This window comes from Dermacentor albipictus, chromosome 5, assembly GCF_038994185.2.
Source record: "Dermacentor albipictus isolate Rhodes 1998 colony chromosome 5, USDA_Dalb.pri_finalv2, whole genome shotgun sequence".
NCBI classification, from domain to species: Eukaryota; Metazoa; Arthropoda; class Arachnida; order Ixodida; family Ixodidae; genus Dermacentor; species Dermacentor albipictus.
Genome location: NC_091825.1, coordinates 10045563 through 10622278, shown reverse-complemented (window position 1 = coordinate 10622278; position 576716 = coordinate 10045563). Strand labels below are relative to the sequence as shown.

At 48.2% G+C, this 576716-nt stretch overlaps 4 protein-coding genes and 1 long non-coding RNA gene across 9 annotated transcripts in view; 2 read left to right on the top strand and 3 right to left on the bottom strand.

Annotated features, from left to right (window-relative positions):
• The window catches only part of LOC135917934 (uncharacterized), a 99462-nt gene extending 6565 nt beyond the window's left edge, over window positions 1-92897 (top strand). Inside the window, exons 2-3 of the mRNA XM_065451574.2 lie at window positions 82126-82240; window positions 92760-92897. Of these exons, the coding sequence (XP_065307646.2) occupies window positions 82126-82240; window positions 92760-92897 (253 nt within the window). The remainder of the gene's footprint in view (window positions 1-82125; window positions 82241-92759) is intronic.
• Window positions 92898-141953: 49056 nt separating this feature from the next.
• On the top strand, window positions 141954-509130 carry LOC135917928 (leucine-rich repeat and fibronectin type-III domain-containing protein 4-like). 5 transcript variants are annotated; one of them, XR_010569459.2, is made up of 8 exons: window positions 141954-142846; window positions 211174-211447; window positions 263815-263996; window positions 264717-264965; window positions 421941-422092; window positions 454433-454513; window positions 476787-476931; window positions 508424-508562. XR_010569459.2 is itself a non-coding variant. In XM_065451570.2 (7 exons), exons 1-6 carry the CDS (start codon window positions 142824-142826, stop codon window positions 454483-454485), a joined length of 933 nt encoding a protein of 310 aa, XP_065307642.1. In that variant the 5' UTR covers window positions 141956-142823; the 3' UTR covers window positions 454486-454513; window positions 508424-508563. The 5 variants fall into 5 exon arrangements, 4 of the variants coding, with proteins under 4 accessions (XP_065307642.1, XP_065307641.1, XP_065307639.1 ...); XM_065451570.2 differs by lacking the exon at window positions 476787-476931 and having other exon boundaries at window positions 141956-142846; window positions 508424-508563; XM_065451569.2 differs by lacking the exons at window positions 454433-454513; window positions 476787-476931 and having other exon boundaries at window positions 141960-142846; window positions 211174-211342; window positions 508424-509130.
• Window positions 298050-298874, bottom strand: LOC135917939 (RNA-binding protein with serine-rich domain 1-like). Its single transcript, XM_065451578.1, has one exon. It carries the CDS (start codon window positions 298872-298874, stop codon window positions 298050-298052), a length of 825 nt encoding a protein of 274 aa, XP_065307650.1.
• Window positions 333904-339265, bottom strand: LOC135917935 (uncharacterized). The gene is made up of 3 exons (XR_010569461.2): window positions 338783-339265; window positions 337908-338021; window positions 333904-335567 (listed from the first exon to the last, which is right to left on the bottom strand). It is a non-coding gene; the product is annotated as an uncharacterized lncRNA (long non-coding RNA).
• A 32301-nt stretch (window positions 509131-541431) lies between the features above and the next one.
• Window positions 541432-542410, bottom strand: LOC139060390 (uncharacterized). Its single transcript, XM_070539493.1, has one exon. The coding sequence runs from the start codon at window positions 542393-542395 to the stop codon at window positions 541538-541540; it is 858 nt and encodes a 285-aa protein (XP_070395594.1). The 5' UTR covers window positions 542396-542410; the 3' UTR covers window positions 541432-541537.
• Window positions 542411-576716: the final 34306 nt, after the last annotated feature.

Below are 576716 nucleotides of genomic sequence, written 5' to 3'. Positions count from 1 at the left end.
GCACGATGCGCGCGACAGTGTTCCTGAAAGACAGTGTTGTTATAGTAGGCCGACAACGACACGACCGACCGACGACCGTGGGTTGTGGCAGCGCGACGTGGATCCGAAGCAACTTCGAACGACGCCAACTAATCCAACCTGCCCACTGGGTTCCACCGGGCTTGGTACGATTGTCTGCTAAAACAGCCAACCGAATCACGATTGCCGCAACGTCTGTGCTTGTGTGTGTATATTGTTGTGCTCAAAATGAACGGAGACATGTTTACGAGCTCTGAAGTCTGGACAATCAGCACTCGCCTATCGCCGATGTTGTTTACGTTACGCGTAGGCCTAGTGCGCCCATCGAGTTCGTAACTGGCGAGTGAAGGAACCCAGCTGAGAAACTCTATCGAAGGAAATTAGGTTCAGGTCTGTTTGGTGCTGGAGTGATTTCAAATATGGCACTCCTGACATGTGATGTGGTAAATGAACCATGTGGAACTTGGGGGTGGTCAACCGCGGCATGTTTCGTAAGGTGTTGGGCGACTCAAGTTTAACGGGCAAGTTCTGTGCTGTTTCTAGTGGCAACGATAACTTCCGAAAGTGAAAGACGCTAATAGCCGAACTATGGGAAGTACTTACATTATCAGCCATGCCGCCCATTTCAGCTGACACTGTGCTCTTCTATTCGGCATGTGAATCCAGTTCAGTACAAGTTCACTGTACTCATTCACTCACTTCTTTCTAGTGCGTCCGTCTTTTGGGCTAGTTGGGCATAAATCGCTCATGTAGCAATCAAGAACACTGACGCACTGAAGCATACATGACAACGCAGTCATGTTTGAGTCAATGTGTCGTTATAGTTGAGCACTGCAAAAAGAAATGATCTGTTTGCAACGTGTGCCCTGTGTGCAGTGCATAGCAGGACCTGCATCATGCAAGACCTATGCATGTTGCAGCATATACCACGATTGCTTCGATGCCCGCTTCAGAAGCAGCAAGTACTGAGTCAGTGAAAGTGTAATTGATTTTTTATCTCACGTTTTGTTTATGGAAAGTGTACCTGGTGTGAGTGCATTGTGTGAGTGCAGTCGGTATGCTTAAACTGCTGGAATCCCTTCAGCCTCTACTAAAATGTTTTTTGCTGCGATACTATAAATTGTAGTCAGGACAAAGATCTACTCAAAACTATGTTACTAATGCATCTGCGCAGAATGTGTTTGATTAACGAGTGAACACTTCCAAAACAACATTATGCCGATGCACAGCATATGTGCTTGCAATAAATACATTCCGTAAAGGTGAATGAGTGGGCCTACAATAACAAACTTTTTAGTAGCACTGCGAAAAGTGCTGCCATACGTATCAGCCACAACAAAACTGCTGCACGTCCAACCTACTTCCATGGAGGCACCTCTATAAAGACAGTTCGGGCCGTTCCCATTCTGGGTGTAACATTTAGCTCTTCTATCAACTTTTCCGCATATGTCACCAGCACTGTATATAAGCATTGGCCCATTCTTGGGTTTGTGTTCCGTGTCTCCCTTCCCTTATGACGTAAGGTTTTCCGAGCATTCTACGCTTCTATCATTCTGCCACGACTTGAGTACTACTCATCAGTATTGTTCCCGTACCAAACTCACGACGCTAACAAACTTAAGCTTGTTCAGTGCAGGACAACACGCACCCTCTACTCTCGTCTTTTCGGTTGTCGCAAGCTCATGCCACCCTACGAGGATTGCCACAAACCCCTCAAGTAGCACACCCTGCAATACCAGCGCAACATTGCACTAGTCTATACTGCAGGGTACTTGACGGTTCTTTGAACAGCACTAATCTTTCTTGAGTTCGTCTGAACAAGTGGTCAGCACACCCCGAGCCCTCATCATGCCTCTGTGGCCCGACACCACAACTCCATGATTATATTTGGCATACAGAGCTTTCTCTTCACCCCCCTTGGCCATTTGGATTCTCCTTCCTTGGAACCAGACTGAATTAGCACTCCTGTGTGTTGTGCACCCGTCGAATGTGTGCGTGTGTGCCATGCTGTATTATTGAGCAAGTGTGTGTGTGTGTGTGTGTGTACGCGCATGTGCATGTGGAGGGGAAGGAGGTGTCGTCTGCATCCTGCAAATTCCTGCTCTAGATGGCTGGTTATCAGACGCTCCAACATACAGGCATCAGCTTTTTTTTTTAGTCTAGAGTGCCAAGTTACCACTAAGATTATTATTATTATTACTATTATTATTATTATTTGAATCATCACTACGACCACATTGATTGTGTTGAAGCCAGCGTGACACATAATTCAAAATAATTCTGGAGCTTTGTACGCTCTCACTCTTCTAAAAAGAGTGCCAAAGATGTACGTCTTCTTCATGAAAATGGTGGTGTTGTCTCGAACACTGCTGATGCCTTTGGAGAACATTTATGTTTGCTATATGGTGTGAAATATGCTTCAAGTAACCTTCCTTCTCAGTCTGGCGTAGTGTGTACGCTATCAGTCAATGAAAACCTTGTTTTCAAGTGTATGAAGTGCCTTAAACCTTCTCTTTCTTGTGGTGTTGATGGTATTTTTTCCACAGAGCTTAACCCTTTGAGGCGCTCTCTACACAATTGTGCACAGCAGGAGAGTGCATCAATAGCAAAAGCACTGATGAAAGTAATGGTATTTGAAACGTGTTTCATACATCTTGAAAAATTTATTATTGGAACTGTGCTGTAATTTTGAATAATGTGCAGAATGTTTTAGCAGAATGAGTGAGAAGGTAGATGGCTGGGTGTTTTTACTCTGTGTCAGTATGTTGTATGTAGCTGGTTCTCTTCTTTCATTGTTTTTTACAATATCATGCACCAGGCATAATTTTCAAGTGGCTGGATAAGTGCTTTTCAAGCTTTTCAAAACACGAAATAGTACATGTTCTCATATTTTGTGTTCCTGTAGTGAGTTTTTGCATGGAGTTAAAGTTTTGTAAACTTGACAAAATGCGCTAAACATTTGAAAATTCTTAATATTTTCTGCAGCTGTACACTTTCTACAATTCTGAAAATGCAAGAGATTGGGTGAAAGCAACTTTTCAATCAACGGGATAAAGTGGCATCTGAAAGGGTTAAGACATATGGAAGCATACTTGTTCCCTGTTCTAACATACATCTTCAATAGTTCCTTAAAGTTTAGTACCTTTTCTAGCACTCGGACGGTAGCATGGACATTGTCCATGCACAAATCAGGTGCTAGATGTGCAGTTACTAACTGCCGACCTATATCTATCCTCTGCAGTGCATCAAAAGTGTTTGAATCGATATTGGATTCCTTGATTTCTGTTAGTGCTAAGAGCATTTTAATAAATGAACAGCATGACTTTGTGTGTCGACAACTTAAAACTATTTGAGACTGTGAACAGTGTTCACCACTGCATCGGCTTCCAAAAAGACATTTTTTCACTCTCAAACTGGTGCAGAAACAATAAGCACTCCTAAATGCTTCCAATACTATGACATTAAGGTATATGCAGAAAAAGCACCATGTGAAATTTTGATACACCCTACATGACGCTCCACTCCTTAAGGTCGATGAAATGAAAGATCTTGGTGTGTACTTCAACAAAATGCTGAGCTTCTCTTCACATAGGTAATTACACAACATGCCCTTCACGCTCTTGGAATTGCATGCCGTATATTGCACGATTTTCACTTGCCTATTGTGTTCCTGAAATTCTGCTGTGTGCCGCCAACTACTAGAGTATGCCCTCCGTAGGAGGGGGTGCAACAAGCAAATCTAATTCTGACCTCATTGAACACATCCAGAATAAATTGATATCTTAAAGCACCACTTTTGCCATTCTGGCGACCGCAGTTGAGCCTTCTCAAATATACTTCAACTTGCACCTCTAGATTCAAGATTTAATCACACCTTTTGTTCCTGTATAAGGTGGTCCATGACATTATGCATTCCCTAAAGCTTTGATCATATGCATTTGTTCGTGCCGCAACAGTATACCAGGTAGCATTCCACATTCGTTGCCTGGCCTTGTTGCAAGATTGTGCTGTATAAGACTCGACTCCAAAACATACTTCAAAGTTAGTTTCCTGTGTTTTGTGTATCTGTAGATAATCACGTAGGATTAACTGCCGTTTACTCTTCCTTTTTCCTTACTTGTTTCTCTATCTTCCATTTTTTTGCCTACCACATTCATGGTTTCTGTACATTTTGTCTCACATATTGCTCGTTAAGTGCACCAGTACAGAGGCTCTCTAGTTGCTCCCGGCCACTACAATAAACATTTGAATGAGTGATTATTGTCGTAGTATAAAATCGTGCTTTTTAAGTATGTAATAGTATACTATTTCAGTGCAGTAGCTTTTGTGCAATTAAAAAAAAGGGCATGAATTAAAAAGGGCAATAATTATATGCTATGTGCCTGATCATATGCATTGTGCTACTAATTTCGTCTGAGTAACAATAATGGTTAGCTACTGTATCCAGTGTTGCGCAATAAAATATGCCACAGCAATTATTGCGTGCCTCGCAGAACAAGTTGAATATATCTTTCTCAGTCAAAACATCATAGCAGGTTGAAAACAATAAAACAATTTTTTTCGTGGTGACGAAGTGTATAAATTGTGAAAATAACCTGTTTATTTATTTCTTATACTATGCAAATGAGCTGCTCTCACACATTCGAATAAGCGCTTCAAAAGTACGACTTGGCAAAGGGCAACGAAAGACCCCTATAAAAACCCTCCAATTCTCAAGCTTGTATTATCTAACGGTATGTCACTTCATTAATGTAAAGAAAGACAAACTTGACATGTGGAAACCAGTTACAAGAGAACATGGCCCTTACACTGTGAAAATGTTTTGTAGCAATACACTCAATGTGAAGGCCTCCGGATGCGGTGTTGATGCATCAAAACAACCCAGAATAATAGAGGTAATCCATGGGCTAGATTTAACAGAATCAAGAATCGTGGGGAGACAAGCTACGAATTACATACATTTTAGCTATTCTAGTTTTTCTTCTTTTTTTTCTGCAGCAGTGGTGTAGAGGAAGAACACCCGCCTCGTGTGTGAGAGGTCCGTGGTTCGAATCCCGGTGCCGGCAATTTTCTACCGGATTTAAAAAAAAAAAATCCGCGTGTTGATAAAATTGCATAAAACAGGCCTGGAGTGTCCCGGTGACCAGTACCGGTAACGCACTCCCTCACCAGAGCAGGATTGGCCACCCTGGTGCAGTACCTGGCCACAACCTCCTATATGAACACAACAATCAAAACCCAGCCCTCAGTCCCCAGCAGCTGCGAAGCAACTGACCACGGCGGTGGTCAGACCTGCGACGCAGCAGAGGGTGCTAAGAATTCCTGGCTCCGGACAGGCCGCCATTGGAATATGAACCTGGCAACGTGTAACGCTAGAACGTTATCTAGCGAGGCTAGTCTAGCAGTGCTATTGGAGGAATTAGAGGGCAGTAAATGGGATATAACAAGGCTCAGTGAAGTTAGGAGGCCAAAAGAAGCATATACAGAGCTAAAAAGCGGGCACGTCCTGTGCTACCGGGGCTTAGCGGAGAGACGAGAACTAGGAGTCGGATTCCTGATTAATAAGGAAATAGCTGGTAACATTCAGGAATTCTATAGCACTAACGAGAGGGTGGCAGGTCTTGTTGTGAAATTTAATAAGAAGTACAAAATGAAGGTTGTGCAGGTCTACGCCTCTACATCCAGTCATGATGACCGGGAAGTCGAAAGCTTCTACGAAGACGTGGAATCGGCGATGGGCAGAGTGAAAACAAAATACACTATACTAATGGGCGACTTTAATGCCAAGGTAGGCAAGAAGCAGGCTGCAGACAAGGCAGTGGGGGAATATGGCATAGGCCTTAGGAATAGCAGGGGAGAGTTATTAGTAGGGTTTGCGGAGCAGAATAATATGCGGATAATGAATACGTTCTTCCGCAAGCGGGATAGCCGAAAGTGGACGTGGAGGAGCCTGAACGGCGAGACTAGAAATGAAATAGACTTCGTACTCTGCGCTAGCCCTGGCATCATACAAGATGCGGACGTGCTCGGCAAGGTGCGCTGCAGTGACCACAGGATGGTAAGAACTCGAATTAGTCTAGACCTGAGGAGGGAACGGAAGAAACTAGTACATAAGAAGCCGATTAATGAGTTAGCGGTAAGAGGGAAAATAGAGGAATTCCAGATCAAGCTACAGAACAGGTATTTGGCTTTAACTCAGGAAGAGGACCTTAGTGTTTAGGAAATGAATGATAGTCTTGTGGGCACCATTAAGGAGCGTGCAATGGGAGTCGGTGGTAACTCCGTTAGGCAGAATACCAGTAAACTATCGCAGGAGACGAAAGATCTGATCAAGAAACGCCAATGTATGAAAGCCTCTAACCCTAAAGTTATAATAGAACTGGCAGAACTTTCGAATGTTATCAACAAGTGTAAGGCAGCTGACATAAGGAAGTATAATATGGATAGAATTGAACATGCTCTCAGAAATGGAGGAAGCCTAAAAGCAGTGAAGAAGAAACTAGGAATTGGCAGGAATCAGATGTATGCGTTAAGAGACAAAGCCGGCAATATCATTACTAATATGGATGAGATAGTTCAAGTGGCTGAGGAGTTCTATAGAGATTTATACAGTACCAGTGGTACCCACGACGATAGTGGAAGAGAAAATAGTCTAGAGGAATTCGAAATCCCACAGGTAACGCCGGAAGAAGTAAAGAAAGCCTTGGGCGATATGTAAAGGGGGAAGGCAGGTGGGGAGGATCAGGTAACAGCAGATTTGTTGAAGGATGGTGGACAGATTGTTCTAGAGAAACTGGCCACCCTGTATACGGAGTACATCATGACCTCGAGCGTACCGGAATTTTGGAAGTATGCTGTTGTATCGGGCATATCACTCAGTACGACAGGAATGGAGACATTACTCATCCTCTGCGTTTATTCCATCCTCTTTTTCCTCCCCCTTGGGCGGCTCCAAGCGTGTGCCTTCTCATGGCGCTGCGGTAGGCAGCGACGCCTTATATAATATATCCCCTCGTGAAAAAAAAAAAAAAATTGTCTGTTATTTTTTGATGTAGTCATGCAGCTTCCTTGGTGTCTTCTTGTTGCGGGTGCTTCTCCTCACGCGCTCTTCGCATCTTGGCAAATTACCTGAAGCTTGTTGCGTGCGGCCTGCAGCAGGTGGTTCAGGATTCAGGGTGCATTATCTGCGCTTGATGTGCCAGGTTGTGACGAATGGCTTACAGCCGCACTAGTTGAGTGATCGGATGCCGGTGACCAGTTCATGACAGCAGTGGTACCTAATTTCATTCTGCTGATAGCTTCAGGGTGAACGGCCGTTAATTTGGAAGCATTCTACACCCACCCATCTTCCAAGAGGTAAGAGGCGGGTCCGCGCTTTCCAATAATTTTCTTGGGCGCAGAAAACTGCGAAGATAACTTCCGATGAACTGCAGGTAATTTAACCCGCACGTAGTCACCCACGGCGATGTTGGGTTCCTTGGCATTGCGTTTTTGATCGGTTTAGCGCTTCGATGTCATTTGCTTGTTCTTGATGCGCTCTCTCAACTGCTGTAGTGCCTTTGAAGGGTCATTGGTGAAACATTTGTCAGGAAATCCCACAATGTCAAGTCTGGTGTGAGGTTGGCGTCCATGAAGAAGAATAGCGGGTGCAACACCAGCAGTCGCATGAGGCGTACAGCGATATGTTTGTAGGTAATCAAACATCGCTGTTCTTATCTCACGACGTTCTAACAAGGCTAATTGCATATAGGACTTTAATACCCTGCTAAATCTTTCCTCTAAGCCGTTAGCTTGCGGGTAATACACAGAAGAGTAGTAATGGGTGATTCCGCGCTCTCGGAGAACATCTTCAAAATTCGCTGAAGAAAATTGCGGTCCATGATCGGATTCGATACCACGTGGATACCTTCTCTTGCGAAAAGTTCAAGTAGGAATTTGGTCACTGTAGATGTGGTCACATCGCGTACGAAAGTCACCTCTGGCCACTTGCTGCAGTAATCAATAAGCATAATGGCAAATCGACAGTCAGCTGGAGCTTGTGTGAAAGGTCCCACAATGTCGATAGCAACTTTGTCCCAGGCTTTCTCTGGAAGAGTGACGGGTTGCATTGGTGCTGCAGATGTACGCGCTGATTTGTCACATGATTGGCAGGCCACACATGTGCGTACAAGTTCTTCAATGTGATTATTCATGCACGGCCACCAATATGACTCCCTAAGACGAGGTTTGGTACGACTAATTCCTGGGTGTGACTCGTGAGCCAAATCCATAAGACGGTGAGTCAAAGTGGAATGCACGACAATCCTGTCACCCCGGCAAAGAATGTCGCTAACAACAAAGAGTTCAGATCGCCCGTGAAAGTAAGGTAGCAGCTCTTTTGACAAGAATTTCTTGTCAGGCCAAGAAGCAATGTTAAACTGCTTAACTTGAGAGATAGCCTGATCGGCGGCACTTGCTTTTTGAAGCTCTTGCATGGTAACTACTGGGGACAAGAGACATATAAATTCTTCGGGTGCATCATGGGTGAAACTCTGTACGGGCAGCCGGGAAAGTGCGTCAGCCACGACGTTTTCGCTACCCTTCCTGTATTCCATGATGTAGTTGTAGCACAACAACCGTGATGACCAGCACGCAATCCTTAACAGACGGTGACTTGTGCCTTTCGTTGAGAGGAGCGTAACCAAAGCAGCGTGGTCTGTCCGCAAGATGAAAGGTCAGCCCCACAGGTAAACATGCCAGTGCTCGCAGGCCCAGACGCAGGCAGGGGCCTCACGTTTACCGACGGAGTACTTCCGTTCATGCAGTTGAAGAGTGCGTGAGGCGAACGCGACTGTTTACAGTGATGTTCCGTTATCCTGCTGCAGTACAGCACCTAATCCATATCCCGAGGCATCAGTTGTAACGTACACGGGTAACTGCAAAAAGGTGAACTTCGCAAGATGTTATCAACGTTTTCAGCTGCTCCAAGCCTGTTTGGGCTGCCGCAGTCCAAGCGAATGGCGCGTTTCCTCGAAGCAAAACACGCATTGGCTCCACAAAATCAGAAAAATGCGGGATGAACGTGTAGTAGAAGCCTGCGAGTCCCAGCAGCGAGCGAAGTTCATTAATATTTGTGGGTGATGGTGCCTTGGTTATCACCTCGATAGATGACATCAGTGGGAATAACCCTTTGGCGCTGACATGGCCTAGGAAAGTCAATTTCGTGACGTCAAAAACACATTTATAGTTGAGCCTGAGGCCAGCGTCAGAGAGCCGTTTCAAAACGGTGCGCAGATTGACCAAGTGATCCTCTCTGAAGTGTCCGTACACGATTATGTCGTCAATGTAAAACAAGATGCATTTGCATCCTTGGAGGATCATATGCATCATCTTCTGAAACGCTGACGGTGCCGATGCCAGTTCGAAGCACACCCTCTAAGCTCTCTGGGCTTAGTGGTAACTGATGGTATGCAGAAGCTAAATCTAGCTTGGAGAATCGCTGTGCACCAGCGAAGCTGTTTAAAAGTTCCTCAGTTTGTGGCAAGGGAAAACTGTCCACTACTATAGCTTTGTTTGGCTCTCGTAGGTCTACGCACATGCGAATCGAGCCATCCTTTTTTCTGGCTACGACAATTGGCGAGACCCACTCTGAAGAATTGACGCGCTCAATGATGTCCTGAGCTTCTAATTTTTGTACTTCTGCCTAGACTTGCTCACGAATGACGAGTGGTAGTCGTCTGTTTGCTGGCCACTGGTTGAACAGATGCGCGAACTCTGACCTTGTGAGTGAAACCTTTGACAGGTACTAGCTGCTTTTCAAACAAGTTCTCGAACTCGGAATGTAATTCAGGAGGGAGCACAGGAGTTTCTTGCGTTATTAGTAGGCAGCTGAGAGGTGACCCTTGAATCTTCATATCCAGAGCCGCGATACCATCTAAACCAAGAATTGTTGTTCCTCCCAACACAACGTACAGAAGGACAGAAGTGCATCAACCATAAAATGAAACTGGAGCAATGAAACATCCTTTTATAGGAATTGCTGACTTAGAATAATTGAGGAGTTGGACGGATGTTGATGTCAGAGGAAATACAGTATCGAAATGGCGTCGGTAACGTTCTTCGGCTAGGATTGAAACCGATGATCCAGTGTCAATCAGGAACGACACGGAAATTCCTTCAATTTCCAACACTGCATAAATTCCCTTCTTACGACTCCAGATGTGACAAACACTTATGTGATCGTCCGTGTCAGCTGCATCTGCGTCGCCTTCCGTGACATGCTGAATTTTGTTTTCAGACTTTCGGGAAGACTTGCACACCTTTTCCAGATGGCCAGTCGTTCCACATCTGCGACACTTATGTGTCTTACCTTTGCAGTGAGGGCTATTCGCCAGATGGTCCAAAGAGCCACAACGATAACATTCTTGCTCTTTCAGAGCTCGACGACTTTCAGTTGGCGTCTTATAGCATGTGCACGTGCCACAGTGCTTTTCTCTCATATTTGACGTGTTTGTGTTTTTAACATGATGCACTTGTGCTTCATGTCATGCAAGTTCTCTCGCTTCTCTAGTCGCCTGATCATGCTGTCTCGCAATGGTAAGGGCCCGAAAAAGCGTAAGAGACTCTTCCAGTAAAAGACATTCACGTAAGTATTCGCTAGTAGTTTTTTCTATAAGCTGGTCGCACATCATGTCGTCTGCCAAGTCACCGAAGTTGCACGCTCCTACGAGACCTCGTAGCACGGTGACGTAATTGAGCGCAGTCTCACCTGGGGCTTGTGCACTTCGATGGAAATGGTGACGTGCTGCGGTGACATTGACAGAGCTCTTGTAGTGACTTTCAAGTGTCGCAACAGCGCAGTCGAACTCATCTGGGGCAGGAGTAGTCAACGTCCCTCCGGTAGTGCTCGAAGCCAAAAAGCGCGGGTCGTCCTCCGACGTGAGAGTCTGGAAGATGCGTTGTCCTTCCAAGCCCAAGCAGTTGAGCAGAATCGCCTTCCGACGCATGGCAGGTAGGTTGGAGGCGCCCGACGCCACCATGTAGTTCTTGAACGCTTGAATCCATTGCTCCCATGGGATGACTGGGTCTCCAGGTGATGACAGGAACGGGGGTGGCGGTTGTAGCCCCCAAATACTCATCGTAGAGGATGATATGCAGCAATTGACGGCACAGATGAAGGGCAAGCCGGTAGCACATGGGTCGGTAAATCCTCGTCACCAATTATGTTATATCGTGCATATCACTCAGTACGACAGGAATGGAGACATTACTCATCCTCTGCGTTTATTCCATCCTCTTGTTCCTCCCCCTTGGGCGGCTCCAAGCGAGCGCCTTCCCATGGCGCTGCGGTAGGCAGCGACGCCTTATATAACAAACGCTAACATAATCCTAATCCATAAGAAACGGGACTCCAAGGACTTGAAAAATTGTAGACCGATAAGCTTACTGTCAGTTGCCTACAAAGTATTTACTGAAGTAATCGCAAATAAAATCAGGAACACCTTAGACTTCTGTCAACCAAAGGACCAGGCAGGATTCCTTAAAGGCTACTCAACAATAGACCATATTCACACTATCAATCAGGTGGTAGAGAAATGTGTGTAATATAACCAACCCTTATATATAGCTTTCATTGGTTACGAGAAAGCGTTTGATTCTGTCGAAACCATAGCAGTCATGGAGACATTACGGAACCAGGGTGTAGAGGAGCCATATTTAAAAATACTGAAAGATATCTATAGCGGCTCCACAGCCACCGTAGTCCTCCATAAAGAAAACAACAAAATCCCAATAAAGAAAGGCGTCAGGCAGGGAGATACAATCTCTCCAATGCTATTCACAGCGTGCGCACAGGAGGCATTCAGAGACCTGGATTGGGAAGAATTGGGGATAAAAGTTGATGGAGAATACCTTAGTAACTTGCGATTCGCTGATGATATTGCCTTGCTTAGTAACTCAGGGGACCAATTGCAATGCATGCTCACTGACCTGGAGAGGCAAAGCAGAAGAGTGGGTCTGAAAATTAATCCACAGAAAACTAAAGTAATGTTTGACAGTCTCGGAAGAGAACAGCAATTTACAATAGGTAGCGAGGCACTGGAAGTGGTAAGGGAATACATCTACTTAGGGCAGGTAGTGACGGTGGATCCGGATCATGAGACGGAAATAATCGGAAGAATAAGAATGGGCTGGGGTGCGTTTGGCAGGCATTCTCAGATAATGAACAGCAGGTTGCCATTATCCCTCAAGATAAAAGTGTTTAATAGCTGTGTCTTACCAGTACTCAACCACGGGGCAGAAACCTGGAGGCTTACGAAAAGGGTTCTACTCAAATTGAAGACGATGCAACGAGCTATGGAAAGAAGAATGATAGGTGTAACGTTAAGGGATAAGAAAAGAGCAGATTGGGTGAGTGAACAAACGCGAGTTAATGACATCTTAGTTGAAATAAAGAAAAAGAAATGGGCATGGGCAGGACATGTAATAAGGAAGGAAGATAACCGATGGTCATTACGGACTGGATTCCAAGAGAAGGGAAGCGTAGCAGGGGGCGGCAGAAAGTTAGGTGGGCGGATGAGATTAAGAAGTTTGCAGGGACGACATGGCCACAATTAGTACATGACCGGGGTTGGAGAAGTATGGGAGAGGCCTTTGCCCTGCAGTGGGTGTAACCAGGCTGATGATGGTGATGATGATGAGAGGTGTTTCAATTGTTTTTTGCTGATTCTCCCAGAACCCATTTTTTCACGTTTCTTTCATGCACCAACAAGCATAATTATGTTGACGCGGATGCTTTATCTGTATCTGGTTACCGTATGTCACCGGCTAAAAAATGTTAATCGCTATCGCTCGATGCAGGATGCGCCTGAACGTATCGGAAGTTTCGCGAATGTTATTGATAGTTCTGTCTGTTGTCGACAAACCCTGTTAATCTGATTGAATACGTGACACGAATTGTACAGTGTTTCTGGAAGGCTCGCGGGCACCAGCGAATAGGCTGTAACTTTCGACGACTGATGTATGCAAATCGACGCGCTTGACCCGCAGACGAGATTTTCGACGATTGCCGACGTTGCTCGCCGCTATCGTTGCGATTGAATCTGCACTATTTATTTACCGTCACTACTAGGTGACAATATTTCGAACACAGATTTTTTCAGTGATACTTTGCACGCCTGATTCTTACATAGTTGCTGTGCAATGAGCTACCAAAAATGACATGTTACAACAGTTTTTGATATGATATGGCATCGTCGTGCAGGTGTTTGCAAAGCGATTTTGCAGGCAGGCGACTCGCGAGCGCTGACGTCGATATTTTGTGCACTATTTTTACTTCAAAAATGAAAACAAACTGTTACGGCAGGCCAGTGGCGTAGCCAGAAATTTCGTTCGAGGGGGGGCTCACATTGCAGCTCGGCCTCCTCCTTAAGAAGCTTTAGCTCGGGTGCTCATCTAAATACATGTAAATACGTTTTTCTCGGCAACCACTACACCGAATTTCACCAGGTTTGTTGCATTTCCAATAAAAACCTAAATTCTACTCACTTTTCGTTTCGATTTTTAATTTAGGTTGTCAGTTTTTTTATTAAACATTGGAAAAATCACTAATTTTGTGAAAACGAAACTACGAAGTTTAACACTGTGTAACTCAACAATGAAAAATACCATCGCAATTCTAGCAATTGCGTCTAATAGTAAATCTACAGCGGTCAAAATTGATATGTCACACATGAATCTAAAAAAATTTTGTATTATGGAAATACGGCTTTTGCATAACCCTTGTACACAACGTAACTAGCTTACGTAAGATACAAATTGACATATAAAATTTGTCCGCTTTGACTGTTATAATACATATCGTTTACATAACCGCGATATCTGTGCTTGATTCAGAGCTATTAGCTTTAAACGACGTGCTTCTATTTTCTTTTTGGAACTTTCGAATTTGTTAAGATATTTAAACAAAATTCAGACCCTAAATCGTACTTACACTTCCAACAGACACTATAGTTTAACTTTCTCTCTTAAGTGCAACAAATTTCAAGAAAAGTGATCGAGGAGTTATCTCAGAAAAGTGTTTCTGCGTTTTACATGTAGCTGAATAGGCCGCGTCGGAGTTAGGCCCGAGCTAAAGCTTCCTCTTAAACAATTTGTCGAGGTTTCAACTACATGAATAATAACTGCATTGCCATTGCCAAAGAAGCTGCAAACGAATTCTTGAACGCTACACACTGTCAAAACAAGTAAAATATGTATGTTTTCATAAAATAATGAACTAGTATGTGCGAAAAATTGTGCCCAGAATACCTGATGTCAACGCTTCCTTGTTTTTTGCCTATCTAATAAATAAAGAAAATATCACACGAACTTTAGAACTATATCAGTTCGAAACCATCAAAGCAGTGCATGCCGCTGATATGAAAAATGTAAAGGCCATGAAATGAACAAGTTGAGGACAAATGTGTTAATGAATCTTTGTCATTGAAGAACCTTGTTTACATTCTTGTACACATGCAACGGCCAGTGAAAAGTCTCAATCACGCTGTCAATTGTTCCAATGTATTACGCAGGAGTAGCTGTCACCAGTTGTGTATCGTGAGTAATTGGATCAAAATTATAGTCGCAACAGAGAGCACGTATAAAAAGCAGGAGTTCTGCTAAATATACGAGGGCGAGTGAAATGAAAATGAGCCAGTGGGAATACATGACAAACAGGGCACTTTATTTAAAAGTAGTCTTCATGAGCATTTAGACATTTCTCCGCTTGACTAGCGAGTCGCGTGATTCCCGTCTCATAAAGCTCCTTGGGTTGCTGCTTCAAAAAGCCTGCAACTGACTCTTTCACATCATAGTCCGACACGAATCTGGTTCCCTTGAGCTGTTTTTTCAGCTGCCCCAACATGTGGAAGTCGCAAGGCGACAGGTCTGAGCTGTGTGGCGGATGTTGCAGCGTTTCCCACTTGAACTTTGCCAGTTTTACATTAACCACATAAGCGATGTGGGGACGGGCATTGTCGTGGCACAAGATGACCCCATTCGCCAATGTTCCACGTCGTTTGTTCTTGATTGAAACTCGCAGCCGATCCGTCGTTTCACAATAACGGAAATAATTGATAGCCTCTCAAGATTTAGCAAATTATATCAGAAACGGCACCTGACGATCGAAAAAAGAAAACTCAACAACAACTTTCCGGCGGTAATGACGGCCTTTGCGTTCTCTGGCGGTGGTGAATTCAAATGTTTCCACTGTAAGCTTTGCCGTCGTGTTTCAGGCTCGTAGTAGTGGCATCATGGTTTGTCCCCGATCACAGTTGCAGACAAGAAGTCGTCACCCTCATTATGATACCGGATCAGATGAGTCAAGGCAGCGCCGAACTTCTCCGTCTTCTGGCGGTGGTTCAAAATCTTGGGCATACATTGCGCACAGAAGAGCCGATAACCGAGACGTTCATGAATTATGGCATGAACCGAACCGTGACTGATGTCCACACGCTCTGCCAGTTCATCGATGCTTATCCTCCGTTCTTGTCTCATAAGATCATCAAGCTTTGGAATTTTGTTGGCGGTGATTGCATGATGGTTTTGGCCCGGCCTTGGATCGTCTTTGCAACTTTCACGTTCTTCTTTGAACCGTTTACACCAACGCTTCACAGTGGTCAATGAAATGAAATGTTCAACGAGCACGGCAGCCATACGGCGACTAATTTCTTTTTGGGAAACACCTTCAGCTGTCAAGAACCTCACGGCACCACGCTGCTGAACTTCTGGAGCATCCATTACGTCACGCAACCATGTCCAACCCAGTGTATGAGAGCATTAAAGAACATTTATCCTCACACCTGCGTGTTACTTTTGTAAATGAGAGATGCCTGTGTGCTAGGCGCATGCCTCGCAGATAATGAACCGAACAATTATTGCGCGGGGTGGTAGGTTAACTTTCATTTCACTCGCCCTCGTACATTAGAAATGCGAAGATATAATTGAATATATATACAAATGCGAAGATACAGCTTGATGAAAGGCAAAAAAGTGTCACTAGAAACAAAGTTCACTGCACGTATATACAAAACCTGGCAACAAGAAATTTAAGTATACGCATAAGTATCCAATAAATCTACCTAAGGGAAAGTCACTGTATATGATGCGTCAGACAAGGCAAATGAACATGTTGCGCAATCACAGATTCACAGATTTCTAGATCCCGCCCCATTCCATCCACTCTCCCCAATGTATCGCGCGCGACGGAAAGCGGCGCGCTTGCTCCCAGCCTTTCTCCTTTGTGCACACAAAACTTAGCCACCATCGTCGGCTCACCCATTCGACCGCCCTTCCCCCCCCAAGTCAAAGTAGAAAAAATAAATAGGAGCCTAGTTACCTTGGCTGGCTTTAGTCTCTTGACATGGATGCTTTGGCGTAGGTGAAAAAAAAATGTTGGCATTTTTTTATGTGATATGACGCCACGAATGAACCACCACAACACTTCGTCTCATCGGACCTCGCTGCGTGCTTTGTCAACTTCGAATCGATAAGAATCGATTGATTCTTTATCGGTTTATCTTGCCTGATAGTGCGTTGATTAGGCTTGTCTCTTTGTATCTTCCGATGTAAGACTTTAGAAAAGTCAATGCACCTTTGGCGTTAAATGTTTATAACTACATTAAACCCACAAAGTTCCGCAGTTGAAAATCTAAAGCCCGACTTTGGAAATGTCGTCAATGCACCTTTCGCATCAAAAGTTTATGAGAATTTATACCCATAAAGTTTCGGAATTGACATCCATGTGCTCCGTAGATTTCGCGACCTCCGCGACATGCCGTGGTGAGCCCGTTCGCCATCAAAACCCCCTTAAAATTTGGTGCTGGATGGGGCTCCTTGCGTTATGTGACTCCCGGTGCATAGGCGTTGCCGCGAAATCCAGCCCGTATTCGCAATGTTCGCGGTGAAATGTATTTTCAAGCGTGAAAAGGACATTCTAGACAAAATACAGAATGATTTCCGGTGCCGGAGGTTGCTTTGGTCGGCCGTGCATCGACAGCACGAAAAAATTTCGGGGGGGGGGGGGGCTGAAGCCCCATAAGCCCTCCCCCTGGCTACGCCCCTGCGGCAGGCGTATATTCATTATTCAGACGTGTTTTTTATATCTAAAAGCGCATACTGATCACTAACTTATTGTTATTGTTTCAAGCTTAGTTTACAGCTGGCTGTTTTAGGCCGGGCTTTGACGGATGAAGACAAAATAGTCCAGCAACAGTGCGCCGCAGCCGAGGAGCGAGCTTCGGCGCATCACTACTAGATACTTTTCAGTTGTAAAACTCTGCCTGGAAGCGGTGCGAGAACGTGACCCTCTGCCGTCTCCTCTCGTGAGGTGGCGCTTTCGCCACGAGATGGCATCCACTTTAATGGAAGGCTAGGAGCCACGATCGGCTGGCGCCTGGCAGGTCGGGCAGTAGCTTTTTTAGGGGGTCCACTGCGCCTCAGGGCGTAGGGGTAGGTAGAAACAGTGTAGAAAGTGCAACAATAGAGGCTGACGCCAATAAAATGGCCACTAGGAGGTCCAGGAAGAAAACTACAAAGAAATTTAACACCAGGATCAGGTACATAAACATGCAAGGTGGTAGAAAGAGAGCGAGGTGGTTAGAAATAGAACAGCAGTTAAAGGACGAAGAAGTAGGTGTATGCGCGCTATGCGAAACACATCTCAGGGATCTGGAAGACCCACCGTTTATTGAAGGCTACATCTGGGAAAGGAGCAATAGAACAACAACGGAGAGGAAGGGAGGAGGAGTAGGTATGCTCATACACCAAGGAACAAATTGGCAAAGAATAAAGTTAACTTGCAAAGAACATGTCTGGGTGTCAGGTACAATTGTCGGTAAAAGGGCATGGCTAGGAGTACTTTATTTAGGGACAGGGGACAAATGCAGGCAAGAGAACAAAGATCTAGTGAAGTGTCTCGATGACGATATAAAGCAGTTTGGAGAAGGCACCGATATTTGTCCTCTGGGTGACATGAATGGCCACATCGAGGATCTGGATGGATACACAGATTGTAATGGGAAGTTGATGCTAGACTTCTGTGAGCGACACAACCTAGTTATAGTAAATAGAGAAACTAAGTGTGAGGGACAAATCACGTGGGAGTCCCGTAAGAGACAAATGACCATTGACTACTGCTTAATGTCACAGGGGTTGTATAGCAAGCTCGCAATAATAGAAATAGACGAAGAAAGGAAGTACAGCCTCGGAAGTGATCATAAACGTATTAGTCTACAGTTGGGACCCGCCCTACTCAAAAGAGAAATGCAGGGAAGTCAAAAAGAGTACGCAAAATTAAATGACGAACGAATAGCGCAAATAGTGGCTGGCATAGAGGAAGCAATGGAGAAACATCCCATGGAAAGGTGGGATTATGATCAGTTAGAACTACTCATTAGTAAACGGAGTAAACCGCTGGAGAGGAAAGAGGAAGCCACGAAGTTGGTGGAAAAAGGAAATTAGACAGGCCATCGAACAACGACGGTGGGCATCTCGGGAACACAGAGAAGCAAAGAGGGCGCAGTTATCTGAAGAGGAAATAGGCCAAAAATGGGAGTATTATCGACAAAAGAAACAACAAGTGCAGGTCCTCGTCCAGGCTAAAATAAAGCAGTCCTCTGACCGCTGGCTGGCTGAAGTTCGTGATGCAACTAAAGGGGGGTCAAGAAAATTCTGGAACCATAAGCTAATCACAGAAAACAGGAACAGATTCACGATGCCGAAGGAAATTGTTTAGAGGGAGATGACGCTGTGAACTACATTGGTTCAGTTATATAGCAGAGTCATTTAGGAAAGACGATAGGGTAATCGCCCCAAATGATGGAGCAACACATAATGCATAATAGAAAACAGCTTAGAACTGACCAATCTTAACTGGAAAAAGGCGAAAGCAAATGTTCCAAAATGCACGTCCGCGGGTATAGACGAAATTCCAATCAAGTTAATTAATGAACTTGGCCCAAGAAGCAAGGAAACGCTGATAAAAGCATTGGAGGCAGTCATAACAAATAAGCAAATTCTGCACAGCTGGCAACAGAGTAAAATGAATTTGATTCATAAATTAAAGGGAAAGGTGATAAGAAGAACATAAAATCCTTCCGACCAATTACGATAACATCAGTTATATATAGGCTGGCGATGCAGGCGGTGAAATTAAAAATGCATTCATGGGTAGAAAGTAATAGAATACTCTGAGAACTTCAGAACGGGTTCAGAAGTGGTAAGCGCTTAGATAATAGCCCGTTCGTGCTTACCCAGTGCATAGAAATAGCTAAGGTGGAAAATAGACCTTTGTATTTAGCCTTCCTGGACATAAGTGGTGCATACGACAATGTGAATAGGGAACTCCTGTGGAACATATTAAAAGCTGATGGTATCAGTCATGAGGTAATTGATTTTCTACAGGAAATATATCGTGAAAGTAATGTTGAAATAACATGGGAAGGAATTAAGAGTACGACAACTGTCGAGGTTCACAAAGGATTAAGGCAAAGTTGTCCTTTATCACCGCTGCTGTTCATGCTTTATATGATAAGCACATAAAGAAAGTTCCAACGAAGCAATCTAGGGTATAATCTGTCGTACAGATTAGGTGAAAAGGTTGTTGAGCAACGACTACCGGGTTTAGTGTGTGCGGACGATATTGTACTGTTAGCAGATAGCCAGGAAGATTTGCAAACTCTGGTTAATTACTGCGGAGAGGATGGAGAGAGTTTAGGTTTCAGTTTTAATGCAGCTAAGTCCGGCGGGATGTTTTTCAACGATACCACTGATCGGGAGCTTACAATTCAAGGCCATGAAATACCCCGAGTGGCCGAATACAAATATCTCGGGGTATGGATAAACAAAGGGCAGATGTACACAGAAAAGCATGAACAGTCTCTCATAGCAAAAGGGCGAAGAGATGCCGGGATAATGAAACATAGGGCGTAGTGGGGGTACAACAGGTATGAGGTACTGAGAGGTATTTGGAAGGGAGTAATGGTGCCGGGGCTTACTTTCGGGAATGCGGTCCTGTGTTTAAGGGCAGAGGTTCAGTCGAGACTAGAAGTAAATCAGAGAGCTGTGGGAAGGTTAGCACTAGGTGCCCACGGGAAAACCACAAACGAAGCAGTACAGGGAGATATGGGCTGGGCATCGTTCGAAGCATGGGAAGCTCAGAGTAAAATCTTATACGAAAAACATCTGAGGAAATTGGAGGATAACAGGTGGGCAGCTAAGGTGTTTAAATACCTATACAGAAAGAGCATTGACTCACAATGGCGGAAAAGAACTAGGAAGCTTACCAGTAAGTATGCCAAACATGAGGACGAAGAAAGACAGAGCATTAAACGACAGGTTAAAAACGCGGAAGGTGTAAATTGGATAAATTCAATGGAAAAGAACCATAGTGTGGGACTATATCGATACTGGAAACAGCAGACCAGGAAGGAAGCGTTTTATGATATCTCAAGAGACAGTGCCCTACTCTTTGAAGCTAGATCAGGATGTCTTAGAACGCGGAGCTATAAAAAGAAATTAAACGAAGAAGAAGGCACATGTACTGTGTGTGGTAAATATGTAGAAACAATAGAACACCTCATACTAGAATGTGGTGCTATCAAGCCCGATGCCGATGCGGCCACAGACAGCCTTCCTGAGGCCCTAGGGTTCAGAGATAATAATAGTCATGTAAATAAATATGCGGTGGAAATTAGTAAAAGGCGATTGGAGGATTGGTGGCTCAAAAGCAGAGAAGTGACATAAGGTTAAAAGGGTAGGAAGACGTATGTAAAGAAAATCGAGAAATTCAATAACACACAACACAGATAAAAATAAAAGGCAAAATAAAAATCTGAGCACGGTGACAACTGCCATCGCCCCGTTTCAAAGGGGACGCTCCTACCTTCCATCCATCCAGCATAATGTCCCTCAATAATTTAAAATACAGTGTTCTAGAAGGGGGCAGTGGGCTCACTGTCGTATCCCTGCGCCGCTCCGCCGCGGCGCACTCAGCGTCGACTTCCCGCATGCCCGCCAGGGGCGCTGACGCATGTTTCACTTGGAAAAACTTTTCTTGCCTCGTGTTGCGGTTGCGGTGGTGCGCTCGGTACAGCTCGGTTGGTTCGGCGTTGTCGGCGCTCGACTGCAAATACCGCCGGCGTTGTATGCGTGGCAATATCTCTCTGTGCCTGTGCTGTGCTTCGTGCTTGGCTCAATGTGCAATATGTGTGCGTGAGAATGCCTGGCCGCCGTCGAAATTACTTTTTCGCGCCCGGGTGCCGGACTGGATACAGTCGTGCGAAGGATGCACCAAAGGCGTCTTTGTTCAGCGTCCCACATGATGAGAGAGAGAGAGAGATAGCAAAGAGAGGAAAGGCAGGGAGGTCAACCAGACGAGCGTCCGGTTTGCTACCCTACCTGTTTCCCACATGATGAAGAACGCCGAAAGGAGTGGGAGAGGAATCTCCACCGTGCAGATGAGAAGCTAGATGAGTCTTGTGCAGTCTGCGAGCTCCATGTTCAACCGCGTTTTGTAACCAGGGACTTCGTGCACATAATAGACGGCAAAGAGCTGCGCATTCCTCGTGATAAGCCGCTGCTGTCGAAGAATGCTGTCCCCACGATTGTTCCGAATTTGCCGCAGTACCTTACGAAGAAGACACCGAAGTTCAGGAATAAAAGGAAGATGTGCGAAAATGACAATGCAGCCACGAAGAAAAAGTGCCGAAGCGCACACGACAGTGACCGTTCCGAATTTCCACCAACTGCTCTCGGCGCTGGTCGATCACGACCAGCGCGTAATGAAAACCAACTGCCAGGGTTTCATGAATGCGCTAACCGTGTCGTCCGAAGATGAGAATCCTGGGCTTGCTGCGTTGGCACTGCACAGGAATAGAGGCGGGCTTCTCTACCCACGTGGATTAACACTTTTTTTCGTTTGTAAAAATGCTTGAAGACATGTTTACTGAATGCTTCAGCAAAAAACAACTACTTGCTGATAGCATCTTGGATGTGCTTAGTCTGGTGAAAGCAAAGTGCTCGCACAAAATTGGTTGCAGTGAGCATTCGGCCGAACTCACCAAGAATGTAATAAGCTTTTATATTACAACGCGGCTCCATTTTTTTACAAAGGGCATTAACTCGGAAAAACACGAGAGAAGGAAAACAGTCATGCACAGGAAGATCGCGAAAACTTCCTGAGGCGAGTCTGCAGGGGCATGTTTATAATAATTTGTAAACATCTCCACTTATAAACGTTCAGCCTTCTTGAGCCTAATTTTCCTGGTCCACATTCCTTCCTCGTTTTTTTTGTAAATAAACATTGCATAAATGTACCTGGATTTTATATTTCCTTTCTATATGTTGTGTCGTGTTAACAGTGCGAACGATGTCGTGCATATAAATCATGAGCTTAACACTCGAAAAAGCGATTATCTAATGTTAAGTGTCGTGGAAAAAATTTTGCTTTGTAGCGCACATTCCCGCTGCAGGCCAGTGATTACGAAAAAAAAGACAATACTAAAATGAGTCCAATAAATAAGTCCAATATGACTGCTGCATTAGCGAAACCACATTGCACATTTTAATAGCAGGAAATAAAAGAGGATCGTCCGTTGCTTCGCGTTAATAGCCAGGCGCGTTCATCCGCGCTTCCGGTACAAGACATCGCCTACGCTCCGTAGATCAGCCACAGCGGCGGTAATTCTTGTCTCTGTACACTGATAAGACGCACCAGAACAAGTATCGCGCATTGCACATCGTCAGTGTTGCATTTCTTTCGGGAACTGCAGCAATGCGCGGTACCCGTTCTACTCCGACATATGGCAGCGAGTTTCAGGTGACGCTGCGAACCGCGCCACCTGTCGGCGGCGACACGAAGTGCATCAAGCGCCGCCACCATGTGAGCGCACTACCTCCTTCTAGAACACTGTAATTTAAAAGTACCGGCAGGCTTTGATCCAGCCGACAACGCCTGCGATAGGCTGATCAGTGAAATGTGACCTTGCTCCGCCCCTTAGCCACCATGAAAGTTCCTGCGTGCCGGGCGAAGTGCGCGCATTTCGCCAGTTGTGCTATGCACATCGCTGCGATAATTTCTTTCCGGGAGGGCCGAAATGCCTTGTTGCTGTGCGGTTGTGTGCCGAAACCGGAGGAAGGATGGCAAGAAGTTACTTTGCATCGCGCGCGGCAACCAGAACCTAACCAGACGAAAAGTATGGTTACACAGAATTGGACGGACGGACTTTGAACCGTCGGTAACAGCACGACTATGCGAGGCAAGTAACATACAACGATACAAAGGTACGATAGAAAGTATACACATGCGTGTGTCGAGCGGTGATAGTATTTCACTCGCATGCATGAATGTTGAGGGCCGAAGTTTGTGGAGATTATTTTAGTTAGTTGTGAGCGTGCTGAATAGATCAGTATGACCTAGGATGCGAAGTACCGAAATGCCTTGTTGCTGTGGGGTTGGGTGCCGAGGTCAGACGGAGGACCACAAGAAGTTACTTTGCATCCCGCGCGGCAAACATAACTTAACCAGAAGGTAAGTGTGGTTGCATAGAGATGGACGGAAAGACTGAACCGTCAGTAACTGCATGACTATGCGAGCAAAGTAATGTAGAGCGATACGAAGGTGCAAGAGAAAGTATACACCTGTGTGTGCAGAGCTGCAGTAGTATTTCATTCGCGCGCATGAATGTTGACGGCCGAAGTATGTGGAGATTACTGATTTCAGTGCATTACGAGCCCGTTGACTTAGCAAGTGCAGTATGACCTAGCATGCAAGTAAATAGTGGGGCAGAAACGCATTAACTCGCTGACAAATATCCGCATTGCGTTACATGCGATAAAAAATTCAGCAGCGAATTTTACTTTTACACTTTCCTGCGTTTGTGCGCGCGTTGTTAACTGCGCTTTACAACATGTCCATAAAGTCATTTCCAACTCTAAATATGTTCAAAATGTCATTTCCAATATCCTAATCGTATTTTGTGCATTGCATATGTGAATAAATATATTCCTAAGTGCCTGCATTACTCTGTTTTGAAAAACGAATACTGCATAGCCACTGCTACTGGCCATCAAATAATAAAGCGTAATACAGTATATCAGAGTACACTACATACAGCTGCGTGCTCGTTCCTTCCAAGTTTCTCTTACACTCTAAGATGTTTCAGTAATCGGCAATGCCATTTTACTCATGAAAAACACACAACCTCAAATTAACATAAGAAAAACGTCACAAGCGATAAACGGATTGGCAGCAAAACACAGCAGTGCAGTAATAGCTGGGCCAATCCGCGTGCGTTTCGTATAAGGGCCCTCTAATTCTTACGGGGCTTTAGCGGTGCACGGAGGCGCAAAGGGATAAACACAACAATGCGCGTCATGATTCGAGTTTACGCGGCGACGTCGCACGGTTCACGAGAGCAGTCAACCGCATTCACACACGCGCACACACTACGCTTGATATTGCTGTGTGCCGTGAGATCAGATCGCGCTAGCAGCCCGAACACGATCGAGGAGACACGCTGACACGATCCATACCACCGCTTCATCATGTCGCGATAGTTGCACTGGCTCGTAGCATTGAACCACAAGACACAGCAGTCGTCGTGTAATCGCTACACGACACACTCAGCGGCAAGAAGCAGGCACGTACCCAGGGGTGGGGCCCGGGGGGGCCCGGGCCCCCCCCGAAATCAAGTGGCATACCCCCCCCCCCCCCCCCCCCCACCCATGCCACCACTCCTCACACATTCCTAAAGCGCCGCCAGATCAATGTTGAGATTTCGCAGCTGTTCATCGGTCAGCATTATGCTGCCTGTTTCACTCCTTTTAGATGGCGGTAGTTATCGGCATCTCTTGTAATGTGAAGGACAGTTTTCTCGTAGATTCCGCACCCGCGCGATTAACTCGAGGTGCGTTCAGTTGTCACCATCTATTCAACCGCCACGCGCATAGCTGTTGCTTTTGTTAGTTCAACCTTCTTTGTTTAGGCTGCTCCTGGGACCAGGAGAGGGATGCGGCTGTTACTCAGCTGGTCTGTACTCTCATGGAACGAGTTGCGGCCGGAGAAAACGCCAATCGCGTTTAACTGATCCCTTTGCTTCATTGTTTCCTTGAGTTACGGCTCGCCGCGACGCTGGCAGATGCCCGTAACCATATACACGTGATATGGGTTAGATAAGATGGGAAATAAAATAATGTGAAAAAGCGTCCATCATGAAACCCTGCAATAACCCTTAAACCCATAAGCAAAATGACTGTCGCCCGTTACCTCGTCTGTTTTTTCCCTAACTGTATAGCGCTTTTCGTGCAAAATTTGCAACTGGAAACAAAAATCGCAGAGTTGAGAAATTAAGCGATCTACTAAGGGAGAGAGCCAAGGCACCAACCAAACTGCAAGCAAAAGCGAATAATAAAAAGTTAACCATTGTTTATGAGAATATTTATGGATCAACATCTTTTTATTTAAAAAGGAAGTAGAGAAAACGCCGCCGGAAGTGGAGAACAATTACTTGTTTTGAATGACGCTTCTACAGTTATCGGTCGAGCCGCCTCACGTAGGCACTTCTCTGCTGTGCTTATGTGAGTGTTTTTCTAACATTTCGCAGTGAGCGCAGTACGTCTTGAATCGCAGAGTCCTGCGCTCTACGCGGTTGCATGGGACTGGCGGCCGCACAGCGTCACGCTATTCGCGGAACTGTCAAAACTGATCAACGAGGCGAAAATAACTGATATTCGAAACGATAACAGGAGAAAGAGTGAAGAAGCCGTATAAAATGAACGCAGCCTGAAATCAGTAAAAAACGAAACCTGGCATAGGACAAACCATGATGCATGCACTAAAAGATAAGAAGGATAATATCATCAGCAATCTCAAAGATATAGTAAAAGCAGCGGGAAAATTCTAATCTGACCTGTATACAGTACCTAGAGGAGTCACGATAGTTCACTTAGAAACAGTAATGCACAGGATAAAGAAACTCTTCTATAACTAGCGATGAGGTCAGAGGGACCCTGCAAGACATGAAACGATGAAGAGCGGGAGGATAAGGTGGAATAACAGTCGATTTAATCAAAGATGGAGGAGACATAATGCTTGGAAAACTGGCGGCTCTTTATACGAAGTGTCTATCGACTGCAAAGGTCCCAGAAAACTGGAAGAATGCAGACATTATACTAATCCACAAAAAAAGGAGACGTTAAAGAATTGAACAATTATGGGACCATTAGCTTGCTCCCAGTATTATATAAAATATTTACCAAAATAATCTCTAATAGAATAAGGTTAACACTGGATTTTGTCAACCAAGGGAACAGGCTGGCTTCAGGAAGAGATACTTTACCTTGGATCGCATCCATGTCGTCAATCAGGTTATCGCGAAATCTGCAGAGTACAATAAGCCTCTCTATGTGGCTTATATAGATTACGAAAAGGCATTTGATTCAGTAGAGATACCAGCAATTGTAGAGGCACTACGTAATCAAGGAGTACAGAACGCTTACGTAAAAAGCTTGGAAAATGTCGCTACATGCGTGAGGTATTTGTTTGTCTGAACGAGGCGCTTAGGCGCCATAACAACAGAAAAGAGGAGGAAGAATGAACTGGGCTCGCGCTGTGAATCTGACCGGTCTTCGCTGCAACCGTTGTTGCAAATATAATATGTAAATAGTTTCTCGTCTTACTGACTCGTTTTTCGCGCTAGAATATCTACAGAGGTTCTACAGCTACCTTAATTCTACACATGAAAAGCAGGGAGACACCTATAGAGAAAGGGGCCATACAGGGAGACACAATTTCTCCAAAGCTATTTTCTGCGTGCTTAGAAGAATTCAAGCTATTAAACTGGGAAGGCTTAGGAGTAAAGATCGACGGCAAATATCTCAGCAACCTTCGGTTTGCCGATGACATTGTTCTATTCAACAACAATGCAGACGAGTTACAACAAATGATTGGAGACCTTAACAGAGAGAGTGTAAGAGCGGGGTTGAATATTATTATGCAGAAGATGAAGATAATGATAAATAGCCGGACAAAGGAACAAGAGATCAGGATGGCCAGTCGGCCACTAGAGACTGTGAAGGAGTAAGTTTACCTAGGTTAATTAATCAGAGGGAACCCTGATCATGAGAAGGAAATTCACAGAAGAATAAAAATAGATTGGATTGCATACGGCAGACATTGCCAGCTCCTGACTGGAAGCTTACCAATATTATTGAAAAGTACGGTGTGCAATCAGTGCATTTTGCCAGTGCAATATGTCCAGTGCGAATGCATGTGCCAGTGCATTTCCCAGTGCATTTCCCAGTGCATTTTGCCAGTGCATATGGGGCAGAGACTTGAGAGCAAGTTAAGGACCACGCAAAGAGCGATCGAACGAAGATTGCTAGGCATAACGTTAAGAGAGAAAGAGTGGTTTGGATCAGAGAGCGAACGGGTATAGACGATATTCTAATTGACATCAAAAGAAAAACTGTAGCTGGGCAGGTCATGTAATGCGCCGGTTAGATAACCGTTGGACCATTAGGGCTACAGAATGGGTACCAAGAGAAGGGAAACGCAATCGAGGACGACAAAACACTAGGTGGAGCGATGAAATTAGGAAATTCGCGGCCGCTAGTTGGAATCGGTTGGCGCAGGACAAGGGTAATTGGAGATCGCAGGGAGAGGCTTTCGTCCTGCAGTGGACATAACACAGGATGATGATGATGATGATGATGATGATGATGATGGAGGTGGTGGGCCCCCCCCGAAAAAAAATCCTGGGTACGTGCCTGGCAAGAAGACTGCTGGCGCACTCGTTTCCACACACACATAGGATGTTGTTTAGTTGCCGTGAGGGTCGCGCGCTTTGAGAGTCGTATGTTTGAGCGACGTTATGTCGAAAGTTTTTCGGTCCAAGCGACTGTCGGCCTTCATTTTTACACGACTTTCTCGTTCAAAGCTAAAGATATGTGTACGCACCACACTTACAAGCAAAAGAATTCACAGAGCAAACGGGATTAAGCGCAAGCAATCACCAAGGCTCGCGCGGTGATTGAGCGCAAACGAACTAAATGTAAACATGCGGAATCGAGGCGATCAAGCCCTCATTACGCTTTCTTACGCTCTCATTTGAAATTCAAGAACTAAATTTAGCAGTTCGGGTCCTTCTTTCGTTTTTCGCCACAGTCAGGAACCAGTAGGTTTTATTTCCGCGCGTACGCAGATATTTTTTCACCTCACGAATGCCGCGGCGCCGTAGTTTAACGTGGGCGCCGTCTGCTACAGGAACTTCCTAGGTGGCGCGCGCGCAGATGTCGCTTAAAACCGCTGAAACTTCGTAAAGTAGTGCCACTCCTCCTCCGCCTTCATTCCTCCTCGTTTCTCCTCTCTTTCACGCTCCCTCCTCGACCATGGCGCCGCCTACGTTGCTCGAGTGCAGCAGACGACCTTTCGCAGAGTGAATGCGCACATAGCAAGACAGTGCTCTTCAGGCGTTCACGTTGGCTTTCCAGCTCCGTGTAACTTCGTGTACAGCATAGAATTTCTAGTCGGATGCTTATACAAATTCGGTAATGGCGGCTTTTGCTTCATTTTTTTGATAACTATTTCTTAAAAAAACTATCTGAAAGAGTGTTCACGCTGTGCGTTGACGACTGCGAATGTATCGCGTGCCCAACAATTAGGTACGCAACATTTGTCAAGGGCGTGTAGCGAGATCTTGTTGCGAATGGTTTTGTTGCGAATGGTTGTAAATAACGCGTTTACCGTCGAATGACAACCTCTTGGCTTCCAGCAAGCCCTCAGCCTAAAGAATCCGCGCCGCCCTTACCACGTGAATTCGCGGCGCGTATCAGCTATGGCGTACAAAGGCTGACCGAGATCACTGCTCTGGAGGTTCGAAAGTGTATTACAAGCTACAGTGCCGCCAACGTGCGTACTTGCCAATCTAAGCGCGCGCAAAGCCTCAGAGGTGGGCGCTGGTGCTATTATGTTTCTCGTGTCTCAACGCCGACAGAAATACCGCGGCCGCTCATCGAGTCGGAACTGTGCGTACACAAGGAAATAAAATGAGTTTTTAGCATTCGTGCGCGAAGCGGGAGCGCGATAACAGTGCTTTACTCAATCTCAAACAAGACCACTGTGGCCTTCAGTAATTTCTTCAGGTTAATGACTTATCACGAATAACACTTCATCGTGCGTTGGTTCGTCCGTTTACTAAGTGACGTACTTATCGCGAACCGAGTTGCACTGAGGTGCATGCATTGAGAACGGTTGTACTCCCTTCGTAGTAACATTTGCGAGACATGACTTTATTAGTGAAGTCATGATCGCGCAAAGAATCCCCCCGCCATGACGCGGCCGAAATTGCGGCAAGTGAAATGATGTTTTATCCATAGGTTAAAATGATATGAAACGGCATTCGAGTTGAAAGTTAGCAGTTTATTTTCACATAGATGCATTACAGATTTGCATTTGCAGTCACAAGCCCGTGTGCACCATTTATTGTCTCATTGCGTAAATAAACGCACCAGCCTAAGAGCCCTACAGCAAGCGCGTCTCAATTAGGCATAGTGACTGCAGAAACTAATAGTGGCATAGACGAGCAAGCGAACGACTATATGAGCGCGCGAACTAAACGAGCGAGCAAACGACTAAACGAGCGTGCGAACGAACGAGCAAACGACTAAGCACGAACGACAACTAAACCAGCCAGGGAACGGGCGGGCGACCGCACGTTTTCTTTGCGAGTGCTCCACCGCCGCATCTTAAGCTTCGCACACTTTAAAACACACGCGAATTAGCACATACGTCTCAATGACCCATGATGCGGTCGCTCGACGACGAACGCACCGCACAACACGGTTTCGGGAGAGCACGCACGCTTTTCATCGGTGCCTCTGTATCGCAAATCCACCGGACGACCGCCAACGAGGAACACGAACAAATGTGGCAAATAAAGCTAGTCTATCTAAAGAAGGCACGGTACCCTCAAGAGGCTACAAGCGAAATAAGATTAAAATTAAGCACACTAGATGGGACGCTTTCCGGTATGTTCGCAATAGACGTGAACCCCCAACCATCACAAACCTTGAAGAATGGATATCCACTCCTCTCAAAGACGCAGCTAACTCGACCACGGAGGTAGACCAGGAGGAGGACGGCCCGGCTCCAGATGCTAAACTGGTCCACGTGTGGTCTGCGCAGCAGAGTTTGCAGAAGCGCTGGCTCGCGCAGAAACACAACCGTGGCCTACGCAGACGCATCGCGCAACTGGAACGGGATATCGAGAAATACTCACGAAAGCTCAGTCAGGAACACTGGCACCAGCTATGCAACCGCCTTAATGGCCAGCTAGGGTGCAAAAACACCTGGTTCCTGCTTAAACACCTACTTGACCCCAGTCAGACTAAAACAGCATCACAAAAGAACCTTCAGAGGATCATTCACTCTTTCCCGGGAGATAATGATGCCCTTTTTGAAGCTCTAAAAAACCGCTACTTTAATACAAGCACCGATATTCCTCTACCCGTAGCTTCCCGTAGAGCGAAATTATGGAATCTGAAGTACGTGCTGTCCTAAACAACATCAAAACAACAGCGGCGGCTGGCGAGGACCGCATCACCAATAAAATGCTACGGAACCTAGACGATCAGTCGGTTACTGAAATCACCAATCTTTTCAACATCCACTGGAAAGAGGGAACTATACCCACCAGCTGGAAACATGCAAACGTAATTTTCATACCCAAACCAGGCAAGAAGCTGGAGCTAGAGAATCTCCGCCCTATCTCCTTAACCTCTTGCCTGGGGAAGGTTATGGAACACGTCATCCTTAACAGGCTAAACGAGTACACTGAAAGCAATGGGTTGCTGCCCCATACGTTGATAGGCTTCAGATCAAATCTGTCCACTCAAGACATTATGTGGCAAATTCAGCAAGATATCCTACATCCGGGCCCTATAAGAGCCACCCGTACAATTCTAGGGCTGGACGTGAGTAAAGCGTTCGACAATGTGTCACATGCTTCAATACTCACAAATCTAGCCCAAATGAATGTCGGGAAGCGCACTTATAGCTATATTACAAGCTTTCTCAAGGATCGCACTGCAGAAATACATTTTGGAGACATTAAAAGCGGACAATTTGAATTAGGTACAAGGGGCACCCCTAAGGGTGCGGTCCTCTCCCCCTTCCTTTTCAATGTGACCATGCGAAACCTGCCTCTATTACTGGAAAGGATCCCGCATATCAAACACTCCATCTATGCCGATGATATCACCATCTGGACAAATAGCGGTTCCGATGGAGAAATCACGGAAGCATTACAAGCGGCCGCGGATACCGTACGAAATTTTGTGCGACAAAATGGTCTAGCGTGCTCGCCGACAAAATCGGAGCTTCTCGTCATCCGTGATAAATCAACCAAGCACCCCACCGAAAGGGACGCCACCTCCCCTATACGAGTCAGTATGGAAGACGGCCCAGTTCCGCCCGTACTGACTATAAGAGTCCTGGGCATGTTAATTCAACATAACACCCATAATTATGAGGCGATTGCCCGATTACGGACGACAGCCCGCCAAATATGTGGCCTAATCGGACGAGTAGCCACACGACACCGCGGTGTGAAGGAGGCTGATATCTGCCATTTGACGCAGGCTTTCCTGATCAGTCGCGTCGTGTATTCCTTCCCTTACTACCACCTGCGCCTTTCTGACAAGGAAAAAGTTAACAGCGTCATTCGCACAGCTCATAAAGCTGCCCTTGGTCTCCCGAGGTCTGCGAACACTAAACCATTACTTGAGCTAGGTATATACAATACCCTAGACGAACTCGTGGAGGCCCATAAAACAGCCCAACGTGAACGACTCTCCCGCACCGCAACTGGCAGGGTTATTCTAAGTAAACTCGGGCTGAATCCCGTTATGAATTCAGCAGGAAGAACAACATTACTCGGTGCGGTCAAAAGGCGTTTGGTTATAAAGCCGATACCCAAGAACATGCTCTCTGGGAGACACGACAAGAGGCGGTCTGCCAGAGCCAAGGCCCTTCAAGAAAGGTACCAAAGCAACCAGCAAACCGCTTATGTCGATGCGGCAAAGCAAAATCACCAAACTTACGTAGTGAGCGTCGTGACCGGAGAGGGAAGTATCCTCAACGCCGCGACCATAAAAACAGCGTCCACCGTGGAAGCGGAAGAGACTGCCATTGCTTTGGCCAGCATGAATCCCTCCGTGCAAACTATTGTAAGCGACTCCAAAAGGGCAATAGTCAACTTTTCGAGAGGCAGCATAGGCGTCTGTGCAGCGCGAGTCCTACGGGACTTTAATAATGAAAACACTGTTGAACTCGTACGGGTCCCTGCCCATTCGGGGAATCAAGGGAATGAGGAGGCGCACTGGGTAGCCCGAGGTCTAATCAACCGGGAGATGTGCCCCTCAGACTCGGATCCCATGGATGAGGCACCGACGACATACCACGAAATAACAAACTATTACAAGCAAAAAAGGCGAATCTACCCGTCTCCAAACGCAAGCCTCACGCGAGCGCAAGCCTCGATCCTGCGTCGAATCCAAACTAAATCGTTCCCCAGCCCACATTGGCTAGCCATAATTACCGACGGGCAATGGAACCCAATATGTCAAAATTGCACAAATCAAACATTGGCTACCCAAAATCACATTCTATGGGGGTGCGAGGGCTTACCCCCTCCAAGGTCGCTCCTGCCAGCTCCCTCACAACAGACGTGGGAAGAGCTGCTCAGAACGCCGGACGTAAAAGTACAAAAAGCCCTCGTTGCCTGGGCCGAAAGGGTCGCTCCTCGTGAGGGGCCATCCTAGGACTCGGGCCTGCCAGAACATAACAGCAGAATCTCAATAAAGTTGTTACCACCACCTAGTAAGTAACCACAAAAGGCAGAGAGTTGCTCTCCTAGCTGAGGCGCTTTCATGATCGAGACTGAAATTTTATCAAAAGGACTGCGCTGAATCTTAAAAATTTCGTAATCACGTCATCGCACGCAATCTCGCGTGCCCGCGAACTCAAGCCGGTTGGCGTTCAAAACGATTAAGCGCACCGAATATGACTAACACGACCACGTAGTGCGCATATAAGCAAAGCAGACGTTGCGTAAAAATCATGTTAAAGCGTGCGTACAAATGACAACATGCACAGTGAACTGTGCAATATCTACTACGTTATTGCCAGGAGCACAATACGCAGGCCTGGCACATACAATACTGAGAGAGCCACAACTTACATCACATATTCGCGCGGAGGAATTAAGTTGGTCGGAAGTTCTCCCTCCCGATTCGGTAAGCCATGTCTTTCTTCTTAACCCGTTGCGCTTACCGGACGGTATCGCGAACATATTCTAGCCTTTGCTAAAACTATATTGGCATCCAAACGCGCAGCAGGTCATGGTAACAGAAAATGACGTGAAGCGACGTCGCACTTGCCACAAAACATCCTTCAAGGCGTTCACAAGATCAAAAAAACACAGAATAGGAACGGAAGGAATGCCGCCAACAAGCGCCGCTTCTCGAGCAAAGATGGCACTGAAGCGCGACTGTAAACAAACGAAGCCGGCGCAAGGGGCCACGTGATGCCATTAGGCCAATAGCGACACGGCGTCGGCCAGAGCGCTGGAGGAGGAGGCGGCATTCTTCAAAGCGTGGCACTACTTTACGAAGTTTAAGGGGTTTTAATGTCGCTACCTTAAGGGACCTTAAGTTGGCCCGGTTATGGTGGTTAGAAGGGAGAGGTGACGCCAACGGCGGATGGAAGCCGCTCCTCCATTTCAAGCCGGGCGTAGGTGGCGCTGTTGGCCGTAATGCGATGCATGGTGCGCGCCGCTGGCATTGAGCATACGCAAGGACGCAGGCCTGCCGTGCACGCAACGCGTCGGCCTTTGAGTGATGTTGTTGCAAGCAATGGTTTAGCTCATTAAAGGCTAGTCGAACGTGACTACGGCTGACAGAATGCAATTTTAAGCCGTGGTGGTGCAGTGGTTAGGGCGCCCGATTGTTGTGCCCAAGGATGAGGGATGGCATCCCGGCCGCGGCGGCCGCTTTTCGATGGAGGCGAAAAACAAGGCGCCCGTTTGCTGTGCGATGTTAGTACACGTCAAGGAACCCCAGGTGGTCGAAATTTCCAGAGTCCTTCATGCCTCCACTACGGCATCTCTCATAGCCTGAGTCACTTTGGCACGTGAAACCCCACACACACATTAAAATCGAATACATCTGCTGCGTAACACATCGGCGTATTTAAAGCGTTATTCGCGAATCCTTTCAGTTTCAGGAATGGAAGGGTCCGAATGAGTCCCGTGCGGTCAAGATAGTGCGTGATGACAGTTGGAGACACAGACCAAAAGAATTAGGATGGAAATATGTTTCGGCCTGTGCGATTGCATTTATTTAATAACGTTGTTCATTGCTTATCAGGGCATGACGGAATACGTAAAAAGGAAATTAAAAGGGGTATTAAATGAGAAAAAAAAGGTTGGCTGTTCTTTGGCTGGTGTCTTCCACTCCTTAATTAAGTTCCAGTAATATGAAGCGTCAGCTTACTCCTAAAAAATGTGAATGGGGTTCAGAACAGGTAATACAAAGCATAGCAAAAATGTATTGCACATCGTAGTAATAGCAAAGCACGGCACATCATACATTCAGGGTAATTCAAAATACAGGATATCACATTTACACATGCTTCTGTGTATATTTGAAAGAAAAACATTAAACATTGAACACCCACTAAGAAATGGGGAGGCAGGGATACCACTTTCCACTAAATAAAAAAATTAAGACGTTCGACCTTGAAGCAATATGCAACTTAGCGCACCCTCCTAAGTTTAGAGCACCCTCCCTGCTGCCTCGACGACACGCATCCGGACGTGCAGCCAGGGGCGAAGCAGTGACGCTGCCTCGCGTTTTTCGCGTTGCAATACATCTGTTCGGCGCAGTCCGGCACTCACATTAACATGTCAGCAGCGAAACACATTGCCATAAACGAGAGAACACTTTGGCAGCCGCGAAGAAACAGGAACGCTGTCGCGCCGGCCAGACACCGCGGGAAGCTGCACACGCGCGCAACCGCGTGACTGCATCGCCAAGCTGACCACAGCGCCACCGCGGCCTTTGCGGCAGCGCATGAACGAGAGGATCACGCTTTCTCGGCGGATATGCCGGCGCTGGCGTCACCTCCCCCTGTTTCCGTAGCCCGGTGGGCTACGGAAACTTCCCAAGGCAGCAGCGCGCCGCCGACTCTGCCAGTTCTTTGCAAACAGAGACAAGGGGTGCTATTCTCGACACGCATGGCGGCTGCACGGCCGCCATTCTCTGATTGGCTGTCGAGAGGTCACATGTTTTGAAATTTGTGCCGGGAAGCGGAAGTGTTACAAAATGCAATTTTGCGTTTTCATCAAGATGACGAAACGTGACGTGGAACTGCAAATTTTGTGGACTAATACATTTCTTTGGTCCTTGGCAGCTATATTGCGATGTTAGCGCTTGAAAAAGAATGTGAGCGGTAGCATGCACTACCAGTGCAATGCATGTGCAATTGCGCGAATATGTGGTGGCGATCCAAGATATGCGCCGTGCCAGCTTGCTGATTGGCTGAAGGAATATCTCGTCAGGAGCGTCACAGGAAGGGCTGTTTCGTAAACGTCATTTGACGATGCGTGACGTTGCGCTGGGCCGCCATTGCTGAGATTTTCCGCCATAATTTTTGCTGCGACAAGCCGCGCGAATTATGCTAATGAGCAGCCATATGCAATGGCAGCCGAGAGGAATGCGTATCCCCACATTTCCCCCGTCGTTTGGCGCCGAAAATCTTTTGTTCGTTACGCGTGCTCATAGTATTTGCATCGCTCTCGGGTGGTGTTGGCATTTGTGTTTGGGGCCACCGTTCTTTAAAAGAACGCGTTTATACAAAATAATATTGGTTGAATATAGCAAATTTTCGGCAACGTTGTCCACTTTTCACAGCTGCATTTGTATTGTAATCAAGATTAATGCCTTTTCGCACAATCAAAAGTTATGACAATGGCCTCTTTCTAATTTATAAAAAGAAATGTACGCAAGGAGGCGCCTTGAAGTTTCCTTCAAGAGCTTGGTGGCGCAACCCACCGTCCCGTTCCAAAGGGGACGCTCATAACATCCATCCGCGGTGCGAGTAACCAGCGAAATGAACAAGAGATGGCAGCGCCGGCGCTTGCGTCGCTCTAGTCGATATCTCTGGCGCGCGCAACGCTATCGGTGATATTCGGCCGTTTCTCAGCCAGCCGAGTCGGGCTGAGTCACTTGCGTTTCACGAAATAGCGATAACGTGACCTAGAACGTGCGCGCATCACCACTGGTAGGTCGCGTATGTTGTCTCAAGCAAGAAAACAAGCGCGTTGGCGCCAGCATGCAATGACTCATTCCGTTTTCCAGGGACACGCATCCTAGCCATTGAAGCAGACGATGGCTTGTACGCAGCAGACGACGGAAGCAAGAAGCGTTTTTGACGGAATAATCATACGCTTTGAGATAGCTGCTTTATTTTTACTGTGGAGGAAAACTGTTTTGCTTTACCGATAACGCTATATTCAGTGCCTTCATTTCAGTTTCTTTGGCAAAACGTCAAGTTGGCGTCACGTTACGTCAGCAAAACTGGGCCACCAGTGCCATTTTGTTTGCGTCGCGCCTACGTCACGCACCGAAGAAAATGGCGGAATGTCCAGGGGCCGAATCTTATAACGGTTCGGAATACGAACCGTTCGCTTCGCCACTTACGTCACTTGATGTGCCACTCCCAAGCCGGCGGTGCAAGAAGGGGAGGACGCGACCAATAGATGAGAGGGTGCCACCTCTGAAGTGTACGTCACTATATGACGAGCTAATCGAGGAATTGCAGAATGTTTCTGCTTGCTAAACAAATGTAAAATATAAATTAAATATTACACGCCAAGTTTTGAAGTATAAACTTGTGGTGCCGGGCGTTTACGCAATGCAGAAGTAATTTATTAATGTCATTCTTTTTCTTTGTCAGCCCACAGGCGGTATCGTAAGCGTAAATGAGTTGGCCACGGAGTGGGCAGAGCGCAGCGCTATGTCGTCTGCTACCAGGAGCTCGCACGATGCATGCAACAGGAACGTACTACCAGCACTTCTCAAATAGATAGCGCGACAAAACCATGAACTGGTTCTTAGGGACACCTTTACTAGCCGACTATATCAATTTTCCTTCTTTTTTCGCCCTTCGTCATCGGCTCGGACATGACTCGCTCGCCGCCGCGCTGCCGCTATCCCTGCGGTCTGCCCCACGGCGCGTCGCGTGATAGAAGCAATGAAACTTAAATCGAACATTACGGTATACGGGCCCTGCATTTCCTGCGCGAAGTCAAATCGAAGAGTGTTGTGCTGGCGGTGCGCGCTGTGCCGTGAAATTGAGAAACAAAGTATGGCACTCCCGAAATAGAGAAAAAAGGGCAGCCAAATAAGAGAGCTCTACAATAACTTCCCGTCCTGACTGTATAGTTTTATCAGCCGAACGAAGGAAGCGCTGAACCAGCCTAGGTTGAACCCTTCTGACTGCTGAACGGCGATCTGCGAGCTATTCACACTGGCGATAGCACTGGGAATTCGATCTCACCATGCAAATATCTCCTTGGCATTGACTTTGAAGCTGAGGTCACGGGAAAGCTGACCCAGCCCTTCAACGGGCCAACACAGTAATTGCGAGAGCAACTAGGACAATGTTGGCAGCAGAGATCTAGGCAATTCCGACGAATGCTTCGCGTCTGACTGAGCTCTGGGAGCTGCAGGCCGGTGGCAATGAACCCCAGCGCGCAATATTCCTTCCTCTGCGTGGAATGGCCACTCGTACGCTTGCACCCGAGTCCCCTCCATTTGATAGCGTAGCCTGCAAAAGGTCTACTTAGAAAGCCAACAAGGGCGGTGCAACTCATTATCCGTCACTTCTTCGAAAGCGTATCGCATTTCCAGCCGTGGTCGACACCGAAAGAGCAACGCCAAGCAGACGACGAAGGCAAGTAATAGCCTCCGAAGCAACCAACGCACGCGCCCGCGACTCCCGCGTGTCTCCGGGGACGCGCGACCGGCGCGCGCGGCCAGGGTCACAAGCCAACAGCCAAGCCACAGCAACGGAACCCAAAGCGGACTACCCCTTCGCCGGTTCCTACGACCGGTTCGCTTTGAAGATGGTTGACAGATGCGTGACGTATTCGAAAATTGCGATACCGCCCCGCTGCCTCTGATGACCTGTGACGTAATCGAAATTTTGGCCAATCAGGTGAGGCCAAAGGAACGGTTCCCCAAGTGAACCGTTATAAGATTCGGCCCCAGAATAGCGCCCAAGAGTGACACCGGGCGATAACTTTTGATGTCGCTCGTGCTGCCACTTTTATGAACTGGCACAACTGTTCTTCCAACAATATGGAAAGACACTTGTACGCAACGCAAGACTAAAGATGCGCGTAAGGAGAGGAACAAAAATAGAAGAACAGCCTTTACCCGCCGTGGTTGCTCAGTGGCTATGGTGTTGGGCTGCTGAGCACGAGGTCGCGGGATCGAATCCCGGCCACGGCGGCCGCATTTCGATGGGGGCGAAATGCGAAAACACCCGTATTTTAGATTTAGGTGCACGGTAAAGAACCCCAGGTGGTCAAAATTTCCGGAGTCCTCCACTACGGCGTGCCTCATAATCAGAAAGTGGTTTTGGCACGTAAAACCACAAATATTATTATTGTTAAGAACAGCCTTTGGTAACAAAACTTGGTGTGCGGTCGTAAGCAAGAGATGCTTTGGTTTCAGCTTACTTACGGCCACCGCAATATCGTGTTCTGCAAACTTGAAATATTGAAGTGGTCACTGAAGCTATCCAGGCTGTCACCAGAGCTAGGAGCATGCGCTGTATTTAGGAAAACTGAGGGGAAATGTTCACCGAATGCACTGGCGATATTATCGCAGTTTCTAAGAATGCCACGAGATCGATGATTTATGACATTATTCTCAGTCCGCTCAGAAGTGCAATTTTTTACATAGGACCAGAAACGTTTTGGATCGCATATACGTGCTCTTTGACAAACTTAACGTACCTATCACTGTCTCTGCGCATTACGCATTTCACCTGGCTTCGCAAGACACCAAATTTTTCGTACTACTCCGATGATGTTGTTTCTTGAACTACCTATGGCACCTAAGCTTTTTGCTGAATAGACCGCGTAATTCCTTAGAAAACCACGTAGGATAGCGAGCAGGAGGAAATCCTTTGCAGGGAATGAAGGCTTCCAAAGCACATTTTACATTATCAGTAAGGATGCGAACTGCTTTGTTGATATGTTTTTTTTTTCCAATACAGTGAGCCCTGCCGGGCTCACAGTTACACTGCCGTTACACGGTTGGAATATAGAGCACAAAGTTCACGCAATGAACACGGTTTAGTTTTCTTCAAAAGAGGCAACCATGTTATTACTTGGAAACACACAAGAATTCAAGTTATTCCACTCAACAATTGTCTTGAAAATGAAAGAGTGCTTAAAGACATTAACTCTTGGCACATAAGGCATTATAGCGTAATTGTGATCAGTTCGTGGTGAAACTCTTGCAGGAGGCTTGAAATACAAACTGGAATTCAGGTTCAGCTCACTGTTACAGAGTTGATATAAAAACTTAAGGCGCGCGATTTTCCTGCGCATAGCCAAGGTAGTGAGACCAGCCCTGACAAGCATGGAGGTTACTGAGTGCGTTTTGTCGTAATAAAAAAAAAAATAAACCTAACCGCCATTCGCTGAATGCGCTCTAATTTATCTGTTATCTATTGTTGATGAGGGTCCCAAATCATACAAGCATACTCTAAATTTGGTCTAACAATGGTAGCGTATGCCTTAAGTTTAATATCTGGTGCAGCATCTCTCAAATTTACGCCGTAACAAACCAAGCTTGCGCTGGGCTGATCCACATATGATTTCGACGTGTTCATTCCAGTTGAGGTTACTAGTGATTGTTACGCCGATATTTCAGCTTTGTGGAACGCTTCATTACATTATTATTTACAGCGTACGAAAACATCACTGGACTTTCCTTATTCGTAACTGTCATGCAAACAGATTTATCAAAATTGATTTGCATATGCCAGTTTTCACACCAGCTATAAATTCGACATAAAGCATCATTTAGTCGTTCTTGATCAGAAACACTCTTAACGTGGCAAAACAAGAGGCAGTCATTGGCAAACAACCGCACTTCAATCATAGGATGTATTTACATCGGTTGCAATATTGCTACGTGTAGCTGGAGCCCGATGATATTGTCACGTGGTGGTGACGTTGAATAACACAGTAGCAATACTGTGAACGAGAAAACTAACTTTTATTGGGCGAACCTGTGCCCACAAAACAGGCTACACTTATAGCACAACGATAGCGGCGAACACGCTCGGCGATCGTCGAAAGTCTGATCAGCGGGTCAAGCGCGTCGGCTTTTATAGAGCAGTCGTCGAATGTTCCAGACTAATCGTTTGGACCCGCGTGCTTTCCACAAAGTTCTACACCATTCGCGTTACGCGATGAAATCAGATAACACAAGGCTCGGCGACAACAGCCAGCCGGGTAGAAGCATCGATAACTTTCCAGAAACGTCGGATGCGTCCCTCGCTGTGCGATTACAGTTGTTAAGCGGTGAAACGTGGTCGCCGGATAAAGATAAGTACACGTGTCAATACCCCCCTCTTAAAGAGCATCGACCCGATGCTGCAAACCAACGAAGGTAATAAAAAAAGGCACTCGTAGCAAAGAAAAGAACAAAAATGACGAAGTTCGTCAGCGTCTGTAAAAGGGTTTAAGGCGCACCACGTGGACCGCTTCAGATCGTGCGCGGCGCCGCTGTGAATGCGAAATGCCGTCTGGCACGACCTCATAGTCCAGAGCGCCGATACGTCGGATGACCTTGTAGGGTCCGAAATAGCGTCGGAGTAGTTTCTCACTGAGTCCTCGTCGGCGTATCGGGGTCCAGACCCAAACACGGTCGCCAGGCTGGTACTCGACGAAGCGTCGTACTACTTACTTAGCCTAGGTACTACTTAGCCCGCCTCCCGTTTCTCGGAACTTCGCCAGATTCTAGAGATTTAGTATAGATGTCCGAAAGAAAACATGAGGACCACTCGGCGTATCTCCTTAAAAAGCGTTGGGAATTTGATCAGGGCCAGGACAATTTTTCTCATCTAGTTTAAGGAGCTAGTTCAAAATGCCGTCTTGTCTAATAGTTGGTTCAGATATATAGTGCCTAATGGAATGCAGTGTTTGGGGTGTAGAACCATCAGCCCATCTTAAGACTGATTCAAAATATTCCTTGAAGAGGCAAGCCATTTCAGAGATGTTCGTGATAGACTTAATTTCACTTCTAAGAAATTGAATGCCGGATTTGGGCCTTGAAATGTACCTCCAAAATTTTCCCGGAGAGGATTTAATGAAATTGGTAAGTGTTTCATTCATGTAACAGTGTTCCGCTTTAATAATTTTCATTTTAACTTCCTGTGAAACGGAATGAATACAATGACGTGTTCTTGTAGAGAAGGATTTTCTAGGCCTCATTCGTTTCCGGAGACGCTTTTTATGAATTATTTTCCGTGTAATCCATGGGTTTTTCTGTTAACTTTCTTGAGGCACTTGGGAACGAATAGTTCTATTGATTCCAATACCACACTCTTAAACTTCTCCCAAGCATCATTTACTGACGTAGTATTTAGCGAAATAAAATGGCTGAAATCATCATAACCTTCAGCACAATGCGTTGGTGGGTTAGTTGGTGCGGATCCATGAATGCTTTGTTTAGCACAAAACAACAGACACAAGAAAGACGACAGGACAAGGCGCTACTGCAGATGGTAGGCAGTTGTCCTCCTGTGGCTTGTCTGGCTGTACTGCAGAATGGCTTGGGTGAGCTCTGCTGTAAAAGCCGTTCCTCTGTCGGTGATGAGGACTTCTGGGGCACCATGTCGCAGCAGGATGTTCTCGACGAAAAATTTCGCCACTTCGGCTGCGCTGCCTTTTGGTAGAGCTTTAGTTTCAGCAAAACGGGTGAGATAGTCCGTCGCCACGACGATCCACTTATTCCCGGATGTTGATATCGGAAACGGCCCCAACAAATCCATCCCAATCTGCTGCAGAATGGTCGGCGAGGAGGTTCGATCGGCTGTAGTAATCCTGCTGGCCTTGTCGGTGGTGTCTTGCGTCGTTGACAGTCTCGGCATGTCTTGACGTAACGGGTGACGTCGGCGGTCAGACGCGGCCAGTAATACCTTTCCTGTATTCTCGACAGCCTCCGGGAGAATCCGAGGTGCCCAGCGGTTGGATCGTCGTGTAGGGCGTGCAGTATTTCTGGACGCAGCGCTGATGGTACAACAACAAGGTAGCTGGCGCGGACTGGTGAGAAGTTCTTCTTCACGAGCAGGTTGTTTTGTAGCGTGAACGAAGATAACCCGCGCCTAAATGCCCTAGGGACAACGTCGGTGTTCCCTTCCAAATACTCGACGAGGCCTTTTAGCTCCGGGTCGGCTCGTTGCTGTTTAGTGAAGTCTTCCGCGCTTATTATCCTAAGGAAGGCGTCGTCGTCCTCGTCGTCTTGCGGCGGGGGATCTATGGGGGCGCGCGATAAGCAGTCGGCGTCGGAATGTTTTCTTCCGGACTTGTATATTACCGTGACGTCATATTCTTGTAGTCTGAGGCTCCACCGCGCCAGCCGTCCTGAAGGGTCCTTTAAGTTAGCTAGCCAACACAATGCGTGATGGTCACTGACGACTTTGAATGGCCTGCCATAGAGGTAAGGGCGGAATTTAGCTATAGCCCAAATGATGGCGAGGCATTCCTTTTCAGTCGTAGAATAGTTGCTTTCCGCTTTTGACAGCGACCGGCTAGCATACGATATCACCCTTTCAAGTCCTTCTTTCCTCTGGACTATGACGGCACCGAGGCCTAGGCTACTGGCGTCAGTGTGGATTTCGGTATCGGCGTCCTCGTCGAAGTGTGCAAGTACCGGCGGCGTCTGCATGCGTCGTTTGAGTTCTTGAAATGCCTTAGCCTGCGGCGTTTCTCACTTGAACGCGACATCACATTTGGTTATATGTGTTAGCGGCTTCGCGATGCGTGAAAAGTCCTTGACAAAGCGCCTATAGTAGGCACACATGCCAAGGAATCTGCGCACTGCCTTCTTGTCGGTTGGCTGCGGGAGCTTTGCGATGGCAGCTGTCTTCTGTGGGTCGGGGCGTACTCCTGATTTGCTGATCACGTGGCCTAGGAACAAAAGCTCATCGTAAGCGAAACGGCACTTTTTTGGCTGCAGAGTGAGCCCTGATGACTTGATGACTTCTAACACTGTCGCAAGCCGCCTAAGGTGATCGTCGAAATTTCTGGCGAAGACAACGACGTCATCCAGGTAAACAAGGCACATCTGCCACTTCAGTCCGACTAACACCGTGTCCATGACGCGCTGAAACGTTGCAGGCGCCGAGCACAGGCCGAATGGCATCACCTTGAACTCGTAGAGGCCGTCTGGCGTGATGAAGGCAGCCTTTTCGCGATCTCTCTCGTCGACTTCTATTTGCCAGTAGCCAGACTTGAGGTCCATCGACGAGAAGTATTTAGCGTTGCAGAGCCGATCCAATGCGTCGTCTATCTGTGGAAGGTGGTACACATCCTTCTTCGTGATCTTGTTCAGTCGACGATAATCGACGCAGAAGCGTAGGGTTCCATCCTTTTTCTTTACCAGGACTACGTCACCACCACGTCACCACCACGTGACAATATACACAATTTATTTACAGGGAAGCTAACGGAAGGCCAAAATGGCGACGCTTGTGACGTCATCCTGATACGCGTCTGACAACGCTATATCAAGCGGGCCCACGTCGTCTTCTTTCTCCTCAGTGCAGCCACACTGTGGTGGCTGTTCCGTAACATCACCCCGGGCTGTAGAAGCACCGTCCCGGTGCTTGATCTACACATTCGCTGTCAAAGGTGCGTGGTATGGCTTTAGTCTCGCCACGTGAACGATGTCACTTGCAGCTGGCGATGACGCTGAGAGGTTGGAGGGGATGACTTCATACGTGGCATCGGTCACTTGTCGCACCACACGGTATGGGCCAGTGTAGCGCGACAGCAGCTTTTCGGCAAGGCCCACACGTCGAATGGGTGACCAGAGAAGCACCAGAGAACCCGGAGTAAAGTGCACGTTGCGATGGTGGCAATTATAGAGGCGTCTCTGGTGCTCCTGCGAGGCCTCGAGACGGATGCGGGCGAGCTGGCGCGCGTGGTCGGCGTGTGCGATCGCGTCGCGGGCATATTCAGTGGCTGAACGTGTGGCCGAGGGCAACAAAGTGTCTAAGGGCAACGCGGGTTCTTGGCCATATAGGAGATAGAATGATGAATAGCCGGCGGTGTCGTGACGCGATGAATTATACGCCAACGACACATATGGTAAGTGAAGATCCCAGTCGTGGTGATTGGTCGCAACGTACTTCGAAAGCATGTCGGTGATGGTCCGGTTGAGGCGCTCCGTGAGGCCGTTGGTCTGTGGGTAGTAGGACGTGCTGAACTTGTGCTTCGTCGAGCAGGAGTGGATGATGTCCTCGACTACTGCCGACAGAAAGCTGCGGCCACGGTCAGTGAGTAATTGGCGCGGAGCACCGTGCACTAAGATGATGTCATAGAGCAGAAAGTCAGCAACGTCAGTAGCACAACTTGTCGGGAGGGCTCTGGTGATTGCGTACCGCGTAGCACAATCAGTAGCGACGGTGACCCATTTATTTCCGGAGCCCGAGAGAGAAAACGGTCCAAGAAAGTCTAGACCAACACGGAAAAAGGGTTCCACTGGGATGTCGATCGGCTGGAGACATCCAGCTGGAGGTGTGGAAGGCTTCTTCCGGCGCTGACAGGGCTCACAAGCGGCAACGTAGCGCCGCACGGAGCGGGCGAGACCCGGCCGAAAGAATCGACGGCGTACATGGTCGCATGTGCGCGAGACACCCAAGTGTCCACCCAAGGGAGCGTCGTGAAGTTGTTGGAGAACAGTCGAACGCAGGTGTGATGGAATTGCCAGAAGAAGGTCAAAGCCGTGTGGATGGAGATTGCGGCGGTATAATGTCCCCCCCTTGAAGAGAAACATCCGGAGAGAGGCGTCGCCAGGCGTTGATTCCAGATGGTCGATGAGGGCTCGTAATGAAGGATCGCGGCGTTGCTCGTTGCCGATTTCAAGCAACTGGCGTGCGCACCAGCCGGGTGGTCGACGGGGTAGCGGGACAAACAATCGGCATCCTGGGGCAAGCATCCCGTCTTATTACCACGGAGAAAGTATATTCTTGCAGGCGTAACGCCCAGCGAGCGAGTCGTCCCGTGGGGTCCTTGAGCGAGGATGACCAGCAGAGCGCGTGGTGATCAGTGATGACACAGAAGGGGGGTCCTTACAAGTATGGATGAAACTTCGCAACAGCCCACACAAGGGCGAGGCACTCGCGCTCTGTGATTGAATAATTGCGCTCAGCGGGTGATAGAAGTCGGCTGGCATAGGTTATAACGCGATCATGTCCACGCTGGCGTTGTGCTAACACTGCTCCTATGCCGTGACCACTGGCATCAGTTCGATCTTCCGTTGAGGCAGACTGGTCAAAGTGGGCCAGAATTGGAGGCGTGGTAAGGAGAGTAGTGAGCTGCGAAAAAGATGCGGCATGGTCAGGTCCCCAAGAAAATAGGGCGTCGCGTTCTTCAAGATGTGGGTAAGGGAACGTGCGATGGTCGAAAAATACTTCACAAAGCGTCGGAAATAAGAGCACAGCCCTACGAAACAACGAACGTCCTTGGTAGACTTCGGAACAGGAAAGTCGTAACGGCGCGAATTTTGTCCGAATCAGGTCGCACGCCTTTGGCGTCCACGAGGTGTCCAAGAATGGTGATTTGGCGGTGAGCGAAGTGACATTTTGACGAGTTTAATTGTAGACCGGCGCCGCGGAACACGTCAATAATCCCTGAAAGACGGTCTAGGTGCGCGTCAAATGTGGGCGAATGAACGATGATGTCGTCAGATAGCACAAACTCGTGGACCACTTGAACCCTTGAAGCAAAGAGTCCATCATTCGTTCGAAGGTGGCGGGCGCGTTACAGAGACCGAAAGGCATCACCTTGAACTGATAAAGACCGTTAGGGCTAACAAATGCAGTCTTCTCTCGGTCCATGTCATCGACGGATATCTGCCAGTAGCCGGACTGTAAGTCGATAGAAGAAAAATAGGTGGCACCGTACAGGCAGTCTAGAGCGTCATCAATACGTGGCAAAGGGTACACATCCTTTTTTGTGATTTTGTTCAGGTGGCGATAATCTACACAAAAACGCCACGTGCCATCCTTCTTTTTGACAAGTACGACGGGAGAAGCCCAGGGACTACAGGAAGGCTCGATAATGTCCTTTGTAAGCATCTTTTTGACTTCCTGTTGGATAAGAGTTCATTCGGATGCAGAAATACTATATGGTCGTCGGTGAATAGGGTTCGCATCGCCAGTGTTTATGCGATGGGTCACGACGGACGTTTGACCTAAGGGTCGATTGTCAAAGTCAAAAATGTCACGATAGCGTTCAAGAACGTGGCAAAAAGCTTCAGCTTGAACAGGTGTAAGGTCAGAGGAAACCATCTTCTCAATGTCGACGTCAGTACCGTGCGATGACGTCACGGTATGGGCTGAGCTGTGACGATCTTCCACTGTGGATGGCTCGATCTCATCATCCTGCAAAGCGGTAATTATAGCCAAAGAAATCCCCTGAGGCAGAACTTGCGCGGTTAGCGCGAAATTGACAAGGGGAAGGCAGTAAGGGGAAGGCAGGAAGGGACCAGTAATTGTCAGCACAGTGTGTGGCACGGTAACACCATGTGTAAATACAACTGCCGGAATTGGTGCGACCACGTAATTACCGTCATGCACAGCTGGTGAGGACAACAAGTCGATGTGTGTCACAGATTAAGGTGGTAGGCGAATAAAATCCATGCGGCTCAAACGGCTTGGAGGCGGGTCCACATGATCGGCAAAAAGAGGCAAGTCAAGGCGAAGTGAGCTGGCCGAACAGTCAATGAGGACAGAATAACTGGCAAGAAAATCCAGACCGAGAATGAGTTCGTGAGGGCAATGCTCGATGACGGTGAAGAGAACGACGGTGTGTCTCTCAGCAATGATGAGTCGGGCAGAGCACATCCCAACAATAGCGACATTCCCTCCGTCGGCGACTTGTACAACTCGGTTCAGGGTGGGCGTCAGAACTTTCTTGAGCCGACGGCGAAGAGCAGCACTCATAATGGACACATGCACCCCGGTGTCAATCAACGCGCACACAGGAACATTGTCGATGATAACGTGCAAGAGATTCTTGTTCGTGGGTTAGGTGAAGCGAGGATTTCGTGCCAATTTCGTCATTGCAGCTTCACCTCCAGAAGCTGCATTGTCTAGCTTTCCGGTCGGAGTTGCGGCGAGTAGGTCGGAGAAGGAGCACAGCGTGACGGGGGCGAACGAGATTGACGACGGGAGGGAAAAGGTGAGCGGGAGTAGTGGGGTCGTGTCAAAGGTGTTGCAGGGTCAGCTGATGGAGCGGGCATAGAAGGGGCGAAGGAAAAGGACGCGCTAGAGGGGCGAGGGTGGTAATCACGAGAATAGCGCATCGGAGAAATTCAGCGGCTTCGGCAGTGGCGAGCGACATGTCCTATGCGTCGGCAGTTAAAACAGATCGGCTTGTCGTCCACGGTTCGCCATTCGGAGGGGTTGCGCTGCCCATAAAAGGAGTAAGAAGAGCGCGGTGGGGACGTGCGTGGAGAAAGAGGTTCCGAGCGTATGGAACGAATGGATTGCAGACCAACGTTGGACAACTCTTGATGTACGACGGCCTGAATCAAGGAGATTGTCACCGGTGAATGATCAGGTGACGGGAATGAAGGGGCCGCCGGTTGTGCCCCTTCGACCTCGCGACGAATGATGCGGGTCAAGTTGTCATATCGTGAGGGCTGGTGGAAGACGTCGTCACAGGATGATAAAGCAGCTGTGTTGGGAAGTCGTGTGATGTGCTGGGATACCCGGCGGCTTTTAGCATGCTCAAGACGGCGGCACTGCTTGAGGATAGTATCGATGCTGGTGACGTTCGTAAACACCAGTAAATTGACGGCGTCACCAGCAATGTCTTTGTGTCGTGATTAACCTTATCGTCCGCAGACATGGTCGAGTAAGCCTTGGCACAAAGGGCCAAGACGTCGAGAATATACGACACGTAGGACTCGATCGACGTCTGTACACGTGTGGCAAGGGCTTTCTTGGCATTGACTTGGCGACCGAAGGGATTGCCAAAAAGCTCGCGGAGCTTCTGTTTGAAGAGATCCCAGCTCGAGATCACCTCTTCGTAAGTCTGGAACCATGCAAGTGGAGCTCCGTCGAGGTAGAAAAGAACGTTCGCAAGCATAATAGTCGGATCCCACCTGTGACTGGTGCTGACACGTTCGTATAAGCGGAGCCAGTCGTCAACATCAGGACGGCCGACTCCGTTGAAAACACCAGGATCCCGAGGGGGGAAACGGCGACGTAGGTCGGGGCTGCAGGCGTATACGGTTGTGTAGATGAAGTGCAGCCAGCATGAGCCGAAGTTGCACTGTCGCCGTTGCGACCGCTGCGAAGCTCCATGACGGGTACGGGGAAAATCCACCTCCACCAAATTAATGTTACGTGTAGCTGGAGCCCAATTTATATACAATTTATTTACAGGGAAGCTAACGGAAGGCCAAAATGGCGACGCTGTTGTTGTTGTTGTTGTCCTGAGTGGCCGTGGCACATACCCACAGTGGGTGATTGGCCAAGAATCGGGCGGTTTAATTAGGTGCCTAAAATAATAATGATAACAAGGGAGTTAACAATTTGGGCGTGTGAGTTTAAAAGTAAACGTTTTGTGTTTGGAGAAAAAAAGGAAATAATCAGATGAAAACCGGGTATAAGATAATAATAATAATAACAATAATAATTAATAAAAGATGAGAAATAAAAGAAAGCTATGGTTGGGAGTGAGAACGATCAATCTAACATGGAAATCGATTAGTTTCAATGAGGTAATTTTGGATCGCCAAGCAAACATTTCTGTTGCTGAACCCAACAATGGAGGCTCCAAAAGATAGGATCACAGGTACTGATAAAGTCAGACCAATAGAGCGAAGCGGGATTTCGAGTAGTCGTTTTCTTATAATAGGAAAACGTCTGCAAGACAACAAGAAATGGTCGATTGTCTCCGCTTCGCCACAGAATGAGCATAATGGTGATGGGACCAGACCAGACCTGTGGAGGTAGAAGTTCAATGCAGGTATACGGCAGCGCAGCTTCGTGATGGACACTTCAATTTTCCGTGTTCGGCAAAAATCTCTGTTCCAAGGGTGCAGGAGATGTCCGTAATCCACAGAGTTAGTAATTGCGGAGCCTGATACTGACTGTATAATGATACTCCTGCGAAATCTAGCTGCAGTAACATAAGCAGTCAAAGCGCAGCAAGGAAGAATCGGGCCACTTATCGATGCCTTGGCTAGAGAGTCTGCAATTTCATTAATGATTAGTCCTTTATGGCCAGGCACCCAAATCAAACGCACGCTTCTCAAGTAACCAGGTACCAATGATTGAAATGTCCTCATCACGCGAGAATCACTAGAAGCAGTAAGGGATGAGCACAATGATAAAGAATCAGTGACTATCACGGCTGACGTAATTGATGGTCCTAATTTGCGTAATGCCAGCACCACGGCCATGAATTCGGCTAAAATAATCGGTATGAAATCTGGCAGCCGAAGAGAAAATGTCCAATCGAGAATCGGGGAAAATATTCCTACACCTGACTTTTCTTCACATTGTGAAGCATCTGTAGCAATTACAACGCTTGTTTGAAGGTTTTTCAGGTAATCTTGTAATATACTGTCTAGAATACGGTGTGTAAGTAATTTTGCATTATTAGGAAAGATGTCATCAAATTGAATATCCGTGGCAACAGCTCTGTCGGTAATAGGAAGAACATCGCATATGCGCACGCCCAAAGAGTCAAGTAATTTTTGCACGAATATAATTTGCGGGTTATGTAGTCGCGGCTAGATGACACCGAAAAACAACGCAGGTTGTGAAATAAAGATTATTTGGGGATGACGCAGTGGTGATTCGTAAATCCTTAAGAACGTCTGCACCGTCAAAAGCCGGAACCTGCACAAGAGTGGCGGAACACGGGATTCTAGATAAAGAATAGAATTTGCAACAAATTTAGGAAGACCTAAACACAGACGTAATGCTTCTCTTTCTAAGAGGATTAGAGGACGGGACATGTAGGCTGGAGCTCCAGAGAAGAGCACGCAACCAAATTCTAATACAGGGCGAACATACGATATATCATTAGGAGTGTATCTCTTCTCAATCCTATTCGACGACTGCTCAGCCTACGCAATATGCCAATTGCACGGGTACCTTTCCCAGTCAAATGATCTATGTGTGAGCGCCAGTTGAGAGAGGCGTTATAAATAATTCCAAGGTATTTAACAGATTCCACCTGTGGTATGTCTTGAAGGTGGTAAGACAATGAAATGTGCACTATGTCACGTATCGGAAATACGAGAACAGCACATTTGCTGGCATTGAGGGTGAAGTGACTAGCATCTAACCACTTCTCCAGATCATAAAGGTAAGTTTGCAGTCGTTGGTATAGCGTGTGGATGTCGTCTGCAGATGCAAAAAACGCAATATCATCTGCATAAACATAAGTAGTTATTTCTTGATGACAAGGTAGTGTGCTCATGAGAATATTAAAAAGTACCGGGGAAAGAACTGAGCCTTGCGACGCTATAGCCAGTGGGCCCACGTCGTCTTCTTTCTCCTCAGTACAGCCACACTGTGGCGGCTGTTCCGTAGCAATATCATTAATATACAGTAGGAACAAAATTGGACCCAAAACCGACCCCTGAGGTCAGTGGCGTAGCTAGGTTGTCTGGCACCCGGGGCCCTTAGCTCTTCTGTCAACCCCCCCCCCCCCGGGTGTAGTCGAGGGAGGCGGGGATATCGCCAATTTTCGGGTGTCTTCAGACGTATATGACACCCCCCCCCCCCTGCTGGCCCCGTGCACCCGGGGCCCACGGCCCCCCGGCCCCCCCTGTTGCTACGCCAGTGCCTGAGGTACACCTGATGATACAGGAAGGAGAGAAGAGCACTTGCTATCTATTTCAACAAACTGTAGTCTGTTGTGTAAGCAAGCCTGAATCCACTAATAATTTTTGAGTTTGCATTATACCCATAAAGCTTTTCAATTAGCTTGCTATAGTTAACCCTATCAAATGCCTTTGATAAATCCAGAGCGATGACATCCAACTTGTTCGCGATGATTAAGGGCTTCTGCAAAACTGTGTATTGTTTCAAATAATTGCGTGACAGTTGACAGATGCCTTCGAAAACCATGTTGTTTGTTGTAAAAAAATGTTATTGTTTTTAATATATTCTACTAACTGTTTACTAATTATGCTCTAATATTTGCAAGCCGTACAAGTTATGGATATCGCACGGTAATTCCCAATGCCTAGTCTGTTTCCAGCCTTATTAGCGAGGCACAATCCTCGCTAATAACCATTGACTTGCACCATTTATTAATGACAGAGAAAATATTTTAACCAAAAACCATGCAATCCATTCACAGTATCGCTTTAAATACTCATTCGGTATTTTGTCAGGACCAGGAGACTTTCTTACGTCCAATTTTAGCAACATGTCGACTATACCTTCTTTAGAGATAAAAATGCTATCATTAGTATGGTCCTCGCATTCTAAATCTATTGCAGTACTCTCATCTCCTTGGCTGACTACAGAGCAAAAAGAAATGTTGAATTCTTGGGAAATAAATTGGGGATTGTTACGCACTGTATCATTTACAACTATTCCATTGATTGAAGGCTTTGATCGGGCAACATATCGGCAAAATTTTTGAGGTGATGTTTTAAGGTAATTAGTCAGTGTTGTAGCGAAAAAACACGTTTTAAGCGCTCTTAATTTCTGGCGAACTTGAGTGCTAAGGGCCGATATTCTCTCGGGATTTTTCGGTTTCCGTTGCCGCGCGCGCCGTAGCTGACGTTTTAAATGTATTAACTCACGAAAAACCCATGGATTTCTTTTATGTAAATGCTTAGTTCTTTTTGGCACAAACAGAGATAATGAGCTGGTAACCACTTCTGTAAAATACCTCCGTAATTCATCTACAACATTTTTTCCGGCATACGGTCTAAAGCCTATTCTAAATAATCTAAGACGGCCGTATGATCGGCTCGGTTAAAATTATAGACATGAGCTATCCGGTATTTATTTAATCATTCTATATTTTTATATTTATATTATTAATATTATTATATATTATATCATTATTATATCTTATATTATTATTATATATTTTATATATCTGTGGCACGGTATAATTCACACCAGTCGGCATCATTTAAGTAGTGCTAAAGACCTATGTAGTCGCTGTTTGCAAAAGCAAATGGGCAAACAGGCTCGCTCAACACATGAATCGACCCGCCGTGGTTGCTTAGTGGCTATGGTGTTGGGCTACTGGGCACAAGGCCGCGGGATCGAATCCCGGTTACGGCGGCCGCATTTCGATGGGGGCGAAATGCGAAAGCACCCGTGTACTTAGATTTAGATGCCACTTAAAGAACCCCAGGTGGTCAAAATTTCCAGTGTCCTCCACCACGGCAGGCCTCATAATCGTAAAGTGGTTTTGGCACATAAAACCCCATAATCCAATCTAAAACAGGAATCGCCTTTAGAATAAATGCGAATTTCAGCGGAACATGCCAATGGTCAACAGGAACCAAACCGCTAACAGCAACAGAAAAATCAGCTATATATGCAGAAATTAGCCAGAGAGAGAGAGAAAGAGAAGCAACTTTATTGAGCCGGGCTCAAGATCTTCTTAGATGCCGTCGATGGAAGTGATTATCTCTTCACGGAACCCATGTGCTTCCCTAGCTGCCTGGCCCCAGGAGATCAGGACGAGCGGCTGTTCCAGGGCGGGGCTGGTTAGCGAGGTCTCCCACCGCTCGGTAAGGGTGGATGAGGGATGGGGTAGGGTAGTGGGGCAGGCCAGAGGAGGGGGGATCGCCTTGAAGAAATCGCATACTCCAACGACGTGTTGGAACGTGCCTAACAGAGTCTTGCAGAAATTACATTCCTTCTCGTACCTTTCCGGGTACATCTTGTTTTGAAGGTAAGGGTGCGGGAAGGATCCTGCCTGTATCTGCCTGTAGATCGCTTGCTGTTCTCTGCTAAGCGATTTGTGAGGATCGGGGTAACGGTGCCTCTCCGTCTTATAATGTCTCTTGGTAATGCCTCTATAACTAATTACGGACTGTGGCTTACCTTCCTCTACCCGGTGTTCCATCTCTCGGGCAAACTGGTGGGCAAGTTCGTAGCCCTCCAGCCCAGAGTGAGCCGGTGTCCACATCAACTCAACTTTCTTTTTAGGTACATCGCGTTTACTCTTGAGAATACCTTGTGCCGCAAAAGACACCCACCCTTTTTTGTAATTGTTCTACGCCTTTTGCGAGTAAGTGACAATTCTTCCCACCTTGGGCTGTGCGAGTGCTAGCGCTATCGCGTCCTCTTCTGCCACCTCCGGAAAAGACGTCTTGATGGAGGCGCAGGTTACGAGCACATCCCGCGTCGTAACTGCCAGCGTGGCTTTCGATGAAAACTTGGGTAACGAAGCGTCTGTGAAGAGAGTGACCCCTCTTCCTCTTCTACTATTTGACCCAAAGTCTGCGTCAAGGCAGCTATACGAGCCACTCTGCGGCCGTCGTTACGACCCGACCTCATGTTTCTAGGCAGTGGCTTACTATGGATTTTATGCACCCACAACTTGGGTAACGGCCCCGTTTCCTTCCGCTCTGCCTCTTGCCAGCCCAACTTGGCCAGAATCAGACCTAAAACATTGCATGCGGAATTTGGAATTGTGTCAAACTGCGTTATTCCAAGAAATTCGATAAAGAAGAACAGCGCATCACAGTGAGGGGATGACAAAGGCACGGATGTCGCGCGAGAAGAATCCCAAACGATAGACGGAACATTGAAATCGCCAACTACCAGGACATTGCAATACCAATAACTACAGCCAAGGTATTCATATGCTCAGAAAACTGCACGTTACTTAGGAGGGAAGTAGGCTGCGCACAGCAACAAATTCTTGTCGCTTTTAAGAGGAATTTTAACTCACACAGTCTCTGGTACAATCTCAAGGTCCGCACGCCTTATAAGGCTAACATTGTTCCGGGTGGCAATTAGCACGGCGCCGTATTTAACGTGCGCATCAAACACGCGGTCACGCCTATGAACTGTGTATTCCGGTGGAAAGTAATTCTTCGACAGTAAGTCGTTGCCAAGCCAAGATTCAGTTAAGCATATAACATGGTATGAACAGACTAGCACGTTGTCGTAGAAATAGGAGGATTTCGTGCGCAGACCACGAACGTTTCGGTAAATAACGGATCACTTCATTAATGAAGTTTGAAAAGAAATTACGTTACTTTGTTGCTGGCATCTCTGGATGCATTATGCCTGCCGTAGAAAGGCCTGAAAAGACTACCGTTCGGCCAAATGTCTACCGAGTTGATTTTTTCGAAGACGTTCTCGTTCAATGTGACACGGAAAGAAGCGTAACTCTCGTGCTTAGCTTTTAGCTTTTGGCAGTCAACATTATTGCTACCAACAACTTTTTTTCAGCATAATACAGATTTCCTCGCAAGTTGTTGAAGGGGCTAAGCGGCACTGAAACCAGCGTGCTGGAAGTACTTGCTCACAGCGACGGCTTCGTCCTCGTCTTGGGACGGAACTGAATAGTTTTTTAGGCCACGCAGACAAAATTTACATGGAGACATAATAAATGCAGACAAAATGGATGTGCTATATCAGCAGCAGTACTCAGACTTGCTGAGATTTCTAGCTTTAACGGCAGGGACTGTTAACAGCCACCACTTCCGTGTTCCCTACAATTTCTGGAAGGGCGCGCATGTGTGAGCACAATTCATGTTCAGAAATGATCACTCAATGGTTAGTGCCTATGAACTCTCATGTCTGCTGTAGTATCATTGCCGACGCCGTATAAGAAGGAAAAATGCCACAGTCAAGATCGAGCAATCTATTCTGTGAGAGCCTTCTTTTCTTCTCAGACTTAAACACCGGAAAACTCTCTTACAATGCTCGAAAACTGAACTGCGTATTCTTCTCACATCTGTCTTTTCTGTGAGCTGCCATGAATGTGAATTTTCTTTCATTTTCACATTGCGTAAGCCACAGAGTGCGCGGAGCAAATGTGTATTTTGCTAGGATCTTCCCAAAATTTTCAGTAGATTGCCAGCAGAGATGCAAAATAGCAGGAAGCGTAGCTCCCAAGTGTGTAAATTAGTTACACAGAGGTGAATCTGATAAGCAGTCTACTACCTGCAATTTTTTATTTATTTATTTATTTATTACAAATACTTTCAGAGCCCGAGGGCATTACAGAAAGGAGTGGGTAATACATATACAAGTGTGCAAGAATTCAATTTATGAAAATACAAGTTAACAAAATAAGTAACTTTAATTTTAAGTAATTTTATTTATATATTTATTCATAATGTCAACACAAGCCAAGACAGGAGTAGCGGTCACATTGATGTCATCAAACTAGACATAGTAGATGTTTAAACAATTCAGTAGGAAGCAATCACAAGGTACATAGTACATGTTTAAACAATTCAATAGAAAGCGATCAGGATAGGAAGGAACATCATATGAGCGAATATGAAGCAATAAACAACGTGAGTTACAATTAACAAGTTATAGCACTATATGGGTCTAACGAAAAAGTAATGTGCCAAAACAACTGTTGTCGACAAACAGCTAACAATAAAACCTATTCTCAATCGTTTACAAATATATGGTAAGAGCCTTTACAAAAGATTGTAAATCAGTACATTCTACTATATCTTGTGGCAAGTTGCTCCAATCGTCTATGCTTCGAACCAGAAACGAATTTTTGAATGATTCTGTTGTATAATTAAGTGGTTTAATATGTTTTGAATGCTTTGTTCTGGGGTTAGCATATCTCTCTAATGTGATTTGTTTTTCTAAGTCGACAATATAGTCTCCGCTTAATACGTGAAAAGAGAATGTCAGCCTGTTAAGCTACATTTTCTGCTTGACAGTCATGAGGCCAGCTCTATATCTAAGTTCGGTGATGGACTGGGTTCTAGCGTATGTGTTGAAAATAAACCTCACGGCCCTGTTTTGTACGCGGTAACATTTTAGTGTGTTTTGTTGAGTGTACGGCTCCCAAACATGACTTGCATAAGTCAGTACAGGAAGTACAGTCATTTTGTAGACTATTGTTTTCACCTCTGTGGTGGCGTGATGAAGTTTTCGTCGTAAAGACCAAAGTTTACACATGGCCTTATTACAGATGTTGTCGACATGTACCGACCAGTTCAAGTCATGTGTGAGGTGAATCGCTAGGTATTTAAATTTCTTAACCTCAGCTAATTCGGCTCCGTTGATGCTGTAGGAAAAGAATAAATGATAGTTTTTTACGCGTCATACGCATACAAAGTTTTTGATGCATTGAGTTCCATTTGCCACTCGTCACACCAGAGAGTGACTTTTTGTAAATGGTTACTAAGTACCTGTTGATCATTAGGAGGACATACTTTAGCATATATAATGGTGTCATCTGCGTAATGCTTGATGGCTATTTGTGGCGAAAACCTGCTCCCATGTCACTAATATAAATGGAAAAGGGTAAAAAGCCTATAACATATCCCTGCGACACACCCGATCGAACTGATTTATTGGTACTGCAAACAGAACTTCATTAAACAAATTGTTCCCTTTCTGACAAATATGCCTCAATCCATTTTAATAGCCGAGTATTACCTAAGAAATGAGACAGTTTCATAAACAGCTTTCTATGGGATATTCTGTCGACTGCTTTGCGGAAATCGATAAAGATAATATCTGTTTGACCCCTTCCATCAATACATTGACCGATTTCATGTGTAACTTCAGTGAGGATAGTGACTGTGCAGTACCCTCGGCGAAAACCATGCTGTTTTTTACCCAAAATGTCGTTTTCTTCCACAAATTTAGTCAGGTGGGAAGTTAAGATGTGCTCTAGCGTTTTGCAACATGTACTTACCAAAGAGATTGGTCGGTAATTAGTGACATCATGTTTGGAACCCTGTCGGTGAATCGGTACTACTTAGCCCGCCTCCCGTTTCTCGGAACTTCGCCAGATTCTAGAGATTTAGTATAGATATCCGAAAGAAAACATGAGGACCACTCGGCGTATCTCCTCAAAAAGCGTTGGGAATTTGATCAGGGCCAGGACAATTTTTCTCATCTAGTTTAAGGAGCAAGTTCAAAATGCCGTCTTGTCTAATAGTTGGTTCAGATATATAGTGCCTAATGGAATGCAGTGTTTGGGGTGTAGAACCATCAGCCCATCTTAAGACTGATTCAAAATATTGCTGGAAGAGGCAAGCCATTTCAGAGATGTTCGTGATAGACCTAATTTCACTTCTCAGAAATTGAATGCCGGATTTGGGCCTTGAAATCTACCTCCAAAATTTTCCCGGAGAGGATTTAATGAAATTGGTAAGTGTTTCATTCATGTAACAGTGTTCCGCTTTAATAATTTTCATTTTAACTTCCTGTGAAACGGAATGAATACAATGACGTGTTCTTGTAGAGAAGGATTTTCTAGGCCTCATTCGTTTCCGGAGACGCTTTTTATGAATTATTTTCCGTGTAATCCATGGGTTTTTCTGTTAACTTTCTTGAGGCACTTGGGAACGAATAGTTCTATTGATTCCAATAACACTCTCTTAAACTTCTCCAAAGCATCATTTACTGACGTAGCATTTAGCGAAATAAAATGGCTGAAATCATCATAACCTTCAGCACAATGCGTTGGTGGGCTAGTTGGTGCGGATCCATGAATGCTTTGTTTAGCACAAAACAACAGACACAAGAAAGACGACAGGACAAGGCGCTACTCTCAAGTGACATCATTTTATTGCGTCACTCCTTTATAGACAGCTGAAACTAGAGGAACATGCGCAGTGAGCACCATGCGGTGGAGCCACCGACATCCGATCCCAATAACGCACTCATGCGACAGAATCCAAAAAACCAAATTCAGTGCTGTACAAGGTTAACGAAGGCACACTAATGCACTGTGACCCCAATGAGTGAAAGAAAAATGCTTCCGATAACTCTCGGGTGATGGTGTCACGGCTCTTTTTCAAAATCGTGGTATCATGAAACATGGGTTTGCACTTGCATATTTTACAATGCTGAGCCAAATGAGAACCTGTGCCTGTTGGTATGGATCGCTCATGTTCTCTAAGGCGCTCGTTAACACAGTGGCCTGACTGCCCTACATACACTTTGCCACATGAGAAGGGAATCTTATAAACTTCACCGACGCTGAAATCTACAAACTTCGCGTGGTTATTTTCACAATCTGGTTTTTTACTTGTTTTAGAAATACGGCTGCATAACATTGACAGTTTCTGAGGAGCGGAAAACACTACCGGAATTCGGTATCTATTGGCGACATTAGACAGCTTTAGTTACACGTACGTAAAGGCTTCACGTACGCAAACGTGAAAAGCCTACGTACCTTACGTGCACGCCGTCTGAAACGCTTTTAGCTACACGTACGCGACGCACGCCAAGAGGGATTCCGTAGCTCCATCTATCGGGAAATGTGAACACGACGGTACCAATTCAATCCTGTCGCCGTGTTTCGATGCGAGCCGTCTGCACGCGCGTGGCCCGCTATCGCTTGTTCGTGATCTTGCGGAACTCCCGCGCGAAGCTGTCTATATATACGTGCGCAAGAAACGCACGCAAAGAATTGAATCTCACGTACGTCCGTGAGACGCACGCGCGCCCGCTACGTTCTACGCATGCGCACTGCTCACACGTAGACGCTCTACGTACGTGTAACTAAAACTGTCGATTCATAGGATTGTTAGCCACTCTGTGGCAATACGGCACAACTGTGAATATGTGGAACAGTGGAAGCCATGCACGACTACCTTGCAGATAATACGAATTCCCGGTCGAACATTATAATAACGGGAGACTTTAATCTGCCGGGAATAGACTGGTCTAATTTTTCTCACGACGGCAAAGATTCTAATAGTGCTCATGCATTGCTCACGACTACATTCAACTTTTGTTTACACCAACTAGTCTCCGACGATACCAGGTCAATAATGCATCATCTTCACTCCTCGATTTGGCACTTGTTTGCAGCTCACTTCAATGCTGTACGGCTAGTGTTGAAGACGGCATATCTGACCATAAGTTGCTTGCTCTGTCATGTCCGGTTGTGGGAAGGCGTTCTTTTACTAAGCCTTCAGATACTTTCGTCAGAGATTACACACACGCCGACGATATCGCTGTTTTAAACTATTTGGAATCACGCTTTGCTAACTTCAAGGAAATCAGTGATGTTAATAAAATGTGGTCATACTTTAGAGAAACTCTTCTTTTTTGCGAGCAAGAATATGTCCCGCTAAAAAAGAAACGCACCAATAGGGAATACCCGTGGTTCACGCGAGAAATGATTCATTTAAAACGTAAAATTAAGCGACGACGTAAACGCGGTAATACAAATGACTTTTCAAGCCTTATTTTTAACCTGCGGGAGCAAACAAGGTTGGCGAAAGAACGTTTTTTTTCAGTCACTTTGCAGTCATTTATGAACAAAGAAACCCAGAAGTTCTGGCGCTATCTATCAAAGGATAAACGGTGTATATCAGAGATAAAAGTTTCGGGTGAAAGTATTGTTGACTCGGCTGTCATTTCTAACAAATTTAATGCATTTTTCCAATCCGTGTTCACGCGTACAGTTTCGCATGCACTGTTACCATCATATGGCTATGATTGTCCTATGCCCGAGGTAGAGATGAGAGGATGGTGTTCTGGGCCTCTTGCATAGGCTAGATGTGAAGAAATCACCTGGTCTTGACCAACTCTCCAATACCTTTTTCAGTAGATATGCTATATGGGTGGCCAAATTATTTACATCATATTTTCGTTATATCATTAAGCACTGCAGTAATTCCTGGTGATTGGCACTCGGCAAAAATCATTCCGGTGCATAAATATGGCTCTCCTCTTGAAATTAACAACTACAGGCCCGTCTCTTTAACCAGCACCTGTTGTAAAATGTTCGAACACATTATCTTTAAGGCCATTGTTACTTACTTAGAAAATAATAATTTGCTTTATCCGCAACAGCATGGCTTTAGATCTGGTTTATCTACTGTTACCCAACTTGCTGAAATAACTGATGAATGAATTGGTACACTCAATGTAAAAGGCCAAACAGACGCTATTTTCTTGGATTTTTCAAAGGCGTTTGATGTTCCTCACAAAGATTTATTAACAAAACTAAAGGCAATTGGCATTGAACACAAAGTAGTGGCGTGGATTGAATCTTACTTAAGAGATAGAAAGCAGTGTGTTGCCATAAATGGGAGTGTCTCCGAAAATTTGGATGTGTACTCAGGTGTTCCGCAGGGCTCGGTCCTCGGGCCTCTCTTTTTCTTGGTATACATTAACGATATTCATCTTTGCGTCGAACCACCAGTCCAGATTAAACTATTTGCAGACGACTGTGTTGTATACACAGCCATAAATAACCAAGATGACCAAATTAAACTGAACTATTCTTTACACTCCATTGATGCATGGTGCGCAAGGTGGGGCTTAAGAATAAACACTTCCAAAATAGCTTCCATTACGTTTATAACAAAAAAAGCCCCTTGACTTTACTTACTCTTTAGGTAACGTTACCATCACAAGAACTGACAAAGTTAAATATTTAGGCATCACACTTACCAGTAATTTCAATTGGGAGCCGCATGTTGAAAATGTCTGTCGGGGTGCTCTACAGAAATTGTCGTTTTTGAAAAGGAAACTGCGAAATACCCCTCCTGCAGTATAACTAAATGCATACAAAGCGCTAATACGACCAAAATTGGAGTATGCATCGGTTATTTGGAGCCCTTGCCAACAATACTTGATTAACAAAATCGAAAGAGTACAGAATTTAGGTTTGCGTTTTATTTGTTCTGTTTACTCCCGTCACTCTAGTGTCAGCAACTTACGTAATAGGGCCAACCCAGAAAAACTTGAGCAGCGCAGGATAATATCTAGATTAACATTTATTTACCAACTTTATCACGAGAACTTTAAGCTATCACGGGAACGATATCTTCAGGATCCTTTCAAACGATCAGAGCGAACGCACCACAGTAAAACTATTACACAGCCAGTCAGCCACATCAATGTTCACAAGTTCTCTTTATTTCCTCGCGCAATTTATTATTGGAATATGTTATCTGAGGAGGCAGTGAACTCCGCTTCGCTGGAATCATTTGTTGAATCTATTAGTAATTGTCAACTTTTGTTGAAATTCGAGTCCAAGTGGTGTACACTCTGAGTTGATAATATTGCCTTGTTCGTGTATTCATTTGTCATCTATGTCCAGTGTATTGCCATGTTTTTTGTTTTTCTCACTTTTGTATGTATTATTATCTTTGCAATTATGTCAAGTAATTAGTTTAAATTTACTTCTCTTGTTTGTATTATTGGTACAAACAATTGTGGCACAATTGTGGTACAAACAATTGTACAAACAATATTGTGATTCTTTGATTTTCTTGTTGTGATAAAACAGACTAACAACGAATGCTCCGTGATGGTAGCTAACATTTTAACTCTGTTCAATGACAACGGCAAAGGTTTAACTTTCACACATGAGCTATCTAGGGACGGTAAACTCCAGTTTTCAGATTTGCAGCTATCCTTACAAACTGGCCACGCCTGTTCGATGTACTCGCCACGTGCACGTAAGGAACTTTTACCTTACGCGTCTGCGCACTCAAAGACTGTGAAACGCGCCATTGCTTTGCCGTGTTTAAAAGCTTCGTTAATGAAACCTTGTCATCACTCTGCGAACCTGAGTTTCATTGCACAGTTAAATAGGCTGCAGGTTACCCAAGTGTGGTGGTGACGTCAGTCTCGGAGGTATTGCTTCAGAAACTGAAAGGGAAGCGGCACGAAAGTAACTGCATCACACAATTGAAGAGGCCTGAACTTGTGCCGTATTGACACAAAGTGGCTCACAATCTAAAGAATGTCACCAATAGATATTGAATTCCGGTAGTGTTTTCCGCTGCTCAGAAACTGTCAATGTTGTGCAGCCGTATTTCTAAAACAAGTAAAAAACGAAATTGTGAAAAGAACCACGCGAAGCTTGTAGATTGCAGCGTCGGTGTGGTTTATAAGATTCCCTTGTCATGTGGCAAAGTGTATGTAGGGCAGTCAGGCCACTGTGGTAACGAGCGCCTTAGAGAACATGAGTGATCCATACCAACAGGCACAGGTTCTCATTTGGCTCAGCATTGTAAAATATGCAAGTGCAAACCCATGTTTCATGATACCACGATTTTGAAAAAGAGCCGTGACACCATCACCCGAGAGTTATCGGAAGCATTTTTCTTTCACTCATTGGGGTCACAGTGCATTAGTGTGCCTTCGTTAACCTTGTACAGCACTGAATTTGGTTTTTTGGATTCTGTCGCATGAGTGCGTTATTGGGATCGGATGTCGGTGGCTCCACAGCATGGTTCTCACTGCGCATGCTCCTCTAGTTTCAGCTGTCTGTAAAGGAGTGACGCAATAAAATGGTGTCAATTGAGAGTAGAACCTTGTCCTGTCGTCTTTCTTGTGTCTGTTGTTTTGCGCTAAACAAAGTATTCATGCATCATAACCTTCTTCTAAATGGTCCAATACTGCAAGATCATCTGCTTTAGAAAAATCGGATACTAGCAAAGTTTTATTCTGTTCTCCTCGGTTATATGTGGTAGAGACATACTTGATCACCTTTTTGTGGTCAGAAATTCCTTTTACGACTTTGCACTAGTATTTGGATTGTGTGACGGATCTGCTCAGAAACACCAATTCAAGTAGTGATTCTCCTGATTCGTGGGTTCGTGTGGGCATAGTTACTATTTGTGTTAAGTCAAGGGAAAAAGTCAGATGCAGAAGAACACGAGACACGGCCTGATAATTTTGACTTTCCGGATAATATGCCCAGTGGATATTCAGTAAATTAAAATATCCGGACATTATGATGTTACAGTTGCTGTTACCAAACTTTTCAAGTAAGAAATCATTCAGGAATAGCATGTATTCTTCGGTGGTGTCAGGGGGGTGATATACTGCAACAATTACAGAATACAGACCACCGATCTCTGTGGTGCCCACAGTTTCATTCTAGCCTTGCAAAATACAGCATTAGAAAAGCTTTCACACTTTGTTTTCATATACATATTTTATGTTGGAAGAGCGACAAGTGATGTATCCAATTTTAAATTAATGAGGCTGTACAATGTCTCACTTAGTAGCTCTGGCTGGCCTTGCACTGGCACACACTTTGCTGGCTGAATAAAACTAGTGAGTTTACATGGCGGCGTATGATGAAGCACTGTTTCGGACAGCTGAATGCTTCACTGGGTGTGATCTCGCGTTGCTTCACAGCTCGTAAGTACACTAATGTTCCTTTATGTCATTCACTCGTGTATAAGACAGTGAAGCACACAGTGAAACAGTGATCTCTTGTTCTGGACTTTTCAGCGGTAAGTCTAAATTTCATGGCGAAGTTCAAAATTGAAGGTTACTCGTATTTCTCCCATACAACTGTACTGTGAATCGTAAGAGTTCAGTAGGAGGCCCAGGGCAGAAAGCATAGGGCATCTTTTTTACCCCAACAAAAATATTCTCATTGTATGACACAATGTCATTCCCATATCAGCAGACTTGTCCATAAGAAATTCATCATCATCATCATCAGCCTAGTTACGGCCACTGCAGGGCAAAGGCCTCTCCCATACTTCTCCAACTACCCCGGTCATGTACTAATTGTGGCCATGTTGTCCCTGCAAACGTCTTAATGTCATCCGCCCACCTAACTTTCTGCCGCCCCCCGCTACGCTTCCCTCCCTTGGAATCCAGTCCGTAACCCTTAATGACCATCGGTTATCTTCCCTCCTCATTACATGTCTGGCCCATGCCCATTTCTTTTTCTTGATTTCAACTAAGATGTCATTTACCCACGTTTGTTGCCTCACCCAATCTGCTCTTTTCTTATCCCTTAACGTTAAACCGATCATTCTTCTTTCCATAGCTCGTTGCGTCGTCCTAAATTTCAGCAGAACCCTTTTCGTAAGCCTCCAGGTTTCTGCCCCATATGTGAGTACTGGCAACACATAGCAGTTATACACTTTCCTTTTGAGGGATAGTGGCAACCTGCTGTTCATGATTTGAGAATGCCTGCCAAATGCACCACAGCCCATTCTTATTCTTCTGGTTATTTCAGTCTCATGATCCGGATCCGCAGTCACTACCTGCCCTAAGTAGATGTATTCCCTTACGACTTCCAGTGCCTCGCTGCCTATTGTAAATTGCTGTTCTCTTCCGAGGCTGTTAAACATTACTTTAGTTTTCTGCAGATTAATTTTTAGACCCACTCTTCTGGTTTGCCTCTCCAGGTCAGTGAGCATGCATTGCAAATGGTCCCCTGAGTTACTAAGCAAGGCAATATCATCAGCGAATCGCAAGTTGCTAATGTATTCTCCATCAACTTTTATCCCCCATTCTTCCCACTCCAGGTCTCTGAATACCTCCTGTAAACATGCTGTGAATAGCATTGGAGAGATCGTATCTCCCTGCCTGACGCCTTTCTTTATTGGGATTTTGTTGCTTTCTTTGTGGAGGACTACGGTGGCTGTGGAGCTGCTATAGATATCTTCCAGTATTTTTACATATGGCTCATCTACACCCTGATTCCGTAATGCCTCCATGACTGCTGAGGGTTCGACTGAATCAAACGCTTATTCGTAATCAATGAAAGCTATATTTAAGGGTTGGTTATATTCTGCACATTTCTCTATCACTTGATTGATAGTGTGAATATGGTCTATTGTTGAGTAGCCTTTACGGAATCCTGCCTGGTCCTTTGGTTGACAGAAGTCTAAGGTGTTCCTGATTCTATTTGCGATTACCTTAGTAAATACTTTCTAGGCAACGGACAGTAAGCTGATCGGTCTATAATTTTTCAAGTCTTTGGCGTCCCCTTTCTTATGGATTAGGATTATGTTAGCGTTCTTCCAAGATTCCGGTACGCTCGAGGTTATGAGGCATTGCGTATACAGGGTGGCCAGTTTTTCTAGAACAATCTGACCACCATCCTTCAACAAATCTGCTGTTACCTGATCCTCCCCAGCTGCCTTCCCCCTTTGCATAGCTCCTAAGGCTTTCTTTACTTCTTCTGGCGTTACCTGTGGGATTTCGAATTCCTCTAGGCTATTCTCTCTTCCACGATCGTCGTGGGTGCCACTGGTACTATATAAATCTCTGTAGAACTCCTCAGCCACTTGAACTATCTCATCCATATTAGTAACGATATTGCCGGCTTTGTCTCTCAACGGACACATCTGATTCTTGCCTATTCCTTGTTTTCTTCATCACTGTTTTTAGGCTTCCTCCGTTCCTGAGAGCCTGTTCAATTCTATCCATATTCTAGTTCCTGATGTCCGCCGTCTTACGCTTGTTGATTAACTTAGAAAGTTCTGCCAGTTCTATTCTAGCTGTAGGGTTAGAGGCTTTCATACATTGGCGTTTCTTGATCAGATCATTCGTCTCCTGCGATAGCTTACTGGTTTCCTGCCTAACGGCGTTACCACCGACTTCTATTGCGCACTCCTTAATGATGCCCATGAGATTGTCGTTCATAGCTTCAACACTAAGGTCCTCTTCCTGAGTTAAAGCCGAATACCTGTTCTGTAGCTTGATCCGGAATTCCTCTAGTTTCCCTCTTACCGCTAACTCATTGATTGGCTTCTTGTGTACCAGTTTCTTCCGTTCCCTCCTCAAGTCTAGGATAATTCGAGTTCTTACCATCCTATGGTCACTGCAGCGTACCTTGCCGAGCACGTCTACATCTTGTATGATGCCAGGGTTCGCGCAGAGTGTGAAGTCGATTTCAGTTCTAGTCTCACCATTCGGGCTCCTCCACGTCCACTTTCGACTTACCCGCTTGCGGAAAAAGGTATTCATTATCCGCATATTATTCTGTTCTGCAAACTCTACTAATAACTCTCCTCTGCTATTCCTAGAGCCTATGCCATATTCCCCCACTGACTTGTCTCCAGCCTGCTTCTTGCCTACCCTGGCATTGAAGTCGCCCATCAGTATAGTGTATTTTGTTTTGACTTTACCCATCGCCGGTTCCACGTGTTCATAAGAGCTTTCGACTTCCTGGTCATCATGACTGCATGTAGGGGCATAGACTTGTACCACCTTCAATTTGTACCTCTTATTAAGTTTCACAACAGGACCTGCCACCCTCTCGTTAATGCTATAGAATTCCTGCATGTTGCCAGCTATTTCCTTATTAATTAGGAATCCGACTCTTAGTTCTCGTCTCTCCGCTAAGCCCCGGTAGCACAGTACGTGCCCGCTTTTTAGCACTGTATATGCTTCTTTTCTCCTCCTAGCCTCACTGAGCCCTATTATATCCCATTTACTACCCTCTAATCCCTCCAGTAACACTGCTAGACTCGCCTGACTAGATAACGTTCTAACTTTAAACGTTGCCAGGTTCAGATTCCAATGGCGGCCTGTCCGGAGCCAGGTATTCTTAGCACCCTCTGCAGCGTCACAGATCTGACCGCCGCCGTGGTCAGTTGCTTCGCGGCTGCTGGGGACTGAAGGCCGGGGTTTGATTGTTGTATTCATATAGGAGATTGTGGCCAAGTACTGCACCAGGGTGGCCAATCCTGCTCTGGTGAGAGAGTGCGTTACCGGTTCTGGTCACCGGGATCAGGCCGCACTCCAGGCCTGTTTGTGCAATTTTCTCAACACACGTTCTTTTTTGTATTTTCCGGTCCATAAGAAATTACGTGTAATTAGTTATTCTAATCTATAAAACATATTGGTAATTTTGTAATTTCACGATTGAATGTTTGCTCTGTAACGCTCACTGTTATTGGATTACTTTTTCAGTAACCTTTTCCATGTAATTTGTTACTTTATTGGCGAGACAAGCTGTAGCAGTTGAAGTTTTGGAGATCTGACTTTGGCGGGTACTGCAGTAGAACATCCGAGATCGTGTCACGCAGCAGCCAGTTCGGACCGGCATACCCTGGAGCGCAGTATTTGTTTCTTCATGTTAATGCTCCACCAGATGTTCGCCGGCAAATGAAACTGGTACGGGTATGTCTCGACAGCGACAGCCACTTGACCCACCTTGGTTGCTCAGTGGCTATGGTGTCGGACTGCTGAGCACGAGGTCGCGGGATCGAATCTCGGCCACGGCGGCCGCATTTGAATGAGGGCGAATGCGAAAACACCCGTGTTCTTAGATTTACGCGCATGGTAAAAAACCCTAAGTGCTCCAAATTTCCGGAGTCTCCCACTACGGTGTGCCTCGTAATCAGATCGCTGTTTCGGCATGTAAAACCCCATCATTTTAATTTAGCGACGGCTACTTGGGACGTTAATACCAGGATTTCACCTACGGCCAATTTTTCTAGGTTTTAATTGGCTCAACCAAGAGCGTCGTCAGGCCCTTGCAACAGTAAAGCACTGCACTTCAAAGAGGACCCAGATGCTCAGTACTGACAATCTTTTGTGCAATATGTCCGTACGTTACTACATTCCCTTACTCGCCAGAGCACACAGAGCAAGTTTTCAGTGCCACTGCTGATGTCTTAACGAGAAATACTAGGGAATACGATTGGTGAAAGTTTTCAGAAGCAATTGTTAGTAAAGATAAACAATGTATGAAGAGCCGCAGAGGATCCATTAAATGCGCCAGGCCAGCTTATTTTGAATAGGGTATCTGAGCAATGTAATTGAATTTCAAAGGATAGTAGCCTCCAAATAATTGATTACTTTTTAGTAATTGCTCAGTTACTCTCATGGGCCGGTAACTCGTGACTGTAATTAATTACATTGTTCAGTGCGGTAATTGCAATTGCTTACATTGTTCATCTTACGTGTACAAGTTTGTATATAAGCCTATGACTTAAATTGTTACTGAAACTCTTCTTAAAGGGTCCATGAAACGCTTTGTGAACATAAGAAAACATTGTTTGTCAGTCTCTTGAGAAGATCTGAGCCAAATATTATTGCACTGCACGCAGAAGCGAAGTTACAATTTTGTGTCAAAAATAGTTACAAAAATCGCTTGCTTTCGCTTCGTAAATGTCATCATGCATAGTCATTGCAAGCAGCTGCACAAACAACAGCTATTGGGTGATTCCGTATTGATGAAAACATCTTCAATAATAGAATTATTGCTTAGTTGAGTTAAATGAACAATATATTTGTCTGCAATTTCAAAAACACAAAAAGCCAGTTCATCTTTGCGCAGTCAATATAAACATGGCAGTTGCAGGCTTTTGTGCCTGCAGCATGTGGCATTTGATAGGACAAGCGTAGCGTAGATACCGCAGCCGCCATGAGCCGTCTCGCCACCGCGACGTTCAACCTTTGGGCGCAGCATTACTCTCTTGCATCACCTTGCTATCTGCCCCGCGTGGCTTCGAGCGTACCAGCGTAAATAAAAAATAGGGTAAGCCGCTCATCGATCTAATACCCATGCCTAACTTCAGTTGTGCTTGAAGGATACGAAAAGCTTTTCCGGCAAGAGATTCATGAGGCGAAGTAGTTTAATAATGGTGTCATTCTATGATTAGTCAGAAATGTGGTTCAGGGCCTCTTTGAACACAGGAAGATACCTGGTTTGTGGACAGTTCTGGGGTCAACATACAAGCCAGTTATTATTGCATTGCTTGCAGCAGGAAACCTGCAATCTCGCATAAGCGCTTTCTCTGTCCTGCAGCTTTGGAAGCCCGCTGCTTTGTTTCTATTCCATTGAGGTAGTTGACAATTTTCCTTCACATGAATCTTCTGTCGCCTTGCGGCCTTCTGCATAATTGATTTGCCATATTGTACGTGCCTGTACTTCAAGTTGTCGATTAATTCGGCCTTGCGCTGTAATCTGCTACCTTCCTGGTTAGCTCAGATGGAAGAGCGACCGTCCCAGAAAAGCGTTGGTTCCACGTTCAAACCCAGGGCCACAATGTATTCTTCAACTATGAAGCATTCTTTTTAGAGAAAACTGTACGAGTTTCCTTTTCCGCTAGATGTTAGTTGAGTCTATGGCAGTTCCTCCCTTACATTAATTACTTGCGAGCACGAGCTCATACACGTTTGCACACCCTTCCAGATTATCTATAAAAGAACTCTTTCAATGTCTGTCCTTTTGAAAAGCGATGGGTAGGGCCTGCTTCAAATGTTACAGACATGAACAAATGAACAGATGCAATAGTAAAAATGATGCTGACTAAACAGCTGATCTCTGGGTTGTTGTGCCTGGCGGTCCCTTGGGACAAAGGCTGCTTCACCGGCAGACGTGCAGTGGTGGAGCGCTATTCACGCTTTGTTGTTTTCTCAAGGCCCGGATGCTGGTAACTAAATCAGTGTCACCTGAGATTATTGGCCAAACAATTATGTTCGCACGTTCGGCTGTTCGACCACCCGCAGCTGACAAGCTGACTGTTGTGTAGAGCCCACTAATTGATTAAAGGGACCAACGTCGAGGACTTCCATGGGAACTGCGTCGACGTGAGGTTCCCAAATTGCCACGTGGTTGCCTCGTATGTGGGGGCGATCGCGCAACCTTGGAGGCGGTGTACAGTGGAATGGTGCGACATCATGGGCGGGATTTTGCAAACGGTTTGACGACTGTGATTGGCCGAGAAGAACAGTTAATACCCTCGACGAGTGAAAAGGGGAAATGAACTGGCTAAAAAGCGGTGCTAGAGTATTCTGGGAGACGCTCGGACATGAAAGGACTTTTACAGATGTAGTGGACTCTAGAGCCGTTCTTGTGATTCGTGTAAATTTGTATATAAACCCTTTCTTCTCATCTCTTGGGCGCCGCTCTGGACCTCACGTTTTTCTGGCACCTGGCACGACACCAACCATGGCACCTTTGTGGCAGCTCAGAACTCCCGACTTCACAACAGCGCACAATACATCTTGAAGCAGCTTCCCAATACTTCAAAATGAGGCTTATTCCAACCTAAAATCTATGCATTTTGTAGATTTTTTCATATAATAAGAACTGCATTCTTCTTTCGTAGGAGACCTATGCATTGAGCAGCGGCTGCAAGAAAACGAAACACAGTATAATCTCTCGCTATTTCTACTGGTGCTCGTGTTTCCTGCTGGCATATACTGCAGACCATATCTCCGTGTCTCCCCTCTGACGCAGCAGATGGCCTCATCCTGCCAGCGTCCTAGCAGAGTATACTGCGCACGCTCAGCAGGCTGGCTCTGCGGCTTTCCTGGACTCGGACCTACGGCGCCTGCGCTTGCTCGGCTGGATATACAGGGGACCATCCCAGCACCGGCTGCACTTCTGAGCAGCGGCTGCAACAAAACAGGACGCAGTATAACCATCCGATATTTCTACTGCAGGTTAGTTTTTATGGTTTTCACTGCGTTTTATGCTACTGTTGAGGCTGCTGCTCACAAGTGTGTCTCTCGTTTTTGGTCTGTTTTCTGCGATGCCCACCAACGCTGAACTCGCTAAAAAAATTGAGCATCTTGAATCACTGCTTAACGATAAGCTTCATGCACTTGTCGACAGTCTGGCTGCGAAGATTGGGAAGAGGTTTGATGATCAGGAAATCGGCAACCTTGCTTCTCTAACTGAAAGCGTGCGTTTCATGAGCGAACAGTATGACACATTCAAGGCGACATTCAATGAACTGGTAAATACTAACAAAACGTTGACTTCTCAGAATCAAGCATGAACAAAGAGAATTGAAGACATGGAACAGTACAGCAGAATGAATAACATCGAAATGAAATGCATTACATCATCACAAGGAGAGGAATGCTCTGTGATCTTGAAGAAGGTTGCCGATGCAATTGAGTGCCCAATTTCTTCTTGGGACATTGACATAGTTCATCGTGTGGCCAGCAAGATGTCGGACGGGAAATTCATTGTTCGTTTTGTTCACGTAACAAAAATAAATTTATTCGCAAGGGTCGCAAAGCTCGTCTGCGTAGCTCCCAGATTCGCTTTTTTGGTAGTACAGATAGTCCCATTTACATTAACGAACAACTCAAACTCGACAACAAACGTTTCTTCAGCAAGGCCCTTGCACTGAAACAAGATAACGGTAAGCAGTTTTATGGACTGAAAATTGACAGATTAAAGCCCGTAAATGAACCAATAGCAGGGTCTTCCGAATAAACTCGGAAGCTGATTTTCGCATCTTTGCGCAGGCGTAGCTTATTGCTACATTTGCTGTCCGGCGGAGTGATTGCACACTCGTCCCCGAATACTTTTCATCATGTCTTTGCTATCACCAGCCGAAGTCAAACCATTGCTTACATCTTCTAATATCTCAATTCTTCATATCAATGCGTGAAGTTTGAGCAAGAACCATGATACAATTTGTGCATTTACTCAATTAATCATTCGTTTTTATTTCTTTGCGTTTCGGAAACATGATTTGATAACGCAATATATACGGTTTTTATCCATACCAAGCAGAATACTGCCATCGTATTTCGGATCGATAAGGTGGTTCCGCTATATTTGTTTCACCTGAATATTAAATATAAGCGTAGGCTTGATCTTTTTCTTAATGTAAATCCCTGTGAATCAGTATGGATTGAAACTGACACACAGCCGAATTCTCATAATCGTAACAGTTTTATTCTTGCTTGTGTATACCACTCCCTTTCTTCATCTATCCCTGATTTTCTGGATGAACTGTCCAAAGTTTTGAGAAAAATTTCTCTTAAAAATGAGCAAGTCCTAATTGTCGATGATATTAACATAGGCTTACTAGACGTCGACAATGGAAGTGCAACAGCTTATACAGACTGTCTTGCTAGTTTCAGACTAGAGTCATTAAATATCTCTCCTACTAGGTGTTCTACTTATGGTACCAACACGCTTCTTGATAAGCTCTAACTACATCGCGCCAACTTCAAACTCTGGTGTCATAGATACTCAGATCACAAACCATTTCCCAATATTCATTTCCTTTCAGGCTAAAATACCTCAGTCCGAGCCTTGTTACTTTTTCTCCAATTTTGACCGAGATAACTTTGTGAACACTATAATACTGACTGGTCTGCAATTAACTCCCTGCACGATCCCGATCAAGCTCCTGAAAATTTTTGTTCGATTGTTATAGAAGCCATTCGCGCTAACACCACTACCGTCAGACGCAAGAAACATTTTAAGTTTCCCGGTAACCCTTGGGTAACGAAAGGTTGACTGACTAGTATGACAAAAAAAGAAAACCTATACAAAAAGACTAAAATGAAACCTTTTAATGTACGGTTAGCGGCACTATATACAAATTATTGTAACATTCTGGATAAGTTGCTAAAGATGTCTAAACGACAGTATTATGAAACTGAATTTGCGAAACACAAGAACAATCCCAAAAAGCAATGGCTACTTAATGCGTTCATGAACTTGCCTAAGTCCGGCTTATACTGCTGATAAAATAAACTACAACAATAAAACTCATACTGACTCTTCTAGCATAGCAAATAATTTCAGTGACTACTTCTATAATACATACAGCAGTCGCCATATGACTACTACTTATCCTATTTATCGCTGCAATAATTTCTTTTCTGTTTCCCCTAACTGCAGATGAGGTATGCTATATGGTATTAGCTCTAAAGAATACTAGCCCTGGCTTAGATAATATTTCTGTATTTCATCTAAAACTTGTTGCGCCACTTACTTCTGATACACTTTGTATTATAATTAATAATATGTTAAATGTATTTTTTCCACTTCACTTAAAAGGGCTGAGAGTATTCCTGTTCATAAGAAAGGCGATAAAACGGAGGTGTTCAATTATCGTCCTATTTCTATTCTATCGTCGGTTAGCAAAGTTGTTGAGGAGTTATTTTGTTAGTTCCTAAATAATTACTTAGAAAAATTTAATTCGTTACAATCATCTCAATTTGGTTTTCGCGCTGTCAGTTCGACTAACTTAGCTTTAATATCCCTAACCGACTACATTCGTCACTCGATTGATACGGGTAACTTCGTTCGTTAGGTATTCTTGGACTTCACTAAAGCTTTTGATACAATTAATCAGAACATACTTTTTACTATGCTGGAAGCCCTAGGAATTACTGGTCCAGTACTAAACCTCCTAAAAAGTAACCTACATGGGTGAAAACAAACAGATTTTTTGGTTGTGCTTATTCTGATACTAAAGTTATTAACCAAGGTGTACCACAAGCCTATGTGCTGGGTCCCTTACCATTCTCTGTTTATATTAATGATTTACCCACGTGTGTTAAGTCGGCACATTGTGTACTATACACAAACGATACTACTATCTCGTTGCATGACAATTCTTTAACAACCTTAATCCTTAAACTAAACAGTGCGCTTGACCATACTGTTCCTTGGTGTTCGTCCAAACATCTAATTATCAAGCCTTCGAAAACTCAATTCATGATTTTCTGTTCTAGCCAAAGAATACTACCTGGCTTGCCTGAGATAACTCTAGATGGTCATCACATCCCCGTCTCCGACTGTGTATCATTTTGGGGCATCAAATTAGATTCCAACCTTCAGTTTTCTCAACACATTGCCTTCATTAGGCAAAAGGGTACCTTCGGTATTAGAGCATTAATCAAATCAAGAACACATTTCTCTAAAGACGCATTATTAGCATTGTGTTTTGCCTTCATTCACAGACACATCAATTAGGGCACTGTTTCCTGGGGAAACACATAAAACTATCATGTCTCGTCTATTCAACACATATAAAACCAAGCAATACGCATTATCACTAATAGTGGGTTTTCCACGAGTGCTACTCTACTACTTCGTGAAAATAACATCCTTGTTGTAACGAACTTGTTCAACTATCATCTAATCATTATGTTTTATAAATTACTAAACAGCTCTCATACCAATTAATTGATTCCAGGCACCTCATCAAAAGCAATAATACCAGGTTTGAACGTAACTCCAATTTTCTACTACGTATGGTTCATTATAACTGTGGAAAAATGACATCATAATTCGCTCCTATAAAACTGTGGAATGGTGTACCCGTCAGCATTAAATCTTCATATTTTCATACATTTAGTCAGGCCTTTAAGCTGTTTTATATGTGTAACTGAGTTTACGTCATTTATTACACTGCATTTGCAATTTGTATGTATTGACAGTTTTTTACGCGCTATAGACTTGTATACATACAATTCACTTTCGTAGATTTTTTTCCTAGGTTGTATTTTCGCGATTGTGTTTGTTTCTTTTAGCTAGTTTGCTCTTTATTATATCTCTACATTGTTATTATTAACCGAGGGTCCCGTTGCAGTATTTGACTTTGGGACCCTCGTCTGTATATTGTCTCCGACCAATTCATTGTATTTAAAGAATAATAAACTGAAACTGAAAGGCCAGCTCTCTATATGACCGCGCTTGTAACAGTTGAGCAGGCCCTACATATCCCGATTCAAACAGACGAAGCTTGCCAGACTTAAAGGGTCCCTGAAATGGTTTTTGTTGTACCTAAGGGTGTTGCCTATACATAGAGAGTATATCGCCTGGAGTGCTTTCTCACAAACATTTTGTGGCAGTGTATATAACAAAACGGCTACAAAACGATTTGCCCTCCTCTCAAGCCAGTTTCCCCCGCCAGTTTTGTACCTTGAGACCATGACCATGTCCTGCCGACTTAGCTACGTCATGTGGTTGATTTGAACTTCGTATCCCCGCATCTCTCTCTCTGGCACATGTCATCTCGCCACTGTGGTAATGGTGGCCTCAACAAGTTTACATGGATGCATTCACGTTTCCTCATAGCGTGCAGTCACTGCAGCTTACTCCCTGCACACGTCTGTAATGCATGAAGATGAGCACAGCACAGTTCTGGTACCATTCATGTTTGTGCTACCAAAAAAAAAGATATTACTACATGTATTTTTCATTTGAGAACCCCTCCACAATCCATAAGCTACTATCACCACTGTACTGTTGTTAACCTTTGTGGCATTCTTTGTCCTCCTCACCTGCTGTTTAACACTTCTACAACAGAGCCAACCTTTTTACAGAAACTCGCTATTTTCCTTCTTCCCTCGCATGCAGGCCCAAACGCTCATGTACAGACAGCCGCAGCTTTAGCAGATGATTTGCATTCCCAGGCGGAAGTGTGCCATTGGTGTCAAGAAACTTCTACACATCTAACTTATTTATTTTTAGTCATCTGTACTATATTTATCTTTTGTATTTGTTTTTACAAGTGAGCAAATTAGTATGTGCAAGTATACTATATATACAAGCTTAATGGGGCGGCTTGTTTAAAGCATTCCTGATAGTGTCGTGCGGGGAGGCAATCTGATTACTCACTTGAGTGACATCACTTACCCGTTCTACTTAAAATGAGCAAAAGCAGCTGAAAACACAGAAAGAGGTGATGCTGTCATCTCTAGCAATGCAAACGTTCAAAACCCAATAATAAATTATCCACTTTACGCAGAGGACTTGATGATCAGAAGGACCTACCCTACAAACTCGATGCATTTGTACACAACCTTCAAAATGGTTTCAGCATCCCTTTATTCCCGTGGGGGTGACACACACAGAAGCAATTATGGATGCATAGAACTGAAGGAATAAAAAAAAAGATATAATATTTTATCAGTGTGCCCTTCTTCCAATACAATCATTAGGTTATAATAATGGCCGAAAATCCAGGACATGCTCCTTCCTCAAAGCCCACCCATAGAGAAACATATCAACAAGAGCGGACGCTCCAATAGAGCCCAGCGGCCGAATTCACTGTAGCGCACCAAGCGGAAGGTATTAGAGACATTTAGCTCAGCGGGCTTACGTTTCGCTCCGCTCGCGGTCTCCACCGTTGCGCCAGCGGAGCGGCTCGCGAAAAAAGAATTTTAGCCCGGCGGATCACTCACCCCCTCGAGCGGGGCGCTCTGCTTCCCCACCTAGTGGTCCGAATAGGAGTTACTGAGAAATGAATTTGAATTACGCTTGCTTTTACAATGCAAGAAATGTTGAATAAAGATATATTACATGTTCTCAGTACATTATTCTTTAATATTATACTGAGTACTAATGTACGGGTCAGTGCCGCAGTCACCATCGTGGATGCAGAACTGCCGGCGTTCATGTTCGCGGCTGCCATCTTGCATTTCCCATACACGCTTCGCGCGCGCTTACGCACAGTCGCGCGCTGCTTATACCCTCCGCTGGGGAGTGCTTTCCAGCGGGCGTAAATAGAGAGTTTTAGCCCAGCGGGTTTACGGCCAGCGGAGCGGAGCGGTCTCCACCGTTGCGCCAGCGGAGCGGCTCGCGAAAAAAGAATTTTAGCCCAGCGGATCACCCGCTCGAGCGGGGTAAAGAGCGGGGCGCTCTGCTGCCCCACCTAGTGGTTCGAATAGGAGTTACTGAGAAATGAAATTGAATTACGCTTGCTTTTATTATGCAAGAAATGTTGAATAAAGATATATTACATGTTCTCAGTGCATTATTTGTTAATAATGTACTGAGTACTAATGTACGGGTCAGCGCTGAAGTCGCCGTCTTCGATGCAGAACTGCCGGCGTTCATGTTCGCGGCTGCCGTCTTGCATTTCCCATACACGCCCGCGCGCCCTTACGCACGCTCGCGCGCTGCGTATACCCTCCGCTGGGGATTGCTTTCCAGCGGGCGTAAACGCTGCTACAGTGGCTAGAAAGGGGAAGTGTGATTATCCCCGAGCGGCCACTATGGGAGTCGCTGACGCTGCCTAGCGATGCCACCGCCAGATGGCGCTCGATCCCGTTTACACGTCGTTGTCGAGTTGACCGCTTTTACAGCGGGTGACTGCGAGTTTCCTACACGTGTTGTCGGAGTTTTTTCAGTCTGCTTGCTAAGATTTTCGTCGAAGTTTGTGCGAATGACGCACAATGAGCCGCCGTCAAAGCCATTGTTTTGTGCCCGGATGCACGATTGGTTACAAGTCATGCAAGAACAAGTTTTCATTGTTCGGAGTCCCGAAGGAAGACGCCGTGTTTCAGAAGTGGCAAAGGAACATACCGAGAGCAGACAAGCCGCTTGAATGCAACGCAGCCGTATGGGAGCTGCCTTTCGATCAGCAGTTCATCTCACGACACTTTGAACACTCAATTGACGGCCAAACAGTGCTCTTGGACCGAAGCAGGCCACTTCTTCTGCCGGGCGCCGTACCGACGATATTTCCAAATGTACCAAAGTACCTCTCCAAGGCATTTCCGAAGAAAAGAAAACCTTAAGAGAGGTCAAGCTTGCATTCCCCAGTGCCATCAAAAAGGCGTCGAAAGGATGGGCCGCTGCAACCACCTTCGCAAAACGATGTTGATCACCTTGATCTACCTGTGCCTTCCGACAATGAAGACGCACATCACTATAAGAATGTCCGTCTTCCGTCCAGCCGGTGGGGAAAGCACATTCTCAGCGAAGAACCGTTAAAGATAGCTTACCGTTATATTTGCTGACTTCCCGCCTGAGCCAGGATCCTATGGAGAAGTTGTTTGGCATAATTCGCCAATTTTCGGGATGTAATGATCATCCAACCTCAGCACAGTTCCTTACTGCTGTTAACTGTCTGAGCTTCAATAATTTAGTAAGAGCTCTAGACACAGGCAACTGCTCTGGTGGCGCAATCGTGTCATTTGTCGGACCAGCTGAGGCAGCCGACCGAGTGGACAACTTGATTGGTGCAGGAAGAATTGACGAAGCCTCCAGCGTGCTTGAAACATCATCCTTGTGCACTGATCATCCTTATCCGGGGAAGCATAGTGATGCAAGCCTGGTATTTTATTTGGCTGGCTATGTGGCCCGACGAAAAATACTAACAACGAAATGTCGGGACTGCTTTGAGCAGCTGCTGACATCGGTTGAGAATTCAGATGAAGCTCTCTCATCCTTCACCCAGTTTTGTGATAAAGGAGGGCTTCTATATCTCTCAAGACAACTTTTTTCATTCGTGGAAGCTTTGGAGGATAGCTTCACAATGTGGTTCAGTTGGAGGAAAGTCCAAAGAGATAGCGTCACCGATATTTTGCATTGTATGCAACACATGCCTTCCATTGGTTGTGATGCCCACAAAGAAGCACTGTCAAGCAATATAGTGAATTTTGTTTATCTTGACACGACTTCACTTTTACATGAAGTCTTTGAACAAAGAAAGAATATCAACGCGAGAAAAAAAGAAACATCGGAAGATGCGCCGCATTACATAACCAAAATAACAATGCGGATGCTCACTTTGCCTAATCTTAAATTGCTGAATAAAACTGATAAAAATTAAGAAGCTTGTGTGGATCTCAGTTATTTTTTATTTTTATACACAGTGCTATATGGTGCCTGTTTGTTAGGAATTAGTAGTCAACACCAGCATGCCAGCAATTTTGAATCTCCAGTAATGCAGGTCATCTCACAAGGTGAACCGATTAACTAACTCAGACCTCACGGGTTAATGAGGAGCAAGATCGGCAGGAGGGCACGGAGGCAGTTACATATAAGGTCATTCTCGCAGTATTATTTAGAAGCTAATGCCGCGGTCGTGATAAATTAGTTTCGGATATAGGTCAAACATGGCGCCGTTCAACAGATCAGCGTCGCTTGTCGAATGGATAAACGCAGATCTCGGCACTAATACGCTCTGTGTTTAGTCTAGTAAACATGTGAAACTGCGATCGCGTGGCCTCCGCTGTAGAATCAACGCCACCAGACGCATGTACGGAATAGGCAGCTGTAAATGCATTTTGGACCGGCTTTTGCAACAGCGCAAAGCGAAGTGCGGAGGCCATGAGATCGTAGCTCCCTCAGATATGGCTTCGCTAATCTAAAAAAAGGAATGTAGAACACCAAGCTCTCAGTGCCGCGGCTGGAATGCCACAGTGCCTACAGCAGACCGCCGCCTCCGAGCGACGTGTAAGCGAATGCGAGCGCCACCTGAGCGGAACATCCGAGAAGCCCACGCGAGAGGCGGCGCCTTGCGCACACTTCCCCTATTCTAGCCACTGTAACGCTGCTCCGTAAAACCGCTGGCCGCCTCAGCGTGGTGCGCATGCGCAGTCGCGTCTCCGCTCGCCCGCTCCGCTCCGCTGGCCGTAAACCCGCTGGGCTAAAACTCTCTAATGCTGCTCCGTAACCGCTGGCCGCCTCAGCGTTGTACGCATGCGCAGTCGTGTCTCCGCTCGCCCGCTCCGCTCCGCTGGGCTAAACCCGCTGGGCTACAACTCTCCGTTAGAGTGTTTTAGTTGAGCGTGTTTACGCTCCGCTAAGCAGTTAAGCGGAGCGGAAGCGCGAATGCGCATGCGCCGTCCGCTTAGCCGTAAGCGGGATAGCGGAGCGAGGAACACGGTCCGCTTAGAAGCTGCCTGAGCGGAGCGTGCCGCCCAGCACTTTGGCTACCGTTGGCGTCAGAACAGATTGGATTGGATGCAGAAAGCAAGCGCGCTGGCTAACACGTGGCGTTCCCCAAGACGGCGCTTTATTGTCCATTGGATAAAATGGACCGGTAACGCATTACAAGCGCACGTCTAGATACTTCATGGAGAAATAAGTTATATATATACATATATACGTTTTACTGTATAAGAGTGATCATAAAGTGTTTTTATTTTCTTTCATTGCCCTGAATTTAGCCAGGGGGTGCTGCAACTACGAAAGGTCCGCTCCCCTACGCTAAACGTATAACTAAAACATGAAAATCGCCCGCCGCTCCGCTGTGGCATAGCGGGGCAGCTCGGAGCGGAGCGTACCGTAAAGACGCTCAACTAAAACACTCTATTAACACCTTCCGGTTCCGGTTTTCGGCGAGCGCGTTTTGAACGCGTTGGTACCCGCCACGCCGGCTCGGCTGATCGCCGCTGCATTTTTTTTTCGCTTCTACTGCTGAACCATGCTCGGTCTTGGCGTGGAATCGTTTCATTACTTACTAAAAATGATTGCGAACAATTTTTGCAAGCCTCCACCGAATCTGTGTCACGTGCAATTTGATAAAGAAAGCGCAAGACGTCTTCTGAAATGATGAAATGTTTATTTTGCTCTATATAAATGCTCGTTCCAGGCTTCTTGTGCATTCATGTAAAGTTGTGGCACCAGGTAAGCAGCAGTCGTTGCCGTACGAAGCTCCACCGGATTCCATCAGCTGAAAAAATAAATCACAAGCATGTATCATTTTGGTATAATGACCAAACAGGAATATTGCGTGTAGATGTGGAACGTGCGTAAGTGGTGAATGAGCGGCATTACAGATAAATTCACCTTTACATACATTTCGTAGCAAATAGACTTCTCCCAAACAATGCCATAAAATCTGAAGAAAACATCCGATTTTCAAGCATCCCTCCCTTCCCGAGCATTATTTCCTGCACTTTAAGAGCACAAATACACGGGTGACTGCGCGTTTCCAAAACTACTTGGCCTCAGTCGACGCGATGGTACGCCAAGTACACAGAGGTGGCTACAACACAGGATCCCAGCCAGACCATGTGACACGCTCGCAGAATGTCTTCTGGTCGCACTCAAGACAGATTCGTGGGTGCAAAGGAGGGGAGGTGGTTTCGGTGTCGCTGCGAGCAGACGCGCCGTGTATGGGCTCGTCCTCCGAAGTCCACAGCGACCGGACATTTCGACTTTAGGCTCTCAACATCACCACCATTGCATCCACGAAGGTGAGCCGCCAATTTTGAGCCCGCCTGGGTGTCACTGTCCCGCCCGGGTCAGATTTTTCGGCCTTTTCTCCGTCTCCCTGTTGCACGCCGAGGCTACGGCTGTTTTAGGCCTAGCGCCCATGGCCCCCCACAGCCCACTCAGCCATGGAATACCAAGTAAACGGCACTGACATCGACCCCGCCGAAGCCCTAAACGGGGAATGGGAGACTGTCCCGCGTCTCCGCAAACAGTACCGCCCGGCGCCTGCCACTCACTCTCCCCGAACGGAAATCAAGGGTGGCGACGGCCGTTGAACCGCCGAGATATCCCGAGCTGCGGCGCCCCCAGCTGCACAGCGCCCGCTGCGTACGCGACACGCGCCTCTCCCGCAACTCCCGCGGGGAGACTTCAAAATCGTAGTCCGGCCACGCGGCGGTTTGGACGTAACCAAGGAGACCCCTCGAACTCTCTTCGCAGCAATCTGTGATGCGACGAAAATCCACCTGCAGGAAGCGCTCGCTCAGAACCAGGTGCGGCTGCATCCAACAAACACTACCTTGACGATCAGCACTCCGGAGGAGGCTCCAGCTTGCGCTTATGCCCAAATAACGTCAATCCGTATCGGCACTAGCGCAATTGATGTCACCGCATACCTCGCTCCGCCCGATGATGCCGTGGGGTGCGTCATGCACATGGCCCACAGTGGTGAGTCGCACGGTGAAGTCCTGAAAGGACTTGTTCTTTTCAGTCCTCAACTACCAATTATGGACGCTCGGCCCATCGAGAAAAAGTGATCCATTATTACCACTTTCGCCACCGGCCTCCTGCCCAAAGCTGTCCGCTTTTGGGCGGGTATTCACACTTGCTTTCCTCATCGACCAAAAATGGAGGCTTGCTACAACTGCCGCCGTATCGGACACCGCCAGGATGTCTGTCCCGCCCCTGCTAGCGGATGTTGCCACAATTGCGGTGACAAGCACACGCCAACGGAACCCCCAACCTGTACACGCAAGTGCATCGTCTGTGGGGATGGGCATCATACTGGGAATATTCAATGTAAGTACCGGTACGCCCGCCCGCCACCACGCACCCAGCCAACCACCGGACGCCAGTCAAGCACCCGGGAGCAGAAGCCAGCCCCGCAATAGTCATCGCGCTGTGCAAGCACGGCACGCTCCATTTCACGTGACCGTAGCCACAAGCCCCAGCAGGACCTCACCTGGGCCAACTGTGCAAGAAGATCGCCGCCTGCACCCGCCCAGAAAACTCCGGACCACAACGCAGGGGATCTCCGGGCCCTGCTGGAGGAGGTGAGACGCCTCACAGTCCTCACTCAGAGCTCACTTCCCTCTCCTACTCTTTCTCACTCCCCCCAACTTCACCTCCTACTGTATCACGAACCAACACCACTCCCTCTCAATCACCCCCCTCAAAAAACAACGTATCACTCCCCCACCCCTCACCTTCGAGCCGATCGATGTCGACTCCAAACTAAAGACCTCTCCGACCAATTCGACAAAAAAACTCAAAGAGATTGAGGTTCGCCTCGAAAAAAATGCAATGCTCTCAACACTGACCTCACTGCGAAAGTGGAGATGCACTTGGAACGCTGCATGGAATCTGTCCTTCACAAAATGGTCAACCTCCTCAAAGAACGCCTCATCCCCCGCTCTCTACCCCTCTTCTCCCCACAGCCCAACTAACTGCCATGGAACCCCACATCCCAAGAAACGGGAGACTAACCTCTCTTATCCATCCCTCTACGCTCCAACATGGCGGGACGGGGCAACAATAACTCCCTTCACATCATAACCTGGAACTGCCGCGGCTTCCGGGGCAAGCGCGCGCCCCTGCAGCTTCTACTTCCTACACTTTCCCCAACACCCCAAGTCCTTGTTCTCCAAGATACCGTCAATCAGGACACACTCCCCAGTTACAACTCCACACACTCTGACACCACAAACAGACCCAGGGCGTCCACACATGTGCACCGCACTCTAACACACAAGGCACATTACATCACGAGATGCTCTGCGTGATCACCGAAATTATCCATCATAGAAATATACTCCCATTCATCTTTGTTGCCGGTATCTACCACCCCCCATCCCAACCGTTGACCTCGTTGGACTCCCTCCTCCGAGAGTTGTACCGCCTAGCAGGGAAGCACCCCGTACTAATCGGTGGGGATTTCAACAGTCAGCACACTGCCTGGGGATACGAAACAACCACACACAGAGGTCGCAGGCTCTGGCTGCTCATGCAGAACCTCGAACTTTCCGTCCACAACAACTTTCAGATGCCACGCAACAACTTTCAGACTTTCAGAACAGTGTCAGCATGGACACTTGTCCGGATCTGGTGATCAGCCGCTCCCTCCGTGATGTGACCTGGATGAGAACACAACACACACTGGGTAGTGATAATTACATGATACAAGTCACTGCCCCATTCAAGCCACCCCGCCATACCTACATGACACACAAACTCATTAACTGGGACGCTCTCCGCACCACGCGGACTGCCCTCCCTGACAACCCCATCACCGACATCACCGACTGGGTAGACTCGCTTCAGACTGACATCCAACACCACACGCAGCAGATTGAAACCACCACATACACCTCAACACTACACATACATACACCTAGACACCCGACTCGCCCACATCTGGGAGGCCTACCACAGCCTCCTAGAAAGGTGGAAAGACACGCTTAGCCGCTTTACAATCCCAAATTCAACTACATACGGAGGAGCTCTGCTGTTTAAATTGGGGGCAAGTATCAGATGGCATCGCCGGCAAACTGACCACCAAACGGGCGTGGCACGTCCTCTGACACCTCATCGATCCAGCGAAAACAAAAAACACCACCCAGCACCACGTCACCCGGTTCATACACACACACATGGACGACCCCGATGCTCTCTTGGGTACGCTCCGCGACACATACACTTCACCTGGCATACCATCTCCTCTCCCCTCATACACAGGACAGTCGAACCCTGAACTCGACACCAACATAACAGAGGCGGGGGTCAGAGCAGCCCTCATGACTCTCCGCACTAATTCCGCGCCCGGCCCCGGCCAGGTCACCAACACAGCGCTTCGTAATCTGCACTATTGATCGATTACTCGCATCACGAAGTATTTCAACCAGTGCTGGAAAAAGGGCACCCTCCTCCAGTCTTGGCGACACGCAAAGGTAATCTTCATTTCGAAGCCCAACAAACCACTTACCCTCCAAAACCTTCGCCCAATCTTGCTAACCTCGTGTCTCGGAAAGCTTTTCCAGCTTGTGGTATCAGCGAGGCTCCCACAGCACATGACAGACCATGACTTATACCCGCACAGCATGGTGGGATTCCGCCCCCATTTGTCCACACAAGACGCCATGTTGCAAATCACCCATGACATCTTCGATCCGCTCATTCCAAGCTACACCAAGGCAGTCATGGCTTTGGATTTATCCAAAGCGTTTGATCGCGTCGAACATCACGCGATCATGACGGCACTCTCCCCACTGAATGTGGGCACACGTACGTACGCCTACATTAAGGCATTCCTCACAGCAGGCACAGCCGAGCTTCACTTCAGCCCGCTCAGCTGCCCCACATACTCACTAAAAAGCGTAGGCACCCCGCAAGGCTCTGTCCTCTCACCTTTCTTATTTAATATCACTCTGAACCCCCTACCATGACAATTAGCAACCGTTCCGCACCTCAAACATACTCTCTACGCTGACGACATTACGCTATGGCATTTATTACGCTGCCATTACCCATGGCAGTGATGGGGCCATACAGGACACCATCCAAGCAGCCACCAATCTGACCCTAAACTATGCAGTTAGCGTAAGGCTTTGTTGTTCCCCAGAGAAGTCTGAGCTGCTGTGCATTCGTCCCAAGAACCGCAACTCGCCCTGCTCCCGCATCGTCATCGAGCTGGATAGTAGACTGATACCAGAGGTCGAAACCCTCAGGATACTTGGTATGCATGTCCAGAGTGATGGGAAGCATACGACTACACTCCGGAGACTCAAGCAGGTAGTAGGGGCGATCTCGCACCTCATTCGCCGGGTCTCAGGCCACCACAGAAGCATGAAGGAGCGTGATCTACGCCGACTTGTTCACGCCTTTGTACTCAGCCGTGTACTCTACTCCAGCCCCTATCTCAAGCTCTCTCGCCGTGAAACTGACGCCATGGATGCTCTTATTCGCCAGGCATACAAAGCCGCCCTCCACCTTCCCATAAGTACACCTACCGACCGACTCTTATGCCCCAACCACTGGCACGCGCTGGAAAGCTTCGGCGCGCACCGAAGGGTCAAATGCGTCAACGCGTCGGTCGCAAACGCGGTGAAGCGGAACGTCGCGCAGCGATTATGTCTACTGCCAATGCTAGAAGTTTGCCGACGCGCGGCGACGCTGCGCCGGCGTGCACCAATGAGAGGCTGCGACGCCTCGAAGGCGTCAACCAATCGGAGGCTGCGGAGTCTCCGGCTGCCTAGGCCTGATATGGCCGACCGTGGCAAGACGCCGGCACCAACGATCGTCTGAGTTTTTTGGACGCACGACGCGCGCGACAGTGTTCCTGAAAGACAGTGTTGTAATAGTAGGCCGACAACGACACGACCGACCGACCGACGACCGTGGGTTGTGGCAGTGCGACGTGGATCCGAAGCGACTTCGAACGACGCCGACTAATCCAACCTGCCCACTGGGTTCCTCCGGGCTCGGCACGATCGTCTGCTAAAACAGCCAAGCGAATCACGATTGCCGCAACGTCTGTGCTTGTTGCATATACATTTTGTTGTGCTCAAAACGAATGGAAACACGTTTACGAGCTCCGAAGTCTGGATAATCAACACTATCGCCGATGTTGTTTACGTTACGCGTAGGCCCAGCGCGTCCATCGAGTTCGTAACTGGCGAGTGAACGAACTCACCTGAGAAACTCTGTCGAAGGAAATGAATTTTCAGGTCCGTTTGGTGCTGCAGTGATTTAAGATATGGCACTCTTGACTTCGTGTGACCTGTGATGTGAATGAACCGTGTGGAAGTTGGGTTGGTCAACCGCGGCGTGTTTCGTGTGGTGTCGGTGGACTCAAGTTTAACGGGCAAGCTCTGCGCTGTTTCCAGTGGTAAAGATAACTTCCGAAAGCGAAATACACTAGTAGCCGAACTATTGGAACTACACACATAATCAGCCGTGCCGCCTGTTTCAGCTGACACTGCGCTCTTCTATTTGGCATGTGAATCCAGTTCAGTACAAGTTCACTGTACTCATTCACTCACTTCTTTCTAGTGCGTCCGTCTTTTGGGCTAGTTGGGCATAAATCGCTCGTGTAGCAATCAAGAACACTGACGCACTGAAGCATACGTGACAACGCAGTCATGTTTGAGTCAGTGTGTCGTTATAGTTGAGCACTGCAAAAAGAAATGACCTGTTTGCAACGTGTGCCCTGTGTGCAGTGCATAGCAGGACCTGCATCATGCAAGACCTATGCATGTAGCAGCGTATACCACGATTGCTTCGATGCCCGCTTCAGAAGCAGCAAGTACTGAGTCAATGAAACTGTAATTGATTTTTATCTCACTTTTTGCTTATGGAAAAAGTAGATGGTGTGAGTGCATTGTGGGGAAGGTGAAAAGGTGTCATCAGTGTTTTGTGCAGTCAGTATGCTTAAACTGCTGGAATCCCTTCAGCCTCTACTAAAATGTTTCTTGCTGCGATACTAAAAATGGTAGTCAGGACAAAGATCTACTCAAAACCAAGTTACTAATGCATCTGCGCAGAATGCGCAGAAGCATCGGCGCAGAAGTTAACGCTCCACAACAACAATATGCCGATGCACAGCATATGTGCTTACAATAAATACATTCCGTAAAGGTGAACGACTGGGCCTACAATATCAAACTTTGTAGTAGCACCGTAAAAAGTGCTGCCATGCGTATCAGCCACAACGAAACTGCTGCACGTCCAACCTTCTTCCTTGGAGGCACTTCTATAAAGACTGTTCGGGCCTTTCCCATTCTGGGTGTAGCATTTAGCTGTTCTCTCAACTTTTCCGCATATGTCACCAGCACTGTATGTAAGCACCGGTAATTTCTTGGGTTTGTGTCCCTTGTCTCCCTTCCCTGTTGACCTAAGGTTTTCCGAGCACTCTACACTTCTATCATTCTGTCACGACTTGAGTACTGCTCATCAGTATAGTTCCCGTGCCAAACTCGCGACGCTAACAAACTTGAGCTTGTTCAGCGCCGGACAATACGTACCCTTTACTCCCGTCTTTTCGGTTGTAACAAGCTCATGCCAGCCTTCGAGGATTGCCTCAAACCCCTCAAGTAGCACACCCTGCAATACCCGCGCAACATTGCACTAGTCTATACTGCAGGGTGCTTGACGACTCTCTGGACAGCACTAATCTTTCTTCAGTTCGTCTGAGCAAGTGGTCAGCACAGCCTGAGCCCTCATCGTGCCTCTATGGCCCTACACCACAACTCCATGATTATATCTGGCATGCAGAGCTTTCTCTCCACCTCCCTGGCGATTTGGATTCTCCTTCCTTGGAACCAGACTTCATTGGCACTCCTGTGTGTTGTGCACCTGTCGAATGTGTGCGTGTGTGCCGTGCTGTGTTATTGAGCAAGTGTGTGTGCACGTGGAGGGGAAGGAAGTATCTTCTGCATCCTGCAAATTCCTGCTTTAGATGGCTGGTTATCAGATGCTCTAACATACAGACATCAGCCTTCTTTTTAGTCTAGTGTGCCAAGTTACCTCTAGGATTATTATTATTACTATTATTATTATTATTATTATTATTATTAGAATCATCACTTTGACCACATTGATTGTGTTGAAGCCAGCGTGACACATAATTCAAAATATTTCTGGAGCTTTGTGGGCTCTCTCTTTTAAAAGGAGTGCCAAAGATGTACGTCTTCTTCATGAAAATAGTGGTGTTGTCTCGAACACTGCTGATGCCTTTGCAGAACATTTCTGTTTGCTATATGGTGTGAAGTATGCTTCAAGTAACCTTCCTTCTCAGTCTGGCGCGGTGTATACTAACAGTCAATGAAAACCTCGTTTCCAGGTATATGAAGTGCCTTAAGCTTTGCCTTACACTTTCCCTTTCTTGTGGTGCTGATGGTATTTGTTCCACAGAGCTTAACCCTTTGAGAAGCTGTGTACACAATTGGGCACAGCAGGAGCGTGCATCAATAGCAAAAGCACTGATGAAAGTAATGGTATTTAAAATGTGTTTCATACATCTTGAATCACTTATTATTGGAACTGTGCTGCAATTTTGAATAACGTCCAGAATGTGTTAACAGAATGAGTGGGAAGGTAGACAGCTGGGTGTTGCATATTGCATGATTTCCACTCACCTGTTTCTGAAATTCTGCTGTGTGCCTCCAACTACTAGAGTATGCCTCTGTAGGAGGGGGGTGCAATGAGCAAATGTAATTCTGACCTCATTGAACGCATCCAGAATAAATTGATGTCTATCTTCAAGCACCACTTTTGCCATTCTGGCGACCACAGTTGAGCTTTCTCAAAAGTACTTCAACTCGCACCTCTAGATTCAAGTCTTAATTAATCGCACCTTTTGTTCCTGTATAAGGTGGTCCATGACATTATACATTCCTTAAAGCTTCTTGATCATATGCATTTGCTTGTGCCGCAACAGTATACCAAGTAGCATTCCACATTCATTGCCTGGGCTTGTTACAAGATTGTGCTAATAAGACTCGACTCCAAAACATACTTCAGAGTTCATTTCCTGTGTTTTGTGTATCTGTAGATAATCACGTACGATTAACTCCCTTTTACTTTTCCGCGTTTCCTTTTTTCCCTATTTGTTTATCTTCCATTTTTTTGTCTACTACATTCATGTTTTCTCTACATTTTGTCTCACATAGTGCTCGTTAAGTGCACCAGTACAAAGGCTCTCTAGCTGTTCCTGGGCACTACAATAAAAATTTGAATGATTGATTATTATCGTAGTATAAAATTGTGCTTTTTAAGTATGTACTAGTATACTATTTCAGTGCAGTAGCTTTTGTGCAATAAAAAAAGGGCATGAATTTAGAAGAGAGAGAGAAATCGATAAATGAAAGGTAGGGAGGTTAACCAGGACTGAGCCCGGTTGGCTACCCTACACTGGGGAAAGGGAAAGGGGGACGGAAAGATTAAAAGAAGAGAAAGTCCGCTGGGGATATCGGTCGGTCACTCAGTCCGGATCACAGACGCTGACTCAATCCGGTATCTTTCAAATATCGCAGCAGCGCTTTTGTGGCCTTTTGTAGCTGCGATATGCAAGGCCGTGGTCCCAAGATCTTGTTCAAGGTGAACGGCTTTCCATCTAGCTGATTGAGAGTTTTGCAGAGGTCTTGCCTTTCATCTTCAAAAGATGGGCAGTAGCACATTAGATGTTCTATGGTTTCCTCGACACCGCAGGCATTGCACTCGGCGCAATCAGCCATTCCAATCAAAAATGCATATGCACTGGCGAATGCGACGCCCAAAGGTAAGCGGCACAGCACTGTTTCCTCATTTCGCGGAAGACCTGGTAACAGCCGCAGTTGCATAGAGGGATCGAGGGAATGCAATCGATGTTGAGCGAATTCAGGTGTGTACCACTTTTCCAATGTCAAAAGAGTGTGCTAGCTTGCTTAAGTGTTGGGCTGCGTCGGTCCGCGATAAAGGTATAGAAACAAGGGTTGCTCCTTCGTGGGCTTTCCTAGCAGCTTCGTCAGCGAGGTCTTTGCCGGAGCTACCGCTATGACCAGGCAGCCACTGAAACACAACGTCGTGTCCTTTCATGATCATGTGATGGTGCATTTCTCGTATCTCCGACACGAGTTGTTCACATGACCCGCGACGAAGAGATGACAGAAGACATTGTAAGGCCGCCTTTGAATCGCAGAATATTGCCCACCGATTAGCCGGTTGGTTATTAATATAATCAACGGCACCTCGGAGGGCAACAAGCTCCGAACCGGTCGATGTTGTCAAGTGAGAAATCTTGTATTGGATGCTTAGTGATCGTGATGGTATAACCACTGTGCTGGTGGAGCTGGTCTGAGTGGAAGAACCATCCGTATATATGTGGACTTGATCAAAGTAGAAAGTGTGCAAACAATCCAGAGCTGCTTGCTTCAAGGCCAAGGTAGGCAGGACGGTCTTCTTTCTTATCCCTGGAACCGTAAGACGCACTTGAGGTTGTTTTAAACACCACAAAGCTGAGGTTGAACGTGCTGAGGGTGTGAAGCCCGATGGATGCTGACCTTGTTGGAGAAGGACGCCTGTGTTCGTCGTTCAGGCTTGAATTAAGAAAGTGCAATAATATGCTATGTGCCTGATCATATGCATTGTGCTATTAATTTCTTCTGAATTTCGATAATGGCTGTCTACTGTATGCAGTGTTGTGCAATAAAATAATATGCCACAGCAATTATTGCGTGCCTCGCAGAACAAACTGAATATATCTTCCTCAGTCAAAACATCATAGCAGGCTGAAAACAATAAACTGCAATTTTTCTTTTTGTGGTGACGAAGTGTATAAATTGTGAAAATAACCTGTTTATATATTTCTTATACTATGCAAATGAGCTGCTCCCATACATTCGAATAAGTGCTTCAATAGTACGACTTAGCAAAGGGCAACAAAAGACTCCTATTAAAACCCTCTAATTCTCAAGCTTGTATTATCTGACGGTATGTCATTTCAATAATGTAAAGAAAGGCAAACTTGATATATGGAAACCAGTTACAATAGAACATGGCCCTTACACTGTGAAAATCTTTTGTAGCAATACACTCAATGTGAAGGCCTCCGGATGCGGTGTTGATGCATCAAAACAACCTAGAATAATAGAGGTGCTCCTTGGGCGAGATTTGGCAGAATCAAGAATTGAGGGGAGACAAGATACGAATTGCATACATTTTAGCTATTCTAGTTTTTTTGTGAGTACTACAGGTGTTTCAATTCTGTTTTGCTGCTTTTCTCAGAACCCACTTTTCACGTTTCTCTGATGCACCAACAAGCATAATTATATTGACACGGATGCTTCATCTGTATCCGGTTACGAATTTCACCGGCTAAAAAATGTTAAACGTTATCGCTCGGTGCAGGATGCGCCTGAACGTATCGGAAGTTTCGCGAATGTTATCGATGGTTCTGTCTGTTGTCGACGAAACTTGCTAATCTGATTGCATACGCGACACGAATTGTGTTGTAGTTTCTGGGAGGCGCGCGGGCACCGGCGAATAGGCTGTAACTTTCGACGACTGCCGTATGCAAACCGACGCGCTTGACCCGCAGATGAGATTTTCTACGATTGCCGACATTGCTCGCCGCTATCGTTGCGATTGAGCCGGTACTATTTATTTACAGTCACTACTACGTGGCAATATTTCCAACACAGATTTTTTTCAGTTATACATTGCACGCCTAATTCTTACATAGTTGGCTGTGCAATAAGCTACCAAAAAATGAAATGGTGCAACAGTTTTTGATATATGCCATCGTCGTGCAGGTGTTTGCAAAGCGATCTTGCAGACAGACGACGTGCGAGCGCTGATGTCGATATTTTGTACACTATTGTTACTTCAAAAATAAAGAACTGGTGCGGCAGGTGTATATTCATTATTCAAACGTGTTTTTTATGTCTAAAAGCACATATAGATCACTAACTTATTGTTTCAAGCTTAGTTTACAGCAGGCTGTTTTAGGCCGGACTTTGACGGATGAAGACGGAATAGTCCAGCAACAGTGCGCCGCAGCCGAGGAGCGAGCTTCGGCGCGCGTCGGAGCTTGTCTCCAGTGGTTGCGCGCCCTTTCCCTCCAGCCGAAGCGAAGCGACGCGTTCGCTTGCCAGCGCGCGCCGAAGCTTTCGGCGCGTGTCAGTGGTTGGGGCATTACAATTAGGCCTCCACAACGCAATCGGGGAACTTGTAGACGCACACCGCCAAGCACAATACATTCATCTCACACAAACCAACACTGGCCGGTACATAGTGCACTTCCTTGGAATTGGGATACCAGCCATTGATCCGACATTATGCCCCATATCAAAACCCTTACACATCGAACTGCTCATTAAGCCACTCTCCCGTAACATGCACCCCGACCACCACGATAAGCGCTGCAGAGCTCGAGCTACAGCACTGTACCGTTACTACGGCTCGGAACCGGACGCCGCATGGGTAGACGCAGCCTGCAAGGGTGATGAAGCGGTCGCTGCCGTGGTGGATCACACTCTCTCCGATCGGAACGCACACACTCCCCCCAGACACCTCTCCCGAAGCTGCAGAGGAAGCCGCCATTGCCCTAGCCATCATCAACACAGAAGCACGGTATGTTTTATCAGACTCCAAAAGTGCAATCCTAAATTTCGCACGAGGCCGAGTCCACGTCCCTGCTTTTTGCATACAGGACTCGCCCGTTGCACCCTCGCCCCGACATATGGAGCTGATTTGGGTGCCCGCGCACTGCGGGAATCCTGGAAACGAGGTCGCTAACCTCTTACCCGAGGTTCTTTAAATCGGGCTCTTGCTGCCTCCGATCCGGGATTCACGAAGGAGCGCGCGCACACTTTCAACGAGCTGACGAACGCCTCCAAGGAGGCGCGTCAGCTGTACCCTGCACCGCACAAATCCCTTAGCAATCGACGAACAACCCTTTGGCACCGATTACAAACACACACTCTCCCATCTCCTCTGACTCTTTCTGACTATCACCCACTTTTCCTCACATCAGCCTGTAATATCTGTCCCGAACCTCGCGCTTCTGCTCTCCACGTCCTTTCTCATTGCCCTGCGGAGCCTCCCCCGCGGGGCCTCGAGCACCTGAAGACCTGGGAGGACTGGGAGACCCTGCTGCGCTCTGGAGACCCGGTCGTGCAGACCATGGCTACTGATCGGGCCGCCAGCGTTATGGAGAGAAGCAACATAAACGCTTGAGTGCAGTGGGGTAGTGCGGGGGCCCGGGAGCCTGCGTGCCCCAAACTCCTCAGTCTTACAATAAAGTTTTTATGGTGAGGATGGTTGCAAAGCCTGTTTTCACTCGCTCAGAAGACAGAAATGTCAAGTTATTGACCGCCTCGGCGTTATGTTTTATGCGTCCTGCTGGCGCAAGCAACACACTCCTGTGTTATTACTCTCGGCAATCGCTCGTCGCGTTTTCGACAAGCGTTAGGACCGAAACAAGGTGTATGCTGTTGCAGGGCCATAAAAAGCGTTACAAAGTTGTTCCACTAAAATTCAGTACACGCAAAACTAACTCACCAAGGCCGGCTTGCTTTTTTTTTTGCTGACAGCTTCACAGCCCCAGGCACGGCGAGCATGCCTCAAAAGTAACCCAAAACGTTACGAAATGAATTAAAATAATTTTTGGGGTCAGAGAATGCGTCACGCACTTCTCCCAGTAAGATTTTAGTACTCGCGAAACTAACTGCGGCACACAGCCGAGCTGCTTTTCACTGACTGCGCTACTTCATTGAGCGCTGCCACTGGGCTTGAAAAGTACCCCAAAAAGTAGCGAAACTAGTTACAATAATGTCGCGGGTCAGAGAAAGCGCCAAAACTTGTGCCAGTAAGATTCAGTACACGCGAAACTGCGTCACATGGCCAAGGTGCTTTTCGTCACAAAGCCAGATGCGGCGAGCGGGCCCCAAAAACTACCGAAATAAGTTATAATAATGCTTGGGCTCATAGAAAGCGTCGCAAACATCTCCCAGTACTATAGTAATTAACTCAAATCAACTAGGCCTGGACGGCGGAGCTGTTTTTCGATAAGTGCGTCGCTATGTAGGTTCAGTTTTGTGCAGTAAGCCTAAATGTGTTGAAGGGCGTCGCAGACTGCCAAACCAAATTCCTCACCTTGCTGTAGTCCAGTAGTGCAGCGGTGCTGTTCGAAATGCAGACGGAACGCAAGAAAACGCCGCGAACCCGACAAACGTGCTACATCCAAAAGAGAAGGGTTGCCGAGCAGGCGAACTTCACGTGCGCAGCCGGCATCGCTTGATTCGGGGGCATGGCTGGCGAATGACGCATGCATATGGCGCGTCTGGTGTGCCGCTAGCTTGTTGCTAGGTGACGCGAGAAAAATAAGTCGCGAAGTATAACTTCATTTATACGCAAAATTTTTAGTTTTAGCGGGAAAGAAGAAAAAAATTAAACGTTGCCTGTAAGTTCATTTCACATTCTTTTTCTTTCCGATGCTCGCGTCAACTAACGGATGGAGTTGACACTAGGCGTGACGTGTGCCTGTAGTCACTTTTCGCCTAGTGTCCCCTCTTGTTGAATTCGTTTCTCTATGGCGCCGCTCACCTCTATTCTTCTCTGCTTAAAAAAAGGAGGGGGGGAGCTTTATTAGGGAGTAGGCAACATAATGCCTGCAATGCAGACAACTAAATAAACTGTTCAGGGCTACTGTAATCCGTGACATAAGGCATGCATGAATGTGCTGTTGGGAGGAAAAGAGAACTTGGCGTTATTAGCGTTATATTAATGGACGCCGTTATTGCTATGGACGAATTGAGGGCCACTATTGGGAATTTGTCTGTTGCCACTCTACACACATCCGCGTAGAATACGTCTGCATTTCTTCCATATTTGTTCTGTAAAGCCTTTGACCGTGCTTTCTTTCTGCTTTGGCGATGTTTTGGGCTCATATTCTTTGCCATTGGTGAAACGAGAATTTTCTCTCTTGTTTGTCTGGGTAGTAAGAATGTTTCTTTCCCACCGTACTGCGCTCTAAGGGGATAATCCCACTTTTTCCAGCAGGGCCCTTCCTCGTTCTGTCGAATTCAGACGTTATCTCTGTGCTACAACCACCGCCATGGCATGTCCTTCATATGTGTTGTAAATACCGCGAGGCTCCAACCTCTCGGTGCTCAGATTTTTAGTAGCCCCATGGCCCTGATGATGGAGTTCACTTTGGTTGCTTCGGCCTTATTTAGTTTCTGAAAGGGGAGGCTATACGTCACCCTGCCTTTAACAAATGCTATAATGAATGCCTGACCGTCTCTGCTTCTTTGAAGCCTCTTTGTTGTTTTGTGACTCTATGCATCATTCCTGACACATTCGTTGCAATTTGTTTTAATACTTCCAGTGTATGATACCTTGCCGTTGTCTTGTAGTCACATGCCTAGTATTCTGAGTTCTCTTTACATCGCTGTCCGTACAATATTGAGCTTATGTCCGGATACTCAGTCCTTCTGACGCATTTGGCTCTCACTCGTATATATTGATTTTTCCGGTGCGCATTGTATGCCTGGCTCTCGAGCAAAGTGTTCCACTTTCTTAATCCCCTTCTGCAGTGTCTCCTGCTGGTTGCAGTGCTCCTGCTGCGTGAGCCTCTGGTTGCCCCTAGTGTGATGTCTGCGTATATGGCGAGCTCCACGTCTTGGTCCTCCCCGAGAGCTACTGCCAATTTCTGCATTCCTATATTGAAGAGGGATAGGATTGCACCTTGTGGAGTTTCTTTGTTGGTTAGTGTTGTGTGTGCGGATCTCGTTGACCCTATATCTATCGTTGCCGCTCTGTTCGATAAGCAAGATCTTATGTAATTGTACGTTCGTTCTTCTCATCCAGTTTTCCCAAATCCTCGAGAATAGTGAGATGGGAGACGGTATCGAAAGCTTTTTTGATGCCTTTTGGTAGCGTTACACTATCCCCGCCTCCGTTTGTGGGGTTCAGTGCTTTCTCTTTTAAGAGTAGGAAGACATATTTCACTGAAATGTGTGGTCTAAAGCCGAACATGGAGCTTGGAAAGACTCCTCAATGTTCAATATGCTTGCTAAGGCGCGTTTGGACTACCTTCTCGAAAAGATTTCCTGTGCACAAATTATGTGATACAGGTTGTAGATTTTGGATGTTTTGGGGTTTTTCTGGATACAGTATGTGAATTGTATTAGCTTCCTTCCATTCCCGTGGGTTCCATGCGTTCTCGTTAAAAAAGTTCGTCCGTTGAGCTAAAGTGTTGTGAATTAAGTTGCGCATCATAGACTCCGCCTCCGGTATGGAGCTATCGAGTTTGTCGTTTTTGATGCCTCAGTATGTCCAGGACGTGACTTCCGTATGTGATGTCTGTTTTGTGTTGTCGTCTTGTGGTGTTCTACGAGTTCAGCGTCTGTTCCTCGAACTTATTGCTTATTTGTTCAAGGGTTGTGTTCAATACCATTTTGGTGTTTGTGAAATCCACCATGCTTCTCAAGATAGCCCATGTTTTTTTGGTGTGGAGGGGGCTTTGTAAAAGTCACAGAACTGAATAAAAAACTAGTAAACAGAAAAATATCTAGAGAGGAATCTAAGCTCAAGGAAAAAGTGCTCTTGTATAAACCACCATTCTTTTCCACTGAATGTAGCTGGTGGCTTGCTAGTGTAGTTGTCCTGTTCCCTTTTAATATAAGGCCTCCAATACTTGCATTGTGTTCTGGTTATGGTGACTAAACAAAATCAGTACCTCTCTTTAGATGGCATACACATTTCCTCCTATGCGCTGGCAGGAACCATTCAAGGATGTTAAGTGTTTCTTTACCAATGCATGAACACAATGACTAATTTGATCTGCATACACAAGTCTAAAAGACATTGGCAACCGTAAACAATGCGTCCTGAAAATCGCCAAGCATTGCCTAGCCTCTCGGAACACAGAATGCAACCTGTATTAGGACATAGCCTTCTTTGCAACGCAAGACAAATTCTGACCAGAAAGTTTCTTCGGAGAAATCATAACCACATGCACACCCAGTGCCATCACTGGGCTTCACGACACCCGGGACGGCCGCTCAACCTGACCCCCCCCCCCCCCTCTTTTTTCTGTTGGCACTCCCTCAGATTTTTTTAATGAACATGGCCTGTATGACTGAATGACTGTAGAGAGAATACAGAATAACTTAAAAAGGCAACATTCCAATCTTTCATGCCCTACTAAGAATTCAACTTCCAGTTTTCCTTGGGACATTATTACGGATTTAACATTTTCTCCACTTTCAGGCATTGAAATGTAATATTGTTTAGTGCTGATGCATGAACATCTTGCTTTGTATATTGCGGTGGGACTTAAATTATTGGGAGGTCGTGATTTAACGCCTGTCCCATCATTTTCAAGATTTATTGCATCTGTTGTATGAAACACCTGATAAATTATATTTAGTTGTCAATCACACAGACTCCGCTAATTACAGTGAAATTTTTCCTTTATGCACTAGCATACATTGAATGGTGCACAATTTATACCTTTGCGAATGGAGCAGCAATTTCCCAGAACTTTAGTAATGAACAAAACCTTCGAGCTTTCTGGTCTTCAAGGAATCTCTGATCATCATTATCATCATCATCAGCCTGGTTACGCCCACTGCAGGGCAAAGGCCTCCCATACTTCTCCAACAACCCCGGTCATGTACTAATTGTGGTCATGTCGTCCCTGCAAACTTAATCTCATCCGCCCACCTAACTTTCTGCCGCCCCCTGCTACGCTTCCCTCCCCTTGGAATACTGGTAAGACACAGCTATTTTACACTTTTCTCTTGAGGGATAATGGCAACCTACTGTTCATGATTTGAGAATGCCTGCCAAACGCACCCCAGCCCATTCTTATTCTGATTATTTCCGTCTCATGATCCGGATCCGCCGTCACTACCTGCCCTAAGTAGATGTATTCCCTTACGACTTCCAGTGCCTCACTGCCTATTGTAAATTGCTGTTCTCTTCCGAGACTGTTAAACATTACTTTAGTTTACTGCAGATTAATTTTTAGACCCACTCTTCTGCTTTGCCTCTCCAGGTCAGTGAGCATGCATTGCAATTGGTCCCCTGAGTTACTAAGCAAGGCAATATCATCAGCGAATCGCAAGTTACTAAGGTATTCTCCATTAACTTTTATCCCCAATTCTTCCCAATCCAGGTCTCTGAATACCTCCTGAAACACGCTGTGAATAGCATTGGAGAGATCGTATCTCCCTGCCTGACGCCTTTCCCCTTGGGGATTTTGTTGCATTGTTTATGGAGGACGACGGTGGCTGTGGAGTCGCTATAGATATCTTTCAGTATTTTTACATACGGCTCGTCTACACCCTGATTCCATAATGCCTCCATGACTGCTGAGGTTTCGACAGAATCAAACGCTTTCTCGTAACCAATGAAAGCTATAAATAAAGATTGGTTATATTCCGTACATTTCTCTATCACCTGATTGATAGTGTGAATATGGTCTATTGTTGAGTAGCCTTTACGGAATCCTGCCTGGTCCTTTGCTTGACAGAAGTCTAAGGTGTTCCTGATTCTATTTGCAATTACCTTAGTAAAGAGTTTGTAGGCAACTGACAGTAAGCTGCTCGGTCTATAATTTTTCAAGTCTTTGGCGTCGCCTTTCTTATGGATTAGAATTAGGTTAGCGTTCTTCCAAGATTCCGGTACGCTCGAGGTCATGGGGCATTGCGTATACAGGGTGGCTAGCTTCTCTAGAACAATCTGCCCACCATCCTTCAAGAAATCTGCTGTTACCTGATCCTCCCCAGCTGCCTTCCCGCTTTACATAGCTCCCGAGGCTTTCTTTACTTCTGCCGGCGTTACTTGTGGGATTTCGAGTTCCTCTAGACTATTCTCTCTTCCATTATCGTCGTGGGTGCCACTGGTACTGTATAAATCTCTATAGAACTCCTCAGCCACATGAACTATCTCTTCCATATTAGTAATGATATTGCCGGCTTTGTCTCTTACCGCATACATTTAATTCTTGCCAATTCCTAGTTTCTTCTTCTCTGCTCATGGAAGCACAATGTTGGGAATGTGTGTGCAATAGCTAATGGCAGAGTGAGCAAATAGAGGCGATACACTTTACGGTGAGCCCCACTTTATGCTGAAAGTAGTAGACGAGAGAGTGTTGGATTCTTAATTTCTTTTCCCCAGATGCTTTTGTTTATCATGAGCAGCCTAGGGGGATGTCATATTTTAGTGGCAGTGCTGATGTAACTCTTATTGATTTTCAGTGTTTTAAACTATAATGGCCAGCCCAACGCAATAGAGAAAAGGTGAAATAATAAATGGACAATATATGCATATTGGGAAGTGTGGTTGCGTACAACGGAGGGAGGGGGACGCCTCTTAATCAAGTTGTACTCTTGGTCTATTAAAAATTATCTCCTTATAAATTCGAACAAAACATAAGCCACATTTTTCAGAGGTACAAATCAAGTGCTTTCTGTAAGCAGCACTCTTACCTTAGGAGGACATGCCATAGAAATTACAAACACAATCGAAATGCTGGGAGTAAATTTCATTGAATTTATGGTATAGGATGCTCACACTGAGTATCTGCAAGGTAAGCTTGCCTGTGTAGTTGGAATCACGAGAAAATTTCAGTAGTTATTATATATAAAACGAATGCTTGAGTTATACCACGCATTATTTGAATTGCAATTCAAGTACTATATTTTGGTTTGAGGTGGTGCAACACAGACAAGCATCATAAAACTCTCGGTTAGGCAGAAGAATGTGTTCAGAGCAATTGCTGCCTTGTTTTACAGAACACATTCTGAACCACTGCTTACTACCTGTCGCATTTTGCGCGTATCCAACATGTACCATTAACATCTTTTACAGATGCAGAAAACACATATTGAACGCGGCATATTATTTTCATCCGAAGTTGCAAACGACCACACCAGCATTCACACTACCCTACACGAAACCATGTTTATGGTCTGTGTCTCACCCACATATGAACTACAATTTTCAAACTCTAAAATGCATTTTGGCTTCTTTGCTAAACAGGTTTGACCTATCGTAAACCTCGGTCCATGAAATTTCTTAATCTTCCCTCCGAGACATCTTTCGTAATTTTTTTCTTTTGCGCATTGCCCTGCCGTTATTTCTATTTTATTTGGGTGAAATGTCAACGACAAGATGTTAGTATATATGTTCTATCGTTCATTTTATGTTGTACCACATCTTTTGTTTTTCAGTCTTCTTTATAAATAGATTTGTCCTGTTCTGTCTGTGTTTGCGCCTACCGCTGCACCGATGTACACATGGGGGTAACGAGCACTGTCAAGTGGCGAATTAGTGGCTTCCTTTTCCTTCTTCTCAGGCGGTTACCTAGGTATGCCTGTCTGCAATAAAAACTCAGACCTTGAGAAAATAATGCCTGAAACAATACAATAATTATTTTCCTTTTCAAGCTTTTTGAGTGGTCCCAATAGCATTTTAGCTACATTATCGTTAAGATCAGCAGGTCATCAGCGGTACATCATAAACAAATCCTGACGTTATACCAATTAATAACTTCCTTGCTCAAGGTGAACAACTGAACTATTTTTTAGTGGGAGTGATTGGAAGCCTGCCTCAATACTGGCTGAACCAAATGCTATTTTGTTTTGGTCACCTAGAAACAACCAGCATTAGTTGGTTTTGTCTTTGGGCGAAAATTCGTGCGTGCTGGAAAATGACTGGAGATGCATTTGTCCATTTAGAATGACAACAGGGGAAATAACCGGGACACCCAAAAGATACTTCAATATTAGGGGGTGTTTGCACTTACGAAGGGCACGACAGCTACCCTAGCATTCCCAAGGCTAGCTTGCTGCCTTGGTTTAGACATTTCACTCCTGCCCCATAATCGACGTGACATTATGTTCCTGTTGCCCCTGCCTTGAACCCCATCCTTCTTGTGCTTATATTTTGCCACACACAAAATAAATATTAAGTCACAAGTCAGTGCTGCGTCCGTTTCGTTTCATTTTGCAATACGTTTGAATTGTTTTCGTTCTAGAATACCTTGTAGCAGCTAGGCCATCAATAAATTATTTTGCAAATACCTTATATATTATCGGTGCTGCACAGCCTAGTTTGCTAGTCCACCTAAATTTATATCTTTTGAACATTCTGCTGAAATGCTCCAATAATTTAGGTATTGTGTGTTCTTCTACAGGTCAGCACCACAACATATGTCAAGTGAACAAATTTACTATGCAGAAAGTGTTCACTTGTGCTACTTGAAGACCAAGCAGTTTAGGTCATACATATCCTGACAAGGTAAAGTTCATAAAAAGTTACTGAACGTATTCTTCAAAGAAAAGTTACATGCACACACAAGTAATAGCTACATCAATCTGCATGCCACTTCTATTGGTCCCATGACCAATGCTACTTGCTTGTTCTAACCAGCGCTAGTCCTGTGTCCTCCATTGTCCGTGTTATTTTGGCGCTGTTTTTAATATGAGTGTTCTAACAAGTACAGGGTGAGCTGTAAAATCAGCCAGCCTTTAATCTGTCTAGCTTGCTTTCATGTTGATTTCATGCATGCAAACCACAAAAAAGCTTTTTACAGTTTTATGCTGAAGATTCTGTTTGCAACGTGTGCCCTGTGCAGACACACCAAGATCTTTCATTTCATCGACCCTAAGGAGTGCAGAATCACGTAGGGTGTATCAAAATTTCACATGGTGCGTTTTCTGCATATAACCTAATGCCATAGCATTGGAAGCAGTTAAGAGTACTTATTGTTTCTGCACCAGCTTGAGAGTGAAAAAACATGTCTTTTTGGAAGTCGATGCAGTGGTGAACACTGTTGATATTCTCAAATAGTTTTAAGTCGTCGGCACACAAGGTCATGCTGTTCAATTATTAAAATGCTCTTAGCACTAACAGAAAGCAAGGAATCCAATGAGGATATATAGGTCGGCAGTTAGTAACTGCACATCTAGCATCTGATTTGTGCATGTGCAATGTCCATGCTGCCTTCAGAGTCCTAGAAAACGTACTAGAGTTTAGGGAACTATTGAAGATACTTATGAGAACAGGGAACAAGTATGCTTCCATATGTCTTAAGCTCTGCTGAAGAAATACCATCAACACCACAAGAAAGGTAAGGTTTAAGGCGCTTCATACACTTGAAAACAAGGTTTGGATTGACTGATAGCGTACACACTGTGCCAGACTGAGAAGGAAGGTTACTTGAAGCATATTTCACACAATATAGCAAACAGAAATGTTCTGCAAAGGCATCAGCAGTGTTCGAGACAACACCACTATTTTCATGAAGAAGACGTACATCTTTGGCACTCTTTTTAAACGAGTGAGAGCGCACAAAGCTCCAGAAATATGTTGAATCATGTGTCACTCTGGCTTCAACACAATCAATGTGGTCGTAGTGATGATTCTAATAATAATAATAATAACAACCTTAGTGGTAACTTGGCACTCTAGACAAAAAAAAAAAGGCTGATGCCTGCATGTTAGAGTGTCTGATAACCAGCCATTTAGAGCAGGAATTTGCAGGATACAGAAGACACCTCCTTCCCCTCAACGTGCACGCACACGCACAAACACACTTGCTCAATAACACAGCACGGCACACATTCGACAGGTGCACAACACTTAGGAGCGCCAATTCAGTGTCGTTCCAAGGAAGTACAATCCAAATGGCCAGGGGGCTGGAGAGAAAGCTCTGTATGCCGGATATAATCATGGTATAGTGGCGTCGGGCCATAGAGACGCGATGAGGGCTCAGGCTGTGCTGACCACTTGTTCAGACGAACTGAAGAAAGATTGGTGCTGTCCAGAGAGCCGTCAAGCAACCTGCAGTATAGACTAGTGCAATGTTGCGCGGGTATTGCAGGGTGTGCTACTTGAGGGGTTTGAGGCAATCCTCGAAGGCTGGCATGAGCTTGCGACAACCGAAAAGACGGGAGTAGAGGGGGCGTGTTGTCCGGCGCTGAACAATCTTTCTCAGCGTCGCGAGTTTGGTACGGGAACTATACTGATGAGCAGTACTCAAGTCGTGACAGAATCATAGAAGTGTGGAGTGCTCGAAAAACCTTAGGTCATCAGGGAAGGGAGACACAGGACACAAACCCAAGAATGGGCCGATGCTTAGATACATGCAGTGCTGGTGACATATGCGAAAAAGTTGAGAGAAGAGCTAAATGTTACACCCAGAATGGGAGGGGCCCGAACAGTCTTTATACAGGTGCCTCCAAGGAAGTAGGCTGGACGTGCAGCAGTTTTGTTGTGGCTGATAAGCATGGCAGCACTGTTTACAGTGCTACTACAAAGCTTGCTATTGTATGCTCAGTCGTTCACCTTTACGGAATATATTTATAGCAAGCACATATGCTGTGCACCGGCATATTGTTGTTGTGGAAGTGTTAACTTGTTAATCAAACACATTCTGCGCAAATGCATTAGTAACTTGGTTTTAAGTAGATCTTTGTCCTGTCTACAATTTATGGTATCGCAGTAAGAAACATTTTAGTAGAAGCTAAAGGGATTCCAGCAGTTTAAACATACCGACTGCACAAAACAGTGATGACGCCTTTTCATCTTCCCCACAATGCACTCACACCATCTACACTTTCCAAAAACAAAAAGTGAGATAAAAATGAATTACAGTTTCATTGACTCAGTACTTGCTGCTTCTGAAGCAGGCATCGAAGCAATCGTGGTATGCGCTGCTACATGCATAGATCTTGCATGATGCAGTTCCTGCTATACACTGCACACAGGGCACACGTTGCAAACAGATATCTTTTTGACGTGGTAGTTCTGCGGAAAACGCGCCCTTGCGGGTTTTCCGCAGAACTACTACGTCAAACACTTGCGTTTGCTTCGTGTTGTCGACAAACTCGACTTCGCCCTGCCATCTGCTAGCCGCCTGGTTAGCTCAGATGGTAGAGCGGCTGCCCCGGACAGGCGGTGGTCCCGGGTTCGAGTCCCGGACCAGGACGAATTTTTCTTAATCTCGAGGCTTTTTTTTCGAGGAACCCGTATGGGTGTCCTTTGTAGCAATTGCTATGAGTGGGTGGATGTCTGATTTTCCATTTACTCAATTTCTTTTTTCAGTGCTGAAGTGTAAGGACACACTGACTCAAACACGACTCCGTTGTCACGTATGCTTCAGTGCGTCAGTGTTCTTGATTGCTGCACGAGCGATTTATCCCCAACTAGTCCAAAAGACGGATGCACTTGAAAGAAGTGAGTGAAGGAGTACGGTGAACTTGTACTGAACTGGATTCATATGCCGAATAGAAGAGCGCAGTGTCAGCTGAAACGGGCTGCATGGCTGATTATGTAAGTACTTCCCATAGTTCGGCTACTAGTGTCTTTCGCTTTCGAAAGTTGTCTTTGCCACTGGAAACAGCGCAGAGCTTTGCCCGCTAAACTTGTCACCCGACACCACACGATGCACGCCGCGGTTGACTACCCTAAGTTCCATACGGTTCATTCACCACATCACACGATGTCAGGAGTGCTGTATTTTAAATCACTGCAGCACCAAATGGAACTGAAAGTTCATTTCCTTTGACAGAGGCTCTCAGCTGGGTTCGTTCACTCGCCAGTTACGAACTCGATGGACGCCCTAGGCCTACACGTAACGTAAACAACATCGGCGATAGGCGAGTGCTGAATATTCAGACTTCGGATCTCGTAGACATGTTTCCATTCGTCTTGAGCACAACAATATACACATACAGCAATCACAGACGTGGCGGCAATCGTGATTCGCTTGGCTCGTTTAGCAGACGATCGCACTGAGCCCGGCGGAACCCAGTGGGCAGGTTGGATTTGTCGGCGACACGACCGTCGACCCCAACCCACGGTCGACGGTCGTGTCGTTGTCGGCCTACTATTACAACGCTGTCTTTCAGGAACACTGCCGCGTGCGTCGTGCGTACAAAGAATTCGGACAATCTTTGGCGCCGGTGCCTTCGCATGGGCTGCCAATTAGGCATAGCAGCCGGAGGCTTCACTGCCCCCGATTGGTTGACGCTTGCGACGCGTCGCAGCCTCTCATTGGTGCACGCCGGCGAAGCTTTGCCTCGCGTCGGCAAACTTCTAGCATCGGCAGTAGACATAATCGCTGCGCGTCGTTACGCATCGCCGTGTTCCCGACCGACGCTTTTGAGGCTTCGGCGCGTGCCGAAGCTTTCCGACGCGTGCCAGTGGTTGGGGCATTAGAAAAACACTCAAATGCCGTCGATGAGGATATGAAATTTTAGATTGTTCTGCCTAGTCTTAGCACGACACCGTTGTGGAGCATTATGATTTTGTACTCTTCGACGCTAATCGTATTCACGCTGCACCTCGGGAGTCTTAACTTTGCGTGCTCTACCCGTAGCGCTCTTGCAATGAAATAAATCAGTTGTTAGGCAGGTCTTCCTTTTAAAGCGAAGATTTATTTGCCTCTTTCTTCGACTTTCCCACTGCTGCTGTTGCTGTCCCGCGCACCACGTCGGGGGGTGGTTGAGAGCGTGTATATAGATGATAGGCGCGAGTAGGAGAGGGAATGCGATGGGAGCAACTCGTTTTCAACCCACCACGTCGAATGTGCACAGTGCCCTCTGAAGCTCTCTGGCCGTCGCCACATTAGCTGCTTGACAGCTCTAATTATCCGTGACTCCCCTCAGAAGCATTGTGGAAACTGCAGCACTTCCCTTTCTAGTAACCTGCGAGGCCGGAGAGTACGCAGATAGAACTGTAGAGAGGAGAAGAAGGAGAGGGAGGAGAAGACGCAGTTCCCATACAAGGGAGGGGAGGAGGTGACGTGAGAAGGAAACGCCACTACTATACGACAGCGGTGGCGGGGAAACAGGATAAGCTCAAGTTCAAGGTACGCTACAGTACGTTGCTTCCATTTCTGAAAAATAAACGCAATGCAAATACGTCAAGTGGGCAACGTACGCAGGGCGTGCAGAAGCAGAGCCGAATTAATTAAAGCGCACCCCAGGGTGCAGGAGACACTGCGGAAGCGGTCGACCGTCAAATCAACACTCCTGTGCCAGTCATATTAGGTTTGCGGCGATGGCATTGTTAGAGGCTGTGGATTTGATGCCAATCGCGGCAGCCACATTTAGACGAGGGCTTAATAGAAAACGCATGAGCACTTAGATGTTCGGACACGTTAAAGAACATCACGGCGTTAAAATGAATCCGAAGTCCGTCACTACGGCGTGCCTCATGATCCGATTGTGCAGTTGGCACATGCAGCCCCATAATCCAATAAGGTTTATTTATTTTTATTTATATTTTATATATTTGATAGCTGCTTCGCTTTTGCAGGCATTACAGCAGGGGGATACATAAAATAAGCATCACATTTCAGACCAATAACGAAAAAGAAGAAACTAATTACATAAGGCGCGGTAAAAATCATCATTAGAGACAATGGATACCATCATAGGCTGAATATCTTTCTACTGTCGTATAGATCTAACAAAAAATGAATAGCGCAAGACGTCACTTTTAAAGTAAAAATTCCTTTGAGACTTTGGGATATGCAGGACGGCGCTTGGATGTACTTCTCCTTATCGATTTCTGTTTTGGAATGGTGTGTATTATGAAAAAAATTCAACCTGAGCTTTCGTCTACGATCTTCAACTTGTATAAACATTTCCTTGTAAAGGTGACGGGAACACTTTTTTTAACATTCAACGACATTTCTGAATGGGCACACCCGGATGCTGTTACATTCAAATCGTGCTGCAGGTGTTCGGAATCACGTTCATTCTCTATAGTCATGTAAACTACACAGTCATCCGCGAACATTCTGAACGAAAATTTGAGGCCAGTAGTAATATCATTTACATACAACTGAAACAAAAGAGGGCCCAGGACTGAGGCCTGAGGAACTCCTGAGGTCACGGGAACATATCCGGAAGAACAACCGTTCAGAACGACCGACTGCTGTCTTAGAGAGATGATCATGATGATGAAGCAACATTCGCTGGGCCCGAAATAAATCGGTGCTGCAGGCAGGCACCAGACGGGGTGGTTCACTAGTTACGGGACCCATATGTTCCCAGCAGCTCCTGGCCCCTGTCCGTCAGTGCGAGCTGAATCGGTAGGGCGGGGCTGGATAACAAGGTCTCCCATCGCTCAAGGGGTTGGGGATTGGGGGTGTTGGTGGGAAGCAAGGAGGAGGGGTCTTGAGTTCTGTGCACTCTGCCAAGACGTGCAGCAGGGTGCCCTTTTCTCTTCTGCAAAAAGGACAGAGTATATCGTATTCCGCTGGGTACTTGCGGTTCATGAGTACGGGATGCGCAAGCGATCCCGCCTGCGCTCGACGCAGGATCCTCTGTTGTTGCCTGATGAGTTTGGGGTGCGGTTCTGGCAGTCTGCACCTTTCCTCTCGGTACATCCGGGTAATGTCCCGAAAGCTGGTAACCGGGTGCGGTAGCTCTTCCGGCTCGTGCTCGGCCCGGATTGACATTTCTCGGGCATGGTAGTCGGCGATGGTGTTGCCTGCTATCTGCGAGTGAGCCGGGACCCACACGAGCTCTATGGCTCTTCCCGGAGGCTTGTGCTTGGCTAGAATGGCTCGGGCCGCGGAGGATCTGTAGGCTGTCTTTCAGTCGGTGACTACGGTGTCCACACTCGGCTGCGCGAGTGCGAGGGCCACGGCCGCTCCTTCGGCAACTGCGGTGTCTGTTGTCCTCAGGGACGCGCTGACGATCAGCCTGTCTTTTGATGTAACCACCACCGCTGCACGGTCACTGTGTTTTCGGAGTGAGGCGTCCGCGTAGAGGACCCTGGGGTTCTCTTCCAGCTTCCGGGCTAGGGCTTTGGCTCGCGCGGTGCGCCACTCGTCGTCCTTGCCCGGCGTCATGTTCCGGGGAAGGGGCTTTGTCTGAATGATCGTTTTCCAGTCTTCCGTAAGGGCCGTCTTTATGGGTGCTGGCTCGATCTGCCATCCTATTTTGCGTAGGATGGCTCGTCCGTGTTCGTGTTACTGAGCCGGATTCTCTGATTAGAGAAGTGGCGGACGACGTAGGGCGTCTTGAAGCGGGCTTTGCACGCCTTATCCGCGGTCAGGTGTTTGCCTCCGCACAGGCCACACTTCGGGACACATCTGTTGTTTCGGCGGGGGTTGGAGATTCTGCACCCTCGGCAGATCGTGTTCGAAGGATCCGGGCAGACGTCCATTCTGTGGCCCACTCTTCCGCACGCATAGCATACGTCGATTTGTTTTCTGTGCAGTGTGCACTCCGTGAGATTACCGTATCTCACGTAATTGGGTACTTTGTGCACTTCGAAAGCAATGACGACTGATCGGGTCTTACCGATTTGGTTTGCCTGTGGGGCCGTTGGGTTTGCTTGTGCACAACATTGTCCTGAATCTCCTGGGCTGTATCCTCAAGCGGGATGCCCCTTATGGCGCCCTTCACCGTGCCATGGAAGGCCGTTTCGTAGGTACTTATTTCGTGCGCCGTGCCGCGTAGGTCGATCCTTCCTACTGCAGCGTATCGGTCGGCGTGCTCTCTCTTGGAGGTGCTCACCCTTACGATATTTTGCTGTAGGTTGGGACACACGACGTCTTCACTTGCTTCATATGCGGGGATCTGTGCCGCCGCCGCAATTGCATGACTTATTTCAACGCGAGTCACGTCACTCACGTGGAGCCCACCTCGCGGTCGTAACACGTTTTTTATGTCGCCGCGCGGCAAGTTTGGCATGCGCGCGCCTTTCAACAATTTGCCCTTGTTTATGCGTTTTTTTCTTGAGTGACGTGTATCGCTGCCAGTGGTGCCACCGCCGAGGTTGTTGCTCCGGCTGTTGACATCAGCCGTGGCCTTGTCGCCATCTTGGCTCGTTTCAAGTACGGGATTTAGGCCTATCTTGCCCATGCCTTTGTGCCTGACTCCCTCACCGGCAGATTTCCAGCCTTGCGATCTTGTGTACTGGTCCGGCGAGATTTCCATGCCATCCACCTCTACACGCATAGCGGTAATCATCTTAGGTCGATGCTCACTTGCGTAATCACCGATGGTTCGATGTTCCGTTGGCGGCTTCACCGAGGCTCGGGTTGGGCCTACCGCTCCCCCGGCCAAGGCCGAAGTCTACGTTAGGCCCAGCGGCGGACGCTCCTCTCGGCACACAAAAGTCCTCTAAATTCGGAAAAAGCGGTCTCCTACCTCGGAATTTGGGTTCCCGGTGGTCCACACAACTTCATGCATCCGGTCGATGCACTTTGATTAAGGTGCGACTCAAAAATCCGGTAGTTCAAAGAAAAAACACGGAACTTATTTGGTGATTTGGTTTGGTTTAGTTTGCTGCCTGTGGTTATAGCACAACCCACTACGGGGGATTGGCCATGAATCGGGCGGCAGTGGGTTGAAAAAGAATAAATACCTAAAAAGGATTTTTTTTACTGAAAATGAGATAATAAATGAATTCTAATCGTTAATAATAATTTTCATGCTATTGTTTCTTAAAATTAGAAGTTAATATTTTTTGGTTTCTTGTTGTGGAAAATCAAATATTAAAGTTAGCATGGAAGTCTCCTTGTTTCCATTATACAATTATATATGGCATCACATACGTTCGTATTACAGTGTTCTAGTGCCTACGCCCCCTGTTACGTTTCGCCTACGACGCGCGGTGTAGCCGGCGCAGATGCTACGGACCGGCGAGGCTTCCTTCAAAGCGGCGGACATTTTGGCCCGTTCGGAGCGGCCGCGACGCATCCCCGCCGAGCGCGTCCCGGCATGTTCAGTGCCACGTGTCTTTGTGTGTGCGTGTGTGTGTGCCCACGCTTGTCAAAGCGCGGCAGCCGGGGAGAGGAGCTCCTCAAGTGTGAAGCGAGGAGGTCTGACCGGCGCCGGCCCGGCTGATGCGTCACTACACTCGTCTCTACATGTCTCTCAGTCCGTCCGTGCCTCGCTGTCACGTGGTGTCATCCCGTGACCTTCCTTCTTGCCCGCGACGCCAAGAGTGTAAAAGCAGCTGCTCCCGGACGCCAAGAGAGAGGCTCCGATTTCTTCTGTTGAGTAACGTGCTCTCCCGTCTCGCCACTTCGGTCGACCTGACCGGCCGCTCTTTTGCGATGCTAGAATAAACAAGTTGTTCTGTTAGCAGTCGACTCATGCTTTGCCAGGACCTTCGGATGCTTCCAGTTGTGCCCCAGGCCGCCAGGCCAACGCTACTCTTGGGGCTTGCGACCCAGTTGCAATAACGGGCGTCAGCGGTGAGGTTCCAACAGCCGGTGCCATCGGTGGGATTCCAACAGCCGGTGCCATCAGTGGGGTTCCAACAGCTGGTTGCCAGCGGTGAGATCGCGACAACGGAGGCCAGCAGCGAAGATATGCGGTTGACTGTATGCTGAGCAGCACAACGACCATCCGGGAGCAGTGCAACGAGCCCTGTGTGATGACTGGTTGCCTGCAGCGGAACGACTGCGCTGAATTCTTGGCTGCGAGGTTTGGTGAGTGCGGGACTTTCTTCTTCTGAGTTTTGCCAGGCTTTTGTTAGTGTCAGAAACAGCTGGTAATTGTGGTTGTCGTTGCTGCCGGGTTAGTTTGCGGCAAGACAATAGTAGGCAGTGGAGAAAGCAGCATTCAGAGCAGCCATGGATTTGAAGTCGTTGCGCAAACCGAAATTGTTGGAGCTTGCAAGAGAGTTGGGTCTGGATGTCTCAGACAAACTCAGAAAACCAGAACTGCTGAGGGCTATTCTTGAGTTAGAAGCTGAGGATGACGAGCTGTCGGAATGCCTTGAGACCATTGAGGAAAGGGCAAAAAGACAGGAGTGCGAACTTAAAGAACAGAAAGAGCGAGAGCAACAAGAGAAAGAAAAAGAGCGAGAGCAGCAAGAGAAAGAAAAAGAGCGAGAGCAACAAGAGAAAGAAAAAGAGCGCCATCACGCTTTGGAAATGAAGCGTCTCGAAGTAGAGATGGAACGCGCTCGTAATGGAAGTCAGGCACACGGTGCAGGAGAACGAGTATTGTTCAAAATGACTGACCTGATGCGGCCGTTTAAGCTTGGAGAGGACATTGGTTTGTTCCTGGTTAACTTTGACCGAACGTGCGAGAAGCAGGGGTTCTCTCGGGAAACGTGGTCACAGCGCTTGCTCACTTTGTTACCCGGCGAGGCGGCCGACGTAGTCGCTCGCTTGGAGAGAGAGGAGGCAGATGATTTCGACAAAGTGAAATCGAGTCTGCTAAAAAAGTACAGGCTGTCAGCGGAGGCGTTCCGTCGGAAGTTTCGGGAAAATGAGAAAGGTAAAAGTGAGTCATATACAGAGTTTGCCTACAGGCTTATGTCAAACATGCAGGAGCGGCTCAAAGAAGAGAAAGCGTTTGGTGACCACGAGAAAGTTCTGCAGTGTTTCGGGCTGGAACAGTTTTATAGTCGGTTACCTGAGAACGTGCGGTACTGGGTCTTGGATAGGCCAGATGTTAGTACGGTGGCTAGAGCCGCTGAACTAGCCGAAGAGTTTGTGACGCGTCGGGCTCGCGGAGCTAAGGACGGCCAAAGGGTGAATTTGGCTCTAAGTTTGAGAGGCCAAAGTTCACGCCCATGAGAGCAAAGGGTGACACACGTAGTGCGGACGCGAGTGAAAGCAGTCCGACCGAACGTAAGGAGACGGCGGCAGCCGAAGCCGAACGCAGAAAGCGGTTCGAGGCGAGGCAAGCGCGCGTGTGTTATACGTGTCAGAAGCCGGGTCACTTTTCGGCGCAGTGTCCAGAAACAAAAACAAAAGTCGTGTTTTTGTCATTATGCAGCACTGACGAGAACATGAAGCTTCTCGAGCCTTACATGCGAGACCTCCTCGTGAACGGGAAAGAGTGCCGAGTGCTTCGCGATTCCGCAGCTACGATGGATGTAGTTCACCCCTCTTACGTAGAACCCGATATGTTCACGGGCGAGTGTGCATGGATCAAGCAAGCCGTGGAAGCTCACAGCTTGTGTCTGCCCGTAGCAAAAGTGCTTATTGAAGGACCTTTCGGAGCACTTGAGACGGAGGCGGCAGTGTCATCTATGCTGCCCCCCCCCCCCAGTACCCGTACTTATTTTCGAACAGATCCGATCACCTCCTGCGCGAGAAGGGGCTTTTGTTTGGTGAGGCTAGCGTTCAGGCCTTAACCAGATCGAAGGTTCGGGAGCTCGTTGCAAAGGCGGTAGTTGCGGGGCCGACGTTGTCAAACGATGAGAAAGGGTCAGAGGCGCAGCAAGCTGATATTCAGAGCACGCCCGAACTGAATAAAATTGAGCCTGTAGCGTTAAAGGCACCAGATACTGGAGAGGAAATTCCCGATGCGGGAAAGTTAGAAGAGCTATCTGCAGACTTGCTCATCGCGCCTACGTCTGACGCAGTTAATAGGTTGCGAAAAGTCAGCCGTGCGGCTTTGATAGCCGAGCAAAAGAAGGATGGCAGCCTAGAAAACATACGCTGCATTGTCAAGGAAGGTATCGCCAAGAAAAATGCTCGCTTTGTGGAAAGAGGTGGGGTTCTGTACCGGAAGTATCTAGACCGCAGGGGAGTGGAGTTCGATCAGCTGATCGTGCCTCAATGCTATCGTCAGGATCTGTTGCGCTTGTCGCATGGGGGTTCGTGGTCCGGACACCTAGGAGTTAAGAAAACTAAGGACCGTCTCTTGCAAGAGTACTATTGGCCAGGGTGTTTTCGGGACGCAGACCACTTTGTGAAGACATGTGACACCTGTCAGCGGGTTGGCAAACCAGGGGACAAATCGAGGGCGCCGTTGAAGTTGGTACCTATCATTACGGAGCCTTTTAGACGGCTCGTTATTGATACAGTGGGATCTCTGCCGGTAACAGCCACGGGGTACAGACACATTTTGACTGTGATCTGCCCAGCGACAAAGTTCCCTGAAGCATTGCCGCTTAAAGAACTCAGCTCAGTTGAGATAGTCAATGCACTACTGTCCATATTTGCGCGAGTTGGTTTTCCTGCGGAAATCCAATCAGATCAGGGCACAATGTTTACTAGCGCTTTGACGACAGCCTTTCTCGAAAGGTGCAGGGTAAAGCTGTTACACAGCTCAGTGCACCACCCCCAGTCGAATTCCGTTGAGAAGCTCCACTCCGTCATGAAGCGCGTGTTGAGAGCATTGTGTTTTGAACATCAAACTGACTGGAAGCTGTGTCTGCCTGGGGTGATGACTGCATTGAGGACCGCGCCGCATGCGGCTACGGGGTTTTTGCCAGCTGAGCTAGTGTACGGTCGCTCGCTGCAATCTCCGCTTCGCATGCTTCGAAACGGATCACTGCCCTCTCGAATGGCTGCAGACCATCTCTTTCACAAATGGCCGCCTCCTGCGCTGGAGCCTCGCTTTGCAACAATATTCCTTTGAGGTGCGTTACAAAAAGGGGAGTCTCAACGGTAACGCCGATGGCTTAAGTCGAAGCCCCTAACGTGGGAATCAGCCTCAAAATTGTTTGTTATTGATGTTTTTCTTCCTGAGGCAGGATTTTTAACATATTGCTTTTGTGTAATGTTTCAAAGTGATGATGTGCTTTCTAGTGCAATTTTCCGATTTGTGGACGCGTTCTGAGTGCTGCTAGACTACTGTAAGGAACTAGGCAGTAGTATAAAAGGGGAAAGAGCCTGGCATGGCTTAGTGAGGGTTGTGCCGTGCTTGCTGACTGAGCGGCTGAGTTTCGGCGTAGTTCTAACGCTTGCTGGGAACGAGAGAAAAATGACAACTCTCCCGAAGTCAATTTGGAATGTCCTGTGTGAACCTGAACGTGAGAACGAGGCCTTCTCGGTGCGCTGCGCTCAAGAAACGCCGAGGGACGACCGACTTCGGTTATGAGCATCATCGAGTGACATCCCTCCGGACAGCGGATGCAGTCCCCTGACCATCGGGATCTCCTTCCCCCGGCGGGGCGGTCTGTTACGTTTCGCCTAAGACGCGCGGTGTAGCCGGCGCAGATGCTACGGACCGGCGGGGCTTCCTTCAAAGCGGCGGACATTTTGGCCCGTTCGGAGCGGCCGCGACGCATCCCCGCCGAGCGCGTCCCGGCATGTTCAGCGCCATGTGTCTTTGTGTGTGCGTGTGTGTGTGTGTGCCCACGCTTGTCAAAGCGCGGCAGCCGGGGAGAGGAGCTCCTCAAGTGTGAAGCGAGGAGGTCTGACCGGCGCCGGCCCGGCTGATGCGTCACTACACTCGTCTCTACATGTCTCTCAGTCCGTCCGTGCCTCGCTGTCACGTGGTGTCTCCCGTGACCTTCCTTCTTGCCCGCGACGCCAAGAGTATAAAAGCAGCTGCTCCCGGACGCCAAGAGAGAGGCTCCGATTTCTTCTGTTGAGTAACGTGCTCTCCCGTCTCGCCACTTCGGTCGACCTGACCGGCCGCTCTTTTGCGATGCTAGAATAAACAAGTTGTTCTGTTAGCAGTCGACTCATGCTTTGCCAGGACCTTCGGATGCTTCCAGTTTTGCCCCAGGCCGCCAGGCCAACGCTACCCTTGGGGCTTGCGCCCAGTTGCAACAACTCTTGCCAGTGGTCCGATTGCAACAACGGGCGTCAGCGCTGAGGTTCCAACACCCCAGAGACAGAATGATAGGTAGCGTAATGGCTAACCCAAGTTGGCGGAAGGGACCTTCTACAATTCGTTTTCTATGCACATTGAACCTACAACACTCTATAAAGAAATGATCCATAGTTTCGGGTTCATTGCAGTAAACATTTAGGAGAAGGTGCCAAACCAGACCTATGGGAATAGAAATTAAGCCGTGGTATTCGGCAACGCATGCGCGTAAATGAAACTTCAAATTTTCTTGTTGCACACCATCCGCTGTGCCAAGAAAATCTAAGGTGCTGAAAATCGGCGTTATCTAATACATACGATTGAGCATGTTCTTCTTGAATGGAAAACTTTTTAAATCTTGCAGAAGGGACGTACGCCGAAGCTTTTAGGATCCTCAGCACTGGGCCTTTAAGAGATGCCGCTGCTAGTGCGTCTGCTGACTCGTTTAAAGTGAGCCCCACGTGCCCTGGCACCCATACCAGGTGGATGAGGCGTAAATGTTGGGGAACCAATGAATGAAATTCTCGGAGAATGATATTTGAATTGGGCACAGATAAAGCGGAGCAAACAGACAAGGAGTCGGTTAGGATTACGGCTGAAGAAATAGGTGTGGGAAGTTTCCGTAGAGCTAGGATGATCGCCAATAACTCTGCTTGAAATATTGGCGTAAAGTCGGGTAGTCGAAGAGAGAAAGACCAATTTAATAATTTAATGATGTCGAAAAAATGCCCTCTCCGGCCTTCTCCTCACTGACAGAAGCATCTGTGGCTATTACTGCAATTATTTGGAGGTTTTCAAGGTGGTCATCTAATAAACTTTTTAGGTATCGAATAGGTAGGATCTTAGCGTTATTGGGAAATATATCGCCAAATTCAACACTTATTGTCGAAGTAGGTAAACCTTGAAAAGCCACATCACGGATTGATACTTGTAATGGCTCTAATAGCTTCTGCACAAAAACTACCTGGAGACAATGCAGTCTGGACCATTGAATCTCAAAGAATGCAGTTGGTTCTCGAGTAAAAATATAGTAGGAGCGTCTCTGGGGAGAAGCATAGATGTTTAGAAATGTTTGGACTGTCAGTATACGAAATCGAGTTTGAAGAGAAGGCAGGTGAGTTTCATGATATAAAATATTATTGGCTACAAATTTTGGAAGGCCGAGACACAGACGCAGTGATTCGCGTTCTAAAAGAACCAGAGGACGTAACTTATACGTAGGACCTCCTGAAAATAACATGCATCCAAACTCTAGAATGGGGCGGACGTACATACAATAAATCATCAGCAAGATCTCTCTGCGCATTCCAAAACGACTACTGCAGACTCTTCGTAATAAACCAACAGCGCGTGGTCCCTTAGATGCGATGTATTCTATGTGTGTCTGCCAATTAAGCTTTTCGGTGTAAATCATTCCCAGATATTTTAAAGAATGTACCTGCGGAATAATCTCCTGGCCATATAACAGTGTTATTCGGATAGAAAAAGTTAAGGGAAAGACAATGATCGCACTTTTGTTGACATTTAGCGACATTTGTATTCCTTTTAGCCAAATTTCAATCTGATTCAAATACGACTGCAAAGTTTTATATAGGCTATGTATATCTATCTATATCTATGGCTCTGTATAGACGGGTGGATGTCTGATGTTCCCTTTATTCACTACTTCTCTCCACCTTGCGGGTTTCTGCAGAACTACTATGTCAGGCTATGTATATCATTCGATACCGTGAAAATGCGATATCATCAGCGTATACGTATACCTCTACGTCATGATGTGTCGGGATGTGATTTAGTAAAATGTTCAATAATACTGGGGAAAGTACTGCACCTTGAGGAACGCCCCTTGTCTGTTTGTAACCTTCAGAAGAAACACCGTTTTGATAGCAATAAGGTGTTCGTCCGCTTAGAAAATTTTGAATCCGCGCATGTAGGTACTGTGGAAGATTCACACTATTGAGTCTGTTGATTAAAATACTGTGGTCGACACTGTCATACGCCTTAGCAATGTGTAATGTCACTAGGGCCGCGTACTGGTTGTTGCGGCGAGCGAGTTGAATCCTACTCTCCAAGTCAATATGAGCACACCAAATTGAGCAGCCGGCCCTGAATCCTATTTGAGAATCACTTAATATTTGGTTCTCGCCTATCCACCTATCGATGTGACCATAAAGAACCCTCTCGATTAACTTTACAAGATTTCAGGTAAGAGAAATAGGTCTAATGTTGCCTATTGAATATCCATCGCCTGGCTTTTTGAGTAGTGGAATTATTTTGGCAACCTTCCAATCTGGATGGAATCCATGCATTCTTAATCGAGTAATTTATAAAGTTAAGCAAATCCTGGGGAGACAATTCGAATAATAATTTTATCATTGCTGTAGTTAAGCCATCAGGACCTGGAGCTAAAGCTGGCAGCATCTTTACCTCTCTCATTAATTCTTCTAATGTGACCGTTATGTACTCATTAGCTGGTTCAGGGGCCAGTATATGATAGGGGCGAAGTGATGTGAATCGACGCTCTAAGCCTTTTGCAATGTCCTCCAGTGACTGCACTAATTAGCTAACTGACTCTGCATTCATTGGGGCTGAAACAATCTTTTTAGACCGTAGAAACCGAAATAGGGCTTTTTTATTACTAGAGTGCGATAGGTAACTGTAACGTTTGGTGTTATAATTTTTATTCGCTTTGTCAACTGTCTGCCTGAATGTAGCTGCAGCAAACTTATAGTCATTCCAATTACGTGGACATTGATTATACAGTAACTTTCTCCAGGCTGCCTTTCTTCTTCTATATTCGCGTGCACAGTCTGGATTCCACCATGGCGAATAAGTACCACCTTTAGTTGACTGCATACTGAAATTGCATTTCTATAACTGTCACTTAGCACTTGACACAAATTAACTGCCTTAACTTCATCATTTAGGGCAACCTGTTTTTTTAAAGCTGATCGCAATGAAACTTGAAATTAACTATAGTTAACATAGGTGCGGACATGCTATTCAACCAAATTAACTGGGTGCGTTATTTCAAAAGTTATTGGAAGATGGTCCCTATTTGTGGCCGAGGTAATAGCAGACCAGGAGGAAATTACACAGCCTGAACTGGAAAAAGTTAGGTCTAACACCGAACGCGATTTGCCGGATACATAAGTTGGGGTTCTCGAATTTACACAATTAAGGTTATTTGACGAAACCCAGTCTAACAATCGTTTACCACAAGAGTCGGACCGATAACCCCATGATCCGTGGTGAGAATTAAAATCACCAGCTATGATTATGTCCTTTCTGCATGCTGCAACCACGGCATCAAGAGAGCCTGTATTGCGGACTGCTGTAGGGAAATAAGCATTGATTACAGATAATGGGGCGCATCAAGGAAGCACAACATCCAATGCTAGAATCTCATTTTCAGTGGAGAATGAGTGGTGACTAATTTTAGCTCTATGACAAATTTTTGTTGAGATGAAAAATGCTAATCCCCCTCTACGAGAAGGACGATCTAGACGAAAACTGCGATAACTCTTTAAATGATAACTCTCTTCTGTGGATAACCAAGTTTCTTGCAGAATGATCAAATCAGGAGAAATATCTTCAGAGTTATAAGAGATCAGCGGCTGCAGCAAAAATGGAACGACAGTTCCACTGCAGCACTTTCAAGCTTCCTAAGTTAACGATATTCCGGCCGTATTAACTGCCGTCTGTAGAATGTTATCCTTCAGGAAATCATCCTTTGATAAGCTCTTATTTTCACTCTTTTTAGCTTTTAGTTTGTGGAGGGTAGTAGCTCTCGGGGAGTATGGAGAAGCACGACGTTTACAAGTTCTAGCATCCAAATCTATGTTCTCCATGGTATCTGAACCGGATTCGTGACTGTGAAAGCCTTCATGTTCTACGCGAGTTGCGGGAGCTTCAGAGGCACCAGTACTGCGAGGCGAGGCCTCTACCGATACGTGTTCCTCTATGTTCTCATCGGAGACTGTGATTTCAGAGGCAACACTTGGACGCGCAGTAACATGCAAAAGTTGCGACAACTGAGAGGTGAGAGCTTGTCCAACGGTCTCTGAAAGGTTCGTAAATAAACTGTCAAGGGCTTATGCCATAGCTTTCTCAACGGCAGCAGCCACAACATCACCAAGAGATGCATCCATTGCTTTGGAGTGACGAGCAGCAGCTTCTGCATAGCCATATGATTTCTCTAATCAGAGTGCGTGAGCTTCACGATGCGAACACCGTTTCCGTTCTATAATTTGTAGAATATCGAGCTCTTGGTCTCTCGCAGGGCATTGCGCACAGTCCGCAGGGTGGGAACCTTCACACAAACAGCATCGTTCGCTCTGAGAGGAACACGTTTTTCCATCGTGGCTTTCTCCGCAAATGCGGCACCGAAGCTTTGATCGACATCCCTTAATGCTGTGGCCATATCGCCAACACTGAACGCATTGCAGTGGGCGGGGAGAAATTGCTTCCACCCTGTATATTAATGGCCACGCCTTGATCTCTGGCGGCCTATTTGTGCCTGCAAAGGTGACAATAACCGACTATGTGGAGGTTCTTTGATTCTCACAAACGCGTGAACATCGGTAGACTGAGACGGCACCTGCCGGGGAGAACATCTGCAGGACTTCGGAAGCACACAGACTCGTGTCGACTCCCCGAACTAGCCCCTTAACGCAAGCTAGATGAGCAGGAATAAAAGGCCTCACCGGGGTGATTCGCGAACATTTCGCACTTCAGAAGGTCGGAGACGCAGGTCTGGTCAGGCGAACAGCATAGAATGCCCCTTCTGCCAAATTGTCGGACATCGGTTATGCTTTGGAAATGCGGGGTTGCTTTCTGCAGCTCTTGAATCACCTTGGGATCCTTCACGCGTATGAATCCCCCATTGGTCGGCAATAGGGCCACTGGAACGCTGGTAATGCCACTGCGCAAGAAAGCCTCTATAGGCACGTCATTAGTGGGAAGTGAAGCCGTCCAGAGGAAAGATCTCTGGCCGGGAGAAGAAAGAGACATTAGGAACTCACAATAAGAGGAAAGTACAAAACAAAACTAAAGAAAATGAAACCGCCCTATACTTGGCCAATTTCCCGCAGAGAACAGGACAGGGCCCCCGCTCCAGGAACGATCGACGCAGGAAGCCAGACAAGGCGCTTCGTCTTCTTCCTGCTGCAAGGACTGGAACAGCTGCCCACGCGTCCGCTCGCTCCCTTCGTCGTCTTTCTTCTGTCTTAGAGAGAGATAGTCGGCTGTCCATGCAATAGCAGATTCAATCAGTTTATAGCCTCGTAATTTACTAACAAGATGGTCATGAGGAACAACATCGAATGCTTTTTTGAAGTCCAAGAAAATGCAGTCAGCTAATTGACGCTTATCTATTGCTAGTGCCAAATCATGCGTGAGCTCAACAAGCTGCGTTGAGCAAGAAAAACATTGCCGAAATCCATGTTGACTAGGATGATGAAGATTATATTTAACCAAATGTGTCATTATACAGCTATAAAGGTCACGTTCAAATATTTAACATGGTATACTGATTAAAGAGACCGGCCGGTAGTTCTCAACGTCATGTCTTGGTCCATTCTTATGAACAGGTGTCACACGTGCTAGTTTCCAATCACGAGGTAGTGCTTTCTCAACTAAGCCCTGCGGAAATAAACAGTGAAAGTACAAAAATAACGTTGCCGAGCAGTTCATTATTATCGCTGCTAGAATATCATCTGGGCCACATGCTTTAGCTGGTTTGACACTTTCTAATAATTTTCTAATACCAGGCACACTAAATGTGACCGCAGGCGTCAATTCTGCTTCAGTGAAAAAAACCGTGTTAACAACGCGCAACTTTGTCTAAATACGGGCGAAAAATAATTCTTAAAGATGGCTACCTTAGACGCACCATCCTCAACGATTGTGTCAGAATGTTTTAGAGGAGGAATAGTGGTATTTTCTTTACCATTGAGGCGAATGTATCTCCAAAACTGTTGCGAGTCCTCTATGGACTACTTACCAAGGCTTGAGAACTAAGTATTGTTAGCTACTTTAGTTAGACATTGAAAATTAAGTTTCAATCTTTTTTGCTCACACTTGTTCTCCAAAGAAATTTTTTTTAGATATCCGGCAAATTCGCCTTATACGTCGCAGTAGAGTACGCAGCTGAGTGTTAAACCATGGTTTGTGCCTAGTGCGCTTAGATGAGAAGACTCGGATGGGAACAAAAGTCTCACGCGGGTGAAATGTTTTTCTTTGAACACGTTCCATAACTGTTCAGTATTCAGTTCGTTCGCTTGTGTATCATAAGTGGGGAAATAAGTTTCAAATGCTGAATTAATTCCGTCATAATTTGCGCTACTATGTGCATACACCTTTCTGGCAACTTTTTTGGGAACAGATATATTCTCAACATTTAAATCAGTCACAACTATATTGTGGTCGCTAACACCGGGTTAAACATCTACATTGGATACAATATTAGGCAGATTACAAATAAGTAAGTGAAGAACATGACCTGTACCGTCATTTCGAGATGCCTCACGGATGTGCTGTTTAAATGTGTGCTCGTCCAGAATATATAAAAAAGTCGCATATACCAGGCCTCCGGCAGTGTACTTTAGTTCGCTCCATCACCGATTAATATGTGGAAGGTTATAGTCACCCCCTATCAAAATACGATCGCCTTTAATTGTTTCAAGATACCCAGGCATTTTGAAAAACTGCTCGGACGATGTGCTAGGAGGCCTGCAACATGAACCAACAACGACACCAAAAAACACGTTCAATGTCAGTAGCAGAATAATCCAACAATATACTATATATATCGTAACTTACAAGTCTAAACAGCCCTCCTCCTCTTGCAATTCCATCGCCACGGAAGCATTGATACCCAGGAAGAATAACTTCAGAATCCGCAATTGCAGAGTCAAGCCACGACTCTGTGCCCAAAAGGATTGAGGGTCCTATCGATCGAGCCACTATAAAAAAATCGTCCATTTTGTTCTTTATGCTTTGTCAGTTGATAACCATAACGTTAAGCGGCTGCGCAACTCTAGGCGTACATAGTGGTCATTGTTGGACCGTGCCACTTATGGCACTATCTGTTTAATAAAAATTGAATTATGGGGTTTAACGTGCCAAGACCACTTTCTGATTGTGAGGCATGCCGTAGTGGAGGACTCCTCCACTACGGCGTGTATCAAGGACTCCTCCAAGGACTCCTCCACTGCGGACTTCGCAAATTTTGACCACCTGAGGTTCTTTACCGTGCGCCTAAATCGAAGTACACGGGTGTTTTCGCATTTCGCCCCCATCGAAATGCGGCCGCCGTGGCCGGGATTCAATCCCGCGACCTCGTGCTCAGCAACCCAACACCATAGCCACTGAGCAACCACGGCGGGTTCTACTCGATACCGTTTGCCGTCTAAGTGCAGCGTATCGAGCTTCAAAGTAACCTTCTTTTATTGCTGCTTACGCTCCCTTATAAACTCTCACCATTTCTTTCACTTGTCACGAACGAAACGCGGAAAATCTTCTGATATGCTATAATCTGTTCCCTTTAACTTATGTGCTCCTGACAGCGCAGATTGACGAGCCTTAAAAGAAGAAAATCTAACAATTATTGGACGTGGTATGCCTTCACGATACGGCCCAATTCGATGTGCATGTTGAATGCTGACATCAGCAAGTTCAAGCTTTGAGGTACACAAATTTGCGACAAGTTCCTTACACTTTAAAGCTGTCTCGGCTCCAAATGCGTCCGCAAAAGCATAAAATATCAAACTGTTGTGTCGTTCGCTATTTTCAATGTCATCAATTTTTTTGGTAATTGTCGCCAGTGCCTCGTGATTCTGGCGCTGCTCAACTTCAATAGCGGGTAAAGCAGTACTCATGCCATCCATTCTCGCAACTTTATGTTCCGAGCTTTCAAATCATCAAGAGTGAACTTATTCTGTTTTTCTTCCAAGGACGTTAGTTTCGCCATGATAGCATTGTGCCCTTCAAGCAACTGCGCAATCAGTTGTTGAGTAGGCCCTGGATTTAATTCTATATGCCCTCCATGCCACGATGCGATGTGATATGTGAGGCAATGACAACACTCATCCCTCTAAGAGGTTATAAAATATGGTCCACAACAACGCCTCAAGCTCTGTGTACTACGCAGACTAACAGCAGTCGTGCATGCAACGTAAAGTTTAACATCAGCTCACCACTGTCGTGTTAGACTAAACGTTGAAGAAACTAAGCTTTAGCCGTCAACACCACCACTAATTATCGTCAATCAAAGCATCCAGCACGGAAAGCTTCGATTGGATCGATTCCCACACGGCGTGGGATCTGCATATCTTTTTTATATGAAGTCTGGTGACATCACTCACTGATTCGTATGCTGCTGTTGATCATTCCCACCGGAGCAATTTATGCAACCGTAATCTTTACCGGGAGACACGCGGGGGAAAGGAACGTGCCTCGCATTGTGCACAGGCACCTTATCATGCATCATGTGGTTTTGACACTTGTCTTGTGCTTTTCTTTATTGAAATAAATACTGAGCTGTGTGTTGTATGGCTAATTCCAAAGAAGATATGCACTTTCTTCAGTTATATTTTTTTTTGCTGACGGGCACCAAAAATTCCGACCAACTAGAGGCTAACAGCTTCACTGTAAAAATGTTGTCACCCGGAATGTTACACTTGGTATAGTAGGCAGAGAGACTGTGCTTCCACCTCTATTGGGGCTTCGCTGCCAGGAGGGACTGAAACCAGGAACTGGCACGCCAACTTCACTGCTTTGGCTGACTGCCTTTATACAATGGGAATATTTCATGCCTGCCAGACAGTGCCCTACGTCATGAAAGCAAGCAATTGCCCGTCTTTTTCTCACACTAGTTTGTGACGCACCAATGGTATGCGCACATGAATTTTCTGGCTCTTACTAGTGCATGGGGACACACGCGTACAGAAACAAGTACAGTAGCTGCTGGAGAATGCAATAGCAGCAAGAGGAAACAGAAGGAAGAGTTATGTGCCTCATAAAAATATTTGAATTCACAGTGCTCGCTTGCACTGAACTTGGTGTAGTATCCTGTGGTCTGGTAAGTATGTCCGCGGTTATCTCGAAGTGAAATGTACTAATAAATCTGATGGAGGACAAAGCACATGAATTCAGCCAGATCTTCCAAATTCAGAAAGCACTAAAAGACCAGACAAAAACTTCGACTTAACAAAGTGACTGCACAGTCGTTACACAAATAATAAACACAATTTCAATAAACAGTTTGAAGGCAGCACTGCATCACATCAAAACATCGTTCTCACCTTTTGCCCTCCTGCTCGCCACGTAGGCCCTGCATGTTAAGAGTCGATGTTTAATGCAATGCCTTTGTCACTGGCTAACCACAAGTTAAGCAGTAACAATGAAATGTATATATCAGCATTGCAGTGTTCTCTTCTCCTACTTTTATGACTTATGAGCTGGCGTTGTTTCCATAAGGCCGGATTCAGCTGCAGAGGGTCAACAATTAACTGCAGTTTGATGAAGAAATTGCGGTCACTGACCACTTGGTGAGTGACCGCAATTTCTTGGTCAGTGACCGCAATTTCTTCATCATCATGTTACCCGACCAGACAAACTTCGTCGAACTCTTGACTATAACGGCAGTTTCTTAAAGGAGCATTGACATATGCATAAAAACGTTTTCTACTTTTTACACATTGCAAGTACCCAGAGATTTTATGAAACTTTTAACTCGCGGACACAGGCGACGTTATCCTTTTCATTCACAAAAGAAGTGTAAAGATCGCCGAAAAGCCAGGGAACGTGTATGTGATGTCTATCCGTGGTCGCCGAGAAGGCTCAAGCGCTGCATAATGCTGGTTCCGTACTATTAGCTTCGCCGCAGTGCAGGATTGTTACGCGGTCAAGCATACACAGTGTATTGTGGTGAAGCATCCTAAGAGTGTAAAGGGGTCACTATCACTGGATATAGGGTGATACTCGTGGAGTTCGCCGTCACGTGTGGTCTCACAGTACGAAGACAGAGACGCCTAACAAATGTACTGGCAGACCATCAGAGATACTTCAGACCTAGCTATGGTGATTTGAGCGCTTGTTTTGCCAACCTAGCACGCCACGTATACAAGATTGTAACGGGAATTTGGTACGCGTTCCTAAATTACATACAAGCACGCACGCGCCTCAGAGTAACCACGAATTTGTACCACGTAGACGACCAGTGTTGACGTACAGCTTTCACAAGGGTCTATATGCAGCTATGAAGTATTGCATGCGACGTGTTTCACTGTTTCGATTCATCGACGCGTCGGCACGACGTAATGCTTTCCCAGTGTTGCTGCACAGTTGTCACAATGATATACGGCTAATAAAGTGCTTAGCTGCATTTGGTTTTCTTACTTTCACATACAAACAGTTCGACTCATAAACAATTTACGTTCCCCGAGCGAATCGCCTGGAGTGTGTGGTACGTTCAACGCCACTAATGAAGAATGCATCGGCACGATGTAACGCTTTGCCATTAAAGTCATCCGAGAGGAAACCTCACTTACAAACGTATCCCCCTGTGACTATCAGTGTTTAAATGCTAAACGTCGGAACAAATGCAACAAACACACCTCAGACAGCGTTCTTTGCCGCGCCAGCCACGCATGCTGTCGATACTGTACTGCCAGCTCGGCTAAGGACGAACGGAGCAAGCAACGTTCTCCCCCGTAGTACCTAGGCGAGGAAAAATTTCAATGACCGAAAGTCCCCACGTCTCGCAACTACTGCTCCTCACGCATGCGCAGAAAGAACGGTTAAATCCAATTTTGATGCGCTCGTGGGATGCTGCGCTGAGGGAAAGTGGTTTGAAACCATTGATAAAGCCAATTTAGGTCGCTGAGTATTCGCCAATGTGTACATACGTTCACTAGGGTTGAGGATTGGGCGAGTTGGTATTGCATTTTAAAACTGGTATACCGCAACATAGAAAGGAAGAAACAAGCCGAGCCGGCCAGATAAAGGAGCTCTATCTGGCACGCTCGGCTTGTTTCTTCCTTTTTATGTTGCGCTGTACCAATTTTAGAGTGTACATACGTGCCGCTCTTCAACGGACACCTTTCATGCCGACATTAGTCACTGTGATGCGGGACTGGGTAGGTGCCGCTGTTTAAAGAAACTATTTGACGACTTGGATCACTTGGTCTGTGCTGATCTTCAATGAATCTCTCTGGTGGGAACTGGGGCCATTGAGCATGGGCCCGTTGGCGTGTGCTGCTCTTCACTTTGACGCCAACGTGGGTAACTAGTAGGTGCCACTGGTAATGTTCCGCGCTACAGTGGCGAAAAAAAAAAATTCCTTCGGTTTTGCCGATATTGAGCGGAATCGAGCCCATGTCATACGGATTCCTCAAGGACAATATCCCATCGTTTTACAGGCTGCGCCAGAAATTACTGGCTATGTACTGCTTTTCAATGAGCGTATTTTATCCCAACGCTTTAGGAAGCTGCTCCATGAATGCACCGAGTATGTGCCGGTCTTCCATGAACTTCATGCTAACTTGGGTCGCTGAATATGTGACACTGAGTGTGCGGCAAGAGACGAAACAATTCTCAGAGTTCTCAGGCACCGGCGTATCAGAGGCCACGCGCGGACTTCTCAGCATCGCCGCTAGGTGGCGCAGCGTCTCCAGAAAGAAGCGCGAGCCCGGTGACGCATGACGCGTTTCTCAACGTTCGCACGCACCGGCGCGCCGTTAACATCGGAAGCCACGTATAGGCTCCCTATTGAAAAAAAATATGTAAACGAGAATATAAGTGAAATGTACCCGATTTTTGGTAGACTGAATGAGTTCTCGTCGACTGGACGATTTCTCGTAAACTGAGCGATTTCTCGTGAACGAGTTCTCGTACTACACGTGTGTAGGAGATCGCGTGCTTACCACTGAACGAGGTTCTCATTCATCATGAACGAGTTTGTACGAGCTGAGCGCATACAAGATGAACGAGCTTGTACGCCCTGCGAGAGTATGAGCTCTGAAAAATATTGGCACCTCCTTTTCATATTTACTATGATAATGCTAATACAATTCTTGTAAGTGCATTCTTGAGGACAACGAGCTTGTGCGAACATATGTGACTATTAATGCAATTTCTATAAGACCACACGCGTCAGCAAGCTCACCACAAACTTCATTCTTTCCTTCCCTCCTCTCTCCCTGTCAGCTTTGTTTTCCCCTTCCCATTCCTCCGGTGTAGGGTAGCCAACCGGACGTTATTCTGGTTAACCTCACTGCCTTCTGCTTTTCGTTTTCCCTCCTCCTTGTAAGTGCACGATCATTTGGGCTGAACTTACTACAGTGTTGTTTTGCTGTAACGATTTGTTCACAATTCTACAGTAAAGAATAATTCTGAGTTGAAAAAAGCTCAAATGAAGTAATGGCTTGTACTTGTAAATAAAAGAGTACGCTTTATGCAGGTTTGTTCTGCCCACCCATTCAAATTTTATTATTAGTAATGTCCTCCGAATTTAAGTAAGAGCATATCATACATTTCACAAGCGTTGTTTATTGGACTTTCTAACGATGCTTTAATACACCCACTCTGCTGACAGATGACCATTAGATTGTGTTTCTTGAGTGAGACCTTGCAGGGCGCCTGAAAAAGTAAAGCCAACAATTTCTTTTCACTCATGCAATAAGATAACATACAGGCAAAATCAGTTTCGCCTACATTCACACAGGTAAGAATGCTTCAGCGTTCAGATCATATGGCGTACTGAATAAAGTTTGTAAAAAGTAAATGGTTTCCTGCCGTGTTTATGACTCCTAAAGGCACATTAATTATTGTGCTAGAATAAGCTGTCACATTAGCATGCCGCTGGGACAAGTGCTATCAAAGTAAAAAAAAAAAACGACAAGCACACTCTTCGATCAATTAAAAGTACTAGTATTGAAGCAACAGAAGTAACAAGCCTAAAATGTAATGATAGAAAGCAGTATGAAAAGGTCGAGCTAAATAAAATACTTTGAAACTACCTTCTTGCCAGCAAAGTAAAAAGCGTGGTGGCGCAATGAATTTGGCTTTGCACTGCTAAGCCGAATGGCGCAGGATAAAATCCCAGCCACAACGCCCACATTTCAATACCGGCAGAATGCAAAAACAAAAGGTACATTGGGCGCACATAAAAAAAACCCCGAGTGTGCAAAATTAATCTGGAGTCCCCCACGACAGCGTCCCTCACAATCATATCGTGGTTTTGCCAGATAAAACCCCAGAATTTAATTTACTTAAGGCAAATAGTATATGAATGAGGACGAATGCTTATATAGAAACATCTGACAGCTGCTACATTTAACGAAAATTTCATACTTACAAAAGTAGGAAATTGTCAAATGGTTTAAATATCTACTTACACCAAAATCCTCCCCATTAGTTTTATATCACCCATTCTGCCTCACTTTCTTTTAAAGAAAATTGTATGTCCAGTGCAGCTGTTCACTACACGTATAAAATTGTCACCACTCCTTAATGTGCATGGTATTGTTTCAAGAAACAGCACAAGTTTGTTTTATGACTGTTAACTTATGCAAACGATTTTCACACTTCTTGACATCACGAACTCCTGCGCAGGATCGCTAGTCACACTGGGCCCCCTTTCATCTGTTTTTGTCCACAAAATCATGCAGATAAAGACATTAACCTGAGTTTGCAGTTGATAATGCGTCCTGTTTCATAATGCTGAATATAGGGTGACTGAACCAAATAAAGAGAAAAGAGCGCCTGTTCTGGCAGGTCAAGTTCGTGGTCTTCCTTCAGAAAGAGCTTACTGTTGGCAGGTTGCATGGCGCAGGTCACTCTCGTCAGGGTTGGATGAATTTCCAGAGTCTTGAAGTTGACTCCTTTGCACAGAGTGGCAGTTGCAGGTTTAGTGGGCTTGTAGGAAGACAAGCTCAAGATAACTTTGTGGTTTCAGCTGGCTGTTGTGGTTTTAATACATCAAGTTATCTTGCGACTGTCTGCACAGGTAGTCCCCTAGTGTTGGCGTGAAGTTTACATTTAGCTGTATGTCCCTGAAGACACAAATAATGATCTGCTCTATTTCGCTCCTTGTGAAGAATAGTTGAGTTTCCAACCCGTTGATTTTCTGTCAGCACTGAGCTCTTGCTGCCAGTAATTTCTTCCCAGCTAGTCGAATTATCTTGAGGCCCCACGTTGCCTTCAAATGCAGACTTTTTGGATTAGGATTCTTTGCTTTGCAAGTCTAATTGAAGGAAAGGTGGCATTTACGGTTTTATATTTTGGATGCGAGTGAGATGAACCGGTATGTCTCGGTGACGATGCTCTGTCAATAAGTTCCGTTAAAGGTGTTTTCAAGGGTTCGACGAAAACATGATTGTGAAGTTGTGGTCACTGACCAAGTAAGTGATTATCATCATGTTAGAAACGAGACAAATTTTCGCCATACTTTACCTCCTACACAACTAAACACAATATGTAACCAATATTCGCCGGTTCGTTTTATTCACATGTAGAATAGCCACCAGTGCCACCTTTTCTTCAAACACACTTGAAAAGCCAGGAGATTTATTCTGAAAAGTCTACATTTGAAGACATCAGTAGCGTCAGCTTGTGACCTCAAGATAATTTAGCAAGCTGAGTACAAATTACTGACAGCACAAGTATGCCAACAGAAAATGAAGGGCATCACAGCTGATCCCTTCTTCGCAATGTGGCAACTAAAGGGTCATTATTCACGAGTTTCTGGATGCACAACTTAATGTCGATGCTAAGGAAGCACCAGTGCAGAAAGTTGCAAAAAAAGAAACTTCATGCCCTAAGGCAAATGCGTCCACTGAAACCGCAGAAGTTATGCTTACCTTGTCTTCCTACAACTGTACTGAACCTAAACCTGCTGCTTTTGGCAAGGCAACAAACATCAAAACTGGTGCCTTGCCTGACTCAGAGTCATCTGCTCCGTGAATGGCTCTGTCCCTGCATTTCCTTTCAAAGATGAGGCCTACACCTGCACCTTCAGTGCTCTGTACAAATTGCAGAAGCACATCCTACAAGCTTGTCTGCCTTTGTGCTAGCAAAGAAACCGTATGGGGCTCCAAAACACGTCGAACCCATGTACGCAAACTTAAAATAACAAACCTATCTTATTCAGTGCTGAGAAATGTAACCCCACGTCGGCTTTCCCTACAATTCCTTCTCGGCTTGGCAGAAGCTTTCTTTGCTCTGTAGGCTAAGGAAGAGGCGTGCGTTACTACTTGTGAAAAAGCATGAAAAAAAAAACGTACAGCACATCGGTGTCGATGGATATCGAATAGCACTATCGTGCAGTCGATGCTACGTCAGAAAAATAAGCCATTGTATAAATGACTGAATTTGCGACCACGTTAGCTTTATGCTCAGGTAATTTGGCGGTCACCTGGTGGTGCACAGCTCACTTACACTATTTTGTTTGAGAACTACGCGACTGTGGCAATGTAGAAGGACCATAGGGCTGGCGAGACGTGGGGGGCTTTCGTTATATGTGTAAGAAGGGAAGCTGTGAGTTGGCTCCCCCTTTAGAGGATTAATAAATAGCTAGAATGCTTATTCATCATTGTAAAACAACTGCCGTAGTAGCCATGCCATGTGTCCTTTTCGCAGTTGTGTGAGCAACATGCATTCGAGGTTTATCTGCTCTCCCTTTCGCCTCTCGCTTTATACTGCTGTGAAAGCAGTAAAATTGGATGGTTGTTAGACTGTTATGAACTTGCACCATTTACCTTTCTTATGAATTTTGCGCTTGATAAGGCTTTTTCTTGGGGAAAGAGTGCTGCTTTAAGGCATAAACCAGCTCCACGGTAGTTTGCAATTAAGGAGTGTAAGCATGCTCTGAAAACATGTCCGTGAGGAACATTGCAAATAGAGCAGTTAAAAAAAAGAACATGAGTGTATTACCAAGGCCAACCATTGCGTATTCTTCCTTAACATATTTTTGAAAACTACAACTCAAAACTGATACTGAGGTGCAAGGTCTGCATATCATCTTACCTTGCCTATGAAGCAAATCACAGTGGTGCCTGGATGTTGTGCGACCAACTCAGATGTAGAGATCAGGGTCGGTATAACGTAAAACTATTCCATTCTGTTTTTATTACAGATACGCCATCACCGCTCACTCACTGGCCCAAATTTTTCAGGCCGCGCCCATGTCGCCTGCCTGTCAAGCGACGTCAGCAATGCTCAGGAACCGACACGTCATAGAGACGTTTACGCCCTCATTATGCTTAATTAGGCCGAACAAACCGAGCAAAATCGTGGAATAACTGGCGACTGCCCCGTTCTGTTTGGAATAGAGAATGGCTGCATTTCTGATTGCGTTGGCGGCGGCTGCTCGTCAGCCCGGGCGCGGGAGGAGGGAGCCCGAGGATGCGTTTGACATGCCAGACGGCCTGTTTCGGAGGCACTTTCACCTGAAGAAAGAAACTGTGCGGTGGCTGTGCGACGAAGTGGCGGAGGAACTCGGAGACGTGAGAACAACAGCACTGTCGGTGGAGCGACAAGTGTTGTGCGCGTTGCGATTCTTCGCAAAGGGCAGCTTTCAAGCTTCGGTAGGGAGCGAGGAGACGATCGGCGTGACCCAGCCTGCGGTGAGCAAGTGTGTGCTACGCGTGGCGGAGGCAATCGTCCACGCCGCGGCCCGCAACAAGTGGGTCCATTCCCTGAGGACGTCATAGGGGAAGGCGGCCGTGAAGGAAGGGTTCCTTCGCCGCGGCTCCATTCCCGGCCTCATCGGATGCGTGGACGGCAGCCTTATTGCCGTCATCGCACCGAAGGGCGAGCAGACGGCAACGTTCATGTGCCGCAAATGCTACTACACCCTCAACACAATGTTCGTCTAATGTTCGTTAATTTTGTCTAATTCGCCCGTCGTAGCAACGCGTGGCTTATGTTGTGCGCGCTCTCGTCAGATCTGCCACGCAGGCATGCGGATCCTCGCCGTCGACGCTCTGCGACCGGGGTCAGAGCGCGACGCCTACGTCTGGAGAACTACGTGGTTGCGTCGTCGGTTCCAGGAGGAACATATTGCCAAGGCCGGCGAACACCTCTTCGGTGAGCAGCGGGAAAAATGGTACAGTTCCAATTCTGGCAGCATGCAGTAAAGCGTGCTCGCGCCGTAAGATAATATTGAAGCCCGAACCGCTTATGTTTTAGTAGGTTATTAAATATAGGCGAGATGTAGAAATCTTTCAGTGGTATCTGCGCGAAACAAAGTGAAAACACATCTGCGCTGTACTTTAAAATAATTTTTAATATGTGTGTACAGTACACATGTGTTACAGTCTTTTTTACACTGATAGTCATTTATGAATAAAGACCACACAACTCGCACAACTCGAGCTGCCTTGCTACAAATAGGGATGCTACTATGTCCCAGCTATTGTTATTTATGATCACAGCTGCGTCAGGTGCTCAGTTTGTATATTCCTGTATTGCAGCTTTTCTGTAGTAGGTGTATGTACATGACCCATGATTCGCTTACTCAACTTTGTGCAGAAAATTTCATACCATTTTTATGATCATGCAGGTGACAGCGGCTACCCCACGGAACCATCGCTCCCGACTCCGGTCCCAGGCCACCCTCCCATGCACACTGCAGAAGGCAGGTACAACACAGCACATGCTGCCATGCGGTCTTTAGTGGAGCGGTTCATTGCGCTTCTGAAGAGCCGATTCCGCTGCCTTCAGCGGTACCGCGCCATCTACTGTGAACCAGACCGTGCTGCCTACATCGTTGCAGTATGTGCAGTGTTGCACAACTTGTGTTTTGATGAAGGTAACGTGTATGATGATGTCAGTGATGACAGCAGCAACAGCAGCAGTGATGATGAAAATGGCAACCCCCCCCCCCCCCCCCACAGAGATTTCCCCGAGTGAAGGCAGCACGCATAATGTATCTGAAAGGCTGTGCTGCCGGGACAATGTTATTAGATCATTTGGCCCGACTCGGCAGCAGCACCAGCACTACCTTAAAGGGGTGCGAAGGTGGCTGCTTTGACAGCAGCACCTACCGCAGCAATAGACACATGCCTGACACTGCGGGCAGATGTTTATTACTGCTGCCTACACGCCTAATGGAGAGCAGGAACCAATGTGAAGAAATGTGTGCAATTAGTGGATAGTGTGCTGTTTTTTTATCGAATCTGCTAAATCATAACCAGCGTTTTCACGTATATTCTGCCAGTGAGCTGTCAGTACCCGAGATGATTGCATCATTCCACTGTGACACTACATGAGAGCCTTTCATTTAGTAGCTGTGGATAGAACACTTTGTGTTCATCAGCAGAATGTTTCAGCCACTTCTCTGGGCAGCTGGGGTTTGTCAGATGATTTGCTGCTGTTGCTCCTGTCATCTTGATGCTATTTCGCTGCTGGCATAACCGGCCCTGTCACCGCCATCTGCACTGTGCATGGGAGGATATCGGTCTTCGTCTCCTCGCTTCCCACTTGGGCTGAAGCAAAGCGCAACACTTTTCGCTCCACCATGTGTACTGTTTTCACACACCTTGTAGGCCTTGCGCCGTTTCGCCACACAGCCACCGCACAATTCCTTTACAAAAGGCCAAGTTATGCTGAAAACGATCGCCTGGCATGTCGAGCGCATTATTCTCCCTTGTGAGAGTGTACATATGTCAATATTTCCGAAATGGAAGGGACACGGATTGGAATTATTCAAGTGCCAGTTGCATTGTTTAAAATCATTTATTTATATCTGCAGTGTAAATAAAAGAATAAGATCCATCTTCAATGCCATCTTTCATCGAAGCAAATCACAGAGCATGACTTCATGGCGACAAAATAGCAGTGTGATATTCACTACAGGGGGCCCAGTACACCACCAATGGGCCGTTGGCAGATGTTAAATCGCATAAATATGACACGAGCATAATGATAATTTTTAAGCTCGTGCACAACCATTCATCTTCATGCAGCAACTTCACAGCAAGAAATACGTGTCTCGTCTGTTAAGTAGTCAACATGTTTGTAGCACGAAATAGAGTTTCTTTTCAATGACTAGTGCCGTAATAAGATCACAATATAAAACAGCTGTCACATGCTTTTAAAGAACGACACGTGAGAAAATGCTTGGCACTTCGATGGTATTTCACGTAACAACGGCTGCAAGAGCAGCCTGGCAATGAATGTCAAAATAGTGGCCACATCGATGGCTATGTTACGTATACACCAGCTGTGCTCAACTACAAAGGAGACTGGATTGTATTGCTATCATAGGTAACTCACACCTGAAATATCACAAGAACTATCACAAGTAACAGGCGCTTGGTGTTAAAAAATTCAAATTCGGCCACTTTCCTTTCCGGAGGCACGGCAGATTTGACATTGCAAACATGACATAAGGCATGAAAATTCAATTCCAGTTATCACAGCATTCTAGTTAAGTGCACCTATAGCTAGGTGTGCGATACAATGTTGAAGCTGACACGAAAGTTATTGCATAGTGTACATCCTCCTTGGAAAAACAGTGCACGTTCAAACATATCAGAAACAGCAAAACAAAAGTAAACAACACCTAACGAAAATATTGTAAAAATTCGACATATAGTTTATAATGCCTCACTTGAACAAACTTGAGCTGCGAGTAAAAATGCACATGACAAAAAAAAATATGGCTTAGGGACAGAAATGTACAGAAAACAGTCATATCATCCTTTAGTGCAACATAAAAAAAGAACGTGCATTCGTGTTTCAGATGACATGACAGCACCATCAACTTTCGCTGCCATGGTCACGCATGATCTGCACATCGTTTCAAAAGGCTGGCTACAACTCGTCACAACAGCTTGTGAGGACGTGTGGGCACCACCCTGAAATGCTGCAGCGGTGAGATGAATGGAAAGATAAACAACACTTGTACCTTTTAGCACTAAAGGATGAAATGCGGAGTGGGAAAAAAAGAAACGCTATCCCTCATGGCTGAGGCGGCTCGTGGAGCCCATGCGCCAGGGCAGCCAGGAGCTGGTGCAGCATGGTCGCGATGATGCCAGTGGCCTCCCGCAAACCGCGCATCTCTGCTGCAAGTTGCTGCTGGACCACCCAAGACGTCCTCAGCTCTTCCACCAGCTGCTGATGATGCTGCGAAACAAATGCACTTACTTCAACTACAGGTTATGCAACGTAAATGTTTGTTTCGCACTGTTTGCAAGTGTTATAGTTTCAGCGAGGTTACTCTTGAGGGCAGTGAAATCATATACATATGACATGAGAAATGGCCGTGCAAACTGACACGATCTATTATGTTAAAAACATGGTAAAAGTAGCAAATCCTACCAAGCCGCCTCCGCCTGTAAGAAGGCAGTATTGGTGACTAGTTGAATTGATATACAAAAGAGGATCACGCTGTGGTGATAGATGCAACCATGGACATGTTTTGTGAGTTGCTATGTCGGTCGGTCAGTCGGTCGGTCGGTCGGTCGGTCGGTCGGTCGGTCGGTCGGTCGGTCGGTCGGTCGGTCGGTCGGTAGGTCGGTCGGTCGGTCGGTCGGTTTTTATTTCAGGAAAATCACATCAGCCTGCGGGTGGCAGAGACTAAAGGCGTGATTGCCTGACGAGGTCTCTGCCCCCGTAGCATGTGTTAAAGAACACCTCAAAGGAGATGTATAAATGCGCATGAGTCAATGAGCCCAATGACTACATATGCCTCTCATGTATAATCTTGTAGCGAACATTAGCATGCGCACTAATCCCCTCTTAAAAATGACCTGGTTAAGTTGTACTTACCTGCCTATTTTGCGGCAGCAGCAGCTGGTGGAAGTTGGCGGCCTCCGTGTTAGCAGCCTCGGCTCCCCTGCGCATGTTCGTCGGCTCCCCTGCAGGCCGCATCTTCCAGTGGCTGTTGCAGAGGTGGCCTGCAGGGCTGCTGCCGAGTTGATGGTCCTTAAAAATAAGATCAGTAAACAGGACACAAACATTTTGCTCCGTCCTGCGTAGAGAATTTACTGGTTCAATTCAGGTGGAAGCCCAGAAAAATAATTCCAGCCACAAACCGTTCACAAAATGAACAGTAAACTTGCACAAACGGAAAGGCACTACACCATTATAAAATGCTACACTGATACTAAGTTCAGCTCGTACGCTACAGAAGCTGCGTTACAAATGGTCCTAATAGTCGAACAGAATATCGCTCCATTTTGCAGTGACGTTTAGGCAGGCACTTCTTATTTGCCACATAAATAATAGAAATACATAATTTCTTTTAAAACGTCTTAACAGACACTGCTTTGTTGCTTTAAGTGATGTGTTCGTATTGCAATAGCTGCTAAGTGCAGTGCAGTGCAGTGTCACTTGTGCCGGGCTCGGTGCCAATCAACGCGTGGGCAGCTGCTGGTGGGGCAGAGGGCACTGGAACAGCAGGAGGACGCTCTTCGTCACTGGAGGTGTCCTGCTGGAACAATAAAGTACAGTAGACATAGTGTGATGAAGTTCCATCATCTGTTTGCAATGTCTACTTCACTTATAGTTTCTCAATTTCTACAGAAAATTCTTAATGCAGCATGTGACATACTGGTGACTTAGAGCTTTGACAACTCGTTACTAATGCTTTACGGATTAACGAGCCATGCTATCTATCACAAGGTGCTTCTTAACAGTATTGCTTTAACAGCAGTGGGGCAGCATTTCCATTGCTGCAAAGTACGGATATCATGTGCTGGCATGTGTGCTGAATTGTAAGAAAACACACAGAAGCACACAACGACAAAATATTCACCATCACCGAATGGTGTAGCTGCCCCAAATCGGTACACATAGCAACAAAAATTGCTAAGCACCTCGGCGTCGTCGCCGAAAAAGCCTACAGGAGCGTAGGCTGGGCCGGTTCTCCCGAGCACGCGGCCCTCCAGGCCGCCCAGCTTCCCGCCTCTCATTTTCCTACAAGTGCATGAACACCGTGAGCTTATACGTTCCGAAGATGTTGCTAGCCGTGGGCTCACCTCTTTTCGGCGCCCACCTGCGCCGCGATCCTCCGGCAGTCATAACAGAGGCGCGCCCAGTACAGGCGCCAACGCCGGGCTGTTTTGACTCCCGGACCAATCGTGTTCAGCGCCGCAGCGACTTCCTCCCACAGAGCTTTTTTGTGAGCAGCACTCATACTTGGCGAGAGGCTTGTGGCGCCTCCCGCCAAGTATGGGTGCTGCTCACTAAACTCAATGATCATGGTGGCCTGTGCCGCCGAAACACGCGCGCTTTTTGGTGGAGCCGCCATTTTTTTCTTGCCCACAATTTTCGCCGGACCGCAGCTAATTAGTACCAGCAAATCGTACTGTTTCAGGTATCACCATGCCGTGAAAACATAACGGTTACAATTATTTAATGTGTTGTTATTTTATGATGACATAAGTGTTACGTTAAATTTAACATATTGCTACGGGGTAGTATTCCCAATGACGAAGAGCCGAGCAGGAAGAAGACGAAGACGACGATTGGAAGCTAGCGCGGGCTGTTGCCTCTTGGTCAACTGCGGCGTATTGCCTTGTAAATATACTTGTAAATAGCTTTTCGTCGGATGGCTCATGGCGCTTTTGCGTGGATTATCGGCACCTTAACAGGGTTACCAAAAAGGACGTGTATCCCCTACCTCGGATTGATGACGCCCTTGACTGCCTCCACGGTGCTCGCTAATTCTCCTCTATTGACCTTCGCTCCGGCTATTGGCAGATTGCCGTGGACGATCTCGACCGCGAGAAGACTGCCTCTGTAACACCCGACGGTGTTTATCAATTCAAGGTGATGCCGTTCGGCCTATGTAACGCTCCTGCCACTTTCGAAGGCATGATGTACTCCCTTGTTCACGGTTTCAAATGGTCCACATACCTGTGCTACTTGGACGACGTTATAGTATTCTCCCCAACATTCGCTACGCACCACGAGCGCCTCTCAGCAGTCCTGGACGTTTTTCGGCGAGCCGGTCTGCAACTGAACGCATCGAAGTGCCATTTCGGCCGTCGCCAGATTACCATCCTTGGACATCTCGTTGACGCGAACGGAGTGCAACCGGACCCAGGCAAGATCCATGCTGTTACGCACTTCCCTGTTCCGAAGTGTGTCAAGAATGTGCGCAGCTTCATCGGCCTTTGCTCGTACTTCCGCCGTTTCGTGAAAAATTTCGCGGCCATAGCACGACCACTAACCGAGCTTTTGAAAACAGACGCCCCTTTCCAGTGGGGCGATAACGAGGCCTCTGCATTCTCGCTTCTCATCGATCTTCTCACAACGCCTCCCGTTCTGGCCCATTTCGATCCTTCTGCGCCTACCGAAGTCCGTACTGATGCCAGCGGTCACGGAATTGGCGCAGTACTGGCACAACGCCAGCGTGGCCACGATCGTGTTATCGCTTACGCCAGCAGGCTCCTCTCGCCCGCGGAGCGCAACTATTCCATCACTGAGCGTGAGTGTCTGGCCCTAGTCTGGGCGGTTGCGAAGTTCCGCCCATACTTATATGGCCGACCCTTTTCAGTTATCACAGACCATCACGCGCTTTGTTGGTTATGCTCATTGAAATACCCTTCAGGAAGGCTTGGTCGCTGGGCCTTACGCCTCCAAGAATATTCGTTCTCTGTCACCTACAAATCTGGCCGACTACACAAGGAGGCTCACTGCCTGTCTCGCTACCCGGTAGACGAGCCTGACGACGCCGACAGTAGTACCGCCGACGGCATTTTCTCTGTGTTTGCCTTCGCTAACATCGCCGATGAGCAGTACCGAGATCTATCGCTGCGAGTACTCATCGAGCGTCTGCGCTCTACACCTACCGACGCATCCGTTCGCCGATATGTCCTCCAGGGCGGGATTCTGTACCGAAGGAACTTCCTCCCTGACGCATCTGGTCTTTTTCTTGTCGTGCCAATACATTTACGACAGAGTGTGCTCTTTGAGATGCATGACGCACCCACTGCAGGACATCTTGAAGTAACCCGCACGTACGACCGCGTCCGCCGCCGCTTCTATTGGCGTGGTCTCGCTCGCGCAGTCCGATGCTATGTTGTTGCCTGTGATCCCTGCCAGTGTCGGAAAACACTTCAGGTGCTACCTGCCGGTCATCTCCAGCTGATCACCGTCCCTGCGGAACCGTTTTTTCGTGTTGGATTAGACCTCCTCGGTCCCTTTCCCACGTCATCCCTTGAGAACAAATGGGTAGCCGTCGCAACTGATTACGCCACCCGATACGCTATCACGCGGGCTCTACCTACCAGTTGCGCCACTGACGTCGCGGACTTTCTCTTGCGTGACATTATCTTAGTGCATGGCGCCCCGCGACAGCTGCTTACTGACCGTGGTCGTAACTTCCTCTCGGAAGTTATCGCCGACATTGTGCGTTCCTGCTCTATTCAACACAAGCTGACTACCTCATACCATCCTCAAACCAGTGGCCTGACAGAGCGCTTAAACCGTACTCTTACCGACATGCTGTCCAAGTACGTTTCGAAGGACCACCACGACTGGGACGTTGCCCTTCCCTACGTCACCTTTGCTTACAATTCTTCCCGGCACGACACCGCCGGATTTTCTCCATTTTATCTACTCTACGGTCGCGAACCGACCTTGCCCCTTGACACGGTACTTCCTCCTGCTGCGACCTCAACAACCGAGTATGCGCGCGACGCCATCGCCCTCGCCGATCATGCACGCCAGCTTGCCCTTGCTCGACTGACGGACTAGCAAACCACGCAGCAGCGTCAGTACAACGCCCGCCACCGTGACGTACAGTTTTCGCCTGGTGCACTCGTGCTCCTGTGGTCGCCCTGTCGTCACGTTGGACTTTCCGAAAAGCTCCTTTCGCGATACACAGGGCCCTACCGCGTGCTGTGAGCTCAACCTCGTCATCTACTCTGGCGTCTAGTGATGTCGTGCACGTCAGTAGGCTCAAGAGCTACTACACTGCTTCAGAGTCCAGCCTTTAGTCGCTCCGGGACGGCGCTTTTGCCGCCGGGGGTAGTGCTACGGGGTAGTATTCCCAATGACGAAGAGCCGAGCAGGAAGAAGACGAAGACGACGATTGGAAGCTAGCGCGGGCTGTTGCCTCTTGGTCAACTGCGGCGTATTGCCTTGTAAATATACTTGTAAATAGCTTTTCGTCGGTGTCTTCCTACGTAACAATATATATTAGCAACCAAAAAAGCTTTTCTCGTGCAAGTTATATCCAGCAGAAGCATCTGTACAGCCCGCAGGCGCAATCTATCACTGCGCAGCAGTGTGCGGCAGAAAAAAAAATGAGCCTCTGTTACAGGCCACCTTCAATTTAGATGAGGACCTACATTCGGATACTTCCGTATCCTATGTGAATAAAAGCAAAAGTGAACACCATGGAGTCAACGCTGATGTTGAGATGCTACTGCATAGTCATTAAGCACAAAAAAGAATTATGTGTTTACTCACCGAGCACTAGGCTTTCACGGTCTCCATGATGTTCACAGCTTCCAAAATTCTTCTCGGGCAAAAGTACATGTTTCGACATCGAGATTTCATCTAATCGGGCAGCGTTATGGACAAAAATACACGAAGTGCGGCCCACAGACCGACCAGCTCTTTTCATGTAGCCGCCATCTTACGTGAGCGTAGCTAAATGGATTGGATGCAGAATTGGCGCATGTGTGGCTATGACTCGAAAAATGAAAATATTTGTGCTTAATTTCAAACGCGCTTCAACTTATTTTGCGTCAAAAGATTATAAAACAGTTTTACTCTCAGCGGCATACAATTGTTCTTTTATTAGGCGTTTATATCTAAATTTTAGTTGCTATGCGGTCCCTTTGCAAGTAAAAAACAAGCAAAACATGCTTACGGCAACGATGGAGGTTGCTGGTTGGGCAGACTAGAAAAAAAAAACGTCGCAGGTTCCCGCCCCCATACGCATAAACAGGCCCGTCATTTTGACGTGCGGAGTTTGGAATACTTTTCGTTTGGAATAGAGTTATGTTATCGCGCCCCAGCACTGATCAGCCACACAGCAGTCTGCTTACACTTTCTCTGCTGGCCCAGCAACATCTGCAATAAAACAAGTGTGCTTAGTGCCGCGAGAGTATAATATAAAGAGTGGCACTGTGAACAACTTGTTCGGTATAAATAGGAATAAAATGTTGATATTATGGCCACAGGAAGCTCGACTTTGAGTAAAAAAAGCCTGCAAGATAAGAAAAATACAATGTATGAGTCACCTGGGCAAGAAAGATTATTCGAAGTCCCTTTTCTTTGCCTCATTCCTCCTCCTCATGCATAGATGGCAGTCAGGTTAAGTGAACCAGGCCAGACTGCCACGGAGTGTAAGCAAAGGTGGGCACTTCGTGGGCCATTGATGGTACCATAGCACGAGATGCATCCTTACAGTCGTTTTAATGTGTTTTCTAATGCTGCCCATCCTGTAGGCACTGCAGTGTTAAATCACCCATAAGCTTAACAGAATACGCCTACAGGGCTAACCAATAAGTGTCTACAGCAGCACAACTCAGTATGTCTATCAGGAGGCTTTCATTACACTTTTACAGCCATCCTCCTATGGCATCAGCTCAATTTTTGTCAACAGAATACAAGCTTGAAGCATCTGCACAAGCTGAATTCACCGGGGCACCATAATAAACACCACAATAGCTTCTTCCCTATTCCACGTTTGATGTAACACTGGCAAGTTCAGTACCATGTGTAGAACAAATCAAATTGTTCTGGAATCAAGTAATCCTCCTGTTTTCATACTCGCAAATCTCACCAGCACTACTAATGACATATGGACATTTTGTGGACAAAAACACCAAGCGCGAGAGCTGAAGCTTGGGAAAGTTGGTAACAGTTCATTTTTATGGTGTTCATAGCGCACACACAACACAACAAGATAAGTGAGACAGCGAGTGAAAAAGCGCTGTCCTCTTTTGCACACTCTGTGTCCCTGATTTCCTTGGAACGTGTACGCTGCACATTCCACCATCTGCCTGTCTCTTATCTCTTAGCATGTGTGCACTGTGAATAGCATGGAAAGGAACGCTACATTGGATACAAAGAACAATAATCATGCGCTTCGATGCCGCACACCTTTCAGTGACCTAGTTTTCAATTAACATCATAAGTCTGCCACTGTGCTGAAAAAAACGCTTACTTAGGTTGCTATGCAAGACAACAGTTTGCTTTTAGAGAAAATATGGTTGCATTTATTCTATTATTTCGGAAAACTGGTCGTTCTGCAGTACTGTGAAAGGTTGGCATCACTGAAAATGAGCTTAATTTTTGAGTAATAAATAAGCATACAGATAAATGTCCCTCAGTCAACACGGAAAATATCTTTCCATGATTGTTGAGATAAAAAGATTCACCGAGACATCCCTGACACACTGTACATGCTTAATGAAGACCGTGCTTTTCCCCTGCAATCGTTTTCCAGAGCTCCAGTGAACACAGTATGATATAATTTTCTGCAGGACATTTCAAATAAACGATCCATGTGGCTTGTTAGGGACTTAGGAAATGAGGAGCAAGTGCAGTGGCATTTTGTAAGTGTGCTCAGACATATTTTACGGTTAGTATTGATTATATGCTTACATTAGAACAACACCGATGAAAGTACTGACTAAAGTAAGCATTGACCGATGTTTTCATCATCGCCACAGATATTCCACGCGACAATAACACTACCGAAATATAGTATCGTTCTCGATTTGGGCGTCCTGGCTAAACCATTCGCTAGTGCGAACACACCCGTGTTGGTGGATTGCAGGTACTTCCGTCCCATTTACAGGCTCGCGATCAAGGCCGGCCAAAAGATGAACGGTCGCTTCCTTCCGATGCATCTCCGCGCCGAGCGCTGAAGCTGCGGGCGGCTTCGTTGCATATAGGATCGAAAAAGACGGCAGGAAGCGACGTCACTTGACGAGCGAACAATGGCGGCCCCGTTTCTTTTCTGGAATGCGCTGTCGTCTGCTCGTCCTTGTCGTCTGCGCGTGTACAGAGCTCGGCTGCAAACATGACATCCGGTTAGCGGGTCCCAAATGTGCCGACGCTCAGTTTTTGTCGCTTTTTCCCTCTGGCTTCCGTCATCACACTTTCAGTACAGTTTGGCTCGCTGCTCTTCTCGGGCGAACGCAGCGTGATCGCGCGCTTACCGCACCGAACGGCGCGGGTTGTACGAGCGAGGCACACCGACGAAGCGGAGCAGACGACCACCAGCAGGCAAGACAGGCAGGCGCCGCTTGAAGTTGAACCCGACCGGCCACTGCGTTGTAAACAAACAACAAGGATTAGAGTTCACATGAGCGCTGCTATATCCACGAGCAAACGACGGTGCCCCACAGGTTTCGAAGCGTAATCAGGGACGATGATTGTGGTGACTTGAAGGCTTTGGTAAAAACAAGGGGACTACTGTCGGTCACACTGCTTCGGAAGAGAGGAAGCGAAAGACATCCTGGCGGTTTTTACCTGCCAGCAGGAGTGCGATAACGTTGCTAACGGCAAGGTTAGATAACGCGGACGTGCGCTGCTATCTTCCCCACCCTTTGCGCAACACACTGATACACGGCTGCCTGGAAAAGAAGCGAGAAGTCATGGATTCGTGCCGCAGGAGCAGATCTTCGTAGAAATGCTCTTCAGTCGCCGTAAACGGTGAGTCGACCGAGCATATTTTATCTTGTTATAACGTGCGCTTAACCGTGTCAAGGCAGGCCTTCGCGTATACGCTCTGATCGTCAAGGAAGATTGATGTGTGCTGTGCCGCTTCATACGAGTGTGTTTCAGCGATATTTAGAGCCGTGGGCTTGCCGCCTTCGTAAAATGGCTTGGCATGACGTCTCACATGCAGCGTCCGAAGCACATGTGAATGCTGTTCACCGGTGGCTGCGTAATTATATTGTGTATTTCCCCGTAATACGACGTTGGCGCTGTGGCTAACTAAATAAATACAGATTTGGCAAATTAAATGACTTCCCCTATTCGTTCTGCCAAAATAACTTGGTTTCCGTTACAATAAATCTACGCATTAACTCGCTGAAGTTAAACGACAGACCGGTAACACGTATTCCTAACCTTTTTTTACGAGAACAGGCTGTCAGTCCAAACAAAATAGCTGTTGTAAGCGCGCGCATTTTAGTGGACTATTTCACTCTGGAAACGCGCGTGCCCAAAGCTGAAGCCACCTGGCTGGAATTCATCTTGTACCCATTTGCTTAACAGAGCCACAGAATCACGTGTAAACGAATCTTCGACACAGCCGCCGCCGGTGGTGCTTATTCTGGGACGAAGTTTAACCAAGAAATAAGAGACACGTGCTTAAAGAAGGAGTTATTTACAAAATTCATTTACCTAGAAAGTCAGCGCTCAGCCATTATGCAACCCTGAACAATACCACGGAAAATTTGTGTGACAGTTAAAGCAAAACTACGTAGGCAAAGGGCGCACAAATAAGAGCGCTTCTGAATGAAGTTACGCAATATTTACAACAGCAAAATACTTCAAAGTGTTGTTTACACTGGCTTTACTCAACAAAGTATAACAAAAACATAGACGTTTCGCCACCTATGCTACAAGGTCTACAAGGTCAACTGCTCGGACTGTGATGCCAGCTACATTGGCGAGACAGGGCGGCGACGTCGCACCCGTATCAAGGAACATCTAAGAGATGCTACGAAAGCCACCCATGCTACACGTGCCAAGACAGAATTGGTTGATCATTGTTTATCAAAGGGACACATGTTTGATTTTAACAATGTAACCACACTAGCACGGGAACACCGATGGGGCCCAAGAAAGTTCGTAGAATCATGGTTCATCCGTCGTAATCAATCTTCATGTAACTCTAACCGTGGCCCCCTGCCGGATGTTTACGGCACTTTCATAGATAAATAGGATGTATTTCTCATTTGTTGCCATTGTGTACTGACGATGCCACCCGCATAGGTGGCGAAACGTCTATGTTTTTGTTATACTTTGTTGAGTAAAGCCAATGTAAACAACACTTTGAAGCATGAGTTCCCCTGGCTTTTGGAACATTTTCTCAACAGCAAAATAGGACGAAAGACCTAAATCAATTTTAAATTTAATTTTTTTTGCACTTCTCTTCCGCATATGGGCAAGTGCAAAACCGCCGCACGTGGAAGCTACGCTGATTCCAGTGTGTTTTCCGATAAATCCAAAGCGCTGTCAAACTACAATGTACTGTAGCACATAATCAAAGGCGGCTGGACTATACATGGCGTAGCAACGCATGCGCCGAAACTTCACCCCGCAACTTTTCATTCATCGCCAGAGAATGTTGTGCGCGATTGTGATATTTTCACCCTGGAAAAGTGAAGAACCGACTGTTTCCCTAGTATCGTACCACTGACAGCAACTTCTCCGAGTTATCTGTAGGTGCCAAGCAGCTGCCACTCGATCGGAACACGCTGCGTCTGAAAATGTCGTCACTTTCATATCTCGAGAGCTTACTTTCCATAGAGTTTCCTACAATAATTACTAGAGAGAACTCTTGCGCTGGAGCTGTTCAGCCACCATGGGAATGATGGCACGTTTTCGTGCTTGTGGATTCAGACGTTCTTGTGGCTTTGTTTACTACGCTTTGCCTGTCTTCAGTGTCGTAAAGTTCAGGAGAAGCTACACTTTTCAAAGTGCAGAAGACGCTGCGAACATGCACAATCTCTACTAATGCAACGGATCAGCTTGTCGAAGTGGCCAAACCGAAGCGCGCTAAGCGTCTCAAGGTACTAGCTTGCTCGTGAAAAATTCGTATGATAGTTTTATCTCGTTTGTCCACGCATGCGCTCGTGACGTACAATGAGAAATTATAGCGTCCGTGGCACAGTCAGTTCACTACCGGGCTGGAAGTCCTGTCCTGAAGTCCATGTCCCGAAGTCCTGAAGTCCATTTACTTATTTATTGCGCAATACTCTGTTGCCCATGAAGCGTTTACAAAGTCCCGAAGCCGATTGAAGATAGAAAGATAATGCTTTGGCAATTCTCATAATTCTCATGTTGGCTGAACCGCCCCGCTTGCAGCTCCCGTAGACATAGCGCCAGTTGGCTCTAGTAATTATAGCACGAATTTCCTTAAGGCGCGGAAAACATTTTATGCAGCAAGTATTTAGCAAACAAATAGCTGCAAAGGGAATCTTTCAGGATTGTGTACAGCTACGGGCAGTAAACAGAACTAAACAACAGAACAAAGAGAGGGACACAGACCAGATTCCAGAGAGCCTCTGTGTCACTCTCTTCGTTATGGTCTTTATCGCTGTTGACAGATGAACCAACCAGCCCAAATACGTAGTCTTCTGTGTAGTTTCCAAATCATGAGCCATTCCACTCTGTGAAGGTGGTTGACCAGCGAAACATTGTAGAACACAACAGAGAGGTGACAGAGAATTTTCAACAAAGGTGCGAACACATTTATTGTCTTGATCGGTGCTAATCGTTACGAAAGGTAAACACACACACTTATTTTTATACATCCGCATTCATTCTTGTTTTTATTTCGCGATATATTGAGCCAAAGAATTTGAGACCGAAATCACCAGACCGAATGGCAGTGGGCCAGCGCCGATCAGCGCCTTTACAGTGGGAGGTACAGTATGGGATTGCTTGCATGATGATCGACATCGGAGCCAGCTGTGGAAGAAAACGACGACGAAGGCCCGAGGGTATATTGAGCCAAAGAACTTGAGACCCAAAATCGCTACACTGAATGGCACTGGGCCAGCGCCGGTCAACGCCTTTGCAGAGGGAGGGGCAGTATGGGATTGCTTGCATGAAGATCGGCATCGGAGCCAGCTGTGGAAGAAAACGACGACGAAGGCCCGAGCGGTATATTGAGCCAAAGAACTTGAGACCGAAATCGCTACACTGAATGGCACTGGGCCAGCGCCGGTCAACGCCTTTGCAGAGGGAGGGGCAGTATGGGATTGCTTGCATGAAGATCGGCATCGGAGCCAGCTGTGGAAGAAAGCGACGACGAAGGCCCGAGCGGTATATTGAGCCAAAGAATTTGAGACCGAAACACCGCACCGAATGGCAGTGGGCCAGCGCCGATCAGCGCCTTGTGGTATCGTCAACAACGGCCGCAGACAGGATGGGCAGTGACCACTTCCCGATCTTCACCAACATCACCAGATTTCGCACTGCTGGATGACAATTCTGTGCTGTGATCCCCTGGGACACATACAGAGAAGCGGTGGACAAATCCTCCGGTGAGCTGTTCGCAGATATGCTGTGGAGCAAAAGAGTGGCTACCTCAATGTTGAAACTGCCAGGTCATTTCCCTACTCCTGATTTGAAACTAAAGAACCTCTGCGCAGCGCGTAGGAGAGTGGAGCGAAAACGTATGAGAAAAACGGGAAATCCATCTGCGAAAACTGAATACAACGGGATACACGCTGTCATCTGTCGTCACACAAGAAGGTTAAGACGAGTTCAATGGGCTGCTTTCTGCGAGAGTTTACCGGCGTTTACTCCCATGACAAGGATATGGGGAGTTATGAATAGCCTATCCGGAAAGATTCGCCTTCACAGGCCATTCGAAGCAATTGCTTTAAAGCAAGGAAAAGATTTGCAATCCCTTGCAGAAGATTTTGCAGACGTATACACATCTGGCAGATCAGCAGGAGTATCGAACCCTCTGTTGTCTGAAGCATTCCATACCATGGATACGCCCTTCACGTTTCGTGAGTTGGATTTGGTGCTTAGCAAATTAAGAAGACGCTGTGCTGTGGGTCCCGATTCGATCAGCAATCAGATGCTGACAAATCTGCCATATGAACGTAAACGAGTACTTCTGGACATATTTAATCACGTCTGGAGCACAGGAGAGATTCCAGAAGCGTGGAAGACAGCATCGGTGGTGCCAGTGCTCAAGTCCGGAAAGGATCCTGCAAATCTCACCTCATATCGGCCAGTATCGCCGACATCATGCGTATCAAAGTTGATGGAAAGGTTAATATGTACGAGAGAGAGAGAGAGAAAATAATGTAGAGAAAGGCAGGGAGGTTAACCAGATGTAGTTCCGGTTGGCTACCCTGCGCAGGGGGAAGGGTTAAGAGGGATAAAAAGAGAAACAGAGTAGAAGGGGGAGATAGAAAGAAAGGGAGACAAGCACGAACAAAGCGCGTACACTACAGAGCGGTAGGGGGCGGCATTCTTAGAGTCTGTCGTGAAGCCCCGTGGACCGCAAGAACCTTACTAGCGCGAGTAAGGCCTTCAACGCGGAAGTTCTTTCGGAGCATTGGCCTAAAGCTTTTAGTTCTGAAAGTGGACGATTGTCCAACTGGTCCAGCACTCTGCACATCACTTGTCTCTCAGCACTGTATCGCGGGCAGACACAGATAATGTGTGCGAGCGTCTCGTCGATGTTACATGTGTCGCACGTGGGGCTGTTGGCCATTCCTATGAGGAAAGCATAGGCGTTTGTAAAGGCAACGCCTAGCCACAGACGGTAGAGCATAGTCTGGTCACGTCGGGGTAATCCAGGCGGAAGGTGCATCCGTATGTCCGGAGACAACGAACGCAACCGACACATTGTGAAAACATTCGAGTCCCACAGGGGCAAAGTACACTCACGGGTCATCAATCGCAGCTGAGCCGCAGCGTCTGTTCGCGAAAGCGGAATGAAGACTCGTTGACCACTTTCATGTGCAGAACGGGCGGCTTCGTCGGCGTGGTCATTCCCGCTGATGTTACAATGTCCTGGAAGCCACTGAAAGATTATGTTGTGTCCCTTGTCATAGCTTTGGTGATATATGTGCCGAATTTCTGAGGCCAGTTGTTCATTGGGTCCGTGGCGCATTGGGCTTCGTATGCACTGAAGGGCTGCCTTGGAGTCACTAAAGACTGTCCATTGTTGCGGTGGCTTCTGCTTAATGAAATCAAGTGCAGCACGGAGCGCCGCGAGTTCTGCACCCGTCGATGTGGTCACACATGAAGTTCTTAATTTGAATTCCTCAGATTGTGCTGGGAATATGACTGCAGCAGCAGAGCTGTTGAGTTTTACTGAACCGTCCGTGTATACATGTTGGCGGAATCTGTGCACGTTGTGAATGTGCTCCAAAGTTGCTTGTTTCAAAGCTTGCAATGGCGCTCCAGCTTTCTTTCTGATTCCTGGAATTGTCAGTTCAACTTCCGGCCGGTGCAGACACCACAATGGATCTGACAATCGTGCAGCGGGCGTAAATCCTGATGGCAAGTACGATTGATGTCTTTGAATAGTTTTAGCAAAGGTTGAAAGTGGCCTCTTTGCTGGCAAGCAAGCAAGATGGTGTGAGGGAATCCGAGTCAGGTGTCGGATGTGCGCTCTCAGGACATCTGTATCAATGTATACTGTCAAAGGAGCGTCTCTGGCTATAACCACTGTCGCAATCGATGACGTAGTTTTGGGAAGACCGAGACAAGTCCTGAGTGCTTGGGCTTGCACGCTCTGTAGTTTGCGAATATTCGTGGTGCAAGTATTTCCTATTACAGGTAAGCTGTACCGCAGGAAGCCCAAAAACAGTGCTTTATATAGTTGCAACATTGATGGTACTGTTGCGCCCCAGGACTTGCCGCCGAGAAACGCAAGAAGGTCCACAATGGCGGCCAAACGCTTTGCCATGTACGAGATGTGAGGGCTCCAAGACAAGTCTCTATCAAGGATGACGCCAAGAAATCGGTGCGTTCGTCTATATTGTATAATTTGGTCATTAATCCGCAAAGCATACGGGGCCATCGATTTGCGAGTAAAAGCAACCAGTGCACATTTCTCAGCGGAAAGCTCCAGGCCTTGTCTTCTTAGGTATCTTGACACAACTGTTGAGGCTTTCTGAAGTCGTGCGCGAACTTGTACACGTGTCACGCCTGAAGCCCATATGCAAATGTCGTCTGCATATACGGAGAGTTGTACGGTTCGCGGTAACGAATCAGCGAGACCAACGAGCACCAGGTTGAAAAGGGTAGGGCTGAGTACTCCGCCTTGCGGTACACCACGACTGGTATAGCTAGATGGCGTTGGTCCATCTTCAGTCAAAATAAAGAAAGATCTTCCATTCAAATAGTTGCATATCCAGCAAAAGGTGCGTCCACCAATCCCTACAGCTTCTAAGGCGTCCAGAATTGCATGATGATCTACATTGTCGTACGCACCTTTAACATCAAGGAATAAATAATATGTACGAGGTTAACATAGTATCTTGAGCAAGGAAATAGACTGCCATCATGTATGACCGGATTTCGTCCACGGTTGAGTGCCCAGGACAGAGTCTAAGATCTACTAAGCCATATCGACCACCATCGCGTAGACGGCCTTTCCACACTCGCCATCTTTATGGACGTTGCCAAGGCATACGACTGTGTGCTTCATACCGGCATCATCAACGGACTCCGAGCCATGGGCGTCTCGGGAAATGCTCTTCCATTCGTCCATGAATTTCTCAGTGATCGACGTGTCCAGGTTAAGTTCGGAAGTATAATGAGTGACAAGCGACGAATTTCCCTCGGCGTTCCACAAGGAAGTGTCCTATCCCCCTTGCTTTTTAACGTTGCCATGGCCAGCCTTCCAGATGCCCTGAAAATAGGTCGGACGGCAGTTAAAATGTCCATCTACGCAGGTGACATCTGCATTTGGATCTCGGGGTACCAACACAAACGTTTGGCCCGGATAGCCCAGGCCGCAATCTCCACTATCGATCGCCACTTATCGACGCTTGGCCTGTCTTTATCAGCAGAAAAATCAGCCTTCATGCTTTTCCCGGGAGTGAGGCGCAAGTCAACACGTCTGACGCTGAATATCAGAGGGCATCCAATTCTTCGTGGAACTCATGTTCGATTCCTGGGCGTCACCATCGACAACAAGCTACTATGGCGCGGTGCGGTCGAAAGTGTTGTGGCTGCATCAGTGCAAAGAAACAACGCACTTCGTAGATCGGCAGGTGTACGTTGGGGAAACAATCCTATATCCATGCTTAAACTGAACGCTGCACTTATAACAAGCCGCATTCTCTATTAGCTCCCTCTGATATCACCGTCATCGAGTCAATTCGAGCGCTTGGAGGCAGTGCACAGAAAGGGACTTCCCTTGGCGATGGGAGTTCCAACAGCGGCTTCAAACAAGAAAGTCACTAATGAGGCAGCGTCTCTTCTACTCCGCCTCTTGGCATCTCAGGCCTTGCTGACGCAGCTATTAAGGCTGGGCGAGTCACGCGCAGGCACGGCGCTTCTCCGGCGGCTAAGAGCAAGAACTCGCTCACAATTCCATGCGGCGCTGAACACCTTCCGACTTTTACGATTGCAATGGCCTAAACGAAGTCGCCTTGGCCCGCCATGGTCTTTTCCGGACGTTACCTGCAGCCTCAATGTACACCACCTACCGACGAAACGCACCACTTGAACTGCCGAAGCCACTGGACCACTTGGGCACTGTGTTTCAAAGCCATCTACAAGTGTACACAGACGGTTCGGTGTGCGCACAAACAGATAGCTGTGCAGCGGCATTCTGCATACTATCCCTTGATGCGTCATAGTCTGGCCGACTGGATCGCGTAGTTTCCTCTACAACAGTAGAAAGCGCCGCAATCACCGCGGCTTTGCGGAAACTACGGGCCTTTTCTGCTCGGTATGTCGTGGTAGTGACGGATTCCAAGTCAGCATTACAGAGATTACATCGGGGCCTACCTCTAAAGAAATTTACAAGGCAGTCCCTGGCACTGATCGACGACCAAGCGAGCAAAGGATTTAACACAAGGTTTCAGTGAATTCCATCACACGTAGGAATTGATGGGAACGAGGAAGCTGACGCCCTTAGATGCCTAGCGCTGACATGTGTCCCAAAAGTGAAAGCTCCAAAAGCTTTTCGAAACCCTAATGGTGCAATCCGCCTTCACTTCAGAGAGATGCACAAGAATCCACACGAATCCTGTGTGACTCATGGATTTACACGCGAACAAGCGACGCTTTTATACCTCATCAGGACCAACTCCGCGTACACCCCAGCTTGGTTATTCAAGAATGGGCTTCGCGCTTCACCACTCTGTGTTTTCTGTGGTGACATTGGCAACATTTGGCTATGCCCGCAGTTTGACACAGAAACAAAAACGATGGTCGACAACCTACAAAAAAGCGGTCTCACGCACGGGACCTGAAGACGTTGTTTTCCCCGGAGGGCCCGCGGATTCAGGAAGAGAGCGCAACTACTGCTCATAGCCTTCCTGCGAAACACGAGGTTCATCGACACCAGGTGACACACCTTTGATCTCAACTCGAAGGAGCATCAGGCGGAACAATTGCCGGCTGTGTATGCCAGGCTAACTCCGCCTGCTTCAACATCACCACCACCACCACCACCACCACCTTTGCAGAGAGAGGGGAATTATGGGAATGCTTGCATGATGATCGGCGTCGGAGCCAGCTGTAGAAGAAAAGGATGACGATGGACCGAGCGCTATATTCAGCGAAAGAATTTGAGACCGAAATCACCGCATCGAATGGGAGTGCGCCAGCGCCGATCAGCGCCTTTGCAGAGGGATGGGCAGTATGGGAATGCTGGCATGATGATCGGCATCGGAGCCACTTGTGAAAGAAAATGACGACGAAGGCAAAACGGTATATTGAGCCAAAGAATATGAGACCGAAATCACCGCACCGAATGGCAGTGAGCCAGCGCTGATCAGCGCCTTTGCAGAGAGAGGGGCAGTATGGGATTGCTTGCATGATGATCGGCATCGGAGCCAGCTGTGGAAGAAAACGACAACGAAGTCACGAGCGTTATACTGTGCCAAAGAATTTGAGCCCAAATTATCACCGCACCGACTGGCAGTGGGCCAGCGCCGATGATGCGCTTGCGCACTGGCATGCGCTGGTCCCATACTGTCCCTCCCTCGCCTTTGCAGAGGGAGGGACAGTATGGGAATGCTGGCATGATGATCGGCATCGGAGCCAGCTGTGGAAAACGACGGCGATGAAGCCGCGAGCGGTATATTGAGCCAAAGAATTTGTGACCGAAATCACCGCACCGAGTGGCAGTGGGCCAGCGCTGATCGCAGCCTTTGGAGAGGCAGGGTCAGTATAGGAATGCTATGATGATGATCGGCATCGGCGCCTGCTGTGGAATACGACGCTGAAGGCGCGAGCGGCGCACCCTGAAGGCGCACCCCTTATTTCAAGCAAACAAGTGCGTTTACACAAGCAAGTACTGGAACCATTACATCTTCCCACATACCTCGGAGGACCTCGTACCTATTGTAACCCCATAGCGCTCTGTGCTTCATTATGACTGCATTTCTTGTCCCCTTTACAGTTATTGTTTTTTCCTGTGTTTCCGTTGCCTTTGTTTCACCATATATAAAGATATTTGTTTTCTTTTACCCAAGGTATTCACTGGGCCCCTATAGCCAATGTCTGTTCACCATTTTCATTGGACACGCGATTTTGTAACGCTAAATTTGAAACCTTTATTATCGCTATCCTGTTGACGAGATATTATCCAGACGTAGCAAATCACTTTGCTTGTTAGCTAGGAACACAATGCCGTCCGCATCAAATAAACATGGAAGCTGCTGCTCTACTACTGTAGCCGCCTCTTTGTATGAGATATTCAACCCGATATTACTTCTTCCTAGCTCCATCTTCCTCCTCACCACGTAGATCATAAATAGCGGGGATAATTTGGAACCATGCCTGAGTTCCTTGTTCATATAAATTTCTCCCCATTTTTCATCCTTTCCCATTAAACGCAAACGGTATTCTCTCGGTAAATCTTTACCAAAAGCCTGTCAAAAGATTGTCTACAGACAATCCTCGCCTAAGTCTTGCCCTTTCAGAATATCCCACATAATGTTGCGGTCTAATTTGTCGTACGCTCCTGTAAGGTCTAAAAAGGCCACATATAACGGTCTGCTTTCTACTCTTGATATGTCAATACATTGAGTAAGAAGAAATAAGTTATCATCGAAGCACCTACTTATTCTGAAGCCATCATGAAGTTATCCAAAATGTCATTATTCTCTGCCTATGCTTGCAGCTTTGATTGCCTGGATTGCTAACCCGTATATTGCCGATGTAATGGTCAACAATCTGTAGGAGTGAATGCTATCTTTCTTCCCCTTACCTTTATAAATTAAATTCATTCTACATTGTTACCAACTGTCTGGTATTAGTCTATCTTTTAACGTTTTTTCCACTGTTTTCATCGGAGTTTTTTTACATTTTGGTCCTACTTCATTAATCAGCCTAACGAGAACTTCGTCTAGCCCTGTGTTCGAGGGCTTAGAAATTTTAGCTTCGGCTTTCTTCCAGTTGAAGTTTGTCAGCACCAGCTCCTTTTCTATCTGGTTCTCTTTCATGCTCTTTTTTTTTCTTCGAATACAACTTCGTCATTGCCTGGGAAAGATTCGGCTGTTATTTTTCGGATGTAATTTATTCCCGCTTCTCCTTCCAGTCTGTTTTCATCTTCCTCAAGGATATGTTGTTGTAAAGTTTTTTACTTCCTGCCTAATAATTTTATGTAGTTCCAATATATTCTAGGTGCGGCCTTCTTTTTCTCACGTATTTCGGACAACGAACGTTCACTTTCACCTTTTATTTTTGCTTGCACCAGCATTTGAACCATATACTTTTTCTCTCGGTATATTTCCCATTTACCGGCCACTTCATCCTGTGCCCACTGCGCTTTCCTTGATCGCCTGTACTCTCGGAATTCTTACTGTCGTTCGGCGATCGCTTCTCATATCTCCCAGTTCCACAAGCTTATTGGTTTCTTTTGTCCGTTCCAACGAATATGTTGTTTTTCTTTCAGTATTTCTGTCATTATTACACTTATAAACTCACTATACTCCTACTCTTCACTTGGCCATTTGCAAAGTTCTTCCTCGACTCTTGTGACGATATTTGTTATTTGTTCGGCGTTAAAATTTGGACTGGGCATTTTGCACTTCTTGCTCCTTTTCCCAACTACATATCCAATTTTTTAAATGCCTTTATGTCCACTCCTTAGGCTACTTACTATACACTTCTTTGTCTATGACTATTTTTCTCAACTTCAGTCAGTCAGTAGTAAATGGTCGATTGCCGGTTTCCCACTTCCCACGTTATCATCCCTTCACACTTAGGCCCTGTATTCACGATAAAGAGGTTACGTTGCTCACAAAGGTCTAGCATTGACTTCCCGTTGTCTGTATAGCCATCTAGATCCTGTTTGTGGACATTCATGTCACCTAATATTATAATTTCGTCATCATTCGAGAAACCCTTAATATGAGCACTTATTCATTCCACTAACCCTTGATTCTTCTCTGTGTAACTATTTCCGGTCCACAAATACGTTACACGCAGCCAAGTTTTTTTTCCACGCATTGTTCCTGAAAACCAAAGATGCTCTTGACATTTTCAATTTACTCTTTTCCATTTGGCTCCCTGATGAACGAACATTCCGACTCCCCGTCGCTTTCTTTTCGACTTAGTTCCGTTGCGCCCTTCCCAAACATAACTCTCAATCACTGGTGGCTCTTCCGAGTCTGTAAGGTGCGTTTCTGCAACCACCTACACACCCTATTTATTCTCTATTTAACTGCTCCTCAATCTCTGCCAATTGTCCTTTCTTCTGCGGCCCTGCATGTTGATGTAGCCTATTGCAGGGCGAGACCTCTTTCTTGTTTTGCTACTTTTTCTGTTATTGACGGCGATGCTATGCTGAGTTTCCCCTAGGGGAGCTTCTTCATTAATACCTACTCTGGCCTCCTGAGCGCCCGTGCCCCCCCCCCCCCCCCCCCAAAAAAAAAGCAACAGCGCGACCAGCAAGTCGCCAGCCAACGTTTTGTCGAAGCCTGTAATTGAAGTGGATTCCGTCTAGTTAAAAACCACCACAACTTCTCACTTCTCTGTTTAGTTCGACAACCTCGAAACCTTTCTCTCGGTTCATTTTCCATATCGTCTCATTAGCAGTCACTGCGGCTCTTTGTACGTGACTGCCACGTAGAGGCACCTCCGGCACGCGGAGGCAGCGCTGCATCCACCCCTGGCGGCTGCCGGGTGTCTAACTCGCTATAATCCACAGACAATGCAATACCTTCATGACGTCACTGATGTAGTCAGGAGGTAGAGAGAGAGGGCGCGCAGCAGGGAGGATGAGTGCTGCCGCTGAAGCTCTCCTTTCCCACCTCGCATGCAAGCGGGATGTCTTTGCGCTCTCTTAGCGACAAAAACGCGCGCGACACGCCGCACGCGGCAAGCGACCGCGCGGCAGACGCGTGCGGGCAAGTCCACAGTCGCGTTTTGCGGCACGCGGCAGCGGCCCGTGGAGTCCCGCGTTGTCTCGTTCCATTCGATACTTCTCGCGACAACGCGCTCTCCGTTCTGCCCATTTCGTCTTCCATCGGAAGTGTCTGTGTTTTTTTGCGCCACTGCCGGCCACGCTCAGGCATGTCGGATACGGACGAGGAGCTACTGGTGACTGTGAACACTATAATACTTGTTTGTTCTTTACTTGTGCGACGCCGACGTGCCAGACAGCGGACGAGAAAGTTTTGAGTGCGGTACAGTGACACTGAGGGCCAGGCGCACACTCTGCTTCCCCACCTTCACCAATTACTCACCTGTCATGCCAAACTGCTGTCCATAATGTGCCAGCGGTTGGCGCGCAGCTCCTTGTCCGACGCTCGATTTATCATAGAGGTACGCATACCCGCGAACGGTTTCCAAAAACGCCTCCATTGCGAGGCGAATTCTTCGTCGACGCCTCAGTGGCGGTGTGGTAAGGCTTAACAAAAACAGCCCCCTTGACTGGAAATGGCCTCTGAGATTTTACGGCGCGCGTGTCACTGTTCAGTCTCAGAGCCCATAGATTATGATTCTTTGCTTATGCGACAGCTGGCGCCACAACAGCGCGGCTCGTAAAGCGGCTCGCTTCTGATTGGTGGACGTTTCGCGTCTGCCGCGAAAAATGGGTCTCGCACCCATTCGCGCGTTTGCCGCGCGTTGCTGCCGCTTTTCGTGAATCTTGCCGCGCGCGACAGCACCGCTCGCCGCGCGCGTTGTGTCGCGCGCGTTTTTGTCGCTAGTGTGGACGTACCATTATGGTACGCCCACACTAGCGACAAAAACGCGCGCGACACGCCGCACGCGGCAAGCGCCCGCGCGGCAGACGCGTGCGGGCAAGTCCACAGTCGCGTTTTGCGGCACGCGGCAGCGGCCCGTGGAGTCCCGCGTTGTCTCGTTCCATTCGATACTTCTCGCGACAACGCGCTCTCCGTTCTGCCCATTGCGTCTCCCATCGGAAGTGTCTGTGTTTTTTTGCGCCACTGCCGGCCACACTCAGGCATGTCGGATACGGACGAGGAGCTACTGGTGACTGTGAACACTATAATACTTGTTGTTCTTTACTTGTGCGACGCCAACGTGCCAGACAGCGGACGAGAAAGTTTTGAGTGCGGTACAGGGACACTGAGGGCCAGGCGCACACACTGCTTCCCACCTTCACTAATTACTCACCTGTCATGCCAAACTGCTGTCCATAATGTGCCAGCGGTTGGCGCGCAGCTCCTTGTCCGACGCTCGATTTATCATAGAGGTACGCATATCCGCGAACGGTTTCCAAAAACGCCTCCATTGCGAGGCGAATTCTTCGTCGACGCCTCAGTGGCGGTGTGGTAAGGCTTAACAAAAACAGCCCCCTTGACTGGAAATGGCCTCTGAGATTTTACGGCGCGCGTGTCACTGTTCAGTCTCAGAGCCCATAGATTATGATTCTTTGCTTATGCGACAGGTGTCGCCACAACAGCGCGGCTCGTAAAGCGGCTCGCTTCTGATTGGTGGACGTTTCGCGTCTGCCGCGAAAAATGGGTCTCGCACCCATTCGCGCGTTTGCCGCGCGTTGCTGCCGCTTTTCGTAAATCTTGCCGCGCGCGACAGCACCGCTCGCCGCGCGCGTTGTGTCGCGCGCGTTTTTGTCGCTAGTGTGGACGTACCATTATAGGCCCGCTGGCTGCGCGGCGACATTAGCCAAATCGCGGAGCAGAACCCGCTAAAGTGTGCTGTCTTTACGAAGCATTTTCTTCTTGATAGCGAAGCTGTGTATGCGGACCCTGTGCCGTCGTTGTCGGACTTCGCTGAGAATGGGCCACGTGACCTAGGGAGAGAGGAAAAAAAGTGCTCAAAAGGCGGAAAGGGGTTGGTGTGATCCCTTTTCTCCCGTTAGAATGCTATCTTAAGGGCAACCAGCAGCGCCGTAACACACATCCCAGAGAGTGGTGAACACAGTTTTCAGTAGCACATGCTGTAATTTCGTGTCAGCGATTTCAGCGATCATCTCGAGACGCGCTTTTCACGGCTCCTCACGTTATAGAGGACCGACGTGCTAGTACGCAGCAGCGCATGCGCTCGATGTAACGCGCATGGCCATGGACAGAACTCGGCTTTGCGCATTGGGCTATGCAAACGTTGATACAGGCACGCGTTTGCTGTCGTTAAATATGCTGTGCCATCTTTGTAGCTTCCCTGCCGGACGGTGTCAGCCTGTATTAGTTGCACACTAAAACTGTCGTAGCGCCTCCTGGCCTGCGCTGGTTCCCCATACGCGAATCTCATACGGTTGTCATATGGTGCATTTTCACTGATCGAGCTAGATCGACATCGAATTTATCGACGATTGATTACACGCTGCCGCGAAAGAAACAAATATCATGCTGGCGGTTTGCGACCAACGAACAGTGCCCAGCGATTGAAACGCGAGACTAAGAGTGCGTGGCTGCCTGCACTTCTTGTGCTAGCAAGAAGTGCCAGCAGCCACGTCAATCCTCTAACCAATCCAGCCAATGCGCCAAACCGTGGTCTCATTACTGGCGCGCAAAAAACGTGCAGAGTAACTTGCACGTGAAAAAAAAGTATGGCAAAACACAGACAGAACCCTCACGCGCAAAAGAAACAAACAAAGAAACTGGGAGAATCGCAAAAGAAAAGTGCTCCTAAAGCACGGTCACCACGTGAAGCACGCAAAAGCGAAAAGGACGTGAAAGAATGGGGAAACACAACATTTAGAATATAGACTGGTTGCGAAGTTTTACTTGCATAGTGTAACGCTCGCTGTAACTAACACTGCTTCGCTGTTCGATCATCTTCATGGACTGGAATAGGCAGTGACATTTTTGTGCTGTGTTTACCTTGCAAGCTTCTGCTCAATTTTTAAACTACTGGGAGATCGCTCGTACCCACCAGCACGAAGCAATATTAATGAGAAATGTTTATATAGCAAACCGTCCTTAACTCCCAATTTTCGCTGTTAAAGTGTTACATCTTGTGGAAGTAGCCGCTTTGAAATTCCTAACTATTGGTTAATTTTAATGCTAAGTTTGAACTAGTTCATAAATATAGTGGGGGGCTAGAAAAACAAAACTTCTGACAGTATCATTCGTTGATTTTGTTCGTGTATTGTGAAGTCGATCAACTAAAGCTGGCCAATTTCTCTGTCAGCCAAAACTCAACAGAAGCAAAAGTAGACGATTTTGTTTTTATTTACGCATTTCCTACTGGGAAAAGACTGTCCTTCACGCAGTGCGAAAATGTCAGTATGAAGAAATAAGTTTCATTCACAGCTGAAATTTGTACATAATAAGGGAACGTGAGTTTTATAGCGGGGTTTTATATGCATGAAGAAGCAGACGCAGTGCAAGGCGCGAGCCAATAACGGGCATCCCCTCCCTCCAGAGGAGAAAGGGGATGCCTCCCTCGCCTCGTGCCCATCGCTTCAAGCTAGTTCAAGCCCGGCTGTCAGGTTTGCGATGCAGCATTTGGTTCGTCTGCCGAAGAGCAATCCGTGTTGGAGGAATGGCAGCGTGAGCTGGCCGCACGTCGTGCGTTCGGTTGAAGAATACGCGGCGTTTAACATATAAAACATAAGAGCACATGCTTGTGCATGGTCAACCTAAGGCAACCACGAAACATCTAAGCGCCAGGTGTTATGAAACATTTTGGATACACCGGCATCGTTCTCACCCATTAAAGTCTAGTAGGCTTGAAATTACTATATGTCTACGCTAGCCTTCCTGCATGAGGCCGATGGCGCTGCTCAGCACAGCGATCACTGCGGTTTGTGAACCAGCATGATACGTATAGTTACGAAGAGTTGGAAAGAAATGGTTTTATTTACAGGAGATGGACGATGATCGTAGCCTGATCGTAGCGCAGCCCGGCCTCTCAAACTCGATCCTCGTTCTGTTCTCTCTTCTTGTCCGCGCCTTTCGTATCCGTTACATTTCCCCGCAAGCAGACGAAGCCCGTGGGACGAGTCAGGATGAACAAGCAGGGTAGAACGGCTTCAGGCGAGCAATATGAGTCAGCTGAGTTCTGCTTGATCGCCGACCATTGCACAGGAGGCGAGCTATGACGTAAGTGAGTTTTCTCAGGCGGTCCACAACTACAAATGGGCCATGAATATTGTGACAAGATCTTTTGGCACAATCCACGCTTGCGTTGCGGTGTCCGAAGAAGGAACAAGTCACCTTTTTGCAGCGATACTTGTACGTGACGGTCGTCGTATCGCTCTTTCGAACGACTTTGCGAGGCCAGAGTATGAAGACAAGCTATTCGACGGGCTTCTTCGGCGAGACACAAAGTCTTCGATACAGAATCGTCACTGTGCAGTACGAAGGGTAAGAAAGTGTCGAGAGGGCTTCGCGGTAACCTTGCATACAGGAGATGAAATGGGCTATATTTTCGTGGTTTCGTGTTTCGCCGTGTTGTATGCGTAAGTGATCAATAGAAGCACGTCGTCCCAGTTCTTAGGATTGGAGGAGACGTACATGGCGAGCATGTTGGTCAGCTTTCTGTTCGTCCTTTCAATGAGGCCATTGGTCTGTGGATGATACGGCGCGGAGTGACGGAACTGTGAAATGCACAAAGGGAGTAACTCTGCAATGGCATCAGCAGTGAACTGGTGACCACGGTCGCTGATGATGACACGTGGTGGGCCATGACGAAGGACCACGGAACGCAGCAGGAGGACCGCCACGCAAGCAGCGGTGGAAGACGGTATGGCTGCAGTTTCTGCATACCGTGTACGATGGTCTACGCAGACAATTATTCAACGGTTATTGTTGTTAGATAACGGGAATGGACCCAAAAGGTCAATGCCTAGTTGCTCGAATGGCGTACTGGGCGGTGTCAATGGCCGAAGGGGACCCGAGCCTGCGGTGGTCGGTCGCTTGTCACATCGGCACGTTTCACAACTAGTGACATAGCGCTTGGTTGTTTCGTACATCTTGGGCCAGTAAAAGCGCTCCTGGATGCGGTGCAGCGTTCGTACGAAGCCGAAATGGCCGGATGTCACATCGTCATGTATAGCGCGTAGAACGTCGGGGCGGAGACTCTCGGTGACAACAAGCAGAAAACGCGCTCTATGTCCGGAGTAATTAGTTTTGTAGAGCAATTTATCACGGACAGTAAAGCAACCGCTACCTTTAGAAGTACGGGCGGCGACAAAAAGCGGATTGAGGGTAACATCATTCCGTTGTTCTCGCGGAAAGTCTGCCGTGTCAGGGAACGTAGATGTAACAGCAGCGAGACAGTCGTCAAAATTCTCAGCATCGCAGTCGGTAGTCGCAAGAGGAATCCGAGAAAGGCAGTGTGCGCCAGCATGACGACGGCCACTCTTGTACGATGCCACATAAGTCGTATTCCTGAAGGTGCAGCGCCCAACGTGCGAGGCGACCAGAGGGATCACGCAAACGAACCAGCCAGCATAAAGAATGATTGTAGGCGATAATCTTGAATGGTCGACCGGGAAGATAACACCGAAACTTTTGTACGGCGAAAACGGCTGCCAGACATTCCTGTTCTGTAACCGTATAATTGCGTTCAGATTTGCTCAGGAAACGGCTGGCATATGCGACAACATATTGTGCGCCACTGTGACTTTGTACAAGCACCGCTCCTATCGCGATTCCACTAGAATCAGTGTGAAGTTCAGTCGGGCAAGACGGATCGAAGTGACGCAAGAGGGGTGCTGACGTTAGTATAAACTTCAATTGAGAGAATGATGCGTTACACTCTGATGTCGAATTCAAGGATGCATTTTGTCGCAAAATGCTTGTGAACGGGTAAACGATGTCGGGAAACCGGGGAGCAAAACGGCGAAAATACGGACATAGGCTAATAAATGAGTGGAGTTCTCGTGCTGACTGCGGTGGCTTGAAGGAGGTCACCGCTTCAATCTTACGAGGATCGGGTCTGACGCCATCCTTGTCGACTAAGCGTCCCAGGACCAGTGTTTGACGTTCGCCGAACCGACTCTTTTTTTAGTTTAGAACCAGTCCGGCTTTCTCAATGCAGTCGAGAACGAGTCTGAGGCGTTCGTTATGTTGTTCAAACGTGCGGCCAAAGAATACAGCATCATCGAGGTAATTAACACATGCATATCTCCGACTTTAGACCACGTAGTACTGTGCCCATGAATCTTTCAAAAGTGGCAGGAGCATTGCAAAGGCCAAAAGGCATAACATTAAATTCGAATAGGCCATCTGGAGTCACGAAAGCGGTATTTTCCTTGTCGGTAGGGCCCATAGGTATTTGCCAATACCCCGATTGCAAATCAAGTGTTGAGAAGTAAGAAGCTGCGTGTAAGCAATTAATGACGTCATCGATTCGCGGTAGTGGATAGACATCTTTCTTCGTCACTGCGTGTAGATATCTGTAATCCACGCAGAATCTCCAGGAGCCATCTTCTTTTTGGACCAGGATTTCTGGGGCTGCCCATGGACTAGACGACTCTTGAACGACACCTTTGTTCATCATCTCCTTGAGTTGCTCTGCAATAACTTTGCGCTCGGACGATGACACTCGGTAGGGCTTCTGGCGGATGGGGTGTGCTGAGCCGGTATCTATTCTGTGACAAGCGTGGGAACGACGGTAATGTAGGGGTGCATCTCCATGCCCGAAGTCAAATGCAGCCTCATGTCTGGCAAAGACCTGTACCAGTGCTTGCCGTTCCGGTGTACCGAGAGCCTTGTTAATCATGCCAAGCATTAGCTCTTCAAAATGGCGATTATCGCAAGGAAAGCAAGCTGTAGAGACGGCCGTAGTTAGTGCCGCTATTGAGCTACATGCAGTTTTATCGAAGAGAGCGATTTTCATACCGCGAGGAAGGACAACCGGCGTGGCGGAACAGTTCAGCGCCCACAATGTGGCGACTCCTTTCGTCATGCACACGACAGAACAGGGCACAAGTATATCTTTTTTTAGCACAGTTTCTGCAACAGTTGTTGCAGAAACACGAACGGGCGTCAGGCACCACGATGGTGCAATCACTTCATCAAGAACACTGAGTGTGTCTTCGCCACCCGAGCTTTGTTCGGAATGTGCTGATATAAATAACTTATTCAATGATGTTTCGCCACAACCACAGTCCACGGAAGCCCCGCACTGCTCAAGAAAATCGATACCAAGAATAACATCGTGCGAACAACGAGATAGAACAAGGAATTCCGACACAAACTATTTCCCAGCCAACAAAACGCTCACAGCACAAACACCAAGGGTATGAAGCCACTCGCCGCCTACTCCACGAAAGGTAACACCGTCGTTCTAAGAAACCATAACTTTGTGGCCTAGACAGTTTTTGAAAGCGAGGCTCATCACAGACACTTTCGCCCCAGTATGAACTAACGCCACGGTCGCTATTCCGTCAATCGAGACATTCACTTTGTTTTTGAGCATCACAGCAGGCAGAGGTATTTCTTGCAAAGACCGTCCGGCGACCACACTCCTTTGGCCGCGGATGCTAGTTTCCCGGTGGCGGTGAGGAAGAACGGCTCCGAGGGGACGGATAGCGACGGGGACGGTTATTTGGTGGCGTCACACTCCGCTCAGATGCTGGCGAATCGCTGCGTCTGGTCTCGTGTGAGAAGTGGTCCATTGGAAGCAAATCGGTCTTCCGCAAGTCATACGAATTACGGGTTCTGGGTGGCGAAAACATCTGTGGTGTCCTACGTGATTGACGGCCTTTGCGACAATACCGAGCTACATAGCCTATGGAACCGCAATTGTAGCACACGGGAGAGTTGCGGTTCACAGCGTCTTCGTTGAAACGAATGTTAGGCGGCTGCGGGCGGCGAGAAAGTTCGTTGTCATGTGGATAACGTGTCTCTGCTGCTTGCTGAAATCTGTTATATCGTTCATAAGTCACGTCATGGTAGTAGGGTCGGTGCTGTTCTTGTCGCGGCCTGACAGAAGTCACAGGGCCTCGGGGGTAAAATCGCGGCTGCTCTCGTTGTGGCCGAGCGTCATAAGTAGGGCCTTTGTCGTAGAGACGTGGCTGTTGTCGGCGCGCGAGTTCATGATCCTCAGTGCCCCTTGTCGCAGAATACGGGGAGAAGGATGCCACGTTTGGCTCGAAATCTGGTGGTAGGCGGAAGCTGTGAGTGCCTGGATGCGTCACTTGCGCGTGCAGGCTGAGCTCTTCCAGAACTATTTGTCGGATCGTTTATGCAAGATCAAGGGGCTGCTTGCTGTCCACGCTTGCCGTCACATTGGCTAGCCTGCCAGACTTCGGCGTGATGCGCCTCGTCTTTTGTTGCTCGAAAGTGTGAAAATGCCGAATGATGTCAGCGACGGAAGCCAGGTTGTCTTTTGCGATGATGAAATTGTAAACATCCTCGGCAATTCCTGTTAGGATGTGCCCGACATTGTCTTCTTCGGGCATAGAGTCTGCCATCCTACACAGTTTTATTACTGCTTCAATGTAGGTCGTGCAGGTTTCGCCTGGCACTTGCGCACGTTGCAGTAGCATTCGTTCTGCACTGTTCTTTTTCGTCGCGGAGTCGCCGAATCGCTTTTTGATTTCCGAAACAAATCTTCCCCATGTTGTGAACGTTTCCTCGTGGTTGTCGAACCACAACAACGCAGTATCCGTTAGGAAGAACACGGCGTTCGAAAGCTGAGAAGCGCTGTTCCACTGATTGGTGGCACTCACCCGGTTTTAATGAATGAGCCATTCCTCGACGTCTTCGTCCGATCTTCCGGCGAAGGGACACGCATCTTTCAGTTGCAGAACTGAATTTGTCGGTGCAGCAGTTGGAATGAGCCGTTGTTCGTCTGCGTCGTGGGACATATTCAACTCCGTTGGATTCGATGGGAGTCCAGCAAGGCGACGGCTCCGTCGAAGAACTTGTGGTTCAGCCTCCGTCTTCGGGTGTCGATTACCCCGCACCTCCACCACAACTGTTACGAAGAGTTGGAAAGAAATGATTTTATTTACAGGAGATGGACGATGATCGTAGCGTGATCGTAGCGCAGCCCGGCCTCTCAAGCTCGTCGTTGTCTTGGTCTTCTCTCTTCTTGTTCGCGCTTTTCGTATTCGTTACAAAATATAAGCTGTGTGCTTCAGCATTGCCTTTTTGGCCAGTATACAGCTGTGGGGATGTCGCGGCTAGCGAAGGACGAATCCCAACATAAAAACGTAACGCTTCTTTATTCGGTGAACGATGCCAGCGGACGGGCATACCAACGCTACGTTCGTCCCCGTAGCTGGTGGTAGAAGGCGGCTTTTATCAGCCAGGCAGCCTGTTCTTATAGCCACCGTCGGTGACGCATACCTCGGGTGACATGGCGGTGGCGCTATGCTTTATCGACCATGCAATCCAGCGTGCAGCTGTGGTATGCTTGGCCAGATGATAAGATGGCAGGTGCGCAGAAATATGCGCAGAGTGTGTCGCCACATCACCCCCCCGCGGAGTGGAGAGCCTTCAGGGCTTGAAAAAATCTGGGCAGCGTACGAGACGTCCGCTGCGCGTAATGACGGAAGCAGGCTGCGATGTCGGCGGTCGTGGATGGACGTCTGTGGGTGTACTGGTATTCGCTGGTTCGGCGGAATCGGTGTAGGCCGGCTTCAGCCGGTCGATAGAGACGCGGACGGCGTTCCCTTTAATGCGCAGGGTGAAGGTTTTGTCATCGCGACGGATAACTGGGTAGGGTCCGCTGTAAGGTGGCTGTAGAGGCCGGCGGACGGTGTCGTCGCGGAGAAAAGTGTGCGAGCACGTTGCCAGATCCTTGAAGACGAAGGGCGCTGTCTTACAGTGGTGAGCTGCAGGTGACGGGCGGAGGGTAGCGATAGTGCGTCGGAGCCGGGCGATGAAATCGGTGGGATCTGACGTCGCGGTGGTGGATGGCGGTGCAGCGAGAAATTCGCCTGGGAGGCGGAGAGGTTCCCCGTAGACGAGCTCTGCGGGTGTAGCCTGAATGTCGGGCTTAAAGGTGGCGCGAAGACCTAGGGTGACGGCTGGGATGGCTTCAGGCCAGGTTGAGTCCGGGTGGCACATGATGGCTGCCTTGAACTGTCGGTGGAAACGTTCGATCATCCCGTTGGCGCATGGGTGGTAGCTGGTGGTCCGCGAGCGTTCGAACCCGATGGTCAGCCCGAGCAGCCGGAAAAGGTGCGATTCGAACTGTCGTCCTTGGTCGGTGGTGACACGGCGAGGGGGCCCGAAGCGGGCAATCCAGCCGGCGAAGAAGGCCGAGGCGACGTCTTCCGCAGTGATTCCCTCGAGGGGCCATGCCTCAGGCCATCGAGTGTACCGATCGATGGCGGTGAGGCAGTAGCGATAGCGTCCAGCTGGAGGCAAGGGCCCTATGATATCAAGGTGGACGTGTTGAAACCGACCAGAGGTCTGGGGGAATGCGCCGAGTGGTGAAGTGACATGCCTGGTCACTTTAGCGCGCTGGCATTGAATGCAGGAGCGCGCCCAAGTGCGGCAATCACGCTGCATGGAGGGCCAGACATAGCGGTCAGCCACGAGGCGTGCAGAGGCGCGTATGCCGGGATGGCTGAGATTATGTAGCTGGTTAAAGAGGCCACGGCGATGGGAAAGGGGCACGTAAGGCCTGCTTCGTGCTGTTGACATGTCGCAGTAGATAGTCTTTGTCGATTCAGGTATGGGGACTTGCTGCAGTTGTAGCGAGGACCCGCCCTTAAGAAGGTCCTGCAGTTCAGCGTCCGTAGTCTGAGCCTCGGCGAGGACATCAGCTGTTATCTGTGAAGGGCTAATAACTGCCACACGTGAAAGCGCGTCGGCGACCACGTTGTCCTTCCCGCTGACATGTTGGATGTCGGTGGTAAACTGGGCGATGAACGAGAGCTGGTTCTGCTGAACCGGTGGGAGTTTGTCGCGGCGCTGAGAAAAGGCGTAGGTCAGAGGTTTATGGTCGGTGTAGATAGTGCAGTGTTGTGCTTCGAGAATGTGGCGAAAGTGCTGAACTGCTTCGTATATCGCCAGAAGTTCTCTTTAGTAAGCTGGCGAACTCGACGGCGCGGGGGTCGTGGTTTCGTCGGTGGGAGTGGCCGCAGAAGGGGTCGTTTTGCGAGCTGAGAGTTTCTTGGAGAAGAACGCCAAGGGATGCCAGGTGTTGTCTACGTGCTGCATAAGGGCGGCGCCTACGGCGATGCTAGAGGCGTCCGTGAAGAGCCCCAAGGGAGCGTCTGGCACAGGATGGGAGAGAAGTGTGGCGGTGCAAAGAGCAGCTTTGCATTTTTCAAAAAGTTCTGTTAAAGGCGGTGTCCACGTGATGGGTTGGTTTCCTCGTAGACCAGCCAAGGCATCATGGAGGGGAGCCTGGTACTCGGCTGCGTGAGGCAAGAAACGCCTGTAAAAGTTTAGCATGCCGAGGAAACGGCGAAGGTCTTTAGCGGTGGTTGGTTGAGGGTAATTTTGCATGTCTGAGATGCGTTCAGGTAAGGGTCGAGTTCCCTCTGACGAAACTTCATGGCCGAGGAATTTGACGACTGAAGCGCCGAGCGTGCTCTTTGGGACATTGACGAGAAGGCCGTGGTCATCGAGGCGTTGGAAAAGCAGGCGAAGGTGCCTGTGGTGTTCGTTGGCGTTGCGGGAAAAGACCAATATGTCATCAAGATAGACGAAGCAGAAGTCGAGGCCGCGGACGACTTCGTCGATGAAGCGTTGAAAGGTTTGCCCAGCGTTCCTCAGGCCAAAGCTCATGAAGGGAAACTCGAACAAGCCGAAAGGAGTAATGATTGCAGTTTTCGGGACGTCGTCCGGATTGACGGGTATCTGCGTGTAGGCCTTGACCAAGTCTAGCACGGAAAAAACGTGGCAGCCGGAAATGCGATGTGCGAAGTCCTGTATGTGGTGAACGGGGTACCTGTCCGGAATTGTGCGGGCGTTGAGGGCACGGTAGTCCCCACAGGGCCGCCAGCCTTCGGTCTTCTTGGGGACGAGGTGAAGTGGTGAGGCCCATGGGCCATCGGAGGGGCGGGCGATTCCCTCCTGGAGCATGGCTTCGAACTCTGCTTTGGCTATGCGCATGCGGTCCGGGGCAAGGCGACGGGCGCGACAGAAAACCGGGGGCCCTGGGGTGGTCCGGATGTAGTGCAAGGTGGTATGCTGCACGTCGCGTGGCAACCCGCTGGGGCGCGTCAAACCGGGAAATTCGGCGAGAATGGCGTAGTACAGTGAATTATGTTCGACGCTGAGTACTTTGATGCTTGGCTGGTGGGTAGTCGTTCGCTGACCTGGCGCAGAATGTCCCGTTGTCGCGTCGATGAGACGGTCGTGGCGGCAGTCCGGAATGAGGTTGTAGTGCGCCAAAAAGTCTGAGCCGATGATTGGCTCTGTGACGTCGGCGATGACAAAATTCCAATGAAGGTCAGGGCGTAGGTTTTTGAGCTGGACGTGCAGGCGGAGCGAGCCGTAAGTTTTGATAGTGGACCGGTTTGCCGCGCTGAGCTCGAAAGACGTAAAAGGACGGGGGCCTTGAAGGTGGGCTCGTGGGTAGCAGCAAATGTCGGAACCGCTGTCGACAAGGAACCGCTGCTTTGTAATTTGGTCGGTGACGAAGATGCGATGGCCTCCAGGTTGGCAGCTCGCAGCCGTGGCTACGAGCTGCCGTTGGCGTTTCCCTGATTTCTAGCGGAGCAGGGCAGTCGACATTGCCGTGCTCTGTCCCCGAAGCGTCTATGGTAGTAACACCGGTCGTCTTCACCAGGCTGCTGCGACGGGGTAGTGTTCTGGCCACGGCTTTGCGAGTGGCGCGTCGGGAAGTGTCGATCTAGGCGTCGTTGAATGGAGCTGAGCTGTCGGTTGATATCGTCGATACGCCGCGCAAGCTCTATGGTGTTCGGCGGTGCGGCGACAGCCTGGACGGTGGGCAATAACGGCGGCAAAGAGACCTCAATGACGCGGTCAGCGATCCCGGCGAGTTGGTCGAGAGGTAGCGTAAGCTGAGCCTGCAGAATTGCCTGGACGTGCGGTGGAAGTCGTTGAAGCCAAAGTGCTCGCAGTAAGGAATCCTGGACTTCCATGTTGCCCGCGAGAGCACGCATGTGGCGGAGGAGCTGCGAAGGCTTGCGCTCGGCAAGTTCTGCGGACTGAAGTTGTCGCACCTTCTGGTCGTCCGAGAGTGACAGGCGGCGAATGAGTTCCGTCTTGAGGTGTTCGTAAAGGTTGGCCGTTGGTGGATTGGCAAGGATATCCCGGACCTCGCTGACGTAACGGGCATCTAGGTGGGCGACGACATAGTCGTAGCGGGTCCGGTCTTGTGTGATGTGCGCAAGAGAGAACTGGGCCTCGACTTGGGCGAACCATACTTCGGGCGAGTCGGACCAAAACGGCGGAAGCTTGACAGCGACACGCCAGACGCCGTGCGGGGCAGCGTGCGGGATGCCGTCTGCCAGGGTTGTGGCGTCCTCGGCGGGACCGGCAGGATGCTGCTGCACGGCACCATTGAGCTGGCCGTGCCGTTCCTGAAGCTGTTGCTCTTGCCTCTGGATCACCTCTTGCTGCGTGTGAAGCTGTCTGTTGAGGAGTTCCAGCTGTCGTTGAAGGGCGTCTTGTTCGTCCATGGCGATGCGTTGTTGTTCGTTGTCCGGGTCACCAGATGTGGGGATGTCGCGGCTAGCGAAGGACGAATCCCAACATAAAAACGTAACGCTTCTTTATTCGGTGAACGATGCCAGCGGACGGGCATACCAACGCTACGTTCGTCCCCGTAGCTGGTGGTAGAAGGCGGCTTTTATCAGCCAGGCAGCCTGTTCTTATAGCCACCGTCGGTGACGCATACCTCGGATGACATGGCGGTGGCGCTATGCTTTATCGACCATGCAATCCAGCGTGCAGCTGTGGTATGCTTGGCCAGATGATAAGATGGCAGGTGCGCAGAAATATGCGCAGAGTGTGTCGCCACACAGCCATAAAATATTGGAGGTATCACATAAAAAGAATGCGATGGCTATTTTTGAGGACAAAATTTCCGTAATACGTGTGAGTGCGTCGTAGATAACGGACCGAACACAACAAAAAAGAAATCCGTTATCATCCTCTTTCCCGAAAAAGGAAGAGAAAATGGGCTAATGCTACAGTACGACCTCGCATAGTCACGCCGCACAACGTTTCCTCGTCTCCCCTCGTCCTCGTATCCTCGTCTTTGTGTTGTTCTTTAGAAGTGTTCACATATCTCCAAAACTTACTAGGTGCGTTTTAAGGAAATTTTTCAGTCTTACATTAAAAAATCTCTCCTTGGATTCCTCGATCAGATGGTTTAAGCCGAGCTTCATTTTATGAACAAACTCTTGTTTTGGGCGCTCGGATCTCGAGGGCAAGCTTTTCGTTTCCTCTTTATCCTCCGTTTGACATGTATTATTTCCCTTGTAATCCATGGGTTATTTCATTAACATTTTTTGACACCTATAGGGATAAATCGCGCAATGCAATGCATCGTAACCTTGGAAAAAAAAAGTCCCAGAGATCGTCAGTGCACCATTGGATTCATAAACAGGCATAAAGTTATCAAACGACCTTTCAAGGTAATCCAAGACACTAACATCATCAGCAGCTTGAATATTTAGACATTGAATGCTTGAATCCTGGTGCAAAGGGTACGATGACATGTTAAAGGACAGAATACCCATTTTGTGGTCAGATAGCCCTTCATCAACAAGACAGTCAATCACATGCGGTGTCAAAGCATTTGAGATTAATATAAGATCAAGTACAGATGACCTTTTTGCACACACCCTAGTATATTGATTAACAAGCTGGGTTAAATTGTGCGAATATATTAAATCAAAAAATAAAAAAATTAAAAATTAAATTGTGGGGTTTTACGTGCCAAAACCACTTTCTGATTATGAGGCACGCCGTAGTGGAGGACTACGGAAATTTCGACCACCTGGGGTTCTTTAACGTGCACCTAAATCTAAGTACACGGGTGTTTTCGCATTTCGCCCCCATCGAAATGCGGCCGCCATGGCCGGGATTCGATCCCGTGACCTCGTGCTCAGCAGCCTAACACCATAGCCAAATCGAAAAACAAGTCAGAAGATGTAACATTGTGTCACCGGCTACATATGAATCCCTATGAATAGCCGGGAGATTAAAATCACCTAGTAACAGTATGCTATCTTGCTCTTTCACGTGCGTTTCCATGAATTCTCTTAGCAGCATAATGTGTTCTACTGGGGAGTTCGGAGGCCTGTATACCGTTCCGATGAATACAGTGCGATTATTCAATTTTGTAGTAATCCATACAGCCTCAATATTTCCTGGTACTTCTAAAGTGGAAAATATGGTATTTCGTTTCGCCGAAACGGCCATGCCTCCGCCTCTTCCATCTCTATCCCTCCTAACCAGCGAATATCCGGGTGGCACGACTTCGCTATCGAGTATATTTTTATGCAACCATGTTTCAGTGATTACAGCATTGTCAGGAGCATGATCAAAAACTAGAGATTCAAGTGCATGCGCTTTGTTTATCAGGCTTCTTGCATTTACGTTGATTATATTGAAACCAGCATGTTGACCCTGCATGCGTCAATTATCACTTGCTCCTGTATCAGTTTGCAGTTTGCACCTTTCCTCACGTTTTTCATTCCAGCTGTACAGCGTATTGTTTACTTTTAATTTATCAAAAAGCAGCTTTACCTTCTTTCCTGCCTTAGCCTCACTTGCCAAAGCCCATAGCTTTTTTCTTGTTCCCTGTAGTCTTTTAGAGAAATCTTCGCTTACGCTGTAATCTGTGTCTTTCAGTTTTGTGCAGTTCTGCAAAACTTTCATTTTATCCCTATAGTCTGCCACCCTCAGGATGACTGGTCGAGTGCTACCAGAAATCTTCTTGCATCCTTGATCCCCTTCTCTTTCTCATCTATATTAATGACCTCCCTTGTGGTATTTCATCATCTATACGCCCCTTCGCGGACAACTGTGTCCTTTATCGTCGAATTTCTAGTGAGTCTGACCAGGCCCTTCTTCAGAACGACCTGCATTTAATAGATAACTGGTCTACCAAATGGTTGATGCAGCTTATGATTTCTAAACGCAAATTTATTCAAATTTCCCGCAAGCACACTAACATCACCCATGGATGCTCATTACGCACAGTCAACATCACGCAAGTACAAACGTATCGCTACCTCGGCATCCTAATCGCTAGCAATCTAAACTGGTCGGAACACATCACGAAACTGATCGCCGACAGCTCTAAAACACTAGGCTTCATCAGAAGAACATTATCGTTGTCATCCCCTTCCGTCCGTAAACAGGCATACGAGAGTTTTGTTCGAACAAAACATGAATACGATTCCGCGATTTGGTGTCCACATCAAACATATCTAATCGAAGCAGTAGAATCAGTCCAGAACCGTGCTGCTCGATTCATACATTCAAAATATGACTACAATACTAGTATCAGTAGTATTAAGTCATCGCTCAATTTACCCACATTAGTCTATCGACGCAAGATAGCAAGTCCATGCTTATTCCACAAAATGCACTACCAATTTCAACATCTGCGCGTATCACTTCTACCACCAGCACGTTCGTCACGACGCCTGTTCAATTCACTCAGTTTACAGCGCCTGTATGGATCAACTGCCTTTAATAAATCATTTTTACCCACAGCAATCCAGGAATGAAATGCACTCCCAGATGCAATTGCCAGGGAGCATGATCCTGAAGAATTTAAAGAGCGGTTGCTTTCACATTTTGGAAACTACAATTGAACGATTTCTCTTTTCATTCCAAGTGTTGTTGCATTGGAAGTCGCCTGTACTCCTATTTTGTTTTTCTGAATTACTTAACCTGCGTTATTTCAATTCATTCTTGTTGTAACACCTTTGATTTATGTATGTCTATGATGACCCCCCCCCCTTATGTAATACCCTGTAAAGGGCCCTTAAGGGTCCAATAAATGATGATGATGATATCTGTAACCCAGCGCCTACCACTGCTTAGGACGCTCGCGCAGTTCGTAAACAGGTGCTTTACGGGACAAGCCTAATTCAGACTGTAAGGTATGCTGCTATCACTAGCCAAAACTATTTTATTCATGGGTGGAAACCTCATCCATCGAACCAAGTAGTCACACAATGTAATCTGCAGCGAACAGTTTGAACGGTTGTCAAAGTATAACAGCGCAGCTCCTATCGTAGCAGAACGATACCCACGCTGTTACGATTGTCGCGTATGTTTCATTTCTCCTAAACCGCAGCTTAGAACTAGAGGATAATACCACTATAAGGTCACATTAGTGCATAGAATATTCAGACATGCACAATTGATCTCCGAAGATGATTGTAGGCTCTAATATGTGCGCCCACACATCGCGCTGCATCGTAAGACAATAGAAATAAGTAAAATTAATTCTCCCAAACAATAATTCATACGCGGAAAGGCTGTTTTTACATAGTAAAGCAAATATTTCAGGAACCAACAGAGATGCAATTTCATGAGCATGCGAGTACTTGACCTACTTGGCAACAGAAAATAAGCATGAAATAAAACACCGATGTTTCCTTTTGCAGCAGTGGCGTAATATTTGTGCCCACAGCACAAACCGGCTCTTTCGCTGCACCGATTTCACGAAGAACTGGTAACTTTGTTTACATCATCATTGTTTTCAATTTTGACCTTCGGTGCGTTATCAGTCTGCCGCGCAAAGATTTTTCCATCGCGCACCCAGACATAATTCCGACCGGTCTCGCCCTTGCACGCCGTAGCTTGACCAAGAAGTCGCTTCAATTCTGGGCACAGATGTTCATTTACGAACACCGCTGACCGAGAGTCAATGTCGAGATCAGAGCACTTCAGGCCTACTGCGCGCGCATTCCTCGAAAAGCTATCCCGCCTTTGTCTCTGCTCGAACTGCGCAACCACATTTTTTTTTGCTTTGGTTGTGTGCCGCTGGAACTTTGTGTGCTCGTCCGATATCAGTCGTAGCAAGTGGAACGCCCACCTTCTTTGCAATTTCTATGATCATTTCAACTAGGTCTTCGGAGGACACGTACGGAATGCCTTTGATTTCGACACTTGCCCTCCGGGAATGTTGCTCAGCCCGAAGTATTCTGTTCTCATGGCCATTTACCTGCCGCGCGAGATCAGCGCACTGTGCCTTTAATTCATCATTTGAAGCTCTCAAGGCTTGGTTTTCATTCATAATTTGTTCATACTCCTTGTTTGCTGTAGTTAACAAAGTTTTAATATCTCTTAGATCGTTGCGAAAGTCTCGCTCGATTGGGTCTTTGAAATCCTTGAACTCCGCCCTAAGTTCACGCTTCAGCTCATCAAAAAGTAAACGGATCTCCTTCGACATCCTTAAAACAAATAACTATACCAAAAAAAACACAAATTGATACAAATGGCAGCAATGAGAGCAGCGGAAAGAACAGTGAAAATCAAGAAGGGAACTGATTCCCAACCTGCGTAAAAGATGCGCTAAGTCCGTGAGCACACGTGAAGCCTGCTGCCGCCCTTTCTGCCAAGTGTAAGATCAGATGGTGCGCTCGGTGCTTTTGTAGGGTCCTCACAGATGACGAGCCAGTGGGGCAGAAAGGGCAGTGTCGCAGTCAAATTGCCGTAGTTTGAAAGGGGATGCTAACGTAGGAAACGCAGCTTTCCCATCCACGGCGATGAAGTCCGAAACGGTAGCGAAGCCACCAGAGCCGGATTGCAAGATGAGGTATCAGCAAATGCCTGCGTAAAAGAGGCGCAGAGTCTGTGAGGACCTGTGAAGCCTGCTGCTGCCCTTGCTGCCAAGTATACTCGACAAACAGAAGCTAAGGAGACGGGACATGTCTGAAATGTCATTCGGACACCTGTCAGCTTCGAGGGCAGCGGTGTAAACCTTTACAGCCAGTTCAGCTGGAACGCTTGTATATAGTGACTTAACACAAAAGGAGAGCATGACGTCATCATGGGCATGAACAACGTGCCGTATCTTTTCAATAAAGTCGCCAGAATTGCGTACTTGAGCGCTGCTGTTTCAAACGAATGGCGAGATGATCCGGTGTAAGAAACCGGAAAGGTTGTACGAAGGTGAGCGAGTGTAGGCGGCAATGGGATGCATAGGAGCACCTTGCTTGTGTATCTTTGGTAGGACATAAAGTGCAAGAGTTGATCCGTTGTGACAAAGTAGTCGGTAATTGAGTGATTTATGCTGGGGCGGGACCAAATGGAAGTCGTCAGGTAGAAGCTTTTGGAAGTCCCTTTGCATTTGTCCTGTGGGATCACGCGTCAGGCGAATATAGGTATTGGCGTCACTAACCAGTGTCAGCATCTTGGCATGGTGCATGACGTCGTTATTTCGTGTTCTCACGCTTGCTCGAAAGTTATCGTGTAGCTGTATTGAAGCAAATTCGGCAGGGCACAGGAACACAGCACTGGTAAGCAATTCTCTTGTGCGACATGACGGCACAAATGAACCATCACAACGCTTCGTCTCATAGGACCTCGCTGCGTACTTTGCAAACTTTATTTCTTCTTTTTATTAATAGAGTACTGTCATTCCCCCATGGGGATTTTTACAGGGATGAGCAACAAGTCACACCGATGAACACCACTAAAACATTCTATATAAAAAAAGAGCACATAATGATTGGACACTATTCAAGAATAGCAGTAGTACATTCTTACATAAAAATACACGCAACGAAGCCAATGTACATCAACCAGCAGGGAAACTGGAGAAAAAAGTGCAGAGTAGAAGGCATCATTCAAATTCAAAATGCACAGAACAAAAAGTGTGGGCAAGTGCTTTCCTATCACACACTGAATCGGGATGGATTGCATGGCGAAAGCAATTTAGTTACCTATATTGACAACATTTAGGCTAATGCAGCATGCTCAAATAATTCCATAAATTTTGCTAGTGTTGGCTGCTGTTTAGCGACTACATCCAGTGTATTCTATTCACGAATTGAGAGTGGGAAGAAAGAATAGCGAAACGTATTATTAATAAACGGATATTCTACTATTTCCCGTGCATGCCTTCTTCTGGTCGGTCTATTATCACGAAACTTCAAGTAAGTGTCAGGGTTTATACGGAATGATCTACGCAGTCGTTGGTACATAAATTTGAGGCCAAAAAGCTTTGCGCGACTTTCAAGGGTAGCTAGACCAGCACGCTTTAACAGAGCAGTAGGCGAGTCAAGGCGTCTGTACAAGGTAAATATACCTGGCAGCGAAGCTTCCATAGGAGCCCATACGTTCAAAACATGGCGGTCCATCGGCGGTTCATGGGGCGTAGCGCCATCTGTATATGGTGGGCACACTCCCGGCGGAAGAAAAAATAATGTGACGCCATGTCCGTTAAAAGCAGAAATGACGTCATTTTGTTTTCGAAGGCGCGAAGTTTGTTTTGTTGGCTTGCTTTTGGAGCTATATATTCAAATGCCCCGACATTCGACTTGATGGGCCTTTCGAGCTTTCAGCGCGGAAAGCGATGCAGGAAAAGCCAGCCGTATGGTTGTCGAAATCGCACCCCTGCACACAACATACTTTATTTGGAGGCCGACGAAAGCTTTAGGTGCAGAGAGCTGATCCGTTCGTCGGACGCCAAGCCTGTCGGCCAGCGCAGTCACACGAAAGCAACTACACAATTATCTGGTGGTCGTAACTCACTACTTTTGACTGAACAAATTACGAGGCGACGAAGCTACCCGCGTCACCAAATTCAGACAAACTTCGACAAGCAAGAAAGCACAAACTGTGAGGGAGGGCGTATTCGAACAGGTAAACTTTACGAGTGCGCCTTTCTGCCCATTTCAAGACGTGCATTGCATTGGTAGTGATAATGGCGTAAACGCCCCCTCTAACGATGGGCGCTGAAAATAAATGCATTTAATAATTAAATTATGGGGTTTTACGTGCCAAAACCACTTTTTGATTATGAGGCACGCCGTAGTGGAGGACTCCAGACATTTCGACCACCTGGGGTTCTTTAACGTGCACCTAAATCTAAATGCATTTATTAATAATAATAAAGTGGAATAAACTTGAATTTCCTAACTCGTCACGTATATGTAAAACTGACCAGGAATTCTATTTTCACTGCATGAATCTAGCTGTCTCACTTGAATTAAAAAACGCTTTTTTCTTTCCCAATGTTTGTTCCCTCCAAACATAGTCGCGCTTTAATCGCTGCTCCCATAACGCCCCTTGCTGATGTAGGTGACAATCTGTACTGAACCGCTTTTCGCCCGAAGCTTCGCGACCTATTTTGATTGACCTTGGTCCGTATCTGTTAAAGATAAAACGCACCGCTTTCCGGTGCACCCTTTCCAAAATGGCGATATCGTTTGCAGTGTGAGGGAACCACACTGTATGGGCGTATTCTAAGACTCGGCGGACAAAACCGACGTATGCGAGAAGCTTTGTTTCATGTGTAGAATATGACAAGGCCCGTTTAATGAACAACAGTTTGTTTAATGCTTTATTTGACACTTGACGCATGTGCTCAGTCTAGCTGAGATTAGAAGATATTATGAGACCTAGGTATTTATACTGGTTTACACTTCGAAGTGGCACATCGTTAAAATGGTATGCAAAATCAAGCTTAGACGCTTTATTTGTAATGGACATGAATAAGGGTTTTATCAATGTTTATTGTCATTTGCCAATCTGCACACCACTGAGCTATTTTATTTAGGGCATCATTTAATTTCACCTGGTCATCGCGGTGTCGTACTTCATTATAGAGTATGCAGGCACCAGCAAAGAGCCTGAGTTTCACGTCAGCATAGTAGTTATGTCATTTATAAATAACAAAAGCAAAACTGGAGCTAATAGGGATTCCTGGGGAACGCCTGATAACACTATAGCAAGGTCGGAAGAGTGAGAGCCGTACTGTACAAATTTGTAGCGGCCAGTTAAGCAATTATCAATCCATTGGTAAATTGGGCCATCACCTAATATGTAATTAAATTTAAGGAGTAGTTTAGTGTGCGAGACGCGGTCAAAAGCCTTCGAGAAATCGAGAAAATGACGTCAGTTTGAATGCGCTCGTTATTGCCGAGGGCCAAATCATGCAGTCTTTCGGCAAGCTGAGTAACAGGGGATAATTCAGATCTAAAGTCATGCTTATTCATGTGGAGGATATTGTTCGACTCAATAAAACTTCTTAGAAATTTTAATACAATGTGTTCTAGAATTTTGCTGCAAGTGCAAGGGGTAGAAATAGGCCGGTAATTAGAAGGAGACGCTGCATTACCTGATTTGAGTACTGGAGTAATTTCAGCAATTTTCCATTCAGCAGGAAGGCAACAGTCTTTCAAAGATTTGGAATATATGAGATAAACATATTTGCTGACTGGCGCCGCGTACCGTATCAATAAGCTGTTGAGAATTGCGTCTGGACTGCTACTTTTCATTGATGCCTAATAGGAGTGAAAGGATACCTGCCACCGATAAAGTAGGCGTGCCTAGCAATCGATTATCCTGATTGTAAAAGGAAGGATTTATTTTCGCAGTACCACTATCAGTTGTGAAAACCGAACAAAAATAGTCGTTAAAATCATGAGCTTTAGCCTCATCTAGCGCATCTGGTGGAGCTGGATTAGTCAGCTTTGCATTCATACTATGCTGCCAGAATTTGTGAGGAGATTTCTTAAAAAAACTCGTGCAATGTAGAGCCACAGAATTTATGTTTAGCGTTACGCACTTGTTCCTTAAGTAATCTAGCAAGGAAATTTACTTGAGAACGGTAGCCTGAAACATTCCGTTGCTTACTAGCTTTTCGTAACCTCTTGATTTTACGTTTAGTATGAATTATTTACTGCGTGATCCACGGATTACGTTTGTGAGTTGATTTGTACACAGTTGGCACGAAATTACGCATACAATTCATGAGATGAAACTTGAATTTTAGCCAAACCGCATCAATACTATAACGATCGTCGGTACAAAATAATGAAATTCAGGGTACTCGTGTGCAAGGTACGTCATCATAGCGTCATCATTGGCTTTGTTAAAGGCGGGTATTTGTTTTGATTGGCCACGTAATGTAGGTGGGCTAGTGAATGGCAATGAGCATAAGACCATTTTGTGGTCGGATAATCCGTCAAGTATGTCTACTCGCAACTTATTTATAGGAAGACTGTTACTGACAAAGACAAGGTCCAAGATTGAGGATGACGTTTCCTGTACACGAGTTGGGGCGGAAACAAGCTGATCAAGATTAAAGCCAAGCATAATGTCCAGTAGGATGCTTTGAGCTTTTGTTTCAGGGACAAGGGAACATCCCTCAACCTCAGGAAGGTTAAAATTACCAGCAAGTACAATCAAGCCCCCGTGCACGTGCGATTGCATACGGTCATGTAAAGATTCAAGGCACACACTTTCAGCAGTCGGGGGCCGGTAGAGCACGCCGACTTCAGCGATCGTATCTTGAAGATGCACATTTCACCACAGAGCTTCAGTATCTTTTACGTCGGGCATAGTAGAAAAGTGGATCCCTTCCTTAAAAAGAAGCGCGACAACCCCACCACGTGATTTCCTGTCTTTACGCGCTATTGTGTATCCTGGGGGTACAACTTCCTTATCAGAAATACCTGAATGCAGCCACGTTTCTGTGATACTGACGATATCAGGTGCCTGTTCCAGGACTATTGCTTCTAGCTGATCTACTTTATTAACGAGACTGTGAGCATTTATGTTGATTATTGTTGCTGACTTTGGCTACTCCTGATACGTTGTTCACTTGGTACATCTTTTTGCATTGCCTTTTGCTTGGTGTTTTTGTTATTGCATTAATTTTATTGCTGCTTTTGTCCCGAGAAAAGAGCCTTCTCTCTACTTTAACGTTAGCATACACAAGGCGTACTTTTTCATCGTGTCAGCCCACACCTTCCTTCTACTTTCTCGGATAGGCTGGGGAAAATCCTCACCGATGGAAATTGTTGAGCCTTTCAATTTTGAGCAGTTTTTCATAAAGTTGATTTTGTTTTGTTAGTGAACAACCTTCATTATGATAGGCTTGGATTTTTGTTCATCGCCCTGCTTTGGCCTACCAAGACAGTGAATGCGTTCGACTCCCGATATCGTTACGCCAAATACATCCTCAAAAATTTCCTTGACTCTACAGTTGTTTCGAGTACTTGAGTGGACTTGTTTTCTTGTTCCTCGACACCATATACGATCAGATTAAAACGGTGGCTTCTATTTTCGAGGGCATCTAGTTTTTTGGCCATAATTTTCATACTACATTCAAGTGCAGCTACTCTGTTGACACAGTCAGTCACTTTAGTCTCAAGGCTTACAATTTTCTCTAGCTTTTTATCAAGCGCATTTAGTTTTTCATTCGTCTCTGTTTGACCATTTTTTATTTCACCCGCGATAAGCTTCAGTTGAGCGGCCAGCTCTTCAAGTGTGGGTCCCGGGTTGGACTCGACATCGCCACCCAGAAGCACCAAGAACCGCACAGAAGCACAGGAATTGCCAACCAAGTCGCATAGGGGCCGTGGGCTCGGCAGCAAAATAAGAAATACATCATTACTGCGGAAGCATTTTCCAAAAATTTTCTCACCTGGATACAAAACAGGAGCGGATTGTTAGGCGGCAATCTGACGCTGCTGCCGTGCCCACTGCCGAGCGACGCGTTGCAGGCCAGCTTTATACCAGGCACAAGTGTTGACGCTGCCGCCGCAGTAAGGACTTTCGGGGGGGGGGGGGGAGGGCTGAGGCAGTTCCAGCGTCGCCAGTGATGATTTTGAAGGCCAATAAGTTGATGGTAGATTCACGCGTTGCGCCGTCGATATCCAGAAGCCATATCTGCTGCACATCTGTGGTCGATGGGGCTCCTCTTGGTGCCCTTGGTTGAAGCAGCAGAATCAGGAGCGTCTGCATACAAAATAGGAGCGGATTGTTAGGCGGCATTCTGATGCTGGTGCCATGCCCACTCAACTTGTATGATAGTGGGTTGATTTGGCTTGTCTCGTTGTATGGTCCGATCTGCGACTTTAGAAAAGGCAATGCATCTTCGGTATTGAATGTTTATAAGGTTTAACCCACAAAGTTCTGTCATTGAATATCTAAAAGCACGACTTTGGAATTGTCAATGCACCTTTCGCATCGAAAGTTTATGTGAACTTTATTCCCATAAAGTTTCAGAATTTGAAATCCATACGTTCCGTCGATTCCGCGGCCTCCGCGAGATGCCGCGACGAGCTCACTCGCCGTCAAAACGCCCTTGAAACTTTGTGCTCGGATGGGGCTGCTTGCGTTATGTGACTTCAGGTGCATGGCAGTTGCCACGAAATCCAGCCCGAGTGCTTAATGTTCGCACCGAAATGCCTTTTCGGCCATAAAAAAGACATTCTAGACAAAATCCAGAATTATTTGCGGCGCTGGGGTAGTTTTGGTCGGCGGTCCATAGCAGCACAACAAAATTTCCGGAGGGGCTGAAGCACCATAAGCCGCCTCCCTCCCCCTCCCCCGACTACGCCCCTGGGCCAAACCTTTCAAGTTTGTTTAGAAGTGTACTATGAGATACACTATCAAAAGCTTTGCTGAACTCCAAAAATCTGAATCAACCTGTCCGGCCAAATCGAAGGTTGAGGCGGTCTCATGAATAACAGTAGTAAGCTGTGTGATTGTAGAAAGGTTATTGCGACATCCATGCTGGTGATTAGATAGCTGTTAATTACGTTCAAGGAATTCGGTTATGAAATGTAGGATGATGTGTTCAAGTATTTTGCAGCAGGATGAATTCAGGCACATTGGGCTTAAATTTTCTTTTCGTAAGTGGTCTCCTTTTTTTGTGAACCGCCACTACCCGGACGACACGCCAATCATCTGGAATGCTAGCCAGTTTTAAACAGGAACGAAACATCGCAACGAGAATGTATGACACAGGCTCAGCATAGCACCGCAAAAACACAGGGAATGTTATCTAGGCCGCCTGAAGATCTTTTCTTAAGGTTCAGTAAGACAGAAAAGACAAGTTCAACAGATGTATAGTTATCAGCAAATATTGGAGGACCCAATGACCGGAGGTCGCTTTCAGCCGAAGAGAATACGGAATGGAAGTATTTATTTAACATTTCAGCTATGGCCCTCGGCTTCGTTATAAGCATATCCGCGTTATTTATTGACACTTTGTTTAGATATTGAGCTGACAACACATCAGGACTTCTGTGAATTTGTTTTAATAAGACATGTAATTGTTCTCGTAGTTGACGCAGCGATTCGCTATTCGTGACTTTTTTGTGATTTGCTCGCTTAATCCTGCGCTTCAAGTGTACAATGTTCCCATCAACCACCCAGGGGTTGTGGCAACCTTTATTCCCGGCAGGAACAAAATTATAAATTCATTTCTGAACAGTTTTTTTTAAACTTATCCCACAAAGTAATATCATCATGGTTTCGTAAGCTATCTGCTAACTCCCACAGCTCGTCGAGAATTGCATTATCATTTGCCTAATTAAAGTTTTTGACAATTTTGCTTTTAAGTCGAGTCTTCACGCAGTTATTTAGGGTGAAAAGTAAAGATCTACGTTATGGTCCGATATATCATCCTCTACACGAACGATATAATAAACAACAAACTTCCGCTGACACATACAAGATCTAATATTGCGCCACCCCGTTCAGATTCAGGGGTGGTTTCAAGAGAAGCCCGTGAATACACGGAAAATTACCGCGCGACTGGCTGCCCGAGGAACTTTGCGTGTATTCGCGGGCTTCTTTCACGCTCGGAAGAACACTGTTATGTAGCACGTATCGATCGCCAGATAGCTGTATCGGGAGCTTTTCATGTTGCTCTACAATTTTATCATTGATACTTATGTAGTTTTATTATTTGAGTTCGAATAATTAATTCAGACTAATTATCCAATCATGCAGAATGAAAAAAATTGAGTATTTTCGAGCGATGGCAAACAACATTACCTTGGTTCTGACCAGGTACGTGGCACTTACATATTTGTATTGTTTGGCTCAAGTTACGTGTGACACCCTGTACATATGGGTTCGGAAAGCTGGTCGCCCCCCCCCCCCCCTCCCCCGACCAATCAACATTTTCCGCCTATGATGCATACTATTGGAGTGACTCCAATACACAGTGGTAAAGCGCACACGCCACCAGTACCAGTGGTCATTCAGAGAAGGATTCGGAATTTGCGTCAGTGCTATAATCGGTCCCATCTTCGATCACACACTGACTTGACGGCGTTACGTGAACGAAATCCTTGCAAGAGTGGTGGATGAGTTTGTCAGTGAAGTCCCGCTGTCACGTCTTCCACAACTGTGGTGTCAGCAAGATGGGCATCCGCACACAGCAACAGCCGAGCAAAAAAGGGGCTGGATGCGACTCTTCATGCGCACTAGATTGGAAGGCACGGGCCTGTGAATTCGCCGGCTAAGTCACCCGACCTATCTCCACGCGATTTCTTTCTATGGGGCTATGTGAAAGATTGTGTTTACATGATTGAGACGGGTGTCAGATGAGCTCGAGGCAAGGAAGACGGAGTTCTGCCGTAGAATTTTGGCGTCGGTCATCAGAAAAGCCACAGAAGATGTGATAAAGCGGACTCGGTGCTGCGTAGCTGCAGAAGGAGAACTTTTCGAACACGTCCTCTAGGCAACAGCTGGTGTTCAACAGCGCTTACGAAATCGTATGTAATAAGGGCACACTAAAAGCTGACGGTTTTAAATGCTTAAGCATTTCTGTCCTTACACAACGAAAGAACCGTCCCCCCGTCCGTCCCGCTTCCTACACAGGGTCCGCGACAGTGAGCTAATTCAAATGCGTACTGCCTCTCGCTTCGACGCCAACGAAGCGGCGAGAACGCAGCACTCACGGAGATCTCGGCACGTGGCGCACTCTGCCGCGACGCAGATCGAGATACGGGCCGCGCCAGACGTAGCCGCCGCAGGAGCTCGGTTCACCACGGTTCATAGTGGTTCAGTGTGCCTAATTAAGGGTGCGCACATTTCCTTCGTTTGCTACATCTCCCTGGTCATTTCATACCACGTCCACGTCCGCTGCGGGCTATCTATAACAGCAGCGAACATTGCTTCTGCTCGTCTCTTCTTCGTCATATCGTGCAGGTCTCACCTAACAGTTGGTTGTTGCAACCGCGCTCCTCCGTTTCACGGTTACTTCGCAGTAGTTCTCGTAATTATACGAAACACACCAGTATACTGTGATAATATGTGGCACGCGGGAGTGCGAAGCATAAACATATGAAGACAGTGCGCCGTGCGGTGGCGAAGAGGACAGCGACTTTTTGCAAATACCCGCCAGAGAGCCATCATCATCATCGACACTGATTTAGAGCGTCGACAGTGGCGGCTCAAAAAGCGTGGCGCGAGAAAGTGTGGCCTGCGGCCCCGTGGCGTGAGCAGTGGTGGTGGTGAAAAGTTTTATTGCTCTCAGATGAGAAGCACACGGAGGCACGCACATGGGCCGGTCCTTAAGGGCCCGGCCCTTAAAATACTGGGTGGAATCCCTAGTACGGGACCCCAGTGGCGTCGGCCGCTGCCCGGGCGCGCTCGACCAAGGCCCTTTGGGCCCGCAGGTCATAGCAGCCGAGCAGGGTCGCCTCCCAGTCCTCCCGAGTGGGGTTGGGGTGAGGGGCAATAGCTGGGTTAGATGGGCAGGCCCACACCATGTGGTAGATGTCCGATGACTTCTCCGCACAGTGCGGACAACTGCCCGTGAAAGAACGATCAAAATGTTTGAGTGCTGCCGGGCACAGTAGAGTGTTCGTATAGAGACGGAGTAGAAGCCGCTCCTCCGTCTTAGATAGACCTTTACTCGGGCGAGGGTAAAGGCTATGGCCACATTGATAATGCAGGACAATGTCTTTAAAAGAATACGCGGGATTGAATTCAAGATCCTGATCTAGGGGGTTGAGAAAGGAAGCCCGGAGAGAGAGGGCGCGGGCGGCTGCATCGGCTGCCTCATTCCCCTCGAGACCCATATGAGCAGGAGCCCATACTATGTTCCGGTGAGCGGGGTCCCCGGTGTAGGTGCAACTTTGAAGTAGTCGGTAGGCTAAGTATGGAGCCCAGCCTTGCTCGACGTTCCGACAGGCCCCTCGCGAGCCGGAGATAATTGTTTTGGAATCAGAGTGGGTAGCTGCCAGTGAAATGGCGACCTCCTCCGCATGAGTTATGTCGCGGGCGCTAAATGTAAGCCCGTTAACTGTTTTGGACTGGTGGACGACTGCGGCCGTGTACCATCCCCCATGGTGGGGGCCGGAGGCGTCCACGTAATAAATGCCGGGTTTCGACCCATAATGGCGGCCCAGGGCTTCCGCCCGCGCCAGGCGCCGACCATTATGGTCCTCACGTGTCATGTTGTTAGGAAGAGGGCGTACGTGGAGGGCGCATCTACACTAGAAAGGGAGTCGTACTCGCTCTTCCTTAAGGGTGGTGTGCTGGATGTGTAGTCGGGCAAGGAGGCGGCGACCCGACAGTGTCTTAGAGAGGCGTGTGTATTGGTTAAGTGAGCCTCTCGGAGCTCCCGGAACGTGTTCACCATGCCTAGACCCAGGAGTCGCCGGTTGGTGGTGTTCACGGGGAGATCGAGGGCTCTCTTAATAATTTTGCGGAGGATGACTTCGAGTGCATCCTCGTCGTGTTTCCGAAGGTGGAGGTAAGGAGTCGAATATAAGATTCGACTGGTCACGAATGCATGCGCCAGCCGCAAGGCGTCTTTGCACCGCAACCCCCCGCGTTTGTTGGAAACCCGGCGGACCATGCGGCCCACCTGGTCCCCCACCTTACGGAGCTGGGCCAGGGTAGTGTTCGACCGTCTATGTTGATCAATGAAAAGCCCCAGTACCCGGAATTCTGTGTGTTCAGGAATTGGTCCTGTCTCCCGAAAGAGCTCAATTTTGGCTGTACACTTTGGTGAGGGCCGTATGTGTACAAATTCAGACTTTTGAGGGGAGCATTGCAGGCAACAGTGGCGAGCATAACGGTCCACTATGGTCGCCGCTTGTTGCAGGTTGGCCTCAATATCTCCGAGTGAGCCCTGCGTGGCCCATAGGGTGATGTCGTCGGCATACAGCGCATGCTGCACACCAGTGACAGCACCCAATTGGGCCGGCAGGTGCATCATAGCCAGATTGAATAGGAGAGGAGACAGCACTGCACCCTGTGGTGTTCCTCTGGTTCCAAGTCGAAAGGGACCGTGTTCAGTGTCCTGGATTTTAATGTAGGAGTCACGATCTGTCAAAAATTGCCGAATGTATCTGAACGCGTTGCGTCCGCAGCCGGTTTGTGAAAGATGGGTGATTATTACCTCGTGAGTAACGTTGTCGAAGGCCCCCTTCAAGTCTAAGGCGAGTACGACCTTATCGTTGTGGGGGCATTCGACCGGGTCAAGGATGTCCCGATTGAGTTGTAGCAGAACATCCTGTGCGGACCTGTGCGGGCGAAATCCGAACATGGTGTCTGCGAAGATGTGTTGATTTTCCATGAATTTGGACAACCTGTCACGCACCATCGTCTCCATTAGTTTGCCCACACACGAGGTGAGAGAGATGGGGCGAAGGTTGTCCGTGTTGATGGCCTTGCCAGGTTTGGGAATGAAAGTGACCAGAGCGGTTTTCCCATCGTTGGGGAGTGGCGCGTCCCCGAGCCAGATTGAATTGATGTAATCCAATAAGGACTGGTAGGCCGGGTCGGGTAAGTTAGCGAGTAATTTGACTGTAATTTTGTCCCGACCCGGGGCTGTGCCACGCTTCATTTTCGCCAGGGCTGCCCACAAATCGTGGAGCTGGAACGGCTGATCCAGCTCAGCGTTCTCCGAACCTGCATAAGAGTACGCCGATCCGCAGGGGTCCTGGGTAGTGCACAAGTATTGGTCCCGTAACTTGTGCGCTAGCTGAGTTGTGTTGCCGTGAAAACATTGTATGGCACGTTGTAGATGTTTATGAGTTTCTGTGCGTGTCTGCGTTGGGTCGATAAGGGCGCGGAAGAGCCGCCAGGTATTCCTGCTGGACATCTGCCGCGCCGCCGTGTTGCAACGATCCACATAGTTGGCGTCTGCAAGCTGGGCCGCATACTCGGCCGCCCGCTGGGTGAGCTCGGCAATTCGAGCCTAAGTTTGCGGTTATGCTTTTGTCGGCGCCACCGGCGGACGAGGCAATGCCGCGCTTCCCAGAGGTGGAGGAGGTGGTTATCCACGTCCGATACCGCCTCGGAAAGCTGAATTTTGGTTTCGGTGGAGCGAAGGCTAGAAACCAATTGTTGGGACCATGTCTGGTAGCCTTGCTCGAGTATAGATGTCGCTGTGCTGTAATTTTGCCTAAACTTGCACCAATCTGGGAGTCGTGCCTATGTTGTGGGTTTTGCTAATGGCTTGGTCCGAATTGTAGTGTTTAGGATGCAGTGGTCGCTACCGAGGGTTTCCTCTGTGTTGACCCAGTGTGCATACTGAATGTTGCGGGTAAAGGTCAAATCCGGACATGTATCCCGTGTCACGGAATTGCCTATACGGGTTGGGTGGACGGGGTCCGTGTGAAGAGTGAGGCCCAACGTTGACGCAAGCTCCGCCAACTTGCGTCCCCGTTTCTCTTCACGCTGGTACCCCCAGACTCGACTGGGGGCGTTGAAATCGCCAACAATCAAGAGGGGGTCCCGACCCGCAACTCTTAGCGCACGGCTAAAGACGTCGGAGAATGATACATTCGGCAATTTGGGTGTGCAGTAGACATTTAGAATGTGCAACGGTGAGTCCTGTTTGCGGAGGGGGAGGAGAGTCACCATTACATGGGAAAACTCAAGGTGGAGGTCTAAGTCGACCATATTTGCAGTATAATTTTTATGAACGCATAGACAAGACGAGGGGTCCTGCTGAAACGTCGTATAGTTTGTTAAGGTGGCGCCCCTTCCTGGCTCTTGAAGGGCCACCACGGCGGGCATATGCTCAAAAGTTGAAAGGAAAAGCCGAAGGTTGGCTCGCTTAGTACGAGACCGTAGTCCTCGGCAGTTCCATTGAGTTACAGTGACAGGATATGCCAATTTAGATAAGGGGGAACGCATACACCGAGGTTGTCCCGCCATGTTCGGATTTAGAGGTTAGAGGAGGGAAGGTAGGTGTCCCGGAGCCAGCAACCAGGGGCTGAAATTCAGCTCCTGATAGGGGGCAGCTGTCCTCATCATCTTCCAGATCAATTGCTCTACGCGATTTGGAGGGCCGGCCGGATACATCTTTAAGAGGACCGGCCCTGCGAGTCGTGCGGGGGAGATTCGCGACATGTTGGGCAATCATTGTAGGAAGGGCCTCCATGACCTTGGCAATGATGCGTTGCATTGCCGTCCCGATAAGGGTCTCGAATTTGGCGTTAAGACGGGCTTCAAGATTGGCCACAAAGGCGTCCGACGTCACCGGCGCCGCCGCGTCGCTCTCCATGGCTTCTGCTAGAGGTGCAGATTGGGGGGGAGAAGCGGTTTTAGCTTCTAAGGCTTCAATTTTGGCAAGTAGCATCTCGTTTTGGACCCGGAGAGATGCTACCAAGTTGTGAAGCTCGGCGTCGGTCGCCGAGCTAGGGGAAGGAGAAAGTGGTTGGGAGGAGGAGGCAACCCTGCCCGAGCCGCTCACCTGTTTTCCCTTTTTGACCGCAGTTGCCCAGGCACCGGTCTCGCCTTGGTAGTGGGCTTGCTTCCCCGATCCGCCGTGTGGGGGCGGTGGTGGCGCTTGGTCGCCCTTAGCGTCACGCCCGCTTGGGGGCGCTTGCTTCTTGGAGTTGGTGACGTCAACACGGGGAGCTGAGTCACCGCCGGTGGCGCGATGCTGCTGACCTGGCTTCTTCCTCGTCGCGCCAGGTTTTCCGCCCTTTTGGGCGGCCAGCTTGGTGTCGAGGCGGTACTTGGCAGTACAGTCTCTGGAGTTTGTGGCATGGCCGCCACCGCAAACAGCACATTTCGGATTGCACTCATGAGGGGCCCGCAACCCTTCCACGAAAGGAGCCTGCAGTCCACACAGGTCGCACTTGTCTTGCATTGGATTTGGACATGAGTCTGCTCTGTGGCCCACGGTGCCACACACACCGCAGGCAGGGATAGTGCGTAGGTAGGGCTGCACTTGGACAATTTCCGAGTTGTCGTTCACTGTCCGGGGCCTCACTTTTCCGGCAAAAGTCAGGCGAGCCTTATTGGAGGTTCCAAATTTACGAATTTCTAAGATGGTGCCATGCCTCCACTGGATACCGTCTTTCAGAGTTTCCCCTGTTTCTTGATTTGCCACAGTGATGACGCCGTAGCAAATTTCTTCGCCATTTTGCTTGAGATGGCCCCGCAGTGGCACGTCTCCCTGAGCCGCTTTGATCGCGAAATCACCAAGCAGGCGGTCCGCCACGTAGGCGTTCTTGGTGCTCGCAATGAGTAGATTTTGCTCGCGGGAAAAGACGAAGCTGAGTTCCGCCGCCATTTGCGGTCCGAGGTAGGCACGCAAGGCCAGGCCCAGCTCACCATATTGGAAGGCGCTCCCGATGGCCGCAGCGGCTCGGGGCTTGATGATCACGATGAAATCGTCGGGTTGGAACTTGGGGAGAGGTTTGGGCCTCCATGTTGATTTAAGTTGGCGGTCCTTGGCCACACGCGAGACAGGACCGTGCTGAGGTGAGGTCGACTTGCCGGTTGTCGTTGTGGCGTCTGCTGTAATTTTGGCGTTCTGGCGCTGAGAGCGGCTCTCCACGAGACGCAGGAGATTTTCGTTCCGGAGCTGGTCCGATGTTGCCGAATTGGGTTCCTTGGCTTGAGGAATCGTCGACCAGGCCATGGCCTCCGGGTCGTAGCCGCGTTGAGGTGGGGAGTTCGCCATGTTGGTGCGGAGAGCGGCTACTTCGACGCCGGGCGCTGGTGCAGCCGTTAGCCTTAGCGGCGGCGCCGCCAAGCACGAGTGAAAGTCCGCTCTAAATTGGCGAAAAATTTGGCCCACCTGGATAAAAGTGATGTCGCTGTGTGCCGGGCAACTTGCTGCGTCCGATGGATGCAAAATTGGCAGGGTTCGACGAATTGGTCCGTGGCTGCTGTCGAAAAATGACGGAGCCGAGGTGACATGCGACGCGCGGGCACTGGTGCTCGGTGGCGCCCCCGTGAGCAGTGCGCGAGGTTCGGCGTTCGACGGCTAAGAGCTTCCTCGCTGGGCGTCCGGCCCATAGGAGCTGTCGCCGCCCGCGTCACTACGCCACACCCGAGTCAACGCTGTCGCCCGCTGAGAGGCTACCTCGCCCCGCTCTTCCGCTGGGCAACTGGTCCAGGAGGGCGGGCGGTCCTGAACCGGGCTGATCGAGCGTTCGGGGGAGCGACCACAGGGCTACCCCGCCAGCTGTGGACGTGACCCGGTGACTGCGGCCGTGGGCTCCCGAGCACAAACCCCGCCGGAGGGAAGCCGGGCACGCGGAGGCTCCACTATATTGACTGTTGCGCAGGGCCACCTGAGCCCCGCAAGGCGCTCCGACCCTGCTGTCCGACCCTGTTGTCCGACACTGCTGTCCGACCCCGCTTGGCGACATGGGTTCCACGAGGTCTTCGACACGGCGACACGCGCTTCCGCCTGAAATGTAGGCCAATTATAATTGACCGAAACATATATATAGCTGCATGTCGTCTATGAGGTATTTTGGGGAACTGTAGCGTGTGTGTGCCGTTTTTAGTGTTATGTGCGCCAATAAGAGTCTGATGTGTGTTTGTGCTTCTGCGTGCTGCTTCTGCCTCTTTCTGGAGTGATCCTGCACCCAATAACATCACACATACTACCACCAAACACCGCGTCAGTGCTACGACATGCTTACCTAATATTTTGATAAATTCGAGGAAAGATTCTGCATGAATTTTCTTTCCTTTCTTTGTGCAGACGTACCAATTGCCAAATCGGCCAATTGCCGAATTGCCAATTGATTACGAGAAAGCGTTTGATTCAGTCAAAACCTCAGCAATCAAGGAGGCATTACGGAATCAGTGTGTAGACGAGTCTAATGTAAATTTACTGAAAGATATCTATAGCGGCTCCGCAGCCACTATAGTCGTACATAAAGAAAGCAACAAAATACCTATAAAGAAAGGCGTCAGGCAGGGAGATACGATCTCTCCAATGCTATTCACAGTGTGTTTGCAGGAGGTATTCAGAGACCTGGATAACGGTGTTAGAAGTATTTTAGGTGGACGAACGGCGCCTCCGGAAAGGGGCAACTTCGGTCCGCGTCTTGTGCAGAAGACCCGAGATGGCGCCACAGTACTCGTGGCCGATGCCAGGTGTCATGCGTGGTCGCTTCGAGGCCGTGAACACCGCTCGAAACAAATAACAGAACTCAGCCTTCACGCTATGACGAGCGCAATAAGGTAAAAACGGTGAACAAATACGAGATTTTGACGATACAGCCATACATATCTGTTCAATATGTCAATTCACCACCTCGAATGTTCGCGATAGAGGGATGTCTTCGCATTCGGACATGTGAAATCGTGCATTTAGGAATATGACAGTGAATAAGTCGCGTTGAAATATGACAGAAGTTAGTTTTGTTTGTCGAAGTAATGTTTACCTAGTTAGACAAAAATAACGTATTAGCCGCAGTATTACAGCAGCAAAGCCTACTGTCGATTGCTGTCTCGGACATTCGAAGCAATTAGCGGTCGTTGATTACGCATAAAACATGTGTAATGAATACAACCTTTGTTAACGCTAGCTTGTTGCACTTAAAACAATTAATTTTAGCGAAGTGAGTAGTAGGAAAACACACGTGAAAAATATGAGTAGTATTGAAAACACACGTGAAAAACAAAAAACTATGACTTCAACTTTGAGGCAGCAACATCACGTTTCGAAAGCTTGCGCAACTTTTGAGAATTGTTGCTCTGAATCTTTTTGAGTTGCTTGCAATATTGCCGCATCCGCACTCCTACATAGTAGTGGAGAACTTGTGCCATAATGTCTACTTTATGTTCCTGTCATGGAAATTACAGGTTGTAATTATCTAACACAAAGTCAATAGTTAAATCATACGCTTGCTTATCGCCAGCGTGCTTCTAAAATTTTATTTCAGTTTCTTTCAAAAGATGAAATAGGGCAGCATTTGGGCGCGTCAGACCTCCTCTTGTTTTCAAAACTACAATAGCTGCTTCAGCTCTTGACAGATCACCTGTTGTAGTCAATCCAAGCTTGCACAGTGAACAATGTGTTTTTTAGGACTTTCCTGCACAGAAACCCACATAGATAGTAAATTGTGCAGTCGGTGAAGCTGTCTGATGCAGGTACAGAGTCAAATACATCATCACACTCAATGCCATCTTGCACGAATTCGTCAAACCTACTCTTGAGCTCATCCAGCCATGATTGACTGAGCACATCCTCCTCAAAAGCTGACGTCAAATCAGACAAGCTAAGGAGACGTGGCTCTTCACTGGGCAGCAATTTCCATACTTGGGTGGCTTTACGAGACTGTAAATGGATAGCATACTGTATAATTGCAAAAACGTCGTCAAGCAGGGATGTTCATTTTGGCTCCCAGCTTGGCGTATGACACCAAAAAACTTTTACAGAATGTCTTGGTTAAACTTAAGAGTTAACACATATTTGAAATCACATTTCTTTAACAAGTAGTTTGAGAGCTGAATTGTCGACGGAATAGTCACTCGCAAGCCCTCAGCTGTAGTTTGTGAGAGAAAACTTTGAGGGAGAATTCGTCCTGCCTTGACTTCTTCCTCCCAATCATTAAGCCGCTGTAGAGAGGATTCCAGCACTTCAAAATCCTTTCTGCCTAATCTAAGACCTTCCTTAGGGTGTCTGCGGCACATGACATCAAAAAGGTTGTTAATTCGCACTGTGAAATCGACGGTGCCTTTGACATTTTCAAGGCCTGGTGTACCTTTGTTAGAATACAACTCTAAACCTTTCGCAACACTAATGCTAGTTTCACGGCTTGCTCACACGAATAGCACAGCTTGTCGTCGCACAAAAAGAATGACAAGGGCGCAACGTGGCACCAACTGCTTCAACTTGACGGGGACCGCTCGTCCACAAATGCGCAATAGGGACCGGCTCGCCCGATTTGTTGGCCCCGCGACCGCTCCTGCCATCTGGTGGCTTGATGGAGCGGAGGTACCGAAGTTCAACGCAACAGGTGCACGGCGCGGCGCTCCGTCGTTCCACCTGTACTTCTAACACCGTGACCTGGATTGGGAAGAATTGGGGATAAGAAATAATAGAGAATACCTTAGTAGCTTGCGATTCGCTGATGATATTGCCTTGTTTAGTAACTCAGGGGACACATTGCAATGCATGCTCACTGACCTGGAGAGACAAAGCAGAAGGGTGGGTCTAAAAATTAATCTCCAGAAAACCAAAGTAATGTTTAACAGTCTCGGTAAAGAACAGCAGTGTACGATAGGTAGCGATGCACTGGAAGTGGTAAGGGATTACATCTACTTAGGGCAGGTAGTGACCGCGGATCCGGATCATGAGACGGAAATAATCAGAAGAATAAGAATGGGCTGGGGTGCGTTTGGCAGGCATTCTGAGATCATAAACAGCAGGTTGCCATTATCCCTCAAGAGGAAAGTGTATAACAGCTGTGTCTTACCAGTGCTCACGTACGGTACAGAAACCTGGAGGCTTATGAAAAGCGTTCTACTGAAATTGAGGATGACGCAACGAGCTATGGAAAGAAGAATGATGGGTGTAACGTTGTTGAATATTATGCTCCAAAAAAGAAGAGAAGAAGACGAAGTGAGAAACGAGCGTGGAGCCGAGCGCACGCCTGCAGTTATTGAGTTGTTTTTGCAAGCGTCGAATAAAGAACACGTTCTCTACTTCGGCTCCGCTTCCTGGTTTTCAACATATGGTGCCGTGACCAGGATATCAGACCTACAGTTGAAGACCCCTAACGATGAAGCGAGCTACCTGAAGAGGACGACCGACCGACGCGATCAACAAGCGTTGAATAAAGAAGACGTTCTCTACTTCGGCTCCGCTTCCTGGTTTACAACAAACGTTAAGGGATAAGAAAGGAGCAGATTGGGTGAGGGAACAAACGCGAAGTAATAACATCTTAGTTGAAATCAAGAAAACGAAATGGGAATGGGCCGGACATGTAACGAGGAGGGACGATAACCGATGGTGATTAAGGGTTACGGACTGGATTCCTAGGGAAGAGAAGCGTAGCAGGGGCGGCAGAAAGTCAGGTGGGTGGATGAGATTAAGAACTTTGCAGGGACAACGTGGCCACAGTTAGTACATGACCGGGGTAGTTCGAGGAGTATGGGAGAGGCCTTTGCACTGCAGTAGGCGTAACCAAGCTGATAATATATCATCATCATCATCATCAGCCTGGTTACGCCCACTGCAGGGCAAAGGCCTCTCCCATACTTCTCCAACAACCTCGGTCATGTACTAATTGTGGCCATGCCGTGCCTGCAAACTTCTTAATCTCATCCGCCCACCTAACTTTCTGCCGCCCCCTGCTACGCTTCCCTTCCCTTGGGATCCAGTCCGTAACCCTTAATGACCATCGGTTATCTTCCCTCCTCATTACATGTCCTGTCCATGCCCATTTCTTTTTCTTGATTTCAACTAAGATGTCATTAACTCGCGTTTGTTCCCTCACCCAATCTGCTCTTTTCTTATACCTTAACGTTACACCTATCATTCTTCTTTCCATAGCTCGTTGCGTCGTCTTCAATTTGAGTAGAACCCTTTTCGTAAGCCTCCAGGTTTCTGCCCCGTAGGTGAGTACTGGTAAGACAGAGAATCAGAATCAGAATCATGTTTATTTTTCCAAAGAACTTTGGAAGGAGGCCCGAACAAAAAGTGGAAGCTAGTCCACTTGACGGGGGTTCGGGCCCCCTTTTACAAGGCACAGCGAAGGTGACAAGTCGACAGATAAACAATAGAATCAATTATACATAACAAGATAATAACTAGTTTACAATAGCACAGGCGTACAAATGAGAAGAAAACAGTCTTATCAACATATAAGTGAATGTTACATTTTCTTATAAAGTTGTTATTCGACATGTACAAAAAAGTTGCGGAGCCTTGTTCTATTACTATTTTTTATCGTTAATGTGTGTTTGTGTAGATAATTTATTAGCATAGGAAGAGAACAGCGAAGCATTTGCTCCCCATAGGATGTTCTCGAAAATGGTATTTGCCAGGGTTCCGTGCTACGAGTGTCATGTATCGGCGTTCGAATTGTCAGGTCTGCAAGGGAAGCTAATACATTTCCAGGATTGTTGATGCTTTGTTTATATCTTATCGCCAGATGATACGAGTAAAGCTTGTGAGTAGAAAGTAAATTAAAACGATGAAAAAGTGGTTTAGTATGAGCGTGGTAATCTGCATTGGCTATATGTCGAAGAGCTTTCTTTTGGAGTACGAATATGCGATTTAAGTTCGTTGTTGTGGTTTTCCCCCAGACAAGGATACAGTAATTAAGATCAGAAAGGAACAGAGCATTGTAAATTTTTCGTTTAACCTCTTGTGGTAAAAAGAATCGAAACTTTGCTAAAATACCAACAGTCTTTGCAATACGGGTAATAACGTGATTGATGTGCAGATCCCAGGACATGTTTTTATGAAAATGGACACCAAGTGCCTTAACAGAGTCGACAACTTCTACAATGTCATTACCGAGGAGAAGATTACCTTCTAGCACAGCACATGATTGTTTGGGTGAAAACAGGATTGCCTTTGTTTTATTAACGTTTATCTCCAATGCATTTAGCTTGCTCCAGGAGTTCAATTTGTCAAGGCAATCGTTTATATCGAGGTGAAGTGTCCTAGTGTTAGAGTTTCGGAACAGTAGTGTCGTGTCATCCGCATAAATAACAAATGTCGGTTTCGCGCTTATCTTAATTATGTCGTTAATGTAAAAGTTAAACAGAAGGGGACCAAGGATGCTCCCTTGGGGAACACCAGCATTCACATTTTTAAATAAGGAAAGAGAATCACCTATCACTACGGCTTGCTTACGAAATTTTAGGTAAGAGGTTAGAAGTCGTAGGGGTGTGCCTCGTATACCATACAGCTCGAGTTTTTTTAGCAACGTTATGTGGTTCAAGCGATCGAAGGCCTTTGAAAAATCTATATATATACCAGCTATAAATTCCTTCTCTTCAAAAGCTTTTAAAATTATTTCCTTTTGGTTTAATAAAGCGAGTTCTGCTGATCTGCCCTTACGAAAGCCGTATTGAGCGTTAGTTATTAAGCTGAAGTTAGAGGCGAAATTTTCGATTCTACCATGTATTATTTTTTCTAGTGCTTTCGAGAATACTGGAAGAATGGAAATAGGGCGATAGTTAGAAAACTGGTTTTTATCACCTCCTTTGTGAATAACAATTACTTTAGAGAGCTTCATCCGCTCGGGGAAATTTCCAGTACTAATCGCTTGGTTATAAATATGGGCGAGTGGTGCTGCAATTATATCAATAGTGTACTTAACAGGTTTTAATTGTAAGTTATCCGGATCGCAGACATTACTATTTTTGAGCAGGTTAAATGTCATTTTAACCTCATGCTCACTCGTAGGGTTCAGATATATATCTATTTTTATTACTCTGGATTTGATTAACAGCCTCAGGATAGTGGGACGTGTTCACTAGATTGACAAAAAAATCATTGAATGCTTCAGCCAATTGGCCGCCCTTTAAAACCAGACCATTTACGCTTATCTCTTGAGCACTTTGAGCCGCAGGTGAACGATGCAATAATTCATCTATCCTTTTCCATACTATATCTGCCTTTGCATTACGGTCCAAACTGAAAGATGTAAATAGGTATTCCCTTTTCGCATTACGAAGAAAGGCGGTTGTATTGTTTTTATGTTGCCTAAATTGTTCCCAGTCATCAGGGTTTCTCGTGGACAAGAACTTTCTATAAAGTTTGTCTTTCTTTTTTATCAGTTTAAGGCAGAAGTTCGAAATCCAAGGTTTCCGCGATCGGCTGGATTTTTTTATAGCAATTAAAGGAAAAGACTCAATGTAGGCTTCTTTAAACAAACGTAAGAATGTATCATACGCTTCATCAACTGTATCTGCGTGATATATAGGGTCCCAATCTATCCTTTTTAACTCAGAGCGAAATGTTTCAAGCGTGATTCGATTAATGTTTTGAATTTTCCGGTTATCTGAGTGTTGTGTGGCAATCTTATGGTGCGGCGACCTAATAAGCAGAAATATAGGTAAGTGATCGGTAATATGGGAGGCGAGAACACCACCTATATTATCATGCGGTGCTAAATTGGTGATGAATAGATCGATTAATGTGCTTGTGGCCGATGTAATGCGTGTTGCCGTGTTAACCGTGCAGTGAAAACCATTCGAATCTAAAAGCGTCTCGAACGTGTGCCGCGGGGTGGATGCGTCCAACATATTAATATTAAAATCTCCGCCAAGGACAAGTGTCAGTTCATTTTGGTTTACGTACGTGAAGAGATCTTCAAGGTAGGCAAAGAAATTGAGTAAATTCCCACCAGGTGGGCGGTACATGACAGCAAACATATGATCATTGGATCGGACAACAAGACTCTCTACGTCATTCGTCATTAACGAATAGTTTTCCATTAAATCGCATCTGACACTTTTCACGTACATAAGCAACCCACCACCATTTCGGTTACTTCTGTTTTTGGAAAAACTGGTGTAATTTTCATGTTTTGGAGTGTCAATTTCTGAAGTAAGCCATGTTTCGGTTAGGAATATGAAGTCAAACTTAAAATTGAAAGAGTTTAACAGAATACCTAACTGATCTTCCTTGTTCCGTAGCGACCTTACATTCAAGTGGAAACATGTGAATCCTTTAATACTTTCTAATACAAATATTTTATTTACGTCATCGGGTGTAACGGCCATTCCTTTGTGAACCGAGCAAAGAAATGCAGTTATGTAGGCTTACTGAATCTTATCAATGTACCGTGCACATGTGACTCGGACAACTCGGGAGTCTTCATCTTTACGCGCGACACAGCTATTATATACTTTTCTCTTGAGGGATAATGGCAACCTGCTGTTCATGATCTGAGAATGCCTGCCAAATGCTCCCCAGCCCATTCTTATTCTTCTGATTATTTCCTTCTCATGATCCGGATCCGCCGTCACTACCTGCCCTATGTAGATGTATTCCCTTACGACTTCCAGTGCCTCGCTGCCTATTGTAAATTGCTGTTCTCTTCCGAGATTGTTAAGCATTACTTTAGTTTTCTGCAGATTAATTTTTACACCCACTCTTCTGCTTTGCCTCTCCAGGTCAGTGAGCATGCATTGCAATTGGTCCCCTGAGTTACTAAACAAGGCAATATCATCCGCGAATCGCAAGTTACTAAGGTATTCTCCATTAACTTTTATCCCCAATTCTTCCCAATCCAGGTCTCTGAATACCTCCTGTGAGCACGCTGTGAATAGCATTGGAGATATCGTATCTCCCTGCCTGACGCCTTTCTTTATTGGGATTTTGTTGCTTGCTTTATGGAGGACTACGGTGGCTGTGGAGCCGCTATAGATATCTTTCAGTATTTTTAAATATGGCTCCTCTACACCCTGATTCGTAATGCCTCCATGACTGCTGAGGTTTCGACAGAATCGAACGCTTTCTCGTAATCAATGAAAGCTATATATAAGGGTTGGTTATATTCCGCACATTTCTCTATCACCTGATTGATAGTGTGAATATGATCTATTGTTGAGTAGCCTTTACGGAATCCTGCCTGGTCCTTTGCTTGACAGAAGTCTAAGGTGCTCCTGATTCTATTTGCGATTACCTTAGTAAATAGTTTGTAGGCAACGGACAGTAAGCTGATCGGTCTATAATTTTTCAAGTCTTTGGCGTCCCCTTTCTTATGGATTAGGATTATGTTAGCGTTCTTCCAAGATTCCGGTACGCCCGAGGTCATGAGGTATTGCGTATACAGGGTGGCCAGTTTCTCTAGAACAATCTGTTTCCCATCCTTCAACAAATCTGCTGTTACCTGATCCTCCCCAGCTGCCTTCCCCCTTTGCATATCCCCCAAGGCTTTCTTTACTTCTTCCGGGGTTACCTTTGGGATTTCGAATTCGTCTAGAGTATTCTTTCTTCCATTATCGTCGTGGGTGCCACTGGTACTGTATAAACCTCTATAGAACTACTCAGCCACTTGAACTATCTCATCCATATAAGTAATGATATTGCCGGCTTTGTCTCTTAACGCATACATCTGATTCTTGCCAATTCCTAGTTTCTTCTTCACTGTTTTTAGGCTTCCTCCGTTCCTGAGAGCATGTTCAATTCTATCCATATTATACTTGCTTATGTCAGCTGTCTTACGCTTGTTGATTAACTTCGAAAGTTCTGCCAGTTCTATTCTAGCTGTAGGGTTAGATGCTTTCATACATTGGCGTTTCTTGATCAGATCTTTCGTCTCCTGCGATAGTTTGCCGGTATCCTGCCTAACGGAGTTACCACCGAATTCCGTTGCACACTCCTTAATGATGCCCACAAGATTGTTGTTCATTGTTTCAACACTAAGGTCCTCTTCCTGAGTTAAAGCCGAATACCTGTTCTGTAGCTTGATCTGGAATTCCTCTATTTTCCCTCTTACCGCTAACTCATTAATCGGCTTCTTATGTACCAGTTTCTTCCGTTCCCTCCTCAGGTCTAGACTAATTCGAGTTCTTACCATCCTGTGGTCACTGCAGCGCACCTTGCCGAGCACGTCCACATCTTGTATGATGACAGGGTTAGCGCAGAGTATGAAGTCTATTTCATTTCTAGACTCGCCGTTCGGGCTCCTCCACGTCCACTTTCGGCTATCCCGCTTGCGGCAGAAGGTATTCATTATCCTCATATTATTCTGTTCCGCAAACTCTGCTAATAACTCTCCCCTGCTATTCCTAGTGCCTATGCCATATTCCCCCACTGCCTTGTCTCCAGCCTGCTTCTTGCCTACCTTGGCATTGAAGTCGCCCATCAGTATAGTGTATTTTGTTTTGACTTTACCCATCGCCGATTCCATGTCTTCATAGAAGCTTTCGACTTCCTATCATCATGACTGGATTTAGGGCGTAGACCTGTACGACCTTCAATTTGTACCTCTTATTAAGTTTCACAAGAAGACCTGCCACCCTCTCGTTAATTCTATAAAATTCTTGTATGTTACTAGCCCGTATCCTTGTTAATCAGGAATCCGACTCCTAGTTCTCGTCTCTCCTTTTAGCCCCGGTAGCACAGGACGTGCCCGCTTTTTAGCGCTGTATATGCTTCTTTTGTCCTCCTAACTTCATTGAGCCCTATTATATCCCATTTGCTGCCCTCTAATTCCTCCAATACCACTGCTAAACTCGCCTCACTAGATAACGTTCTAGCGTTAAACGTTGCCAGGTTCATATTCCAATGGCGGCCTGTCCGGAGCCAGTGATTCTTAGCACCCTCTGCTGCGCCGCAGGTCTGACCGCCGCCGTGGTCAGTTGCTTCGCAGCTGCTGGGGACTGAGGGCCGGGGTTTGATTGTTGTGTTCATATAGGAGGTTGTGGCCAAGTACCACACCAGGGTGGCCAATCCTGCTCTGGTTAGGGAATGCGTTACCGGTTCTGGTCACCGGGATCAGGCCACACTCCAGGCCTGCTTATGCAATTTTATCAACACGCAAATGTTTTTTTTAATCCGGTGGAAAATTGCCGCCACCGGGATTCGAACCACGGACCTCTTGCACGCGAGGCCGGTGTTCTACCTCTACGCCACCGCTGCACCTATATATAATATATATATATATATATATATATTGTTCGCGTCGCCAGGCTCCAGCCCTATGTCCCCCCATTAGGCTCTGTGACTTGCACCAGGACGGAGCTACCCCACCGGGAGGGTGATGGTACGGTGAAGTGAAGGAAGAGTTCACTTGGACTAGAGGAAGACAAAGTCTGGCACTTGCCTGAACGCCATATGCCATTTGTAAACATACATGATTTTACACTCCTGGGCCTGCTTTCTTCCTGCAACATTGGTTACGTTGGGAGGCACTGAAGGTTTACCGACTGGGTCGACCTCGTATGTCACGTCGGACATTTGGCGTAAGATTTAGTACGGACCAGAATAACGGGAAAGTGGTTTTTCCGACAAGCGGACGCCACGTGAAGGCGTCCAGAGAAGGACAAGGGAACCAGGTGGAAAATGGTGTTCTCGGTGCCGAAGGTCGTAGCGTCGCTTTTTAGAAGCTTGCGAGACTGTGAGGCAATGATGGGCAACATCTCGGGCCTGGGCAGCTAAGTCAATAACATCGCGAGCGTAACCAGTGCTCGGTGATTGTACTGTGGAAGGTAGCAACGGGTCAAAGGGCAAGGTGGGGTCGCGGCCATACATAACGTAAAATGGTGAAAATCCGGCAGTGTCGTGACGGGACGAGTTCTATGCGAAAGTGATGCACGATAAAGTGACGTCTCAGTCGCGGTGACAGTCAGAAACGTACATGGCAAGCATTTCAGTTAGTGTGCGGTTGAGTCGTTCGGTGAGGCCATTCGTTTGGGGGTGGTACGCGGTAGCAATCTGGTGTTCTGTAGAACAGGAGTGGAGCAGGTCATCGACGACCTTCGATAGAAAGTAGCGGCCACGATCCGTCAGCAACAGGCGAGGGGCGCCGTGATGCAGGATGACGTCGTATAGTAAGAAGTCGGCGACATCTGTAGCGCAGCTGGTTGGCAGCGCTCGTGTGATGGCATATCTCGTAGCATAATCGGTTGCTACAGCAATCCATTTGTTTCCTTTGATGGAAATTGGAAAGGGGCCAAAGAGGTCGAGGCCCACATGGAAGAAGGGCTCTGTAGGTATATCAATCGGTTGAAGCAAACCAGCGGGATGCATAGCAGGCGTCTTCCGGCGCTGACACAGGTCGCAAGAAGCGACATAACGGCGCACAGAGCGATAAATGCCGGGTGAGAAGAATCGGCGCCGCAGGTGGTCGTAAGTACGAGTGATGGCCAAATGTCCAGCAGGAGGAGCGTCGTGAAGTTGCTGGAGCACGGCGAGTCGAAGGTGCTTGGGAACGACTAGGAGGAACTCCGGGCCGTCAGGACGAACGCTGCGACGGTATAAAGTTCCATCGCGCAGGGTGAACATACGAAGGGACGGGTCCTTGGGCGAGGAGCTTAGGCGTTCCATAAGTGTTCGGAGAACTGGATCTTTGCGCTGCTCGTCGCCAATATGGAGGAAGCCGGAGATGGATAGAACAATGATGTCCGAATCCGCATCTGTATCGTCCGGTTGATCCACGGGATTGCGGGACAGGCAGTCAGCGTCTTTATGCAGGCGCCCTGACTTATACATAATAGAATATGTATATTCTTGAAGACGCAATGCCCAACGTGCAAATGGTCCAGTTGGGTCCTTCAATGAAGAGAGCCAGCAGAGGGCGTGATGATCGGTTACGACGCAGAAACTGCGACCGAAAAGGTTTGGTCGAAATTTCGGGACCGCCCATACGAGCGCGAGACATTCTCTCTCAGTAATGCAGTAATTTCACTCGGGCGTGGAAAGAAGGCGGCTAGCGTAAGCGATGACACGGTCCTGGCCCTGTTGACGCTGAGCGAGGACAGCGCCGATGCCATGACCACTTGCGTCAGTTCGTACTCCAGTGGGCGCAGAAGGGTCGAAGTGCGACAGAATCGGGGAAGTTGTAAGTCGCTCAATGAGGGCTTTCTCCTGCAGTGGTCCGCAAGAGAAAACGACATCTTTCTTAAGAAGGTCAGTGAGAGGGTGAGCGATGTCGGCAAAAATTTGCAGAAATCGCCGGAAATAAGATCAGCCCAGAAAACTACGGACATCGTTTGTTGAACAAGGTACAGGAAAATTTCGCACGGCGTGAACTTTCTGTGGATTACGTTGGATTCCGGCAGCGTTTACGAGATGGCCGTGCATGTTAATTTCACGGCTACCGAAATGGCACTTGGAGGAGTTTAGCTGAAGGCCAGCCCTGCGAAACACGGAGAGTATGGTTGTGAGGCGTCGCAGGTGGCTCTCAAAGCTCGGCGAAAACACAATCACATCGTCCAGGTAACAGAGGCGTGTAGACCACTTCAGGCCGCGCAAGAGAGAGTCCATCATGCGCTCGAATGTAGCTGGCGCATTGCATAAGCCAAAGGGCATGACTTTAAACTGGAATGGGGCTGGCGTCACCGGTGTTGATGCGATGCTTGATAACAGATGTCTGGCCAAGTGGACGGTCGTCCAAATCAAAGATGTCCCGATAAGATGACAGGAGGTGACGAAGAGCTGTTGTTTGCTCTGAAGGAAGGTCAGGGGTGATCACGTTAGAAACATCGTCCGCAGGCGTCGTGTACGAAGGAGTGGGTGACAAAGGTCCGTTGGTACTGAGGAAGGATTCAGAGGTCAAAGAAGAAATCTGAAATTCTTCCAAAGGAGTGATATGCTCTATGGCGATACCGTGTGGCAGCACATGCGACTAAAAGCCAAAATTGAGGATGGGCACGTGAGCGCAGTTTTCGCAGATCCGGATTGAGGGGCTCGGTAGGGCAATATTGCGCGACAAAACCACGTCAGTAAGCGGCGACACGACGTACTCGCCATCAGGTACGGGAGGACAGGGCGTCAGGAGGACATTTGTAGCCGCCTGTGGAGACAGCCTTGAAAACTCAGCAGAACAAAAGCGGTGTGAAGCACAAGTGGGTACGTCGGCAGGAAGCGGCAGATCCAACTGTACAACACCTGCGGAGCAGTCAGTTTGGGCAGAGTGTTTCGAAAGGAAGTCGAGACCGAGAATTAGGTCGTGTGGACAGTGTTCAAGGACGAGAAATACAACAACGGTATAATGGCCCCCAATGGTCACACGTGCTGTGCACATTTCAAGGACAGCTGAAGTACTCCCATCGGCGACTCGCACAGTGCACGGTACGGCGGGTGTCAGAACCTTTTTGAGCCTTCAGCGGAGAGTAGCTCTCATAACTGAAAGCTGCGCTCCTGTATTAACGAGAGATCTAACAGCAGCGCCATCAACTTCAATGTCCAGTAGGTTTCCACATGTAGGCAGGGTCAACAGAGGATTTGTGGGCCGGGTATGAGTTGCAGCTTCACCTCCGGGAGTTGCACCGCCTAGTTTCCCGAAGTGAAGCGACCGGTTGCAGATGGGGACGGAGAGGTGTGAACGAGAGGCGAACGGGACCTACGACCTTGCGGAAACGGGGAGCGGCTGGATCTTGGCGGAGCACTGTCGGCGTTGATGTTCCTAGTCGGTGTACGGGCGCGAAAGCACGATTGTCTGGTACTTGGCGGTAGTGACTCGGAGACGACCACCGAGGAGGCGACGACCAGTGGTTGCGGCAATGACAGGTGATGCGTCCAATACCGGAACAATTAAAACAGATGGGTTTATCATCCGCTGTGCGCCAGTCAGCTGGGTTGCGACGGAGTGGCGGAAAGCTTTGCGTCTGGGAGCGAGCGGCCGGAGAAATCTCGTAGGTGTTTGTTTGGCGGACCGAGTAGAGATGGAATGCCCAAACTTGCTATTTCCTCCCTAATAACCGCTTGTATAAGGGAGATAGCGGGTGCGCTTTCCCGACAGTCTGAACGAACTGGAGCCGGGGCCATGGCTTCAAGCTCACGGCGAACGATGCGCGTTATTTCTTCCGGTCCTGTGGGTGGAACGATCCGCGGTGGGTCTTCGCAAGAAGATGTCGCGGCGGTGTTGGGCAATCGGACGAAAGTTTGAGCGACACGGTGGCCCTTCGCTTGTTTGAAGCGCCGGCACTCCTTTATAACTGCATCAACAGTGGTACAATCCTTGTAAGATTGAAGGCATCGTCTGCAATACCTTTCAGTATATGACCAATCTTGTCTGCCTCGGTCATGTTGTCATCAGCCTTGCGACAGAGGGCCAGCACATCCTGTATGTACACGACATAGGATTCTGTGGACGTCTGAGCGCGGCACGCAAGTTCTTTTTTTGCTGCCAGCTGACTACCGACAGGTCTCAGCTCATTACAGACATCCCAGCTCATTAGGTCAGCTTCATGTCTGTCGTACCATTTCTTCGCAGTTCCCCTCAGATGGAATATCAGGTTTGCTAGCATCATTGTTGAATCCCACCTGTTGTTGTCGCACACTCGCTCGTACATCGTAAGCCTGTTCTCGACGTCAGCGTTGTCCGTGCCACAAAATGTCCCCGGGTCCCGCGTATGAGTGAGGATGACCGTTGGCACGGGCTGCTGAGGCGTTGTCGCTTGTGCTGGTTGATTTGCCATTGTGGCGTCAGGTAGATGACGTCTGCTACGAAGTTCCGTGATTGTACCCCGCACCTTCCACCAAAATGTTGCAGGAAGAAAGCAGGCCCACGAGCGTAAAATAATGTATATTTACAAATGGTGTATGGCGTTCAGGCAACTGCCAGACTTCGTCTTCCTCTAGTCCAATTCAACTCTTCCTTCACTTCACCGTAACAATATATATATATTGACACGTGTACTTATCTTTATCGGGCAACCACGTTTCGCCGCTTAACAACTGTAATCGCAGAGCGAGGGACGCGCCTGCATGTATCCGACGTTTCTGGAAAGTTATCGACGCTTCTATCCGCGTGTCTGTTGTCGCCGAACCTTGTGTTATCAGATTTCATCGCGTGACACGAATGGTGTAGAACTTTGTGGAAGACACGCGGGTCCCATCAGTTAATCTGGAACATTCGATGACTGATCTATAAAAGCCAACGCGCTTGACCCGCTGATCAGATTTTCGACGATCGCCGAGCGTGTTCGCCGCTATCGTTGCGCTATAAGTGTAGCCTGTTTTGTGGGCACAGGTTCGCCCAATAAAAGTTAGTTTTCTTGTTCACAGTATTGCTACTGTATTATTCAACGTCACCACCACGTGACATCTGGTGGAGGTGCTTGTGCGTTCATGTACCGAACGCCCCCGCAAAGTCGCGACCCAAGCCCGAAGCCCGAGGACAGAACCAGCATCGCCGAAGACCAGTGTGCTAGCCGCAGACTGCAAGGACTGCCCCCAGAGCACGGACTTCTACCTGAGACGACAAAGAAGATCGTGGTCAAGACAACGCCAATGGCTGCCCCGGCGTCCCCTGTTATCCTACAACAACCTCGGGACCCACCAACCTTCCATGGAGCAGCGACTGAAGACCCGGAATCATGGCTGGAGACCTACGAACGAATCGCAACATTCAACAACTGGGACTCCGACGAGAAGCTGCGGCATGTCTACTTCGCCTTAGAAGACACCGCCAGAACTTGGTTTGAGAACAGGGAATCGACCTTGACAACGTGGGACCTGTTCCGTAGCGGCTTCCTACGCACCTTTACAAGCGTCGTGCGCAAGGAAAGGGCTGAAGCTATGCTGGACGCCCGCGTGCAGCTACCAAACGAGAACGTTGCCATTTTTACAGAAGAAATGAGCCGTTTGTTCCGCCACGCCGACCCGGATATGGCCGAGGAGAAGAAAGTCCGCCTACTGATGCGTGGGGTAAAGGAGGAACTTTTCGCCGGGATGGTAAGAAGCCCACCGAAGACCGTCGAAGAGTTTCTTTCTGAGGCGACGAACATCGAGAAGACACTCGAAATGCGGAACCGGCAATTCAACCGCCGTACAGGCTCTACCCACTACGCAGGAATTCAATCGCTGGCCACGGACGATCTGCGCCAGACCATCAGGGCCATTGTGCGCGAGGAACTGCGGAGGGTCTTGCCTTCGTCGCAGCCTCAAGTGGCCTCGATCGCCGACATCGTAAAAGAAGAGGTGCACCGATCGCTTGGAGTTCCTCAAGTGCAACCAGAACCGCCGCAGCCTCAGCCGCAAGCGATGAGCTACGCCGCCGTCGCCCGCCGTCAAGGTCCCCTTCCACGACCGCGCCAGGACCCCGTAACGCCGCAATTCCGTCGACCACCACCGCCGCCGCCAGCACGCCCACCCGTCGCCCAGCGCAGCTACCCGAGGAAGACAGACGTTTGGCGTGCTCCTGACCACCGCCCGCTCTGCTACCACTGCGGAGAAGCTGGTCACGTCTACCGACGATGCCCGTACCGAGAGATGGGACTGCGAGGTTTCGCCGTCAACGCGCCGCGTCCACAGCTTGGAGAGCGCCCACATGACATCGCCGACTACCTCGCCGCCACTCAGTGGAGCCCTCGACGACCGTCCCGTTCGCCGTCACCAGGACGCTACCTGTCGCCGCAGCGCCGACCGTACACCGGCCCAGCCCGGGGCCGCTCTGCGAGCCCATATCCGGAAAACTAAAAGCAGCAACCGATGGAGGTGCGGTTGCTGTTCGCCGAAGTGACGAAGATCCTCCGCCGCCGACGAAGACGACGAAGAGACCATCTCGACGACCTAATGACGACACGCCGCCGTCCCGAAGAAGTCGGGAAGCCAAGACTACACCGACGATAGACGACTTGACGACGCAACGTTCCAGCTTCAGTTCAACACGACGCAGCCGTGATCCGACGCCAAGACCCAACTGCAACGCCAGACAAAGAACAACCGACCTCGACGTGCTTCTCGACGGCCACGCAGTCACTGCCTTAGTCGACACAGGGGCCGATTACTCCGTAATGAGTGGACACATCGCCGCCCAGTTGAAGAAAGTTAAGACCGCATGGGAAGGCCCTCAGATTCGAACCGCTGGAGGACACCTCATCACGCCGACTGGGATCTGCACGGCAAGAATAACCATTCATGACCGGACTTACCCTGCCACCTTCGTTATCCTCCAACAGTGTTCACGAGACGTCATTCTCGGTATGGACTTCCTCAACCAACACGGCGCAGTCATCGACCTGAAGTCGAAGTCAATAACACTGTCGGAAGATCATGCGATACCGCCGGAGAGCCCTCGTAGTCACCACGCCTTGAGTGTGCTCGAAGAACAAGTGAGCATCCCGCCTCGCTGCAGCATTGTTATTTCGGTCAGCACCGAAACACCCGCTGACGTAGAAGGCGTCATCGAAGGCGACCAACGTCTACTGCTAGACCGTGAAATTTGCGTCGCAAGAGGGATCGCTCGACTGCATGAAGGGAAAACTGAAGTGTTGCTGACAAACTTCAGCCAGGAGTTCAAGCACATCAACAAGGGCACGACGATCGCGTACATCGAGGAAATTCTGGAAACAAGTAATGCGTTTGTCCTCTCGGATTCCGCCGCATCTACCCCGACGACTGTGGTTCCCGAACCAGACTACGACATTAATCCAAATCTCCCTATGATTAAGCAACAGGAGCTCAGAAGTCTGCTCCGACGATACAAAGGCTGCTTTTCGACGTCATCGAGGATTCGACAAACACTAGTCGCCAAGCATCGCATAATCACCGAGGAATGCGCTCGACCACTCCGTCAGAGCCCTTACCGCGTTTCGCCGCGAGAACGCGAAGCTATAAGAGAACAAGTCGACGAAATGCTGCGCGACGACATCATCCAGCCGTCGAAAAGCCCGTGGGCATCCCCTGCTGTCCTGGTGAAGAAAAAGGACGGAACCCTGCGTTTCTGCGTCGATTATCGTCGTCTGAACAAGATCACAAAGAAGGACGTATACCCCCTCCCACGGACAGACGACGCATTGGATCGGCTCTGCAACGCCAAATACTTCTCGTCCATGGACCTCAAGTCTGGCTATTGGCAAATAGAAGTCGACGAAAGAGATCGCAAAAAGACCGCCTTCATCACCCCAGACGGCCTCTACGAGTTCAAGGTTATGCCATTCGGACTGTGCTCGGCGCCTGCAACGTTCCAGCGCGTGATGGACACGGTTTTAGCAGGATTGAAGTGGCAGACCTGTCTCGTATACTTGGATGACGTCGTCGTCTTCGCCGGAAATTTCGACGTTCACCTTAGGCGGCTTGCAACAGTACTAGAGGCCATCAGGTCATCAGGACTTACTCTGAAGCCGGAAAAGTGCCGCTTCGCTTACGAGGAGCTTCTATTTTTAGGCCACGTCATCAGCAAATCTGGAGTCCGCCCCGACCCGCAGAAGACAGCGGCCATAGCAAAGTTCCCGCAGCCCATCGACAAGAAGGCAGTGCGTAGATTTCTTGGCATGTGTGCCTACTACAGGCGATTTGTCAAGAACTTTTCGCGCATCGCTGAGCCGCTGACGCAGCTAACTAAATGTGACGTCGGGTTCAAGTGGGAAAAGCCGCAGGCCGACGCATTTCAAGAACTCAAACGACACATGCAGTCGCCGCCCGTACTTGCGCACTTCGACGAGCACGCCGATACCGAAATCCACACTGACGCCAGTAGCCTAGGCCTCGGTGCCGTCCTAGTCCAGAGAAAAGATGGACATGAACACGTGATAGCTTACGCTAGCCGGTCGTTGTCAAAATCGGAAGGCAATTATTCTACAACCGAAAAGGAATGTCTCGCCATCGTTTGGGCTACAGCGAAATTTCGCCCTTACCTATATGGCAGGCCATTCAAAGTCGTCAGCGATCACCACGCCTTGTGTTGGCTAGCGAATTTAAAGGATCCCTCTGGACGGCTGGCACGGTGGAGCCTCAGACTACAAGAATACGACATCACTGTAACATACAAGTCCGGACGAAAACACTCCGATGCCGATTGCCTATCACGTGCCCCCATTGACCCGCCGCCGCAAGATGACGAGGATGACGACGCCTTCCTTGGAATAATAAGCGCGGAAGACTTCGCCGAACAACAACGAGCGGACCCGGAGCTTAAAGGCCTCGTCGATTATTTGGAAGGGCACACCGACGTTGTCCCCAGGGCATTTAAGCGCGGATTATCTTCCTTCACGCTTCAAGACAGTCTACTCGTGAAGAAGAACTTCTCACCAGTCCGCGCCAATTACCTTCTCGTTGTCCCGTCAGGACTTCGTCCAGAAGTATTGGATGCCCTACATGACGATCCGACCGCTGGACACCTCGGATTTTCCCGGACACTATCGAGGATACAAGAAAAGTATTATTGGCCGCGCCTGACCGCCGACGTCGCCCGTTATGTCAGAACATGCCGAGACTGTCAGCGACGCAAGACACCGCCGACAAGGCCAGCCGGATTACTACAGCCAATCGAGCCTCCTTGCCGACCATTTCAGCTGATCGGGATGGACTTGCTGGGACCCTTTCCGACGTCAATAACCGGAAATAAGTGGATCGTCGTGGCGACGGACTACCTCACCCGCTTCGCTGAAACAAAAGCACTGCCGAAAGGTAGCGCAGCCGAAGTGGCGAAATTCTTTGTCGAAAACATCCTGCTGCGACATGGCGCCCCAGAAGTCCTCATCACCGACCGAGGCACGGCCTTTACAGCGGAGCTCACCCAAGCCATTCTGAAATACAGTCAGACAAGGCACAGGAGGACAACGGCCTACCACCCGCAGACGAATGGTCTTACGGAGCGGCTGAATAAGACCCTCGCCGACATGCTAGCGATGTACGTCGACGTCGAACACAAGACCTGGGATGCCGTCCTGCCGTACGTAACATTCGCTTATAACACCGCGGTAGAAGAAACAACACAGATCACGCCGTTCAAGCTGGTCTACGGCAGGAACCCGACGACGACGCTTGACGCCATGCTGCCGCATGTAACTGACGAAGAGAATGTTGACGTCGCTAGCTATCTCCAGCGCGCCGAAGAAGCGCGACAGCTCGCCCGCCTACGGATCAAGACCCAGCAGCGTACCGACAGCCGACACTACAACCTCCGACGACGCTTCGTCGAGTACCAGCCCGGCGACCGTGTTTGGGTATGGACCCCGATACGCCGGCGAGGACTCAGTGAGAAGCTGCTGCGACGCTATTTCGGACCCTACAAGGTCATCCGACGTATTGGCGCACTAGACTATGAGGTCGTGCCAGACGGCATTTCGCACTCACAGCGGCGCCGCGCACGATCTGAAGTGGTCCACGTGGTGCGCCTTAAACCATTTTACGGACGCTGATGAACTTCCTTAGTTTGTTGTTTTCTTTGATACGAGTGCTTTTCTTTGTTACTTTCGTTTGTTTGCAGCATCGGGTCGATGCTTTTTAAGAGGGGGGTAATGACACGTGTACTTATCTTTATCGGGCAACCACGTTTCGCCGCTTAACAACTGTAATCGCAGAGCGAGGGACGCGCCTGCATGTATCCGACGTTTCTGGAAAGTTATCGACGCTTCTATCCGCGTGTCTGTTGTCGCCGAACCTTGTGTTATCAGATTTCATCGCGTGACAAGAATGGTGTAGAACTTTGTGGAAGACACGCGGGTCCCATCAGTTAATCTGGAACATTCGATGACTGATCTATAAAAGCCAACGCGCTTGACCCGCTGATCAGATTTTCGACGATCGCTGAGCGTGTTCGCGGCTATCGTTGCGCTATAAGTGTAGCCTGTTTTGTGGGCACAGGTTCGCCCAATAAAAGTTAGTTTTCTTGTTCACAGTATTGCTACTGTATTATTCAACGTCACCACCACGTGACAATATATAACATGGCGTTTGGAAAGCTTGTCGGGTACCAGTGCCTCCCCCCCCCCCCCGAAATTTTCGAACTTTCCGTCTTTCGAGAATGTCATCTGTCGCGGCCGGATCTGCGACGCTGGATCTGTGCGGGCAGGTTGCATTCTTCAAGCACCTGTTGGGAGGAGTTCTGGTAGGCTGGAAATGTGCTTAGCGCAAGCATCTTTGCACCCTCTTGAAACTCTGACAGATGGACGTGCACGGAGCAAAAAAGTCACTTGCTAAGACACGTTTGATGCCTGGTGCGCTATACCCACTGATCGATAGCAATTTGTTTAGTGCATGGTTTACATTCATGCAATCGGATGGTGGGATTCCTCTTGCTTTTACAGGGGTACACGGCGGCGAGATGGCGCCTCGGAACTGGTGGCGCTCGTCTCGGCGATGTCGGTGGTGACTGCGCAGTGGCTCCCGCTGGACTGTTCTAAATTTGGGCACCCGAGTGGACCTTGCAACTGCACGGTACATAATAACACCCCCAACAACCTGTCCCGCCACCAGGTATGGATCACGTGTGTCAATGTCTCGAGCCTCGAGCAACTGGGTCGCATCCTGGCTCCGGCCCGACACCACCATGTCGATAAGTTCCAGCTGGGAGTGTCCACGGTCAGTTCGGAGTAATAAGAAGGCGGAGTAGTAATAGATGCTGTATTCTTCTATCGTACCCTAAGCATTTCAATTTTTGAACGTGAAGAAGAATATAATTAAGTAATGAATGATAACGTAACTAAGGTGATTTCAAAAGCAGCAAATGAAGTGGGAAGTAAGGCAGGCACGTACCCAAGGGGGGGCCCGGGGGGGCCCGCCCCCCCCCCCCCTCTTCCGAAATTAAGACGCATACCTCTCCCCCCCCCCTTTCTCTCTGCCCAGGCCACCACTTCTCACATACATTCCTAAAGCGCCGCCAAATCAATGTTGAGACTTGACAGCTATTCAGCGGTCAAGTTTGTTGCCTTTTTCACTCCTTTTGGATGGCGGTAGTTATCGGCGTCTACTGGGATATGAAGGCCAGTTTCCTCATCAATTCGGTTCCCGCGCAATTAACTCGAGATGCATTCAGTTGCATTCAACGGTCACGCGCATCGTTGTTGCTTCGCTAGAACCTTCTGTATACGTCTAGATTGATCCAGGGACCAGGAAAGGGATACAGTTTGTGGTCAGCTGGTCTGTATGCACGTGGAACGAGTTGCAGCCAGAGAAAATGCGAATTGCGTTTGACTTTTCTTTTTGTTTCATTATTTCCCCGAGTGACGGCTCGTCGCGGTGCTGATAGATCCTCGGAACCATACACCCGTGATATTGGTTAGATAAGGTGGAAAATAAAATAATGTGGTACAGCGTTCATCATCGAACCCTGCAATAACCCTTAAACCCATAGGCCGTCACCCGATAGACTGTCACCCGATAACTCGTCTGGTTATGCCCTAATTGTACAGCACTTTTCGTGCAAAATTGGCAATTGGAAAGAAGAGTCTCAAGGAGTTGAGAAATTAAGCGATCTACTAAAAGGGCCGAGACAACAGCCAAACAGGAAGGAAAAGCGAAAATTAACAAATTTAGCCATTCTTTACGAAAACATTCATGGATCAACATCTCTTTATTTAAAAAGGAAACAGAGAAAACACCGCCGGAAGTGGAGGACAATTCCGTGCGTTCTGAATGACGCTTCTACATTTATCATTAGTGCCGCCTAACGTAGCCACTTCTCTGCTGTGCTTATGTAGGTGTTTTTCAAACTTTCCGCGGTGGGCGCAGTACGTCGAGAATCGCAGCTTCTTGCGCCATACGCAGTTGTACGCGATTGGCGGCCACGCATCGTTACGTAACTTCCCAAGTAACAATATGAGTCAGTCGTGGCACTTGTTAGAGCAGTAAATGAGGGATCGAAAAGAACTGTGATTGTTCCGCAAATATATATTTCTGTATAATTCTTCCAGAGCTAATTCAAAAAGCGTTACTATTGTCGGATACAACTTAAGTCAGCAATGAAACCCCGCCCACGCCCTCATAACCGCCAGCCACTGTCCCCCCCCCCCCCCCCTCCGAGGCTGCAAATAATTCGTAGTTCAAACTTTTTCTGTTACTCCAATAACGCGGTAGCTACAAAAGTAAAATTATTAGCGCGTAATTTTATACCTTTTCCCTCGCCTATTATAGTGGAATGGCGAATGTCTAATTCCTAATTGAACTGGAATAACGTGCTTGCCTCGCTACAAGTGCAGTTTCATGAGTAAAGCGGGTGCAGCAGTGAAATGAACTACACCGCAGACTTTTGAAGACTCCATAAATATGTCCATGTCTTTCGCACACCTCATTGCTTCTGCCGATGAAAAGACTTTTAAAGAACAGCAGACGCTCGGGAGGTGTCAAGTACGATCCCATTTTGAAAAGGCCGCATGACCATGATTTTGTTTGCTTCTGTGACTGGCTGGCGGAGTGACCTAACTCCGCGCAGTCCGTGTGCCTTTGTTGCCAACTGCTGTTTCTTTAAAGTTCTATTCTACTAAAGTAATCATTATTTTAGACTTTGGCTTCTTTACTTGCTCTTGGCAGTGTTCTTTCTGCACTTCTTTCCTGCGCGAGTCCAGAACCACGTCAAATGTAGAGAGAGAGAGAGAACATTTATTTGTCATGAGATTGGGTACGAGGAAGACATCCAAGCTCAGGACAAATAAATGTTTTCTCTCTCTCTCTCCATTTGACGTGGTTCTTAGTTTGCCAAGTAAAGGAGAGGTGTATCGCACAGGCGTACGTGTAAAATAGACCCTATTTCATTTCTCTTTTGTGGGTTTACGCATTTTTATGCCGAATGGTGGGAGTTATACACATTTGTTCTAGTAAAGGTACCCCCCACTCCCCCCCCTCATTTGCAGAGAAAAGTTATCTTGAGTTGGGCCCCCCCCTCCCCGAAAAAAAATCCTGGGTACGTGCCTGAAGTAAGGCACCAAGGTCACAAACAGGTACGCACTCCCAAGTAGCCAGGGGCCCAACAGAACGATAAAGCATGAAATCCTTTAACTGAAGAGATCAGAGAGAATTCACTGGATTGTCAGAGCTCATAAACAAGAAGGAAATAAGTGATATTCGAATTTATAACGTCGGAAAAATTAAAGAAGCAGTAAAATATGGCCGCAGCATTAAATTAGTGAGAATAAAACTTAGCTTAAGGCAGGGTAAGATAGATGCAGTGAAATATAAGCAGGGTAACGTCATCCACAATTTTGATCACATAGTAAAAGCAGCGGAAGAATTCTATACTGATTTGTACAGTACCCAGAGCAACCACGCAACCTTCATTGGAAGTAGTGATGAACAGGATACAGAGGCTCCTTCTGTAACTCACCATAAACTTAGAAGGGTCTTGCAAGACATCTGCCAGGGAAAAACGGCCGGAGAAGGTGGAATAACAGTCGATTTATTCAAAGATGCAGGATATATTATAATTGAAAAGCCTGTGGCTCTTCACACGCTTCACGACTTCCAAGTGTACTAGATAGCTGGAAGAATGCCAACACTATACCAAGGTCCTTCAATTCCTTAGACATAGAGGCACTGCGTAATCAAGGAGTACAAGAAGCACCCGTTAAAATCTTGGAAAATATCTACAGAGTCCACAGCTACGTTGGTTCTCTACACAAAAAGAAGAAAATTACCTATCAAGAAAGGGGTCAAGAAAAGAAACACTCTCTCTTCAATGCTATTCACTGCATGCTTAGAAGAAGCATTCAAGTGACTAGACTGGGAAGGGTTTGAGTGAGGGTCAACGGCGAACATCTCAGCAACCTTCGGTTTGCACATGACATTGTCCTGTTTAGTGACACTGAGGATGAATTGCAACAAATAAATGAGGAACTTGATCGATTAAGTGTAAGAGTAGAGTTTTGTTAATATCCAGAAGACAAAGGTAACGTTCAGTAGCCTGGCAAGGGAACAAGAATTCATGATTACCAGTCAGCCTTCGAGAGTGTCTCCAGGAGTGCGGTTTATCTGGGTCAATTTCTCACTAGGGACTCTATCGTGAGAAGGAAATCTACAGAATAATAAAAATGGGTTGCTGTGCAGCAGAAGCAGCTGCGGCAGCGGCGGCGCCGGCAGCAGCAGCAGCCCACCTAACTTTCTGCCGTCCGTAACCCTTAATGACCGTCATGTCATAACATGTCCTGCCCATGCCCATTTCTTTTTTTCCTTGATTTCAGCTAAGATGTGATTGACTTGCATTTGTTCTCTTGCGCAATTTGCTCTTTTCTTATCCCTTAAGGTTACACCCATCACTCTTCTTTCCAAAGCTCGTTGCGTCGTCCTCAGTTTAAGTAGAACCCTTTGTGTAAGCCTACAGGTTTCTGCTCCGTACGTGAGTACTCGTAAGACCGGATCCGGATCAGCGGTCACTACCTGCCCTAAGTGAATCTATTCCCTTACCACTTCCAGTACCTCGCTATCTATCCTAAACAGCTGTTCTCTTCCGAAACTGTTAAACGTTACTGTAGTTTTCTGCAGATTAATATTTAGACCTACCCTTCTGCTTTGCCTGTCCAGGTCAGTGAGCATGCATTGCAATTGGTCCCCTGAGTTATTAAGCAAGGCAATATCATCAGCGAATCGCAAGTTACTAAAATATTCTCCATTAACTCTTGTCCCCAATTCTTCCCGATCCAACTCTCTGAATAGCTCCTGAAACATGTTGTGAATAGCATTAGAGAGATCGTATCTCCCTGCCTGACGCCTATTTTTATTGCAATTTTGTTGCTTTCTTTATAGAGGACTACTGTGGCTGTGGAGCCGCTAAAGATATCTTTCAGTATATTTAAATACGGCTCGTCTACACCCTGACTGCGTAATGCCTCCATGACTGCTGAGGTTTCGACTGAATCAAACGCTTTGTCGTAATCAATGAAATCTATATATAAGGGTTGGTTATATTCCGCACATTTCTCTATCACCTGAATGATAGAGTGAATTTGGTCAATTGTTGAGCAGCCTTTAGGGAATTCTGCCGAGTTTTTTGGTTGACAGAAGTCAAAGATGTTCCTGATTCTATTTGTGATTACTTTAGTAAATACTTTGTAGGCAATGGACAGTAAGCTGATCGGTCTATAATTTTTCAAGTCTTTGGCGTCCCCTTTCTTATGGATTAGGATTATGTTAGCGTTCTTCCAAGATTCCGGTACGCTAGAGGTCATGAGGCATTGCGTGTACAGGGTGGCCAGTTTTTCTTGAACAATCTGCCCACCATCCTTCAACAAATCTGCTGTTACCTGATCCTCCCTATCCCCTTTGCATAGCTCCCAAGCCTTTCTTTACTTCTGCCGGCGTTACTTTTGGTATGTCAAATTCCTCTAGGCTATTCTCTATTCCATTATCGTCGTGGGTGCCACTCGTACTGTGTAAATCCCTATAGAACTTCTCAGCCACTCATTTATATTAGTAATGATATTGCCGGCTTTGCCTCTTAACGCGTACATCTGATTCTTCCCAATTCCTAGTTTCTTCTTCACTGCTTTTAGGCTTTCTCCGTCACTGAAAGCATCTTCAATTCTATTCATATTATACTCCCTTATGTCTGCGTTCTTATGCTTGTTGATTAACTTGGAAAGTTCTGCCACTTCTATTCTAGCTGTAGGGTTAGAGGCTTTCATACATTGGCGTTTCTTGATCAGATCTTTCGTCTCCTGCGATAGCTTACTGGTATCCTGTCTGACAGAGTTACTACCGACTTCTATTGCACACTCCTTAATGACGTCCATAAGATTGTCGTTCATTGCTTCAACACCAAGGTCCTCTTCCCGAGTTAAAGCCGAATACCTGTTCTGTAGCTTGATCCGAAATTCCTGTATTTTCTCTCTTACTGCTAACTCACTGATCGGTTTCTTATGTACCAGTTTCTTCCGTTCCCTCCTCAGGTCTAGGCTAATTCCAGTTCTTACCATCCTATGGTCACTGCCGCGCACCTTGCCGAGTAAGTCCACATCTTGTATGACGCCAGGGTTAGCGCAGAGTATAAAGTATATTTCATTTCTCGTTTCGCCATTTGGGCTCCTCCTCGTCCACTTTCGGCTATCCCGCTTGCGGAAGGAGGTATTCATTATCCGCATATTATCCTGTTCTGCAAACTCTACTAAAACTCTCCCCTGCTATTCCTAGAGCATAGGCCATATTCCCCCACTGACTTGTCTCGAGCCTGCTTCTTGCCTACCCTGGCATTGAAGTCGCCCATCAGTATAGTGTATTTTGTTTTGACTTTACCCATCGCCGATTCCATGTCTTCATAGAAGCTTTCGACTTCCTATCATCATGACTGGATTTAGGCCGTAGACCTGTACGAACTTCAATTTGTACCTCTTATTAAGTTTCACAAGAAGACCTGCCACCCTCTCGTTAATGCTATAGAATTCTTGTATGTTACCAGCCCGTATCCTTGTTAATCAGGAATCCGACTCCTAGTCCTCGTCTCTCCTTTTAGCCCCGGTAGCACAGGACGTGCCCGCTTTTTAGCGCTGTATATGCTTCTTATGTCCTCCTAACTTCATTGAGCCCTATTATATCCCATTTGCTGCCCTCTAATTCCTCCAATAGCACTGCTAGACTCGCCTCACTAGATACCGTTCTAGCGTTAAATGTTGCCAGGCTTAGATTCCCATGGCAGCCTGTTCGGACCCAGGTATACTTAGCACCTTCTGCTGCGTCTCAGGTCTGACCGCCGTCGTGGTCAGTTGCTTCGCAGCTGCTGGGGACTGAGGGCCGGAGTTTGATTGTTGTATTGATATCGGAGGTTTTCGCCAAGTACTGCATCAGAGGGGCCAATCCTGCTCTGGTACCCCGGGAGTGTGTTACCGGTTCTGGTCACCGGGATCAGGCCCCACTGCAGGCCTGTTTATGCAATTTTATCAACACATGAATTTTTTTCGGTAAAAAATTGCGCTGCACCAGGATTCGAACCACGGTCCTCTTGGCAGTTACTACGCGGTATGTGCTTGTAACCTTCACCTCCATCAAGACGTCTTTTCCAGAGGTGGCAGAAGAGGCCGCGATAGCGATAGCAGTCGCGCATCCCAAGGTGGGAAGAATTGGCACTGAGTTGCAAAAGGCGTATAACAGCTACAGAAATGGCTGGGTGTCTCTTACGGCACTAGATATTCTCAAAAGTAAACGCGACGTACCTGAAAGGAAAGTTGAGTTGATATGGACGCCGGGTCACTCTGGGCTGGAGGGCAACGAACTTGCCTACCAATTTGCCCGAGAGTTAGAACACCGGGTAGAGGATGTTGAGCCACAGTCCATAATTAGTTATAGGGACATTGCGAACCATTACAAGACGGAGAAGCGCCGTTACCCCAATCCTCACAAATCGCTTTGCAGAAAACAGCAAGCGATCTACAGGCAAATACAGGCAGGATCCTTTCCCCACCCTTACCTTCAAAAACAAGATGTACCCGGAAAGGTACGAGAAGGAATGTAATTTCTGCAAGACTCTGTTAGGCACGTTCCAACACGTCATTGGAGTATACGATTTCTTCAAGGCAATCCCCCCTCCTCTGGCCTGCCCCACTACCCTACCCCATCCCTCATCCAGCCTTACCGAGCGGTGGGAGACCTTGTTAACCAGCCCCGCCCTGGAAGAGCCGCTCGTCCTGATCTTCAGGGGCCAGGTCGCTAAGGAAGCATATTGTCCCGTGAAGTGGGAACCACTTCCATCGACGGCGTCTAAGATATCGAGCTCGGCTCAATAAAGTTGTTTCTCGCTTTCTCTCTCCTCTTGCACTCGAGGCGGATACTCTAGCTCTACGCCGCCGCTGCCATGCTTACGGCAGGCATTACCAAATCCTGACTGGGAGGTTACCACTGTCGTTGAAATGGAAAGCGCCAGATCATTGCATTCTATACAGGTGCTAACATATGGGACATAAACTTGAAGATTAAGAAAGAAGCGAGGGAACAAGAAACGCGCAAAGGGCAATGGAACGAAAAATGTCAGTTGTAAAGTTAAAAGCGGCGTGGATCAGATGGCAAACGGGGATAGCCGACATTCTAGTTGACATTAAGGTTAAATGAAATGGAGCTGGGTAGGTCATGTAATGCGGAGAGTAGATAACTGGTGGATGACTAGCATGACAACATTGGTGCCAAGGGAAGGGAAGGGCAGTCGAGGACAGCTGAAAACTAGGTGTGGTGATGAAATTAGGAAATTTGCAGGCACAAGTTGGAATCAGCTAGCGAAAGACAGAGATAATTGGAAATTGCACTGAGGGGTCTTCATCACGCAGTGGGCGTAAAAATAGGCTGCTGCTTCTGGTGCTGATGGTGATTCAATTTCAAACGATGCAGCCTGATTGCTTTGTAAATATGTACTTGATCAGTTTCTATTTTACAGTTCAGTTTTACTTGTTATTTTGTTTTATCACAATTACCTGCATCGAAAATATCAAGCCGTTCATGTTGCGGGGCTGAAATTTTCACGTGTCATCTAACGCTATGTCTTGAATTTTCAATGCATGAGGCGGCGCGCAAGGCTTCTGAGAAAGCTCCATGGACACATGACCAAGTGATCCTGCAACACTGTCAACACTCAGCGTATAATGGCTGAACCCCTCCTATAGAAAGTTGCAGTTGTCAGTTATTCATCCACAGCAATCATAATTACTTTCAGATGCACTAATAGCATTAATCAATGCGGGAACCTGAGTTAACGGAAAAACTAAGCTAATTGAAAACGCCCTTGAATTCGCTTGCTTAGTAGAGCACATACTCTAACAAACAGCCGCACTAAACGCCTCACATTAAAGCATAAAACTGCTCTACGCGAGGCATATCTGCTCCCCTTAACAATTTTGTTATTGAAATAAATGTTTATATCATGTCTAGTGTCGATGCCTTGATGCTGAAAGACTTGGCGCGCGCTGTCATACACTGTATGACTGGTGCGAACTCAACGCTTCCATCAGTGACACCCACTTGCAGATCTTAAACAAGCCGGCATTAGATGATGTTATCACCGTGCATATTTATTACCTTAGGAGACTACGGTGTGTAAAACTTGTCTTGAGAATCTTCTGTCCGAATGTCTGGCACTTTGACAGGTATTTCGACCTTTCGTCAATAGGCGACTTCGATTTCGAAATACACTGAGCATACTTATTTATTTATTTGTGATACCCTCAAGGTACATAATTGTACATTGCAGAGGGGAGGGGCGAGAATACATTCGAAGAGTAAAAAATGCGGGATTAGTTCAAGGAATTTCCAACGAACAAAAGCAATATGAAAAAAGTAGTAATACATTCATAAGAAATATCAGAGGCTTACATAACATGAAAATACACAAAGAATACTCTTTAGCAAGCAGACAATGTTGACGAATAAGTACATAATCATGCCGTTTGCTACCATACATTGCTACCATACCATACATGCCGTTTGCTACCAGATGAGTGCTGTCTATGAATATTCAGCAGTACGTTTACGATCGTGCCCTATGCGCAGCGGTGGTAGCAGCAGAGCGAGTGCCCTTAAGCGCGACAACTGTCATGAGGTGCGCAGCGCCACCTGGACAATCTGGTCCCGTGCAGTCTTTCGACAGATGGCGAAATCTGACAGGGCATTGCAAAATAACATGGCATCTACAGTGCGAGAGAAAGGCTATTCGTGTTACCGAATAATCTCAAGAAAATACACCGCTTCATCCGACTTAAGGGCCGTGAACCAAACGGGACGAAACGTCGTCCGAGTCATCCGTGTCCGCCACCCAAGATGCTGTGAGCTATTTAACCAGGGGCGCTATGACGTAAAACTATTCCAAAATTTTCTATTCCAATTCTGCAATCAGCCCGCCGCGATTGGTCAAAACATTTTTGGACCACCCCTGTAGAGGGCGCTACGCGCCATGCGTTCTATATATGTGGTTGTGGAGTAAAGGTGTGAGCATTCGTTCGGTCAAGGCGGCTCCGAGTCATTTGGATAGACTCGGCTAGCGTCTGTCAGCACCCCACATCGTACATGGTGTCAGAAGTGGTCGCCGTTCGCTCTCTCTAATGGCGAACAAGCCGGACGCGGTGTTTGCCGGGTACCTGGACTCCAACAGCCATCGAGCTTCGACTTCGCCGACCCAAGTGCATGGTCTACATGGATTGAGCAGTTCGAGGACTATGTTTACGCTACAGGATTGCACCAAGCTACCGACGAGGTTCGGGTACGAACGCTTCTTTATTGCATGGGTGTTCAAGGTGGACGCGTGCTGGCGTCTTTCAATTTGTCGGCCGAAGAAGTTCAGTCGTACAGCGTTGTTAAAAGCAAGTTCACCTCGTATTTCGTGCACGCGCTAAACGAAGTTCACGAGAGTTATCGTTTTCACAAGCGGACGCAGCAGGAAGACGAGAGCGTCGATGCATTTTATTCCGCGTTGCGAAACATGGTAAAAAGATGCAACTACGGCTCAGCGTCCATTGAGGACAGGCTCGTTCGAGACCGATTTATTGTTGGTCTGCTGGACAGCAGGTTACCGGAACAACTCTGCCGTACTTCTGACTTCACGCTCGATAAAACGCTTCTGCATGCACGGCTAGGTAAAGGAGGAGCTGGACCAGATGGAAAAACAAGGTGTCATCAGGCGCATTACGGAGCCGACGCCATGGTGTGCCGGTCTGGTCGCATTACCGAAGGCATCAGGTGGAATCAGGATATGTGTGGACTTAACGAAGCTCAACAAAGAAGTTCTCCGTGAAAAGCATGTGCTTCCAACGGTCGAATGGGTACTCGGGCAACTGGGCGACGCCAAAGTGTTCTCAAAGCTCGACGCGACAGCAGGATTTCACCAAGTGCGATTGTCCCGAGATGCCAAGAGTATACCACATTCATCACAACATTTGGACGCTACTGCTACTGTCGTCTACCTTTTGGCTTGACTTCAGCACCGGAATATTTTCAGAGAGAAATGGCTCGAATTCTGGAAGGGAAAGCGAACGTCGTCAACGTGATAGATGACATTCTGGTTTTTGGCAAAGATCGAGAAGAGCACGACAAGCGACTTGTGGAGGTTCTTGAACATCTAAAGACAGCCGGAGTTAAACTCAACAAGTCGAAATGCTGCTTCAGTCAAGACAAAGTGGAGTTTCTGGGTGTGGTGATCGACGCCAACGGTATCTCGCCAAGTCCCAGCAAACTCGAAGCACTGCGCAACTTGGAGCCACCTAAGGACGTCGCCGGGGTTAGGCGATTCCTCGGCATGGCTAATCATATTGGTCGCTTCGTGCCCAACCTTTCGCAAGCAACCGCCCCTATTCGCGCCTTGCTAGGTGAGAAAAATGCATGGCAATGGGGACCGCTTCGAGAGACCGCTTTTAATCAGGTAAAAGCGATGCTCACCTCGGACCTGTGTGTCGCTAAGTATCATCCCTGTCGTAATACCATTGTCTCATGCGACGCGAGCTCATTTGGATTGGGCAGGGTTCTTCTGCAGGAACAACCATCAGGTGAGCGACGCGCGGTAGCGTTCGCATCCAGGTCGCTTACTGAAGCGGAAAAGCGCTACAGCCAAACAGTGAAAGAAGCGCTGGCGGGAGCATGGGCAGTGTACCGTTTTGACCAATATGTGCGTGGCCTAAACTTCACGGTGGAAACCGATCACCAGCCGCGGGTAACACTACTTGGAAAAGCTGACTTGGACACGATGCGCCCACGTATTAAACGGTTTCGCATCAAACTTATGCGCTACCAGTTTAGCGTGGTCTACGTTCCTGGCAAACAGCTAGCCACTGCGGACACTTTTTCAAGGGCTCCGGATGAGAAGCCGTCGATCAGTGTGGTGGATGTGGTAGAGGAGTTTGTTGAATTTCAAGTTGCTACTGTCACAGACACGAAGCTGGTTACTGTAGACGAGGTTCGCAGGCACCAAGAAATGGACTGGGAATGCAACCAGCTCGTCAGATACTGCACTCAAGGCTGGCCTCGTCGGGACAGGCTTCCGGAGCACCTCAAGAAGTACTGGAGCCATCAAGGTGATCTTTCCTTGTGCAACGGCAAGAAAGACTTCGATCGCCGTCATGCCCCGACCGTACTTCCTCCGCTGCAACCGGGTGATACGGTGTGGGTTCGAGACATCAAGGATACGGCGTCTGTTCTCAGCCCAGCCTCCAAGCCCCGCTCGTACGTCGTCGAAACACCCAACACGGTGCTTGCGCGTAATAGGATACATCTAGTGCCCCATTCAAACACAACGATGAGCTAGCTCAATGAGCCAGCTCGGAGTGAAAACTGTGAGAAGCACGAAGAGCAGACCACGGCAACAGCAACACCGCAAGTCTCCAAAGATTGTAGAGTGAGAGTCACCAGGTTTGGTCGTAGAGTCAAGACTCCGAGAAGACTTGACTTGTGAAATGTTTGGTGTTTCTTGTGCGCATATCTCGGGGGAGAGATGTAGAGGGCGCCACGCGCCATGCGTTCGTTCTATATATGTGGTTGTGGAATAAAGGCGTGAGCATTCGTTCTGTCAAGGCGGCTCCGAGTCACTTGGGTGGACGCGGCTAGCGTCTGTCAGCACCGCACATCGTACAACCTCCACTTCACCTGTCTGTTATTCGACGTCACAAAAATCGCGATAGCTCCTCATCTGATATTACGTGTAGACTCTGATTATGCATAATTTGACCGAACACAGCAAAAAAGTTATTTCTGATTCGACGCCTTTTTGCCATTAGCCCTTGGCTATTGGTCAAAAGTTTTCAGGCTGCACCCACTTCACTTGCCTCTCACGCGACGTCACAAAACCGCAAAAACTTACCCCGTCAAAGTGGCGCGCACGTGTTAAAGGTGCAATAATAAACAGAATTTTCTTCTGAATAGCTGCCGGCTGCCCCGTTCCGGAAGGAATAAAGGATGGCTGCCGCCGATCGCTCCCGCAGTAGCTACTCGCCCCTGCCGGAGAGCATGGGTTTATTTGCGTATAATAAAACATTCTGCGTGGCCGTGTAACTTTTTGGAGAATTTTCGGCAGGTTTACGACCTCGTTCTGCCAACTCTTCTTTACTGAGGATCCGTTTTAGCGTCATTCTTAAGCTTCCGTTGCATGCCGCCGCGATTGTCGTCGAGCCACCGCAAGCTAAGTAAAAGGAAGCGGACCAATCGCAGACGCCGGCACCACCCTCTTCATCCGGTTATCGATATTCAGTGCAGTGGCTCGGCCCCATCGCATCCCTCTCTATTTCTCCCTCTCCACAAGATAAGCCGCTCAGTGCAGGCAATGTTATTCGTTTTTCAAGCAAACAAAAGTGACCTCCTATAAACGAGGGGAGCATTTCATTGGTTTGTTCAGACAACCCTGTGGGTGAGCGCCCGAGGCATGCGTCTGCGGTTACGCAGATTTGACGTCAGGAGATTGGAATAAAAACATATTAGAATAGTCTTACGTTATACGGCTCCAGGCCTGCGTGTTTCCTCGAGCAACGAATGGCGAACACTGCTTAAGGCCGGCTCATGGCACGACGGACCCGAAACCCTTTGTCGCAATGCTGGGGATGGTTATGCACGCTGTTATCCGACCCATGCAATTCCAATGAAATCAACACCCTCCAGATACTGAACGCTTTAAATGCCATATTGAAGGCCTTGAACTGCGTAACGACTCGTTATATGGCAATTAATAAACGTCAAAAAGCATATAATGCCTAATCAGGTGTCATTCCTCAAAGAAATCGAGAAAGCATTTGTTTCCGTATTGTGTGAGAGATCGTGGATCATGCATTTTATATCTCATAATTTTTCTCACCTATGTGACCTGGGAGCTTCGGAAACCTATTTTATTTTGTTTTTGGGGACCAAGTCTTCACGTCGCCTTACCTTGCTAAGACCACATTCCATGCTGCTATACTTGTGCGTGACCGTCAATAAGGAAAAGCTCACACGCGCTCTTCTCTATGCGTACACATCGGCTTCGAGTCATCTGAACATCGACAGACACCGTGATATGCCTGGATTATTCCGGGGATTTTATTGCGCATCGTCCACTTTGGGCTCGCTTGGAGATGAACTCAAAAAGAATCGTCCATTTCATTTCCAAGCACGTTTTCTGCTGTTTGAAGGATGTCGGTCGCACTTTCATAGGGACTCAAATGCTGCCGCCATTCAATATTGTTCATCTTTTGGCAATACTTCGCCGGAACCGTGCAATGATTAGCAGACATGGAAGTTGTTTCAATCTATGGACCTGGAACTAATAAATAAATAATTATCTAAGTCACTGTATCCTGATTTAATAACAATGATCTACAAAAAGCTTGTCCTAATATCCTCCACTGCTGCTCTTTTCCACTTATGACAAACGTACGCCAGGGGAAAGTTTCGGTGTTGCCATCAGGATAAATTGAAACCCCAGGACGTGATTGCCATCCGTCTCAGTCAATTTGCTTGAACGTGCGCTAGAGCGCACGCGCAACAAAGCTGAACTTGGTTCACCTATTTAGCGCTGGTGCCTCTCATTCTTCGTTTCTTCGATCGCCGTGCAGTCCTTTGTTTTCCTCCAAGTTTGGTGCAGGCTAGTACAGGGAGAATGTACTGGTCTCGACTTCGGAGTACTGGCAATACTACTCGTTCTGACTCGGAGTGCCTGCGATTCTTACTGATGCGAAGCCGTCACTACCTGCCCTAAGTAGATGTATTCCCGTACGACTTCCAGTGCCTCGCTACCTATCGAGAACAGCAGTTTACGATAGGTAGCGAGGCACTGGAAGTCGTAAGGGAATACATCTACTTAGGGCAGGTAGTGACGGCGGATCCGGATCATGAGACGGAAATAATCAGAAGAATAAGAATGGGCTGGGGTGCGTTTGGCAGGCATTCTCAGATCATGAACAGCAGGTTGCCATTATCCCCCAAGAGAAAAGTATATAATAGCTGTGTCTTACCAGTACTCACCTACGGGGCAGAAACCTGGAGGCTTACGAAAAGGGTTCTACTCAAATTGAGAACGACGCAACGGGCTATGGAAAGAAGAATGATAGGTGTAACATTAAGGGATAAGAAAAGAGCAGGGGCCCTATAACGTAAAACTATTCCAATATGTTTCTATTCCAATTTCCTGACGTCAAATTTGCGTAACCACCGACGCAAGCACCGGGCGGTCACCCATAGGGTTGTCTGAACAGACCAATCAAACGCTCTCCTCGTTCATAGGAGGTCCCTTTTGATTGCTTGAAAAACAAATAACATTGCCTACACTGAGCGGCTTGTTGTATCTAATTGGCTGACAAGAGGCGAGGAGAACGCTCAAGTGGAGAAGGATTCACTAGGGCAGAGCCAGTGCACTGAAAACCGATAACCGGATGAAGAGGGTGGTGCCGGCGTCTGCGATTGGTCGGCTTTCCCTTACTTAGCTTGTGGTGGCTGGTCGAAAATCGCGGCGGCATGCAACGGAAGCTTAAGAATGACGCTAAAATTGAACCTCAGCAAAGAAGAGTTGGCAGAATGAGGTAGTAAACGTGTCGAAAGTGCTTAAAAACGTTACACGGTCACGCAAGAAGTCTTATTATACGCAAATACACCCATGCTCTCCGGCAGGTGCGAGTAGCCAGCGTCTCAGCGATCGGCGGCAGCTATCTTTTATTCCTTTCGGAACGGGGCAGCCTGCGGCTATTCCGAAAAAAAATCAGTTTTGTTCGGCATATTAATGCATCTTTATCGCGTACACGTCACTTTGACGCGGTGAGTTCGTGCGGTTTTGTGACGTCGCGTGACAGGCAGCTGAAGTGGGTGCAGCCCGAAAACATTTTACCAATAGCCGAGGGCTAATGGCGAAAGGGGTCGAATCAGAAATAACTGTTTTTCTTTTTTTCTGTCAAATCATGCATAATCAGTGTGCACGCATCATATCAGATGGGGTGGTATTGCGGTTTTTGTAACGTCGCGTGACAGACAGGTAAAATGGGGGGGTGGTCGAAAAAAGTTTTTGACCAATCGCGGAGGGCTGATAGCAGAATTGGAATAGAAAAGTTTGGAATAGTTTTACGTTATAGCGCCCCAGATTGGGTGAGGGAACAAACGCGAGTTAATGACATCTTAGTTGAAATCAAGAAAAAGAAATGGGCATGGGCAGGACATGTAATGAGGAGGGAAGATAACCGATGGTCATTAAGGGTTACGGAATGGATTCCAAGGGAAGGGAAGCGTAGCAGAGGGCGGCAGAAAGTTAGGTGGGCGGATGAGATTAAGAAGTTTGCAGGCATGGCATGGCCACAATTAGTACATGACCGGGGTTGTTGGAGGAGTATGGGAGAGGCCTTTGCCCTGCAGTGGGCGTAACTAGGCTGCTGCTGCTGCTGATGAAAGCGTCAGATGGCCCATTCAGCGAAAAAGCTGGCGTCTGTAGCAGCGAAACTACGCCTAAATTCCCACTGGCTGCGATGCCACGCCACGTGCAGTCCTCGACGGCGAAAGGGAGAGAGAGAGATTCTTGTTGGAAGGAAAAAATTGGGGTAAAGTGCAGCGCAGTAACTGTCTCTCAGATGAGGACACCTCAACCGCACTGCACAAGGGGGAGAGGGAATTGAACGAAGTAGGGTGAAATAGATGCGGCGGCGGCCTCCCGAAATGCGCACGTGGGCAAGTTGGCGGCCTTCGCTTATGTGGCGCGGCGACGCGCCTAGTCCTGGTGAAGCAGAGCTTCCTGTGCGGCGAGAGCCGCGTCGCACATCTGTCTCACGTTGCCGTCGATGGATGGGCACTGGACGAGCAGGGCACGGAGTGCAGCCGCGAGAGCGGTTATGAGAGCGTCCCTGGGGTCGCTACTCGGAGCGGTTTGTGGGCCGCGTAACGGCTGAGTAGCGGCCGTCTGCGTGTTGCGGCCTCTCAGGGCGTCACTGTAGGATCGGCCCTGCGGGGTGCGAGATGCGGATGGAGTGGCCGTAAGTGCGGCCGATGAGGCGCCGGCCAGCTCTAGCGCTTTCTTGCGCGAAAGGGGCCGCTCGGAGGATGATAGCAACACGGCCGCCTTTCTCTCGCGCTGCCACTCAGGGCAGCTCGGCTCAGTTGTCGAGTGACGGCCGCCGCAATTAATGCACCGTGGCTTCTCTGCGGGGCAGTCTGCAGTGGTATGCGTGTCACCGCAGCGGAGGCAGCGGGCGTCGCGGAAACAGGTGGCGCCGGCATGGCCGAAAACGCCGCAGCGGTCGCATTGGAGTGGTCGGGGCAGACGAGCACGAACGGCGCGCAGCTGCTTGAACAGCCGCACGTTAGCTGGCACAACGTTCCCGGCGAAGGTTACGGTGACGCTTGTGCCACTCCGCGTGCAACAAAGCACTGCGACGGGCACCTCAAGGTTGTCTCGGACTGTGCGGGCGTCGAAGCAAGGGTCGACCCCATGAATGACACCCACACAGGAGTTGTTGTGTAGTGCCTCGGGGCGCACCGCGACGGCACCGATGTCGCACACCTCGAGGAGGGGCGCCAAGTCGGCACCGCGCGTCACGTCAGCAGCCACAACATTTCGGCGGAAATTGACGCGGACGCGTCTCACGCCGGGCACGGCGGACAGCTGGGCGGCGATACGGTCCCGCGAGAGGGCCAGAAAAGTGGCCCTGCGCTCGATGGGTCGGTACAGAACCGTCACGTTCGTATCCGGAGTGACACAGCCGTTGACGGGTGGGGTGTGCGGCTCGAAGTCGACGAGCCGTCGGTGACGGCGTCTCCTTCGTGCGGCTTGTTTTTGCTGTACCGCAGCCGGCTGGCAGGCTTGGGCATCCTCGGCGGCTGCGAGCAGCAGCGGAGGATTTTTCTGGTTGAGCTCCCCTGTTCCCCCAGCAGCTGGGGCAGGGGTGGGCGCTCTCGGCCGGCTCTCGTTGGGCGAGGGGCCGTCAGCTTGGTCATCGTCCTCGACGGTGGCAGGCACCGCCGCGGAGCGCGAGCCCTCCCCCGCCGCAGGAGCGGTGGGCTCGATGTTGGTGAGTGGGGGCGACGCGCAGGCCGCCGGCGACGACAGTGATGGGGAATCAATCCGGACAGGACTTGCCTCGGGCGAGGTGGTCGCGTCCGTACGGGAGGACGTAGTGTCGGCACCAATCATGCTTGCGGTTGGCAAGAAGAAGCTGCCGGCACTCTCGTCGGTGTCGCCGATCGACGGGCAGCTGGCACCGTCGTCGGTGGAGGCAGCCGAAGTGGGGGCCTCTGCGGTGGTGTCCGTTGAAGCGGACGGTGCGGCGTCGTGGCCGCTGGAAGTCGTCTTCGGCGCATCAAAAGGAAATGCGCAGAAGGGAGTGTCCAAGGATGATGGGGCGCGCGCGGTCGGCGTCGCACTCTCTTGCGAAGGCGGGCATGACGGCGTGGAGTCCGTCGAATCAGCCGACAGCGTACGCAGCGTACGTGCCTTCAGCCCGCGCTTCCATCGTAGCGCAGGAGGCGATCTGCCGGTGCGCGGTTGCTGTCCACGCGGCTGGCGCTGCCGGGCCCGTCTGTGCTCCGAGTCGTCGTTGAAGCCAGGAACTGACTTCTTCGGCCTCTTCCGATGCTGCTGCTTCGGAGCGTCACCCATGAGATGGGGCCTCCGTGTAGTAGCGTGGCTCAGAAAATCGTGCCAGCTGCCGTGCGAGCCCTGAGAAGGGCTGCGCTCATGAGCGCGGTCGAAGGCTGAGACGTGCGCGCGCGAGAGGTGGCGGGCGAGCCGTAGTCGTCGGAGCGAGGGGCGATGCGACCGCTCGCTTCGGGTGTCCGGGCACGTCTGACGGCGAAAGGGAGCTGTCGCGTTGGCGCACCAGGCGCGAGGGCATCGCCGCGGCACCCTCGCTCTCGGAAGCCCGTGTTGTCCGCGTGCTCCTTGAGCGCGCTAGCTCTCGCCTGCGTTACCTTAGCCTCGGTAAACGAAATTGATGTATTTAAAAAAGAGAATGTATTCGAAAACAAAACCGGTGGCCGTAGTGAGTTTCTAACCTAAGACCTCACGCTCAGAAAAATAGAGCGCCTTACCCACTGCCCGCCAAGCGTATAAACGCGCTCTCTCGCTTGCGAATGTATTATGCGATGTAACGACCAAACACTGTGCCAGGAAAGGCAATCTGGCGAAAGAGCCTCTTTGAAGCGGGCTTCCTTTCTTTGCACCGGGACTAGTACTGAGCGCGAGGGCCACCACTGCAAGCGCCAGAGCTGCATACGTTTTCGCATTGAAAGATGGATCACGTAACCTGGCGTTGCCACGGCGAAAGCGCACGGTAATATTGCCCTCGCCGCAGAAAATCCGGCGTCCGGCGACCAGCGTAAACCGTCGTTTCAGCAAAAATCATTCCGAACCATGCAAACCAAGCCACACACACCGAACCACGCAGGCCCTCCGTGTAGCGCAAAGAAGATACTGAAGTACTTGAATTTTTCAAAGTAAAATACGTCAGAAAAATCGTAAAGTACGACTTTCACACGACTAAAGAGATGGTAGCGTCGGGTTGTAATTTCAATATACGAGATAACATAATTCTGTTTCGCGGAAACTCAAACACAAACCCATCTTCCAGCATTTCTGCCATGCATAGACGTCCGAAATTTGCGCTCGCTGGCGCGCGCAATTCTCGGAGCGGCGCGCCTGGTTTCTTGCACTACCTCAAGGTGGCGCTCAACTCCGCCGCATCATGGAGCATGTTGTATTAGAATGTGAAGGCATCTGCCCATCGGTCGATTTAGGCACCCTCTTTGAAGCCCTTGGGTTCAGAGAGAGCAGGGGAAAAGTAAACACGTCCGCGATAGAGTTTAGTAAGAGGCAATTGGAAGATTGGTGGAAGAAAAATAGGGAAACGACAGAAAATGGAGTCGTACAAAAGCAAAGTTAGCAATAGGTGGTACGAAAATTTGGTTGTGAGAGTTCATATTGGTTTCTTTTATCTATTTGTTCTTTAACCTAGGTAGGACGTTAGGCAGTATAATAGTGCTACGGAACAGTATTTGCGATGACGAAGAGGCGAGCAGTGTGAAGACAACGGCAACGATTAGAGGCTCGCGCGGGCTGTTGCCTCTTGGCCAAGAGCGGCGTATTTCCTTGTAAATACACTTGTATATAGCTTTGCGTCTGCATCTTCCTACGTAACATATCTCGCATCTAATCGACCTTCTCACAACACCTCCCGTTCTGGCCTATTTCGATCCTTCTGCGCCTACCGAAGACCGTACTGATGCCAGCGGTCACGGAATTGGCGCATTACTGGCGCAACGCCGGCGTGGCACCGACCGTGTTATCGCTTACGCTAGTAGGCTCCTTTCACCCTCGGAGCGCAACTATTCCATCACTAAGCGTGAGTGTCTGGCCCTAGTTTGGGCGGCTGCGTAGTTCTGCCCATACTTATATGGCCGACCCTTTTCCGTCGTCACAGACTACCACGCACTTTGCTGGTTATGCTCACTGAAAGATACTACTGGAAGGCTTGGTCGCTGGGCCTTACGCCTCCAAGAATATTCGTATTCTGTCACCTACAAATCTGGCTGGCTACACGAGGATGCTGACTGCCTGTCTCGCTGCCCGGTAGACGAGCCTGACGACGCTGACAGTGGTACCGCCAACGGCATTTTCTGTGTGTTCCTGCTTCATGTTACAGTATAAGGTAAATATATTGCCACTCCCCATTTCATTCCGCAGTATCGCGCTTTTTTATGTGTGTATGTCTTTGTGTGTGTGTGTATGGGGCGGGTTTCTCCTTCGGAATCTGCAGCGCTAAAAACGGGGAAAAAATACAGCAAGGTTTGTCGTCTGTGTTATAGTACGCTGGGGCGAATGCGTTCGAGACACGACTATGTGGCACGATACACTTACGCTCGCTATAGTCAGGATATACTTGGAACAGAACTAGAACTGGTTCAGAATAACTCCGTTAGGTTTATTCTGTGTAACTAGAATCGAACCGCTATAGTGTTACTGCCATGAAGCCTTGGCCTGCCATCCCTGTCTGCACGCCGTCATATTTCCCGACTAACTCTTTTTCACAAGTTGTATTATCATCCTGTTCTGCGTGACCAATTTATCTTTAGGCCACATTACCGATCCCATCGCATCGACCTTAGCCACAAAGTTGTAATTGACATTTGCAACACTAAGCATTTCTTTCACTCTTTTTTGCCCAGGACTTGTCGCGATTGGAATCACCTTCCTTCTGATTCTGTATGTGCCAGTGATAACCAACACTTTCGAAATTTTCTAGCTAGCAATGGTATAAACAGAGTCATTGTAATGTTCGTGTTTCATGTTATTGTGCTAATATGTTATGTATTTTATCCAATATTATAGCTAACATTGTATTATGAGTGAATATTGTATATTTTTTACATTTTGCTTGTATATTGCTACGGCACAATATGTGCGATCACGAAAGGCCAGCAGTGTGAAGACGACGACGACGGTTAGAAGCTTGCGCGGGCTGTCGCCTCTTGGCCAAGCGCAGCGTATTTTCCTTGTAAATATATTTGTACATAGCTTTTCGTCTGCGTCTTCCTACGTAACATATCTGGTAGAGGTGGACGTTCCCTGTACCTCGTCACGGAGCTTCGCAGTGGACGGTACGTCGAGCCTTCCTTCATGGCTCCCGGTGACGACAACCCGACTCCGCCGGCTCCGACACCTGCTGCCGCTTCGCCGACCTACATCACTCTCCCCGCTCCCCGTGATCCTGGCGTATTCTCGGGCCACGATGGGGAAGACATCGATGACTGGATCAGCCTGTATGAACACGTCAGCCGCAATAACCGGTGGGACCCTACTATTATGCTCGCCAACGTAGTCTTTTACCTCGGTGGCACACCTCGAGTTTGGTATCGCACGCACGAAGATGAGCTCACCAGTTGGGATTCACTTAAGACACAGCTTCGAGACTTGTTCGGCAACCCCTACGGTCAACAACTTGCCGCACAGAAGGCGCTTTCCGGCCGTGTGCAGACGTCAACGGAGCCCTATGTCACGTACATTCAGGACGTCTTGGCTCTGTGCCGCAAAGTTGACACCCACATGACTGAGTCAGACAAGGTTTCCCACATCCTCAAAGGCATTGCCGATGACGCCTTCAACTTGCTCGTTTGCAACAACGTAGCCACGGTGGATGATGTTATAAAAGAGTGCCGTCGCCTGGAACTCGCCAAAAGCCGACGTATTGACCAGCAGTTTGCCCGTCTGCCCAACACCCCAGCGACATCTTCCTGTGCCGACGCTGCTCGTCCCAACAACACTGCCGATGTTACCAGGATCGTCCGGCGTGAGATCGAGGCCGCCTATCCGGCTGCCTTCGACTCCAGTCCCACCAACACATCTGCAGTCACGGTCTCACTGATCCAGGCAGTTGTCCGCCAGGAGTTTTAACACATGGGTCTTCACACCATCTGCTTGGCCCATCGCCCTGATACCCGCCCGGCTTCTTCGATTTCGCCCCGTCCCGCATCTTCTTACCCACCACGTTTCCGCAACCCATCTGAATGGCGCACTGCTGACGACAAGCCTATTTGTTTCCACTGCCATCGAATCGGGCACATTTCTCGGTACTGTCGTAGTCGCTGGAGTTCCCCGATCCGGTCTACTTATACTGCCTACTCTCGCCCCTCAGGTGGCCCTTCTCGTCCCTATGCCGCACGCTCCGATAATGCCGCCACTGATTCTCCTGCAACGAACCGCCCCTATTCTCGTTCGCCTTCGCCCCAACGACGACAATCTCGCTCTCCCCAGCCCCGTCGCTCCTACTCGCCGACTCCCTTGGGACGCCGCTCCCAGCCGGAAAACTAGACGATGCAGCGCCTCGAGGTGACGCTGCATTGCTCCCTACGCCGCCAAATCCTCTACTGACTTTGCCCACTCATCTGAACCTTCTTGACGTGCAGGTCGATGGTGTTTCTGTGTCTGCTCTCATAGACACTGGAGCGCATTTGTCCGTAATGAGCGCTGACCTTCGTAACCGGCTCAAGAAAATTATCACGCCCGCCACGACGCCTGTTGTCCGTGTCGCCGATGGCGGAACAGCCCCCGTAATTGGTATGTGTACCGCCCGCGTCTCCTTCGCCGTGCGCTCAACAATCGTGCTATGCACAGTCATCGCCCACTGTCCCCACGACATCATCCTCGGCTTAGACTTCCTCTCCGCACATTCTGCTCTCATCGACTGTTCCGCCAGTACTCACCGCCTTGACCTGCCTGTTCTGGATCCTGCTGAACCCCACCCCAGTCGCCTCAGTTCCGCCGACTTCGTTCGCTTGCCACCTTCGGCACTGACCTACGTTGCCCTAGTGTCATCCCCACCAGTCCCCGACGGTCACTACATCGCGGCTCCTATGCAAGACGTCCTCCTTACACACGGGATCACAGTACCCCATACAGTTTAATCTATTACGGCGAATTGCGTCTGCCTGCCAGTGGTCAACTTTGGCTTGACGACACAAGTGCTGCCACATGGGATGTCTTTGGCCCAGCTTTGTTCATTCGCGGATCACTCAGTAGCATCCATTGCAGTAGACGACACTTCATCCGATACTCCTCTACCATCGCAGTCGACAAATTGTACCATCGCTGACTTACTGAAAATGATTGCCCCGACTTGCCCTCCGAGCACGCTCGTGAACTCTACCGCGTTCTGTTTTCCTACCACGATATTTTTGACTTTAACGATCGTCCTTTGGCCCAAACTACAGCTGTCAAACATCGCATTAATACCGGCGATGCCCCTCCTATTCATCGCCGCCCGTATCGAGTGTCCCCAGCTGAGCGTCAAGTTATTCACGCAGAAGTTCGCAAAATGCTTGCCAAGAGCATTATTGAACCGTCATTTAGTCCTTGGGCGTCACCGGTTGTGCTGGTAAAAAAGAAGGATGGCTCATGGCGCTTTTGCGTGGATTATCGGCACCTTAACAGGGTTACCAAAAAGGACGTGTATCCCCTACCTCGGATTGATGACGCCCTTGACTGCCTCCACGGTGCTCGCTATTTCTCCTCTATTGACCTTCGCTCCGGCTATTGGCAGGTTGCCGTGGACGATCTCGACCGCGAGAAGACTGCCTTTGTAACACCCGACGGTCTTTATCAATTCAAGGTGATGCCGTTCGGCCTATGTAACGCTCCTGCCACTTTTGAACGCATGATGGACTCCCTTCTTCACGGTTTCAAATGGTCCACGTGCTTGTGCTACTTGGACGACGTTATCGTATTCTCCCCAACGTTCGCTACGCACCTCGAGCGCCTCTCAGCAGTCCTGGACGTTTTTCGGCGAGCCGGTCTGCAACTCAACGCATCGAAGTGCCAATTCGGCCGTCGCCAGATTACCGTCCTTGGACATCTCGTTCACGCGAACGGAGTGCAACCGGACCCAGGCAAGATCCATGCTGTTGCGCACTTCCCTGTTCCGAAGTGTGGCAAGGATGTGCGCAGCTTCATCGGCCTTTGTTCGTACTTCCGCCGTTTCGTGAGGAATTTCGCCGCCATAGCACGACCACTAACCAACCTTTTGAAAAAAGACGCTCCTTTCCAGTGGGGCGATAACGAGGCCTCTGCATTCTCTCATCTAATCGACATTCTCACAACGCCTCCCATTCTGGCCCATTTCGACCCTTCTGCGCCTACCGAAATCCGTACTGATGCCAGCGGTCACGGAATTGGAGCAGTACTGGCACAACGCCAGCGTGGCCACGACCGTGTTATCGCTTACGCCAGTAGGCTCCTCTCACCCGCGGAGCGCAACTATTCCATCACTGAGCGTGAGTGTCTGGCCCTAGTTTGGGCGGTTGCGAAATTCCGCCCATACTTATATGGCCGATCCTTTTCCGTTGTCACAGACCATCACGCGCTTTGTTGGTTATGCTCATTGAAAGACCCTTCAGGAAGACTTGGTCGCTGGGCCTTACGCCTCCAAGAATATTCGTTCTCTGTCACCTACAAATCTGGCCGACTACACAAGGACGCTGACTGCCCGTCTCGCTACCCGGTAGACGAGCCTGACGACGCCGACAGTAGTACCGCCGACGGCATTTTCTCTGTGTCTGCCTTCGCTAACATCGCCGATGAGCAGTACCGAGACCTATCGCTGCGAGTACTCATCGAGCGTCTGCGCTCTACACGTACCGACGCATCCGTTCGCCGATATGTCCTTCAGGGCGGCATTCTGTACCGAAGGAGCTTCCTCCCTGATGGCCCTGATCTTCTTCTTGTCGTGCCAGAACATCTACGACAGACTGTGCTCTTTGAGATGCATGACGCACCCACTGCAGGACATCTTGGGGTAACCCGCACGTACGACCGCGTCCGCCGCCGCTTCTATTGGCCTGGTCTCGCTCGCTCCGTTCGACGCTATGTTGCTGCCTGTGATCCCTGCCAGCGTCGGAAGACACCTCAGGTGCTACCTGCCGGTCATCTCCAGCCGATCACCGTCACTGTGGAACCGTTCTTTCGTGTTGCATTAGACCTGCTCGGTCCCTTTCCCACGTCATCCTCTGGGAACAAATGGGTAGCCGTCGCGACTGATTACGCCACCCGATACGCTATCACTCGGGCTCTCCCTACCAGCTGCGCCACTGACGTCGCGGACTTTCTCTTGCGTGACATTATCTTGCTTCATGGCGCCCCGCACCAGCTGCTTACTGACCGTGGTCGAAACTTCCTCTCGAAAGTTATCGCTGACATTGTGCGTTCCTGTTCCATTCAACACAAACTGACTACTTCATACCATCCTCAAACCAATGGCCTGACAGAGCGGTTAAACCGTACTCTTACCGATATGCTGGCCAAGTACGTTTCCAAGGACCACCACGACTGGGACATCGCCCTTCCTTACGTAACATTTGCGTACAATTCTTCCCGGCACGACACCGCCGGATTTTCTCCCTTTTATCTACTGTACGGTCGCGAACCTACCTTGCCCCTAGACACGGCACTTCCTCCTGCTGCGGTCTCAACAAGCGAGTATGCGCGCGACGCCATCGCCCTCGCCGACCATGCACGCCAGCTTGCCCGCGCTCGACTTACGGCCTCACAGACCACTCAGCAGTGTCACTACAACGCCCGCCATCGTGACGTACAGTTTTCACCTGGTGCGCTCGTGCTCCTGTGGTCGCCCTCTCGTCACGTCGGACTTTTAGAGAAGCTTCTTTCGCGATACACAGGGCCCTACCGCGTGCTGCGCCAGGTGACACCTGTGACTTACGAAATTGCTCCTGTGGGCTCAACCTCGTCCTCTCCTGTGGCATCTAGTGATGTCGTACACGTCAGTAGGCTCAAGGCCTACTACACTGCTTCCGAGTCCGATCTTTAGTCGCTCCGGGACGGCGCTTTTGCAGCCGGGGGTAGTGCTACGGCACAATATGTGCGATCACGAAAGGCCAGCAGTGTGAAGACGACGACGACGGTTAGAAGCTTGCGCGGGCTGTCGCCTCTTGGCCAAGCGCAGCGTATTTTCCTTGTAAATATATTTGTACATAGCTTTTCGTCTGCGTCTTCCTACGTAACAATATTAACACCACTCGTCTCTGTAATGCCTTTAGCCCGGAGGTTATCATAAATAAATTAAGTACACCCTATCTGCTCGATTTTGTGCGCGACGGCGACGAGTGACGGATCGGGCAGTCGCTTCAACAGATCTCTCGGTCTTGTCGCGCGATCGCTCGGTTCTGCGAATCTAGTGTTGAATTCCAATAGCGGAGTCGGAGTGGCCGACGGACTCTGCGAGCGAGCACTCGACTCTAGCGTAGAGCAACGCCTCCGAATCCGTTAATGGAACACAACCTGCGCCGCCAGAGCAAGGCTGAAGCGGAACTTATATCGCCGAGTTACCCAGGATGCCTTACGTGTTGTCATTTCCTACCGCTGTTTGCTCCCAGCACCGCCGCACCACTCACTTGTCTCTTCAGCACCGTTAACCTGTTGTTTTTTCAAAAGTGCGGCATGGAACCGTTGTCAGATGGGAAGAGGACTTGGCACCTTTGAAAGCACCTCGTCCATGAGTGTATATGTACTCATCAACCCAGCATCATTCGATAAATTGACCCCGGTGCCCCCCCCTCAACTCGGGCTGACTGGGCGGGGGGCTTTGGTTCGGGCCAACGGTCCTTCCCGGACAAGGGGGCTGTTGTGGTAGAGCAACACAGAGTTACTGCATTCAACACACAAACAGCCATGTCGGTCTTACAGGACACAAGCGTGACTGACCCTCGGACTGCCTTGACGCAAAAGAGGCCAAGGCATACAACCATGGAGAGCACCAAAGCCATCCGCGGAGCAGCGTGACCACCCAAAGGTGTGCCACCACAGGTTCCAGCTCTGGGTTCCACTGAACCAAACAAAACCCCATAGATCGACTGGCACACACGGCTGAGTCGACTGACCTTAGGAGCATGCATCATAACTTAATGGATAGCTTTCCACCTGACTCATCAAAAATCACCGCAGGACGGGCCCACACTTCGAGAAACTTCTTCTCGCCCAAGTACGTGGTGCCGCTCCCGGGTGAGATGGAACCAGACCTCCTTCCTTGCTTTCGCAAGCACTTCGTGAAGGCCCGGTGCCGGACCCCCGAAGATTGAATCGCGGCGTGCCAACCAAATTAGGTAAGAGCACTCGGCGAAGAGAAGCACGAACTGGTTGACCACCTGATGCAAAAATCGAACTGTCTGATAAGGAACGCCTGGCAGATAAAAAATACTAGCAATCCTACGGAGAAAAGCTGCAGGAAGCAAACACTGCGCAAAGGCATGTACCGAGTCCTCACGAGCGCCACAGAACGGGCACACCCCACTAGCCGGGACGGCTGTGAAGGGCCTGTGGCCCAACGGCAGGCACCCTCGCGCCAGGCGGTCATGAACGTGGCTCGCCTAGCGTCGAGGAAACTGGCCGTGATGAGCTTGCAGTTTGGCCTGTGAATGGACAGGTCATGCATTTGGCAATGCAGGGGGAGGTTTGGGGTAAAGATGTCTACTAATTCTTGGAGTGGAGTTGAAGCTACGTCGATGTCGGGGCGAACCGTGCGGAGGCTTACCATAGAGTTGGCTGCCGCCGCATAAATGATGGACGGGGTACCTGAGCGAGGAACACAGTGGGAAAATGTGCTCTGCGAAAACAAGCGGAGTCGGGTGCTAAGGAAAAACGAGGTAAAGCTTCGAGTCTGGAGCACATCCGAGTTAAGAGCGACCTGGGTCCATCTGACGTGTAGTGCAGTAGCCACGATGCCCAGGTCGAAAATTCCGAGTCCTCCCTTATCCCTGGGCAACTTGAGCACCCGCCTAGCTACACAACCATTTGTACCCTTCCAAAGGAAGCGAAAGAGGACCCTCCCCAAGATAAGCTTGGGTCGGGTTGGAACAGGAGACACATATCACATACGTCAGGAACGAAAACAAAAGTGAGAGCAGGATTGTCGCTCGAGCAGTCGATGGGCATGACAACGTGCTGAACTCCTGAATTCTGGTTTCAAGCTTCTCCTTAGCCTGTTGCCAGTTTTCAGGAGACAGACCATCTGGTTCGAATTGGAAGCCTAGAATGCGCAGCCGCGTTTTCACGGGGAGACCATGAATGGGCTGCGGACTGGACGGAGTTCAAGTACATGGCTACACTTTTCGACCTATTCAACCTTGCACCACTCGCCCTGCAGTAACTGTCCATGACCTCCAAGACGCCGCAAGCTGATGCTTCGTCCGAGAAGTGCGGAATGGATATCTCGCCGTGCGTGCAGCAGCTTTTGCTTCCTCGCGAGTCGTGACCGGTGGCGCCTCCCAGCAGACAAACGTGGTAAAGGAAATACGTCACGCAAAGTACGGGTCCACTCAGCCGATTTTGGCGGAGCATCTTTTTCTGCTCCACGGAGTGAATCCGGCTCTGAATCCGCTCCGACTCTCTCATTGGAACACCTTACTCCCGCCCTCACTCTGTCATTGGAACAAACTTGCTCCGAAACGAGCAGAAAAACTTGCTCCGACTCCGCCATTGAAATTCAACGCAGAATTTGTCGCTCGTCGCCCGGAAGTGCTATGAGTGACTAGCCAATAGCGCGAAGCCGGAACTGGATGTACATCACTCAAGTACTACCGATTGTGGCATGGAACCAGCAAACGATTGAATTTTTATAGTCCAATGATAAGAACTTCCTGGAAGACCTTCAGAAATATTTTATGCTGCTTGTTATAGTAAAACACATGAACATAATTTAATAAAGCACGTGTCACACTAGTTTCGGTGCCTATATTGCTGCCCTCACATTGGCAACACCGGGGAGACGTCGCTCGAAGTCATCGCTCACATGGGGTACGACTTGACGCGACGAACAAACGCGACCGCCATCTCCATCGCGTAGCTTGTCGCTGTCGTGAGCGAGATCGCTCGCATGCGGTTTATACTTACCGTCACGCGCTGATCTCGAATCCCTTGCAGTACGGGAGCGATAAAATAAAAAAAAGCCCGTACATATATTTATCCACGAAAAAAGTGATAGGCGACCTCAATCTTTCACTTAGGTGTCGCTTAGTGACACTCGCACGTGTTCTTTAGGTTAAGCGAGAGAACGTCTTTCTCCTGGCACGACGTGCGGGCGAGAAGCGAGGGAGGGCGAGGACGGACGGATGGATGGATGGATGGATGGATGGATGGATGGATGGATGGATGGATGGATGGATGGATGGATGGATGGATGGATGGATGGATGGATGGATGTTATGAGCGTCCCCTTCGGAAAGGGGCGGTGTGTTCGCCATCAAGCTCTTGCTATTATACTGCCTTATGTCCTACCTAGCTCTAAAAAAAGAAAGAAAAAGCCAAGATGAATTGCCCCAACCAAATTTTCTGACCCCTCATTGCGAACATTGCTTTTGTACGTCTCCATTTTCTGTCGTTTCCCTACTTTTCTTCAAGCAATCTTCCAATCGCCTCTTACTAATCTCTATTGCGGACATGTTTACTTTTCCCCTGCTCTCGCTGAAGTCAAGGGCATCAAGGAGGCTAGTGGTGCCTAAATCGGTCGCTGGGCAGACGTCTTCACATTCTAATAAAACATGCTCCGTCGTTTCCCTAGCATTCCCGCAGCTTGCACATGCTTCTTCTTCCGTCTTATATCTCGCAATATAGGTGCGTGTTCTAAGGCTTCGTGATCTCTTTTGGAAAAGTAATGAGCTTCGCCTTGAGCAATCATAAATTGTTACTTTACCGATTTTGTTTTTTCCTCTTGAATAGTTACTCATGGCCAGTTTCTTTTCCATTGCCACCACCCATAATATTATTTCAGCCACTCTGACTTTCCGCTTGACGTTCTTTGTTGCGGTGTTGCCCACCCTACAGGCCGCATACTTGCTGGTAAGCTTCCTAGTTTTTTTCCTCCACTGTGAATCAATGTTTTTTCTCTACAGATACCTGAACACTCTCCGAGCCCATTTACTTTCTTCCATATTCCTTAGTCGTTCTTCGTGATCAATTTTACTGTGAGCTTCCCTCAATTCAAAACTAGTCCAGGCCATATCACCGTGCACAGCTTCATTTGCAGCCTTCCCGTGAGCGCCCAATGCGAGGCGACCCAGTGACCATTGGTTCCCATCGAGTCCTGATTGTACCCCTGATTTCAAGCAAACAACCGCATTTCCAAAAGTAACTCCTGGAACCATTACACCTTCCCACATGCCCCGGAGCACCTCGTACATATTGTATCCCCATATCGCTCTGTGCATAATTAGGGTTGCATTTCTCGTCCCGTTCGCTGTTATTGTTTTTTCCTGTGTTTCCATATATCTACTGCCTTCGTTTATCCGAATACCAAGGTATTTATGTTCTCTTACCCGAAGTATTTCCTGGCCATCTAGTGCCGTCTGTTCACTGTTTTCATTGAATACCATAACATCTGATTTTCTAACACTAAACTTCAAACCTTAATTCTCGCCTTCCTGTCCACAGATATTAGCCAGACTTTGCGTACCGCTCTGCTTGCTAGCTAGCAACAATATGTCGTCCGCATAAAATAAACCTGGAAGCGGATGCTCTTATGGATTGAACCCAATATTACTTCCTTCTAGCGCCCTCTCCATCCTCACCATGTACATCATAAGCAGCAGTGGGGATAAAGGGCACCCCTGCCTCAGTCCCTTGTTGATATTGACACGTGTACTTATCTTTATCCGGCGACCACGTTTAGCCGCCTAACAAATGTTATCGCACAGCGCGGGACGCGCCTGCATGTATCCGAACGTTCTGGAAACTTATCGATGCTTCTATCCGCTGTCTGTTGTCGCCGAACCTTGTGTTATCTGATTTCATCGCTTGACGCGAATGGTTTAGAACATTGTAGAAGGCATGCGGGTCCCAACGATTAGTCTGGAACATTCGATGACTGCTGTATAAAAGCCGACGCGCTTGACCCGCTGATCAGATTTTCGACGATCGCCGAGCGTGTTCGCCGCTATCGTTGTGCTATAAGTGTAGCCTGTTTTGTGGGCACAGGTTCGCCCAATAAAAGTTAGTTTTGTCGTTCACAGTAGTGCTACTGTGTTATTCAACGTCACCACCACGTGACATCTGGTGGAGGTGCTTTACGTTCATGTACCGTACGCCCCCGACAAGCCGTAATCCAAGCCCGGACCGCAAAGACAACACCAGTGCCGTCCCGGAACATCGAGCAAGCCGCAGGCTACAGCAGCTGCCCCCGGAACACGGAATTCTGCTAGAGCCGACCAAGAAGATCGTAAGAGAAGTTCGTCCAAAGACGACCAAGAAGACAGCCCCAGTGGCAGCCGGAGCAGCCCCAATAGTTCTGCAGCAGCCCAGAGAGCCATCGACGTTCCGCGGTTCCACATTTGAGGACCCGGAAAGCTGGCTGGAAACGTATGAGAGGGTCGCTACGTTTAACAGTTGGGACAGCGACGACAAGCTGCGGCATGTCTATTTCGCATTGGAAGACGCCGCCAGGACCTGGTTCCAGAATCGAGAAGCCACCTTGACGACGTGGGACCTGTTCCGAACCGGCTTCTTGCAAACATTTACAAGCGTCGTGCGAAAAGAGCGAACCCAAGCAATACTAGAAACCACTGTGCAGCTGCCAAACGAGACGATCACCATCTTCACGGAGGAGAAGGCCCGTCTTTTCCGACACGCCGACCCGGAAATGTTGGAGGAGAAAAAAAGTCCGCTTCCTGATGCGGGGCGTCAAGCAAGAACTTTTCGCCGGACTTATTCGTAACCCGCCAAAACCCTACCTGAGTTTTCTGCAGAGGCATCGACAATCGAGAAAACTCTGGAGATGCGCACCCGGCAATTTAACGGCGAGGGGCTCACGCCGCAGTACGCCATCCAAGGACTGGGTTCCCACGACCTGCAAGAGACCATCAGGGCCATTTTGCGCGAAGAACTGCGCAGGGTCCTGCCTTCGTCGCAGCCCCAATTGGCTTCGATCGCCGACATCGTGAAAGAAGAGGTGCACTGATCGCTTGGAGTTCCCGAGCTGCAACCACAATTACCGCAGCCCCAGCCAGAAGCGATGACATACGCCGCCGTCGCACGCCGTCAAGGTCCCCCTCCGCGACCACGCCAGGGCCCTGCAACGCCGCAATTCCGTCGTCCGCCGCCGCCGCCAGCACGCCCACCCGTCACCCAGCGCACCTACGCGAGGAAGACGGACATTTGGCGAGCCCTCGACAACCGCCCGCTCTGCTATAACTGCGGAGACGCAGGCCATGTGTATCGCCGATGCCCATACCGCGACTTGGGACTGAGAGGGTTCGCCGTCAACAAGCCGCGTCCACAGCTTGGAGAGCGCCCACGTGACATCGCCGACTACCTCGCCGCTACTCAATGGAGCTCTCGACGACCGTCGCGTTCGCCATCACCAGGTCGCTACCTGTCGCTGCAGCGCCGACCGTACACTGGCCCAACCCGGCGCCGGTCAGCGAGCCCATATCCGGAAAACTAAAAGCTGCAACCGATGTAGGTGCGGTTGCTGTTCGTCGAACTGACGAAGATCCTCCACCGCCGACGAAGACGACGAAGAAACCATCTCGACGACTTAATGACGACACTTCGCCGTCCCGACGAAGTCAGGAAGCCAAGACTACACCGATGAAAGACAGCTTGACGACGCGACGTTCCAGTTTCAGTTCAACGCGACGCAGCCGTGATCCGACGCTAAGACCCAACTGCAATGCCAGACAAAGAACCACCGACCTCGACGTACTTCTCGACGGCCACGCAGTCACTGCCTTAGTCGACACAGGGGCCGATTACTCCGTAATGAGTGGACACATCGCCGCCCAGTTGAAGAAGGTTAAGACTGCATGGGATGGCCCCCAAATTCGGACCACTGGAGGACACCACATTACGCCGACTGGAATCTGCACGGCAAGAATAACCGTTCATGACCAGACCTGCCACCTTCGTTATCCTCCAACAGTGTTCACGAGACGTCATTCTCCGCATGGACTTCCTGAACCAACACGGCGCAATCATAGACCTGAATTCAAGATCGATAACGCTGTCGGAAGATCAAGCGATACCGCCGGAGAGTTTTCGTAGTCACAACGCCTTGAGTGTGCTCGAAGATCAAGTGAGCATCCCGCCGCGCTCCAGCATTGTTATTTCGGTCAGCACCGAAACACCCGCTGACGTAGAAGGCGTCATCGAAGGCGACCAACGTCTACTGCTAGACCGTGAAATTTGTGTCGCAAGAGGCATCGCTCAACTCCACGGAGGGAAAGCGGAAGTGATGCTAACCAACTTCAGCCAAGAGTTCAAGCACATCAGCAAGGGCACGACAACCGCGTACATCGAGGAAATTCTGGAAACGAGCCATGCCTTTGTTTTCTCAGATTCTGCCGCATCTACTCCGCTGACCATAATCCCCGAACCAGATTTCGACGTAAATCGAAGTCTCCCCATGAGCAAGCAGCAACAGCTCGGATGTCTTCTACGTCGATACAAAGACTGCTTTTCGACGTCATCGAGGATTCCACAAACACCAGTTCCAAAACATCGTATCATAACCGAAAAGTGCGCTCGACCACTCCGCCAGAGCCCTTACCGAGTTTCAACGCGAGAACGTGAAGCTATTAGGCAACAAGTCGACCAAATGCTGCGCGACGACATCATCCAGCCGTCGAAAAGCCCGTGGGCATCTCCTGTTGTCCTGGTGAAGAAAAAGGACGGAACCCTACGTTTCTGCACCGATTATCGTCGTCTGAACAAGATCACGAAGAAGGACGTATACCCCCTTCCGCGCATAGGCGACGCACTGGATCGGCTCTGCAACGCTAAATACTTCTCGTCGATGGACCTCAAGTCTGGCTACTGGCAAATAGAAGCCGATGAGAGAGATCGCGAAAATACCACCTTCATCACGCCAGACGGCCTCTACGAGTTCAAGGTTATGCCATTCGGACTGTGCTCGGCGCCTGCAACGTTTCAGCGCGTCATGGACACGGTGTTAGCAGGATTGTAGTGGCAGACGGGTCTTGTTTACTTGGATGACGTCGTTGTCTTCGCCGAAAATTTCGACGACCGCCTTAGGCGGCTTGCGACAGCATTAGAGGCCATCAAATCATCAGGGCTCACTCTGAAGCCGGAAAAGTGCCGCTTCGTTTACGATGAGCTTCTGTTCCTCGGCCACGTCATCAGCAAATCCGGAGTACGCCCCGACCCGCGGAAAACAGCTGCCATCGCAAAGTTCCCACAGCACGCCGACAAGAAGGCAGTGCGTAGATTTCTTGGCATGTGTGCCTACTACAGGCGATTTGTCAAGAACTTTTCACGCATCGCTGAGCCGCTGACACAGCTAACTAGATGTGACGTCGAGTTCAAGTGGGAAACGCCACAGGCCGACGCATTTCAAGAACTCAAGCGACGCCTGCAGTCGCCGCCCGTACTTGCGCACTTCGACGTGCACGCCGATAACGAAATACACACTGACGCCAGTAGTCTAGGCCTCGGTGCCGTCCTAGTCAAGAGTAAAGATGGACATGAACACGTGATAGCTTACGCTAGCCGATCGTTGTCAAAAGCGGAAGACAATTATTCGACAACCGAAAGGGCGATGCCTCGCCAAACGATGCCTCGCCATCGTTTGGGCCACAGCGAAATTTCGCCCTTACCTATATGGCAGGCCATTCACAGTCATCACGCGTTGTGTTGGCTAGCTAACCTAAAAGACTCTTCAAGACGGCTGGCACGGTGGAGCCTTAGGCTACAAGAATACGACATCACTGTAACATACAAGTCCGGACGAAAACACTCAGATGCCAATTGCCTATCACGCGCCCCCATTGACCCGCCGCCGCAAGGTGACGAGGATGACGACGCCTTCCTTGGAATAATAAGCGCGGAAGACTTCGCCGAACAGCAACGAGGAGACCCGGAGCTAAAAGCCCTAGTCGAGTGTTTGGAAGGGCACACCGACGTTGTCCCAAGAGCATTTAAGCATGGATTATCTTCATTCACGCTTCAAAACGACCTACTTGTGAAGAAGAACTGCTCACCAGTCCGCGCCAACTACCTTTTTGTTCCGTCGGCGTTGCGTCCAGAAGTAGTGCATGCGCTACATGACGATCCGACCGCTGGGCACCTCGGTTTCTCCCGAACGCTATCGAGGATACAAGAAAGGTATTACTGGCCGCGCCTAACCGCCGATGTTGCCCTTTACGTCAAGACATGGCGCGACTGTCAGCGACGCAAGACACCACCGACAAGGCCAGCGGGATTACTACAGCCGATCAAGCCTCCTTACCGACCTTTTCAGCAGATCGGGATGGACTTGTTGGGACCGTTTCCGACATCAATTTGCGGAAATAAGTGGATCGTCGTGGCGACGGACTATCTCACCCGCTTCGCTGAAACTAAAGCTCTACCGAAAGGCAGCGCAGGCGATGTGGCGAAATTTTTCGTCGAGAACTTCCTGCGGCGGCATGGTGCTCCAGAAGGCCTCATCACCGACAGAGGAACGGCTTTTACAGAAGAGCTCACGCAAGCCATTCTGCAATACAGCCAGACAAGCCACAGGAGGACAACTGCCTACCACCCGCAGATGAATGGTCTCACGGAGGGCCTGAACAAGACCCTCGCCGACATGCTAGCAATGTACGTCGACGTCGAACACAAGACGTGGGACGCCGTCCTGCCGTACGTAACCTTTGCGTACAACACGGTGGTGCAAGAAACAACACAGATCACGCCGTTTAAGCTGGTTTACGGCAGGAACCCGACGGCGACGCTTGACGCCATGCTGCCGCACGTAACTGACGAAGAGAATGTTGACGTCGCTAGCTATCTCCAGCGCGCCGAAGAAGCCCGACAGCTCGCCCGCCTGCGGATCAAGAACCAACAGAGGACCGACAGCCGACACTACAACATCCGACGACGCTTCGTCGAGTACCAGCCTCGTGACCGTGTTTGGGTATGGACCCCGATACGCCGACGAGGACTCATTGAGGAACTACTCCGACGCTATTTCGGACCCTACAAGGTCATCCGACATATTGGCGCTCTGGACTATGAGGTCGTGCCAGACGGCATTTCGCATTCACAGCGGCGCCGCGCACGACCTGCAGTGGTCCACGTGGTGCGTCTTAAACCCTTTTACGGACGCTGACGTACTTCATTGTTTTTGTTCTTTTCTTTGCTACGAGTGCTTTTGTTTAATACTTTCGTTTGTTTGCAACATCGGGTCGATACTTTTTAAGAGGGGGGTAATGACACGTGTACTTATCTTCATCGGGCGACCGCGTTTCGCCGCCTAACAAATGTGATCGCACAGCGCAGGACGCGCCTGTAAGTAAAAGAAGTTTCTGGAATGTTATAGATTGTTACGTCCAGTGTCTTTCACCGCAACCTGTGTTATATGATTGCATGTATGCACGACGCGAATAGTGTGGAACTTTGTCGAAGACACGGGGGTCCCAGCGGGTAATCTGGAACATTCGACGACTGATCTATAAAAGCCGACGCGCTTGACCCTCTGATCAGATTTTCGACGATCGCCGACCGTGTTCGCCGCTATCGTTGTGCTATAAGTGGAGCCTGTTTTGTGGGCACAGGTGCGCCCAATAAAAGTTAGTTTGGTCGTTCACAGTATTGCTACTGTGTTATTCAACGTTACCACCACGTGACAATATGTTAGTTCGACCGTCGTTCAGTGACGTGTATTGCATAGTGAAGTGAAGCGCATTGCTAGACGTATTTTTTTTTTAGTTGGACTCCATTCATGAACTCGCGACTAAGGGTGCTATGCAGGATGCGCCGAGTTTCTCGTTCACCCGAGTTTTACCCGAGTTTGCTCGACGGCAGTCAGTGAACGGAGATAGCGCGGAACGCGCCGAAGGCGCAGGCAAAAAAATATGTAGACAAAAAGCCGCGTATGACAACATGAGCGCACCCTGCGCGGCACGCTGCTTCCACGTTTCAAGCGCACAACGACACGCGCCAGCGCCGCGTATTGTTATCAACGGATTGTCACAACTTAGCGATACCGTGACTGTCCCGCTGTCTGTCTGCACACTTGCCGTGAGCCGCTTGCCACGCCTTTCCCGGGCGTGTCAAGGGCGTGCCTCCTCTTTCGAGCACTATCTGTCTTTCCTCCATCGAATGCGAACAGGGTACATGCGGCGCATCATTGCACCTATACTTTCACTCAAACGAATACGTTAAAATACAACAAATAAAATAACGAACATTTTTATTTCTTTAAGTATCTGTTTTTCGTTTTGAACGCTAGAAATTTGTGATGACAAACGGAGATCGAGCAAATTATTAAATTTTGCACTTCTTGCCGCGAGTGGCGACAGTGAGGCGAAAGCGTAGAAGCGGTACATGGAATCGGGTCGCACGCACGAGGACATTCATAAGGTGATAAGTCGCCTAGGGGAGCTGCAGTGCTTTCTCTATTAGCGGAATAGTAACGCAGCGCCGCGGTACGGCCGTTCATCGCAGGCGCTTCACTAGGCTAATAAGGCCCCCGCTTTACCGACTAAAAACGACACAACGGCTGTCGCTGCAACAAGGCGGTATGTTATTTTAGAGTGCGTAGTGACGCAGTTCAGTAAAAACGTACCAGTTTATCTTTGTGCGCGAAGCTTCTGCGATACATTGCGAAAGGTGCGTGCTTCCCCAGCGACACAATTTATCGCTTGTCATCGCTTGCCCAGTGAAGGCGCCTCTGAGCGCATGTACGCAATATATGAGTGTGTTGTGCAGTCGAAGGTGCTTGCAGATTACCTCTGCTGGAGCCAGCAGCGATCGCAGATGGATATCGTAACGACACCTCAGCACTCGCATTTTGGCAGGTGAGGGCTCTTGTGTGCAGTTATGAAATCAGATTTCGCACGGAGAGAGGCTTGTGATGAAGAAATGCCATTGCACTGGATCTAGAAGAGCGAGCGGTTCTCGGACGCTGATCGTGTTTACGACGCTGTGGCTCCGTTTCATTACCGATGACAGAGCAGGCATCTCAAACGACTGCTGCAATACGCACTCCTCAGCATCGTCGTCCCCCTCGGCGCATCGACGCCTTGCAAGTAGCTACAGTGACGTGCCGATAATGATTTACTGTGCGCTACGCGCCATAATGCAGGCAATGAAACCGTGTTGTGCGGCCATCTCAGCCCGAGAAGATGTGTGCATAAGCCAGCGACAGTCAACGCTTTGTTTTTGATAGTGGTGCTCAGTACACCACCGATGACAGTGCGTTGTGCGCGTTATATGTCGGCGGTCAAGATTGTTGATGCCTCTCAGCTCGACACCGATGTCGCTGTTGCCGGAAGATAAGTTGGGCGTGGCCCAACTGTAGTGGGTGCGCGCACAAGAGTTACATGCCTCGCGCTGGGTGTGACCTCTGGTTTTGATTGACAGGCGAACTCGTGCTAAACTCGTACATCGCGAAACCCCCTCCGAGCTCAACTCGGGAACATGGCGGCGGCAGCAGCAGCCTGTTTCATTGCATCCAGCGGCAGCAAGCGTCAGTATGACCGTCCGGACCCGTTCACCTACATGACCGACGGCGAGTTTCAGCTTCATTTTCGCCTGTCGAAGACATCAGTGCGCTGGCTGTGTGACGGCCACGGCGAAGGCTCTCGTCTGTGGAGACAGCGTGGCGGGCTTCATTCGCTCACCGTAGTAGAGCAAGTCATCTGTGCCCTCCGTTTCTACGGGACTGGGAGTTTTCAGGGAAGCGTCGGCGCCGAGCGTTACATTGGACGCCATCAAACTACTATTAGCAACTGTGTCAGAGATGTGTCTGACGCGCTGATCGATGCGGCAGTGCGTAAACGGTGGCTAGCTTTCCAGAATACTGCGGCTGAGCAGGCATATATAAAGTAATGCTTCCCACTTCGTGGGAACATTACGAACGTAGTCGGGTGTGTCGACGGAGCGCACGTAGGAATTGAGGTGCCTTGAATGTCAGCGTTACTGTGATTAACATTGAAGCAATGTTTAGACACTCCATATTGCCAAATTTGTGACTTCTGATTAGCCGACTTAAATTTTGTGTTAGCGATATCTCACATGCGGCTGCTTATAATACTGACTTTTTCACTGGTTGATGACTTTTTGCCGGTTGTTCTACTTGTCTGTTAGGGTGCCTTCCAAATGGCTCACTTTCCTGGGAAAGAAGTCAAGTATAAATGGATAAATGGATATCAGAAATTGTGTGAAGTAACCTATGCATCCTAATACCATAAAAAACTTGGGGTTCTTCATTGGTGAAGTTACTTAGTATGCACAACGCTGAATTTTGGTCATGTGTAATCTATCGGCCGCACTATGAAACAGCGAGGCATTGCACTATTGGTTGCAGCGCGAGATGTGGATGTTGCGCCAAACCGGTTGTGCCTATGCATTTGTGGCGAAAGGAAAATGCTTTGAGAATCTTAGTGTGTTGGATTGCATGAAGAAAATTCTTCAGATTGTTTGCTCTGTTCACTGTCGATGCATGTGCCAGAGTTTCAGTGTATCTTCTTTTTTTGGGGGGGCGGCGTTATTCTGGATGGATAAATTGTATATTTTCTTCTCATAATGGGGCTCTAATTCTTAAGCAGTAGAACAATGCACATCCAATGCTCTGCAGAACTCTCTGTACGTGAAGATGTCATGAACCACCAAGGGAAAATTACATATCGGAAAAAATGTGGTGAAGATGCCTATGAAAAGTGGGTCTTTAAGCCACCATAATAAAAATAAAAATTGCAGAGCAAATAGACCATTTGTGCAGCTTTAGAGAAATGATTACACAAAACGTGATATGCTCAAACGAGTTGACGCTTCCCGCAATGCCAGAGTAGGCTGAGCGACATGCAGCATATATTGGCATTGAACATGTCTCGTAACCGTTATTTTTATTGTAAGCCCTCGCTGTCACACCTTTCCCTCCAGCACTCCCTTTACTGAAACGTGGCACTGTCTTTCCATTGGTGTCATGATGATAATGGTAACGGCAGCAGCAAGGCTGGTTAATGCTTGCCCCTTTGATTCCTGTGAGTTTAGTGGTAAAGAATGTGACACGTGCATACATACACCTGTGCTGCAAAATTTAACATTTGTGGTTTTTTGGAGAGCTAATTTGTGTTGGGAAATTTCAAAGATGTGTACCATTGTGGCCTAATAACTAGAGCATTGGTGATGTTGATGACGGTGTATTGGTATAGAAGCTTGAAGTTTAATTGCACAACAATTCGACGGGACACAAAGAAGAGAAATACACACAGCAGAATGCTTTGCTGTGTGTGTTACTCTACTTTGTGTGCCGTTGAATTGTTGTGCCATCCAACTTCAAATAGAGCATTGGGCTTCTTTAGTGCAGGACCGAGGAAGTGTGAGCTATTCGACAACATGCCAGTGCCTTGCCACACCATTATGGAAGTCGGAAGGTTTGCATACAAAGCTTTGCTTTCAAATCCACCTGCTCATGTTATACAAGCACTGATTGAAAGAACCATCATACAAAAATAATGGTGAAATCAATGGCCTGTGAAAAGTGTAATTTGTATATAGACACTATTGACATAATAGGTGCCATACTGGCCTCAAAATTGTACTGGACAGAGCAGTTTGTTTCCTATGTGAAGCGCAACCTCCCATTACATGCTGTGCAGATAACCAAGCTCAGTTTGTTTTGATATGCTACACAACATTCACTGTAATCTGTTTTTGATTCTAAAGAAGTGCCAAACACCACCTCTTTTTCAAGAACGTCATGGGAATATTTGGCGAGACCTTTTTACAGCCCCTCCGAATGGAAGTGTGGCCAGCCAGCTTTGCTTGGATGCCTGTATAGATTTGTGCTCCTAATCATTGTGTGCTATCAAGTTGCAGAAGTCTATGCAACTGGTGCAAGGCATTACGTGTTTCTATAGTCGGATACAACTTTAGGAGGCTGCGGAATCTGCACAAGGCAGGTGAACACAAGCCTGCACCAATGGGCACGCACTCTAGACTGACATCGTGCCGCCGGACAGATAGTCCCTGTCCAACCTGCTCGTTGAAGGGGGACTATTTCTTTAGACGTGGAGGCAATCGGCTGCTGCGCTTTGGTCATCTGGGCGGGGCCTCTCCTGTCTTCTGAAGTTTTAGCCGACTGTAAAGGATGCTGCTTTTCATAAGACACAAAAGGACAAAGTGTGCAATTATTTGGCCTATGAAATGGATACATCAGAAGTGTGCTGTGCAAGCGCTGAAGATGTGTGAAATATGGTACATGCAATTATAAGACAATGTTGAAGAATATGTAGTATCGAACATGCATGTAATGGCACATTTGAATCGGGGAGTGTTGCAGTCATATGCACAGTCTGTAGGTGATAGCATTATTAAGCTCCCGCTGTTTCCTGTCTTAATAGTGAATTACACACACCGTTCATCTTGTGGCTAATCAACACGCACTGTATTCTTGCACATAAAAAGAACAAGCACCATAATGACGTGTATGCTGCATTAGTGTATTTTTTATTTACATGGTCAAAGAGTGGCACAGGTTGGCTTACGTTTTTGCGTTTTTTGAAGTGACACGAAGTGCATGTTGCAAGTCCCCTAATATGCACAGCACTATGTTTACTGCAATAATTTCATTCATGTTCTTGAATAATAAACAAAATATTAAACTGAAAGCTCCTTTATAAGGTGCCTTTTGTGGGCTCGACAGGAGAGAAGTGAGGGCACCGATACTCTTATTGCAGAGCAGCCCTCTGGACCTCTGCCACACTCACAAGAGCACGTTCCTGGTGCTCGCCTACTGCCACCAGGCGGTTGAGTGCCTCCAGCAGCAGAATATTTTGCTGCAAAAAAGTGTATTGGAATGAATCAGCCGCATACAAACCATTATTTACAAAGAAAAATGCTCGTTGCACTATTAGTACTAAGTGCCCTTAACTGTGGAAGCCTCTAGTGTAGTATGCATAATAAAACAATGCGTTGGGACAACGTTGCTTTATTTTTCATAACTGGGGTTTTCTTTTTCATAGCAAATTGTCATGTTGATTAGTGTGCCAGCAGCTGACGTGGCCCCGCACCTTCACGAGTCTCTACTGTCAGCACCACACCTATTTTTGTTCGCTGCAAAACAAATGCCTCACCCTACAATACTGTATTATACGAGCTGATTGCATCCTACGCCTACAAACATCATATTTTTGTCCCATTAGGCAATTTTCTACCATCCTCGGCTGTAGTTCTCTCTCCTGGACATCCATTCTGTCACGCTTTTGTAATCACCTGTTATGAATGGGCAACAAGTGCTCGATACGTGCATGGCCTGCCTGCCGATTCTTCTTTTTTTCTCAATCTCAACTAGCATATCGGTTGCCACTGTTTACTGCGCCTCTGTTTTCCTGCCTTAATGCTATCTCCAACAATTTTTGTTACTTCGCTTTCTGCACAGTCCTTGACATATCAAGTTTCTTTGTTAACCTCCAGGTTTATGTCCCGTATTGCATAACCGGTAGAATGCAATGATTCTTAACTTTTATGCGAAGCATATTACGAGGGCTCAACCCAGCTCCTCAGGCGCGGCGGTGACCATGAAATCACGTGACACCGTGACGTCACGACAGAGGAGAAGTGGCTTTGGCTCAACTCTTGCAAGACGGGCTGGGTGGGAATCGAACCAGGGTCTCCGGATTGTGGGACGGAGACGCTACCACTGAGCCACGATTACGATGCTTCAACGCGGTACAAAAGCGCCTCTAGTGAATGCGGTGTTGCCTTAGAAACGAGCTGTTTCTAAGGCGTGCGTCTCTTGCTCAGGCGCACATTTCGTTGCCGCGCCGAACGCTGCTTTGCTCGACGCTCACCGCGTCCAATGAGGGGCGCGTAGTCGCTGCCCTGTAGCCCATTGTCTTACACCCCTTGGCGGGTCGACGGGAACGCTGTCGCGTTCCACTCTTGAAGGCGAAGAAGTAATGCATGAGTTGTTTCTTCGTCTAGCCGAACCAAATATAGCCAAGCAACAGCAGTTCACCAGGCTAAACAGTGGTTCAACAACTAAAATAAAGGCTAGTATGCTTCGCATCCTGGGCTTAACCTTACCTAAGCCACAGCCATTTTTTTTCAAGGATATTGGTAACGTGGCGATCACGATTCGGTAATGCCTTCCATGTGCTGTTCAACCCATGAAATTTTTGTATAAGTTTCCTGCTTTATATCAGTACCTGCTATTGATATTTCACCTGGATAAAGATACTCTTGCATAAATTTTGTGGCTTAATGTCACTCATGAATATCTGTTATCTCACCAAGTTAGTGAAGGTCACCTTCATCTTTTCCACATTTCCGCGGGCCCACTTGCATGTAAGAGCACGAACACTCATTGGTTCTCACTGTCTTCTTTAAACTGCTGGGCGTTCAGTTCGTTACTGCGAAAGTGACTTAATCCGTGCACTCTTTTTATGCTAAATATGAAACAGTAGAAACATACTTATCTGCAGCTTGTCGATGTCTCCCTCACTGTGTTGGAAGCGAGATCCATCGTCGGTACCACCTCCTTGTCGCATCGTAGCTATATAGGCCGTCTTCCTTTTGCACACACTACGTAATATTCGTGACGCTCGCAGTCACGCAGAGTGGAGGAACTCAGCGCACTCAGAAGCAGCACCGGACTAGGTGTTTCTTCAGCACTGCGCCGTGAATAGTAGGTGCGCGTTGCGATCTGTAAAAGCGCCGAAGCTATTGGCAGTCTTTTGGGGTGCACGGAAAGATTGTTCACGGAGCAACAGAAATATCCAAGAAATAGTGGTCATCGTCGAGCCTGATCACTACGTCGCGCACTGCAAGCTCGTTGCGTACGAGTTTGTTTACACTGGGCGCCTCCGACGCTTAGCCGCCATGCTCGCCCGGTGAATCGATGTGATGACGCCACCACAGCGTGCCCTCGTGGTATAATGCGAAGCGTACTAAATTACAAATTAGTCTAATGTACATTCAGTGTACATGTTGTAAGCTTTAAAATGCTTCTAAACCACGTCAAACTAACTAATAATATCGTACTAAATGCGTTTGTTTTATAACTCGCTTGTGCATGTAATGCACTCGGTGGAACGACAAACAAGTGAAAGAAGGCACGACCATGCACCGACGGTATGATCACGTGAGCCCCAGTTTGTCGACCGCCCAGAAGGCAACGCCCAAGGAATGATAGCCAGCCAGAGTGAATCTAGATGAACCAATGAAACTGGTCGCTTGTCGAAAGACAAACTGTGTCTCGGTACCATTCGTGCTTTCATCTTGGGGTGTCGCCAGAGCTCGTGAAGATCCCGAGTTTCGCCAAACTCGGCGCATCCTGCATAGCACCCTAAAACGGCGATTGAGCCCCCGCTGTTGATGCTGCTCGCCGTGCAGGTCTAGCTTTTGTGTAGCGCGCATTGGTGCATGTATTTGTATTTGCGGGGTTGTTACCAAAGTCGGCAGTTACTCTGCCTAGGCACAGTAACGGCAGTTATATCTTGAGTACGCCATATCTGCACGCATAATATATCAGAATGCCGACATCTGCTAAACACAGAGGAAATTATATTGGGTTCAAAGATTTTGTGCAAATCTGGTGTAAACATTTGTAACTGAGATAGGTCTGGTAAAAGAAACCTGTAACGAAGGGGCGCGCAATGGCCCCGAGCATTTTCAACGTTCGACGCTGATAAAATTATTATGGCCACGCACACGGCGGGCTGTCATTTCAGCAGTTGTTATTTTTGAAATTATGTGTGAAATGCCACGATGTATATTTTATTCCGTGCCTTGTATCATTTTTCAAAACGTTGCGCCATACAAAATCTTAGTTTCTTCATCTTAGGATTGCTTCACCAAAGGCTAGATTGAAAGCCCAATCCTTCGGAATTACGCCATCGAGAAAGTTAGGCCAGATGCATTACCAATCCTTTTTGTAGTATGAGCAAATGCGCCTTTCGCAGAACATATTATGGAAGTAGTACACCACCTTCGGTTAATATAAAGCCTAGACCACACGTCTGTGTCTAAAAGATGTAAAACGTAAATAACCACATACAAATCGCATGTTGTTCCAATTTGTTTTGGCGGCGTTATAGTTCAAATGACGCTGATCAAAAGGTGCCGTTCGAGAAAACACTCCGTTAGCTCGCACACCACCTCCACCGCTGACAACGAGGTGATCACAGTGGAAGGATAAAGCAGCGCAGCGTGGATCCCGCCAGTTATTGGAGTAACTCATTTATGGCGTGTCCTCTCGTAAACGCAACAACCAAATCCTCGAGGCGTGCAGTGCGCCAAAGGGGCGAACCCGCCTGCTAGCTGGACCCGGCCTAGGTGCCGCCGCTGTTGGCGCCGAGAGAAGGAGCACCCGCATAGGAGGTAGGAGATGTCGTTACTTTTATATCATTTAGGGGTTTTACACGAACAGCACCTCTCCGGTATACCGACGACAGAGCATGTAACGAGCGCGCGCACGCACGGAGCTGTTGCGAGCAAGCGAGGGATCGAGAGAGCGAGCAGGTGTAGGCTTGGAAATGAGTAGCGAGAGACGAGCGAGTGAGGCTGTGGCGAGCAAGCGAGGGATCGCAAGAGCGAGCAGGTGTAGGCTTGGAAATGAGTAGCGAGAGACGAGCGAGTGAGGCTGTGGCGAGCAAGCGAGGGATCGCAAGAGCGAGCAGGTGTAGGCTTGGAAATGAGTAGCGAGAGACCAGCGAGTGAGGCTGTGGCGAGCAAGCGAGGGATCGCAAGAGCGAGCAGGTGTAGGCTTGGAAATGAGTAGCGAGAGACGAGCGAGTGAGGTTCTTGCGAGCAAGCGAGGGATCGAGAGAGCGAGCAGGTGTAGGCTTGGAAATGAGTAGCGAGAGACGAGCGAGTGAGGCTGTGACGAGCAAGCGAGGGATCGCAAGAGCGAGCAGGTGTAGGCTTGGAAATGAGTAGCGAGAGACGAGCGAGTGAGGCTGTGGCGAGCAAGCGAGGGATCGCAAGAGCGAGCAGGTGTAGGCTTGGAAATGAGTAGCGAGAGACGAGCGAGTGAGGTTGTGGCGAGCAAGCGAGGGATCGCAAGAGCGAGCAGGTGTAGGCTTGGAAATGAGTAGCGAGAGACGAGCGAGTGAGGCTGTGGCGAGCAAGCGAGGGATCGCAAGAGCGAGCAGGTGTAGGCTTGGAAATGAGTAGCGAGAGACGAGCGAGTGAGGCTGTGGCGAGCAAGCGAGGTATCGCAAGAGCGAGCAGGTGTAGGCTTGGAAATGAGTAGCGAGAGACGAGCGAGTGAGGCTGTGGCGAGCAAGCGAGGGATCGCAAGAGCGAGCAGGTGTAGGCTTGGAAATGAGTAGCGAGAGACGAGCGAGTGAGGTTCTTGCGAGCAAGCGAGGGATCGAGAGAGCGAGCAGGTGTAGGCTTGGAAATGAGTAGCGAGAGACGATCGAGTGAGGCTGTGACGAGCAAGCGAGGGATCGCAAGAGCGAGCAGGTGTAGGCTTGGAAATGAGTAGCGAGAGACGAGCGAGTGAGGCTGTGGCGAGCAAGCGAGGGATCGCAAGAGCGAGCAGGTGTAGGCTTGGAAATGAGTAGCGAGAGACGAGCGAGTGAGGCTGTGGCGAGCAAGCGAGGGATCGCAAGAGCGAGCAGGTGTAGGCTTGGAAATGAGTAGCGAGAGACGAGCGAGTGAGGCTGTGGCGAGCAAGCGAGGGATCGCAAGAGCGAGCAGGTGTAGGCTTCGAAATGAGTAGCGAGAGACGAGCGAGTGAGGCTGTGGCGAGCAAGCGAGGTATCGCAAGAGCGAGCAGGTGTAGGCTTGGAAATGAGTAGCGAGAGACGAGCGAGTGAGGCTGTGACGAGCAAGCGAGGGATCGCAAGAGCGAGCAGGTGTAGGCTTGGAAATGAGTAGCGAGGGACGAGCGAGTGAGGATGTGGCGAGCAAGCGAGGGATCGCAAGAGCGAGCAGGTGTAGGCTTGGAAATGAGTAGCGAGAGACGAGCGAGTGAGGTTCTTGCGAGCAAGCGAGGGATCGAGAGAGCGAGCAGGTGTAGGCTTGGAAATGAGTAGCGAGAGACGAGCGAGTGAGGCTGTGACGAGCAAGCGAGGGATCGCAAGAGCGAGCAGGTGTAGGCTTGGAAATGAGTAGCGAGAGACGAGCGAGTGAGGCTGTGGCGAGCAAGCGAGGGATCGCAAGAGCGAGCAGGTGTAGGCTTGGAAATGAGTAGCGAGAGACGAGCGAGTGAGGCTGTGGCGAGCAAGCGAGGGATCGCAAGAGCGAGCAGGTGTAGGCTTGGAAATGAGTAGCGAGAGACGAGCGAGTGAGGCTGTGGCGAGCAAGCGAGCAAGAGCGAGCAGGTGTAGGCTTCGAAATGAGTAGCGAGAGACGAGCGAGTGAGGCTGTGGCGAGCAAGCGAGGTATCGCAAGAGCGAGCAGGTGTAGGCTTGGAAATGAGTAGCGAGAGACGAGCGAGTGAGGCTGTGGCGAGCAAGCGAGGGATCGCAAGAGCGAGCAGGTGTAGGCTTGGAAATGAGTAGCGAGAGACGAGCGAGTGAGGCTGTGGCGAGCAAGCGGGGGATCGCAAGAGCGAGCAGGTGTAAGCTTGGAAATGAGTAGCGAGAGACGAGCGAGTGAGGCTGTGGCGAGCAAGCGAGGGATCGCAAGAGCGAGCAGGTGTAGGCTTCGAAATAAGTAGCGAGAGACGAGCGAGTGAGGCTGTGGCGAGCAAGCGAGGGATCGCAAGAGCGAGCAGGTGTAGGCTTGGAAATGAGTAGCGAGAGACGAGCGAGTGAGGCTGTGGCGAGCAAGCGAGGGATCGCAAGAGCGAGCAGGTGTAGGCTTGGAAATGAGTAGCGAGAGCCGAGCGAGTGAGGCTGTGGCGAGCAAGCGAGGGATCGCAAGAGCGAGCAGGTGTAGGCTTCGAAATGAGTAGCGAGAGACGAGCGAGTGAGGCTGTGGCGAGCAAGCGAGGGATCGCAAGAGCGAGCAGGTGTAGGCTTGGAAATGAGTAGCGAGAGACGAGCGAGTGAGGCTGTGGCGAGCAAGCGAGGGATCGCAAGAGCGAGCAGGTGTAGGCTTGGAAATGAGTAGCGAGAGACGAGCGAGTGAGGCTGTGGCGAGCAAGCGAGGGATCGCAAGAGCGAGCAGGTGTAGGCTTGGAAATGAGTAGCGAGAGACGAGCGAGTGAGGTTGTTGCGAGCAAGCGAGGGATCGAGAGAGCGAGCAGGTGTAGGCTTGGAAATGAGTATCGAGAGACGAGCGAGTGAGGTCACATCTGCTCTGCAAGGCAGATGTTCAGTCTATGCCAGGCAACTGTTTTCCATTGATTAGTCGGTTGAATATCATTTCACTTTCATTGTGACGTCTTTTTACTTCCGGGTTTCCAGAATCTCGCCACAGTCGTGCTCTCGTGGCGGGACTTTAACTACGATTCTGTGCTTTGGTGTGCGGTAATCAGAGATTTTCAATTCTAATTATTCCAGACGTTACAGTAACTCAACTTGTAATAAAACTTAAGCTTTATCATCCAATCATGAATGCTGTGCGCTACCAGTTCTTTTTTATTTTTCTCTGATTTATTTTGAATTTCGTCTCAGAAGGTGAACCGGAAGTCTCGCAAGAGCGCCGCTCGATGCTCGGGCCACCAAAATATTGCTGGTATGGTGAAGGAGGCAAGCAGTCGCAGCGAATAAAAGGCTTGACAGATGACGGAGCCGCGTTTCCCTATAGCGCGCGGTCGGCGAAACATAACGCGGTCTGACTGAGCCGAACGATGCGGTACAGGCGTGTGCGCCCGTTGGCAGCGAGAAAGAAAGCAAGGCCTGCAATACAGCCCGAACTCCGGCACGACTCCATCACATTTTGAAACCAACTAATTGGCGTAGATTTCCGAGACGTATCATTGCGCCACACGCGTGATAGCTGGGTTAGTCGCGGATGTCTCGTCTCGCTTCACGTATTCGACTGATTTACCCCGGATTTACTCTCCGCAATGGAAATTTTTGTATCCTACCATTTCGTACACGTATATGCGGGCACTATAAGATTTTTCACTAAAAATTGTCGACTGTTTAGCTCCTGATGGTGACATTGAATTTCGCCTCCTCCAGTCCACATGTGCAGGCTTGGAGTGACGCCTGACAAGGGCAAAATGTTGCCGAGAGCGAGTGGGGCTTACAGATCCAGGCACAACCAAATTTGAAAGGCCCACTTAGCTTGGACATAAACACTCCTTCACCAGAGTAGGAATTGGCCTCCGTGGTGCAGTATTCAGTCACTACCTTCCTGGTGATTCCTACATTAACTCATGGCCCTCAGTACCCAGAAAGTGAGAGAGGCACAAAGGAGAGATGCCTCGACCTGCACCACTAGTGTATCGCAGGTACCCTCAGTACCCAGCAGCTGCGGAGCATCTGACCAAGGCGGCAGTCAGACCTGTAACGCAGCCGAGGGTGCTAAGAATCTCTAGGTCCTGACGGGCCGCCAATGAAAAGTGACCCTGTCCACGTTTAACATCCGAACTATGTCGAGTGACGCTAGCTTAGCGGGACTCTGAGGAAATATCAGGCATTGTTTGGGATATTATCGGTCTTAGTGAGATTAGACCTGGTGAGGCTTATACATTGCTGAATAACAGCCATCTACTCTGCTATAGAGGTCTCCCAGATAAGAAGCAATACGGGGTGGGACTCCTAATCCATAAGGACATAGCGGGAAACATTGACAAATTCTACAGCATTTATGAGAGAGTAGCAGTTGTCGTAATCAAGCTTAATAGGAGGTATAGAGTAAAAGTAGTACAACCGTACGCTCCAAAATCCAATCACGATGATGAGGAAATAGATCAGTTTTAAGAAGATGTTGAATCACCGATGAGAAAAGTGCAAACTCTTTATATTGTAGTAATGGACGACTTCAATGCAAAAGTGGGAGAAAAGCTGGCTCGTGAACAAGCAATTGGCAACTATGGCGTCGATTCTAGGTGCGCTAGAGGAGAGATGCTGGTAGAATTCGCAGAAAGGAACAAGTTTCGAATCATGAACAGCTTTTTCAGGAAGCGTAGCAACAGAAAGTGGACCTCGAGAAGCCCTAATGGTAAAACAGGAAATGAAATTGATTTTACCCGCCGTGGTTGCTCAGTGGCCATGGTGTTGGGCTGCTGAGCACGAGGTCGCGGGATTGAATCCCGGCCACGGCGGCCGCATTTCGATGGGGGCGAAATGCGAAAACACCCGTGTGCTTAGATTTAGGTGCACGTTAAAGAACCCCAGGTGGTCGAAATTTCCGGAGTTCTCCACTACGGCGTGCCTCATAATCAGAAAGTGGTTTTGGCACGTAAAATCCCACAAAAAAAAGAAATTGATTTTATACTTTCTGCCGATCACAGCATAGTGCTGCATGTAGAACTGATAAGTAGGATAAAGCGCAGTGATTACAGCCTAGTGAGGGCTAGGATTCACCTCAATTTAAAAAAGGAAAGAGTAAGATTGGTTAAGAAGAAGCAGGTTAACCTAGAGGCAGTAGGAGTAAAAGCAGACGAATTCAGGCTAGTACTTGCAAACAAATATACAGCCTTAGAACAGAGACGTGATGACGGCATAGAGGTAATGAATGAAACCGTATTTAGGCTGGCCTCAGAGGCAGCAATTGAAGCGGGAGACAGGGCACCAAGATAACCAGTAGGCAAGTTCTCACAAGTTACAAAAGACCTAATAAAGAAATGACAAAGAATGAAAGTGTCCAATTTAAGAGGCAAAATAGAATTCGCCGAACTGTCAAAACTGATCAACAAGGCAAAACAATGTAATATTCCAAACCACAACCTGAGAAAGACTGAAGAAGCCGTCAAAAACAGACGCGGCCTGAAATCAATGAGAAGGAAACTTGGCATAGGACAAACCAGGTTGGATGCGCTGAAAGAAAACCAGGGCAATATCATCAGCAATCGCAAAGGTAGAGTAAAAGCAGCTGAATAACTATATGCTGACGTGTACAGTACTCAGAGGAGTCAGGATACCTCCATTCGAAACAGTAATGAACAGGATACAAAAACTCCTATAACTAGCGACGAGGACAATAGGGCTTTGCAAGACATGAAATAAGGAAGAGCGGCAGAAGAAGATGGAATCACAGTCGATTTAATCAAAGATGGAGGAGACACAATGCTTGGAAAACTGGCGGTTCTATATACGATGTGTCTATCGACTGTAAGGGTCTCAGAAAACAGGAAGAATGCAAACATTATACTAATCCGCAAAAGGGAGACATGGCAGAATTGAAAAATTATAGGCCCATTAAGTTACTCCCAGTATTATATAAAATATTCACCAAAATATTCTCCACTAGAATAAGGGCAACACTGGAGTTTAGTCAACCAAGGGAACAGGCTGGCTTCAGGAAGGGATACTCTACAATAGGTCACATACAATGTGATAAATCAGGTAATCGAGAAATCCGCAGAGTACAATAAGCCTCTTTATATGGATTTCATAGATTACAAAAAGGCATTTGATTGAATAGAAATACCAGCAGTCGTAGAGGCATTACGTAATCAACAAATGCCGACCATTTACGTAAATACCTTGGAAAATATCTACAGAGATTCCACAGCTACCTTAATTCTACGCAAGAAAGGTTGGAAGATACCTATAAAGAAACGGGTCAGACAAGGAGACACAATCCTTCCAATGCTATTCACTGCGTGCTTGGAAGAAGTACTCAAGCTATTAAACTGGGAAGGCTTAGGAATAAGGACTGACGGCGAATAACTCAGCAATCTTCGGTTTGCCGATGAGATTGTTCTATTCAGCAGCACTGCAGACGAACTGCAACAAATGATTGAGGACCTTAACAGAGACAGTGTAAGAGTGAGGTTGAAGCTTAATATGCAGAAGACAAAGATAATGATTAATAGCCAGGCAAGGGTAGAAGAGTTTAGGATCGCCTGTCAGCACCTAGAGACTGTGAAGGAGTACGTTTACCTAGGTCAACTAATCCCAGGGAACCCTTCTCATAAGAAAGAAATTCAAAGAATAATAAAAATGGGTTGGATCGCATACGTCAGAAATTGTCAGCTCCTGACGGGAAGCTTACCATTATCATTGAAAAGGGAGGTGTACAATCGGTGCATTTCACCGGGGCTGACGTATGGGGCAGAGACTTGGAGATTGACACTGAAGCTGGAAACCAAGTTAAGGACCGCGCAAAGAGCGATGGTACGAAAAGTGCTAGGCATAAGGTTAAGAAACAGAAAGATAGCTGTTCAGATCAGAGAGCAAACAGGTATAGCCGGTATTCTAATTGACATTAATAGAAAAAATGGAGCTGGGCAGATCATGTAATGCGCAGGTTAGATAACCGTTGGACCACTAGGGTTACAGAATAGATACGAAGAGAAGGGAAACGCAGTCGAGGACAGCAGAAGACTAGGTGGAGCGATGAAATAAGGAAATTCGCGGGCGCTAGTTGTAATCTTTGTCACCTTTTTTCGGTCACGGCGCCGACGACAACGCAGAAACTTCCTGTAATGGGGCATATAATGCTTTCGCAGTAAAAAACGACATCCATTTGTGACCGTACGCCAGAGTGACCCGGTCACAGTAGGCGCACGCGAAAAGTGCGCTCAAGCTGTGCCTCTGACGATGCTTGTGTGTCGTAGCTGGGCCACCTTCCGAGCAACCTGTTCCTGGATGTCCGCGCGAGCGAGGTCCACCTCTGGGACACGCCACTGGCCAGCTTCGTGCAGGGGGACAGCGACGACGCCCTTCTGGGACTGCAGGACACGCTGCGCTCGCTGGCCCTGCGTCGGTGCGCACTCGACAGCTCGCAGCCATTCCACAGGCATGCCCGCTCTACTTCACGGTTGCCATCATTGAGCGTTGCGAAATGTTACGATCAGCTCGATGCGAGTGGTCGCTTGGGCTTTTTACGCGCCAAACCCACGATGCAATTATGAGCCTCGCCGCAGCCGGGGTCCTTGAACTCTGTGCGCACGGCTCACGGGCGTCCTTTGCATTTCATCGCCCCTTGGGCTTAGCAGTGCAACGCCATATAGCCGCTGTGCCACGCGTCGGGTGCATGTAATTCTGAGGGTTTTGCATAGTGCACCATTAGGAAGCTATTAAAAACAAAAACTAGTGTCTAGTGTTAATTATGCGACATTTATGTGCAATTGTTTACTTATTTATATGGTAATTACGTCGTTCGCCATCATGCGTTACCATGTATTTTCTGCGCACTGTTTACGATGACGTACCTCGTACATGGTAAAGTTCTGTTCAGTTGCGCGACGACTGTTCTGCCCGACTTGTGTGAGAGGGCGTGTCGAACTGGAGCTTAGACGCAGCTTTCTTCCGGCTTTCCTATTTAGATCATGTGTATGGTTGTACTTGCTCGTGACGCATAAGTGAAATTAAATGAAATAAATTAGTCACATGGTAACAACTGCGTCGGGATGCTATGGAAAAGGTGAACACATTTAATTTGCAGACGAGACAGATTCTGCGCAGTTTAACGTCCAGTAAATTGAGGGCCTTCCGATGACGCCCGCTTTACGCGCAGAATGGGCCACCTGCAAGCACTGGAGATGCTGGACTTGTCCTTCAACCAGCTGACCACAGTGCGCGCCTCCTGGTTCAAGGCGCCGCTGAGCCTTCGCTCGCTGCTTCTCAGGGCCAATCGCATATCACGCATCGAGAGCGGAGCCTTTGCCAAGCTCTACCGCCTCTTGCAGCTGGATCTCTCGCAGAACAACATCGCCGCCATCGAACGATCCATGCTGCCGGACGCGCTCTTCTTCCTCGACCTCAGGTACGCCTTCGTTCCGCGCACAGGGCCCGCAAGCCGTGGACGGCAGCAGCGCCTCGGCCCTCTTTTCCAGTCCGGCCCTAGAAGGGCGGCGCGCCTGCAGTAGCAGAAGCTCCCTTTTTATTTCATCATTGGCTCATTATCAACACCGGAGTTAAGCACGTGAAATGCATATGTAACATCTACTAACAAACATGATTGCAGTCACATCAAAATTGGTTTTATCAAGGGTTCCCACTTCGACAGCCATTCCGGAGGGCATTGTTGCGCTTTCTGCACCTCCAGGTAGCCGTTTATGCTTTCTCGGAAGTACATTCGCGCGGGTTGTGCGTCTTGGTAATAAACAGCCATTCTGGCGTGCCAGAGGCTGTGAAGGCCAACGAAAATTAGTAGGTCAAGAAGAAGCCCATCATCATCGTTTTCTATCGCTAGATACCTGATGCCGTGGTGATCTAGTGGGAGCCCTTACAGTAGCAAAGTTGGCGGCGACATCTTCTAAGTAGAATACATATATTTTTTTGTCGAGCCATTCTTATAATTCAAGGAGAATCATAGAAGTGCGGCTCGCTAACGAATATGTCGCTCTCAATGCTTTACACTAGCACTGAAGTAGACTATGTGTGTCAGTGTAGTTTTGCGTGCTGCCTGGTTAGACAGTGCGTTCCCAAAGGTCGCTGCCAGTATTGTTGGTGCGAGGATGTCCCGTGTCTCCATTGTTGTTCACACTTTATGGTAAAGGCACAGAAAGACAACTGGATAACAGTAAATTATGATCTGATATATAATGCATGCGTAATGGCTAATTGATGCAACAGAAGGTCCCCGCACTGATGTATGCGGACAAAATAATGCCACTAGCGTACAATGCAAGAAATCTACAGACACTGGCGAATATGTATGGCAACACTACGACAAATCTTGGCCTTAAGTTTTGCGCGAAAAAACTGGAAATTATGATCTTGAATGAAGATACCAGTAACTACGTAGCGTCGATTCAACAGTATGTCAGCAGCATATCTTCCGATTCAACAGCGTCATACCCATTGTAATGCAATATAATTTTATTTATTTATTTCACAATACTGCAGGTCAACGTGGGCCAAGCAGGAGTGGAATTACAATGAAATGGCAAAAGAACAGCACAGAAATAATTTCCAACAACAGTCGCACGACAATATAATACATCGGTTTCACTAGGACGATATTATCACACACACACACGCACACACGCACGCACGCACACACACATACACACAGACAGAAGAACAGCACATAAATAATTTACAACTGTACTTGCACCAGAACTAATAGAACACTTTGGCTGGGTCTATATTTAAGACAACAATGGCAGTTAAAGGGCGTCGTCAAAGTTTTCAGCCTCACAAACAAATTCAGGTAGACTGTTTTGGCAACAGTCTACCTGAATGCCTTTGTTTCAGAATGCATTCAGAATGTCTTTCAGAATGCCATTCAGAATGCCTTTGTTTTGGCAAAAATTGTTTGTAGGGAGTGTTTCTGAGTGTTACGCGTTGGTCTTCTTGTAATGGACTTTAAATACGAGGGTACAGATATATTTGTTTTTCCAGACGAAATATTACGCAAGAATTTTAGTCGACTGATTTTTCTTCGTACAGCTAATGAGGGGATGTTATGCGCAATCACGAGCTCTGTTGGAGAATGCAGCCTTTTATATTTATTGAATTTAAATCTGAATGCTTTCCATTGCAGACGTTCTAAGCACGGTATATATTTTTTTTTCTGTGGGGATCCCATACAACGGATGCATACTCCAATTTAGAGCAGCTGATAATGGCATTGTACGCTTGAAGTTTAACATTCACCGTTGCTTTTCCAAGCTTCCTTTTTTTTAAAAAAAGACAGTTTCCGAAAAGCTGTTGCGCGAATTGCCGAGATGTGCGTCCCCCATGTGATATGACTAGAAAAAGTAATCCCTAAATACTTATATTGAGTTACTGCTTGAACAGAGCCATGGACGCTTGTTAGAGCTATGGATAGTGTAAGTAAACACACTAGGATTCCTTTTCCCGTTAAATTTAATAATACTGTTTTGTGAACGTTTAGTTCCATGTCCCACTCTGCGCACCAGCATTCAATGTGGCAGAAAGTTCGCTGTAATAACATGTAATCTTCATGGCAGGTTATTTCTTTAAACACAATACAATCGTCCGCAAAAAGTTTAGTATACACTGAGTGAGGGATTACTTGCACTAAATCATTCACATATACAAAAAATAATAATGGCCCCAAAACATTCCCCTGTGGAACACCGGATGTAACGCTGAGCATCCTAGATACACTAGATTTGATTTCAACAAACTGCTTTCTAATAATTAATTATGCCTCAAACCATTTGATAAGATAAAGCGGCAATCCTAGGTTATCTAATTTTATAAGTCGTTTATTGTGCGGAACCTTATCAAACTATTTAGAAAAATCTAACACAAGTATGTTAATTTGCCCAGAACGACCTAGAGCTGCTAAAAAGTAGTAAATAGTTGTTACCAGTTGTGTCGTCATGGACATTCCCTTCCGAAACCCGTGTTCTTAAGGAGATAACACATTAATATCTGCTAAAAAGCACTGGATATTGTCACGTGGTGGTGACGTTGAATAACACAGTAGCAATACTGTGAACAAGAAAACTATCTTTTATTGGGCGAACCTGTGCCCACAAAACAGGCTACACTTACAGCACAACGATAGCGGCGAACACGCTCGGCGATCGTCGAAAATCTGATCAGCGGGTCAAGCGCGTCGGCTTTTATAGAGTGCCATCGAATGTTCCAGACTAATCGTTCGGACCCGCGTGCCTTCCACAAAGTTCTACACCATTCGCGTCACGCAATGAAATCAGATAACCCAAGGTTCGGCGACAACAGACAGCCGGGTAGAAGCATCGATAACTTTCCAGAAACGTCGGATAGATGCAGGCGTGGCCCTCGCTGTGCGATTAGATTTGTTAAGCGGCGAAACGTGGTGGCCCGATAAAGATAAGTACACGTGTCAATACCCGCCTTTTAAAAAGCATCGACCCGATGCTGCAAACAAACTTAGGTAATAAACAAAAGCGCTCGTAGCAAAGAAAAGAACAAAAATGGCGAAATTCGTCAGCGTCCGTAAAAGGGTTTAAGTCGCACCACGTGGACCGCTTCAGATCGTGCGCGGCGCCGCCGTGAATGCGAAATGCCGTCTGGCACGACCTCATAGTCCAGAGCGCCAATACGTCGGATGAACTTGTAGGGTCCGAAATAGCGTCGGAGTAGTTTCTCACTGAGTCCTCGTCGGCGTATCGGGGTCCAGACCCAAACACGGTCGCCAGGTTGGTACTCGACGAAGCGTCGTCGGAGGTTGTAGTGTCGGCTGTCGGTCCTCTGCTGGCTCTTGATTCGCAGGCGGGCGAGCTGTCTGGCTTCTTCGACGCGCTGGAGATAGCTAGCGACGTCAACATTCTCTTCGTCAGTTACGTGCGGCAGCATGGCGTCAAGCGTCGTCGTCGGGTTCCTGCCGTAAACCAGCTTAAACGGCGTGATCTGTGTTTCTTGCACCGCCGTGTTGTACGCAAAGGTTACGTACGGCAGGACGGCGTCCCACGTCTTGTGTTCGACGTCGACGTACATTGCTAGCATGTCGGCGAGGGTCTCGTTCAGGCGCTCCGTGAGACCATTCGTCTGCGGATGGTAGGCAGTTGTGCTCCTGTGGCTTGTCTGGCTGTACTGCAGAATGGCTTGGGTGAGCTCTGCTGTAAAAGCCGTTCCTCTGTCAGTGATGAGGACTTCTGGGGCACCATGTCGCAGCAGGATGTTCTCCACGAAAAATTTCGCCACTTCGGCTGCGCTGCCTTTTGGTAGAGCTTTAGTTTCAGCAAAACGGGTGAGATAGTCCGTCGCTACGACGATCCACTTATTCCCGGATGTTGATATCGGAAATGGCCCCAACAAATCCATCCCAATCTGCTGGAATGGTCGGCGAGGAGGTTCGATCGGCTGTAGCAATCCTGCTGGCTTTGTCGGTGGTGTCTTGCGTCGTTGACAGTCTCGGCATGTCTTGACGTAACGGGCGACGTCGGCGGTCAGACGCGGCCAGTAATACCTTTCCTGTATTCTCGACAGCGTCCGGGAGAATCCGAGGTGCCCAGCGGTTGGATCGTCGTGTAGGGCGTGCAGTATTTCTGGACGCAGCGCTGCCGGTACAACAAGAAGGTAGCTGGCGCGGACTGGTGAGAAGTACTTCTTCACGAGCAGGTTGTTTTGTAGCGTGAACAAAGACAACGCGCCCTTAAATGCCCTAGGGACAACGTCGGTGTTCCCTTCCAAATACTCGACGAGGTCTTTTAGCTCCGGGTCGGCTCGTTGCTGTTTAGTGAAGTCTTCCGCCCTTATTATCCCAAGGAAGGCGTCGTCGTCTTCGTCGTCTTGCAGTGGGGGATCGATGGGGGCGCGCGATAAGCAGTCGGCGTCGGAGTGTTTTCTTCCGGACTTTTATATTACCGTGACGTCATATTCTTGTAGTCTGAGGCTCCACCGCGCCAGCCGTCCTGAATGGTCCTTTAAGTTAGCTAGCCAACACAATGCGTGATGGTCACTGACGACTTTGAATGGCCTACCACAGAGGTAAGGGCGGAATTTAGCTGTAGCCCAAATGATGGCGAGGCATTCCTTTTCAGTCGTAGAATAGTTGCTTTCAGCTTTTGACACCGACCGGCTAGCATACGATATCACTCTTTCAAGTCCTTCTTTCCTCTGGACTAGGACGGCACCGAGGCCTAGGCTACTGGCGTCAGTGTGGATTTCGGTATCGGCGTCCTCGTCGATGTGCATGCGCAAGTACCGGCGGCGACTGCATGCGTCGTTTGAGTTCTTGAAATGCCTTGGCCTGCGGCGTTTGCCACTTGAACGCGACATCACATTTGGTTAGATGTGTTAGCGGCTCCGCGATGCGTGAAAAGTCCTTGACAAAGCGCCTATAGTAGGCACACATGCCAAGGAATCAGCGCACTGCCTTTTTGTCGGTTGGCTGCGGGAACTTTGCGATGGCAGCTGTCTTCTGTGGGTCGGGGCGTACTCCTGATTTGCCGATCACGTGGCCTAGGAACAAAAGCTCACCGTAAGCGAAACGGCACTTTTCCGGCTTCAGAGTGAGCCCTGATGACTTGATGGCTTCTAACACTGTCGCAAGCCGCCTAAGGTGATCGTCGAAATTTCCGGCGAAGACAACGACGTCATCCAGGTAAACAAGGCCCGTCTGTCACTTCAGTCCGGCTAACACCGTGTCCATGACGCGCTGAAACGTTGCAGGCGCCGAGCAAAGTCCGAATGGCATGACCTTGAACTCGTAGAGGCCGTCTGGCGTAATGAAGGCAGTCTTTTCGCGATCTCTCTCGTCGACTTCTATTTGCCAGTAGCCAGACTTGAGGTCCATCGGGGAGAAGTATTTAGCGTTGCAGAGCCGATCCAATGCGTCGTCTATCCGTGGAAGGGGGTACACATCCTTCTTCGTGATCTTGTTCAGTCGACGATAATCGACGCAGAAACGTAGGGTTCCGTCCTTTTTCTTTACCAGGACTACAAGAGATGCCCACGGGCTTTTCGACGGCTGGATGATGTCGTCGCGCAGCATTTCGTCGACTTGTTGCCTAATAGCTTCACGTTCTCGCGTCGAAACTCGGTGAGGGCTCTGGCGGAATGGTTGAGCGCTCCCTTCGGTTATTATGCAATGCTTTGCAACTGGTGTTTGTCGAATCCTCGATGACGTCGAAAAGCAGTCTTTGTATCGTCGGAGAAGACTTCTGATCCGTTGCTGCTTACTCATAGGAAAACTTGGATTCACGTCGAAGTCTGTTTCGGGGACAATTCTCATCGGGGTAGATGCGGCTGAATCTGAGAGGACAAAGGCATTGCTGGTTTCCGCAATTTCCTCGATCGTCTCACTAGGTAGCTTCACCCGGGTTTCTAGTAGCGCTTGGGCTCGTTCTCGGCGTACGACGCTTGCGAATGTCTGCAGGAAGCCGCTTCGGAAAAGTTCCCAGGTTGTTAAGGTGGCTTCTCGGATCTCGAACCACGTCCTGGCCGCGTCTTGCAAAGCGAAAAACACATATCGCACTTTGTTGTCGCTGTTCCAGTTGTTAAAGGTAGCGACTCTCTCGTACGTCTCAAGCCAGCTTTCCGGGTCCTCGAAAGTTGAACCGCAGAACGTCGGAGGCTCCTTGGGCTGCTGCAGCACGACGGGTGACGCTGGGGCTGCCATTGGGGTGGACTTGGTGGCCATCCTCCTAGTCGTCTCGGGCAAAAGTCCGTGCTCCGGGGGCAGTCCTTGCAGCCTGCGGCTACCTCGCTGGTTCTTGTCGACGTTGGTGCCTTCCGAGTGAGGGCTTGGGTCACGGCTTTGTGGAGGCGTCCGGTGCATGAACGCAAAGCACCTCCACCAGATGTCACGTGGTGGTGACGTTGAATAACACAGTAGCAATACTGTGAAGGAGAAAACTAACTTTTATTGGGTGAACCTGTGCGCACAAAACAGGCTACACTTACAGCACAACGATAGCGGCGAACACGCTCGGCGATCGTCGAAAATCTGATCAGCGGGTCAAGCGCGTCGGCTTTTATAGAGTGTCATCGAATGTTCTAGACTAATCGTTCGGACCCGCGTGCCTTCCACAAAGTTCTACACCATTCGCGTTACGCAATGAAATCAGATAACCCAAGGTTCGGCGACAACAGACAGCCGGGTAGAAGCATCGATAACTTTCCAGAAACGTCGGATACATGCAGGCGCGGCCCTCGCTGTGCGAGTAGATTTGTTAGGCGCCGAAACGTGGTCGCCCGATAAAGATAAGTACACGTGTCAATATTGTGAGCCACAATATGCTCTAGCGACTTGCAACAAACAGAAGTTAAAGAACTCGGTCTATAATTAGAAATTGTTGACCTATCTCCTTTTTTAAACATGGGGATAACACGTGCAATTTTCCAGTCGTCCGGAAGTTCGCAACTACGCAAGTGTTCATTAAAGACTTTTGCCAAAAAACGCTTATCTCTATCCAATAGCGCTTTAAAAATGTATTTGGGCTTTGATCTGGTCCTATACTCGTTTTGGTGCTCAACTTCCTAAACATAATTAAGGCACCTTCCCTTGTGACGTTAGGAATGTCCATATCATGAAGCATAGCGGGTTGGGGTACATAAGCACTTGACGGAGAGAAAACGCTCTGAAAATAAATATTAAAAGCCTGCGACATTATAAAGCCGTCAGTTTCGAATTTTCCATTCACTTTAGTTTTATTTCCCGTTTCATTGCCTTGACCCAGAAACCTCCCAAATTTAGCAGGATCATCTCTAATGACTCTAGGGAGAGTGACTTAATAGTAATGTGTCCACGCTTCATTTACTTTAGTTGCCAAATTTCTTTACAGTCTACAAAGTTCCCGGGTGTTACGTCTCTACGCTTTCTAAGTCGCTTGAGTCTACGTTTAGTGTGGACAATATCGCTACAGATCAATGAATTTTTACGGTTCTTACGTACCTTTCGGAATGAGACATATTGTTCAATGGAGAATATAACGGCCTTTTTTAAATTGTGCCTAGAAGGCCTGAGCATCATCATGCGAAATGTGCTTTAGTGCACCGTCTAAGTAATTTGTGATAGATGTATCATCAGCGCGGCCAAAGTCACTACTCATTAAGGCACACTGAATGAGTATTCGAATGCCGTGCAGACCTTCGATAAGACCAAGAAAGAAGCAATAAGCTGTGATCCGACACACCAGGTTCAGTACCAATAACACCATTTAAAAACATATCAGTTACAAAGAATAAGTCCAAGACAGCACTATTTCGCGTAGGTTCACAGACAAGTTGATCAAGGGTCAAAGCTAACATTGTGTCTAAAATAACATCACTCGATTTAGATTGCCCGTAAACTAGTTTGTCCCATTTGATAGCTGGAAGGTTGAAATCTGTAATAATCACGTGTCGTGGGCGGTTTAGAAGAAGATGGTCGTAAAGTTGTCCGAGAAATGGTTCTGACATTTCAGGGGCTTTATACACAACACTACGCATAAATGTAACAGCATTAACAGTGACGTTCAGAAACAAGCTTTCGTCATCATGAACCTGGTTTGTCAGACACACATCAATACGGAGTTTAGAAATAACAGTAACTCCTCCGCCACGTGTGCCTCAATCACGCCTCTGTATATGATAGCCGGGCGGAATAACTTCATCATCGTGTACGCCATCATGCAACCACGTCTCAGTGATAGCAACCACATGAGCATCGTAAGTCACAAGCAATGTTTCTAGTTTTTCCACTTTGTTCACAACGTTTCTGGCATTAAAAGAAAGCACACGAAGATTCCTAAGTGTAGACCATGAAAGCTACGCTCTTTGATAGGATCTTCCCCGGACCGCACAACAACACGTGTGTTCGAAACGCCATCCCATGCGTAGAATAGGGAATTAATGTGAAGTTTACCTTCTTTCCTTGTTCTTTATCAGCTTTAGCACTTTGCCACAACAGTTTTTGTTTTCTTAATGTTTCAAAAGGGAAGTCATTTTGCACGGAAATCTGCGTTCCCTTAAGATTTTGCAGTTGCGTAGCACTTCTTGTTTTTCCATATAATTTTGAAAAAAAAAACTGGATTACAGGTGGCTTTCCAGGATGTTTTCCCAGGTGATGTATCCTAGCAATAGACAAACACTTTACGCCAAGCCTGTCCTTGAACACCTCCTTGATTACTTTCTGTCCCAGGTCAGCCTCAGTTTCATTTGCTCGGTCATCTATGCCGAAAACCACAAGATTAGATCTCCGACTCCAATCTTCCAGCTCTAAAAGGTTTGCCTGTTGCAATATGAGTGTTTGTGGAAGTATTTTAACAGAATTGCTAAGGATTTCACAATTGTCTACTTTTTGTGCTATTTCTCTGACATTTGTTTCAAGGTGGGCAATTCGGGTCGCGAAGGAATTGCCACTTTTTTAGGCGTCTTCCAACCGCTCTTGAAGCTCTGCCAGACCATTCCTAATAGCCTTTTGGCCCTGTATCAGCGTCTGGAGCATATCAGCATTGGAAGGACCCGGATTCAATTCTACATCGCCACAAAGTAACAATTTGCACACGTGGTAGCACTCGTAGGCTAATCCAATCAAAGTCCGCGGGTACGGCACGACAACAACGCCTCTTTCATCGCTGCAGTGTCAGTGAACACAACTAACCTGGAACAATAATACGGGACGCATGGTTAACGCTCCGCTTCCTGCGTTTTCGCCGAGCCCACTGAAGAATTCCTGTTGGAGCTGCTCTTTTAGACCTCGGCGTATACATAACCGAAGGAAAGACTTACTCAAACACACATTACGATCATCTGAAAATAAAGGTGAGGCAGAATGCAGCAATAATGGAACATAGAGCACTTTGACGCTACTATAAATATGAGTTGGTGCGCGGAACCGGGAAAGCGAATTGTGGTGCCAGCGCTAACGTTAGCCATTCTGCGACTTAAAATTGGATATCTTGTCGGGGTAAGAAGTTGACCAAAGATCGGTAGGCCAATTTAATTTGGGAGCACGCGGCAAAACCACAACTGAGGCAGCGCAGGGTGACATGGGTTGAGCCTCCCTTAAAGTTAGAGGAGCGCAGAGCAAAAATTAGTTTTGAAAAAGTACTAGTAACAAGGTGAAAATGAATGGTTGGCTAAAGTGCACAAGCATATGCACCTGAAAAGCGTCGACACAGAATGGAGAAAGAGCTCAAGAAAGTAAGCAGCCAACTATTGAAAGTGTAGATAGATAAACAGGAGTCGGCATAAAGAAATTGAAAGAAACGGAGACAGCAAATTGGATGCTAAGAATGGAAACAAAAAAGACCACGGTTATTTTCAAGAATGGCAAGAAAAAAACAAGAATATATGCACAAAGGGCAGTGCTCTGCTATTTGAGGCTCGAGCCGGTTTCCTAAAGAGAAAAACGTACCAGGTAAAATTTTTGCAAGAAGTGTGTCTGCTGCAGCAGAAATTCACCCAGTGAGTGCCGTAGGTGAAGTACACCTTCCAGAAGCGCTTAGATTTAAAGGCGATTTGTCAAAAAAGAGCCGGGAAAAGACTGATGCAACCAGACCCGTTACAGAGACAGGTAGCGGTACAAGGTAGATATATAAGTTTTGTGAAACAGAACGAAATATTAAAGAAATGTATACAGAATTCTAGAATAAAATTATGCAGATCCCACGCACTGTGGGAATCGATGCAAGCGAAGATTTCTGGGCAGTTTGCTTTGATTGACGATTAATAATTAGCGGTGATCTTGACGCCGAATGTTAAATTTTTTTAACATAACGTTGCGGGATGAGCCGATGTTAAACTTGCCAAGGTTGACGACTGGGCGTGTTAGTATAGCATTAGAGGTTGGATTGCGCAACATTTTGACGACACACACAGAAGAGAAACGCACACCACAGAGCGCTACTTGCAACTATCGTTTATTTCCCTTGTCAGTGGAATAAATATAGAAAGATACTCAGGGGGGGAGGGTTTGTCAAAACATTTTTTGTATGTCGCTGCCGCCCCCCCCCCCCCCTGCGTATCTTCCTATATTTATTCCACTGACAAGGGAATAAAACGATAGTTGCAAGTAGCGCTGTGTGGTGTGTTTCTCTCTTCTGTGTGTCTCGTCACAATTCACGAGGGTTGCAATGTGGGCTTGATGGTAATGCATCTTCAAGGGGAGTACGGTAGCACGATTAAAAGACGGGACAGAAGAAGACACATAGGGACACACACAGCGCTGTGTGTCCCTATGTGCCTTCTTTTGTCCCGTCTTTTAATCGCGCTACCGTACAAAAAAAAAGACACATAGGGATACACACAACGCTGTGTGTGTCCCTATGTGTTTTCTTTTGTCCCGTCTTTTAAATCGCGCTACCGTACTCCTCTCGTCGAAATGTTGCACAATCCAACCTCTGATGTTAAACGTTACCTTGAGGGCACCACTGCTGTTTTCTGCGTAGTACACAAAACATAAATGGGGAGGTGTTTGCTCCAGGCGTTGTTGTGCGCCCTATTTCATAACCATATTTCATAGGGTTGAGCTATGTCATTGCCTCACATGGCAATCACAATGGGGCTGTACGTGCCAAAACCACAATCGGATTATGATGCAGACTGTAGTGGCGCACTCCGGATTAATTTTGGCACCGTGTTCTTTAACGTGTTCCTAAATCAAAGTGCGCCAGCGTTTCTTATTTCGCCCCCGTCAAAATGCGGCTGCTTAGGTCAAATCCGCGAGCTTGAGCAATGCCACAGTCGCAAAGCTATCGCGGCGGGCACAGAAGTGTTGATTTGACGTGCGACCGCTTCTATTGCGACCGCTTCCTAGACCCTGCGGTGCGCTTTAATTAATGTGGGCATGCTTCTGCACGCCCTGCGTAATTTCCCGCTAGATATGTTTGCGTGTTTTTTTTTTTTCATAAACAGCAACAACGCACCGTACCGTACCTTTAACTTAAGTTTATGCAGCGTTTCCTTGCCTGCTCACATCACCTTTTCCCTATCCCCCCCCCCCCTAGTATCTGTATGGGAACTGCGAGCGAAGAGTGGCAAGATTAGAGAATTTTAGTGCGTCCGGTATACCGGCAAGTGCGGGCGGTTTGCTGGTTGAGCGTGGGCGTAAGGGCAGATTTAGGCTTGAGCCGTCCATCGCCGCACGCGGCACCGCACGGGGGCAGTTCGCGAAAAGCGGGCGGTTGTCGCGATCGGTCACAAAATTGCACTTACGCTGAAGCCGCATGGTACGTTGCGGTTCGCATGCGCCCTCTGGTTGTCTAAATCGGTAACCAGCAACTGGCAAGATGCATCAGCGAGTTGGCAGCCTCGTGTGCTGGCGGCCAGCGAAATTTCGCGCCGCGCCAGGTTTTTGTTATTACGTTTGCTCTCTTATTACTTATTTATTTATTGGTTATCTCGAGCGTTTCCCATGCGCCGGCATGCGGCACTTCGGTTTGGGGACGCGACGTCTGTTGAAAGCTGGCAAGCGTTCGGCAGTGCGCACAGCAACGCTATTCGAAGTATCCAACTATCGCCAACAGCAGACGACACTGGCCTATTTTTGTCGATGTAGGTTGAAGCTTTCGCGTCATGGTGAGAACGCGACTCTTGCACTGTCGCATTCTGAGCTGCATCCGTGGCGTTGACGTGGTGACCCACCTGTGCCGATTTTTTTTTATTGCAACGCATAATGTTGCGACAACATATGTCACGATGTGCTCGGTTGTGCACGGCACGATGCCGCCCTTTTTGCGCATATGCTAGCGGAAGCTTGTGTTGTGGACAAGCGACGCACCAGCGCGGAAGGAACGGGAAGCGACCCCATTCCGAGTAGAGTTCCGAGAATCCTGCTTCGCCCTCAGCGTCTCGGCTACCGGACAGAAAACGAGAGTTTGCCCCCTCAAACACATGCCGCTCTAGCCTGCGTCTTTTATAGAAAATAAGCGCAGTCTGTTTTCTGCCACCAACCGATGCCCATTCCTTTCACAGACGGGGATAGACACTGTACGTAACACTGGCGACAAGGCAGGAGTTGCGAAGCGGATAAGTTTTCGAAGGCCATGGCTACAGGACGAATGCACGACGCTGTCAAGCCTTTCTCAGGCAAATCTTGGGAATCGTGGATCCAGCGCCTCGACATTTACTTCGTGGCGAGCGACGTCAGCGACAAAGCGAAGAAGCGGGCACTTCTCACGCTTTGTGGAGTCGACCCTTTCGAACACTGTGTGCGCGCAGATAGCGCCGAAGATCCCGGGAGAAGTCAACTACAATGATTTAGTGACACTTCTGAGGCGGCACTTCGACATCATGACATTCGAGCTTTGTAGCCGGTACGTGTTTCAAAGACCCGACCAATGGCCAGACGAGTCGATCAGCAGCTACGCTGCTGCCCTCGGAACCTTGACAGCCGACTGCAACTTAGGAGCGCTGCCTTCGGCTACAATATCGACGACGTCACCTGACACCCAAACGACTGCCTCAGCAGTGAACCCAACTATGCCGCCCCAAGATGTGATGCTCCGGGACAGGTTCGTCCGCGGCGTCTGGGACGAGCATCTTCCGCAGAGACTGTTAGCAGAAAAAGCCTGACGTTTCAATACGCTCTGGACTTAGGCCTGTCAGAGGAAAGAGCGTCAAGGCATCAGCGAAGAGGCAAGGAAGTGGCTAACTCAGGGGAAGTTAACAGGACGTCGCAAATGAAACCAGGGAGCAAGCATACGTCAGCACGACATTGCTATCGATGCGGCATGAGCCTGAAACATGCAAATTCAAGACAGCCGAGTCCCGTATCTGCTCCAAAAAAGGTTACGTTGGGCGTGCCTGCATCTCAAAGAAAAAGAAAAACACGGAACCATGCTCTGACAAGCAGCAATGGGCACACAGTTTCAGCCCACCGCCTGTCAGTGAGTCCTGCTGCAAGCTGCACACAGTTAGTGTACGTACACACTTCAAGGGGGGTATGGTAGCGTGATTCAAAGACAGGACAAAAGAAGACACAAAGGGACACACACAGCGCTAACTTCCAACACTGTTTATTATAGAAAACCACGTCGTACTTATACACTCAGACAACATGAGTCACAGCCACGTGAACAGATTAACAATCAGAGCGATACATTTTGTGATAGGTTAAGCCATGCGCAAAAATTTCAGTTCTTTTTCAGAGAGAGCCAATGATGGTTTGCTGATACATGAATCCCCTAGAGCATCAATCTGCTCGGCTTCTATTATAAGTCTAGTGAGTTCGAACTTATTTTTACCGGTAATGATTGTTGATTCGAAGAGAGGGGAGCCCTTATGTTGCTTACAATGAAGGGAGAGAAACCCATCTGATACAAGTTTGTCGACTTTATTTTTGTGTTCGCGCAGTCTATCATTAATGCATCTGCCCGACTGTCCATCGTGATACTTCCCACACGATAAGGGTATACGATATATAATTGAAGTCTTACATTCTCTAAACTTCTTCTTCTGTTTAACTTGGCAGATAGGGGCACTTTTTTTCTTTTCTGGTCTTGTTTTCCTGCACAGGCTGATTAGTTTGTTGGGTGCTGAAAAAACCACATCAGTGTTACCTCGGTGGGCAATTTTGTTTAGGTTGTGCGAAACCGGTTGATGTAAGGTATCACTGTTGGTCTTTTTTTTATCTCGGTTACTATTTCCTTCCGCTCGTTCAGCAGTCCCTGATTGCTGCACTTGCCTAAGTATTCGCTCTGCAACTGATGCCAGTAAATATTGGGATAACCTGCTTCATGTAGCCGCGTGGCCTGTTGTGTGAATGCTTCGTCAGTGCAATGATGGCATGATTTAGTAAGTGCATTAGTGAAACACATTTTCGCAATTCCTCTTTTTACCAGTTTAGAATGGGCTGAATGATATGACAACAGCGGTTTATTTGCCCTGGGACTGTAACACCAGCAAGTTAGATCATCTCCGAAGGTAAATTTAACATCCAAAAATTTGATCTTTTGTTCAACAGGCACTTCGAACGTAACTTCTAGTGGACAAAGGCCCTCGCGTATAATATTACTAATAGCTGAACACTCTGTGTCAAAGCTGTCTAGGTTAACATTGATAAACACCAAAAACTCATCAACAAATCGAAATATTTTAACAACTTTTGTATCATTGATGCGTGAGCACAGGTCTCTGTCTAGCTTGGCTAAGTACAGGTTGCTTAAAACAGGCGCTAAGCAGGATCCTATACAGACCCCTTGTTTTTGAAGGTACGCAATGGCATTTCTTTGCACAAATGTTAACTTCATGTAGAAGTCTAGATGTTCTAAAAAATATTCAACGGTTGTGCCCGCCTTCGTACTAAATCTTACTGCCCCAAATTCATCTATACATGATTGAACACAACTTAACAATTCATTCTGCGGCAAAGAATAATACAGGTCCTTAACATCTGCTGAGAAGGCCTTTAGTCCCGCGTCACAGTTGGCCTATACAAAGGCTAACACTTGCTCGGAATTTTTTGTGATAAACGGATCTTTAATCTCGAGTAGGTTAAGCTTGTCTGATAAATAGACTGCAATAGATTTTTGCCATGTGCCTTTCTCCGATACTATTACCCTGAACGCGACACCTTCTTTGTGAGTTTTCGCGCTAAAAATACATCTAGACTGTCATTCTTGCTTTTTCCTATTGATTTCAATACTTTATCTAGGTTCATTTCGCGGCACATCGCAACAGCTATGCTCTTGACTTTCGCCAGGGAAATTTCCTTTTGTTCATTGAACACGGCTGCTAATGCTTCAGTAGCTTTTTCGTTCTAGCTACCATGTGAAAATCACACAAAGCCTCCTTCTTTGTCAGCAGGTAGGACAGACAATGCATTTTTAACTAAGTATGTAACAACGTGTTTCACTGGTAACTTGGAACGTTGAAGCTTACATTTGTTCAGGACGCCCACGCCTTCAGAGTTCATCCTCACGCCTTCATCTTCTGGTGCACGTCTAGAGATCTGGCGCACGATAGAAAGTAGCTCCGGTTTCGTGCTCTTAGCTTCCATGGCGAACTTAGGACTTCGTTCTAGGACTTGACGCACCTTTTCTGGCAGGGCAAGGCCTTCGGCAATGTGGACTTTGCTACTTGTGTGGTTCGATGGAACGTGCCGCTCCTTGGAAGCTTCTGCCCGGAGCTGCCTCAGTTGATGTGACCGTGACCTGTTGTGTCAGAGCAGAGTACTTGTGAACTTGGTTATTCGCCACACTAGGCTCGTAGGTGCAGCGCACTTGTGCGCCGAGGTGGGCCCTCAGAAGTCGCGCTTGCCGCAGCCATTCTGCACGCATAATCTTCAGGATCCTCTTCCCGTGCCCTGCTGAAGAAGCACATCCTCCGAAGAGGGTTCTGACGTCTTCAGGCAGGAATTTCTCGCGCATACAAAACCCCAGAGACACATTGCACACCAGTTTGGCTATGAGTGCAACTATTTCTTCTGGTTTTCGAAGCACATGCATAAAAGAGCCCGATGTACTAGAAATAAAATTCACGAGGGTTGCAAATTGGGCTTGTTGGTAATGCATCTTCAAGGGGGGTATGGTTCTGTCGAGGCTCTGTTCTGTCGAGGTTCTGTCGAGGCTAACTCAGAAGCGCCTATGCCTCAAGAAAGAAAAGTGCAGGTTCGGAATTACGTCACTTGAGTTTCTGGGACATCTAATTAACGCCAATGGCCTTCGCAACACTGAGAAAAAGGTTGAGGCCATACTTCAAGCACCCAAACCATCTGACAAGACATCCTTGAGGGCTTTTCTGGGCCTTATTTCATTTGGAGACTGCTTTTTGGAGAAAAGAGCGATGGTCGTGGTGGAGTTGTATAGGCTCTTAGAAAAAAACACGTCCTGGAAGTGGAAGAGCAAGCACCAAGCCGCTTTCTAGGCGCTTAAGGAGATGATCCGTACATGTACAGTGCTCGCTCACTACGATGAGACGAATCCCCTTTTTTGTCCGTGGGCGCATCACCGTACGACGTTCATGGCGTCCTCGCTCGGGAAGATGCTATTTGCCGAGAGGCACCCATTGCATTCGGTTCATGAACACTGGGATGCGCCGAAAAGAACTACACCCAGCTCAACAAAAAAAGTGTAGAAGTAATCTACAGCATCAGTCATTTTCACTAGTACATAGCTGGCCAGCATGTGACCATAATAACAGATCAACAGCGATTGATTGGAATCGTGAGTGAAACAAAGCAAGTACCTCGGGTCCTGTCATCAAAGATGACGCGATGGTGCCTTAAACTAGCAACGTACGATTATAAGTTGGTCTACAGGCCTGGCCTACTGCACCAAAATGCGGACACTCTAAGCGGACTTCCACTACCGGCACAAGGGTTTGAGCCCTAACCCCCGGGAGACGTGCTCATGTTGGATACCATGCCCAGCTTCGAGCTATCACCGCGTCAACTAGCACGAATCACTCGGGAGGACTCAGTTATGTCCCAAGTGCTGGAGGCTGTCTCAAACAGTGAAGTTCATAAACTGCCAAAAGAACAGTTTTCATTCTGCCAGAAACTGGAGACGGAGCTTTAAGCGCAGGAAGAGTGCCTGATTAGAGGCTCCCGGATGGTACCTCTAACAAAGGCGAGAAATTACCTTCTTAAACTGGCACTTGCGAACCACCGCGTAATTGTGGCCATGAAGGCATGCGCACGAAGGTACTTTTGGTGGCCAGGCATTGACGCAGATCTCGAACAGCTCGCTAAAAACGCTGCAACTTGTTGACAACACCAAAGAGCACCAGCCAGGGCACCAGTGCCCAAAATGGGAACGCACAAGAACACCTTGGGACACAGTTCACGCACACTTCGTTGGTCCCGTAGAAGGCAGAATGCTGGCTAATAGTTGTTGACGCATGCAGAAAATTGTAGAAAGTGCCATGCGCAATACACAGTCTGCCACATTGATTGAGGAACTCCGGAACCTTTTCGCAGCTTTTGGGCTCCCCAAAAAGCTTGTGACTGATAATGGACCATCCTTCGTTTCAGTAGAAGTTGAGAGTTTCCTAAAGAAGAATGGGGTGACCCACGTAACAAGCGCACCGTATCATCCTGCAACGAATGGCCAAGCAAAAATGATGGTTTTTGAAACAAAATGAGCATTAGTCTAAAACAAGGACGGAACATTTGCGTGTAGGCTGGCTCAGTTTTTGCTAAAGCAACACACCACCATCTGCACATCAACGGCCAGCTGCACTTGTGTTCGGGCGTGAGCTGGACACAGCTTTTACCTGCATTCAGCCCTAAGCAAAAGCGAACAAAATCCATACCAACTGCACAAGGGACACAAAATGGAGAGTTCTCGCTGTTCGACAAGCAGTTTTCTTTTGAAACTTCGGAGGTAATCCGATCTGGACGGAGGGAACGGTTTTGGAAAATCTAGGCCACAGATTGTGGTTCATTAAAGGCCCTAACAGGTTAGTGCGATGACAATGTAACCACATCAAGCCCGGTGCTATGAGACACCTCACAGAAGATTCGGCGACACAGGATAAGGGCTGTGCGCTAACCGCGAGCAGTGTCCCGCTCCCATTTATGTTTGGGATAAAAGCAGATAACTCCACGTCGTCAGAGGCCACTCTCTCAGGAATGCTGGAGCCTTCGCAATCATCGGTAATCTAACCGAGATTACACTGAGATTAACCGAGATTAGCACTGCCCCTGAGACCGTGCCAAACACGACTGCAGAGTCATGCCCGCAGCGGGAATGACACCCTCCGGATCACTACGGCGACTCCATCTGAGAAGGGAGGAAAGTGTTGAATACAAGCGACGCACCACCGCTCCTCGGCTGGGCAAAGCACCAGTGTGAACGAAACAGGAAGCGACCCCACCCCGAGTCGAGTTCCAAGAATTCTCCATCACCCCCAGCGTCTCGACCACCGGACCGGGACTGAGTGTTTGCCCTGTCGAACACATGCGGCTTTCGTCTGCGTCTTTTGTAGAAAATAAACTCGGTCTGTTTTCTGCCACCAACCGATGCGCATTCCTTTAACGAATGGGGCCAGACCCTGTACGTAACAGCTTGCAGGAACGCGCAAACACGAACACACAGGTGTATCTAAGCCAATGAGCAAGGGATCTGTCGCAGCAACAGCGTAGCACGCTGAAGCGCCGCAGCGTTATCTATTGACATAGTCCTATGCAGATGGTTCTATTATCATGGAATACAGCTGTGTTGATTGACAAGTCACTTCATCACCGAGCACGCGTGTGAATCTTAAACAATGGCTTGTTGATTTAGTTGCACTTTAATGCTGAGGTCTCCTCAGTAGCTGTCAAGTTAATAGTGAACCTACAATTGATTATATGACGTAATATGGCATCGCACTTCGTAACACTGGTGCAACACCGAATGAACATACAGGAGCGCTGTGCTACACACACACACAGAGCTAGTATTTGGTCATTGCATGTTGCGTCATTGTTTCAAAGTGCACTGTCATATTACGTCATGACTAACCAACTCGCCCACCAATACGTCCTAAGGAATTGATTACAATTATGACAGACATAAAAGTGATATGTCCATATCATAGTTACTTCAGGCAGAGATGCTTGTCAGATATGTTTTCAAGAGAAGAATGTTTGCATGAAAGCAAGAATTAGTTCATATTGCTGAAAAGACACCCCATGTAGGTGTGAGTTCACATAATGTTTCCATTTCTTGTTGGTGCTAAAATGTCCCTGCAAGTAGAAGTAGTGTTATGTCATTCATGCCATTAAGAGATGACAGAGGTTTATGAGGGCACACAAGGCAGCAATGCCCATGCATAAAGCCCTGGGTGGCCAATCTTCAGCCCCTTCACTATTTATCCGATTTATTGGATAATTATATTACACGCTTTATCATGACACTCTCACGATAACTATTATAACTACCATGGCACTATACGATAACTATCATACAATTTGTCATGGCACTCTCACATTAACTACATTAATAACAATGCTTGTCGTACTCTTGGTTACTTTCGCCGAAACTTTCGCCAAGCGCCAGCACACCTTAGACTACAGCTATATCAAACATTATTTCGTCCAAAGCTCAAGTACGCTTCACCCGTCTAGGATCCAGCTCAATCAACGCTAATTGACACTTTAGAATCCGTCCCAAACCGTTCAGCTCGATTTATGCTCAATAATTTTGCTCGTACTGCCAGTGCCACCTTGATGAAATCTTTTGCTGCTGCAGTGCTGTCTCGCTGTATCTGAACTGGGAATGTGCCAGGCCTGGCCATCCTAATACTGGGCCCCTTCTTTATGTCGACAGGACAATCCCTCAAGATGCGCAAAGCTCTCAAAGCCGAGTTACATGCAAGACCGCACCGTCATTTTGCTTGTACTTAAAACAACAACAACAACAACAACAACAACAACAACAACAACAACAACAACAACAACAATAATAATAATAATAATAATAATAATAATAATAATAATAATAATAATAATAATAACGTTTATTTTGCAACAACAATAGTGTGACAAAGGATCAACAAAAAGGATGCACACACACTGCATTAAATCTGGCCACGCCCTGCCGTCGATTGCGCGAAGTCATGGCTGACCGCACCGCAGGATGCATCGGGTAGCCGGCAGCTTAGCAGCTAGCCGGGTGATTCCACTAGAGAGCTACACGGGTCTAAAAATTAATGTTTTATATTTTATTAATATTTTATATTTTATGCGCATATCACTCGGGGGCGTGGAAGTTAACTTCGCTTTTTTTGCCAAATAAATGCTTTAGGACGAAAAAAAATAACGAAATTGTCCAGGGTGAAAGCGGCTATTTTCATGCACCTGGCCATCTCCCAAATTCAGAACAATGTGAAATACAAAATATTACGGCTAAAAAATACATTTTATGCGAAGCATATTACGAGGGCTCAACCCAGCTCCTCAGGCGCGGCGGTGACCATGAAATCACGTGACACCGTGACGTCACGACAGAGGAGAAGTGGCTTTGGCTCAACTCTTGCAAGACGGGCTGGGTGGGAATCGAACCAGGGTCTCCGGAGTGTGGGACGGAGACGCTACCACTGAGCCACGAGTACAACGCTTCAAAGCGGTACAAAAGCGCCTCTAGTGAATGCGGTGTTGCCTTAGAAACGCGCTGTTTCTAAGGCGTGCGTCTCTTGCTCAGGCGCACATTTCGTTGCCGCGCCGAACGCTGCTTTGCTCGACGCTCACCGCGTCCAATGCGGGGCGCGTAGTCGCTGCCCTGTAGCCCATTGTCTTACACCCCTTGGCGGGTCGACGGGAACGCTGTCGCGTTCCACTCTTGAAGGCGAAGAAGTAATGCATGAGTTGTTTCTTCGTCTAGCCGAACCAAATATAGCCAAGCAACAGCAGTTCACCAGGCTAAACAGTGGTTCAACAACTAAAATAAAGGCTAGTATGCTTCGCATCCTGGGCTTAACCTTACCTAAGCCACAGCCATTTTTTTTCTTTTGTAAAACGCAAACGTAGAGTCAGGTAGCACTGTTCGACGGTTTTAAAAAATTCCTAATTGGATAGAGTTTTCAAAAGCCACTTACCAATTTTTATCTACTAAACCAATGCCTGTCGCCTTTTCAAATTTGCTGGGCTGTAACTCCTTAGCCTGCTCAACAATTGTGGTGAATATTGTTTCTGTATCACAAAGTATCACTTTTGCAGTTTGCCTCAAATGTGAAGCTTTGGAAAGAATGAAGACTTCAAAATTAAAATAAAAATACACGTTAATTTTCCTCAAATTCTCGTACACAGCTACAGATACCAGCAAAAGAACATTAAAAGAACATGTTGCATTATTTTGTTCTAATGGCAATATAGGTGGTGGAAATGAGAGCTTTGCCAGGATGCAGCAAGCTGCTAAGAAAGAGAGATATAACGGTAAGAAGAATGTACAGTCAACCTCAAAAGTTTACGGGACGCACGATCCGACAAGAAGCTGAATTCTCGCGAAGCGTGGTCACTCAGCCTCGAAATAAATGTTCCAGCATGTAGTAGCCTTCGCCCTTTACACAGTGATTCAGTAAATACGAAGTGCCATGACTCAACACTGCAGGAATTCACATTTGAAGGGGAAACCGCATCCCGTAAACTTTTGCTGTTGACTGTACATACGCCTCTGACCTCCTTAAGCATGACCATGATTGCGACATAAAGGAAATTTTGGCCTTATGATTAGTACCTATGCATGAAAGTGCGTTTAGTAGGATACTCATTCGCTTGAACGCAAATGAAGTATTATAAAAAGAACAATCTTTGCATGGCTCATATTATTTCACATCTAGTGTCCGTAGCTTGTAGCGGGACCCTGATTAAAGGATTAAGGATAAAAGGGACCCTGAAACGATTTTGACGATTTTGTACAAACGTACTAATTCGTTAGAGTAGGTCATTCTGATCATTAATTGACGCATCTAAGTGCTCCGCGTAAAGCGTATAATTTATTATAAGGCTCTAAAATGTACATCGCTGCCGATCGCAGCACACTGCTCGGCGGAATCTTCAACCGCCCCTACCCATATGACGAAAATCACCCAATTGACGTCAGTAGGGCGAGCTGTACGATTGGCTGACCAGGGCGCGTCTTCCATAATTTTTCTGCCTCTATGGTGAACAAATGATGTTAGTAATAGTTTGAATGTTAGTTCATTTGTTTCTATAAAAAGAAAGTAACAGGAAGAGAATGCACAAGAACAATTTCTCACTACACTTAAGCACTTTTATTTCATTTATTCAAACTTCAGGGCCCTAAGGCATTACATAAAGGGGGGGGGGGTACATCAAAGTTGCAAAGCTTCATAAGAAAGTAACATATGAAAGTGCACATTGATCATAATAGGTACAAAAAACACAAAATTACAAAGAAAGATGGAAAAGGAACATATAAACAGTACCAACGAGGCGCTAAATAAATATTAATAAGTCAAGTGTGGTATTTAGGTGGCTATGTTTGCATTAGCAATTAGTTTAGTTTTTCGCGATTTGTTTTGCGGTCACTGCACGAAACAATGTCATCCGGTAGTGCGTTCCAAAGTGTTATGGCATGGGGGAAGAATGCGCTGCTCATCGCCGCCGTCCGGCACTTTATCGCCGCCAAGGGGCGAGTATGAGATAAACGGGATGATGTTCTGAACGGGCGTTTTAAGAGCGCGTGTCCTGATTGGGGGAAGTAAAAGAAAGTGTGAAGAAGGCAAAGACGAGAAGTTACGCGCCATGAAGCAAGCAAAGGAAGAGAAAAAGGTTGTTTTATGGTGGTTACGCTGATATGTCTTGAATATTGTATCCTTGAATATTGCCTCGAATATCCGGCACACAGCAAGCGTCGTCTGCTTGTGTTACAACGTGCTCCATTTTGACGAGAGCTCCGTGGTCAGAGTCGGTCTGAGTCTTTTCACGAGCACTATGATTCGACTCTGTTGCGTTGTGGACTGCAAGCATAGCGACTGGCAGCATGTCAAGCTGCGACATCGTGTCCCACTGCAAGGAAGCAGACGAGCGGACTGGCTGCAGCGCATCGAACTATTGGTATCCGATCATCGCCAGGATTTGCGCGTTTGCGGCCGTCACTTTACGCCGGTAAATTAACGCAATATCATTTCGCGAGTCCGGTACTAGGGTAAACACAAGGGGACAGGGCTTGACCGCTTCACTATAGAACCTTTCTAGCCTGTATAGTTTCACCGGGTCGTTTCACGTGATGAGCAGAAGCCCAAATGGGAATGGATGGATGGAGGGTCCCCTTTGAAAACGGGCGGTGGGTTGCGCCACCAAGCTCTTGTTATTATACTGTCTAATGTCCTACCTAGGTTAAACAATAAAAAAGAAGAAAAACAACACTATGAACTACTGCACCCAAATTTTCTGATCCCCTAGTGCGAACTGTGCGTCTGCGTCTTTTGTCGTTTCCCAACTTTTCTTCCACCAATCCTCCGATCGCCTCTTACTAATACCTATTGCGGACATGTTTACTTTACCACTGCTCCCGCTGAACCCAAGGGCTTCAAGGAGGCCCGTGGTGCCCAAATCGACTGCTGGGTAGACATCTTCACATTCCAATAAAACATGTTCCATAGTTTCCCTAGCTCTACCGCCGAGTTTTACCCGAGTTTGCTCGACGGCAGTCAGTGAACGGAGATAGCGCGGAACGCGCCGAAGGTGCAGGCAAAAAAATATGTAGACAAAAAGCTGCGTATGACAACATGAGCGCACCCTGCGCGGCACGCTGCTTCCACGTTTCAAGCCCAGAAGGCTGCACAACGAAACGCGCCAGCGCCACGTATTGTTATCAACGGATTATCGCAACTTAGCGATACCGTGACTGTCCCGCTGTCTGTCTGCACACTTGCCGTGAGCCGCTTGCCACGCCTTTCCGGGCGCGTCAAGGGCGTGCCTTTTCTTTCGGGCACTATCTATCTTTCCTTGATCGAATGCGAACAGGGTACATGCGGCGCATTCTTGCACCTACACTTTCACTCAAACGAATACGTTAAAATACAACAAATAAAATAACGAACATATTTATTTCTTTAGGTATCTGTTTTTCGTTTTCAACGCAAGAAATTTGTGATGACAAACGGAGATCGAGCAAATTATTAAATTTTGCACTTCTTGCCGCGAGTGGCGACAGTGAGGCGAAAGCTTAGAAGCGGTACGTACATTGAAGCGGGTCGCACGCACGAGGGCGTTCATACGGTGATAAGTCGCCTAGGGGCGCTACAGTGCCATTCTCAATAATGTCGGTCATGATCCATGGAGGGTCATGGCCACTCCTTTTCTATTAGGGGAATAGAAACGCAGCGCCGCGGTACGGCTGTTCATCGCAGGCGCTTCACTAGGCCATTAAGGCCCCCGCTTTACCGACTAAAAACGACACAACGGCTGTCGCTGCGAAATGGCGGTATGTTGTTTTAGAGTGCGTAGTGACGCGGTTCAGTGAAAATGTACCAGTTTATCTTTGTGTGCGAAGCCTCTGCGATACATTGCGGAAAGTGCGTGCTTCCCCAGCGACACAATTCATCGCTTGTCATCGCTTGCCCAATGAAGGTGCCTCTGAGCGCATGTACGCAGTATATGAGTGTGTTGTGCAGTCGAAGGTGCTTGCAGATTACCTCTGCTGGAGCCAGCAGCGATCGCAGATGGATATCGTAACGACACCGCAGCACTCACATTTTGCCAGGTGAGGGCTCTTGTGTGCAGTTATGAAATCAGATTTCGAACGGAGATAGGTGTTGGAACGGTTGAGTGCGCAGTGCTTGTGATGAAGAAATGCGATTGCACTGGGTCTAGAAGAGCGAGCGATTCTCAGACGCTGATCGTGTTCACGACGCTGTGGCTCCGTTTCATCACCGATGACAGAGCAGCCATCTCAAACGACTGCTGCAATACGCACTCCTCAGCATCGTCGTCCCCCTCGCCGCATCGACGACTTGTAAGCAGCTACAGTGACGTGCCGATAATTATTTACTGCGCGCTACGCGCCACAATGCAGGCCATAAAACCGTGTTGTGCGGCCATCTCAGCCCGAGAAGATGTATGCCAGCGACAGTCAACGCTTTGTTTTTGATAGTGGTGCTCAGTACATCACCGATGACAGTGCGTTGTGCGCGTTTTATGTCGGCGGTCAAGATGGTTGATGCCTCTCAGCTCGACACCGCGTCGCTGTTGCCGGAAGATAAGTTGGGCGTGGCCCAACTGTAGTGGGTGCGCGCACAAGAGTTACATGCCTCGCGCTGGGTGTGACCTCTGGTTTTGATTGACAGGCGAACTCGTGCTAAACTCGTACATCGCTAAACCCCCTCCGAGCTCAACTCGGGAACATGGCGGCGGCAGCAGCAGCCTGTTTCATTGCATCCAGCGGCAACAAGCGTCAGTATGACCGTCCGGACCCGTTCACCTACATGACCGACGGGGAGTTTCAGCGTCATTTTCGCCTGTCGAAGACATCAGTGCGCTGGCTGTGTGACGACCAAGGCGAAGGCTCTCGTCTGCGGAGACAGCGTGGCGGGCTTCATTCGCTCACCGTCGTAGAGCAAGTCATCTGTGCGCTCCGTTTCTAGGAAACTGGGAGTTTTCAGAGAAGCGTCGGCGCCGAGCGTTACATTGGACGCCATCAAACTACTGTTAGCCACTGTGTCAGAGATGTGTCTGACGCGCTTATCGATGCGGCAGTGCGTAAGCGGTGGCTAGCTTTCCAGAATACTGCGGCTGAGCGGGCATATATAAAAGAATGCTTCCTACTTCGCGGGAACATTACGAACGTAGTCGGGTGTGTCGATGGAACGTACGTAGGAATTAAGGCGCCTTCAATGTCAGCGTTACTGTGATTAACATTGAAGCAATGTTTAGACACGCCATATTGCCAAATTTGTCACTTCTGTGTAGCCGACTTAAATTTTGTGTTAGCGACATCTCACAAGCGGCTGCTTATGATACTGACTTTTTCGCTGGTTGATGACTTTTTGCCGATTGTTCTACTTGTCTGTCAGGGTGCCTTCCAGATGGCTCACTTTCTTGGGAAAGAGGTCAATTAAGTATGATAGATAAATGGATATCACAAATTGTGTGAAGCAACCTATGAATCCTAATCTCATGAAGAACTTGGGGTTCTTCATTGGTGAAGTTACTTAGTATGTACAATGCTGAATTTTGGTCATGCGTAATCTATCGGCCGCACTATGAAACAGCGAGGCATTGCACAGTTGGCTGCAGCGCGAGATGTGGATGTTGCGCCAAGCCGGTTGTGCCTATGCATTTGTGGCGAAATGAAAATGCGTTGAGAATCTTAATGTGTTGGCTTGCATGAAGAAAATACTTCAGATTGTTTGCTCTGTTCACCGTCGATGCATGTGCCAGAGGTTCAGTGTATCTTCTTATTTTGGGGGGGGCAGCGTTATTCTGAATGGATAAATTGTATATTTTCGTCTCATAATGGGGCTCTAATTCTTAAGCAGTAGAATAATGCACATCCAATGCTCTGCAGAACTCTCTGTACGTGAAGATGTCATGAACCACCAAGGCAAAATTACACATCGGGAGAAATGTGGTGCAGATGCCAATGAAAAGTGGGTCTTTAAGCCACCATAATAAAAATAAAAATTGCAGAGCAAATAGACCATTTGTGCAGCTTTAGAGAAATGATTACACAAAACGTGATATGCTCAAACGAGTAAACGCTTGATGCAATGAAAAAGTAGGCTGAGCGACATGCAGCGTATATTGGCATTGAACATGTCTCGTAACCTTTATTTTTATTGTAAGCCCTCGCTGTCACACCTTTCCTTCCGGCACTCCCTTTACTGAAACGTGGCACTGTCTTTCCATTGGTGTCAGGAATCAAAGGGGCAAGCATTAACCAGCCTTGCAGCAGCAATGCTGGTTATTGCTTGCCCCTTTGATTCCTGTGAGTTTAGTGGTAAAGAATATGGCACGTGCATACATACACCTGTGCTGCAAAATTTATCATTTGTGATTTTTTGGAGAGCTAATTTGTGTTGGGAAATTTCAAAGATGTGCACCATTGCGGCCTAATAACTGGAGCATTGGTGATAAGGAAGACTGGGTGTATTGATATAGTGGCTTGAAGTTTAATTGCACAACAATTCGACGGGACACAAGGAAGAGAAACACACACAGCAGAATGCTTTGCTGTTTGTGTTACTCTTCTTTGTGTGCCGTTGAATTGTTGTGTGCTCCAACTTCAAATAGAGCATTGGGCTTCCTTGGTGCAGGACCGAAGAAGTGTGAGCTATTCGACAACATGCCAGTGCGTTGCCACACAATTATGGAAGTCGGAAGGTTTGCAAACAAAGCTTTGCTTTCAAATCAACCTGCTCATGTTATACAAGCACTGATTGAAAGAATCATCATACAAAAATAATGGTGAAATCAATGTCCTGTGAAAAGTGTAATTTCTATATTGACACTGTTGACATAATAGGTGCCATACCGGCCTCAAAATTGTACTGGACAGAGCGGTTTGTTTCCTATGTGAAGCACAACCTCCCATTACATGCTGTGCAGACAACCAAGCTCAGTTGGTTTGGCGTGATACACAACATTCACTGTAATCTGTTTTTGATTCTAAAGAACTGCCAAACACCACCTCTTTTTCAAGGATTTCATGGGAATATTTGGCGAGACCTTTTGCAGCCCCTCATAATGGAAGTGTGGCCAGCCAGCTTTGCTTGGATGCCTTTATAGATTTCTGCTCCTGATCTTTGTGTGCTATCAAGTTGCAGAAGTCTATGCAACTGGTGCAAGGGATTGCGTGTTTCTATAGTCGGATACAACTTTAGGAGGCTGCGGAATCTGCACTTTAAGGCAGATGAACACAAGCCTGCACCGATGGGCACGCACTCTAGACTGACATCGTGCCGCCAGACAGACTAATACCTGCTCGTTGGAGAGGGACTATTTCTTTAGACGTGGAGGCAATCGGCTGCTGCGTTTTGGTCATCTGGGCGGAGGGGCCTCTCCTGTCTTCTGAAGTTTTTTCCGACTGTAAAGGATGCCGCTTTTCATACAACACAAAAGGACAAAGTGTACAATTATTTGGCCTATGAAATGGATACATCAGAAGTGTGCTATGCAAGGGCTTAAGATGTGTGAAATATAGTACATGCAATTATAAGACAATGTTAAAGAATATGTGGTATCGAACATGCATGTAATGGCACATTTTAATCGGGGTGTGTTGCAGTCATATGCACAGTCTATAGGTGATAGCACTATTAAGCTCCTGCTGTTTCCTGTCTTCATTGTGAATTACACACACCGTTCATCTTGTGGCTAATCAACACGCACTGTATTCTTGCACATAGAAAGAACAAACAGCACAATGACATGTATGCTGCATTAGTGTATTTTTTTATTTACATGGTCCAAGAGTGGCACAGGTTGTCTTATGTTTTTGCCTATTTTGAAGGGACACCAAAGCATGTTACAAGTCTCCCAATATGCACAGCACAATGTTTACTGCAATAATTTTATTCATGTTCTTGAATTATAAGCAAAATATTAAACTGAAAGCTCCTTTATAAGGTGCCTTCTGTGGGCTCGACAGGAGAGCAGTGAGGGCACCGATACTACTCTTGCAGAGCAGCCCTCTGGACCTGTGGCACACTCTCAACAGCACGTGCCTGGCGCTCGCCTACTGCAACCAGGCGGTCGAGTGCCTCCAGCAGCAGAATGTTTTGCTGCAAAAAAAAGTGTATTGGAATGAATCAGCCGTATACAAACCATTATTTACAAAGAAAAATGCTCATTGCACTATTAGTACTAAGTGCCCTTAACTGTGGAAACCTCTAGTGTAGTATGCATAATAAAACAATGCGTTGGGACAACGTTGCGTTATTTTTCATAACTGGGGTTTTCTTTTTCAGAGCCAATTGTCATGTTGATTAGGGTGCCAGCAGCTAAGGTGGCCCTGCACCTTCACGAGTCTCTACTGTCAGGACCACAAACCTATTTTTGTTTGCTGCAAAACAAATGCCTCACCCTACAATACTGTATTATACGAGCTGATTGCATCCTACGCCTACAAACATCATATTTTTGTCCCATTAGGCAATTTTCTACCACCCTTCGACTGTAGTTCTCTCTCCTTGACATCCATTCTGTCACGCTTATGTAATCATCTGTTATGAATTGGCCACAAGTGATCGATTACGTGCATGGCCTACCTGCCGATTGCTTTTTTTTTCTTAATCTCAACTAGCATATCAGTTGCCATGGTTTACTACGCCACTGTCTTCCTGCCTTAATGCTATCTCCAACAATTTTTGTTACTTCGCCTTCTGCACAGTCATTGACATCTCAAGTTTCTTTGTTGACCTCCAGGTTTATGTCCCATATTGCATAACCGGTAGAATGCAATGATTCTAAACTTTTTTCAAGGATATCGGTAACGTGGCGATCACGATTCGGTAATGCCTTCCATGTGCTGTTCAACCCGTGAAATTTTTGTATAAGTTTCCTGCTTTATATCAGTACCTGCTATTGATATTTCACCTGGATAAAGATACTGTTCCATAAATTTTGCGGGCTTAATGTCACTCATGAATTTCTGTTATCTCACCAAGTTAGTGAAGGTTACCTTCATCTTTTCCATATTTTCGCGGGCCCACTTGCATGTAGAAGCACGAACACTCATTGGTTCTCACTGCCTTCTTTAAACTGCTGGACATTTAGTTCGTTACTACGAAAGCGACTTAATCTGTGCACTCTTATTGTGCTAAATATGAAACAGTAGAAATATACTTATCTGCAGTTTGTCGATGCCTCCTTCATTGTGTTGGTAGCGAGATCCATCGTCGGTGCCACCTCCTTGTCGCATCGTAGCTATATAGGATGTAATGTAACACTATGTAATGTTCGTGATGCTCGCTGAAGCAGCACCGGACAAGTTGTTTCTTCAGCATTGCGCCGTGAACAGTAGGTGCGCGTTGCGATCTGTAAAATCGCCGAAGCTATTGGCAGTCTTTCGGGGTGCACGGAAAGATTGCTCGCGGAGGAACAGAACTATGGAAGAAGTAGTGGTCGTCGTCGAGCCTGATCACTACGTCGCGCACTGCAAACTCGTTGTACGAGTTTGTTTACACTGGGCGCCTCCGATGCTTAGCCGCCATGCTCGCCCGGTGAATGGGTGTGATGACGCCACCACAGCGTTCCCTCGCGGTATAATGCGAAGCGTACTAAATTACAAACTAGTCTAATGCACATTCAGTGTACATGTTGTAGGGTTTAAGACGCTTCTAAACCACGTTAAACTAACTAATAATATTGTACTAAATGCGTTTGTTTTATAACTCGCTTGTGCATGTAATGCACTCGGTGGAACGACAAACAAGTGAAAGAAGGCACGACCATGCACCGACGGTATGATCACGTGAGCCCCAGTTTGTCGACCGCCCAGAAGGCAACGCCCAAGGAATGATAGCCAGCCAGAGTGTATCTAGATAAACCAATGAAACTGGAGGCTTGTCGAAAGATAAACTGTGTCTCGGTACCATTCGTGCTTTCTTCTTGGGGTGTCTCCAGAGCTCGTGAAGATCCCGAGTTTCGCCAAACTCGGCGCATCCTGCATAGCACCCCTGCTGTGTTCGTTGACGAAGGTAAGCGTTGCACCACATTGGGCACCCAGTTTTAATAGATTGAAGACATGGTGATGCTGCAAAAATGTTCTCCTTACTTGGATCAAATTAGCAGATTTACAGGCTGTCCCAAAACAGGGCGCGTATATTGAATGACAGCTAGGAACTTGTTCACCAGGACCGATTAGCACCCGTCTGTTAGTTCTCTCTGGAACTGGTGCGCCTCGACGCAACAGCCACGACTCTCCAGCACCACAATCATTTGGAATGAGAGTCTTCGCTTGAATCGGCCCCTCACCTACGAGGCTTCAAAAGTGCTGTTATTCCTTACATTCGAACGCAAAGGGCAATTCATAAATTTTTAATAGCGAATTCTGTAGTCGAATACGATCTGCATAACAAATACAATACAATAAATAATAAATCACTGCAATACAATAATAAATAAATACAATACAAATACAAATACGCATAAATGATTCGATGAAACTGTGTTTCTACTTCATTTCGCCTGCTGGCAAGTTGAAGGAGATCGCCAGACAAGTCATGGAGATTACTTTGGTAAAGACTTCTCGGTCTCCCCGATAGAGTATGAGTACATATGCAATGTATTTTCCGGAATACCGGTGTTCATATTGCAGCGACAACTTGGTCACATTCAAGTTGCGCGCCCTTCTATTGGACCCTGTGCACGCCGTACCGTGTTGTTGTTCAGCAACAGGCAGCGATCTTCGTGGCACGGGCAGCCGGTTGGACCGGGCTCGCATGTGCCATGCGCACGAGGTGTAACGCGAGAAGGAAGAGGAAGACGGTTCGAGCCCAGTTGGAGAACGCGACTGCCGCGGATTTCTTCACGACCGCAGTGACTTTTACTTGTGGGCACAAGTTCGCCTTTAATAAATATCGTTGTTTTATTAACATCGTTACATTTCTGGTGGAGGTGCGGGGTATGAGTTGAAGCCCCACGAACGGAAGTCAACGTAGCCCCGACCACCAGCGAGTCCATCCCGTGGAACTAACACCTGTACACCAGCGGACCAGCCGTCGTCTTCGAGGTGAATCGCCCGAATTCGGTTCTCTTCATGCCAAAGGAAACTCTGACCATGGACGCCGCCACAATGACTAGCCAGGTAACACCGGCACAGCTGGTCTTGAGTCAACCTCGCAAGCCGCCAACATTCCACGGCGACTCTTTCGAAGACGTGGAAGGCTGGTTGGAACTATTCGAGAGAGTGGCGAGCTTTAATGAATGGAATGAGAGACAGAAGCTCCGTAACGTATACTTCGCTTTGGAGGACCGTAAAAACGTGGTATCAAAACCACGAACCCTCCTTGTCGTCTTGGGAGGAATTTCGACGACAACTGTTAGCAACGTACGCCAGCACGGATCGGAAAGAAAAGGCGGTGTGGTGATTAGCACTGTTCGGCATTTTCGCTAGTGCGCAGTGATGCGGAAGAAAGACAGAGAATCATTTATGTGCGTTTATAAAACTCAAAGCAACCTTTAAAATATGATACAGAGAGTTGATGACAGCGTAACTGCAGTCAGTCTGTCCACGGGCTGAAACAGTCCCGGGTTGCGAGGCTCACAGTTCGGTCGTCACGGCACCGTGCGGTCACCCGTGCTGGAGCTGGCCGCGACGACCACACGCTCGGGCCCCGTTCAGCACGGTTCTCGGACTCGGCACGCTCAGGAGCCGCAGCGGCAGCAGCCAGGGGATTCTTTATTCCGGGCGCCCTCGATGTCCGGCTCGGACGCCGCTCACGACCGACGTGCTACAGTCGCACGTCCAACATGACCTCAGTGCCCAGCTCGTACGCCGCTCGCAATCCACGTGCAGCGGTCACACATGAGTACCTCATCTAGCACAGCAACATCTGTGCCAGACTGAAGCGCTGCTCGGCACAGCTCAGGTGCGACAGCTCAGGGACCGGCGGCCCTCGGGTCAGCCAGCGTCTCGAGCACTGGCAGCAGGGGCCCTAGGACGTCCACGCTCGGCTCCGCGGTCCTCCGCACCTTGCCACGGATGTCTCGCCTGGCAGGAACCCTCGCCTCGCTCAGCCCAGGAGCTTGGAGCTGCTGCCCGCCTGGATCGAACACCGCGAGCGCGCCCTCGTGCTGCTGTGCTCGTGCACCCGTTGTCTTCCTCGTCGTTCACGGAGCTTGGTGGCCGCTCCGATCTTCTTGGGGCGAGTCGCGGCACTTACATATGACATTTCACCCCCCACTTGAAGAAGTTGTTTCATGAAAACAACTTTTCAAAGTACGTACATGGTCAAAGTTCAGTCTGTAAGGCGCAAAGTGTTCACATGAAAAAGTCTTTCCACACGCGCAGTAGTAGTTCCTGAAGTGTTCACAAACGCAATAAATGCAGTAGGCATACTTCACGCTGTAATTCACACTCGACTCACGTAGTCAGAGCCTGCATTTTAGCTACCCTGTACATTTTCGCTACCCTTCGCGCCACACTGTTCGGGGCGGACATCGGTGGTTCCATCTAGGACGAACAGCAGCAAAGTTGAACTTGTAGTCTGTCCCATCATGAGCAATAACTTGTTTGATGGCACTTATGGCACTTTCATAGTCCTTGAATCTGAGCAGCACTTTGCCTTCAAGGCGGTCAATGAGCACGACATCAGGAAATATGGATCCAAGGGTATCCATGCCTTGGTCATCAGGAAGCCCTCGCACATACAGCAGGCGGTCTGGCTTGTATGTGGAACTGCTCTGGGGTCTGCTGGGCTCCACCTGCACTTGCTTCCCCTTGAGCTGCATGCTTCGCAGGGGCTCCAGCTGTGCAGAAGCCACTTCTGGGCTCTCAAAATCCAGGAATGCACTGTGCCTGTTTATAAAGCGGACACTGCGGATGGCATCTGACAGGGCACGAACTTCATCCTTGGTCACCTGGCTTGACATGTTCCCAATGTACAATGAAGACTTGCACGTGTCATCAGCCGAGACGTAACGATGTGACTCGGGGATGCTTTCATCAACATCAATGCGTGACCTTGTGTCTGAACGGCCCCGAGGGACGCGTCGCTGGTAAGAACGGAGCCCACCCCGACATGGAGTTCCTCCTTTCCGGTCAGTGCCCTCGGGCTCACTTTTGCTGTGGCTCTCCGTTTCCTTTCTGGGCTTGCGCCGCTTGGGACGGCCACCGAGAGTGTCTTCACTCACACGCCCATTGGCCCGGATGGACGCTCGTCTCCTGCCCTCCTGGCCTTCTCCAGCTCTTCCAGTAGCACCTTCATCCTTTGCTTCAGTAGACGGTTCCATCTCCTGTTTGGTTGTCTCAGTCGACACAGGTGCAGGGTTTGACGCAGCACTCAAGGTAGCTCTATCCGGGCACACGCTTTGGTGTCGAACAGGCTCCTCTGCTGTCGCCGAGTTTTTGTGCACCTTTGACACGTCAGACAGGTCATGTTGAAACCAGTAGGGTAGAACACCCCGTCGATGTTCCCAAGGACAACATCATAGAGTGGCCTTTCTATGCAGAGTGCCAGTGTCCTTCCTCGGAAGAAGGGGGAGTCTTCATAGACCTTTGCCTCTGGAAGCCGCTTAAACGAACCGTCCAGAAGGTAAATGGTACGCATGGTACCGGCGAAATTCTTTTCCGGCACCATCGAACGCCTGACAACCACAGTACTGCAGCCGGAATCCCTCAGCACCGACACAGGGTGTCCATTGAGATATCCGCTTGCCGTCGGCGTCTCTTGCGTCTGAAGACCAAGGCAGATGTCTTCTCCATATGTTTTTAATGGGGGCCTTGTTTTCTCCTCAGATTTAGTGGTAGGAGCCGAAGTTGGCTCGTACCGGGCGGCAGGCATCCGGTCGCAGCCAGCAATGGCACTAGACGCCTCCGTGTTGCTGCCGTTTATGTTCGGGCACTCGTCAGCTTTATGTCCATTTTTCGTGCATTTCCAGCAAGATGAGGACTTCGGTCCTTTGACCGCGTCCAACAATCTGCAGCACGGTGTTCTTGCTTGCCACCTAGAAAGCACTCAACCTTTCATTTCCTGGCCTCTGTTTCGGAATCCTTGCTTTGCAGGGCGGCTTTACTAATCCGTCTCTCTGGCGAGGTTTGTCAGGTTTTGCGCCTCCAAATAATGGTCAGCGGCTTCGGCTAGCTTGTCGAGGCCGCGGCATCCTCGTTCTTTCAGGAAGATGGCAAGCCTTTCATCGCAACGTAGCAAAAACTGTTCAGAAACAATCTTATCTCTTAATGCGTCATATGTTTTCTCTGTTTTTGCCATCTGCTGCCAATGATCGAAGTACCCAAGCAGTCGACCAGCAAACTGCCGCCCTGTCTCGGAATTCTCAGGCTTAGTTTCGCGAAACTTTTGACGGTATCCTTCTTCCGTATACCGGAACTTTTGCAATAAAGTTTGCTTCAGCTTTTGATAGTCTGTGACATCCTCCGCAGCCATGCATCCGATCACGCTCAAGGCTTCGCCTGACAAACACAAGCTTAACGATAGCGCCCACCTGTCGCTTGGCCATCCTTGGCTCGTGGCTACCCGCTCGAAGCGCTGTATGTACGCGTCGAGTTCGTCGCGCCTCTCGTTATAGGGAGGAATAAGCTTGTGGGGACTTCTGAATGCTTCACCGCTGCTTTCCCCGCGTTCGTTTCCGGTTTCGACCTCCGCAGACGCGTGCTCTGCAAGACGGCATCTAGTCTCTAGCAAAGTTCGTTCCGCCGTCAGTTGAGCGATCTCCTGTTCATGGGCTACTCGCACTGCTTCCCTGTCCTCAGCTCGTTTATCGCGTTGTCTCTTAAGCTGTTCGTCAATCCACTCTCTTAGTTCTTTACCTGACAAGCCAAGCTCTTTGCCTATCGGAATAAATTTCTCCCAGTCCATTTCCGACCACTGCACACAAACGAAGTATGGCTCTTAAGGATAGAATTAGAGCTTAGTCCTATCGCGGACGCCAGAAATTGTGGTGATTAGGACTGTTCGGCACTTTCGCTAGAGCGCAGTGATGCGGAAGAACGACAGAGAGTCATTTATGTGCGTTTATAAAACTCAAAGCAACCTTTAAAATATGAATATATACAGAGAGTTGATGACAGCGTAACTGCAGTCAGTGTGTCCACGGGCTGAAACAGTCCCGGATTGCGAGGCTCACAGTTGCGAGGCTCACGGCACCGTGCGGTCACCCGTGCTGGAGCTGGCCGCGACGACCACACGATCGGGCCCCGTTAACCACGGTTCTCGAACTGGGCACGCTCAGGAGCCGCAGCGGCAGCAGCCAGGGGACTCTTTATTCCCCGCGCCCTCGATGTCCGGCTCGGGCGCCGCTCACGACCGACGTGCTACACTCGCACGTCCAGCACGACCTCAGTGCCCAGCTCGTACGCCGCTTGCAATCCACGTGCAGCGGTCACACATGAGGACCTCATCTAGCACAGCAACATCTGTGCCAGACTGAAGCGCTGCTCAGCACAGCTCAGGTGCGACAGCTCAGGGACCGGCGGCCCTCGGGTCAGCCAGCGTCTCGAGCACTGGCAGCAGGGGCCCTGGGACGTCTCGCCTGCCACGGACGTCTCGCCTGGCAGGAACCCTCGCCTCGTTCAGCCCAGGAGCTCGGAGCTGCTGCCCGCCTGGATCGAACACAGCGAGCGCACCCTCGTGCTGCCGTGCTCGTGCACCCGTTGTCTTCCTCGTCGTTCACGGAGCTTGGTGGCCGCTCCGATCTTCTTGGGGCGACTCGCGGCACTTACATATGACAGGCGGAAATTGCACTTCAAGCTAGGAACCAACTCACAAACGAGAACGTGGTGATGTACATCGAGGACATGTCCCGCCTGTTCAAGCGTGCTGATCCAAGCATGAGTGAAGAAGCTGCGCCATCTCATGCGTGGAGTGAAGCAGGAACTCTTCGCAGTTCTCGTCCGCAACCCACCGCATACGGTTGCCGAGTTCAGACACGAAGCAACGACCATCGAAAAGACGCTCGAACAGCGGGCTGGGCAATACAACCGTGAGGCAAGCTGTGCACCTGCCCATGTCTTCTCTCGAGGCCTGCTAAACGACCTTGAAGCCCTGCGGGAGCTCGTCCGGTCAGTGATCAGGGAAGTGCTCAACAAGCTGCTGACACCTTAGGCTCCAACTGCGCTATCTATCATCGACGTTGTCCGGGACGAACTGAGGCAGGTCATACGGGATCCAGACCGTGAGCCACAGCCGATGCGGCGCACCCCAACGTACGCCGATGTACTCAGACAACCCGCGGTTCACAGTAGGGGAGGAGTTGCGACAACCGTTCCCTACCCGTCGACAGTACGCAGTGAACCTCGTCTGCTGGAACCACCGGCTGCATATCCGCCTTCAGCACGTAGTGCACCTCGTTTTGTGGAACAAAGGCCGCGGAAAAGTGACGTCTGGCGTGACCACGAGCGCAGGCCTCTGTGTTTCCACTGTGGAGAAGCGGGTCACCTGTATAGGTTCTGCCCGTACCGTCAAGTTGGGTTAAGGGGTTTTCCCTTAAGCGCACCATGCCCACGAAACGGTGAACGGCCAGCGGAGATCGAAGAATACTTGTCGACGCGCCAACGCGCCAAAGCCCCGTTACTCCTCGCCAACATCAACCACAATCACCGTCATCCATGCGCTACCGATCGCCTAGCCCACGCGCGTCTCCAAGATTGCCTAGGCGTCGTTCACCAAGCCCACACCAGGAAAACTGAAGCAAGCGACCTGTGGAGGTGAGGCTGCTGATAACTAGAGTTACGAAGATCCTCCAACGCGGGTGCAGTGCGGTGACGAGATAATTCCAGTATACAGGTGCAGGAACGAAACGATTACGTCAGATTTGCGGTTGATAATAGGACGGATGTGAGCTGAATGCTTTAGTCGACACCGGCGCTGATTATTCGGTAGTAAGCTTCAAGATGGCGGAGCACCTGAAAAAAGTTGTGACGAAGTGGACTGTTCCGCAGATACGCACGGCAGGCGGTCATCTTATTACGCCCCTTGGCCGATGCACCGCAAGACTTACGATAAAAGGCTTCACTTACGTTTCTGACTTTATTGTACTGCCAGAATGTTCACGGGAACTTATATTGGGAATGGATTTTCTACAAGCTAACGGCGTCATAATTAACCTACGTAGGTCCAGTGTGTCTTTCTGGACAAAACAAACTATACCTGTGGAAGAATCGGAGGAACGACGTCTCGCTGCACTGCGCGTCGTTGATGATGACGTAACTGTGCCGCCACGCTGCAGTATAATGGTTCTTGTGGAGAATAAAAGATTTTCCGACCGCGAAGGCATAGCAGATGGAAACATAGAGCTCCTTTTCAACAAAGGTATTTGCGTGGCTCGGGGCCTTGTTCAGTTAAGCGATGGTCATGCAAATGTCGTACTTATGAATTTCGGAAATGAATTCCAACACATTGTACAAGGAACAGCTATTGCCTATTTTCATGAGTTCTGTGTAGTGACCGAATTATGCAGCCTAACTACAACGTCAACTGCCCTGCCAGGAACCTGCAGTGTCGACAGCTCGATTACCGTCAACCCGAGACTCCCGGAAGCCCAAAAGAAACAGATATATGCCCTCATAAAGGATTTTTCTGACTGCTTCTCCACGTCCTCGAAGGTACGGCGCACGTCTTCTGCGAAGCACAGAATCATAACTGAGGACGCCACAAGACCGGTATGCCAGCACCCGTATCGAGTTTGACCAAAAGAAAGGGAGATCATCAAGAAGCAAGTAGAGGAGATGCTTTCAGATGACGTTATTCAGCCTTCCAGCAGTCCATGGGCGTCTCCCGTAGTGCTCGTTAAGAAAAAAGATAACATACTACGATTCTGCGTCGACTATCGTAAATTGAGCAGCGTAACTAAGCGGGATGTATATCCCCTTCCGCGTATCGACGATACGTTAGATCGGCTCCGATGTGCAAAGTTTTTCTCCTACCTGGATCTCAAGAGTGGATATTGGCAAATAGAGGTAGATGAGTGGGACCGTGAAAAGACAGCATTCGTAACCCGTGATGGCTTGTACGAATTCAAAGCGCTTCCATTCTGACTTTGTTTCGCGCCTGCAACGTTCCAGCGAATGATGGGCATTGTGCTAGCAGGATCAAAATGGCAGTCGTGCTTAGTGTATTTGGATGATGTGGTCGTATTTTTCACCACATTTGACCAACATCTAAAGTGCCTGCGACTAGTATTAGGAGCTATCCGCGCAGCAGACTTGACAATTAAGCCGGAAAACGTCAATTCGGCTTCGATGAACTTCGGTTGCTCGGACACGTCATCAGTGCTGAAGGCGTTCGGCCAGATCCCGAAAAGACAGCAGCTGTTGCGAGGTTCCCGACACCCACAGACAAAAAGTCAGTGCGACGTTTCTTGGGTTTATGCGCTTACTACAGAAGATTTTTAGAAAACTTTTCAAAGATTGCTGAGCCTTTTACAATACTAACAAGAGAAGATGAACCTTTCATGCGAGAAAAGGAACAATAAGACGCCTTTGGCGAGTTAAGGAAACGGCTGCAAGTTTCTCCAATCCTTGCCCATTCCAATCCTTGCCCACACTGAAGTTCATACCGATGCGAGTAACGTCGGCCTCGGTGCCATACTAGTACAGTGGAAGAACGGCCAGGAGAAAGTAATAGCTAATGCCAGCCGTAAGCTAACGAACGCAGAGGCAAACTACTCAGCAACTGAGAAATAGTGTCTTGCAGTCATTTGGGCAATATGTAAATTTCGGCCCTACCTTTATGGTAGACCATTCAGAGCAGTCAGTGATCACCATTCGCTCTGCTGGCTGGCGAATCTCAAGGATCCATCCGGACGACTAGCAAGATGGAGCCTTAGGCTTCAAGAGTATGATATTACTGTCGTATACCGATCTGGGAGGAAACACAGCAATGCCGACTGCTTGTCACGCGCACCAGTCGAGACTACTGTGTCAGAAGAAGAGTATTTCCTGTTCCTTGGCATTGTTGACGCGTCACAGTTCGCCCAACAACAACGAGATGACCCAGACTTGCTTCCACTTATACAGCGCCTGGAGGGACTCGACGTTCAACTCCCGCGTATTTTCTCTAGAAAACTATCCTCGTTCTGTATGCGAGCAAATGTCCTCTACAAGAGAAACTTTGAGAACAGCGAGACAAAGTTTTTACTTGTCGTACCCACAGCTATGCGAGAAAAAATTTTGCATGCGTGTCACGATGAAACGACATCTGGACACATGGGCGTGAGCCGTACATTCGCCAGGATTCGTCTGAAATACTACTGGCCTAAGTTATTAGCATCAGTGCAGCACTACGTCAAGACTTGTCGCGAGTGTCAAAGGCGCAAGACTCCATCCGTAAAACCGGCAGGCCTCCTCCAGCCAATAGAGCCACCAAAAGCCCCATTCCAACAAGTCGGTATGGATCTCCTTGGACCCTTCCCAACATCATCTTTAGGCAAAAAGTGGATAGTTGTGGGCGACGGACTATCTGACCCGTTACGCAGAAACTGATTCCTTGTACAATGCAACAGCTGTCGAAGTTGCAAAATTTTTTGTGAACAATATCGTGCTCAGTCATGGCACTCCCACAGTTATTACTGATCGTGGAACAGCCTTTACTGCGGACCTAATGAAATGCTTGTTGCAAACGACACATAGTGATCATAGGAGAACTACGGCTTAGCACCCTCAGACAAACGGTTTAACTGAACGCCTCAACAGAACACTGACTGACATGCTTTCGATGTATGTCGACGTTGAACATAGGCTGTGGGATGAAATTTTGCCGTACATCACTTTCGCATATAATACGGCCGCTCAAGAAACAACACGAGTCGCTCCCTTTGAAGTTGTATTCCGCCGAGCAGTAACCACAACTCTGGATGCTATGTTGCCGGTAATAATAATAACTCATCTGACCTCGATGATTTCTTGCAAAGAGCCGAGGAGGCACGACAGATGGTAAGGTACCGAATACACCGCCAACAACGCATAGACTTCAGCCGGTACAACCAGCGCCGTAGTGAAGCTCATTATCAACCCGGTGACAAGTTGTGGGTATGGACCCCAGTGCGACGCCGTGGACTGTCTGAAAAGCTTCTGTGCCGATACTTCGGCCCTTACGAAATACTTCGTCGTATAAGCGACGTGACTTACGAAGTGAAATCCGCTGGACACGAGAGCCCAAGATGGCGCAACTCTACGGAAGTTGTGCATTTTGTCCGCATAAAACCCTACCAGGAAACGTCATGACCAAAAAAAAAGAAAAAAAAGAAATGTGAGAGCCCACAGCAACCCGTACTTCCTTTCACGCATCGGGCCGATGCGGTAAGGAGGGGGATAATGCCGCGACAACTTGGTCACATTCAGTAGCACGCCCTTCTATTGGACCCTGTGCACGCCGTACCGTGTTGTTGTTCAGCAACAGGCAGCGATCTTCGTGGTACGGGAAGCCGGTTGGACCCGGCTCGCATGTGCCACGCGCACGAGGTGTCACGCGAGAAGGAAGAGAAAGGCGGTTCGAGCCCAGTTGGAGAACGCGACTGCACATGCTCCAACGTGCCCTTGGGCACATTGACCGTCTGCAGCGTGCTCCAGATGGTGGGGCTCTGCTCTGCCGACTGCGGAGCCAGCCACTATCTCGCATGGGGGGCCTCTGTCAGCTCTACGAGGAGCTGATTGTACAGCGACCAGTGCCCATGGTCACACCTCCGCCACACGAGAAGCCTCCAGAGGTGCACCTATCCCTGAATGGAGCTTCAAAGCGCCGGACGCCAGCAGCAGCACTACAACAGGCAGCTACTGGCAAACTCCTGGAAGAGCTGGACGGCAGGCTGCTCGTGTACACGGATGGCTCCGTGCTCTCCAATGGCTCCGCAGCGGCGGCATGTACAATCCCATCTGAGGGCAGGAGCAGGCAGTGCCGACTTCCTTTTCGCGCGAGCTCCACAGCAGCTGAGCTGGCGGGATTCCACCTGGCTGCAGACCTCCTGGCTGAGGACCCCCCGACAAAACCAGTGGCGGTGCTAAGTGACTCGCGACCGGCTCTCCAGGCACTCTCCGATCACCATCGACGCGGAGTCACTGAGACCCTCCCGAGAGCAAAAATCTCGGCCCTCTCTGCAGTGGGGGTAGCCATCTCCTTCCACTGGCTGCCTTCCCACGTAGGGATCCCTGGAAACGAGGAGGCGGATGTCCTTGCTAAGGCCGCCCACCACCCGACCGTTCCACTCACCAGAGCAGTCACCACATCGGACTTCTCTAGGCAGAGACTCAAACAGCTGCTCACATCCAGCCATCCAGATAGCAGGGTAGCCACCAACCGCGCCCCAAAACTCCTCCCTAAGAACGTCCTCTCGCGACGGGACCATTCCACACTCCTTCCTCTCCGCACGGGCTCCGAGTGGACGGCAGCTAGGCTCCATGCCAAGGGACGCATCGCCTCGCCGGCCTGCAGAAGGTGCGGTGACGCCGAGACCCTCGAGCACCTACTCTGCACCTGTCCTGCATTAGCCCAGGAGCGCGCTCCAGTCACTGCCACCTACCGACGGTATGGACTCCCGGCTACCTCAGAGACATACCTGCTCTTCCCGGCACGCTGCAACCTCCCAGCACTGGCAAGCCTGCTTGAATATGTGTACTCAAACGGGCTCCTAGATCGCTAATAGACTTCCGCCTCGCACGGCCTCTGCCCAAGCGCCGGCCATCGCCCCTGGATGATGCTGACGTCTGCTGCCTGAAACCTACTCTCCCTTTCCCCCTCTATCCTCTCATCTTTCTTTTCCCACCCCCATCCCCATTACGCTGCGCCATGCTCCCATATGGGCTGCAGAACTGAGCTTATTTTCCCTCTCCCAAATCACGAAGAAGAAGAACGCGACTGCAGCAGATTTCTTCACGACCGCAGTGGCTTTTACTCGTGGGCACAAGTTCGCCTTTAATAAATATCGTTGTTTTATTAACATCGTTACAATATTAACGTCCAATTATTGTACTGGTTCCTTTTTCTTGGAAAGTCGATTGGTTGTCCTGTAGGGCTGGTGCAGCTTTTAGAAGAAACACCCTTATTCCGATTGGGAGTTTTCACTTTTTGAATCAGTGAATTTAGAATATTTGATAATTTTTCGGTTACATGTATGGCTTTGATATATATGTTTATGCATACTTAGATTTACCTCGAAGCGCATTGTTCATCTGCATCTCTTCGCGCCACGCAGTATATGAACCTAGTTTAATTTCACTAGAATACTGTTTTCTTTAAAAAGTTAAATTATGGGGTTTTACGTGCCAAAACCACGATCTCATCATGAAGCACGCCGTAGTCGGGAACTCCGGAAATTTGTACCGTCTGGGGTTCTTTAACGTGCACATAAATCTAAGCACATGGATGTTTTCGCATTTCGCCCCCATCGAAATGTGACCGCCGTGACTGGGTTTCGACCCCGCGACCTCGTGCTTCGCAGTCAGTCAGTCAGTCAGTCAGTCAGTTTTTATTTGCAGGAAAATCACATCATCCTGCGGGTGGCAGAGACTAAAGGCATGATTGCCTGACGAGGTCTCTGCCCCCGTAACAAAAGGAGCAGTCTGCAGCAGTACAGCAGAGAGCTGGTAACAAAAGAGAAGCGGCGTTACAAAGAGTACACGCATACAGCCTACAGCATACATTCTATCAATATGGGTGTACTTAAACACTATGGACAGTTTATTATTATTATTTTTAAATCACATTGAAGATTCGCTCATATCACAAAAATACTTAAAAGGAAGTCAACAATTGAAACGGAAATTTACATTTGTCATTGTAACTTAACACTTTCAACCAAAAACAGAATCGACGGAAAACAAAATGAACCGCAGTTCACGTTTGAACGTATTTCTGGGTAGGCAGAAATCCAAAATAGAAGCACAGTTATTTAACATGTCTATTACTTGATATTCCAGATCTTGTTTTCCATAATTTGTTCTGACTTTTTTATTTCTGCGTTTGGGGTTACGGATATGATATTGCGCCAAGATAGGTGTGTAAATACTGTGGAGTTTCTGTTTATAAATTCGCTGTGCCAGTATCCATAAATAGACTTTATTTGCAGGTAAAACATCAAATCTAGGAAAAAGTGGTTGTGTCGGCAACAAACTAATAGGGCCGGTGTGGTTCACAAAAATCCGGAGGACACGTTTTTGCAGCAGCTGTAGCCTATCGTAGTTCCCTTTTGTCGTTGTCCCCCAGACCAGAATGCCATACAAAAGTTTAGAATAGAACAGGGAGTAATACAGTGATTGCTTTAGCCAAAGGGGTAGAAGAGGAGCTATTTTTCTAATACATCCAACAGACTTCGCGAGTTCGGAGAGCAGATGATTGACATGGGGGGTCCAAGACAACTCTTCACTAAACCATACCCCAAGGAACTTTTGTACACTTACTTGTTCTAAGTTATGTCCTCTGTACTGTAAGTTAATCATTTTTTATGCTTATTGATTGGCTTAAATATCATGTACTTTGTTTTTACTGCATTCAACTGAAGTTTGTTTTGTTGCAACCATGCGGATAAATCATTTAAATACAGATTGGCCGATTGCTCAATGTCATGCAATGTTCTACCTGTAAAAAATAAACTAGTGTCATCTGCAAACATGGTTATTGTGGGTGTTCTTTGTAGATCCGTAATGTCATTAACATATAAGAGGAAAAGTAACGGGCCTAATATCGAACCTTGCGGGACACCTAGTTTAATGTCAAGCTGTTTTGAAGAACTACTGTCTATTTTAACAAACTGACGCCGAAACGATAAGTAGCTCTTGATAAGGTCCAATGTGATACCTCGAATTCCATAGCAATCTAATTTTATAGCTAAGATTTCGTGGTCAACAGAATCAAAAGCTTTGCGCAGATCGAGAAATATGCCTAAGGTGAAGAGCTGATCTTCAATATTTCTGATTATTTGCTGCTTGACGGCAAGAAGAGCGTCCTGAGTTGTCTTGTTTTTCTGAAAACCATACTGTGAGGGTGATATTATATGATACTTAGTTAGATATTTTGACAGTCTGTTATTGATTGACAATTCGTAAATCTTTGAAAACACCGGTAGCACTGAGATTGGCCGGTAATTAGTAATATCGTCAATTCTACCTCCTTTGTGTATTGGAATTACTTTGGCCAGCTTTAATTTATCTGGGAAGACTCCAGTAGAAAATGCGAGACTAATGAGATAAGCTAGGACAGGGCTGATAATTAATGACACTCGCTTTACAGGTTCAACTTTAATTTCATCATACCCACTTGCGACATTATTTTTTAAGCATATTATAAGACCATTGATTTCTCTTTCGGTAACGGCATCCAAAACAAATGAATTTACTCGACGAGAAGGCCAGTAGAGCCCACTTTGTTGAATAGACGGCTGGGGTACGGCTGCATTAATGAAATACTCGTTAATTTCATCTGCTAGCGTCTTGCCTCCTACAGAGTCATTGATTACTATTTGGTCAGCCTTAACCGGTGATGGGTTCCTTCCAGTAAGGTAATTTACCTGTCTCCAGATCTTTGCCGGATCCGTTCTTATCCTAGCAAACATTGCTTCATAATATGCAAGTTTGGCTTTCTTTATATCAGCGTTTAATTGATTGCGATATTTTTTAAATTCTTTGAACAAGTCATCGTCTTTGCATTTTATGAATTTGTGGAACATATTATTTTTCTTCTTGATGCGTTTAAACAGGGCGGTGTCAATCCAGGGCTTTTTAATCTTCCCATTGCATTTCTTATACTCTCTAAGTGGAAATGCATCATTGTAGCAACTAAGAAAGACCCGAAGAAAAACCTCATACGCAGAATTTGCATCCTGCTGTAAGTACACATTTGACCAGTCAGCCCGCTCAATTAAAGAATGAAAGTAGCTTAACGATGAGTCATTCACCACCCTATGTTCAAGCCTGTTCAAGCCTGTTCACCACCCATGTTCAACACCATAGCCACAAAGCAACCACGGCGGGCGATTGTTTTCTTTTATCATTGTGCCTGATCGATACTCCACTAACAACAAGAGCGCGTGAAATGACACGATATCAATAAAATTTTCTCACGTTGCTTCGCGGGCGTTCAACGCAAGTAAAACCATAAAAACATTTACTGCAGTTACTTTCTGCAAGAAAAACTGGGCGTGCGCGCAACGAACGCGCGCCCGCTAGCAGGCGATGCTTTTGACAACGACAGCAAAATTGAAGACGTCCATGCCTCAATATGTACACGTAGCAAAAATGTGTCAGTATAAATTTGCAGTTCAAATAACGCACCATTAATAAGAGCATACGCTTGCAGTCGGTCTCAGCGCCCGCAGCGAAATTACGTTGAATATGAAGCGCGCCTCCACCCCAATGGATGGATGGATGGATGGATGGATGGATGGATGGATGGATGGATGGATGGATGGATGGATGGATGGATGGATGGATGGATGGATGGATGGATGGATGGATGGATGGATGGATGGATGGATGGATGGATGGATGGATGGATGGATGGATGGATGGATGGATGGATGGATGGATGGATGGATGGATGGATGGATGGATGGATGGATGGATGGATGGATGGATGGATGGATGGATGGATGGATGGATGGATGGATGGACGGACGGACGGACGGACGGACGGACGGACGGACGGACGGACGGACGGACGGACGGACGGACGGACGTTATGACTGTCCCCTTTCGAACGGGGTGGTGAGTTGCGCCACCAAGCTCTTGCTATTATACTGCCTAATGTCCTAACAATAGTCACTCTGCATGTACTACCACGTAGACAACCACGTAGGCGCAACGTTGCGCCTACGTGGTTGTCCCGTGTCTGCTTCCTTCGTCCGTTTTTTTTTTTGGCGCCTTCGTTGTAGCCCTACCCAGGTAAAAAAAAATAGAGAAGAAAAACCACGATGAATTCCCATCACCAAATTTTCTGGCCCCCTTTTGCGAACTTTGTTTTTGTACGTCTGCGTTTTCTGTCGTTTCCTATACTTTTCTTCCACCAATCTTCCAATTACCTCTTACTATTCTCCTGCAACAGATGTACTTGTTGTCCTAGTTGGTGCTTGCTAAAAGACATGTTTTTTCCTCAAGTTGAAACGCACGCAAAAGGAAGACACATAGAAGAAACACGAGCGGCACTTCCAACTAGTGTAGTTTGGGCGCTGACCGAGGAATATATATACACACACGCGCATGCGCAGGCTGTTCACAAACCTATGTCATCCAGCGGTCGAACAATATCGTTTACGATTTGTAGAGCAAAACAGAAGCATCGCTAAAGCAACGTGGAACTCTTCTAATGAAAGATGGCAAGGAGCATTTGCAGGCGCACTGCAAATGTGCAAACCACGTTTGTATAAGATTCTTGGTAGAAGCAAGAATCAAACAGCACGTGAGCTAATGGAAGCTTATTATATAAAAAATAAAGGTTCAAGTTGCATGAGCCATACTTCTTCCCGTGTTTTGTCGTTTCCTATACTTTTCTTCCACCAATCTTCCAATCGCCTATTACTGATCTCTATTGCGGCCATATTTGCTTTCCCCTGCTCTCGCTGGCTTCAAGGAGGCCAGTGGATCCTAAATCGACCACTGGGCAGATTTCTTCACATTCTAATAAAACATGCTCCATAGTTTCCCTAGCTTTAGCGCAGCAAGCACGTGCTTCTTCTTCCTTCTTATATCTCGCTTTATAGGTGCGTGTTCTAAAGCATCCTTATCTCGCTTCGAAAAGTAATGAGCTTCCCTTTGAGTTATCATAAATTGTTTCTTTCCCGATTTCGTTCTTTTCCTCTTAAGTAGTTAATTATGGCAGGTTTCCTTTCGATTGCCGCCACCCATGAGATTATTTCAGCCTCTCTGACTTTCCGCTTGACGTTCTTTGTTGCTGTGTTACTAACCCTACAGGCCACATACTTGCTGGTAAGCTTCCTAGTTATTTTTATCCCCTGCAGTGTGAATCAATGTTTTTCCTGTACAGATACCTCAACACTCTCCCAGCCTCCGTTTATTCATGTGCCAAGGTATTTATATTCTCTTACCCTAGGTATTTCCTGGCCATGCATTGCCCTTGGCTGTTCACTGTTTTCGTTGAATACCATAACACTTGATTTTTTAACGCTCAATTTCAAGCCTAAACTCTCGCCCTCCTGTCCATAGATGTTAGCCAGTTCGCTCGAAGCGCCCTCGCAAACTTTCTACCCACGCGGCGCCTCAGCTGGAGAGCGCCGTTCGTCCCGCTCGACCAATATCTAGTACATTCTATTTGCAACAAGCTTCACATTTTGCAGGAGTGCGACATGCTGCCAAATTTTTTACAACAGCAAACGCGTGGCTGGACTATATGCCGAAATCAATCACCAGCAAAAATGCAAAGCCTAAGTCCACTGAATACGTCAAAAGTTAATTGATCCTTCAGAATCCATACTACTTTTATGTTCACAATGCACTAAAAAACGCAGCACGTGACCTAGAGATAGGGTGTAAAATTTGGGAATAACGTGCCGTTCATCCAGTTCATGGTATCCGGTGTCGAGTATCAGTAAAGATTCGAGGCACTACGTTCGAATTTCTTTCTGGTGTGATTTGTGCGATGAACTCTTTCAATGTATTTACGTCATCTGACCTTTCGACGCGACAACATCAAATGGCCCATTGAGCGAGAAAGCCGGCGTTTGCAGCAGCGAAACGGCACGCCCCGTCACGTGCACGCCTCGCTACTCGCAATAAAGGAATTAAAGCATAAAAATTAATTCAGAAGAAGAGACTTCTGGGCTAGTTGGTACTGCATAACTTGAGATAAAGCACGAAAGAGCACGCAGGACGACAGAGGGTCTTCGCCTCCTTCTGCCGTGCTCTCTTGCGCTTTACCCCAATAATAGATTGGAAAGGAAAAACGCTGGGGACAGCAAGTTTAGAACTTACGACCTCACGCTCAGAAGTCAAGTGCCTTACCCACTCGTCACGGTGCGGCATTATTCGATTCAGCGAAGCACCGATCAACGGGCGCCAAAAGGTCGTAGGTATAGACCGTTTTTTCGTAGGCGCCGCCATAATGTGAACGCAGTGGCGCCGCCTATGAGCAGCGCCATACTGGCTTGGGTGAAAGCGGTCTTTTGCATGGCAGGTATACGCTCGACGGTGGGTTCTGGCGTTTGTTTTCGCGGTCGTGCGGTCTGTTTAGTATGGCGTGCATCTTCTACGTGGTAAACGGTTCTGTGAGACGTGCTAATGTGGTTTAAGGCGTCATGGCCGGAATTTCTGCTTGGCGTTGAGGTGGACGGAACACGCAGCGCGATGTGTGCGCGCATATTTGAGCCTACAATCAGCCTCGGAGATCAGTTGTGTATTTCCGAATATTCCAATCACTAATGTGACCTTATTGCAGTATTATCCTCTATTTTTAAGCTGCGGTTTAGGAGCCATGAAACATACGCGACGATCGTAACAGCGTGGGTACCGTTCTGCTACGATAGAAGCTGTGCTGTTATACTTTGACAAGCGTTCAAACTGTTAGCTGCAGGTTACATTGCGTAACTACTTGATTGGATGGATGACGTTTCCACCCAAGAATAAAATAGTTTTGGTTAGTAATAGCAGCATACCTTACAGTCTGAATTAAGCTTGTCCAGCAAAGCGACCGTTTCCGAATTGCGCGAGCGTCCTATAAGCAGTAGCAGGTGCTGGATTATAGATATCTTTGTTCTATATAGCGCATGCTCCAAGCATACGGCATCAGCGCTTATATATTTAGAAACATTTGTGCGGCGGTAGCCCGTTTTCTCTTGTTTTTTAGAGAAAGAGGATGATAACGGAATTCTCTTTTCGGTTGTGGTCGTTCAGTTCTTTACGACGCATTCACACGTATTACGGAAATTTGAGCTCAAAAGTAGCCATCGCAATCTTTATATACGAACCCTCTCATATATTATGGCTATATACAGGCCAAAAAGGCAATGCCGAAGCACACAGCTTATATATGTATCGTGCTGGCTCACCAACAGCAGCGATCGCTGTGTTGAGCAGCGACGTGGGCCTCATGCAGCAAGGCTAGCGTAGACATATGGTAATTTCAAGCATACTGGACTTGAAATGCGTGAGAACGATGCCAGTATATCACAAATACTTGATAGCGCCTGCCGCTCAGATGTTTCGTGGTTGCCTTAGGTTGGCCGTGCACGAGCATGCGCTCGTGAGCTGAGACAGTGAGCTGATTTACCATTTAATGCTGGTAATACAGAGACGCCGGTTTTCTTTGTTCAATTAAAATCGATATAAGCAAAACAGTAAGCAACACATAGACGCACCGCGACTGATAATGCGCGTACACTGCGGCTGATTATGCGCGTCACACTCTTGCGCCCCCAAGACATATTTCTGCCTACAGCAGTTACCGATGCGCCGAAAGGCATCCCTGACGACCTTATATGAACGAACATGGCGTAAATTTCACAAAGTAAGATCTAAAACATCTCGAAATCGTTCCGTAGCACGCCACAGCAATACTTTCAAGCTGCGCCGCGCCGGTTCGCCCAAGCCAGAGAGGAGGAAAGGCTCGCCGCGCGCCCTATCCTCCTCGCCCGATGAAGCGGCCTATTAGCCCCGAGAACGAACGCGAGCGGCGCTGCGAGCGCCGCTCGCGTGACGTCAGGGCAAGGACTCGCGCCTGTCGTCTGCTACAGTTCGGGCGTTGTCCGGGCGCTTTCTGCGGTGTTTTCGTTTGTTCGCCCTCGTTCTCTCTGCTTGTATACTTATGGTGGTCGTCTCAAATATATTTTTACGACGTCTTTCTTTGCGAACATTTATTCAAAGAGCTAATTTCTTAGACAACAATGCAGCTCTCGAAGGCAACGCTACAGTTCCAGCCGAAGCGACGCAGACCAGCCCATTGCGGGTTTTTCATACGCGGATAGACAATCGCAAAAGCATAGCCTATAGGAATCCAGTTATGATACCATACCTGCCACGGTGCAACAAGTATGTCACAAAGCTGGCTATATATGACTTCTACAGCAGTTACATTGATTTTATTCCTCGAAAACAGGTTTGCTCACGACGAGTAGTTCATGGTATAATATCGAATTTTTGCATTTCCTCACAGAAACGCTCGGCAGTAGCACGGTGACTTAACTAATACTGGAGCTTAGATTCTACACGCCTCACTTGCTTCTTTAACTGCTTGTCGACATTAGGCGGTTCTTCACGTGTTTATTTTTTTTTAAGCGGCGGAAATTTGAAGTAAAGTTAATGAAGGCTTACAGCTATTTACACAGTGCAAATAGGAATGTACCAATATATATACCCTTTTCCGTGCTACACGTTCAACTCACCTCTTTAGAGCGCGTTTGTTAATGATTAATAATGCATGTTATGTTCCTCTTTTTTTGTCCACGTTACCAAGTGTATATCATTTATTTATTTCAATGCCGCAGTGTGTTTTGCATTGTTATCGTGGAAATATTTCACTGTGCTTTCATATATTGTATAAATGCAATGTTTTATGGCCACTATATAAATGTAATTTATATGGCGCTTGATGTGTTACCCCATGCAGCCATATTGTACCTAAGAGGGTGAGGTTACCTCAAGCCGCGTCTGTGCGGCTTTTTTCCCTCATCCACCTCCATTTACCACTCCTTTGTACATGTGTGTGTGTGTAAATGGAAATTAATAAATCAAATCAAATCAAACTCACTTGAGAAATTTACTGGTGCTTGTTGCTTGAGGAATATACATGACGGATCTGTTTGGCAAACTGACACAGGCTGCTCGGCCCAATTTTTTTAGTGAAGTATGCCTGCTGGACCGCATAGCTGCAGCCAGAAAGCAGTCGAAGCGTCAATGACTAGTAGTATGGGACATATTGAAGATATCGAAATTCCCCCCGTGGAGGGTCAGAAATCAAGTGAAAGTATATGCAAGGCTTGTGGTGCTTTCTTTATGAATCTTTCCGATTGGATTGGAGCAAACTTAAATTAGCCTGCAAGGTTCTCTTTTATGTACCGACGAAGCGAATAGTTATCCGTTTGTACAAATAAATAACGCTGGATCAAGACATGGTGAGACAAAAGGTGCTTGAATTTTCCTTTTGTAGGCAATCTAAGCTGCGTAGTAATAGCTCGAGAATACTTTAGCCATTCCAGTTGGCGCTGTAAAAAAAAAATGCTTTATGGTTTTAATTCGAAGTTGAAGTGAACTGATGGGTTTCGCGAACATAGCGTGCCTCGCCATACGGACAGTCGATTGCTACCGTTACGTGATCAGGGGTGTGCCATATTGTCGATAAAGGCTACTGAGGGCCACTATGATACATTTCATCACTTTCAATTGAGTGGCTCTCGATCTAAACAACGAAACTTTTCTCTCAGGTGATTGCTACTATGGTGTTTGTGAATTAGCTATGTAAATACTCTACATGACGCGCCGTCGTGTTAGCAGCCATGAGCAATTCGTTTTTTGGAGGCCTGTTTCAGAGGGGGATGAAAGTAGCAGCAAACATTTTCATAACAAATGCGCGCCTAACTATTTTTTTACGCATTAATGAATGGCCATATTTGAATAGAACAACACACTAGAGTAATAGGAATCATGGTGACAGCTTCGCTGGGCAGTGTGTTTCTAACATCGGATAACATGTTGACGCCAATAACCAAATTTTTCTTCCACGTAAAATGCAATACCTCTCATAGCTAAATACTAAAGGAATGTTAAGTGTTTAGCGAAGCATCATACACAACTTCGCGCGTTGAATTTGCAGATATTCTTTTTTTAGTCAAAATTTACCGATAGACACGGCGCATATATGCATTGCAAAAACTAGTAGACCCCTTTAACGCTACTTAGCTTGCGATATCCAAGCCGCAAAGTTTCTCGACTCACACGCTTTTGAAGAAGAAACTGTGGTTAAGGTATGGCAGCTGAAAGAAGCCGACGTATTCTTCAATACGTACGGCTCGAGCCACCTATACCCCAAGCATACACGAAGGGAACGAGCGCGCGCGGCAGCCGAGCGAGCCGGAGCGAGCGGCGTCCTGGCCGTGACGTCACTCGCTAGAGGGCGCCATTCCTCTTTCTCGGGGCTAATAGGAACCGGCGAGCCAGACAGTTATTGCCGGCCACTCGGGCAAGTGGCCGAAGGAAGTTGAAGGCAGGTTTAGAGATAATTGTCTTTTCGTCGTTGGCACGACCGTGACGCCCCGACGGCTTTTTGTAGGAACCCCTGTGTATTCTCTGCCCCGCGCGTGCATTGAGAAGCTTGCTAAGAAGGCACGGGCGCGAATAGTCCGAAATATGTGGTGTCTGGGTGCAATCCTGTGTCCACAAATTGCTGGCAGTGTATGTGTGCCGATGGCGCCCAATGGCCGGCTGCCGTAGTTCCTCCCGTGTTTGTGAACGAAGAATAGAGGCCTGCCACGGTCTCAAGGGTGTGCGTGTATTGTGCAATACAAGTGCGCGACCTCTAACAGCAGGGGGGAATCGCCTGTTAATTCGCCCCTAATTAAAAGGGGCATGGTCAAGACCTTGGCAGGAGCCGGGATACAATTGCATTAACTTGATTGGATCATCACCAATATCTGCCGTTCCCCAACATAGGAAACTAAGCAAGGGAAAAGGTATTTAAGCACAGGTTTGAGACCGAGCTAACTAGTTTAGAAGCTGAGCCTACAATCTGCTGAGAAGCGTCAAGGATCTAGTGCCGTCCAGCATCACCTGGGCCGCCTAGCTGCGTCCGAACTGTGAGTTACTAGTTGACGTAAGAGACGACCAATCAACGTCAGCAACGAAGCTCATGGCAGTTGCCCTCAAATTAGCTTAACCTACTCGAGGGAAGACGTCAGACCTAGAGTGCTGAGAAACCCAGCCCAGCAATCGCATTCACCGCAACGAGATCGGCTTGCCAGCGTTCTTCGGGAAAGCTCTGCCGTCGACTCCACGCTTTATGGACTAGCTGCTGCTGCTGCACGGCCATACTTATGACATCATTTGTTTTTTTTTTTTTGAACTCTGTTTAGTTGGCCACCGTTAAGTGTGTTTTGTGTAGTGTTAATTTCTATATCCACTGTTAACTGTTCGTTGTATCTTTTTGTGTACATCATTGACCTAGATTAAGTGCATTTGTGCTAGTGTTATGTTTTCTTGTGTTTCGTTTAAATTGTGTGTCGTTGTCAGTCGATAAATGATTTTTTTTCTTTCTGCCGACTCTGACTCCTTCGCTGTGTTCGCTTGAGTAACGGTGGTAGTAGAAACATTTTATTCAGGAGGTTAATAAGAGAGTTGCTTGCTGTGCGCCGGAGCGGCAACCCCTAGTCTGGGACGCCATTAAAGATGGCCGCTGCCCGGGCGCGCGCCATCAAGGAACGTCGAGCTTCCAAGGTAGGGCAGCCGAGCGGGTACTCCTCCCAAGCCTCTCTAGTAGGGATGGGAAAAGGGGATGAGAGGAAAAGTGGAGTAGAGCGGCATGAAGCCACAACGGGAAAGGTATCGGCAAGGACATGACAAGTCGGGCACGTGCCTGAGATTTCCGGCATGAAGTGCCGGGCGACCGCGGACTAAGGAAAGTATTGGTTTGAAGGCGGCGTAGTAGTCGCTCGTCTGCTTCGCCAAACCGCGTGCAGGGTCAGGGTAGAGGCGGCGCGAAGTGTGATAATAATCCAGAATATCGCTGTAACGTGTGAGGCTCGAGTTGCCAGGATCAGACTCAAGACATGAAGGTACAGCGACCCGGAGGAAAGAAGCGCGGGCAGTGGCATTCGCCGCCTCGTTGTCGGAAAGACCTGTGTGGCCTAGGGTCCAGGCTATTCTGGTGGAGTGAGAGTTAAACACCAGGAGGCGGCCCGAAGGAGACTAGCCGCCAGCGGGGCGATGGAACCCTGGATGTATCGCGAACAGGCTCAGCGCGAATCTGTCAAGATAGTTCGAGTGGTGGGGTGGGAAGCGGCCAAAGCGATGGCAACCTCCTCTGCATGAGTTACTGTGTCGGCTCTGAACGAGAGGCTATCGACGTGGTGACCTCCGGTGATCACACCGGCCGTGAAGCAACCTGAGGGGGAAGGGCCCGAGACGTCTACGTAGAATACGCCGGCGCGTTCGGAGCAGCGCGCCTGAAGGGCAGCAGCACGTGCTTGCCTGCGACCGGCGTGTTGTTCAGGATTCGTGTTGCGGGAGAGTGGCTTCATCCATAGCTTCCGGCGCCAGAGTTCCGGTATCGGGGAGGGAGGGACCGGGTTACAGATTGTGTTGAGGCCAAGTCTGTGCAGCAGGCGGCGGCCGCAAGGCGTCTGCGACAGACGAGTGAGTTGATTGACGCGATGGGCTTCCCGCAGCTCCGCGAAGGAGTTGTGCACCCCCAGGCCCGCAAAGCGGTGATTGAAAGTAGCGATGGGGAGGTCCAGCGCGTGCTTGTACACGGAGCGGAGAAGAATATCCAGCTGGTGTTCGTGGTGACGACGCAGGCGAAGGTAGGGTGAGGCGTAGAGGACCCAACTGGTCACAAACGCTTGGACCAACTGGAGGGACTGGGACCCTCGGAGGCCGCCACGCTTGGTAGAGACCCGCCGAATCATACGACTCACTTGTTCGCTGGTGCATCGGAGAGCAGCTACGGTAAGGGTCCAGGGAGGACGAGAGGTTAACCGCGAGAATCCGAAGGTCCTGGACCGACGGAACGGGGCCGGACGGGAGACAAGGAGAGAAATCTGGCGTTACGGTAGGGGGGACACTGATAGGAGGGCCGATTTGGATTGAGAACACTCTAGGCCACAAGAAGCGGCGTAAGTGTCCAATAGACGGGCCTCCTGTTGTAGGCGTTCCTCGATTTGAGCCGGAGAGCCGTTGTTGGTCCACATTGCAATGCCGTCAGCATAGAGCGCATAGTGTATCCTCTCGACCTTGTGCAGGAGGGAAGGGAGGTTCAACATGGCCAAGTTGAAGAGTAGAGGTGGCAAGACCAATCCTTGCGGTGTACCCCTTGTGCCAAGAGGGTACGGGCCGTGTTCAGTGGAATCTAGGCGGATGAAGACGGCGCGATGCGAAAGAAAAGCGCGGATGTAGTCGAAAGTGCTCTGTCCGCAGTCTGCGGTGACAACGTAAGCGAGAATGCTACATTGTCGCAAAGATCGAGAGCGAGAACGGCTTTGTCATTTTGGAGCATAGTAGTCGGCTCTGTGACATCGTGGTGGAGCTGTAGCAAGACGTCCTGTGCCGAAATATCTGGACGAAAGCCAAACATCGTGTTGGCAAATGTCCCCCTAGCTTCCAGGTAGGTGGAAAGGCTGTCGCGGCCATAGTTTCCATGAGCTTGCCGGCGCAAGAGGTGAGAGAGATGGGTCTCAGGGCCTCAATGCTAACCGGCTTGCCCGGCTTGGGGATGAATGTGACCAGCGATGTGGTCCATTCTGATGGGAGCGGCGAGCCGTCCCCTATCGAGTTGATAGGGTGGAGCAGCGACAAAAGAGCCTGGTTGGGAAGATAGGCTAGGAACGACACTGTGATGCCATCCCGGCCGGGAGCCGTGCCCATCGCATTTTCGCCAGCGCAGCCCGCAAGTTGGGAAGCGTGTGTGGAGGTTGGAGTTTCGGATATGTGTATTCCGGGCCCTAGGGGTAGACCGTGCGACAAATGTATCGGTCGCAGAGATCCTTCGCGACTTGATTCGTCGTGCCCTGATAGGCATGCAAGGCGCGACTGAGTTGATGCTGTCTTTTTCCACGGGTGGTGGAGGGGTCCAGAAGGCTCAGGAAGAGTCGTTACGTGCTCTTGGAGCTCATCTGGCCTACTGCCTTTGTGCTGGTGTCGGTACAATTTGAATGGGCAAGCTGCACAGAGTAGGCAGCCGCTTGCGCGGTGAGCGCCTCAATACGGGAGCGGAGCTTACGGTTCAGCTTGTTTCGCCACCAACGGCGTATGAGGCCGCGGCGAGCATCCCAGAAATGGAGGAGGTGTAGGTCGATAGCAGGAGTCAGGTTAGAGGTGGCAACGGTCTGAGTGTGCGCTCGTTGCATATGAAGGGCATAGGATGCCCACGCCACGTATTCGTCTGAATAAGCGATCGGGGGGAAAGGTTGAGACCTGAACTTGGTGCAGTCGGTAAGACGGGCCTGGCCCCAATGTTAGCACATTTTCTGTCGCAGTGTGAAGGCTATGCGGAACAGAAAATGATCGCTACCGAGGGCTTCATCGAGATTCTCTCACGTAGCATCGCGGATTTTACGGGTGAAGGAAAAGTCCGGGCAAGTGTCGCGTGAGACCGCATTACAGCGGCGTGTGGGATGTACCGGATCGATGAGGAGCGTGAGACTAAGCGAGGAGACGAGTTCCTTAAGCTGTCGGCCTCGGGTCTTTTCGTAGTGGTAGCCCCAGTGAGGGCTGGGGGCGTTAAAGTCGCCGACTATCACCAGGGGTTGACGGGCCGCCGTACGCAAGGCCCGATGAAAGAATAGCAGCTCGGGCTTGTTGGTTTTCCATCCTGCTAGTAGCAGCGCAAAATGTAGACAAGAGACAAGAAGACACCACAGCGCTTGTGGTGTCTTCTTGTCTCGCCTCTCGTCTACATTTTGCGCTGTTACTAGCCGATGGAAGAGTTGCGTGAAGGAGACCCCCGAAAGGCGAGGGGGGCAATATACGTTCAGAAAATGAATCGAGGGTTAGCCCCTCCACTGAGCGAGCACTGAGACCATGCAGTAATCGTACGAGAAGTCCAGATCGAGATCGATATGAACCGCCGTGTACATCTTATGCACGAGGAGGCAAGTAGTGGTGCCGCCTACGTAAGGGCAGTAGCTGGAAAGGGTTGGGGTCGAGCCAGATTCCTGGAGTGCCAAGACGGCGGGTTTACAGTCAAGTGATTGGAGAAATAGGGAAAGGTGTGAGCGCTTTCGCCGGTACCCGAAACCTTTGGAGTTCCACTGTACAATATCGAAGCGGGATGGCAGATTTGAATGGGGTGTGCGATTGGTGGCTTTCATGAATGTCCTAGATTTTATATGTCATCATCCATGCCCTGTTCGGAGCCTTGGGAGACAAGAAGGTGGATAGAAGCCGTGTTGTCTATTGTCGAGGTGGTAGTGGCCACCTTGTGGCGCCGGGAAGTGGAACCGACACTACTTCGCGAGGTAGGGCGGGATCGTGATGTTTTGGATTTAAACTGAGTAATCGCCCAGGCCTGAAAGGCCTGCACTACCTCAGTTACAATGTTTTGAACGGAAAAAGTGGAGATGTGGTGGCGGAGCAGATTGTCAAGGCGGGAGACGCGCTCCTCGAGGGGCAAAGTTGAATCAATAGGCATATGAGCCTTAGCTACTGTAGCCGGGGGAGTACTCGGTGTGGGTGCCACCTGAGGGCTAGGCTTGAGGAGGGTGGCCAGCGGGGCCGTCTGGGTAAAGACGGCAGGGCCGGGCGCCTGCGAAGTGCGCTGTAGCAGGGATGCAACTTGCTTAGTCAGTAATGCAGTTTGCCGCTGAAGGTCCGCGTTCTGTTTGCGGAGGGCCGCAAGTTCATGGGAGGGAGGGGCAGTAGGTGGGGCAGAGAGAGGCTTGGGAGCAGCAATTCCTGCCCAACTACTCACCTGTGGTGGCGCCGTCGAGACATCGAGCGGAGGAACTTCTGGGGTTTCGGCCGGGCGCTGGGAGCCAGGCTGTTTCGGGTGGGCACCCTTGTCGTGGAGTGGTGGTGACGTCAGCCCTCGAGGATGTGCCGAGGGCAACGCGGGCTTCCGTTAGTTGCCTATGCAGCCTCTGGCCCCGGTGTCGTGATCACTGTGGCAGAGGAGGCACTTGGGGTAGCACTCGGGGTCGGTGAGGCCTTCGGGAGCGAGGGTCCCACACTGGGTACAGCGTTCTGGGTTGCGGTGGGGGAACACAGACTGTCGGTGGCCTATGGTTCCGCACTGAGGACAGGCGGGATTGTCTTTTTATATGGTCGAACCTACCTCGCCATGCAGTGGTAAAAGAGGAGACGGGGGAGCTTCGTGCCCTCGAAGGTAAGCACCGTCGTGGTGGAGTCGCCGAGTTTACGAACCGCAAGGATGGCCCCTTGGGGCCAGTGCAGTTCTGAGTTGATATTTTAGGGGTCTCGGCAGTTTGATGGTGATAGCCCCCTGGAAGTATCCTTGAAAGGCTTGGCGTGACCTCGGACGGGTAGCAGCTGGTCCCCCACCGGCAGCTGGAAGTCTTAGAGGAGTTGTTGAGCCTTGGGCAACATGTTGGTGCTGCAGATGATGATGTTCTGGTCCCAGATCGGCCACACTTGCACTTGTGTGGTGGTCGGGTCACCCAGGTAAGCCCGGATCGCGTCGCCCAGGCGACCAGCCGGGGAAAGGGTTCGCAGCTCACAAGGAACGCGAGGCTTGAGGACCACGATGTAGTCGTCTCGGGAGAGGCGAGGCGTTTGTGGCGGACGTCACCTGCGTTGCTTCGCCGACGGCGAGGAAGCAGAGGTGCGCGCGGCGTCTGTGGGACGCCGCGCATGTGTGCTTTGCGCAGCTGCGAAATTGCTGTCAGCTGCGGCGTCTCGGTGCGGGGACGTGGGCTTGGGTTTCGCTTGCTCGCGTTTCCAGATATTCACCATATCGTCGAGGTATTCGTTCTCCGAGGGCATAAGTTGGTCGGCAGAGGAAGTCTCCATCCTAAGTACTTGCGCTGAGGCAGGGCCGTAGCCCGTAACCACAGTGGCTGCCGCCATCGTTGGGCTGAAAGCCGCGACGAGGGGCGCTAGGCGTTATGAGACAAGGCCTAGCGAGGCGGCATTGTAGCCGGAAGTGAAAACAGTCTCTCAAAGTACCGAAAACGGGCCCACCTGGACGAGAGTTGTATCCGAGTAAAGCACAGAACTTGGCGATCACGATAAAACCGGTTGTGAGGGGGATGGAGGTGATGGTGCGCAGAAATGCGGGAACATCCGCGGAGCCAGCGCGAAGAACGTGCGACGCCGCCGAACGCTCGTAGTGCCCCTCGCTTGAGTACGGAACGACCAACCGGCTCGCATACCCCGTCGACAACTTCGCGCCAATGGCGAAGGGGTGACAAGCCGCCACACCACTGGTCTAAACTCTCCTAGATATAGCAGGCATACGCACTCTGCTTTCCGACATCATGAAAACTCGACATCTTCAAAAACTTGAAGAAAAACGATACGTGCTGGGAGTTTTTATAGACTTTGCAAAGGCATTTGATTTTTTTAACCGGGGTATTTTGCTGACAAAATTAGAATTCTAAAGAATTCTTGGTGTTGCCTTGAAGTTATTGGAATCGTACCTTAGTACTCGCATGCAGTCTGTTTCAGTAAACAACAGCACCTCCACATTTAAATCTACTTTGTTTGGTGTTCCTCAGGGCAGTATTTTGGGACCGTATTTATTTAATATTTACATAAATTACATTGTTAACATTGATGATGATACGAAATTCCTGATCTACGCAGATGACACCAGCCTGTTTTTCGAGGGTGACGATTACGAAAAACTTGTTAATCGCGCAAATAGCAGTTTAAGAAAACTTCATGATTGGTGTTCCTGCAACGACTTGGTTATTAACACCCAAAAAACTAAAGCACTCGTTTTCCGAGCAAAGGGGCAGAGACATTGTTCCAAATAGTCTTCTTCAAATACAGTGTCAGCTGATAGAAATTGTGACAGAATTTAAAACTCTAGGCGTAATTTTTTCAGATCACATGCTCTGCGACTCGCAGACTAATCATGTTATCACGACCCTAGCTCGCACTATAGGATTAATCTACAGGCATCGAGACCTATTTCCTGTAAGCACAAGCAGGCTCATGTATCATTCGCTGTTTTTATCCCGCATAAATTACTGTTTTTTAGTGTGGGGCAAGACAACCTCAACGAACGTCAGGAAACTGACGGTGATGCAAAATAATGTAATCCGGATTATTGCAAATTCTCCACCAGACTACTCAGCAGACAGCTTGCTTACAAAGTTTAGACTAATTAACATAGAGAACTTGTATAACTATCACCTTTATAAAGAGTTAAGAGATGAGAAGAAACAAGGCATTAATCTCATAACTAATCCGGCAAACCTGCAAACGAATATTCATTATTATACATCTAGACATCCTGAGCACTGGGAAGTCCAGCATAACCGCACTAATTACGGTGAACAAATGTTACGACACACAGTGCCAAGTGTATTAAATTATTTTTTTCGGAAAGAAATTGATATGATGAGCATTTCGAAAACAGACTTCAGAGATTTATTCCTTTAGTTGTTTAGAAATAGCGTCGAGAAAAAGTAATTCCGTCTTTTTTTCTTTCTCAAGTGCTACAAACGCTACTACCTATGCACTACCTTTTATGGAAAGTTCTTCTCAGGTTTGATCTGTGTGCTCTGTGTACCTGTTAATTCGTCTGTTTGATTTTATAACTGCCGTTCTTTCAAATCTTTGAAGTATTTTCTATCACGCATACTTACACTACGTTTCGTACTTGTATATATTTTACGGAAATTGTCTTTCACCATTTTTTAGTGATGTATAAGATATCCATCAGAACGCGCGCGTGTGTGTGTGTGTATGTTGATCTGTATATGTGTATTGTACACTGCTGTATACGTACACACTGTACGCTGCTGTATATGTACACTGTATATGTACACTGCTGTTGCCCATGTGAACAAGGGGGGTGGGAGGTTGTCAAGCTGCTGTTCAGCAGCTTTTTCTTCCATCTCCCCATGTTTCGAACAAACATGAAATAAATCGTATTTGTATGCTACTTGGACCGAAATTTCCATTGCCAAGCCCGGCGTGACGAATGCGGTGACGTCAAAATCTCCGCGACTTACCCGGGAGCGTCCCCATTAGTCTATGGCAGTCGGGAAAGGTAGCATGACGTCACTGATGGAAGTGCGCCAGCCTTGCGCTCTCTCGGAAGCGTTGGCCAAGCGTATCAACGCTTGCCCGCGAGGAGTTCGTAACTCGAAAGACTGCTCAGCGGCGTTCAGTTGAACATGCATTCGCATTCACAACTCATAAAAAGTGCTTAGGTGTAGTTGGATATTTAATTGTTACCTTACTTTTGTTAGGCGACGGTGTAATACATGATATATAGTGTACACTTGTTCAATGAGAAAAACAGTAGCCGGCCGGTGCCACCTAAAAACACCAAGATCTTCTAAATTACACGTTAGTGGGTACAACGCGTTCTGAAAATCGACGCAAGCGGAGCTTTCTGTGCTGTTTCCTTAGATTGACTATAATTGGGGGTGTGATGTTGACGGAGAACGTTTAATTTCCTTACCGTTCAGTGGTGTTAAAGGTTCCCTTGCGTGCACCACTGCTGCTTGTCCGCGTGGCACACACAGCGAGGCCTGTTTGCTTGAGGAATTGTTCTGCACCACTATCCGTAACCCCCGAGAAGGTTAGCATTCTCATTGCCTCACCCGGCAAATCGCATCATGGCAGAAGCGTGAAACTCTACTTGAATTATGGGGCTGTACTTGGCCAAACCGCAATCGGATTATGAGGCATGTCGCAGTGGCAGACTGTGGATTAATTTTGGGCCCTGGGGTTCTTTAGCGTGCCCCTAAATCAAAGTGCACGAGTGTTTTCTGTATTCTGCCCCCGTCTAAATGCGGCTACCGCGGTTGAACCCGCGGTCTACCCGCGGCGGGCACAGGAGCGTTGATTTGACGTGCGGCCGGATTCCGTAGTGTCGCCTACACGCAACGGTGCTTTAAGGGAGATTTGCGTCTGCATACCCTGCGTCAGTTGTCCACTCGGCAAATATGCATGGTGTTTTAATGCGAAAGCATTAGATGCCCCATTACGCGAAAATCCGTCGTTGTAGTTGGCGGCGTGACCGAATGATGGTGCCAAAAATGGCCGACGGCAAAGAGTAAAACCACATAAGGAAATAGTCGAATCGACGACAAACTTATCGGGGAGGTTTGTAAACAAAGTAAACTAATGGCTGAAAAGGAAATTATGTAAATTTCGGTCTTGGTGGGAATCGTACCCGGACCTCCGGAGCGCGTCACAAATAAGCGACACCGACGCCACGGTGGCTCCACGGTTCTGGTGTGGTGGCTCGAAGGGGGCGGCCGGCGTATCTGCGCCGTGCGAGGGAGAGACGCGATGAAACTTCCCGGCGCTGAACCGCGCTGCAGCTGGGCCCTGGCCAGTGTAGCGCCAGCGAGGTATGCCGGCCAAACGTACGCGTGTAGACCATGTAGACCGGGCTTGTTCGCACGTCGATCGTGATCACTGCGAAGCTGGGAAGCGTCGCACATGTGCCACTGTGATAATTTTGAGGTGCGTAGTGCGTGATATTGTGCTGTTCACGTGTTATGCATTAGATAACGCGGCGTACCCTCATGGCGTCGAAAGGGCGAACATGTTTTGTACACAGGTGAAGAAGCGGGCACAGAACTTGCAACGCCAAGACCTCCCCTTTTAGACCGGCTAAAGACGCGGCTCGGCGTGAATTGTTGACGCGGCTCGCAAAACATCAAACGTGCTGACAAGGAGTCGACAATGGAGTGAGTCCTTTGCGAACGGCACTTCGAATTGAAGTACATAGTAAGGACCCTTCGGCATGTGATAAATGGAGAAGTAGTCACCAGGGAAGTAGCTGAATGCAATGCAGACAGCGTGCATGACTTTGTGCCGTTCAAGTGAGCAGTTTAACGCTCCGCCATGTGGGATGCGAGTTGCATCCCAAAGATCTCACTGCAAAAATGATCCAGTTTGTTCTTTTAACTAGGCTGCACTTTCTTTCACAGTGAACAAGGACAAGGCTTTTCAAAGGGAGCGCCAGTAAAATTTGAAGTTAAGGATAGTGAAGTAGAGCGCCTACTTCACTCTCCTCTCGCGCTATTTAACAGCGTGTTCACCGGTCAAAAACAACCGGGAAAAGATACAAACGTCCGATCCGATATGTGCATGTTGATTACTGTACTACGTAATAAAGTGCTTCCTCTCGTCTTGTGGACATGTACAACAAAAGCTCTTATGGATAATATTTAGTGCACGTTGGGGTTCGCCAAAGCACCCACATATGTACCTAATTTTATTTTACGAAACAAATGCTTTTTAAAAGGCAGGTTGCTGGAGTATGAGGACGCGAATAGTGAACTGAAGGACGCGGCGATGCTATTCCCCGGTTTATTGAGTGCAGCCGGAGCGTCATTTTGTCCGTTTGCATGTACGATTTTCCCCGCGCCTACTGGCTACATTTGCGGCACATCAACGAATGACAAAAGTTAGAAGTCGGCGTTTCGGGTTGTTTGGGTGCACGGTCCACGTTCCCTTGCGCTAACACCACGCACGCATTTTAGTAAAAACCAACTGGTCCGGAGTGGCCGTCAAATGTGTTCTTCCTCTTCTTTTAAATCGCAACACCTGCTGCGCGCTCCGGTGTTGTGAATGACGCGTCTTTCCAATGTCTGCCCTCCGAAGAAGCACCACCCTTCTTAATGATACATCTATGAGCTGCAAACAATTCGTGGTGTTTGTACCACACTTGCCATTAAAAATTCAAATGCGACCCAAAGCGAACGCAAAGCGCATGCTAGCTGCCCTGCGTCGCCCAAGTCATGAAGCCGCGAAAGCGTCACACCAGCTGCAAGTAGCGCCGTCTGCAAATTTCTTCGCTCTTCTGTGCAGGCAACCGGCTGCCGCCCAGCGCACTGGCCCCTTCTAGCCACCATGGTTACGTTCGACTAAATATGTTTCAAGTGCGTGCGTCACTGTGCACGTCACGGCGCAGCCGGTGGGTAGAGGTGGCGCCGCATCGTGAGTGCATGGCATGAGCGTATAAAATAATAAAAAAAGCACGAATGTCCACCTGAATGCCGCTGAGCGGTCTGTCGAGAGATCAACCCCTCGCGGGCACGCGAGCACATTGAGACGCTTGGCGCGTTTTCATTGGGCCTTACCGAAGTGCAGGCAAAACGCAGGCGAGAGCTTGCGTGGGCAATGAACGCGCAGGAAAAAACATTTCATCAAAGCGAAGTGGAGTGGCACGCTAATGATCTCGCATTTCCGCACGTAAGCAGTCTTAGTGCCTGCCGAATTTGCTACTGCTGATGGTAATTGTGATAGTGATAATGATTTATAGGCATTGCCTTTGAATTGGGGCGGTGACAAATATAGTCATATAGCCTGATTGATTTAATCAGGTTTGTTGTACATACCTTCCCCAAAACTTATCTATATACCCTGCACCACTACAGGCTGATGTAACGGATCCGGTCGTGTCAATCTCTTCCCTGGAAAAGTAGGTTTGTTGTTCGGAACAGGCGGATAGGGCAGTTACGTCTAGCAGCGCTCTGAACCGTAAATGCAGCGTCGTCTTGCGTGAAGTGCTGAAGATGCTGCTGCACTTGCTAGTGTTTGTCATCTTCAGTTCTTGATGTTCGTCTTCGTCACAATCACCCCGGGAGAAAAAGCATTCATACTGCCGTCTCAAGCAGTTGTGACAACGAGCGGTTGACGGTAATGTTTCAAGTTGTCTACGTGAACAATGCCACGTCTACGACGATGGAGGTCAGAGGGGGGCGTCAGTGGTACGAGGAGATAATTCACCGAAGACGTGCGCTGGAGAAACGATAACGTCCATCGAAGCGGCGAAGAAATTTTAGAGAGAGGCTAGGAGCGTTATGAGGTACCGACAGCAAAATGAGGTTGCCGGGAGAGAAGATAATGCCTTTTCTGGCGGTGTTGCTCAGCGGTGGTGAAGTGGCACGCTAACTTAAGGCACTCCACGGCATGGCGTGCTGCTGTCGAAATGGGCACACACTCCGAAGCATCGAGGTAGTAGGGTGTCCACAGCGTGGCATGGGTAACGGCCGCATAGAGCAAAAAGTAGGGAGAAAAGCCGGCGTTTGTCTTCGTTGCAGTGTTGTAGGCGAATGTAACAAATGGCAGAATAAGGTCCCAATCGGTGCGACCAGATTTAACGTACATGGCCGGCATGTCACCCAGGGTTCAGTTGCAACGTTCGGTGAGCCTATTGGTCGGGGGCGGTTTGATGCATAACGTGGCACTGAGCAGCAAGAGCTTCGACAACCTCAGACAAAAAGGTGCGCAAAGTGTCTCTAAGGGGTCCGCGAAGTGGGCTGTAGAGGAGGATGAAGCAGCTGAGCACGAAGATGGCGACGTCGCGAGCCATGGCAGCAGTTAATGCTGCAGTAAAGCGATCGACGATCGAGCAGTTAGAGGCGGGTGTCATCGGAAGCAGAGCGTAGAGATGAATGCCAGTCGTGTACAAAATATTTTTCAAGTGGGGGGGGTCAAGCCATCTGTCAGCGTTTGACGGAACATGGCAATAACGGCGCGTTTTGAGGACAGGGCACAGAAAGAATGCGCACAGGACAGTATCCGATCCTGTGTGCATTCGGTGACTGTCCTGTTTGCATTCTTTCTGTGCCCTGTCCTCAAAACGCGCCGTACTAACCATGTTCCATCAAACCAGCAACCAAATAGCCCAACTAATTCTGTTAATCATCTCTAAGTCACGGTCACGTTTCGCACATTCATTGGTTGTTTCGCGTGCTTTTAAAGCAACTGGATCATCCAAAGAAACATTCATGTAATATATATATTGTGAGCATTATATTACTCCTTCATCTTCTTCACCTGTATATATTCATCATCATGGCCAGCGTCATCGTCTTCACGCGCGACCTGGAAAATAAACCGCCGAGGTTTAACAGCTGTCTCGCAAGTGGTGGAGGCTGCTCTAGATCCCTTGGTCCTCTACGATTTCGAGTTTCCCTGGAGCTTCGTTCAGGTCGCCGCTTGCCCTGCCATTCGACCATCGTGCCCCAAGAAGATCCACTAAGAGCCTTCGGCGTCACCGTCTCTGCCCCACCGACCGTTCCTTCATGGACCGTCAGCACGTGGCAGCGCGATACCACTATAGTCGCTGGCCTTCGTATTGACGACGTTGACGACTGGCTAGACAATTATGACCGCGTGAGTGAGTCTAACCGGTGAGATGATATGCACAAGCTTCACAACGTCGCATTCTATCTCACTGACGTTGCCAGGACTTGGTTTCTTAACCATGAGAGCACCTTGCCTGACTGGGCAGCATTTAAACACCAGCTTCGGCAGATTTTCGGCGCCCCCAATGTCCGCTCTGAGGTCGCTAAGAAAAAGCTTGACGGAAGCATGCAACTTGCCGGGGCAACATACACCTCTTATATAGAGGACGTCCTCGCCCTTTGCCGCCGTGTTGACGCCACCATGACGGAATCTGATCGTGTTCGCCATATACTAAAGGGCATTGCCCACGTCGCGTTCAGCCCACTGGCGATCAAGAATTAGAATAGCGTTAACGATGTGATCGCGACTTGCCAACGTCTGGACGCACTGCAGGCCATCCATTTACAACCTGTCGCCCGTGACACGCCTCCTTCCTCGGATATGGACTGCGCATGCTGATTCAGACTCTCATACGCGAAGAGCTCCAGGCGTCTGGCCTGCTCAGTACTTCCGTACTTCAGCCTCAACCTTCACTTCCTGGCCTGCGCGACATCATCAAAGAGGAACTGTCCTCCATGACCTGCGCTGCGAGCTGTGCCTCTCCTTCGCCGTCGACCTCGTATGCTCAGGCTGCGGCTATGCAACCAGAGTTCGTTCAGACTGCTCCTCTTGCTCCTGCTACTGCTCCCAACCATCTGGTGACTCGAGCACCCCATCCGCCTGCAACAGCAATTTACACTACCCGGCCTACGCCCCGCCCCATTTGTTATTATTGCGGTATTAGCGGGCACATATGGCGTTTTTGCCGAAGACGACAACAGGGCGAACGCCGTGGCTACGATGTTTGTGAGAGATCCGTTGCTTCCTCCTAGTCCCTACCAGCTCCGGCTTTCCCCACGCTCACTTTCTCCACCTACCGAAGCGCCTCGCAACTACCGTCCAGGGCGCCACCGCTCGCCCTCCCCTCTCCGACGCTCGACATCACCCCTGCAACCGGCCACCCGCACTCCTGACTACCGATCGGGAAACTAGATGGCGCAGTTTTTGTATGGAAAACTGCATGGCTCGCACAGACTACAATCCCTCCAGGGTGCCCGGACAATATTTTACTCGTGTGTGTGGAAGGAGTACGAGTTCTAGCATTGATTGATACGGGAACAGCTATTTCTATTATGCACGCTGACTTGTGCTCTCGTCTATGCAAAGTTACTACACCTTACAATGGAGCTCTTATTCGTGGTGCAAATAATGTTGTGATTCGGCCATCGGCGCAATGCATCGTTCAAGTTTCGATCGACGGGATACAGCACCATATCCAGTTCGCAGTGTTGTCTTCCTGTGCTCACATGCTTATACTAGGGCGGGACTGTCTCTCTTCGGCGTCTGCTTCCATCTTGTGTCGTCAACGCCTCGTTACCTTGACAGAGACTGACCATTCTGACGACGTGTACGAACCGCGCCTTCGTTTACGTACTGCTGACGATTGTGCCCTTACAAAAATTTTTAATGTGTTTTTTTAGAAAGTCTTTTGAACTTTCTCTATAGAACTTTATTGTGTTTATTTTGATTGCCTATAGAATTTTCCTATAGAGTTTCAAAAGTTATTTGGCCACCGCATTCTTATAGGAACTCTAAAGACACATTTCTATAGAACATTTCTATCGAGTTGCTTTAGAGATGCTAAAGACAAATTTCTATAGAATATTTCTATCGAGTTCCTTTAGAGATGCTAAAGACAAATTTCTATAGAACATTTCTATCGAGTTGCTTTAGAGATGCTAAAGACAAATTTCTATAGAATATTTCTATCGAGTTGCTTTAGAGATGCTAAAGACAAATTTCTATAGAATATTTCTATCGAGTTCCTTTAGATGTGCTAAAGACAAATTTCTATAGAATATTTCTATCGAGTTTCTTTAGAGATGCTAAAGGCAAATTTCTATAGAATATTTCTATAGAGTTCCTTTAGATGTGCTAAAGACAAATTTCTATAGAATATTTCTATCGAGTTTCTTTAGAGATGCTAAAGGCAAATTTCTATAGAATATTTCTATCGAAGAACTTCAGTTTGGCCTAGTTGGTATTTACTGCAAATCATATTGACCGCAAAAAAGACAGGGACATAGGAAGAAAACACATAAACCGCCTGTGCTGTTTATGTGTTTTCTTCCTATGTCCCTGTCTTTTTTGCGGTCAATATGATTTGCAGTATTTCTATCGAGTTGCTTTCGAGTCCCTACAAGCAAATGCCTATAAAAGCTAGGCCGATGTGTGTAAAGTACTTGCCATTTACCAAAGTTCTACTGTAGGCAATAAGGACTACAGTAAATGCAGTGGCAAAATAATTGGCGCTACAACCACAAAGTATTCAGTTTGAAATGTTTATTGCACTTCAGACTAGATACATGCTTCATATATGTGACATACACACTTCAGACTAGAACTTGCAACACACAAACTGTAGCTGCCAACATGCTTCTCAGGTCAAGCTGGTGGTGCAAACACACGAAACATGAGGTAAAAGAATCAGTGGCAGACTTGATTGCAGTTGACACCTCGCAATAACAGGCTTGACCTGGACAAGAAACCATACCCTTAAAACTGCAAAAGGAGTGCCTGTTCCAGCAGTGCACATTAAATGTTTGGATACTAAAGCCTGAAAATAGACTGATATGAATGTGCACTGCAATGTTGTGTCAGCCTGACGAAACGACACAGCATTTTAGTCTGAGCAAAAATAACACTGGCAGTCGCTGCAAAAATGTGGCAAATAATGGCTTTCACAGATAAGTACACCATATACCGAAACCAAACAGCATTTTAGTCTATGTTTATGTGTAAAATTAGCACTGGTAGGCCCTGCAAAAATGTGGCAAACAGGGGTTATCATAGAGCAGTACAGCATATATCGTAAAAAGTTTAAAAGCTTGTATTTCGTTGTAAGGGAAACAATTTTGAGATCAGAGCCAATATTCTAATTAGGGTGAGAAATACAAACCAGACCGACACACGCAATGACTAAAAAAGAGATCTAGCTCAGGAGCTCCTATGTAATGCACATGAACAGTAAAATCGTTTTTCTCGGCAACTATGCAACCAAATTTGATGAGGTTTGATACATTTAAAAATGTTTAAATTATAGTTTTTACATTAACACCATCAATTTTTATTAAAATTTGCTGAAAATAGCGAAACTTGAAGGAAAAGGACTTAGTTTGCAACTGTAAATAAAAAAAAGAGCTAGCACAAGTTCGTTAATTCTGTAAATTTTCCTACTCAAATACATCCAAAATACAGAAATACTTTTGAGACAACCACAGCACTAATTTGAATTAAGTTTGCGGCATTTGAGAATTCTACCTGTTGCAGGAAGGACTATTTGGCAGGTTTAAGAAAAATAACACCACGAAGCTTACTAATGCCCGTCTCTGTGCCAGAAAGAGATATCATAGTTCTGCAGACTCCATCTGCTATGTCTAAAGTCAACAAACTGTATATACGAATTTACAGCTAGCATGAAATTGTTGCAACGTTTGAGAGTTTCGCGCATCTACTCATAAATTAGTGATTGTATATTAGAGCAGCATATGGTATCTCTAATTTGACAGATTAAATTATGGTATTAGGTCCAACAGAAATGTGATCTCATTTTTTGTTATATAAGATTTGTTAACCTTACTGCTCTGTTTCTTCAAAATTTACAGTTTCCATGAATTCGTGCTACGTGAATTATGCTTTTTCAAATAACGTTTACTTTGATGCAACAATATTTCTTTATTTTACCTGACTCCTTGCTAAAAAAACTGCACAGTATTCATGTGATATGAATAAATAAATATGAAGTGAATAAGTAAACAAATAAATATTGCGGTTTGTCTTATCATTCCACCACCAGCATGAACTGTAGGGAGCTTTGGCTACTGTCCACATGGTTGCAAGTTCATTCTTACATGACCACCTGCTATTTCACTTCCCAGGAATGGAGCGAGGAAAGGCTAGTTTTTGGCCTCATTTGGTCCATCTAGTAACGGCGACGGTGGAGCCTGGAAAATAAAATTGAAATTAATTTTCAAAAGGTGTAATGAACATTCAGTCATAATGTATTAGCAGCCACAAACATGCCACAAATATCTATATAGTTGTAGCATTATGCTAAGTTTCATTCCAGTATTTCAGAAAAAAATTATAACAGAAAGGTGGCAGAACGCCCCACCTCCCCACCACTCTGCCAAACAGTGGCAGTTCTTTTGAGAATCACTTTTGAGAATATTTTTACTTTCCCAAGATTCGGTGACATCAGCACTGGGCCAATGTGGCTGGCAGTAGAATATCATTGCTGATGACAAAAAGCATCTCCGAACGACAACAGCCTAGTCACACATTAATCTCATCTTGCAATGACAACACATTCCCATTTATAACATAAGCAAGCAGGAACACCCATGAGCTAAGAGTCCTATACAGATGTCACACTATGCATAGAAAAATTTTTTTTTGAAAAGGAAATGACCTACTGGCTTCTATTGCTGAGCGGTAGACAAAATTAATATTCCATCCGCTATTAGCCATAGTTGGTATGTACTATGCTTAATATGCGAATAATAAATTTCTCACATGGAGCTTGGGCATCTAAGTATGCATTGTATGGGGAACAATAATGTTTTAAGTTGTTTTCGCAAACTATGATGGATAACTGCCAATTTGTGGTATTTGGAACACAGTCGCGGTGTCACTGTCAGATACAGTGGACACAGTATATTCGTGCTTTTTGAGTTATTGAAACAATTAGTTTCTAATCTAGTACGGGTATGTACACTGATATGTATCCTAAACGCAATGATAAGACTGCCCAATTGCAATTGAAATGTTAATTCAGTTTTAATTAAAAAGGGTCCTTCTTGCAACCTGGCATGTGAAAAACAGAAAACAAAAATTATACTAATCAAGTAACCTTGAAAACTGATTGCATAACTGCTCTATAGGTCAAGCAGAAAATTTAACAAGAAATAACGTGCCTAAAACTAGTTGCAACAAACAAATTTGTTACTACGAAGGTTGCGGACAATTCAGTAAACAGATTGTGACCCAGTCTTTTTATGTGGCATTCCTCAGCGATGTTGTTGGCCAATTGGTTGCCGCAGCTGAACAAAACAGATGAACAGTCTAAATCAGGTGCGCAGCCCCAGTCCCATCGGTGCATGGTCAAGTGGGACGAACATACTGATCCGGGGAGTGAATTATGGTGCTGTCTTAGGTACGTGTTGAGGCACCGGCCAATCTGTTGCATGTACATTTGACCAAATATACACATGATCACAAGAATAGACTACACTACCCCTGACAGACAAGACAAATTTAGTGGTATCTAAGCAAGCCTTTCTTGTCAGGGTGCCATATGCACAGCAGTGTGCAAGAGAATTGAGAAAGGCAAGCAGGCAAGGGAGGCTTGCTCGGTGAAAGATACCACCAAATTTGTCGTGTGTCACAGGCAGTGAGTGCACTGTATCCCTTTCACATGTGGTCAAGCGTACATACGGCAAACTGGCCGGTATCTTCTCATGTGTATAAGAGATCCAGTATGGTCATCCAACTTGGCCGTACATTTCCACAACGGGGCTTCATGTTGGATTACAATCGTTCATCTGTTTTCATCCACCGTAAAAACTGACAAGTGAAATCGATGAGGCATACCACATATATAGTAAGAGATGTGGGTGAGCCCCCATATTTAATGCAACAAACAAAAAAGGCATCCTGTGTAGGTCAACAAGGTATCCATATCAGTCTGTGCCTATGTACTACAGAAGTAAATGCAGCTTAGTAAATACTGACCTTCATATTAATTTTCAAGAAATTAAAGCTCACCAAATGTGTATTTTGCAGTGGCTGTTACTATGGGAACAGAGAAGTAACTGTAAAGATATCAATGATAAACAAAGATGTGCACACTACGTGCTTAGACCTGTGACATATTTAGTCCACTACCCTTCGAATTCCTACATGCACAGAAAACTGCACGAGATTCTAGCACAAACAGAAAAAAAAAATATGCAAATAGGGGTGCAGCATAGGAAATAGTTTTCAAAGAATAAAACCCCAATAAAAAGTCATAAATACACTATGTACAAAGCAAAAAATATATGTAACTGGCAGGTAAGCAACTTACGCAAAAGAAATACTAAACATCAGGAATGGTTGGGTATAGTTTTATACAGAACACAATCATGTGGGCATAATGGCTATGCACACTAATAGGTAGCAAGTTCAATGAGGTTGCATAAATATTTAGTCTCTTTAGTATGCTGCATTAAGTAATGTGTCGACAAACTTCACCATGAATGACACCAAGCCCCCTTTTTGGAACACGTACATTTCATACACACCTGTCATGACGATCCAGATCACACGCCATGCTGCTGCAGCCATATATCCACAGGGTCGGCATCTCTTGGGGCTCCTCGATCTTGTAGTTAATGTTGTGGGTCACGGCCTCGCCACTACAAAATCAATTCTATGTTAGCTTAAAGCAGTGGCACAATAAAGCTGTGATATCGTGAAAACATGCAATCAGCACCTAAAAGAGTCACGAAAACAATGTCTGCACTAATGTGGAAAGAGAGCAAATGCTCGAAATCATCGAATGTCATGACAATGCGGACCTCTACATCAAATAAAGTTTTGGACGCACCGCAGCAGCAGATTACAATCTAAACTTAATGTTTTTTTTTCCATTACTTAGTATAGGCAACGTTCCCCTGTCATGCTTAGTTAAGTCAGTTATGTCAACACATCTTGCCTTGGAAATAAAGCTGTACTAGTAGCAAGCTGTGACTGGCTTACATTTTTTTCTTAGAACTGCTCGTTAGCCAAAAACCTCGTAAGCAGAGATTGTGCACAACGTCGAAGCATTTATAAGTGAGGAAACGTCATTGAAGAAAGAATCGATGAAGAGGTAGACGGGTCGTTACTATGCAACTTTAGCAGACAAGCGGGAGCTCACGCACAACTGCACAAGGCGAACACGATTTCCGAAACTTTTCTCAGGGGAAGCAAACGCTTATCAGGATTATCAATTCCGCACTGTGGCAACAGAGTTGCGTACACAATTCTTACAACCAGCGCGTAGCAAGTATCAGCACAGGGTTCACTGTTGTCGTGGGTGTTCCACTTACTACGTTCGCAAGGCACTCTATACACACACGGGAAGCACACACAACACGGATGAACGCACGTGTAGTTGGCGAGCACGATTGCTTACCGTTTCAACAGTACGACGAGGTCGAAAGGCACTCTCCAAGTTTCCAGTGATGCGTCTGCGATGTTACTTGCAGCAAACAAGCCACTGGGTAGTGGACGAGCTGAGGCGCGCTAATAATACGCATTACTTCTCTGCGCCGTCCACCAAACTTTCCACGAACACAAGCGGAGACAAAGGGAACGCACTCCATGGCATGAAAATCGTTGGTCCACATTTAGCTGGCGCGCCACGCATACGGCGTGCTTACAGCGAGACTCAAGCCATCTTCTGGCACTTTCGTGCTCGCGAACTACGTCTCATTTCATTACAGCAAACCTAATAACACACGGTCAAACAAACACATCGACGCAGCTCGCACGACAACCGTTGAAGACGGAGCAATAACAACACGCCGTAGCTTCGTATTCTACCTGTCGCGTTGAATACGAAAATACCGGCGCCGCCAGCGCCGTCTGTATAATAGTGCGGCTGCTGTGGCCTCCGTGATTCCTACAATAATACCCACTACAGCAGGTTTTGTGCCGTTTTGAGCCGGTCTTTGAGCCGAACTACATACATATGTTGCTAGACAAGAAGAAACATTGACATGCTCATATTGTGTGCTATAGTTTAGGGCAGAAATAAATTACATGCAGTATTCTTGCTTTTGAATCGCTTATGCCACATGTAGTCAGCAAAAAGCATGGCCTTCAAGATCTCGACAATTTACCCTGTGTAAGCTATCGCTGCGGTGTGATTTTAACGATTTCAACCTCGGTCACTGGCCTTAAAACCCTAACTGACTTTATGCGCAGCCGTTACCTGCAGTGCCTGTGCCCTCACTTCGTTTCTCATTGAAGTAACTTCCTGCTGTCGTTTAAATGTAGCCCAGAAATTGTCGACACAACCTCGGAGGTACACGTGTGCAGTGTGTGATGTTTCCGTGCGCTTGTGTCCGTCGCACAGCAACGTATATACGATGATGTTTAATTTTACCCGTGAGGTACAGGTTACGCTTATGTGTTCCCTATCTTGCTTTCGTGGCGATGCGCTTATCATGCGCGGATCGCGCTCATGTGGTCTGTGACTGTTGAAGATTCCTTGAAAAAAAAAAATCGTTTCTGCAGCGTGCATTTGAGTGGTATGTGCCAGAAATTTGCGGCGGCGTTCGATCTGTTTCCGCCCCAAGTGCTGCAGTCACTGCATGCCAGCAAATAGATATGACGCGATTGCTAAGGCGCAGTTTTGCTTAGTGTTTCTTGGTATACATCTTTGTGATTTACCTGCATATGCGATATAAACCACAATGCGCGCTTCCGTTATATTTCTTTGGTTTTCCTAATTTCGATTAGTGTGATGTTTGCCTTGGTCAATGAGTGTCTTTTTAACGATGCTCTTACTTGATAGTAAAAAACCTCTGAAATGCCGATTGCAAGAACCAGCGTCTTCCAGTGCCTTCCAGTGTGAAACCAGCGCGTTTTTCTTTTTTCTTTTTCTTTCTTTTTTTTTAAGCACTGGATCGCACTGGGTACGCTGGCGCTCGCTGGGACTCACTCGAGACCAGTGAGAACGCTGGATAAGAGCTGGGTCACACTGGAAGAGACGCTCGCATTGGAAACGGCGCTGGTTGTGTTTGTGCCGCGCTGGCTCCAGCACGCAAGGACGAGCGCTGCTGAATATTAAATGCTTTATACAATTTCATGGCTTGATACTAGTTTCTTGTCCTAAATAACGCTATATCTTAGGGTCATAGAACTATTTCGTGTCGCAGCATGGAATAAAGGTGCGTGAGCTGCCTTGTTTATTCCTGCACATGTGACACTGAAAATCACTTTCGTTTTTTGCATTTTGCCTTGTGACAGGGCGGACAGCTAAATTCTTTAACGAAACCACGCATAGACGGAGGACGCCGCTTTTATGCGAAGCATATTACGAGGGCTCAACCCAGCTCCTCAGGCGCGGCGGTGACCATGAAATCACGTGACACCGTGACGTCACGACAGAGGAGAAGTGGCTTTGGCTCAACTCTTGCAAGACGGGCTGGGTGGGAATCGAACCAGGGTCTCCGGAGTGTGGGACGGAGACGCTACCACTGAGCCACGAGTACAACGCTTCAAAGCGGTACAAAAGCGCCTCTAGTGAATGCGGTGTTGCCTTAGAAACGCGCTGTTTCTAAGGCGTGCGTCTCTTGCTCAGGCGCACATTTCGTTGCCGCGCCGAACGCTGCTTTGCTCGACGCTCACCGCGTCCAATGCGGGGCGCGTAGTCGCTGCCCTGTAGCCCATTGTCTTACACCCCTTGGCGGGTCGACGGGAACGCTGTCGCGTTCCACTCTTGAAGGCGAAGAAGTAATGCATGAGTTGTTTCTTCGTCTAGCCGAACCAAATATAGCCAAGCAACAGCAGTTCACCAGGCTAAACAGTGGTTCAACAACTAAAATAAAGGCTAGTATGCTTCGCATCCTGGGCTTAACCTTACCTAAGCCACAGCCATTTTTTTTAGTAGTTCGCACGTAACGTATGACTGGGAGTTATCGCCATTGTCGCAGTGTTGTGGAGTGGACATGAAATCCAGAAGTCGTTCAGACGCGCTCGAACGGACGCCGAGTTCGATGCCTACCGCTGCTTGATATTATCGCACCGATAACAAGGCTGAGGCGATTCGTGCGCTTCCACTTTCCCTATTGTACTAAAAAGAGTTCTGAGGCTCAAATACATTTTAGCTTTCGCCAGCTACCCGCGCCGAGATCAGTCCCCATCGAAGCTTAGGCATAGCGTATCCGCCGAGTCCGTCTGCACGCTATCGGCGCGTCTAACCTCAAGAATCAAGAAGTCTAAAAAGGATAAATTACTTTATATTTCAGATTTCGCATCGGTGCTTTTAAATAAACAATTTTTTCATGTCTACAGTGCCAGCACAAGAAGTGAGGAGCGCCGATGTGACGCATCATAAACGCAGGTATATGTGCTGTCGCCGAAGGCTCCCAGCACTAGACTGCGTTTCTCTGACGAATATATATGGCTAGACAGACGTGTAGACTGAAAGGCATCACTGAACTAAGAAAACATTGCATACCCCTCGCGTGAAGAACAAGAAACGGCTATCGAAATCGGCAGTAACAGCCCATTCATGCAGCGTCCCGGGTCAGTGGTTCATTTAGGACTTTTTTTTCGAAGCTAAAATACCAATCGCAGTCGATGTTATGGCACTTCCGAGCACACTATTGAATATGGAGAGCAAATTTTTCTTTGAGGTACAGGCGTGAGTTTTAGTTGCTGGCCGATAGCGTATCTACCACGTCTGTGCAAGACTTCTCTCTGTGAAACTAAAACTGCTTCTCGATTTTGATAAGCTAAATTATCCGCCCATGTCCCTATGCTGACGCGGCGTAGCGGTAATGAGCCGGGCTGGGGATCTGCAGGTACGACGATCGAATCCTGATCAGAGCACTTCTGCTTTTACATGTTCATTTTTTCGATTTATATTGTACTAAAACGCTATCTGTTGCTTTCTGTATTAAAAAAAAATACATACGGTGTCCAGGCACCACGTATTTAGCGCGCTAGAGCTGTTTTTCGCACCAGTAACCAGCGCCTCCCAGTACGCCGCGCTTGCCCAGCGCCCCTTGCATCCAGCGCGCGGCACTGGACCCATAATCCGGCGATGCACTGGATACTGGGTACTGTTTATAGAGTGAAAATATGGAGCCGTTCTTAGACAGGCCGCACTTTAGCTTGTTTAATTTCCTATAAACGTTCCTTTACAGAACTCAGTACGTATGCCATATGATGGCACACTTTTAGAACGGGAATGGAGAGCCAGTCTAGAGACAGGCCGCATTAGAAGTTCTGAAAACGTTCTATAAATTTTTCTATAGAATTTGGTACATAAGATGTCAACACGACCTCTATAGAACTTTTATGGAGGATGTAGAGCCATTCTATAGACAGGCCGCATTAGAAGTTCTGAAAAGGTTCTATTAACATTTTTCTGTAGGATTTGGCACATAAGATGTTAATACGACCTCTATAGAACGTTTCCGAAAACGTTCTATAAATCTTTTTCTATAGAATTTGGTACATAAAATGTCAATACGACCTCTATAGAACATTTATGGAGGATGAATGGAGAGTCAGTCTATAGACAAGTCGCATTAGAAGTGTTAAAAACTTTCTATAGACATTATTTTATAGAATATTGTACATATGATGACAATAAACCCTCTATAGACTGCTTATAGAGCGTGAATGGAGAGTCAGTCTATAGACAAGCCGCATTAGAAGTGTTAAAAACTTTCTATAGACATTATTTTATAGAATTTAGTACATATGATATCAGTACAATCTCTATAGAACATTTATAGAGAACGAATGGAGAGCCATTCTATAGACAGGTCGCGTTAGAAGTTTTAAAGACATTCTATAAAAATTACTTTATAGAATTCAGTACATAGGACGTCAATACACCCTCTATAGAACATCTATTGTGTGTGAAATGACTTGTTTCTATAGAAAGGTTTCTATAGACTTCTTATAGAGATTCTATGCAGACGACTCTATAGATCGCGAGTTCCTATAGAGTCCCTTTTGACTCCATAGGAACTCATTAGGAGTTCTAAAGGAACTCTAAATCCATTTTCATAAGGGTGTGGTGCCACCTGGCCGGGAACATCTCCTTGTAGTTAACTCTGACATCACCGAGGGCGATGTTTTAGTTGTACCGTCAGCCCGCTGCCTATCGAAAAGGATTGCTCGGGCACCCAGCCTTGTTCGCTTCACCAACGGCAAGGCCACTTTGGCTGTACTCAACACAATCACTGAGCCAGTACGGCTTCCTAAAGGCGCTGTTGTCATGTGCGTCTTGGACACTTAGCCTGTCTCTATGATTAGATCGACTACTGCTGTTTCACAACTACCCACAGCTATAGATCCGGCACCTGATTCTGTTCTCGCTAGTGTCATCAACACCGATCTAATGCCACAGCAGACGGGAGAGTTACTGGCGTTGTTATGCAAGCATAAAGACTCCTTCGACGTCTACTCTCCTTTTCTGGGACAGACTTCTGCGACGGCTCATCGCATACACACAGATGGCACTTCCATCGCTCGCCGGCGGCCATATCGCGCTTCTTCCGCTGAACGCCATGTCGTCGATACCCACGTTGCCAACATGCTAAAACGTAGCACAATCCGCCCTTCCTCAACCCTTTGGTCGTCACCCGTCGTTTTGGTGCATAAGACGGCTCAGTGCGATGTTGCGTTGACTACCGTGCCTTGAACAAAATAACCCGCAAAGATGTATATCGATTGCCCCGAATCGATGATGCGTTAGATTCATTAGAAGGCGCTGAGTATTTCTCCAGCCTTGATCTACGCTCCGGATACTGGCAGATGCCCATGCACGAAGCAAAGAAAAAACTGCCTTTGCCACACCCGATGGACTTTAGGAATTTACCGTAATGCCTTTCGGCCCGTGTAATGCTTCCGCCACATTTGAATAGATGATTGACACTGTACTATGGGGCCTAAAGTGGAAGACTTGCTTACGCTACCTTGACGACACATCATATTTTCGTCGACCTTCCATCAGCACTTGCAGCACCTCGACGAAGTCCCGGCGTGCCTCTCAGCTGCTGGCCTTCAGCTGAATACAGTAAAGTGCCACTTCGACAGCAAAACCATTAAAGTACTTGGGCACCTTGTCAGCAAGGAGGGCCTTCGACCCGACCTCGATAAGATTAGCGCTGTGCTCTGCTTCCCAGGGACTCAACGCGCCAAAGACTTGCGTAGCTTCCTTGGCCTAGCTTCGTATTTCCGGCGCTTCATACCTAACTTTGCCACCATTGCGGCGCCGCTTTATCAACTCCTTCCTTCTAGAGCTCCCTACGTATGGTCTGACGAATGCCAAACTGCTTTCGACGTCCTCAAGCGTGCCCTCCCGTCCGAACCTGTGCTTTGTCATTTTGACAACACCGCACCTACTCTTCCCCACACTGAAGCCAGCGGCCATGGTATCGGCGCTGTTCATCTGCAACGCCAGAAAAATTCTGAAGAACGTTTGGTTGCATACGCAAGTCGCACGCTAACAGCTGCAGAGAAAAGTTATACGATTACCGATCAAGAGTGTCTCGCCGTTGTTTGGTCCGTCCAAAAACTACGGCCTTATCTGCACGGCCGCCACTTTACGGTCGTTACTGATAACCATGCCTTGGGCTGGTTGGCGACACTAAAGAATTTAACGGGACGACTCGGCCGTTGGATACTTCGTTTACAAGAATACGATTTCGACGTCACCTACAAGTCTGGAAAGAAGCACCAGGATGCCGATGCTCTTTCTCGTTGTCCCCTACCGCCGTCTTCAAACGCTGCTTGCTTACCACCTTCCGTGATCACACCGCAGGACGCGTCGTCTCCATTCGCTTCACTCGCAGCTCTCGACCGGCTCCCATCGAGCCATTCTCATACGTTTGCATCTTGCCAACGTAGTGACTCCTACTGCGACTCCGTTATGGAATGTATTCGAGGATCATCTCGCACAACTAACACTCGGCTCCATCGGCAGTTGAAGAACTTCAATATCGAAAATTCTATATTGTTACGGTGAAGGGAACGAAGAAGTTCAATTGAACTAGACGAAGACGAAGTCTGGCAGTTGCGTGAACGCCATATACGCCAGTTGTAAATATACGTTATTTTACACTCGTGGGCCTGCTTTCTTCCTGCAACATTTAGGTGGAAGGTGCGGGGTACAATCACGGAACTTCGCAGCGGACGTCATCTACCTGACGCCACAATGGCAAATCAACCGGCACAAGCGACAACGCCACAGCAGCCCGTGCCAACGGTCATCCTCACTCATGCGTGGGACCCAGGGACATTTTGTGGCACGGACAACGCCGACGTGGAGGACTGGCTTACGATGTACGAACGAATGTGCGACAACAGGTGGGACCCAACAATGATGCTAGCAAACGCGATATTTTACCTAAGAGAAACTGCGAGGCAATGGTACGACACACACGAAGCTGACCTAACGAACAGGGATGTCTGCGAAGAAAAAATGCGAGACCTGTTTGGCAGACCTGTCGGTCGTCAGCTGGCGGCAAAAAAAGAACGTGCGTGTCGCGCTCAAACGTCCACAGAATCCTATGTCGTCTACATACGGGATGTGCTGGCCCTCTGTCGCAAGGCTGATAACAAAATGACCGAGGCAGACAAGATTGGTCACATATTGAAAGGTATTGTAGACGATGCCTTCAATCTCCTGATGTGCAAGGATTGTGCCGCTGTGGATGCAATTATAAAGAAGTGCCGGCGCTTCGAACACGCGAAGGGCCGCCGTGTCGCTCAAACTTTCGACCGATAGCCCAATACCACCGCGACATCACCTTGCGAAGACCCGCCGCGCTTCGTTCAGCCCACAACACCGGAAGAAATCATGCGCATCGTTCGCCGTGAGCTTGAGGCCATGGCTCCGGCTCCAGTTCGTTCTGATTGTCGGGAAAGCGTGCCCGCTATCTCCCTTATACAAGCGGTCGTTCGGGAGGAAATAGCAAGTTTGGGCATTCCATCTCTCTGCTCGGTCCGCCATACAAACACCTACCAGATTTCTCCGGCCGCTTGCTCCCAGACGCAAAGCTTTCCGCCCCCGCGTTGCAACCCAGCTGACTGGCGCACAGCGGATGATAAACCTATCTGTTTTAATTGTTCCGGTATTGGAGACACCGCCCGTCATTGCCGCAACCATTGGTCGTCGTCGCCTCGGTGGTCGTCTCCGAGTCACTACCGCCAAGTACCAGACAATCGTACTTTCTCACCCCATACACCGACTAGGAACATCAACGCCGACAGTCCTCCACCAAGATCCAGCCGCTCCCCGTCTCCGGAAGGTCGGAGGTCCCGTTCGCCTCTCGTTCACCGCCCTTCGTCCCCTTCTGCAACCGGTCGCTTCGCTTCGGAAAACTAGGCGGTGCAGCTCCCGGAGGTGAAGCTGCAACTCCGACCAGGCCAACAAATCCTCTGTTGACCCTACCTACATGTGGAAACCTACTGGACATTGAAGTTTATGGCGCTCCTGTTAGATCTCTCGTTGGCACAGGAGCGCAGCTTTCAGTTATGAGCGCTGCTCTCCGCCGAAGGCTCAAAAAGGTTCTGGCACCCGCCGTACCGTGCATTGTGCGAGTCGCTGATGGGAGTACTTCACCTGTCCTTGGGATGTGCACAGCACGTGTGACCATTGGGGGCCATTATACCGTTGTTCCATTTATCGTCCTTCAACACTGTTCACACGACCTAATTCTGGGCCTCGACTTACTTTCGAAACACTCTGCCCAAATTGACTGCTCCGCAGGGGTTGTACAGTTGGATCTGCCGCTTCCTGCCGACGCAACAGCTTGTGCTTCACGCCGCTTATGTTCCGCTGAGTTTGCAAGGCTGTCTCCACAGGCGGCTACAGATGTCCTCCTGACGCCCTGTCTTCCCGTACCTGATGGCGAGTACGTCGTGTCGCCGCTTAGTGACGTGGCTTTGTCGCGCAATATTGCCCTACCGAGCACCTTAATCTGGATCCGCTAAAACTGCGCTCGCGCGCGCATCCTCAACTTCGGATTTTCGTCGCATGTGCTGCCACACGGTATCGCCATAGCGCATATCACTCCTTTGGAGAGAGAGAGAGAGAAACTTTATTGCAATTGTAAAGATTTGAAGGAGGGGTGGTCGGAGCCTCTCAGTCCAGGGCCCCACTGGCCTCTGCCGCCTGCCCGACCTGGCTAATTAGGGACTTTTCTACTGCCAGGTCGGAGCGGGCGAGCTGTGCCTCCCACTGCTCCATTTTCCTACTGGTATTTGGCCTATGAGGGTGCTTAGTGCACTCCCAGGTTATGTGCATTAGGGTAGGTATGCGACCGCACCACGGACAGTTGGCCCTATAACGAGTGGGATACATGGCGTTTAGCAATGTTATATGGGGAAACACCCCGGTCTGTATTTTATGCCAATCGGCGGCCTCTTCCCCGTTATGTTGTGGGTGAGGGGGCGGGTATTTTCTTCGGACTCCACGCTGATGAGCAAGCATGTCTTTGGCATTTGAATTGGTGGAATTTTGTGAGGGGTAGTGCGGGTGGTTGGGGTTAGAAGAGGACGCCGTCGCTCGGTTAGTGAACCCTCGAGCTAACGCGTTAGCCTTTTCGTTCCCCTGTACCCCCGCGTGGCCCGGGCACCAGAGTAGGCGATGATGGTGGTTGAAGGATTTGGGGATTAACGCGAGGCTAGCCGCAGTCACGTGCCCCTTGAGAAACATGCGACATGTCTCCTGGGAGTCCGTGACCTCGACCAAGTCCCTTAGCGAACGCTCCGCGTGAGCGAGTGCGATCGCCACTGCTAATATTTCAGCCGAGGTTGGGGATCCCACCGTGGCCGACGCGGTAATATGCTGTTGGCTGATAGCGTTCATGACTGCCAGGGCGTACCTCCTTTGGTAGCGCTGCCCGGTCGCCTCTGCATACAGAGCTGCGTCCGTGTAGTACGTGTTGTACCTATGGTTATTAGAGTAGGTTGACTGAATGTGTTGTGCACATGCTTTGCGCCTTTCTTTGTTGTACTCTAGATGCATATTCTTTGGAAATGGGGCTACTGTAATTTCGGATCTCATCGAAGGAGGGAGAGGTATGGCCTGCTCTGTGAGATAAATGGGGTTTGCTGGGATATTGAGTCAAGCCAATATTGTCACGTGGTAGTGACGGTGAATAATACAGTAGCAATACTGTGAACGACAAAACTAACTTTTATTGGGCGAACCTGTGCCCACAAAACAGGCTACACTTATAACACAATGATAGCGGCGAACACGCTCGACGATCGTCGAAAATCTGATCAGCGGGTCAAGCGCGTCGGCTTTTATAGATCAGTCGTGGAATGTTCCAGATTAACCGATGGGACCGGCGTGCCTTCCACAAAGGTCTACACTATTCGCGTCGCGCATACATGCAATCAGATTACACAAGTTGCGGTGAACGACAGTGGAGGGAACCATTGATAACATTCCAGAAACTTCTTTTACATGCAGGCGCGTCCTGCGCTGCACGATAACATTTGTTAGGCGGCCAAACGTGGTCGCCCGATAAAGATAAAGTACACGTGTCATTACCCCCCTCTTAAAAAACATCGACCCGATGCTGAAAACAAACGAAAGTAATAAATAAGCATTCGTAGCAAAGAAAACAGCAAAATAAGGGAAGTTTGTTAGCGTCCGTAAAACGGTTTAAGACGCACCACGTGGACCACTTCAGGTCGTGCGCGGCGCCGCTGTGAATGCGAAATGCCGTATGGCACGACCTCATAGTCCAGTGCGCCAATACGTCGGATGACCTTGTAGGGTCCGAAATAGCATCGCAGTAGTTTCTCACTCGGTCCTCGTCGGCGTATCGGGGTCTATACCCAAACACAGTCGCCGGGCTGGTACTCGACGAAGCGTCGTCGGAGGTTGTAGTGTCGGCTGTCGGTACGCTGCTGGTGTTTGATCCGTAGGCGGGCGAGTTGTCGGGCTTCTTCGGCGCGCTGGAGATAGGTAGCGACGTCAAGATTCTCTTCGTCAGTGACGTGCGGCAACATGGCGTCGAGCGTCGTCGCCGGGTTCCTGCCGTAAACCAACTTGAGCGGCGTGATCTGTGTTGTTTCTTGCACCACCGTGTTGTAAGCGAATGTTACGTACGGCAGGACGGCATCCCACGTCTTGTGTTCGACGTCGACGTACATCGCTAGCATGTCGCCGAGGGTCTTATTCAGCCACTCCTTAAGACCATTCGTCTGCGGGTGGTAGGCCGTTGTCCTCCTGTGCCTTGTCTGACTGTAGTTCAGAATGGCTTGAGTGAGCTCCGCTGTAAAGGCCGGTCCTCTGTCGGTGATGAGGACGGTGATGGGGCGCCATGTCGCAGCAGGATGTTTTCGACAAAGAATTTCGCCACTTCGGCTGCGCTACCTTTCGGCAGTGCTTTAGTTTCAGCGAAGCGGGTGAGGTAGTCCGTCGCCACGACGATCCACTTATTTGCGGTTGTTGACGTCGGAAAGGGTCCCAGCAAGTCCATCCCGATCTGCTCGAATGGTCGGCAAGGAGGCTCGATTGGCTGTAGTAATCCGGCTGGCCTTGTCGGCGGTGTCTTGCGTCGCTGACAGTCTCGGCATGTTCTGACATAACGGGCGACGTCGGCGGTCAGGTGCGGCTAATAATACTTTTCTTGCATCCTCGATAGTGTCCGGGAAAATCCTAGGTGTCCAGCGGTCGGATCGTCATCTAGGGCGTGCAATACTTCTGGACGAAGTCCTGACGGGACAACAAGAAGGTAGTTGGCGCGGACTGGTGAGAAGTTCTTCTTCACGAGTAGATTGTTTTGAAGCGTGAAGGACGTGGGGACAACGTCGGTGTGCCCTTCCAAATATTCGACGACGCCTTTTAGCTCCGCGTCTGCCCGTTGCTGTGCAGCGAAGTCTTCCGCGCTTATAATTCCAAGGAAGGCTTCGTCATTCTCGTCGTCTTGCGGCGGCGGATCAATGGGGGCGCGTGATAGGCAATCGGCATCGGAGTGTTTTCGTCCGGACTTGTAGGTGACAGTGATGTCGTATTCTTGTAGTCTGAGGTGCCACCGCACCAGTCGTCCTGAAGGATCCTTTATATTCGCTAGCCAACACAACGCGTGATGGTCACTGACGACTTCGAATGGCCTGCCATAAAGATAAGGGCGAAATTTAGCTGTAGCCCAAACGATGGCGAGGCATTCCTTTTCGGTCGTAGAATAGTTGCCTTCCGCTTTTGACAGCGGCCGGCTAGCGTAAGCTATCACCCGTTCGACTCCGTTTCTCCTCTGGACTAGAACGGCACCGAGGCCTAGGCTACTGGCGTCAGTATGGATTTCTGTATCGTCGTACTCGTCGAAGTGCGCAAGTACCGGCGGCGACTGCATGCGTCGTTTGAGTTCTTCAAATGCGTCGGCCTGCGGTGTTTCCCACTTGAACTCAACATCACATTTTGTTAGACGTGTCAACGGCTCGGCGATGCGTGAAAAGTCCTTGACAAAGCGCCTATAGTAGGCACACATGCCAAGGAATCTACGCACTGCCTTCTTGTTGATGGGTTGCGGGAACTGTGCGATCGCAGCTGACTTTTGCGGGTCTGGACGGACACCAGATTTGCTGATTACGTGGCCTAGGAACAGAAGCTCATCGTATGCGAAGCGGCATTTTTCCGGCTTCAGAGTAAGCCCTGACGACTTGATGGCTTCTAGTACTGTCGCAAGCCGCTTGAGGTGATCGTCGAAATTTCCGGCGAAGACGACGACGTCATCCAAATAAACGAGACAGGTCTGCCACTTCAATCCTCCTAATACTGTGTCCATGACGCGCTGGAACGTTGCAGGCGCCGAGCACATTCCGAATGGCATAACCTTGAACTCGTAGATGCCGTCTGGCGTGATGAAGGCGGTCTTTTGGCGATCCCTTTCGTCGACTTCTATTTGCCAGTAGCCAGACTTGAGGTCCATCGATGAGAAGTATTTAGGATTGCAGAGCCGATCCAATGCGTCGTCTATCCGTGGGAGGGAGTATACGTCTTTCTTCGTGATTTTGTTCAATCGACGATAATCGACGCAGAAACGTTGGGTTCCGTCCTTTTTCTTCACTAAAACAACTGGAGACGCCCACGGGCTTTCCGACGGCTGGATGATGTCGTCGCGCAGCATTTCGTCGACTTGGTGTCTTATAGCTTCGCGTTCTCGCGCCGAAACTCGGTAAGGGCTCTGGCGGAGTGGTCGAACACACTCTTCGGTTATTATGCGATGCTTTGCGACTGGGGTTTGTCGAATCCTCGATGACGTCGAAAAGCAGTCTTTGTATCGTCGAAGCAGACTTCTGAGCTGTTGCTTCTTAATCACGGGGAGACTTGGATTTATGTCGAAGTCTAGCTCGGGAACTACGGTCGTCGGGGTAGATGCGAAAGAATCCGCGAGGACAAACGCATCACTGGTTTTCTGAATTTCCTCGATGTATGCGATCGTCGTGCACTTGTTGATGCGCTTGAACTCCTGGCTGAAGTTTGTCAGCAACGCTTTCGTGTTTCCTCCGTGCAGTCGAGCGATCCCTCTTGCGACGCAAATTTCACGGTCGAGCAGTAGACGCTGGTCGCCTTCTATGACGCCTTCTACGTCAGCAGGTGTTTCAATGCCGACCGAAATAACAATGCTGGAGCGAGGCGGGATGCTCACTTCATCTTCGAGCACCCTCAAGGCGTGGTGACTACGAGGGCTCTCCGGCGGTATCGCTTGATCTTCCGACAGCGTTATTGACTTCGACTTCAGGTCGATGATTGCGCCGTGTTGGTTCAGGAAGTCCATGCCGAGAATGACGTCTCGTGAACACTGTTGGAGGATGACGAAGGTGGCAGGGTAAGTCCGGTCATGAACGGTAATTCTTGCCATGCAGACTCCAGACGGCGTAATGAGGTGTCCTCCAGCGGTTCGAATTTGAGGGCCTTCCCAAGCAGTTTTAACTTTATTCAAATGGGCGGCGATGTGTCCACTCATTACGGAGTAATCAGCCCCTGTGTCCACTAAGGCAGTGACTGTGTGGCCGTCGAGAAGTACGTCGAGGTCGGTGGTTCTTTGTCTGGCGTTGCAGTTGGGTCTTGGCGTCGGATCACGGCTGCGTCGCGTTGAATTGAAGCTGGAACGGTGCGTCGTCAAGTCGTCTTTCGTCGGTGTAGTCTTGGCTTCCTGACTTCCTCGGGACGGCAGCGTGTCGTTATTATGTCGTCGAGATGGTCTCTTCGTCGTCTTCGCCGGCGGCGGAGGATCTTCGTCAGTTCGACGAACAGCAGCCGCACCTCCATCGGTTGCTGCTTTTAGTTTTCCGCATATGGGCTCGCTGTCCGGCCCCGGGCTAGGGCAGTGTATGGTCGGCGCTGCGGTGACAGGTAGCGGCCTGGTGATGACGAACGCGACGGTCGTCGAGAGCTCCACTGAATAGCGGCGAGGTAGTCGGCGATATCGCGAGGGCGTTCACCTTGCCGCGGGCGCGGAGCATTGACGGCGAAACCTCGCAGTCCCATCTCGCGGTATGGGCATCGTCGGTAGACGTGACGCGCTTCTCCGCAGTGGTAGCAGAGCGGGCGGTGGTCAGGAGCGCGCCAAACGTCTGTCTTTCTCGGGTAGCTGCGCTGGGCGACGGGTGGGCGTGCTGGCGGCGGCGGTGGTGGTGGTCGACGGAATTGCGGTGTTACGGGGCCCTGGCGCGGTCGTGGAGGGGGACCTTGACGGCGGGCGACGGCGGCGTATGTCATCGCTTGCGGCTGAGGTTGCGGCAATTCAGGAATTACTCCGAGTTGTTGTTGGACCTCCTCACGTACGGCGTTGGCAATCGACGCCACTTGAGGCTGTGATGACGGGAACAGCTTTTGCAGCTCCTCCCGCACGACCGCTCGGATAGTCTCGCGCAGGTCGTCGGTGGCCAGTGACTGAACTCCGGCGTAGTTTGTCGAGTTAGAACCGCGGTTGATTTGCCGGTTCCGCATTTCCAGTGTCTTCTCGATGCTGGTGGCCTCGCGAAGAAACTCCTCAACGGTCTGCGGTGGGCTCCGTACCATTCCGGCGAAAAGTTCCTCCTTTACACCACGCATCAGTAGGCGGACTTTCTTCTCCTCGGACATTTCCGGGACGGCGTGGCGGAATAGGCGGCTCATTTCTTCTGTAAAAATCGCGGTGGTCTCATTTGGTAGTTGCACCCGGGTTTCTAATAGCGCTTGGGCTCGTTCTCGGCGTACGACGCTTGCGAATGTCTGCAGGAAGCCGCTTCGGAACAGCTCCCAGGTCGTTAAGGTGGCTTCTCGGTTCTCGAACCACGTCCTGGCGGCGTCTTCCAATGCGAAGAAGACATATCGCAGTTTGTCGTCGCTGTTCCAGTTGTTAAACGTAGCGACTCTCTCGTACGCCTCAAGCCAGCCTTCCGGGTCCTCGAAAGTTGAACCACGGAACGTCGGAGGCTCCCCGGCCTGCTGCAGCACGATGGGGGATGCTGGGGCTGCCATTGGGGTGGACTTGGTGGCGATCTTCCTGGACGTCTCAGGCAAAAGTCCGTGCTCCGGGGGCAGTTGTTGAAGACGGCGGCTTGCTCGATGGTCCGGGACTACGTCAATATCTTTACGTTCGGGGCTTGGATCACGGCTTGTCTGGGGCGTCCGGTACATGAACCAAAAGCACCTCCACCAGATGTCACGTGGTAGTGACGGTGAATAACACAGTAGCAATACTGTGAACGACAAAACTAACTTTTATTGGGCGAACCTGTGCCCACAAAACAGGCTACACTTTATAGCACAACGATAGCGGCGAACACGCTCGGCGATCGTCGAAAATCTGATCAGCGGGTCAATCGCGTCGGCTTTTATAGATCAGTCGTGGAATGTTCCAGATTAACCGATGGGACCCGTGTGCCTTCCACAAAGTTCTACACTATTCGCGTCGCGCATACATGCAATCAGATTACACAAGTTGCGGTGAAAGACAGTGGAGGGAACCATTGATAACATTCCAGAATCTTCTTTTACATGCAGGCGTGTCCTGCGCTGCACGATAACATTTGTTAGGCGGCCAAACGTGGTCGCCCGGTAAAGATAAGTACACGTGTCAATATTGCCCTACCAGTTTTTGTGAAGCTGAGGCGCTCCCTCTGTCGCATCAGGGTGGCTTGCCTCAGTTCGTCGAAAGTATTGTGCACTCCCAAAGCTAACATGCGCTCCGTTGAAGTACATTTAGGCAGGCCCAGAGCAGCTTTGAAAGCGGTTCGGATTATTGTGTCAGCCTGCTTTTCCTCCTCCCTGTTCAGGATTTGGTACGGTAAGCCATACGTTATTCGACTAACCACTAAGGCCTGTACGAGCCTTAGGGTATCGTCTTCTCGCATTCCCGCTTTTGGATACGTCACGCGACGTATCATTTGGGCTATGTTGTTGGCTGTGGATTTGAGGGTTAAGAATTTCAAATTTCTTCGTTGACCTCTGAATCCTTCGTCAGTACCAACGGACCTCTGTCACCCACTCCTCCGTACTCGACGCCTGCGGACGATGTTTCTAAGATGATCGCCCCTGACCTTCCTTCCGAGCAAACAACAGCTCTTCGTCACCTCCTGTCATTATTTCGGGACATCTTTGATTTGGACGACCGTCCACTTGGCCAGACATCTGCTGTCAAGCATCGCATCAACACCGGTGACGCCAGCCCCATTCATAGGCGGCCATATCGTGTCTCCGCAACAGAAAGGGCCATCATACAGAAAAAAGTAGACAGGATGATGGACAAGGACATCACTGAACCTTCCAGTAGCCTGTGGGCATCACCAGTTGTCTTAGTGAAGAAAAAAGACAACTCGTGGCGCTTCTGCGTTGACTACCGTCACCTCAACAGGATAACAAAGAAGGATGTTTATCCCCCGCCGCGCATTGATGATGTTCTTGTCTGCCCTCACGGATCCCAATACTTTTCATCATTTGACTTCCGCTCCGGCTATTGGCAGATTAGCGTCGATGAGATGGACCGCGAGAAAACCACCTTCGTCACACCGGACGGTCTGTACCAATTTAAAGTCATGCCGTTTGGATTATGCAATGTACCAGCTACATTCGAGCGCATGATGGACTCTCTCTTGCGCGGCTTGAAGTGGTCTACATGCCTCTGTTACCTCGACGATGTGATTGTGTTTTCGCCGAACTTTGAGAGCCACCTGCGGTGCCTCACAACCATACTCTCCGTGTTTCGCAGGGCTGGCCTTCAGCTAAACTCCTCCAGGTGCCATTTCGGCCGCCGTGAAATTAACATGCTCCGCCATCTCGTAAACGCCGCCGGAATCCAACCTGATCCACAGAAAGTTTTCCTGTACATTGTACAGAAAATTTTCCTGTACCTTGTTCACCAAACGATCCGTAGTTTTCTGGGCTGATGCCCTTATTTCCGGCGATTTGTGAAAAATTTGCCGACATCACTCACCCTCTCACTGACCTTCTTAAGAAAGACGTCTCTTTCTCTTGACGACCACTGCAGGAGAAAGCCTTTTCTACCCTGATTGAGCGGCTTAGAACTTCCCCAATTCTGTCACACTTTGATCCTTCTGCGCCCGCTGAAGTACGAACTGACGCGAGTGGTTATGGAATCGGCGCTGTCCTCGCTCAGCGTCAACAGGGCCAGGACCATGTCATCGCTTCCGCTAGCCGCCTTCTTTCCATGCCCGATTGAAATTACTGCATTACGAGAGGAGAAGGCAGGCGCGAGCCGAATACGTGGAAAAGACACTAGTGCTACTAGACAACACGGTATACACGGATGCTGCCACGTACCCGCGAGAAGGGAAGCGCACGGCCACGGCGGTGGTGGTGGACGGCGACGGGAATCTGATCACATGTACGACGGTAAAGGCTGCCGACACAGCGGAGGCAGAAGAAATTGCCGTGGCGCTGGCGGCAGTAGAAGGATATAGGACAGGCAGGCCTCTAAACATCTTAACAGACTCGAAGGAAGCGTGCAGAAATTACACGAGGGGCAGGATTAGCATGTCGCCCTCAGAATTCTTGGCGGAGCCAACTTCGCCGAGAGGAACGTTACGCACAAGTTAATCTGGATTCTGGCCCACGCAGGCATAGAGGGTAACGAAAGGGCAGACAGCCTAGCTCGAGAGACCACGTTCCGAGCAGAGCAGTCGCACGCCCCGGAGTATCACCCACACGCTTGTGAAGGAGGATACACAGAAATCTTAAACCTATACAGAGGGACGAAAGCCAAATATCCCCTACCGCACAAAGCTCTAACGCAGGAGGAAGCAACCAGTTGGCGCAGATTGCAGACAAACTGCTTCCCAAATTTATACATCCTACACAAAATGTACCCAACACAATACAGAGACACATGCCCATGGTGCGGGGCCACACCCACACTATATCATGTCATTTGGGAATATAAACAAAATCAATCATTCCACCAACACAATAACCCTAGTGCGGAGCAATGGGAGAGTCGGCTTACCAGCTGCGAGCTCACGGCCCAAAGGGCCTTAGTGCAGCACGCTAGCGAGGTAGCTAGGCTCAGTGGAGCCCTGGAATAGGGGCCCACCCTTGCCGCAAGAGGCTCGAAGTCGCCGGCGCCCAAGACGACGACCAAGACCGAGAGACGCTAATTGCTTGAAGGAACCAAATAAAGTTTCTCTCTCTCGCTCGTATGGGCGGCCGCGAAATTTAGACCGTACCTTTTCGGTCGGTGCTTCTGCGTCGTAACCGATCATCACGCCCTCTGCTGGCTCTCTTCTTTGAAGGACCCAACTGGACCATTTGCACGTTGGGCATTGCGTCTTCAAGAATATACATTTTCTATTATGTATAAGTCAGGGCGCCTGCATAAAGACGCTGACTGCCTGTCCCGCAATCCCGTGGATAAACCGGACGATACCGATGTGGATTCGGACATCAGTGTTCTATCCATCTCCGGCTTCCTCCATATTGGCGACGAGCAGCGCAAACATCCAGTTCTTCGAACACTTATGGAACGCCTAAGCTCCTCGCCCAATGACCCGTCCCTTCGGATGTTCACCCTGCGCGATGGAACTTTATACCGTCGCAGCGTTCGTCCTGACGGCCCGGAGCTCCTCCTAGTCGTTCCCAAGCGCCTTCGACTCGCCGTGCTCCAGCAACTTCACGACGCTCCTACTGCTGGACATTTGGGCATCGCTCGTCCTTACGACCGCCTGTGGCGCCGCTTCTTCTGGCCCGGCATTTATCCCTCTCTGCGCCGTTATGCCGCTTCTTACGACCTGTGTCAGCGCCGGAAGACGCCTGCTATGCATCCCGCTGGTTTGCTTCAACCGATTGATATACCTACCGAGCCCTTCTTCCGTGTGGGCCTCGCCCTCCTTGGCCCCTTTCCAATTTCCATCAAAGGAAACTAATGGATTGCTGTAGCAACCGATTATGCTACGAGATATGCCATCGCATGAGCGCTGCCAACCAGCTGCGCTACAGATGTCGCCGACTTCTTACTATACGACGTCATCCTGCATCACGGCGCCCCTCGCGTGTTGCTGACGGATCGCGGCCGCTACTGTCTATCGAAGGTCGTCGATGACCTGCTCCATTCCTGTTTTACAGAACACCATATTGCTACCGCGTAGCACCCCCAAACGAATGACCTCACCGAGCGACTCAACGGCACGCTAACTGAAATGCTCGCCATGTACGTTTCTGACTATAACCGCGACTGGGACATCGCTTTACCATAGATCACTTTCGCATAGAACTCGTCCCGTCACGACACTGCCGGATTTTCACCCTTTTACCTTTTGTACGGCCGCGACCCCACCTTGCCCTTCGACACGTTGCTACCTTCCGCAGTACAGTCACCGAGCACTGGTTACGCTCGCGATGTTATTGACTCAGACGCCCAGGCCCGAGATGTCGCCCGTCATCGCCTCACAGTCTTGCAAGCTTCACAAAAGCGACGCTACGGCCTTCGGCACCGAGACTACCATTTTTCACTTGGTTCCCTTGTCCTTCTCTGAACGCCTTCACGTCGCGTCGGCTTGTCTGAAAAACTACTTTCCCGGTATTCTGGTCCGTACCAGATCTTACGCCAACTGTCCGACGTGACATAAGAGATCGCCCCAGTCGGCCAGCCTTCAGTGCATCTCAGCGATGTTGTTCACGTCGCCAGGCTTAAGCCCTATGTCCCCCCCCCATTAAGTGAGGCTCTATAACTTGCACCGGGACGGAGCTACTCCACCGGGATGGTGATCTTATGGTGAAGGGAACGAAGAAGTTGAATTGGACTAGACGAAGATGAAGTCTGGCAGTTGCCTGAACGCCGTATACGCCAGTTGTAAATATACGTCATTTTACACTCGCGGGCCTGCTTTCTTCCTGCAACAATATTAAACCGGTACGTGTTTCGTCCCGAAGGACACCATTGGGTTCCTGTCGTTCCCCGATCACTTCGGGCCCAGATAATGGAGACCTTTCACGACGATCTCACTGCCGGTCACTTTGGTTTCCATAAATCCTATGAGCGAATTCGCAGCCGCTTCTGTCGGCCTGGACTGGCGACCAGCGTAGCGATACGTGGCTTGCTGTTCACTCTGCCAACACCGCAAACGACTGACTTCTCCTCCGGCTGGACTGCTCCAACCTGTCCCGTGTCCGGAAGCTCCTTTCGCATGCACTGGTATCGACCTCTATGGACCACTACCCTCATCCACTGGCGGTAAACAATGGATCGTCGCAGCTGTCGACCACTTGACACTGTACGCTGAAACAGCCGCACTATCTTCGGGATCCGCAGAGGAGGTTGCAGCCTTTTTCTTGGGAGCCATCTTTTTACGGCACGGAGCCCCACGTGTCTATTTGAGTGACCGCGGCAAGATCTTTCTGTCTAAACTTCTCGACTATATTCTCCGTGCGTTCACTACCATCCAGAAAATGACTTCCAGCTACCACCCTCAAACTAATGGACTCACAGAGCGCTTTCATCGTACGCTGACCGACATGATATCAATGTACTACATCAACCCTGACCACACCAATTGGGATGTCATTCTACCATTCGTCACTTTCGCATACAACACGGCCCTTCAACGCACTATGGGATACTAGCCTTTTTCCTTGTGTATGGTCGCCAACCGATCAGTACCTTCGAAGTTTCTCTTTTTGGTGTCCCCGTGCCCTCGTCCACATCAGTGTGTGAGCAGTTCGTTTCGCGCATTGCCCGGTGTCGCCAACGTGCCTGCCTCAGCACCTACGCCACTCAACAAGACAGCAAAACTCGCTATGATGCATTCCACCATGTCGTTTCCTTCCACCCTGGAGACGAAGTGTTGCTGTGGACCCCAGTTCGCGCTCCTGGCTTATGCGAGAAATTTCAGTACCATTTTATCGGACACTACATTGTTCGGGAACAAACTTCGCCAGTTAACTAGCGTGTCTCTCCAGTTGCTCCGCCTTTGGACGGCCGCTACCATGCCACAGAGACTTATTTATTTATTTTATTTATTTCATAATACCACTAAAGGGTCCCCGAAGAGGTATTACATAGAGAGAACAGATATATGAAAAAAGTCGGGCTTTGCGCGTTACGGAATAAAACTAAAGTACACAAAAATTATACAAAAATGTTTACAAAAAAGACACAAAAGTACGAAGTCTAGCAAAATACACAAGTAAAACAATATACAAAATACATTAGTCAAGTGAAACTCGGATAGAAAATACAGAACTGTCTGAGAAAACAAAGTAAGGGAATTAAATAGGCACAATGTTAAAAAAAAGTAAAACGAGAAGTTCCTTGAAACTGCGTCAGTTGTCACCTTAACAAATTGATGAGACATGAATACACTTGTACAATGTGCACGCAGTACAATGTGTTTCGCAATTAAAGCCTTGCATACTGCGTTTGCCGCCATAACCAGCTGCCAGGTTGGCCGCTACCACGCGCGGGGGAATTTTTGTGAGCAATATATTATTCCTCCTTCTTCACCTGTATATATTCAGCACCATGGCCAGCGTCATTGCCTTCAGCGCGCGACCTACAAAATAAACCGTCGAGGTTTAACAGCTGTCTCGCACAATATATATATATATATATATATATATATGTATATATATATATATATATATATATATATATATATATATATGCCATCACCTATAGACTGTGCACATGAATGGAACACTCCGCCATTTTAACATGCCATTACATAGATGTTCGATACCCCATATTCTTCAGCAATGTCTTATATTTGCACATAATAATTTTCACAAAGCTTAAGCCTTTGCATAGCTCACTAGTTATGTATCCGTTTCATAAGCCAAGTAATTGTACAGTTTGTCCTTTTGTGTTGTACGAAAAGCGGCATCCTCTACAGTCAGATACAACTTCAGAAGACAGGTGAGGCCCCACCCATATGATCAAAGCGCAGCAGCCGATTGATTGCCTCCACGTCTGAAAAAATAGTCCCTCTCCAACGAGCGGGTATAGTGTGTCCGGCGGCACGACGTCAGTCTAGAGTACGTAACCATTGATGCAGGCTTGTGCTCACCTGCTTTTGAAGTGCAGATTCCGCGGCCTCGTAAAGTTGTATCCGACTATAGAATCACGCAGTGCCTTCCACCGGTTGTATAGACTTTAGCAACTTGATAGCACACAATGATCAAGAACAGAAATCTATAAAGGCATCCAAGCAAAGCTGTCTGGCCGCACTTCCATTATGAGGGGCTGTAAAAAAGTCTCGCCGAATGTTCCCATGACATCCTTGAAAAAGAGGTGGTGTTTGGCACTTCATTAGAATCAGAAACAGATTACAGTGAATGTTGTGTACCACGTCAAAACAAACTGAGCTTGGTTATCTGCACAGCATGTAATAGAAGCTTGTGCTTCACATAGGAAAGAAACTGCTCTGTCCAGTACAATTGTTGAGTCCGGCGTGGCGCCTATTATGTCAATAGTGTCAATACACCAATTTCACTTTTCAATGGCCATTCATTTCACCATTATTTTTGTATGAAGGTTCCTTAAATCAGTGCTTGTTATACATGAGCAGGTGGATTTGAAAGCAAAGCTTTGTTTGCAAACCTTCAGACTTCCATAATTTTATGACAAGGCACTGGCATGTTGTCGAATACTTCCTCGGAAGCTCACACTTCCTCGGTCCTGCACCAAAGAAGCCCAATGCTCTATTTGAAGTTGAATCGCGCAACAATTCGACGTCACACAAAGAAGAGTAACACACACAGCAGAGCGTTCTGCTGTGTGTATTTCTTTTCTTTGTGTCCCGTCGAATTGTTGTGCAATTCAACTTCAAGCTTCTATACCAATACACCCAGTCTTCAACCTCACCAACGCTCTACTTATTAGGCCGCAATGGCGCACATCTTTGAAATGTCCCAACACAATTTATCTCTCCAAAAAATCACCACAAGCGTTAACTTTTGCAGCACAGGTGCATGCTCGTGCCATATTCTTTACCACAAAACTTACAGGAATGAAAGGGGCGAGCATTAACCAGCCTTACTGCTGCCGTTACCATCATCATCATGACACCAATGAAAAGGAAGTGCCACGTTTCAGTAAAGGAAGTGCGGAAGGGAAAGGCATGACAGCGAGGCTTACAATAAAAATAGCTATTACAAGACATGTTCAATGCCAAAATATGCTGCATGTCGCTCATCCTAATTTCGCATTGCGGCAAGCTTTTACACGTTTGAGCATATCACGTTTTGTGTAATCATTGCTCTAAAGTGGTACAAAAGGTCTACTCGCTCTGCAATTTGTATTTTTCTCATGGTGCGTTAAAGACCCACTTTTCCTTGGCATCTGCACCACACTTCTCCCGATATGTAATTTGGCCTTGGTTGTTCATAACATCTTCACGCACACCGAGTTCTGCAGTGCATTGGATCTGCATTGTTCTACTGCTTAAGAATTAGAGCCCCATTATGAGACGAAATATATGATTTGTCCATCCACAATAACGCTGTCCCCTCTCCCCCCCCCAAAAAAAAAGTACACTGAACCTCTGGCACATGCATCTACAGTGAACAGAGAAAACACTTTGAAGTATTTTCTTCATGCAAGCCAGCACACTAAGATTCTCAATGCATTTTCATTTCACCACAAATGCATAGGCACAACCGGCTTGGCGCAACATCCATATCTCGCGCTGCAACGAATTGTGCAATGCCTCGCTGTTTCATAGTGCGGCAGATAGATGACGCAAGACCAAAATTCAGCATTATGCATACTAACTTCACCAAGGAAGAAGTTCGTTATAAGATTAGCATTCATAGGGTACTTCATACAATTTGTGATATCCATTTATCTATTTATACTTAATTAACCTCTTTCCCAAGAAAGTGGGCCATGTGGAAGGCACCCTGACAGACAAGTAGAACAATCGGCAAAAAGTCAGCAACCAGAGAAAGTCAGTATCATAGGCAGCCGCATGTGAGATGTTCGTAACACAAAATTTAAGTTGGCTACACATAAGTGACAAATTTGGCAATATGGCGTGTCTAGACATTGCTTCAATGCAACATTGAAGGCGCCTTAATTCCTCCGTACGTTCCTTCGACACACCCGATGATGTTCGTAATGTTCTCGCGAAGTACGAAGCGTTCTGCTATATATGCCCGCTCAACCGCAGTCATCGGGGAAGCCAGCCAATGCTTACGCACTGCCGCATCGATAAGCGCGTCAGACACATCTCTAACACAGCGGCTCGCAGTAGTTTGATGACGTCCAATGTAACGCTTGGCGCCGACGTTTCTCTGAAAACTCTCAGTCCCGTAGAAACGCAAGGCGCAGGTGGTAAGCGAATGAAGCCCGCCACGCTGTCTCCACACACGAGTCTTCGCCTAGCTCGTCACACAGCCAGCGCACTATTGTATCGGGCAGGTGAAAATGACGCTGGAACTCCACGTCGGTCATGTACGTGAACGGGTTGGAACACAGGCTGCTGCTGCCGCCGCCATGTTCCATAGTTGAAATCAGAGGGGGTTAATGGATGTACGAGTTTACCACAAGTTTCCCTGTCAATCAAAACCAGAGATCACGCCCCGCGCGAGGCGTGTAATGCCCCAACCACTGGCACGCGTCGCAAAGCTTCGGCACGCCCGGAAGCGTCAAAAGCGTCGGTCGGGAACACGGCAAAGCGTAACGACGCGCAGCGATTATGTCTACTACCGATGCTAGAAGTTTGCAGACGCGAAACGAAGCTTCTCAGGCGTGCGCCAATGAGAGGCTGCGACAGGTCGCAGGCGTCAACAAATCGGAGGCTGCGAAACCTACGGCTGCTATGTCTATAATGGCCGCCCATGCTAAAGCGCCGGCACCAACGATTGTCCGAGTTCTTTGGATGCACGACGCGTGCGACAGTGTTCCTGAAAGACAGCGTTGTAACAGTAGGCCGGCAACCACACGATCGACGACCGTGGGTTGTGGCAGTGAGACGTGGATCCGAAGCGATTTCGAACGACGCCGACTAATCCAACCTGCCCACTGGGTTCCGCCGGGGCTCATTGCGATCGTCTGCTAAAACAGCCAACCGATTCACGATTGCCACGTCTGTGATTGTTGTAGGTGTATTAAGTTGTGCTCAAAACGAATGGAAACATGTTTACGAGCTCCGAAGTCTGGATAATCAGCACTCGCCTATTGCCGATGTTTACGTTACGCGTAGGCCCAGCGCGTCCATCGAGTTCGTAACTGGCGAGTGAACGAACCCAGCTGGGCAACTCTGTAGAAGGAAATGAATTTTCAGTTCCGTTTGGTGCTGCAGGGATTTAAAATATGGTACTCCTGACTTCGTGTGACGTGGTGAATGAACCGTGTGGAACTTGGGGTAGTCAACCGCGGCGTGTTTGGTTTGGTGTCGGGTGACTCAAGTTTAACGCGGAAGCTCTGCGCTGTTTCCAGTGGCAAAGATCATTTTCGAAAGCGAAAGACACTAGTAGCCGAACTATGGGAATGACTTACATAATCGGCCATGCCGCCCGTTTCAGCTGACACTGCGCTCTTCTATTCGGCATGTAAATCCAGTTCAGTACAAGTTCACTGTACTCCTTCTCTCACTTCTTTCAAGTGCATCCGTCTTTTGGGCTAGTAGGGGATAAATCGCTTGTGTAGCACTCAAGAACACTGACGTACTGAAGCATACGTGACAGCGCAGTGATGTTTGAGTCAGTGTGTCCTTATACTTGAGCACTGCAAAAAGAAATTATCTGTTTGCAACGTGTGCCCCGTGTGCAGTGCATAGCAGGACCAGCATCATGCAAGACCTATGCATGTAGCAGGGTATACCACGATTGCTTCGATGCGTGCTTCAGAAGCAGCAAGTACTGAGTCGATGAAACTAATTGATTTTTTATCTCACTTTTTGTTTATGGAAAGTGTAGATGGCGTGAGTGCATTGCGGGGAAGGTGGAAAGGTGTCATGAGTGTTTTGTGCAGTCGGTATGCTTAAACTGCAGGAATCCCTTCAGTTTCTACTAAATTTTTTTCTTCCTGCGATACTGTAAATTCTAGTCAGGACAAAGATCTACTCAAAACCTAGTTACTAATACATCTGCGCAGAATGTGTTTGATTAACAAGTTAACACTTCCACAACAACAATATGCCGATGCACAGCATATGTGCTTGCTATAAATACATTCTGTAAAGGTGAACGACTGGGCATACAATAAAGCTTTGTAGTAGCACTGCAAGAAGTGCTGCCATGCGTATCAGCCGCAACTAAACCGCTGCACGTCCAGCCTATGTCCTTGGAGGCACCTCTATAAAGACTGTTCGGGCCCTTCCCATTCTGGATGTAAACTTTAGTTGTTCTCTCAACTTTTCCGGATATGTCACCAGCACTGTATCTAAGCATCGGACCATTCTTGGGTTTGTGTCCCGTGTCTCCTTTTCCTGATGACCTAAGGTTTTTCGAGCATTCTACACTTCTATGATTCTGTCCCGACCTGAGTACTGCTCATCAGTATAGTTCCCGTACCAAACTCGCGACGCTAAGAAAGATTGTTCAGCGCCGGACAACACGCACCCTCTACTGCCCTCTTTTCGGTTGTCGTAAGCTCATGCCAGCCTACGAAGATTGCCTCAAACCCCTCAAGTAGCACACCCTGCAATGCCAGCGCAACATTTATTTATTTATTTATTTATTTATTTATTTATTTATTTATTTATTTATTTATTTATTATACCCTCAAGGTATGGTTGTACATTGCAGAGGGGAGGGGCAAAGTAAGTAAATACAGAGGCAAATCACAAAATAAGAAAGGAAGGCAAACAACATGGCAAAAAAAACATCGTATACAAAATAATAATGGTAAAAAGAAACTTGTGAGCGTGGCAAAAATACATGGCATAACAAAATAAAGAAAGGAAAGAACATACGATATAAAAATACAAGCCAAAATGTAAAAACAATGACATAAAAGCGGTTATTATACAGAACAAGCAAACGCAACAATAATTTATAACATGAAGCTTTGAAGTGTGCTTTTAAAGTTATTGGTGTCAATAATGCTTGTAAGTAATGCGGGTAAGTTATTCCAATCTTTGCTCGTTTGGGGAAGAAATGAATATGAAAAGCCGACGGTGTTGCAGTGCGGAATGTTTACCTTTTGGCGGTGGTCTATGCGAGATGAAATGTATGGTGGGGGTTGGACAAAGATAGAACGTAAATATGTGTTATGGTAGTAGATTTTATGGAAAAGACATATGCGAGATAGTTTTCTACGGGTTGATAACAGCGGGAGGTGAAGGAGAGCTTTCATGTTAGTGACACTCGCAGTTCTTTGGTAGTTGGTGAGAATGAAACGGGCTGATCGATTCTGTATTGCCTCTAGAGACTGTATGAGGGTGTCATGACAGGGGTCCCATACTGATGACGCGTACTCTAGTTGTGGGCGAATGTAAGTTGTGTACAGTAAGAGTTTTAGTGATGATGGTGCTTGAGAAAATTTTCGACGAAAGTATCCTAGTGTGCGAGTGGTCTTAGATGTTATGTGATCAATGTGAGTTTTCCAGGATAGATTGCTGGCAATGTGAACCCCCAAGTATCGATATGACGTTACACATTCTAGTGGGATGTTATTTAGCGTATAGGTGGGGCAGATGACGTTAGTACGAGAAATCCTCATTGTCTTACACTTTCTAATGTTTAATTCCATGCGCCACGTACGACACCACTCATTTATGTTATTGAGATCCTCCTGAATTAGTAGAATATCTGAAGAATTAGTTATTTTACGATACAAGACGCAGTCATCCGCAAAAAGACAAATGTTCGAGGAAACGTGAGTCGGCAAGTCATTAATATAAATTAGGAATAATAAAGGACCGAGCACAAACCCTTGCGGGACGCCGGAGTCAACAGGGGCTAAAGGTGAGTTAGCGTCATTAGTGGTTACAAATTGAACACGTGATGTCAGAAGCGCGCGAATCCAATTAATTACGGAGGGGTCTATGTTTAGAACGCCTAATTTATGAAGAAGCAATGCATGGTTCACTTTGTCAAATGCTTTAGAGAAGTCGAGAAATATACAATCTGTTAAAAAACCAGAATCTAAATTGGCATGTAGGGCATTAGTGAAGAGGATAAGCTGAGTGTCACAAGAGAAATTCTTACGGAATCCATGCTGCATAACTGTGAAGAAGTTGTTATTTTCAAGAAAATTAACCAGATGTGTGTATATTATATGCTCCATAACTTTGCATGGTACAGATGTAAGTGAAATAGGTCTATAGTTGTGTGGATCATGGGTTGGTCCGGTTTTGTGAATGGGGATTACTTTGCCAATTTTCCAATCATACGGTAAGGTGCCAGAGTTGTAAGATTGTGAGTAAATGCATTCTAGTAGGATTGAACAGTATTCCGCTGTGTTTTGTAAGAATATAGTGTTAATTTCATCTACCCCACATGATGCTTTAGGTTTTAAGTTTTGTACTATGGCTTTGATACCAGTTGCGTCGAAAACGATGGGATCCATGAAATGGTAGTTAGTTGATTTTATCCCAGGCATCGGATCAGGGGTCTGAGGTGATGAGAATGACTGAGTGAAGGTATCGTTAAGTACAGTAGAACACAATAGGTCAGGTACTGGGTCCCCAGAAGTTGTTAGCAATGATATTCCAGTTTTATGGTTGTTTCCTCGTATGGCTTCCCAGAAGCGTTTTGGATTAGTCTTCAATAAATTTGGAAGTGTACAATTAAGGAATGAAAATTTGGATGACCTTAGGGCTTTAATATATGAAATTGCTGCGTGTTTATATGCTAGCCAATGTGTCTGTTTTGAGGAATGTTTCGCTGTACGGAATAAACGTTTTTTCCTGTTCGATAACCGATTAAGATATGTGCTGTACCATGGTGCTTTATTGTTGGCATAGACGGATCGAAGGGGTACGTGTTTGGTGATTTAGCTCACTTATGTTATTTTTGAAGATAGACCAGTTAGTTTCTACGGAGCGTTGCAGATAAAGTGGGAGGAATGTGTCTAGAAATATGCATAGTTCTCTGTTGATGGCTTGATAGTTAGCTTTTTTATAATCTCGGAACTTTTTCCGCTGTCGGTATGTTTTTTGTTGTGTTGTTGTAAGTGTAAAATGCAAGATGTCATGATCGCTCAGTCCGGGCATGTGTGTCACCGCAGAAAAGTTATCGGGCGATGACGTTAGAATGAGGTCCAGGAGTGAAGATGTGTTTTGTGCTACACGTGTTGGAAGTCTGACGATCTGCGATAAGCCGAAGTCAGAGCAAATGGAAATGAACCGATTGGCCTCGGCCGACGAAGGATTAGAAAAGGGATTGACATGTGACCAGGCAATGTTAGGAAAATTAAAATCGCCTGAGAGTATGATTTCAGTTCCGGGGAAACGCATGGTAATCTTATTTAAACAATCATATAAGTCATCGCAAAAGGATGAGTCGCTTGATGGGGATCGGTAGCACACACCTAGTATTATTTTTTTAAACTAATAGTTATACAGCACCAAATTAGCTCTAAATTGGTATCAATGGTCACAAAAAACAATTAATACATTCTTTAACGGCGAGCAGAACGCCACCACCAATTCTACCAGTTCGGTCACGTCGGTAAACAACGTATTGGTTCTCGCACTCAAACAGTTCGGCGTTTGTTATTTTACTATTTAACCATGTTTCTGTGAGTACAATGATGCCAGCATTACAGTCGTTAATAACAGCACATAATTCGTCTTTCTTAGGAAAAAAACTACGAATGTTAGTAAAAAGAACTGAACATCCGCAATCTTTTAAGGCACCTCCCCTCGGATGGCCCTAACTTGGCTGTAACTTACGGCCAGAACGAAGAGTTGTACCAGGTGTATGCGTTCTGCGCATTTCATAAATATTTTCACTGGCTTCGTCATATGCGTAGCATTTCCCATCCAACATTAGTTTTTTTATATCTTAGTTTGAAAAGCGTGTTTTTCGATTTGCCATATTTTATTAATTTTTTCCTTATGTTACGAGTGGCTTGGCAGAAATCTTCACTCATTGCTGTGTCTGTGTTTTTTAACAAACCTCGCTTTGAAGAGACTAGCTCCCTGGTTTTATAGGTTTCAAATTTAGTTATTAATGGTCGAGTTTTCGCTGAATCAAAACGGCCAATTCTGTGCGCCCGGCATATGTCAGAACCCGTTATGTTAACCTTCAATGTATTAGTCAGCAGGTTTAGTATCTTATTTTCCGATTCTGATGAAGTTTCGTCTGCGGTGTCTGGGATACCATAAAAGATCAGATTATTTCTGCGAGATCGATCTTCTGCGTCATCAAGACGTGAGTGAAACGCACTCATGTCGTTTTTGAGGCGCTCTACCGTGGCATGCAATTCTTTCATATCTTTTTGGCACTGCTCGAAAACAGAAGTTTGGGTTTCGACTTTCGCTAGTCTGTCCTTTATTTCAAACATCGCTTCTGAAACAGACTGCTGCTGTTGCTTTACTTCAGCTACTGTTTCCAATATTGTTTTTTGCGCTGATTCAATTCTCTTTGTGTGTCTAGTCTATAATGCAGGGTGCTTGACGGTTCTTTGAACAGCACTAATCTTTCTTCAGTTTGTCTGAACAAGTGGTCAGGACAGCCCGAGCCCTCATCGTGCCTCTATGGCCCGACACCAAAACTCCATGATTATATCTCGCATACAGAGCTTTCTCTTCACCTCCCTGGGCCATTTGGATTCTCCTTCCTTGGAACCAGACTGAATTGGCACTCCTATGTGTTGTGCACCCGTCGAATGTGTGCGTGTGTGGCGTGCTGTCTGACTGAAGAAGTTTGTGTGTATGCGTGTGTCTTGCACGTGGAGGGCAAGGAGGTGTCTTCCGCATCCTGCAAATTCCTACTCTCGATGACTGGCTATCAAACGCTCTAACATACAGGTATCAGCCTTTCTTGTGTAAAGTGCCAAGTTACCACTAAGATTATTATTACTATTATTAGAATCTTCACTGCGACCACATTGATTGCGCTGAAGCCAGCGTGGCAAATAATTCAAAATATTTCTGGAGCTTCGTGCGCTCTCACTCTTCTAAAAAGAGTGCCAAAGATGTACGTCTTCTTCATGAAAATAGTGGTGTTGTCTCGAACACGGCTGATGCCTTTGCAGAACATTTCTGTTTGCTATATGGTGTGAAATATGCTTCAAGCAACCTTCCTTCTCAGTCTGGCGTAGTGTGTACGCTATCAGTCAATGGAAACCTTGTTTTCAAGTGTATGCAGTGCCTTAAACCTGCCCTTTCTTGTGGTGCTGATGGTATTTCTTCCGCAGAGCTTAACCCTTTGAGACGCTGTCTACACAATTGTGCACAGCAGGAGGGTGCATCAATAGCAAAAACAATAATGAAAGTAATTGCATTTAAAATGTGTTTCATACATCTTGAAATACTTATTGGGAGTGTGATGCAATTTTGAATAACATGGAGAATGTTTTAGCAAAATGAGTGGGAAGGTAGACGGCTGGGTGTTCTTACTCTGTGTCAGTATTTTGTATGTAGCGGGTTCACTTCTTTCATTGTTTTTTTTGCAATGTCATGTCCCAGGCATAATTTTCAAGTGGCTAGATAACTGCTTTTCAAACTTTTCATAACACGAAATAGTACATGTTCTCTTATTTTGTGTAGCCGTAGTGAGTTTTCGCATGGAGTCGAAATTTTGTAAACTTGACAAAACTCCCTAAACAATTGAAAATTCTGAATCTTTTCTCCAGCTGTACACTTGCTATGATTCTCAAGATGCAAGAGATGTGGTAAAAGCAACTTTTCAATCAACTGGATAAAGTAGCGTCTCAAAGGGTTAAGACATATTGAAGCATACTTGTTCCCAGTTCCCACAAGCATCTTCAATAGTTCCCTAAAGTTTATTGCGTTTTTTAGCACTCGGAAAGTAGCGTGCACATTGCCCACGCATAAATCAGGTGCTTGATGTGTACTCACTAATTCCAGACCTATATATATCCTCTGCAGTGCGTCAAGAGTGTTTGAATCGATATTGGATTGCCTGCTTTCTGTTAGTGCTAAGAGCATTTTAATAAATGAACAGCATGGTTTTGTGTGCCGACGACTTAAAACTAATTGAGACTGTAAACCATGTTCACCACTGCATCTACTTCCAAAAAGACATTTCTTCATTCTCAAACGGGTGCAGGAACAATAAGTACTCTTAAATGCTTTCAATACTGTGGCATTAGGTTATATGTGGAAAACGCACCATGTGGAATTTTGATACACCCTACGTGATGCTCCACTCCTTAGGCTCGATGAAATGAAAGATCTTGGTGTGTACTTTGACAAAATGCTAAGCTTCTCTTCACACAGATAATTGCACATGCCCTTCACGCTCTTGGAATTGCATGCCATATATTGCATGATTTCCACTCACCTGTTGTGTTTCTGAAATTCTGCTGTGTGCCTCCAACTACTAGAGTATGCCTCTCTAGGAGGGGGTGCAACGTGCAAAATTTATTCTGACCTCACTGAACGCATCCAGAATAAATTGATATCTATCTTAAAGCACCACTTTTGCCATTCTGGTGACCACAGTTGAGCCTTCCTAAATGTACTTCAACTCGCACCTCTAGATTTAAGACTTAATTAATCACAACTTTTGTTCCTGTATAAGGTGGTTCATGACATTATACATTCCCTAAAGCTACTTGATAATATGCATTGGTTCGTGCCGCAACAGTATACCAGGTAGCATTCCACATTCGTTGCCATTCCACTCGACTCCAAAACATACTTCAGAGTTCATTTCCTGTGTTTCGTGTATCTGTAGATAATCACGTAGTATTAACTCCCTTTTACTGTTCCTTGTTTCCTTTTTGTCCTATTTGTTTCTGTATCTTGCATTTTTTTCTCTACCACATTCATGGTTTCTGTACATTTTGTCTCACATATTGCTCGTTAAGTGCACCAGTACAGAGGCTCTCTAGTTGCTCCCGGGCACTACAATAAACATTTGAATGAGTGATTATTGTCGCAGTATAAAATCGTGCTTTTTAAGTATGTAGTTGTATACTATTTCAGTGCAGTAGCTTTTGTGCAATTAAAGAAAAGGCATGAATTAAGAATGCGCAAAAATGATATGCTTTCTGCCTGATCATATGCATTGTGCTAATAATTTCATCTGAGTTTTATTAATGGCTGGCTACTGTATCCAGTGTTGTCCAATAAAATAATATGCCACAGCAATTATTGCGTGCCTCGCAGAACAAATTAGGTATATCGTTCTCAGTCAAAACATCATAGCAGGCTGAAAACAATACACTGCTATTTTTTGTGGTGAAGGAGTGCATAAATTGTCAAAATAGAAAACAACCTGTTTATATATTTCTTATAATTCGAATTCGACATTCGAATAAGCGACTTGGCAAAGGGCAACGAAAGACCCCTATTAAAACCATCCAATTATCAAGCTTGCATTATCTGACGGCATGTCATTTCATTAGTGTACAGAAAGACAAACTTGACATGTGGAAACCAGTTACTATAGAACATGGCCATTACACTGTGCAGTACACTCAACAACAGCAACAGCAATACTCAACAGCAATACACTCAACGTGAGGGCCTCCAGATGCGGTGTTGTTGCATCAAAACAACCTAGAATAATAGAGGTGCTCCACGGGCCAGATTCGACAGAATCAAGAATCGGTGGGAGACAAGCTACGAATTACATAAATTTTAGCTATTGTAGATTTTTTTATGAGTGCTACAGGTGTTTCAATTCCTTTTTGCTGATTTTCTCAGAACCAACTTTTTCACGTTTCTTTTATGCACCAACAAGAATAATTATATTGACACCGATGCTTTATCTGTATCCGGTGACCGTATTTCACCGGCTAAAAAATGTCAAACGTTATCGCTCGGTGCAGCATGCGGCTGAACGTACCGGAAGTTTCGCGAATGTTATCAATGGATCTGTCGGCTGTCTGTTGTCGACGAACCTTGTTCATCTGATTGCATACGCGACACGAATTGTGTAGTAGTTTCTGCAAGGCGCGCGAGCACCAGCGAATACGCTGTAACTTTCGACGACTGATGTATGCAAACCGACGCACTTGACCCGCAGATGAGATTTTCGACGATTGCCGACATTTCTCGCAGCTATCGTGGCGATTGAGTTTGCACTATTTTTCACCCTCACTACTACCTGACAGTATTTCCAACACAGATTTTTTTCAGTGATACCTTGCACGCCTAATTCTTACATAGTTGCTGTGCAATGAGCTACCAAAAAAAAGGAAATGGTACAACAGTTTTTGATATGATATGGCATCGTCGTGCAGGTGTTTGCAAAGCGATGTTGCAGACAGACGACGCGCGAGCGCTGATGTTGATATTTTGTGCACTATTGTTAGTTAAAAAAAACTGTTGCGGTAGGCATATATTCATTATTCAAACGTGTTTTTTATATCTAAAAGCGCATACAGATCACTAATGTAATGTTTCAAGCTTAGCTTACAGCGGGCTGTTTTAGGCCGGATTTGACGGATCAAGACAAAATAGTCCAGCAACAGTGCGCCGTTGCCGAGGAGCGAGCTTCGGCGCGCGCCGAAGCTTGCCGACGCCTGCCCGTGGTTGGGGCATAACTCTTGTGCGCGCACTCACCACGGTTGGGCCACGCCCAGCTCATTTTTCGGCAACAGCGACGCGGTGCCGAGCTGAGAGGCATCAACAATCTTGACCACCGACATTTTTTTCTTAATTCGAAAGCATGCCCTTAGGCATAATACAAAAGATGTTAGAAATACACGAACAGATTCCACTCGTGCAAAAAATCTAGAAGTGAACGATGATGGGGTCCATGAATCCAACGTTCAAGGTCGGGTGGGCGGCCAGGCCGAAGGCCTGTTGCCCGGAGATGGCGGAGACGGCTTAGATGAAGCCCTGGGCACGTCCATAATAGGTGTGTTACTGTCACATTTTGGATTCCTGTGTTGCAAAATGGGCACGATGAGCCGTAAGGACCATGGTATTGTTGTGGCCAGAGAGCGGTCACAGACGGGGTGAGCGCGACCCCGACACGTAGCCTCCTTAACGTAACCTCCTCTCGGCGGGTTAACCCGCCAGGGAGGTCTGACCCACACGGAGGTATGAGAGCTCGTGTGGTACGTCGGAGGTTTTCCTTTTCCCGGATCAGTCGTCCACAGGCGTCTTCAGGAAAATGTGGAAGTGGGTATGTTGTAATCTGTGAGTGGGTTGCCACATCTGCTTCAAGGAGACCCGGCAGGGCTGCTCGAGGCACCCACTGGACGCGTATGAGGATATTCGTAGTGGCAGCAAGACGGTGAATGCTATCTGACAATAGGGTGGACCGAGATACCCTACGTATGTCGTGGATGGCTTGAGTCGAGTCTGTGCGAATGATGAGTTGCGAGTATCGAGCATCTTGAACAGTAGGTAGCAACGCGGCCAAGCCGTCTCGTATGGCAGCAAGCTCAGCAAGGTAGGCCGGTGGTGCAGGATCGGCAACATACGAGCACGTTTGGCCTGCCTCTGGTATCAATGGACACACGAGAGCTGTGTGAATCATGGTGCCATTAACACTGGCATCAGTGTATGCTACAAGAGTCGTATCGTCTTGGTTGTCATCGGCGCGATGAAGGCGGGAAACATGGGCATTCGCCTGACGACGAACCGGGCTATACAGACGACCAAGAGGCTTATTGTCACTTAATTGTACCCTTTCCCACGGAGCTACATCGGGTCTCGTAGATGCTGGATTGTCTATTTCGTGCCCCATGTACCGGGCCAGTGAAGCAGCCGAGCCGAAATATGATGGCTTTAGGGCGCGCGCGCACCGACGTTGGTGTACGAGGTCGTCAATAGTGTTGAGTTGGGACTCAGCCTGTAGAGTTGGCAACGGAGTGAGACGTGGTAATCCCGTTATGGCCCGCATAGCTTCATTATTAATGGCCTCAAGGCGAGCCCATTGTGCCTTCGTGAGATGATGAAACTGGGCTCTGTAGACGAGTCGTGGTTGCAATACAGAACGGACCAGAAGGCGAGCCATGTTGGTGCTCGCTCCGCCAGATTTCTTCGCAATCCGACGTATCAACTGTATCGTTTCTGCAGCCTGTTGCTTTGCATTCTTGACCCATGGTCCCGCAGATCCGGAGGAATCCATTTCAAGGCCGAGTACACGGAGAGTTGCAGCCTCGTGTAATGGTTGCTGATTCAGAGTTAACGGCGCCCATACTTGTTCGCTACTGACATGTACGTCGTCTTGTCCTTGGAAATGTCAAGGCCTATCTGAGCACACCAGTTGTGCGTCATGTTGAGGGCCTCTTGGAGCGCTTGTTCTTGGTGGCAGATTTCAGGATCAACTGACCAGACAGTGATGTCATCTGCGTACATTATGTACTGTGCGTTATGTATCGTGGCTAGCTTCCAGGGTAGTGGAAGGAGAGCAATATTAAAAAGGACTGGTGCGAGCACAGATCCTTGTGGGACACCCCGATGTGCGACGAACTGACCTACTGCTTGGCCAGCCAGCCGAATGGAGAAGGTGCGAGCGCACAGGAAGGCTTCCACGAATGTGCAGACACGGCTAGGGAAGTGAAGCCAATGAGGAATTCCGACAATTGCTTCGTGACTCACATGGTCGTATGCTTTACGAATATCCATTGCCAGAATCGTGCGAATTCTTCGGGAGCGGCCTCCGATGAGAACCATAGAAGATAGGTACGCAAGGCCATCCTCTGCGCCTAGATGAGCACGGAACCCGATTTGGCCAGGATGATACCAGGAGTACCGCTCGAGCCACCATGCAATACGTGTCGCGAGCATACGCTCCATCAGCTTGCCTAATGTTGAGGTTAGTGCTATTGGGCGCATATGAGCGATATTATCTTGGGGTTTTCCGGGTTTGGGAATGGGGACCATTTCTGCATGCCGCCAAGAATCGGGAATGACTCCTGTAGCCCAAGCTTCGTTTATGGCCCCCAACAGCACTTCGAGAACCTTGCCTTCCGTGTTTTTATAAAGTTCATACGGTATGCCATCCGGTCCTGGTGCCTTGCATGGCTTCGACAGGTCGATTGCCGCAAAAAATTCCGCCATAGTGAAAGGAGCTTGTATACCCTCGATGTCAGAGAGCGTAGGTGGCGTGCCTGCGTCCGCAGGAAGGCAGTTTTGAACAACGAAGGAAGGCGGTGCTGTGTCCAAAGCCGGAAAAAAGGTGTGGGCGACAGTTTCTGCGAATACTGCTGGTGTCTGGCCCGATGCTAACAGGGCGCAGGCTGCGGGCTCTGGAGGGCGCCGACCACGTTCCATTACTCGGAAGGTGCGCCAAATGGAGGCATTGGACGACGAAGGTCTGAGAGAAGAGCACCAGTCCATCCAGCGGCCACGTTCTAAGCGGTGTTCATGGCGCCAAGCTACTGCAGTAAGGCGTTGGGCCTCTAAGCGAAGGGTATTTGACTCAGGGTCACGTTCTGATGCAAGTTCTGCTTGGCGGCGCGACGCCCAGAGACGCAGAAGTTGCAAATCAGGAGCGGTTCGGGATTCATCAACCCACGACGTACGTGTCGCCTCAACCAATGCCGCCTTAAGACAATGGGACGGGTCCACCATGAAGTTGGATACATTGCTTTCTGATACCACCCTGTATCGATCCCAGTCCACCACTCGACATAGGCGGCGGAGGCGGCTTGCTCCACCCGAAGATAAGCCAAGGTGAATCGGATGATGGTCGCTACCCCAGCAGTCGGGTTCACATGACCACGAGACGGTTGTCCTTCCTAGCCACCAAGATAAGTCCGGTGAGTGTGGCGGTGCGCAAGGGTGGTCTCGCCGACGAGTAGGCACTGACACATTATTAAGGAGAGTGAATTGGGCGTCCATAAATGTGTCTAGCACACATGTACCACGCGCACTGGAAATAGCGTATCCCCATGTGGTGTGGGGCGCGTTAAAATCTCCTGCGACCATAATGGGGCAACCAGGATGTTTCTGTCGTAGGTGCGCCAGCCAGCCGAGACACAACCGAGCCGCACGACCGCTGTAAGGGCGGGCATAGTATGAAACGATGATAACGTCCGTACGTTGGAGACGAACCAATACGGCCACGACTTCTTGCCATAGAGTACACCACCGTGAAAGATCAACACGAGTCTGATGAAGAGTGCATCTTACATACGCTGCAACCTTTCCTGGAGGGACATCGGGCGTAGCACTCCTACGATCCAACATTGAAGGCGATGAGTATGCCACAAATCCTGGAAGGGGTGGCAGACCGTTGGATTCTTGAAGCAGTAGAGCCCAAGCACGCAGCTTCCCATATCTGAGACGCTGACGCAGCTCTCCGACCTTCCCCGCGATGCCGCGACAGTTCCACTGTAAGATGCCTTCTGGCACTCTTGAAGACGTAGCAGCCATCATCGATTAACATTGGCCAGTAGAACCGAGGTGAGATGCTGGAGCTGTTGCGCAACGAAGCGCAGGAGTTCTTGGGGTGAAAGAGGCTTCGACACAGATGCCGGGTTAGCCATATGAGCAGGACTAGACGACGACGGCGAATGCGACGGCCGCGCTCCGTCATGACGACGCCGGAGCACTGTACGGCGGTCCTTGAGACGTTGGATCTCCCTTTCAAGGTTGGCGAGGCGAGCGTCGATCTCGAACTCTTCGTCTGCCAAAGGAAGCGGCGTGTCTTCTATCGATTGAGATGCCCGTTGCGGCCGTGAAGTGGACGACCTAACAGCTGCGCTATAGGTACGAGTGGCAGCATCACTTGTCTCTGTACATGCTTCTGTCACCTGGCTAGCGTCCTCTTCCAGCGAGGCCAGAACGGCGTAACGGTTGTACATAGGGACTTGTTTCATTGATGAATCTCGAGGGGTCCTTGCTGTCTGTCGAAAATGGCGTTGTCGAGCCTTCTTAGTTGCCTTCAACTTCGTAGGACACGTCGTGGAAGTGATGTCATGATCGTTTGTTTGGCATAGGCCGCATCTAAACGATGCCGACGGTTCAGGCTCCATGGTGTCGTCCTTAGGTGGGTAGGGGCAGGATGATTTCATGTGTCCCTGTCTAAAGCAGGAGTAGCAGTACACAACGGAAGGCTTGAACGGACGCGGGCGCAGTACACAGCCGTAATACAGGATACGTTCAGGTGGGGAATTAGGACCTTGAAGCGTGATTAGGCACGTACGACCGCTGCCTAGGTAGCGAGCAGCCACGACCTTGTGTGTGGGACACGATAGTTCCTGCAGGAGCCTCTCGGGTTCTTCGTCAAGGTCAACGCCATTAACCACGTAGCGTTTTAAATCTGTACCACTGGCGAGGTACGCCTGGACTGGAAGGACACACTCTTCTGAGACTTGTATTTGTTGCAGTTCTTCGAGTTTATAAACTAGTGCCATAGCAGACACCCATACTGAGACCGTATTAGTGGGTTTGTGTAGAGCAAAACCTTGAAATCGGGAAGTCTCGAGGCAGGCGTCCAGGGCCGCTTGAATGATACGGTTGTGCAGAGTGGACATGTCATATCTAGCACGAGGCTTGATAACCACTTTGTACCACGATGTCGTTGGCGACTCCGGAGACATGCGTGTCGGTCGTGCAGGCAGGCCTTGTGATGAGCGAGGTCTTTTCGGGGCTGCTGGAGCTACATTTTCATCCGATGGAAGGCCAGTAGCTTCCTTCGTCCTCTTGGCTGAGGTGTGCGCCACGACAGCAGGGCTGTTCTGCTCCATGTTGGTGGTATCCATGCTCAGGGTGCCGCCTTCACCCGTTGCACTTGTCCCCACGGAGGAGACGTCCCTGGCTTGGATGGCAGTTGCATCGGTAATGTTCCGCTCCCTCGACGCAGCGGACAGCAGCTTGGATGCTCCGCGCCGGCGCGGCGAGTGCCGCGGGGGCACTCGCACTCGCGAAGCCGCACAAGAACTCGAGCTCGACGGCGCAGCAGGAGGGTGTAGATGACGACGTACCTTGTAGATAGGCGCCAGTAGCAATTACGAACCGCCAAAGCGGTCCATAAACAACAGAGTTCCAGTAGCGGGGAAAAGAAACCAGCAAACGGGGCGAAAATCCGGAGCTACGGAAAAACACGTCCGTGCGGAACGAGCGCTGGAAACGCCCCCACCACCGACATCCCTTGTGAAAATATGAGATTAGTTTCACATAAGAGTCTGATAAGTTTTGCCATCACAGCCATTAGACTTTCTGATGAGTTTCTTTAGAATTTTCTGATGTATTCCTAATGTCATTCTAAAACACATAAGCCACTGTCTTTCTGTAGAATTCCTGACGAGTGTTTTTCTTGTGAGCATGAAAGGTCTTCCTAATGTGCGCTCCAAAGCAGTTTTCCTCTGACTTTCTCATGTCTTCCTAATGAATCTCTAATGAGCTTATACATTTGACTGCTGGTGCTCATAGCACACCTATAACAAAATTGGCCACCACGTGTGGTAACATATTCTCAAGTGTCCCAATGGACACATGTGTCTCATGTGTCCTTATTTAAAGATCTTACCTGTGCGTGACTGTCTTTGGTGCTTGATATATGCAAACTGCATGCATGTATGTATGTCCAGCGAAGATGCAGCACTTTTGACAACATGTACATGGGCACTACATATGCTGCATGTTAAACATTACTCAATGAAATAAATTTAACAAAAACATTTATTAGGCATATCAATGCTTCCTTAAATGCAGAAGGAGGTTAAATGAAAGGAAAACACAGTATCAGTCTGGTTACGGATGAGATATTTTCCTTTCATTTAATCTCGCTGCATATCATTGAGGAGAGGCTGTTCTTCAGGTGGAGTGTCGTCATCTTGAAGTAGGTGCACGTGTACCCTGCAAGGCAGAAACGACAGAAAATTAACAAAACTTGGCAATCAACCACAGAAATACACGCTGTATCACTTGCTGCAGAACGATCTGGAGATGTAAGTTATAGCTAGTTCTGCGAAAAATTTATGTGGTCTTGGTTCACACAAAGTTGTTGAGGAACCACTGTGAGGCCTTTGGGTGCAGCAGTAACTACTGTAAGCAGAAATTGCTCTTGGCTGTACAAATGTGCAACGTGGATCAGCTGTGGCCTGTGTACATGTCATGAATTACTTCAGCTATATCGGTTTCCACTTGACAAAGGACAGCAGTGTCTGTGGATTGCTAACGTGAATGAGAAAATCTCACTCATTACTTGGCGTGGAAATGAGCGTCGGGGTGGTTGTGGACGGGCAACGCAACGCATCGCCGAGACATCCAAGTGCCAGTCGTTATAGAATATTTGCATCAGCTACGGGCACAGTTCTCATACATTCCAAGCCTACTATGTCATGCCTGTGCTGGCCTCCTGAATCATGGCATATATCCCATTCAAGAAATACACCACACCATGTCTGGGGTTCTTTATCGTTTACACCCGAGCGCTGCTTTCAGAGGGAGGGCACAACTTGAAAAACAAATGTGTAGAAGCATGATAAACAAGCTTGCATAAAATAATTTAATAAATAAGCATGGTGGTTGCTATCCCACGCAATTAGAGAGTATTCGTCTTTGTCATGCAATCAGAATGAACGTTCGCTGACACACGTCCCATTTTTCGATGTGGTATTCCTCACTGATTTTGTTGCATCAATCGGTTGCCATAGGCGAACGAAACAGATAAACAATCTTAATCCAGTGCACAGCTTGTCGTGTCAGTGCATGGTCAAATGAGACGAGCACACTTGTCCTTTGAGTGAATTACGGTGCTCTCCTAGGTGCATGCTGAGGCACCGGCTAGTCAGAGTGCCCGATGTACATTGGACCAAATATGCACGTGATCAAAAGAATAGCCTACATTACCCCTGACAGAAACCAGACAAATTTTGGGTATCTTTAACTAAGCAAGCCTCCAATTCCTGGGTGCCTTTGTCAATTCACTAGTGGACTGCAATGCACATATATTTCCAGCAAAAATAAATTAGGCAGCATAATGTACAGCAGTCATGTTGTATGGCCTCCCTTCCCTCGCTGCGCAAATTTTGTCCTGAAAAGTTACATGAACTGATTGAATTGAAAATTGAATCGAGAAAGGCAAGGAGGCAAGCGAGGCTTGCTTGGGTAAAGGTAGCACCAAATTTGTCCAGTACGTGTCAGAGGCACTTTACTGTATTCCTTTCACATGTGGTGAAATGCACATAGCACAGAATGGCTGGTGCCTGAATATGTACCTATGAGATCACCATATTTCACTCAAAAGACCAGTATGCTCGTCCGACTTGGCCACACATATTCGGAATGGGGCTTCAGGCCGCATAAGTATTGTTTATCTGTTTTCACCCACGGCTGAAAATTGGCGAGAGAAATCAGTCAGGCTCAGCACATAAATAGCGATAAGTGTGAGCCAGCCCCCGTTATGAATGCATGAAGAAAGGCATCCTTTGTAGATTACAAGGGATATAAAATAGGCTGTGCCTATTTACTTACTTCTTTTTATGCAAACACCATTTATCATGATTTTATGCCTTTGTATTACAACTTGCGCCATCCCTGTCAATTAACTGGTGCACAACACAACCGCAAAACCAGTGCTATTTTTGTTAATCCTTCCATCATCTTAAGCAGCCAGTCGTTAGCCAAGGTCATGTTGAATGGTCTCCCTTCCCTCGCTGCGTAAATTTTAACGCGATAGCGTTAAGGAGCTCGTGTCGCAGAAAAGCCGGTGTCGTCGGCGTCGGCGTTTGCGGCGTTGACCGTGAGCGATAAATCACGGCAGGCGCTTCATAAATAAAAAGCAACTTCCAAGATTGGCCCGGTGGGAATCGAACCAGGGTCTCTGGAGTGTGAGACGGAGACGCTACCATTCAGCCACGAGTTTTTTTTTTCTTTATTGCCTGCTTTGTACTTCTATATCACACAACAAAGGACATTTGAGAAAACAAGACAAATTTGCAAGTTTTCAGCACCAAGTGTCAGCCTTATAGGGCTGACTATTTTAGAATTCTTTGAGCGCGGTCAAGGGTTCCACCCTTGACAGCCACGCAGGTACACAATCTTGTGCTTTCTGAATTTCCACAAATCTCGACATGCATTCTCGGAAAAGCATTCGTGCAGGCCGAGCATCCGGATCGCAGTGATAGCCCGCCATACGTGCGCGCCATAGACAGTGAAGGCCAACTAGCATAATAAAGTCAAATGGCAGTCCATCATCGTTTTCTATAGATAAATATCTAATACCCTGTGGATCTAAAGGAAAGTCCTTTTTGATAGTCCTCTGAAGTACATCCCAAAAGAAGACACCCGCCCAACAATCTAGAAATACATGATCTATAGTTTCTGGTTTCTTACAGATCAAGCAGTGCGAGCCCCAGGGCAAGAAAAAACCACGATCTTCTAAAAAGGTTTTGACATTCAGCGTACCCGTGTGAAGCTTAAAAAAGAAAGACTTGGTCTCTGGCGTTACTGGCATTCTTTTCACCCGCTTAAGCACGTCTTGCCCTTGGCCTCCACTGTATATGGCCCTGTACATTGGCACAGGGAGAACTGCATCGCATACATCTTTGTACAATGTTTTACGTTTCACTGAAAAAAGGTACTCATTTGAAAATCTAACGGACAAAAACCGTACACTTAAAATAACTTCTCTAAGGAATCCACAAACAGGACCGCTCATATTGTCTGTGCAGACTACATAGCTAGGTAACGCGCTCCTTAACCTCACTTGGCACACAGTGCGCAAGAAAGGATCGCTTAAGTCGCGGAAAAATAAAAACCGGTTTACGACCTGTCGTATAAAAAGGTGCGTCATTCCCAAACCTCCGTCTTTAACTCGCCTGAACAAATTCGTTCGACTGCATCGTTCCCAATTCGAGGCCCACACAAATACTGCGAATACTCGGTGCAACTTCTGTATATTTACCCTTGAACAATGCAATACCTGCATTACATACCATATTTTTGCGACAAAAAATAGATTGCAGACTGTAGCTCTTGCAAACATTGACAGATGTCCACCTTTCCACTTGTTCGCTTTTATCTGTGTTTCTCTTGTTTGATCTTGCCAATACTCATCGTTATTTTTGTAATATTCCAGTGGGACGCCTAGGTATTTAACGGGTGTCGTCAGCCACTTGACATTGGCGAAAGTGACAGGGGTGGAAGGCCATTCTCCGTGCCAGAAGCCAAGACACTTTCCCCAGTTTACCATGCTTCCAGTTACCTTGCCAAAACCCTTCACTACAGCGATAGCTGCAGCTACACTCTCTTTATCTGTACAACAAACTGCGACGTCATCCGCATACGCCAGAATTTTAAATTCCGATGCATTTAATCTGAAGCCGTGAATGTTGCTGCTTTCAATGATCGCTAGGCACATTGTTTCTATGTATATACTGAACAGAAGGGGACTCAGGGGGCAGCCCTAGCGTACAGAACGCTTTAGGTTAATGGGGGCCCCCACTGACTTGTTAACAATGAATCGCGTAGTGCAGTTCCGGTACGCCAAAGCTACCCCATCTCTAATGATGGATCCGACATTAATGTGGTCAAGGATGTCAAGCACACAATCAAAAGCTTTCTCGAGATCGAGCTGTAGAATTGCTACCCCTGCTTGCATAATGTCGCAGCACTCCAGCACACACCGCATCTTATGTATATTAGTCACGATCGAACGCCCCATAATTCCACATGTTTGGTGAGGACCAACCAATTCCTTAATTACTTTCTGTAGCCGCCTTCCTAGCACTTTCATCAAGATTTTATAATCACAATTAGTTAATGATATAGGCCTGTATGAGGAAACCAATTTTAACTTCTCTGTCTCTTCTGTCTTTGGTATTAATACAGTATGAGCTTCCCCAAAAGACCGGGGCAGGACATCTAGTTCGTAAGCCTCATTAAAAAGAACTGTAAGCAGATGAGACAATTCTTTTTTAAACGTTTTGTAAAACGAAGCGCTCGGACCGTCAGGCCCTGGCGACTTGCCGAGATTCAGGTTATCTATAGCCTTTTCTACTTCCGTTTGTGATATGGGTGATTCCAACTCTGTTCTGGTGTCATCTTGCAGTCGTGGCATTCTCTCAAGAAATTCTTCTTTAAACCTCTCTGCATTCACAGGTCTAGAAGCAAAAAGCGCTTCGTAATGTCGAGCAAAAGCACGTCCTATGCTGTCATTGTCTGTCATTACTATCCGGTTATCTTCAATAATATCTATATGGTTCCGCCAGGCGCGACATTTTTCGAGTCCAAGTGAGCGTTTTGTTGGACATTCATCTATAGCCATCGCTTCTACCCTGGCTCTCACTTGCGCTCCGCGATAACGGTTCTCATCATAAAGCTCCAGTTTCTGTTTGATACTACGCAGATCTTCGGCATACACACCTGGCGTTTCGCATTCAAGCGCTGTTAGCTTTTCAAAAATCGTCTTGAGCTCTTTCTCTTTCTTTTTGGCTTCAAACAATAAAATGCTGGATCGTTCTATCGCTTTAATTTTTATCTGTTGTTTAAAGATTTCCCACTGCTCTCCTATTCTTTCCCCACTATCTTCATGGATATTCTTAATTGCACAAATCACAGCTTCATTGAAAGATTCATCCCTTAATAAATTGGAATTCAATTTCCATTGCTCCCATGAAAAACTCTTGCTCTCTTTCCTTGATCCTACATTCAGCCACGAGTTCGATGCTTCCAAGCGGTGCAAACGCGCCTCTAGTGAATGCGGTGTTGCCTTCGAAACGAGCCGTGGAAAGTTATACTGCGGTGTATATTGGTAATTATGAACATGTAACGTACAGAAGTCAAAATTACGCGAGTTGCGAAGTGCGTTTCCGCTGCATTTCTTCTGCGCTTTCCGCACACGCAGAGCCATCTTGCAGCAAACACAGAAGACCCCCTCCTCTCAATGTACGGCGCTGCCCCGACAGGAGGCGCGCCGCGCGCGCATTGGGACCGCTGCCAGGCGCGTCGCGGGACTCCCTCTCCCCTGACGACGCTTCGCCGTGCTCCCGGTCCTTTCTTTAGATTACTATCTATCTCTCTGCCCGTGCCGATCACGACGTTTGGCTGGCGTAGATCGTTTCCCCTCCGAGACACCGACTTCTTTGGTTCGTTCCGTTCGTCCAGGCGCGCGTTTCGTTGGCGCGCCGAACGCTGCGTTGCTCGACGCTCATCGCGTGATAGGTGGGCGCGATGCGGGGCGCATCGTCAGTGATCGCTGTGCCGTAGCGCATTCTCTTATACCCCTTGGCGGGTCGACGGGAACGCTGTCGCGTCCCACTCTTGAAGGCGTAGCTTAAGCGTCCTCCAATTTTTTGTCTTGAAAAGTTACACGAACTGATTGACAAATTCAAATGGACACTACAAGTTTCGCCGAGTGGACACACATGGTTCTCAGAAATACACAAAAACAGTGATGGGTATCTGTTGGCTTCCTGTAGTGTATGTAAACTAGCTGTGACATTGCTGCAGTAGACACAATCACAACTGCTACAATGCCTACAAGCATGAATAGGGGCTGCTTGCAAAGAAAAGAATACGAAGAAAGTGAGAGAAAAAATAGAAAGCTTACCAGAAAACACCTCACTATTTAAGTAACTGAAGCACAATGAATACTGGCCTTCCTATTTCATTTCAAAAAATTTGACTTCATCAAATGTGTATTTGCCAGTGACAGTTTTTCTGAGAACAAGACAGACATAATTGTAAATATTTTTACGTAGGACGACACCGACGCAAAGCTATTTACAAGTATATTTACAAGGGGATACGCCGCAGTTGGCCAAAAGGCAAAAACCCGCGCTAGCTTCCAAACGTCGTCATCGTCTTCTTACTGCTCGGCTCTTCGTCATTGGAAATACTATCCCGTAGCACTACCCCGGCGGCAAAAGCGCCGTCCCGGAGCGATTAAAGGCCGGACTCTGAAGCAGTGTAGTAGGCCTTGAGGCTACTGAAGTGCACGACATCACTAGATGCCAGAGTAGATGATGAGGTTGAGCTCACAGGAGCAATTTCGTACGTCACAGGCGTCACCTGGCGCAGCACGCGGTAGGGCCCAGGGTATCGCGAAAGGAGCTTTTCAGAAAGTCCGACGTGACGAAAGGGTGACTACAGGAGCACGAGTGCACCAGGCGAAAACTGTACGTCATGGTGGCGGGCGTTGTACTGACGCTGCTGCGTGGTTTGCGAGTCCGTCAGTCGAGCACGGGCAAGCTGGCGTGCATGGTAGGCGAGGGCGATGGCGTCGCGCGCATACTCGGTTGTTGAGGTCGCAGCAGGAGGAAGTACCGTGTCAAGGGGCAAGGTCGGTTCGCGACCGTAGAGTAGATAAAATGGAGAAACTCCGGCGGTGTCGTGCCGGGAAGAATTGTAAGCAAAGGTGACGTAAGGAAGGGCAACGTCCCAGTCGTGGTGGTCCTTCGAAACGTACTTGGACAGCATGTCGGTAAGAGTACGGTTTAAGCGCTCTGTCAGGCCACTGGTTTGAGGATAGTATGAAATAGTCAGCTTGTGTGAATACAGCAGGAGCGCACAATGTCGGCGATAACTTTCGAGAGGAAGTTACGACCATGGTCGGTAAGCAGCTGTCGCGGGGGGCCATGCACTAAGATAATGTCACGCAAGAGAAAGTCCGCGAAGTCAGTGGCGCAACTGGTAGGGAGAGCCCGCGTGATAGCGTATCGTGTGGTGTAATCAGTTGCGACGGCTACCCATTTGTTCCCAGAAGATGACGTGGGAAAGCGACCGAGGAGGTCTAATCCAACACGAAAGAATGTTTCTACACTCTAAGAAGAATTCCGGGGAAAACGGGAGTAACTGCGCAGTTCGTCCCAAAAAGGGCGCTTTCGTCCCTCAAGGGAGTAACTGCATGGATGTGCGTGCCGTGTGCAAATTTTGGAGAGTAAGTGTTTAGTCCCTGGTCGGAAAGAGAGCAACGGGAGGACGAACGGCAACAGTTACTCCCCATGCGCTCCGCTGTTTTCGTCCGTGTCGTGCAGTGATGCGGCAAAAACTCTATCTTCTATAAATCGTGAATAGTTCGAAGTTCGTGCACTGCCCATTGAACTACATGCAAAGCAGCGCTTTGCCTCTTCGTGAGAAAATTGCGTGAAATTTAAAGTTGGAATGTGAAGAGCCATGCCCTTCGTGCGCACACCATAAGTGAGCGATAGAAATTAAACGCGCAAGTCATTGATAGACTGCCAGATTTTGCTGGTCAATAGTACCTAAGTTCCTTCCGTTCCAAGGAGATTACGAACTTAACTGAAGTGATGTGTAACTCAAACGGGAGACACTAAGCGACAGAGCAATTGTCCGTCTCTGTCGTCTTAGGTGCCCCGTTTGAGCTCGCTACACGTTTACATCGTGTAGTGCCTCAGTTTAAAGCACCCTAAGAATACTCGGGCATATTTCTTTTCGCACTCACTGATGGTTGCAATTACACTCAACGTTACACTCTCCCCGCACAGCATACACAAAATGCCGAGTCGCTTTTACATTGCCGCACCTGCGTTCAGATGCTTAACCTGTCTCAATTTCCTAGTCCCGTCAAGCAATCTCAAGGAGGTTGTTGACACATTTTTTTTCTTGAAAGTTAGATTCAGCCTGGAGTACGTGTTCACAGCGAGTCGAAAAGCAATTTCTGCGGCACTGGTTGACTCTATTTTCCCAGATCCTTTGTATTGTGCACCTTATTTAAACCGACCTTATCAGGATGTACTTAAACGCGTCCGAAAAATGTGTGTGCCTCCTGGAGTAAAAACATTTTTCTTTAAATTACATTCGGAAACACTCCCTGTTAAAACTTGGTTGAATTCGAGGGGTTGCTTTGTGCCGTGGTCAACAAACTGTCGGCTCTGTCCACGCGCCGAAACCATAGATCACTGTTTTATAGACTGTAGGGACGCTGTATTTTTTTGGGATATTCTCCAAAGGACGCTTAAAAAGGACATTGACATGACTCCATACTCAATTAGGTTTCTACCGTTTAAGGTTACAGGTGGTCCTCCATATGACATGCTCATTGTGCTTGGTTTATATAGCCTGTGGAGAAGCAGACTCTGTGATCGCCATGCCGAAAGCCCGCGAACTACAAAATCCTTCTTTCGCGAAAGTGCTGCGTATGTAAGAAGTGTGTACGCTGTGCAGGAACCTCCGCCAGACTGGATGCACTTGTTGGATGCATGTGTGTGTTTTCCTGAGTTTTAGGTGTGTAGTTGTGTCCACTCAGTAATACACCTTCAGTTTTCTTTTCCATGTAATAAAGAAAAAAAAACAATCTGCCGTGGTGCAGTGGTTAGAGTAGCTAACATGGGAGCGCGAGGACGTGAGTTCGAATCCTGCTTTGGGGCCCTTTCTTTTTTCAGCTCAGTCATTTTTTATTAGCGTATAAATGCCTAATTTCATTAATTCCACCTTTGCGGAGCATCGGAAATAATGACCGTTACTCCCTTTAGGAGCATCGGAAAAGAGCAACTGTTAGTCCTCGGAGGAGTAACGGCATGGGGAGTAACAGTTCATCCCATCGCACTTACCGCCTAAAGGGAGGAATGGTTGTGGCAGATCAGTTGCTCCCCTAAAGGAGTAACCTCAATACCCCATTTCCTCCTTTTCTTCTTAGAGTGTACAGGGACGGTGATCGGCTGGAGATGACCGGAAGGTAGCACCTGAGGTGTTTTCCGACGATGGCAGGGATCACAGGCAGCAACATAGCGTCGGACGGAGCGAGCGAGACCAGGCCAATAGAAGCGGTGGCGGACGCGGTCGTACGTGAGGGTTACCCCAAACTGTCCTGCAGTGGGTGCCTCATGCATCTCAAAGAGCACAGTCTGTCGTAGATGTTTTGGCTCGACAAGAAGAAGATCAGGGCCATCAGGGAGGAAGTTCCTTCGGTACAGAATGGCGCCCTGGAGGACATATCAGCGAATGGATGTGTCGGTAGGTGTAGAGCGCAGACGCTCAATGAGTACTCGCAGCGATAGGTCTCGGTACTGCTCATCGGCGATGTTAGCGAAGGCAGACACAGAGGAAATGCCGTCGGCGGTACTACTGTCGGCGTCGTCACGCTCGTCTACCGCGTAGCGAGACAGGCAGTCAGCGTCCTTGTGTAGTCGGCCAGATTTGTAGGTGACAGAGAACGAATATTCTTGGAGGCGTAAGGCCCAGCGACCAAGTCGTCCTGTAGGGTATTTCAATAAGCATAACCAGCAAAGCGCGTGATCCAGCAAGCGCGTTTCGTCTGTGACAACGGAAAAGGATCGGCCATATAAGTATCTGCGGAACTTCTCAACCGCCCAAACTAGGGCCAGACACTCACGCTCAGTGATGAATAGCGTTCCGCGGGCGAGAGGAGCCTGCTGGCGTAAGCGATAACACGGTCGTGGCCACGCTGGCGTTGTGCCAATACTGCACCGATTCCGTGACCGCTGGCATCAGTACGGACTTTGGTACGCGCAGAAGGATCAAAATGGGCCAGAACGAGAGGCGTTGCGAGAAGGTCGATTAGAAGCGAGAATGCAGAGGCCTCGTTATCGCCCCACTGGAAAGGGGCGTCTTTTTTCAAAAGCTCGGTTAGTGGTCGTGCTATGGCCGCGAAATTTTTCACGAAACGGCGGAAGTACGAGCAAAGGCCGATGAAGCTGCGCACATTCTTGACACACTTCGGAACAGGGAAGTGCGTAACAGCATGGATCTTGCCTGGGTCCGGTTGCACTCCGTTCGCGTCAACGAGATGTCCAAGGATGGTAATCTGGCGACGGCCGAAATGGCACTTCGTTCCGTTGAGTTGCAGACTGGCTCGCCGAAAAACGTCCAGAACTGCTGAGAGGCGCTCGAGGTGCGTAGCGAATGTTGGGGAGAATACTATAACGTCGTCCAAGCAGCACAGGTATGTGGACCATTTGGAACCGTGAACAAGGGAGTCCATCATGCCTTCGAAAGTGGCAGGAGCGTTACATAGACCGAACGGCATCACTTTGAATTGATAAACACCGTCGGGTGTTACAAAGGCAGTCTTCTCGCGGTCGAGATCGTCCACGGCAATCTGCCAATAGCCGGAGCGAAGGTAAATAGAGGAGAAATAGCGAGCACCGTGGAGGCAGTCAAGGGCGTCATCAATCCGAGGTAGGGGTACACGTCCTTTTTGGTAACCCTGCTAAGGTGCCAATAATCCACGCAAAAGCGCCATGAGCCATCCTTCTTTTTTACCAGCACAAGAGGTGACGCCCACAGACTACATGACAGTTCAATAATGTTCTTGGCAAGCATTTTGCGAACTTCGGTGTGAATAACTTGACGCTCAGCCGGTGATAATCGATACGGGCGGCGATGAATAGGAGTGGCATCGCCGGTATTAATGCGATGTTTAACAGCTGTTGTTTGGGCCAAAGGACGATCGTTAAAGTAAAACATATCTTGGTAGGAAATCAGAACGCGGTAGAGCGCACGAGCATGCTCGGACGGCATGTCGGGTGCAATCATTTTCTGTAAGTTGGTGATGGTAGAGGAGGATCGGCTGAATTGTCGTCTACTGAAATCGATGCTACAGAGTGATTCTCGAATGAGCAAAGTTGGGCCTGAGACATCCCGCGTGGCAGCACTTGTGTCGTCAAGCCAAAATTGTCCACTGGCAGGCAGACGCAATTCGCCGTAACAGATAAAACTGCATGAGGTACTGTGATCCGGTGTGTAAGGAGGACGTCTTGCCTAGGAGCCGCGATGTAATGACCGTCGGGGATGGGTGGGGATGACACTAAGTCGACGTAAGTCAGTGCCGAACGTGGCAAACGAACGAAGTCGACGGAACTAAGGCGACTGGGGTGTGGTTCAGCAGGATCCAGAACAGGGAGGTCATGGCGGAGAGTACTGGCGGAACAATAGATGAGAGCAGAATGTGCGGAGAGGAAGTCTAAGCCGAGGATGATGTCGTGCGGACAGCGAGCGATGACTGTGAATAGCACGGTAGTGGAGCGATCGGCGAAGGAGACGGGGGCGTCACACATACCAATTAGAAGGGCTGTTCCGCCATCGGTGACACGAACAGGCTTCGTGGCGGGCGTGATTATTTTCCTCAGCCGGTTACGATGGTCAGCGCTCATTACCGACAAATGCGCCCCAGTGTCTATGAGAGCAGATACAGGAACACCGTCGACTTGCACGTCAAGAAGGTTCAGATGAGTGGGCAACGTCAGGAGAGGATTTGGCGGTGTAGGGAGCAATGGAGCGTCACCTCGAGGCGCTGCATCTTCTAGTTTTCCGGCTAGGAGCGGCGTCCGAAGGGAGTCGGCGAATAAGAGCAACGGGGTTGGGGGGAGCGAGATTGTCGTCGTTGGGGGAAGGTGAACGAGAATAGGGACGGTTCGCCGCAGGAGAATCGGTGGCGGCATTATCTGAGGGGGCAGCATAGGGACGAGAAAGGCCAATTGGGGGGCGAGAGTAGGTAGTATATGTAGACTCGTTCGGGGAACTCCAGTGACTGCGACAGTGCCGAGAAATGTGCCCAATTCGATGGCAGTGAAAATAAATTGCCTTGTCGTCAGCAGTGCGCCATTCAGAGGGGTTGCGGAAACGTGGTGGGTAAGAAGGTGCGGGACGGGGCGGAATCGAAGAAGCCGGGTGGGTATCAGGGCGATGGGCCGAGCAGATGGTGTGAATACCCATGTTGGTGAACTCCTGGCGCACAACTGCCTGGATCAGGGAAACAGTGACTGCAGGTGCACTGGAGGGGCTGGAGTCGAAGGCAGCCGGACAGGCGGCCTCGATCTCACGCCGGGCAATCCTGGTAACATTGCCAGTGTTGTTGGGACGAGGAGCGTCGGCACAGGAAGATGTCGCTGGGGTGTTGAGCAGACGGGCAAACTGTTGATCGATACGTCGGCTTTTAGCGAGTTCCAGGCGGCGGCACTCTTGTATAACTGCATCCACCGTCGCCACGTTGTTAAATACGAGCAAGTTGAAGGCGTCATCGGCAATGCCTTTGAGGATGTGGGAGACTTTGTCGGACTCAGTCATGTGTTCGTCAACTTTACTGCACAGAGCCAAGACGTCCTGAATGTACGTGACGTATGGCTCCGTTGACGTCTGCACACGATCGGAAAGCGCCTTCTGCGCGGCAAGTTGGTGACCGTAGGGGTTGCCGAACCAGTCTCGGAGGTTTTCCTTAAGCGAATCCCAACTGGTGAGCTCATCTTCGTTCGTCCGATACCAAACTCGAGGTGTGCCACCGAGGTAAAAGACTACGTTGGCGAGCATGATAGTAGGGTCCCACCGGTTATTGTGGCTGACGTGTTCGTACAGGCTGATCCAGTCCTCGACGTCTTCCCCATCTTTTGCCGAGAATACGCCAGGATCACGGGGAGCGGGGAGAGTGATGTAGGTCGGCGAAGCGGCAGCAGGTGTCGGAGTCGGCGGGGTCGAGTTGTCGTCGCCGGGAGCCATGAAGGAAGGCTCGACGTACCGTCCACTGCGAAACTCCGTGACTAGGTACAGGGAACGTCAACCTCCACCAGATATGTTACGTAGGAACACACCGACGAAAAGCTATTTACAAGTATATTTACAAGGCAATACGCCGCAGTAGGCCAAGAGGCAACAGCCCGCTTGCTTCCAAACGTCGTCATCGTCTTCTTACTGCTCGGCTCTTCGTCATTAGAAATACTATCCAGTAGCAATATTGACACGTGTCAATGGTAAACGATGGTCTCAATGGTAAACGATGGTAAACGATGGTATGCACACTGCGTGCTTAGACCTGTGACATATATGGCACACTAAACTTCGAATTCTTACATGGGCGAAAACAGCACATGTGTGTATCATAAGCAGAAAGGAAAAACAGGGATATATATGCTACAGCATAAGAAACAGTTCCAAACAAATAAAACCAAAATAAAAAAGAAACATACTGTGTAATAGTAAAAATAAAATGGACTTGCAGCCAAGCAATTGATACGAGAAAAATCCTAAACGTCAGGACATGCGAAGTGTAGTTTTAACAGAACAAGGTAACGTATGCATAATGTCTACAAACACAAATAAGCAGCAAGTGGAATAAAGTTGCATAAATATTTTGCCTATTTAGCAACATGCATTAAGTAATATGTTGATACACTTATCCACTAATGATACTGAGATCCTACTTTCGTGAACACGTACACTTAAAGCATACCTGACATGTCCATCCAGATTACACGCCGTGCTGCTGCAGCCATGGCCACGGGTTATGTGGACACTGTTGTGGGTCAGGGCTTCACCAATACAAAGAGAATCCTCTGTTAACTTACAGCGGTGGCACAATAAGACTATCACATCCTGAACACATGCAAGGAGCATGTAAAAACCTGTCACGGAAACAATGCCTGCACTGGTGCAGGGTGGCAACAGAGCACAAAGTTGAAGTCACTGATAATGTAACGATAACAGGAACCCCTTAGACAAGGCGAAATTTCACACTTAGCAGCAGCAGCGCATTACATGAATGTTTGTTCACATAACGATTCTAGAGTTTCTTTCATGAGTTTAAGCAACTATCTCTTGTAATGTTTATTAACGTCAAAGCTATGGCAACACCCCTTGAAAACAAACCTGTACCAGTAGCACGCTATGATTGCTTACATTTTTTCCCCCTAATACTGCTCGTACCCACATGAGAAGCACGCGCAACACGTGTGTAGTTAGCAAGCACGGTTACTCACCTTTTGAATGGCACGGCGCCGTTGAAATGCGCCCTTCCATGTGGCCGGTGCTTCGATGTTACTCCCAGCAGACATGCCAGTGCATAGTGGACGAGCAGTGGCACGCTAACAAGACGCATTATTTCTTCGCGACGTCCACCCAACTTTCCACGACAACCGGAGACAAAGGGAACGCACACCACGGCATGAACATCGTTGGTCCACATTTGGCTGGCGCGCCACGCACACGGCGAGTTTGCAGCGAGACACAAGCTGTCTGAGGCACTTATGCGCACGCGAACTAAGTCACATTTCGTTACAGCAAACACAACAACACACTATCAAACAAGCACATCGTTGCAGCTCGCAGTCCCGACTGACTCGTAAACAGAGCGACAGGCTTATCAAAGAACACCGATACAAAATTAGCGAAGGGAAACTGTACCTTCCACAAGGCAACGGAAATAAGCATAGAGTTACTATACGGACTCTAGAGGACAAGCTACCCATAGGGCCCATGCATTGAAATCGGGAACCGCAAGAGCGCCGCCATGTTGCTACGCGCTGAGGTTGCCAGCTCCTGAGACGCTTGCTAGACTTGGTGACAGTAGTCAATTTTAATCTGGCAACCGTAGCAGCATGGCGTCTCGCTTGTACTGTCGTGATGTGTGCGTGCAGCCGTGGGTTTGGGCTTTATAAGTTGGTTCTTTATTCTATGTTGCGGGATGGTGTGGGTGTTCTCCATGTTGGCCATACAGGTGAAAGTTATACAACCGAGGGATGATCCAGTTGAAGTTTCCGGCGGTATGCGGTTTTCAGCGGTCACGCCTGTTGCAGGAGTTTCACTCGACGAGGTTACGAGCTCGGAGTTGTGGTCAGATTCCTCTTTGGCATTCCGTGATTCTCTTCGCACGGGCGCGGTATGTTGCAAAAGCCGCTTTCGCGATCTGTCGTCGCGACGATAGATCGGGTTTTTTTATTATTACAAGTACTGATCCAGCTGTAGGGCACATGTAACCGACAAACGGAAGTCTCAGGAGAGCACCTGAGAATATAATAAAGCAGGCGGCACAGGAACTCCAGGGCACCGAAGGGACAGTGGGGGGATCAGAGTTCGAAACAGAACGGTGCTTAGGTTGGGGCCGCCGAGGTGTGCTCCAGGGAGTGTTCGCACGGACAGCTCCTCTGGCACGCACAGCAGTGCCTCGCAAGGTCGAGATACCTTAAAGGCACCTGCGCCCATGATCTTTCTTTTGCCTCGGTGCAGTGAGCACGATTACGACAATAATAGGAGGGCATCCGGTGCAGTCGCGAATACGTCATGGCAAATGTACCTCGCGTCGCCTGGCGTGTGTAGTAATATCAGAGTTGGTTGTATGAACTTTATGCATAATACGCTTTGTTACGGTACCTTAACGGAATGGGTCTAGAGGACGGTGTTGGTACATTTTTTCGTACCGCCCTAATCCTGTACCCCCCACTGCAAATACACACACATACCCCTCTTTTTTATGTATACATACAATTCTTTGCCATGACGGATCATAGCCTCCTTTATTTTTGAAAAATAGAGGAGGCTATGAACGGATTGACTAGTTCAAGCTGTCAACGTGTCAGTAACTGTCATAGGAATCACTGTAATAAACACAATTTGACGATCGGATTGTTTACTTTTTGTTGTAACACTGAGGACTGCATAGAACTTTATTTTGTATATGTGAGAAATGTGGATATCACGAGCTTAAACCAATGTGCGATACACAGACAAAGCAGCAAAGCAGCTGCTACAACATGAACTGCATTGAGGGCCACACAACACTTACGTAATTAAAGGTGCAAAATATAGGGGAAAGCTTCGAAATAGGCTCTGTAGCACTGCAAAGTATAACATATATTGTATGTGTACAATAAATGTTCAAAAAAACAATGCATCAATGTCCCATTTGCCTTCAAGTTTATTATCAAGTTCTAGTTTAATGAAGTTTATTATGAGCATATGTACAACAGAAATCTACTGACACACCCGCAGTCAAGGTGGCTGTTCGAGGCGTGCTGGCTGCCTCACTGTAAGAAAAAGAAATTGTGTGAATGTCGACACCAGTGCCACTGCTTCTTGCCTCTGACCTGCACGGGCCTCCGCGGCATCTTTGTGCACAAATGTGCTGGCGTGGCGAGGCGTAGGAGTCATCCGAGAGAAAGAGTATCGTTTACGTGGAGAAGTGGCTGTTCACATTGCCTGTCGCTTTCCTTCAAATGTTTCCTTGGTGACCTGCGTGACACAACCGCCGTCAAGGTGGCTGTTCGAAGTGTGCTGGCTGCCTAAACGAAAGAAAAAGAAAGAAATTAGATGAATGTCGATACCAGGGCTATTGCTTCTTGCCTCTTGCCTGCATTTGCCTCCACGGCCTCTTGGCTTGCGGAGTCTGTATGAGGGAGCTGCTGTGGCTAGGCGTAGGCATTGTCTAAGCAAAAAGGCCATTCAAATGGGGAATTATGGAAATAAATGCAGTTGTTATATCTGCTTCTTGCACTGTTCTTGCCTAAAAGCTTTCAAAGATAGTGTCCAGAATACTACAGCACTTTGACTGCTCTTGCTTTTCACTTGCAGGTGTTGCTGTGAGATACTTAGTATGGCTGCATGCATAATTGTAACACTTGGTGGAAGTATTTCAAAAGGTAACCAAAAATATAAAGAATCATCCTTGTCTGCATGAATGTTTGCAATTTCTAAATGCAGTGGTAACTATCACTATTGGTACAAGCCCCTTGCACCCCCCCCCCCCCCATCTATGCGGCAAGTGCCATAGCTCGAAATTAAATTTTTCCTTTGGTGTTTCACAACGTGTCTGATATGTCCATGAGATGTGATCCGCTTCTTTTTTTTATGCCAGTGTGGAGAAAGCATCATTAAATTGTTTTTTTTTATTTTTGCGTGTCTTGTTTTTTGGTTTATTTCTGAATTGATCAAGCAGCAGTCTCATGATGCTAAAGTGACTTATGTAATGGCAATCAGCTTTTGTTCTGCAGAAAAACACACATTTCCTGACCCATTGTTTGACAGCCCCTCACTCGCATAGTACTGCAGAGTATTCTTGCTCTGACCTCCACTAAATCTTTCCTTAAGATCATTCAAAACTTCTCATAATTTCTATACCTTGGGCTTCTGATACTCTGCATTCACCATTCTTGCTTGTTGCTGACTAGAAATGTCTTGTTTAATTTATTGCTTAAATTTTACCTTTGGAACACTCGGAAGGGCTTGCTATTGCATATCTGCATAAAAGGGAAACATGTTTCATTAAACATTGGCAAAATCCAATTGAAGATTGATGAATGCAGCTTGCAGTGTGACGTCACTGAATGAGCCATAATAGTAACTCATCTCACTTGGTAAATTAAAGCACATATTCTTGTGATCTACAAGATATGTTACACTAACGTGGTGGATTCTCTTGCTTATAAAACAAAATAATCGGTGCGCGAGAAAAAAATTATTTTTGCATACCCCTTCTACACACTGATTTAAGAAAAATCAGCTGGAGCTGTCCACAGGATCTACTTATTTTACCTGCGAGTATGGTCAACAAAAATGTGTCCCAGCTGCTTAGTGGTATTTAAGATTATGTCAGTATTGCATATGTGCTTGTTGTCTAAAATAATTGAATTTTGAAAATGCTCGCAGGGATCTGATGTGCATATTTGCAGTTTATGGATACACGTAAAAGACTCAGCATCAAGTGCAAGTGAACGGTCCCACAGGCCCAGAGTGGATCATGCAAATAGATTCGCTGCACAAATCTGTGACCAGAAAAGATATTCCACATGAAATGGCATGCAAGAAAGTGTTGAAAATATTGCACAGTTAATAAAACGCCTACGCTATTAATATGTGGGTTGATGCACTCGTTATGCAAAACGGAGGTGAGGCGTGCAGACAGGACACAAGGGTAGAGTAAAACAAGCAAACAACACGAGCGCCGCCGACTTCTCTACTCTCGTGTCCCGTCTGCACGCCTAACCTCTGTTTTGCATAATGAATCCTTACCAACAAGCTCAGCTTTCTGTCGTTCTAAGTCTCGATGCACTCGATTTCGTCCGCATTAGGCACTCGCCTCTTGATTATTCGAGGCACAGAAATACTCGGCATCAGGCTGTTTTTCTGCTGTGGCCTTTGTAGAAGCATGATTGTTCAAAGTGCAACAATTAAACAGATTCTTTGAGTTGCGTGTGGCTTCGCCAGTACAATTCCGGTGCGCTGGTCCGCCTGTACAACAATTTCCTACTGAAGGGAAACCTGCAAATAAAAACGCCGCTCCGCATGTAGAAAAATGCTCTACTGTGACGCTTCTCAAACGATTGTGATGCACCACGAGAGCTGCCTACTCGCGTGATATTCTCAACAACGAGATACGTTCGTTTACTTACATGTGAAGGTATATGCCAGAGCACTTCGAGGCTTCGGCGGCACATGAGGCACGAGTGTGCCAGTCTCCGATGTCGACGCGCGATCGAATGTCAAACCTAAACTGTACGAAACTACTACGCATCCAAAAAACAGATTCGAAACCGAAATTCGCGTCATCCTTTATTGCATGAATGCGTAGATCGTGATTTACATAAGTCACGGACATAGCGATCGCTGTCTGTAAACTTAATATTAACGCGCCACCTTCATAAAGCCATCAGGTATGCGTTTTTAGATGACAAAGCATAACGGGGACTGTACTTGTTTTCAGCTTTCAACAGTAATTGCGCTGGCCACATTGACCAGTAGCAACAGGGCGGCGCCCTCGAGGTTCCCACTTTTCCGGCCCAGCTTTTCCTCTAGAGTTGTTCTACTAACTCTATGGAAATAAGCGTAGCGGTGGCGTCGTGAACTAAAGTATGCGACCACAGATGGCGCTGTACAACAAGAAACGGAAACGTGGTTTTGCACAGTATGGCCACAGATGTCCTGTGGCTTACCTGGGTTTCTGGCTGCTGCGCCTCGATCGTGCTCCCGCCAGTTTGGTTGCTCTGTGGCAAACGTAGCGCCTACATATATAAATATATGTAGCGCTGAGTCATATCGAGTTAAGGCACACTCTGAACTGACTTTTAAGGGCATCCCGAGTGGTTTTTAGTTTATTACGCCACCGTTACCCCGAGTTGTGCCACCGCGCTCCAGCTGTTGCATTTCGTGTAGGGCTACTGACAGAATGCGGTTTCCAGGTGGCACGATGGCCTCGACTGGAATAAACGCACGCGACACCAAAGATTGAGTAAGTCTAAAAATAATTTATTTGCATTTTACAAGTACAACAATAAGCACACGTCTAAGCATCCACACAAACGCGGTTACATAGTCAAGAACATAGTCAAAAAATGGCTCATTAATTAGGGCAGCATAAGCGCACAAGAAAGAAGACCTAAGCTACAAAACGTACGGTCGGCTGCTAAGTATAATAATTTCCCTGTCACCGCGTGTCACTTTTATACAGCATCCTTACAGCACTACTAGGCCGGGCAATTTGGCGGAAAGAACGCAACAGCTTACGGCCGTCAGCTGCCTCTTCTTTACGGGTGTCATAATTATCCTAATCTCCGCATCAACGTCGTGCAAGTGCGCATATAGGTATCTGTATCTGAACCATATGAGCCAGCCTAATGCATGTATATAGTGAAATTATGATAACCACCGCGCCTTATCAAACGTGTATTGGTTTTGCAAATGCGCATTACAGCTGACGGAACGACATACTGTGACTGAGGAGGATACAACACTTGAAAAAGAAATGAAGAATTAGTAGGCGCACAGCAAACAAGCGATGACGGAGAACACACAGTGATGCGTCGGGTGTTCTGTGACATCCGTTTGCGTACTTACGGTGTTATGGAGATCAACGGCCTAAAAACGTACCTTCAACCGTACTCCCTCAACCTCCGCCGCATTCAATATGATAACCAACGCCTAAACAAAACGAGGCACTATTTTTTGCAAAGAGCAGACCTCTTTATAGTAAGTCTATGTAATGACTCGCAGACGAAACCAGCATGCTTTTGAAAATGTTTTACCGTCGTAGTATTCGAACGCCAACGGCCAGAAAACACAGCGATACCAATAGGCTGTCGGCTGTCGGTGGTTAATCAAGTACAAAAACCTTGACGCTATGACTAAAAAGCAGCTTCAATAATCAAATTTTAAAAAAATCAACTGCCTAATTGTCTGAGGTAAAAAAACATCCTTAGACACCTCGATTGTTTATGTCAATGGTTTGTGTAAAGTAAAAAAAATCCAGCATGCTCAGCGCCCCTAGCAGAGAAAGAACAAATTAAAGTATGTGACCAATTTACAGTAGCTCCACTTGCGCGCTTACGCTGAAACGCGCCTCGATTGATTTTGAGAGTGTGTGGGGCCTGGGCTAATTGTATTGGATTGGATTGGAAACGGGGCACTGGATGGAGCCACCAATAGGTCGGTTGGGGCCAGCCAATGGCTGGGCCAGCGTCATCTGAGGATTTGTGCGGCTGCCTAATTGCGCATAGCTGTTACAGGACAAACAGAACCACAGATAAGTATATATTGTAAGCTATAGCTTGGCATAGAAAGAAATTTTATAACGCATTTTCAATTTGAACCGCTTCTGCTATCTGCAGCCAGCAAAAGCATGGCCTTCGAGATCTAAAAATGTTAACCCTATAGAAAGCCGTTGCTGCGACGTTATTCGAACGATTTGCACTTTGGTTACCTCTCATAAAACCCGTGAATTACGCATTTCGCTGCTGCCCGTGCTACCTGCGCCGTCACTTCAATTTAAATAACTTCCTGCTGTCGTTAACACCAGCTATATAGTCTTAGACATAGTTGACGCGATCTCCGAGGGACACAAGTGCAGTGTGCGATGTTTCAGTGCTCGTTGCAACAGTGTCAGACGAAAAGCATCAAATCTGCTCGTGTGGCGCAGCTTACACCCCTGTCGTCCGTATCTTTCTTTCGTGTTAGTGTGTTTAATGTGCGCAGATTGTACTCCTGTCGCTCGTGCCTTCTGTGTTGATCGTGCTACCCACAAAGATTCCTCGAAAAACCCACATGTCTCGGTAGCGTGCGTTTGTCCTATGTGGTATATGCCAGAAACGTGCGCTGGCGTACGATGTGCTTGCGACCAAGTACTACAGTGCGTTCCAGCAAATAGACGCTGCCGCTTACGCGCAGTTTTTTTTTTTTTTTACGCGCGGTGGTTGCTCAGTGGCTATGGTGTTGGGCTATGGCTATGACGTTGCTCAATCCGGAAGCGGAAGTACACTTTTTTTTTAGAACAAAATCCAATATGGCCGCTTTTTGCCGGTCGCGAACGCTGGTACGCGCCGTGCTTGTCCTGCCGGCTATGCGGCATGCCTCAATGCCTTCGCTGCCGCGTAGCTGGTGCGTTCTGATTGCCAAGAGCCTCTACTGACGTCCATACAAACAAGCCACAAGTGAGGGAACAGAACGTGCGATTTTATTGGCAGAAGACAAGCAGTGTACATTCTCGTGCAATAGCAGAAATAAAATTTGCATGTCGAGATACGCTGGAATCATTGACGCGAGCTCGTAAACGGCTCACCGTCGTCGTCGCACGTGGTGGTCAGGTTAACGAGCGACAACCAGCAGCGGAAACAGATTGGACAGTGTGCCACCTGTTTGCAGTGACAGTCGCCGTTAAATATGCTCAAATTGCTTTGCGAAGCAATCGGGTGACGCAGGCATCTGCTGCCGCAGCCTACACACTGACATGGACTACCCATCATTTTAGCATTGACTCCTTTCCAACCTGCAGGTTTCTTTTCTTTCGGAGGCCGCTAATGTGTGGCTCACACTTGGTGTCCCACATTGTCTCAATATGGACAAGTCGCTTTCGTGGGCATCGCCTTCATCAGCCACTTTTGCGGGCCTTTCCACCCAACTTCATACACGTCCGACCATATAAGCACGTATGCTGGTCTCCGTTCATGCGTAATTGCGGCCGAGAAAGGCCAGAGGCACAATTTGCCCATGGCTGCAGCAGGAAAGGGCGAACGGGGAGCATGAATCACGGTGCATGAAAATTGGGAGTCTATGTCGCTGTGCAGGCTGCAGGAGCAAATGCTTACTTCGAGAGATTGCTTCCCAATGCAACTGACCAGGCCGCCACATTCGAGAAGCATAACACGGCAACCATAACCAAGTGAGATAACATCGAAATTAAACAGCAATCAATCACCACATAAGGCTCAGACAATACATTACACATTGGCTACGAACCATATGGCAACAGTGAGCATTCACATACACGGGTCTCTTAGGGTACGTTCAGCCGCCTACCTACAGGTCACCGCATGAGGTTCAGACAATACATTATACATTGGCTACGAACCATCTTACAGGCATAATGCTTGCTTTTGTCGCATGTGGTGGTCTGGTAACGTGCGACAACCAGTGGAACAAACAGATTGGACAGAGCCTCGCACCTATTTGAACCGACAGTTGCCGTTGAAGATGAGCAACTTCCATTGCGAAGCAATCAGGTGACGCAGGCATCTGCTGCCGCAACCAACACAGCGACATGGACTACCCGGCATTTTAGCGTTAACTCCTTTCCAACCTGCACATTTATTTTCTTTCGAGGGCCGCTAATGTGTGGCTCACACTTTATGTCACACTTTGTCTCTGTGGACAAGTCGCTTTTGTGGGCATCACCTTCGGCAGCCATTTTTGCGGGCCTTTCCACCCATACGGCTATCAACTTCATACACTTCGAACCATTTAAGCACATATGCTAGTCTCCGTTTTGAGCAAATCATGGCCGAGGTAGGCCGCAAGCACAATTTCCCATGGCTGCAGCAGGCAAGAACAAACGGGGATCACCAGTTGCGGTGTGTGTATACTGGGAGTCTATGTCGCTTTGCGGACTGCAGGAGCCAATGCTTACCTCGAGGGACTGCTTACCAATGCAACTGACTAGGCACCCACATCTGAGAAACGTAACACAGTTACCACAACCAAGTGGGGCAGCAAAACGAGGTTCTGAAATCAATCACTTCAGTGTGGCTTGTGCAAATACCCAGGCTATTGAAGAAGAAGAGCAATCATCGAGACTAGGAATATGGAAAATGAGAAAGCTTCCATTCAAGAGAAAAGCCACTCTGCTCTGCAGGCATTGAAGGCTAAAAACATCAAGAAAAGTAAAATGATGCATAGCACGTGGTGCATAGGTTAATGCAAGACACATGCCGATGCTGCATCAGCCATTCCAGGAGAGGAATTGTGCATAACAACATAGACTAGAAGATACTGCTACAGATATGTTAGGCTACCAGACAGTGACTGGTATTAAGTATCAGCGAAGAATCGGTTGACCTTTATGCTTGGATGAGGATGAATGATCTCTAACAAAAATGGGCAATGAAAAAGCTTGCATTTATAGAAGAAAAATGACACTTGGCACAAACGGAATTGACATGGCTAGGAAGCTGAGTAAGGGCAAATTGATGGAATTCGATCTTTTTGCCAGCGTCGTCCGTGGTTGGTCGGATGTTGCAGGTGCATCTGAAGTCGAAGTATTTCTAGAAAGTCCTTTTTGAGTTACCTGGATGACTCTGCCAAATGTCCGTGCTGGTGGAATGGTGGCTGAAGCTGTTTTCAGTCTTAACACAGTCCTCTGCAGACTTGATATCTCATCCATATTCTTCTGCATGCACGTCTTTGTTCGTGGTGTAAAAGCCTTGCAAATTCGGCTCCAGCCGCTTCCTGTTGCTGCAGATAGGAGCTCCTGTGATGACCAAGATGTGCTCGGCATAGACTCTGTTGGGGCAGAACGGTGACACATGAGATACAGCACAGATTAGCCAAACTCATGTGTGTTTTCTTTTATGTTTGAACCAATTATACTGAACCATAAATGTGAACAAACATTCATATCTGCTGCAAACAGCAAGCCAATACAGCATATATCAAACATATTTATTTCTGAACCATGTGTTGTTTACCTTGTAGTAGTAGCCAACGTCCACACAACGACCTTGTTGTAGCAGGCAGCAGCTTCTGTTTAGTGCGTGGAGTGTGTTGCTTTATACTGGTGCCGTCCTCATTACTGCATGTCTGAACAGAAATTTTGACTGAATCAGAAATTGAAAAAGTAAATTTTGCAATATGAAATGCAAAAAAGGTGTGATATATATATTGTAATGGTTTGCTACTACAGAACACATGCAAATGTACACTGTCTGTTCTAGAGTGCTTAAGCAGCATGTTAAATAAATATTGCTATTGTCCATAAAATTGATGTCTGCCAAACTACAATGCATGTCAACAGCTTAAGTATTATTAAGGTCACAAATGAGAACATTTGTGCGTTCATTTATACGCGCCGTGCACGCCGACGGACGCGCCACTGGTGGCGACCTTGCGCAGAACACGCGGGAAAGGAGCGTGGCGCGCGCCGTAGTTTGTTGTGTCGTTGATCGTACTTCTCTGTCTTATTCACGTTTTCAGAGCAAGATAGGCAACACCATTCGCACGTGTGGGGTGGCCAAAGCTTCACGGAATGTCGAAGAAGAATTGTTGCAGGTGGGGGAGCTCAAATACCGGTGAAAACGTGCCGGCGATGCGGTTCTACTCATTCCCGGCAAAGCCTCATTAGCGGGAGCAACTGTAGCAAAAATGGATCGTCGCTTCGAAGGGAAATTTCTTGTTCTCATCCTTTCCTTTGTCTCGTCGCTGTTTTTTTCCACTCGATCATAGAGAGGCGCGCGAGCAACAAAGTTCGTCTGCAGTGCAGCATGAGGTTTAAAGGCATTTCGCTGAAGTTCGGAAGGCTGTTTGCCGCTTATATTGTTTTCCGCTTCTTTACCGCGTTGCGCTAGCTAGGCAGCACGACTGCACGAGCGCATAACGTTGTATGTTAAAGCTACTGAAGTTTGCAAGAACTGAAATTGTTGGTTTCATGTGGCGCGGTAAATCCTCGCACCAGCAGTCGCGCACTTTATGTTTTTACATCTGTTTTATGCGTGGCTTTGTACATGTTTAACTGTTGCTAGTTGATCCATGCATAACTCTTGTCGATTTATTTGCGCTGCGTTTCACCCTGCCTTGTTTGTAATCACGCTGCGTCTTATCGGAATGATACCAAGGAAGTGCTTCTTTAACAGCTTTATTCTTTTCGCCCGAGGGCATCTTAGAAATTGTTTGCGTTTTCGGAAATGTGTTTAGAAAATAGGTAGTTCGGGACGAGAATTGCTAATAGCTGCTGCATATGGTATTTTTGTTTCAATTCTCGCTGAAAAGTTCGCGTCCCGTTTGGGAAGTCATCACACCTCGATACTGCCTGAGCAAACTTAACACGCCGAGTGATTTGTTTGTTTCACAACGTAGTCCCTTATTGCATGTGAGTTTTGTACTCAACTGAATTCTTTCTTATACTTATGCTGCAGACGACTAAACCGGGCCTTGCCGCCAGCGCTCATCTACTTTGACTGGCGCTGCTCTGCCTTTAAATATATCATGGGGCACCTCTGTCTAGTAATATAAAAAAGTACTGAAAAGTTAGTCAGTATTTAGCTTTGTACGTATCCAAGCAGCTCCCTTGGAGAACTTAAAATTGCACAAACTGCAGCGGGAACGGTAGTTCATCGGCGCATGCAGCAGATTTCCATCGGTGGTACAGCACTAACACGCGCTTTTATTAACCCGTGTGTTTGGTGACTTCGTTGGCTAGTGTACGCGTTTCCATCAATAAATTGGCAATTACTCTTCTTGAGGCGACTTCGACTGCACTTATTCGGCGATCTCACATGTATTCATCGGCAGAAAAATCACAACGGCATATGCAGAGATTGCACCGTGCGGATTTGTTTGATATAAGTCTGCACTAACGACGGGTGCTTATTATTCAGGTACAGAAGCAGCATTGCGGCAAGGGTAGAATAAAAAAAATCATCGAGAGATCGCATCACTCAACAAAATTTATCGGCTATTGAACATGAGCTCCACGTCATGTAAATGGGGTTCATGGCGTTTGTCTGCGGGACACACCTTGCACGTATGTGGACCATGTTGTCCCAAACACCGGTAACATCGTGTTCATATCCGCTCGCACAGAGGTCAGCATCTCCCCTACAGCTGTCACCGCAGAAGAAGCAGCCTGGCACCCGAATAAAGGAGAAATCGCAGCCGCGAACTTCAGCCGTCCTTGCTGCAAAGGGTTGTCTTCTGCTACTGCTCCCGCGTGTACTGTTGGAAGCGTCCGCTAGGTGGCTTTCAGTGGTGCCTCTATAGGCGGTGCACGAGGCGTACACACTAGAAGAGATCACATTGCCGGTTCCACAAGCAAATGCATGAAAGTCAGAAAGCTATTAGAACTGATGCATTATTTTTCTGCACAAACGTGATGCACCGCTTCACTACTGCAAAAATAAATGTCCTACGGTAAACCAAACTGAACAGCAAGAACATTTGGAACCAACAAGTACGAAATATGGGAGAATTATCACGCTTGCAACAGTTTACTACATTAAATTCTGTACTTTCACTTCATTTTACCATTCGGTTTTGTGGACGAAAAATGTTGCCGGCGGACTCGAAAAAAAAAGTTTAATATTGTGACGCTCGTACCTGCGTAGTTTAAGAATAAGGTGTCTGTATTAATTGACGGGGTTTCATCCGTGGCCTTAGTGGACACGGGAGGAACCGTTTCAGTGACGAGTCTTGCGTTCAAAAGCCTCTATAGGACGAAAAGTGATGTTTCGCTGGGACCGTGCCGATGCGTTTCGCGGAGTGAATGGGGAGTTGTTGTATCCTGTGGGCGTGTGTAATGCAGACGTTACCTTGGGTGGTCAAATATTTAACGCGGAGTTCACTGTTCTACCTCATTCTACGCATGACGTAATCCTGGGCCTTGATTTTTTGAAACTGTGTGGTGCCACCGTCGACTGCAAAACGGGTGAAATCACTGTAGGTACGACCTTTTCTGCTGCGTTTATGGAAGGCCCACCGTACCGCGAAAGTGTGCTTTGTGTATCCCGGGATACAGTTGTGCCTCCGTTATCCGCAACGTGTGTTTCAGTTGCCTGTTTCCCTACCACCGACGGAACTTTTGACGCTACCGTGGAGCCCGTTCATCTGAGTTGCATCAAGAGGAATGTACTGATACCGTATTGCACGCTGTCAGTTGTTCAGGGGCGCACTAACGTATGGGCCGTAAACTGTTCGAGTGAACCTACAATACTGCCACGGGGTCTGAAACTTGCCGCCCACCATGAAGATCAAGTGCTATCGCTCACCATTCTTACAGAGGCCCTTGATTCTGCGGATGAGCGCCATTTCGTTAATGTCTGCCCTGCGGCGCCCTCATCATTTCTGACTATGGTAAACAAGTCACTCAGCACTAAACAGCGTTACGAAGTGGCGAATATTCTGCTAAAACATGCCCGACTGTTTGACTTTTTCCAGCAAGAGGGCCCACAATTGTTTCCTCCTTCTCGTATACACCATCGCATAGATACGGGATCTGCCCAACCGTTGCGACAGAAACCATGCAGAATTTCACCATCGGAACGTAAGGTGATCAATGATAATAATATATGGGGTTTTACGTGCCAAAACCACTTTCTGATTATGAGGCACGCCGTAGTGGGGGACTCCGGAAATTTTGACCACCTGGGGTTCTTTAACGTGCACCTAAATCTAAGTACACGGGTGTTTTCGCATTTCGCCCCCATCGAAATGCGGCCGCCGTGGCCGGGATTCGATCCCGCGACCTCGTGCTCAGCAGCCTAACACCATAGCCACTGAGCAACCACGGCGGGTAAGGTGATCAATGACCAAGTCCGCGAAATGCTAAATAAGAATGTAATCCAAGAATCCTCTAGTCTGTAGGCAGCGCCAGAGATTCTGGTTAGAAAGAAAGATGGTACATGGCGATTTTGTGTTGACTACCGCCGCCTCAACACCATCACTAAAAAGGACGTATATCCTCTTCCGCGTATTGATGGTGCTATCGACTGCCTCTCATCAGCGTCTTACTTTTCATCTGTTGACTTGAAGACGGGGTACTGGCAGATGCCTATGCACAAGGCAGACAAGGAGAAAACGGCATTTGTAGCACCAGATGGACTTTTGAATTTAATGTGATGCCGTTCGGGCTCTGTAATGCACCTGCAACTTTCGAGCGCTTCATGGACAACATCCTGCGTGGTTTGAAGTGGGAAGTATGCATGTGCTATCTAGACGATGTAGTGATTTTCGGGCGCACTTTCAGTGAGCACAACGCACGTCTCGATCTTGCGCTAGATTGCTTGGACAAAGCGGGTTTGGTCCTCAACTCGAAGAAGTGTCATTTTGGAGAGCGCCAAACACTCTTTCTGGGACACCTAGTGGATAAGGACGGTATACGACCTGATCCAGCGAAGAATGCTACGGTGGAAGCCTTCAACCTCGCCATGTAAAACAGCTACGCAGTTTCCTAGGGCTTTGCTCGTGCTTCCGCCGGTTTATTCGTGGACTTGCCAACATCGCGTATCAGCTGACATGCCTCCTCCAGGAGGGCGTTCCCTTTGAATGGACTCCTGAATGTGAAACTAGTTTTCATGAACTGAAGTCTCATCTGACGTCACATCCCATTCTCCGACACTTCGACCATGCGGCTCCCACAGAAGTTCATACAGACGCTAGCGCTATTGGCATCGGCGCTGTCCTTATTCAAAGCGTCGACACCAAAGAACACGTCGTCGCCTATGCGAGTCGCTCGTTAAGTAAGTCCGAGCGTAACAATACCATTACAGAGCAAGAATGCCTTGCAGTTATTTTCGCAGTACAGCGCTTCCGGTCGTACCTGTATGGGTGCCCCTTCACTGTGGTGACAGGCCATAATTCTCTCTGGTGGCTGGTTAATCTCCGTGATCCGTCGGGCCGGCTTGCGCGTTGGACACTTCCTTTACAGGAATATAACTTTACCGTTTCTTATAAAAGCGGCTGCCGACACGCCGACGCTGACTGCCTCTCGCGCATGCCGCTTCCAACGACGGACTGCGACGCGGACAATTTCGACCGCTATATCGCATCACTGGAGCTGGGATTTCCTGATATAAGTACCTTCAAGGTCGAGCAACAAAAAGTCAGAACTTTAGAACCACTGCTCATACTGCAAGGCAATCAGCACCATACACTCGTTTCTGCGTTCGTGATGGGGTTCTTTACAAAAAGAACTATTCTGTTACAGGCCCACGATATCTTCTGGTGGTCCCGGAGAGTCTCCGTGTCTCCGTCTTGCGCGCTATGCATGGCGATCCAACATCTAGTCATTGGGGTTCTGTGCGAACTCTCTACAGCCTTCAAGAAAGGTTTTACTGGCCTAAAATGCGCCAGACGACCACCCAGTATGTGTCCAGTTGCAGCGAGTGTCAACGTTACAAGCGTCCGACGAGTGGTCCTCCTGGTCAACTCCATCCCGTGCCACCCCCAAGCACTCCCTTTGAGCAAATTGGCATTGACCTCCTCGGTCCTTTCCCGCGTTCATCCGACGGGAATCGCTGGATTATCGTGTGTGCCGATCAATTGACACGCTACTGTGAGACAGCTGCAATACCATCGGCTACTGCAACCGAAGTGTGTATTTTTCTGCTGCGTTTCGTTATTCTCCGACATGGACCTCCCAGAGTCATCATCAGCGATCGTGGGCGGCAGTTCACTGCAGACGTGGTCGAAGAGATGCTTCGTCTATGTGCTTCAAGGTTTCGACATTCCACCCCGTATCATCCCCAAACAAATGGCCTTACAGAACGCACGAACAGAACTCTTACTAACATGCTGTCCATGTATGTCGCGTCAGATCATAAGGACTGGGACAGCGTGCTACCTTTCATTACGTATGCATTTAACACCTCAAAGCATGAAGTTACGGGCTACAGTCCCTTCTTCTTTACGCTCGTCCGCCTCGTTATAGACTAGACACTATCTTTCCGTTCTCCAGTCACGATAATCTTTGTATATCAGAGACAGTCTGTCTTGCTGAAGAAGCCCGACGACTTGCTTCTTTACACACTCTTGTTTCACAAGACCACTCGAAGGCACGCTGCGACCGCCGACGCCGACACGTGATATATGACCCTGGTGACTTAGTGTTGGTCTTGAAACCAACCAGGAAACGTGGATTGTGTGAAAAACTGCTGGCGCACTATGATGGACCCTATGTTATTACTGAGCGTATCAGCGAATCAACCTACCGAATAGCACGTCTCACATGAAATGGCCGACGGTAGCAAAGGCTGAACTTTCGCAGATCTCGCCCGTTTAAAGCCCTTCATTTCTCGACAGCATGTCTGACTTGCCCGGCGGGCTTCGTCTGCGCGGAGGGAAATGTGACGCTCGTACGTGCATAGTGGGTTCACGCCTCAACAAACAGTATGCGGGGGCACCAAGGGGTGGTGAACGAAGAAGACGATGTGTGGCTGGCTAGCTGAATATCGACAGGCGCTCAGCTGATCAAGGCCATCGCATCTAACTCTACCCGGCTTCATGATAACGCCTTTTGTGGGCGTAACAATATGTATATTGATAAGGCTACTCAGTCACCTACGACCACGGCTACAATAATATGAAAAATGAGACGCGCGTTCCGATATCGCTCTTTTTTTTCTGGTTGTGTGTGTTGACAGCCTCGCAAGTAAAGGTTTATTTAGGAAACAGCAACTGAGATCCTGACTGCCCATATGTAATGCAGGATCTAGTTCGTTAAGTTGTGCCCGCCTGGAAGGTAATGAAACGGATGTTATAAAACGATTCAAGCAGCGGTGTTAAACGACTCACCGTTATTGCCGTTGTCAGCCGCAGCAAAATCCAGCTCCCGTTTCGATGCAGACGTGTTACGAATAGCTCACGACCGAAACCCAACTTCCGGGCTTACATGTCCGCAAGCAAACACGTAACTTCACCCAAAGTTAAATAACGCGAGACATCGAAGCGCAAAAACTAGCTTTAGAAACAAAGAAGCGACCAGTCTGAGTGTACGAACGAAGGAATCCGTGCCGCCGTGCTCTCGAAAATACCGGTAAAAATTTTTAATCCCAGCCAGAGGTCACATGAAAGATCGATGATGCTGAACGTTATTTTGCGTTTATAATGACGAAGAAACAGTAAACTTACTAATGAAAGGTGCAGTATCTAATTAGCAATGATAATTTTGCCCTGTTTCTTATGTAACAAAAATGTTTCGGCAATGGTAAGAGAAAGTTTGTAAGAGAAAATTGCGCTTATGACGACGCCTCTACTGGGAAATTTTGAAACTAACGTAAGCATCCCTAAGTGATGCTACTACGCTGGCTTTGTTAGCAGCGGCGCGTGGTCGATTTTTTCGCTCTCTGTGGCCATTTGTTGAAATTGAGAGTGTGCTACCCCTGCTGTCGCTCTGTTTACGAGTCGGTCGGGACTGCGAGCTGCAACGATGTGCTTGTTTGATCGTGTGTTGTTGTGTTTGCTGTAACGAAATGTGACTTAGTTCGCGTGCGCATAAGTGCCACATGTGGCACTTATGCGCACGCACGCACAGCTTATGCGCACGCACAAGCTGTCTGCAGACAGCTTGTGTCTCGCTGCAAACTTGCCGTGTGCGTGGCGCGCCAGCCAAATGTGGACCAACGATGTTCATGCCGTGGTGTGCGTTCCCTTTGTCTCTGGTTGTCGTGGAAAGTTGGGTGGACGTCGCGAAGAAATAATGCGTCTTGTTAGCGTGCCACTGCTCGTCCACTATGCACCGTCATGTCTGCTGGGAGTAACATCGAACACCGGCCACATGGAAGGGCGCATTTCAACGGCGCCGTGCCATTCAAAAGGTGAGTAACCGTGCTTGCTAACTACACACGTGTTGCGCGTGCTTCTCGTGTGGGTACGAGCAGTATTAGGGGGAAAAAATGTAAGCAATCATAGCGTGCTACTGGTACAGGTTTGTTTTCAAGGGGTGTTGCCATAGCTTTGACGTTAATAAACATTACAAGAGATAGTTGCTTAAACTCATAAAAGAAACTCTAGAATCGTTATGTGAACAAACATTCATGTAATGCGCTGCTGCTGCTGAGTGTGAAATTTCGCCTTGTCGAAGGGGTCCCTGTTATCGTTACATTATCAGTGACTTCAACTTTGTGCTCTGTTGCCACCCTGCACCAGTGCAGGCATTGTTTCCGTGACAGGTTTTTACATGCTCCTTGCATGTGTTAATAATAATATATGGGGTTTTACGTGCCAAAACCACTTTCTGATTATGAGGCACGCCGTAGTGGGGGACTCCGGAAATTTTGACCACCTGGGGTTCTTTAACGTGCACCTAAATCTAAGTACACGGGTGTTTTCGCATTTCGCCCCTATCGAAATGCGGCCGCCGTGGCCGGGATTCGATCCCGCGACCTCGTGCTCAGCAGCCTAACACCGTAGCCACTGAGCAACCACGGCGGGTTTGCATGTGTTCAGGATGTGATAGTCTTATTGTGCCACCGCTGTAAGTTAACACAGGATTCTCTTTGTATTGGTGAAGCCCTGACCCACAACAGTGTCCACATAGCCCGTGGCCATGGCTGCAGCAGCACGGCGTGTAATCTGGATGGACATGTCAGGTATGCTTTAAGTGTACGTGTTCACGAAAGTAGGATCTCAGTATCATTAGTGGATAAGTGTATCAACATATTAATGCATGTTGCTAAATAGGCAAAATATTTATGCAACTTTATTCCACTTGCTGCTTATTTGTGTTTGTAGACATTATGCATACATTACCTTGTTCTGTTAAAATTACACTTCGCATGTCCTGACGTTTAGTATTTTTCTCGTATCAATTGCTTGGCTGCAAGTCCATTTTATTTTTTACTATTACACAGTATGTTTCTTTTTTATTTTGGTTTTATTTGTTTGGAACTGTTTCTTATGCTGTAGCATATATATCCCTGTTTTCCTTTCTGCTTATGATACACACATGTGCTGTTTTTGCCGATGTAAGAATTCGAAGTTTAGTGTGCCATATATGTCACAGGTCTAAGCACGCAGTGTGCATACCATTCTTTAACATTGATATTTACAATTATGTCTGTCTTATTCTCAGAATAACTGTCACTGGCAAATACACATTTGATGAACTCAAATTTCTTGAAATGAAATAGGAAGGCCAGTATTCATTGTGCTGCAGTTACTTAATAGTCAGGTGTTTTCTGGTAAGCTTTCTATTTTTCTCTCACTTTCTTCGTATTCTTTTCTTTGCAAGCAGCCCCTATTCATGCTGGTAGGCATTGTAGCAGTTGTGAGTGTTTCTACTGCAGCAATGTCACAGCTAGTTTACATACACTACAGGATGCCAACAGATACCCATCACTTTTTTTGTGTATTTCTGAGAACCATGTGTGTCCACTCGGCGAAACTTGTAGTGTCCATTTGAATTTGTGAGTCAGTTCGTGTAACTTTTCAAGACAAAATTTACGCAGCGAGGGAAGGGAGACCATGCAACATGACCTTGGCTAACGACTGACTGTTTAAGTTGATGGAAGGATTAACAAAAATAGCACTTGATGTGCGCTTGTGTTGTGCACCAGTTAATTGAGAGGGATGGCACAAGTTGTAATACAAAGGCATAAAATCATGATAAATGGTGTTTGCATAAAAAGAAGTAAGTAAATAGGCACAGACTAATATCTATCCCTTGTAATCTACAAAGGATGCCTTTCTTCATGCATTGATAATGGGGGCTGGCTCACACTTATCTTTATATAAGTGGTGTGCCTGACTGATTTATCTTGCCAATTTTCAGCCATGGGTGAAAACAGATAAACAATCCTAATCCGGCCTGAAGCACCATTGCGGATATGTGTGGCAAAGTCGGACGAGCATACTGGTCTTTTGAGGGAAAGATGGTGGTCTCATAGGTACATATTTAGGCACCACCCAGTCTGCGCTATGTACAGGGTCGTTCAATATATGTGCGAACGCGGCGAAGCGTGGCCGCGCTCCGCGGAACGTCAGCGCATCCGGCGCGGTCGCGCATGGAAACAATGTGGCGCAGGCGCACAGCATTCTGGAGGCGGTGCTTCGTGTCGTCTGCTACAGTGCTGAAGCGCACAGTGCTTGCTTTGCTGGGAAGCGCGCCTAACTCTGTGCTGTCAGCGTCCAGACGTGGTGCCGAGATGGCACTGTCGCATTTTACTGATTGCAGCGCGTTGTTCAGTCCTATGGTAGGGTATCAACTGGCAGAGGGAGCTAGCTTGGGCACGGCAATCTCATATCCCCTGGAGTGGCTGATAAGCTGCTGCAAATAAGTGCCAAGCTGAGCGACTGCTCTGTAGTAGTGAATGATTCTCGGATGATTCTCGAATGATTCTCTAATCTACACTAGAGCTGAGAAATTTGAAACAACGCCTGCATTTAACCGAGAACCCTGCATTGCAAACACACGCTGCCGAGTTGCCGTATGCGGAACCAACAACAACGCGCTGCAGTCAGTAAAATGCGACAACTCCATCTCGGCACGCAGGGCGCTGCCAGCACACAGGTGCGCTTCCCAGCAAAGCAAGCATGATGCGCTTCCGCGCGGTAGCAGACGACACGAAGCACCGCCTTCAGGCTCCTGTGCGCCTGCGCCACATTGTTTCGATGCGCGACCGCTCCGGATGCGCTGACACTCCGCGGAGCGCGGCCACGCTTCGTCGTGTTCGCACATATTTTGAACGACCCTGTACATTTGACCACATGTGAAAGGAATACAGTACAGTGCCTCTGACACGTACTGGACAAATTTGGTGCTACCTTTAACCAAGCAAGCCTCGCTTGCCTCCTTGCCTTTCTCGATTCAATTTTCAATTCAATCAGTTCATGTAACTTTTCAGGACAAAATTTGCGCAGCGAGGGATGGAGGCCATACAATATGACTGCTGTGCATATGCTGCCTAATTTATTTTTGCTGGAAATATATGTGCATTGCAGTCCATAAGTGAATTGACAAAGGCACCCAGGCATTGGAGGCTTGCTTAGTTAGATACCCAAAATTTGTCTCGTGTCTATCAGGGGTAATGTAGGCTATTCTTTTGATCACGTGCATATTTGGTCCAATGTACATCGGGCACGCTGACTAGCCGGTGCCTCAGCATGCGCCTAGGAGAGCACCGTAATTCACTCAAAGGACAAGTGTGCTCGTCCCATTTGACCATGCATTGACACGACTAGCTGTGCACTGGATTTAGATTGTTTATCTGTTTCGTTCGCCTATGGCAACCGATTTATGCAACAAAATCAGTGAGGAATACCACATCCAAAAATGGGACGTGTGTCAGCCAACGTTCATTATGATTGCATGACAATGAGGAATACTCTCTAATTGCGTGGGATAGCAACAACCATGCTTATTTATGAAATTATTTTTATGCAAGCTTGTTTATAATGCTTCTACAAATTTGTTTTTCAACTTGTGCCCTCCCTCTGAAAGCTGCGCTCGGGTGAAAACGATAAAGAACCCCAGACATGGCGTGGTGTATTTCTTGAATGGGATATATGCCATCATTCAGGAGGCGAACACAGGCATGACATAGTAGGCTTGGAATGTATGAGAACTGTGCCCGTAGCTGATGCAAATATTCTATAACGACTGGCACTTCGATGTCTCGGGGATGCATTGGGTTGCCCGTACACAAACACCCCGACGCTCGTTTCCATGCCAAGTAATTAGTGAGATTTTCTCATTCACGTTAGCAATCCACAGACACTGCTGTCCTTTGTCAAGTGGAAACCGATATAGCTGAAGTAGTTCATGACATGTACACAGGCCACAGCTGATCCACGTTGCACATTTGTACAGCCAAGAGCAATTTCTGCTTACAGTAGTTACTGCTGCACCCAAAGGTCACACAGTGGTTCCTCAACAACTTTGTGTGAACCGAGACCACATAAATTTTTCGCAGAACTAGCTATAACATACATCTCCAGATCGTTCTGCAGCAAGTGATACAGCGTGTATTTCTGTGGTTGATTGCCAAGTTTTGTTAATTTTCTGTCGTTTCTGCCATGCAGGTTACACGTGCACCTACTTCAAGATGACGACACTCCACCTCAAGAACAGCCTCTCCTCAATGATATGCAGCGAGATTAAATGAAAGGAAAATATCTCATCCGTAACCAGACTGATACTGTGTTTTCCTTTCGTTTAACCTCCTTCTGCATTTAACGAAGCATTGATATGCCTAATAAAGGTTTTTGTTATATTTCTTTCGTTGAGTAATGTCTAACATGCAGCATATGTAGTGCCCATGTACTATCGGCCAAAAAAGTAAACGGACCACGGCTCAAGTGGCCGGAGCGGCTGCGGGGCCACACCGGGGCGCTGCTATCGCGCTCCACGCGCTGACGACGAGTGCCCCGAGTGACGCCAGACTTCGCCCTCACTCTCACGCGGGGCTTCGTCATGCTTGATAAGTTTCTAGTGCACCGTTCGGTTGCTCTGCTGCTGACGGTCGCAACGAAGGGGACCGTGCATCGCCGGTAGTCCAGCACATGGCGCTGTCGTGCAGTGACGGGCGGCCGCAGCGCATCAAAGCGCGGCGCTTAGAAAGAACGAAGACCCTTTGTGGTGGTTGTTTTGCTTATATTCACCTTGCGTTTCATATTAGTGCATGTCGCCGGCCTCCACCGCTTCTCGATTTTGGGCAGCATAACGCACGTAGCCGCAACGACGGCTACGGTGACGCGCGCTCTTTTACGTCCGCGCAATAAGTTAGATAGCGGGAAGCGCTGCGCAGACGTCCGAAGCTATAGTGGCGGCGCTCTACGACTCGATGCCAAGGCGAGTAAGCCAAGTCATCGCGGTCGACGGCAACTTTTCATCGCACTGAGGGCCCCTTCAAGCCATGCAATGGTTCTGTGAATAAACTTTCACGGCTAACTAGTTTCTCTGATTCGCCTTCCCAATTATCTTTTCCTGGCCGTACTTCTGTAATGTTTCATAACGGCCTACGCATTGTAGTAGCTAACTAAAGCAGTTTTCAGAGGCGTCACTCATGTAAATAATAAACCCACTGCTGGAGACACTCCCGGAAAGTACCTTTGACAGAAAAGCCGTGCCCTCAGTAAAGCTTTGCGCCGGTAACTTATCGGGCTGGTGTGAGAAAGCGCGCATCACTATCACCACCGTTGCTGCTACTTGTGTTATGCAGCCTAAAATGGAGCAGCGGTGGACGCCGGTGACATGCACTAATATGAAACACACGGTGAACATAAGCAAAACAATAATCAGACCGGGTCTTCATTCCTTCTGAGTGACGCGCTTCGATGCGCTGCGGCCGCCCGCTACTGCACCACAGCGCCATGTGCTGAACTACCGGCGACGCACGGTCCCCTTCGTCGCGACCGCCAGCAGCAGAGCAACCGAATGGTGCACTAGAAATTCATCAAGCGTGACGAGACCCCGCGTGAGAGTGAGGGCGAAGTCTGGCGTCACTCGGGGCACTCTCGCCGTCAGCGCGCGGAGCGCGATAGCAACGCCCCGGTGTGGCCCCGCAGCCGCTCCGGCCACTTGAGCCGTGGTCCGTTTACTTTTTTGGCCGATAGTACATGTTGTCAAAAGTGCTGCATCTTCGCTGGACATACATACATGCATACAGGCTGCATATATCAAACACCAAAGGCAGTCACGCACAGGTAACATCTTTAAATAAGGATTCTCAAGGATAATAAGGATTCCCAAGTGTCCATCGGGACACTTGGGAATATGTTACCAGACGTGGTGGCCAATTTTGTTATAGGAGTGCTATGAACACCAGCAGTCTAATGTATAAGCTCATTAGAGATTCATTAGGAAGACATGAGAAAGTCAGAAGAAAACTGCTTTGGAGCGCAGATGAGGAAGACGTTTCATGCTCAAAAGAAAAACACTCGTCAAGAATTCTACAGAAAGATGGTGGCCAATATGTTTTAGAATGACATTAGGAATACATCAGAAAATTCCAAAGAAACTCATCAGAAAGTCTAATGGCTGTGATGTCAAAACTCATCCGACTTTCATGTCAGACTAATCTCATATTTTCATAAGGGAGGTGATTGCAAGGCGTCGGTGCGACGGGGTGGACGATGATGCTGAGGAGTGCTTATCGCAGCATTTGTTTGAAATGGCAACTCATTCATCGGTAATGTATCGGAGCCACAGCGGCGCAAACACGATCAGAGTCCGAGAATCGCTCGCTTTTCTAGACCCAGTGCAATGGCATTTCTTCATCACAAGCACTGCGCACTTAACAGTTGCAACACCTTCGTCTGTTCGAAGTCTCATTTCATAAATGCACACAAGAGTACTCACCTGCCAAAATGCGATTGCTGCGGTGTCGTTATGATATCCATCTGCGATCGCTGCTCGCTCCAGCAGAGGTAATCCGCAAGTACCTTGGAGTGGACAACACACTCAAATACTGCGTACATGCGCTACGAGGCACCTTCACTGGTCAAGCGATGACAAGCGATGATTTGTGTTGCTGGGAAGCACGCACCTCTTCGCAATTCATCGTACAGGCTTCGCGCACAAAGATAAACTGGTACATTTTCACTGAACTGCGTCACTACGGCCCCTAAAATAACGTACCGCCATTTTGCAGCAACAACCGTTGCTCCGGTACCTGACTATATGTCGTTTTTAGTGGTGAACCGGCGGCCTTAATAGCCTAGTGAAGCGCCTGCGATTAACAGCCGTACCGGGGCGCTGCGTTTCTATTCCCCTAGTAGTGAAAGAATGGTCATGACTGGCTTTATTGAGAATAGCACTGCAGCGCCCCTAGGCGATTGCTCGCCGTATGAACTTCCTCGTGCCACGGCCGGACTCGACTCAGGAGCGCGGGGGAGCGAGTGAATCGAGTCCGGCCGGGCTCGTGCGTGCGCAATGTATCCGCTTCTAAGCTTTCGCCTCGCTGTCGCCACTCGCGGCAAGAAGTGCAAAATTTAATATTTTGCTCGATCTCCTTTCGCCATCAGAAATTTCTAGCATTCAAAACGAAAAAGGTACTTAAACGAATAAAGATGTTTGTTATTTTAGTTGTTGTATTTTAACGTATTCGATTGAGCGAAAGTGTAGGTACAAGAATTCGCCGCATGTGCCCTCTTCGCATTCGACTGAGTATAGAAAGATATTGCCCGAAAAAGGAAGCACGCCCTTACCGCGTCCGAGAAAGGCGTGGCAAGCGGCTCACGGCAAGTGTGCAGATAGTCAACGGGGCAGTAACGGTACTGCTAAGTTGTGGTATTCCGCTGATAATACGCGACGCTGGCGCGTTTCGTTGTGCAGCCTTCTGCGCTTGAAACGTGGGAGCAGCGTGCCGCGCATGGTGCGCTCATGTTGTCATACGCGGCTTTTTGTCTACATTTTTTTTGCCTGCATATAGCTTTTGCGTGTTCCACGCTATCTCCGTTATTCACTGACTGCCGTCGAGCAAAGTCGGGTAAAACTCGGGTGAACGAGAATGTCGGCGCATCCTGCATAGCACCCCAGGAAGGGATACTCTACAATGGATCACATACAATGTCAATGATCAGGTAATCAAGAAATCCGCAGAGTAAAATAAGCCTCTCTGTATGGCTTTCATACCTTACGAAAAGGCGCGTAATTCAGTAGAGATACTAGCAGTCATACAGGCTTTACGTAATCAAGGAGTACACACCGCTTACGTAAATACCTTGAAAAATATATATAGGGGTTCCACAGCTGCCCTTATTCTACACAAGAAAAGCAAGAAGATACCTATAAAAGAAGTGGTCAGAACGAGAGACACAATCTCTCCAATGCTATTCACTGCGTGCTTGGAAGAAGTATTCACGCTATTACACTGGTAAGGCTTAGGAGTAAGGATCGACGGTGAATATCTCAACAATGTACTACCTTCGGTTTGCCGATGTCATTGTTCTACTCAGCAACAATGCAGACGAATTACAACAAGTTATTCAGGACCTTAAAAGAGAGTGTGAGAGTGGGGTTGAAGTTTAATATGCATAAGAGGAAGATAGTGATGAATAGCTGGGCAAGGGAACAAGAGTTCAGTAGTGCCAGTTAGCCTCTAGGACCTGTAAAGGAGTACGTTTACCAAGGTCAACTAATCACAGGGAACCCTGATCATAAGAAGGAAAATCATAGAAGAATAAAAATGGGTTGGATCGCATACGGCAAACATTGTCAGTTCCTGACTGGAAGCTTATCATTATCATTGAAAAGGTAGGTATGCAATCAGTGCATTTCAACAGTGCTCACATATGGGGCAGAGACTTGGAGTCTGACAAAGAAGCTTGAGAACAAGTTAAGGACCGCGCAAAGAGCGATGGAACGAAGAGTGATAGGCATAACCTTGAGAGACAGAAAGAGAGCGGTTTGGATCAGAGAGCAAGCGGATAGCCGATATTCTAATTGACATTAAGAGAAAAGGATGGAGCTGGGCAGGTCATGTAATGCGCCGGTTTGATAACCGTTGGACAATGAGGGTTACAGAATGGGTACCAAGAATAGGGAAACGCAGTCAAGGACGGCAGAAGACTAGGTGGAGCAATGAAATTAGGAAATGCGCGTGTGCTAGTGGGAATCGGCTGGCGCAGGACGGGGGTAATTGGAGATCGCAGGGAGAGGCCTTCGTCCTGCAGTGGACATAAAACAGGCTGATGATCATGATGATGATGACGTTGATTATGGTTTTCAATTGCGCATTATAAACCTCTTCGGTCTATATGTTGCCAATATTTTCTGAAACGTGCCGCTGAAATGACACAGGAAATTCACTAAAATTCTCGCTATAAATGTGAAGTGCACTTTAGAAACGTAGATGTTTTGAAACAACCTGATATAAGCTAATGCGAAGTAAATCATTTACCTAGACGTTTCATGTTGGTCTTATCACTATGCAGCTGAAAGAAAAAGAAACACTGAACTTACCGGTAGGGTATTACCATTGCCGTAATCGGCGAAAGACGACGCGCGCTACTCTGCCCCATCTCGTAGCCATTGGCGCCACACTTCTCACGCTTTCGCCACCCCCTCCTCCACTTTCCTCCTTGCGCTCTCTCCGCCGTCGCCGTCTTCCCTCCCCCGCTGCGCTCGGCGTTCGCTCTTCGTTCTCTGTGCTTGTTCGCCCGGTTCCGAGGGACGTCGACGACCGCCGCAGGAACGGGCGCCTAGGAGCTGCGCTCTAAAATAGCGTAATGGTCCTTTCAACACAAAGAGCACGCAGAAACTTGAGCGTTCCGCGAAGGTACACTATTAATTGGCTACCTGCAATGTGTAGCCGCCGTGATTCCTCAGTGGCTAGGACGTCGCGCTGCTAAGCACGAGGTCGTCGGATCAAATAGAGGCCGCGGTGGCTGCATTTCGACGCGGGCAAAGTGCAAGAATATCCAACTGTGGTGCAATGTGTGTACGCTAAATATTCGCAGATGGTCAAGATTATAGTTCCCCACTACTGCATGCCTCGTAAGCAGATCGCGGTTCTGGCGCGTAAAACCGCGGTATATGATTATTTACCTGCAATGGGTGAACACCAAATCACACAAACACGAGTGCTATCACCGCATTTGTTTGTGTGACTTAACATTCCGAATGAGTGCGCTGCCGTTAGAATGATGAACAACTTTTATGCTATACGAGCCTAATGCTATACTAAGTCTGCACGTGTTTTGAACAGGCATTTGATGTTGGCAGTCCACGTGAGCTAGACTTGACGTCGCTGTTGTTGAGGTATCGACTGTAACAGTGCTGGATGCACACACGCGTTGCGACTGTAGCCCTGGGTGCGCCTTGCAAGCCCCTTTGGACTGGTTGGTTGCCGACTAGGCTGGAAGCCGGAGGGTAGATAGAGTAGCTGTGCTGGAGACAAACACAAACGAAACTGATACTCTGCAGCGTGAACAGGTGAAGAGCGGTAGCAGTGCACCGTTCTGCGGAGCCCACAGGGCTGCGATCGCGCGACAGTTTTTTTTTTCTGGAACATATTGCAAGATATGATGAAACAGGTGTCTTGGCCGCAAGAAGCTCGAATATTTATATCCTGCGAATTCGCTTGGCGTGGTCCAGTGGCGACTTTACAATCAATGCGAGCCCTTGGAGAGGCTTGCATGCTTGTCCATCAAATCTTGTACAGCGAGAAGCAGTATTCATCAAACATAGAAAACTTGAATCCTTGTTGCTTGGTGGCCGACACGAATAGGGCACACTACAGAATAACCGAGTAGCACATGGTGATGGGTTGCTTGATACGCATATGTTAAAACGATGGCAAGCTTATTCAGAATGGGTTACATAACCGAGCGTTTTGGTCAGTAAATGTTTGTTGAAGTTGAATGCTTGTCTACTCCTCATTATGCGGCCTGGCAACTATATGTTCTTGGTCATTATTGCGTTGTATTGAACTTGGGATTTACATGACCAATTTTCTTGCTCACTGCGTTCATACTGTGTCACATGGTAGGCCGCGTTACTTGACGGCATCTGTTGAGCGCAGCATGCTCGAGTGCTATCACTATGCGTGCAGCGACAACCGCCTGACCGTCCTGTCTCCGTTGCTGTTCGACAAAATGACGAGCCTGCGTCGGGTCTACCTGAACGGGAACCGGCTCACCACGCTCGACAGGGCCGTCTGGTCGGCCGTGTGGAGCAACCCCAGGCTGGGCGTCGAGATGCACGGTAAGGTTCTCTGACCAGTCTAGCGCCACCAGCAAGCAAAAATAGAATTGTGCAGAGACCGTCGACGATGATTGTCCATGTAAGTGAAAAGCAGAACGAACGAGCGGACCCTTGCCGCCCATCCCCGCAAGCCACAGAGCTTCGGCGTCCGTCCCAGAGGCTTGCATGCTTGTCCGTCTAATCTTTTACAGCGAGAAGCAGTATTCATCAAACATAGAAAACTTGAATCCTTGTTGCTTGGTGGCCGACACGAATAGGGCACACTACAGAATAACCGAGTAGCACATGGTGATGGGTTGCTTGATACGCATATGTTAAAACGATGGCAAGCTTATTCAGAATGGGTTACATAACCGAGCGTTTTGGTCAGTAAATGTTTGTTGAAGTTGAATGCTTGTCTACTGCTCATTATGCGGCCTGGCCTGACCAGTCCGCTCCTTGCTCTCGTCTGGCGTGCTCTCAAATAAAGTGTGTTCTCAAATAAGACCAGGTGTGTCGCCGGAATGCTCGCTTGCGTCTACGGTGCGCACTTCGCGGGCGAGAACCCGCCATGAATTGACGTCCACCGCATCATCCCCACGATGGGCTATAGCCTCCACCGGGCGGCCAGAGAGGTGTAAAAAAATTCTGCGGTTTTACGGGCCAAAACCACGTGATTATGAGGCACACCGTAGCAGGGGACTCCGGATTACTTTTCACCACCTGAGGTGTTCAAAAGCCGTGCACCTATTGCACGGCAAACGGGCGTGTTGCATTTCGCCCCCATCAAAATGCGGCTGCCGCATCGGGGATTTCACCCCATGCTTTCGGGCTTAGCTGCGCAACGCCAATGTCACAGTACACCACCACAGCGGGCGGCTAGAGAGGCGTGCGACGAAGTGAGTGAGCGGACGTTCGAGCCACAGCCTCCCTCCTCCTCCCTCTGTTTCCTCTCCACGCTTGCTTGCCCGAGAGTAAGCGCCATTTCCCTCGTCCTGCTTCCACAAACGAACGAGAGTGCATCCCCCACTGCCTCGTTACCGCGGTCTGCGCCACTCGGTTACAGAGAGCTCACGCACTGGGCCTCTTCGATTTTCGGAGTTCTGGCCGCCCGCTGGCAGCCAGATGGCAGCCAGCTAGTTCCGGTTCTGACAGGACGTCACGTGGGCTGGGATCCCAAGACAACCCGAACCTGGCCGAAGTTTGCAAAATCGAACGCCGGTACAGCTTGCCAAATGTAAACATGCTACCAGCATGGCAGCGCCCGGCGAGGCCGGCGCGCGCTCAGCGTAGTCGGCCCATTTATGCGTTGCCAGCTTCAAAATATATATAGTTGCATTCAGGGATACGATAACTTTCGCGCGACTCGGCGCAGGACACGTACTCGGATCAAGCTCGCCTCGCGCAGCGCAACAGATGGCCTCCGACGAGGCGGATGACAACACGCGAAATCGTGATTGTATACTCGAAAGCGATAGCTGGAGTATCCCTGCTCGCAGCGATCACGTCGAACACCGGCGACATTGACGAGTTGGCGTTGTGTCATCACAAGACATGAGAGAGCAGGTTATCGGGTACGTCTCATACGCGTAAAATTTCGCGCCGACCTGCTTGGGCTTCGATTTCAGAAAGTTTGTGGCGGCTGATGGTGCTTCTCATTTAAGGAGATGGGGACACGGCTGGCGCGTGGGCGTGCACGTCGCCTGTGACCAGCGAAACGTTCCACACGAAAAACAATATTGGTCGCAATCACGAGAGCAATAAGCCAATGTACGTGTGTCTAAATGTACCGAGTGCACTCCGTGTATTCTTAGATCAATGGCCTGCAGTTGAAACACGTATCGGTTTCGAGCTGCCACCTAAGCATACGACGGAGAGACGGAGTGAACACGGGCTAGCTGCAAAGCCTTCGCTAACTGCAAAGAAAGGAGAGATAAACATACGCGAGATATGTCAAGAGGAACGCCACCAGAGAAATACGAACCCAAAATGTACCGCAATGTGTGAATGAGCGTCTACAACTTGCGTGGAACACGATGCAGATAACATGCACGCATGAGAGCGCGGCGCGCTGTTCACCGCCGCGAAGAACCAATCAGGGGACACACACATATACACACACACAAAAGCTTCAAACGGTTCACCACGGCTCGTATCACACCGCTTCGCGATGCGGAGTGGAGCGTTAGCACCTAAAAAGATAACGCTAGATGTAAGGAAATCCGAAGATGACCGTAGACAGTTGGCTGAGCGAGGTAAATTTAGGTCCTCAAGCGCCCGCGTTGCAATCCGTGAAGTCCCCGTAAAGATGGCGGCGAGCGCCCATCGCCTCTTTTAGTCGTCTGCTAGCCAGAGAACTTCCAGAGAGCAGCCAGACCAAATTCGTCCTGGCAGGTTCTGGCAGCCCGCGGGTAGCAAGAACCGTCCAGCGCGAGCAAAACGAACGCCCGGCGGAAGTGCGTAGCGCGGTGGGCGGAGCAACCCGAGAAAAAATTGGAGGACCCTTAAGCTTCGCCTTCAAGAGTGGAACGCGACAGCGTTCCCGTCGACCCGCCAAGGGGTGTAAGACAATGGGCTACAGGGCAGCCATCACTTACGAGGTGTCCCGCATCGGACGCGGTGAGCGTCGAGCCATATGGTCGAGCAACGCAGCGCTCGGCGCAGCAACAAAACGTGCGCCTGAGCAAGCGGAGCGAACCAAAGAACTCGGTATCCCGGAGGGGGAAATGATGCACGCCAGCCAAACGTCGTGATCGGCACGGGCAGAGAGATAGACAGATAGTGATCTAAAAAAAGGAAGGACGCTTGATTCTGCAGAGGGAGCAAGGCGAAGCGTTGTCAGGGGAGAGAGTCCGAGCCGCGACAGCTCCAATGCGCGCGTGGTGCGCCATCTGTCGGGGCAGCGCCGTACATGGAGAGGAGGGGGTCTTCTGTGTTTGCCGCAAGATGGCTCTGCGTGTGCGGAAAGCGCAGAAGAAATGCAGCGAAACGCACTTCGCTACTCGTGTAATTGCGACTTCTGTAAGTTACATGTTCATAATTACCGATATACACCGCAGTATAACTTTCCACGGCTCGTTTCGAAGGCAACACCGCATTCACTAGAGGCGCGTTTGTACCTCTTGGAAGCATCGAACTCGTGGCTGAGTGGTAGCGTCTCCGTCTCACACTCCGGAGACCCTGGTTCGATTCCCACCCAGCCCATCTTGGAAGTTGCTTTTTATTTATGGAGTGCCTGCCATGATTTATCGCTCACGGTCAACGCCGCGGACCCCGACCCCGACGCCGGCTTTTCTGCGACACGAGCTCCTTAAAGCTCTCGCGTTGAAACGAAGACGCTCTGGCTGGCTCTGGCAGCCCGCGGGTAGCCAGAAGTGTAAAATCGAAGAAGCCCACTGTTAGTCTCCTCTCCACGTTTCCCCGGTTGCCCGAGAGCACACGGCCTTTCGCTCGGCGCGTTTTTCCCGCCCCCGAAGTCCTGCCATCGTGGTACCGCCAACGTACCACGAAAATAGCCGAAAGAAGCAAAGAAAGCTATTTGCTTCAAAAGACGGAAGTTAGCAAGATGATAAAGATATGAAGCCACATCAATAGCTCTCCAAAAAAATGATATCCCTAAATGTGAGACTACTATTGATCACCAAGGAGAAACAGAACGCACACACTGTGCTAGTTTCCACCGTTTCCAACAATAGCAATATGTATGTGTACGTATGTTGAAACTCATGGGAGCGGACAAGAAGAGAAAGAAGACGGCGGGCTCCAGAGGCGCGCGCGCTACAAGAAGCAATAAAGAAAAAAAAGGAATCTTGATTTCGTTCGAATCAAACGCAGCTGTCTCGTCTCGTTTCTGCGACATGGTGCCGTGACCAGGATAGCGGCTATCCTCTTCCGACTGGCCATGGACTACCAGAATGACTGATTGGCCACAGAAGACGGACGAAGAGGAGGCCCGCCGGTGAACCAACGGCAGCGAGGCGAGACATCGACAACAAGGAGCGGCACAGACACAGAGGGCGACCAAGACTCCGATGACGTTTCGCCGCTAGAATCTGTAAGCGACCAGCAGTTTCCTCCATTAGTCAAGATGAACAGTGAAGTGATTTTGAAAAAGCGAAAAACGCTGAGGACGCAAATAACGAACTTAGTGAGCGATGCTGAAAAAAAAAACTGGAGGAAAATCAGGATCCTACAGTGATGTCGCTGATAGCCAGCCAGATCAAAGGTATTGCAGACTCGCTAAAGAAAGCAGACGAGCAGATGGAGCAGTTCATAACACCCTGAACAGCTGACTCGGAATTCGCGAAGACCACTGAGTACGAGTTAAAGATAAGTGCTCTGCACAGCAGCAACGCGTACCTTTCTCGACAAGAAATACCGGAAACAGCGAGGGAGCAACCCAACTTGAATGGTGAAGCTAGACAATCGCAGCAAGCAACAATAGTGAAGCTACCAAAGCTAGAAATAATGATGTTTGACGGCGATAAAATGAAATGGAAGAAATTTTGGCGCCAATTTGAAACAGCTATACATGAAAGAACCACTTGAGGGAAAATTAGAAATTGACGTACCTTCTGTTCTCACTAACCGAAAAAGCGGCAGCTGCCGTGGAGGCACTACAGTTTACCGACAGTAACTATGGTAATGGCATTGATCTACTCAAGCAGAAGTACGGAAAAGATGATATGCTGGTAGAAATGCATATGAAAGAATGAACTAACTTGAATACAGTAGCAAGCTACAATGACCATGACGCTTTAAGCTCTCACAAAAGGTGCAAGTGCACATACGTGGATTGGAATCCTTAGGATTGAAAAGCGAGTCCTATGCTTCGATGTTGCTTCCGATCCTGAAAAGAGCTTTGCCAGTGGATCTGTGCATTGGATTCCAGTTAAAACAAAAAGAAGGGATCAGTAGATCTTCAGCACAAGATCAGAACGTGGCTTTACGTCAAGAAGTTTTTCTTAGGCGCTTGATGAAATACATAGAAGATCAGGTAGAGTGCCGAGAGGAATTGTCAATAGAAAGGAGAGAAACCTACGGCAACAGAACAGAGAGTAAGCAGCAGACAAGAACTGTTAAAGTTCAAAGTACAGCTGCAAGGCTTTGCATATTTTGCGAGAATACTACTCATTATACTGATGATTGTGGGAAAACGATGCCTTATGAAGACAAGAAAATGAAGCTTAAAGAGGGAAACACATGTTTCCGCTGCACCAGGCCTCGCTATACTGCTAAAATATGTAAGGTAAACATTAGGTGCAAGATGTCTAAAAAATGGCACGCGACGTGTATGTGCCGAAGCAAAAAACTGACAGCACAATGTAGATCATCTACTCCTGGTGAAATTGAAAATCAAGAAGAGGAAACATCAACTTACCATTATACGAACCTCTCATCAAGTGTTTTTCTGCAGACTGCAGTTGCATTAGCAGAAGGTAGAAGACAGTCATGGTATTGTCGTGTTCTGCTGGACGTCAAGGCAAGCCTCGAGGGGCAGCATTCTCAGGAGAAAGCGGCACTCCTCCCTGAGCAGGTGGTACGCACCAAGGAGCTCCTGAGCAAGCATCGGGAAGAAGTGGAGCAGATGGAGAAAACTGCGGAGGCAAGGCTAGCTAACGAGCGGCGACGCCTGACGGAAGAGCTGGACGTTCTCCGTTGCAACCTCAGCAAAAAGGAACAGGCTCTTAGCCGGTCGGCCAAGGAACAGCAGGCGAAGGCTTCTGCCGACATGGCAGAGCTTATCAACAAACACGGTGAAGAGGTCCAAAAGCTGCCCTCTGCCCTCGAGGAAGAGCAGAAAAAGACAGAGTCACTCCGCAGTGCACTTGATTCACTCAAGAAAGGAAGGGACGAAATCGTAGAGCTTGCAGAGGGCATCACTAGGGCCAGCTCGGACTCGGCAGTTCACCCAAGCACGGCGATTAGACGACCTGCAGTAGAGAATGCAACGAGAGGCGGAAGCGGCACGCACCGAATATGAGTCTCTGAGGAGAAGTCTAGGCTGAACGATGAAGTGGAGACTGTTCGTGCCGAGTACGAGTCTACACTGCAGAATCTTGAGGAGAAGCTCCGAGGGACCGAGGTCGACCACAGGAGGCATCTGAAGGAACTGCTTGCAAGACAGAAGCAGTACCAGGAAGAAGTGAAGTTGAAAGACGAAGAGCTACTTCTACTGAAGCACGAAGTGGAGCAGCGCAGTACGCTGACACTCTTGGCTCGCAAAGGCTAAAGTATTACCAGGAGCTGGAAAACATAGAGCGAAGTCTAAAGGCCAAGCACGCTGCCGAGATTGAGTCACTCAAGTCAGAGCACAGAGAAAAACATTGAGGTGCTGAGAGAGAGTCTGCAAGGAGATCTGCTGGTACACAATATTCGTCCACTCACACTGCACGGAGGAATAAGTGTCACATGATCTAAGTACTGGATAATACAAGGAAGACAGCTACTGAAGAAGATAATTCATGGATGTCAAAAGTGCCAACGATTTGACGCCACACCAGTGCACCAAGAAACAGCCCCACTTCCTGCTGACAGAGTCAACGAGCAAGAACCATTTGAAGTAATTGGTGTGGATTTAGCTGGTCCGTTACTTGTAAAAGACCCGATAAAAAGCACTACAACACAGTATGTTGCAATATTTGTATGTGCTACTACACGAGCTGTGCATCTAGAAGTTGCGGACAACACGACAAGAGAAGCACTCTCACATGCTTTCCGAAGATTTACAGCGAGACGAGGATTATGTTGCACCATTGACAGGGACAACGCAAGGATGTTCAAGAAGGCCAACAGAGACATCAACCGTATGATTACAGAACTACAGAAAGAAGTCTCCAAAAGAGCAAGCCAAGGAGATAAAATCAAATGGAAGTACATCGCAGAACAAGCGCCTTGGTGGGAGGCTTTTATGAAAGGATGGTACGAAGAATGAAATCAGCAATGAGGAAAGTTATTGGAAAAACACTTCAAGAGAGGAGATGCAAACAATCACAACTGAAGTTTAAGCTATCCTTAATAACAGACCGTTGACCTATGTATATAGCGAACCGGATGAGCCTCTACCTACTGTGCCGGCTGATATAATAGGTGGAAAGCATAGGATTAAAGACATTACCGGAGGTGAAAAAAAGGTCAGTATAGAGGAAATGTGCAGAAATAGGCAAAAAATTACGAAAGATTGGTGGAAAAAAGGGAACAGGGAATATCTGAAAGAACTGAGAGAACATTGTAACGCAAGGCAACAAATGACAGTGAACCAAGGAGATATCGGCTTGATCGGCGCACGCACTCCTAAATCCTTCTGGAACCTCGCTAAAGTCATTGACGCATATTCTGGAGTCAATGCGAAGCCGCGCTCCTGTCTCTTAAAATCAAAGGAAGACTCATTCGGGGACCTGTGCAACATCTCTACACACTTGAAGGCTGCTTCCTATCATCAGAAGAAAACATTTCGCGGCCGGAAGCTGTTCAAACTCATGGGAGCGGACAAGAAGACGGCGGGCTCCAGATGCGCGCGCGCTACAAGAAGCAATAAAGAAAAAAAAAGAATCTTGATTTCGTTCGAATCAAACGCAGCTGTCTCGTCTCATTTCTGCGACAACGTATATTTATTTATTTTATCTTTATCCTCAGCGCCGAGGGGCATTACAATGGGGCTGGGGGCGGGGGGAGACATCGATAAGTACAAGCAGGTGAAAAAAAACTGTCCTCGCATTTACGAAAAAAATAGTCGTGAAACACAAAAAAGACCCTCACAGTGATAACGCAAGCAGCTCATTAGACATGATGGATACAACTTGACTAGGCAAAAGGTTGCATTCTGTTATGGATCTGGAAAAAAAAATAAGTCGATGTGTTCTATAAGTGACTTCCTTAATATTAAATCCGTGATTCATACGCAATGTCATATATACTGGAAGGAAAAAGGCCTTCGCGGAACACGCAGCACAGTCACGGCGGGAGGAGCACAGCAGCTCCGGCACCACGGGGTCTTGGCGACGCGTCGTTTTCGCGAGGAGGATCTCTCCGCCCGGCGTCGACGGAAAGCTGCTACTTGTCCTGCTCTCTGCTGAGCCCGGTGTTGGCTGGTTGTAGCCACGTGCGTAGCTCTACGATTCGAATCTTCAGCAGTGGTTTGTACCTTGCAAGGAGGCGCCATAACGTGTGTGGATGGGTAAGCGCAGGTGTCTAGGCTACGCGGCACACATATCACACCCCTCGACCCGTGGCACGGTGCGTTGCCGTTGATGACGATGATAATGATGGTTTATTGGCATCCGCTTAGGGACGGGGTGGTGACAAATAGCCACCTAGCCTACTTGAGTTAACCATGTCCAGCTACACGCAGCATGCAACTGCTATATGTAGGGTGCCTCAATGCGCGCGCCCTCTTGGAGGGTGGAGTCATTCCGTGGAGGGGTCAGTGCCGCCTTCCAACCGCCGGCCGCCATTGCGTTCTCCACATTTCGTTATGGTCGGTCGAGAGAGACACGTGCACGGCGTTTTCTGGTCCGAAATGCCCGAGTGTTGCGTGCCGCAGTGGACGAGCCACTCACGGAATGACTGGAAGATGTTCCCATTTCCTAAAAAATCGAAAGGACGACTCCTCTGGCTGGGTAAGGTCAAGCGCGACAAGTGGCAACCCACGGATCGGTCGTGTGTGTGCAGCGTAAGTTATGCCATTTCTGCATTTGTAGTTATTCGTAGTTAATTTGCAGTGAGTTGTAGCGCTTGTTGTTTTTGAAATCCTTAATGTTCCCGACCAAATAAGGAAGCCGCTAGGGGGCCGTGGAGAACAGACGCGCTTCACATGGGCTCCCGCTTCTCGTGCCTGTCAACCAGGATCACGGCCAGCGACCAACTTAATTTTGCCAACTGCACAACCGGCAAGGTGAGAGAAATCGGTGGGCACTAGCCACCATCAAGTGAGTGTCCTATTTACTGATTTCTGCAACGACCGCACAGCCGCCTAGCTAAGCCCAACGCCGAACGAGCGGCTGCAACCCCGTGGCGCGTGCTCGCGCCGCTCGAGCGTATCTGCGAGCATAGCACGGGCGCCTGCCCACGCAGCGACGAACTCCCGAGATGAGCGAAGCAGCAGTAGAAGCAATCAACACACCAAGAGAACAGCTGGAAGACACAAACACAATGCAGATGGACCCGACTGAAGTAAACAACACAGAAACTGCCTGGAATTATGACGCAAGCAGCGGAAGAACTATTGAACGCGAGAGCATCTTGATTACGCGGGGCAGAAAAGGCAAGAAGGACGCAGAGCATCAAACGACACAACAGAGCAACCCAGCCAATCAACAAACGAATGGAAAGCCACCACCACCGCAACAGCGAAAGCCCCGAATGCCGCCTCTACCAGTCGACGACTACAAGGTCGTATTCCGCCCACAACCAGGCCTCGAGCTTGCAAACTGGAACAATGTCGCCATTATGCACGCCATCGGAAGAGCCAGCGGTTTCTCGCAGCAAGATTTCGGCGAAAAAGTGTGCGTTCAAGTGCAAAGAATTGAGAACCTGATTATTGCAAGCACGGCCGACTGGGAAGACGCGAAGAAACTCGAAAATATCCCCACAATACAACTTGGCGGCACTTTCTTCACTGTAAAAGGCAACACGAGAACCCCGGATGATGTATCCAGAGGCGTAATAAGCGGGCTCTTGCCCGGCACGAGTGAAGAAGAACTCAAGGCCAGTCTTCGCGCACCAGCGAGGTCCTCCACGCTCGTATGCTCGGGCAATCGTCCGCGGCCGTGATCTTTTTCCAAGGACCGCACGTTCCTTATTACGTCCGCTTCCAGAGTCTCGATTTTCGATGCCGACCCTACCGCAAGTCAGTGCAATACTGCAGAACTTGTGGCAACACGGGACACCGCCAGGATGTCTGCCCGAGACCATTGCCAGCCTTCTGCTCTAAATGTGGCAAAACCGATCAACTACCCGATCACGAGTGCAAACCCGCATGCAAGTTATGTGGAGAAGGGCACGAAACCGCAAGCAAAGATTGCAAGAAAAGACTGAAACCCAACCCGCCGCCATTCAACATACGACAGCAACGCATCGACAGGCTCAAAGTGAGAGACAGTCGCTGGAGCTCAGGCGGCGAACAATTCCCACAATTAGGAAGCTCAACCACCAGCTTGAGGGGTAGTGATGGCAGCGTCCCCAAACGAAGTAGATCTAGATCTATACTCCTATCGCCTTCCCGATCACGCTCACGCTCGCACTCGCCGAAACGCGTGAGCTACGCGGATGTGGTAAGCGGATCGAGTGGGTCGAGAACCACGAGCAGTTCCAAATTCTTGTCGGCCGAAGCTGCGGCCCTTCAGGCTCTCGAACATAAGGTGCAAATTCAACAAAACACGTTGCACAATCAAAACAGTCAACTACAAAGCCAACAGGCTCTCATCGACAAGCTGATCCAATGTCAACAGATACAGCAAGACAACATAAACAGGCTTCTACAGAAGTGCGAGGAGCAAAAAGATATCATTGATAAACTGCAACAGAGATGTACGACAGGCCAAGAGAACATTGCACAGCCGCGACTCTCACTTCCCGACGCAGATGTTCAATCCGTAGTTGACGCAAGATTCCAAATCCTCCAAGAAACTCTCATAAAAAATACCCACGACACAATTGAGAAAATCGTCCAGGCAGCAATAACGAATTTCGCCGCAAGTACAGCCAATAAGGTCAACACGCTAGACGCCAAGGTGGATGGACTCAACGCAACAAAACAACTTCATAGCCCACATCAAGAAGACGTATGTAACAAAACAGCACCTCAACACGTCACTAAATGACATTCAGCCCGACAGAAAGCGGCCGCGAGCAAACGACCGAAGTGCCTCTCGTTCAATTTCACCGACCCGCGAGCGCCGGCAGGGAGCAGCAACAACCGAAGATGGCGGTCCCTAATCACAGGACTACAAATGCGCTTTCAACTCTCCGCATATGGCAGTGGAACTGTCGTTCCTGTCGACCACGACATGCTACCTTACAAGAATTTGTCAAACAAGACCCACACGACCTCATAGCGCTGCAAGAAACAAATACACAAAACGTCCGGCTACAAGGGTACAACGCCCACGTACAAACGAAACGCACGGCAATTCTCACCAAGAAGAATCTCACAGTACAGGAATTGGAACCCGTCAATACACCGATCGAACACACCTTAATCGAAATCATACCGGAGAGTAAATCGCTCAAGAGCGTATTCGTAGTCAGTGTGTACAGCCCTCCCAGAGACGCCCTTTCAGACTTCGCCCACCTTGTCCGAGAAATTAAGAAGCGCACTGATGGTCACCAAGTCGTTATAGTTGGGGACTTCAACGCCCCACACACGGCCTGGGGATACCAGACCACCACGAAGAAAGGAGCCCGAGTGCACGACACTGCACAACAGCACAGACTCACCATGTGAAATGACCCACTCCAAACAACGAGGATAGGTAATAGTGTCTCCAGAGACACAAACCCCGATCTCACCTTCACGCTAAACATGCCCTCGGAAGAATGGAGCCGACTCCCAGAAACCCTGGGAAGCGATCACCACATCCTCCAACTAACCGTGGCTCACACTCGCAAGCCCGCCAGGCTTGGAACGGCCCGGGTAACGGAGTGGAAGTCATTCAGAGACGTGCTAAATGTCGAGACCACCATCGAGAACATAGATGACTGGCTGGAGAAAGTCCTCGACACGGCAGAACGCCACACGAAAACAATACAGCTGAATGAAATAGTGCCGGCCGTCGACACGCACCTCCTCCACCTCTAGGAAGCTAGAAGAGCTCTTCTCAAGAGGTGGAAGAGACAGAAGCTAAACAAGAAATTAAAGAAGCGAATTGCCCTCCTCACCGAGCAAGCACAGGCATACGCGGAGAGATTAGGAAGACAGAACTGGCACGCATTTTGCGACAAACTCCAGGGAACCCTGAGCACAAAGACGACGTGGCATCTCCTGCGCGCCCTTCTCGACAACGTCCCTACGAAGACGCAGCAGCGACAGAACCTCTGTAGGCTCGTGCACAACCACGCCGGATCAGAAGAGAACCTCCTCCTCGAAATTCAGAAGAAGCTGTGCGGCGACCCACCCGTTAATACGACGGCATATGACAAAGTTTACGGTGGCAAACCAAACCCTGACCTTGACCAACCCTTCACGCATGCTGAACTCTCTGCAGCACTATCGACGCTCACAAGAAACACCAGCCCGGGCAAAGATCGGATCATGAACAAGCATCTTCGGAACCTTCTGCAGCAGGCTACCGCAGCCCTGCTCCAGTACTTCAATGAATGCTGGGAGAGAGGAAAGCTACCGGCTGCATGGAAGCACTCGGAGATTACCATGATCCCCAAACCAAATAAACAGCTCAGCATCGAGAACTTTCGCCCAATTTCCCTTACCTCGTGCGTAGGAAAACTTTTCGAGCATATGATTCACAACCGGCTAACCTCGTACCTCGAAGACAACGGATATTTTCCAAACATTATGTTCGGTTTCAGGCAGAACCTGTCAACGCAAGATGTCTTTCTTCTACTCAAGCAAGACCTCATCGACCACCTGAGTACCAGAAGCAAATCATCGATTTTAGCCATCGACGTAAAGGGAGCCTTTGACAACGCCAGTCACGAAGCTATCCTCTGCAACCTCGAAGACGTGGGCTGCGGTTCCCGGACATACGACTATGTCAGGAATTTCCTCACGGGCCGCACGGCCACCGTTGAAATATACAACCTGCGCAGCGACAGCTTCCGACTACCGAGCAAAGGCACCCCGCAGTGTTCGGTCATATCGCCGTTGCTCTTCAACGTCGCAATGATCAAACTACCCAGCCTCCTTGACGCGATACCAGACGTAAGACACGCTTTCTATGCAGATGATATCACGTTATGGACAAGGGCCTCAAACACTGGAACACAAGAAACACGCTTACAGGAAGCAGTAGATACCATCGAGAGCTACTTGCACAAATGCGGCCTCTGCTGTGCTCCCGAGAAGTCCGAACACCTCGTCCTCAAGTCAAGAACGAGAGCCAGAACCCGGCTACGATGAACCCGATCCTAACGTCACCCTCAATGGAACGCCCATTCCAAAAGTGGAAACCCTACGAGTTCTAGGGTTACACATACACAAAGACGGGTCCGGGGCGGCCACCCTCCCGCGACTACAGCGAACGCTATCACAGCTCACGCATCTCGTCAGGAGAGTTGCAAGCCATAGAAGCGGACTTAAAGAACAGGATACGCTACGCGTGAAGCAAGCACTCCTCACCAGTCGAATAACATACGGCACGCCCTACCTCGCGCTGAAGAATGTATAGGTAGAAAAAATTAACATTCAAATACGGAAAGCCACCAAAATCGCCCTGGGCCTACCATCTACGGCTTCGACTACGAGGCTTCTCAAGATGGGCGTACACAACACCTGGCAAGAGCTAGCTGAAGCTCACAAAGCCAGTCAATTAGAACGACTGAAGCTCACGCCCACTGGAAGATCAGTGCTGCAACGGCTGAGCTACGGTGAAACCTTTATAGCCACCACGGACCGAAAAGAAAAAATTCCTACAAACATCCGCGAAAACCTGTGCATAGCCCCAATTCCACGCAACATGCACCCCACGTACCACAAGGGAAGAAGACAAGCCCGAGTGGATACTCTACGGCGAAGACACAGGCAAGATCCGGACGCCAGATACACCGACGCAGCCAAATACCCGCAAAGAAACGTTTATGCGCTGAGCGTCGTAGATTCTCAGGGCAGAGAGCTAGCGTCTGCCACAGTCCGTGCACAAAATCCCGAGACTGCAGAAGAGACAGCGATCGCCCTAGCGACTACCACGTGCATGGACGCAGCTGTCATCTTCTCCGATTCTCAAGCAGCCGTCAGAAACTACGCTAAGGGTCGCGTGTCAACACAAGCACTGAAGCTATTGAAGCACCGCAGTACTCCGATCCCCTACACCTGCGTGACATGGGTTCCTGGGCACGAGGGGCTGGAGGGTAACGAAGCGGCACACGCCGCGGCCCGAGGCCACACCTGCCGGTCCGACCCTTCCTACTCTCGAGACGCCCGGTCTGCGCCAGCGGAGGCAGAGACCGTACCCATCACGTACTCAGGGATGCTTCAACATCACAGGCTGGAACGCAGGGTGTACCCACCACCTCACCCAAAGCTCAACAAAGAAGAAAGCACTACACTCAGACGACTACACTCAGACGAAGCACGACTCAGAAGACTGCAAAGTAATACTTATATCCACGGAATCACCATGCATAGACTGTACTCAACGCTACAAGGATACCACTGCCCAATGTGCGGCGTACCGGACACCTTAGCGCACCTGATCATCGAACGTCCATGGCATATAGACAAAGACGCATTGCCTTCACCGAGAGTCTGTTGCAACGCCAGACAAAGCGAAGACCTCATGGAAACGTGGGAGGCCAAGCTAGTCTCCGAGGACCTGGAACAACAACGACGTCTCGTTGCCAGGGCCAAGGAAGCAGCGAAGGCCAGAGGGTTCCTGGAATGAGGAGACCTCCCACCGAGTGTTGAACCAGGGCTTACCCCGGAAAACTGTTTCCAAAATAAAAGTTTATTCCTCCTCCTCCTCCCGACCAAATAAACAAGTTATCACAACGGAAATTGATATCTATTGAATGCACTTTTTCTCAGTGTTGAGAAGCCACGTTATTTTAGCAGCATCGATGACCGGTTTACAGCAATTACAAGTTTACAATATATTTGTGCTGAAATTGTGCTAAACAGGGCTTTATAGTCAATTACTTCGTGAGAGTTGTGATTTAGTGCTATATAAGCCACATGTAAGGCACGAAATTATCTGGTATGCATTCAATATTTTGTTTGCCCTCATCTACATACTTACAGTAAGGTAAAATAATTCAAAACAAAATCAGGAATAACTTTGGAGAGAGAGAGAGAGAGAGAGAAAGGCAAAGGAAAGACAGGGAGGTTAACCAGAGATTATCTCCGGTTGGCTACCCTGTACTGGGGGAGGGGAAAGGGGAAGCGATAGGTGAGAGGGAGAAGGATTAAAAAAAAGGAAACTACACACACACTCACGTACACACAAACTGTTTCTGTGGGCACTGTCACGCAGCCCGCAAAGGCGTTCCTACTGTGATGTAGTGCACCGTACAATCCTGAGTCACACAGTGAAGTCACAATCTGTCAGAAAGTCCAGTGTCTTTTAAATACCGCAGCAGTGCCTTCATAGCCGATCGCGCTGATGTTCGCGTAGGCCAGTGTCCAAGGATCTTGTGTTCTGACAGTGGGCGCTTGTCCAGTTTGTCTAGGGTGGCTGAGAGGACTGCTCTTTGCGGGTTGAAACGAGAGCACTCACAAAGAAGGTGCGCGATTGTTTCATTGCACCCGCAGAAGTCACAAAGTGGGTTGTCGGACATTCCGATAAGAAAGGAGTACGCATTTGAAAATGCTACTCCAAGCCATAGACGAACTAGAAGGGTACAGTCGCGTCGTGGAAGTTCGGGCGGAATACGGAGTTGTAAAGTAGGGTCCAGGGTATGAAGTCGTGCACTTGTGAAATCGGATGAATTCCACTGAGCTAATGTCAGGTCGTTTGCCAGTACGGCAAGTTTTTTCGCTGCGTCGGCTCTCGAAAGAGGAATGGCAACGCACCTGACGCCGTCATGGGCAGATCGGGCAGCTGCGTCTGCTCGATCATTGCCGTGTATGCCACAGTGACTAGGCAACCACTGATATATGATATCGTGTCCTTTGTCAACTATGCGATGGTGTACTTCTCTGATCTCTGCGACGAGCTGTTCATGTGATCCATGGCGCAGTGCTGAGAGTACACTCTGTAGGGCTGCCTTGGAATCACAGAAGACTGACCATGCATGCGGTGGTTCCTCCTGAATGAAATGGAGAGCCGCACGCAAGGCTACCAGTTCAGCAGCTGTCGTTGATGATACATGCGACGTTTTTAGCTGTATTTCGATGGATCTTGTTGGTATCACCACAGCAGCAGCTGAACTTGCAGATGTGACTGAGCCATCGATGTAAACGTGTACGCGGCCGTTGTGAACCTCATGTATAAGCTGTAATGTGGCCTGCTTCAGGGCAAACGACGGCATGTTAGCCTTTTTAGTGATTCCTGGGATGGTGAGGCGTACTTCAGGTCTGTGCAGGCACCATAAAGGTGTGGATGGTCTTGCTGCAGGCATGTAGTTCATTGGCAATGAGGTGCGATTGGCAACAATCATACGACTGATAGCTGCGTGTGGCCTTTCTGCGGGTAGAGCGGCAAGGTGGTGAGAAGGTAGCCGGGCAACGTGGCGAATATGCGCTCTGAGAGCGTCGGTTACCAAGTACGTTGTTATTGGGTGATCTCGAGCTATGACAATCGTTGCCGCTGTAGACGCACACCTCGGAAGGCCGAGACACGTCCTTAGGGCTTGAGCTTGTAGTCCCTGGAGTACACGCAGGTTTGTTTTGCAGGTGTTTCCAAGCACAGGGAGGCTGTATCTTGCGAAGCCGAGGAACAAGGCGTTATAAAGCTGCAGCATTGATCGCACCGATGTGCCCCATGACTTTCCGCCGAGAAACTTGAGGAGATGTATTATTGTCAGCAACCTCTTCTTTAGGTACGAAACGTGCGGGCTCCATGATAGGTCGCGGTCGATAATTACCCCTAAAAAGCGGTGTTTACGTGCATGTGCAACTGCTTGGCCGTTGACACTTACAGAATAACGCTTCATTTCCTTCCGAGTGAAAGTAACAAGGCAGCATTTCTCTGAAGACTGCTCTAAGTTGTGTTTTCGCAAGTACAGTGATGTTACGGTAGCTGTCTTTTGTAGCCGCGCTCGTACCTGCACTCGTGTTACAGCAGACGCCCAAATGCAGATGTCGTCGGCATAGATTGATACTTGAACTGTGTTGGGCAAGCATCTGACTAGGCCAACGAGCACTAGGTTGAATAGCGTCCAAATAAATTTGGAACTATAACTTTGGTCCAATAACTTCCAAATAACTTTGGAAGCACTGCTAAACAGAATACGGCCTCAAAATAAAATAAAACGTTCAATGAAAGCGCATGTTGTATACTCAAGCTAAACATAAAAATCCGTAAGAAATGGTTCATTTCGTAGTATTAGTCTGTAATCTCCCACAGAACAAATATAAATTACGTTTCGAACAACAATGAAGCAATAAAAGTGGCCCTATGTATAGGTTCCGCAGTTATCGCGTTCATTGCTGATCCTGAGGACGTGGGGGCCACCCAGCCGCAGCGGCCGAGTTTCTATAGAGGTTAAACGCATGGTGCTGTGTACTAGTTCGGTATCGGTGCATGTTAATAAAACCTCAGGTGGTCGAAATTTCCGATGCACTCTACCACGGATCCATCACACCCGATGCTTCGAAATCGCAAAGAAAGGCCGTGGATGTGATATTGATTGAAATATGCGACGTTAAAAAATTCGCAAAAGCCAGCACAGATAACACATACACAAACAGGTAAGACAAACAGGCAACACCGACACAAATGAAAAGCTGCCACATTCACTGCAGTTTCGGTGACCCCGAAACAACTATTCAACATTGGTAGAACATCATTTACACGCGGCCTCGTTTCAACCGCAGAGTAGTTATTTGACTGTTACGATCATTGCTTTCTGCCCACCGTTGCAGCAAACAGCCCGTAAATGGGCTAACTGATGACTGATTCGAGAACAAGATTTGAAAGTAGTATGTGCGATGACAATTATTCTTTTGTCCCGTGGCGGCACGCGGTTTGTTAAACAAATTCGGGTTCCAGCTGACAGCCAAACGGTTTTTACGCTTCGGTCAAAGGCACGAAACTCACACACAGACACTTCGAAAGACGGCGGGACTCGTGCCTGCGTATGTTTCGTGCATTTAACCAAGGTGAACAGTCACCGGCTAGCCCAACAAGACGTTCTTTTAAGGTCGGCGCGACTTGCGTGGACGGCAGTTTTCTGCTGCCAGCAAGTCCAGCTGAAAATTCCGCTTTAAATTAAAAATGAGAGAATATAAAATTGATACCTTCACACTACTGATGCGCAAATTTCGTGTTCTCGACATATAATTAAAGCAGCCCGCGCTATCAACGCGAACTCTACATGCAGCTGCGCGGCGCCCGTTGACTGCCTACGGAGCGGGCATCATAATGGCGGACGCAGTGGCAGGTGACGCGGTGGTCTTCACCCTGCACGGCGCCGGAGGGGAGCGCGCGTCGAGGCACCCTAGCTATATGTAAGATCCCTCTATTAAGGTAGCGACATTAAGGGGCTCTAAGCGACATCTGCCGCATGCGCCACCTAGGAAGTTCCTGTAGCAGACGGCGCCCAAGCTAAACCGCGGCGCCGCGGTATTCGTGAGGTGAAAAAATATCTGCACACGCGCAGAAATAAAACCTACTGGTGCCTGCCTGCGGCGAAAAACGAAAGGGCCCGAATTGCTAAGTGTAGCCCTTTAATTTCAAATGAGCGCTGAAAGAAAAACGTTCAAGAGAGCGGAATGAGTGCTTGATTGCCTCGATTCCGCATGTTTACCTTTCGTTCGTTTCAGCAATGATCAGCAATGATCAGCGCGATCATTGCTGATTGCTTGCGCTTAATCCTGTTTGCTCTGTGAATTCTTTTGCTTGTAAGTGTGCTGCGTACACATAGCGGCTACTTTGAACGAAGCTGACAGTCGCTTGAACCGAAAAACTTTCGACATAACGTCGCTGAAGCGTGCGACCCTCACGGCAACTAAACAACATCCTGTGCGTGCGTGTGTGTGTGTGTGTGTGCGTGTGTGCGTGCTTGCGTGCGTGTGTGCGTGTGCGTGTGTTTGTGTGTGGAAACGAGAGTGCCAACAGATTGTTGCCGCAGAGTGTGTCTGTCGTGTAGCGATAACGCGACGACTGTTGTGTTTTGTGGCTGGTGCTACGAGCCAGTGCAACTGTCGTGACATTCTGAAACGGCGGTGTGGATCGTGTCAGCGAGTCTCCTAGATCGTGTTCGGGCTGCCAGCGCGATCTAATCTCGCGGCACACCAACATCGAGCGTAGTGTGTGGGCGTGTGTGAATGCGGTTGACTGTTCTCGTGAACCGTGCGACGTCGCCACGTAAACTTGAATCATGACGCCCATTGTGGTGTTTATGCCTTTTCGCCTCCGTGCACCGCTAACGCCCCGTAAGAATTTCTTTCTTTCTTTCTTTCTTTCTTTCTTTCTTTCTTTCTTTCTTTATTGATTTATTTAAGACAATGAACAGATTGTCTTAGGGGACATGGCTAAAGGCAAACATTTGCCTGACTAGGCCGTGCCACCCGTACATTGGCAGCAACATGGCAGTGGCAGGCTTTCAGGAGGTCACACATGAAATTAAAGTAGTACACATTGTCAACACTTGAGTACACAATTCGCGTAAGAAGAAAGAAAAAAGGTTAAAGTTTATACAGTTTTCCAATCAATTGAAGCACAACATCAGGAAAAAAAAGCATGTACGAAATTTTCTATACCTGTAGCTGAAAGGGTAAAGTTTACACAGTTTTCTAAAAACAACAAGAAACATGTACAAAATTTTCTATACCTGAAGTTGAACATTTCTATTAGTCTTCGGATAGTAACAATTCTTTTACTGTTTCCTTAAAGCTTTGCTTTGAAATTCCAGAATTTAGCAGGTCCAGTACCAAGGGGTAGTCGTTTAGAAGGTTAGGAAGTTGAACTGCTAGTTTTTGCTCTCCGTATTTTGTTCTGCAACGTCGTTTTCCTATCAGAGTTTTTCTGAGGTTATAGCTCGTCGTTCTGCCTTTACTTTGGAAGGAACATTTGTCTTCCCAGATTTGCCATGAAATTTCGAGGAATAATTTCTAAGTGCGAAGTTTTGATGCTGTTAATATTTTATATTTGTTTTAGTATGGTTTAGTGGTATCAGTACGTACTAAATTACCTATCGCACGCAGTGCGCGGTTTTGGAGTGTTTGAATTGATTTTAGGTTAGTTTGTGTAGTGGTTGACCAAACTAAAAAAAAATAAGTGAAATGGGTTAGATGAATAATTGAGGCCAAAAGAATCATTGAAGCAGCTGATAACTGTGTAAGTGTTGCATCCATATCACTGTCACGCAAAGAACTGCTTTACCTGAACGCGAATGCGCCCTGAGGAACTGTGATAGCGCTCCTAGTATAAATCAGTGGCGTTTTTTCCTGATTAAACATTGTTGGAAGTGGCGCCCTGTGTGTGTGTGTGTTTCTTCTTTGTCCTCCGTCATTTTAGCGCCTTCACTTCAGATCATAACTTTCAGACTGACGCTATCTTCCTAGATTTCGCCAAAGCGTTTGACAAAGTTCCTCATGAGCATCTACTACTAAAACATGCCGCGTAACATCTTAATACCGATATCTTGGCATGGATTAAAGAATTCTTAAGTGACCGTTCACACTCAGTCCTTGACAACAATCAAGCATCTAACTCTACCCCTGTAAACTCAGGCGTACCCCAAGGGTCCATCCTTGGTCCACTACTATTTCTAATTTGCTTTATTGACCTACCAATGCATTTATCTTCTAACATCCGTATGTTTGCAGACGATTGTAAAATTTATTGTAAAATTAACAGCGTTTCTGATAACAGGTCCCATCAAAACGACCTGCGAAGTGTACAGGAATTGTGAACTTTTGGCTAATGGAACTAAGCCCTAACTAATGTAAGACTGTCTCCCTCCACCACCGCAGAAATCCACTTGTTTTCTCGTACCCAAGTGCTGACGTCAACCTTGAATTAGTTCCTTCCTACAAATATCTCGGAGTAACCCTGTGTAGTGATTTAACCTGGGAAAAGCACATTGTGAACATAATTTCATCTGCTAACAAAACACTCGGGGTTTTGAAACGCCATTTTGAAACGCCGAAGAAATGTAAAATTACTAGCATACCAGTCTCTCGTCAGGGCGAAATTAGAATATGCCTCCCCCATTTGGAACTCTAATCAAGTATATCTCATCAATAAACTGGAATCGCTTCAAAATTGAGCTACAAAATTTATTCATTCTAAGTACTCCTACGACGTCAGTATATCGGCACTGAAAACAGAATCCGGCTTATCATTGCTTGCATCTCGCCGCCGCATTGCTAGTCTTTGTCTTTTCACAAGTTCATTTACAGCTCACTTGGCAATGCACCGTACATTCTCCCCCCGGCACGCATCTCCAGTCGCACCTGTCACTCGCAACAACTCGCGCGCCCGTGTACGCGCACTGTCACTTTTTCATTTTCGTTCTTTTTTCGTGCAGCAACAGGCTGGAACGGCCTTTCTAACGAAATCACAGTCATAACCTGTCCTAGCACATTTTTAAACACCGTAACAAATTACCTTACCCTGTAATAAGAATGTGGCCTTCAATTTTTCGTGTATAAACCCACCACTTACGAAATACCCCTTCAATGGGGTCTTTAAGGAAATAAAATGAAATAAAGTATGGCAAATTCCTGTCAGTCGTTTTTGCCATAATTCACGTGAGGGGTCCAGGAGCGATATCTGTCGATAACCACCCCAAACAATTTGTGGCTTGTGCTGTACGAAATAAGCTGTCCGTCGATAGATATCACGCATGGAGACGTTGGTTTCCTGGTAAATTCCACCACTGCACACTTTTCCCATGATATTTGAAGTCTTTGTTCCCGAAGGTACGATGACGTTAGAGTGCCTGCCTTCTGAATACGCGCGCGAAGCTGAAGTCGTGTCACACCCGACGTTCAGATACAAGTGTCGTCGACATAGATAGAGAGCCGCACGGTCCGTGGAAGGATGTCAGCGAGTGAAATGAATGTTAAGTTGTAGAGCGTTGGACTCAATAATCCACCCTGAGGGACTCCACGGTCACTGTAATACTAGGAGGTTGGGCCATCCTCGGTAAGTATGAAACATGATCTTTTATGTAGGTAACTGTACTAATCCAGAAATAGATGTTGCCACCAAGTCCTACTGTCTCTAACGGGCTGAAGATCGCTTCGTGCGTTACATTAACATATGCTCTCTTAACATCCAGAAAATGGGCAGCAGATAATGTTTTGCAGGATTCCTGGCGCTCGACGTACGCCACCAAGTCGATAATGTTGTCTATGGAAGAACGGCCACACCTGAAGCCTACCATTCCGTCTGGATATACCTCGTAATGTTCGAGGTACCATTCCAATCGTGCTGGAACCATTCTCTCCATAAGTTTTCCGATGCAGCTGACAAGTGCAATCAGTCGGTATGATGCAATGTCTACAAGCGACTTGCCAGGCTTAATTGAGCAGTGGAGTTAGGCGACTGATCTTCCATTCCTGTGGAATCGTACCTGTCTGCCAGGAGCTGTTGAACAAGTGAAGAAGCGCTTTCCGAGCCTCATTAGCAAGATTACATAGGGCACGATAGGTTATACCGTCGGGTCCTGGTGATGATGAACTCTTGCACAAGGCAAATGCAGCTTCAAGTGCGTCCATAGTAAAAGGGCTGTCCATGCGGGGGTCGCGTGATCGAGCGTCGATGTTCGAGCTGTGCTAATTTCGCCAGCAATCTTCCAGCGGAAATCGTCAGCGATGTCAACCTCTCCGCATTGTTGGTAAAGGGCCAAAGACTTGAAAGGGTGGCGTGCTGAGGGGTTCCACGGAGACCAAGAACAGTTCTCCATATGTGAGACAAAGGCTTCCTTGGATCCAAAGACTCGCAGAATGACAACCATGTTTTCGATGCGAGTTGGTCCATGCGACGCTGAATGTTCTTTTCAGTTCGTCTGGCCAACCTAAAGTCATGTACCGACTTCGTGCGCTTATATCTTCGCTCTGCACGGCGAAGTGTTGCCACGAGGCTTCTCTAACTCAATATTGTATTCGGCGCGTGCAGGTGTTCTCGAAAGTGCGTGGCAGCCTCTAGGGCAACCTTTATAGTGTGCTCTAGGCTAGAGGATAAGCCTTTATAACAGCTGTCTTCCACAATTTATTTGAACATCAGCTAGTCGATAAATTGAGTGACGCCGGGTGACTTGGAGTCCGCCAGTCCTTCAGTCCTAAGTGGGGAGGTGGTCACATCCCCTCGTTTCAATATCTGAAAACCACCTAACCCTTTTGGTCAACAAGCGTGAAACAAAGGTGAGGACCAGGCAGCTACTCTAGACAGTCCCTCGCAGAAAGGTGGGGTTTCCATCATTTACCAAACACACCTCTTGTTCGTAGGCTAATGACACTAGTCTTCTGCCCCTCGAGTTTATCTTAGAGCTTCCCCAGAGAAAATGGTGGGCATTAAAGTTTCCAGTCATTACCAAAGGCGGCGGAGTTGCTGTCATGATTTGCTGTTACCGCTCGCAGTCCAGCCCACTGGAGGGCGATAAGGGGTTCAACTACTGTGAAGGCGAGCTTGCCTTTCTTCACTGTTAGACACACGTACTGGTTTTCATGGTAAGGTGACACTGGATGACGAAACTACGTAGGATCACATCGTTTGAAAACGATAATCTTGCTGCATTCTCAATCTGGAGCGGACATGAAGCACTCCTAAGCGGACAGTCTGATGTGAAATGATAGGGGCTCGCAGTTGATAATGAGGAAACGATACATGAACACAAAGTGTAGAACGTTCGACATGCGTCCCTTAAGTGTTCTGGCGTTCCACTGAAATATCGACACGTTCCGGACCTTGTCACAAAAAGACGGCTTCTGGAAAGCCATGATTTCAATCAAGGGCTGCAAGCACTGTACTCAAGGTGTTCAGCACCTGTAGCGCGCTTTGTGCAGACGTAGTTTTCATGCCGTTCAGTATAACGCGAATGGCAATCATGAGAGACCGCACAATGTTCACGACTTGGCCTAGAGAATACGTATGTTGTTGTATGTTCACCTCGCTTCAAATTTCCTTGCGTGCTTTTTCGACCCTGAAAAAAAAAACCTGCAGACCTTCCGCAGAGTATTAACGCGACAGCGTTACGGAGCTCGTGTCGCAGAAAAGCCGGTGTCGGTGTCGTTGGCCGTGAGCGATAAATCCTGGGAAGCACTTGATGAATAAAAAACAACTGGCAAGATGGGCTGGGTGGGAATCCAACCAGGGTCTCCGGAGTGTGAGACGGAGACGCTACCACTCAGCCACAAGTTCGATGCTTCAAAGCGGTACAAAAGCGCCTCTAGTGAATGCGGTGTTGCTTTAGAAACGAGCCGTAGAAAGTTATACTGTGGTGTATATCGGTAAATATGAACATGTAACTTACAGAAGTCGCAGTTACACTAGTGGCGAAGTGCGTTTCCGCTACATTTCTTCTGCGCTTTCCGCACACGCAGAGCTATCTTGCGGCAAACACATAGGATCCCCTCCTCTCAATGTACGGCGCTGCCCCGACAGATGGCGCGCCGCGCGCGCATCGGGGCTGTGCGGGGACCGGTTTGAGGCGCGTCGCGGCAACAACCTCTAGAGAATTTAAAGCCTTCTGGCTGACCCTCTCCCCTTGAGCTATTTTACGCAGAAGAGGCCAACATACAAGTTCCGTGCAGCGCGCTGCGAAGCTACTAGCGGCGCGCCCGTGTTAAAAAGAAGCGCGGAAAATATACAATAGTTAACTCGGGCTATTCGAAGAAGACCGAGGCGACGACGGCGGCGACAGCAATTCGATTAGTTCCAGGAGCCCTGCCGCTCGTTGAATAGCTTCGGGGATAAACAAGTCCCGGCATGCTCAGCCATGCTGCCGCATGCTGCCGAACGCACATTTTTTTTTCTAGACGTGACCAGTGCATGCAGTCGCAACACTTGTGCTGTGCTTGCGATTGTGTGTACCGCGAGTCTTCATTGCCCCGGAATGTGGAGTGTCATGCCAAGATATGCCTAATAAGTGCGGCGTGCCCAATTGCCGGAGCAATTACAAATCGGGGGAGAAAAATCACGTCTTCAAGTTTCCACAAGATGAAGAAGCCCAGAGTGCCTGGATTAGGGCGATACCACGTGCAGATTTCAATTTATGGCCGCACTCCAGGGTAAGAAGTTCAGCAGTTCTTTAAATATTTACTTTTGAAAAATACGGGAAGGCTAATTGCTCAATTACAGAAGGTTCCTTTAAATCAGGAATGTTAGAATAAAATTTAGTACAACTTTTAACTTCCTTCTAGGTTTCTGAACTTCACTTCATTGAGACCGACATCGTGCGGGAGTTCTCTCACCTCGACGACCTTACAAGGCACACCGTCACTGCACCACTTTCACGCCTGCGTCTTCGTCCAGGCGTAGTCCCATCAAAGTTTCCACAATGTCCGCCTTATCTTTCGAAGCCAAGCACCTCGAGGGAGGATTCTGATTCCAAGCGCATACGTCTTGAAGCTGCTTTTTTGAAGAAACCGTGTGAAGCGTCTGCTGAAGCCTTAAGCAAGGAGAAGGAAGCAGATAAGATTCTGAACCTAGAAGACCTGATGTAATTGATAACAAGCAAAAAGTCTACATTAAGGAAGAGGAATTTACTAATCTGCCAAACCAACGTCCTTTAGTCACTGACCTCACGCTTGAACTGCTCGTCAGTGATGATTCCTCAGAGTTCGACGCTTGCGAGGATGGACACAAATGTCAATTTGTGTTAAGGCAACTTTTGCGGTGTAGCACGAATATTTTATTGACGAACTACTGCTGCAAGATGAATAAAAAATTTTTGAATGCCAATGCTACTGCAAGGAAGAGAAAAGCTGAAACTCTGCGCAATAAGGCAGCTGTTTCCTTGTAAATAGCTGCACGAATGTATTATATTCCGTTTCTATACTTATTTGAGTTGTAAATTAGCGTACTGTGGTAATTAGTAACTAGTGCGTTGACAGCAAATTTATATATTTAATCATAATCTAGATTGAAATAAGTACATGTGTCCCCAATTGAATTGTTCATACGCAATTGGGAAGCTAATAGAGTGCGTTACGTTCATCATTGCCGCGCCATAAAAACCATAGATACAGAAATACGGAAGGAACATTCTTTATGGATTCAATTTATTTGAAGTAATAGGTATGATGTGTGGGGTATAATAAATAATAATAATTATTAACATGCACAAACAACGTACATTACAAAGACGACAAAGCGCGACGCTATAACAAGCTGCTGGAATCAATACCTGCACATGTTTTACTAAGCTGTTTTCTATCTGTGCCTCTAAATAAATGCTTTGTAAGGTGCCTGCTGCTCATTTCGCAGTTTAGACTGAAGAAAAAGTGTGGAGTGGTCAGTAAGAGCATACAGCTGCTAGGTGAACCACGCCGCGATCGCTTCATTCAACCCGTATCCCCGAGCGTGCCGATGGCCTCTTCTCCATGACGTCACTCGCCAAGCACTCAGGCCTTCTTGTCTAGGAGGTGTTGGTCGCGGCCCGGACACCCACTCCCCTGATGACGCTTCGCCGTGCTCCCTCACGGGTTGCAGAATCAAGCGTCCTTCCTTTCTGTAGATCACTATCTGCCTATCTCTCTGCCCGTGGCGATCACGATGTTTGGCTGGCGTACACCGTTTCGTTCTCCGAGACACCGAGTTCTTTGGTTCGTTCCACTTGCTTAGGCGCACGTTTCGTTGCCGCGCTGAACGCTGCGTTTCTCGACGCTCACCGCGTGATTGGTGGGTGAAAAGTCCGAGGCGGGGTGCCTCATAAGTGATCGCTGCGCCGTAGCGCATTGTCTTACACACCTTGACGGGCCGACGGGAACGCTATCGCGTTCCACTCTTGAAGGCGAAGCGTAAGCGTCCTCCAATTTTTTTTCATCAACGGCGTGTGAAATGCACTTGAATTATGTTTGTCTCAGTATTACACTTATTTCCAGTAAACAATGCTAACGAATCATGAAAAAGAAACTCTTGTAATAATTTACAACATTTATTACAGATGGAAACATCGTCACTTGGGTCATAAATATATACAGAGTGTACCAATTAACTATCATGCACCCAGGTTAAAAAATTAGCAGTTGCGCTACTCGAAGAAAAACTACTGCACATTGTTTCTAGTACAGTGGAGTACCTGCCAGTAATTTTTTCATGACTGACATTTCATTATGTTATTGTAATTAATTATCTAACTCGAGACGTACTTTACTAATTATCAAAGCGTCAATGAGGTATTTGCAGGCACAGCCAAGGAACTCCTGATAGCGGTATTACAGCGAAGCTGTATATGGCTAGGGTTCCGTGGATTTTTGTTTTCTGTGAACAAAAACTATCATCATCAATGGCTCATACCCCAGTAAGCATTCATGCTCCCGTAAGCAAGCTAAAATGCAGTAGCTCATAGCCCCGTAAGGTAGAGTCTACAAGCACTCAGCAAAGTGAAGCGAACAGTGCTTCAATTCTTTCTAATCACCCATACAGCATACAGAACAGCATGTCGAAAAGTGTCATCATCAATTACTTATAACCCCGAGAGCAATGGCTCATACCCCCGTAAGCAAGCAAAAAACTCATAGTCCCATAAGGTTCATGGCTACTCACTTAACGTGAATTAGCTGCGACGACGCTACCTCTGCTGTCGTTGTCAGTGATATAAATGTGGATGTGTCGGTACCGAAAGTAGAGCGGTTTGCGCGTTCCGTGTTGCAGACATGTCCCTTGTGATGCCACACCAATCGGGCCTAACCGACCACCCCGCGGCGTACGTGAATCGATTTGGCATTATCGAAAAATGTGATTGCACTTGCGAGTGAAATAATGACCACCGATCAAGACAATAAATGAGTGTGCGTACCTTTCGTCACGATGACCACCTATCAAGACTATAAATGAGTTCGTACCTTTGTTCAAAATTATGTGTCACCTCCGTGTCGTGTGCTAAACAGCTTCGCTGGTCAACCACCTTTACAGAGTGGAATGACTCGCGATATTTTTCAGCGACGTACTAATTGCGTACTAATTTTTTTCGACTGATAAGTAAACCCAGCGAAATATGAAAAATACCACGTGACTGCACTCCCACCCGCATCAGAAAGCAACGTCCTCGAACAAGCTCCCTCTGAGTTAGGCAGAAGAAAATAAAGGAAATAAAATAATCGTGACCGAGCTAGATCCTTATCTGCCGTGCCCCGCGTTAAGTAACATGTCGCGTTTGGTGTTAGTTTGAAACAAGCTGTGATAGCTGTTGTCCTTCTGTAGATAAATAGCACGGCCTTTCTTTTTCGGCCACAAAACCTATCACCACAAGAGCCAATTGACAACGTCAGTGATAAGGTTTAAAGGTGCGTTTTGTTTCGTCCCAGTCGCCATGTCTTCCTTTAATGAGCAGAATAAAAAGCTGATCCTTGACTTGGGAGCTGCAAATGGCACCACGAGGAATGCCGCAAATGTACATGAGTCATGAAAGTGTGGCGGTAGACCAAACGCATTGACTCTCATCAGACATTATGGAAACTTGAGACAAGCAGGCAGCTGTCAGAAACAGTGGCGGAGGACACCATCTTTAGGTCCTAGCCTCCGCATGAATGTTCTAGCATTTATGGCTTCAAACCCTCATGCTAGCGTGCGGGGACGTGCGTGCCCAGGTACCAATTTCCAAGTAGTCAGTTTGGAAAATTCTAAATGACTAGGCCTTTGACTCTTACCACCTTAAACTGCACCAATGCTTCTAAGATAGGGACCTGCAGAATCGTCCAGATTTATCGGATTGCTTCAACAGAAAAGCAGATGAGTCGCCGAACTTTTCGAGCAACATCATGGGCTCAGATGAAGCCAATTTTTGCATAAACAGTAAATTACATTTTCATAATTCACACTATTGCAGTGACTTCAACCCAAACTGGGTAATTCGCACTCGGCACCAGTACCAGTGGTCCTTCAACGTGGGGTTCGGAATTTACACCGGTGCAATCATCATCATCAGCCTGGTTACGCCCACTGCAGGGCAAAGGCCTCTCCCATACTTCAACTACCCTGGTCATGTACTAATTGTGGCCATCTCGTCCCTGCAAATTTCTTAATCTCATCTGCCCACCTAACTTTCTGCCGCCCACTGCTACGCTTCCCTTCCCTTGGAATCCAGTCCGTAACCCTTAATGACCATCGGTTATCTTCCATCCTCATTGCATGCCCTTCCCATGCCCATTTCTTTTTCTTGATTTGAACTAAGATGTCATTAACTCGCGTTTGTTCCATCACCCAATCTGCTCTTTTCTTATCCCTTAACGTTACACCCATCATTATTCTTTCCATAGCTCGTTGCGTCGTCCTCAAATTAAGTAGAACCCTTTTCGTACGCCTCCTGGTTTCTGCCCCGTAGGTGAGTACTGGTAAGACACAGCTATGATACATTTTTCTCTTGAGGGATAATGGCAACCTGCTGTTCATGATCTGAGAATGCCTGCCAAACGCACCCCAGCCCATTCTTTTTCTTCGGATTATTTCTGTCTCATGATCCGGATCCGCGGTCACTACATGCCCTAAGTAGATGTATTCCCCTACCACTTGCAGTGCCTCGCTACCTATTGTAAATTGCCGTTCTCTTCCGAGACTGTTAACCATTACTTTAGTTTTCTGCAGATTAATTTTTAGACCCACTCTTCTGCTTTGCCTCTCCAAGTCAATGAGCATGCATTGCAATTGGTCCCCTGAGTTACTAAGCAAGTCAATATCATCAGTGAATCGCAAGTTACTAAGGTGTTATCCATTAACTCTTACGCCCAATTCTTCTCAATCCAGGTCTCTGAATACCTCCTGTAAACACGCTGTGAATATCATTGGGGAGATCGTATCTCCCTGCCTGACGCGTTTCTTTCTTTGCTATAATGGGTCCCATCTTCGGTCACACACTGACTTGACAGCGTTACGTGGACGAAATCCTTGAAGCAGTGGTGGATGAATTTGACAGCGAAGTCCCGCTGTCACGTCTTCCATAACTGTGGTATCATCAAGATGGGGCATCCACACACAGCAGGAGCCGAGCACAAAAGTGGCTGGATGCGACTTTTCATGCGCAATTGATTGGAAGGCACGGGCCTGTAAATTGGCCGGCTAGGTCACCCGACCTATCTCCACGCGATTTCTTTCTTTGAGGCTATGTGAAAGATTGTGTTTACATGATCGAGATGGTTGTGGTAGAAACATTTTATTCAAGAAGTTAATAAGAGAGTTGCTTGCTGTGCGCCTGAGTGGCAGCCCCTATTCCGGGACGCCATTGGAGATGGCCGCTGCCCGGGAGCGCGCCCCCAAAGAAGTTGAGCTTCCAAGGTAGACCAGCCGAGCAGGTGCGGTCGTCAAATGATCCCGAGGCAAGGAAGACGGATTTCTGCCGTAGAATTTTGGCGTCGGTCATTGGAAAAGCCACAGAAGATGTGATAAAGCGGACTCAGTGCTGCGTAGCTGCAGGAGGAGACCTTTTCGAACACGTCCTCTAGGCAACTGCCGGTGTTCAACAGCGCTTACGAATTCATATGTAATTAGGGCGCACTGAAAGCTGACGGTTTTAAATGATTAAGAATTTCTGTCTTTACACAACGGAAGAACCGTCCCCCCGTCCGTCCCGCTTCCAACACAGGGTCCGCGACAGTGAGCTAATTCAAATGCGTACTGCCTCTCGCTTCGACGCCAAAGAAGCGGCGAGAACGCAGCACTCACGGAGATCTCGGCACGTGGCGCACTCTGCCGCGACGCAGATCGAGATACGGGCCGCGCCAGACGTAGCCGCCGCAGGAGCTCGGTTCACCACGGTTCATAGTGGTTCAGTGTGCCTAATTAAGGGTGCGCACATTTCCTTCGTTTGCTACATCTCCCTGGTCATTTCATACCACGTCCACATCCGCTGCGGGCTATCTATAACAGCAGCGAACATTGCTTCTGCTCGTCTCTTCTACGTCATATCGTGCAGGTCTCACCTAGCAGTTGGTTGTTGCAACCGCGCTTCTCCGTTTCACGGTTATTTCGCAGTAGTTCTCGCAATTATACGGAACACACCAGCATACTATGATTATACGTGGCACGCGGGAGTGCGAAGCATAAACATATGAAGACAGTGCGCCGTGCGGTGGCGAAGAGGACAGCGACTTTTTGCAAATACCCGAGAGAGAGCCATCATCATCATCGACACTGATTTAGAGCGTTGACAGTGGCGGCTCAAAAAGCTTGGCGCGAGAAAGTGTGGCCTGCGGCCCCGTGGCGTGAGCAGTGCGCGAGGTTCGGCGTTCGACGGCTAAGAGCTTCCTCGCTGGGCGTCCGGCCCATAGGAGCTGTCGCCGCCCGCGTCACTACGCCACACCCGAGTCAACGCTGTCGCCCGCTGAGAGGCTACCTCGCCCCGCTCTTCCGCGGGGCAACTGGTCCAGGAGGGCGGGCGGTCCTGAACCGGGCTGATCGAGCGTTCGGGGGAGCGACCACAGGGCTACCCCGCCAACTGTGGACGTGACCCGGTGACTGCGGCCGTGGGCTCCCGAGCACAAACCCCGCCGGTGGGAAACCGGACACGCGGAGGCTCCACTATATTGACTGTTGCGCAGGGCCACCTGAGCCCCGCAAGGCGCTCCGACCCTGCTGTCCGACCCTGTTGTCCGACACTGCTGTCCGACCCCGCTGGCCCACATCGGTTCCACGAGGTCTCCGACACGGCGACACGTGCTTCCGCCTGAAATGTAGGCCAATTATAATTGACCGAAACATATATATAGCTGCATGTCGTCTATGAGGTATTTTGGGGAACTGTCGTGTGTGTGTGCCATTTTCTATGTGTTATGTGCGTCAATACAAGTCTGTTGTGTGTTTGTGCATCTGCGTGCTGCTTCTGCCTCTTTCTGGAGTGATCCTGCACCCAATAACTTCACGCATACTACCACCAAACATCGCGTCAGTGCTACGAAATGCTTACTTAATATTCTGATAAACCCGAGAAAAGCTTCTGCGTGGTCTCTTTTATTTTATATATTTTCTAAAGCGAAAGCTTTACTGGCCGCGAACTTGTGATTTCGCCGTGGCGTTTCCTCGAGGAGGCACATGACGTCACACTGCGTTCCTCGTCGTTGCGCTCGCCTCGACTCGCTTTGCCAGCTGAGTCGCATGCCTGATAACATGTCCGAGGATTGAAAAGGCGAGCTCGCGTGCACAGCAACCGCAGTTGACGCGGCAGTATGGACGGCGACAATCCTGATAAGCAGGAGGAGGCCTGGAATCGCCATAAAAACGAGTTGAAGAGGAAATGAATCGCCCAGGAAACAGACGAAGAGCGCGCCGAACGACTGGCTAAACGCCGCAACATAGCTAGACAACCAGACTAACGTGGAATTGCAATCAAGATTAACCAAGGCTAACCATGCTATGCCTAAGCTTTTGCTACGTATATGCTGGCATAGCCGAGCTAAGCCACTGCCAATTTTTTTTGTCTGTGCAGACGACCCGATGGCCAATTCGGCTCATTTAGGACTGGTACCTTCACTTTCTTGAACGCATCGGTTTTGCCTTTTCTGTACAAGTGAGTTGTTTTCCGGTCTTTTTATGTCGCTTGTATTTTATATTTAGTTATTCTTTTTGCCACGAACTTGATTTTGCAGCATGTATACGCTCTAATGAAAAATAAAACTATCACTTTAATTTGGCTTTGGTCTGATCGCAGGCTTATGGCGCGAACTATAGCTGCGCGCGCACTCTTTCGATGTCATGCGAAAATAGCCGCGATGTTTAAATATTCTGTGCTGTTGCTTTTCCCGTTTCGTGCGTGGGGAGAGAGGGGCTTCCGGCACGTTATCGAAGGGCTTTTGTCATCAGTGTGATCAGTCGGCCTTGAGAGACGGATAATACGCGTGACGCAGAAAGGAGAGGAAGGAATAGCTGCAAAGCCGCGAAAGCTGCTGTTGCTGCTCCTTCCGTACCATTATCAAGGTGATGCGCTGTTTCTTCGGATGTACGACAGGCAAATGAGTTGCTTTCAATCAGCTTATTTGAGGGCGCCGCTTTGTGGTGCGCGTGGAACTGCAGTGAGGTGGTATTTTTCCATATCAACCAATCAATCAGTCGGTCAAATCTTTATTTCCGACGATAGATGGGGGTCCCTTAGGCGAAAAGCGATAATTACAATAATAGTATAAATAATGCAGTTTAAACAATATATTAAAAAGAGGTTGTGCAAGTACAACAATGGAACAATAGAACAAATAAGGTCAATGTATAAATGCACTCCAGGACGGTTGTACATTGTAGCTGAAATATTCAATGTTTACTTGAACAGATGTCATAATATGACGAAAACAATAAACGCGATTCTAAGAGTAATGAAACATTCTTGATCATGTTCAGACAGTATATCATAAAGAACATTAAACAAGAGTTAGAAAAAATTCATGCATTTTTTTTTGCAAACGTACAAAAGTTGGCGTCTTACTCTTCATATTTATTAAGTAGGGACGGCAGTGCGAATATAAGAGACTGCAAAAAACAGGTCGTGCGGGAACGGCGAACAAGCCACTTGTCGGCGCTGCGGCTGCGTGAATCAGTGTAATGCATGCTTATAATAATTGAACCTTTAATAAACACTCTGAGTGGTTCCTTTCGGAACACGTAAGCGTACATTAAACGAAAATTGAAGGTGCGTTTCACACTGATTATCGTATAGCGAGTAAACGATGTACCTGTAGAACTATTGCGCGGGACGTTTGCAATATACCCGAGTTCTCTTTTCTGCAATAGGTGAGTTTTTATGTTACTTAGGGTTCTGGTGCCCCAGACTAACTGGCAGTAATTTATATGGGAAGAAAACAGAGCATGATAAATCTGAAGTTTAGCTTTTTCTGGAAGAAAGTGCCTACATCGTGACAGAATACCAGCAGCACACGATAATGGTTTAGTCAGTTATTCAATATGACGCGTCAATGTCATGTGAGCAGAAAAAGCCACACCCGGAACTTTATGTTTCTCCACTATTTCGATGGGTATTCCCTCAAGCGTTAATGATTGGTTCACGTTGACTTCCGTGCCTCGGGACCTGAAAAAGACAGCATTTTTTCGCATTTATTCGTAGGACATTAGCAGTGGCCCATTGCGGCGCATCTGAAAGTAAACTTTGGGTTCTAGCAACAATTTCAGTTGGATTCTATCCAGAAACAGAAATACTAGTACCATCCGCACAGTGTAGGAATGAGGCGTCATTGTTCATCCTAACGATATAATTTATGTAGATATTGAAGAGCATTGGTCCTAAAATGCTTCCTTGAGGCACGCCAAAAGAAATGGTTTTAAACGAAGAAAAACAGTTAGCAATCGAGACGCATTGTTTCCCCTCAGACAGATATGAACTAAACAATGAATTCGCTACAACACGTACCCCATACGCGCTTAACTTCCCGAGTAAAATGTGATGGTTTAGGGTATCGAAGGCCTTCCTATAGGCAATGAAAACAGCCAGCGTAAGCTTTTTTCATCGATGTTAATAATGATCAATTTTTTTTTGAGCTAACAGCGCTGTCTGCGTAGATTTACTGCGTTGAAAACCATGCTGATACTCTGAAATTATATTTTGTTTGTGAAAGGAGGTATTTACGCGGCAGAATATTATTTTCTCTAATCCCTTAGAGAATACAGGTATTATTGAAATTGGTCGGTAATTATTAGCTTCATTAATATCTCCCCTTTTAAATATAACATAAAGTTTTGAGATTTTCATGAGATTTGGGAAACAGCAGACTGAAAGACTAGATTAAACACGTAAGCTAGACAAGGAGCAAGCAGGTCAATTACGTGCCTAATCGCTTCTACTTGAAATCTATCGACATCGACAGATTTACTGTCCTTTAGGGAAAGAAATGTGCGTACTATTTCTGCTTCATCTGTAGTTGTATCAATATTATAGTAAGTAGGATGTTTTAGCGAAGTGAAGTACTCGGCTAAATTCACACCAGAAAGTTTGTTCCCGCTTATCAGTTATTTCCGTTAAAGACCTGCTTTGCGGTTCAGTGCCTGAGTGATGGCTTTTCGAACTTGGCTTGGGTGCCGTTGACAGATGTCAGAAAACATGCGGTTATAGTAGACCTTTTTCAGTCCGGCAGTTAGTTTGTTTCTGTAAGTTTTAAAGGCCTCAAATTCCTTAATATCGCGTGTGTGCAAAAACTTTTTAAGAAGGCGACTTTTTTCCTTGATCATTTTGATATGCTCGCACCCTACACAAGGTTTTCTTCTTTTTATGTTAGGTTTGGCGCTTACTCAAGCAAATGATTTGTTGTACTGACTAGTGAATATAGATAAGAATTCACGATAGCTCTCATTTGGGTCTAGCTTATCATAAACAGAAGATCAATCTTCCGTCAGCATACGCATGCAGAACGAGGTCATATTTTTGTTAGGCATACATCTATGTTTAGCGATATCGTGGCAAGTTATTTCATTTCCATTGGTTTTAGGGAAAGCAATAAAGTAGTCACTTACGCCGGCGCTTGCCGTGCGCGTACATCAGCGTCTGACGATAAACAAGACGGAAGTTCTCCTTACGCGTGTCGCCGTAGCAATGACGTCATTGTCGCCACGAGCGTAAAGTTTGTCAAGAAATTTCCAGTGGCTCAAGTTATCCTTCAGAAGGTTTATGTTAAAGTCGCCACCTATTAGACTGTTATACAGATAAAATGTTTAGTATTCCAACATTCCCTCAATAAATTCCAAGAATATACTCGTCACCAGACGGTGGGGGGTAAAACGCCACGTACATGTTGATATTGCTCTTCATTCAAAGCGCTTCATAGTCAGCTCCAATGCACGTACATTCCGCTATTATGTCGCAGAACACGTGTTTTTTTACGTGCGTTGCCACTCCGCCACCACGGCGGCCACTTCGATTGATATAATAGTGATTGTAGTCAATCATATTTAACATGTCGCTTCCTTCATAATACCACGTTTCAGTCAACATGATCACGTCGAACAGGAAATTGAATTTGTTACAGAATCTGCTTAACTCATCTAGCTTAGTGGCGGCGGAACTTGAATAGCAGAGAACATGCCCTATGACTGCGCCGGAAGTTTAAGTTCACATGGCAGACAAAATTCTATATACAGCATCGCCTGTACAAGCAAAGGTAACACAAATTATAACCATAAGCACCCTAGGCAATCTTGACGAGGTCGGAATCTGTTTCTATGCGCACCGCTTGAGTGGACTGTGTCTTGTGCGCGAAAATCTTTCCATTCTTCGTCCACACAAACTGCCCCTGATTCTCTCTTTTTTTTTGCACTTGCCTGTGCAAGCAGCCGCTTCAGCGTCGGACAGAAATGTTCATTCACGAGGGGTACGGTAGCGCGAATAAAATATGGGACAAAAGAAGACACACAGGGGCATGCTAACTTCTGAACTTTTTGTTGGAAGTTAGCGCTGCGTGTGTCCCTGTGTGTCTTCTTTTGTCCCGTCTTTTAATCGCGCTACCGTACACCCCTTGAAGATGCATTACCAACAAGCCCACATAGCGACCGTCGTGATCATTCACGAAGATCTGTGCTTCGCTGGAGATTCCTACGTCACGATTCCGAATGTGATTTTTCGTGGGGTTTCTTTAACAGTCGGATAAAATTGTACGCAATAAGTACGTCGCTGAAAACACCGCAGTTAGATCTCGTTTGGGGTACCTACAAATGTTTCATTCATACTTCCCTAATTACGACAGTACTTCTCGATTTACATAATTAATTAAAATTACGAAATTAAATCTCGCTAAAGAAAAATTTACTCTTGGTGACTCCACTGTGCTGAAAATAATATGGAGTAGGTTTGCTTCGGGTAACGCAGTTGCTCCTTCTTTAATATTGGTGCATGAGAGCTGGGGTAACCTGTACAATTCACTCGATAACCGAAATGAGGATAAGCCGTATTCACTGGAAATCAGCATCAACAGCAGTCATGCGCAGCACCGCTTACACTCAGACTCACAGGAAAGAGAGAGATGGCTGCAGTTTCTCCGGAAAGGCGAAGCAATATTAGTGATTGCGGAGCATAAACCAATTTCACGATGGAAGGTTCCACCACCGAGAGACGCCAGATTCTTGGTGGTGGCAGAGGACCCAGGCTGTGAAATGGAACTGTTTCCTACTACGAGGTCCTGTATATGTTCATGTAAGGCCGCCACTTCAGTGAACAATTGTTCGAGGTACACGAAGTTTCTAACGAATATATATATATATATATATATATATATATATATATATATATATATATATATATATATATATATATATATATATATTGTAACGGATACCAAAGGCGCGGACAAAAAGAGAGAAGTGAAGACGAAGAGAACGAAGAGTTTGAGAGCCCGGGCTGCTCTACGATCATCATCCATCGCCTGTAAACAAAACCATTTCTTCGCAACTCTTCGTAACAGTTGTGGTGGAGGTGCTGGGTAATCGAAACCCGAAGACGGAGGCTGAAGCAGAAGTTCTTCGAGGGAGCCGTCGCAATTATTATGTCGAATATGTCCCACGACGCAGACGAACAACGGCCCAATCCAACAGCTGCGCCGACAAGTTCCGTTCTACAAATGAGAGATGCGCGTACCTTCGCCGGAAGATCGGACGAAGATGTCGAGGAATGGCTCATCCATTATCACCGGGTGAGGGCCGCCAACAAGTGGAACAGCGCTTCTCAACTTTCGAACGTCGTGTTCTTTCTAACGGATACGGCGTTGTTGTGGTTCGACAACGAGGAGGAAACGTTCACAACATGGAGAAGATTTGTTTCAGAAATCAAAGAGCGATTCGGCGACTCCGCGACGAAAAAGAAAAGGGCAGAACAGACGCTACTGCAACGCGCGCAAGTGCCAGCCGAAACCTGCACGATCTACATTGACGCGGTAATAAAACTGTGTAGGATGGTAGACTCTGGAATGTCTGAGGAAGACAAAGTCGGGCACATTCTGAAAGGAATTGCCGAAGACGTTTATAATTTCCTCATCGCAAAGGACAACCTGGCTTCCGTCGCTGACATCATTCGGCACTGTCGTACTTTCGAGCAACTGAAGACGAGGCGCATCACGCCGAAGTTTGGCAGGCTAGCCAATGTGACCACAGCTGCAAGCGTGGACAGCAACCAGCCCCTCGATCTGGCATCAACGATACGACAAATAGTTCGGGAAGAGCTCAGCCTGCACGCGCAAGTGACGCATCCAGGCACTCGTAGCTTCCGCCTACCACCAGATTTCGAGCCAAACGTGGCATCCTACTCCCCGTATCCTGCGGCGAGGGACACTGAGGATTATGAACTCGCGCCCCGACAGCAGCCACGTCTTCACGACAGAGGCCCTACTTACGACGCTCGGCCACAACGAGAGCAGCCGCGTTTTTACCCCCGAGGCCCTGTGACCTCTGTCAGGCCGCGACAAGAACAGCACCGACCCTACTACCACGACGCGACTTATGAACGATATAACGGATTTCAGCGAGCAGCAGAGACACGTTATCCACATGACAACGAACTTTCTCGCCGCCGGCAGCAGCCTAGCATTCGTTTCGAGGAAGATGCTGTGAACCGCGACCCTTCTGTGTGCTACAACTGCGGTTCCACAGGCCATATAGCTCGGTATTGTCGCCACGGCCGTCAATCACAAAGGACACCACCGATGTTCTCGCCACCCAGAACCCGTACTTCATATGACTTGCGGACGACTGATTCCCTTCCAATGGACCACTTCTCACACGCAACCAGACGCAGCGATTTCCCAGCTTCTGAGCGGAGTTTGACGCCACCAAGTAACCGTCCTCGTCGCTCTCCGTCTCCTCGGCGCCGTTCTTCGTCACCGCCGCCGGGAAACTAGCATCCGCGGCCAATGGAGGTATGGTCGCCGGACTGTCCTTGCAAGAAATACCTCTGCCTGTTGTGATGTTCAAAAACAAAGTGAATGTCTCAATTGACGGAACACTGACCATGGCGTTAGTTGATACTGGGGCGCCTGTGTCTGGGATGAGCCTCGCTTTCAAAAACCGTCTAGGCCACAAAGTCATGTTTTCTTGGAACGACGGTATTACCTTTCGTGGAGTAGGTGGCGAGTGGCTTCAACCCCTTGGTGTTTGTGCTGGGAGTGTTTTGTTGGCTGGGAAAGTGTTTGTGTCGGAATTCCTTGCTCTTTCTCGTTGTTCGCACGATGTTATTCTTGGTATAGATTTTCTTGAACAGTGCGGCGCTTCCGTGTATTGTGGTTGTGGCGAAATATCATTCAACATGTTATTTATATCAGCACAGTCCGAACAAAGCTCAGGTGGTGAAGACAAGGACACAGACACTCTCAGTGTTCTTGATGAAGTGATTGTACCATCTTGGAGCCTGATGCCCGTTCGTGTTTCTGCAACTACAGTAGATGCTGATTGCGTTGACCTTGTAGTTAGGCCTCTCCGCATAAACTGTGCTAAAAAAGATATACTTGTGCCCTGCTCTGTCGTGTGCATGACGAAGGGGGTCGCCACGTTGTGGGCGCTGAACTGTTCCGCCACGCCGGTTCCTTCCTCGCGGTATGAAATTCGCTCTCTTCGATAAAACCGCGTGTAGCTCAATAGCGGCACTAACTACGGACGTTTCTACAGCTTGCTATCTTTGCGATAATCGCCATTCTGAAGAGCTAATGCCCGGTATGATCAGCAAGGCTCTCGGCACATCGGAACGGCAAGCACTGGTACAGGTCCTTGCCAGACATGAGGCTGCATTCGACTTCACGCATGGAGATGCACCCCTTCATTTACCGGCGTCCCGCGTTCGTCACAGAATAGGTACCGGCTCAGCACACCCCATCCGCCGGAAGTCCTACCGAGTGTCATCGTCCGAGCGCAAAGTTATTGCAGAGCAAGTCGAGGAGATGATGAATGTTCTAAACTAATAGAGCATATAATTTATTCTCATATTGTAAACTTCCTAACATCCGCTAATTTCTTTAATCTAAATCAACACGGTTTTCAGAAAGGCATGTCCTGCGAGACTCAGCTAGCCCTATTCGTTAATGACATCAGCTCGCATCTTGATCAAAACATACCCATAGACGCCGTCTTCCTAGATTTCCAAAAGGCTTTCGACAAGGTTCCTCATGAACGGCTCTTTCTAAAACTATCATGTCTTAATCTTAACCCTCGTGTTCTCCAATGGATACGCAACTTTCTCACTAACCGTCAACAGTTCGTTTACGCTAACCAATGCTCGTCTACCTTATCACCCGTTATCTCTGGCGTGCCACAAGGCACAGTCCTGGGACCACTACTCTTCTTAATATACATTAACGACTTACCTATAGGTTGTTCTTCCAAAATTCGTTTATTTGCTGATGATTGTGTAATCTATCGTCCTATTACTAACGACGCTGATTCTCGCGCCCTCCAGTCCGACCTTAACGTCATTGAAACTTGGTATAATAATTGGCTAATGTCCCTCAACGTCAAAAAAACGTCACTACTTACTTTCCATCGTCGCCAATCATATATGTCAGCTAATTACACTATCGCCGGTTCGGAAATATGTGCTGTAACTTCATATAAATACCTAGGCGTTAACTTGTCCAATAACCTCAGTTGGTCCTCACACATTTGCAACATTAGCAATGATGCCAATCGTGTACTAAACTACCTGCGCCGTAATCTACGTCTTGTTCCGCACTCAGTAAAACTACTCGCATACTTAACAGTCGTTCGACCCAAACTAGAATACGCATGCTCAGTGTGGGACCCACACCAATCTAACCTGGCAACAGCACTAGAATCCATACAGAATCGTGCAGCAAGGTTCATTCATTCTGACTACTCTTACCACACTAGCGTTACTAAACTTAAATCATCTCTGAAACTTCCAACCCTCGAGCAGCGCCGCAAAACAGCAAGACTGTGCCTCTTTTACAAATTTTATCACTCACTACTTCATCAGACCGACATCACGCCTGCGCATCGCACTTCATCCCGTCATGGCCATTCAAAGGCTGTTTATCCCCCTCCAGCTCGCACCTCCGCTCATCTTAACTCTTTCTTCATTCAAACAGCGAAAGACTGGAATCATCTACCTGCTGAAGCGGTGCACCACTCCAGTCATTCATCGTTCAAGGCATTTATTGAAAATATTATGTAAATATGCCCACCCCTCATGTAAAACCCCAAATGGGGTATTTGAGGTACCAATAAATAAATAAATAAATAAATAAACAAAGCTGTCGTTCAAGAGTCGTGTAGTCCATGGGCAGCCCCAGTAATCCTGGTGCGAAAAAAAGATGGCTCCTGGCGATTCTGCGTGGACTACAGACATCTAAACGCAGTGACGAAGAAGGATGTATATCCACTACCGCGAATCGATGACGTCATTGATTGCTTACACGCTGCTTCTTACTTCTCAACACTTGATTTGCGATCGGGGTATTGGCAAATACCTATGGGCCCTACCGACAAGGAAAAGACCGCTTTCGTGACTCCAGACGGCCTATTCGAATTTAATGTTATGCCTTTTGGCCTTTTCAATGCTCCTGCCACCCTTGAAAGATTCATGAACACAGTACTACGTGGTCTAAAGTGGGAGATATGCATGTGTTACTTCGATGATGTTGTAATCTTTGGTCGCACATTTGAAGAACATAACGAACGCCTAAGCCTCGTTCTCGACTGCATTGAGAAAGCTGGAGTGGTTCTAAACTCAAAAAAGTGTCGGTTCGGCGAACGTCGAACACTGGTCCTGGGACACCTAGTCGACAAGGATGGCGTCAGACCTGATCCTAGTAAGATTGAAGCGGTGAGCTCCTTCAAGCCACCGCAGTCAGCACGAGAACTCCGCTCATTCATTGGCCTATGTTCGTATTTTCTTCATTTTGTTCCCCGGTTTGCCGACATCGTTTACCCGTTGACAAGTATTTTGCGACAAAATGCATGCTTCAATTGGACACCAGAGTGTGACGCCTCATTCTCTCAACTGAAGTTTATACTAATGTCAGCACCCCTCTTGCGTCACTTCGATCCATCTTGCCCGACTGAAGTTCACACTGATGCTAGTGGAATCGGGATAGGAGCGGTGCTTGTACAACGTCACAGTGGCGCCGAACATGTCGCATATGCCAGCCGTTGCCTGAGCAAATCTGAACGCAATTATACGGATACGGAACAGGAATGATTGGCAGCCGTTTTCGCCATACAAAAGTTTCGGTGTTATCTTTACGGTAGACCATTCAAGATTATCACCGACCACCATTCTTTATGCTGGCTGGTCGGTTTGCGTGATCCCTCTGGTCGCCTCGCAAGATAGGCGCTGCGCCTGTAGGAATACGACTTATGTGGCATCGTACAAGAGTGGCCGTCGTCGCGCTGACGCAGACTGCCTCTCTCGGATTCCTCTTGCGACTACCGACTGCGATGCTGAGAATTTTGACGACTGTCTCGCTGCTGTTACTTCTACGTTCCCTGACGCGGCAGACTTTCAGCAAAAACAACGGAATGATGTTACGCTCGATGAGCTTTTGTCGCCGCCCGTACTTCTAAAGGCAGCGGTCGCTTTACTGTCCGTGATAAATTGCTCTACAAAACTAATTACTCCGGTCATGGAGCGCGTTTTCTGCTTGTTGTCCTCGAGAGTGTTCGCTCCGCCGTTCTACGCGCCATGCATGACGATGTGACATCCGGCCATTTCGGCTTCGTACGAACGCTGCACCGCATCCAGGAGCGCTTTTACTGGCCCAAGATGTACGAAACAACCAAGCGTTATGTCGCTAGTTGCGAAACGTGCCAACGTCACAAGCTACCGACCGCCGCAGCCGCGGGTCCTCTTCGGCCATTAACACCGCCCAGTACGCCATTCGAGCAAGTAGGCATTGACCTTTTGGGTCCATTCCCGTTATCTAACAACAAGAACCGTTGGATAATTGTCTGCGCAGACCATCTTACACGGTATGCAGAAACTACAAGCATACCGTTTTCTACCGCTGCTTGCGTGGCGGTCTTCCTGCTGCGTTCCGTGGTCCTTCGTGATGGCCCACCACGTGTCATCATGAGCGACCCTGGTCGTCAGTTCACTGCTGATGCCATTGAAGAGTTACTTCGTTTGTGCACTTCACAGTTCCGTCATTCCACGCCATATCATCCACAGACCAATGGCCTCGTTGAAAGGACGAACAGAAAGCTGACCAACATGCTCGCCATGTACGTCTCCTCCAGTCCTAAGAACTGGGAGGACGTGCTTCCATTGATCACTTACGCATACAACACGGCGAAACACGAAACCACGAACTACAGCCCATTTCATCTCTTGTATGCAAGATTACCGCGAAGCCCTCTGGACACTTTCTTACCCTTCGTACTGCATAGTGACGACTCTATATCGAAGACTTCGTGTCACGCCGAAGAAGCCCGTCGAATAGCTCGTCTTCCTACTCTGGCCTCGCAAAGTCGTTCGAAAGAGCGATACGACGACCGTCACGTACAAGTACAAGTATCGTTGGAAAAAGGTGACTTGGTTCTTCTTTGGACACCGCAACGAAGCGTGGATTGTGCCAAAAGTACTTGTCACAATATTCAGGCCAATTTGTAGTCGTATAGACTGCCTGAGCGAACTCACTTGCGTAGTATCTCGCCTCCTGTGCAATGGTCGGCGATCAAGCAGAACTCATGCTGACTCATATTGCTCGCCTGAAGCCTTTCTACCCCGCTTGTGCATCCTGACTCGCCCCACGGGCTTCGTCTGCCTGCAGTGAAATGTAACCGATACGAAAGGCGTGGACAAAAAGAGAGAAGAGAAGACGAAGAGAACGAAGAGTTTGAGAGGCCGAGCTGCGCTACGATCATCATCCATCGCCTAACAACAACAGATATATATATATATATATATATATATATATATATATATATATATATATATATATATATATGTATATATAATGCAACGGGGGTGTTCGCCTAGCAGCACTAGCTCTAGGCACACCTCGTCGTCTTCTCCTCATTCACTAGCACCATGCCCACTGCCCAGTGCCTTCAGTGCAATCACTCCCCACCGAAAAAGTAGCCATCCTGGCAACCTAAGGACAGGAAAACACAGAAGGGTCATGGCACTGCTTGAGTGGGGAGACGTGGACAATTTCCTGGCCGCGACGACGCTGGTCTGAAGGCGCTTCCGTTGGCTCGATGAGGTAGTTGACCGCGGATGTTTGTTTCAGTACCCGATAAAGACCGTGTTACTTGGAGAGCAGCTTAGAGGAAAGGCCTGGAGGAGTAGAGGGCACCCACAACCAGACCAGTGAGCCAGGAGCAAAGCACGTAGCCGCAGTAGATGAATCGTGGCGATGCTTTTGGCGCCACTGGTCCTGGGATGTCAACGAACGAGCGAGCTGGCGACATTCTTCGGCGTAAGCAGCCGCTCTAGAAACAGTCGTGCACTCCAAAGCATCTGGTCGGTGAGGCAGAATCGTGTCCATAGTGCATGAAGGTTCGTGTCCGTAAAGGAGAAAGAAAGGGGAGAACCCAGTGGTGCTTTGCGTGGCGGTATTGTAAGCGTAGGTGACGAAAGGCAGAATGCGATCCCAATTCGAGTGGTCAGATGAAGCATACATGGCCGACATGTCGCCAAGGGTGCGGTTGAAACGCTCAGTCATCCCATTAGTTTGAGGATGATATGCCGTGGTAGTGCGGTGAATGATGCGACACACCTTTAGCAATGCTGCAATGACGTCGGAGAGAAAAACGCGACCGCGGTCGCTCAGTAATTCTCGAGGTGCTCCATGGCGTAAAATCAGGCTTCGAAGGGTAAAACTGGTGACGTCTTTTGCTGTGGCAGATGTTAGGGCTGAAGTTTCGGCGTACCGCGTGAGGTGATCGATAGCAACAATAACCCAGCGGTTGCCACTTGGAGTGTTGGGAAGCGGACCGTATAGGTCAATGCCGACGCGGTCGAACGCGCGCGCGGGGCATGGTAAAGGTTGCAAGGGGCCGGTGGCATGTTGAGGTGGCGTCTTGCGTCGTTGGCATATGAGGCAGGACCGGACGTACTGGCGAACGAAGCGGTACATACCGCGCCAGTAGTACCGAAGCTGGAGGCGAGAGTATGTCTTTAAGGCACCAGCGTGGCCGCATTGGGGATCGTCGTGGAACGTGGCGCAGATGTCAGGGCGCAGGTGTCGGGGTGTAACAAGCAACCACTTGCGACCGCTCGAATTGTAGTTGCGGCGGTACAGCAGATTATCCCGAATCATGAAGTACGCGGCTTGACGACGGAGCGCCCGCGAAATTGGTGCTGGCGACTGGCTAGACAGGAAGTCAATAAGCGAAGAGATCCATGGATCCTTGCGCTGCTCTGATGGCATGTCGGTAATGTTGAGGGCGAAGGCTCCATATGTGGAAACAGACGAGTGGACAGGACCGGTGGGCAGGGGTGACCAGGATAGAGCGTCTGCGTCTGAATGTTTTCGGCCGAAGCGATAAACAACGCGGATGTCGTACTCTTGTAGGCGCAATGCCCAACGGGCGAGCCGACCAGTTGGATCTTTTAATGAAGATAACCAGCATAGGGCATGATGGTCGGTCACGATGTCAAATGGACGCCCGAACACATAAGGACGAAATTTTCCGATTGCCCAAATGATGGCCAGACATTCCTTTTCAGTAACCGAGTAGTTCGCCTCGGTTTTGGTAAGGGTGCGGCTGGCATACGCGACGACGTATTCTTCGAAGCCATCCTTGCGTTGTGCAAGAACAGCGCCGAGCCCGACACCACTAGCGTCCGTATGGATCTCAGTTGGTGCAGAGGGATCGAACTGTCGCAGCACTGGAGGAGAGGAGAGAACGCGTCGCAGTTCTTGGAATGCGTCGTCGCACGCCGGGGACCAGGCTGATAGGTCAGAACTGCCGGTGAGAAGCTGCGTCAAGGGGGCGATGATAGTGGCAACGTTACGGATGAAGCGCCGGAAATATGAGCACAAGCCGATGAAACTGCGGAGCTCTTTCATGGTGGTTGGTTTAGGGAATTCGGTTACGGCGCTAAGTTTCGTGGGGTCCGGGAGGATACCGTCTTTGGAAACTACATGACCGAGAATAGTAAGCGTGCGAGCGCCGAAGTGGCATTTCTTCAAATTTAGTTGTAGTCCTGCAGTGGAGAGGCACGCAAGGACTTGCTGAGGCGGCTGAGGTGCGACGCAAAGTCGGTGGAAAAAACCACAATGTCATTCAAATAAGAGAGGCACGTTTTCCACTTCAGCCCTCGAAGAATGCTATCCATCATTCGCTCGAAAGTGGCAGGTGCGTTGCAGAGGCCGAACGGCATGACGGTGAATTCAAATAGACCATCAGGCTGTCTTTTGGCGATCGGCCTCTGCCATTGGCACTTGCCAATACCCGGAGCGTAGATCCAGTGAGGTAAAGAATTCCGCTCCCTGCAGACTGTCCAAGGCATCGTCGATGCGCGGCAGAGGATAGACATCTTTGCGCGTTATTCGGTTAAGGCGGCGATAGTCGACGCAGAACCGAATGGAGCCATCTTTTTTTTTAACAAGGACAACCGGAGATGCCCAGGGACTGTTAGAGGGCTGGATGATGCCACGCTCCAGCATGTCGTCAACGTGCTCGTCGATGACACGGCGTTCAGCGGCCGACACACGATACGGACGCTAGCGCAATGGTGTTTGTTGGCCGGTGTCGATACGACTGCGGACGCCCGGCCCAAGGATGGTTGGCCAATGTCAAATGAGGCACGAAAACGCTGGAGGAGCTTCATGATTTCGGTGTGCTGCGCAGGTGTGAGCTCTGCGTCAACGGCACGAGCGAAGACGTCTACAGGGGCATCGGTCGCGGCGGGAGGAGTTACGGCACAAATCGGAAGTGATGCCGTATCACCAAACATGGTGGTCGGGAGAACGCTATCGAAAGCTTCAGCGGTACCCAGGCACTCGTCGCGGAGTAGGGATGATGGGCAGGTGGACGGATTGCACACGTAAATGGCAGCAGAACCTTCGCAAAAAGTGACGACAGCAAACGGAAGCAGAAAGTTCCGGCGGCGCGCACAAGTGACCGACGGCGTAAACAGAACAGATGAGTTCGCAGCAGAGCTACATAACACAGGAACCAGAGCGGCGGAGAAAGGTGCGATATCGATATCAGAGGCGGCAACAACTTTAGGAGAATAATGGTCGTCAGGGTCAAAACACGGCACTGATAACGTAAGTTCGCAACGAGCGCAGTCGATAAGAGCTTGACTGATAGGAAATTCCAACCAAGAATAATGTCGTGCGAGGAACGAGGTAGGACGACAAATTCGATAACATGCATAACGCTTTGAATGATAACCCGGGCTGTGCACGACGCTGAAGGCTGAATGCGATGCGAGGTTGCCGTACGCAGAGAAAGAGAGGTAAGGGGAATGGTCACTTTGTTCAAATGGCGGCAGAGCTTCTCACTAATAATAGAAACGGCAGCTCCGGTGTCGATAAGTGCGTGTACGGTGACGCCGTCTTCGGACAGTTTAATTTCGTTCGCCGGCGCGGAATGAGGCCTTGAAATGTTCGACGTAAACGCAGTTCTTGCCTCTGGAACTGCGACTGTTAGTTTTCTTCTCGGGCTGGGCTGGGTCGGCGAACCATCGGGGAATGGATCGGCGAAGGGGGAAGGCGACCGGCGTGAATCGAAGGGGAGGCGACTGTAAGAGGAGTCTGGAGGAAGGTTGGAGTGGTCCTGACGCGGAAGTCGAGCAGGCCTGTAACTTGAGGCACCCCCACTGTCAGGTAAACGGGGGCTGTGACGGCGGCAGAATCGTGCTACGTGGCCCGGAAAATGGCAGGAATAACATATTGGCCGGTTATCAGGTGTTCGCCACGTGTGGACGACAGGGGCTCCAGCAGCCGAGTAAGGAACGACTATCGGACGCGAAGGTGGCGGCGGTACATGGAGGGTGCCGGTGGCCCGGTAGGAATCAGGAGCCGGAGAAGCATAAGGCCGGGCGACAACGTCAGCGTGCGTTGGCGGTCCAGCTGCAGGCTACGGAGGAGGGGCAGATGGCAGCGCCGCGGCAACTTGCGTCTGACTGACGTGACGAAGCGAAGGAGCCAGGGTTGTCGACGGCTCGGGTGCGCTATTAGCCAGAGAGAGTTGGCGTGCGACTTCCTGGCGGATGAACTGCTTTATCTCCGGCATTAAAGCAGAGATGTCGGCAGCGTCACGACGGAAGTCGAACGGGGATAGATCCGCAGTGTCCTGTTGAGCAGCGCGTGTTGATGCACGTTGCTTGCGCAGCTCGTCGTACTGTTGGCAAAGCTGTATGAGCTCGGCAATCGTCCGGGGACTCTTTGCGAGGAGCATCTGGAAGGCATGCTCATCAATGCCTTTCATGACGTGTTTGATCTTGTCAGCTTCGTTCATGGATGAGTTGACGCGCTTGCAGAGCGAGAGGACGTCTTCAATATAACTGGTGAAGGTCTCGTCCTGGCGTTGAGCTCCACCACGCAAGCGCTGCTCAGCGCGAAGCCGGCGAACTGCGGGTCGGCCGAAGACCTCAGCCAAAGTCGTCGTGAAAGCAGACCAGGTGGTGAAATCGGCTTCATGATTGCGGAACCATAGGTTGGCCACGTCAGTCATGTAAAATATGACATTTGTGAGCTTGGCGCGGTCGTCCCACTTATTATAGGCGCTTACACGGTCATATTCGGCGAGCCAGTCTTCCACGTCGTGGTCGTCTGTGCCGCTAAATATAGCCGGATCGCGCTGGCGGGTAACGCCAGAGCAGACGATGGCCAGGGGCACGGGAGCAGCAGCCTGGGACGGTCCCGGTTCATCCATTGCAACAGCTGGTGGTAGCGTCTGACTGCGGAGTTCCAGGATGTTGAAGAGAAACCCAGCAGCTCCACCAAATGCAACGGGGGTGTTCGCCTAGCAGCACTAGCTCTAGGTTGCAGCGGTAGGCTTAAAACAGGTCGGCGCTATATCGAAAGTGGCAAGCAAGCACACCTCGTCGTCTTCTCCTCATTCACTAGCACCATGCCTGCCCAGTGCCTTCAGTACAATATATATATATATATATATATATATATATATATATATATATATATATATATATATATTGAAATACCACGGTTGAGACGACGCTGTATTCCAAGAAGGAAAAATGGCTCCGACGCAAAAACGAACACGAGCCGATGATTGATGACGACTTTGTACAGATGAAGTTGAAGTCCCCATAAATGCTTACACTAATTTCCCCCGTGGACGGAAGCGGCCAGCCTGGCCGCACATTAGACAGTGGAACGAATATGAAAGGGCTTCAGGCCCTTTCATATATATATATATATATATATATATATATATATATATATATATATATATATATATATATATATATATATATATATAGGGTTCAGAAAGCTAATCGGGCTCCAGCACCCCAAACCCCGGCAAATTACAACTTTCCGCCTATGCAACTGCTGCATGAGGTGCCTCATGGTGTAATAATACGAAACAGGATATGAGTCTCGAGCTGTTGGCTGATCTGGCCAGCTATGCAGCTGTTTATGTACATAATAAGTTCAGGGGAATCAGGAATTTTTACAATATCATTTATATAAGCAAGGAACAATAGTGGCCCCAATATGGACCCTTGGAGGACTCCTTGGTTTAACTTTATCTTTTTAGACATTGTGCTATTAATTTGCATGAATTGATAGCGATCTTCAAGTAACTTTTGAAGAGTTGAAGTGCAACTCCACGCGCTCCATACCTAGACAATTTATGAATTAATAGTTGGAATGGTATGGAGTCAGATACTTTTTGATGATCAAGAAAAAGCCCAAGAGGGTTTTTCTTCTTTTCCATATGGTCGATTCTCTTATACTTGATGTATAATAGAGCTTGTTCCGTTGACTTACTTTTTTAAAACCCATATTGACTTTTTGTTGTTATTTGTTGTTTATCAAAAAAGGATGCAAGTCTATCGTAAATTACTCCTTCAAATATTTTTTTATATTGTTGACAGCACAGATATTGGTCGATAGTTTGCTAAACTACTAATATTGTTACGTGTGGAAATACACAGATGAGAGAGGCTATATACAGGCTATTTACACTGGAGCCAGACCATCACGCCGACACTCGCTCGCGCCAAGGGCGCAGACCCACTTCGTCGTCGTTCTCGCGGCGGCTCGTCCCTTGAGCATCGCTCGATGATATCGTAATACTACCCCCCGGCGGGAAAAGCGCCGTCACTGCTGTTAAATATCCAAGGCGCGTGGAGAGTTGTACAGCTTGAGTCGGGCGACGTGGACAATGTCACTGGTTGTCACAACGGAGGACGTAGTGGGCGTGGCTAGAACGATTTCATAGGTGACATCGGTCACTTGGGGGAGCGCGCGATATGGGCCTGTGTAGCAGGAAAGCAGCTTTTTACATAGGCCAACTTACGCGATGGTGACCAAAGCAACACGAGTGTGCCGGGCACAAAATGGACATCACAGTGATGGAGGTCGCAGCATTGCTTTTGTTTGCCTTGAGAGACTTGTAGACGAGCGCGCGCAAGTTGACGAGCATGATGAGCATGGGCGATAGCATCACGGGCATAAGCGTTACTTGAAGCTGTGGTGGACGGAAGCACAATGTCCAGTGGTAGCGTCGGTTCACTGCCATCCAAGAGGTAAAAATGCAAAAAGCCAGCAGTTTCGAGACGGGAAGAGTTGTACGCAAAGGTAATGTAAGGTACAGCCTGGTCCCAGTCATCGTGGTCGTCTGAAACGTATTAGGATAGCATGTCTGTAAGCGTGCGGTTCAAACGCTTAGTGAGACAGTTCGTTTGAGGATGGTAGGAGGTGCTAAATTTATGCCGTGCTGAGCAGGCACGCATGATGTCGTCGATGACTTTGGCCAAAAACGCACGGCCACGATCTGTTAGCAATTGACGCGGAGCACCATGTATCAAAATAATATCATGTAGGAAGAAGTCCGCAACATCAGTTGCGCAACTGGTCGGAAGAGCACGGGTTACGGCGTAGCGGGTCGCGTAGTCCACCGCGACTGCAACCCCCTTGTTCCCTGATGTAGATTCCGGAAATGGGCCGAGACGGTCTAAGCCGACACGATGAAAGGGCTTGGCAGGAATGTCGAGCGCCTGCAGGTGACCAGGGGGGAGCTGGGAAGGCTTCTTGCGTCGTCGGCAAACTTCACAAGCGGCGACGTAACGTCGTACGGAACGGGCAAGACTCGGCCAGAAAAAACGGCGACGTACACGGGCATAGGTTCGAGATACCCCGAGATGTCCTGCCGTTAATGCGTCGTGGAGCTCTTCTATAACGGTGGAGCGGAGGTGTTTAGGTACTACAAGTAGGAACTCAGAGCCGTCCGGATGAAGGTTACGATGGTACAGAGTACCGTCGCGGAGGACGAAGAGGCGTAGAGTAGCATCGGCCGGAGAGTGCTCAAAACGGTCCATGAGTGCTCTGATGTAGGCGTCACTGCGTTGCTTGTCGGCGAAATGAAGCAGCTGCGATACAGAGAATACACAAGAAGCACTGGCAATATTGGAGGAGTCATAGTCGTCAACAGAGTAACGCGAGAAGCTGTCAGCGGCTTGGTGCAGGCGGCCAGACTTGTAGACCACGGAATATGAAAATTCTTGTAGCCTCAAAGCCCTTTGACCAAGCCAGCCTGTAGGATCTTTTAGCGAAGAGAGCCAGCAGAGAGCATGATGGTCAGTGACTACGGAAAAAGGGCGACCGTAAAGGTAAGGTCGGAACTCCGCAACCGCCCAGACTACAGCAAGGCATTCTCGTTCCGTAATGGAATAGTTGCGCTCCGTTGGTGTGAGGAGGCGGCTCGCACAAGCAATAATGCGATCCTGGCCACGCTGACGCTGGGCTAAGACGGCACCTACGCCATGATCGCTGGCATCTGTACGAAATTCTGTAGGGGCATCAGGGTCGAAGTCGGCGATAATGGGTGGTGAGGAGAGAAGAGTGAGGAGACGAGAGAAGGCGGCGGATTCTGCAGTACCCCACGAGAATTGTACGCCTTTCTTCAAAAGATTAGTGAGGCGTCTAGCAATTGCCGCAAAATCTTGGAACAAAACGACGGAAGTACGAGCATAGCCCTACAAAACTTCGGACATCTGCGGCTGTCTTCGGAACCGGAAAGTCTCAGACAGCGCCAGTTTTGTCGGGATCAGGCTGTACTCCGGAAGCGTCAACGAGGTGGCCCAGAACAGTAATTTGGCGGTGGCCGAAGCGACATTCGGACGACTTAAGTTGCAGCTTCGCCTTTCGAAATACATAAAGTATAGTTGTTAGACAATCAAGGTGAGTGTCGAACGTGGGCGAGAAGACGATGACGTCGTCGAGGTAGCAGAGACATGTGGACCATTTGAAACCTCGGAGCAAGGAGTTAATCATACGCTCAAAGGTGGCAGGGGCGTCACATAATCCAAACGGCATTACATTAAATTGGTATAGGCCATCAAGTGTGATGAACGCGGTTTTTTTCTCTGTCCATGTCGTCAACAGCAATCTGCCAGTATCCAAAACGAAGATCAGTAGAAGAGAAATAGCTGGAACCGTGGAGGCAGTCAAGGGCATCGTCTATACGTTGGAGCGGATAGACATCCTTCTTAGTAATGTTGTTCAGATGATGGTAGTCTACACAGAAGCGCTATGGGCCGTCCTTCTTTTTAGCCAACACCACATGTGACTCCCAGGAACTCGAAGAAGGCTCAATGATGTTTTTATCTAGCATTTTGTTCACTTCACCTTGAGTTACACGGTGTTCCGACGCAGAAACTCGATATGGTCGTCGGTGAATAGGAGTAGCATCGCCAGTAAGAATTCGATGCTTGGCCGCAAGCGTCTGGCTTAAAGGGCGATCGTCGAAGTCAAAAATATCGCGGTAGGACGATAATACTTGGTAATGGTCTTCAGCCTGCACAGAAGACAGGTCCGTCGCAACCATTTTCTGTGTCTGGGGATCGGCGGCGGCCGAGGTTGGCACGATGGGCCTGTTAAGCTCGCGAGAAGCATCGGTCGATAAAGTTGCCACGTGATGGTCGCCGAGACAATCAACGTTGGCAAGGCAAATACCTTGCGGTATAATTTGCTTAGCCAATCCAAAGTTAAAGATAGGCATGAAAGTGCGGTTCGCAGTTATAGTAAGTATCCTGTGAGGCACAGTAACGTCACATTGTGGTGGAATGTCGGGCAGAAGAGTGACGAGGTACTCGCCATCAGGGACTGGTGGGGAAGACAAGAGTTCAATATAAGCTATTGATTTTGTTGGCAGGCGAATAAAGCCGGTGGGGTGTAGGTGGCACTGGGGTGCGTCAGAAGGTTCTGCGAGAATCAGCAGCTCAAGGCGAAGGGTACTGGCAGAGAAGTCAATAAGGGCAGAATGCGCGGAGAGAAAATCAAGGCCGAGAATGAGGTCGTGGGGGCAATGGGCAATCACGGTGAAGAGGACAGGAGTGTGGCGGCCGGCGATGCTAACACGTGCCGTACACATGCCGATGGTTGGCACAGTACCGCAATCCGCAACGCGGACGACGCGTGCCGACGCTGGGGTGAGGAGCCTGTTCAGTCGTCGTCGGAAGGCAGCACTCATAATAGAAAGATGCGCACCTGTATCGATGAGTGCCGTGACAGGATAGCCATCAACGTCAACGTCAAGAAGGCTTTGGTTCGTATGTAACGTGAGCAGAGGATTTGAGGGCAGAGTGAAGAATGTAGCTTCACCCCCAGAAGTTGCAGTGCTTAGTTCTCCGGCTGCATCCGGGAGGCGATAAGCGACGGAGAGAAGCAACGGGGTTGGGGCGAACAAGACTGATGGCGTCGAGGTGAGGGCGAGCGGCTGTAGCGAAGGTTCGGGGCAGGAGCATCAGCGGCAGTGGGTTCATGGCGGGTATCATAGGGAGCAGAAGGTTCAAAGGGGCGGGAATGAGCGGCGGTGTATGTCCGAGGAGGTGGTAGCCATCGGCTGCGGCAGTGACGAGCGACGTGGCCGATGCGACAGCAGTGGAAGCAGATCGGCCTGTCATCAGGGGTACGCCATTCGGACGGGTTGCGGCGAGATGTGGCAGAAAAGGACTGCCGGGGACGAGGAGGGCTGCTAGAGTACTGGGGAACCGTGGGAGGAGACGATGAACACACGGAGTTGAGACCCATGTTCTCAAATTGCTATCCGACGACGGCCTGAATCCACGCAATCGTGGTTGCTGGTGGATCGGGAGGCGTTGCGGAGAAAGCTGGCGAACACGCGGCCTCGAGCTCGCGGCGAACAATACGGGTTACGTCGTCATAGGGGGTGGTCTGACGCGGTTGACCCTCACATGTCGACGTAGCAGCAGTGTTGGGTAGCGGCGTGATGTGATGTGTGATACGGCGGCTCTTAGCTTGTTCTAGGCGACGGAATTCTTTGATGATGGCGTCGATAGTAGAGACGTGGCCGAAAACAAGCAGATTGAAAGCATCGTCGGCGATGCCTTTTAGCACATGCGACACTTTACCTGCTTCAGACATAATATCGTCAGATTTGCGAAATAGAGCCAAGACGTCGAGGATATATGAAACGTAGGGCTTTGTAGATGTCTGAACACGAGACGCAAGAGCCTTTCTCGCGGCAGCCTTGCGCCCACTGGGGAAGCCGAACAGTTCCCTGAGCTTTTCTTTGAAACTGTCCCAACTGGTTATTTCGTCGTTATGCGTTTGGTGCCACACGCGTGGGGTGCCGCCGAGATAAAAGATGACATTGGCGAGCATGATCGCTGGGTCCCACCTGTTATTAGCACTGGCGTGTTCATAGAGCTTGATCCAATCTTCAACGTCCTCTCCCTCCAGGCCAGAGAACACACCAGGGTCGCGATGTTGGGCAACCGTGATGATTGGAGCAGTCGGACAAGAAGCCGAAGCCGTTGCAGAGGCGGTCTCGTCACCGGGAGGCATGGTGACAAGCTCGATGTACCGACCACTCCGGTGTTCCGTGGTGAGGACGGGGATCGCTGACCTCCTCTAGAATGTTACGTGTGGAAATACACAGATGAAAGAGGCTATATACAGGCTATTCACACTGGAGCCAGACCGTCAGGCCGACACTCGGTCGCACCAAGGGCACAGACCCACTTCGTCGTCGTTCCCGCGGCGGCTCGTCCCTTGAGCATCGCTCGATGATATCGTAATAATCAGCACTTTTATGTACTGCAGTGACTTTTGCCACCTTTAACTGTTCCGGAAATACACCGGCAGTGAGCGTGAGGTTGATAATATAGGCCAATACATCACATATCGATGGTGATATCAATTTCAACTCAGCAGAACCTATTTCATCAATCCCTGATGCAACATTATTTTTAAGCTTTCTAATTAAGTTTTCTACTTCAAGCAGATCTGTGGGTACCAAAAAAATGGCTGTGGCTTAGCTAAGGTTAAGCCCAGGATGCGAAGCATACTAGCCTTTATTTTAACGCGACAGCGTTAAGGAGCTCGTGTCGCAGAAAAGCCGGTGTCGTCGGCGTCGGCTCAGGCGTGCGGCGCTTGCTCAGGCGCACATTTCGTTGTCGCGCCGAACGCTGCGTTGCTCGACGCTCACCGCGTCCGATGCGGGGCGCGTAGTCGCTGCGCCGTAGCAAAGCCACCTAGAAACAGTCTCTGTAGCACGCCGCAGCCTTCGCTTCTCATTCCAACGAGCAGCTCTGTCTCCAGGAGGCATCTCACCTCGTTAGTGTCTAGCAGAGGCAAGCGCAGCTGCTTATATACCGCCGCGACGCCGCGAGCGACGGCGCGAGTTGGAGACCCGTTTCTCCTCTGTCGTGACGTCACGGTGTCACGTGGTATTGAAGGCGACACCGCCGCGCCTGAGGAGCTGGGTTGAGCTCTAGTAATATGCTTCGCATAAAAATAGAATAAGGCACAGTAGACTTGTCAGCAGTTGCGTTACTTTCCGCATTTCCATCGGTTGCTACGTAGGAGCCCGGATTTATAAAGTCTTCGTTCATGACATTGGCCAACTTTTCGCCGCTGAGTGTGTCGCCATTAATTGTGAGGTCGTTTAGCCTGTGACAGCCTTTATTCCGGTTCGTAAGCCCATTTATGACTTCCCATAATTTCGTCTGATTGTTGTAATTTTTTTAAAATAACGTTTCATAGTAGCTCGTTTTAGCCTTCCTTATGTCTGAAGTTAAAACATTTCTATATGCCTTGTATTTTGTGAACGCATCTATCTCTCTCGAATGGATGAAATCGTGGCACAACTTATTCTTTACTTCAATGCGCCTGTACAGATCAGAATTTATCCAAGGCTTTCTGCATTTTTTATTGATATCACGTGAGAACTCAAAGTGGAAATGCTGCTTCCTAACTAGCACGCAACAGCTTTAGGAAGGCGTTATAAGCTTTATCAGGGTTATTTTGCCTATAAACAGTGCTCCAGTCTAGGTTGTGAACTAAGTGAAAAAAGTGTTCCCGAGTTTTGCTATTTCAGTTCGATGAAGAAATGTCTGGGTTTTCGGTATGCAAAGGCGAGAAGTAGATAATACCAGAAAGAAGGTGGGCATATGATCACTTATGTCATATGAAAAAACCCCGGTTTTTATATTCTGCCAATTCAAATTTGAAGCACATATATCAAGTAGCGCAGCGCTTACTCATGTAATCCTAGTAGGTAATGTTATAAAATTTGCACTTCCATATGTAAGCAAAAGCGTTTCTAATTCTTTCGTATAGGGATCATTGGAACAGAGGTCAATATTTATATCGCCCATAATTACGCAAGGAGTATTCCAGAAAACAGTTGATTATAACACGTCAAGGAACTGAATCAATTTTTTGTGGCCACGGGGTGGCCTATATACATCAACTATTAAACATGGTCCAATACACATAGACATGCATTCAATATCATCATTCATGACAGATTATTTATCAAGCAGTTCACAAGAAAGCGTATCATTCAAATAAATAGCAAGACCTCCACCTTTTTGCTCTTCACGACAAAGGATTTCATTTCGATAACCTGGAGGGAATAGTGCATCTTCTTTACAAGTGATCCATGTTTCTGAGAAAACCAGTACATCAAACGCAATTGATAGAGACTAGAAAAACAGCAATGTCGTCGACTTTTCAAATTTTTATGCTTCTACAATTTATATGTAATGTGGGAGACAAGTTCTTTCTAGAGCGGAATTCAATATTAAATTCTGCAACATCATAATATTTGCGGTTATTAACAAGATAAAACATAATAAACCGTTTTCAATTTCGTATTTCAAATTGCATGTTCAAATCCCTATTTTACTCAGGCTTGCTTCATCCGCAATGTGTATCATTCGTGAACCTTCATCTTTGCGTGCTAGAAGTTTGCCACCAGATGTCCAGACACATTTCAAGCCAGTTTCTTTCTTTTTCTTTATTGCCGCTACAAGCAAAGCCTGGCCCCCATGAGTCAAATGCTCATTTTAAAAAATGGGCATTTTCTTCTTGCCCTAAACACTGAACTATCCAGCCTTTTCTTTCTACACTTCACCACAATGTCGTCACGTTTTGTTTTTTTGACAAAACGAACCATTACCTTCTGCACACCTGGTTTGGGAGTGCGAATCCACTGGCATGTGTCCATGTCAGCCGGATCAATCGTCGGGCCGACATCTTCCCCTATCTTTGTTACAATAGCCACTGGATCATTTCCTACCGGGGCACCTTTTATCTCAAGATTGTTTAGGCGCTGATACTACTCCAGCTCATAGCATTTTTGTGACAGTTTCTTGTTTTCTTCTTTTAGTTCCATGTTATGCCTGATGAGCTCTTGCATTTCAGCTCTCATATTCTTAATATCAGTGGCTGCATCTCTCACTCCACTGTAAGTATCAGAGCTAAACGTAATGCTGTCCTTAATTTCCCTCATCTCTATTCTGAAATCACGTTTGAAGTTTTCAAACGCTTTCGACAGCTCTTTAAGATCTTTTGCGTCAGTTGCGTCCTTCTCTGCATCTTTTCCGGCAATCTTTGTGGAGCCTTTCCCCATTAGCAAAGCAAATACACTTCACGCAAAACAAATACACTTCACGCCGTGTTCGGCAGCAGTGCACAAGAAGAGAAGCAAATTTAAAAGCAAGTAACACCACTTGTCGCCTGCAAAAGCAGAAGGTGTGTTACGATTGACGCTGTCTGTGCACCGCCGCCGAACTGCGTGGCCCACTCGGTGAAGCCGTTCTTTTATGCGTCTTCCACGGCCAGGTGGCGTTGTGGCCACGTGAAGATCCAAGCGCAGGCGCAGGACCACGGTGACCAAACTTGCAGCGGAGCGTCCGTCCACGTGGTTTATAAGGGTGGTTTTTCGTGAGCCGAGCGAATGACAGCGAGCCGCAAAAGCAGAAGGTGTGTTACGATTTGCACTGTCTGTACACCGCCGCCGAACTGCCACCGTCGCCTTCTACCGCCGCCGTAACACTTAGAGCTTTGCCAAGGTCGATTCAAATAGGTCGCGAAGCTTCGGCCGAAAAGCGGTTCAGTACAGATTGTCACCGACTTCAGCATGGGGGGTTATGGGAGCAGCGATCGAAGCGCGACTATGCTTGGAGGGAAGAAACATTGGGAAAGAAAAACGCGTTTTTAATTCGAACGAGACACAGTTAAATTCAATCAACGAAAATAAAATTCCTAGTCAATTTTATATATTCATGACGAGTTAAGAAAACTGAGCACGAGGTCGCGGGATCGAATCCCGGCCACGGCGGCCGCATTTCGATGGGGGCGAAATGCGAAAACACCCGTGCACTTAGATTTAGGTGCACGTTAAAGAACCCCGGGTGGTCGAAATTTCCGGAGTCCCCCACTACGGCGTGCCTCATAATCAGAAAGTGGTTTTGGCACGTAAAACCCCATATATTATTACGAGTTAAGAAAATACAAGTTTAATTTTATTATTATTCAGAAATGCATTTCTTTTCAGCGACCGTCGCTACAGGAGGCGTTGACGCCACTATCACTCGCAATGCAATGCACGTGTTGAAATGGGCAGAAAGGCGCACTCGTAAAGTTCACCTGTTGAAATACGCCCCCCTCACAGTTTGTGCTTTTTTGCTTGTCGAAGTTTGTCTGAATTTGGTGACGCGGGTAGCTTCATCGCTTCTTAATCTGTTCAGTTAAAAGGAGTGGGTTACGACCGCCAGATAATTGTGTAGTTTTTTTCGTGAGATTGCGCTGGCCGACGGGCTTGGCATCCAACAATAGGATCAGCACTCACACCTAAAGCTTTCGTCGGCCTCCAAAAAAAGCATGTTCTGTGCAGGGATGCGATTTCGACAACCGTACGGCTGGCCTTTTCCTGCATCGAGTTCCACGCTGACAGCTGGAAACGCCCATTAAGTCGAATGGCGGGGCATTTGAATATATAGCTCCAAAGGAAGGACAACAAAACAAATTTCGCGCCTTCGAAAACAAAATGACGTCACGTCTGCTTTTAACGTACATGGCGTCACATTATTTTTTCTTCCGCCGGAAGTGTTCCCACCACATACAGATGGCGCTAAGCCCCATGAACCGCCGATGGACAGCCATGTTTTGAACGTATGGGCTCCTATGGAAGCTTCGCTACCAGGTATATTTACCTTGGCATTGCTTTTTGTCACAGACAATTTTTAAAATGCTGGTGCAGCTAAAAAACACCCTATATACGTACTTGCTGTAGTGTCTCTGAATAATTACGCCATACCGGTGTAACTTAAAACAAAGTTCTTATATTCAATGGGATCTGCACAAGATGGCGAATGATGAGTAACAGCTGAGCGCGTCGCTCCCTTCAGCGCTAGTTGTCATGGAACTTGTCTTACTCGGTCAGTGTTAGTGTCGCACTTGTAAGTTAATATTGTTACGTAGGAAGACGCAGACGAAAAGCTTTGTACAAGTACATTTACAAGAAAATACGCTGCGCTAGGCCAAGAGGGAACAGCCCGCGCTAGCTTCTAATCGTTGTTGTCGTCGTCTTACTGCTCGGCTCTTCGTCATGGGATATACTATTCCGTAGCAGTACCCATGGCGGCGAAAGTGTGGTCCCAGAGCGACTAAAGGCCGGAGTTTGAAGCAGTGTAGTAGGTCTTGAGCCTACTGACGTGCACGACATCACTAGATGCCAGAGTAGATGACGAGGTTGAGCTCACAGGAGCAATTTCGTAGGTCACAGGCGTCACCTGGTGCAGCACGCGGTAGGGTCTTGTGTATCACGAAAGGAGCTTTTCTGAAAGTGCGACGTGACGAGAGGGCGACCAGAGGAGCACGAGTGCATTAGGCGAAAACTGTACATCACGGTGGCGGGCGTTGTACTGACGCTGCTGCGTGTTTTGCGAGTCCGTCAGTCGAGCACGGGCAAGCTGCCGTGCATGGTCGGCGAGGGCGATGGCGTCGCGCGCATACTCGGTTGTTGAGATCGCAGCAGGAGGAAGTACCGTGTCAAGGGGCAAGGTCGGTTCGCGACCGTAGAGTAGATAAAATGGAGAAACTCCGGCGGTGTCGTGCCGGGAAGAATTATAAGCAAATGTGACGTAAGGAAGGGCAACGTCCCAGTTGTGGTGGTCTTTCGAAACGTACTTAGACAGCATGTAGGTAAGAGTACGGTTTAACCGCTCTGTCAGGCCATTGGTTTGAGGATGGTATGATGTAGTATGATGTAGATGGTATGATGTATGATGTAGCTTGTGTTGAATAGAGCAGGAACGCACAATGTCGGCGACAGCTTTCGAGAGGAAGTTACGACCATGGTCAGTAAGCAGCTGTCGCGGGGCGCCATGCACTAAGATAATGTCACGCAAGAGAAAGTCCGCGACGTCAGTGGCGCAACTGGTAGGAAGAGCCCGCGTGATAGCGTATCGGGTGGCGTAATCAGTTGCGACGGCTACCAATTTGTTCCCAGAGGATGACGTGGGCAAGGGACCGAGGAGGTCTAATCCAACACGAAAGTACGGTTCCACAGGGACGGTGATCGGCTGAAGATGACCGGAAGGTAGCACCTGAGGTGTTTTCCGACACTGGCAGGGATCACAGGCAGGATCGAAATGGACCAGAATGGGAGGCGTTGTGAGAAGGTCGCTTAGAAGCGAGAATGCAGAGGCCTCGTTATCGCCCCACTGGAAAGGAGCGTCTTTTTTCAAAAGCTCGGTTAGTGGTCGTACTATGGCCGCGAAATTTTTCACGAAACGGCAGACGTACGAGCAAAGGCCCATGAAGTTGCGCACATAAAAAATTAAATTATGGGGTTTTACTTGCCAAAACCACTTTCTGATTATGAGGCACGCCGTAGTGGAGGACTCCGGAAATTTCGACCACCTGGGGTTCTTTAACGTGCACCTAAATCTAAGTACACGGGTGTTTTCGCATTTCGCCCCCATCGAAATGCGGCCGCCGTGGCCGGGATTCGATCCCGCGACCTCGTGCTCAGCAGCCTCACACCATAGCCACTGAGCAACCACGGCGGGTGAAGCTGCGCACATCCTTGACACACTTTGGAACAGGGAAGTGCGTAACAGCATGAATCTTGCCTGGGTCCGGTTGCACTCTGTTCGCGTCAACGAGGTGTCCAAGGAGGGTAATTTGGCGACGGCCGAATTGGCACTTCGATGCGTTGAGCTGCAGACCGGCTCGCCGAAAAACGTCCAGGTCTGCTGAGAGGCGCTCGAGGTGCGTAGCGAATGTTGTGGAGAATACTATAACGTCGTCCAAGTAGCACAGGCACGTGGACCATTTGAAACCGTGAAGGGAGTCCATCATGCGTTCCAAAGTGGCAGGTGCCTTACATAGACCGAACAGCATCACTTTGAATTGATAAAGACAGTCGGGTGTTACAAAGGCAGTCTTCTCGCGGTCGAGATCGTCCACGGCAATCTGTCAATCGCCGGAGCGAAGGTTAATAGAGGAGAAATAGCGAGCACCATGGAGGCAGTCAAGGGCGTCATCAATCCGAGGTAGGGGATACACGTCCTTTTTGGCAACCCTGTTAACGTGCCGATAATCCACGCAAAAGTGCCATGAGCCATCCTTCTTTTTTACCAGCACATCAGGTGACGCCCATGGACTACATGATGGTTCAATAATGTTCTTGGTAAGCATTTTGCTAACTTCGGTGTGAATAACTTGACGCTCAGCCGGTGATACTCGATACGGGCGGCGATGAATAGGAGGGGCATCGCCGGTATTAATGCGATGTTTGACAGCTCTTGTTTGGGCCAAAGGACGATCGTTAAAGCGAAAAATATCTTGGTAGGAAATCAGAACGCGGTAGAGCGCGCGAGCGTGCTCGGAAGGCATGTCTGGTGCAATCATTTTTTGTAAGCTGGCGATGGTACCAGTTGCCGACTGCGACGGTGGAGGAGGATCGGCTGAATTGTCGTCTACTGAAATTGATGCTACGGAGTGATCCTCGAGTGAGCAAAGTTGGGCCAGAGACATCCCGCGTGGCAGCACTTGTGTGGTCAAGCTAAAATTGACCACTGGCACGCAGACGCAATTCGCCGTAATAGGTAAAACTGTGTGATGTACTGTGATACCGTGTGTAAGGAGGACGTCTTCCATAGGAGCCGCCGTGTAGTGACCGTCGGGGACTGGTGGGGATGACACGAAGTCAACGTAAGTCAGTGCCGAAGGTGGCAAGCGAACGAAGTCGACAGAACTAAGGCGATTAGGGTGTTGTTGAGCGAGATCCAGAACAGGCAGGACGAGGCGGAGAGTACTGGCGGAGCAATCGATGAGAGCAGAATATTCGGAGAGGAAGTCTAAGCCGAGAATGATGTCGTGGGGACAGTGAGCGATGACTGTGAATAGCACGATTGTTGAGCGATCGGCGAAGGAGACGCGGGCGGTAGACATACCAATTACGGGGGCTGTTCCGCCATCGGCGAAACGGATAACAGGCGTCGTGGCGGGCGTGATAATTTTCTTGAGCCGGTTACGAAAGTCAGCGCTCATTACGGACAAATGCGCCCCAGTGTCTATGAGTGCAGACGCTGAAACACCGTCGACTTGCACGTCAAGAAGGTTCAGATGAGTGGGCAAAGTCAGTAGAGGATTTGGCGGTGTAGGGAGCAATGCAGCGTCACCTCGAGGTGCTGCATTGTCTAGTTTTCCGGCTGGGAGCGGCGTCCGAAGGGAGTCAGCGAATAGGAGCGGCGGGGCTGGGGAGAGCGAAGTTGTCGTCGTTGGGGCGAAGGCGAACGAGAATTAAAGCGGTTCGGTGCAGGAGAATCAGCGGTGGCGTTATCGGAGCGTGCGGCATAGGGACGAGAAGGGCCACCTGGGGGGCGAGAGTAGGCATTATAAGTGGGCCGGGTCGGGAAACTCCAGCGACTGCGACAGTGCCTAGAAATGTGCCTGATTCGATGGCAGTGGAAACAAATGGGCTTGTCAGCAGTGCGCCATTCAGATGGGTTGCGGGAACGTGGTGGGTAAGAAGATGCGGGACGGGGTGCAATCGAAGAAGCCGGGCGGGTATCAGGACGATGGGCCGAGCAGATGGTGGGAAGACCCATGTTTTCGAACTCTTGGCGGACAACTGCCTGGATCAGTGAGACCGTGACTGCAGATGTGTTGGTGGTACTGGAGTCGAAGGCAGCCGAATAGGCAGCCTCGATCTCACGCCGGACGATCCTGGTAACATCGGCAGTGTTGTTGGGACGAGGAGTGTCGGCACAGGAAGATGTCGCTGGGGTGTTGGGTGGCAGACGGGCGAAATTCTGGTCAATTCGTCGGCTTTTAGCGAGTACCAGGTGGCGGCACTCTTTTATAACAGCATCCACCGTTTGAGCAAGTTGAAGGCACCATCGGCAATGCCTTTGAGGATGTGGGCAACCTTGTCGGACTCAGTCCTGTTGGTGTCAACTTTGCGGCACAGAGCCAAGACGTCCTGATTGTTCGTTAAATAGGGCTCTGTTGACGTCTGCACACGGCCGCAAAGCGCCTTCTGCGCGGCAAGTTGGTGACCGTAGGGGTTGCCGAACAAGTCTCGAAGCTGTGGCTTAAGTGAATCCCAACAGGTGAGCTCATCTTCGTGCATGCGATACCAAACTCTAGCTGTGCCACCGAGGTAAAAGACTACGTTGGCGAGCATAATAGTCGGGTCCCACCGGTTATTGCGGCTGACATGTTCATACAGGCGGATCCAGTCATCGACTTCTTCCCCATCTTTGCCCGAGAATACGCCAGGATCACGGGGAGCGGGGAAAATTATGTAGGTCGTCGAGGTGGCAGCAGGTGTTGGAGCCGGCGGAGTCGGGTAGTCGACGCCGGGAGCCATGAAGGAAGGCTCGACGTACCGTCCACTGCGAAGCTCCGTGACGAGGTACAGGAAACGTCCACCTCCACCAGATATGTTACTTAGGAAGACGCAGACGAAAAGCTATGTACAAGTATATTTACAAGAAAATACGCTGCGCTTGGCCAAGAGGCAACAGCCCGCGCTAGCTTCTAATCGTCGTCGTCGTCTTACTGCTCGGCTCTTCGTCATTGGAAATACTATCCCGTAGCAATAATATCGATGCGTAGTTTATCAACTGAAAGGTTGAAAGGCACGTTGATCACCTTTCCAAAATTACAAGTCTCCTTCCAGTCATATCGTAAGAAACCAACAAACACTGCCACCAAGGACAATATAGGGGAAATTACTTGTGCTTAATATATGACATAAAGTAACGATAATTAATGGAAATAAAGTAGATGAAAAAACTACTTGCCGCTGATGGGTACCGAACCCACAACCATCGCATTTCGCGTGCTACCGCGGCGGTGTACAGCTACCGCGGCGCTGTTTCCCCATCCACTTTCTTGGGTATTTTATGTGTCCTAGTAGAACCCTGGGGGTGTTAGCCAGCGCCACCACTCACAGACCTTGGCGGCGGACGTGGAAGGCCCTTTGTTGCCGCAGGCGCCACGAGAACGTGACACCTGCGGCAACAGGTTGTGGGTTCGGTTCCCACCTCCGGCAAGTTATTTTTTCATCCACTTTAATTTCCAATAATTATCGTTTCTTTATTTCATTTATTAAGCACAAGTAATTTCCCCTATGTTGTCCTTGGTGTCAGTGTTTGTTGGCTTCTTATGATATGACTAATAAAAATCGGGCCCCTCTGCTAACACCCTTTCTTTCAAGTCTCCTGGCAATTTCTCATGGATGTCAAAGTGAGCGTGTATTTCAGTTGTTCACACTTTGCTAGTGTACTATGCTCGTCGTTAAGAAATGTAAATTTCGTTATCGCTGGTCCGCACTAGTTAGTGTGGTATCTGCCAAGTCTATGAGTCCTTTTACTTTGCGATGGCCAAGATTTTACGAACATCGCTGGATAACATTTTGTTCAGAGAAGGATCAGGACTTAAGCGGTATGTCGTGGAGGCGAAAGAAAAGCAAATTAGAACGCCGTAGCCTTCTCAGTGTTTTCGCATCAAGATGGAATAGCCTTAAATTTTTCACATACCTTGTCACCAGAAGTTTGCGATTACAAGATTGTTGATCAGATAGAGCTACCCTTCAAGGCCCCAATGTCAACTTCGACGGTATGGATTTGAAAGAACATCTGGTTCCGTTGAACATCCACAAAAGCCAACCAAATTTTCAGTGTGCAACAGACCACTAGGGCTTCTTGTTTCGAGTCGATCAGCTGATCATTCGTGAAAGATCTGGCTTTAGATTCAACGTCCCCGGACGGTAAAATGAATAGCCTACAAATACACTGCAGACGAAACCAATACTTGCAGCCAGTCAAACATAATAAACAGTTTGCAGCTGCTCGAGACTGCGACCAAACAACGATTGCCAGGACAGCAAGGACATTCCAAGTCACTAACGTGTGGGAGTAGACAAGGTAAACTCTCGAACCCATTTGTTCCCTAAGCAAGCGTCTCCGTGAGACTGCTCCCATAAAGTGGCACTCGAGGTTGCCGGTGCAGGTACTGACGAATAGCGTTAGCGCAGTAAAGGCCAACACAAGCAGTGCAGCGGGGATACACAGCATTACGGTAGCCGGTAAGAGCAGATAGGGTAAACGCTCCTCCGGAATAGACGTCGTGCGGCTTTTCAATGAACATCTTTCACGCCAACTTGGGTGGCTAGGTACATAGCACTGTGTATGTGCCCCTTCTCAACGAACCTCTTTCGCGCCGACTTGGGTAACTGGGTATGAACTCTTTTCACGCCAACTTTGGTTAATGGGCATGTGTCCCCTTCAATCAACCTGTTTCACGCCAACCTATGACACTAGACATATAACACCGAGTACGTGCGTCCCTTCAATCAACCTGTTTCACGCCAACTTATGTCACTTGATATGTGACGCTGAGTATGTGCGTCCCTTCAATCAACCTCTTTCACGCCACCTTCGGTCACTTATTACGTGACGTTGGGTATGTGCCTCTCTTCAATGAACCTTATTCACGCCAACTTGGGTGGCGTGGTATGCAACACTGGTTATGTGCCTCCATTCAATCAACCTGTTTACCGCCAACTTATGTCACTTGATATGTGACGCAGAGTATGAGCCTCTCTTCAATGAACCTTTTTCACGCCAACCTGGGTGGCCTTGTATGCAACACTGGCTATGTGCCTCCCTTCAATCAACCTGTTTCACGCCAACATATGCCACGTGATATGTGACGCGGTGTATGTGCCTCTCTTCAATGAGCCTCTTTCACGCCACCTTGATTGCCTGGTTTGCAAGATTGGCTATGTGCCTCCCTTCGAAAACCTGTTTCACGCCAATTTATGTCACTTGATACGTGAAGCTGGGTATGTGCCTCTCTTCAGTGAACGTCTTTCACACCAAGTTGAGTGGCCTGGTATGCAACACTGGCTATGTGCCTCCCTTCAAACAACCTGTTTCACGCCAACTTATGTCACTTGATAAGTGACGTTAGATATGTGCCTCTCTTCAATGAACGCTTTGCATGCCAACTTGGGTGGCCTGGTATGCAACACTGGCTATGTGCCTCCCTTTAATCAACCTGTTTTATGCCAACATATTTTGCTCGATATGTGACGCTGGGTATGTGCCTCTCTTCAATGAACGTCTTTCACACGAACTTGCGTGGCCTGGTATACAGCCCTGGCTCTGTGCCTCCCATCAATCCACCTGTCGCATGTCAACAAATGTCACTTGATGTGTCACGCTGGGTATATGCCTCACTTCAATTACGTCGTTCACGCCAACTTGGTTGGCCTCATACGCAGCACTGGCTATGGGCCTCCCTCCAATCAACGTGTTTCATGCCAACTTATGTCACTTGATATGTGACGTTGGGTATGCGCCTCTCTTCAATAAACCTTTTTCGCGCCAACTTGTGCGGCCTGGTATGAAACACTGGCTATGTGCCTCCATTCACCCAACCTGTTTCACGCCAGCATATGTCACTTGATATAGGATGCTGGGTCTGTGCCTCTCTTCAATGAACGTCTTTCACGCCAACTTCGATAGCCTGGTACGCAACACTGGCTATGTGCCTCCCTTCAATCAACCTGTTTCATGCAAACATATCTCTTTGATATGTGACGCTGGTGATGTGCCTCTCTTTAATGAACGTCCTTCACGCCATCTTGGATGGCCTGATATGCAACACTGGCTATGGCCTGCCTTTAATCAACCTTTTCACGCCAGCTTATGGCACTTGACATGTGACGTTGGCTGTGTGCCTCGCTTCAATGAATCTTTTTCGCGCCATCTTGGGTGGCCTGGTATGCCAACTGGCTATGTGCGTCCCTTCAATCAACCTGTTTCATGCCTTCATATTTCACTTGATATGTGCTGGGTATGTGCCTCTCTTCAATGAACGTATTTCACACCAACTTGGGTGGCCTGGTACGACACACTGGCTATATGCCTTCCTTCAATCAACCTGTTTCACGCCAACATGTGTCACTTGATATGTGACGTTAGATATGTGCCTCGCTTCAATGAACGTCTTTCACGCCAACGTGGGTGGCCTGGTACGCAACACTGGCTATGTGCCTCCTTTCAATCAACCTGTTTCACGCCAACATACGTCACTTGATATGTGAAGCTGGGTATGTGCCTCTCTTCAGTGAACGTCTTTCACACCGAATTGAGTGGCCTGGTATGCAACACTGGCTATGTGCCTCCCTTCAAACAACCTGTTTCACGCCAACGTCATATCTAACGTCACTTGATAAGTGACGTTAGATATGTGCCTCTCTTCAATGAACGCTTTGCATGCCAAATTGGGTGGCCTGGTATGCAACACTGGCTATGTGCCTGCCTTCAATCAATCTTTTCACGTACACTTATGTCACTTGATATGTGACGTTGGTTATGTGCCTCTCTTCAGTGAACGTCTTTCACACCAACTTGGGTGGCCTTGTACGCGACACTGGCTATATGCCTCCCTTCAATCAACCTGTTTCACGCCAACATATGTCACTTGGTATGTGACGTTAGATATGTGCCTCTCTTCAATGAACGTCTTTCACACCAACTTGTGCGGCCTGGTATGCAACACTGGCTATGCCTCCATTCACTCAACCTGTTTTATGCCAACATATGTCACTTGATATGTTACTATTGGAATGCATCATGTAACCGCACAAAACAAGGGACAAAGAAGGAACACACAAGACAGGCGCGGAAAATCAGCTAAGCTGAGTTGAACTGAGCTGAGCTGGGCCGAACTGAGCTGAGCTTAGTTGAAGTTCCGCGCCTGTCTTGTGCGTTCCTTCTTTATCCCTTGTTTTTGTGCGGTTACATCATGCACTCCAATAGCGACCACCAACTAGCCTGCTTATCCCTGTTAATTGATATGTGACTTTGGGGATGTGCCTCTCTTAATTCAACGTCTTTCACGCCAACTTGGGTGGCCTGGTACGCAACACTGGCTGTGTGCCTGCCTTCAATCAATCTTTTCACGCCAACCTATGTCACTTGATATATGACGTTGGTTATGCGCCTCTCTTTGATGAACCTTACTCCCGCCAACTTGTGCGGCCTGGTATGCAACACTGCCTATGTGCCTCCATTCACTCAACCTGTTTCGTGCCACCATATGTCACTTGATATGTGATGCTGAATCTGTGCCTCTCTTCAATGAACGACTTTCACGCCAACATCGATAGCCTGGCATGCAACTCTGGCTATGTGCCTCCCTTCAATCAACCTGTTTCATGCCAACCTATGTCACTTGATATGCGACGTTGGGTATGCGCCTCTCTTCAATGAACCTTTTTCGCCCCAACTTGTGCGGTCTGGTATGCAAAACTGGCTATGCGCCTCCCTTCAATCGACCTGTTTTATGCCAACATATTTCACTTGATATGTGACGCTGGGTATGTGCCTCTCTTCAATGAACGTCTTTCACACCAACTTGGGTAGCCTGGTACGACACACTGGCTATATGCCTCCCTTCAATCACCCTGTTTCACGCCAACATATGTCACTTGATATGTGACGTTAGATATGTGCCTCTCTTCAATGAACGTCTTTCACGCCAACCTCGGTGGCCTGGTACGCAACACTGGCTATGTGCCTCCCTTGAATCAACGTGTTTCATGCCAACTTATGACACTTGATATGTGACGCTTGGTATGCGCCTCTCTTCAATGAACCTTTTTCGCACGAACTTGTGCCGTCTGGTATGCAACACTGGCTATGTGCCTCCTTTCAATCAACCTTTTTCACGCCAACATATTGCCACATCCTATATGGTCCCCGCAGGTATGTGCCAGGCGATGAGAACGACGCTGAAGTGGCGCGTGAGTGGAAAAACAGAGACGACAACGACGTCGCGTTGACTGCTCTCATAAAAGTGCTTTTAGACGTCCTCTACGCCGGCTTTCCCGTCTCCTAATAGGCTGCGACACTGGTGGAGGTGCGGGGTAGGATTGTCTCATGCTCGGCACCCCTTCGCGGAGCCATACCTCGAAAGCGGAATCACCTTCGTTCATCGAAACTCCTGTTCACCGGTACAGTCGCCGCCTGCTAGGCCTGACGCCCGAGTTCAACCTTTTGCAGGACCCTGCTGGACCGCGTCAACCTACTTCCGCCATGGCTACTGCAACTGCATCGCAGGTGACGCTGCAGAATCCTAAGATACCAGAAATTTTCCACGGCGACGCTTTTGAGGATGTCCACGATTGGCTTGACCAATTTGAGCGTGACGCCACTTATAATGACTGGGGCTCCCAGCAAAAGCTGTCTATCTATTTTGCGCTTCAAGACAGTGCGCGGACGTGGTTTGTGAACCGGGAGAGAAATTTGACCACGTGGGATGCCTTCCGCACCCAGCTGCTAGACACGTTCACTAGTAGCGACAGAAGAGACAACGCGCAGCGCCTACTTGAATCTCGTATTCAAAAACCAAACGAGAGCGTTGCCATGTTTGCAGAAGATATGGCCCGCCTTTTCCGCAGAGCAGACCCTGAGATGGCCGACGAAAAGAAGTTGCGCTATTTCTTGCGCGGAGTGAAGGAGGAACTCTTTGCCGGGGTCGTGCGGAACCCACCGACGACAGTGGCCGAATTTACCAAGGAGGCTACCGCTATAGAACGGGCACTACAGCAACGGTACCGCCAATATGATCGCAAGAGCTCGCCGGTGAATGCTTCCATCCTACCTGAGAACTGCAGCACGTCTCTACGTGAAGTCATCAGAGAGATTGTGCGAGAGGAGATCCGGCAGCTCGGGATCTCTCCCATGGCACCAGCGGTGGCTCCTGTCGCTGATATCGTTCGGGAGGAAGTTCGAGAGGCCTTTTCGTCGCCCGACTGGCAGGCGGTGCCGCGAAGATTGACCTACGCGGAAGCTGTCTGCCTTCCACCTCCTGCCACTTCGATGCTGCTGACACCGTCGACCACTACGACGCAGCCATCACCGCCACCCCCGACGCCCTATTTTTGACAGTCACAGCCGCCGCCAACTATGCCGTATCGCCGCCAGTCGATCGCTCCGCCTCGTTTCTACAGTGAATCCTCTGCCGGCTACCCGCTTCGAAAGACCGATTTGTGGCGTACCGCTGACCGCCGGCCGCTATGCTTTCATTGCGGCGAAGCAGGACATGTTTACCGCACGTGCCACTACCGCGCGGCTGGGTATCCAAAATTTTCCAGCTGCAGTTACCCTGTGTCCGATGCTGCACGTAGCCGCGACGGAAATTCTACAAACTTTCGGCCAGAAGGTTCAACGACGCCTCGATTGCGTTCCCCCTCTCCGGCTCGTTACACCCCACCGACCCGTCGCGATTTTTCTGACGCCTTGGGGCAGGTCCCCTAGCCCGTGCCGGGGGAAACTAGACGCAGCGACCTCCGGGGGCGAGGTTGCAAACCAGCTAGCTACCCAAGAGCCCCCATCTCCGACGATCGACGACTCTACAACTCTGACGACTCCAACCACACCTCCTGTAACCGACGCCGTCAGCGCCGATCTTGTTTCCATTGACGGCCACCAAGTGGCCGCTCTCGTCGATACTGGTTCGCATTTTTCGATAATCAGTCAAAAGCTGGCCGACAGGCTGCGAAAAGTGAAGACGCCGTGGACCGGGCCCAACATCAGAACTGCCGGTGGCCAGTTGATGACGCCGATCTGAAAATGCACAGCCAGAATAGTAATCGCCGGTGCAACCTTCGTCGCCACCCTCGTCATTCTCTTTGAGTGTTGTAAGGAACTTATATTGGGGATGGATTTTTTGAGAGAGTATGGTGCAGTGATTAATGTCCGTGACCTCGTCGTCACATTTTCTACGAGTTCAGATGACGTCGACCCCGCGGAGCACCAGCGACCCCGCTTACGTATCGCCGACGACGACCTCACGCTTCCGCCGCGAAGCTGTTCCCTCGTGCCTGTAATCTGCGACAACTTCAACACTGGCACTGGCGTCGCTGAACACATCGACGCACTGGTACTGAGTCAAGGCGTTTCCATCGCCAGGGCCGTAATTAACGTACACGACGGACGTGCTGAACTCCTGCTGACGAAGTTTACCGGGGAACGCCGACACATTGTTAAAGGCGCGGCTGTTGCTTCCTTCGACGAATATACATCAATACAGGACGGCCTCTCAGTGGAGCACGCGACGTTCACTGGGGCTATGCCTGCCCTTGTGGTCGATATCAGTCCCACCTTATCGCCCGTCGAACGCAGCAGCCTTCTTGAGCTCACTGATATGTTTAAGAGCTGCTTCTAATTCACGTCACGAGTTAGCCAGACGCCGCTCACTAAGCACCGCATTGTCACCGAAGCCGACGCCAGACCAATTCGGCAGAATCCTTATCGTGTAGCACCAAAAGAGCGCGAGGCAATCCAGACACAAGTGAAGACGATGCTTGACGACGGCGTTATTCGGCCATCTAAGAGTCCTTGGGCATCGCCTGTCGTATTGATGAAAAAGAAGGATGGTAGCCTGCGCTTCTGCGTCGACTACCGAAAACTCAACCTGATCACAAAGAAAGACGTTTATCCGCTACCGCGTATCGACGATTTGTTGGACAGGCTACGAAACGCACGTTACTTTTCGTCGATGGATTTGAAAAGCGGCTACTGGCAAATAGAAGTTGATGAGAGAGACCGTGAGAAGACCGCTTTTGTTACGCCCGACGGACTTTATGAATTTCAGGTGCTCCCCTTCTGTTTGTGTTTTGCGCCGGCAACGTTTCAACGACTAATGGACACTGTACTCTCAGGCCTCAAATGGCAAACCTGTCTGGTCTACCTCGACGACGTGATTGTTTTCTCCGTAACGTTCGAGGAACACTTACGGAGACTAAAGATGGTCTTCGAAGCAATACGCTCAGCTGGTCTAACTTTAAAACCTGAAAAGTGCCATTTTGTCTTTGAAGAACTTCAATTTCTCGGTCACGTTGTTAGTCGTGAAGGTGTCCGACCGGACCCCGATAAAATATCTGCCGTTGCTAATTTCCCAACGCCATCAAATAAAAAGGCCATGCGACGTTTTCTGGGCCTTTGCGCCTACTACCGACGGTTTATTGCGGAATTTTCGCGTATCGCATGACCATTGACCCATCTTACCAGAGAGGATGTCCCCTTTGTGTGGGGTGAAGACCAGCAACGGGCTTTTGATGACCTACGGCAACGGCTGCAGGCGCCTCCCGTCCTCGCACACTTTGATGAAGACGCTCCTACGATTCTTCATACCGACGCTAGTAATGTTGGCCTCGGCGCAGTGCTTGTAGAGCGGCAGGACGGCACCGAAAGAGTGATTGCTTACTCCAGCAGGACGCTTTCCAGGATGGAGGCTAACTACTCCACTACAGAAAAAGAATGTCCCGCTCTGGTGTGGGCCGTCCTGAAATTTCGGCCATATTTGTATGGTCGGAGTTTCACCGTTGTCAGTGATCATCATGCACTTTGCTGGCTGACTAATTTAAAAGATCCAGCTGGTCGGCTTGCGCGCTGGAGTCTTCGGCTCCAAGAGTTCGACTTCACGGTTGTGTACAAATCGGGGAAACGACACACCGACGCCGACTGCCTCTCTCGGTCTCCTGTTGAGACTGCAGTCCACGACGATGATGACGCGGGTTTTCTAGGCGTGCTAGATACTGTCGACGTTTCACGCCACGAACGCGAGGACGCAGAACTGGTTCCTCTTTTCGATTACTTAGAGGGAAAAACAAGCAGCGTGCCGAGGTTATTCGCGAGAGGGCTGCCTTCGTTTTGCTTACGCCACGACGTTATCTATAAAAAGAACTTTTCACGTAATGGCAGCAGCTACCTACTCGTCATTCCCGCATCTCTTCGCGACGAAGTCCTACATGCCTGTCACAACGAGCCGACCGCTGCTCACTTGGGACACACCCGCACATTGGCAAGAATTAGGCTAAAGTACTATTGGCCAAGACTTGCGTCGATCGTGAAACGTTACACACAGACATGCCTAGATTGCCAGCGCCGCAAAGCCCTACCCGGCAAGCCAGCTGGACTGCTGCATCCTGTCAGATACCGCGAGCGCCGTTCGAACAAATTGGCATGGACCTTTTAGGTCCATTTCCACTGTCTACTGCCGGAAATAGATGGATAATCGTCGTCACTGATTATCTTACTCGATACGCTTAAACAGCTGCTATCCAACGTGGAACAGCAGCCGAAGCAGCGCGATTTTTCGTCGAAGCCGTCGTCCTAAGGCATGGCGCTCCCGCAGTGGTCATAACAGACAGAGGATCTGCGTTCACGGCTGCGCTTCTGGATACCGTGTTGCGACTAAGTGGTACCACTCACCGAAAGACCACGGCTTATCATCCCCAAACCAATGGGCTGACAGAACGTATGAATAAGACACTGGCAGACATGATGAGTATGTACATCGACGTCGACCACAAGAACTTGGACGAGATTTTACCATATACGTTACATTTGCGTATAACAGGCTCGCCAAGAGACAACACGCGTGACGCCTTTCAACCTCGTTTACGGACGCGAAATGACAACAATGTTGGACGCAATGCTGCCACACGAGTACGGTGACGACGAGACTGGTGCCGAGGAGTTTACGCAACGCGCAGAGGAAGCACGGCAGCTTGCGCGTTTGCGAATCCAAGAACGACAGGAATACGATGTCCGACACTACAATCTTCGGCACAGACCTGTCACATACAACGTCGGTGACCAGGTGTGGATCTGGACTCCGATTCGTCGGCGGGGGCTGTCTGAAAACGGCCCGTACACAGTTCTGTGCCGCATCAGCGATGTGAATTATGAAGTTGTCCCCGACAGCCATAACTGCTCCAAACGCCGGCGGCATCTGCCCGAGGTTGTGCACGTGCTTCGTATGAAGCCCTAAATTTCCTCATGACCTCAACTTTGCACCGTCTGTGCCCAGCCTGCGGCGGCTGGTGCATCGGGACGATGCCTTTTTTTTTTTTCAAAGCGGGGGCAAATGCCACATCCTATATGGTCGCCGCGGGTATGTGCCAGGCGATGAGAACGACGCTGAAGTGGCGCGCGAGTGGAAAAACGGAGACGACAACGAGGTCGCGTTCACTGCTCTCATAAAAGTGTTTTTACACGTCCTCTACGCCGGTTTTCCCGTCTCCTAATAGGCTGCGACAATATGTCACTTTATATGTGAAGCTGGGTATGTGCCTCTCTTCAGTGAACGTCTTTCACACCAAGTAGAGTGGCCTGGTATGCAACACTAGCTATGTGCCTCCCTTCAAACAACCTGTTTCACGCCAACATAGGTCACTTGATAAGTGACGCTAGATATGTGCTTCTCTTCAATGAACGCTTTGCGTGCCAACTTGGGTGGCCTGGTATGCAACACTGGCTATGTGCCTGCCTTCAATCAATCTTTTCACGCACACCTATATCACTTGATATGTGACGTTGGCTATGTGCCTCTCTTCAATGAACGTCTTTCACACCAACTTGGGTGGCCTGGTACGCGACACTGGCAGTATGCCTGCCTTCAATCAACCTGTTTCACGCCAACATATGTCACTTGATATGTGACGTTAGATATGTGCCTCTCTTCAATGAACGTCTTTCACACCAACTTGGGCGGCTGGTATGCAACACGGGCTATGTGCCTCCCTTCAATCAACCTGTCTCATGTCAACATGTGTCACTTGAAAAGTGACGCTGGGTATGTGCCTCTCTTCAAATAACGTCGTTCACGCCAACTTGGGTGGCCTGGTACGCAACACAGGCTATGTGCCTCCATTCACTCAACCTGTTTGACGCCAACATATGTCAATTGATATGTGACGCTGGGTCAGTGACTCTCTTCAATGAACGTCTTTCACGCCAACTTCGATAGCCATGTACGCAACACTGGCTATGTGCCTCCCTTCAAACAACCTGTTTCACGTCTACTTTTGTCACTTCATAAGTGACGTTAGATATGTGCCTCTCTTCAATGAACGTCGTGCATGCCATCTTGGGTGGATTGGTATGCGACGCTGGCTATATGCCTCCCTTCAATCAACCTGTTTCATGCCAACATATGTCACTAGATATGTGACGCTGGGTCTGTGCCTCTCTTCAATTAAACGCCTTTCACGCCAACTTCGATAGCCTCGTACGCAACACGGGCTATGTGCCTCCCTTCAATCAACCTGTTTCATGCCAACATATGTCACTTGATATGTGACGCTGGGGATGTGCTTCTCTTTAATGAACGTCTTTCACGCCAATTTGGATGGCCTGGTATGCAACACTGGCTATGTGCCTCCCTTCAATCAGTCTTTTCACGCCAACTTATGTCACTTGAGATGTGGCGTTGGCTATGTGCCTCTCTTCAATGAACCTTTTTCGCGCTATCTTGGTTGTCCTGGTATGCCACACTGGCTATTTGCGTCCCTTCAATCAACCTGTTTCATGCCAACATATTTCACTTGATATGTGACGCTGCGTATGTGCCTCTCTTCAATGAACGTCTTTCGCACCAACTTGGGTGGCCTGGTACGACACACTGGCTATATGCGTCCCTTCAATCAACCTGTTTCACGCCAACATATGTCCCTTGATATGTGACGTTAGATATGTGCCTCTCTTCAATGAACCTTTTTCGCGTCAACTTGTGCGGTCTGGTATGCAACACTGGCTATGTGCCTCCTTTCAGTCAACCTGTTTCACGCCAACATATGCCACTTGATATGTGAAGCTGGGTGTGTGCCTCTCTTCAGTGAACGTCTTTCACACCAAGTTAACTGGCTTGGTATGCAACACTGGCTATGTGCCTCCCTTCAAATAACCTGTTTCACGCCAGCTTATGTCACTTGATAAGTGACGTTACATATGTGCCTCTCATCAATGAACGCTTTGCATGCCAACTTGGGTGGCCTGGTATGCAACAATGGCTATGTGCCTGCCTTCAATCAATCTTTTCACGCCAACTTATGTTACTTGATATTTAACGTTGGCTATGTGCCTCTCTTCAATGAACGTCTTTCACTCCAACTTGGGTGGCCTGGTACGCGACACTGGCTATATGCCTCCCTTCAAACAACCTGTTTCACGCCAACATATGTCACTTGATATGTGACGTTAGATATGTGCCTCTCTTCAATGAACCTCTTTCTCACCAACATGGGTGGCCTGGTATAAAACACTGGCTATGTGCCTGCCTTCAATCAATCTTTTCACGCCAACTTATGTCACTTGATATTTGACGTCGGCTATGTGCCTCTCTTTAATGAACCTTATTCTCGCCAACTTGTGCGGCCTGGTATGCAACTCTGGCTATGTGCCTCCATTCACTCAACCTGTTTCATGCCAACGTGCAGGCACATACGCTGAGTATGTGCCTGTCTTCAATGAACGTCTTCCACGCCAACTTGGATGGCCTCTTATGCAACAGTGACTATCTGCCTGCCTTTAGTCAACCTCTTTCACGCCAACTTATGTCACTTGATATGTGATGTTAGATATGTGCCTCTCTCCAATGAACGTCTTTCACGCCAACTTGGGTGGCCTGGTACGCAACACTGGCTGTTGAAATCCAGAAAGCGGTGCCGAAGTAGGGAACGTCTTCTTTATTCGACTCTTGCAAAAACAACTAAAAAATGCAGGCGCGCGCTCGGCTCCACGCTAGTTTTTCACTTCGTCTTCTTCGCTTCTTTTTTTGGAGCATAATATTTAACAGCTCCCGGCCGAACAATTAGCGAGTGCTTGTTTCTTTTCAACATGGAGCTTGTCCAGCAAATTCTAGGTGGTACAGCATCTGTAGCGGTCTCCGCAACGTGTTGCCACTAGAAGTGCGCACTTTGCATGAGCGAACTTTACCGTTGCTGCCCGGAAATAATTCAATCACTTGTCCAATCTTCCACAATTGTCTTGGCGAGTTTAATTCTTTTATGAGTACTATGTCTCCAAGCTTCACTGATTCTGAGTGTCTTGTTTCATTAATGTGAGCTGAACGAAGTTCTTGGAGATACTCTCGTCGCCACCGGTTCCAGAGATTGTTTAACACATGTTCTCTGTGTTTCCATCTGCGCTGAAGTAATTCGCGTGACGACGGTGTCTTTTTTGATGCTGCGTTCGACAAGTCTGGAGGAAGCATAGTCAATCTTTGGCCTATGAGGAAATGACTTGGCGTAAGCGGCATTGGTTCAGAGGCTTCTGCATACACAAATGTTAGCAGTCATGAATTTGTCATCGCTTCTACTTGGTAGAGCGTGGTCGAAAGTTCTTCAGAGGTAAAGAAACTGTTTTCTAGTGTTTTCTTCAATGTAGACTTCACAGATCAAATGAGTCGTTCCCAAAATCCTCCCCACCAGGGAGCTTGTTCGGTGATAAATTTCCAAACAATCATGTGACTTCCGAAATACGATTGTACTTCCTGTGATTTCATTAATTCATAAAGTCGCTGGATCTTCCTTGAGGCCTTTCTAAATGTCTTGGCGTTGTCGGAATATAGAGTCTTACAAATTCCTCGTCGTGCAGGAATTTGTCGTAAGTAAGACTGGTGACAAGCTCCAGATGAACCGCTCTAACGACTGCACATGTGAAGATGAGTATATAACACTTTTTCGTTGGTCCTCTGTTATCTTTGTGTAGAAGCGGTCCGGCAAAATCGATACCACTGACTTCGAAAGGTGGGGAGGGTTGAACACGTTCAGCTGTCAGAGGCGCGAAGGACTCCGAGTATGGCTTGCAGGAATATCGTCTGCAGACCGTGCATTCGTGAATGACTTTCTTTACAACCTGCCTGGTCCTCAATATCCAAAAGTTTTCTCTCAGTTCAGTCAAAAGAAAACTGAGTCTAGCGTGTAAAAGTCGTTGGTGTTCCTTCTTGACCAACAGCGTTGTGAATGTGTCTGACGCGGGAAGCAGAATGGGGTGCTTGGAACTTTCCCGGAGGTTGCTGAACTGGAGACGACCTCCCAAGCGAAGAAGCCCTAATTCGTCGTGATATGGCCTGAACCGCTGGAGTGTAACGTCCGTTCGGCTTACATCCGGTCCAAATACTTTATCTTGTGTTCGACGTATCCAATAAATTTCAGCCTCTTGTACTTCAGTTGCGTCTAAAGGTCCCTTCTTTCTGGTGTCTGTGTACCTTCAATTTCTACCAAATCGTTGTATCTACGCAGTTATACGCATCAGTCGGTTATAAGAGCTATAGTCGTTGATGTTTACAATTGTAAGCACTGGTCGAGCAGCTGCTTTCAAACACGTAATTTCCTCTCCTAGGCCGACTGTATCCTGCATTGCTGCTGCTGTACAAGTAGTTTCTTCTATTTCGATGTATCCTCGGTGTAGCAGGGGTCGTTGATTGTCGTTTCAGTGTAGAGAAAGTTTAGCCTTTCCACCAAATTGAACTTTGTAAGAGTTGCTCCGCAGTGGATCCTCTTGACAGTAAATCGGCTGTCATTTTGATCACTCTGACAATGTCTCCACATGTTCAAATCAGTTAGGGAGAGTATCTCTGTAACTCGGTTTGCTACGAACTGTTCTTAACGTTTCGCTGAACCGCGTAGCCAATGAATCACGATCATAGAATCTGTCCACATTACTGTTTCAATGTCCTCTAGATTTAGGGCATGTTTCACTATTGCAGCTAGTCGAGCTGCAACTAGGACTCCTGTCAGTTCTAATCGTGGCACAGTTATCCTTTGTATAGGTGCGACTCTCGACTTGGCTAGTAGTAGCTGAACTGTTGTGGCTCCCTTGAAATCTCGTATCTGAAGGTAAAGCACCGCGCCGTACGCAACTGGGCTAGCGTCACTAAAAGCGTGTATTGTAACCTGCACATTCTTGCCCAGGAGGGTTTGACCAAAATATCTATTGACTTCCAGCTGGTCAACAGTTCTGAGGCCTTTAGTCCACGCTGTCCACTCTATAAGAAGAGACTCAGGAAGAGGCGCATCCCATGTGTATTGCTCTAACCACAGTTTTTGTATAAATAACTTGACTACCAGCACGAACGGCGCTAAGAATCCAAAGGGATCATACATGAGTGAGGCGAAGCTTAAGATCTGTCTCTTCATAACCCTTTGTTCGCTCAATGATTCAATCATCTTCGTTAGTGATGGCCTTAAGATGTCTTTGTCGGTATCCCAAATGAGACCAAGAACCTTGTTTTCGTTTTCTACACCGAACTGTACATTTAAATCTCTACTATTGTAAAAGTTTCGTAAGTGTCCATCATTTGTCGTCCACTTTGTTAGATGCATTCCTGCCTCTTTCAAGATACTGAAACAATCGCTCACCTGCTGCGCTTCTTCTTTGTTCTGGGCCCCGATAACCAAGTCATCTACGTAGAAATGATCTTTCAATAGTTTGGCGGTAGAAGGGTATTTGTCTTCTACCAGTTGGAAGTGGTGTCGCAGAGTTGCAGCCAGGAGAAATGGACTGCTGCAGGCGCCAAAAGGAACCCTTTTCATGCGCAATTCTTCAATATTGGAAGACCCTCCTTCAAACCAGAAGTAACGAAACGCGTCTCGGTCTTGTTCAGGCAGCGATACTTGAAGAAACGCTTTTTCGATGTCGGCGGAAATTCCAATCTTGAAGCTGCGAAACTTCAGCAGTAAGTCGAGGATGTCGGGGTTCAAATTCGGCCCTGTCCACAAGACGTCGTTAAGTGAAGGCGAGTCCGAAGCATGAGAAGAGGCGTCGAATACCACCCGTACTTTAGTCGTAGTTCTGTCGCGTCGCACTACTGCTCGGTGTGGCATATAGTACGTGATATGTTCACACGTACTGCCCATTGTGACCTTCTCAGCGAAGTCTTTGTCATAGTAGCTCCTAATGACAGTGTCATATTCCTTCTGAAACTCTGGTTCTCGATGTAGCATTCTCTGCAAAGACTCCAGCCTCTTTAACGCAACATCCCGGTTATCTTTAAGCTGGGAACAATTGCTGTGCCACGGCAGTTCCACTTGATAGCGACCATTGTTTCAAACAGTTGTTTCCACGAAGTTCTTCAGGACATGTTCGTCATCTTACGAAAAGTCTGTCTTCGTTAGTCAGCCCCAGATGTTCTACTTCCCAGAAAGACCTCAGTTACTGGGAAACGTTGGCTTCCGTTAGGCATATATGGAAGTTCCCCATGGTTTCCCGCTTGTAGAACTTAGGTGGACTTCTCGTATCTCCATGAAGTGTCAATCCCATGATAGTTTCGATGGCTGTCAAGGAGTCGTCCAGTCGATGAATTCTTCCGCTGACAAGCTGCCAGTAATAGTCTGCACATATAAGGACGCTTATTCCAGGCTCAGGTGAGACCTGAACTGCGTTGACGTCAGCCAAACGTAAGTTTTTGCTTTTCAACTTTGCAAGTAGATTTGTCTCTGTTAATGCTGACAAGTCATTGCATATTTCGGGAACTTCTATAGCCTCTACTTCAAGTGAGTTTGAATCGTACTGGCTATGCAGTGTGACTCGTACTCTCCGATAATATTTCCGCGGTGCTGAAACGTTTCCGAATCCCGAGATGGTGAGCTGCTCTTCGGCTAACACAGTGGCTTTCAGCTTCCTAGACAGTCCTGTGATGAAGCTGCGCTGACTGCCACCATCAATCAACATTCTTACATAGCATCTGCTTCCAGTGCCCACAGCCCAAACTTGGGCGGTCTGCAGAAGAATTGTGCACTTTATCGAGTCTGTTGACGAGCTGGAAACAGTTGTCTGCGTTTCTGTATTCTGCTTCCATTTTGGGTGACACATCGTGGTGATATGTCGCCCCCTGCATTTTTTCAGAGCTTAATCTCTTCCAGTTTCAGCATTCCTTAGCTTTGTGAAATTGTCGAGCGCAGCGGAAACAACACCCTAATTTGCGTAGTTTGTCTTTCTTTTCGTCTAAAGTTAGTTCCGTTGTGCAAACATCCACCGAGTGATTTTTGTCTCCGCATAATATACAACTCTCTTGAGTCAGTTTCACAGTTAGCATAGATGAAGAACCTTCGAAATGCTCATTAGATTGTCGTTTTGCTATTGAGGCTTGTTCTCTCTTGTCAGAAGTCATCATTATAGTCTGTTCCCGGCTTCTTACTTCAAGACTCAAGAAGTCTAGAAGAACAGACATTTCATTTAGCCTGTCACTAGTAACGCCTGTATTTCTCGAAAACAAGACGCGCTGATTATAACGGAGTACCATTTCTTGCGGAAGATTTTGTATTATAGCAGTTTTCAGAACTCCATATTCTTTTTCTTTGACGCCAAGGTTATGGAGAGATCTCACGCGCGTCTGCACTTCTTCGTGCAACCTTTGAAGCCCTTCGAAATCTTCGCAAGAACGAACTTTACGTAGGTTTCGAAGACGACGCATGTGGTCGTTAACAATCAGTGACTTCTGACCGAATCTTTCTTTGAAAAGTTCTATAGCTGTGCTATAGCTCTCGTTAGTTGTCGACAGGCCGCTGATTACACCTTCCGCTTTACCCATCAAGTAGGTCGGAAGATATTTCAATTTGTCTACGTCGGTGATATATCGGTTCTGGTGCACAGTAGACTCAAATTGATCCCAAAATTCTGGACATTTAATGGGGTCACCATGAAACTTCGGCACGTCCAGCTTCGGTAGCTTAACGTGTGCGCGTGCTTGATGAAAGTCACCGTGAGATGCGTACGCAGCCGTCGTTTGCTGAGCGGATAAAATGCGTTCAGCGCGGGATTTCGCGAGGACGATAGATTCTTGATACTGTCCGACGCTTTGAAGCTCATCCTCAAGGTTATCATCCGTAACATGCTCTTCTACTTGGTTATCAAGGTCAGCATAGTTTCCTTTATCTTCAATAGGTTAAGATGGTCGGTCAGCTCACCATATGGCGTTGGTTCCGTCTGCATAAGAGTTGTCATGTCGTTGATGATCCTGGTGACCGCCGCTCGAACGCCTCCGTCGTATTCTTTCCATGTCCTCACGTCGGGAATGGTAGGCCTCGTGATGACGTGGATCGTTCTTCGATTCTGTCGCAGTGTCGTCGCGTTGATCGCGTCGGTAGGTCGTCCTCTTCAGGTAGCTCGCTTCATCCTCAGGGGTCTTCAACTGTAGATCTTATATTCTGGTCACGGTACCATATCTTGAAAACCAGGAAGCGGAGCCGAAGTAGAGAACGTCTTCTTTATTCGACGCTTGCAAAAACAACTAAAAAATGCAGGCGCACGCTCGGCTCCACGCTCGTTTTTCACTTCGTCTTCTCTTCTTTTTCGGAGCACAATCTTTAACACTGGCTATGTGCCTCCCTTCAATCAACGTGTTTCATGGCAACTTATGTCACTTGATATGTGACGTTGGGTATGCGCCTCTCTTCAATGAACCTTTTTCGCGCCAACTTGTGCGGCCTCGTATGCAACACTGCCTATGTGCCTCCATTCACTCAACCTGTTTCACGCCAACATATGTCACTTGATATGTGAAGCTGGGCCTGTGCCTCTTTTTAATGAACGTCTTTCACGCCAACTTCGATAGCCTGGTGCGCAACACTAGCTATGTGCCTCCCTTCAATCAGCCTGTTTCACGCCAAAATATCTCACTTGATATGTGACGCTGGGTATGTGACTCTCTTCAATGAACGTCTTTCACGCCAACTTGCGTGGCCTGGTATACAGCCCTGGCTCTGTGCCTCCCTTCAATCAACCTCTCTCATGTCAACATACGTCACTTGATATGTGACGCTGGGTATGTGCCTCTCTTCAATTAACGTCGTTCACGCCAACTTGGGTGGCCTGGTACGCAACACTGGCTATGTGCCTCCCTTCAATCAACGTGTTTTATGGCAACTTATGTCACTTGATATGTGACGTTGGGTATGCGCCTCTCTTCAATAAACCTTTATCGCGCCAACTTGTGCGGCCTGGTATGCAACACTGGCTATGTGCCTCCATTCACTCAGCCTGTTTCACGCCAACATATGTCACTTGAAATGTGACGTTGGGTATGCGCCTCTCTTCAATAAACCTTTTTCGCGCCAACTTGTGCGGCCTGATATGCAACACTGGCTATGTGCCTCCATTCACTCAACTTGTGTCACGCCAACATATGTCACTTGATATGTGACGTTGGGTATGCGCCTCTCTTCAATAAACCTTTTTCGCGCCAACTTGTGCAGCCTGATATGCAACACTGGCTATGTGCCTCCATTCACTCAACTTGTGTCACGCCAACATATGTCACTTGAAATGTGACGTTGGGTATGCGCCTCTCTTCAATGAACCTTTTTCGCGCCAACTTGTGCGGCCTGGTATGCAACACTGGCTATGTGCCTCCATTCACTCAACTTGTATCACGCCAACATATGTCACTTGATATGTGACGTTGGGTATGCGCCTCTCTTCAATAAACCTTTTTCGCGCCAACTTGTGCGGCCTGATATGCAACACTGGCTATGTGCCTCCATTCACTCAACTTGTGTCACGCCAACATATGTCACTTGATATGTGACGTTGGGTATGCGCCTCTCTTCAATAAACCTTTTTCGCGCCAACTTGTGCAGCCTGATATGCAACACTGGCTATGTGCCTCCATTCACTCAACTTGTGTCACGCCAACATATGTCACTTGATATGTGACGTTGGGTATGCGCCTCTCTTCAATAAACCTTTTTCGCGCCAACTTGTGCGGCCTGATATGCAACACTGGCTATGTGCCTCCATTCACTCAACTTGTGTCACGCCAACATATGTCACTTGATATGTGACGTTGGGTATGCGCCTCTCTTCAATAAACCTTTTTCGCGCCAACTTGTGCGGCCTGATATGCAACACTGGCTATGTGCCTCCATTCACTCAACTTGTGTCACGCCAACGTATGTCACTTGATATGTGACGTTGGGTATGCGCCTCTCTTCAATAAACCTTTTTCGCGCCAACTTGTGCGGCCTGGTATGCAACACTGGCTATGTGCCTCCATTCACTCAACTTGTGTCACGCCAACATATGTCACTTGATATGTGACGTTGGGTATGCGCCTCTCTTCAATAAACCTTTTTCGCGCCAACTTGTGCGGCCTGATATGCAACACTGGCTATGTGCCTCCATTCACTCAACCTGTTTCACGCCAACATATGTCACTTGAAATGTGACGTTGGGTATGCGCCTCTCTTCAATGAACCTTTTTCGCACCAACTTGTGCGGCCTGGTATGCAACACTGGCTATGTGCCTCCATTCACTCAACTTGTGTCACGCCAACATATGTCACTTCATATGTGACGTTGGGTATGCGCCTCTCTTCAATGAACCTTTTTCGCGCCAACTTGTGCGGCCTGGTATGCTACACTGGCTATGGGCCTCCATTCACTCAACCTGTTTCACGCCAACATAGGTCACTTGATATGTGACGCTTGGTATGTGCCTCTCTTCAATGAAGCTCTTTGTGTGGCCTGGTATGCAACACTGGCTATGGGCCTTTCTTCAATCAACCTGTTGCACGCCAACTTAGGTCACTTGATATCTGCTACTGGGTATGCGTCGCTACGGTTCTATTTGTTTTTCAAAAAAAAGGAAAATGTTAGACGTAGATTGGTATGCGAAGACTGAACAAACGTGGTTTTCTGCTGGCTGTGGATTGGGAAATGTTTTATTTTCAGCCGTTTGTGCGACTACCGTTAAATTATAGGGAGTTCGGAGCTCTATCGGAGAGCTTGTTGACTGGAACGTTTAATTTAACGCATTATCTTTGGAAATCACATCAGCAGGCATTGTCTAGGTATTTATTACTTACGTTGCTGTAAGTCGTATTGTAATTAGGGTTTATTATTACGGGAAAATTGCTTTGTTTACTGACTATTCGTATGCACTGCTATATATAAATTGCCGTTTTTTGTCGTGCGAGGGAGATAACCTGTAACTGGCGCATGCGCCGGCCCCGTCTCTTTTATAATGAAAGTAAATATAACAGCACTTTCATGCATCAATTTCGTGTATGCATGCAGCATGTGTCGACGTAGCCTTACGTGTAGACTTCACACCATGTGGGGTGCTGCGCAACCTTGACACCAACGGAGGAGCACGAGCATTGTTGCTGCGCCCGTGTCAGAGTTTGCGTGGCCTGCAGGCATGGGATCGTACAAGCGCGATCGCATTGTTTCTCAGCTTTTATATCACTCCGAGCAAAGTGGCCAGTGTAATTGTTCTTACAGCTCAATAATGTTGGTAAAATTAGCTGTACAACCAATAACTTGATTAAGCAAAAACGCGCCAACCGGGAAGCTCATCCATATCGAATACATTTTATTAATGCTGTTAAGAGAAATCGTGGTATAGAACTTTCGTGGGGTGTAGACGCCGTATAGGCGCTGCAAACTGTGGCGCATTGTTCGGCAAGGACAGCCGCTCTCCGCTGCGTGGCGAGATGATCTCATGGCTCACTTTGACGCTGAATTCTTTTTAAAATGACGAACATCAGCGACCTAGTCGTTCCTTGATTTAGAAAACCAATAAGCGGACCGTCTTGTGTCTTCTCAGTCCCATCTTTAGCGCAGTTCGTTTTCCAATGCTTTTAAAATGTTGCTGCATCCTAGCTTTAAGCATCACTAATAGAATGATTTCCGCATTTTGGAACCATCACAAAAGTGTGTTTCTGTGTTGGCCTCTGCGCTGAACGGCGTCCCTACGTGTCGCAGGCAACCCGGTGGTGTGCGACCGGCGGATGTGCTGGCTGGCGCGGCTGGTGCCCCGTGAGTGCCTTAGCAGGGACTGCCAGCGCTCACCCGCCGACTACCGGCACTTGGACGGGCGGTGCAACGCGCCGCCGCCTTTGGCCGGCCACCACCTGACGCACGTGGACTGCGACGCGCTCGACTGCGGCACAGAGTGCGACCACGGTGACCAGGACAATAGCCTGGGCCCCTTCTTGTGATCCCCTTCCCGGAGAGGCAGAGGGCGCGGCCACCTACATGATTCCGCAGGGGTTGGCTGTAGGTTGCACAACACAACCACGCGACGCGTCGTCTGCTTCAAAGATAGCGCTTCTGCACTCCTGCGCTGACTGTGCCTGGTAGATTATTACAATGAGAAGGCGGAAGTGCACTCGCTGGAAAGTAGACATGTTTAGGAGAACAGTTGTGACCCTCTCAGGACAAGCAGCGAGGGGTTTAATTGACGCCAATGGTACATCGAGATCGATGCCAATGGTACACGAGCTAGCCTGAGTAGGCGCTACCTAAAAAAGGAAAAGAAAAAAGTGCCGTGTCAAGGACACGTTCATCTTCTGGGGCTCCAAGCGTCCGTTTTCTTTTGCCAGTTTAGCTGCACTGCGGAAAGTCCGATCACAGATTTATGTATTTTCCCATTCATCCTCTCGCATCAATAAAACACCTTCCGGAACCGGGATGCGTAAGCGGACACGTTCTTTCTAAGTACGCATCCTCCGAGTGTATCTGTGCTGCTCTGTTGACGTTCAGTAAAGTGGAAAGTTCGGCTAGCCGGTGAATAATCATCATACCTTGCTGTTGAAGCAGCGCACTGACACGGACACAGTGAACACACAGCGAGACACACAGTGAAGACACATGCAGCGAGTGTCGTCTTTTCTTGTGTGTCTTCACTGTGTCCGTCTCAGTGCGCTGCTTCACCAGCAAGGTATGATGCCCTGTTGACGTTGCTCTCAGCACGACACATATGTTGGTGGCGGAGCATGCAGGGACAAATAGCGTCCGCTGCTGTGCGCCGTTCTCTTCTTCGTTCTTTTTTTTTTTGGGGGGGGGGGGGGCGGCGGGGTTGGATAGTTTTATTTTGTCATCCAAGTGTACATGACGGCGGCAGCTGGGAGCAAACTGCAGCGATCACATGCTAGCAGTCACTACGCAACAGTTAACAGTGTTTTGGTCAATCAATGGAAGCGTTTATACAAGAAAGTTTGGAACAACTAGCGCTCACAAATCAAAATATACAATTCTTATGTATACAATGCATAATTTTGCACACAAAGGGAAAAAATGCCTGTGAGAGGACACAAAAAATTGGCAGTATGAAAACAATTTTTTCTTCCTTTTTTTTTACAAGACAACCTTTTCTTAGGTTGAATCTGGATTGAATAAATTGTTTAAGTAGTCCTTCAAATCATGCCTCTGGAAGACAAATGGTTACTTGGGATAAATTATAAAGAAAGCGAGGCAATCTATATCCTAATGTGTGCGGACTGTTGGTTCGCTATGTGCTAAGTTTCCAAGGATATCGGTTGTGGGTTTCATATGCCTGTTCTCGTTTTTGTAAATAAGCCAGTGTTTTTGTACATTCGCCGACGGCCGACGATGTAGAATGTGAGAACTTTTTTAATTCAACCTTTGCATCTGTATTTACAGCAGAACCTACAACTCACCCCCTTTACTCACGTACTAATACAACAAGTGTTATGCCAACCATGACCTTTTTCACAGATGCTATTTCATCGTTAATTGACAGCGTTAAACTCACATCGTCAGCCGGTGTGGATAACAACAATTCGAAACTGTCAAAGAATTCTAAACATGTCCCCAAGGCGTTCCTATGTCTGCGGTTCTCGCAGTCACATCAAACTGGAAAGATTGACTGGAAAGTGGGAAAGCTTGTTACCATTCACAAAACAGGTAACATGAATTGCCCACTTAATTATCGCCCCATTTCATTAAATAGTGTGCCCTGTAAGCTCACGCAACACATCATGTACACAGAAAACAAAATTTCTTTACTTGAATAAATACTTTCGTTCTTCACATCATCGGTTGAGCAAACGTTTTTTCCTGCGAAACACAACTGTCCATCTTCCTGCATGATATTCACACCAATTTAGATTCTAACCTCCAAACAGAGACGACATTTCTAGATATTGAAAAAACGTTCGACAAGGTACCACACGAACGTCTGTCACTAAAACTCTCTAGTGAACCTTAAGCCCGCGATTTAACGGTGAACCGAAGCGTTCCTCACAAACCGATCTCAATACTTTACAGTTACCAACCGCGCATCTGACCCCTTACTCTGGGACTTCTAGTGTACCGGCAGGATGAGTTCTGGGGCCCCAACTCTCCTTGGTATATATATAATAACGACTTACCCTTTCACGTCTTGTGAAAACTTCGGTTGTTAGCAGTCGGCTGCGTCATTTATCGAAAAATTTCTATCACAGCTAATCAAGACGTACTTCTGGAGAACATTAACTGTTCACAGCAATGGTGCGACCGTTGGTTAATGAAACTTAATCCTAAGAAACGCAAATTGATGGTACCTTCTCGTCGGCGCGATTGATTTTCGTAGAAATACACAATAGCATTCCTGTGTGTGCTGCGCAGCCCTACAAGTACCTAGGTGTCGCTATATCTAATGACTTATCCTGGCGCAGATACCTCACTAATACCGTTTCTTCTGCTAGCAAGACACTCACTTTTACTGGGCGTCATCTAACACACGTGCCCAAAACCAGTTAGATTACTGGTCTACTAGTCAATAGTCCGACCGAAACAGGAACATGCATCCTTCATATGAAATCTGCACCAAACGTCAAACGTATCTCATCAATGCTCTCGAAGTCAAACCAGTTACACTACTGGCCTACCAGTCAATAGTCCGACCGAAATTGGAATATGCATCCGCCATATGGAACCTGCACCAAACATATCTCATCAATGCACTAGAAGCCGAACCGGTTACGCTACTGGCCTACCAGTCAATAGTCCGACTGAAACTGGATTATGCATCCGCCATACGGAATGTGCACCAAGCGTATCTCACGAATGCACTCAAAACCAAACCAGTTAAGCTACTGGCCTACCAGTCAATAGTCCGGCTGAAACTGGAATATGCATCCGCCATATGGAATCAGCACCAAGCGTATCTCACCTATGCACTCGAAGCCAAACCGGTTAAGCTACTGGACTACCAGTCAATAGTCCGACCGAAACTGGAATATGCATCCGCCATATGGAACCTGCACCAAGCGTATCTCACCAATGCGCTCAAAACCGACATGGTTAGACTACTGACCTACCAGTCAGTAGTTCAACCGAAACTGGAATATGCATCCGCCATATGGAATCTGCACCAAACGTATCTCACCACTGCACTCGAAGTCCATACGGTTACACAACGGCCTACCAGTCATCAGCCCGACCGAAACTGGAACATGCATACGCCATATGGAGTCCGCACCAAACGTATAGGCCAGAACACGATAGCCTCGCACCTAGACTAACTGAACGCATACTCTCGCACACAGGTTACCCGGTCGACCGGCGCCATGTTGTATTGGGCTGGCAAAGTGCGTTCGCCGGCGACCGGTAGACATGGCAAGCGTAAGCTCTAGGACTCCAAAGTGCGGAAATGTGCCCGTTCACGCGGATCCAAAATACAAGAAGTCATCTGGGCATCACTGCGTCGTGTTTGGATGCCAAAGCAACCAGCGCAAAATGATCAGGTTGCTTAGCGCTGTTTGCGAAGAGCATAACACACGTAGGGAATCGTGCCGGTGCGGTGTTTTCAGCCTGCACCGATTTCCATCCGCAACGAAGAATGCCAAGCTACGCCACCGGTGGATAGCTGCACTGAATAGGAAGAACTACCGACCCAGTGAAAATGCACGAGTGAGTATTCCATCTGTGTATATTTTGGTTCCACGTTCAACTTTGCGCCCTACGAACGTAATATGTGTAACACGCAGGTATGCTCCGAGCACTTTCTGAAAAACAAGCCTACAGCGAAGAATCCCGTGCTGGTGCTTCGCCTTGGCTTATAGGGGTATTACTCAGGCTCGCGCGTGCGCACCTGACCCTTCTCTGGATCGCACAGCGCCGGCGGAGCGGCAGTCGCTCCCTAGCACTTTCGCAGCAGCCCTAGCAGTCAGAGCTGTGACCCCTAACCCGCGGTTCGCAGTGAGTTGCGACCACGGCGGGTTCAGGCCAGTGGGGACAGGGTGAGTCTCGACCTAAGGTGTTTATTCACCTTAGTGTACAATGATTCCAACAGACAACAACAGCCACAACACACACAAATACAACACAAAACACAACCGCAGCGGCGGAGCATTCCGCACGTCTGGGGTGAAACACAAACCGCACAATGTGGGAACCACAAAAGAGGCTGATAAGAGTTCAGCTCACCCAAAGTGGTTCCGCGCTCGGGCCCTGGGGCAGTGAGTCGCACACAAAGGCCTGGCGCACAGGGGGACGGCGTGCGGCGGTCTCAGCGGCGGATTTGAGATGCGGCCTTTCGCAAGCTCTTCCGCCGTGAGACAAACGTGCATCGGGGGAATACCGCTTCTCCCCGAGCGGCGGAGAGGAGTCTCCCCGGTTCCAAGAAAGGGAAAGGAGGGAACGGGGTGCCTTGGCTGCAGCGTCGCGGCCAGGCGCGAAGAGCAGCGGGAGCGGCGAAGGTGCCCTGTCCCCGCTACCCTTCACGAGCGAGCACGTGATTATCGCGTGATAACCGCGTGGCCGCTCCGGAGATATCGGGATGCGCGTGCGATCCCCACAGGCTATAAAAAAAGGCAAGCCTTTACGTGTTTTCAGTCATGCAGAGCTCCCGACAGTTAAGCGGAACACTTGAGTTTGCGGTTAGTGATACTTGCAGCTGGTGCACGGCATGACCATTAAGCGTGGACGACAAGTTGTAGGCAACAGAATGTTGCCCTGCTGGTGAGCGTTATTGCTATCAAAGTAAACCGAAGTCTTCTCCTCACATAGCATGCGTCCACAAAAAGGTAACGACTGCTCGTCGCCGAAGGTGTTCTTGCAGCGCTCCTGTCTTTACGAGCTGGTGTTCCAGGCGTCATTCGTAACGAATTCATTTGAGCCTTCTGAGCTCTAAAATGCTTGCGGGCTGTTATGCGGGGCAAAGCGCAATATCTTCCCGTTCTTATAGCGAGGAAATTAAGGTGGGTAATCATTGTTGTATTTTGTAAAAAAAAATTTGCTCGTTGTTGCCAGTTCTTTTTTTTACTGTTTTCTTTTCTACGGGAGCGCCTACAATCCGATATGGCCTCGTACAAGCGAAACAGGTCTGATACCAGGTAGCTGCAGTTGGTGGGGCTAATTTCTTGGGATGCAGGTGTGGTTGTTGTTTTGTACCAAAGGGGTCCCTGATGATGCAGCTTGAATTAGGGATGGTAATTTTATGTGCCCTGTCATGGTTTGTGCAACAACTGTACAACACCTGCACCTGTCATGCTCACCCTGTTATATGGGCTTTGACTGCACACGTAGTTTAACATTGTAACTACTGTAGTTCCTCATTTTCCAATGAATGAAGGTTTAGCATCTGTGGGGAGCACTCGCCTCCATTTCCTCCCGCGTACCCGCGGCAACCCGTTCGCACGTGGCGACGAGGCGCCGTCACGGACAACCCGCTCGCACGCGGCGACGGGTCGCGCCGCAGTTGACAAGGGGAGAGAGGCACTACGCGCCCTCTCTCGCTTCGTCGCCCTGAGGACGCGCGTACTCCCCTTCTCCTACGCGGCTCACGGAAAAGGGAAACGTATCCGGCGGGCGAGGAGGACTTCCCCTCGCAAAAAGGTAAAAGGGTATAAAAGCGCGCTACCGGGGGAGACTCGCTCTCTTGGGACGCCGACGCCTTGGACTACCTGGACTGCACCTGCCGGATCCCGTGAGTGACCTCGTTTGTCTGACCCACCCAGACAACGAGGCAAGCCTTTTCCTACTTTTACTGAGAGGACGTCCCTCTGCGAGTGTTTGATATTGCTATTAGCAATAAACGTTGTTACCGTTGACACCGCTGTTTGCCTTATTCGTCCGAACCCGGCGTAGCCGCGATTCCCGCGCTACGGGTTGGGAGTACCACGGAGCGACTGCGTGGGGCTAGATCCGGAGCTCGCCTTCAGCCCTAGCCGCACGCAGAGTGGAACCCCCACATTTGGCGCTACCAACGTGGATCGAATTCGGCAACACGGCGAGTCTTCTGGTTTGTGTTCGCGCTAGGACTACCCACGTTTCAGCGAACAATGGCGGCTGGCTTGTCTGACCTCTCAGATTTGTTCATGTTGTCGAATGTAGCGACGCAAAGTCAGCAGCCTATTGCTAACGCGGTGGCAGCTGCTGAACATACCAGCAGCTTTGGTTTTGAGTGTTTCACGCGGAACACTCAGGCTAGCGCGAATGCCACGTGGGCAGAGGGTAACCCCAATACGAGGCGTACCCCGTCGGGCCCCTCGCCGCATCGCGACGCGGACACAGAGGCACACATGCCACTAAATAACTCAACCCCGACGGCGGAGGCATCCGGCCCTTTGGGCGAGAGTTTGCCGTCTAGCGAGGCAATGCTGCAAAATGCATTGCAAATCATGCAGAGCTTAGCCGGCGCCCTGCAAGGCACAATGCAGGCCTCGTCGCAGAGCGAGCGACCACGGATTAAGGTAGACATGCCTACCTACAGTGGGTACCACGATCGCACGAGTGCGAGTGAGTACCTCGACCGTCTACTGTATTACCAGCAGGCAACCGGGCTTTCAGACGCCGAACTAGTCGCGCGTGTGATCCCGGTTTCACTGACCGACCAGGCGGCTCGCTGGTTCCGACTGACCGGACACCGATGCCGCACAGTAGAAGAGTTCCGCGCGAACTTCCGCGAAGAATTTCTTCCGGCCAATTACGAGTGGCGTTTGAGGAGAGAGCTGGAGCTTCGTACCCAGCATCCGGACGACTCCCTGCTGGAATATGTTCGAGCGATGGACGAACTTTTTCGTCTCGCGAACCCTCTCGCCACCGACGAAGAGAAAGTTGAGCGCGTCACACGGCAGGCGCACCCCACTTTCGCGGCCTATTTCAGAGGGCGTAGGTTTAGAGACCTAGACGAACTCGCCGCCGAGGCGAAGCGCATCCAGGGAGACATTCTCGCAGCGCGAGCATACCGCCCGCCTCCACCCGCGGCGCTGTCACTCGAGCCTCGCTGCGCGTGGAACGGCGGCGCGATCACTTGCAACTCGTCTAGAGTCAACGCGTCGGCATCGTTCGCGGAGCAGCAGGTCCAGCGTAGTTGGGAGTTATCAGACCGCGCTTTGGACCCGTACGCCTACGCGCTGAGAACAGCACCGACTAATGCCGCACTCAGCGCGCCGCGACAGGAACGAGAGGCCGATGCGAGACTGGAGGAGCGGCACACGCCGACCGCAGTTCAAGGAAGCTACGGCGGGCCGGAGTGGAGCGACGGCCGCCCAGGCCACCGAGGCTTCAACGGCCGCTGCTACCAATGCGGCCGACCAGGGCACATCGCCCGAGATTGCAGCCGCATGCCGGGCCGAGGCCGAGCGCGTGGCTCGGGAAACGGGCGAGGCCGCCGGTGATCCACCTTGGGTCCCGTGCGGCGATGTCGAACATAGCCGGTGGCATCGAATTACTTGCGCCTTCGGCTTGTCGCGTAGGAGGTGTTGCGGACTCGCAGGCGCCATTCATCGAGCTAACGATAGCCCGAAAGAAATTCGCTGCATTATTGGATACCGGAGCAAGCGCTTCATTATTTGGTGACGAGGTGTTGCATCATCTCCGCGAGAACAACATCCGCTTGAGAGATAATGGCACCACCTTCCGACTTGCTTCCGGCACAGCACAATCCAGCGGTGCAGCTAGGTTAGTGATCCGTTGGGAGAAACGCGTCAGGCGACAACGCCTCGTACACCTCCCGGGTTTATCAGTGCCTGTTATTTTGGGTCGAGACTGTCTCGTCAAGTCGGGCATCGTAATAGACATCGGCAACGGAGGTTACCGAGAGAACGGAACGGGTGCTTTAAAGCTTTTCGCAAAAGCGCCCCTGGCAACGGAGACACAACAGTCTCCGGGCGCAGCGCGAGTGGGCCACACCCGGCCACAGCCAAGCGAGCGCACCGTAATCGGCGCAGGCGAGGAGAGAGACACGGTGGCACAACATTGCGTCACTGTTCTGCGAGGAGCAACGCACCCGCTTTTGTCAGATGCCAATATGCCGGAGAGAGAACGGGCACGACTGTCGTCGCTGTTGTACGAATACGACGCGATTTTCACTGACCGTCCGGGCCGCACTACGCTAGTCAGGCACAGGATATACACGGGTGACGCTGCGCCATGGAAATGTAATCCTCGGCCGATTAGCTTGGCTAAGCGGAAAGCACTTGATAGCGCCTTAGACGAACTCATCGACACAGGCGTGGTGGAAAGGTCGAACAGCCCATGGGGCTTTCCGGTAGTTCTAGTCCCGAAGAAGGACGATACCTATCGCCTTTGTGTAGACTACCGCAGGCTGAATGAGGTTACGAAGAAGGATGCGTACCCTCTACCCTCCATTTCCTCTTTAGTGTCTAACCTAGGCGGGGCGAAGTACTTTACGACGCTCGATGCTAGTCGTGGATACTTTCAGGTCGAAATGGACGAGCGTGACAAAGAGAAAACGGCTTTCACTTGTCACCGGGGGCTCTTTCAATTTAAGAGAATGTCTTTTGCTTTGGTCGGAGCTCCCGCTACTTATCAAAGGTTGATGGACCGAGTGCTAGGAGACGCGAAGTGGCAACATGCCCTCGCATATCTGGACGACATAGTGGTTTATTCGAAAACATTCGAGGAGCACTTGCGCCACTTGAGAGACGTCCTAGACAGGCTGAGGTCCGCGGGTATCACGCTGAACCCGAACAAAGCTCAGATAGCTGCGAGCAGAATAGCGCTGTTGGGATTCACGCTGGATAACGGCCGCATCCTACCGAGTAAGGATAAGCTCGAGGCTATACTGAGGTACCCGTCGCCGAAAGATATCGGCGAACTGAGGCGCTTTCTGGGATTGGTGAACTTTTATCGCCAATTCATTCCAGACTGCGCGGCAGTGCAAGCGCCTTTGACGAAGCTCTTGAGGAAAGACGAACGGTGGACTTGGGGTCAAGAGCAGGAGGCGGCACTGCGCGGCCTCACGAAGGTGCTCGCTGACATGGCCGAATTGCAGCTGCCCGATTTGAATAGGGAGTTTGTGATTCAAACAGACGCAAGCGACCTAGGCTTAGGTGCAATTTTGCTTCAGGAGCACGGAGGCACTCTCCGACCGGTTGCGTTCGCGAGTCGTTCGTTGACGCCGGCCGAAAGGAACTACTCGGTGACAGAGAAGGAGTGCCTCGCGATAGTTTTCGCTCTGCGAAAGTTCGACTATTACGTCGATGGAGTGGCATTCAAGATTGAGACTGACCACATGGCTCTCACTTGGTTGAGGCGCCTGAGCGAGCCGAGTGGCCGCCTGGCGCGTTGGGCACTGCTGCTGCAGCGTTACGACTTCACCGTGCGCTACCGCAAAGGAAAAAGCAATGCCGCAGCTGACGCACTTTCGCGAGCGCCAGTCCGAGGCGATGGAGAGGCCCAAGTAAGGGACGCGGAACAACCGTCGATCCTGGGCGAGAGCGTGAACCACGTAGATGTTGTCGGTTCCGCAGGAATCATCTTCAGCAGAGAGGAGCTGTTCGAGGCTCAGCAGAAGGACCCGTTTTGTCGAAAAGTGCTCGACGAGCTCCGGGAGCAGGGTGGCGCGGCCGCCGCACACATGGAGGCAGCTGGTATTGCTGTCGGTGCTAAGCGCTCGGGATCAGTTGGTAATGCTGTGAGTGCGCTGGATTCTTATCTGCTGAATTCCGACGGCCTCCTGCTGAGGTATATCCCCACCGAGGACGACACAAGGGAGGCGTTTAAGGTGGTGATACCGCGCGTACTGCGAGGAGCACTGCTACGCTACTTTCACGACTCATGTATCGCTGGGCACGCGAGCGGCCCCAAGACTTACATTAAGTTGTGTCGCCTCGCTACCTGGCCAGGCATGAAACGGGACGTGATGCGCTACGCTCGCTCATGTCATGTGTGCCAAAGCGTGAAGCCCCGGGGTGGACGACCGCCCGGCCTCATGCAGCCTATCGACAGCCAGACTCCCTGGCAAATCGCGGCGTGTGACGTCATGGGACCGTATCCCACCACACCGAGCAGGAACAAATTCTTGCTTGTAGTCACAGATCACTTCAGTAAATGGGTCGAACTTTTTCCCTTGCGAAAACTGACGGCACGAGTGATCATGGATAAGTTGATCGAGGTTTTCACCAGATTTGGCTATCCGGAGCAGTTGATAACGGACAATGCGTCCTACTTCACTGCGAAGGTTTTCGTCGACTCGTGCGCTGCACTTGGCATTAAGCACAAGAAAACGACAACTTATCATGCTCAGTCGAACCCCACTGAACGGGTCAATCGCAACATTAAGCACATGCTTGTCGCGTTCTCTGAAAGACATAAGGAGTGGGATACCTACCTTCCAGAGATCGGGTTTGCATTGCGATCGACAGTGAACCGCTCGACTGGGTATGCGCCTTCTTCTCTCAACCTGGGGAGAGAGCTGCCGAATCCGATGGATAGAGTTCTCGCGGATCGCAGCGGAATGTCGGTCGCGCCGGCAGCACGAGCTGAATACGCGACGCACCTACGTGACAAGATGACGGAAGCTTTACGCAAAGCACGCCGTAATCTTCGCACTGCTAGGGCGCAACAGAAGGCGCAGTACGACCGCTCGCATCGGAACGTCCGCTACGAAGTGGGCGATCTGGTGCTTCGGCGCCAACACGTTCTCAGCGATTCTAGCAAACAGTTCGCTGCCTCGCTGGCGCCGAAGTGGACCGGGCCGTATCAAGTACGAGAGAAGGTTTCCTCGCTTGTTTACCGGCTCGAGAGCATGAAAGGGAAGCCGATCGGCGGGCCGGTACACGTATGCGACCTGAAACGCTACGTGCCGCGTGATGAGCAGTGGGATGAAGATCAGACCCTCCCTCAACCGCGGTCGGTGAGTGAGAACAGCCAGAACCGAACGGCGAGCCCGCAGCCGCGCTACAACTTGCGTAGCAGGCGGAAATGATCCGGCGGCCATATTTACGTAGCCCGATGACTGCGAGGACCATTCGTAAGTCCGGGCCGTGCTGGCACCTTGTTAGTTCCTGCCGGGAAGCGAACGTCTAGCGACAGCAGAGCGCAGAGTATTGACGACGAGCCGTCGTTCCAGTCTTCAAGCAACCACGCAGACTACGACGGGAATGTGGCGTGAACGATTCAAGGTGTTTGCATGCGGTGTGTGCATTGACTAAAGACTTGCGAGGGCCAGTGCGGTGTGCTGTGAGTCGTTGATGATGCGGACGACCATTCCCTTCGTAACGGGCGTTGACGGTGTTCCCGGATCCGGCCAATCATGCTGCTTATCACAATCTCGTACTGTGCAGTGGACTAATCCAATTTTCTGAAGCAGGAAACAAGACACGGCCGTGCGAACGGCCTGCAGTACTCGCGGGTACAACTGACGCACCCGCAGCGCTACGCTGGCCTTGCAGCCGCATGAACCACTACCTGGCGCCCAGCAAGCGACCGCCCGGCTGGTGCAGCCGACACCTGGAGCGCGGCACGGAGAGTCGCCTTCGAGCCCCGACTACGATCCGCCTCGCAAGCCCGAGCAGTGCCGCTGACTGAACACCTTCGAGTCGGCATCAAGTATCCGCCACCTGAGGGCTACAGCAACGCAAGCCCGACGCTCAAAGCCAGCGTGTGCCCCGCTGCCTTGATCGCCAACCTTGGCGGGAACTTTAGCAAACGGGCGCCCGAACCCTTCGGGCGTACGTAGGTGCCAGCATCAACGTACGGGGGGCTTCTTAAGGGGAGGAGGATGTGGGGAGCACTCGCCTCCATTTCCTCCCGCGTACCCGCGGCAACCCGTTCGCACGTGGCGACGAGGCGCCGTCACGGACAACCCGCTCGCACGCGGCGACGGGTCGCGCCGCAGTTGACAAGGGGAGAGAGGCACTACGCGCCCTCTCTCGCTTCGTCGCCCTGAGGACGCGCGTACTCCCCTTCTCCTACGCGGCTCACGGAAAAGGGAAACGTATCCGGCGGGCGAGGAGGACTTCCCCTCGCAAAAAGGTAAAAGGGTATAAAAGCGCGCTACCGGGGGAGACTCGCTCTCTTGGGACGCCGACGCCTTGGACTACCTGGACTGCACCTGCCGGATCCCGTGAGTGACCTCGTTTGTCTGACCCACCCAGACAACGAGGCAAGCCTTTTCCTACTTTTACTGAGAGGACGTCCCTCTGCGAGTGTTTGATATTGCTATTAGCAATAAACGTTGTTACCGTTGACACCGCTGTTTGCCTTATTCGTCCGAACCCGGCGTAGCCGCGATTCCCGCGCTACGGGTTGGGAGTACCACGGAGCGACTGCGTGGGGCTAGATCCGGAGCTCGCCTTCAGCCCTAGCCGCACGCAGAGTGGAACCCCCACACATCATATGCTGCTTGTTCGAGTGCTGTAAGCTTTTGTTCTGAATGCTGTACGATAAATTGCACGGTACAATTGACCTGGTGTATTTTCTATTTCATTTTGAGAGGACTTTATATCTTCGCAACAGTGATGGAATGGGCAAGAACTACAGCCCTTCTTACTATAACATGTATTTTGTTTTCAATGTGCAGGTGGTGAAGGGCAGGCATCTGCTAATCAGGCAGGCTATAAGCCCAGTCAAACGACCTCGCCAGTTGGTTGCCAAACGCGGCCAACCCAGTAGTGACCATGACAAACAAGACCAAACTGAAAGTGCAGAAGACAATGTGCTGCGTCCTTTAATAATATATGACACCAACACAGTGCTCTATATTGCTTTGCTTCACAGGTTACGTGCCAAAAATGCGGAGACATTACAGCGCACACGTGTTCTAGCATATAGCGCGCGGTTTGTACAAACGTAGTAGCGTACTTGCCCGATGTATTCGCTTGTGCAGTCTACAGAGCACTCAATGTGGCCATTGCGGACTTGCATGAGGCCTTGAAGTTTGATTGGATCAAGACAGCGAAAATGTCAGGTTAGAAAAAGCGCAAAACACGCCTTCCGCCCAGCTAAAAAGCCCAAGTTTCGCTTTTGCGACGGGTCGCATCTCCCGGCGTGGCCGCCCAGACCTGCTACTTCGCGACGCTTGGGAGAGATGGCGCGACCACCGCTCATCAATGTGGCGGCGCGCTTTGGATTCACGGTGTTCTGGTGTATCTCACCACTGCACTTGAAGCCAAACCGTTGAAACTACTGGCCTACAAGTCAATAGTCTGACTGAAGCCCGCACTGCATCCGCCATATAGAATCTGCACCAAACGTATCTCACCAATGCACTGGAAGCCAAACTGGTTAAACTACTGGCCTACCAGTCAACAGTCGGACCAAAACTGGAATGTACATCCACCATATAGAATCTGCACCAAATGTATCTCGCCAATGCACTGGAAGCCAAACTGGTTAAACTACTGGCCTACCAGTCAGTAGTAGGACCGAAACTGGAATATGCATCCGCCACATAGAATCTGCACATGAATCTGCGCACTCATGGCCAACGTGGTTCCGTCGACAGCACACGAGCTGAGACCTACGTGCCGCCTTCACACAGTTGCCTGCTGGACAGGAAGCTCATCGCTTCCGGGACGACAACACCGGAAGAAACGCCCATGCCCGGCTTTTTCATAAGCAACGCGCGGATGGTCTACAACTTTAGTGGGCAGTGGAGCAGCGCTTATGACAGCATGCTTCATATGCATGATTTCTTCGCACCTCAGGTGTTGCTGAACCTGGCCATTGTTTCACCGTCTGCGCCCCTGAGGCTGGCACTTGCGCTGTTGCTGATCATGGCCAACGTGGTTCCGTCGATAGTGCACGTGCTGAGACCCTCGTGCCGCCTTCACACAGTTGGCTGCTGGACAGGAAGCTCATCGCTTCTGGAACGACAACACCGGAAGAAACGCGCGTATGGTCTACCACTTTAGTGGGCAGTGGAGTAGCGCTTATGACAGTATGCTTCATATGCATCACTTCGCTCCTTAGGTGCGTAACAATTTGTCTTTGTACACTAGACGGAGTGACAATCGCTCCTTATTGCTGCTCCCCTGCCCACTTGTTTTCTTCGATAGTGTGTGCGACTGCATTAATATGAGTCTGCAGTTGTTAAAATGTGGCGATGTCGAGGAAAATCCAGGGCCTCCAAAACCACAAAAATCAAGCCAAGATGTCGTTGCTTCTAATAGTGTTAATGAGCTTCAGTCCGATGAAATTAGTTCTGTCCTACAAATGCTAAAAGACATAAAAAAAAATCAGGTGAGCTTGCCAAAGGCCAGGCTGAGTTAAAAAAGGACATGAAGGACGTCAAAACAAGCCAACAAGTTATTGAAAGCAAGCTAACTGACATTTACCGCCGCCTGGAATCGCTCGAAAAGAAATCTGAAACGCTTGACAATGTCTCTAGTGATTTGGTCAAAGTGTACCAATCAGCAAAAAGCCTGGAAAAACAGCAGGTCGCCCTTATAGCTCGTCTAGATGATCTGGAGGACAGGACAAGGCGTAACAACCTAATTTTTATGCCATACCTGACTCCCGTGAATCATGGCTGCAGACTGAACAGAAAAGAATCGCTGCCTTGTCGTCTGCGATGGAACGTGATCTGCCACCGAACTCGGTTGAACGCATGCATCGTATCGGAGCCTTTTCAGGCGGGAAGTGCCTCCCCGTCATAATGAAATTAACCAACATTAAGATCAAGGAAACCATACTTTCCTCGCGGAGCAAGCTGAAAGCTAACAACGTTTTTGTTTCTGAGGAGTTCTCGCCCGCTGCAAGGCACGCAAGGAAAAGGCTTATCGAATTTGGTAAGCGCCAGCCCGATTCTCGCCCGTTTCAGATAAGATTTAATACGCTTTTTATTGGTAGGCGATCCTTCCTGTACGACCCAACGAGTGGCTGCGTGAAGCAAATCAAGCACGCACTCCCTGATGGCGCAGCCACAGCTGTCAGTTCAGGCAGTCCCGGTAGTGGCGTTGTTTCATCAGCACATGTCCCAGTGCTTCTTGCTAACGTAAGAAGTGTGACAAACAAGCACGAAGCAATCAGCTCTCTCGTCGACAACTGCGGTGCCAGTATAATCGCTCTAACTGAAACGTGGTTGCATCCTCATGTGTACGACTGTGAAATTTTTGACGTATTCCGCTTTCATATCTTTCATTGTGATCGCATGGCTGGCCACGGTGGAGGTACACTGCTTGTCATTTCGAAATTTTTGCCTTGTCATCACGTTACCTTTCACAGCAACCAAAAAATAGTGTGCGCCTGCGTTGACCTAGGCCATCGCATATTTATTTTCGCTGTTTGTTACCACCCTCCCTTTTACCCGTTTTCTTTCACTGCCGAACTTCATGACGCACTACACACACTTTTGGTGCTGCATCCAAATGCACGTGGAATATTAAGGGGGGTCTTTACGGGTGCGATCTTGTACGCGTTCCAAAATAGAACGGAGGAGGTCCGTTCTTTACGTCACGTAATGGGCGGCATGTTCCGTTCCGTTCGTCCGATAGCAGGCGACACGGAATGATTGACAGCAGATATCACGTCACAATTGACGTCGTGGCGTTCGGCACGGTTGAAATTGACGAATCGTATATGGCTCGGTGGAACGAACCGCCTCCGTTCTATTTTGGAACGCGTACAAGATCGCACCCTAACTTTCCGAATATAATTTGGAACGCTGATCCACCTGCTTGTTATCCATATTCTTCAAAGTGTAATGAATTCCTTGATCTTTGTTCTTTATTTTCTTTAACTAAACTAGTATCTGAACGAACAAGGATTTCAAAGGGTACTGCCAATTTCTTAGACTTGATATTATTCTCTCATCCTGACCTTATTATGAATGTTTCGTGTATACCTGGTGTAAGCGACCATCTAGTTCTTTCATTTAACGTTGCGTCTCCTCTGTCAAAGGCGGCTGTTAAAAAAAGTTACTATATGACTACGACAAGGCACACTTTAACGATATGAACTTGGAATTATCTAACTTTCTTGACCTCTTTTTAAGTAACTTCGATGATCGCATGGTAGACAATAACTGGATCATGTTCAGAAACAAAGTACATGAACTAACAGATACGTTCAGTCCGTCGCGTATAAGGTCGTCGAATTCTAAGGCGCCTTGGTTTAATTCCCAACTAAAGAGGCTTTGCAACTGTTCAGCACCTAAATAGCTCAGCACCTAAATAAGGTATACATTACAAATAAGACACTGTAAACCCAAGCAGTTAGGCTGGCGATTGCTGCTGTTATGCACCATACAGGCTGAAGCAATGGCTTCACCGTAGCTTTCTAAGTTAACTTTACTGTACCTTGAATTTAGAGAAGGCAGAATATAAAAACAGACTAGCAATTTTCTTATGTGCTTCACCCATCTGCTTTCTTGTGTTACTAAAATCAGTATACTGAACCTAAATGATGTAAAAGGAAAACGAAATTGAGACACTAATTTCATTTCACTGTCGTTTTAAAGCTCTAGCAAGATTTTTAATTGCATTATGAGTTCTTACTTATGTTTCAATCCTAATGTTCATTTCTCATGCTCCAAATAGGGCTACAACTGTTCCCTCATCCACAGCTATCAAGGCTTATGGCAACTTTGGAAGCTCTCTGAACTGAGTAAATGCTACGCATTGCATAATTTCTTAATACATTTTCATGGCTGCCTTTAACCTCTATAGTTCGTCATTAAAGCCAGCATCTCTCTTGTGACCACCTTTAAAGAGCTTGTGGTAATGTATGCCTAACAAGAAAGATGGGTGCTTTGTAGTGCTAGTATGCTCTAAGTAAATCGTTTTATGCAAAAATTTCTGCCATAACTGTCTGACAAATACTGCATCATGTTTGCTATTTTGGCTTCTGTTTCAATTTCACTGCATCTATACATTTTACCAGTGCACGAGTACGGTTTAAGGCTGTTCTTTAAAATGATCATGAGCACTTATCATCATCAGTTCCCCATATAAGTGGTTTTGCCGAAGAGAACACAGGAATACAAGCAAAATTGACATGAAACGAACATATACATGACGTCTCTATGACTGCCTATCAAAAGTTACACTTTCTGAAAAAATAACTGCAACGTGCATCGTGTAATGTAGAACTTATTGCATACACCGCCTTCATTAGGACGATACTAGAATATTCAGCCGTTGTTTTGAGTCCCCATCAAGTGATGCTTAAGAGCAAGTTGGAAAGGATACAGAGTCTGGCGGCGCATTTTATTTGTTCGACATACCGAAGGAAGGAATCGGTCACACTTATGTTACAGCGTTACAACTTGGATCTTCTTGAGGCACGTAGGAAAAAATATAGGCTGAAGGTGCTTTATCAACTAATGCAGGATCAACTTAAGATTGATAAGCTCAAATATCTACATGCTCCAGGCAAAAGATACCCGCGAACTAACCACGACTACGTCACAAAGCTGGACCGTACCAACACTGATACGTATCAATACTCATTTTTCCCGGATGCGATAGAAATGTGGAACCGATTGCCAAACGCTATTGTTAGCCTAAAAGATGTCGCCGACTTTGAAAATGCTGCTGAGGCATATATATGGGAGTTTTCGATTTAGTTTTGAAGTGCCGAGTGATATGTGCGACTTGATATTCATTTTACGTATTTTGATAAATGTCAGAAGTGTGCTGAAGAGCATTCAAGTGAACATCTTATTCACTGTGAATTGAGAAGTGTTAAGCAACTTTACGTACATTGACATTGTCCATATTTGATTTATGTAATTGTATTGTGCTCTCTGTTACGACCCTCTATGAGGGTTGACAGTATTAATAAATAAATAAATAGACAACGAGGAATGTAGGTAAGAACATTTTATTTTCAGCACACATGTTTTTTTAATGAACTGCGGTTATACTGCTAAAATCTGCACATTTTATAAAAGTACACTGCTCTGCTTCATCACTCCATGCTAAGTGCAAGTATCATGTACCAGGAAGTCAAACCAAGACGTGGGATGTTCAGTCTGTGAAAATAAAAATGAGTTTGAAACATTAACGTGCAAGAACTAAAGCACACTCAAGAAAATAAACACAGCACAGGAACATATCCAATGAATCAGAATTACCTTTGGGAGCAAACATATAGTTTCTATGGTACAGTGAAGAAACCTTATTCCTCCGGCTTTTCTTGTGCGCGAGAAAATATGAAAGTGCATGCGTTCTCCCCATATTGTGTATCTGTCACCTTTTCACACACAACAAAGATGTTGTCTCAATGTGCCCAACTGTCTTTGCATATCCATTTCTCTGCTCTCATACCATGATACCTACAGTTAAAGGCTGTAGCAATGCTTAGCATGAATGAACCAACACAAGCTACATGCACTGTGCCGTTGAACATGGCATTGTAAGTTAGATTCATGCACAGCACATTCATGTGCTATAAACATTTTATTGTGATTGTAGGCGAGATAAATAAAAAGAAGGTATGTAAATAAGAATGTTCCCTAATAAGCTACGCAGAAGTGCTCTCCCGTTTGGACAGAAGCCGAGCACTACTTCAGTGAACAAGAAGCCAACTGATACAGCATTTAAAATCTAGATTCTAAATGTGCTTAAGATTTTTCTGAATTCATGGTTGAAAATCTAGGAGTTAAAGGTGACAAAACATTTACACTGGTCTCTGTTCGGACTAGTAATGCTATGTGTCGCCTAGTTTGATAAAATATGCCATATCACTGGTCTCCCAAGCTAAGGCAACTGTCCAGTTGCAAGTGCAAATGACTCAATTATGTCTAGGGCCCGTTTGAGCAAAAGACAGCCAAGATTACTGTGCCACTGAGGTCTATTTCCTGATATCTGATTTCTTCTCAGAAAGCTACCCCTCTAAAAAAAACCTTCACAACAAAATAACCCAAACCTTTCTTGAGGAAAGCCATCACACTGGTCCCTGAACACTAATTACACAGTGGCTCCTTCTGATGTAATGTTGTGTACGTCGGCACCTTACAAAGTACAGGAAAATTTATTAATGGCAGCGTGACATGTACACAAAAAGTAAAGGGATAAAACATCACACAGGCTGCCATCGGTTTTCATATCTCCATTTCAATGTGGATTTTTTTAGCAGTGAATACATGTTCTCATTAAACTGAGTCATAATATTACAAAAGCGAAGGGCAACGGTCTTTACATTCTAAGCTGACAAATGTGCTTTATTACGATTCACCGCAATACAGGATGTGTTTTGCAGTGAACGTTCGCGTAAGGTTTTGGCTAACTAGTCCGGGCGTGTCCAGCAGTAAGGCCTCCTGCGTATTGCACTAAAGTGTATTATTGTGAAAACAGCTAACCTGGCTGGTATGGCTTTAGCCAACAAAAGTTCTCATGACATCATACATCCTGCCACGAAAATCTGCTTTGTTGAGAGTAGAACATTAGGTTCGTCGCTGACAGAAACCACACATTCCAGATTCACGTAAATCTTTCCCAATATTGGCATGCTTCACCGCAACACACAAATATGTTGTGGTGATAACGGTGGTCGAACAGGCTGCTGCAAATGTTTCGACAGGGGAGCGTGCCTTCATCAGGGCATCTGCTTTCCTTGGCAGTTTTCATATACGTGTGTCCCCCCAACTCCAAACAGGGGAGATTTAGCTGGACCTTTGCCAAGAGACGTACCGACAAGCGTTTGGTAGTGGCTGGTAGAGATGCAGGAGTCTAAAAAGCGTTGCGAAATTCGGTTCCGTAAGGTTAGCTTCACCGCAATACAAGGGTACCTGGCCTTTGATGCAAAGTGCTTCCCAAGAGGCACGCTAATCCCATGGCTAGTTAGGCAGTTCCCCGCATGCGAGCGAGTTCCCTGCGCTCGGTGGTTTCCCAGTGGCATACAAAATGACATGGATTGACTGTGTTGTAAATGGGCGACGGTACTATATGCTGATGCAAAAGCGTCGCTCGCTTTCGAAAACTGCGCTTGGCTAAAGAGAACACCTTGACTCGCATATGACCAACGCAGTTGTACAGGAAACTACGAAATTACGTCGCTATTATGGAGGAAGTCAACAGTTCAGAAAAAAATGGCCCTGTAAACATTAAGTGGCTTACGAGGTCTACAAACCAACGGTTCAAAGCATCACAGCCACGTCCGAAATAGAGCTGAAGGCCGGCCAGTATACTTATGAGACGCCTCGGCGCGCGTAATGTAACAGGAGACGGCAGGTGCACGCGTACATCATTAAGGAACACATATATGTGTCGGCGAAAGCGGTCACTCTTAGTTCTGACATGTTTCACCGCGTAACAATCGTCTACTGCGGCGAAGTTGACTTCAAGACACCGACTTATTCAACTCAAGCGAGGCAGGTCCGTTTATCACGCTTGGCAACGTTCGACATTTTCTGCAATAATTTCGTTTTTTTTAAATTTTCTTATCATAGTGACCTTGTATCACGCAGTAGCAGAGCTGGTGCCGCGTCTTAACTGCGTTAGGAAAGGTAAGCGTGTATGCAGCAGGCACGGCTGCATTGGCTCTTGTTTGGAAACTTCAAGAGATGCTCTTCCGCGGAGCGATGCCATTTGTATTATTAAAAGAATGCAGGTGATGTTTAAATGAGCCACAGCAAAGCTGTGAAATAGCAGTAGTAATGCTGTTCTAAGATCCTCTCGCTCGAGCGAGATGGTCTTATATGTTTCTAAGACCATCTCGCTCGAGCGAGGTGGTCTTAGAAAAAAAGCGCGATGTAACACGATCTGACGGAGCAGCTCGTCATGCCAATGTTTTCTTACGTCCTCGTTCTTTCGCGCATCCTCCCCTGAACCAGACTACTGAATGGTTCTGTGCACGCACTGACGATCCTGACGGAGGTAATACCGCTCACATGAGCAGCTCCATATAAGATGCCACGGCCCATTCCACATGCTGGCTGCAATTTGACGCGGCCAGGAGGCAAAATATGCGCACAAGGCACCTAATGGTAACGCATCAAACAGCTCACAGCCCCAAGCTTCTATTACACGCATATAGCGTGGAAAGATGAATTACTCACGCTCTAAGTGGGCACGGAATACGGACTGCTTCACAGCGCAACCGGCTCCGTAGACAGACGCCATGGAAATGAACGGATGTGACATCATGGGTTATAGCGGACGTGACGTCATGCGTGAACGTAGACATTTTGGGCACCTTTCGTCTGCTGTGCCCCGGTCACACCAGACACGGCCTTGTGGTTGTTAAATTTGATACGAAAAAATATTTCGGTCTGACCAATGTACTGCATATGACATACTGAACATTCAAGCAGATAGATAAAGTTAATACTGCCGCAAGTGAAGTCACCGTTGATATTAACAGAACAACTAGATGCTGTACTTCTAGCAGTCTTTGATGTTTTCATATGTGTACAAACGAGTGAAACTGTGATATCAAGATATCAAAAGATATCAGATATCAAATCAAGATATCAAAATATCAAAAGATATCGAGTGAAATTGTGAAAAATCCATTTTTCAGTGCTGTTCGCGAAATGGTATGGCATGGATGGTCGCATACTGTTGAAGTTCCTTATCAGCCTTCGTGAGACGATTTGAACTTTCAGTGAATTGCGGTTGTGTGGTGTGGAAGAACAGAGTTGTGATAACACAGGCCCTTCAAAGTAAAGTTATGTGTTTGTTGCATGAGCAACACATTGGCATCACAGAGATGAAGGCACTTGCAAGGTCAATGGTTTGTTGGCCACAGATAGACAACTGCTTGGAACAAACTGTGAAGCAGTGTTTAATTTGTCAAAGCACAAAATCCGTGGGTCTACTGGCACCGCTTTCATCTTGGAAGTGGTGCACAAGCAGTTGAGAGAGGGCACATCTAGACTTTACTCAGAAAGAAAACAAGATGTTTTTTAGGAGTAGATTATTATTTCAAGAGGCTGGAAATAAGAATCATGACGTCAGCGACCGCGCAAAGCAAGATCGAAGCAGTACGCTTGTTGTTCGCAAGTCATGGCCTACCGACAGAAGTAGTCACAGATAACGGACTACAGTTTCGTGCAAACGAGTTTGCAGAGTTTCCTTTGGCAAACGGGGTTAAGCACACGCTTACTCCGCCATATCATCCTCAGTTGGACGGTCCGGCAGAACGTGCTTTCCAAACACTAAATCAGTCGCTTTTGAAGCAATTGCTAGAAGATCAAAGGAATAAAAGTTACAGGTCAATGCTGCACAGAATCGACAATTTCATGTTCGATTATAGAACGACGCCACACACATTCACCGGCCAAACACCAGCTGAGCTCTTTTTGAGGAGGAAGCTGCGCACTAGGTTGTCGTTATTAAAACCAAATCTGCATGGTGCAGTAAGTGCCAAATCGAAGAAGATTGTAAACAGTGCAAGCAAGCGGAGGGGTTCACCTAGAGTATTTTCTGTTAGGGGTAGTGTGTTTCTGCGTTCAGAACGGGGGAACAAGTAAAGTGGCGACCAGACAGGCACGTACCCAGGATCTTTTTTCGGGGGGGGGGGGGAAACCACCTCCATCATCATCATCATCATCAACAACAACATCATCATCATCAGCCTGTTTTATGTCCACTGCAGGACGAAGGCCTCTCCCTGCGATCTACAATTACCCCTGTCCTGCCGCCAACCGATTCCAACTAGCACCCGCGAATTTCCTAATTTCATCGCGCCATCTACAGTTTTCTGCCGTCTTCTATTGCGCTTCCCTTCTTTTGGTGCCCATTCTGTAACCCTAATGGTCCAACGGTTATCTAAGCGGCGCATTACATGACATGCCCAGCTACATTCTTTCCTCTTGGTGTCAATTAGAATATCTTCTATACCCGTTCGCTCTCTAATCCAAACCGCTCTCTTTCTCTCTCTTAACGTTATGCCTAGCAATCTTCGTTCGACCGCTCTTTGCGCGGTGCTTAACTTGATCTCAAGTCTCTGCCCCATATGTCAGCACTGGCAAAATGCACTGAGTGCACACCCTACTTTTCAATAATAATGGTAAGCTTCCAGTCAGGAGCTGGCAATGTCTGCCGTATGCGATCCAACCTATTTTAATTCTTCTGTGAATTTCCTTCTTATGATCAGGGTTCCCTGTGATTAATTGACCTAGGTAAACGAACTCCTTCACAGTCTCTAGTGGCCGACTGGCTATCCTGATGTCTTGTTCCTTTGCCCAAGTATTTATCATTATCTTCACCTTCTGTATATTAATACTCAACCCCACTCTTACACTCTCTCAGTTAAGGTCTCCAATCATTTGTTGTAACTCCTCTGCATTGTTGTTGAATAGAACAATGTCATCGGCAAACCAAAGGTTGCTGAGATATTTGCCGTCGATCTTTACTCCTAAGCCTTCCCAGTTTAATAGCTTGAATTCTTCTAAGCATGCAGTGAACAGCTTTGGAGAAATTGTGTCTCCCTGTCTGACCCCTCTCTCTATAGTTATCTCCCTGCTTTTCTTGTGTAGAATTGAGGTAGCTTTAGAACGTCTGTAGATATTCTTACGCGAAGGACGAGTCAGTAAGACGAGAAACTATTTACAGATTATATATACAACAACGGATGCAGCGCTGAACGGTTAGATTCACAGCGCGAGCCCACTTCGTTCTTCCTCCTCTTTTCTGGAGTGATGGCGCGCACGCGCCTCGTTCAAACAAACAAATACCACACGCATGTAGCAATATTTTCCAAGCTTTTTACGTGAGCGTTCTGTACTCCTTGATTACGTTGTGCCTCTATGACTGCTGGTATCTCTACTGAATCAAATGCCTTTTCGTAATCTATATAAGCCACGCAGAGAGGCTTATTGTACTCTGCGGATTTCGCTATAACCTGAGTGATGACATGGATGTGATCCATTGTAATGTATCTCTTCCTGAAGCCAGCCTGTTCCCTTGTTTGACAAAATCCAGTGTTGCGCTTATTCTATTGGAGAATATTTTGGTAAATATTTTATATAATACTGGGAGCGAGCTAATGGTCCTATAATTTTTCAATTCTTTAACGTCTCCTTTTTTGTGGATTAGTATAACGTCTGCATTCTTCCAGTTTTCTGGGACCCTTGCAGTCAATAGACACTTCGTATAAAAAGCCACCAGCTTTCCAAGCATTATGTCTCCTCCATCTTTGATTAAATCGACTGTTATTCCACCTTCTCCTCCCGCTCTTCATCGTTTCATTTCTTGCAGGGCCCTTCTGACCTCATCGCTAGTTATAGGACAGTTTCTGTATCCTGTTCATTACTGTTTCTTAGTGAGGTATCGTGTGTCCTCTGAGTACTGTATACAGGTCAGCTTAGAATTTTTCCGCTGCTTTTACTAGATCTTCGAGATTGCTGATGATATTATCTTTTAGTGTATACATGATGGTTTGTCCCAAGCCAGGTTTCTTTTTTACTGATTTCAGGCTGCGTTCATTTTTTCCAGCTTCTTCAGTCTTTCTCATGTTATAGTTTCGAATAGCAGTTATTTTCGCCTTGTTGATCAGTTTTGACAGTTCCGCGAATTGCGTAACGCTGTGCGGCCGCCAGTCCCACCCAACCACGTAGAGTGCAGGACTCTGCGATTCTAGATGTACTGCGCTTACCGCGAAAGGTTAGAGAAACACCCACATAAGCACAGCAGGGAAGTGGCTACGTGAGGTGGTTCGACCGATAACTGTAGAAGCGTCATTCAAAGCAAGTAATTGTTCTCCACATCCGGCAGCGTTTTCTCTACTTCCTTGTTAAATAAAAAGATGTTGATCCATAAATATTCTCATAAACAACGGTTAGCTTTGTTTATTATTCGATTTTCCTTGCAGTTTGGTTGTTGCCTTGGTTCTCTCCCTTAGTAGATCGCTCAATGTTTCAACTCCGTGCGATTTTTGTTTCCAGTTGCCAATTTTGCACGAAAAGTGCTATACAATTAGGGAAAAACAGACGAGGTAACGGGAGACAGTCATCTTGCTTATGGGTTTAAGGGTTATTGCAGGGTTTCATGATGGACGCACTTTCACGTTATTTTATTTCCCACCTTATCTAGCCCATATCACGTGTATATGGTTGCGGGCATCTGCCAGCCTCGCGGCGAGCCGTAACTCAAGGAAATAATGAAGCAAAGAGAAAAGTTAAACGCAATTGGCATTTTCTCCGGCCGCATTCGTTCCACGAGAGTACAGACCAGCTCAGTAACAGCCGCATCCCTTTCCTGCTCCCAGGATCAGCCTAAACAAAGAAGGTTGAACTAACAAAAGCAACAGCTATGCGCGTGACGGTTGAATAGATGGTGACAACTGAACGCATCTCGGTTTAATTGCATGGGTGCGGAATCTATGAGAAAACTGTCCTTCACATTACAAGAGATGCCGATAACTACCGCCATCTAAAAGGAGTGAAAAGGGCAGCATAATGCTGACCGGTTAATAGCTGCCAAGTCTCGACATTGATCTGGCGGCGCTTTAGGAATGTGTGAGGAATGGTGGCGTGGGTGGGATGGGGAGGGGGGGGGGGGTATGCCACTTGATTTCGGAAGGGGGCCCGGGCCCCCCCGCCCCGCCCCCCCCCCCCCCCCCTGGGTACGTGCCTGCGACCAGACAAGGTCGTGAATGTGAAATCGGCAATGACATACCTTGCGGTGGTGGTGAATGGACAGACGTGGTTTGTGCTTGCGGACCATTTGCGACATTATTGTGTGAAGCCTGCTGTTGTGATAGAAAATCATGTACCTTTACCATTTGCAAGTGACCTGCTAGAAAGTGAGCGTTTCCCTGCCACCGCCGCAACCCGACCGGTGTTAGATCGGAGTGATGGTTGTGCCCTCGCACGGTGGAGACCAAAGTTCATCATCGTCGGAACAGAGCATTGCTGCTTCACCTGTGCTACTCAGGCGCAGTGCTCGTGATAAGCGGAAGCCAGATCGTTTGACATATGACAGATTCTGATCTTGTCGGAGAGGAAGTGTTGTATCTGTGCAACGATTTTGAAGTGTGACTTTGTTACTGTACACCACGTATCTGATGTCCGCGGTCACTGTTCACATGTGCTAGTGTATCGCTAGCCAATGGCATGCCTCTATTGTACCCAGCCTCTATTTTTAAGGTGAAGCCACTGAACCGTTTTTGTTTGTTATGTTCATGTTGCCGTCCGAATAAATACTTGGCCTTAAGGCATCGGTGATCAACACTCACGATAGTATTTCGGCTGGCAGGCATTGGTGTATGAAAAGTGCGATAAATGATCTTGTGGTTGCTAGCACTACGATGTTGTTCCTTTGTCCCAAGAGCACAGGGAACCCCACATGGGTCCCCCTATGAATCAGCGCATAAACTTGCCACTGACCCGCAACGCTTCCCCGCTATGTTGTACAACAGCTACAGGCCTTAACAGCCGCTCTCGCGGAGCACTTATTTGATGGCTGCCGGAATGGCTTCTAACCGGCCTGCATGTGTAATTCAGTGGAATTGCCGGAGCCTCCCTAACAAAGTTCGTGAGCTACGACAACTCATTCGCTTGGGCTCACTTCGAACTTTGGCGTTACTCCTACAAGAACAGAACTCTCTTCTACGAATCTCCGGGTTTGCTAGCAACACAACACCTGGCCGTGTGTGTGTGTTAGATGCTAAACAAGACAAAGCATCTGTATACGTTCGTACCTCTCTCCTTCAGACGGCTCTACCTATGGTAAAATGGTGCACCGCGTGCCTAGAGGTGCTGGCCGTAAAGGTGCAACTTTCACAATGCGCGATTATGCTTGTAGCGCGTTATGGGCACCCCTGCTCGGGGCGAGCACCATGTCTTCGTTTAGGGTGGCATACCTGGCTCGTCAGGATCATCCTGGCTGCCCCATTCTCATCACCGGTAATTAATGCGATAGCATTTATATGGACACTCGGAAGTACACGGAAGCACAGATTTAAACGATCTATGGTGTACTGGCAGCGTACCGCTGTACATTGACAAGCTGCGATAGCAAGTTTCTTCAAGGGTTGCCTGCTGCCGGCAACTGCTTCGTCATCGACTTCTGGGTCAGCGAAATGACCAGCGACGTGACCACCTGGCACTGATCTTGGCTTCATAAACTGACACCGAAGTCCACCGGTGAACACTCTGGCAGCAACAGTGGCCACGAAAGCACCGATCTAAACGATCTATGATGTACTGGCAGCGTATCGATGTACATTGAGAAGCTGCGATAGCAAGTTTCTTTAAGAGTTGCCTGCTGCCGGAACTGCTTCGTCGTCGATTTCTGGGTCAGCCGCATGATCAGCCACGTAACCACCTGGTGCTGACCTCGGCTACATAAACTGACACCCAAGTTCACCGGACCACACTTTGGCAGCAGTAGTGGCCACGGAAGCACTGATCTAAACTGTGTTATACTGGCAGCATATCGCTCCACATTGGCAAGCTGCGATATCAAGTTTCTTCAATGATTGCCTGCTGCCAGCAACTTCTTTGTCATCTACTTCTGGGTCAGCCACACGAATAGCCACGTAACCCCCTGGTGCTGACCTCGGCTTCATAAAGTGACACCCAAGTCCACCGGAAAACACTTTGGCAGCAGCAGTGGCCACAGAAGCACCAATCTAAACGATCTATGATATACTGCCAGCGTATCACTGCACATTGGCAAGCTGCGGTAGCAAGTTTCTTCGAGGGTTGCCTTCTGCCGGCAACTTCTTTGTCATCCACTTCTGGGTCAGCCATATGACCAGCCACGTAACCCCCTGGTGCTGACCTCGGCTTCATAAAGTGACACCCAAGTCCACCGGAAAACACTTTGGCAGCAGCAGTGGCCACAGAAGCACCAATCTAAACGATCTATGATATACTGCCAGCGTATCACTGCACATTGGCAAGCTGCGGTAGCAAGTTTCTTCGAGGGTTGCCTTCTGCCGGCAACTTCTTTGTCATCCACTTCTGGGTCAGCCATATGACCAGCCACGTAACCCCCTGGTGCTGACCTCGGCTTCATAAACTGACACCCAAGTCTATCGGAGAACACTTCGTCAGCAGCGGTGGCCACGGAAGCACCGATCTAAACGATCTATCCTGTACCTACAGGTTGCGTGGCGTTTTTAGAAACAATTTTTGGCTGTATTACTACTGCTGCTGCTGCTGCTACGAAAGGTGTTAGAATGTTTGATGGACCGGTATGCGAAGAGGAGGTAGTTGATATCAAGGAGAGCGTATCGTTTACGGCGTGTATGAGCGCTTCTCATACGGGCAAATGCGCCGAAACTGCTGAAGCAACTCTGAAGTCGAATGAAGATGTTATCGCAAAAGGTGGAAGTGCACAAATTGTAAGGCGTCAAATGCTTGGTGACAAAGTGAAAAAATGCAAGACGAGCTTAATGTACATGACATGCGGACAGTGTCGATCAACCATAAGCTTGAAGTTTTTATACCACTAAAAGAATCTGTTGACCTGATTCAAGATGGTGTGCAATTCATTTCAAAACAGGCTTTGGGCCTTATTACACGCATGGAGGCAACCGAACGCGAAATCTAAGACCTGAGCGCTAAAGGTGTAAAAATAGAAAAACTAGACAAGAAATTGAGGACCCATATTCACCCTGTGAAGCTGGTTGACCAGCGAAGCGGCTATGGGGGTATCAATTATGTCGGTATAGAGCTTCGGTGGTATATAACTATACATATAGTTATGTATGTCATTTATGTGCAATACTAAGAAATATTTGGCCCGCACTACGTTGCGCAATATATCACACATGCACAGGTCTACCACCGGAGGGCTTTTAAAAGACGAAGGTGTTGGCTACGCAGCTGCGCCGGAGTGCCGTTTAGACGCAAGTCACCGTTAAACCGAGCGTCGACTTAAGCGATGATATGCTTTGACCGGGATGCAGTTCAAAGGAGTGCACGAAACAAAACACGTTTTCTTTATCATTTGCAATTGAGCGTACTTCAGAGTTAATTAGCTGAAAGGTACTTGGAAGGACCAGAGTTTTGTTCTAGCCGACCAACATGGGGCTGTCCGTTTCCCTCTTGTAGAAGCCCATGTATTGCCAACAGACGGGAATTTCGCGATATTTACAAGTTCACTGTGAACTATGGAAACATGAAAACTAAATGAAGCTCGGCGTTAAGGTTACAGTTCTCTTAGCAGCTAATGGTCATATAATTTGTTTCGGAATGGTTTCGATAAAACAAGAGTTACAACAGTTTTCTGTAACCATACTCCCTCCATAGATGCCCACATATTCACAGTAGATGGGAATTTTGTAACGTTTAGAATATGACTGTGAACTAACTAATTTGACAAGTAAATGAAACTCGGCATAATCATATAGTCGTTTTAGCGGCCAAATTCAGTATGATTTTTTCAGATACCTACATTAAAATGAGAGCTACAGAGCATTCGCGAGAAAGCTGAATTTGCCGCAAGGCGTTTTCTGTTCGCCGCCATGATTTTCCCGGAGGGTAGCCACAGACAGCTTCGCAGTAAAAAAACTCACTGCCCTTACACTCTGTGAAGAAGGATGACCAGCGAAGCTGTGTATGTGGGCCACTCAATGACAAACTTCCCCTGCGCTGCGGGTCATACCGGTATTGCACTATCTTCGGGATCGGCTTACCTATGGGGATGTGGTGGTGATGGAGAAACATGTATTCTGAAAAGTACAGAGAATTGAACTACAGCAGCACTTGGGTGATCTGCCTATTCTGGAAGTCCACTGGGGATTATCGCCGCTCGGACGCGGCCTACCCAGAAGCGTTGAGCTTCCGGAGTAGCAGAAACTCCTGCTAAGCCTCTCTTATGGGTGGAGAGAATGAGGATGGAAAAGGAGGGCGTATGGAAGGGCATACTGCAATCATGTGAAAGCCGTCGGCCAGGACCCCACAATGCGCATAGTAGCCTTGTATAGCCGGCGTGAAGTGCTGGGTAGCTGTAGGACACAAAAGGTGTTAGTCTGCAAGGACCTCAGTTGTCGCTCATCTGCTTTAGGGAGGCCCCGTGCAGGGGGTGGGTAAAGGCTGCGCGAGGTTATATAATTCAGTTCAGTTCAGTTTATTGTCCTTAAAGACCCCCGGAGGGGGTATTACATAAGGTGTGGGTTTAACATAAGTTCCACATTTGGTACACTTCATAAATTATATTCAAAGTGATCAATCACACGCTGTAGGAATGAAGACAGGCAAGTGATGCTAACAATGTCAGCAGGAAGGCCGTTCCAGTCTTTAGCTGCTCGAGGAATGAACGAGGCGGAAAAATGAGTGGTTCGGGCACGTGGCCGTGCGACTTGCTGCGGATGACTGGTGCGGTGAGAGATGCGTGCTGCAGGAACGATGTATGGCGCATGATGAAGGGTACTGAAAAAGAACTTGTGATAGAGCTCAAAACTAGCAATGCGTCGGCGATTAGATAGTAATGTTAGTCCGGATTGTGTTTTAAGTGCGGAAATACTGACATCATATGAATATTGTGAGTGAATGAACCTAGTAGCGCGGTTCTGAACAGATTCAAGTGAGGTGATATGATATGTTTGGTGCGGGCTCCAGATGGCAGATGCATATTCAAGTTTTGCCCGAACAAGGGACTTGTAGGCAAGCAGTTTTACGTTTTGAGGTGCCTGGCGGAGATTACGTTTTAAAAAACCTAGTGTTTTATTAGCAGATGATATGATATTAGAAATATGTTTATGCCAGGATAGATCATTGCATACAGTGACACCTAGATATATATAGGACTCTGCTAGTTCGAGAGGCATGCTTCTAATTTGGTAGGGAAATACCAGGGGATTACTGCTACGAGTGAAAGACATAACTTTACATTTTTGTACATTTAGTTTCATTAACCAATCGTCACACCATGTTAGTATGTTGGTGAGGTCTTTCTGCAGGGCTGTTTGATTGCTGGTGTTACGTACAGTTCGATAAATGACACAATCATCGGCGAACATTCGGATATTACAGGACACATGTGAAGGTAAGTCATTAATATATATTAAAAATAATAGGGGGCCAAGAACCGATCCTTGAGGGACGCCTGATGTGACTGGCACAGGGTTAGATAGGTGATTATTTATAATGACAGATTGGGAGCGGTTGCTAAGAAATTCAATGATCCAATTCAAAACATCAGGATGCAAATTAAGCCTTGTAAGTTTCAATATTAGACGTTGATGAAGAACTTTATTGAAGGCCTTAGACAAATCCAGGAAAATTGCGTCAGTCTGTATGTTACTGTCAAGGTTAGTGTGAACACCGTACAGGAAAATGGCCAGCTGTGTTTCACAGGAGAAACCTTTGCGGAATCCGTGCTGGGCGGGATGGAAAAAGTGATTCAAGTCAAGGAAATTCATGATAAGAGAGTAGATGACATGTTCCATGATTTTGCAGGGGACGCTTGTTAGGGAGATGGGGTGGTAGTTAAGAGGCGAGTTTCTGTTACCTGATTTGTGCACTGGAACGACCTTCCCAATTTTTCAGTCATCTGGAATGAAACCTGAAGAAAGAGACTGGGCAAATATCAAGGACAAATAGGCTGCAGAAATAAGCTTCGTGTTTTTTAAAATTTTTGGGTTAATCTCGTCTATGCCGGAAGATGATGAACACTTGATTTTGTCAATGATCGCACAAATACCGTCTGCATTGAAAGCAATGGCTGGCATTGACGAGTTCATACTAAGCGATGATGAAATGGGAGGCGCATTAGATTCGCTAGTGAACACAGAAGCAAAGGCCGAATTGAACACGTCGGCGCAATCGGAATCATTAATAATTTCGTTCGATTCGTTAGTTATCTTAAAAGTGCGCGTTTCGCTATCGTTTATAACTCTCCAAAATTGCCTCGGGTTATTGATTAATAGGTTTGGTAGATCATTGTGATAAAATGAGTGTTTAGCGTGACGCAGTGCGTCGACGTAGCTCTGTTCGGCTTCATAATATTTATCCCATGCGCATGGGCGTCCTCTCTGTTTGGCGGCGCGATACAGACGCTTCTTTTTGTTTTCTAGGCGTTTTAAGGCCTTTGTGAACCATGGTTTTTGCTGACAAGAACGAAAGGTGACTTTAGGAACGAATTTATGTGCAAGATCACTTAGTTTGTTTTTGAAGCGCGTCCAATTGCTGTTAACGGAATGGCCTTGAAAAGTTGATTCGAATATAGGAAAGAATGTATTCATAGCTTCAGTTATAGCTCCGTAATTTCCTTTGTCGTATAGACATATTGTTTTCTTAAAGGTATCCCGTGTCAACAAATTGAACGAAAAAGTGGCATGAATGACTTTGTGATCACTGATCTGAGGTAAATAAGAAATGGATGAAAGGCTGTCAGGGTGGTCGGTTAGTATGAGATCGAGGACGTTAGCAGTTTGCTGCAAAATCCGGGTTGGTTCAGTTACCAGCTGGGAAAGATTAAAGTTGAGGCAGAAATCGACAAAATTTTTGGCCTCTGTGTGTCCGGATACCGAGAATGATTGTATGGTACGCCAGTCTATTTGTGGGAAGTTAAAGTCACCGAAGAGCAGGATTTGCGCGTTTCGGTGGGTGGTTACCAGTTCGCTTATGACGTTGTTAAGTTGATGGCAGAAGTCAGAAGTAGCACTGGGCGGTCTGTAGCAGATACCAAGTAGCACTTTTTTTGGATAGGTATGCATTATGACCCATAACATCTCGAGATCTGATGTGACATTAATTAGCAAGCATGGTAACTGCTCACGAACAGCGACTAGCACACCACCACCACGGGTTCCTGCGCGGTCGTTCCGATAGAGGCAGAAACCGGGCAGGTCGGCTATAACTTCGCTATCAGCAACGGCGCTGCTCAGCCATGTCTCAGTTAGTAATAGTATGTTGCTACCGGTAGATGAAACTATGTTCGACACCAATTCACGCTTTGGGAGGAAATTGCGCACGTTCGTGTATATTATAGAAAGCGAAGCGCTATCTCTGGAGCAAGTCGGTGTTGTGTTATTTTTCTGTTTGGGGTGATGTAGCTGCTATGACAACTCTTTGACACTACTCGAGGCGGCATCAAAGGTGTATCTTCTGGAACCGATGAACAAAGTCTTAAAGCGGAGTGAAAACGGGGCGCCTTTACCTTTTGCGAAAGCAACGAGATGTTTTCGGGCATTTCGTACTGATCGCGAAAAGTCCTCGCTAATACTGTAGTCAGTGCCCTTAAGCTTTCGGCCACTCGAAAGGATGTTAACTTTGGTTTTATGGAAAGTAAATTTTGCTATCAGGGGGCGAGAGTGATTGGCGGAGTGACGACCGATGCGATGTGCACGTTCTATTTCTTTTGGGTCGATGGTTAGTTGCAACCTATCGCGGCAAAGTTCCACAATCAACCTTTCGGAGTCGGCAGTGGTTTCCGAGCTGGAAGGGTCAGGAATGCCGTAAAAAATTAAGTTGTCCCGCCGTGAGCGATTTTCAGCATCGTCGATACGTGCTTCGAGCTCGGAAATGCGAAAAATAGCCTGTTCTGTCGTGGTGCGCATTGCATCCACTTCGTTGCGAATGGGCAAAAGCGTCTGGTAGTGACTCTCAAGATCATTCATTCGTTTGCTTAGATCAGTAATTGCTTTATCGGTAGAAGTAAGTTGCGACTTAAGACCATGGATTTCAGTGATCAGCTGGTTCTGACCGGGGGTTAGTTTTCGCAATTCGGTTAGTAGGTTTTCAGGAATGTTAGGACCCGGGTTTGTTTCCACATCACCGGCCAAAATCAGCAAGGCATGAATAATATGAGCACATTCGACAGCAATGGCGGCACAGCAGTGCGGACTCGGCAACTGCATCAGGAAATAATTGCTAGATTTTTTAGCAAAGAGAGCGTATGGTTGACTAACCTGCATTGCAAAAGCAAAAGGTTTAGCGAGCTGTGCAGATGCGCAGTCGCCGAGCCCACAAAGCTGTGTTGACGGCCGCCCACAGTTTATATCTGGTGACTGCGTTGCTGTTGCTGACGATGGGGATTGCCACCCTCGACTGAAGACCACCGGCCACCACTTCTTCTGCTGGATGTCCGCGTATGAAGCATCGCTGGTACGGAAAACCTGGATGTTGGCTGGCTCGTTTCCTTGGCAGTCGACCACGCACCTCGACGAAGCTGATGTAGCAGGAGCGGTTATCGTAGGCAGCAGGAAATGCACAGTAGCGAACGTGACGATCTGCATTGCAAAAGCAAAAGGTTTAGCGAGCTGTGCAGATGCGCAGTCGCCGAGCCCACCCTAGAAATGATCTAGAATTGCGTAGTAGTGCTATTAGCTGAGGTGCCTAAGGGAGACGCGGAGTCGGAGGAGGTAGCGGGCCGGGAGGGAGAGACGCAGGCAGCGGCATGCGCCGCTTCATTACCGGGACCTTCATTACCCTCGGGGCCAGGAGACCAAACAATACGAGTGGAGTGGGGGTCAACGCGCCATGAGGCCCCCCGAAGAAGGTGGGTGGCAAGAGGAGCTATGGTACTATGGAGGTATCGGGAACAAGCGTAGCGCGAGTCCGTGATGATCATCCTTGAGGTTCGGTAATAGGTGGCCAAAGCGATGGCCACCTCTTCGGCCTGTGTTGCGTCCGGTGAGTGGAAAGAGAGGTCATTAGTGTGGCGACCTTCCGAGATCACTGTGGCCGTAAAGTGTCCGGAGGTAGTTGGCCCCGAGACAGCTGCATAAAAATGCCAGGACGATCGGAGCACCGAGTGTCAAGAGAGTGTGCTCGTGCTAGGCGACTGGCATGTGTGTTGAGTGGGATCCATGTTGCGAGGAAAAGGGCCAACTGAAATCTGCCGCCATAGCTCCGGGACGGAGGCAGGAACAGGTGAAGGGGTAGGGATAGGGTTCACTGAGAGACTATCCAGAAAGCGGTGCCAGGAGTCGTCTGGGAAAGGCGGTTGATTTGGTTGACGAGGTGGGCCTCCCGCAACTCGTTACACGAGTTGTGTACTCCCAAGGCCCCAAAGCGGCGATTGGAGGTAGCATTGGGAAAGTCTAGAGCTCGCTTGTGAACTGAGATGAGCAATACGTCCAGCTGGTTCTCGTGGTGACGACGCAAGCGAAAGTAGGATGTAGCGTAGATGACTCGGCTGGTCACAAACGCGTGAGCCAAGCGGAGGGAGGGCTGGCCACGGAGGCACCCTCATTTGGTGAAGACCCACCGAATCATACGGCTAACCTGGTGGCTAGTGCGTCGAAAACGGGCAATGGTAGAACCATGGTTGGGAGTAGAGATGTGGAGGCCTATATGCAGAGTTCTGACATGACCGGTATCGGGCCTCATCTGTGGTGGCGGTAGAGATGAGACCGAGAGAAGAGATGATGTGGTAGGGTAACACTTCAGGTCACATGAGGAGATGTAGGTGACCACATTAAGCACCACACGCTGCATGTGGTCTTCAATTTGTGCCGGGGAGCCGGAGTTGGTCCAGATGGTAATGTTGCATATATAGTGTGGTGTGTGTCCTCGACCTGGGTGAGGAGTGGAGGAAGTTCGAGCATGATAGAAGAGGAGCGGTGGGAGCACCACCGCCTAGGGTGTATCCCGTGTGCCTAGTGGGTTCTGCAGAGCTGACGCGGATGAAGGCGGTGCGATGTGAGAAGAATGCGCAGATGTACTCAAAAGCCCTATAGCCACAATTGGTGGCGATAAGGTTAAGAAGGACACTACTACGTTTGACATTAGACATTTAGTTTCACGTACAGAGAAGTGTTACGTGCGTGAAGATCTTGCGGGATCTAAATGCGCATGCGCCGAACGCAGGGAAGCCAATCGCGTCTCACGTACCCACGCGAAATCGGCGCCCTTGCGTCACGCGTCCCACGTATACGTGATGGGCTTTGCGAGCTGCTAGGCAGACAACGCACCACAAGCTATCATGGACGCACACTTCACGAAGAGCGGGAAACACGCGATGGCTCAGATTAAGGCTCATCCTGAACTAACTTGGCGGGAGTAGCGTTCCCGTATGCCGGCAGAAGGTGCCAGAAAACCACGCGGAAGCAACGATCCAAACGTTTGCCAGGCCGACACCACCAGACGCTTGTGTGCGTGAAACTATGAGTCCCATGGTTCAGGTGCGTAGCACACGTAGAACCATCACGTTTACTTGCGCAAAGCTTCTGCGTAAGTGAAATAAAAGTTCCTATTGCCGAAGGCGCCTCGGAGATCGAGAACCAGAACGGCTTTATCGATGGGACGCATATTATTAGGTACAATGATGCCGTGCTGGAGTTGGACAAGGACGTTTTGTGCCGATAGATGGAGGCGAAATCCAAACATTGTGTAAGCAAAGACGCCTTTCTTTTCCAGTTATGCGGAGAGGTGGTCGCGGAACACGGTCTCTATGAGTTTGCCCAAACAGGAGATGAGCGAGAAGGGGCGCAACGCCTGAATCCTGATGAGCATACCGGGTTTGGGAATGATTGTGTCTACCGAAGTGGTCCATTCCGCAGGGAGGGGTTAGCTCTCCCATACTGTGTTGGTCAAATGCAAGAGCGAGAGGCATGCTGAATCGGGAAGGTTGGTCAGGAGGGTGAGCGTGATGCCATCCCTGCCTGGGACAGTACCTTGATTCATTTTGGCTGGCGCCGCCCGAAGATAGGGAAACGTGAAGGGGGCGTCGAGTTCGGAGTAGACGTGCTTCGGGCCCTTGGGGTCGACGGTATGACACAGATAGCGGTCGCACAGGTCGTTCTCGAGTTGGCTCGTCAGGCCCTGGTAGGTACAGTTGGCGCGATGAAGCCGGCGTCGAGTTTCCTCATGGGTGGTGAAGGGATCCAGGAGGCTCCGAAAGAGTCGCCTTGTACTCTTTTAGCTCAGCCGACCTGCGGCCTTCATGCAAGTATCGACACAATTTGTGTCGGCAAGCTGTGCAGAGTAGCCAGCTGCTTCCGCCGTAAGCTCTCCTATGCGGGAGCGAAGCTTACGAGTTAGCTTGGATCGTCGCCATCGGCGGGTAAGGCTGTTGCGTGCGGGCTCCGATTCGATGTTTAGTTTTTCATCGAAACATGGTACACTAAAGACTCCGATTACAATGTACTTCCGCGCTACAGTCATTTCCACTTAGATCGCCCAGACACAAGGGGAGGAGGGGTGTCCGTTCAGAGTGCAGTTCCAGGTTTGGCAGTTCTAAATGATTACAGTGCAATAACAAATGACTACGAGGCGCTGTCTGTTAAGAATAATAATACTACTTTTACTCTTTTGTACAGGCCACCTGACGGAAGGTTGTCCGAATTTATAATATACTTTGACATTCTGCTTTCTTTTGCTGCAAAAAGCAAGTATGTATTAACTGTCGGTGGAGACTTAAACATTGACGTGGCGAACGATTGCACTCTTTTGACTTCTTATTTTGCAAAGTAACGATTTTCGCAACGACATAGCTACGCCACGCATGTCTCTTCCGGGGCGTCATCTGTGCTAGATTTGTTTATAACAAATACACCCGTAGATAAAACTATGTCAGGAACAACATGCGCTGACATTAGCGACCACTTGCCTATCTTTCTTGTGGTAGAGCGCAATAACTCATCCGAACAAAGGAAATAAGCAAAACCCGTTTGCCGCAAAATATCGCCGATCACGTTTCAAAATTTCCTGGGCAAGATTGCACAGATCGATTGGCAGGACGTAACAACCTTGAATGACGCAAATGCGGCCTATGAAGAATTCTTCAATTGTTGAAAACCAGTTACTTTACTTGTTTTCCGATAAAACCCCGCCCAAACAAGAAATCCTGCAAGCCCTGGGTCACGCGCGAACACATCTGACTAACAAACACAAAATTTAAGCTGTATCGATATTTCATCAAATCACGTGACACCACTAAATTTGCGCAAATTAAGACGTTTCGAAGCAAGTTAAATAAAATGTTAAAACAAGCAAAAACCTAATACTGCAACCGCGTCTTTCATAGTGATTGCCTAAATAATTCTGAAGTTGTATGGAAAAAAACTAAACACCATATTACACCCAAACAAAGGCAATGATCCAGTCAATAGCCTCACTATTGGCTACAAAGAGATAAGTGGTACGGAGCTTGCAGATTGTTTTAATGACCGTTTCGTTGAAATAAGGAAAGGCGTGCACTTGCCCGAAGCAGCGGCTCACATTGCAAGCTTAAGCCAAAGCGTATTTCATCCCGTACAAACCCTTCTGAAATAATTGCGCTGCTCGAAACCTTCGAGAAAGCCACTGCTGTGACTTTGATGATCTGGAAATTAGACGTATTAAGCATGCGCTGGACTTGATTGCCCCCGCACTGACCCATATATTTAACGCGGCGCTTCGAACAAAGATCTTTCGGAGCAAAATGAAGACTGCGACGGTCGTAATCATTCACAAAGGCAGCGATAGAAACATTGTCAACAAACACCGCCCAGTTTCCATTTTACAGCTTTCTCAAAGTGTTTAGAAAAGATGAATAATGTCCGCATTGACAGCTCTTTAAGTAAGCATAAACTCATTACAGATAATCAATTCGGCTTCGGGAAAGGTCTCTCCCCAGAAAGCGCTCTTTTACGCAAGAAGAAATAATATTAGAAAATTTTGAAAGTAAGCTTTTGACACTAGGGGTGTACCTCAATTTGAGCAAAGCGTTTGATCGTGTGGACCATTTAATTCTAATTACCAAGTTAGAAGACTACGGTTTTCGCAGAATAGCTAAAATACTTGTGCAATCTTACCTCTCCAACTGTCACCAATTTGCGGAAATAAACAAATGGAAGTCACAGACGACACTCATTCAACCGGGCGTTCCTCAGGGAAGCATTCTCGGACCGATCATTTTTCTTTTTTATGTTAATGATATTGCCATGATTGATACAACTTGCCAAACTGTTGTGTACGCGGATGACTGCGCTGTATTTGCTAGTGGTAAGGACATCGAAACAATAACACGTAGTGTGGAGAATGTTTGCTACCTGTGAAAAGAGTGGTGCCGAAAAAACAGCCTCACATTAAACGAATCAAGAAAAATGCGTGTTGCATCGGACCCAAAATAAGAATATACCACTTGCAGACCGCGTTGTTTTAGTATCCTACAGTATCGCAATCGAAAAATCTGTTAAGACCCTTGGCGTTACCTTTCCCGAACACATGTCATGGAATGACCATGTTCGGCAATTACCTACAAAGTTCAGCAAAGCAGTTGGCATTCTAAACCACAACCGGCACTTGCTACGATGTAAGATAAAAAAAACTTCTGTATAATGCTCACTTTTACTCGCAGCTCTATTACTGCGCACTAGTGTGGGTTAACACCACTGCAACTAACCCAAACCGAATCAAATTACTTCCGAAGAGAGCTATTCGTGTCATAGAAAACGTGTCTTATCCACAGCACGCAGCAGCACTCATCCGAAAACACGCGATGATGAAGGCTGAAAATATATACACATACAGACTTTTGTGCATTTACAAAAGTGCCAGCCAGGGAAGGCTTTTTGCGTTTATAGAACACGCTAATCTTAGAGAACCTAACAATGTGTGTCTTTTCCGCTACAGATCGCCATGACGCACACCTTTCTCGCGCACAACCCACGGAACAGAACGAATGCGGCACACATTACCACCAACGCTAAATTACATGGATCAAAGACAAGTGGACATTTTAACCCTATCTCGAAAAACTATTTTTGAATTGTTTATGTGATCGACTTGATCAGCACAAAGTAAACTTTTGGTCTTTCTTTTACAGTGTGCGCACTTTTGTAACTATTCAAAAAGATTTCCTGCAGCATAGTATTTGAAACTTGTAGAAGCATTGTTTATGTTGCTACCTTCTTCCAGCGATTCATGTTTGTTCGTTTGCTTGCACGTTTGTTTATTTCAATGGAGTCACCGGAGCCTTGTGTCATGTATTCTGGATTTACAACTCCGTATTCCGCCCGAGCTTCCACGACGCGACTGCACCCTTCTAGTTCGTCTATGGCTTGCAGTAGCAATTTCAAATGCGTACTCCTTTCTTATCGGAATGTCCTACAGCCCACTTTGTGACTTCTGCGGGTGCAATGCAACAATCGCGCACCTTCCTTGTCAGTGCTGTCGTTTCAACCCGCAAAGAGCAGTCCTCTGAGCCACCCTAGACAAAATGGACAAGCGCGCTATGACAGAAAACAAGAGCCTAGGAAACTGGCCTACGCGAACATCAGCACGATCGCCTATGAAGGCGTTGCTGCGTTATTTAAAAAACACTGAACTTTGTGACAGATTGTGACACCACTGTGTGACGCAGGATTGTACGGCGACACTGCATAACACTAGGAACGCCTTTGCGGACTGCGTGACAGAGCCCACAGAAAGTTTGTGTGTACGTGCGTGTGTGTATAGCTTTTTTCTTTCTTTTTTTAATCCTTCTCGCTCTCACCTATCGCATCCCCTTGCCCCTCTCCCAGTACAGGGTAGCCAACCAGAGATAATCTCTGGTTAACCTCCCTGTCTTTCTTTTGCCTTTCTCTCTCTCTCTCTCTCTCTCTTTCAACAAAGAATAAAGAGCAATTCCGCAGTCGCAAACTTTGGATTAGGAATGAGCTTGTTACCAAAATAGAAATGAAGAATAAGTTATATCATAAGGCTATCAGAACTAGATACATAAATGACCTGAATGCGTCAAAGCATATGTAAACTATTTGCATAAATAATTAAAAATGCCAGGAAAGGATAATACACTAATCAGTTTGAATCAACACGTGGTCATGCCGACATCGTCTGCAAGAACATGATCTTCCTGCCAGCCTGCAAAAAGAAGGGAAAGAAGGAATTTCTTTTCTAAATATTGCTGGAAAATCCTTAACGGGTCAAGAATTATTCGATGCGTTCAACAGGTATTTTGTGAACCTTTCGATGAAAATAATAGCAGAGAATAATGTTAATGATGTTCCTTGCGCACTGTATACTAGCCCAATTGATGATTGCGAAATTAAGGCGAATTTCAAAGAACTGGGTAGTACAACAGCATCGGACATCGATTATTCAAAAATGAAGCCAATTGCTAATGTTTCTGACTTACTCTTATCCTAGGTTACACACATAATGAGCCTAAGTATTTCTAATGCGCTGCTCCCACGTCGTATGCAAGCTGTACATGTGTCGCTGCTTTAAAAAAAAAAAGCTGATAGGAATAATTCGGGCAAATATAGGCCGATATTGGCTTTGCCAATATTTTCTCAGTTATTAGAAAAGCTTATTCACAGTCACTTAGTTTCGTTCGAAAAAGAACACCACATACTAACTGACTCACCATTCGGTTTTCGAAAACGCTTAACAGAGCTTGCACTGCTATTGCAAAAAGAATACGTATGAAGAGAGCTTGAAGAAAACTGGATAGTCGCTGGTATATTCATAGATTTCACCAAAGCATTCGATAAGATAAGCCGTGATTTATTTCTCCGTAAGCTTGACTGCTATGGCATACGTGGGCACGCTGCATCACTCTTGAAATCGTATCTCCAGAAGTCAGGGTCAACAGTTTTCGTCAACGCCATCTAGCCTGCAGCCGTCTCTCTCTGTATATATTTTGTAAATACAATTTCTTATCCCTTCGGGCCACTCTCATCACACCGTGGCATTTTGGTGGGACGTGTGAGGTACCCACAGGTTACAACGGAGCTCCATAGCGGCCGACGTTTTGCAACGACAACGGTCGTCTTGGCTCATCTAAAAGACCCAGGCACATTCTGCGGGACTGCCAAAGTCGGCATCGAGGACTGGCTACCCCTGTACGAGCATGCAGGTAAAAACAATCACTGGCATGAGACGGTCATGTTGGCAAAAATATTATTTTACCTCCAAGGAACAGCGAAGGTGTCGGTTGAGAATAACGAAGACGAAACTTGGAGCTGCAAGTGGGACGTATGCAAGGAAAAGATGCGTTCCCTGTTCGGCAAGCCTGCAGCTAGAAATGCAGCAGCATAAAAGGAGCTGGCATCTCGTCCGCAGACTGCGACAGAGTCGAACCTGACTTATATACAGGACGCGCTTGCCCTTTGCCGCAAAGCCGACCACGGCATGACGGAGTCCGAGAAAGTGGGCCACGTGTTAAAGGGCATAGCAGATGATCCCTTCAGTCTGCTAATCTGCAAGGACTGCGACACCCCGGATGCCATCATCCAAGAGTGCAAACGCTTTCAGGCCGCCAAAAGTACGTGCATTGCCCATCATTTCGCTCGACTTCTGAACACAGCAGCAACGTGGGCGTGCAAACACGTACCTGAGCCGTCGGCGCAGCTCACTGTAGAACACGTGAAGATCATCCGTTATGAACTTGCGGCTGTGTCTCCTGCTTCTACGTGCGGTCGTACCTATGACCAAAGCTCCCATAGGGTGACACTAGTCCAAGCTGTGGTTCATCAGGAGCTCTCCAATGCTGGCCTGTACTCTGTGGGCGTTGCAGCTCCTTAGCAGCCGATCGACCGCCGTTCCTCACTTCGCATGCCCAAGGTCAAAGGCCCCCGTTCCGTACTCGCAATCCAGCCGAGTGGAGAATTGCTGATGACCGTCCCATTTGCTTCAACTGCCGTCGTATTGGACACGTGGCCCGCCATTATAACAGTCGATGGTATTGGTATCAGGCGCCCCATAGTTACAACCGTCGCCCCGACATGGATCGTCGCCGATTTCAGCCCTACCGCGAGCCTGCCCAAACCACGGGTGACGACACTCCCTTCATGCCGTATCGTCGTTCACGATCCCCACGTGGTCACCAGCCCCATTCGCCGCTGTCTCGTCGCCCATCGTCTCGCTCGCCACAATTCCGCCGCCTTACGTCGCCGAATGAACGACTCCCTCCGGAAAACTAGACGATGCAGCCCCCATAGGTGATGCTCGCCTGCCAAATCCTCTGATCACACTGCGGACTAGAAGGTACCTGATAGACGTTAAACTGGATGCCGCACATGTTTCTCTAGTGGATACCGGGGCTTAGATATCAGTGATAAATTCGGAGCCTTAAGAATGTTCTAACAGCACCCACAGTACCGTTCATTCGTGTCGCTGATGGCGGAACGTTTCCCGTGCTAGGGATGTGCTCCGCTCGAATAAGTGTTGCTGACCGATCCACAAGCGTACTATTTGCCGTGCTCGAGAAATGCTCCCATGAACTCATCCTTGGTACGGATTATGTGTCTGCCCATTCTGCCCTTATTGACTGTGGGACCGGCTTGCGTCAGCTAGAGCTACCATGCTACCATGACGCTCCTACTGCACGGCAACCGCGCTTGTGCTCACTGGATTACGTTCGTCTACCTCCTGAAGACGTTATATATGTGAACTTGCGCTCTTTTTCTCCCATTCCCGATGGCGATTACATCTTGACCGCGATCGCTGACGTTTTATTCGCCAAAAACGTCGCTTTTCCTCACACCCTTATTAGTGTTCCGCATAATCGAAAGTCTCTACCCATATTGAACTTTAGTTGGTGCACGTAACTTATCGCAGGCGGCATGATTCTAGCGCGCATCTCTTCTGTCGGTGAGTGTGTCATTTCTGCATTCGTCACCGATGCTTCTTTGTCCTCTGCCCCTTCCCCTTCCTCGCACAATCTAGTCGATGGTGATATTGACAAGATGATAGCGTCTGACCTACTTCCTGCTCATACAGCCGATATGTGGTGCACATGGAAGTCCTACCGCGATATCTTTGATTTTAGTGACAGCCCTTCGCGAAAGAAATCTGAGATCACTCATAAAATTAATACTGGGGACGCCAGCCCAATCAAATGACGTCCTTATTGCGTGTCGGATGCCGAGAGAGAAGTGATACAGCCTGAAGTCGACAAGATGCTCACCAAGGATGTCATTGAGCCTTCATGCAGTCCATGACCTGCACCGGTCGTCCTAGTCGAGAAGAAAGATGGTAGCTGGCGCTTCTCTGTACACTACCGTCACTTAAAAAGCTAACGCGCAAGGGCGTCTACCCTCTTCCACGGATTGATAATGCGCTCGACTGTTTACATGGCTCTGCCTAGTTCTCTTCTATCGCCCTGAGATGAGGCTACTGGCAGATATCCGTCGGTGATCAAGACCATGAAAAGACCACATTTGTTACGCCCGATGGACTTTACCAGTTTGGGGTAAGGCCCTTTGGACTGTGTAATGCCCCAGCGACATTTGAAAAGATGATGGACTAGCTGCTTCGTGGATACAAGTAGTCAACATGCCTCTGTTACCTTGACCATGCCACCGTCTTCTCACCGACATTTGAAAGCCACGTTAGCCGCTTGCTGGCAGTTCTTGAAGTTTTCCGGCAAGCAGGCTTTCAGCTCAACTCTGTCAAATGCCATTTTGGCGGCCGCCACGAAATCACTGCGCTTGGCCACCTTGGGAGTGCTGAAGGTGTGCAACCTGCCCCAGAAAAAATTAACGTTGTCAAAGACTTCCCTATGCCACGTTCCACTAAACATGTACGGAGCTTTGTCGGATTGTGCTCCGATTTTCTACGTATTCTCAATAACTTCGCCGACGTTACCCGTCCACTCACGCAACTCTTGAAGAAGGAAACGTCATTTTCTTACGGTTCTAAACATGCCACTGCGTTTCACACGTTCACGAATTTACTTACGTCACCACCCATCTTGGCGCATTTTGACCCGTCAGCTCCCACTGAACTTCGCACCGACGCCAGTGGATATGGTATCGGCGCTGTTCTCGCCCAGCAGCAACAAGGACGAGACTGCGTCATCGCCTATGCCAGTCGCCTTCTTTCCTTTTCAGTGTGCAAAATTTCGATGTGTCCAGGCACACCGCAGCTGTAGCAAATGCGGAAGTCCCGGCTTGTCGAGGGTGACACCGGTGACATAGGTGTCATGGGCGGAAACGTACTGTCAGGCTAGTTGTAGGAGGGAAGAGCCCGCTGAACAAATCGTTGTGGTGCATCTTGTCGGCGTCCCAGACGTGTCGGTTGCGGTGGCAAGTTGCTGCTCTCCGTACGATCAGCGTGGGTCCTGCGAGGTTCTCGGTAACTCTGAGGTGCCCAGGTGGCCGTGGCACACGAGAACGATGATCAAAGGCGCACTGGTGGCACACGTGAGCATCGTCAAAAACTTTAAGGCGTTCAAGCTCTTCTTTAACCACTTGCCGAATCACCGAGATGTCGTCATGGGTTGGGAAGGACACACTTGCAATAGTAGTAACGTTGTCCAAGCGTCCAAACTTTGGCTCAATCCTTCTCATTTTCAGCGCTTCAAACGCCCGGCAGTGTTTCCTCAGATCAGACGGACTACTAAGATCTTCCTTCGTTATAAGAAAATTATAAACATCTTCAGCAATTCCTTTAAGCAGATGTCCTACTTTGTCTTCGTCTCTCGTGGTAGCGCTGACGATTCCGCATAATTTCAGAACAGCCTCTATGTACGTTGTACACGTTTCGCCAGGTAATTGAGCTCGTCGGGAAAGCGTCTGCTCAGCCTTCTTTTTCTTAGAGATCGGGTCCCCAAAGCACTTGGTGAATTCTTCTACAAAATTGTCCCAGCTTGTCAGAACGCTCTCGTGGTTTTCAAACCAGAGGAGCGCGGTTCCAGCGAGAAAAAAAACACGTTATCGAGCTGATTCGTAGTGCTCCAGTAGTTGTGGCGACTCACTCTGTTGTAGTGTTTAAGCCAGTCGTCGACGTCTTCGTTCGCATTCCCCGAAAAGGTGGGTGGCTCTCGCAGCGGTGTCCAGTAGCCAGCCTGATCTGCGTAATTGCTGTCTGGTCCGCCACAGGTGGGGTCGTCACTGCCTTCTCCGGAATCGGCCATGTTCGCTGCTTGTGGTCGTAAACCGGCCAAGCGCCTACTCCGTCGGACAGTTGGTAGAGCTGGGTCGTCCAGGATCGTCCAAGATTTACCCCGCACGTCCACCAAAGATGTTACAAATGATGTTTATTTACAGGGTGAAACGAGGTCCGAGATGGAAGCTACAGGCCAGGCCCAGCCGACGCAGAGTACACCGAAATCACGCGCGCATACTCTACTTCTTTCTCTACCTCAGTCGCGCAGTGCTGCGACAATATATATGAGAGAGAAAGAGGTCAGATCGTTTTTGAGGTTTGCCACCCCACTCGAGAAATAGTTGGTATGCCATTGTTTGTGTATTCCCAAACATTTACTCATTCATGTCTAGGTGGCGCTATGGGTTTTTGAACACGAAACGGAAGGGCCAACGGAACAGAGCAGAAAATAACCCCGGGCATCTAGCTACTGGCCTTCCATAGAACAGACTGGACGAGGTTCAGGTCGCTTATGGAAGACGAATGTCAAGAAGGTCGCCCGTCATTTCTGGAGAATCAGATTCGAAATGCACTGAAAGAGGCTATGTTCACATTTAGGCCTTCTCCAAAGTATACAGGATGGGAATGTGAATTGGAAAGGCTTCGAGCGATTCGCCGACGAGCAGAAAGAAGACACAGGAGCACCAAATGTAATCACGACCTGATAGAGGCGAGGCGGATCCAAAAGAAAATAGACCGCCGCGTCGATACGATACAATCTCAAAAGTGGAAATCCTTTTGCGAGTCTTTGGTTCCTCGTAAGCCTCTGTCCCATATATGGAGAACCCTGTGTGGCCTATAATCGTCTCCACAGCAGCGACACCCTTTTAAGTCTGTTGCCCTGCACCAAGGATGACGTGAGATCGACGTTGCTGAGGACTTCTGCGCAAGAATTGCTGGCTTGCCATCACTGCCTATATCAACACCACTTGATGTTTCGGCATCCCAGTATTCCCAAATGGATATGTGGTTCTCTATGGAGGAGCTAGAAGCTGCGCTGGCGACTTGTAGGAAGCCATCATCGCCGGGACCCGAGGGAGTCACATATATATAGGGCTCCGCTTTCGAATAAATCCGAAAAAATCCGATAAACACTCGCCGGTAAAATTTTTGACAATGCAGATTTATCCGATAAGCTCCGATTTTAACGGCCAATATTACACTATTCAGTTCTTTATCGAAAGCCTTTCGATAAAGGGCATGTTCTAAGCAGTCATTGATAGATCGGCCGGCTTGGCCGATATGAACTTTACCTCACGTAAACATTATCTCGTACAACCGCACTTGCGGCGCATCAAATGCGAGACGTCATCTTGATGTGCGCTTCCCTGGCGTTACAGGAGACCGAATCGAGCGCGGAAAGCCTGCTGGCGGAAAGCATGGCAACCTCACGTGACGCATTTCTGTAGGGCGTGAATTTTGGGCAAGCAAACGGAAACGGAAGGAAACGAAAGCTTTCCAGCCACTACGTAAAGGAGTTTAGTGATTCTGAAGAGTCAACGTCACCTGAAGGAGTCATTGTTTGCAAGTTTTGTCGTGTTGCCAACGGCAAGGGTGCCTTGCGAATCGCGGAGCATTTACAATTCCACCTCCATGTCCTGCTGAAGGGGCCCCGTCTAGAAACAGGTGAGTCCCTTTTTAACTGTTGGTTACAACTGTCAACTGTTTAACTGCTCTGAATTTACGTCTATGTGAGAGATAATGTAGCATGCTTCGTACAGCCTGATATAGTTTTTCCGTTTATTCTGTACGCTTGCTTTTATGCCAGGTTTCTTACCAGACATAACACGGTCGCAGTCCAATTTGTTCACATCGTCTTGTTATTCCTATCCCTTAGGCAACTCGCCACAGCACAGCTCGTTTGGAGAAAGCATCACGCGGGCCCGATCCAACAGACAAGATGCGGATGACTTCCTGAACCAATTTTGCCGTGCACACTGTTATGCTGGGATTCCGCTGCACCATGCACCTTGGCAGCCTCTTTTGAAGCAGTGTTCGGGCGCACTAACGATGCTAGGCAGGGATCAACTATAACGGAAATACCTACATACGGTCAGTGCGAAATACATTGCGACGATAAGCTCTTCTATGAAAGACCACCCCATTTCCATTACCATCGACGAGTCGCCGGAACTCAGCGGACGCCCGGCAGTGGCGATGCTTGCAACCTTCTACGACGACGAGCTTCCTGAACGTAGGACCCTCATGATAGACTTGCAAGTAGTTCAGCAGTGTAATGTAGTAATAATTGACACGTTGATACAAACCGCTCTTCAGAAGGTTGGAAAGGCCTTAGCCGAAGTAGCTGTGTTGTGCTCCGATTCCGTTTCTTACATGCAGAAGCTTTACAAGGACTTGCAACAATCCAGCCCAGATTTCAAGGCATTTGACTTGGAAGATATGTTCCACCTACTGAACAACGCTCTGGAATGTGAAATTAAGACGAGCTCATTTAAGGTAGTTCAGGATATTGTTGTGCACATTCCTGTTGAAGTCGTCGCGGGAGCTGCGCCGTAAATTTTGTCTTGCGTGCGTGGCCATGGGTGGTGTAGGGGTTGAGGACGGACTTCGCGATGAAAGCAACTTGGGAGGGTTTATTTTACATTATATACAGTGAGGTGAGAGTCAAGTAACAGTCGTACAGTCATTACGGGCCGGTAGCAACTCGGACGCTGCGGCCCGCGGCAAGAAGTTCGAGAGAGGTGAATCCAGGACTGCTCTGGTATCTCTGGAATCTCTCTTTTAAACCCTTCGAGGACTGGAAGTCGCGTCATGTTCGGCCGATGGGAGAGTCTGCTCAGATGACGCCATTTTCGGCCAATGGTAGGCGCCCGTGCGGCGGTGTCACACCCGGCGGCTCCCTGCGGTCTTGCCTTGCTGACTTGCAATGCGCTCTTCAAAGGCGACCGGTGCGACGCTGCCAGGCCTTCCCGGAACCTCACAGCCGTCCGGCTGTCACGGCGCATTACCGCCGTCTTGGTTTGGGACCCACTTCCAACAGTGCCTGGCTATCCCCTCGCTTTCTGGAAGAGTCAAGCAGTGAATAGCTACTGGCGGCGTACGAAGTGGGGGCCTTCAACTTGTTTGCTCGAGCGCTCCTCTGGAATGTGCTTTCCGCGTTTCTGCGCTTCTCAATTAGTTGTGCTGCGATTAGATGTGGTCTGGGGAACTCGAAGTAGGCGCAGGAAACAGCCCCATATCTAACAGCTCGTCCTCGCCCCGGTTGTTCTGAATGGCCGGTGAACTCAATTCGCTGGCCATGAGGAACGCTGAAAGAACCTGCAGGGTATTGGTGTCGAGCCTCGATTGACGAACTTCGGGATCCTGGGCCCTGGAGAACATATATCAAACAAACAAAACAACACAGCGCTGCACCACTTGTAAGCGCAGGCTCTTCACCCCTGACTCGCCAGGCTATTACTGAGTCAAAATCAACCCTGATCTTTTATTTCCCCAATTTTGGCAAAACAGTTCCAGCCACCCCTCCAAACCGCTATCCATTTCTCCCCGAATGCCGACAAGACCAGAGTACTATTGCTGTTGCAAAACAAAGGGTCGTTGACGTTGCAAACAAGAAATGAAAACAGCCGAACGTAACTTAAGTGGCCTAACTACACGAACAGCATGTTTCCAATCTATCGCAGTGGCGTACTTCTCGCACGTAATGGTGCCACTGAACAATCTGGTCAACCTCACAAGTACGTAATCACAAGCGCACTAGCCTTGTGGTCACTAAACAGAACGCGTACTTGCGTTGTAGGCAAACTTTTCATTTACACTTACTCACGTTTCTTCCCTGAAAGTCCTACAGGACACGTGACTTAAACGAACAGTTAAACTTGCGGGACTTACACACTCCGCAGTACCCTTAAAATAACGCGTCTTCTAATAACTAGTTCCAGGCACGCTCACTAAAGAAGTCAGAATACGGCTGCCCTCAACACACACGAGCAACCCAGTCATAAATCTGCTTCCTTCCGTCCACACAAAACACGCGCTAATGGAAGAACGCTTCTTAGTGCAAATCTGGCACTCACTGAAAACCTACGTGGTTAACCTTAGAAAATATAAAAAAACGCTTATAAAAAAAGGAAGGTTAACTAAAACACACGCGCGTTACGATAGGCCTCTCAACAATAACCTTGACACGCAGGTTACTTACACACAAAAAAAGAAAGCCTATCTACTTATTAACGAACATCTCGCGATACTACATGTTTACAGAAAAACGCGTCTTTCAAATGTCGAGCTTCTCTAACAAAACACAAAAAAGCTCATACTTTTACATATTGAAAGAAACTTAAATCGCGAAAATTATCTGAGTGCTTAAAAATAAAACAAAACAACATGCTTTACTTCCACGGAAGCTCTTGGCCTCCCGTCCCAAATGCTTACGTCTGACTCACACTTTGAGGCGTACCCGAGGTGGTCGCGGTTTCAAACCTACTCTGGCTATCCAGGAACAACAAAAGGGCTGACTCACTATCAGCTCCCCCAAGACGTTACAGTCTCCTGCCAATTTGCGTCCTGGCGCCCCTCTTTCCTCACAAACTCGAGTGCCCACGTCGCTACTCCCCACCTGGTCTCGTCCTGCCACCTTGCGCTTCTTCGTACTGCACGCTGAGCTTTGCAAAGAACTGCGGAACGACGTGGAGTTTAACTGCCCCGTGCCTTTTGTCCGCGTCCGTGCTGAACGTGCTTCGCGGTCCCCCTTTGACCGGTGGCTCGAACGTTTTGGATGCGTCAACATCGTCCGCGACGACCGCACCTTTTTCCTCGCGCCCTGCCCTTTTGGGTTTCTTGTCATCTTTGGCGGCGCTACATTAGTTACCGTCTTTCGGTCTTTACCGCGCTTCTTTTTACGGCGCTTTCTCTTTGCACTCGCTTTCATGTCGCCTTTTCGTGCCTCGTGCTGGCCGGTACACATTTTGTCGGCCCGGTTCGGTCTCCTAGCCGCACAGTCTGAGTGATTTACATTTATATCTACTCTCACTTTGCCTCGACTGGCGGACAGCCCAACCTACTCTGGAACAATGCAGCAGGCTTTACTCGAGTTATGCAACACGCACTCTTGCGAACTGCCCTCTACTGCATTGCCCAGCTCACGCTGTGCATCGGCACACAGCCCGTCGGTATCGATCGCTGTCTCACGCGCACAGTCCGAATGATTAACAACGGAATCATCCCTATCTAGGCTATCTAGACTGGCGGAGAGCCGCACCAATCCCTGAACAATGCAGTTGTTCTCTCGTGAACTACGGAGCTCGCAATCCCGAGAACTACTCTCTACTGCATCGTCCAGTTCGCACTTCACTTCTGCACGCAGATCTGGCTCTACATGGGTGCTCGCGTCTGTCGGGTCAGCAGTACCCTTTTCTTCGCTAGCAACCTCGCTAACATTACAAGCGACGCACACGCGTGGTAACTGTGCCAATTTGTTCGCAGCTGGCCTAGCTGTCTCTACAGTCATCTGTTGGCACAGCACCTCGTCGCTCTCCTTGCGGCCTTTAACGGCCTCTGTTGCCACTAATAGCGTCCTCGATCACCCGCACCGGTGCGCACCGGGGCGCCTTGGTGCGCACTTTCATCCTCGATCACCGGAAGCGCACCCTGTTCGAGCAGTTTTGCATTGCCCCGTCTCGCACCGAGAAAATTGGCGGTGCGCTGGGGTGCAATCCCAGCAAGCACTGCGGGACGCGCGCGCGCGCTGCCGACTGCAGAACCGTGGATGCCCTGGCCTGATAGCTGCGGTTGCAACGGAGTTGACGGAGTTAGCCAGTGGAGATGTCGGCAATGAGAAAGGAAGCGCTGCTAATTGCCGCAATCGATGAGCTTTATTCAAGTTCGTCTGACAGCGAAGACGGCATACTTATCGACCTCGTCCAAAAACAATGTGGTGAAGAGCGGCCGAAAGTAGACAGGTTCGTTGAAAGGGTCGTCAGGAACGAATCGTCAGGAATAATTATAAGATCCATTGGTGTTTGCTTGCAACCAGGTATGTCGGAGCACGCACTTTGACAAGGTTCGAGCGCTTGCCGCAGATGCTCAGCACCTGCAAACAACAAAATGTGCGCGCGCATCTTGCGCGCCAGGGGCGAAGTAGCGCTGCATGCAAGCACCCTGCAATGGGTGCAGTTTTGTCCTCGATGTTGACCCTCCGCAGTGCGCCACCACGGCGGTGCAAGGCGCACCATTCTGGTTTCGGGGCACCCCGGGGCAAGGTGATCGAGGACGCTATAAGGCATCGTTAGCAGCTAGCCTTTTCCTTTCACTTATGAATGTTCAGCCAATCTCACAGGCACTACTCTACTCGCACTACTCTACGCTTCCCTTCCCTTGGGAACCAGTCCGTAACCCTTAATGACCATCGGTTATCTTCCCTCCTCATTACATGTCCTGCCCATGCCCATTTCTTTTTCTTGATTTCAACTAAGATGTCATTAACTCGCGTTTCTTCCCTCACCCAATCAGCTCTTTTCTTATCCCTTAACGTTACACCTATCATTCTTCTTTCCATAGCTCGTTGCGTCGTCCTCAATTTGAGTAGAACCCTTTTCGTAAGCCTCCAGGTTTCTGCCCCGTAGGTGAGTACTGGTAAGACACAGCTATTATATACTTTTCTCTTGAGGGATAATGGCAACCTGCTGTTCATGATCTGAGAATGCCTGTCAAATGCTCCCCAGCCCATTCTTATTCTTCTGATTATTTCCTTCTCATGATCCGGATCCACCGTCACTACCAGCCCTAAAAGTAGATGTATTCCCTTACGACTTCCAGTGCCTCGCTGCCTATTGTAAATTGCTGTTCTCTACCGAGACTGTTAAGCATTACTTTAGTTTTCTGCAGATTAATTTTTAGACCCACTCTTCTGCTTTGCCTCTCCAGGTCAGTGAGCATGCATTGCAATTGGTCCCCTGAGTTACTAAGCAAGGCAATATCATCCGCGAATCGCAAGTTACTAAGGTATTCTCCATTAACTTTTATCCCCAATTCTTCCCAATCCAGGTCTCTGAATAGCTCCTGTAAGTACGCTGTGAATAGAATTGGAGATATCGTATCTCCCTTCCTGACGCCTTTCTTTATTGGGATTTTGTTGCTTGCTTTATGGAGGACTACGGTGGCTGTGGAGCCGCTATAGATATCTTTCAGAAATTTTACATACGGCTCGTCTACACCAATGCCTCCATGACTGCTGAGGTTTCGTCAGAATCGAACGCTTTCTCGTAATCAATGAAAGCTATATATAAGGGTTGGTTATATTCCGCACATTTCTCTATCACCTGATTGTTACTGTGAATATGATCTATTGTTGAGTAGCCTTTACGGAATCCTGCCTGGTCCTTTGCTTGACAGAAGTCTAAGGTGCTCCTGATTCTATTTGCGATTACCTTAGTCAATAGTTTGTAGGCAACGGACAGTAAGCTGATCCGTCTATAATTTTTCAAGTCTTTGGCGTCCCCTTTCTTATGAATTAGGATTATGTTAGCGTTCTTCCAAGATTCCGGTACGCTCGAGGTCATGAGGCATTGCGTATACAGGGTGGCCAGTTTCTCTAGAACAATCTGTCCCCCATCCTTCAACAAATCTGCTGTTACCTGATCCTCCCCAGCTGCCTTCCCCCTTTGCATATCTCCCAAGGCTTTCTTTACTTCTTCCGGGGTTACCTTTGGGATTTCGAATTCGTCTAGACTATTTTCTCTTCCATTATCGTCGTGGGTGCCACTGGTACTGTATAAATCTCTATAGAACTCCTCAGCCACTTGAACTATCTCATCCATATTAGTAATGATATTGCCGGCTTTGTCTCTTAAGGCATACATCTGATTCTTGCCAATTCCTAGTTTCTTCTTCACTGTTTTTAGGCTTCCTCCGTTCCTGAGAGCATATGTTCAATTATCCATATTATACTTCCTTATGTCAGCTGTCTTACGCTTGTTGATTAACTTAGAAAGTTCTGCCAGTTCTATTCTAGCTGTAGGGTTAGATGCTTTCATACATTGGCGTGTCTTGATCAGATATTTCGTCTCCTGCGATAGTTTGCTGGTATCCTGCCTAACGGAGTTACCACCGACTTCCATTGCACACTCTTTAATGATGCCCACAAGATTGTCGTTCATTGTTTCAACACTAAGGTGCTCTTCCTGAGTTAAAGCCGAATACCTGTTCTGTAGCTTGATCTGGAATTCCTCTATTTTCCCTCTTACCGCTAACTCATTAATCGGCTTCTTATGTACTAGTTTCTTCCGTTCCCTCCTCAGGTCTAGACTAATTCGAGTTCTTACCATCCTGTGGTCACTGCAGCGCACCTTGCCGAGCACGTCCACATCTTGTATGATGCCAGGGTTAGCGCAGAGTATGAAGTCTATTTCATTTCTAGACTCGCCGTTCGGGCTCCTCCATGTCCACTTTCGGCTATCCCGCTTGCGGAAGAAGGTATTCATTATCCTCATGTTATTCTGTTCCGCAAACTCTACTAATAACTCTCCCCTGCTATTCCTAGTGCCTATGCCATATTCCCCCACTGCCTTGTCTCCAGCCTGCTTCTTGCCTATACCTTGGCATTAAAGTCGCCCATTAGTATAGTGTATTTAGTTTTCACTCTGCCCATCGCCGATTCCACGTCTTCATAGAAGCTTTCGACTTCCTGGCCATCATGACTGGATGTAGGGGCGTAGGCCTGTACAATCTTCATTTTGTACCTCTTATTAAGTTTCACAACAAGACCTGCCACCCTCTCGTTAATGCTATAGAATTCCTGTATGTTACCAGCTATATTCTTAGTAATCAGCAATCAGACTCCTAGTTCTCTTCTCTCCGCTAAGCCCCGGTAGCACAGGACGTGCCCGCTTTTTAGCACTGTATATGCTTCTTTTGGCCTCCTAACTTCACTGAGCCCTATTATATCCCATTTACTGCCCTCTAATTCCTCCAATAGCACTGCTAGACTCGCCTCACTAGATAACGTTCTAGCGTTAAACGTTGCCAGGTTCATATTCCAATGGCGGCCTGTCCGGAATGCCTCACCTTAGAACTGTCTTTCTCGGCGAAGACCCATAAGCAAGAAATTCCTTTTCGTGCTATAGTGTCAGAAAAAGGGACGTGGCAGGTCTGTGTCGCTAGGTACCTACAGAAGTGCTTAGCTTCACTAGTTTTTTCAGAACCCTTTTGCTTGCGTAATTCTCCGGCACTAGTTCAGTACTTGAGAAAGGAAAATCGTGGTGCTTGTACAGCTTTTAGTATGGATATCGAAGACCTGTATTATTCCTTGCCGCATGACGGGTTGCTAAAATCCTTAAATGAGTGCATTAAAGAACAAGTGCAAGAGTCGGATTTTATTGACAGATGCGGTGTTTCCACGGGAGCTTTTCTAGAAATTCTTTCTATGTACTTGAAGTCAACGCTGATTGGGTGGAGAGATGGCGTTTTTCTGCAGAAATCAGGCATTTGTATTGGCTCAAAGGTTACCCCTATGCTTAGTAATATTTACCTGAGTAAGGTTGACAGCTGCTTAGCGAAAGCCTTAGGTGATAGCGTTATCAAGATATTTCGTTACGTTGATGATTACCTGATTTTCTGCAATAGGGAAGAATTTGATTCCGCTGCTACCTTAGTGAGTGAGCAATTTAAACTTTGTGGGGGAGGATTAAAGTTTACCAAGGAATTTCCTCAGCGACGCATATTTCAGTTTATTGACATTTCCTTGATCTTCGAACAATATCATGTTTGTTGGCAGTACTCCCCAAGATCTTCGAAGTCGTTGCTAAACTTTCAATCCAACCATTCCAAAGTAGTTAAAAACGGAATTTCCATGTCGTGCCTTAAGTCTTCTCTCACCAGATCCTGCATGCACAAAATGAGCGCCAGTTTTAATGCGCAGGTCCGGCGCCTATCAGAAGCAGGTTATACTAGTGTAGCGGTGGCCACTGTGGCTGAGCGCCTAAAGAAGTCGGTTTCGGGAGGGACGGATGCCATTACAGAAAGCAGTAATAGCAACAAAAGAGTAGTGGCTATTCCGTATATTCATTCAGTGTCGCACAGGCTTAAAAAATTGCAAGTAGATATGATGTTAATGTTGCTTTCAGTGCTCCCAATGAGCTAGGTAAGATATGCGCTGCCGTACAGAATAAGAAGGAGCGGGTAAAAGGCAAAAAATGAACAGATATTTGTCCTGTGAAGCACAATAAGAACAACAGTTTTACTGACTGTCGTATGGGTGTGGTTTATAAAATTTCCCTTGGCTGTGGCCAGTTCTACATAGGGCAAACGGGACGGTGTATCAATCAAAGGCTTACGGAGCATAAAAGGTCGTTAACCGGTGGATCTCCTTCTAATCTTTCCCTACATTGCCAAGATTGTAACTGCACGCCAGAGTTAGATGGATGCGCGATATTGTACAGGCATAAGAATGAAGATACGCGTCTTATGGTAGAGGCATGGTATATCTATGACGGTGGAAGTGCGTGCGTGAGTCAACCTTCGATTACTTTACGTACGGAAGAAATTACGTGCCTGAACAGTTATATCCCTCAGGTAGACCGACACATGTACCCGATTGACACGGGGGGATACCATTTCTGAGCTTGCGCAGATGAGTTTTGTATCTTCTTTCTTTTTTCGCCTCAGTGCTCCATTCAGTTGATAGTCGGCGTTCGTGTTGTCCACTTCTCTACTCTTGTGTCCTGTCTGCACGCCTCACCTCTTTTTTGCATTATTCAATCCCAATTAGCATCCCTCGAGGACAAAGTAAATGATTTCGAAAATCGTAATCGTAGAAATAACTTGATCAATTACTTCTTGAAAGAGTCAAACAAGGAAGCTCCTCAGATGCTTCAAGAAATTGTCAAAGAAATTTCTGTAAATAAAGTAGGTATAACAACAACCGCTGCTGAATGATGTCACAGGCTTGGCGAGGTAGTCGAAAACAAGGACAGACCCATTATCCTCAAGTACATCGATTCCAAGTGTGATTACAAAAAAGTTTATTTCGTCAAAAGACGGTACGAACGCTGTCAAAATTTAGGACAATTCTGCCAGGATGATAACGTCTACAAAGTACGGAGCATTGCATACATGGCACGTTTTGAAAGAAGTGTCCGAGTCCACACTCACTAACATATAACCACATAGACCCACGCAAACGCTGCAGTGACTGGCGCAAGCGTGGACACGAGTCACAAAAAGGCGACAAGGACAAGCGCTGGTCCCTGTCAACTTTTTGTGCGCCGTGTCTACTCTTGCGCTGGTCACTTCAGCATGGAATACCAACTAGCCCGATCTCACACCCTGCCACGGAAACGCCCAGTTACACATGAGCTAATCGTCACATTACACAAAATGATGCTCAATATATACAGTGTACACCATGGTATGTAAAATGATGATGTGACTTTACATAGTTTTGTAGCGAAGCTATGAGATGTGTACATAGAACGATGATTATGCATGCGAAAGCACACAGAAATCACGGGCACCAACATAAATGTATATTCAGTGAATACTTTTGATGGCCTGGCCTCAAGAACCAGGCTGGTCGAAAATTAAGCCATGCGCGTCCATCCGCCACTGACAGGAATTAAACGGCATGACCACAGTCGAAGGAACTGCTCTTCCTCAAGAAAGAACAACTCTGACAGAAACGACAGTACCTCAGAGTAGAGCCTCTGCAGAAGTGGAAACAGAGCGCGGCGATGATGTCCCGTGGCAACTGCCTCGCGCCGGTCACGCCACAAACAAAAGGCCTCTACAGCAATTAAAGGTCGCGAAAAGTGACCACGTGACCAGCGACCAGATGTAATAAAGCGGTTAACTCCAAGGCCACGGAAACCAGTTGCACGGCCTTCCAAAATATCCTAACAACGACGCATTGCTGCAGCACATGCTTGTTGTTATATTTTGAAGGGGGAAATTGGGACACAGCGAAGATGGGACTACGTCCCACCGTTCTAGTCCGTTACGCGTTGAGAACACTTGCCACCCTAGACGCCACATGAAGTCGCGTAGGTGGCCAGGCAGAAATGACGCCCTTATCGCACCCCACGACACATTCTTGAAGCGTGCGCAGCGCGCTGGGGGAAATAGAGGAAGCATTAAGGCCGACATTGTTTTTACAACACGGTTTTCGAGAACGTCTGCATCACGACACATCTGCTGTATGTGGGGTACCTATAGCACCCCGTAATGGTGGCTGTACAAGATGACAAACGTACTACGCACAGCCGCAAAATACAGACTTTGCTAAGTACCTTCTTTCTAATAAAGGTAAATCATACTCTTGAGCATCGTGAATATTCACCTTACATCTACGAGAATTGAGAGCCACACAGAGTCTGATACGCCATCATAGGTGCAGTCAAGTCCTAAAATACGAATCGCTCTTTTGAAGACGGAAAATGGGACTTGGGCGTGTCTGTGGCGAACCAATGAAAAAATAACGACATTTTGCAAAATTTAGTGCAGCCCCTGTAATATGTCCGCACTCCGTGAAAATTCGAAAGCTACGGGATAAGCTGTCTTCATTCTCGAGATACAATGTGATGTCATCGGCGAAGGCTGTCACAACAGCTCTGCCAGGCCGTGGGAGACCGCGCGCGCAAGGATCTCTCCGTGCCGTGCGCAGAAACGGCTACAGGCTGAGCAAGTGATGGTGCACTTTCACGGCCACCCAGAAATAATGTACTTCGGATATTTGAATAGGCACTCCTGTAAGTGCAACAAAATTTGATGAAAAGCCGAACGAGGTCAGTACATTGAATTAGTAGCGACGTTCAAGGCGACCGAATGCCTTTTCTTGGTCTAGTGAAACCAAGATACCTTGTGCTGACCTGGTCAGCGTGTACGTCATTATGTCGCGCGTAACGGACGGGAGTCTGTGTATTTCTCTGCCAGGGACGGAACATGCCTCATGGTATTCGAATAATGAAGTCATCAGGCTTGCCAGGCGTCGAGTGACAACTGTCAAGATCTTATAGTTGTTAAGATGCGTTATAGTTCGATTGATTGGACACTCAGATAGCAGAGCACGTAGCGACAGGACACAGAGCTTCGGCAACACAGACACGAGGCTTCCAACCACACGCTGCCGTCGTCTTTCTCGAAGCAATGCCTGCTGCGCCTCCCCGGAAAAGAGGAGCCGTCTCGTCGACCTACAGGCAAGATAGCACAGGTGGGTCAAAGTACGGCTTGAGCCGCCGAACGTGCACGATGTCGCGCCCTCGGCTGCGCTTATCGGAAGGCGACACAAGGGGTTCTACCAAATAGTTCACAGGAGACGTTTGACTGACGACACGGTGGGGACCCTGGTACTTGGAAACAAGCTATGGTGAAAGTCCAGGGCTGGTAGCGGGAACCCAAAGCCAGACTAGTGAGTCAGGGGCATAGGGTGCCAGAGAGGAGGGAATATCCCGAAGGTGCTTCTGTCGCTGCTGATCGGCCGAAGCAAATGTGCGGGCGAGCTTTCGGCACTCTTCCGCGTGTGCAGCAGCTTCGGACAGGGTAGTAGCCTCCGTTGTGTCAGGGCGATACGGAAGGATGGTGTCCATTGTACAGGAAGGCTCGCGTCCGTAAAGAAGAAAGAACGGGGAAAATTCTGTAGTGGTCTGTGTGGCGGTATTATAAGCGTACGTCACGAAGGGTAGAATTCGGTCCCAATTAGTTTGGTCAGATGCGACGTACATGGCTAACATATCGCCAAGAGTGCGGTTAAAGCGCTCAGTCATGCCATTAGTTTGCGGGTGGTATGCAGTAGTAGTACGGTGAATTCCGTTGCATTCCTTGAGCAGGGCTTCTATAACATCAGACAGAAAGACGCGGCCTCTGTCGCTCAGCAACTCTCTGGGGGCTCCATGGTGAAGTATGATGTTACGCAGAAGGTTACGATTTACCATCAGACGAAGTCAACTCATTTCAATATCTTGGCGTGATTTTCGACAGCAATCTGCATGCACTGGCAGGAACAAATAAGCGCAGTTTGTAAAAAGCTCGCATCAGGATGCTATGCGCTCTCACAAGCACGGCATGCATAGTCTCGATACTAACACACTGCGTATTTTATATTTTGCACTCATCCATTGCCATATCACATATTGTAATGAATCATGGGGTACGACATACAAAACTTATCTTGAACCTGTACGCAAACTTCAAAAGCGCGCCCTGAGAATAATTACCCATTCAAGTAATGATAAACCAAGTCTGATTTTATTTAATAGAATGAATGTGTTGCCGTATGACAAGATACACGAATTAAAAATTGCCACGTGTGTCTTCAACATTGTTAAACACAACCTCCCTTTTCATTTTTCTATATTTTACTCATCTTATCGAGCGACCAGAAATCAAACGTGCGGTAATTTTAATCTTCCTCCAACTAAAAATATTTACGGACAACGTTTGCTACAGTTTTCAGGGTCAAAAATTTGGAATAAACTACCAGCAGAAATAAAACAAGCAAATAATTTTTCATCGGTACTTAAGAAATACTTGCTTAGCCTCAATAATGCTTTTCAATGGTAACAATAATGATGTCCTTTCTTTTCTTTAGTAACTCGCTGACACCTGCAGTGTTTCGATATTGTGTGTTCATAATAATGCAGAAACTTGCCTGCAATCCTCCTAACTAGTGTATTGTATTTACTTAGAAATGTTTAATAGTATAAGATGCTTTTCACTGTTTCGCATTTCATTGTGTACGCTCGTGCAACTTAATGGTATGCGACAAATATGTGTATGCGCGTGATGTATTTTAATTGCTTTGTACTTGCAATTGTTATTCATTTTTCATTGGACCCGACACTAGCCTGTGGCTATGGGTCCAACCAGTTCTGGTATTTCTGTGTGTTCTATGTCTGCAAATAAAGAATTGAATTGAATGGAACCCGGCAACATCCCGCGCAGATGCGTTGGGCAGAGGCGAAGTTTCCGCGTAACGCGTGAGATGGTCTATCGCCACTATCACCCAGCGGTTGCCATCTGAAGTACCAGGAAGGGACCCATAAAGATCAACTCCGACCCGGTCAAAGGCCCGTCCTGGGCAAGGCAAGGGTTGCAGTGGAGCAGCTAAGGCATGAGGGGTGTTCTTGCGGCGTTGGCATGCGAGGCAGGAGCGGACATATTGGCGGACGAATCGGTACATCCCGCGCCAGTAATAACGAATTCGTAGGCGCGCGTACGTTTTTAGTACTCCTGCGTCTGTACATACGTACATACGTCTGAACCTAGATGCCGAGGAACCACGAGTAACCATTTGCGCCCGTCCGAGAGGTAGTTACGGCGGTATAGGAGCCCGTCACGAACAGCGAAGTGGTGTGCTTGGCGACGCAACGCACGTCCAGTAGAAGGCGCTGATGGGTCTGACAGAAAAGCCAGCATAGCAACAATCCATGGATCCTTCTGCTGCTCCGAAAGCATATCCGTGGCGGTGAGGGAGGACTCGCATATTCGTACTTTCTGATAATTGGGCTGGCCTGACGCTGGAGAGCGAGACAAGGCATCCGCGTCCGAATGTTTACGGCCTGAGCGGTACAGCACTCGAATATCATACTCTTGGAGGCGAAGCGCCCATCGAGCGAGGCGACCTCAAGGATCTTTCAAGGACGACAGCCAGCAGAGTGCATGGTGGTCCGTGATGACGTCGAACGGGCGACCGTAGAGGTAAGGACGGAACTTATTTATGGCCCAAATGATAGCCCGGCATTCTTTTTCTGTAATAGAATAGTTTGCTTCCGCTTTCGTGAGTGCGCGGCTAGCGAAGGCAACAACGTATTCATCGAATCCAGTCGTTCGCTGTGCAAGAACAGCGCCAATGCTGACGCCACTGGCATCCGTGTGTATTTCTGTCGGTGCGCTTGGGTCAAAATGTCGGAGTGTGGGGGGTGAGGTTAGAAGACATCGCAGCGTCGTGAATGCGGCATCGCAAGCTGGCGGCCAAGCCACGAGGTCGTGGTTACCCGCGAGAAGCTGCGTCAAAAGCGCTATTATGGTGGCGAAGTTGCGGATGAAACGACGAAAATAGGAGCATAATCCGATAAAGCTGCGGAGTTCTTTTGTGGTCTTTGGTCTTGGAAATTCGGCAACGGCTTGGAGTTTGGTTGGATCTGGGAGTACACCATCTTTCGAAACAACGTGGCCAAGGATGACTAGCCGCCGGGCGGCGAAGCGACACTTCTTCAAGTTGAGCTGGAGTCCAGCATCGGCAAGGCAAGTGAGCACGCGTTTGAGTCTGGACAGGTGAGAAGAAAAGTCCGGGGAAAAGATGACAATGTCATCGAGATAACAAAGGCATGCCTGCCATTTGAGGCCCCGGAGGATGTTATCCATCATTCTTTCAAAAGTTGCAGGCGCATTACAGAGGCCAAAGGGCATCAGGGTAAATTCATATAAGCCGTCAGGCGTAACAAATGCCGTTTTCGGACGGTCTGCATCAGCTACCGAGACCTGCCAATAACCGGATCGTAAGTCTAAGGACGAAAAGAATTCAGCGCCTTGGAGGCAGTCCAGTGCGTCGTCGATACGGGGAAGAGGATATACATCTTTCCGGGTTATCTTGTCGAGTCGTCGATAGTCCACACAAAAACGAATTGTCCCATCTTTCTTTTTGACCAGCACTACCGGAGAAGCCCAAGGACTGTGTGATGGCTGTATCACGCCGCGTCGGAGCATGTCTCCTACGTGCTCATCGATGACACGGCGCTCCGTCGCGGACACACGGTATGGACGTTGGCGTAGCGGCGCGTGGCTGCCGGTGTCGATGTGATGAGCGACTGTGGAGGTACGGCCTAAACATTGTTTCTGGAGGTCGAAAGAAGATCGAAATCGGTTAAGAAGGTCGACAATCTGCGTGCGCTGACTCGGAGTGAGGTTGGGATCAATAGAGGGAGCAAACTCTCGCTCACATGCAGGTGGAGGCGCAGAGACAGGAAGAGTCATGGCGTCAACGTGAAGAGGAGTCGAGTCATCAGGCACATCGTAGACAGTGCTCGTGTCGAATTCATCAGCAAAACCGAGGCATTCGCCATGATGTGAGCTTGATGGACGCGAAAACGGATTCGAAACGTAAAGTGCACTGGAGCCCTGGCGAAAGGGAAGGAGGGCAAAGGGAAGCAAGAAGAGATGGCGTGAAAAGAACGGTGGAATCGTAGAAAGCAGCACAGGAAACGGGTACAAGGACGGAAGAGAAAGGATGTATATCAGTGGCGGTGGCAACGAACACTCGAGGAGAAAGCGGAGACAAATCTTCAGAAAGACTGCCGCAGAATGGAGTCAGCGCAAGTTCTGCACGGGCACAATCAAGAATAGCGTGATGAGATGAGAGGAAGTACCATCCTAGAATGATGGCGTGAGAGCCGCGGGGAAGAACAAATTCAATGTGGTATAAACTGTCTTGTATGGCGACACGGACGGTACATGTTCCTAAGGGCTCAATAGGATCAGCGCTTGCTGTGCGCAGCGAAATGGCAGAAAACGGCATGGCGACTTTTCGGAGCTTACGGCTCCGAAAAGTCGCCATGCCGGCAATCACGGACACTGCGGCACCCGTGTCGACAAGCGCGTGAACGGCGATACCTTCGGCAAAAACTTCAATGACGCTCGTTGGGAATAAACGAGGGCTTGAGCAGTTCGAAGAGGTCGCAGTTCTTGCCTCCGGAACTGCGCCTTTTAGTTTTCCTCCACAGCCGGAGGGCGGCGGACGATGGGGGACAGGGAACGTCGACGGGGAGATGGAGATCTTCGAGTGTTGAAGCTTTGGGGAACAGGAGATGAAGGAGCGAAGTGCGGAACTGGTGGTGAATAGCGGGACTGGGAGTCAGGAACATTCCCTTGAATTCTCGCAGTATCGGGAGGATACCAACCTCGCCGGCGGCAGAACTGCGCCACGTGTCCAGCAAAGCCACACGCGAAGCAGATCGGCCGATTGTCTTGGGTACGCCACGGATTATCAACAGGGGGTCTAGGCAGCGGAGCACAGTTTGGAGCTGGGCGTTGGGGCTGCGGAGGCGCGCAGAAGCCGCTTCTGGGCACGTAGTTCGCAGCTGCAGAAGGCGAGGCGTAGAAGCCGCTTGTGGGCGTGTAATGCGCAACTTCAGGCTGAGGTCTGGGCCTGGCAACGACGGCAGCGTAAGTGAGCGGGACTGTCGCTGAAGGTGGCTGGTTAGCGAGAGGTGGTGCGTCGCTGACTTGTTCATGGATGACGCGTCGCAGGTCCGGGGACAAAGAGGACCCAGACGACTGGGTAGCAGGCAGCAGTGACAGTTGGCGCGCGACTTCTTCGCGAACAAATTGCTTGATTTGGTCGAGGAACGAAGAGTGGGCGGAAGCAGCACCAGAACTGTCAGTTAAAGCCGAAAGCGTGTCGTCCGGCACGACAGCTCGGCGCGTGGTAAGGCGTTGTTTGCGGAGCTCATCGTAGCTCTGGCACAGTGTAATGACCTCGTCGATCGTTTGAGGATTTTTTCGCCAAGAGCATTTGAAAGGCGTCGTCCTCTATGCCCTTCATGACATTCTTGATCTTTTCGGAGTCGGGCATGGCGGGATTAATGCGCCGGCAAAGGTGAACTACGTCTTCAATGTAGCTGGTGAAGTTTTCACCCTTTTGCTAAGCGCGACCACGCAAGCGTTGTTCTGCGCGAAGCTTGCGTACAGCAAGGCGACCGAAGACTTCCTTGAAACAATGGGTAAATGCTGTCCAGGTGGAAAGGTTGCATTCATGATTCCGGAACCAGAGATTCGCGACTCCAGAAAGGTAGAAGATGACATTAGTCAGTTTAGCTTTGTCATCCCACTTGTTATGCGCACTCACGCGATCGTATGACGAGAGCCAATCCTCCACGTCATGGTCGTCGTTGCCGCTGAAGACCGGAGGATCTCGTTGGCATAGAGCATCGGAGCAGACGACAGGCGATGCCATGGGAGGATCGGGCTGCGCAGCGTCCTGAGGCATAGCAGAAACGGTAGGGAGCGTCCGGCTGCGGAGTTCCAGGTTTGGGAAGGGCCCAGCACGTCCACCAAATGTTAAGATGCGTTATAGTTCGATTGATTGGACGCTCATATAGCAGAGCACGTAGCGAGAGGACACAGAGCTTCGGCAACACAGACACAAGGCTTGTTGTTGTTGTTGTTGTTGTTGTAGCCTGTGGCACGTGTGGCTCCTACCCACGATGGGGGATTGGCTTCCAACCACACGTTGTCGTCGTCTTTCTCGAAGCAATGCCTGCAGCGCGTTCTTCTCCAGCACATAGTCAACATTGAGAAGTGTGATTGGCCTCCATTCCTCTGGATGAACTGCTGATAGATCATGCTTAGGTATCAGCACAATACGGCCGTTGCTAAAACTAGCCGGGAATTCAAAGTTTTCAAAGCAGCGGTTAATAACACATACGAAAGTGGCACCAATATCTTCCCAGAGCATTGGATAAAACTAAACGGGAAACCCGTCTGGCCCTGAGTCCGAGCCACGTTTCATGGAAGATAATGCTGCCTTCACCTCATCAGCTGATGGTCGTGCACAAAGGCGATCAGCTGCCTCGGTTCCACCTACCTCAGGTGGAACCGAGGCAGCCCACTAAGCATTGTACTAGATCCTTGAGAGTCAGGATCTATTTGCGTAGTTGTACGCGCCATGTTGTCAAAATGCGTTACAGAGATCGAATAATCACGCCCGGGAGGCGACGTAACAGGAAGTGCTCTTGGGGCAGCAGAACTGAATGCATTCGGCTGTCTAGAAAGCGAGTTTCTTGCAAAGCGCAGAACTTCAGGGTGTGCACACGGATTACGTCTGCATCGCCAAGCAGCAGCTGACAAAGACGACGCTGCGATGAGGAGTTGGAAACGCCTCCGTAGCTCACGCTGCCATGACCGCGTCGAAGGAGTCAGTTGATTGACCCGAAGGGCAATACGGAGCTTCGTGGCAGTACCTGCCAATTCTTCTGACATACGTCGTCTGAGTGGACGTCCTTCACTGAACAACGCAGACGCCACTGTACTGCCACCAAGGCAGACGAGCGCATCCCATGACTCTGTGTCTTATCTAGAAACCGTGAGAGGCGCGCAAGAACGCGAACGTGGATCTAGAACGCGGATGTCGAGGTGCCAAGGTTTTGCTGATAAAAAAGCAGGGGAGCGAACTTCAAGCATAACCGGTCTGCGATCGAAAATATAAACACGAGATGAAGGCAAAGTTATCACATCAGATTGGGAGACACACTGAGCAGATGTGCTTGGCACATAGATAGGCACGGTCTTACCTGCTTGACGACGCGCCGCGTCGCCACGTCCAGTCAAATGGAGAACCACGAAAAGGCCGATATGCTTTCAGCAACGAAAAGGGCTGGACGCAACTCGTTCCCGTCAGGGTGACCCCAGCCTGGGACTTGCACACCTGCTCGCCTGTCTAAAACTCAATTAAAATCCACAATAAGCACCCCGTGACGAGCGTCCAGGAAATACACGTCCAGGTCACGAAAAATATTATTGGCCTGCGCGGGTCCATATGTGCACAAAATCCGTAATCTAAATTAATATAGTCTACGGCTCAAATACTGGTGCAAGCAAAGATAAAAGGGGAAAGTGAACATTGGTTGTCAGAAATACGTGAGAAAAAGAAGGCCGCGCCTATATATCATATGTTGGAAACACAAAATTATTAGGCAGGAAGCCTGGAACAATAAAACAACATATCCTAGACGAAGACGGAAACAAGCTGGAAGGGGACCCGACATTAAATTACATGCGAAAAATAACAGCCGTATCTTTCCAAGCCAATGACGACGTTGTAGTTCAAGGAAGAAATAGCCTAAATGAGAACCAGATGGAAAAGGAGCTGCTGTTGACATATTTCAACTGGAAGAAATCCGAAGAGGACATTGCCGAACGCACACTCACAGGGCTAGACGAGGTTCCCGTAAGGCGAATCAATGAAGTAGGACCAAAAAGTAAGGAAGCTCTTATGAAAGCAGTAAAAGAAAGCCTAAAATATAGTCGAATACCAGACAGTTGGCGACAATGTAGAATGAATGTAATTTATAAAGGTAAGTGGGAGAATGATAGCATTCACTCGTATAGACCGTTGACCATTACATCGTCGATATGCAGGTTAGCAATGCAGGCAGTGCAATTAAAGTGCAAGCATGGGCAGAGAATAATGACATTTTGGGATAACTTCATAATGACTTCAGAATAGGTAGGCGTTTGGATGATTACTTATTTGTCCTTACTGAGTGTATTCAAATATCAACAGTAGAAAGGAGACCGTGGTATGTGGCCTTTTTAGACATTACAGGAGCGTATAAACCGCAACATTTTGTGGGATATTCTGAAAAGGGAATTGGCATAGGAAACGACCGTATCAGGGTTGGTAGTATCGATGAACGATTATTCGATTAAAGGTATCCCGCAAAACGATTAACCTTCATCCATGTCCACCTTCCATTTAATCGACACAGTCGATTAATCGTTTTCGATGGTATGTCAAGAGTGGCGCGAAAATTTTGTGAAATCGTACTACAATGCCAGTGCACGAAGTACGGTGAGCGCGCTGCTGTGCGACTGTGTTGCCGCGTCCCGAGTGATGCGGAGCGCGGTGCGAAGCCGCGGTCGGCACCCTGGGGTTCAAGGGGTGCGATCGGTGGAAGACACGTAGGGGAACGACAAAAAAGTTCCCAACAGGGGTTCAGAAAGTTTGGTGACGGGAATTCTTCGTATTTTTCTTTTCCTTTTTTTTAAACACAGGTAGTACATTAGGTAATACAACAACAAGAGCTTGGTAGCGCAAGCCACCTGCCCGTTCCAATGTCGACGCTCATAGCATCCATCGACCCATCGCGAATACGTCCCTGAGACGCCCAAATATCCGGTTTTTACGTCCACGGGACATTCCCTGGAGTCTTGACCACCCATTTCGCGCATCCATTGTACGTCCGCGGACATGTGCCAATATTCTCCCGACGTCCGAATGTCCAGTAATTGTCTTCTAGATGCCCAGCAGACGTGCATAGTCTAATGGGGTACGCACACACCTATTAGTTTATGTTCAACAATCCATATGCTATTAGTTTTTCTATGCGACTTTTTTGCTAAGGAAGCGTTATAACATTGAGCACCAGGCGTGACCTTCGTGATTGGCCTGATGATAACAATCTAACAGGGGGATCACGGCGGCCACCACACAGCCAGGTCTGCGCTGTAGGGGTTGAGGGACGGGACTTCGGGATGAAGACAAAACTTGGGAGGGATTTATTCTACATTATGTACAGGGAGGTGAGAGACAAGTAGCCGTCGTACAGTCATTACGGGCCGGCAGCAACTCGGACGCTGCGGCCCGCGGCAAGAAGTTCGAGAGAGGTGAATCAGGGAATCAGGGCATGTCCCAGAATGCTCAGGTCTCTCTGGAAGGCTTCTTATAAACCCTTCGAGCACTGTAAGTCACGTCATGTTTGACCAATGGGA

Bases quoted from the DNA above. Each gene is read 5' to 3' on its own strand.
- LOC135917928 (XM_065451567.2), top strand. From the start codon at position 142,824: ATGCTCTTCAGTCGCCGTAAACG. The intron at 142,847-211,173 runs GTGAGTCGACCG...TTGCTTTTACAG, and splicing joins CTCTTCAGTCGCCGTAAACG to GGGTACACGGCGGCGAGATG. The intron at 263,997-264,716 runs GCATGCCCGCTC...CTTTACGCGCAG, and splicing joins AGCTCGCAGCCATTCCACAG to AATGGGCCACCTGCAAGCAC.
- LOC135917939 (XM_065451578.1), bottom strand. From the start codon at position 298,874: ATGGAACCGTCTACTGAAGCAAAGGATGAAGGTGCTACTGGAAGAGCT.
- LOC139060390 (XM_070539493.1), bottom strand. From the start codon at position 542,395: ATGCAGGTTAGTCAACCATACGCTCTCTTTGCTAAAAAATCTAGCAAT.